General features: G+C 45.9%; 5 protein-coding genes across 16 annotated transcripts; 2 read left to right on the forward strand and 3 right to left on the reverse strand.

The window, feature by feature from the left end:
- Window positions 1-41,631: 41,631 nt before the first annotated feature.
- On the reverse strand, window positions 41,632-72,278 carry DPP8 (dipeptidyl peptidase 8). 3 transcript variants are annotated; one of them, XM_073653423.1, is made up of 20 exons: window positions 71,991-72,278; window positions 62,709-62,966; window positions 60,681-60,793; window positions 59,991-60,164; window positions 57,417-57,585; window positions 56,786-56,896; window positions 56,562-56,690; window positions 56,077-56,138; window positions 55,428-55,528; window positions 54,653-54,830; window positions 53,024-53,183; window positions 50,706-50,785; window positions 49,924-50,076; window positions 49,335-49,470; window positions 49,066-49,211; window positions 48,361-48,507; window positions 48,098-48,250; window positions 45,282-45,424; window positions 44,978-45,089; window positions 41,632-43,802 (listed from the first exon to the last, which is right to left on the reverse strand). In XM_073653423.1, exons 1-20 carry the CDS (start codon window positions 71,995-71,997, stop codon window positions 43,680-43,682), a joined length of 2,655 nt encoding a protein of 884 aa, XP_073509524.1. In that variant the 5' UTR covers window positions 71,998-72,278; the 3' UTR covers window positions 41,632-43,679. The 3 variants fall into 3 exon arrangements, with proteins under 3 accessions (XP_073509524.1, XP_073509523.1, XP_073509522.1); XM_073653422.1 differs by lacking the exon at window positions 71,991-72,278 and adding an exon at window positions 69,067-69,256 and having other exon boundaries at window positions 62,715-62,966; XM_073653421.1 differs by lacking the exon at window positions 71,991-72,278 and adding an exon at window positions 69,067-69,252.
- An 85-nt stretch (window positions 72,279-72,363) lies between these two features.
- HACD3 (3-hydroxyacyl-CoA dehydratase 3) lies at window positions 72,364-115,756 on the forward strand. The gene is made up of 11 exons (XM_073653424.1): window positions 72,364-72,524; window positions 96,586-96,628; window positions 96,720-96,793; window positions 96,902-97,066; window positions 99,293-99,344; window positions 100,389-100,499; window positions 105,131-105,258; window positions 109,488-109,600; window positions 109,732-109,838; window positions 112,468-112,599; window positions 114,897-115,756. The coding sequence occupies exons 1-11, from the start codon at window positions 72,447-72,449 to the stop codon at window positions 114,971-114,973; spliced, it is 1,080 nt and encodes a 359-aa protein (XP_073509525.1). The 5' UTR covers window positions 72,364-72,446; the 3' UTR covers window positions 114,974-115,756.
- Window positions 115,757-138,688: 22,932 nt separating this feature from the next.
- Window positions 138,689-151,439, reverse strand: INTS14 (integrator complex subunit 14). 3 transcript variants are annotated; one of them, XM_073653430.1, is made up of 12 exons: window positions 151,315-151,439; window positions 149,269-149,528; window positions 148,472-148,579; window positions 147,673-147,828; window positions 146,291-146,409; window positions 146,060-146,202; window positions 144,644-144,736; window positions 144,420-144,561; window positions 143,824-143,957; window positions 143,110-143,228; window positions 140,812-140,877; window positions 138,689-140,517 (listed from the first exon to the last, which is right to left on the reverse strand). In XM_073653430.1, exons 2-12 carry the CDS (start codon window positions 149,488-149,490, stop codon window positions 140,266-140,268), a joined length of 1,554 nt encoding a protein of 517 aa, XP_073509531.1. In that variant the 5' UTR covers window positions 149,491-149,528; window positions 151,315-151,439; the 3' UTR covers window positions 138,689-140,265. The 3 variants fall into 3 exon arrangements, with proteins under 3 accessions (XP_073509531.1, XP_073509529.1, XP_073509530.1); XM_073653428.1 differs by having other exon boundaries at window positions 138,700-140,517; window positions 144,420-144,564; XM_073653429.1 differs by having other exon boundaries at window positions 138,700-140,517; window positions 144,420-144,564; window positions 151,195-151,324.
- SLC24A1 (solute carrier family 24 member 1) lies at window positions 151,374-248,784 on the forward strand. Of its 3 annotated transcripts, XM_073653426.1 has the most exons (10): window positions 151,374-151,943; window positions 153,474-153,535; window positions 158,273-159,448; window positions 169,561-169,623; window positions 171,413-171,521; window positions 229,896-230,014; window positions 240,394-240,633; window positions 241,251-241,340; window positions 247,271-247,437; window positions 248,181-248,784. In XM_073653426.1, the coding sequence occupies exons 3-10, from the start codon at window positions 158,459-158,461 to the stop codon at window positions 248,428-248,430; spliced, it is 2,028 nt and encodes a 675-aa protein (XP_073509527.1). In that variant the 5' UTR covers window positions 151,374-151,943; window positions 153,474-153,535; window positions 158,273-158,458; the 3' UTR covers window positions 248,431-248,784. The 3 variants fall into 3 exon arrangements, with proteins under 3 accessions (XP_073509527.1, XP_073509526.1, XP_073509528.1); XM_073653425.1 differs by lacking the exon at window positions 153,474-153,535; XM_073653427.1 differs by lacking the exons at window positions 151,374-151,943; window positions 153,474-153,535 and adding an exon at window positions 151,975-152,348.
- Window positions 248,785-250,640: 1,856 nt separating this feature from the next.
- On the reverse strand, window positions 250,641-423,331 carry DENND4A (DENN domain containing 4A). Of its 6 annotated transcripts, none has more exons than XM_073653431.1 (34): window positions 423,158-423,330; window positions 370,760-371,092; window positions 356,965-357,217; window positions 355,624-355,693; window positions 299,390-299,559; window positions 298,401-298,642; window positions 297,675-297,741; window positions 294,810-294,868; window positions 292,894-293,038; window positions 288,489-288,664; window positions 287,770-287,870; window positions 286,552-286,770; window positions 285,856-286,001; window positions 285,350-285,388; window positions 279,730-279,863; window positions 279,488-279,617; window positions 278,262-278,468; window positions 277,964-278,092; window positions 276,257-276,401; window positions 276,033-276,161; window positions 275,831-275,944; window positions 275,263-275,400; window positions 272,790-273,895; window positions 270,733-270,937; window positions 270,558-270,652; window positions 267,623-267,798; window positions 267,377-267,484; window positions 265,398-265,602; window positions 260,283-260,531; window positions 259,645-259,762; window positions 259,408-259,434; window positions 256,652-256,814; window positions 256,021-256,085; window positions 250,641-252,597 (listed from the first exon to the last, which is right to left on the reverse strand). In XM_073653431.1, the coding sequence occupies exons 1-34, from the start codon at window positions 423,325-423,327 to the stop codon at window positions 252,461-252,463; spliced, it is 5,970 nt and encodes a 1,989-aa protein (XP_073509532.1). In that variant the 5' UTR covers window positions 423,328-423,330; the 3' UTR covers window positions 250,641-252,460. The 6 variants fall into 6 exon arrangements, with proteins under 6 accessions (XP_073509532.1, XP_073509535.1, XP_073509534.1 ...); XM_073653434.1 differs by lacking the exon at window positions 423,158-423,330 and adding an exon at window positions 397,726-397,853; XM_073653433.1 differs by lacking the exon at window positions 285,350-285,388 and having other exon boundaries at window positions 423,158-423,329.
- Between the last annotated feature and the right edge of the window lie 153,385 nt (window positions 423,332-576,716).

Raw genomic sequence — 576,716 nt, forward strand, 5'->3', positions numbered from 1 at the left:
GCCACAACAGAAGGGACCAGCAAGGCCAAAGGTAAAAGGAACCCAAGTTGCAAGCCATACGGGCGAGAAGTACACGGCCAGCTCAGGGACGTGGGCTATTACACCACGAAGAGGGGGATAGTCAGAAAGAGCATAGAGAGAACGGTAGGCCTACACACTCACCCTGACCAGTGGGGCTCGCCCGAATACTCTCAGACACCCAGGCCCATTCCTAACCGGTACCACTGTTGGGTCATTAATAATACCTACAATAAAGACCCTGGACTGTTTGAAGTGGACTCTGAACTCTTACTATTGCAGCCTGCACTATCACCCCCAGCATCCACTTACACTGCCCTGAGGCTACACTCTTCCCGTGGGGAGTTATCCTACCCCTGTGCTGCACCCCAACACCAGCCTCAGCGGTCTGCCTTGCAGCGGCGGTTATCCCTGACCGCAATCCACGGGTGGCGTAGTCGGACATTCAAAACACTGATAAACAGACTGCCACAACTTTGGTCTGACCACCCTGAGCCACGGGATCAGGTTGCCACTACTACCCCCAGCATCGTACAGAAGCCCGGTTCCGGGTACCCCACGGCCCAGGGGGCGAGTCAGCTTTGGCGTAGTCGGCAGGATTGTGACCAACCCGCCACAAACGGGTATTGCGTGCCTGAAAAAGACTTTATACTTACCTGGGTGAAGTTTCCCGCCATTCGGGGCCATTTCCTGCCAATCGGAGCAGTTTCCCGCCATCGGGCGCCATCTTCGGGACGCCGCGCGGGGAGAAGAGGGGCGTGGACGTCAAAAACGCGCGAGACCTGAAGCCCCGCCCTACGCTGAGACGCTGCGCAAGGTCCTGGAAGGAGATCCAGCAGACGCCGACGTCATCACGGAGCGACGCAAGGTCCTCGCCCAGAGCATCGCGAGCGGAGCCGCGGCCTACAGAACAGGATCGCCGGAAGGTAGGCCACGGTTAACTAGAGGGGAGGAAGATGTCGGACGCGGAGGGACCCTCTACCACCAGCGTAGCCGCTGCAGCTGTGATGCCGTTTTCCATGCCCTATATCCCCGGAGCGGCCTGGCTGCCACAGTATGCCGGCGAGTCGCATACCTTGGGCGACTTTAAAGAAAGGCTGTATAGCCTGTTCAAAGTTTATCACCTGACAGAAGAACAGAAAGTAAGCATACTGATAGGGCAGTTAACAGGTGCGGCCCAGCGGGAGATAAAGTCTTGGACAGCTGAAGAGAAAAGGACAGTAAGGGGGGTTCTGACCCGTCTATGGGACACCTTTGATACCCGTATCTCAGCAGAAATCAAAATGCGATTCTATGGATGTAAGCAGCGAGCTCAAGATAGCATCAGAGATTATGCCCTAAATTTACAGGAAGCCTTGGGGGCAATTAAGCAAGCTGATCCTGGCAGCGTGCAGGATACAGATAAACTATTGACTGACCAGTTCATAGAAGGTCTGCAGTCCAGCGCCCACAGAACTCAGCTGCGCCTCATGGCCCTACAGAACCCCGATATGACTTTTGCACAGTTCAAAGATAGGGCCATCGGGGTGCTCCGAGAACCTGCACCAGGTGGTGCTGTATCTTCCCGGCGCCCTGCCATCACTTACCACCAGGGGGCAGCGCCCTACCCTGCAGACCTTGTGGGGGCTGATGCGCAGGCCCTAACTCCATGCCCGCCTGAAAACCTGCACCATCAGGTCCAAGAACTAACAAAGAGTGTTGCTGCATTGACCAGGACCGTACAGTTGTTACAGATGGACCCGTCAGGACCAATCAAGCTGGCTTCCAGTCCGGAGGATGTCCCGTGGCGTCGACAGAGGAGGATCCCGTCATTCAGAGGGAGGCCCACCGACCGTTACACTGAGGATGGACAGCCGATTTGCCGCCGTTGCAGCCAGCCGGGACACGTAGCCAGGTACTGTACTTTAAATGGGTCCGACCTGGGGCAGAGGGCCAACCCCCAGGCATAAGGTCACCAGGCCCATCTAATTGGCGTGATAAGTACGTAGGGGGACGCCCAGTTTTACCCGTAGTGCTGGACGGTATCCCCATGAGTGCACTGCTGGATACCGGGTCACAAGTAATTACCATCCCCTATGTACTTTTTAAGCAGTATTGGAGTGATACTGACATAACCCGCTATCCAGACAATGACTTGAGCATCATCGCCAGCAATGGCCAGCCCGTGCCGCAGGTGGGGTTCAGAGAGATGACCATCAAGATTGGTAAAGTTGAACTGCTGGCACAGGGAGTGATCATTGTGGACATTGACCGTCGAGAAAGTCACCCTAAAATAACCTTGGGTACTAACGTGATTGAAAATTGTCATTCAGAAGTAATTGTAATTTTGCAGCAGGTGACGATGAATGCGAGCTCCAGCCAACAGAGGGTCCTCCAGAAAGAGATAAGATCCCTGATGAGACGGCAACAGGTAGAACTGTCTGGTGGTGAGATCGGTAGCGTGAGGATGAGCGACCCGTTCCCCATTGCCATGCCTCCCAAAAGTGAAATGATGATCTGGTGTCGGACTGCAATCGGGTTAAGAGGGAGAGACTACCAAGCCATGGTAGAACCCGTGTACTCAGACAGCAGGCCCACCATTTTGACAGCCCTGGGGGTGGTTGATGTCCGCCATGGAAGGGTGCCCGTCCGGATCTTAAACATTGGGGAAAGGGAAGTACACTTGCCCCGGTACGCTACACTAGCCAAGTTGTATACTGTTGAACACAATGCTGTCAGGGCCGTGGAACCCTTGCCTCCATCTCCCCAGGCGGAGGGTAATGGCTCCAATAAAACCAAGGAGGACTGGTGCTAGAAACTCCACGTGGGTGCTGACTCCACTCCCTTGCACCAAAAACAAGGAGTCTACTGGGTGGTTCAGGAGTACGAGAGAATCTTTAGTAAGCACCCGCTAGACTTCGGCAGAGTGAAAGGGGTAGAACACCACATCCCCACTGGGAGCCACCCACCAATAAAAGAGAGACACAGACCTGTACCCCCTGCACATTATCAGAACGCAAAGGGCATGCTGAGAGAAATGAAAGAAGCTGGGGTCATTAGAGATAGCTGTAGCCCCTGGGCAGCTCCCTTAGTTTTGGTAAAAAAGAAAGACGGTACCATGAGAATGTGCGTGGACTATAGAAAGGTCAATCGTATCACCCATAAAGACGCGTACCCGTTACCTAGGATAGAGGAGTCTTTAGCCGCGCTAAAATCAGCTAACTTCTTCTCTACTTTGGATCTTACTAGCGGGTACTGGCAGGTTCCTGTGGCAGAGGCTGACAAGGAGAAGACCGCCTTCACCACCCCGATGGAATTAAGTGAATTCAACTGTATGCCCTTCGGGCTCTGCAATGCACCTGGGACCTTCCAGAGGCTGATGGAATGCTGTCTAGGGCACCGAAACTTTGAGACGGTCCTACTTTACTTAGACGACGTGATTGTATATTCGAAGACCTACGAGGACCATCTAAAACACCTGGCAGAGGTGTTCGAAGCCCTGGCAGGCTATGGCCTGAAGGTGAAGCCCTCAAAGTGTCACCTGTTGAAACCGAAGGTACAGTACCTAGGACACGTGGTGAGTGCAGAGGGAGTAGCCCCCGACCCCAACAAGGTTACAGCCATCAAGAGCTGGCCAAGCCCCTCTAACATCAAAGAAGTGAGGCAATTCCTCGGGTTGGTAGGCTACTACCGAAGGTTGATCCCCGGGTTCACAAAGATGGCAGCTCCAATGCAGGACCTCCTGATAGGTCAGTCTAAATCCAGAAGTCACAAACCACCCTTCAAGTGGGACAAGTTGGAAGAGGATTCCTTCCGCCAGCTGAAAATGGCCCTCACGGGGGATGAAGTTCTGGCCTACCCTGATTATGGCCAGCCTTTTATCCTCCACACAGACGCCAGTAATGTGGGGCTGGGAGCCGTACTGTCACAAAACCAACAGGGCAGAGAAAGGGTGATCGCGTACGCCAGCCAGAAGCTGAGGCACACCGAGAGAAACCCGGAGAATTACAGCTCCTTCAAGCTAGAATTCATGACAGTGGTGTGGGCCGTCACAGAACGGTTTAAACATTACCTGGCCTCCGCAAAGTTCACTGTGTACACGGACAACAACCTGTTGACACACCTGGACAATGCAAGACTTGGTGCCCTAGAACAGCGGTGGATGGCCCGGCTATCAAATTATGACTTCACAATGAAATACCGGGCAGGCAGAACCAACGCCAACGCAGACGCCCTATCAAGAATGCCCCACCTACCTGAAGGAGAAGAAGACTCGGAAGAGCTGGAGGAAGTAGAGCTCCCTGCGTTCCACCGGTATGGGGCCACTCAGTACTCTCACCGGGTAAGAGACAAAGACCTAACCACCATCATGTTCAATCCCTTACCCCACCACGGCTGGGCTGAAACGCAAGAGAGTGACCCTGCAATTCGCCTGGTGAAAGACCTGTTGACCCAGGCAGACGCTAGCCCTGGCCCGGACGCTCCAGAAGATGCCAAGCAGTTATGGAAGGAGAAAAGCAGGCTATTCCTCTATGAAGGTAAGCTGTGCAGAAGGCTTGTCAACCACCGGACGCACGAGCTGACCTGGCAGGTAGTGGTCCCGAGACGAGATGCAGCAATGGTCCTGGAGGCCTACCATGACAGAGCGGGACACTTCGGGTGGAAGAAACTGGAGTTCCTACTGAGAGAGCGGTTCTACTGGGTCGGTATGAGAGGGGCCATAGAGAAGTGGTGCAGGGACTGCGGCCCATGTAACCTCAGAAGGAAGGACGGTACCAACCAGAAGACGCCCTTGAGGCCCATCGTCACCAGGCAGCCTCTTGAGCTGGTAGCTCTGGACCATGTGAAGTTGGCTCCAAGCCGGTCGGGCTACGTCTATGCCCTGACAGTAGTGGACCACTATTCCCGGTTCCTGGTGGTGGTTCCCATTAAAGACTTGATAGCCCAAACAGCGGCCAGAGCCTTCCAACAACACTTCTGCCGTCCACACGGGTATCCGGCACAGGTCTTGACAGATCAAGGTCCAGCGTTCGAGGCGGAAATCTTCCAGGAGTTCTGCAACCTCTACGGCTGTAAGAAGATTCGGACAACGCCTTACCACCCGCAAACCAACGGGCTGTGTGAGAAAATGAATAATATCATCATTGATCTCCTCAAGACGTTGCCCCTGGAAGAACGTAGCCTGTGGCTGGAGAAGCTGCCAGACCTGATAGACTTATACAACCATATCCCGGTGAATGCTACAAATTGCACCCCGGCTTACCTGATGCGAGCAAGACCAGGTAAGCTGCCTATGGACCTGGAGATGGGAGTCTTGACACCCGAGGACACCTCCCCAGATGCGGACTAGGATACGGAACGGCGGCTATAGTACAAGAAGGTACAGGAGAGTGTGGAGAGGAGTCTGGCTCAAGCAAGAGAAAAGCAAGAGAGGCTCTTCAACCAACACGCCCCTGCTGGTCCCCTGGAACCTGGTGAGCAGGTCCTGAAGCGGAAGAGAAAGCTTCACAAGCTAGATGACCAGTGGGAGAGAGACCCATACACAGTCACAGTACTGCAGTCCAACCACAACAACCCGAAGGTATGTGTAATTACCAAAGATGGAGGAGAAACCACTAGCATCGTCTCCAGAGACCACCTAAAATGGTGCCCCGAGCAACTACAGAGTGCAGGAGAAGATCAAGATGACCTTGAACCCACAGAGGACAAAGAAGAAATGGTCAGCACCGTTCTCGGAGAGTTCCCCCGGTCCTGGACTCGGATAAACGACGCAATAGTGGTACCCGTCCTACACTTCCTTCAACCAACCCAGCGGGAGCCTACAGGAGAGCAGGAAGAACAAGAGGAACAAGCAGCCCCGGAGGCAGAAGAACCCATGCCAGCAGCCCAGGAGAGTCAACCCTCTGCTGACAGTGAGCCTGCCATGCCTGCGGTAAGCCAAAGGACCCGCAGACAGCTGCCTGCCCTGCCTGTAAACCCAGCTAGTAGCTGTACCGTAAATGTTAGTGGGGAAAGCCAGGTTAGACCACCACCAGGCAGTGGGTTACGCAGGTCAACCCGGAGTACTAGGGGTCAAATACCAGCTCGCTGGAAGATCTAAATGCTGTATATTGCAAATGTTTTATACTTGTTACCTGGTTATTAATACTGTTTTCCCAGTTTTCCTAGATACAATGGACTGACAGGTTATGGACAGTGAATAACCGGAACTACCATGTAGATAGTTGCACTTGGTACCCTCTTGCGAAGATGGCCACAGAAGAAAAACCTGCCCGGCGTGGCCTCCTTGTGGTCCAAAGTAGTTAGCTTTTACCTTGCCGCCACGCCCAAGGCCAAGAACTTGGGGTTTATAGGGACAGGTCCCCACATTGTGGAAAACTTCACCTAGTTGGGTGATATGGACACCCGGTCACGGAAGCGCCGTGACCTTAAGGACAAAATGTGCTTGTAAATATGTTATGTTATCATTTATACCCTGTATTTGTGTTTCCTGTTTAGTCCGGAGTACTATATTTTACTAGGGGGGAATGTGTCACCCCAGGTCTGGATGCCACAAATATTAAAGGCTGTGTCTGAGAGCAGGAGGGAGGTTCCCTGGTTAGGGACAATTAGCATACAGCACCTCCTGTCCCAGGCCAGTAGGGGGAGCTGGCTGCCCCTATAAAAGCTGGAACTGGGGGCAGGGTTAGGGAGAACTGGACGACCTAGCTCAGGACTGAGACTAGTCCCAGAGAAGGAGGGACAGTTCAGCTGTAGCTGAGGAGTCCGTGAGGCAGAGGAGAAACTGCAAGCCAGGGACAGAGGCGACGAGAGCCGGTCCTGGCAGAGAACCAATCTACCGGACATTGGGGTCCGAGGCTGTCAGGGTTATAAGCCCAGCAGCGGAGAACCAATCCGCAATGGATTTCATGTCCTTTGGCCTAAGAAGCCCGGAGGCTCCGCCACAACAGAAGGGACCAGCAAGGCCAAAGGTAAAAGGAACCCAAGTTGCAAGCCATACGGGCGAGAAGTACACGGCCAGCTCAGGGACGTGGGCTATTACACCACGAAGAGGGGGATAGTCAGAAAGAGCATAGAGAGAACGGTAGGCCTACACACTCACCCTGACCAGTGGGGCTCGCCCGAATGCTCTCAGACACCCAGGCCCATTCCTAACCGGTACCACTGTTGGGTCATTAATAATACCTACAATAAAGACCCTGGACTGTTTGAAGTGGACTCTGAACTCTTACTATTGCAGCCTGCACTATCACCCCCAGCATCCACTTACACTGCCCTGAGGCTACACTCTTCCCGTGGGGAGTTATCTTACCCCTGTGCTGCACGCCAACACCAGCCTCAGCGGTCTGCCTTGCAGCAGCGGTCATCCCTGACCGCAATCCACGGGTGGAGTAGTCGGACATTCAAAACACTGATAAATAGACTGCCACAACTTTGGTCTGACCACCTTGAGCCACGGGATCGGGTTGCCACTACTACCCCGAGCATCGTACAGAAGCCCGGTTCCGGGTACCCCACGGCCCAGGGGGCGAGTCATGTGCATGTCTGCGTACTGTGTGTGCATGTCTGCGTACTGTGTGCGTGCGCGTGTCTGCGTACTGTGTGTGTGCATGTCTGTGTACTGTGTGTGTGTATGTCTGCGTACTGTGTGTGTGTGTATGTCTGCGTACTGTGTGTGTGTGCATGTCTGCGTACTGTGTGTGTGCATGTTTGCATACTGTGTGTATGCATGTCTGCGTACTGTGTGTGTGCGCATGTCTGCGTACTGTGTGTGTGCGCATGTCTGCGTACTGTGTGTGTGCGCATGTCTGCGTACTGTGTGTGTGCGCGTGTCTGCGCACTGTGTGTGTGCGCGTGTCTGCGTACTGTGTGTGCATGTCTGTGTACTGTGTGTGCGTACTGTGTGTGTGCATGTCTGCGTACTGTGTGCGCTTGTCTGCATACTGGGTGTGTGCATGTCTGCGTACTGTGTGTGTGCGCGTGTCTGCGTACTGTGTGTGTGCATGTCTGCGTACTGTGTGTGCATGTTTGCATACTGTGTGTATGCATGTCTGCTTACTGTGTGTGTTCGCATGTCTGCGTACTGTGTGTGCGTGTGTCTGCATACTGTGTGTGTGTGCATGTCTGCGTACTGTGTGTGCATGTCTGTGTACTGTGTGTGTGTGCTTGTCTGCGTACTGTGTGTGTGCGTGTCTGCGTACTGTGTGTGTGCATGTCTGCGTACTGTGTGCGCGTGTCTGCATACTGTGTGTGTGTGCATGTCTGCGTACTGTGTGTGCACGCATGTCTGCGTACTGTGTCTGTATGCGTGTCTGCGTACTGTGTCTGTGTGCATGTCTGCGTACTGTGTGTGTGCATGTCTGTGTGTGTGTGTGTGTGTGCATGTCTGCATATATGAAGGATGAGGGGACAGCCTGGGCCCTGTGTATTATACCTATATTTCTCCACCGCATCTGTGCATCATAAATGTTGGTATGTATTAAAGGGCTCACTGAGACTCTTTCGCCCAGGGCCCACGAAAATCTGGAGTCGGCCCTGGTTGATAGCAATGATGGAGGAGGGAACGTCATGTGACACTCTCTCTCCTATCATTCCTCCTCTGCGTCTGATGCAGCGGCGTGATGACGCTCCACGCTCTGTCAGACAGTGAAGCTGGCAGCTGCTGAGGTGATGACAGAGACACGCTGCAGAGACTGAAGAAGTGGGGAACGAGGAGCGGTAAGTATGTCTTTATTTATAAATCAGTGAGTACTGATAAAACTGGAGGACTGGGGGCTGCATTTTACCCTATGGTGGGGGAAGCTGCATTTTACCCTATGGGGGGGCTGCATTATACTGCGTACAGGACCATGGGGTGCATTATACTGCGTGGAGGACCATGGGGAGTTCATTATACTGTGTGGAGGACCATGGCGAATGCATTATACTGCGTACAGGACCATGGAGAGAGCATTATACTGCGTAGAAGACAATGGTGAGTGCATTATACTGCGTGGAGGACCATGGCGAGTGCATTATACTGTATGGAGGACCATGGCGAGTGCATTATACTGTGTGGAGGACCATGGCGAGTGCATTATACTGTATGGAGGACCATGGCGAGTGCATTATACTGTATGGAGGATCATGGCAAGTGCATTATACTGTGTGGAGGACCATGGAGAGTGCATTATACTGTATGGAGGATCATGGAAAGTGCATTATACTGTGTGGAGGACCATGGCGAGTGCATTATACTGTGTGGAGGACCATGGCGAGTGCATTATACTGTATGGAGGACCATGGCGAGTGCATTATACTCTGTGGAGTGTGGAGAGGTGTGGGGCCATTATATTGCATGTAGGCCCATTATACTGCATGGAGGGCCGTGTGGGGGTCACAGTTGGGGGATCATACTGTGTTGGGGTCACCATACTTTGCCTTGGGAGTTGAGGTGGGGTACAGTAGGGTCATTATACTGCGCATGTGGAGGAATTCACCATGGGGGTATCATACTGTGTTTGGGGACACTTTTGTTGGCATTGTTGGCATCACACTTTATGGGGCAATGAAAAAGGAATCTAGGACTTCAGCAGGAGGAAAATTACTATGTAAAGGCTGGAAAGTTGTGAGATCTGCTCTTCTGTGACCTCGACAATTATTTACTTTTTTTGGGGGGCCCAATTAGAACTTCTTCTATGGGGCCCCATGATTCCTATGTACGCCCCTGCTTAGACAGTATAGTGAGAATGAGAGGTGACTGAAGCCGCTTTGTCCAAACCTCAATGACTGAAAGCCCTCGGCTCCTGGAAGAATAATTATTTTTTTCACGGTAGCCACACTTTCAGTAAGAACAAAAAGAGAACTAACCGAACCCAAGGTCCAAGGGAACAATGTACGCAAATGACACATAGAACTGATAATAGATAAAAATAACTTTATTGAACACTAGGTAAAGAGTGGCACTACATCCACCGAGAAAGAAAAGGTGTGTGCACAGCGTAAATCATACAATCAATTTAATAGCAGACGGTGGTCCGAAACGCGTGTCGGGGTGTGCGGAGTGCAGCGGTCTGTGTGCACACAGGTATGTTGTTACATATGTGGTATCACTTGCTATCTTCCTAATTTATTACAGCTACTGTATATCCGAGGTTTATATATCATAGCGGTGGCATATCAGAGATGTTGTGACCAACTGACCATTGTGTCATATATTGTGTTATTGTATGCATCACCCTGAACATTGGTTACATATTTACATATATCCATATGCTTGGTGGTAGGGGGAATTATATTATGGTTTTTATTTAACCTTCCCCCCAGTACCGGATACTAAGAATGTGTAATCATTTATTATCCTTTGACTATTTCCCTGTGTAACAACATGATATGCTATTATATTGATTGCATGATTTACGCTGTGCACGCACCTTTTCTTTCTCGGTGGATGTAGTGCCACTCTTTACCTAGTGTTCAATAAAGGTATTTTATCTATTATCAGTTCTGTGTATCACTTGCGTACATTGTTCCCTTGGACCTCGGGTTTGGTTAGTTCTCTTTTTGTTTTTGCAGCTATCTTTACCCAATGGTCTGCCATTCTATGGTCCTTGTGCTGACTTCCATATATTGGATTTCATGCCGGAGACTGGATTTTGATTTATTGTATGGTTGTCCAGTGGATGCTTCTTCTAACACTTTCAGTAAGGTAGCCAGGCAGTGTTGTAAGGCAGGTAGCCAGGCAGGTTAACTCCTAAATGGTAGGAGCAATCTGATTGGGCAGCACTTACACTCATGTATTAGCATAACCTAGGATAAAAAAAAAACAAAATGAGCAAATACCTTGCAGTAAGAGAATAAATAGTAATAATACATATAAATAACATAGGGTACTTTGTTAACATTATTTTGATTAAAAAAAAAACCGTAAAAGCCAAAACTCTATTACTATGTACAGTGGTGGCCAAAAGTATTGGCACCCCTGCAATTCTGTCAGATAATACTCAGTTTCTTCCTGAAAATGATTGCAATCACAAATTCTTTGGTCTTATTATCTTCATTTAATTTGCTTGCAAGGAAAAAACACAAAAGAGAATGAAGCAAAAATCAAATCATTGATCATTTCACACAAAACTCCAAAAATGGGCCAGACAAAAGTATTGGCACCCTCAGCCTAATACTTGGTTGCACAACCTTTAGCCAAAATAACTGCGAACAACTGCTTCCGGTAACCATCAATGAGTTTCTTACAATGCTCTGCTGGAATTGTAGACCATTCTTCTTTGGCAAACTGCTCCAGGTCCCTGATATTTGAAGGGTGCCTTCTCCAAACTGCCATTTTGAGATCTCTCCACAGGTGTTCTATGGGATTCAGGTCTGGACTTATTGCTGGCCACCTTAGAAGTCTCCAGTGCTTTTTCTCAAACCATTTTATAGTGCTTTTGGAAGTGTGTTTTGGGTCAATGTCCTGCTGGAAGACCCATGACCTCTGAGGGAGACCCAGCTTTCTCACACTGGGCCCTACATTATGCTGCAAAATTTGTTGGTAGTCTTCAGACTTCATAATACCATGCACACGGTCAAGCAGTCCAGTGCCAGAGGCAGCAAAGCAACCCCAAAACATCAGGGAACCTCCGCCATGTTTGACTGTAGGGACCGTGTTCTTTTCTTTGAATGCCTCTTTTTTTTTCCTGTACACTCTATGTTGATGCTTTTTCCCAAAAAGCTCTACTTTTGTCTCATCTGACCAGAGAACATTCTTCCAAAACGTTTTAGGCTTTCTCAGGTAAGTTTTGGCAAACTCCAGCCTGGCTTTTTTATGTCTCGGGGTAAGAAGTGGGGTCTTCCTGGGTATCCTACCATACAGTCCCTTTTCATTCAGACGCCGATGGATAGTATGGGTTGACACTGTTGTACCCTCGGACTGCAGGGCAGCTTGAACTTGTTTGGATGTTAGTCGAGGTTCTTTATCCACCATCCGCACAATCTTGCGTTGAAATCTCTCGTCAATTTTTCTTTTACATCCACATCTAGGGAGGTTAGCCACAGTGCCATGGGCTTTAAACTTCTTGATGACACTGCGCACGGAAGACACAGGAACATGCAGGTCTTTGGAGATGGACTTGTAGCCTTGAGATTGCTCATGCTTCCTCACAATTTGGTTTCTCAAGTCCTCAGACAGTTCTTTGGTCTTCTTTCTTTTCTCCATGCTCAATGTGGTACACACAAGGACACAGGACAGAGGTTGAGTCAACTTTAATCCATGTTAACTGGCTGCAAGTGTGATTTAGTTATTGCCAACACCTGTTAGGTGCTACAGGTAAGTTACAGGTGCTGTTAATTACACGAATTAGAGAAGCATCACATGATTTTTCAAACAGTGCCAATACTTTTGTCCACCCCCTTTTTTAGGTTTGGTGTGGAATTATATCCAATTTGGCTTTAGGACAATTCTTTTTGTGTTTTTTCATTGAAGACAAATTAAATGAAGATAATAATACAAAAGAATTTGTGATTGCAATCATTTTCAGGAAGAAACTGAGTATTATCTGACAGAATTGCAGGGGTGCCAATACTTTTGGCCACGACTGTACTTACTGCAAGGTATTTCCTTATTTTGTTTTGATCCTAGGTTATGTTTGTTAATGGCCACAGTATGAATGCACACCTATGCATTGCACTTATACCAACATATGCTCCGGCTCATTTCTTTGGTTTTGCTTTCGTTTTTTGTACTTTGTACATACAGGGGCATGGCTCCCCCTTTTTAGGCTAGGCATTTTGTCTATATAGCTTTCCACAGGCAGGTGTTTAAACAGTCAAGTCTGGGTCCTGCTCTGCCCCTGTCTATTGAGGCCTGCTGGCACATAGAGGTGTTTAATACTAGAGATAGGACCGTCCTGATCGGGTACACCTTGTTGCAGTGGGATGGCTTTTACGCGTTATGATCAAAATAGTGTCATTTAAGTACCCTATGTAATTTACATGCACTATTACTGTTTATGTACTTACTGCAGGGTATTTGGTCATTTTGTAATTATCCTAGGTTATGCTAATACATAAAGGTCAGTGCTGCCCAATCAGATTGCTCCTACCATTTTAAAGGGAACCTGTCACCTCAGAAAACGCTATTTTTGCCCTAGATCAACATATGATTTTTGGTTTTGCGGTCCATGTCTTTTTCTACAGTTCTGGCATATGGCATTACTGTACCCTCTTTTTTGTTTTACTTGGATCAGCACTCCTCCCATTTGACCCAGGTATTTTTACATTAGCAGGAGACTGCAAGAGGGGTTCTGTCTGTTTTTGCTCTCAGTCTGAGCTTGTGGAAGGTCCGTTTTTTACATCCATCCACTTGGTGTTGCTGCTGTGGTTTTATGCCTATGGGAAGGACTTAGCCTCGCCTCATGGGTGCTGTGGGGCAGCAGGTCGCCCTCCCTGCTGGTGTAGCATCATTGTGACGGTGGTTTACACAGGGATCTGCACCTTTCAGGTAGGGACCCACTGAGAGGTTCACCGTGACTTGGTAGTGGGCTTCATACAGTCTGCGCAGAATGTGAACTGTGAAGCTCATGTCCAGTTTTGTACATTTTTTCCTGGCGACATTAGATCAATGTATGATTTTTGGATGTGTGGTCGATGTCTTTTTTTGCTACAGTTCTGTCATTTTGTTTCTTAATGGCCACAGTGTGAATGTGCACTTACACATTGCACTTATGCCAACATTTGTGCCAGCTCATTTCTTTGGCTGCACATATGTATTAGGCCTAAAGTTTCAGAAAGTTGCAAAAGTTTTTATTTTACAGAGTCGTCTTTACTTATATCCTGCTATATGCTAATCCTGCTATATGTTCACAGACTTGCCAGTGGAAAAGCCAAACTTCACATGCCAGAAATGCAAGCTTGTGTCCCTGTTGGAGGAAAAGTTGCGAAATCTAGAAGAGAGGTTAACTACCTTGAAAATCATTAAGGAAGGTGAAGAGTTCTTAGACAGAGCAGAATTATCTCTTCATGATTCAGAAAGAGAAGAAATTCGAACTGCACCTGACGAAACAGAGGAATGGAAGCATGTGACCCACAGAAGCAGGAGGATCGAGAGGCAGTCAGCACCCATACTGCTGAGGAACCAGTACCAGGCTCTCACGCAGGAGAACCATGAAGAAATACAGCAAAATAAGACTTTGCCAGCAATGAATAACCTTGTAAGCCCTCAGAATCCTCCTGGATGGAGAAAGAAGAATGTTGTGAAGAAAAAACGGAGAGTGGTGGTCATGGGGGATTCCCTGTTAAGAGGAACAGAGGCCGCTATCTGCAGACCAGACATAACCTCAAGAGAAATGTGCTGTCTTCCAGGAGCAAAAATTAAAGATGTGTCTGACAGGATATCAAGACTCTTCAGACCTACAGATCACTACCCATTCCTGCTAATACATGTGGGGACAAATGACACCGCAAGAAAGGACCTGGAAACCATCTGCAGTCACTTTGAAGACTTAGGCAAGAAAGTGAAAGAATTGGGAGCGCAGGTGGTCTTCTCATCCATCCTCCCAGTGGATGGCCATGGAACAATGAGGTGGAATAAGATTCTACAGGTGAACAACTGGCTATGTTGATGGTGCCGTCAACAAGGATTTGGATTTCTGGATCACGGAATGAATTACCTATACGATGGACTACTTGCTAGAGATGGGGTGCACCTTACGAAGACTGGAAAACATGTATTTGGAAGTCGCCTTGCTACACTCATCAGAAGAGCTTTAAACTAGAACAATGTGGGAAGGGAAGCAAAAAGCCAGAAAAAGCCATACAGCTGACAAATACTATTGAGATCTCTGCTACTGGAAGTGGAAAGGAAGAACAAAGACAAAACAATTTAAATAATAAAAATATGGGAGGAAGAGAAACCAATCACAAACTAAAATGTTTTTATACAAATGCACAAAGCATGGGCAACAAACAAGGAGAATTGGAACTACTAATGCAGGAAAAGGAATATGATGTCATTGGAATCACTGAAACTTGGTGGGACGATACACATGATTGGAATAAAAGGCTAAAAGGATACAACTTATTTGCAAGAAACAGACTTGATAAACGAGGAGGAGCTTCAGAGACTGGGAGTTCTGTGGAAACTGTTTGGGTAAGAATACAAGGAGAGAACAACGGAAAGGACACCATTGTAGGCATTTACTACAGGCCACCTGGGCAAGCTGAAGATATGGATGAACTCTTTATGTATCAAATGACCAAGTTCTCCAAAAAATATGACGTAGTGGTCATGGGAGATTTCAACTATCCAGACATTTGTTGGGAATCTCTCTCAAGTAAAACTAACAGGTCAAGCAAATTCTTATCCTCTCTTGCTGACTACTTTATCTTCCAAAAGGTAGGGGAGAAAACAAGGGGATCTGCTACTTTGGATCTAATCCTTATAAACAGGGAGGAAATGGTTGAGGAGGTAAAGGTGGCTGGGACCCTAGGAGGCAGCGATCATGCTATTATAGAATTTTGGATAACTAGAGGAGGAAGACATGTGAAAACTCAAACTTCAAGGTTAGATTTTAGAAAGGCAGATTTTAAGAGACTCAGAAAGAGAATAGGAGGGATCCAATGGCTGGATGTCCTTAAGGACAAAAATGTCCAGGAAGGATGGGAAATTTTTAAAAATGAGATTCTCAAAGCACAATCGTTAACAATCCCGAAAAGTAGGAAGAATGGGAAGCATTTAAGGAAACCAGGATGGATGAACACAGAACTTAAACACATGCTAAAAAGAAAGAAAGAAATGTTTATTAAATGGAAAGAGGGAGGCATATCTAAAGAAGATTATAATGCAGTCTGCAGATCCTGCAGGGCACGTATCAGGTTAGCTAAAGCTGACAATGAATTAAGGCTTGCAAGAGATGTCAAAAGCAATAAAAAAGGATTTTGGGGGTATGTCAAAAGTAAAAGAAAAGTCAAAGATGCTATAGGATTTTTACAGGATGAAAATGGAGAAATGGTAAGAGAGGATGTTGAGAAGGCCGAACTTTTTAATTCCTATTTTGCATCTGTTTTCTCTCAGAAAGAAAATGTAACATCAACTGATCTTCACTGTCCTTTTAAAGGAATAGAGGAATCCAAGTTATCTGTAAACAGAAAGATTGTGAGGGAATATTTAGCTAACATAAATGAGTTCAAGTCTCCAGGTCCAGATGAATTACACCCCAGAGTACTGAAGGAGATCGTAGAAGAAATTTTAGAACCACTCTCCATAATCTTTGAAAATTCTTGGAGAACAGGAGAAGTCCCAGAAGACTGGAGAAGAGCAAATGTTGTTCCTATCTTCAAAAAGGGGAAGAAGGTGGACCCAGGGAACTATAGGCCGGTGAGTCTGACTTCTATACCAGGAAAGATCTTTGAACAAATTATTAAACAACATGTATGTAAGTACATGGATAAGAATGAAGTGATTAACCAGAGTCAGCATGGGTTTGTAACTAACAAGTCATGTCAGACTAACTTAATTTCCTTCTATGACAGAATCACTGACTGGGTGGATCAGGGAAATGCTGTAGATATAGTATATCTTGACTTCAGCAAAGCATTTGACAAAGTATCTCACACCATCCTTATTGAAAAAATGACCAAGTATGCAATGGACCAGGCAACTGTTAGGTGGATTCATAACTGGCTTAGTGATCGGACTCAAAGGGTGGTTGTAAATGGCTTCACATCCAGCTGGATGAATGTCTCAAGTGGGGTACCACAGGGCTCCGTCCTGGGACCTGTATTGTTCAACATCTTTATCAATGATTTAGATGAAGGAATTGAGGGTAAACTGATTAAATTTGCTGATGACACAAAGCTAGGAGGGATAGCTAATACTAGAGAAGAGAGAGAGAGGATTCAAAAAGACCTAAATAAACTGGAGAAGTGGGCAGCAACCAACAGAATGGTTTTTAACAGGGAAAAATGCAAAGTACTACATCTGGGCAATAAAAATAAAAAAAGCATATACAGAATGGGAGGAATAGAGCTAAGCAACAGTACATGTGAAAAAGACTTAGGTATACTAATAGATCATAGACTGAACATGAGTCAACAGTGTGATGCAGCAGCAAAAAAGGCAAATACAATTCTGGGATGTATTAACAGAAGCATACAGTCTAGATCACGTGAAGTCATTATCGGTCTTTACTCCTCTTTGGTCAGACCTCATCTGGAATACTGTGTACAGTTTTGGGCACCACATTTTAAAAAAGACATCGACAAACTGGAGCAAGTTCAGAGAAGAGCGACCAGAATGGTGACTGGTCTGCAAACCATGTCCTATGAGGAACGGTTGCAGGATTTGGGAATGTTTAGCTTGCAAAAAAGAAGACTGAGAGGAGACTTAATAGCTGTCTACAAATATGTCAAGGGCTGTCACATTGTAGAAGGATCATCTTTATTCTCATTTGCACAAGGAAAGACTAGAAGCAATGGGATGAAACTAAATGGGAGGAGACACAGATTAGATATTAGAAAAAACTTTTTGACAGTTAGGGTGATTAATGAGTGGAACAGGCTGCCACGAGAGGTGGTGAGTTCCCCTTCAATGGACGTCTTCAAACAGAGGCTGGACAGACATCTGTCTGAGATGATCTAGTGAATCCTGCTTTGAGCAGGGGGTTGGACCAGATGACCCAGGAGGTCCCCTCCAACTCTACCATTCTATGATTCTATGATATAAAGCTGAAAAAACCCAGTGACAATCAGTGTACATGGCTCCATAACTTCTGTAAATTCATTGACCACACCTATAAATTCATGATAATCGAACCGTTGACTTGAAATTGCTGGATACGTATAAACACGCGCCATGTCCATAGCCCGTCACTAACTCAGCCGTTGCTTATTGGCAATCGCTCCATGTAAATGGGCCGTTAGTCACTATGGAGACAGCTGCTATTTGTCTGTAGATTGCACAGTCAGAAGATGATGGAAACCGCCTGCTGGTACGTGTTCCACATGATAAGAGTGGCTGATCATTAATATTAGGGTGTCATTGTACCACTGGGTTATTTGCATTGTCGACACGTTCTTCTAGAGCAGGGCTGTATAATAACGCCAGCGCTGCCATGTGACGTGGTACTACAAGTCTCAGCGTTCCGACAGCTGCCCGTATACCGTCATCCTTATACACTGCGCTGAGTATATGGGTAAACAGAATCATCATTTCTAGAGTATTTTAATGACAACCTTCTGTGCCTGTACTGCTGGAGGTTCCCATCTGTTTCGTTCTTGGAGTGGCCAGCCTTGCAGCTGTCCTGATTAACAGTATGGTCTCGCCAGGCTTCTGCATGCCAGCGCCTGTTACCATGGTGATGTGGACTCCAAGACAAGATGACAAAAAAAAAAAAAGCTTGGGAAGGCCCCAGAGAGTGAGAATGGAAAGCAGCTGGCACCTGGTCGTGTTATCCCCCCAACGTGCAGCCCTCGCCAGCGAGCATTCACCGTGCTCATACATAGCATGAGTAATGTAATGGCTGATACAAAGCATGACTGCACTTCATAGAACACACTGAGAATAGCCAGAAGTTTTTCAGCACTTAAAGAGTTATTCCCAAAATCACAAGTTATCCCCTAGCCCAAGTACCTCAGCCATACGGACAGCCCCCTCTTGAATGGTGGGCATGCTCAACCTCTGATCCATAAATTATCTACGGGACTGCTGCCAAAAGCCGAGCACTATACTCGAAGATTTCTGTCAGTCCCAAAAACAATGAATGGAGCAGAGGTAAAACATACCCACATTACCCCTTTACCACCTTGGGTTTTTCCATTTTTGGATTTTCGGTTTTGCTCCCCTTCTACCCAGAGCCATAACTGTTTTATTTTTCTGTCAATATGGCAATGTTAGGGCTTGTTTTTTACGCGACGAGTTGTACTTTTGAACATCACCATAGATTTTACCATATAGTATACTGTTAAACAGGAAAAATTGCAATTCCACAATTTCTTTTCTTTTCCCACGTTCACTAAATGCTAAAACTGACCTGCCACTATGATTCTCCAGATCATTATGTATTCGTAGACACCAAACATGTATAGGTTCTTTTTTATTTAAGTGGTGAAAAAAAAATCCAAAGTTTGCCCCCCCCCAAAAAAGGTGCCATTTTCTGAGACCCGTAGCGTCTCCATTTTTTGGGATCTGGAGCTAAGTGAGGGCTTTTTTTTTGCGCTTTGCTGATGTTTTTATTGATACCATTTTGGTATAGATACAATGTTTTGATCGCCCATTATTGCATTTTATTGTAATGTTGCGGCGACCTAAAAAACATAATTCTGGGGTTTTGATTTTTTTCTTCTTAGGCCGTTTACCGATTGGATTAATTCTTTTTATATATTGATAGATCGGACGTTTCTGAATGCGATAATACCAAATATGTGTATTTTTTATTTTTGTTATTGTTTTATTTTGAATGGGGCAAAAGGGGTGTGATTTGAACTTTTATAATTTCTTATTTTTTTATATTATTAAAAAATTATTATTATTATTTTTTTTTTTTTTACATGCTTTAATAGTCTCCATAGGAGACTTGAAGCTGCGATCATCTGATCGTTTGTGTTAAACACAGCAGGGCTTAAGCCCTGCTAGGTGTATCAAAAATGTTCATCTGCTATGAGCGCTGGCCACGGGATGGCACTCATCGCAGTTCGGCAATGACAACCACAGAGGTCTCCTGCAGACCCCGGGTTGTCATGCCAATCCATTGGCTCCCCGCGATCATGTGACCGGGGCACATGACGCAGAGCTAATGACGCCCTTCCGGTGCGATCATGTTAAATGCCACTGTCAGCGATTGACAGCGGCATTTAACATGTTACCATGTGGATTGCGATTCCACCCGCGGCTGTTAGAGGCACATGTCAGCTACAGAGACGAGTACTGGCTGGAAGAAGTGATGGTGGTGTGTGTTGGATGAAGAAGAAAAGCAAAGATGAAGGACTTCAAATAGAAACGTCACTGGTAAGTCATTGTGTTACATGTATACATACACTATACACAGGGCTCCTTTGTATAATGTCACTGGTGATCACTGTATTACTTGTACACTATATACAGAGCTCCTGTGTATATAGTCATTGGTGTGTCACTGTATTACTTACACACTGTACACTTATACTATACACTGTATACTATATACACAGCTCCCGTGTATAATGTAACCGGTGGTAATAACAGTGTTGTTAGTATTGTGGTTTTTATTAATGATCAGTATTAAAATTTTCGGTCACTGTGCCATAATATGTGGTCTGGTCATGGTGTGGAGGTATTTATCCCTGTATGTGGCATTATTCGGTCACTTTGTGGTCTGGTCATGGTGTGGTGGTATTTATCCCTGTACGTGGTATTATTCGGTCACTTTGTGGTCTGGTCATGGTGTGGTGGTATTTCTCCCTTGTACAGTATGTGGTATTATTCTGTCACTATGTGGTGGTTATATGTAGTTGTCACGCCAGGTGTGGGAAAGACTTAGTGCATCACAAAGGGAAAAGGAGCCCAGACACAAGGGAAAGGGGGAAGTGGAGACCTCTTAGTCTGGTCTAGCATCACCCTGTCTCCCCTAACGTCCCAATATTGCCTCCTCAGCAATCGCCACCTGTGTGCCTCGCCCTACTCTCCCTGGCGTATGGCTACGGTTAGGGATGGAAGGAGATGAACACTAGTCAACCTCCACTAAACTGTATTGACAACAAGGGTGGGCAAAACAGGGGAAATGGCTTAGCTTTAGATGAACTTCAAATAAGCACACGGCCTCAAGCTCCAGAGAGGATGAAGTACTGCTCCTCCTAAGCTTCTCAAGTAGAAATAGATATAGCCGGCGACTCCCTCTCAGACACACCAGGTATATATACACCCAGGCAGAGTGCTAATTAACAAGAGAGAGGTAGCCGCTCGGTCCTAAAGACAGCCTCTTATCTAAGAGGCTGTCTGCAATGCCAAACGTAGAAATCTCCTGCAACCCACTGCAGGGCGACTGTCTGTCACCTCTGACACACCTGTGACAGTAGTCCAGTCATGGTGTGGTGGTATTTCTCCCTTGTATGTGGAATTATTTGGTCGCTATATGCTGGTAATATCTGGTCTGGTCATGGTGTGGCGGTATTTCTCCATTGTACAGTATGTGGTATTATTCGGTCACTATGTGGTGGTAATATGTGGTCTGGTCCCGGTGTGGCGGTATTTCTCCCTTGTATGTGGTATTATTGGTCTTGGTATAGTGTATTGTGTTGTGTATGGGAACACAATGGTCAATTGTTCTCTCTGATATTAATTATGTAAACATTATTTTTTTCCATTAGTGATTAAATACTTGGAACAAGACGCACTTACAGGGGTTCTTCGGTGAAAACAAGTAATCACCTCTCCATGGGATAATTGATAAGTTATTGATTGGTGGGGGCTTGACTGCTGGGCCCTGCACCGATCGGCAGAATGTGGAGCTTTTATCCCCATTAGACTGGAGCTCATGTGCGACTTGACCACTGATCCATTCATTCCCTCAGTGGCTGTGAGCGCTGTTCTTGTTTTTTCCTGGAAGACCTCAAGAGAATGAATGGTGCTATGATCAGACATCCCACCTGCCGCTGCATTTTAAAATGGGGATAAAAGTGCCCTGTCAGGGATAAAACTTCCCAATTCTTCCTATCGGTGCAGTTTCCAATGGTTGGACGCAAACGATCAATGAGTTATCACCTGTCCTGTGGAGCCAATGGATCGGTGAGAACTTGTTTTAACCAAAGAACCCCTTTGATGCAAACTACCATAATTGTACATCCCAGTTATAGTGGCGCACAGTAGATGGGCAGGAGCCGCCTGTGTTTTTCGGCCGATGCTCCACTATAATGGAGATAAGGGCTAACAGGTATTTACATATAGCTGTAGGGTGGGCCCCAGGCACCCCAGTCCGACGCTGGTTATGTTCATTTAGTTTTGGACTGAAAAGTAGTCGATATATTTTGGATGTTCAATGCTCAAATCCCTTGAGGTAGATTGTAACACTGGAGTGAGCGATTCATTGAGTATAGTATGCAATTGACATCTTAAGAGTGGAAGAGGAATAGAACTCTAGTACAAAGCATGTTAAAGAGTCGCTATTGACTTTTGGGATCGTTGCTTCCAATAGGTGGCACTAGATCTCTAGTCCTCTTCGCCTCTGAAGAGGCAATTTGAATATTTGATTTCCAGGAGGACCATTGCATGGTTTATAAGCCTCCTCACACTGGCATGCCACTCTCTATTAGGAGAAATGTTACCCTTTAGACCGCATTAAGTATAGAGGATTTCTACATGCCAAATGCTTTAGCACATAGCGCTTTTTAGCCCCAATATATAGTTTGCAGTTTTGTTTGTTTTTTTTATTAATCTTTTGTGCAGGCGGAATTTGTGTTAAAAAATTATTCAGTCTGTATGCGCCTGATGAAGAGGCTGGATCGGCTCCGTAACATATAGCTCCATAAAAAATCTTACAATTTTTTAAACAGTAAAATCTCTTCCTCGCATCCTTAGCGGAGCTTTTGGAAGCCTAATTTATGTTTTTTTTCCCTGAACTGCACAATAATAGAAACGGCGACTGGGATAGAGCAATAATGTCACAACTGAGCTGTGGCAATAGTGACATCCTATGATCCTGTTGAATTTAAAGTGGTTGTCCTGGCTTAGGACTCAAATTTGCAGCCACTCTATATGACTGCAGACTTGTGAATCCTCACAGCAAGCACAATGCGCGCTGTCAAGATTCTCCAATGCAGGAGGGACGGTCATGTGACTGCAAGCATGCAATTTGCATACTTCCATCCACATTCCAACTAGATGTGTCTGGCCTATCTCAGTTCACTTCTATTGAGCGTAGAGTGACTGCAGACTTGAACCCCAAGCCTGGACAACCCTTTGAAAGTCACTGACCCACACCACTATCAATAATATTTGTTGAGCTAGTGCACATTTTGGTATAAGTGCAATGCATACAGTAGGTGTGCATTCACACTATGGTCATTTAACAAACAGAACCCAAGATAAAAAAAAAACAAATAAGCAAATACCCTGTAGTAAGTGAATATATAGCAATAGTGCATGTAGATAACAGGGGGTACTTAGTTAACATTGTTTTGTTAAAAAAAAAAGTCTAATTCTAACTGTAATTCGGTTTCTAATAACCCACCACGACAGCACCACAGGAGGATGTCACCCCACCCTAATAGGGACAGGAAACACAAAGAGGTCAAATAGCCCCTCCCTCATCCTCCCTCTAGTGTTTTTGTAAAGGACCACACAAGTATGAATGCTTCAAATTATATTTATTATTATTCAAATTAAAGTAATTTTCGGCAAGTCAAGCCAGGGAGGGAATTACCCGTGCTGTCGTGGTGGGTGCGCAAAGTGTAGGAAAGACTAAGTGGAACACGAAGGGAAGGGGGAAAAGGGGGTAGTGGAGACCTCCTAGGCTGACCTTATATCACTCTGGCTGCCCTAACATCCCTATATTGGTTCCGCACCAATCGCCACACAGGAACCTCACCCTGTCTTTCCCTGGCTAGGGAAGGGAGGTGATGAGCGCTAGCTTCCCCCCACTGACAACTAAAGACAACAAGGAGGAACAAACAAGGGAAGATAGCTTAGCTTTAGTCCACTTCAGAGAGATGAACACACATCTCTTAGCACCAGAGTGGAAGAACTAATGCACTTGCTCCAAGCCTTAACCAGGGGTCGAGTATCGCCAGCACCTCCCTCTAGCAAACAGCAGGTATTTATACACGCAGGCCAGGATGTTAATTAGCAAGAGGAAGGTACCGCTGGGTCCTAGAGAAACAGCTTCTAAGAAGGTATCTGTAATGCCAAACGAAGAGATCTCCTGCAACCAACTGCAGGGCGACTGTCACTTCTGACACACCCGTGACAGTGGGCTATTAGAAACCGAATTACCAGTAAGTCTAAGGCTATGTGCCCACGATGCAGAAATGCTCCGGATTTTTCCTGAGCGTTTCTGAATCTCCCTGGCAGAAAAAAACGCATGCGGATTGTACATGCAATTTTCCTGCCAGGGACTTGCGGATGTGAAGCGTTCTTCACAAGCATTTCCGCATACGGGTTGGCAAGCGCTTTCCAAGCAATTTTAGCATCAATTGGAAAGTGCTTGTCAACCTGGTCACACTATATAAATCCATGCAAACGGCATGGATTTATATAGTGTGACCTTAGAGAATGGTTAAAAATAATAAAAATGAATCTATACTTACCTTCCGATGGCCCCCGGAGTCTTGCTTCGCTCCGTTCTGGCTGCCGGCAGATTGCGGTACACTGCACTGAAGGACCTGCCGTCACATGACTATGAGGTCCTTCAGTCCACCGCTATCTGCCGGCAAGGGAAGACGAGCGCAGCGGGCCATCAGAAGGTAAATATAATATTTATTTTTTATTTTATTCTTTTTTTCACAGGTACTATGGTTCCCGGGTCCGGAGGAGAGTTTCCTGTCCTCTAGACCCGGGTACCATCCGCACATTGAAACGCGTGGAATGCGCATCTACATATGCAGTGATGCGTAATCCATGCGTTTCAATGCAAGTCAATGGCGGCAAAAACGCATCCCTTCCGCAAAATAATTGGTAGTGCTGCGTTTTTTCCCGCAATGATAATCCGCAGCGGAAATTTCCGCAGCATGTGCACAGCACATGCGGATCATCATTGGGAACCATGGCAGGCCTTCTACCATGCTTTTTTTAAGCGTTTCTGCAGCGTTTTTGCCGCTGCGGAAACGCTTAAAAAACGCATCCTGGGCACACAGCCTAATTCTATTTTCTCTAATAACCCCCCACTACAGCACCACAGGAGGAGTACCAAAGACTAATGTTAGGGAGGGACAACAACCTGGAGAACTTTTCTCCCAAATGCTAAATCTTTAACAGCAATTAAGTTCAGCTTATAATGTTTGTTGAAGGTATGGACCGAGGACCAGGTAGCTGCTTTGCAGATCTGCTCGATTGAAGCGCTGGCTTTCTCTGTCCAGGAGACGGATGCGGCCCTAGTAGAGTGTGCCGTAAGTTTTTCTGGAGGTGAGAGAATTTGGATCTGATATGTTTTTATAATTGTTTTTTTGATCCAGTTGGCAATGGTACATTTTGAGATTTTCTTGCCTTTATTTTGACCATACAGTTTAAAAAACTAATTTTGATCCTTTCTCCAGGATTCTATTTTCTGGAGATAGTGAAGGACCACTCGTTTTACATCCAGGGAATGAAATTCTTCCTCTCTTTTAATTTGTTGGATTGTGGCAGAAGACAGGTAGGATTATTTCCTGCGACCCGTGGAATTCTGATACTATCTTTGGTAGAAAAGATGGGTCCAGTTGAAGAATAATTCTGTCGTTTAGAATTTTCAAATATAGTTCATTTATTGAAAAAGCTTGGATTTCTCCCACACTCCTGGCCGTAGTGATTGCTATTAGGAAGGCTGTTTTCCAAGACAATTTGTCCAGATCTATTGAAAACAATGGTTCAAATGGTAGTTAATGTTAGGCCTTTAAGGACGATATTAAGGTCCCAGGTGGGAACATGGTTGATCAGTCTGGGACGAATATGGGTAGCTGCCGTCATGAACCTTTTTATCCAACGATGTTCAGCCAGGTTCTGGTCGAAGGATGAACTTAAGGCTGCAACCTGCACTTTGAGGGTGCTAGGTCTGATAGATTTTAGACTTGCTGGAAAAAGGTAAGTCACATTGTGATGATGGAGGTTTGGTGAATTTGGCTTACACCATGTCAGAAAAGTTTTCCATATTTTGAAGTATATGGAATTTGTCACCTGTTTCCTACTTTTTTGTAGGGTTTGAATGACTCGGTCCGAGAGGCCTTTTGCTTTTAAAATCGTGAACTCAGAAGCCAGGCCACTAGATGTAGACTCCCAGGATCCGGATGGAGTATTGGACCTTGGTAGAGGAGGTTTCTGATTGTTGGTAGAATCAGGGGACCCTCTATGCTAAGGCTGTTTAGTGTACCAAACCAGCTTCTCTTCGGCCATAGCGGAGCAATCACGATTATTTTGACTTTCTCGGTTCTTATTTTTTGTAGCATTCTGGGTAGAACCGGAATAGGGGGAAAGGCATATGCTAGTTCAAACCTCCAAGGATGGGCGAATGCATCTACGCCTAAGCAGGTATCGTCTGGATTCAGGGAGAAGTATTGATCCACTTTGGTATTTTGGTGTCTTGGAAAGAGATCTACTTCTGGATAACCCCACCATCTGACTAGCACCTGAAAGATGTCTGAGTTTAGTTCCCATTCTCCTGGATGAATATCTCTCCTGCTCAGGAAATCGGCCTGGATGTTGACCGAGCCTTTTATATGTAGAGCTGATAGGGAGAGATGTTCTTCTGCCCAGGAGAATATTCTCGCCGAGATACCCTTTAGGTTCTCATGACTTGTGCTTCCCTGATGGCAGAGGTGGGCTGCCGTAGTCATATTGTCTGAGTAGACTTTTACGTGTGTGCCCCCGACCATTGATGTTGATGCTTTGAGCGCTTCCTCCACTGCTTTTAGTTCCCTGAAATTGGAGGATTGTTGATAATTTCTTTTGTTCAGAGTCCTTGGAAGGAAGTCTGGGCGACCATAGCTCCCCATCCTCTCTTGCTGGCATCCACGGTTACTGTCACTAGAGGATTTTGGATCCAAGGAACTCCTGTCTTTAGGTTCTCTGGGGTGAGCCACCAGGTTAAAGGGGTTGTCCAGTACTTTATATTACCCCCCCACCCCCCCAATGTATCCCCCCGGGGCCCCTAAGGATTTTTGGAATTACCTTATGTTGCAGATACAGCCTGTGAGCAGTGCAATCACTGGCCGCTCACAGGCATCCCGTGACCCCCGGCTGCAGCTGGCTCTGACATCCGCTGATGTCACGACAAGTGCTGGCAGTAGCCGGGGGTCTTTGTCTTCCACCGCGCACTCTGCCTCTCCCCATTCATTGGGAAAGGGCGCGGTGGATGCTGGGTGTGACGCGGGGGGGTAACCCCGCCCACAACCCAGCAGCCACCACGGGGACCCCGGCACTCACTTGTCGCGGGGTCACGTGATGCCTGTGAGCGGCCAGTAATTACAAAAAGTCTTAGGGGCCTCGGGGGGATACATTGGGGGGGTATTATAAAGTACTGTACAACTTCTTTAAAGATGCTTTTACTTGAGAGAGTATTAGAATCTTCTTGTTTAACTCCTTTCCGACCAGGTCAGTAATAGTACACATCTGGTCGGGAAGGCCGGTTCAGCGGGGTCTCCGGCGCTGAGCCCGCACTGAACTGGGCACATGTCACCTGTAAGAATAAGCCGACATGTGCCCGCAACAGCCGCGGGTGGAATCGCGATCCACCCGCGGCTGTTAACATGTTAAATGCCGCTGTCAATTTCTGACAGCGGCATTTAACTCGCGCTTTCGGGAAGCGCGTCCTAAGCCCCACCCATCGGTGACCCCGTCACGTGATCGCAGGTCATCGATGGGTGGGCATGACAACCCAGGGTCTGCAGCAGATTCCTGTGGTTGTCATCTCTCAATTGCTATGAGCGCCACCTAGTGGTCGGCGCTCATAGCAAGTGAGCATTTCTGCTGCTTACAAGCGATCTGCTCATCGCCTGTATGCAGTAGAAGCAATCAGACAACTGCTGCTTCTAGTCTCCTATGGAGACTATTGAAGCATGCAGTAAGTGTAAAAAAATGTTTTTAAAAAAATATATAAAAGTTTAAATCACCCCCCCCTTTCGCCCCATTCAAAATAAAATAATTGAAAAAAAAACCCACATACACATTTGGTATCGCCGCGTTCAGGATCGCCCGATCTATCAATATAAAACAAGAATTAATCTGATCGGTAAACGGCGTAACGAGAAAAAAATTCTAAATGCCAGATTTACGTTTTTTTGGTCACTGCAACATTGCAATAAAATGCAATAACGGGCGATCAAAACATTGGATCTACCCCAAAATAGTGTCAATAAAAACGTCAGCCCGGTGCGCAAAAAATAAGCCCTCACCCGGCCCCAGATCCCGAAAAATGGAGACGCTACGTGTCTTGGAAAATGGCGTCATTTTTTTTTGCAAACTTTGGATTTTTTTTTCACCACATCAATAAAAAAGAACCTATACATGCTTGGTGTCTACGAACTCGTAATGACCTGGAGAATAATGATGGCAGGTCAGTTTTAGCAATCAGTGAACATGGTAAAAAAAAGGCCCCAAAAAACAACTACGGAATTGCATTTTTTTGCAATTTCACCGCACTTGGAATTTTTTCCCCGTTTTCCAGTACGATATCGTAAAACCAGTGATGGCATTTAAAAGTACAACTCGTCCCGCAAAAAATAAGCCCTCACACGGCCATATTGAATGAAAATTAAAAAAGTTCTGGCTCTGGGAAGAAGGGGAGCAAAAGATGAAAACACAAAAACAGAAAGACCCATGGTCGTTAAGGGGTTAAGGGACTCTGGGGATCCATCCCATTGTGCGAGGATTTAAGTCTGCAGAACTCTGGTGTGTGCTTGGGCCCAAGCAACCGATTGAATGTAGGCTGTCATGTCGACATTGCGAATCTTAGTGATACTTTCTTCTGTCACCGTAGGACAACCATCTTGGATCTTAATAGGATCTGTCTCTCTTCCAGCAAGAAGGAGGTTTGTTTGTGAGAGTTTAATAGGACGCCTAGGAACGTCTTTTCCGTAGAGGGGATCAGGTCTGATTTTTGATGATTTACCAACCATCCCAGAGATCTTAGGATCTGAATTGTTTTTTGCAAATCTTCCAGAAGACATGATAACGAGGGACCCACTAGCAGGAAATCATCGAAGTATGGGATAATGCAAATATTTTCTTTCCTGATGGAGGCTACGACTTCCGCCAATCTTTGTGAAGACTCGCGGTGCTGACGATATTCTGAATGGCAAGACATTGAACTGGTAATGTAGTATTTGTCTTCCCTGGATTACTGCGAATCTCAAGAATTTCCAATATGTCGGATGAACAGGGACATGGTAGTATGCGTCCTGTAAGTCGATGGTCACCATCACAAATTCTTGTTCTATCAAGGGGACTGTTGATTTGATGGACTCCATTTTGAATTTTCCGTAGACAATGTATTGATTCAAGGGTTTTAGATTTATTATGATCCTGTAGATGCCGTTTGGTTTTCTTATAAAGGAAAAGACGGGAATAGTGACCCTTGTTCTTCTCTGCTTCCGGAACCGAGGAGATCACTCCCGAGGATCGTAAGTCCCTCAGACCGGAAATCAGGGCTGTTCTTAGCCTTGGCGAGGATAGGTGAGTTAGTCTTACTCGTCGTGGAGGATAGGAGGAAAATTCAATCTTTATTCCGTCCTGGACTGATTTTAAGATCCATTGGTTGGAGCAAATTTTTTGCCACTGGGGAAGGAACCTTGAAGTGCGACCCCCTACCGTCTTTGGATCACGGTTAGTGCTATTGTCCTTGGGAGAAAAAAATATTTCTGTCTTTCCCCTCTTTGGGGTAACTCCACCGACCGGATTTCCCTTTCCCTTTGTACTGAGAGTTTTCTTCCTGAGGGGGACAAAAGGATCTCTTCCTGTAATTTTTGGGTTCTGGTAGAGATTTCTTTTTGTCCGCAGCTTTTTCCAGGAGATCATCAAGGGCCTGTCCAAACATGTATTCTCCTCGAAAGGGAATAGAGCAGAGCTTTATCTTAGAGGTTACATCTCCACTCCAGGATTTTAGCCAAAGTGAGCATCTTGTAGAATTGGACAGGACTGATGATGTGGCTGCTACCCTCACAGTTTCTGCTGACGTGTCTGCCAGGAAGTCCGTGGCCTTATGGAGCATGGGAAAAGATGTTAGTATATCCTCTCTAGGGGTGCCCATACTAAGATGTTCTTCAAACTGGTTAAGCCATCTGAACATAAAGTGTGCCACATGTTTTTTTTTAGTAGGGCTGCTGATGTCTCCCAGGACTTCTTTAGAAAACTGTCCATCTTACGGTCCAGGGGATCTTTCAGCTGTGAGGAGCCCTCAAAAGGTAGCATTGTTTTTTTAGCGACTCTTGCTACCTGGATGTCAACCTTTGGTACTTCGGTCCAACATTTTGAAGTCTCCTCATCCACCAGGAATCTGTCTTTTAGTTCCCCGGGTATATTTAGTCGTTTCTCCGGGGATTCCCATTCATCCAAGATTAAATCTTGAATATTCTTATGTATGGGAAAGACCATCTTTTTCCTTGACCGGAGACCACCAAACATTTCCTCCTGAATAGTGTTGAGCGAGTATTTTCTATTAACCCTTTCGCCGAGTATGCTCGGCCCGAGCTCCGAGTATTTATAGCTGCTCGGTGATATGGTTGAATCGCTCTGTGTGCATGATTTGCAACTGTTTGACAGTTTTATTACATGAGAGGAATGTCTATTTCTTACACATTCCTTTCATGTAATAAAACTGTCAAACAGTTGCAAATCATGCACACGGGAGGATTCAACCATATCACCGAGCAGCTATAAATACTCGGAGCTCGGCCCGAGCATTCTCGGACAGAACATACTCGCTCAACACTACTCCTGAACTGTTCTGGTGTTGTTTTTTCTTCCTCCACCTACATCGTCCTTACTGCTGCAAGGAGTTTCTCCATATACTCAGAAGAAAAATATATTTTTTATTTTCTTGGCCTTCTTCTGTTGGGTTTACTTCTCCTTCCTCTAGGAAGTTTTCTGGTAATGATATCTCATCTTGAGAATCTCAATCCTTCTCCAGTTCCTGGGAATTTTTCCTTTTCTTAGACCTCGGAGATGTACTGGAGGTGGACAGGGAAAAGGAGGCGTTGGAAAATTGAACTTCCTGGCAGACTATTCCCTTAATTTCTTCTATTAGAGATGGCTATTCTTCTCTAATGATTTTCTCGGTACATTTCTGACACAGGTTTTTTATTAGATGACAGCTTTTTTGCGCATTTGAGGTTAACCTTACTCCTTGGTGCAGGATCCTTGTCCCCCTAAAAGAGAGTGAGAAGGAATATGATAGTATATAGGTAACCTACACCTAGGAGAGGACCCCCAATGCCATAAACTTACTGGGACTGGAACAGCGCTGGGCTCTGCAGATGCAGAGCGGGAAGAACTTCACCCCTCCATGTGTATTTCACAAAAAAGGTCTGGTCCTACCTTTGGGTGTCTTCTGTCCAGGGCTTTATATAGGCGACCGGACCCAGCACCTTCCTCTTTCTGTAGGAAACTCCTCCCCCTTCATCCAGCTGTGAGACAGGGTAATTCCTGCGATCACGGACAGTCATATCCCCACCAATTTTCCTAATTTCCCAGCCTTTACTCTTGATTATGCGTTCCAGTGTGGAAAGCAGGCAGGAAGTGACGTCACCAGTCTGAGTTCGGCTTCCGACGTCACTTCCGACGCCCGGGGAGCGCGTCTCACATGGAGAGGGGACCCGGAAGTGAAGAGTACCGCAGCGTTCGGCATCCCTCGCTGCTCTGGAGGCCGCATGAGTAGGGGGAGGAGACAGGCTGGAGAGCTCCAGGAGGCCTCCAGCCTAATACCAACCAGACCTTACCCTTGGGCGCGGACTGGATAGGAAGTCCTGAGTCCCGGAGGAGACAGGAGCAGCTTTAGGGAGGAGAGCACCCAATCGGTCACAGCTGCCTGGCTTAAGGTATGTAGTAGTGTCTGTAATCGGCACAGAGCACCACAGGATGACTTCTTCATCCTAGTAGGGACAGGAAAAAACACTGACAAAAAAAAATAAAGGTATCCTCCTGTGGTGCGGTCGTGGGGGGTTATTAGAGAAAATGGCTTTTACGTATCTATGCATTGCACTTTCGCCAAGGTATGATCTGGCTCAATTTTCTTGGCTTTGTTTTTTTTGTATTTTTGTACAAACAAGGGACGTGGCTCCCCATTTTTGGGCTGTTCATTTTGTTTATATAGTTTTCCATGGGCAAGTGTCTGAACAGTCGGACCCAGGTCCTACTTTGCCGTTATTTATTTTTACGCCTGCTGACACATAGTGAGGTGACCTACAAGAGTTATGTACTGTCCTGATTGGGGGTACACCTTATCGTGGTGGGATTGCTTTTATGTTTTTGTTTTAATCAAAACAATGTTAACTAAGTACCCTATGTTATTTACATGTACAATTACTATTTATTTACTTAGGTATTTGCTCATTTTTTTTAATCTTGGGTTCTGTTTGTTAAATGGCCAGTGTGAATACACACCTATGCTTTGCACTTATACCAACATGTTCTCTGGCTCCATTTTTTTGGTTTTACCAACACTATTTGTTTATAAATCGAGCATAGCTGTGTGACTCATTGTCTGCACCTGCTTGCAATGGGAATAGCTAAAATTAGAACAGATATCCTATTATAATCTATAGCACTGGTCCCCAATCTTTCTGATCTTGAGAGCCACATTCAGCTTTGCTGGAGGGTCCAGAGCTCTCCAAGCAATGATACCTAAAGCCCCAATTATCGGTATGACAGCCAAAGCTTCCCTATAGAAATCACACTGAAGCGGTATACTTACTCCAAGGGTTCCCACTTTCAGTATTCTTGCATAAAGCACTCCCACCACACTATTACACCCAGCTTCAAGCTTCTCCTCTGATTGGCAGTATCATCCCATCTCCATCCTTCATTTATCTCTAAACCAGTATATGCACATCCAGATCTGCTCTTCTGTGTGGGTCTACTCACAAAAGTCACCATCTGGAGACCTCCCCTTCATAGCTTTGATAGACATGGTCCTCATGTACCAAGCTCATAGACACATCACATGCTTGAGAGCCACATATCTGGGACCCGTACTGTATGGATGGGGGGGGGGGACTGAGGAACAAAGTGAGAAAACAAGCAGAATGTACACACACACACAGCAGCCTATTCCAAGCTATTCAGTACACCATAGCAGTAGAAAACTGTGCTTTTCCAGCCCATAATTGTGATGCAGTGTCTGGCTTAGAGAGTATTGATAAAGCCCATACTATTAGATCAGGCGCACCCCACAAGACAGACGCCCCAAAGTGCATCACACTTATCTGTGTGACTGGCGTCCTATGCAAGCCCCATCTGTGTGCATGTATAATATTAACACTACTCACCTCCTCCAAGAACTGGTAGGTTTGTGAGTGGCTGTTTGCCTCAGTATTTTGCACCTGTGCTGCCCCCACCTTTATCATGGGGGTCTGCTGCATCCTGCTAGTGCATTGGTAACCTGGTGTTGGAAAGGCTGTAGCTTTTTCTGTGATGTTTTTTGAAATGTTGTCCCATGTTTGCCAAAAAACAAACAAGCTTTACTCACCTCCCTGGGTCCAGTGCAGAGTTCCCCTTTATGGTCCCGGTGTCTGGTATTGTCAGCGGCGCTGACATCATGTTGCCAGGGGTGAAGCCAATCAATCAGTGAGCTCAGTAACTGCAATTATTAGCTGCAGTGCTGTCAACATGACTTCAGCGCTGCAGACAATTACAGATACTGGGAGCAGCAGTGGAGATTCAGTGCTGAACCCAGGGAGGATGAGAAAGGTTTTTTTTTTTTTTTTTTAAAGAACATTATTTCCATAAGTCACTAGATAACAGATTTCACTGTATGGCATTCATCATTATCCATTTAATGTATACAAGAGGTCAAATCGTGTGGATTTTGGGTTATAGTTGCTGCTTCTGAAATTTTCTGTAAAGTGACAAGACATAACACAAGGTTGTTGAGAGGGAAAAAAATGAAAATATTCCTTGGAAATATAAGGGTATGTTTATATGGCAGATCTACATGTTAGGAGTGTATAATCGCCCCAAGTGCGGTCCATGAGTGCCACGGCTTGCATATGGACAATTTAATTACAGTCACATTTCCAGAACGAAAGACAGCTTGCTCCAATACAATTTACAGATGCAACTGGACGTTGTTTTTTTTTAATAGTCTAAACCTGGCTTTATTGGGGTTGTTTCTGTACCATGGGCATAGACTTCTTCAAACTGCATTTAGACCAGGGGTCTCAAACTCGGCTGGGGATATGGGCCGCACACAGAAAAAAATTACATTTGGGGTGCCGCATTCTTTGCAGGACAAAGTGACATTTTTAGTGATACCATTTTTTTTTCTATACACCTTTTGAACATTTTTGCTGTTTTATTTTTTATCGCTTGGGTCGTTATGGATGTGGCGATAATAAAACATGCACTTTTTTTTGTTTACTTTAGTTTAGATATAAAGCAGCATTTTTAGTGGCAAAATATTTTTTAAAGCTTTATTTTGAAGTTTTTCTGCCAAAATCTTGTAGTAATGTGCCCCACCCTGGTCTGCATCTTGTAATGTCCCCCATCTTGTCGTAATATTCCATACTGGTCCCCATCTTGTTGTAATGTCTCCCATCCTGGGCCCCATATTGTCGTAATGTCACATACGGGTCCCCATATTGTAGATATGTCCACCTCTTGTAGTAATGTCCCCAGCCTGGTCCCCATCTTGGAAGACTGTCCCCAGCCTGGTCCCCATCTTGGAAGACTGTCCCCAGCCTGGTCCCCATCTTGGAAGACTGTCCCCAGCCTGGTCCCCATCTTGGAGGACTGTCCCTTGTGCCGTTCTACACATACAAGAGAAAAAAAAAAAAAAAAATTCTTCTCACCTGTCCTCCGTTCCCTCGGCGTCCTTACTGCACCTGTGGCCCGCAGGCACCATAGACCCCAATCGCGGCCCGGTCCAGGAGCTGCCGGCAGCTGCGTTTCAGTTCAGTGTATTGCTGCGCAGAGACCGGATCTCTGCACAGCAATACCAGTGGCAGCAGCCGGCCTATCAGAGGCCAGCAGCTGACATCTGCGCATGGCAGTGACGTCATACGCTGCTGCGCTGGGACACAGATGTCAGCTGCTGGCCTCTGATAGGCCGGCGGCTAGCACTGGTATTGCTGTGCAGAGAGCCGGTCTCTGCGCGGCAATACACTGAACTGAAGCGCAGCTGCCGGCAGCTCCTGGACCGGGCCGCAATCGGGGTCTATGGTGCCTGCGGGCCGCATGAAGCAGCCTGAAGGGCCACAGCATGCGGTCCGCGGGTTTGAGACCCCTGATTTAGACCTATGGGACAATTGCAGAAATTTCTGTAACAAGGCAGCAGCAATGGAACCAGTCAGTATGTTTTTACATATTGAAGCTGCGGTATACCTGTATAGCCCCCTTCCAGTGGAAGATACCATTAGTGCCAGCGATGGATTTTATTGTGATTATTAAGCATAGACTTCCCTTTAAACATTGTAAAAGGCAGACAATATAAATGACCAGATGACAGGAGGGTGTTACACTAGTTTTTCCAGCTCAAAATGACCTCAGTTTCACACTTTATAAAATTGTTTTTAGTAAAAGTACATTTTGTTTCTTGTTAAGGCAGAATCATTACAAGGGAACGGTTTCTTGTTTTGGGTGTACGCAATGTTGCTGGGTGTGACAGAGAGAGGTCATCTGTACTCCTTGTATAACCAGTCTGCATCATCTCAGGACAGTGCGAGAGGATCTCTATTATAGGACCTGAGAAAAGGGCTGGAAACAAATTATCTTAACCTTATCCCACTCAGCTGTACAGGATAAGGAAACCATGGATGCTTTCTTCCAAAAACAGTGCCATATCTGTCACCTGGTTGTCTTGGGTATTACAGCTGAGCTCTGCTCCATTAAAGTTCATGAGGATCAGCTGCAATACCAGAAACAACCTGTGGAGACTGCAAATTAAATACTATACAACTCTTTGAAAGGTGTCCCAACACATTATACAAATTTCTATAAATCCACCAATGTAGGCAGACAAATGTATAAGGGCGCCATGACAGATGCCCTTTGTTTCCAGGTAAGGAAGGAAATGTCTGGCATTAGCCCATTTCCTTTTTAAAATATACATGAAAGGTCATCTGAGCGTGCATGTTTATGGAGGAGCAGAGATAGGTAGACCTTGGTCACTTGTATCCGAAACATGGACAGTGTTAATACAACTTCCAGATCCTCACTTTACTGATCAAAACGGGTCAAATTAGGTAGCTGGTTCGTAGACAGACAATTGGTCCAGATGTTAAATCCATTATACCCCCAGGTACAGGTGCATCTCACTAAATTAGAATAGCAAAAAGTTAATTTCAGTTCTTCAATACAAAAAGTGAAACTCAGAGTTATTACAAACAGAGGGATCTATTTCAAGTGTTTATTTCTGTTAATGTTGATGATTATGGCTTACAGCCAATGAAAACACAAAAGTCATTATCTCAGTAAATTAGAATAATTAACAAAAGACACATGTAAAGGCTTCCTAAGCGTTTAAAAAGGTCCCTTAGTCTGTTTCAGTAGGCGCCACACGTATAGTGATATATGGCACTCTTGTGGTTTAATGCGAGTGCCAAGTCTTCCAATTTATTCAGTAGGCTCCACAATCATGGGGTAAGACTGCTGACTTGACAGATGTCCAGAAGGCAGTCACTGACACACTCCACAAGGTCCCAGAGTTCCAATTTTCATTTGGAAATCAAGGTCCCAGCATCTGGAGGAAGAGTGGAGAAGCCACAATCCAAGCTGCTTGAAGACTAGTGTGAAGTTTCCACAATCAGTGATGGTTTGGGGAGCCAAGTCATCTGCTGGTGTACAGTCATGGCCAAAAGTTTTGAGAATGACACCAAAATTATATTTTCACATGATCTGCTGGCCTCTGGTTTTTATTAGTGTTTGTCTGATGTTTATATCACATACAGAAATATAATTGCAATCATATTATGAGCACCAATAGGTTATATTGACAGTTAGAATGAGTTAATGCAGCAAGTCAATATTTGCAGTGTTGCCCCTTCTTCTTCAAGACCTCTGTAATTCTCCCTGGCATGCTCTCAATCAACTTTTGGACCAAATCCTGACTGATAGCAGTCCATTCTTGCATAATCAATGCTTGCATTTTGCCAGAATTTGTTGGTTTTTGTTTGTCCACCAGTTCTCAATGGGATTAAGATCTGGGGAGTTTCCAGGCCATGGACCCAAAATCTCTATGTTTTGTTCCATGAGCCATTTAGTTATCACCTTTGCTTTATGGCAAGGTGCTCCATCATGCTGGAAAAGGCATTGTTGGGCGCCAAACTGCTCTTGGACGGTTGGGAGAAGTTGCTCTTGGAGGACATTCTGGTACCATTCTTTATTCATGGCTGTGTTTTTAGGCAAGACTGTGAGTGAGCCGATTCCCTTGGCTGAGAAGCAACCCCACACATGAATGGTTTCAGGATGCTTTACAGTTGGCATGAGACAAGACTGGTGGTAGCGCTCACCTCTTCGTCTCCGAATAGGCTGTTTCCAGATGTCCCAAACAATCGAAAAGGGGATTCATCAGAGAAAATGACTTTGCCCCAGTCCTCAGCAGTCCACTCCCTGTACCTTTTGCAGAATATCAGTCGGTCCCTGATGTTTTTTCTGGAGAGAAGTGGCTTCTTTGCTGCCCTCCTTGAAACCAGCCCTTGCTCAAAGAGTCTCTGCCTCACAGTGCGTGCAGAAGCACTCACACCAGCCTGCTGCCATTCCTGAGCAAGCTCGGCACTGCTGGTAGTCCGATCCCGCAGCTGAAACAGTTTTAAGATACGGTCCTGGCGCTTGCTGGTCTTTCTTGGGCGCCCTGGAGCCTTTTTGACAAGAATGGAAGCTCTCTCCTTGAAGTTCTTGATGATGCGATAGATTGTTGACTGAGGTGCAAGCTTTGTAGCTGCGATACTCTTCCCTGTTAGGCCATTTTTGTGCAGTGCAATGATGGCTGCACGTGTTTCTTTAGAGATAACCATGGTTAACTGAAGAGAAACAATGATCCCAAGAACCAGCCTCCTTTTAAAGTGTCCAGTGATGTCATTCTTACTTAATCATGACTGATAGATCGCCAGCCCTGTCCTCATCAACACCCACACCTATGTTAATGGATCAATCACTAAAATGATGTTAGCTGCTCCTTTTAAGGCAGGACTGCAATGATGTTGAAATGTGTTTTGGGGGTTAAAGTTCATTTTCTGGGCAAATATTGACTTTGCAAGTACAGTAATTGCTGTTAAGCTGATCACTCTTTGACATTCAGGAGTATATGCAAATGGCCATTACAAAAAATGAAGCAGTAAACTTTGGAAAAATTACTATTTGTCTCATTCTCAATACTTTTGGCCATGACTGTAGGTCCACTGTGTTTTTATCAAGACCAAAGTCAGCGCAGCCGTCTACCAGGAAATTTTAGAGCACTTCATGCTTCCCTCTGCCGACAAGCTTTTTGGAGATGGAAATTTCATTCTCCAGCAGGACTTGGCACCTGTCCACACTGCCAGAAGTACCAATACCTGGTTTATAAAGAACAGTATCACTGTGCTTGATTGGCCAGCAAACTCGCCTGACCTTAACCCCATAGAGAATCTATGGGGTATTGTCAAGAGGAAGATGAGAGACACCAGACCCAACCATGCAGACGATCTGAAGGCTGCTATCAAAGCAACCTGGGCTTCCATAACACCTCAGCAGTGCCACAGGCTGATCGTCTCCATGCCACGCCGCATTGATGCCGTAATTGATGCAAAAGGAGCCCCGACCAAGTATTGAGTGCATTTACTGAACATACATTTCAGTAGGCCAACATTTCGGATTTTAAAAACATTTTTCAAGCTGTTAAAAAGTATTCTAATTTAATGAGATGATGATTATGGCTTACAGCCAATGAAAACACAAAAGTCATTAACATTAACAGAAATAAACACTTGAAATAGATCACTCTGTTTGTAATGACTCTATATATGAGTTTCACTTTTTGTATTGAAGAACTGAAATAAATTAACTTTTTGATGATATTCTAATTTAGGTTACATCATTCACATGTACTGGTCTCAAGTTATTGTAGCATTTAGAGGAAACTCCAAAGTAAATCAGAACCTTTTAATGTAATTGTTCTTTGGAACATAGAATGAATCCGGCACACTTAAAGGGGTTGTCCACTACATGGACAACCCCTTCTCATTCTTCAGGTTTGGCCATATTAAAATAAAATCACCTCACCTCCGATGCTGTTCCAGTGGTATCGACACTTTTGTTCCCGGGGCTCACAGGAGGTTATGTCACGTGAGCCCTAGGCCCGATCAGCGCTGATCTCACAGTCCCTGGCAAATCAAACATCAAGACAAAGTCACAGCGCAGTCGCGGCTTCCTGTTGATGTTCAATATGTTCAAAGGCGGGAACAGTAACTCCTGCGCTGATTGGGCGTAGGGCTCACGTGATGCAACAACCTCATGTGAACCCCGGGAACACGAGTGTCGACACTGCTGGAATATAGGCGTTTTTATTTTAATGGGGTCAAACATTAGAATGAGAAGGTATTGTCCTAGTAGTGGACAACCCCTTTAATTAGAGAATATTTATTCATATCATCCATGAGTATAGTGTACGAGATGTAATGTTTCAATTTGAAATGACCTTCCTCAAAAATAACACTGATGTAATAATGGAAATCTATTTTGTAACATTGCTATATCTGCTTTTTTTTTTTTTTTTTAAAGGGGTTTTCCCACGAACAAAGTACATTTTAATTAATAGATCTTGGAATTAAAATACATTTTCACAATTGGAAGTGTTTACAAAAAAAAACACATTCCTGTGCTGAGATAATCTTATAAATGTGCCCCTGCTGTGTACTGTGTAATGGCTGTGTCTGACCGTGCAGGAACATGGTCTGATCATACCACAGCTCCTGTGCAGGGGAGGAAGCAAAAGAGTATACAGACAGGACAGCATGAGATTATAGCAGATTCTTTTTGTGAGGCAAAACATTTATCTGCCTGTTTACCTCAAAGAATGAATCAGCTGTGATCCCCTGCTGTCATGTCTGTATCCTCTCTTTTGCTTCCTCACCTGCTCAGGAGCTGTGGTATGATCAGACCATGTTCCTGTATGGTCAGACACAGCCATTACACAGTGCACAGCAGGGGCACATTTATAAGATTATCTCAGCACAGGAACATTTTATTTAAACTCATCCAATTGTAGAAATTATTATTATTCCAAGATCTATTGATTAAATTATACTTTGTTCGTGGGAAAACCCCTTTATCTACGGTATATATTGAGATGTTTTTCATTATTTTTTTTTTCTTCATATATGTTGTATTCTGTGCAGTATATTTTTGATTGAGGTAATTTAACACTGAAACCTCACATCTCGTACATTATACCCCTATGCTTTGGTTGATACAAATAAATATTCTGTAATAAAGAGTGGCAGATTAATTTTATATTGTGATTTATGGGTTGGGACCCTATCCGAGCAACTACATACCCTAGAAGTGCCGTATTTCTTTACATATAATATTTTTTATTTAGGACATGATAACACTTCCTAACATCACTTTCCAGATGCTATGTGTGCGGAGTAGCGCACTTTACATGTTAGAGCTCATGCTAAGCAACTCAGGCTAATCCATGTGGAGAAGCGGATGCATGATCGGCTTTGACTACAAAGACTAACAATAGGAATTAGTACATGCTTCTAGCAATTCAGATCGAATATCAATGTGTTTTTTTTTACCCCCCCAACATGATTAGCCAGCCAAGGAGCATGGTAGAGTCACAAAGCTGTAGAGTAGAGGTGTAGTCTTTATTTTTCTAACGCAAAATCAGGATTGGACCCCCATTTAATTTCTAAATGAGTATTCTGACATATGGGTTTTCGAAGTACAAGTTTCCTTTGGATTTTTATAGCTCAGACTCTTACTGCACTCTCTTTGTCAGCTTAGCCTTTATGTTGTCACTTGCTCTATGACTTTTAAAAAACAAAGTGCGCTTTAATCAAATTTTTTTTTCTTTCTTTATTTTTTTTTTAGGGGGGTGGGATTCATTGCTAATTGGTAGTGGCAGGTTGTTTTTTTTGTTTTGTTTTTTTTAAACAAGTGTGAACACAGGCTTGCATCACTAATTAGGGTATATGTGCTAGCAGTTTTTCTTTTTCTTATAGGCTTGTTATCAACAAAAGTAAGAGTGAACAAAAGCCTAGTCTGTACTAGATCATAAAAGAAAAAAAAAAAAAAAAAAAAAAAAAAAAAAACACAGCCAAAAATATTTCCAGGTCTGTATCACAGAGAAGGCTTAGCCCATAATCCAACTTGTATGAATGCAGCCTACTGCTACAACCAGTTTCTATTTGTATGTCCATCAGCACGGATTCTACTCTGCGTCATCCATAATGCATTCATCTGTTTTTAAAAACTGGAGGAGATAAAATATTGGAATTTTTTTTTTCCTTATGGACACTTGGCAATGGATTAGTTAACGAATGAAAAAGAAAAATGGATGTCTTCTGGTTTTTGTTTTTTTTGGCAGAGTCAAAAAACAAACAAAACCACTAAATACAAATTGGACATGCATGGCAGTAAAGAGAATGGACACAAAACAACTTCCAAAGTTTCACTAAACTATGGGCCGGTGTGCGGTCTTATAAAAATGGACAGCACAAAGTTGAGAAAAACAGATGTTCAAATGCTAAAGAGAACATAGGGCTATAGATACTATAGACAGAAATCGCATGATATATATGCCGCAGCATATTCCACATGGCACTCCTGAACGCACCTCAAAATAAAAAAGGAAATAACCAAAAGACACAGACGAGTAGTTTCCCTCTTTTTTAAAGACTATATCATCTCTAGTTTCCAAACATAGCAGAATATGGCACCTTTAAAAGAGACTTTGTGAGAAGAGAGCATACTGCATTAATGACAGTGACATGATGAGATTAATAGCTCAAGACTTAACAATTAAAATAAAAATTCATATAATTACAAGTTTAGTTTAAAACACTTGACATTCTAGAAATTTGTACAGGGTCACTGGAAGGGGAAGGAAAGGGGGAGACGGATATTTGTCCCGCTGGGGCTGACAATGGTAAATCTAAGCTACGCAGTAGTCCCCTGCATATCAAACCACCACGCTTTAAGGCAGGGGATAATGTAAGGCAGACATCAGCCCCCATAATTCCTATAACTACAATTCATTGTAAATCTGTCAGTATTCTAATTCATAACAATACAAGTTGGAATGAATTCTTCCAAATTATCACAAATCAGTGGGAAATCCTCCTAAGCCCCTATATTCCTGCCTATATGGGGATGTGGAGTCGGGTGCTGGACCAGAGATAAGTATAAGATCACACTTCTTGCTTCTGTGCTGTACAATGAGTTAGCAAACCACATCTTAATCAACATATTTGCTGGTTAGATGATGGCCATAAGATTAAAGGGGGGATACATACAAGAACAATTCAACTGTTACTACTTAAATTGGTTTCATGACGGCCTTTAAAAAAAATAAAATATATAGTACAACGCTGTCCACGTCGGATTTCCTATAGGAAAATTGAAAAGGAAACCATTATATATCATGCGGAGAGAGGACAAGATGACACATCGTGAGGTATCAGAGCAGCCAGCATTGCTTTACAGCTTATATGGGAAGTAGCATGTTCCACCTACTGCAATCCTTAAAACGATGGGCAACATTACAGAGGTTTTGGGACGATGCATCAAGCCACTGCATTTCCAAACTGAGAAAAATGTTCAAGTAGTTAAAGTAGCACCTTTTGCTTTTTCTTTTTTGTTTACATGGTATAAAGTGCTGTACAAGATCTCCAGGGGGTGGAAACTGGGCAATTTACACTGCATGACGGTCCTGCAAAAGAAGAGCTACACTGATAAGAGCACACTTAATTACAACTTTCCGCTAATGTGGAGTTAAAATGATGACAGTAGTGAGAATCTTTCAAATTTTAGGAGAAGTCTTATTTTCCCAGTAAAAACTGCGCTGTAAAACATGGAGGTGTATTGTGATCTGTGAAATGGACAGAGGAATAAATGATAAAAAAAATAATAATACTTCTAGTTTTGCCAATGCATGCAAAGCAATTAGTAATTGACCATAATTGTCATAGCCAGAAGAGGAGAGAAGAGAGAGGCATAGAAGAAAGGCACTCCAAATATAAAGGGACATGGTGTTCAAACACAAAGTAAAAATGGAAATTTACTCCCTTCTGGCGCCCATAATGCAGGAGGATGATAGATTAGAGCCATCCAGGCACAATCCTGCTGAGGATATCCTGGATCAGGTATTAAAGCATGGCCATGGGGCAAAATTGAGACTGAAGATAATGCAAGGAATCAAGACTAACATGTTCTTTTGGGATTGTGATGGTGTATCAGGGACTATATGCAAAGCAAATAAATAGTTTTGCAAACTACTGCATTTGATGTTCGCAGTTTCTAGCTCGCTGGTGCTAAATTTGCTGTAAATCTGGAGCAAAGAAATTGTAAACTGAATGATTTGTTAATGTACGGAGATATAGACGGTTGTGTGGGGGAGAAGGAAAAAGAAAACCGAGCAAACACTTTTCAAAGTAACAAACCCACGTCATGTAGTGTTGTGCGTCCCACATTTCACAATTATGTGAAATGCAGTTAGGAGCTGCGGCTGACATCATTTATCCTCTCTGACTGGTAGACGGTGGTGTGATATCACTGTGGTAAAGGGATTGGGCCTACGATTCCCTCTCCTCTGACGGTCAGCCTAGAACCAAGCTGTGTATATGGGGTCTACAGGTGCCATTCATTGGTGGTAAAAGGGCTGCCGCACTTCTCATCCCCACCCTGACCACCATTAACACTTTGCTCACAAAGCTTTGGTGACGGCTATGTGAGACCCCAGATTTTCCTGCAGATAATACAGGAGGTGCAGTTCATAATGTTCTCCTGATTCAGGAACCCGAATACTGTGACGCTCCTGAGGATAGATCTGTAAAGAAGAAATCATGTTACTAGCTCACAATGCATAATGCAGTAATGGATTGCAGATAAAGATCATTTAAAGAGAACCTTTCACTGGATTTTTTTAATTCAATCTGAGTTCCTCCTATAATTAGTGCTGCTTTGCAGATTCTGAAACAGTTTTTCGTTTTTTTCTGTGCCCCTACCTTACAAAGTTATGCCCCCCCCCAGTAATAATGGAGCAAGTTTTCCCTTTACCCAACTGGGCGTATACCACAGAACTTCTCTGTTTTGATTGGCCAGCATCAGTGGAGAAAAAGCCCACAGAGAAGTTCTGTGGTATACGCCCAGCTGGGTAAAGGGAAAATGTGCAGAACTAAAAAGGAAAAAAATAAAAAAGCAAACCCTTTTGTAGAATCAGTGGAGCAGCAGCAATTGGAGGAAGCATTCAATTTAAATTGAGTGAAACATTCTCTTTATGTTAATCACATTTTCAGTTTTCTCTTCATTATCAATTCCTCGCAGATTGCAGGATGTCTACTTTCGGTCATTCAATAGGATCCTTAGTGCTAACATACAGATGTCAGAGCCATGCATCTGTGTGTCCATCACATCACCAGGACAGATTTCTATCCAGAATAGCTTCCTATTGAATGGCAACAAGTGGAGAGCTAGTAAACCATAAAGGAACAAATAGAGAAAGCTTACTAAAAAAACCCTCTACAAGACAGCATTGTATAAACTAGTCAAGGTATTATAATCTTTAGTAAATTCAGGACTTTAAATGGAACCTGTCAGCAGAGCCATGCTCCTCTAAACAAGGGCAGCATGAAAACAATCAGTTTAATAAAGTATGTTTTAGGCTACATTTACACATCCATTTAAATTTTTACATCTATTGAAAACAGACCATATTTCGCTCATGTGTCATCCTTTTTAAAAACTCAATGAGGTACACAGTCTAATTTTTTTATCCATTGACTTCTCAATGGATCAGCTAAAAAGTAACCTGTCTGTTAGTTCTTAGGCCCATAGTAAAAGGAAAAAAAAATGTATTAGTCCTGGATAACCCCTTTACTGAAACCTCTGAAAAGCCCTTGTCATTAAATTGGTCAATGTAAAAGTTAAAAACAGCATCATTCAGTAATGCAAGGAGCAAGACAATGCTGTACCAGACCCCAGTAATCTCCCAATAGTGCTCACCTGTAGGTCGTACGGCTTCCCGCTGCGCACTAAGAAACTAAGGAGAATGCTTGTATGAGCAAAGTGCACATTCTCATCTAGGAAACCATGCAAGAGAAGAAGACGACTTGGTCTATAGGACAAAGAAAAGGGAAAGAAACAAAAACATAATGACCCATAATTGCTATATACACGTCACACATCAGTAGGAAAGATACTATAAACGGAAATAGTCTAAAAGCTATACTATTGATGGCAACCAGTTACACGACTGTCTAAGAGCCACTAGTATCAAAGTTACATATAAACCTGGTATCAAACTTACTCAGAGGGAAATTTTTCCGCCTGCATTGCCACCGAGCCTAGGTAGTAGCCATGTTCATTTTGGTCAGGATGACCCATGTACCGCTCTGTATATCCTGTATCATAGAAGATCCAAAGTGTTACCGGGGCTCCAGCAATCGCCACCTGGGACAAAGACAAGAATTAGTCACTATTTAGAAGCAAATAAACTAAATATACTGCAGTCATCACCTAATAGACAAAGATAACCCGGCTCTGCTCACTACTTCCACAAGGGGAGGCAAGGAGTGCTGGTGACATCTACAGGTAAGTGCCAGCTCTTGTGCATGAGCAGTAGATATCATGAACCTACCCTATGCATTAGAAGATGCGCAATACCTGCCGTTTATGCACATAGGCCGCCAGATATCAGCAGGACTGATGTCACAAAGCAGGAATGGGCGGAGTCAGATTACCCCCTTTAAATTAAAACAATAACATTCTGCCTCCTAATCCCATCAGTACCGGGATCTCAGGAACTTAAGTTTCTTAATAAACAGTAGACAAAGTAATCTCAGTGTCTATACAAGAAACAAGCTGGCAGGTATAGGATTATAACACACGACTGCCTCCTTGTCTGTCCGCATGTCTGTGCAGACGCTGAAAGCATCCAGCGCTTGTGCAGAGACACATCAAAAGAGGAGGCCGTCAAGTGGTATAATCACATGAGCATTGCCAATCTGATGGTATACAGTGCCCAGGACAACCAGAGTACTTATTGGCATAGCGAGGGGTGATATGACGGCATTTAATATGCTTGCTATATAGCACCAACGTATTGCTTTACAGACATCATCATCACTGTCCCCGTGGAGTTTACAATCTAGATTGTGCTTTTCCTAACACATCACCACAGTTCAATGCATTTCCCAACTTGTCTGTAAAGTGGACAACACCTTTAAGGGTGCTTTCACACTGAGTTTAGTAAGGATCATTGGCCCCCATCAGGGCATACCTCTGAACCCCTCCTCAAAAAGGGGATTCGGACACACGTGCCGACTGGGGACCATAGAATATAGTTGTTCGGCAGTGCCGTGCATCATTTTTGAGCATGTACGCATTCTGGAGGCAGACACCCAGACACAGTGTACTAAATACTGCACGGAGGGCTATGCGGGGGGGGGGGGCCCTTTCTACTGCACGGAGGGCTATGCGGGGGGGGCCCTTTCTACTGCACGGAGGGCTATGCGGGGGGGGGCCTTTCTACTGAACGGAGGGCTATGCGGGGGGGGGGGGCCCTTTCTACTGAACGGAGGGCTATGCGGGGGGGGGGGGCCCTTTCTACTGAACGGAGGGCTATGCGGGGGGGGGGGCCCTTTCTACTGCACGGAGGGCTATGCGGGGGGGGGCCCTTTCTACTGAACGGAGGGCTATGCGGGGGGGGGGCCCTTTCTACTGCACGGAGGGCTATGCGGGGGGGGGGGCCCTTTCTACTGAACGGAGGGCTATGCGGGGGGGGGGGGGGCCCTTTCTACTGCACGGAGGGCTATGCGGGGGGGGGGGCCCTTTCTACTGCACGGAGGGCTATGCGGGGGGGGGGGGCCCTTTCTACTGCACGGAGGGCTATGCGGGGGGGGCCCCTTTCTACTGCACGGAGGGCTATGCGGGGGGGGGGGCCCCTTTCTACTGCACGGAGGGCTATGCGGGGGGGGGGCCCCTTTCTACTGCACGGAGGGCTATGTGGGGGGGGGCCCCTTTCTACTGCACGGAGGGCTATGCGGGGGGGGGTCCCCTTTCTACTGCACGGAGGGCTATGCGGGGGGGGGTCCCCTTTCTACTGCACGGAGGGCTATGCGGGGGGGGGGGCCCCTTTCTACTGCACGGAGGGCTATGCGGGGGGGGGGGGCCCTTTCTACTGCACGGAGGGCTATGCGGGGGGGGGGCCCTTTCTACTGCACGGAGGGCTATGCGGGGGGGGGGTCCCCTTTCTACTGCATGGAGGGCTATGCGGGGGGGCCCTTTCTCCTGCAAGGATACTGTATTGGGGTCACCACACTTTGCCAGGGGATGGTTGAGCGGGAGGGGGTACAGTACGGTCATCATACCGCGAGTGTGGAGGGTACTGTGGAACAATTCACTGTGTGGGTATCATACTGTGTTTCGGGGGGGGGGGGGGGGGGGGGACTATAGTTGGCATCATGCTTTATGGGGGCAATGAAAGGGCAATTTAGGGGCTTCAATAGGAGGAAAATTACTTTGCAAGGGCGGTTTAGTTTTTTTTGGGGGGGGGGGGGGGGTTGAGGTGATTAGAACTTCTACTATGGGGCCCCATGATTTCTATGTAAGCCCCTGATAAAAGGGTCATTCTGCTAACTGGAGTACCTGCTTGTAGAGGGTTAACCTAAAACGCTTACTTCTTTCTGTGCAGATACAACAGCAGCCTAACCACCTAGAGGAGGCTGTGTGCTTTACCTGTACTGCTGCTCCATATAATACAGGAATCAGTCTGATTTTGCCACATATATAACTACAGTCAGCATGAAGTAAAGAGACCCTCCTGTGTTGTATACACCCTGTACTCTGTCTCCCCCACACAATGGTCAGCTAAGAAACCTTCACACAGCTGTCAATTATTTTCCTTTCTCCTTGTCAAAAAAATGTGGAGAATAAGGTACCGCCGTCATCACCAGCTTGACAGTGTGAGTGTGCAAGTTTCCCACCAGACGCCTCCCCCAAATGGTAATGCCCAGTTGTCAACATCTTCCAGAATTTCTAGGAGGAACTACAATACACAACTTTAAGAAAGAGAGCTGTCAGGACCTTTGTAACTTTGCCCATGTAGTTTTTAAAGTAACTTACTCTGAATATATCAGGTTTTTGGATCAAAGCCATTAGTGAGAGGTAGCCTCCATATGACCAGCCATGGATACCAACGCGGTCAAGGTCTATGAAGCTATGCTTAGCAGCCAGATACTGCAACCCCTCCACCTGATCATCTATCTCCACTTGACCCTGCATAGAAAAGGAAAATACTGATTATGCCAGGGCACATTCATAGAATGGACATTTTTTCTTCATTGTAGGTTTCCTTCTCTAGTTACTACATTACTCTCTTTTCTCACCATCTTGTACTTGAATGCTCCTTCAAACTTTAGACCACGATGACAGGAACCTCGATTGTCGATTACGACAACGACATACCCCAATGATGCAAGGGTATTCAGCCGGAAGTACTTAACCCCCTTGAATCGATTGTTAACAAGCTGAACCTAAAAAGAAGAAAATAGTCTTTTATTGCACATGGACACTGAATGCAGCCTGTAAAATATAGAACTCAGATAAAATAGCAGCATCAAAAATGTAAGGTCTTTATTAACTCCTGATACAAATGTGTTATCATTAAACATTGATTACTTTATCATTCTGGCCTCCTCTAAGAATCCAGATAGCAGAGCAAACCTACTGCAGCCTACAATTCAATGATAAAAATAAAAACTGCTATTTTTATGTTTTTTTTGTATGCAAGTGTTTTTTTCCTAGCACAGACTGAATGTGTACCTGACTGGCTACAGCCAACATGCAACGTGCCCCACCAGGTGGACGCCAGTGGCCCTGTGGAGGACGCCTGGGGCCCAGTGAGAATTAGCATTTTTTAATTATTGAAGCACTCTGGGCCCATGGATAAAGTTCTGAAAAGTAATGGGCAAACCCTTAAAGCGACCAGTCTCAGGGCACTCCTATGCATTTTTTGGCTCACCTGAACATTCATCACTATGTTCATAGTATACTCCCTGTTATTTCTCTTAGTTTGAAGGAATGAACCTTACCTGTGGACCTCCATAAATAAAAAGAACAGTGGGGTATTTTTTCCCAGGCTGCATCTGATGTGGTCGATACATCATGCCATAAAGAGTGAATCCTGTTCTACTTGGGAAAGAGAAAATTTCTGGGGCTATGTAACCAGGAACTGTCCCTAATGATGAAAAAAAAATCCAAATCTATTATTTAAATACAAAAAGAAGATTAAACAAAGCAGTCGTGGATTTAACAGAATGTTTCACGCCACAGACACAAGAATATAGATGTACTATCTCACCTGGTGACTCCAGAAGAGTAGCCCAAAATTCTTTATCCTTTTGTGTTGGATCAGATCCGTTGCCTTTCATTTTAAAAAGATGCACGGCATGTGGGAGGGTCTGGCTACTGTACCTACTAATGAACATATCGCAGTGCTGAGAAGAAGAGAAACACAAGAGCTCAGTAAAATGTAATAAAACCTTACTAAGGTTATGCTGCAGCATTGTCTTGGGCATGTCTGTGGGTTTTTATTTACCTACTTATTTCAATCTCTATTTTAGAAGAAGTTAGAAAGTAGTTACAAAAAGGGGGCAACAATAAGGAGGAGGGGGAGAAAAAAAAACCCACTAAGGGTACGTCCACATGGCGTAATTCAGACGCCGATGCAGCGGACGAGTTTTTCCCAGGTGAAGTTGTTTCCAAACTCTAAAGCGGTTAAAAAGAGTATAAGACGCAACATGTGCACAGCAATGTTGCTTTCACATTGCTGTGCACTACGTTCATTTTAAGGGGCGCACATACTGAAATAGATCCTTTGCAGCAGTTTTCAAAACCTGACAGCACCATATGCTAGGAAGGGGTGTGGGAGGCAAAATAAAAATACTTACCTTGCTAACACAACAGGAATGGGAAAAGCCAAGGTCCGTGAGTCTCTTCACCTCTCCTGGAGTTTCATAGTTTGCAACATACAGATGATGTTCTATAGGAGTGTCCTTTGTAGCTTCAAAATAGACTAGTTTGTTGACCTCATCTACTCGAATCTAAAGAAATGAGAATTATTCCAATTGTTACACAGCTTTCGAAGGAAAACTTACCTTTTATACATGGCCGCATGCCAAGCTTATGAACAGGACTATTTCTCAGATGCCTTGGATCACACACCAATCATAAGTAAGTAAATCAGAGTAGATATAACAAAATTTCTTAGACCAGCTTTTAGATTTTAAAGTTTTTTTTTTTTGTTTTTTTTTTTTTTTACAAAGATAGTAAGTTATGCCCTTTCCATAGGAAAAGGGGTAACTTACTGATCTCTGGTAGTCCGACTGTTGGAATCAAACAAATGGGTTCTGCAGCGCACTGTCTGAATGGAGCGGAGGTTGAGAACGTGCACCTATGGGACTTGCCAGAAAAAGCAGACTGCTGTATTCTGCCATCTCCACCACTGAACGGAGGATAGGTGCGCACATGTTCAACCTCCGGTCCATTGAAATCTGGCTCTGAAAAACTCTGTTTTCAGGATCGCAGACGATCCAAGTAATGAAGTCAGAAAAATGTAATATTAAACTAAAAGAAAAAGTCAAGTTCTCCCAGTTACAAAAAGATTAATAGGTCATAAAGAATCAGTAAAAAAAAAAGTAGGCCAACTACACAACTTCTATGTAAAACTCACTGTGGATCCATGTCTGCCAAGAACTTCCCACTCTCCACTGGTCACTGCCACCTCTTCCTTTACAGGGCAGCGGAAATCACCTAAAAGACACAGACCAAGACTACTATTTTGTAAAATTAAAAATGTTATATACATAGCATTTGCTTGTGCAGCAGGTACTGCATATAAAAGGGGCAAGCATTTTCATTAAAGGAGTTGGCCACTACTTTCATATTGATGCCCTATCTATAAGATAGGGCATCATTGTATGATCGGCCGGGGTCCCGCACACAGCACCCCCACTGATCAGCTGTTATCGGTGGCCGCAAGTCTTCACCTGCGGTGCTTGGCCGTCAAGTTGTATTGACCGACGCAGGGTACTGCACATCTGCCTCCCATTTAATTGAATAGGAAGCGGATGTGCAGTAACAAGCGCCGGCTACTTCAACTTGATGGCCAAGCACAGCAGGTAAGGACTTCCGGCCGGCGGTCCCCTCCAGCCGGACCCCGGCCGATCATACATTGATGCCCTATCAATGTGAAAGTAGTGCACAACTCCTTTAAACTGTCCAATCTTTCTGATCCCAGATCCCCTCTATTGGGGGGAGAGTCACGAGGCCACCCCAAACACAACAGATGCTATCAATATTTTTGTATTTTGTGCATCTATGGTTTGTCTGTAATTCAGCTTCCAATCTTTTTCAGTCCCTCAAGAGAAGTTTTCCTAAACATTTTTTCAAAACATGTTATAAACTTCCCAAAAGTTCAGTTCTGGGCCTTATTCACAAATTGCAGATTAGATCAGTATTTTGAAGCCAAAAAGGTGGACGCAAAGAAAATAAATATGAATCATTCCATTATATTTCCCCTGTGTTTAGGATCCACCCCTGGTTTTGATTTATAAATACTGATCAAATATAATGACCTCATTTTCAGTGTACGAGTAATAGACTTGGATACACTTACTGCAAGACATTACATGAGTAATCCCTAACATTTAACTGATGAGACCTGTGATCTGGGAACAAAAGCAATTCCTCCTAGAAGTCCTGTAGTCAAATATTTTTTTTCTTTAAAGGGAAGCTATAATCAGAAAATTACTATTTATACCACAATCCTTATTAAAAATATAAGATTTGTAATCTTGCAATTTTCACACTGGATAGGGCTTTTTTAGACCAATACTTTGTCCTTTCAAAAAAGTTTTCTTATCAGAAGCAGGAATACAATGACAGGTAACACTTACTCCACAGCACAGGATCCACCAAACACTATGTAAGATGTCACATCTGACCCTGCTCCCGTCACAATGATGTTTGCACACGCTCATTAGATGCTTCAATACAAAAGATATGGTCGGGGTCTGACCATGGTGGCTATGTACATGTGTTTCCTGAAACAGAATGTTAGGTTCTAAAAAGAAGCCCCAGTAGCCAGTGTGAAAACAAAAAGATTTTATTTTCCATTTTTAATATAGATAGCGCCAAGAATAAATAAAAAAACATTGCAAAACATTTTTTAAAAATAAATTCAATAAGTAATTTTCTGATGATAACCTCCCTTCAATAACATTTCTCGGAGGGCAGTGCATGATCTATTCAAGTTTGTTTGTACATATAAATGTTGATAGAGGATTTAAACTTCTAATAAATATGTTCTCCTTAAAGGGAACCCGTCATCTGATTCATGCTGCCAAAATCACAGACAGCATGAATCAGACACTATTATTGCAGCCGTGCATGTTTTACTCTGAAAGACTGCTGCCAGCCCAAGACTGGACCCCAGCGATCTCTCTCCGGACCCCTAGACTTACTAGTCTAATCCTATGCGAGTTCGCATAGGAAGAGACCTGTTCATTACGGGAGCAGGTGCGGGGAGAATAGGCAGGGGACCAGCCTAGGACTAGTCAGAGACACAGTCACCAGACAGCTGTTTTCAATATACACTGCTGCAATAACGCAGCCAGTGTCTGATCCATGCTGCTCGTGTATCAGGCAGCATGAATAGGAGAACAGGTTCCCTTTAATCTCCAATCAAAATATCAACCAAGGCACGGCTGAAGACTTCTGCATAGAGCTGTGTATAGTTTATTGTGTATGTATTTTCGTTGGCAGTTCCTGCTGGATTATTCATGGTCAGGATTATATTTTTGTTCAGTGCAATCAGAATGAATATATTACTCTGGTTTCTTGGAAACCTGTTTACATGGCAACAAAAGATCCATACGTCACATGCGTGCTTATCACAGGAGAAAACAGTTAGCAGATATAAAAAAGTACATTCAGATTGGAACTAAACAGATCTGACACATTGATGTCAAGGTGTAGAAAGCAACTCACTGAGCCCTAGAAGATCGGCTCCGGCTCTACCAGAACTGGCAGCTCTCAATATGCTGGTGATCCGATATAGGTGCCGAAATCCCGTCTTGCACTCAGAGGCAAAGAGGAACTGGATTTCATCATCTCGGGTTTGGGGGAAAAAGTACAGGATGTCATGTATCTATTAAAAACGGAGAGATAGTTATATTAAGGAATGAAAAAAAAAAAAAAGACAAAATAGAAATACCAGACCTACGTAAGAGCGCTAGAGTACAAAACACCAAAGAAGAATTGTAATGTAAAAAGACTGATGATAACCAACAGGGCACATAGGAATACATCAAAATAGCCACGTTATACAAGTTTGGGCAGCTGCAACCCACAAAAAAAAAAAAAAAGAGGTGGCCCATCTCTTCCGAGATGGACAAGAGTCACAGAACTCTTGGGTCATCCCGCTGCAACTCCTGTTCAACAAGCATCAAAAAAGCGCAGCCATCTGCAAAAACAGGATTGGTTTTTGGCAGTTGTGTAACAAATCAAAGATTTTGATCGCACAACAAGCCTTAGCTATTCTGTGCCCCATTGTCACGCTTTTCCTGCATCATCATAAAGTGACTCCTACATTTTTGAACACCCTGTAACATACTCTTGTTGACTTTTGGCATCCACTCGCTCTAATAGGTTACCTAAAGTAAGGAGTGCGCCAAAATGCAAACATTACAGGCATTTCAAAAGGTGTGGTAAAGCTCAAACCCCCTTAGCTGCAGGGCAGATCACTCCGGTGGTCTCCGCCATGACAGGAAGCGATAACATCCCGAGGTCTGTGACTGGCTGTAGCAGTCAGGTAACTGGAATGCATTAAAAAACGTGAAGTCATCCATTTCCAGTCCTGGTGGAGACCACTGGTGTCGACCACCCCAGAACTATGGGGTTGGAGCAGTATACAGTCTTTAAAGGTAACCTTACAGCAGATGCATGCTGCCCGTGGATCAGACACTGCAATGTTTCATAGAAAAACAGTTAAAAGCCGCCGAGCCACACAGGAGACTAGCTGGACAGGCGGTTTATCTGTCTGCTGCTGATCGCTAGGGATGCCAAATATTGATGACCCATCAGTGGGGGGGGGGGGGGTTCAACATCATTGTAATGGAAAACCCCATGAGGCCAGATGGAAACAGCAGGGTTTTGTAGTCTATATCTCGCCCGCCATGCCCACACTGACCGACCACGGGTCTCCTGATCCAAACTTACAACTTCATAAAAGCCTAGTAGCCTGTAAGTTTGGATCAGGAGACCCTTTGTCAGATCGGGCACTGCAGTCCATATACAGACCATGAAATAATGCCATCTGACCCAGGCCTTAAGGAACACTCTAAACAGCATATGTTTTACTGCATGATTTTTCTACTTGTAAATGTTATCTGGTGTAGGAAGTACACTTTAACAAGACATACTCTACCAATTTATTGTATTTTGTATATCATGGCCCACTTAAAATATCAGGAAACATTGAGCTGGAACACTTTTAAAGAATGAGCAGTCATGACATTGTGCACATTTCAGACTGTTATCAGCAGTTTCTATACAACGTCCTTAGAGACAGCAAGCTAAATCCTCTACATTGGTGTCACAATTGTGTTACTGACATACATTTATCCAAATATCTGTCGTCTCCTCATAGATCACGAGAGGTGTTGCATATTCAGACCCAGAATCTGACAACCGATGATGGTCAGAAAGTTCTTTGTATGGAGCCACAAATAGTGAGGGTGGAATAAGAACAATTTGCAGACGCGTTTGTGGACGATCTAGTAGGATAGCCCATGCACTGCAAGGAAACATATATACAAATGAAAAAAAAGACAATGGATCACAACGATCAACAATAGCCATTTCCTGACCTGGACCTCTTACCTCACTAAATTAAATTTATAACAGCCTGCATATATCGATGTATTAGTACATATTAGTGGCGGCATTACTAAAAGAGTGCTTCGTCTGCAGATATACCATAAATGCTTTATAAGCGATGGTCTTAGCTCTGGGACCAAGAGAGCAGGCGATCAAATATACATACTGCCTATAGAAGTCAATGTTAGTTACATAAAGTCAAGCAAAAAATGTTCCAACATGGGAATACGATCTGGGGGTTTACATTAAGACAGACTATAAATGACAGATGAGTAGGCATCTCTGGAGCATCGCATCCTCACTATTTAGACACAGCAGATTATTCATTTGGCTGTCCATTCACTTCCAACAGGGCTGAGCTCCAATTCCAGACACAGCGACACAAACAGGCCTGGTTAAACAATCTAGGTTAGCATGGCCATGGTAGAGACCATGACATACTCCCATCGTCACTGGTTGTATATGCACCACATTACTTAAATATCAGATCAGGTATTAGTCTTAGAAAACTCACTACTTTCCATCTGGAGTCCAACCAGCTCTAGCAATGTATTCACACCCAGCAAACAGCACCTCAAACGGCAGCCGCAGCTCTTTGTCTATAGCATCCAACACCTGGAAAACAATGAATGACATTCCGGTTATAGCGGAGACCATGCATAGTCCTATAAGGGACAGAGACGTTTTGGGTAGCTGTAAGGTAGGGTCCCCCCCACCCAGCTAATTTAGTGACCTGCTGCAAGTCTACTTCTGTGCTATATAGCATTACTTGCTTGCCAATATTAATGCAAGTTGTGAAGATGCCATCTATGGTCACTGCAACATTTATAGGACCAATTTCATTTAGGCTAGTAATAACTGGCAGTCTAATTAATAATGGTAAAACACATCTGCAAGGAGTTTCTATGTTCTCCCCGTGTTTGCGTGGGTTTCCTCCAGGTTCTCCGGTTTCCTCCCACACTCCAAAGACATACTGATGGGGAATTTAGATTGCGAGCCATAATGGGCCATAATGGCGCTACATAAGAGAGTAAAATAAATAAATATTACATAGTATTTGATGAAAACAACCACATTGTTCCACAATCTGAGATTAAATCGTATCATGGCAGGGTGTGAAAAAGTATTACAAAGTGAACTAAAAAAAAAAACGCCACACTTACTCTGCCCTCCGCATCCACAGTTATTTCTGACAACTTAAATGTCACTTTTGGGTTTGCAGTACCTGGGGAAGAAAAAAAGAAGAGTGTAGTAAGTGATCTGAATTCGATAAAAGACCAAACTACATTTAATAGTCAATTTGAAGGCACTAAAAGGATATGTTCACACAGTCGTTATGCTGAGTTTTTGGAGCAGAAACTCAACGTTTTCGAGGAGTTTTCATATTTGGAGAGTTGCTGTTCTGTTTGAAAAACTCCGTGTGCACATAGTCCAAGGGTGCAGCCTCAATGCTACCAAAAAATTGCCCCAATATGAGAATTCCCACGCTGCAGATTTCAATGCAGAACTTTCTGCGACTGAAGATAAAAATCAGTTCCACTCATCTGAATTCAGTGGTTTCTGATGAATAGGACTTTCTGCAATAAAATATGCAGTAAACACACAATGAGCAAATAAACTTACTGTGAATGCAAAATCGAAAGCTTACCAGCTTTGGGATACCTAAAGGAATCCGTCCTTCGAGTTTCCAGCATTGGGGATGTTACATGGATTATCTCAACTTCCGATTCGTCATTTTCTTCATAGAGGATGCGCAGTATCTGACCGCCGGATGGAGCTGCGGCATACAGGCAAAATGTGTTAACAACTGCTTTCCCATGATCGGTGTGATTAGAAGAATTACAGGATGCCATTCAGTGATGCAATCCTTACTTGTCTCGTTGCGGGGACACCACCAGTAACCGGTGTAGCGATCAAACTCCTCCTGTAACACGAAGGAGGCTACTCCAGCAGAACGGGAATCTTCTTCCACTCCAACCAAGTCTGTGGTAAATAGAAATCATCTTATCTGCTTCATTTTTGTGCAGAAGAGACCAAGCCTGAACAGTAATATCACCACTATCAGCTGTGACCAGAAACCCAGTCCTCAGTCTAGTAGCAGTGCTGATATCACACTCCACGGGACGAAATAATCATACCCTCTACACCAAGATAAAAAGTCATAACATTTGTTATTAGTGGTATTTGTGCAGAAATTTTGCAAATTCTTGCCCTTTTGAGCAAGCACTTTTCTTTAAAGGTTGGTGGGGCTTCTAAAGGGGGCATGTCTACCACAACACAACATATGTACGACAGGATATGGCAGATTACTACCAAAGTCTATGCCAGCTCCGAGGTGGTGTACGTTTCATGTTTTGACACAGGGACAGCCCAAAAGATCCAAAAAAGTTATTAAGAGGCATGTGAATCTTAATCCAGCGACCTTTCAGAACATGAGTGGTGTCTAAAATGCCAGTCGTAATACAATCCCCTCCTCATGTTTCCAGACTTTACAGGCATTTACCTTTGTGTACAAATGTCAGCCTGCGCTCGTCTCCGGTCTCTATATTGGCCACCCACAAATCGTTGCTGTGCACAAACGCCATCCAGGTTGGGTCGGCGGGACAGATGGTGGGGTCCATGCGAATATTGGGGCAGTTGCTTTCCAGTAACTGTGGCTGCAGTGACTGTTTCTACAGATCAGAACAAAGGGAACCAAATATGTGAGTAACTATAATAACTAGATTATCAATGCAATACATTTTTTGATCTACAAAGAGGAATAAAGAGAAATAAATAAATAAAAAAAAACCTTAAAAAAAGGTTGGGGATGATCTCTCATTTTTTCTATAATCCGCTAATTAAAATATGTTTTAGGAATGCTGCCCCCTTATTCAGTACAGTCTTATATATCTGAAAGGTGCCCCAGTCCTTAAAGCCACTGATGAACACGCCTGGTTATATTCTGCTCCATCAGTGGCCTATAATCAATAACACTGCACATGACTCTGCGCTTGCACGAATATCCCATACCGTGTGCAGTGTTATTCAATGGAGGCCACTGATGGATAGTTTGCTCATATGCCCCTTTATCAGAGACCATGATGAAGACCAGAGAGCCGTGCAGGGAAGAAGGCTGTACTAAATCTGCTATTACCAGTTGACATATAAAGCCGTTTACAGCACATTTGTGAAAAAAAAAACAATAACGTGGCCAACGCGCCTAAGGTAAGTGCAACTGCCGCTTTATTTTGTAAAGCTCCACTTTTGCCCATAGTAGTACCTGGAGTCGAGTTGCAATACAACACACAGCCAAACCGGTAAGACTGGTGCTAAAAAACTGACTTTACAGGTTACAAAACAAGCAACTCGAGAATTAGGAAAATTTATGAAATAATTTCATGCCTACAATCAGTAGTTGACTGTTAGCTCATTAACTGACTCTCAAAAGAGGAGTCTCCCTTATGAAAAAAATAAATAAAATTATAGATTTATATGTATGTACACACAGTGAGCATTTCCACATTACACCCACAAATATATTTAAAATCCCATTTTTAATGCATTTATCAACACAAAGTAGCAAGTATTTGTAGCATGTAAATGACACATGGTTTTCTACTTTAAATCTATAAATCGGAAAATTACGATGTGCGCTTGTATTCAGCCACCTGTAGACCGCTACCCACTAAATATAATCCTGAGGGACCAATTGCTTCCAGAAGTCACATAATTAGTAAATTGAGGCCACCTGTGAGTAATTTATTCTCAGTATAACTACAGCTGTTCTGTGAAGGCCTCAGAGGTTTGTTTGAGAACATAAGGGATCAAACAGCATCATGAAAACCAAGGAACACACCAGACAGGTCAGGGATAAAGTTGTGGAGAAAAGTAAAGCAGGGTTAGGTTATAAAAAAAAATAAATAACACAAGCTCTGAACATCTCATGGAGCACTGTTCAATTCATCATCCAAAAATGTAAGGAGTATGGCACAACTGCAAATTTACCAAGACATGGTTGTTCATCTATACTGACATCTCAAGTAGAGAGCACTAATTGAAGATGCAGCCAAGAGATCCACAGCTCAGGTGCGAGAATCTGTCCACAGGACAACTATTAGTCATGTCCTAATCAAATCTGATTTTATGGAAGAGTGGAAACAAAGTAATTTTTGAAAGCAAGCCATAAGAAGTCTTGTGTGCAGTTTGCAAAAACTAATGTAAGAGACACAGCTAGCATGTGAATGAAGGTGCTCTGGTTAGAACTTTTTGTTCTAAATGCAAAGCGCTGTGTGTGGCAGAAAACTAACACTGCACATCACCCTGAAAACACCATCCCCACTGTCATGTTGTGGGGATGTTTTTCTTCAGCAGGGACAGGAAAGCTGGTCAGAGTTGATGGATGAAGGTAATTAAAAGGCAATCCTGGAGGAAAACCTGTTAGAAGCTGCAAAAGATACATACTGCCAGAGCTACAATGGAATGGATTAGATCACAGCATATTCATGTGTGTGAATGGCCCAGTCACAGTCCAGACCTAAATCCTATTGAGAATCTGTGACAAGACTTGAAAATTGCTGTTCACAGATGCCTCCATCCAATCTGACTGAGCTAGAGAGAGTGTGCAAAGAAGAATGGGCAAAAGTTTCAGCCTCAAGATGTGTAAATCTGGTAGAGACATAACCCAAAAGATTTGCAGGAGTAATTGCAGTGAAATGTGGGCCTGAAAAGTATTAACTCAGGGGTGGAATACAAATGCACCTCACAATCTTCAGAATTATATTTTAAAAAGTGTTTAGAAAACCATGTATCATTTCCTTTACACTTCACAAATACTCGCCAATTTGTGTTGGTATATCACAAAATCCCAAAAAAATACATTTAAGTTTGTGGGTGTAACGTGAAAAGAAAATGTGGAAAAGTTCACGGGGTATGAATACTTTTTCAAGGCACTGTATATACCTACACATGAAGATATAGATCATCCCCTACAGATACTTATCTATAGTATGTATCAATAAAACAAAGTTCTGATGATGCAAACAGGTTAAGCAGGTTATAACAGAAGGGACATACAGAATGTAGCTTGTCTGCTTACAGTAAACCCACGGGTGCCTCCATCGCGGACAGTATAGATGGCGCTTCCTGCTTGGAATAGGAAAGTTCCACTCTTTGCATGATAATCAAAAGCAGAAATGCCCACCGTACCAATACGCTTCCTTTCCCGAAGCAGCTCTTCTTCACGAGAGTACATCCCGTAATCAGGGGTGGCCTAAAAGAGGAACAGACGTTGGATTGGATACAGCCTACCCAACAAAATGAAACGCACTGCGGCAAAACCAAACCACCATAACTAGGCAATAGACACACAATGCAGAAAATGTCAGACATGCTGTGCTCCAAATGACGCGATTTAGACACTTTTTATGCCATAGTAGACAGTTTTGAAAGCATCTACATAAACTATCACTTCCCACTAATGCGTGCCCCCCCCCCCACCCCCCCCAATTGTCAGAATAGGGGACTTATCACCGTTCTACCAAGGAAGGCCGCAGCCAGAAGATGAATGACCCGGCAATCACACAGGTTTCCTGTTGCTCTATTCTAAGTCAACGGACAGGTGATTATTTTTGTAGGCTGAAATATCCCTATAACTGCTGGCATAGCACGTGTGATATTGTTTTGGTGCAAAACGTAAATTGAGCGAGGCGAGAGAGAAAAGTGTCTAACATGTCAAGCAATGTGCGCCGATGTATCACAGGCCGTGCACCCGAGACTGAGGTCTCACCTGAAAAGTATCAAGCAGAGGCTTCCAGGACAGCATGAGGACGGCTCCGCGGTTTATGTTCTTCGGGATCTCAGAGTAAAATAGAGTATTCTCGCGGTTTTCTCCAGACATCGCTAAGCACAAAGTGTGAGATAAGTTACGGTTATATGCAAATCATACATCTAACTACTACACTACAATCGTGCCTCGTGTATTAGGACAGTACACCGATGATCCACGTAGCAATGACATTTTGTGGAAGGAGTTTCAAATCGATAAATTTGATTTATACCAACATCTACCCATGCCTGCATCCATCTACGATGCTGAACCTATACGCCGAGGTTATACCACAGATGTCAGATTTACATCACAGGTAAAGAAAAAATTCTATGCAGAAAAGCCGAGAATTACCTCCTTAAATGAAAATGGGGTTAATCATCAGATGGATCCGCAGTGCAAAACACTGCATATCTGCTGCAAAATTCCCAGCTCTAGCACTGGCTTTCCATTAACGATCCAGTAGTAAATACATGTCAGATTAATTCAGATACATGTGAACACTGCCTAAGATTTATGTCTGCGAGATCAGTGTGACGGTGGTTCAGATATAGTGGTGTTACCACTGCTGTACTGTCATCCAGTGGTCATGTTAGAAGACACAGGCTGCCCTAAACTTAGTCTGCAATGTAGCGAGAATTTTCAATGCACTTTTGGGTTGCCCCCCACTCATTATAATGGAAGAAAACCTAAAGCACAAAACTCATGTGAAATGCAACTAACAATTCACCTTCCTGGTACAAGCAGCGATTCTGAGACATGATTCACTTAAAGGGGTTTTCCGGTTTTGTAAACCCCTTCCCGGCTTTAGTTTGTTATAAAAAAAAAACTGTCACTCAACGTCCCCAAGTCTTCACCATTACTCTAATGTTTGTTATTTTCTGCATCGCTGACATCACATCGACAGCGCTGCAGCCAATAAGATTGCAGAGCGGTTCTGTGCTGCTTGTGCCGTCAACTCTGGCAGAGCAGCCGAGCTCACAGATTGTCTGCAGCGCTGTCAATGTGACTTCAGTGCTGCAGGAAAAAACAGACACCAAGAGCAGCGGCAGAGACTCCGTGCAGGACATGGGGAGGGTGAGTAAAGCACAGAGTGTTTTTAAAACAAACTGCAGCCGGGGACGGGAGTTTTCGTAAATCAGAAAACCTTTAGATGCACTTGAAACCTAAACCTGCGTTTGTGACTGCACTGAACCCCAATGTCCCCACCTATATAGGGCGCTAGGTACGAGAGATGCAAATACACCGTACCCACATATGACATGACACTTGTCACCAGTAACTTTCTTTTTCCTGACTTATAAAGAGAACTGCTCTGCAAGATTAAGAAGACTGTCAGTGATGGAAAGAAAAACCTACATGTTACAGGCCGAACAATAATGTCCATGGATGCTGGGAAACAATGGTAGCAATGTCCTGGAGCCACTCACCCTCCTCAATGTCATTGGACAGCTCTGGACAATGCTAGAAAGAAATGCAAGAAATCTTCCCAAGCAGGTACTGTCAAATCAGACATGACAGTCTTTTAAGGCTGCGGACTTAAACCGTAAGGTTGCCAGCTGATCTAGTAGTCAGAGCATGCTGAGAGTTGTACAATAGTTTCACAATAACCAAAGCTCCCAGCGGGCCACGAGTTCTGGCATTGAAACAGTTAAAGACTAGACTGGGGTGAACATACACCTGAGAAATGCTATGGCTCGTGGCTTTCTCAACCCAACCATGGAACTACTATTCTCCTCTAGCGCAGCCGCATATCTACCCCTAAAGGGAGTTGAGCAGCACCAATGGACATTATATGGTCAACTGGGCACATTAAAAAGCAATGGGATTTGGCTGATACAATGTTTATGGCTTGCTATAAGGGATGTAAAGTATTAAAGCTGAGACTAACAGTCGTTTCAGTTTCCCTTCCGTTACCGGTGTCACTGCATGAATTCTGTTACCCGTGTACAGTTCAGGCTTTATTAACAGAAATATGGTGATACTTACACATACCCAGATAGTACATGCGATCGGAGTGAGGGCTATCTGGGTCATTTCTCTTCACAAACGTGAAGCTGTGCGGGGCTTTGGCCATCATGTATCCATGGTATTTCCTGGTGTCTGCAAGCAGCTTCCTCATCTGACTCCATGAATGTCGCTCCACATAGAAAGGCTCAGGCTTTGGGTCTCCCCCAGTTTGCTCTGCAGACTCAAATACCTCTAATCCAACCGGCTCAGTCTCCATAGCAGCCGCCATGTTACATCCTGGCAAAGAATGACATTTATTACCCAGAGGTGACTTGTACTAAGGGAGTCATACACAACGAGTTAGTCTATGAGTGACAGTAATGATGGATAATAAAGCTGGCCACTTGTTCAATAGACAGCCATTTCTCCCCGTATACTGTGAGACACCACTGGCAGCATTTTATCTCCCCAGTAAAGTCTTGTGGACGTAGTATGACGGTATTTACTGGGACAAATTAAAGGGATTGTCTTAACTTTGCTTAACAGTTGGAGCCAGTGGGAAACTATGTGCTCTCCCACGTTCCTACATGGCTGACACAGACATCCGGCCAGCTTCAGAGTAGCTATTACAAGCTCTATAGAAAAGAGCTGGTAAGCACAGTGCTCCTTGCCTGGGAAACCAGCCACCTCCTTTATGATTGCAGTGATGGTTGTTAACCTAGGCAACAAGTCGTATCCCTCAGTTCTTGAGAACAGAGAGGATTTTTAATCACAAGAAAATGGTTTTGTTTTTGTTTGTTTTTACAAGCTCTTTGCAGTTCTACCCATTTAATATGAGATTATAACCCTTTAAATTAAAATTCCACAAGTGCAGACATTAGCCTAACATAAAACAAAGAAACTATATATTCACTTTCCCAAACTTCTGCCACTCCGGTGGTTGGGCCGGTCTTGGTTAACTAGTTTCCTTGCGCTAATGAAGTCTGTGATTGGCTGGTGCAGAGGTCACATGTATGGACATGTGGTCGCTGGAGGTGGAAGTACAGGGACCGGCCAGCAGACAAAGAAACCCTATACACAGCAGTGGAGGCTGTATGTTATAGTATAGTGATTGTTTGTTATCCATATTTGGAATATTTACAAAAATATGTTGCAGCTTTTCCTGTAAGTTCTGGGTTGAAGCTACTGTAGCGTTATGACCATGTGTGAGGCCGGAGTACGTCCGATATGTTGTATACAGAAGTCTGACCTCCAGAGTGGTCACCATGTTAATCATAAATAGAGCATATTAGCGAGCTGACATACTACATGCAGAACACACCACGGGAGTGGCACATCAGGGGGCGGCAGGTGGCACAGGGGAGGTGTGAGTGAACTGTGATAGCAACAGGAGAGCATTAGGACCCTGTGGGTTTTGCCTGGCTGAGCTCAGAGCAGGGGCAGATCAGGAGACCCTGTGTGTTCTGAGGGTGTCTGCTGTGTGAGACGCTGGACGGGGAGTCTGAGGAGAACTGTGAGGATTGAACTGCAACAAGACTCTCTCTTTACAAGCTTTCCTGTGGGGGTTGTTAACCCCTGGCCCTGGTGAAGCGGTGTCCCTGCTTAAGAACGAGTGCAGAGCTGGGGAAAGCTGTGTGGCTCTTTGGACTTTTTGTGGAAGTCCATGCTGAGTGGACTAGAGACTTTGTGCTGAACGAGCCAAGTGTCAAGCGAGAGAGAGAAAGAGACTGAGGATATCATCTCTGTGACGGAGCACGTGGTCGGTGGTCTGGAAAACAGTGAGTGACTGCGAGAGGAGAGACGGGGTGCCATTCACATAGAGAGGATACTGACAAGCCTGGTGAAGAGTTCTTCCCAGACCTTAACCTGAGGCTACAGGACTAAAGTCCCCAGCGTGTGGGCTCGGCATCGGCCGACAAGACAAGGAACCTTTGCCGTTTTTGTAAACGTTGCTTTGTATTTGGCGCCAAAGTTTTCCGGGACTAGCTGCAGCCACCGCGATTCACATGCCTGTGATAGACCACATCTGAGGTTAACGGTACCGTAGCTGTAAGATACCCGGGTATCCCTATACTAGGGTATAAGAGCAATTGGTATAGTTTCATGCATTGTTATTGTTAATAGTGGTAGGATTGTACTTTGTGTGCCATCTCAGGGGTCCCTATAGACCGCCCTCACTAGGCTGACAGTGTTTAGGTAAAATTGTTCCAGATCTTTAGTATAATTCACATAGATTGGAAACCTAGAGATTGGCACATTGATTTCAGCTTTTGCTGATTGTGTGTAGTTAGTAGAGACAGTGTCCCAGGTAGAACCTGAGACTGATTCATGCAATACTGAATTTTAGTCTAATCCCTGTTTTAGTAAAGAAAGTGTTGTTTATTTCGGTCTCAGTTTGTAACTCACTAGATCTCTCTCGGACCTCTGGTCTTTACATTTTTGGCGTAGTCGGCAGGATCCAGTGCTCGTCATGGACGGAGGCGAGGGAAAAAATGATTCTGCTGCACCAGCAGCCCCTTCATTGGTTGCGGAACCCCTGGCAGCCGCATCGACTTTGGGAGGATATGTGCCGGTAGGAGCTTTACTCCAGCACATGCCGAAATACGACAGGTGTAACATGGCGTTGCAGGATTGGGCTGAGAGGGTCCGGAGTGTTCTGCGGATGTGTAATCTGGCCCCCGCGTTACGAGCAGAGCTGGCATTAAATGCACTAGAGGGCGACGCTAGACGGATGGTGATGGGACGTTCAGAGTCAGAGAGGAGCACGTTAGAGAAAAACTTGGAGCTGTTAGAGGGGAGTTTGGGAGGCCGGGCTCGCGTGGCCCAGCTTCGTTTCTTGTTTTTCAATCAGCCCCAAAGGGAATGTGAGACCTTGATGTAGTACTCGAATACCTTACAGGAAACATTGAATGAGGTGCAGCGGCTAGACCCAGGGGCCATGGGGGCATTCCGAGAGGTAGACTGCTTGCTCCGGGATCAATTCATAACAGGGTTACCCAATAAACTCCTTCGAGACAAACTGATGGAGATGACCCGAGCTACCCTGGAGTTATCCTTCTGGAAGATTTATCGGGCCGCGGTGGAAAGGGAGAAGTCTACTCTGGTGGTCGAGGGGGCAGGGGGCAGTGCACAGCTGGAGGGAGGTCGGGCACCAGTTTCAGGAGGGAAGGACTGGTAAACCTTGTACCGGCTCTGCATGTTGAACTGAAGGAGCTAAAGCTGGAAGTGTCTAAACTCAGCTGGGCCGGTCCCTACTCCCATGGAAGGGCCACCCGCCGCGTCCTCTGGAATGGTGGTTCCACAGTCTACCAGGTCGTCCTCCTGGAATGATTCACGTTCTCGCCCACGAGGAGCAGTCACCGGCTGAAGGTGTGGGCGTCAGGGACACATCTCCGAATACTGCTGGATGTCTGCAGCCCCGGAGCCTCCTTCGCCAGCGTTAAACTCCCAGCCGCTGCCGTGAGAGGGCGAGCAGCAGCGGTCAACCCTCCACAAAGCCCTCGACGGGAAGAACAAGATTTGTTTGCATGCAGTCCAGTGCTGGAAGCAGAGTTTGAAGGGCGGAAGATGAGACGCTTGGATCCAAATGTACCGCAATGCCCTTACAGGTGTACGAGAGGCACTTCAGTCAACTAGTGGTTCCCGAGGACGGCCGAATGATACGACTTACTGCCGCTAACAATGGCCAACTGATGGTGAAGGGGATCGTGTGGATGCAACTGAAAATGTTTGGTCAAGAGCTGGGTCAGAAAGGAATAGTGCTGGTGGACCACCCTCCTAGAAGAGGGATGGAGGTGACGCTCGTAATGAACATTCTGCGAGATTTAAATCATCAGATGTATGCCAGTGAAGGACCCCGATACTGGGCTTGTGCTACCCACCATCGACCCACACAGAGAATGTTACACAGTTTAGTGCTGAGCTGCGATCTCCTGAAGAGTGCGGTCCCTGGGGGCCGGGTGCAGGGACCGCGTGGGTCTTGTCCGAGTGCCATCGCGGACCATGATCTCGCTAGCGCCCCGACAAGAAGAACTCTTAATGCTACCGGTGGGGGCTGCGCAGAGACTGAATGGGCTTGAAGTACTACTCGAGCCAGCCCCAGAGAAGTCCTCGTTCGCTAAGGCGCACATGGCCCGGTCTCTGGCGATTGTGAAGAATGGACGGGTGCCGGTCAGATGCATCAACGTTCTAGATGAGGCTGTTACAATTCCTGCTGGGACCATTCTGGCTGAACTGTTCGTGCCAGCGGGGAAGGTGCCTGACAAGGCAGTGTTCGAACTGTGCTCAGATGAACAGTCTTCTTGGACATACACGGTCGAAGTAGGCCGGACCAAACCTCCTACCGAAGAATGGAATGGGCATGAGATCATGGACCAGATGGGATTGGATCGGGAGAAACTGACCCCCGTGCAATTGGAGCAGCTGGAGAGGGTCTTGTGGGAACATCAAGAGACCTTTTCGCGACATGCGGAGGACTTCGGTTGTTCCCGGACGATTGAGCATGAGATTCCCACGGGGGATACCCCTCCTATTAGGGAACGTTATCGTCAAATTTCCCAGACGCTCTATCAAGAGGTGAATCGCATGGTGGCCAGTATGCTTGACAACCAAGTGATCCGAGAGAGCCAGAGCCCCTGGGTGGCCCCTGTGGTCTTGGTGCGGAAGAAGGTTGGGACCCTTCAATTTTGTGTGGACTGTCGCAAAATGAATGTGCACACGGTGCGGGACGCATATCCATTACATCGCATAGAAGAGTCTCTGTCGGCATTGGATCGGGCCAAATATTTCTCGATGTTGGACACCCCGGGAACTTTCCAACGCCTGAGGGAACATTGCTTAGGCGATCAGAATTTTGAATCAGTCCTGATATATCTAGATGACATTGAGATGTTCGGGACCTCATTTGAAGACCATCTTGAGAAGTTACGTCAAGTTCTCCGGCAGCTCAGTTGTTATGGCCTAAAAATAAAACCAAAGAAGTGCCAACTGTTATAGAGTCAGATTGAGTATTTAGGCCACGTGGTGACTCCGGATGGGGTGATGCCCGCAACCAGTAAGGTCATGGTCGTGCAGGAGTGGCCATCTCCCCGTACCCTGCGAGAGTTTCGTGCCTTCTTGGGTTTAGCGAGGTACTATCGGCGATTTGTATTTAAGTTTTCACAAGTAGTGAGTCCCCTGAATGAGCTTTTAAGAGGGGCAGCACAGCGCCCCCAAAATCGCCCCATCCTATGGGGACCCCAGCAGCAAAAGGCAGGTGAAGGCCGCCCTAACGAGTGCTCCGTTGTTGGCGTATGCCCGGTTTGATCCCCCTTCCCTCTTATACACCGATGGCAGTCTGCATGGGCTGGGGGCGGTACTAGCACAAGTGCAGGATGGTCAGGAGCGAGTAATCGCCTATGGCAGCAGTTCTTTAAGAGACACTGAAGCAACCCAGCTACCTACAGCTCGTTTCGCCTAGAGCTACTGGCCCTGGTGTGGGCGATGACAGAACGCTTTGCCGAGTATTGACAAGGAGCTGAGGTGCTAGTCATGACTGATAATAAACCTCTGGCTCACTTAGAAAACGCAAAACTAGGAGCGTTGGAGTAGCGGTGGGTCGCTCGCCTTGCTAAGTTTAACAATCAAATTAAGTTTTGCTATGGGCGGGAAAACTGAAATGCGGATGCACTCTCAAGGGTGCCCCTTGGGTCATCGGGGGAAAATGTTGATGACCAGCTTGAGGACACTGAAACCCCTGACTTGGGGCAGGTACCCATCTTCCGAAGTGTGGTGGCGTCAGGGATGCCGTGTGTTCTGGGAAAAATACCCTCAGATTGGGCGAAAGACCAGAAAGATTGCCCAGTGCGCAATTGGGTATAAAAAGGGGTCTGGCCGCGTGCAGAGGACAAGGCCCAGCTGGACAGAGGCGTGTCGGGTCTGTAGGCTCAGTAAGAGCCCTGAGCAGCGGGCGCCCACGCAATCTATTAAGACTTCCGCTCCCTTAGAGCTGCTCATGACTGACTATGTCTTGATAGGATACTCAACGTCTGGGTATTCCTATTGCTTGGTAATGACAGACCACTTCACCAAGTATGCTGTAGCAGTGCCGACAAGAGATCAGACAGCGTGTGTCGACATTTCATCCAGGTGTTTGGGAGTACGCAAACAATACACTCAAACAAGAGGCATGTTTTCAGGGTGCATTGATGAAGGAGCTGTACCAGCTGTACGGTATCACACCGTCGAGAACGACACCTTACCATCCCCAAGGTAACGGAGCTAGTGAGCGCTTTAAATCTGACTCTGTTGCAGATGTTGAGGACGTTAGAGGGTAAACAGCAGGTACGCTGGCCTGAGTATCTCCCCGACTTGATGTGGGCCTACAATAATAGAGTGCACAGCACTACTGGCTACTCACCACACATGTTGATGTTCAGGAGACCAGGGCGGGACATTGAGGATTTGAGTATGCCAGGACCCTCCTCCAATCCCCCTCGGACCGCATCAGAATAGGTTCAAGAACACCGGCGGCGATTAAGGGTGGTGCATCAGGTGGTGGGTGATCGACTCAGTCAGGTGACCCATAGGGACGCGCGTCCCGTGCAAGCCGAGCCTTTCTCCCCGGGGGATAGAGTGTTGGTGAGAATCAAACTTTGGTCCGGAAAGCTGAGTGAACGATGGGAGGCAACTCTGTACCTGGTAAAAAAAAACGGGTGAGCCCTGAGATTCCAGTCTACGAGGTCGAGCCGGTGGGGACAGGGGGACCAACCCGTAATCTTCATTGTAACATGCTACAACGGTGCTGGTTTGAAGATGTGGTCCCCATTCCCACGGAACCACCAAGCCGTGTCCCGAGGGGTGGGCATTCCTAATGCTCTTGAGTTTGATCGTGAATCTCCCTCTGCGCCTGCTTACTTGCCCCCTGCGATCAATCTGTCCCCGTGTGGAGTGGTATGTCCTTCAGAGAACAGGGAATCAGGTCAGTTACCTGACCCGGATGATGTGGCACAGGGCGCCACACCTCAGGAGGGAGCAGCCTCATTGGCTCTCTCAGATGATACCGCTGAAGAGACTTCTGCCCCCTCGGGGACCGAGCCTGTTGGGGTGGGTCACAGGAGAACTACTAGAGCTACGTCGGGTATACCCCCACAGCGCTAGACGACTGAGTGGGGAGATGTGTCGAGGACGCCAACCTCTAGTGGGGTGGCATGTGAGAGTGTAAACTGTGATGCAGCAGAGAGAATTAGGACCCTGTGGGTTTTGCCTGGCTGAGCTCAGAGCAGGGGCAGATCAGGAGACCCTGTGTGTTCTGAGGGTGTCTGCTGTGTGAGACCTGAACTGCAACAAGACTCTCTCTCTATAAGCTCCCCTGTGGGGGTTGTTAACCCCTGGCCCTGGTGAAGCTGTCTCCCTGCTTAAGAACGAGTGCTGAGCTGGGGAAAGCTGTGTGGCTCTTTGGCGTTTTGTGGAAGTCCATGTTGAATGGACTTGAGACTTTGTGCTGAACGAGTCAAGTGAGAGAGAAAGAGACTGAGGATATCATCTCTGTGACGGAGCACGTGGTCGGTGGTCTGGAAAACAGTGAGATTGACTGCGAGATGAGAGACTGGGTTCGGTGCCATTCACATTGAGAGGATACTGACAAGCCTGGTGAAGAGTTCTTCCCAGACCTTAACCTGAGGCTACAGGACTAAAGTCCCCGGCGTGTAGGCTTGGCATCGGCCGACAAGACAAGGAACCTTTGCCGTTTTTGTAAACGTTGCTTTTTATTTGGCGCCAAAGTTTTCTGGGACTAGCTGCAGCCACCGTGATTCACAGGCCTGTGATAGACCACATCTGAGGTTAACGGTACCGTAACTGTAAGATACCCGGGTATCCCTATAATAGGGATATAAGTGCAATTGGTATAGTTTCATGCAATGTTATTGTTAATAGTGGTAGGATAGTACTTTGTGTGCCATCTCAGGGGTCCCTATAGACCGCCCTCACTAGGCTGACACAGTGTTTAGGTAAAATTGTTCCAGCTCTTTAGTATAATTCACATAAACTGGAAACCTTGAGATTGGCACATTGATTTCAGCTTTTGCTGATCGTGTGTAGTTAGTAGAGACAGTGTCCCAGGCAGAACCTGAGACTGATTCATGCAATACTGAATTTTAGTCTAACCCCTGTTTCAGTAAAGAAAGAGTTGTTTATTTCTGTCTCTGTGACTCACTGGATCTCTCTCAGACCTCCGGTCATTACAGAGGTATATCAGGGAGCGGCATACGGCACAGGAGAGGCATATCGGGGGAAGGGGGAAGCATACGGCACAGGGGAGGCATATCGGGGGGGGGGGGTGGAAGCATACGGCACAGGGGAGGCATATCGGGGGGGGCATACGGAACAAGGGAGGCATACGGCACATCGGGGGGGGCATATCGGGGGAGAGGCATACGGCACAGAGGGGGCATAATGGGTGGGGGAGGCATACGGCACAGGGGAGGCATATGGCACAGGGAAGGCATATCGGGGGGAGAGGCATACGGCACATCGGGGGGGGGAGGCATACGGCACCATGGATGCATATCGGGGGAGAGGCATACGGCACCATGGACGCATATCGGGGGAGAGGCATACGGCACCATGGACGCATATCGGGGGAGAGGCATACGGCACCATGGACGCATATCGGGGGAGAGGCATAAGGCACAGGGGAGGCATACGGCACAGAGGAGGCATATCGGGGGGTGGGGGTGAGAGGCATAGGGCACAGAGGAGGCATATCGGGGGGTGGGGGTGACAGGCATATCGGGGGGAGAGGCATACGGCACCATGGACGCATATCGGGGGAGAGGCATACGGCACCATGGACACATATCAGGGGAGAGGCATAAGGCACAGGGGAGGCATACGGCACAGAGGAGGCATATCGGGGGGTGGGGGTGAGAGGCATAGGGCACAGAGGAGGCATATCGGGGGGTGGGGGTGACAGGCATATCGGGGGGAGAGGCATACGGCACCATGGATGCATATCGGGGGGAGAGGCATGCGGCATGGGGGAGGCATACGGCACATCGGGGGGGGGGGGGGGAGAGGGATACGGCACATGGGGGGGGGGGGGAGAGGCATACAGCACAGAGGGGGCATATCGGGGGAGAAGCATATCGGCATCGGGGAGGCATATCGGGGGAGAGTCATACGGCACAGGGGAGCGGTATATCGATGAACTGTGTATGGCATAGGAGCCCGTATACAGGGTAACAGCGCCCCCCGCTCTGCCCTCCCCGCCCCCACCATGTATCCCCCAACACCCCACCCAGCGTCACGCCTTTCCCGTCCACTCCTCCCCGGACAGCTCACCTAGCATGTGGAAGAAGAGGTTGTGGCAGCCGAGCAGCTCCTGCTCTCTCCGTGTCCCCGGTTATGACTTGGCTGCTCTCACTCCTAATACAACTGCCGCTTACACATCCGCTTCCTGGAGAACGGCGAGGAGAAGCGTGCGCGGGCTCCACCTGCTGGCCGGCGGCGCTTGTACACCGTCAGAAGCTCGGTGCTGGAGCCAGGCTCTGTGCTATTCTCCGTTATTCGTACACAGCCCCGTGCGGGCAAGAAAACGGCCTCTGTCCCTACTTACTATGTTTTTATTTTCCAACCAGAGTAATGGCGGCTTGCCCTCAGTTATCATGGATGCTGGTTGTTTTCTATTGCACTTATGCCCTTAATCAATATGGTCGTCCGCAGTTTATGGCCCCGCCCACAGGGTAGAGCAGTGGCTCGGATTGTTCTAGTAGCAGAAGCAGCCAGCAAGGTGGCAGGATGAGTCTGACCCCGCAAGTGTATTGGGCACAGCGGCACCATGAGCTGTATATCCGGGTGGAGCTCAGCGACGTGCAGGTAATGTCCTCACAGCCATTACTCGGCTCTGCATTCCTGCTGCTGCCTGTGTCCCTGCTGCACACTGGGCTGGACAGGGGGTCTGTAGGAGCAGGTGCATGTCCCCCACCTAGCACCTCAGCGCCGTGTACCGGGGGAAATGCCCAACTGATGGGATTCAGCCACAAAGTTGGTATTTTTATATCTGCTTCTGGCATGTTTGCTCTGAGAGTGGCCATGGTTGCCTGGGGGAGTAGCCATATGCGCCCCGGCATGTTCTCAGCCAATTTCTGACCACAGATCACCTCAAAGGAGAGCCAGACTCTCATGTGATCACCTAAGAGAAGCTTGTCACCAGGTTTTTGCTGCCTCATCTGAGAGCAGCATAATATATGTGCAGAGACCCTAATTCCAGCAATGTGTCACTTAGTTTACTGGATGCAGCTGCTGTGACACAATTGGAGATCTTAGATGCAGCAGAGCTGAGAAAGCTAACCCCGCCCACACCACAGCTAACCCCGCCCACACCACAGCTTTCTGTGTACATTGTTTATTGACTGTGAGCTGCTTATCAGAGGAGGGGGCGTGGCAGAACAGGGCTCATGGGAACGGTAGTCCAGGCAGTGATCTCTTGGTGATAAAACCTTCATTGTAAGTAAACGGCACACAGACAGGTCTCCAAGGATAAAATTGTTTGAAAAGTGCAGCGTCAAACCCACAGCGGGCAGATGTTACAGCATAGTGGATGGGATTTCTAGAAATCCCATGCCGACTATGCGTTTTTGTGCACCCCGTGGAAACTGACATGAGGCACATCTTTCTAGACCGCAGCATGTCAATTTCTCTTGCGGAAACGCATGCGGATTTTCCCCATAGACTTGCATTAGATGAGGATAATCCGCTTGCGTAAAAACCACGTGTGTTTCAATAGCGTTTGCGCAGCGGAAACGCACACAAAAACGCTACATGATGATTAATAAAGTTTGTTAAAAACTTACTTATTCTCTGAAACTCTGCAAATTTCAATATAAAGACATGAAAAATGCATGCATAAAAAACGCGGCTAAACTGCATGTAAAAACCGCACCAAAAAACGCAAATTAACCTAATTTGCATATTAGGTGCAGAAATGGCGCAGAAATTCTGCAGCGTCAAAACCGCAGTAAGTCCGCACTGTGTGCACATACCCTTAGAGGTGATTTTTTTTTTTATATATATATATACTTTGAATTGCTGAACTTAGAAAAAATATAGAAAAAAATCCATCATGTACAGTTTTTTCACAAACCCTGATTCCATAGCCTTTTTCTTTCACCATAGTTTGACCACTTTGTGTGAACTTTGGTGCATGATTTTGGTGTTATTAGATTGTTTAGAAATGTTTTTTCATGGTGCAGAAGCAGAGAAAGGGAATTTCTTCCCTTTCTCAAGACTGTGTTCTAGTATATTGCAGTGATGGTCCTAGACTGATTGAAAAATGTAGCATTGAGTACAATGTGATCGAGTGGAGACCCTTTTTTATTGATTCATCCAAAAAAAGTCTGAAAGCTGTGCTACTGCACAATGGCAGCACATATTCTTCAGTGCCTGTAGGGCATTCTGTGAACTTGAAGGAAAGCTATGACAATTTTGACTTTATTCTCAAGAAACGTAACTACAAGGATTAAGACTGGTCAATATGTGGTGATCTGAAAGTTGTCTTTGCTCCTTCGGCAGCAAGGAGGATACACCAAGTACCCATGCTTTTTGTGCGAATGGGACGGCTGGGATAGGACTCATGACTGGAGCCAAAAAAGTTGGCCAATGAGAACATCTTTGCGACCTGGACTCAAAAACATACTTGCGGAAAGTTTAGTTGATCCCACTAAAGTTTTCCTGCCACCACTCCACGTTAAGCTTGGACTTATGAAGGAGTTTGTGAAAGCTCTACCAAAAGAAGGAGAGACTTTTAAGTACTTGTGTATCAAGTTTCAGGAACTGTCCGAAGCAAAACTGAAGGAAGGCATTTTTGTAGGTCTGAAAAAATGAAATGAAAGCTGTTGAAAAGGGCTTGGGATTCTTTTAAAGAAGTCGTGAAGAAATTTCTAGGTAACAACAAAGATCCAAAATGTAGGTCCATCGTGGTGAACATGCTGAAACGTTTGAAAGCCTTGGGTTGTCTGATGAATTTGAAGTTACATTTTTTTACATTCCCATTTGAACAACTTTCCTGAAAACCTTGGTGCTCTTAGCGAAGAGCAAGGAGAAAGATTTCATTAGGATATCAAGGAGATGGAACATGAACAATGATGGGTGCTGGATGCTTCATAGAGAAGATCTACAGGTCTTCTATAAGAGAAAAGGCATCAAGAGAAGCTCTGAAGAGAAAAGGAAAATGAGCAAGAATTAATTTTAATAAAGTTGCAGAATGAATGTTTAATAAATTTCTATATATAATGTGAACTGTGACAAAGTCACTGGCAGAGTACTGGAGGGGAGATATGTTTAACTGCGGCTGTTGGCTTCAGTGAATTGAAACCTAGAAGTTTTCTCCAGCATGTTATGTGCTGGGGGGGTTAAACTACCATTTTTAAAAGGGCTTGGTTTTTATGAATGACCATAGTGCGGGTGGCAGGTCATTCACCATATCTCCACCCCAGGGTGTGGTCTGGGCTATAAATAGCCAGCCATTTTGACTCAGGAGTAGTGATGAGCGAGTATGTTCTGTTAACCCTTTCGCCGAGTATGCTCGGACGAGCACCGAGTAGTTACAGCTGCTCGGTGTTATGTTTGAATCACTCCCGTGTGGGTGATTTGCAACTATTTGACAGCTTTAATACATGTGAGGAATGTGTAAGAAATAGACATTCCTCACATGTATTAAAGCTGTCACAGTCACAAATCATGCACACAGGAGTGATTCAAACATATCACCGATCAGCTGTAACTACTCGGTGCTCGCCCGAGCATACTCAGCGAAAGGGTTAACAAAGCATACTCGCTCATCACTACTCAGGAGTTGTTCATTGTATGGATAGGCTAGCTCCTGAGAGAGAGGAGCTTGTGTTTTGTTCTAACCTGGACCGTGTGTTATTGTTAACCGTGAGTGGCTGGACCCCGCCCAACATAAGGACTGTTCTGTATCTTTTTTCTTTACTGTTATGTCACAAGGGCCCTGTTTATTTTATGAACGTTACTAGGGTTTATGCTGTTTTAAATAAACCACCAAGAAACTCAGAGACAGTGTTCCGTGTCTACCTCCGAGTGCAGCAGAGCGAGCCAATCTACCACTGGTGGTGTTAGAAGTGCGGGCAGCATTCCCAGCAAACATGTGTGACTGCTACAAGAGGTGCTGCATGTCCTGGGTGAAGTCTGCCATAAGCCAGCAAGTGACGCCAGACAAAATGTAGGACCTAATTAAGCATCTGGTGCAAACGCAGCAGCTACAGCAGCAACAGAAGACCACTAAGCTGCTTATGCAGCAACAGGACCAGCTCCAACAACAGCAGCAGCAAATTTATTTGCTCACTGAGGCGATTCGTGGCACGGCGACAGCTCCAACTATAAGGTCAGTGGACCATTTTTCCATTCGGAAGGAGAGCTTTGCAGAAAATGACCCCGGGTGATGACATAGAGGCCTTTCTGGCTGTATTTGAGAGGGTTGCCGAGAGGATGAAATTTCCGCCAGAGCAATGGGCAGAGGTGCTGGCGCTATATTTGACGAGGGAGCCCCAGAAGGCTTACTATGACTTGGCCTTGCAAGACACCAAGGGATATGGAAAGTTAAAAAGAGAAGTTTTGGCATGCATGGGGATGACTAAGACTGTCAGGGCGCAAGGGTCCACCGCTGGGCATATCACCGAGAGAAACCCCCTCGCTCCTAAATATTTGACCTACTGCACCTGGTCCAAAAATGGTTGCAGCCAGAATCCTCTACCCCTGCACAGATGGTAGAGCGAGTGGTGATGGGGACTATCAGCCTGGTGAGGGGCCACAGTCCTGACCCTTGACCATAAATGGCGTACTGGTGGCGGGGCTCTTGGACTCGGGGAGTTTGACTCTGGTAAGGGCCACTCTTCCTCACCAGTTGATCCCCAGGAAAGACGTGGGTGTACGCTGTATTCACAGGGACGGCAAGGAATATCCTGTGGCCAGGATGACCATAAAAACTAATTGTGGGGCTGAGTCCCATGAGGTTGGGGTGGTTAAGGACCAGCTACACCCAGTAATAGGGTGAGACTTTAGCATGTTCTCAGACTTATGGCGGAAAACGGGCGCACCACATGACTCAGGAAGGAGCCAGTTCCACCATGACGGTGACCCAAGAGGCCGAGATTCCTGAGTTGGGGTTTTCTGGGGGGAATTTTGGTACTGCTCAGATGCAGGATCTCACATTGAAAAATGATAATGTGTCTGTAATAAATGGGGTTGCTCAAGAGCTGGGGGCTGACACCAGGTTTCCATATTTTACACTAAATGAAGAACTCCTTTATCGGGTCATTAAACCAAGAGGGGAAGTGGTAGAGCAGTTGGTGGTGCTGGGTCCCTATAGGCATAAGGTATTAGACGTGGCCCATTCTCGTATCTTGGATGGGCATAGACCAAACTCGGGAGCGAGTCCTGCAAATGTTCTACTGGCCTGAATGTCCCAGAGAGATTAATTACTGCCGGTCCTGTCCCACCTATCAGCTAACTGCTCCCGTGTCCCACTTCCCAATCCCTATAGTACCGTTGCCTATTATAGAGGTCGCATTTGACCGGATTGCAATACACATTGTCGGGCCCTTGGTTAAGTCTGCCAGGGGGCACCAATACATCCTGGTGGTGCTAGACTATGCAACTGTATCCGGTGGCGGTACCACTGAGAAACTCCTCCGCCAGGAGTATAGCCAGAGTGCTAGTGCATATTTTCTCCTGGATGGGCCTGCCAAAGGAGATCCTCATGGACCAGGGAACCTCTTTTATGTCCAAGGTAATGAGGGAGTCGTGTAAAGCTCTCCAGATTACACAGCTCCGGACGTCTGTATACCATCTGCAGATGGGACGGCCTGGTGGAGAATTTCAACAAGACCTTGAAGTCTATGCTGAAGAAGGTCGTGGAGAAGAATGGGCTTGGATTGCCCACTGCCGTAGCAGCTGTTCTCCATCAGGGAAGTTCCCCAGAGCTCTACGGGATTCTCACTGTTTGAGCTGCTATACAGACGGCACCCTCGGTGACTTCTGGATATAGCTAAGGAGAGCTGGAAAGCAGAGGTTACACCCAACCGGAGCATCATTGAGCCTGTGACCCAGATGCAGGACCGGATTGTGAAGGAAAGCCTCCTTCAAGCACAAGAAGCCCAAGCAAGGGTCTACAATCGGGCCGCAAAGCTGAGACAATTCAGCCCTAGAGACCGGGTATCTGCTTCATAAAGCAGATATCACGCGCTGAAAGCAAGTGGATCTTTTGACTTGGATACACTTAAACCAAAAGGACTGAATAGCGAAGTTGAACTTTTTGCCTTCCAATGAGTGACAGACCCTCGAGCTTGCATTTAAGGATCCACCTACCATACTTGGACCACCCCTGAAGACGGAAACCGTCGTTTTTCGGAACGCTTAGGATTTTTGGTCCAAGCAGCTCTCCGTACTACTCTGACAGTGTGACGCCACAAACGCTTTGACTCGGTGCGAGTCTCTGCCAGCTTTCCTCCCGAGGAGGATCTACTTCGAGAGCTTATACCTCCGGACAGGCATCGCTCAAACTCTTTGAAGCTACACACTGAACTTTCTCATCCGCACCTCGGACTAGCAGCACGAGGCTCATCTCATATTCACCGCTCTGCAAGCGACAATAACTCTTTGTGAGGTACGATTCAACAGTCTGTGCTAATTACCACTCTTGCATGTACCTATCTTTTATAACATCTTATTGGTGTCCTCTGAGGCTCCATTACCGATTCACTAACTCTATGCACATTAAAGGGAACCTGTCACGTCCTATCAACTATCTACACTGCCCCCATTGCTTTGTTAGTGATGCAATGTGCATCACTAAGAAGCTTTTTTCATTAAAATCTGTGGTAGTATAATGATTTTATAACATTATATACACTTTGTCCTACCTGCTGTATCAGTCATAGGGGTGTGATCCTCCTATTCAGTCATGGGCAGCATCGCATTCACTCACTGCTGGTGCCGCCCATGTATTTGAATCCTGCTCCCCGCAAGGTTGTGTTTAGTTCGGAGGTGATTATTTGAGTCCCTCACTCCAACAACTACGATCTAGTCTCCTCAGCAGTGAAGTGTCTAGATCGGAGTGACTAAAGCAAAGCAATGGAGGCTGTGTACATAGCAATTAGGACGTGACCTGTTCCCTTTAACCCCTTTACAACCCAAGGTGGTTTGCACGTTAATGACCAGGCCAATTTTTACAATTCTCACTTTGAGGTAATTACTCTGGAACGCTTCAACGGATCCCCCTGATTCTGAGATTGTTTTTTCGTGACATATTGTACTTCATGATTGTGGTAAAATTTCTTCGATATCACTTGCGTTTATTTGTGAAAAAAACGGAAATTTGGCGAAAATTTTGCAATTTTCAAAATTTTAATTTTTATGCCCTTAAATCAGAGAGATATGTCACACAAAATAGTTAATAAATAACATTTCCCACATGTTTACTTTACATCAGCACCATTTTGGAACCAAAATTTTTTTTTTGTTATGGAGCTATAAGGGTTAAAAGTTGACCAGCGATTTCTCATTTTTCCAACAAAATATACAAAACCATTTTTCTAGGGACCACATCACATTTGAAGTCACTTTGAGAGGTCTTTATGACAGAAAATACCCAAAAGTGACACCATTCTAAAAACTGCACCCCTCAAGGTGCTCAAAACAACATTCAAGAACTTTATTAACCCTTCAGGTGCTTCACAGGAATTTTTGGAATGTGGAAGAAAAAAATGAACATTTAACTTTTTTCACAAAAATGTTACTTTAGACCCAATTTTTTTTATTTTTGCAGGGGTAACAGGAAAAAATGGACCCCAAAATTTGTTGTGCAATTTCCCCTGGGTTCGCAGATACCCCATATGTGGGGAAAAACCACTGTTTGGGCGCACGGCAGGGCTCGGAAGGGAAGGAGCGCCATTTGAATTTTCGATTGTAAAATTTGCTGGAATAATTAGCGGACGCCATGTTGCGTTTGGAGAGCCCCTGATGTGCCTAAACAGTGGAAACCCCCCACAAGTGACCCCATTTTGGAAACTAGACCCCCCCTGGGAACTTATCTAGATGGGTGGTGAGCATTTTGAACCCCCAGGTGCTTCACAAATTAATCTGTAAAAATGAAAAAGTATTTTTTTTTCCACTTTTTCATTTTTACGAATCAATTTGTGAAGCACCTAGGGGTTCCAAGTGCTCACTATGCATCTAGATAGGTGTCTTTGGGGGTCTAGTTTCCAAAATGGGGTCACTTGTGGGGGAGCTCCAGTGTTTAGGCACACAGGGGCTCTCCAAACGCAACATGGTGTCCGCTAACAATTTGAGCCGATTTTCCATTCAATTTGTTAGCAGACATCATGTCGTGTTTGGAGAGCCCCTGTGTGCTTAAACAGTGGAAACCCCCCACAAGTGACCCCATTTTGGAAACTAGACCCCTCAAGGATTTTATCAAGGGGTATAGTGAACATTTTGAACCCAGAGGTACGACACAGAATTTGATAACATTAGGTCATCATATTGAATAAGTTGTCATTAGTCTTGAACGCAAGTGCTCGCTACTTGAGTTTGCATCGGGTACTCAGGTATGCACCATGTACTGCTTGTGCTCGAGTGACATGCTCGAGTCCCTGCCCCGCATGTTTCACGGTTATTAGACACCCAAAAAAAAACATGCAGGGATCGCTCGTGCATGGCAGGCAATCCCCGCAAGGTTTTTTTGGCCGCGAAGCTTATAGGGTGGAGACTCGAGCATGTCACTCAAATACCCACGATACTCAATGCATACCAGAGCACCCGATGCAAACTCAAGTAGCGAGCACTTGCGCTCAACACTAGTCGCCATATCGTCATCTTTTTTTCTTACTTTTGAAAAAAATCCCAACCCCAGCCCTAACCCTAGCACAACCCTAACCCGAGAGTTTATTTTTTACGCCGTTCCTCATGCGGTATAAGTGATTAGACGACTTTATTCTTCGGGTCGGTGCGATTATAATGATACCAGAATCATATGGGGTTTTTATGATTGACAGCTATCACACACTAAAAGACACATTTTTTGTAAAATCTAGTTTTTGCATCGCCATATTTTGAGAGCTATAATTTTTCCATATTTTGGCAGACAGAGTCATGTGATGGCTTGTTTTTTGCGGGATGAGTTGACGTTTTTATTGGTGCCATTTTCAGGCACGTGACATTTTTTGATCGCTTTCTATTCCGATTTTTGGGAGGCAGAATAAACAAAAACCACCAATTCAGGAATTGTTTTTTTTTTTTTTTATTCTGCTCCGCGTGTGGTAAAATTGATAAGGCAGCTTTATTCTTTGGGTCAGTACGTTTACAGCGGTACCACATTTATATCGTTTTTCTATGTTTTGGCGCTTTTACACAATAAAAGATATTTTATAGAAAAAATTATTTTTTAGCATCGCTTTATTCTGAGAGCTATAACTTTTTGATTTTTCGGATGATGGAGCTGTATGGCGGCTATTTTTTTGCGGGACAAGATGACTTTTTCAGTGGTACCATTTTTATTTATATTCGTCTTTTTGATTGCGTGTTATTCCATTTTTTCTTTAGCAGTATGATGATAAAGCATTGTTTTTTGCTTCGTTTTTTATTTTACTTTTTTTACCGTGTTCACTCAAGGGGTTAACTAGTGGGACAGTTTTATAGGTCAGGTCGTTACGGACGCGGCGATACCAAATATGTGTACTTTTATTGTTTGCTTTTTTTCATAATAATATTTATTGATGGGTACATTATATTTTTATTTTTGGTGGACTATTTTTTTATTTATTTATTTTTTAATATTTTTACAATTTTTTTTTTTTTTTTTTTTTTTTTTTTTTTTTTTTTTTTTCACTTCCTGACAGTTTTTACACTTTTTTACTTTGTCCCACTCTGGGATTTTCACTTTTTTTATTCTGATCGCCTGCATAGCATAGGGATGGAGCACCATCCCTGTGCCATGCAGTCAGTCAGCGCTGCACAGTGAGAACATTGTTTGGTCGTGCACTGCGCATGACCAAACAATGTTCCTGCTGCCTGGTGACCCGGATGTTGTCATGACGACATCGGGTCGTCATGGCAACACCCGGGAAGCCGTGGCAGACAGCGCTGGAGGCCGGAAGAGGAGGTGAGTATACCGATCATCTCCCCTTGCCACCGCAATGCTGTGATCGACTTCGATTACAGATTACATAGCAAAAACCTGCTGACAGATTCTCCTTATGTAAGGACAACCTACTACTGAAGTTGTCCATAAACTCTAAACTGTATTGAGATTCACATTAGTACGTGGTAAATCATTTGCTACCACTGAAGTTTGCATTGACGGCTTTGACTCAGTTGTCCAGCCACCACAATTATCAGAGTATCTCCAAAACCGCAGAACTTGTAGGGTTTTCCTGCATTGTAGTTTGTTTGGTACAGGCGGAGGATCATGGGCACCCAGTACTCATTGCTATACGTAGCCTTGCTTTTGATCCCTATCTGGTCCAAACCTACAGAACAAATTGCTGTAAAGTTAATGGAGATCACGTAACAAGCCAAGAGGGGCGCAATATGCTGACCTACAAGGCTGTGCACAAATGAAGAACAAGCACAGGGAAGTGTGCAAAAGAATCTGACATTGTATTAAGTGGACACGTGAGCATCAGAACTGGATCATGGAGCAGTGCAATAATGCAAGTGTGCTGCTTACAAGGGGGGGGGGAGAGATGGTACCAGTGTGGTGATTTGGGCTTCTGGGAAAACTTTCATTCATGTACTGTAGATATTAATGCAGATATGTTACCAGATTTTTCACAACACAAACTGTATAAATTATTAAACCAATCCCAGACCTGATGAGACTGGTGTACTTCCTCTGAAAATCCCTATCAGAATTGATGTATAAATGCTTAAATTAAAATGAGCATTTTATTATTAAGCATGAAACCTTTCACAAGAGAGTACGGTGGCTCAGTGGTTAGCATATTTCATTTAACCGGTTCCCGACCGCCCACTGTACATAAACGTCCGCGCTGTCTGGGCTCTGTGCAGCGCGGACGTTTAAAAACGGTGGGTGGTCTCGCAGCGCTCAGGACCCCCAGGGTCCTACAAGCGCTGCGATTCCGGTGCAGAGCGTTAGCTCTGACAGGGAACATCATCGGGACCTGATTGGATCAGGTCCCAGTGATGTTAACCCTTTGCTGTCTTCTATATGCTGTGATCTATAGTGATCGCGGCATATAGGAGACAGCAGGAGGAGAGGGGGTCATCTTACCTCCGAAGACCTCCGATTCCTTCCAGGACCTGGGGTTGCTATGGCAGCTGGAGGTCACATGACCGCCTCCAGCTCTGCCATATATGGTGTCCTGTCTGGCTCAGCCTGCAAGCTGAGCCAGACAGGAGACTCTGACTGAAACAGAGAAGATATCATGTAATGTAATATATGTCTATTACATTACATGAGATCAGTGATCAGAAAAATAAAAATTAATGTCCCATACAGGGACTAAGTAAAAATGTAAAAAAAAAAGTTTTTAAACTGTTAAAAAAAAATCACAAAATAAATAAATAAAATATTAAACCAATAAATCCGTATATTTTTACAAAACCAAAAAAAAGTACACATATTTGGTATCGCCGCATCCAAAACAACCCGAGCTATAAAACTGTCACACTAATTAACTCCTTCTGTGCACACCGTAATAAAAATAAATAAAAAACGGAGCAAAAAATATGCTTTTTCATCATATCGCCAAACAAAAAGTAGAAAAAAATGCGATCAAAAAGCAAAATAGAAATAAAAATGGTACAGCTGAAAACGTCATCTTGTTCCGCAAAAAACAAGCCGCCATACAGCTCCATCAGTCGAAAAATAAAAAAGTTATAGTGCTCAGAATAAAGCAATGCAAAAAAAAATTTTTTTCTAGAAATTTGTTTTATTGTGTAAAAGCGCCAAAACATAAAAAAATATACAGTAAGTGTAGTATCTCTGTAAATGTACTGACCCGAAGAATAACGCTGCCTGATCACTTTTACCACACGCAGAACGGCATAAAAAAAAACCTCAAAGAAAAATTCCTGAATTGGTTTTTGTTAATTTTACCTCCCAAAAAATGGAATAGAAAGCGATCAAAAAATGTCACGTACCCAAAAATGGTACCAATAAAAATGTCAACTCGTCCCGCAAAAAACAAGCCATCACATGACTGTCGGCCGAAATATGGAAAAATTATAGCTCTCAAAATATGGTGATGCAAAAACTAGATTTTGCAAAAAAAAGCGTCTTTTAGTGTGTGACAGCTGTCAGTCATAAAAATCCGATATAAATCTGGTATCTCTGTAATCGCACCGACCCGAAGAATAAAGTAATCTCATCACTTATACCGCACGAGGAGCGGCGTAAAAAATAAATAAAACCAATTCTTCACCTGCTACTGATTTGTTTATTATGTCTCCGAAAGATTGCAGTAAGGCTCTGCTCACATTTATCCTGCGCTCTGCGCTGAGCACTTACTCCAGAGTTTCCGTGTAAATCTCTGAAATATGTGATTCAGCCGGAACCCATGACGGAAGATTCCCTGTAATGAGGCAGATATAGACCACTGTGGACGCTGTCTAGCCTGGGATCCCACGGTGTCATTTGTTTTAGGCGTGCATAAAAGTGCAGTTGGCCAGTTTTGTGCACTTCTGAAAAAAAGGACACCGCTAAACAGAGGCCAGACGGAGTCCAGAGTAACTCTGCTGCCTCATTACAGTGAATGGATCCCGCAGGGGTTTCATCTGAATTATATCACTTGGAAATTTAGATGGAAACCCCGATGTAAGTGCTCAGCCTAGAGCGCCGGATAAATGTTACATAAAATGTTCCCAATAAAAGCTTCAACTCAGTCCTCAAAAAAAGCTAGTCCCCACTCAGGTCTGTCATCTGTTAAAAATATAAGGGACTTCCAAGTTACTGGTAGCAGAAAGGCTCTGGAAAAGCTAAATGGCCCTTGCCCCCCAAAAGAAATTCAGAAAATGTTGTGCTCCCAAATCCAAATGCCTATTCTACAATAATTTGTTCTCCAATTGTCAAATAGCACTCCGTCCCCCCCAGATCTCGCCGTATGGCTGAGCGGTATGATACAGCCACATATGGGGTATTGACACTTTTAGAAGAAATTGTGTGACACATTTTCGGCACCATTTTTACCCATTGCCCTGTGTGAAAATGTAAAATCTGAGGGTAAAACATTTTTTTTGTGGTAAAAATATAATTATGCTTTTTTAACTGCCCAATGGTATAAATTTAAAAATTAAAAAATACTCACTACTTCCCTAGATGAATTCCTTGAGAGGTGTAGTTTACAAAATGGGGTCACTTGTGGGGGTTTCTGCTGTTTCGGCATGTCAGCGACTCTTCATATGTGACATGGTGTCTGCCACCTATCCCAGCCAACATAGCGCTCCTTTCTCTTCCGAACCCTGCCGTACACCAAAGCAGTGGTTTTCCCCCACATATGGGGTATCGGCGTATTCAGGAGAAATTGCACAACAAATTTCATGGTGCAATTTATCCTATTACCCTTATGATAATGCAAAATTAAGGGATGAAAAACGGTTTTGTGGGAAAAATTAGAAAATTTTATTTTTACAGCTCAATATTATAATCTTCTGTGAAGCACCTTGGGGTTCAAGGTACTCACCACACATCTAGATAAGTTCCCTAAGGGGTCTAGTTTCCAAAATGGTGTCACTTGTGGTGGGTTTCCACTGTTTAGGCACATCAGGGGCTCCCCAAATGCAACATGGCGTCCGCTAATTATTCAAACAAATTTTACATTCAAAAAGTCAAATGGCGCTCCTTCCCTTCCGAACCCTACAGTGCGCCCAAACAGTGGTTTTCCCTCACATATGGGGTATCAGCACGCTCATGAGAAATTGCACAAAAAAAATTTGGGGTCCATTTTTTCCTGTTACCCCTGTGAAAATAGAAAAAAATGGGTCTAAAGTAACATTTTTGTGAAAAAAGTTAAATGTTAATTGTTTTCTTCCACATTCCAAAAATTCCTGTGAAGCACCTGAAGGGTTAATAAAGTTCTTGAATGTGGTTTTGAGCACCTTGAGGGGTGCAGTTTTTAGAATGGTGTCACTTTTTGGTATTTTCTGTCATAAAGACCCCTCAAAGTGACTTCAAATATGATGTGGTCCCTAAAAAAATGTTTTTGTAAATTTTGTTGGAAAAATGAGAAATCGCTGGTCAACTTTTAACCCTTATAGCTCCCTAACAAAAAAAAATTTTGGTTCCAAAATTGTGCTGATGTAAAGTAGACATGTGGGAAATGTTATTTATTAACTATTTTGTGTGACACATCTCTCTGATTTAAGGGCATGAAAATTCAAAGTTAGAAAATTGCAAAATTTTCAAAATTTTCGCCAAATTTCCGATTTTTTCACAAATAAACGTAAGTTATATCGAAGAAATTTTACCAGTATCATGAAGTACAATATGTCACGAAAAAACAATCTCCGAATCAGGGGAATACGTTGAAGCGTTCCAGAGTAATTACTTCATAAAGTGACAGTGGTCAGAATTGAAAAAATTGGCCCGGTCACGAAGGCAAAAACAGGCTCTGGTGCGAAGTGGTTAAACGCTGAGGTTTTGGGATCAGATCCAACCAAGGACAACCTCTGCAAGGAGTTTGTATGTTCTCCCCGTGTTTTCGTGGGTTTCCTCTGGTTTCTCCGGTTTCCTCCCACGCTCCAAAGACATTCTGATAGGGAATCTAGATTGTGAGCCCCAATGGGGACAGTGCCCATAATGTCTGTAAGCGCTGAGGAATTAATGGCGCTATATAAGCAAAGCATAATAATGATAAAAGGAGTATTCCGCCATTCTGATATAGATTTTCCAAGTAAGTACTTTAGAGTGATCAGATCCAAGAGAGCTACTGAATAAGGTATGTATTTTGTATTGAGAAATCTAGTAACAGATCTTCTTTAAAAGATTGGTTTTCTGTTAGTGCCAGATAATACAGGACACCTTCAGAGGCCTTGTGGCAGAAGAGGAGCCTACATAATACAATGCTCAAAACATAAAGGGAACACTCAAATAACACATCCTAGATCTGAATGAATGAAATATTCTCATTGAATACTTTGTTCTGTACAAAGTTGAATGTGCTGACAACAAAATCACACAAAAATCATCAATGGAAATCAAATTTATTAACCAATGGAGGCCTGGATTTGGAGTCGCCCCCAAAATTAAAGTGGAAAAATACACTACAGGCTGATCCAACTTTGATGTAATGTCCTTAAAACAAGTCAAAATGAGGCTCAGTATTGTGTGTGGCCTCCACGTGCCTGTATGACCTCCTTACAACGCCTGGGCATGCTCCTGATGAGGTTGCAGATGGTCTCCTGTGGGATCTCCTCCCAGACCTGGACTAAAGCATCCGCCAACTCCTGGACAGTCTGTGGTGCAACGTGACGTTGGTGGATGGAGCGAGACATGATGTTCCAGATGTGCTCAATCGGATTCAGGTCTGGGTAACGGGCGGGCCAGTCCATAGCCTCAATGCCTTCATCTTGCAGGAACTGCTGACACACTCCAGCCACATGAGGTCTGGCATTGTCCTGCATTAGGAGGAACCCAGGGCCAACCGCACCAGCATATGGTCTCACAAGGGGTCTGAGGATCTCATCTCGGTACCTAATGGCAGTCAGGCTACCTCTGGTGAGCATATGGAGGGCTGTGCGGCCCTCCAAAGAAATGCCAATCCACACCATTACTGACCCACTGCCAAACCGGTCATGCTGAAGGATGTTGCAGGCAGCAGATCGCTCTCCACGACGTCTCCAGACTGTGTCACATCTGCTCAGTGTGAACCTGCTTTCATCTGTGAAGAGCACAGGGCGCCAGTGGCGACTTTGCCAATCCTGGTGTTCTGTGGCAAATGGCAAGCGTCCTGCACGGTGTTGGGCTGTGAGCGCAGCCCCCATCTGTGGACGTCGGCCCCTCATACCACCCTCATGGAGTCGGTTTCTAACCGTTTGTGCAGACACATGCACATTTGTGGTCTGCTGGAGGTCATTTTGCAGGGCTCTGGCAGTGCTCCTCCTGTTCCTCCTTGCACAAAGGCGGAGGTAGTGGTCCTGCTGCTGGGTTGTTGCCCTCCTACGGCCCCCTCCACGTCTCCTGGTGTACTGGCCTGTCTCCTGGTAGCGCCTCCAGCCTCTGGACACTACGCTGACAGACACAGCAACCTTTCTTGCCACAGCTCGCATTGATGTGCCATCCTGGATGAGCTGCACTACCTGAGCAACTTCTGTGGGTTGTAGAGTCCGTCTCATGCTACCCCGAGTGTGAAAGCACAACCAACATTCAGAAGTGACTAAAACATCAGCCAGAAAGCATTGGTACTGAGATGTGGTCTGTGGTCCCCACCTGCAGAACCACTCCTTTATTGAGGGTGTCTTGATAATTGCCAATAATTTCTATCTATTGTCTATTCCATTTGCACAACAGCATGTGAAATTGATTGTCAATCAGTGTTGCTTCCTAAGTGGACTGTTTGATTTCACAGAAGTTTGATTTACTTGGAGTTATATTCTGTTGTGTATTTGTAATGTGAATTAATGTTATGGCAGATCCGTGTATAATACACTTCTATAATTTTTGGGGGGTTATTGTAGTTGCCCCCCCCATCCATCCATCTTGGGATGCCCAGATTTTGAGATCCCCACTGCCACGCGGCAAAAACCCCATCAACTAACAGGGCTTTTAAGGGGTTACAACATACCAAAAAATGCTTAAAATGTTAGTTACACTTTAACCGTTAGACTCTCTTTTGCAAACAGTTCTGTAAAACAGGAAGCCAAAGATAATCCTGTTCACGGCAGCTCATCTCAGGTTACAAGTCAGTTATATGGTGGACTGTGTTTTCTGTCTCTCATTCATGGATGGAGCACATGGTGGATTACAGGCTCCAGGAGCAGCTGCAGTGGGGTTAATGTTCCTATCCTATGGGCATTATTCTTCACCGTAATAGAATAGTTAGTTGTGAATAGGCATAAGAACTTTATAAACCATGTCCTCCTTAACGCCCAATGACGGGGATAACCCGTCATGGCCGGATGCTAGTTCGCGCTCCATGATCGAGCGGGATCGCAGCGTTCAGGAGGCAGGCAGAGGGCTGGGAGCTCCCTCTGCCTTCAGATTGGCGACCCCCAGGTCATCAAGCTACGGAAAGCTTCTGAGAAGGAACTTTCACTATATGTATAATGTACTGCAATGCTAGGGCATTGCAATACATTATACGTGTGGAAAGAGGGGAAAAAAGTGAAAGTCCCATAGAGGAACAAAGTAAAAAAGTTTTAAAAAAATTGTAAAAAAAAAATAAAAAATTATAAAATAATAAAATATATTACACTAATAAAGACACATTTTTATGTAAAAAAATAAACAAAAAAAGTACACATTTAGTATCGCCGCGTCCGGAACAACCCAATCTATAAATGTGTCACACTAGTTAACCCCTTCAGTGAAGAGCGTAAAAAAAAAAAAAAACCATGGGGAACTATGCCTTTTCATCATACCACTAGAAAAAGTGGAATAAAACGCGATCAAAAAGATGAATGTAAATAAAAATGGTACCGCTGAAAACGTCATCTTGTCCCCCAAAAAAACAGCCGCCATACAGCTGTCAGCGGAAAAATAAAAAAAGTTATAGCTCTCAGAATAAAGCGATGCAAAGATAATTATTTTTTCTATTAAAGTTTATATTATGTAAAAGCGCCAAAACATAAAAAGATTACATAAATGAGGTATCGGTATAATCGTACTGACACGAAGAATAAAGCTGCCTTATAAATTTTACCACACGCAGAACGACATAAAAAAAAAAAACAATTCATGAAGTTTTTTTGTTTATTCTGTTTCCCAAAAATCTTAATAGAAAGCGATCAAAAAGTGTCACGTGCCCGCAAGTGGTACCAATAAAACGTCAACTTGTCCCTCAAAAAACAAGCCCTGACATGAATCTGTCGGCCGAAATATGGAAAAATTATAGCTCTCAAAATATGGCGATGCAAAAACTAGTCTTTGCTTTTTTTTAGTGTGTGTGACAGCCGCCAAACATAAAAACCCTATATGAATCTGGTATCGCTGTAGTCGCACCTACCCGAAGAATAAAGTCATCTAATCACTTTTACTGCACGAGGAACGATGTAAAAGATAAATAAAACCAATTCTTCACCTGCTGTTGATTTGTTCATTCTGCCTCCCTAAGATCTCAATAAGGCTCTGCTCACATGTATCTTACACTCTGTTCTGAGCGCTTACCCCGGGGTTTTGGTGTAAATCTCTGAAATACGTGATTCAAATGGAAACCCCGGCGGAAGATTCCCTGTTATGAAGCAGATGGAGGCACTGTGGACCCCGTCTGACCTGTGATCTGTCGGTGTCTGTTTTTTAGGCGTAGATAAAAGCGCGGTCAGCCACAGTTTTGTGAACCTCTGAAAAGGACAACGCTGAACAGAGTCCAGAGTAACTCTGCTGCCTCATCTCATTATAGTGAATGGATCCCTTGGGAGATTCATCTGAATCACGTCATTCGGAGATTTCGATGGAAACCCCAAAGTGCTCAGCATAGAGCTCTGGATTAATGTGATCCAAAATGTTATGCAAGATGTTCCCAATAAAAGCTTCACATAAAAAGCCCCCACTCAGGTCTGTCATGTGCTAATGGAAATATAGGGAGCTTCCACGTTACGGGTAGTACAAAGGCTCTGGAAAAGTGAAATGGCTCCTCACCCCCCCCCCCCCAAAAAAAAAAAATTCAGCAAATTCTGTGCTCCCAAATCCAAATCCCCCCTCCCTTCTGAGCCCCACGATGTGTCTAAACCACATTTAGTGTCCACATGTTTGGCAGGGGTATGATTTCCAAAATGGGGTCACTTGAGGGGGGATTCTGCTCTTCTAGCATTTAGGGGCCCTGTGTATGGAGTCCGCAAACTATTATAGGAAAATCTGCGCTCCAGGAGGCAAATAGCGCTCCGTCCCTCCCGAGTGTCGCGGTATGGCTAAGCACTACTGTACAGCCACATATCAGGTATTGACACATTCAGCAGAAATTGTAGGACACATTTTGGTGCCGTTTTTTTTTTTTTGCCAATTTCCCCAAGTGAAAATGTAACATCTGGGGCTAAAACAAAATATTTGTGGTAAAAATGTAATTATTTTTTCTTCACTGCCCAATGGTATAAAAGTCTGTGACACATCTGTGGTGTCAATATGAACACTTAGATGAATTCACTGAGAGATGTAGTTTGTAAAATGGGGTCTCTTATGGGGTTTTGCTGTTCTGGCACCTTAGGGGCTCTGCCAGCGTGTCATGGCACACTCAAACCATTCCAGGTAAATTTGAACTCCAATATGGCGCTTCTTCCCTTCTGAGCTTTGCACTGTGCCTCAAAAGTAGTTTTCGACCACACATTGTGTATTGGCGTACTCAGGAGAAATTGCACAACAACTTTTGAGGTCTATTTTCTCCTGTTACCCTTGTGACAATAAAAAAATTGGTACTAAAAGTTCATTTTTGTGGGAAAAAATTGATTTTTTTATTTTCACAGCTCTATGTTATAAACTACTGTGAAGCACCTGGGGGTTCAAGGTGTTCACCACACATCTAAATATGTTCCTTGAGTGGTCTAATTTCCAAAATGGGGTCACTTGTGGTATGTTTCCACTGTTTAGGCACATCAGGGGCACTCCAAACGCAACATGGTGTCCGCTCTCGATTCCAGACAATTTTGCGTTCAAAAGGTGAAACAGTGCTCCTTCCCTTCCGAGCCCTGCCGTGTGCCCAAACATCACCCCATATGTATTCCCCCACATATGGGGTATCGGCGTACTCAGGAGAAGTTGCACAACAAATTTGGGAATCCATTTTCTCCTGATACCCTCGTGAAAAAAAAAAAAGGGTCTAAAGTAAAATTTTTGTGGAAAAAAAAAAGTTAAATGTTAATTTTTTCCTTCCACATTTCTTCAGTTCCTGTGAAGCATCTGAAGGGTTAAACTTCTTGCGTTTTGGTTTTGAGCACCTTGAGGGGTACAGTTTTTAAAATGGTGTCACTTTTGGGTATTTTCTGTCATAAAGGCCCCTCAGTCACTTCAAATGTGATGTGGTCCCTAAAAAAAAAAAATGGTTTTGTATATTTTGTTGGAAAAATGAGAAATCGCTGGTCAACTTTTAACCCTTATAGCTCCCTAACAAAAAAAAATGTTGGTTCCAAAATTGTGCTGATGTAAAGTAGACATGTGGGAAATGTTATTTATTAACTATTTTGTGTGACATATTTCTCTAATTTAAAGGCATGAAAATTCAAAGTTTAAAAATTTCCAAATTTTTGCCAAATTTCCATTTTTTTCACAAATAAACACAAGTGATATCGAATAAATTTTACCACTACCATGAAGTACAATATGTCACGATAAAACAGTCTCAGAATCAGGGGGATCAGTTGAAGCGTTTCAGCGTTATTACCTCATAAAGTGACAATGGTCAGAATTGAAAAAATTGGCCCGGTCATTAACCTACAAAGTGGCTCGGTCCTTAAGGGGTTAAGGCAGTGTGCTTGTTGTTGTGCTTTGTTTTTTGTTTTTTTTTAGTGGATTTGCCAGAGGGCATGTGTACTTGGCGTATTTTAGATGCCAGCCTACCCCTGAGTTTTTGAAGCTGAAGAGTCATCCGGAAAACACTGGTAGTATTTTTTCCTGAAGCGTCTTCTTTGGTATCTCAGGTCGATTTTGCAGTAAAGTAAGAAAGTGGTAAAATAACGTTCATGTAACTTCTTTGAAGCAGAATCCACTCCAAACTCTGCACTTTCCAATCAAAAGGCTGCAAAAAGCACTTTAGGAAAAGGACAGCTCTTCCAAAAAAAAGCCTTAAGGCTATGTAGGATATCCGCATCTGGACAAGAAAAACCAAAATGGCATCTACAGAATGGGAGCAATAAAACTAAGCAACAGCACATGTGAAAAAAGATTTGGGTATACTATTGGATCACAGACTGCACATGAGTCAACAGTGGGATGCAGCAGCAAAAAAGGCAAACACAGTTCTGGGATTTATTAAGTACTCCTCCTTGGTCAGACCTCATTTGGAATACTGTGTCCAGTTCTGGGCACCACATGTTTAAAAAAGACATCGAAAAACTGGAGCAAGTTCAGAGAAGAGCTACCAGGCTGGTGAGCGGACTGCAAACAATGCCCTATAAGGAACGGTTAAAGGATCTGGGAATGTTTAGCTGGCAAAAAAGAAGGCTAAGAGGAGACTTAATAGCGGTCTGCCAATATCTGAAGGGCTGTCAGTGTAGTGGGATCATTCTTACTCTCATTTGCACATGGAAACACGAGAAGCAATGGAATGAAACTGAAAGAGAGAAGATACAGTTTAGATATTAGAGAGAACTTTTTGACTGTGAGGGCGATCAATGAGTGGAACAGGCGGCCACCAGAGGTAGTGAGTTCTCCTTCAATGGAAGTCTTCAAACAGAGGCTGGACAGACATCTGTCTGAGATGGTTTGGTGAATCCTGCATTGAGCAGGGGGTTGGACACAATGGAGGTCTCTTCCAACTCTATGATTCTATGTACATACAGCGTCTTTTAGACGGCAACGCACCCGCCAAGATTTTCCAGGTAAAGCCGCTTCAGGAAAGCTCGTTGTGTACATGGAGTCTTTTTGCAGAGTTTTCAGAGCAGAACCTCCAAGTTTGAGGAGTTTGATATTTTTCAGGATTATTTGGAGAGTTTCCATTCAGTTTCTGCTCCAGAAACTTTTCAAAAATGTATGTACTCATAGAGGTTTTTGGAGGAGTTTTGAGAGCCTAAAAAAAGAAGCATTTCATAGAGCAGTTTCTACTTGAAAGGCTCATCAACCTGCTTTTCAACTTCCTGGATAAGGTGGCATGGTTTATCTACCTGAATGGGAGAGTGGGCAAAAACTAAATTGTGCTTCAAAATTGTGCCAAAATTTAGTTTACGTTTATGGGCTAAAAAAACTTAATATTTCCCACTCCTTATAAATCCAATTCTGGCTTCAGTTTAAAAAAAATAAATAAAAGAACAAAAACTGTTGTGAAATCGGTGTAAGTTTCAGTATGTTGGGATGAATCTGCTGAGTCAGAGTGCTCACATCCCCCACTCCTGCCCGCCACCGCTGTCCCTGAGCTCTGCCCTGTGTTCTTTCCATTTGCTGATCAGATGACAAGGTCATTAATTTAGGCAAAAATGCAAATGAAACTTTGCTTTATTGATACGTTTGGTGGTGATTCTTGTACAGCTTAGTGGTCAGATCAGTCTTGATATTTATATACCATGTAACTGCAGCGACGGGAATGTGAGACCTTCCCCTATGAGGCCATTACAGGACTGTTATATTGTCAATCATTGTTCGTTTGGGTAGTTGTGGGTGAGTTCACACATAAAAACTGTGATTTAATTTTTTTTTTTTCAAAAGCATAGCAATGCCAAGATATTATCTTGTTCAGCTTCCTATGACCTACATGCCTATATAGTCGGCTTAGAAGGGATGATCCTACTGACCGATTCCTTTTATAGGGACCTTTATTCAAATGGGGAAAATGAGCACCGATCAATTATGTAAAGTCAAGATTCTATGTGTTCATTTTTTGGCAATGTGATTACACGCCATGGACTACCAGCAGGGCAGCTGGACCAGGGTCCGGCAAGTCTTTTTGCTCTACACTAGTACAGAGCATTCAGGTAACGTCACATTTAAGAGGAACTTTTTCCCCTTTTGTCAGTATGGGAGGTGATATTATAAACTGCTCATGCCACGAGAGGGCAGAGTTGCCAGTTAATGGCATCAAGTAGTTTGTTCAGGTTCTAGGGGTTAAAACTGTATCTGTGAAGCAGAAATAGATGGTGGTTTACTTCCTCTGACTGAATGTCCGCAGCATTACCTTTTCCATTACCTTGTATGTCTGCTGCTGCATTGTCTCCTGGGGTATATGCATATATTGTCTTTGTTCCACTGGAGCCCTTTCTTGGCGGCTTTACCGTTGTTTTTTGCGGCATCTCTGCTGCAAACGTCCTTTTCTCTGTATTTTACACCACATGTATGTTACTACTTTTAACCGCTTCATAGTTTTTAAACACTGAAGCAGTTAAAAGAAGTAGCAAACAACTAGACGTGTGCACAGCAATGTTGTTTTTACATTATAGTGCATTTATGTAAGTTTGTTGCAGTGCTTTTTCAGGCGACTGCCAGGTGGAATTAGCCTGAAGAAGACATTACATGCACATGCCGTTACTATACCTTGTATGTCTGCTGCTGCGTAACTTCTTACTATATCTTGTGTGTCGTCTGCTGCTGCTGCGTCACCTCTTGCTGTACCTTGTGTGTCTGCTGCTGCATCACCTTACTGTACCTTGTGTGTCTGCTGCGTCACCTCTTACTGTACCTTGTGTGTCTGCTGCTGCGTCACCTTACTGTACCTTGTGTGTCTGCTGCGTCACCTCTTACTGTACCTTGTGTGTCTGCTGCTGCGTCACCTTACTGTACCTTGTGTCTGCTGCGTCACCTTACTGTACCTTGTGTGTCTGCTGCGTCACCTCTTACTGTACCTTGTGTGTCTGCTGCGTCACCTCTTACTGTACCTTGTGTGTCTGCTGCGTCACCTTACTGTACCTTGTGTCTGCTGCGTCACCTCTTACTGTACCTTGTGTGTCTGCTGCTGCGTCACCTCTTACTGTACCTTGTGTGTCTGCTGCTGCGTCACCTTACTGTACCTTGTGTGTCTGCTGCTGCGTCACCTTACTGTACCTTGTGTGTCTGCTGCGTCACCTCTTACTGTACCTTGTGTGTCTGCTGCTGCGTCACCTCTTACTGTACCTTGTGTGTCTGCTGCTGCGTCACCTTACTGTACCTTGTGTGTCTGCTGCTTCACCTTACTGTACATTGTGTGTCTGCTGCTTCACCTTACTGTACCTTGTGTGTCTGCTGCGTCACCTCTTACTGTACCTTGTGTGTCTGCTGCTGCGTCACCTTACTGTACCTTGTGGCTACTGCGTCACCTCTTACTGTACCTTGTGTCTGCTGCTGCGTCACCTTACTGTACCTTGTGTCTGCTGCTGCGTCACCTTACTGTACCTTGTGTGTCTGCTGCGTCACCTTACTGTACCTTGTGTCTGCTGCTACTGCGTCACCTCTTACTGTATCTTGTGTCTGCTGCGTCACCTCTTACTGTACCTTGTGTGTCTGCTGCTGCTGCGTCACCTCTTACTGTACCCTGTGTCGGCTGCTGCGTCACCTCTTACTATACCTTGTGTCACTGCTAAGTTAACTTCACTGCTGAAACCTTAAACCAGGTGAAGTAACAACACAGATGGCGGAGGTCCTGCTATTATATATGAGACACTAGAAAAAAAATACCTCCGTGAATACTATGGTCAGAAGTTTGAGTATCAAACTGGACTGAATTCGTCCGCGGATCCTGGGTCTTTTATTACTGACTCTTAATGGTACATGGGCTGATTCAATGCCACTGATGTTTCTTGATGGAAAATCTGCAGCAGCAAAAAAATACAATTACACAAAATTGTGCATTGTTTTTGTTACAATTTCATTGCAAATTTGCAGCAGAAATCACCCTTTGCGTTCTATAGGGTGAGTTATGCTGTCCAAATTCGCAGCACAAATTGACGTGGTATAAATTTGCATCACAAGTCAGTATAGGCTGTGCCTTTTTATGTTTTGTAAGTTTCCCTTGATGTCTATGAATTTATTGGACTCCAATATGCAGCAGCCATTATTTCATTTGTCTGTGACTTCTAAAATATATTTTGTATTGTTGATGCAATATACTGAATAAATGGACGTGTTTATGTCTTGCAGAACCCAGACATCAGCATTAACAACAGTGTCCTGCACTTTAAGGGTACGACCAGAAATGTTATAAAAAAAAAAAAAAAAGTTATATTTGACCTTTTGGAAAAAAGAAAACCTAACGTTATATTTTTTTCCTTAAGCTTTGGGGCATGGCGCTAAAGGGGTCAACACATATGAGTTTGCACTGGATTTCCTCGAACCTGTAAAGACAAAGGTAAGTCCTGTCCTTTTCCAGTGCGTGCGCTCTTCTGTTTGGTCCTCGGGGCCATAAGTTACATTTGCCATGACATCTTGTGTTTTCTCATGATTGGAAACTTGTCAGGTTCTGCAGCGATCCACTCAGCGCCATGTTAGTCTAATTGTGAAGAAGAGTGAAAGCCACTGGTGGCCCCGCCTGACCAAGCAGGAGCGCAAACCACTGTTCCTGTCTCCAGACTTTGACCGCTGGCTGGAGGAATCTGATGCAGAGATGGAGCTCAGGGAGAAGGTAGGACAAGTGCTCGGGTTTCTATCTCCAGTTACTATAGAAATAATATACACTGCTCAAACACATCTCAATATCAATGAAGAAAATATTCAAGTTGAAAATCTTTACTGATCTCAATTGTGTGATTCGTTACGAACAAAATGACGCGTAAACGGTCAATGGAAGCCAAAATCATCAACCAACCGAGGGTTGGTTCCAAATCACCACAAAAATATATGTATAAAATTGAAATCACAAGCGAAATCAATATGCGTGAATTTCATCAGAATACACTGATTTCGATAACATTAGGGCTTGTTCCTTATGAGACAGCAGATGGTGTCCTTGGTATCTCCTCCCAAACATTGATGGCAACGTCTGACGCACTGATAATGTCCCAGAGGTTCTCAACTGGATTCAGATCTGGAGAACATGGAGGCCAGTCAATGGCATCAATTTCTTCATCATCCTGGAACTTCCTACACACTCCGACTACATGAGGTTGGAGATTGTACTTTACCAAGAGGAACCCAGGGCCCACTGCACCAGTGTAAAGACAATGACTCTGGGTCCTAACCGCAATCATGGGACCGTTGACTATCGTGTGGAGGTTTGTGTGACCCTCCAAGGATGTGCTTCCTCAGTACATTACTGACCCACCGCCATACTGGTCATGCTGGATGATGTTGCGTGCAGCATATAATGTTCACCACGACGTTTTTAGGCTCTTTCTCCTGTCGCGTGCTCAGTGTGAACTATGAAAATCTCAACTATGAAAACAATATGGTGCCAATGGCGCACCTGCCAATTCTGGTGTACACTGGCAATCAAAATGCATGTTGGTGGACTGTGAGCACAGGTCCCATTACAGGACGTCGGGCCCTCATGCCGCCTTCATGGTGTCTGTTCATGCACCCCAGTAGCCTGCCAGAGGTAACTTTGTAGCGGTCTGGCAGTGCTCCTCCTGTCCCACCTATTGCCACTCTCATTTGCACCACCGCAGGTTACCTAGATCCACAATGAATTCTGCTTCCTATCTGGACAGATTGAAATCCCTGATGTTTCATTGATTTTGGGTTATACTGGGATGTGGAAGTGATCCTGACGTTTTTTTGAACAGTGTACATAATATACACCCATACATTACAGCTCATATGTACGATTCTTAATTTAGTGGAATTATTAATATCTTGGCGAATGAGGAGGACAGAAATGCTTACATTTATGTGGAGTTTTGTGGGAAAAGGCTAATAAGATAATAAATACTGTTTATGACCACTGTCCATGAGCTAGAGTGGTTCTCGCAGACCCAGATGATTCACGTGATGCATTATGATTAGTGTTGAGCGAGTATGTTCTGTTAACCCTTTCGGCGAGTATGCTCGGGCCGAGCTCCGAGTATTTACAACTGCTCGGTGATATGGTTGAATCGCTCCCGTGTGCATGATTTGCGACTGTTTGACAGTTTTATTACATGGGAGGAATGTCTATTTCTTACACATTCCTCACATGTAATAAAGCTGTCAAACAGTTGCAAATCTTGCACACGGGAGCGATTTAACCTTATCACCGAGCAGCTGTAAATACTCGGAGCTCGGCCCGAGCATACTCGGAACAGAACATACTCGCTCAACACTAATTATGATCCATTTTTTTTAATGCCCACTAAGGCTATGTGCCCACGTTGCGGAATTGAAGCGGAAAATTTGCGCTTCATTTCCGCTTCTCCTTGCCCAGAAAAACCCATGCGGAATTTCGCAAGCGTTTTTCGTGCTTATTCCACATGCGGAATTGCCTTGCGTTTTTTATTACATTGAAAAGGCAATTCCGCATGCAGAAACGCAAAATTAATGGAGATGCTGCGGATTTTTGTGCGCATCAAAAACGCTGTGGAAAAATCCGCAGCATGGGCATAGAACTTGCGGATTCTCATTGGTGACCATGGGGTGCGGATTGACAAGCGTTTTACAAGCATTTCCGCTGCGGAAATTCCGCATCAAATACGCTTGTAATCCGCAACGTGGGCACACAGCCTTATAGTATTAAATTATCCTGTAGTGGTCTCTGCTGCTGGCCATAACTCCTGGTTTTATTGGTGGTGTCTGGACCGGTCCATATCATACTTTTGATAAATAGCAAATGCTTACAATGGAGTGATTGATGGTATGTCCAGTCCTATGCAAATCTTACAGTCTGAGAAGCATGATCATGCATAAGGTTTATTTCTGCTTTGCCTTTATTTTTCAGGAAGAAGAGAGAATATCAAAAATCCGGACAGAATCTAGAGTGCGAGAAGATCGTAAGTCCTGAAGGAGTCAATGTAAATGTTTAGCCACTGTCACTTCCTCCCTGCCAACTTTTGCTGGCAGTTCTGGTGAAGAGAAAATGACCACAGCCCCAGATACTGGCAGGAAATGGGAGATTAGTTCTGTTGGTTTTCCTTTCCTGTTCTGTTCAGTGACCCTCCATATAGACAGTTGTATGACAGGAAACTGGCAGATTGAGATGTGACCTCTGAACTTAATGGGAATCTGTCACCAGGTTCTTCCTACCCCATCTGAAGGCATCATGATGTAGGGGTTGAGACCCTGATTCCAGTGATGTCACTTACTGGGCGGTTTGTTGCCGTTTTGTTCACCGTTTTATCTCCTGCAGATCTTTCAGTTCTCTGAATGCTGAGCTCTGTATAGCCCTACCCACACCACTGATTGGCACCTTTCTGCCTATGCACAGTGTACACAGAAAGCTGCCAATCAGTGATGGGGCAGGGTTACACAAAGCTCACAAATATGGAGGACTACCTCCTCTAGTGATAATCTCCTGTTGATTTAAAAAAAAACATCCCAGTTTGAGCAGAAATGCAGCAAGCAACCCAGTAAGTGACATATCTCTGGAATCGGGGTCTCTACATTTGCTGCTCTCAGATTAGATGGCAAAAACCTGCTGACATATCCCCTTTAATCCCAAAGACAATGCAGGGTGCATGATGTCTGCTGCTTTCTTTTATCCATTATGCAAATTGCCTCTTCAGAGAAAAAGAGAACTCGAACTCTATAGCGCCACCTATTGGAAGCAGCAATCCTACAAGTCACAATCAACCCTTTAACAAGTCGTGCAATATGACTGAAGATAAAAGCCAAATCAGAATGTCAATTTGCAGACACGGTGTTTCTTTTTCTCTGAAGAGGCAATTTCCCAGAGGAGCATTGCACAGCGAATAAGCCTCCTTACCTTGACAGAGCCGGAATGTCACTCTCCACAAGGAGAAACGTTACCTTTTATCCATTATAACCCGTCCATTGTGTTGTATTTTTATCATCTGTTCCTTTTTTCTTCCCACCAGCTTTCCTCTACTTGAAGCGAGGATACCTGTTCATGTATAATCTTGTCCAGTTCCTGGGGTTCTCCTGGATATTTGTCAATATGACTGTCCGACTCTTCATTTTGGGAAAAGGTGGGCAAGCATCGGTTTTACAATCTACCCTAACTTGATACAAACAAGCAATCTAAAAGCCCCTCCACCCCCATAAAGAACCCCTAAACCTACTCTAGGCAGGTTGGTAAAGCGCAGCTTATACTAATGCTGACCATAGCTATGAGACTTTCTCTGTCGCAAGACAGGTGGGCACCACCCATAGCACCCAAAAGGGAGGTGCCAGCAGAGCACAAACCAACACTTTAAAAATGGAGAACAGCCACCAGGTAATGCTAAAATGGAGCCCTAGAGAGCAATTCACAATGGCATTCAGCCAATACAAGTCCTGAGGATTTTCACTTACTGCGGGCCTGAACTCTGGGTTAAGTCATCTAAAAGTCCATTAATTTGCTGCCTGGATGCTTTGAATCCATTGTGAGAGGGTCTCCTGGTAAATCCTGTATTTTTAGTTGGTGGTACACAGGGTGCTCCGGCCGGTAGCATCCCTGGAAACCCTAAAAAGCACGTACTTGAGAGGCATCACCTGATGAAGAACTGGATTCCTTCGAAACGCATAGGTTTCTTGGCCGCAACAGGACTCCGTAGCCAGGAGTTGGTGACGTCACACATCTCTGAGGTAGTCGCTCACCTCTCTACCAGTAGCTTGTCTACATAACCTGTACTCGCACAGGGCTTATAGTGAGCGCCCGTGTGTTTTTATTAGTTCTTATTATATCTTGGACAACCAGCAAATAAGTGATCTCTATACTACAAATAGCAAGATTTCCCTTCAAAAAGGGCCTGAATTATACAATAAGGGCTTGTTCACACAACCATATTTTCAGTCCTAGAGTTAGTTGTGAAAAAAAACGGACAGCACTTGCCCCAAAGTTATCCAATGGGGCAGTGCAGATGACTGATATATACCGTATATTTTTTTCACTAACCGGATCTGCTTGTGAAAAAAATTTCAGCATGCACGAGTTTCTTCTGTAAGTCTGACTCGCCCATTCAAGTCTATGGGTGCGTAAAAATCGGATGCCATATGGAGCCACAGTATAGCATCTGATTTTTATGGATACTTTGCAATTCTGTAACACGGGAAACTGTAAATGCTTCTGGAAGTGATTAATAGCCGCTGCTGTGAAGAAACGGATTGTATACAAGTGACAAAAATCATCCCACTTTTCTGGATGAAACTCTGAACGACTTTTTCTACACTCGTGTGAACCTGTCCTTCATGATGTGATCATAGATCAACCAGAAATATCGAGTATCATATTTTGCACACAAAGTGTTCAATTTGCAAATCATAATGTGACCTACCGAGATCACAATGAGTCCAAGAAGGAGGAGAGCTCCCAAACCAAAATAGAAAATATATCGCCACAGCTATTAGAATGGAGAATAGCAATCAAATATAAGAGAAAAAAGTGCTGAAAAAAATGAATACCAGGCCCAAGGATGTAGGAGGAGAAGCAGCCAGTGTGTATAGCTGTCTAGGAGCTATGTTAGGGGTGAAGCGAAAAAAAAAGTTGTTTTTTTGACAATCTAAAAATTGAGAACATATTATTAGCAGGTGAAATGATAATCCTTAAACATTAACTATTGCCATAGTGAGGCATAGCTGATCGGTGTTCCGGGAATTAAAAAAAAAAATAAAAATTAATACTAAGGAATAAACGGTGATGATCATGTACATGGAGCTCAGCCGAGTCACCTGCACATAAAGAAATCTGAAAAATGATGAAGTACAAGCCTGAGAATAACGCACAAATTCATGAGGCCGAGCACATGATAAAACGCATGGCTGAGCATCACATAATGATCAGCTAAACACACGTGTGTGTGTATATAATAGAATTGTATACAATACAATGCAAACGTGGAAAATAAATGCTGCAAAGTAAGAATGCTTTCAAAAATAGAAGTGTTAATAGTTTATTTTTAACAAGTAATTAAATGCAAAGTGAATGAACAAAAGATAAATTTGAATGACAGCGATATTCAGTGTGGCCGCCCTTTCCTTCAGAGCAGCATCAATTCTTCTAGGTGTACTTGCACAGCTATTAAAAGGAACTTGACAGGGAGGTTGCTCTATACATTTTGGTCAATATCCTCACTCATATGACTATTTGTATATTGTAAAACATACAGCACAGCCATGACACAAACACACTATGGTATATATGATCATTGAATATTTGCGTTCTGTGCTGCATTAGTGCTGTTCAGACCATGCTTAAAAAATTGAGGTACACCATCTTGGCTAGTACTCCATTGTAGGTTATTTTGATTTATGGGCGCGCCCTTAATTGTTTGGTCTAATAGGTCTAATAGGACTAATTGATAGGGAATCTAGATTGTGAGCCCCAATGGGGACAGCGATGATAATGTCTGTAAAGTGCCGTGTAATTTGATGGTGCTATATAAGCAAAACATAATAAATAAATGACTCCAATAAGCATTACTACATGACAAATGGCTGCTCTCCACCTCTGTGTCTCTCCTCTCTGCTGAGATCTCTCACTGCTCAGCTCAAGCTGCAGCGATCAGTCAGGATCAGTGACCAGAGACTGAAGACAATTTGATTTGTGAGATATTTAATTCTATAGCTGTACTCATAAAATGCTCATCTTATTATCAATATTATACTGCCTCTGTAACATAAATTTTTAAACATACACCAGTCTCATAAAGTTTTAGTGGTCTATTTAATTTATATGCAAATTGTATTATGAAGTCTGGTCACAGACTCACTTTAAGGCCATTTTTATGAATGAATATTGATAATAGCTAGGTGCAAAACAGCTTATTACCAGTCTTCCCAGTTAGGGGAACTGAAAAACCTGACAATGCATTTTGATTTCTACATTCTCTTATAATATAGTCCTTAATTGGGTGGACAGCATCAAGTGACCTAAACACAATATGACAGCTGTCAACAATCTAAACTGAACTCCAATGAAATGAACATGGTTCTCTCTTCTTAGCGGGTCAGACCACCACAGTGAGCAATAGTAAGGGGCACTTACACTGAGTGGATCTCATGATGGTGACCCTAGCCCATTCATCTGCTACATTAGAATGACGTAGTACTACATTTCCCATCTGCTGCCAGGAATCTGTTATTCTTGACACTGGTTTCTGAAGTCAATACTGGAGCAATCAGTTGATTGCTTGATGGCTAGTATTAAATAAGTGGCTGAGTCAAACCCTTAAAGGGAATCTCATCAGGTTTTTGCTATTTAATCTTAGAGCAGCATGATGTAGGGGCAGAGACCCTGATTGTAGTGATGGGTCACTTACTGGACTGCTTGTTGTAGTTTCCAATAAAATTGGTGTTTTATCATCAGGAGATTATCACTAGAGGACTAGTTGTTTCGTGCCATGTAGTCCTCCTGCTCTGTGTAACCCTGCCCTCACCACTGATTGGCAGCTCTCTGTCATTGCACAGGATACACTGAAAGCTGCCAATCAGTGCTGGGGATGGGGTTATACAGAGCTCCACATTCGGAGGACTGGTAGATCTGCAGCAGAGAAAACAGGGATTTTATCAAAGCTACAGCAAGCAGCCTATTAAGTTATATGTCGCTGGAATCAGGGTCTCTGCCTCTACATAATTCTGCTCTCAGATTACATCGCAAAAACCTGGCGATTCCCTTTAACTGTCATATAGCGCCGATGTAAAGTGTCACTCTCATTAAAAAAAAAAAATTATTGATGTAAGATGAGTTTTGGTTGGGAAGGGAAAAGCACTTTCTCTGACGCCAACGAAAGAAGCAGAGCTCAGCTCAGTGCCCTTCATTACAGCCGTTTGAGGGGGTCTCGTCAATTTGAACTCCACCAATACTTCTGACCTCCTTCTATGATGTGACCTGCTGGAAGTTTTTTAAAATGACAGCACCACAAACGGGAAAGAATGGCTGAAGGAAGTAAGCATCCCATTGAGGGAGAAGAGTGTAATGTGTCCCATCGTTCTACAATCCAGTATCCTGGAGAACACTTCACAATTACAGAGCGCAGCGTCCAATATTTGTGTGCTTCTTGAATGTAGTTAAGTGTCGTAACTGGTGGAGGGGCATTAAGTGTCCATCACTCCTGTGCAATCAGTATTGTGGCAACGAGAGGGTATAGCCGATGAACTCTCCTTCCTCACCTCATGCTCATTATGGCCAGAAGCCAATGCCAGTACTGGCAGGAAAGGTATTTTGGAAATCACCTTATGTCTCAAAAAGCCATTGATTTTTTATTTTTTTTTCTGCCTCTCAGAGAATACAGATTGTCCTTGCAGAGACCCAGCTACTAGGAAGAAAGTAAAGTATTAGCATTGTTACAGATATGAACTGCAGCCATGGAAAGGTTGGACGATTGGAATATTTTATTAGTGCTGGTGTAACCTGTGATTACTGGCTAATTAATTGAATATATTAAGTATGTAAATTCTAGAGGTGCTAGCAAATAATGGGGAATATGCAGGAAATCCATTCCTTTGTGCATTAATTGAGCAGCAGCGGATGTGTATAATACATGTATTATAATGTGTGAGTATTGTATATGGGTCTGCCCATTCGGCTATATTAGAGTTTCTGCTTTCATTCAACTTCGTTATTCCTTATTGTAAACTTGCAGCATGTGATTAATCCCGGCTATTCTGTCTCTGCTTTCAGACTCGTTTTATGACACGTTTCACACTATGGCGGACATGATGTATTTCTGCCAGACTCTGGCTGTTTTGGAAATTATAAATCCCTTAATAGGATTGGTGAAAACAGGAATTGTGCCAGCATTGATCCAGGTATTATAAGCACGACTGCAGTGATACATGGCCAGCGCTACAAGTATAGTACATTTGTCAGAGACAAAGGATCCGGGGTATACAAGAGAGACTCCTGTGTATACCTCTTGAAGGTAGTTTTAAAGGAGTTGTCCACGTATATTGATATTTATGTCCTTTCCTTAGGATAAGCCATTGATTATATGATTGGGGGAGGTGGGGGTCTGATACCCAGCACCCCATTGATTAGTAATTGGCTCCAGCGGCAGCCGGATGTAAACCTTTCTTTGAATGTGTCGGACCCCCATCAATATGATTTTAATCATCTATTATAAGGAACAGCCCATATAACCTATGGTATCATGTTAGATTTTATTCAGAACATGGTGTGTTTTGTCTCCATACTTGAGCTGCATGTGTATAGCCAATGACTCTATCAAGACCTTCTTGCATCACGTGTAGATCACATAAAAGAACCTAGAAATCTGGCGTGCATGTTCACACCTGGCCACTAAACAGAAAAAAATCAAAGACAGAAACATAATAAGCAAATACCCTGCAGTAAATAAACAGCAATAGGGCATGAAAATAATATAGGGTACTTAGTTAATATAATTTTGATCACAATAATGCAAAAGCCATCCCACCACATGATGGTGACCCTATTAGGGACTGTACCTAAAAGGGTCACCCTTATGTGGTTGGATGGCTTTTGCATTATTGTGATCAAAATTATATTAACTAAGTACCCTATATTATTTTCATGCCCTATTGCTGTTTATTTACTGCAGGGTATTTGCTTATTATGTTTCTGTCTTTGATTTTTACATGTAGAATCTGTGAATCCCATGACAATGCAAATTAACAAAATGAAAGTCTCTTTGGTAATGCTCAGATTACTGGATATGTGATAATTCTAAGGCTATATGCACACGTTCAGGATTTGATTGCAGAAATTTCTGCAGCGTTTCTGCATCTCTTGGCAGGAAAAATGCAGAAAAAAATGCATTTTTTAATGCATTTTTTGATGCGTTTTTGTACATCAATGAATGCTTTTTGGAGCTAAATAAAGATATTTGAAAAAAGAAACTTGGGACATCGCTTTAACCCTTGGATTACCATCAGACCTGGGGTGAGTATATTGGTTAATTTAAATGAATAAAGAATGTGTCTGTTGTATTTCAAATAAAGTGTTTTACTGTGTGTGTGTTTATTTAACTCTTTACTTTAGTTTACTTAGGTGTAGTAATGAAAGGGTCTGATTGACACCTTGTCATCACAAAACAAAAGGGCTAGATGTCAGCTAATCCAATAAACTCAATCTCATTAGCATTTCCACTCATGCCATTTCTGGGATCAGCTGAGAGCTGCAATTTTTTGCCTAGGAAGGTGCCATTAGGCAAACATGTTGTCATATTAATAGCAGCTCACAGCTGTTTCGTTAGCCGCTATGTCCCCCCAATCAGCAACCAGCAGCGCTTTGGACACAGCGTATTTTTGCTGTGTCCAAAACGCTGTATTCTGATGCCGCACTTTTGTTGTCAATACATGTGAATCCACCGCATATAATGAAGTTTCAATTGGTCAAAATCTGCAGCGGAGACTAGTGTCTCCGCTACAGAAATTGGCATGCTGCGGGTGACTTTGGGTATGCGGCCACGATCAGGAGGCACAGCAGGTTTGAAGCTGCGTATTTATGCAGCGTCAAACCCGCAACGTCCAGATGTTACAGCAAAGTGGATGGGATTTCCAGAAATTCCATGTCCACTATGCGTGCATCTGAAGGTGTGGATCACCCGTGGACACTGACATGCGGCGCATCTTTCAGGACCGCAGCATGTCAAATTCTCTTGCAGAGTCGCTAGTCTCCGCAACAGAAATTTGACCACTAGAATGTATTGAATGCAGTAAATCCACATGGTTCAGTGAACACATGTGGATTTACCTGTGTTCAATAGAACGCAGCATTTTGGACATAAAAATATGCTGCGTCCAAAGCGCTGCTACGTCCGGATCGTGGGCACATAGCCTAATATTAGAAAAAAATGGCGTGGGCTCCTTCTTCATTTTCATAGCCAGTAGAGGGAAAGCCGACAGCTGGGAGCTGATATTAGTAGCCAGGGAAAGAGCCATTAGCCAAAAATGTTCCTTGGCTACTAATAACAGCCCACAGCTGTTTGCTTAGCCTTTACTGGCTAGATTACAGAGGGACCTCAGAAAAAATTTGACATAAGGTCCACCTATAAAATCTAACCAAAAAAGGCTAAACAGACAGCTGCGGGCTGATATTAATAGCCAGGGAAGGCTAGTCTATAAGACGCCCCCATTACTAATCCTGTAGTAAAGGGGTTTGACGCTTTTTCAATAAAGACACGGCCAGAATAAAGTGTTTTATTGAAATAAAATGACACACTGTTTTCATATTTTTTTTATTCTCCTAATCCCCGAATCCCTCGTCTCCTGTAAAAAAAAAAAAAAACAACAACAACAGCCATATCCCTCACCGTCCGCCATCATGACTTAATCCAAGTGTCTCACGGCGATCAGGGTCACTTCTACAGCTGACACATCTACCACTGATGTGACTACTGTAGAAGACAGCACTATACACTGACAGGAGTGTAATCACTCCTGTCAGTGTACATTGCTGTGCTGCTGGGGCTGAGTTCACCTGAGTTCATCAGCTGAAGATCATCTCTGGTGAACCCAGTGCCATCAGTGTTGGTGGGAAAATTCGTGAGAATTCCCACACAACATCGGTGCCGTAAAGTGAGGTCCCGGAGCTCTCAGCTGATCTCCAGCTGATGAACTCTGGTGAACTCGGCAGGGCAGCGATGTACACTTCCAGGAGCGAGCGCGTCAGTGTACCGCCGGGGGACATCGGGAGGACTCCGGACAGGTGAGAATAAAGTGTTGTTCTTTTTTATTTTAATATAGATTTTTAGTTTTGTTTTGTTTTTTTTACACCGCACGCACAGACGCCGACTATTATCAGCGGGAGCGGCGGTCGGATGATGGGAGAAGTAGTCTTCTTTCCCGGCCCGGGTACCATTCTTTGTGCTTTTTTGATCCATTGACTTGGATTTAGTCAGTCAAATACTCAGCAAACAACCGGAGCAAATCCGCAAATATATTTATACCTGTGGGTTTGCTGCTTTTCAATTGTAGTCAGTGGGCGGGAACGCTACAAAGAATGGACATGCTGCGGATTTAAACGCAATGACAATCCTGAGCGGAAAATTTCGCATCATGTGCACAGCACATCAGGATTGTCATTGCATTAGCTCCCAGACGGATTACCTAACATTTTTGGTGCATTTCCGTGTGGAAAAAACGCAGTAGAAACTCACAGTCTGCACATAGCCTAAGAGTCTGACCACACGTTAAAGTTTCCTGCAGGTTTCAGCATTTTTTGAAGGCAAGGATGTAGTAGTCCATTATCAGTGAAGTCATTGGGATCTGTATGAAAATTGATCCTACAAATTTGTCTTGGCTTTTATAAAGTTGTTGAGGATAAAGTGAAGTGAGCTTAAAGGGGCAGCCCTATAATCCTTGGATAGGTTGCTGACCACTTGTACCAACAGTGCTGGTCTTGTTTCCTCCCTATTAATGCATCGTCAGTCCATCCCGCACGCTGCAGCTCGTCGGTCCGTCCCGCACGCTGCAGCTCGTCGGTCCATCCTGCACGCTGCAGCTCGTAGGCAAAATGTTATTGGAGTGATAATTTCCATAGAAACTCAGATTCTCCTTAATTGAGCAGCCCTTTGGCACTGTCGGTCATGGTCCAAGCGCCCAGATTGCACCTCATCACATGTATTTCAGAAAGTTTCTTGTACTGGTTTAGTTTTAGTCATTAATCGCAATCCTCTCATGAACATGTATGATCCTTTAAAAAAAACAGCCTTTATTGAGAGATCTGTAAAGCCTGTGCTTTGACAAAGCAAGAGGCTAATATTTTACTTTTCCGTCAGAAAATGGAAGAATCTATTAACTAGTCCCCATGTAGCTACTTCTGGCAGAAAAAATAATATGCGTTAGTGTGATCATCTTAAATGGAGTGCAAGTGAAAGCTGCTTTGGCCATCAGTTTTGTCTCTAGCGTTTTTTTTCCTTTGTTTGCTTTTTGTGGAGGATCCTGTAAGAGGATCTGTCAGCAGCAGTCTTACCTGTGTGCCTATACTTCCTATATTGCCCCTTTTGGACTACACTGTATAATTGTCAAGCATCTTTCTCTGTGTTTTTTTTTTTTAGGTGATAGGAAGAAACTTCATACTTTTTATCGTTCTTGGCCAGTTGGATGAAATGCAGAGCAAAGGAGTGGTCTTCTTTGTGTTTTATCTGTGGAGCATCATCGAGATTTTCAGGTAGGTCTATTCATCTCATTTAATTATAGGGATATTCCCAAAGTCATACGTTATCCCCTGTCCAGTGTTAAACCAAAAGTCCTTAAACCCTGCATGTGAGCCGATGTTCTTGACTTTCCATTGCCCCCCAGGTATCCATTCTACATGCTGGCCTGCATAGATGTGCATTGGAAGCTGCTTACATGGATCAGGTACACCATCTGGATTCCAGTCTACCCATTGGGTGCTTTCTCAGAAGGTACGTAATATGGGCAATGGTGGGGCATAGAGACATCAATTCTGATGCGACTGCTTATTATTACAATATCTAGTAATTCAAATGTACTTTGTTTGAGGGAAACCGCAACTAAATACACCTACTCTCGATACACCTCATCGACGGTAGGCATATTAAAGGGTCATTCACTCACTACTTTACCCAAATTGCCGTGACTTTTAAAAGAGATAGTACTGAAATTTGGACTGTGCATACTTTGGCTCATGAGACGTGAGTGTGCAATGAACCTCACAGACATTGGTCTCATAGACTTGTCGCCCTGCCGGTCGTCTCCACTACGAGATAGACTTGCTGCACGCCTTTCTGTGCGTTGGCCGTTTGTGGGGGGCTTGCATTTCACTCCTGCCGAATTCCTACTTCGTTTAACAATGTACAGATATAGTTTGGGGGATAGTGTTTTCATTGTGAAAACTTACTGGAAAACTGAGTCCTTAAAGAGGTGCCAAAGTGAGTCTCTAAATAAGTTTGGAGATTGAAATCCACCGTCCAAACCGTGGAATCTGTCATTGGTGAATAAGCGGGAACGTACAGGAACATTATTGGATAGACCTGATGGAGGATGTCGGAAAATGTCTGAGGAAACAATTCAAGATAAGAAACATCTACTTCTGGCATCTCCATGTAAATCATTGTACAGGCTTTCCCAGGAGACAGGCATATCGTATTCCACATGTCAACGAGCGACCAATAAAGGTCGTGTTCGCCTGTACAGAGTCACTGTCATCCAGGAATTGAAAGGGCCTGATCAAGAGAAAATAATTTATTGTCAGTAGTTCCAGACCTTCATTGTTGAAAAAGAAAACATTATTGGACTTTTCCCTGGTACACTGAAGAAAACCTGGTTTCACCTATGTGGCAATGTCAATTCACAGAACACCCGTATTTAGACAGCTGATAACCTACACACGCTTCATGAGATGCCGCCAGAAAAAGTTGGCGTTTGGTGTGCCATTTCCAGGCGGTGCATAAATGTCCCCATATTTTTTTTGAAACAACAGTGACAATAGCAGTGTGCATGGAAATCTTCCAAACCTTTGTCAATCAGCTGGACGATGAGGAAATTAGAATGGGCTATTCCAACAGGATGGTGAACGTGTCACACGTCTGTTGTCAGCATAACAGAGATTGAAGCCTTCTTTGACAGACTAATCTCCAAGTGACTGTGACCACCATGATCGCCTCATTTAACACTGGCTGATTTTCTTCCTTTTGGGCCATTTGAAAGGACGGGTGTAAAATAACAAGCCACGAACATTACAGGCCTCCGAGAAAACATACAGTGAGAAATTCAGGCTATGACCCTAGACATCCTGCGGAATACATTCAACAATATGGAAAGGCTCATGCAGGCGTGCTTGATTGCGAACGGTGGACATTTTCAACATCTGCTTCAGTTTCTCATGAACCAAGGTATGTACAGTCCAAATTTGAGTACGGTAAATCGTCTTTTAGAAGTTACAGCAATTTGAATCACCCTGTACAAGGTGGTAAAACTGTAGGTTCTGTTTGAACTTCCTAGGCTTCATTTTTAAAGCACCACTACAGCGTTTTGTTTTTTTCTCAGTGCTGGAGTGCTGCTTTAAGTATAAACCCCCAGTCATATACTCAACCTCAGGCATCTTCACCGGTTTTCAGCACCACTCCAGTCAGTCTGTCCGTCCCCCCTCACCACCCTGCGCCATCTTGTGACACCACTTCTGACAGCGGGAAGTCATAAAGTACGTCACAAGCTCTCAATGCAAGTCTATGAGAACTAGAACGAGGCTCCCATAGACTTCTATTGAAAAGTGACCTCCGCAACTCCATGAAACACTGGAGCTACGAGCAGGTCACTTTTCACTGCAGACAGATGGGAGCTGCGGGGAAACTGATGAAGGCGGCTGCAGGTGAGTATGACACAGTGGGTAGGCGAATTAAATAACAAAAAAAAACGCTGTAGTGGCGCTTTAACAAGCATTGCAGGTTGTGGGCATGATATAGATATATGTCATGTCTGCCGGCCATGTATGTGTAAATAAAATTAATAACAGACAGTGGTATTTTGTTTGTCACTTCAAAAAAAAATGTAATGATCGTTTATCAAAACATTGTATGTACCCCAAAATTGTACTAATTCAACCTAAAACTCGCCCTGCAAAAACTAAGCCCTAATGCAGCTTCATCAATAGGCAAAAATATGGCAGAATATAGTGACACAAGTGATTTTTCTTTTTAAATCTAGAAACCAAAAATAAAAACTGATTTAAAAAATATATTTTAGTATCTGGTTTTAATTGGAAAATTGAGGCGATGAATTCCATTTAAAGGGGAGATTAAGCTGAAATGATGTCAGAAAATTCCATAAGTGGATAATTTGGAGCTTCTCACGATTCCTGAATTGGAAAAAGCATGGAGGTAGTTTGTCTCCAATCCTTGGAAATCCTGACCTAAATTGTGCAACATGTTGTTGGTGCATATTGTGGATTTGATGGGAAGGGGTTCTAGGACCCTAGAGATCTCTGCTGCTGTGATCCTATTGATTGCTGATTATCCAATGTGATAGCCGATGCTTATGTGAATGTGATCCTAACTTTTGGTTCTTCTCCCTCAGCTGTTTGTGTCTTCCTGTCAATGCCTATATTTACGGAGACTGGGATATTTGGCCTTCATCTCCCATCACCTCTGAATATAAACATCAGCTTCTCCATCTTCCTTTCCATCTACCTGGGGATCTTATTTGTAGGCAAGTTCTTTTTCCACTTTTTATTTTTAGCCTTAACGACTGAGGCCAAGAATATTTTGGGCTCGACCAAACATAGCTTAGTTGTTTGCGTTAGTTTAACAGCTGTACCTTTTTTATTTCTTGGTGTATTGACATGATTTTTCAGTTTGTGACTAATGCAGGTTTTTACGTATATTCTTCATTTTGATACTAATTGATGGAAGAGAGAGGTTAAAGAAACTATGTTATATGTATTATTTTATTATATTTATTTCTTTTTAGCGTTTGTCCCTCAAAGATCAAAAAGGCTGTTGTGAGGACGTCATCATCATCACTAATTTTATTATGTAATGTTTTTACGCTGTACTTGGCACCGTTTCACCTGACTGACTGTTGCTGTGGATTTTTGTTCATCTGACTCGATCACCTGGGTCACTATTCTGCACACAATGCTCCTAAAGTGCAGTGTCTCACAGCATGGAACCAGACATTGGCTGTCTGAGCGATTGCACATCCAAATGCACAGTACCGGTCAAAAGTTCAGACACGTGTTCATAAAATGGTTTTCCTTGCTCTTATTTTAATGTGCACATTGTACGTTCAGGCTGAAAGCAGCAAAACCACAAAAGAACGCATATAGAAATGAGTGTCCCAAACCATCTCTATTTGGTTGATGTCGGGTTTTTGTGGAGGCCATGTCATCTGACGCAACACTCCATCTCTCCACTTGGTCAGATAGCCTGGTGGTGTGTTCTGGGTCATTGTCCTGTTGCAACACAAATGTTGTTACCACAAATTACAAACCAGATGCGATGGCATGTCAGTGTAGAATGCTGTGGAAGCCATGCTGACCATGTGTGCTTTGCATACCAAACTTTAACTCCTCAGACCACAGTACAGATTTCCTCTGATTTAATGTCCATCCCTTGTGTTGCTCAACCCAAACAATTCTCTTGTTGATTGCAGTCTTCAATAGTGGCTTTGCAGCAATTTGACCATAAATACCTACTTCTCTTGTTCTCCTCTGGACAGTTGAAGTTGAGATGTATCTGCTACTTCATGGCGCTGCATCATTTATGAGAGCTATTATCTAATGTGCTGTCAATTTGCAGTTTCTGAGATTGGTAACTTTGATGAACTTATCCTCTGCAGCAGAGGTAATTCTTGGTCTACCTTTCCTGGGGCAGACATCATAAAAGCCAATTTTATCAAAGAGATTGATGTTTTTCTTGACTGCATTTTAAGGTCAGTTAAACCAAAAAATTGTTAAAAACTTGATGTTATGTCTTTAAAGTAATGATGGACTGTCATCTTTTTTACTTAATTGAGTGGTTCTTTCCATATTCTGGCTTAGACCAGTTGTAGAATAGCCCTGTATGGAACTGTGTACTAACACACCCTCTGCGAAACACACCTGATGGTTCAAAACACTTTCTGAATGCCGAGTATTCCACAAATGAACTCTTGACAAGACATTCCTGTTCATTGGAAGCCATTCTACCCGACTACCTGATGAAGCTGCTTGAGAGAAGGGCCAGGAGGTATAAAGAGATCATTAGATTACTTTGAGCAATGTGAGATTTAATGCATATTTCTATTAGTTTCACATTTTTCTTTACTCGATATTTCCTTATGTGCTCCCTTGTGGTTTTGCTGCCTTCAGTCTGAATCTAGCATGTGCACATTCCAATAAGAACAAGGAAAACCATTGCATGAACAGGGGTGTTCAAACTTTTAACCGGTTCTATAAATAATACCATGGCACAGCTTTAAAAATCCATCCACTTATGTTTAACCAGATGTTATCCATAAAGGGCAGCTTCCCATGTCCAGCTTTCATGGTCGTGTACAAACTATAATTCTGGATCATCCACAAGTCTCATCATACACAAGGACATTGAAGGAGAAGCCCCCAGTATCTGTCTGTGCTCATGAGATACCTTTTAACTGGTTAATGATTTGCTTTTCTTGAAGTGTGGTCTTTCTTGGGGTTCAATCTCAGAACCTCTAGCATGTCAGGAGCTGTAGCAGTGTGCTACAGGCATCAAGGCTAAGGACAGGAAGAATTTCTCTGCCTAAAGCACTAAATAGTTTTCTTCCTTACAGGCATAATGTACTAGAATATAGATTTTCAGCAGTAGTAGCAACGCTAATAAAGATTTATCTATTCACATACTGGTTTATGCAAAAAGTTAGAACAATAGGTTGCTTGACGTGAATATTTGAGGTTTTATAGTAATACAAATATTCTTTTCTTCATTTGTCTAAAAAGAAAATTATAAAAATGAAAAATAATTGAATCCTTTATTCTATTACAGGACTTGTCATCAACTTCCGTCACTTGCTCAAACAAAGACGCAGACGTTTGGGAAGTCGGCAGAAGAAGATGCGTTGATGTCTGTCAGTTTTTTTTTCTAAATTGCTGGAATAAGGAATTATTTAAAATTCTTCTATTGTGATTTTTTTTTCTCTTTTTTTACTTTCACCTTTCCCCCTTCCATCCTTTTTTCTTTTTGTTTTCCTTGCTGGGAACAAATGACTTAAGTGTATTTCTTCGGGCCTGTTCACATTGCATTTTGCAGTGTGTTCGTGTCTCTGACTGGTGCTTCCATCTGAATCCCCCCCCCCAAAAAATGGGATTCAGACGTCCCCATGATGGAGCCATTGAATTGAATAAGGCACACCGAGTCCAAAGTAAATTTTGGGATGTGTTTTGCGTCACTTTCCAGCGTTATCTGTATTTTTAGACCTTTGCTCTATACCATCCATCACCTTCACAGTACTAGGAATGGAGACCAATTGTCACTGACACCTCTAGAGGTAATGAAATATATAGTATCACCAACTATTGCTGTGGGGATATAAATATTCCATGAGACACCTAAAGGTCCCTATTAACATTCCCTACCACAAAGCATGGCACAACTGGCTTATGAATCTGACTACCTAAATTAGCATCAGCAGGTTCTGAATCTGTATTTAAGAGATGAATTCAATGATTTATTTTGTAGTACTAAAGTATTTCTGGCAATATATAAAAGCTGCCGTCCAAATAATGGTTTATTACCTGCATCCGGAGGCATGTGGTGCTGTGCCACCAGAGTCGCCTATGTGTTCTTGCTGGATTATGGATACATGGAATATGTGTGTATAATAAAGAAATGAGATTTTTACTGTAGCAGATTTAATTCTATTGAAATGATGATTCCCATTGAAAGACAATATATATGAAGGGTGTATAGCAGCACACAATAACATCCTATTATTATATGCTCTCCCTATGACACGTGGTGTGTATACGCAGCTCTCCATGCATGAACACGTTTCATCAGAGTGACGGGCTCTGTTAATGCAGCTGTGTATGTCTTACTCTGAAACGCTTAGGCCACGTTCACACTATTGGTATTTTACATCGGTATTTGTAAGCCAACATCATGAGTGGAACAGTCAGAGGAAAAGTATAATAGAAACACGTCACCACTTCTGCATTTTATACCCACTCCTGGTTTTGGATTACAAATACTGATTTAAAGTACTGAACATGTGAAAGAGGCCTTAAAGGGGGTTCCCATCTCTAAGATCCTATCCTAATATGTATTGGGTGTAATAATATTAGCAAATACCTCCAATTAGAAATGCAGTATAGTTCTTCTGATTCGCTATGTCTCTTTCCTCATGTGCAGGCGTTGCAGGACCTTAGGTATCCATGGTTACAACCACTAGCAACTAGCTAACTATCACTATATAAGTGGTCGTAACCATGGATACCTAAGGTCCTGCAACGCCTGCACATGAGGAAAGAGACATAGAGAATCAGAAAAACTATACTACATTTCTAATTGGAGGTAATTGTGCCCCTAACAGCCGCGGGTGGAATCGCGATCCACTCACGACTGTTAACATGTTAAATGAATCTACGACAGCAGCATTTAACATGGCCGCGCCAGAAGCGCATCACTAATCCCGCCCATCAGTGCCCATGTCACAGGACCGTGGGTCTCTAATGGGTTGGCATAACAACCCGGGGTCTCCAGGAGATCCCTGCGGCTGTCATTGACGGGATGCTATGATCGCCGCCCAGCGATTGGTGTTCGTAGCAGATGAGCATTTTTGCTACACACAGCAGGGCTATACATGTTTGGTGTCTACGAACCCGTAATGACCTGGAGAATCATAATGGCAGGTCAGTTTTAGCATTTATTGAATATGGTACAAAAAAAAATGTAGAATTGCACTTTTTTTTGCAATTTCACTTTGTACTTTTGAATGAGACCATTGGTTTTACCATAGTGTGTACTGGAAAAAAATTCAACTCTTCTTGCAAAAAAACAAGCCCTCAAATGACTATATTGACCCAAAAAAATAAAATGTTATGGCTCTGGGAAGACTGGGAGCAAAAACCCAAGGTGGTAAATGGGTGAAAGCTTGCTTTGAAAGGCTGGCTGATGTCTGTGTTTTGGATGACTGGGCCGAGACAGGTCCCTGGCGGATTCTCCCTGCCCCAATCTCTGACTGACTGGTCTATCCTAATGCACATCCAAAGTGAGAGACCGGTTAGTCCGGGGGAGTGGTGAGGTTAGAAGCCTCTGATAATTGGCCTCAGACTAGTCAACTGAGTCTTCAAAGTAAGTTTTCCCTGAAATGCTGCAGCATTTCAAGGTAAAACATATACAGCCTCAATACTGCAACCCGACTTATTCATGCTCCCATTAGTTTGGGGAACCATAATGAAGCACTCTGAAGCATAGACATGCAATATAAAGTGTTTCTCAAAAGTGAACTTTGAGGACCAGGTTTTGGTTCTACAGATGTGTTGTGATGGCACATGGGCCACCTGCCCAAGAGATAGAGGTTGACCATGTAAAATGAGCTGTAATGACCACTGGAGCATCTTGGCCATACAGAATATAGTAGTCAGAGAGAGAATCTACAGTGGTGGCCAAAAGTATTGGCTCCCCTGCAAATCTGTCAGATAATACTCAGTTTCTTCCTGAAAATGATTGCAATCACAAATTCTTTGGTCTTATTATCTTCATTTAATTTGCTTGCAAGGAAAAAACACAAAAGAGAATGAAGCAAAAATCAAATCATTGATCATTTCACACAAAACTCCAAAAATGGGCCAGACAAAAGTATTGGCACCCTCAGCCTAATACTTGGTTGCACAACCTTTAGCCAAAATAACTGCGAACAACCTCTTCCGGTAAGCATCAATGAGTTTCTTACAATGCTCTGCTGGAATTGTAGACCATTCTTCTTTGAAAAACTGCTCCAGGTCCCTGATATTTGAAGGATGCCTTCTCCAAACTGCCATTTTGAGATCTCTCCACAGGTGTTCTATGGGATTCGGGTCTGCACTCATTGCTGGCCACCTTAGAAGTCTCCAGTGCTTTCTCTCAAACCATTTTATAGTGCTTTTGGAAGTGTGTTTTGGGTCATTGTCCTGCTGGAAGACCCATGACCTCTGAGGGAGACCCAGCTTTCTCACACTGGGCCCTACATTATGCTGCAAAATTTGTTGGTAGTCTTCAGACTTCATAATGCCATGCACACGGTCAAGCAGTCCAGTGCCAGAGGCAGCAAAGCAACCCCAAAACATCAGGGAACCTCCGCCATGTTTGACTGTAGGGACCATGTTCTTTTCTTTGAATGCCTCTTTTTTTTTCCTGTACACTCTGTTGCTGCTTTTTCCCAAAAAGCTCTACTTTTGTCTCATCTGACCAGAGAACATTCTTCCAAAACGTTTTAGGCTTTCTCGGGTAAGTTTTGGCAAACTCCAGCCTGGCTTTTTTATGTCTCGGGGTAAGAAGTGGGGTCTTCCTGGGTATCCTACCATACAGTCCCTTTTCATTCAGACGCCGACGGATAGTACGGGTTGACACTGTTGTACCCTCGGACTGCAGTGCAGCTTGAACTTGTTTGGATGTTAGTCGAGGTTCTTTATCCACCATCCGCACAATCTTGCGTTGAAATCTCTCGTCAATTTTTCTTTTCCGTCCACATCTAGGGAGGTTAGCCACAGTGCCATGGGCTTTAAACTTCTTGATGACACTGCGCACGGAAGACACAGGAACATTCAGGTCTTTGGAGATGGACTTGTAGCCTTGAGATTGCTCATGCTTCCTCACAATTTGGTTTCTCAAGTCCTCAGACAGTTCTTTGGTCTTCTTTCTTTTCTCCATGCTCAATGTGGTACACACAAGGACACAGGACAGAGGTTGAGTCAACTTTAATCCATGTTAACTGGCGGCAAGTGTGATTTAGTTATTGCCACAGGTAAGTTACAGGTGCTGTTAATTACACGAGTTAGAGAAGCATCACATGATTTTTCAAACAGTGCCAATACTTTTGTCCACCCCCTTTTTAGGTTTGGTGTGGAATTGTATCCAATTTGGCTTTAGGACAATTCTTTTTGTGTTTTTTCATTTGAAGACAAATTAAATGAAGATAATAATACCAAAGAATTTGTGATTGCAATCATTTTCAGGAAGAAACTGAGTATTATCTGACAGAATTGCAGGGGTGCCAATACTTTTGGCCACCACTGTATCTAGGAACCTTTACTGGCCATGCTAGCCTTATTTGGACTCAAGAACTAAAGAAAAAGATTTTCCACCTCTTAAAGGGAAGGTGTCATAAAAAAAAAAATTTTTTTCAACAATTGACAAAATGTAAAGTATTAACCCCTTTACCCTGAAGGTTGTTTGCACATTAATGATAATGACCAGGCCAATTTTTACAATTCTGACCACTGTCACTTTAAGGTAATAACTCTGGAATGGTTCAACGGATCCCCCTGATTCTGAGATTGTTTTTTTCATGACATATTGTACTTCATGATAGTGATAACATTTCTTTGATATGACTGGTGTTACTTTGTGAAAAAATTGGAAATTTGCAGAAAAATTTGAAAATTTTGCAATTTTCAAACTTTGAATTTTCATGCTCTTAAATCAGGGAGTTATGTCACACAAAATAGTTAATAAACAACATTTCCCACATGTCTACTTTACATCAGCACAATTTTGGAACTACATTTTTTTTCGTTAGGGAGTTACAAGGGTTAAAAGTTGACCAGCAATTTTCTCATTTTTCCAACAAAATTTACAAAACCATTTTTTTTAGGGACCACATCACATTTGAAGTGACTTTGATGGGCCTTTATGACAGAAAATACCCAAAAGTGACACCATTCTAAAAACTGCACCCCTCAAGGTGCTCAAAACTACATTCGAAAAGTTTATTAACCCTTCAGGTGCTTCACAGGAATTTTTGGAATGTGGAAGAAAACAATGAACATTTAACTTTTTTTTCACAAAAAATATTACTTTAGACCCAATTTTTTTTTATTTTCATAAGGGTAACAGGAAAAAATGGACCCCAAAATGTATTTGTTGTGCAATTTCTCCTGAGCACGCCGATATCCCATATGTGGGGGAAAACAACTGTTTGGTCGCACGAAAGAGTTCAGAAGGAAAGGAGCGCCGTTTGACTTTTTGAATGGAAAATTTGCTTGAATAATTAGCGGACGCCATGTCGCATTTGGGGAGCCCCTGATGTTCCTTTACCAGTGGAAACCCCACACAAGTGACATCATTTTGGAAACTAGACCCCTCAAATATTTTATCAAGTGAACATTTTGAACCCAGAGGTACGACACAGAATTTGACTTGAATTAGGTCATCATATTGAATAAGTTGTCATTAGTCTTATTTTACATTCATCTTTTTGATTAGCGTTATATTCCATTTTTTTGTTTGGCTCTATGATGATAAAGCATCGTTTTATGCTTCGTTTGTTTTTGTTTTTTACCATGTTCATTAAAGGGGTTAACTAGTGGGACAGTTTTATAGGTCAGGTCATTCCAGACTAGTGAATACCAAATATGTGTACTTTTTTATTGTTTTTTTTGTTTGTTTTTTTTTCATAATATTTATTTATGGGTAACAGTATATATTTTTTTTTTTTATTATTTTTACAATTTATTTGATTTTTTTTCACATTTACACTTTCATTTTTTGCAGGCTGATCGCTTGCATAGCATAAAGAAGCAGCAGCATCCTAGTGCTATGCAGGCTGTCAGCTCTGCACGGGCACAAGTTATATCATGCACTGCGCACGATCTATCTAACTTCCTGATGCCTGGTGACCCGGATGTCGTCATGACAACATTGGGTCACCATGCCAACAATCGTGACCCCGCGCACACAGCGCAGAGTCTCCGATCCAAGGTAAGAGGGGCGCTCTTACCTCTGCTTGACCCAGAAATGCTGCGATCGACGATCACAGCATTTCGGGGGTTAAGGTGACGGTGCGGGACTGCTCCTGGCACATAGTACCGGGTGTCAGCTGTGACAATCTACACTATGAGGGCCTTGAACGGAGACATATTCACGCTATGGGGACCTGGATGGGGACAGATCTACACTATGGGGACATATCCACACTGTGGGGACCTGGACGGGGACATATCCACACTATGGGGACATATCCAAACTATGGGGACATATTCACAATATGGGACCTGGACAGGGACATATCCACACTATGGGGACATATCCAAACTATGGGGGCCTGGACGGGGACATATCTACACTATGGGGACATATCCATACTATGGGGACCTGGACGGGGAGATATCTACAATATAGGGACATATCCACACTATGGGGACCTGGACGGGGACATATCCACACTATGGGGATTTGGATGGGGACATATCTACACTATGGGCTCATATCCACAATATAGGGGCCTTGAACGGAGACATATCTACACTATGGGGACATATCCACACTATGGGGACGTGGATGGGGACATATCCACACTATGGGGACCTGGATGGGGATATATCTACACTATGGGGACATAGCCACACTACGAGGACCTGGATGGGGACATATCTACACTATGGGGACATATCCACACTATGGGGACCTGGATGGGGACATATCTACACTATGGGGACATATCCACACTATGGGGACCTGGATGGGGACATATCCACAATATGGGGACCTGGATGGGGACATATCTACACTATGGGGACATAGCCACTCTATGGGGACCTGGACAGTGAGATATCCACACTATGGGGACCTGGATGGGGACATATCTACACTATGAGGACATATCCATACTATGGGGACCGCTACGGGGACATATCTACAATATGGGGACATAGCCACACTATGGGGACCTGTATAGTGAAATATCTACAATATGGGGACATAGCCACACTATGGGGACCTGTACAGGGACATATCTACACTATGGGGACATATCCACACTATGGGGACCTGGTTGGGGACATATCCACACTATGGGGACCTGGATGGGGACATATCTACACTATGGGGACATAGTTATAATCAAAAAGCTAGTATTGTCCTATAATTGCAGATATAGTTGCTGAACCAACATTTTATTGATAAAATACACAGACAAAAAATAGATAAAGGATAAAAAAGCACCTCCATACTGTGAGGGATCGACCATTGCATATATGTGCCTAATATGGTATGTATTAGGCACATATGGGCGTGGAGAAGACGGAATATTCATTCTCTTTAGTAGCGGGCACGGAGTAGCGCTGAGCCCCGGCTACTGCTGTCAGTGCAGAGGAGTGAATGTGCCGGCAGCAGCTCACCTCTGTGTCTGAGAGCGCCCGCTGCTCAGATGCCGACATGAGCTGCTGCAGACAGGACTCAGCTCTGGAGCAGGGGTGAGGAAGGAAGGTGAGTATAAGTGCTTATTGTTTTATGTGTGCAGTGATTGGGGGGGGGGGTGAGGAAGCCACACATACCAGGAATGGGGGATTGTGGAGGCCACACATACCAGGAATGGGGGATTGTGGAGGCCACACATACCAGGAATGGGGGATTGAGGAGGCCACACATACCAGGATTGGGAGATTGAGGAGGCCACACATACCAGGATTGGGAGATTGAGGAGGCCACACATACCAGGATTGGGAGATTGAGGAGGCCACACGTACCAGGATTTGGTGATTGAGGAGGCCACACGTACCAGGATTTGGGGATTGAGGAGGCCACACGTACCAGGATTGGGGGATTGAGGAGGCCACACGTACCAGGATTGAGGGATTGAGGAGGCCACACGTACCAGGATTGGGGGATTGTGGGATTGAGGAGGCCACACATACCTGGGATTGAGGGGGCCACACATACCAGGGATTGTGGGGGGCACACATACTAGGGATTGTGGGGGCCACACATACCAGGGATTGAGGAGGCTACACATACCAGGGATTGTGGGGGCCACACATACCAGGGATTGTGGGATTGAGGGGGCCACACATACGAGGATGGGGAAATTTACCAGTAGCTGCTGCATTTCCCACCCTAGGCTTATACTCAAGTCAATAGGTTTTCCCATTTTTATGTGGTAAAATTAGGGGCCTCGGCTTATATTCGGGTCGGCTTATTTAATATATACTGTATTTTAAAATCAGTGAGTACGTGGTGCCCATAATACTGCAGGACTGTGGCGTGCATTATACTATATGGGGGCTGCATTTTACCCTATGGGGTGTGTAATATACTGTATGGAGGACTATGGGGAGTGCATTATATTCTATGGAGGACCATGGGAAGTTCATCATACTATATGGAGGATTATGGGGGCGCATTATACTATATGGAACATTATTGGTGGTGTATTATACTATATGGGAGGCTATGGGGGGGGCCATTATAATATTTTGAGGGCTATGTGGGGGGCCATTATACTGTATGAAAGCAATTGTTTGTGGGGGCCATTATACTGTTTGGAGGGCTGTGTGGGGGCCATGAGAGTGTATGGAGGGCTCTGTGGGGTTCACAGTTGGGGGATTATACTGTGTTAGGGTCACCATACTTTGCTGTGGGAGTTGAAGTGGGGTACAATAGGGTCATTATACTGTGCATGTGGAGGAATGCACCATAGGGGTATCATACTGTTTGGGGGGCACTTTTGTTGGCATCATACTTTATGGGGGCAATGAAGGAGGAATCTACGACTTCAGAAGGAGGAAAATTACTATGTAAAGGCTGGAAAGTTATGAGATCTGCTCTTCTGTGACACAGACAAATATTTATTTTTTGTAGGGGGGGGGGCCCAATTAGAGCTTCTGCTATGGGGCCCCATGACTTCTATGTACGCCCCTGAAGAGAGGTAACTAGCATTTTATGTGTGGTGGGATCCAATTGATGTAAGGAACAGATGTCACGGGACAATAAACAGGGGGAAACTAGTAATCACCTTCTGTGCATGGCGCGTGCTATACCTCCGCAGCGCTTCCTGTGAATGAGACTTCCGGTTTCCGGCCTGTGGAGCGCACACTGACAGCATCTCCATGGTAATGTGAGACTTACTGCGCGTGCGCCCCCTCTATGGCCGGATTGCCCGAAGGCTGAAGCGCTGAACGTAAGGCGCACGCGCACCAGAAGGTGATGTAAAGAAATAGAGAGAGGACAGTGCTGAAAGCGACAATAAAGAAATGAGCAGATGAGTGGCCTGATTGTGTTACAATAGCATAGTGTAGACGTGAGTGAGAATAATACGTGCGTGAAAGTATATTTAAGGAAAATAAGCGTGAGTGTACACTAGTGATAGAAAAAACGCATATCAGGTGGAGTGCCAATGTGCATAGTGCAGAACATGAGGTATAGACATATGTGAGGAATATTAAGTATTGCTGTATAAATACTAATAAATAGAGATTACTAAATGTCTGAATGATATGAATAATGTTATATATGTGTGTATAGATATCCTACCCTAAAGCAGGTAAGAAATTAATAAATGAATAATTTCTTGCTATGCGGCTTCAGATAGATATATGGTACTATACCTAATAATACCATGCGCTTAAGTGGCATTCTGTGCTCATTTAATGCCATAAGGCATATCATGTTGAGTGCAGCTTACATATGATTAAAAGTGCAAAGTGCTAAGCATAGGTAAAATGAGGAAAATATTGAATGTGCTAAAAGTGATAAAGTGCAGTTGAAAGCATAAAAACATGGCAAGAATACATAATAGTAAAAATACTGTATTAAAAACAAAAAAGTAGAAAAATCAATGTGCAAAGGCGAAAGAACTTTTTGCACTGGCCCCTAAGAAAAAAAAAAGTCCGTATTAAAATGATAATTAGTCCCCTTTATTTTAAAAGATAGGATACTCATTATTGTAGCATTATTTCTCGGTGTCTTGATGAGCCTGATTCGCTTTGCAAGGACATAACCTCATGTCTTAAGAGGTATTCTTCTTCAGACCTGCAACCCCGATGGTCCAAGGTAAGCATGTTTCCCATTAAGTCCACGGAAGGTATGTACCAAAGTTCTCATCCGGAAACCATCATCACACATAAAGTGTACAATCTATTAAAATAGAAAGGTGTTAAAAACATAGAAAACAATAAAGCACTACCCCTCCCAACCCATAGAAACCACATATGTCCCTATATAGAAGATGATAGTGATTCATAGAAAAGCATTAAACCCGAAATTTTCATTAAGACCATTTGGTGATACAGTTTTTAGCCTGTATATCCATTTACTTTCGGTTTGAGCTAGCATTTTACCAAGATTCCCACCTCTAGAACCCATAGACACCTGATCAATGGCCTTGACTCTGAGTAATTTGGCATTGCTTTGATGATGGAGATAGAAATGCTTCGGTAACGTTTTTAGTGAGGTTACATCTTCTGTCGTTACACTCTTTTCAATATCTCTCACATGCTCACGTATTCAAATTCTCAATTCTCTAGTGGTTAGTCCTATGTAAATTTTCTTGCAGGGACATTCCGCAAAATATAGAACACCTTTTGAGGAACATGTGAGGTGATGTCTGATCGTGTATATTTTTGTATTGGCCGAGTTTCTAAAATCCTTCGCCTTTGTCATATTGGCGCATGCTTTGCAGTGATTGCATGGACAGAAACCAGTTGTATCCAGCCAGGTGTTAGTGTTCTGATGTCTCCCCTCGTAGTGACTTCGAACTAGGAGGTCCTTAAGATTTTTAGACCTGCGTGATACAATAGATGGATGTTCCGGTAGACATTTTTTGAGGACAGGGTGAACTTGCAGTACGTTCCAATGTTTTTGTACGATTTTTTTAAAATCACTCCATTGGTCAATATGCGTCGTGATCAGTCGAATAGAGTCAACATTCATAGTAGAGTCATTTAATTTGGGTTTGTACAGGATATCATTCCGTGGGATTTGTTTGGCTCTAGAGTACCCTTTATGTATCTGATGACGATTATATCCTCTCTCCTTAAAACGTCTTTTTAGGTCCGCTGACTGCCTTTCAAAGGAACAGTCATCAGAGCAGATACGCCTCAGTCTCAAAATTTGCCCCACTGGGATGGCTCTAATTGTGGAGGCTGGATGTGAGGAGCTCGCATGCAGGAGAGAGTTTGTAGAAGTCGGCTTTCTAAAGACATCTGTATGCAAGCTGCCACATGGCAAAACCAAGATACTGATGTCTAGAAATTCTACATCTCTACCTGCTTTGTATGATAATTTGACATTAAGATCATTACAGTTCAATTTGTTCATGAAGGCCTCCAGTTCCAGATTAGTACCCTCCCAGATGAACCACACATCGTCTATGTATCTCATCCACCGTTGAACATTCTCGATACCTGGTATTAAGTCTATCATAAAGATGTCCCTCTCCCATGCTCCAAGAAATAGGTTTGCATAGCTGGGTGCGCAAGCCGCACCCATCGCAGTACCCTGGGTTTGTAAAAATAATTTGTTTATTGAAGATGAAATAGTTATGTGTAAGGACAAACTCTAATAGAATTAGTAATAGTTCTACCAGTTCAGGTTCAATATCACTGGATTTCGAAAAGAAAGAAATCGCCTTTAAGCCATCCTCATGCTTTATCAAGGTGTATAGGGACTCGACGTCCGCCACCACCATTGTCATGTTTGGAGCCAGCTGTATACCGTCAAGTCGAAGTAGTGCCGCAGTAGTGTCTCTGATGTGAGATGGCAGTGTAGCTACAATCGGTTTAAGATAAAAGTCAATGGTCACACATATCAGTTCACACAAACTGCCAATACTTGCGACTATAGGTCTTCCGGGAGGGTCAGACAGGTTTTTATGTATCTTAGGGATAATATAAAAAATGCAGGGATGTAAATCTCTAATACTGTCTACCATTTTCTTAGGAATGATACCCTGCTGATACTATGGGGACATAGCCACACTATGGGGACCTGGACCGGGAGATATCCACACTATGGGGACACGGATGGGGACATATCTACACTATGGGGGCATATCCACAATATGGGGACCTGGATGGGGACGTATCTACACTATGAGGACATATCCACACTATGGGGACCTGTACGGTGACATATCTATACTATGGGGACCTGGACGGGGAGATATCTACACTATGGGGACATATCCACAGTATGGGGACATATCCACAATATGGGGACCTGTACGGGGACATATCTACACTATGGGGACATATCCACACTATGGGGACCTGTACGGGGACATATCTACACTATGGAGACATAGACACAATATGGGGACCTGGATGGGGACATATCTACACTATGGGGACATATCCACAATATGGGGACATATCCACAATATGGGGACCTAGATGGGGACATACAGTGCTGGCCAAAAGTATTGGCACCCCTGCAATTCTGTCAGATAATACTCAGTTTCTTCCTGAAAATGATTGCAATCACAAATTCTTTGGTATTATTATCTTCATTTAATTTGTCTTCAATGAAAAAACACAAAAAGAATTGTCCTAAAGCCAAATTGGATATAATTCCACACCAAACCTAAAAAAGGGGGTGGACAAAAGTATTGGCACTGTTTGAAAAATCATGTGATGCTTCTCTAATTCATGTAATTAACAGCACCTGTAACTTACCTGTGGCACCTAACAGGTGTTGGCAATAACTAAATCACACTTGCAGCCAGTTAACATGGATTAAAGTTGACTCAACCTCTGTCCTGTGTCCTTGTGTGTACCACATTGAGCATGGAGAAAAGAAAGAAGACCAAAGAACTGTCTGAGGACTTGAGAAACCAAATTGTGAGGAAGCATGAGCAATCTCAAGGCTACAAGTCCATCTCCAAAGACCTGAATGTTCCTGTGTCTTCCGTGTGCAGTGTCATCAAGAAGTTTAAAGCCCATGGCACTGTGGCTAACCTCCCTAGATGTGGACGGAAAAGAAAAATTGACAAGAGATTTCAACGCAAGATTGTGCGGATGGTGGATAAAGAACCTCGACTAACATCCAAACAAGTTCAAGCTGCACTGCAGTCCGAGGGTACAACAGTGTCAAACCCGTACTATCCGTCGGCGTCTGAATGAAAAGGGACTGTATGGTAGGATATCCAGGAAGACCCCACTTCTTACCCCGAGACATAAAAAAGTCAGGCTGGAGTTTGCCAAAACTTACCTGAGAAAGGCTAAAACGTTTTGGAAGAATGTTCTCTGGTCAGATGAGACAAAAGTAGAGCTTTTTGGGAAAAAGCATCAACATAGAGTGTACAGGAAAAAAAAGAGGCATTCAAAGTAAAGAACACGGTCCCTACAGTCAAACATGGCGGAGGCTCCCTGATGTTTTGGGGTTGCTTTGCTGCCTCTGGCACTGAACTGCTTGACCGTGTGCATGGCTTTATGAAGTCTGAAGACTACCAACAAATTTTGCAGCATAATGTAGGGCCCAGTGTGACCCAGTGGGTCTCCGTCAGAGGTCATGGGTCTTCCAGCAGGACAATGACCCAAAACACACTTCCAAAAGCACTATAAAATGGTTTGAGAGAAAGCACTGGAGACTTCTAAGGAGGCCAGCAATGAGTCCAGACCTAAATCCCATAGAACACCTGTGGAGAGATCTCAAAATGGCAGTTTGGAGAAGGCACCCTTCAAATATCAGGGACCTGGAGCAGTTTGCCAAAGAAGAATGGTCTACAATTCCAGCAGGGCATTGTAAGAAACTCATTGATGGTTACAGGAAGCGGTTGTTCGCAGTTATTTTGGCTAAAGGTTGTGCAACCAAGTATTAGGCTTAGGGTGCCAATACTTTTGTCTGGCCCATTTTTGGAGTTTTGTGTGAAATGATCAATGATTTGGTTTTTGCTTCATTCTCTTTTGTGTTTTTTCCTTGCAAGCAAATTAAATGAAGATAATAAGACCAAAGAATTTGTGATTGCAATCATTTTCTGGAAGAAACTGAGTATTCTCTGACAGAATTTCAGGGGTGCCAATACTTTTGGCCAGCACTGTATCTACACGTTGGGGACATATCCACACTATGGGGACCTGTACGGGGACATATCTACACTATGGGGACATATCCACACTATGGGGACCTGGTTGGGGACATATCTACACTATGGGGACATATCCACACTATGGGGATCTGGATGGGGACATATCTACACTATGGGGACATAGCCACACTATGGGGACCTGGACGGGGAGATATCCACACTATGGGGACCTGGATGGGGACATATCTACACTATGAGGACATATCCACACTATGGGGACCTGTACGGGGACATATCTACAATATGGGGACACAGCCACAATATGGGGACCTGGACGGGGACATATCTACACTATGGGGACCTGGACGGGGAGATATCTACACTATGGGGACATATCTACACTATGGGGACATATCCACAGTATGGGGACATATCCACAATATGGGGACCTGTACGGGGACATATCTACACTATGGGGACATATCTACACTATGGGGACCTGGATGGGGACATATCTACACTATGGGGACATATCCACAGTATGGGGACATATCCTCACTATGGGGACCTGGATGGGGACATATCTACACTATGGGGACATATCCACACTATGGGGACCTGGATGGGGACATATCTACACTATGGGGACATAGCCACACTATGGGGACCTGGACGGGGAGATATCCACACTATGTGGACCTGGATGGGGACATATCTACACTATGGGGACATATCCACACTATGGGGACCTGTACGGGGACATATCTACAATATGGGGACATATCCACACTATGGGGACCTGGTTGGGGACATATCTACACTATGGGGACCTGGATGGGGACATATCTACACTATGGGGACATAGCCACACTATGAGGACCTGGACGGGGAGATATCCACACTATGGGGACCTGGACGGGGACATATCTACACTATGGGGACATATCCACAATATGGGGACCTGGAAGGGGCACATTACTACAAGACTAGGACCAGGATGGGGCATTACTACAAGATGTTTGCCAGAATCACTATATGGTGCTAATTGTAAGACCATATTACTGTATGTGGCCAATTGGGGGAAACAATAATGTAAAAAAAAAATTTAAAAATAAAGCATGAAAAAAATATTTTGGTACTAAAACTAAGGTAAACACAAAAATGTGCACGTTTGTTATCGCACATCCATAACGACCCAAGCTATAAAAAAAAAAAAATTAAACTCGACAAAAATGTTCAAAAGGTGTATACAAAAAAAAATGGTATCACTAAACATGTCACTTTGACTTGCAACGAATGCAGCCCCCCAAATTTAAATGTTTTATACGTGCTGCCCATATACCCAGCCGATTTTTTAGACCACTGCAGTAGACAGTGGGGTCACACATTACACCACTGCTCCCATAGAAATGGATGGAGTGGGGTCACACATTATACTACTGCTCCCATAGACATAGAGCGGGTTCACACATTACACCACACACAGCCAATATGTTAAATGATTTTTTTTCAACAGTATTTACACAAGAAAATCGCATGACAGAAAACATGATTAGTGATAACAAAAATTCTCCATTAAATGTCACTTGCTTAACCCAGCAGGAAGTACGGTGGCGTCTACAAATCACTAAAGTTGACAAATTCCCGGGCCCGGATGGGACACACCCGCGAGTACTTCAGGAATTAAGTAACGTCATAGATAGACCATTATTTCTAATCTTTAAAGATTCCATAATAACAGGGTCTGTACCACAGGACTGGCGTATAGCAAATGTGGTGGCAATATTCAAAATGGGGACAAAAACCGAACTTGGAAATTATAGGCCAGTAAGCTTAACCTCTACTGTGGGTAAAATCCTGGAGGGTTTCCTAAGAGATGCTATACTAGAGTATCTGAAGAAGAATAACCTCATGACCCAATATCAACATGGGTTTACGAGGGACCGTTCCTGTCAAACTAATCTGATCAGCTTTTATGAAGATGTAAGTTCCGGACTGGACCAAGGAAATGCAGTGGATGTTGTGTATATGGACTTTTCAAAAGCTTTTGATACGGTTCCACACAAAAGGTTGATACATAAAATGAGGATAGGGGAAAATATATGTATGTGGGTTAAGAATTGGCTCAGTGATAGGAAACAAAGGGTGGTTATTAATGGAAAACACTCAGACTGGGTCTCAGTTAACAGTGGGATACCATAGGGGTCAGTATTGGGCCCCCTTCTTTTTAACATATTTATTAATGACCTTGTAGGGGGCATACAGAGTAGTATGTCAATATCTGCAGATGACACTAAACTCTGCAGGGTAATCAATACAGAGGAGGACAATTTTATATTACAGGAGGATCTATGTAAACCAGAAGCTTGGGCTGATGAATGGCAAATGAGCTTTAATGGGGATAAATGTAAGGTAATGCACTTGGGCAGAGGAAATAAAATGTATAATTATATGCTTAATTGTAAAACACTGGGCAAAACTGTAACTAAAAAAGACCAGGGTGTATTAGTGGACGACAAGGTCACGTTTGGTGGCCAGTGTCAGGCTGCTGCTGCAAAGGCAAATAAAATAATGGGATGCATTAAAAGAGGCATAGATGCTCATGAGGAGAACATAATTTTATCTCTATGCAAGTCATTAGTGCGACCACACTTAGAATGCTGTGTACAGTTCTGGTCTCCGGTGTATAAGAAAGACATAGCTGAACTAGAGCGGGTGCAGAGAAGAGCGACCAAGGTTATTAGAGGACTGGGGGTCTGCAATACCAAGACAGGTTATTACACTTGGGGTTATTTACTGTGGAAAAAAGAAGGCTTAGGGGTGATCTTATTACTATGTACAAGTATATGAGGGGACCGTACAAAGATCTGTCTACTGATCATTTTACTCTGAGGCCTGAGACGGGGACAAGGGGGCATCTTCTGCGTCTGGAGGAAAGAATGTTTAATCATAATCACAGACGCGGATTCTTTACTGTAAGAGCAGTGAGACTATGGAGCTCTCTGCTGCATGATGTTGTAATGAGTGATTCACTACTAAAATTTAAGAAGGGCATGGATGCCTTCCTTGAAAAGTATAATATTATAGGTTATATATACTAGATTCCTTGATAGGGCGTTGATCCAGGGAACTAGTCTGATTGTCGTATGGGGAAAAAAATTCTTTCCCGACTCCAATGTGGAGCTTAGTGTTTGCCACATGTTTTTTTTTTGCCTTCCTCTAGATCAACATGTTAGGCTATGGGTTGAACTAGATGGACTTAGTCTTCCTTCAACCTTAAAAACTATGTTACTGCTCCCATAGACGAAGACAGAGCGGGATCACATGCTACACCACTGCTCCTACAGAAGTGGACGGAGCGGGGTCACACATTATACTATTGCTCCCAAAGACATAGATCGGGGTCACACATTACACCACTGCTCCCATAGACATAGACAGAGCGGGGTCACACATTACACCACTGCCCCCACAGAAGAGGACGGAGCAGGGTCACACATTATACTGTTGCTACCATAGACGAAGACAGAGTGGGTTCACACATTACACCACTGCTCCCATAGACATAGAAATAGACAGAGGGGGTCACACGTTACATCACTGCTCCCATAGACGAAGACAGAGCGGGGTCACACGTTACATCACTGCTCCCATAGAAGAAGACAGAGCGGGATCACACGTTACACCACTGCTCCCAAAGAAGTGGACGGAGCAGGGGTACACATTATACTATTGCTCCCATAGACATAGACAGAGCGGGGTCACACATTACACCACTGCTCCCATAAACGAAGACAGAGCGGGGTCACTCATTACACCACTGCTCCCATAAACGAAGACAGAGCGGGGTCACTCATTACACCACTGCTCCCATAAACGAAGACAGAGCGGGGTCACTCATTACACCACTGCTCCCATAAACGAAGACAGAGCGGGGTCACTCATTACACCACTGCTCCCATACACATACCCAGAGCGGGGTCACACATTACACCAATTTTCCCATAGAAGAGGACGGACCAGGGTCACGCATTACACCACTGCTCCCATAGAAGTAGACAGAGCGGGGTCACTCATTACAGCACTTTCGAACCCTTTTGTAAATACACGCCTTCCTGTCATCATGTAGATGATGCTTTTCATGTTCTTCAGTTTGTCGATGTGGAAACGGCACCTGATTAATGCTTTAGCTAGTATTCACATTGGTGATTAATCCCAGAAATAAGCTAAGTAATTTGTGGTGTGAATAAATAAAAAAAAAAAAAAAGTTAAAATTTTTTGAGGTGGGGAATCACAGAACTTGTAGTTCTCCAATGAGTTTGGCTTATCTTATTGTCACAGGAAATGGGATCTTAGAATAGGTATGCTTGAAAGAAGCTGGCTGAAGACCGGTGTTCACGACAGTCTGCAGAAAACATGCTCCGCTTACAGTAGGCTACAGGTTTTTTTTTTGTTTCCCACAGAGGCCTTTGGAGTGTCTGATAACCATCAGCAAAACAATTACATGGAATATGGCTGTTTCCGGACTCCTCCATTAACTTGCACTGTTGACTTGGCCCAAGCGTTCAAGTCAGAGACATTCTCAAGAGGCGCACATCTCTTAATGCATTGGGCATGTATTAAAGATGGCATGCTCCTCAACTCGTCATGAATTAGACGAGCAGGCGTCACACCGCCCATCCATTTCGGCAGAACTGGCTGAAACTGTAACTTTTGCCATTTTTACTCCAAAGTTTTTGATTTTGAAGCAGCCGTTGGCCAAAAAGTTTGTGCCTTTCTAAATGTTTTACACCAGATTTCTGACGTAAACACTTTGATGAATCGGGGCCACAGAGAACTCAGATCCCAGGTATAAATCAAAGGTAGAACTTAAGAATCTTGAGAGCTTTGAAAAATCTGCATAAGAAAACATGACATTATTCAGATGGGCAATAATTCCAAAAAAACTAACCTTTACGACTTTTTCAAATCTAAACTGAAGGAAAGGTAGACAGATGTCGATCTGCGCACCAGGAGGTCCAGATTTTCCAAACGCCACTGTAGACCAGGAGGTGGTAGTGTTGGGTAGGGAATAGAGCTGGAGTGACAGAGACTTCAGATCTTCAGCCTCATTTGCTTATCAATACAAACTCTGATTTCTCAGTAATGAAGGAACAGACTGACAATGCAGAGATATTGCCAAACTTATTTTTTAAGGAGCAAAATGAACACAAATAGTTTTTGGGTGGGGGGGGGGATCCTGATGACAGATTCCCTTTAAGGTTGGCAACTGTGTTTCAAAGTCAAGCTACCGGTTACCACCATTATAAGCAATATTTCAGAACGTATATAAAATTGTAGTTATGTAAATCCATTATCAGTAGGTCTCTGTAACTTCCTTTATAACGTCCTTTACAAGTAGCAATTATCTTCCCTTTCTGGAACACTGGGTCGGCGGAATACAGGTGTGTCATTTTTATAGCATCCTGTATTCTGTCAGTGAACGATCCTCTAAATCAGGACATACACATTAGAATTTTCTGAGGTCTTCTTAAAGGGAGTCTGAGACGCTTTTTGGGTAGGGGAGAAAAATGTGAAAATATGTGTGTGCGTATATATAAATGTGTATATATATATATATATATATATATATATATATATATATATATATATATATATAACGTCTATGTATATATATGTATGCATGTTTGCAGAAAAAACATTGAATACGAAAAAATAATCATAATGTGATAATGAGCCTAAAGCCTGGCAAGTGCTCTGACTCTACTGTAAATCCCACTAATTCCCCAACCTTGTTACATATTTTTTCTGTTCAGGAATCTCCGGCCCGTGCGTGGTCGTCTCCCTGCTGCGGACAACAGCCTCACTGATGTACTGTGCGTGTTGTTTGGTTCCCTGCCCAGCAGAATTATCACTTCAAAACCCTTAAGCCTCATTAAAAACTCCATTTATGGTAAATTCTAGATAAAAAAATAATTTGCAATTTCAAGTCTTTACAATAGAATTTTTTTTTGTATGTGCTTTTTTCCCAAGTCCTATAGAGCAGGGTTCCCCAACTCCAGTCCTCAAGGCCCACCAACAGGTCATGTTTTCAGGATTTCCTTAGTATTGCACAGGTGATGCAATTATCACCTGTGTAATACTAAGGAAATCCTGAAAACATGACCTGTTGGTGGGCCTTGAGGACTGGAGTTGGGGAACCCTGCTATAGAGGATCCTATGGGAAAAACTTGAATGCTTGGGCCAAGTCAACAGTGCAAGTTAATGGGGGAGTTGGGAAACTGCCATATTCCCTGTAATTGTTTGCTGATGGCTATCAAACACTTGAAAGGCCTCTGTGTGAAAGAAGAAAAAGATACATAGGCTACTGTAGATAGTGTGTTTTCTGCAGGCCAAGCACACACTAAGGCCTTCTTCAGACGTCCTGATATTTCCGGTACTGGATAAAACAGTACCGGTGCTGGCCGTGTGTACAATCCGTATGTACCTTACTTGTGGCATCCACGTGCACTATCAGTGTGACACATACTGGAATAGAATGCAGGATAGAAATGACAGATGTTTAGATGTTAGATGTGAAAGATAGAGATAGATAAAGATGTATGTGAGATATATAATTTGTATAGTTAAGTGTACATGTAGTTAGCTAAAAAAATAAATAAATGAAAAAAAAATGGCGTGGGGTCCCTCTTACTTTTATTAACCAGCTGAGGGAAAACAGACAGCTGTGAGCTGGTCTTAGTAGTATGGGAAGGGCCCAATAACCATGGAGCTTCCCAGCCTATTAATATCAGCTCACAGTTGTCTGCTTTGCCTTTACTAGTTATTAAAAAGTAAACTTACTAGAAAAAAAAATTACGTGGGGTCCCACATATTTTTAATAACTAGCAAAGGCTAAGTAGACAGCTGCAGGCTGATATTAATAGGCTGGGAAGGTCCATGGATATTGGCACCTTCCCAGCCCAATAAGACCAGCCCTCAGCCGCCCAATTTTGGCGCTTTGCCACCGCGTCAGGGCACTCGGGAAGAGCTGAGGCTATCGGGTAATAGGTTTGTGGGGTTGATGTCAGCAGCTGTTGCTGACGTGAAGTTAGTAATGGAGAGATGTCTGTCAGACACCCGCATTACTAGCCCCGTAGTCAAAAGAAATAAACACACACACAGAAAAGTCCTTTATTTGTAAAAATCACTCACCGACAATTTCCCTCTTTCACCCATTTATTAAAATAAAAATAATCCACACCGGTCTCCCATAATCCAAATGGAGGTCTCATGACAATCCCAGTCTTCTTCATCCAGTGTATGAAGCCCCCTTCAGAGAATGAAGCTTCATAGACTGGAGCAGCAGCCACTACCGGTTCTCAGGGTGCGCTCTGCGAGAACCCGGCTGCTGTGACATAAGTAAGGTTACCGCAGTTCACAGCCACCAGGTCTCACGCTGCGAAGCAAGAGAACCGGAAAGATGAGCGGTGATGTAATTGCTAATCATTCTAGCTCTCGCGCTGCCCTTGTGTGACCCGAAGGCTGTGAACCTAAGGCTGTGGTGCGCTAATTGTTAATGTGCTCATACATTCTTTTCGGCTGACACTTGTGACCTTCCCATACACATGAACGCTTGGTTCTGCAGATCGTACATAGGTTTTCAATAAGATGAAGAGAGTTAGCAGCTGTTGGGGAGCTCTGATAGAAGCTCATCTAACGAGATAATAAAACATTTGGGCATTGAAATTCATCATAGCCGATTCTTCTCTCATCATCTGTCAGAAAGCTGCACAGGTTCTTGGCCGTTCTCCTCGCTTCTTGTTCCATTGGGTGTGAACACATCAGAAAACCAGAGACCTCAGGAAAGACCACTGCCTCAGTAATTAGATTCTGCAATCGTCTTTTTTTTTTTTTTTTTGCTGGAAAAGAATCAAGGAGAAAATCAGGGGACCCAAGCAGTAGTATGGAGTATCCACAGGGGATCAGTAGGTGAATAGGCGTTTTCTTTTTAAATTTAGATTAAGTCAGGTCCGTTTTTAAATGAAAATAAGATGCGGGCAATCTCTTCTAAAAGGGGCTCTGTCAGCACAGAATGACTGCTGAAACCAAGTACAGGCGCTCGGGCACATCATGGCGGGGCCAGTCATTTATATACACCTTCCCACCTGCTTGTTTTCCCTCTATCTCCACATTTTCCCTCTTTTTTGATTGATGGCTCTGGAATCATAGAGCCAGAGAAGGGAGGAGATAGATGGAATCCGAGCAGGTGGGAAGGTGTAGTTAAATGACTGGCCCCGCCGTGATGCCCCGAGCTTATACATACAGTTTTACCTTGATGAATGTCACCTTCAGACTTCAAGGGAATCGGTCACATTTGACCTATGTAAACTATTAATATGGACATACAGGTAGGACTATTCTCAGCAGTCTATAACCAGTATGTCTCATATCCGATGACATGTTGTGGAGAAATCATCTTTTATCACTTTATATAAATGACATCTTCCAGGCTCTGGGGAGGACGCTGTCTAGAAGATAACTGCCTCCACAGATTATTATACATGAAGGTGGAGTTACCAGTGTGATGTGTGATGGCCGCTCTCTGCTCTCCTGATCTCACTGCAGAGCTGTGTGTGATTATACCTGACACATCTGCAGGCTCCTCTCAGCTTCCAGCTCACAGGCAGACAGGGCTGTAATAGCTGTAATACAGCAGAGCTCAGAGAGCTGCAAAAAATGTGTTTGCAAGAAGACCAGGTTAATTTCTCCTGTTCTGTGTTAGTTACTTGTCTCACACTGGTAACTCCACCTCATGTATAATAATCTCTGGAGGCAGAGTTATCTTCCAGGCAGCGTCTTCCCCATAGCCTGGAAGAGGTCATTTATATAGAAGGAAAACATGGATTTCTCTGGAATAAGACATCGGATTGCAAATATCAAGGTATCATTTTATTCAGCTTCCTATAACCTGCATGTCCATAAAGAAGATGGCTTAGGATGGTTGATCCTAGTATACATAATTATTATTATTTTTTTTTTACTAAATTAGCAGGAAACTATTGAATTTGTGCCATAAATGTATTTCTTAAAGAAGCACTCCTCTCATCAAAGTTTTTATCCTCCAAATATATTGCAATCGTCATATTATATAGCATTGTGTACTTACAATTGATCATTTAGCTTTCTACCCAGATAATTCTTCCTGTTTCTACATAGAGCAGAGAAAAGAGAAGTCTCTTGTCCCAGCATTTATCATCCCCTTCTTCAACTCCTGACCCAGCTGCTCCCTCCTCACCCCTCCCCCCTCCAGGGACTTTTGCAGTGACTGGTGACTCTTACAGGGAAAATTGACCTGTTTCTACATAGAGCTTAGACGGATTCAGCTAGTCAGTTTTTAATCACATGATGTCACAGACCTAATAGAAAAGATAAGAATTAACTGGGTAGAAAAGCAAAATGAGCAATTGTAAGTGCAATATAATATGATGATTGCAATATATTAAGAGGATAAACACTTTGATGGGAGGAGGGGTACTTCTTTAACACAATTCAAAAATGGTCACGAGTGGACAATTCTTTATATTCCCCTCTGAGCCTCCACATCAACATGTACATTTACCTTTAGCTAAACATGTGCAAGGAGGAGGAATAACTCAAATTTACCAGTTATACTACTTAGGGTAGAAGCTCTCCACTAAAATATAATAGGGCTTATCTCTCCTTGTCTAGTGGGAATAGTGCGTGTAAGATCACCGTCCACCTTCAAACATCAGGGGCTGCCACTATATTCATTTGACTAGTTCAAACAAAAATGTAATGATCCAATTTTTTTATTTTTTATTATACTTTTTCTCTATATCATTTCTTGTTGCCATACTAATCAATATTAGGCCATAATAATCAATATTCATCAAGAAATGGAAGAATTAATGACAATGAGGGAACTGGTACTATTCAAGAAAGCATTTATACACAGAACCAATAAGGAGGACAATTCCAAACATATAAAAAATGGCTAATCGCCCACAGCAACAATTAGGGTATGTGCACACGATGCAGAAATGAAGCAGAAAATTTCTGCATCATTTCTGCATCTCCCTGGCAGAAAAAACGCATGCAGATTGTGCATGCGTTTTTCCTGCAGAATACATGCGGATCCACATGCAGATTCACATGCGTTTCCGCATGCAGATTGACAAGCGCTTTCCAGGCGATTTTAGCATCACCTGGAAAGTGCTTGATAACTAGGTCACACTATATAAATCCATGCAAACAGCATGGATTTATACAGTGTGAACCGAGAGAGTGTATATACTTACCTCCGATGGCCCGCGCTGTCCTGCTCACTCCGTTCTCCCGGCTGCCGGCAACTTTGAATTGAAAGACCTGCCGACGTCAGCGTCACGTGACCCGTCACATGACTCTGACGTCACCGCAGGTCCTACAACTCACTGCAAGTGCCGGGAACCAAGCGGGAGCGCTGCGCGGGCCGACAGAAGGTAAGAATACATTTATTTTTTATTTTATTCTTCTTTTTACAGCTTTTTTAATGGTACCTGGGTGTGGATGAGACTCTCCTCTCCTCCACACCCGGGTACCATCCGCACATTAGAACGCACCAATTACGCAAGTACAAATGCTGTCTTGCGGAATTGGCGCGTTCTAATGCAAGTCAATGGCGGCGAAATCGCCGCGTTTCCGCAAAATTAATTGACATGCTGCGGATTTTTGACCGCAGCGTTAACGCTGCGGAAAAATCCGCATCATGGGCACAGCACATGCGGATTTCCATTGGGGAACATTGCTGCCCTTCTACCATGCGTTTTTCATGCGTTTCCGCGGCGTTTACGCAACTGCAAAAACGCCGCGGAAACGCATGAAATACGCATCGTGTGAACACAGCCTTAAGTCAAAAGTTGTCCTTCTGTACAAACAGTAAAAAAAACAAAATCACTTTCTATATAATCTGGATTTTGCTTCCTGCCATTAACAAGCAATGCCAATCTTTCAGATAGTCCAGTCCTACCAGTCCAGGACTTTTACGTCCATGCTCTGATCTGTGCTGGGACAACTGGAATGTTAAAGCGATAAAAAACATCATTTTTGGAGAGAAGCATTGCTAGTGTGTTCTTTCACCAGACCAAAAGCCTTAGAGTTTGTAAGTCTGTATAATTATGTACAAACAAAGTTACGTTCAAGTTTTTCTGTCGCTCATATACACAAAATCTGACGATTTCTTCTTGTGATCCTTCTGTAAAGCAACCTAATTTTGACTGCGTCCCATTGTCCTTTCTTAGGATCATTGAGTTACCACTGACATGACAGCCTTTTGCAATCCACTATCAGCATCCTCATGTTGTATGGCAATATATTCTTCACTCCTGGAGTGTAAGTTGTCAGCACTGTGATACTAAAGAACATAAGTGCAGAGTCTCACATCCTATCAGACCCTCGTCCTGAGAAGTCTGTCTGCAGCGGTACGATGTTATGGTCATATGCAGCATGTTCAGAGCTCCCGGTGCTGGCAAGCTTGAGCTGAGCGGCTGCATGTGAAAGCTGGAAGGCGGCGTCCGGATGTGCCGTGTCCGGCAGCAAAGTGCACTCTCTATCCAACATATCTGACACTCCCTTTAATAAATCCAGAAATCCAAACGCAAGGGCTGCTTTCCTCAGGCGGTTCAGTTCCTGGATATCAAATCATACAAAAGTGTTATAAAGCAGTGTCTCGTGGAAGGAGCCGTAACATATGATCATAGGGATGGGAAATTATTCAAAGGAGGAACAAACCCCTGTATAATAGGAATGCAATCTGTATTGTGCAAATCCACAGTCAGGCTGTAGCAAAGCTGTGGACACATTTTGGAGATTTTTTTTTCTTCTAGTTCCTCATTTGAACTCCATATCCTAGTGACGATTACTATGGAGACACTGACGTTAATGGGTAATCAGACAGTCAGATAGGGGTCAGCTAGATCTTACTTTATAGAAGGTTTGAGTCTTCTCTGGAAGCTTCCTGGCGTTCCTCAGGATCTTCTGCACATCCGTCTACAAGACAACAGCAACCACACAATGTAAGGAATGACACATGCCGTCTTAAGACTTTCTGACCCCACAAACATCCCATACCGTTATACAAGGAGCAACCTTACTCCTCTTTCTGACTTTCCTTTACTGTATATCATGATGTGATCAGACTGTGAAGTCAGTGTATAAACGAAGACGGAGTTCACAAAGTGCTGGCGACATGCAGTTACTTTGCAGTGAAATGCAACTAAAACTGTACGGTGGGTAAGAGGCAGGAATTAAACATGCCTTTTTTTTTTTTTTTTTCAAATTAACATTGATATAAAGTGAAATGCCTCTTCGACAGTGTCGGAAGCCTAACTGAGCACATGAGGTTGTACTAGTTTACTGCCAGAATGACACTCCCAGCAATGTTGATGTATGAGTAATGCCCAAATCCCCTTTTCCCTAAACTGAGAAATAACATAGTCTTCCTTCAACCTTAAAAACTAAGTCCATCTAGTTCAACCCATAGCCTAACATGTTGATCCAGAGGAAGGCAAAAAAAAACCCATGTGGCAAACACTAAGCTCCACATTAGGGAAAAAAATTCCTTCCCGACTCCATAAGGCAATCAGACTAGTTCCCTGGATCAACGCCCTATCAAGGAATCTAGTATATATATAACCTGTAATATTATACTTTTCAAGAAAGGCATCCATGTCCTTCTTAAATCTTAGTAGTGAATCACTCATTACAACATCATGTGGCAAAGAGTCCCATAGTCTCACTGCTCAGAGAAAAGGTTGTGTAGCTTCGTAGTGAAATGCAATGCCAACAGAAAAGTGGCACTGACCTACTATAAAAACAGACACATGACTCAATATATTAAAAGCATGGTTTATGGTTTCATGAAATTGGGACCTATACACACTCCTCAACATTGAAATTCTAACACCAAGAAGGAAAAGTGGTGGAATTATGGAAACCACAGGATGGATAGAAGTGTTAATGAGACGCAAATAATGAAAAAAATGGAAGTAAACATTTCAAAACATTTCAAATAATAAAGTCTTCAGTAGGAGGACCAAGTGCACAAATCCCTACACATAAAGCCTTGGCTGCTATTAATGAGGTTGTTAATGGATGTCTGGGAAATGTTCTGCCATACTGACTATGCTCTGGCATGAGAAACATCAAGATCCGCTGCTGGCAGCTCCGTTTGCAATTGCCGACCAATGACAACCCAGATTTGCTTGATGGGAGACAAGTTCGGAGATGCTGCAGGCCACGGTAGCACGTTTAGGCCACACAGGCTGCTCGCAGTAGCACGAGCAGCATGTGCTCTGGTGTTGTTGTGTTGAAAAACGGATCTTGAGACACTTTGGAGAAATGGCTGTACCACTGGTTCCACAACCAAATCAATGTACCAGAGTTGTTGGTGTACCTGGAATGGAGACTACAGGGGTCCGGCTATGGTAGAATATTCCACCCTATACAATAGGACTGGTATGGCGTTCATTCGTGAAGGCCTCTTCAGGGCTCTATCATTGTGTCCAATAAATAAACAGGGCTAATCACTGAAGAGGACAGATATTCAATCAAGCCTCCATTACTCTATATAATGACAGCCTTTGAGAGCAGTGACATGAGGTCAATGTAACACCTGTAACTGGACGTCTGGCTCATAGCCCAATGTCATGCAAATGCCTTCTGATGGTTGTGTAGACACTGTTTGACACCTTAAAGTTGGTATGTGATGTCCAATTTCACTTGCAGTACAGAATGGATCAATCATGGAACCAGTGGTACAGTCATTTCTCCTAAGTGTCCCAGGAGGCATTTTTCAACACAATCACGGCAGGTGACATGTTGCCTGTGCTACTGTAAGTAGCCTGTTTGGCTTAAATGTGCTACCATGGTCTGCAGCATCTCCAGACTTATCTCCCATTGGGCACATCTGGGAGGTCATTGGTTGACAATTACAAAGGGAGCTGCCAGCAGCGGATCTTGATGAGTTGCGTGCCCAAGTACATTCAGCATGGCAGAACATTTCTCAATGATAGATGTTAAGGCGTGTAAGTGTGTGTACGTCTTCAAGTAGCGCTCATATTTGATACTGAATTGCTTTGAACGATTTCGTTTCCATCTTTTCATCATAACGCAGTGGGCCATACGGCCTTGACAACAAGCTAATCCACACTGCCATAACGCAGAGCAGTGTGCCTATATCTTTTTTTTAAATAGAGAAGGACATTACACTGCGAATCTTACCTGCAGTCCACTAGGTTTAATCCACACGGTCACATTCTGGGCATAGCTTCTTTTTGACTTGGGCTGCAGTGGAAATGGACTCTTATTATCCTCTTCCCCATATGGGTTCTCTTTGGCATCTTGTATACAAAAAAGATGGAGATTTATTAGTACTTTTATAGAGATCAGCTACGTCAGTCTTGTAAAGTTTAAATGCATTCATGGGGAAAAGTGCGCATAGAGAAATCTAATTATTTTTATATAACTTAGAAATGCTAAAGGACAGCATATATGTGAATATCAATAGTTACTAGAAATGTATGTTAAAGGAGTTGTCCATGTTTGGGATGAATGTCTGCAGTCACTATGTAACTGCAGCCTTGTGTGCCCTCACAGCGCATGCACTGCATACTGTCAGGAGTCTTCTGTGTCTGCGATGAGAGTGGCCGGTCAAACGTACTTCCAGCCACATTCTGACTAGACATGCACAGCTTCACTCAATACAAGTGACCAAGCACGTCTAGTCGGCACATGACTGCATATATGCAAACCGCTTACTTGCCGCATGCTGTTACAGCCGACACCGAAGAATCCTGACAGCTTGCAGTGCATGCACTGTGGGGATTCGGAAGTCTGCAGTCACAGAGTAACTGCAACTTTATCCTAAACCTGAACAACCCCTTTACTGATAAAAGAAAAATAGAAATAAGTATTAGTTTATTTTATAAATCGTACCTGATATGGGTCCAAGCTGAGAGGTTTTACCCAGCCATGGTAGTGGCTCAACACCAGGTTCAAATAATGACATCATTAAATTTGATTTCTTCTTACTATCAGCTTGAGAATAGAGCATCCCATGCCAGTCTGGTCTTTAGAGTAGATGGGAGAGAAATGCGGATAATGAAAAACAATATACAGCCTGGGTTTCCCAAGAATTGTTCCCGTGTAATACACCACAACTATCTATTGGCAAGTCAGCCTTACATGTCACCATTTCTGGATTTGTAGACGGTGACCATACTGTTCTACGCAGGAGCATAGAGATGCAGTTTGATCACTTCTGATAGATTGATAAATTGCAATTAATGCTGCACTTGAAGGATTCCTCATTACTGAGTCCCAAGAACCTGTAAAACGGATTGCTTCTATCAAATATACATAAGCCTAAGCAAGGTTGGACGCAGCTGAAAAGAATGCCTGCTCCTTCCATGTACTACTTGGATGGCCATTACTTTAATCGTCTGCATGTAATTCTACATCTCACCGGAAAAGGATATGGCAGATTTACTAAAAGATTGTGTATCAAATGTAACCAACAAGGATTTTCTTACCCAAGCTGCACTAAGGCCACCATGCCTTCCACCTTCAGACTACCATGGAGCAAGACACAAAAATTAGGAATTTTGCCAGCAATCTGGCTTGCAGAATTTTCATCCTCAATATCATCTGTGAGTCCAGCGCCTACATCATCTCCTTCTAGAAGAAAACAAGGCAGGAAATGTTACAGGGAATAATAGTGCGGAGGAGCGCTAAACCCCGTATTATTCTCACTCACCTTTGTTAAGTGCAATAGGTAGAACCAGATGACGGGACAAGACAGGAGGGCTTGAGATATCCGCAATGTCAATAAAGCCCACGATTTCTAATTCTGAAAAACAGCCTCAACTATAAGTATACAGTTTATTAATTACACCTATCTAGCCAGAATAGCATCCTGCAAAAACTTCACATACAAATATGTGGCTGTCAAGGAAGAAATCATTAACTATCACTTTAAAGCTGTACAAAAGAGTATATAGCCATTACATACACTGTAAAAAGGTATAATGTCAGCATTGGCAATAGCTCACTATATATGGCTAACACACTATGGGGGAATTCTCAAGTTGGGCTCTCCTCCTTGAGTGACAGCTCTGGTGAGTAGCAGATCTGCAGTATTAGTAGAAGTATAAAGCTCAGCACAAGCTCTGCTGTAACACATTCAGCTATCAGTGGTTTGTTCTGGAGTCTACACTGGTTATCCCTGTATTTACACATAGCGGTAACAGGGCATTGGAACAAACACAGGGCTTCGAGTCAAGGGCTGTGATTAGAAGACCTGCTCTGAAAACTGTGGGTGGTGATTTTGAAAAATTTATAAAAGCAGCTCATCAGGAACAGAGAGGGAGGGGAGGGCAGAGAGGGAAAAGCAGGGAAGGGAGGGAAAAGCAGGGAAGGGAGGGAAAAGCAGGGAAGGGAGGGAAAAGCAGGGAAGGGAGGGGAGAAAGGGAAGGGAGGGGAGAAAGGGAAGGGAGGGGAGAAAGGGAAGGGAACAGGGGTGATAGACAGAGCGGGGAGGGTACAGAGCAGAGATGGGAGGGATGGGATAAGTGGCTGGAAGTGGGGAGGTGAAAAGAGGTGAGGAGAAGAGGGATGGGAGGGGAGCAGCTAATTGCTGAATAGAAATCAGTCAGCTGGTGAGGTGACTGAGATGTTAGTTATTAGCCCCTCTCCTGGAATGCAACTACTGCACGCACTCGACCAGGATATGGACAGGCACTGGTGGTCGAGTTTCAAGGAAACCAGCTGCACACTATGCAAGATAAAAGCTCTCACATTAGGAGAATGACAGGAGATAGAAAAAAACAATTCAATTGCAAACTTTATTCTTTTCATGCTGTCTAACTAATTAAAGTAATTTAATAACCTGAGAATACCCCTTTAAAGGGGGTTGTCTCAGCAGACAGTAGTTTCTCTTGGAAAGATCTGCTAATATAAGAGCCAAAAGCATAAAACAGGATGATGGTGTCATAGTTTTCTACAAAAGCTCTTCTCTAAACACTTTGTGCCTTCAGTTTAGTAAAATAATAATCTCTGTAAAATCATGTGCTAACATGCAATTTCTAAAATGTAATGGAGGAACAGATTTGTGCTACGCCTCTACAGGTATATGTGAACATTTGCTGACATTAATTTCTCTGCAATCGGTTACCTGTGTTAATGGTTTTAGGCACAGGGTCTACCTCCTCATCTATGACAACTGGTTCAGGCCTAGGAAATACTTGGACATCTGAAGACAGGTTCCCACACTTGAGGACCGCATGGAATGGTGTGTATGCCACATCAATGAGCTTCCTGCAAGATAATAAAATAGAACAACACTTGAACTAACCTCCCGCAAGTGTAAATCAATGCCACAGACAGCAATATACAGGCTACTTACCCAAACATGGACTGAACGTTCTTTAAGCACAGAGGGCCATCAATTGTAAAGATCTGACCTTCTCCATTATTCAGATCAATAAGCCGCTCAAGACAATCCAATGAATCAGAGTTTTGGAGCTGGTTACATAAAACAGGTAATGTGATAGTTAAATATATGCAACTTTTCAGTGAGAGAAGAATTATAAAGTAACAAGTAAACAGAACAGTGAAATCATCTCCCGACATCACGTGAAAGCCCAATATTCCAATTTTGCAATCAAAGTAGGATAAATACTCCTACAGCTATTAAGAACAGCAAACATTTGATGACCATACTCATTACTTTTTTTTCATCTTTTGTGTTAAATTTATGACTTGTTTGACCTCCAACAAATTGTTTGTGAGAGATTAAAAATAATATCTAATAAATAAAAACAGTTTTCCATTCGGTAAGTGCGCGACTGTCACTAAAAACCCCTTAACCCACCAATTCTGCATTCAGGTAGTTCTAGGGACTCCTGGATTCCCTGTGAAGAGAGGGCTTGGAGACATGCAACAAAAAAAAGTAATCTCCATCATCTCTGCATGTCTTCTCTTACGATAAGATTAATGTTAGTTATAACATAGTTAGAAAATGTGTTCTCTGTTAACCTGTTCCTCCACTGAATAAAAAAAAATGTGCAGCATTATTTCATAAAAAATATTGAAAAACTATGACAAAAAAATCGAAATGAAAAAAAATCCAAACAAAAAACACGATCTGCAGCAAGAAGTGTACACAAGCACCAATATGACTTACACAAATGCATTTTGCATGGCCATCAGCTCCTCAGAAATTAAATGGGAATTCCTAGAATTTAAAGTTTTCCATTATCCATGTAATCTAGAATAACTTGCGGGGTCCAACCGCTGGGACCCCCAGTGATTCTGTGAACATACTTGAATGAAGCTTTGTTTTTCTCTGCTCCTTTCAAGCCGTGGTTTTGCAGAGCTGCACTCTGGAGATCACTCAGGGTGCCAGAGGTCGGAGCCCCAGCGATCAGTAAGTTATCCCCTGATCTTATGGATTTGGAATAACTATCATTTCTGTGAGCATCTATTTAATAAGTGCCTGTGACTCAAAAAGATATGTTACCCCATATAATAATTACTCCCTGCTTGTTCCAAGTTTGCCTCATCATGGAAATAAATATGAGCATCATCCGTGTTTAAAGCCATGTCTAAACTTTAGGGAGGGCGACTGATTTAAAAAAAAAAAAAAAAAAAGTTTCTGTTCTCCAACTTCAAACAGATGAAACATTTATTGATGACTGTTCTACAATTAATTTAAAGAGGAAGAAACTGAAATTTGTATACACGTGTGGAACATATCGCTGGATTCATGTGCATTTATTTCCTCACCTCTTCTAGGTTTGCCATGCACATAATATAAAGCTTAGATGGGAAAGGGAAGGGCAGAGGAAATCGGTTGCTATCGCTGCGCTGGTTTAAAGATGACAGAGAGTTGTGAAGAGAGCCCCTTCCAATGCCCAGACATCCATCTGTAACCAGCACGACCTGACAAGGGTAACATGAGGCAGACAGTGAAATAGTCAGTAAAGGGAAATAACAGCATTCACAATATTAATCATAATAATATAAATAAGTACTACACAACAAATATCTACACGAAGAATTTCAGTAGTTCAGAATCCTCTCCTATGCATAACTTTGACAAATTCAAGATCAGTTTAAATATTAAAAAAAACAAAAACAAAAAAAGACAGAAAAAATATATATTCTACCTTAAAGGGGTTGTCCACTCTTCTGATGAAAACCTGCAGTCACTCTATGTGACCGCAGACTTCTCCAGTGTCACACGGATGCTAGTATGTGATGTGCATACTTCCGGCTACGCTCCGACTAAACGTGCTCTGCCTCGCTCCACTCACTTGTATTGAGCCAGGCCAAGCACATCTAGTCGGCGCCTGACAGCATGTATTCACATCACATACTTACGGTCACTTAACCGACCACTCTCAACGGCAACACAAGAGAATCCTGACAGCATGCATTGCACCCTCTATGAATATTCTGAAGTTTGCAGTCACATAAAATTACTGCAGACTTTCATCTGAAGACAGGACAACACTTTTAATATACACAATATTCTCTACTTTGGGATAAAACTGCAGCTTTTACATGAAATATCTGAAATTACCTGGCAGGGAATAGAGGCCCCCCATTCTTGTTGGACCACACTGGACACACCTTGTAGTGCTGACTCTAAACAAGTCTTGTCATAATCATCAATATTACTCAACGCTTCCTGCAACAGAAAAAAAACAAAATTCATGCAAAAAATTACAAGCAAAACATGTTGCTGCTTCCTATGATTATATTGTAAATAAGTGCACTAAAAAAAGCCTTCATAATACAATATAAATGGAGGAACAGTCATAGAGCCCACATGAATGACTACTATAGACCCATAGAAGTGAATGTAGCGATGTTCATACATAAGCACTACCACTCTTCCAGTGATCGGGGACAGTCTCAGTGGTCAGGTCATAAATTTATCACCTATATTTTGGATAGTAGAGTCACAGCACTTCTTTTTTCACTTTTAAAGGAGCTTTATGAAAGGTACCTAGAACTTTTATTTCTATTTTGGAAGGAGAGGATGAACAAAAAGATCCACATTATCCTACATATTGCACACCTTGGGGTCATTTTCAAGGCCCCTAGCTGCCATTGGCACTACAGAATCTAATTGCAGGTTGCTGATGGTGTTTACAAAAGGGGCTCCGTACCTCTATCCAACCAATTAAACATCATGGACATAAATGACAATGGCAGCTCAGGATTAAACAAACTGAGGATGGCGTGGGCACAAGTCTTAAATCCATATCTCTTAGATCACAAAGGGCGCAACATAAACTTATGGTGCACTTATATCCCAAGAAAGGGATATTTTTTGTCATAATCTATTTGGCTTTCATTCTCTTGATAACATACCTGAAGGGTATTGTAGTCTCTGGTGAAAGGCACCATCAGCTCCCACAAGGAAGAGAAGACCACTAGTGCAGTAAACTCCAGCTTGTAGTTGGTTGCCATGTGTTCAAACAGCATAGTGAGGCCATGGGCTGCCAGGTGCTTGCGCTGGAAGTCCTCCGTCCCCTCCACAGGGACTGGCCTGTTCATGGAGAGGGACACATCCATCACCACCACGGTGGGCATTGTGACCGACTAATGGTATAGAAAAACTATGAAGGAATCTGCCATGTGGAAACAGTAAAACACGTAGTCAGGTATTATAATTAACTGCAGTACACAACTTATATATTACTGTATCTTTATAGAACATCTGTGATACATTGTGCCAAAATATTGTGACCGAGTGACTTCAAAATGAAAAGAGGAACAGTAAGCTTATACTGCAGCTTCAGGCAATCAATGGGGGTCCAAGTGGGCAGAACCACGCCAATAAAATCATTTGTCTAAAGTTATCGTTCAAAGAGAACCATCATTTTAATTTTTCTTCAGAATTCAATAGTACACGTGAAAATAAGAAAATGTGTAATATATCTTGTTAGAGAAATCCATTTCTTTCCCCTTGTGGACTGATCAGTCACTCTCAAAATTATCAATTCACGGGTAAAATATGTCTTCACTCAATACAGATTTTCCCATTACGGAGATAGAACTTTATGAGCACCAGCTGTCATCTATGGAGAACTGTTGTTTCAGGAGAACTCACGGCAAAATGTCTGTCTGCTGCTAGCTCCTTCCTCCATAGAATTTAAAAGCACCGGCTTGTCATCTATTTCAGTAAATGGGGGAAACCTGTCTTCAATGAATACATTCATTTTATCCATGAATGGAAAGTCCAAGAGAAAGCTGCAGATTTCTCTGACAAGATATATTACATATTTGCTTATTTTCAAGTGTACTATTGATTTATACATTAAAATTTAAAATGACGGTTACCCTTTAACTTAGAAGTTCTATTCCTAGTAAACTGATAGCATCACTTATCCACAGGATATTTTCCTTTTACATCAGTAGGAGTCTGATGACTGAGACCCCTATTGGCATAGAACTGAAATTTCCCAAAATGTTTCAGTAAGTCAGTTGAGCTAAAAATGTTGCAAATTTTGCTTCTTTTTTTTTTTGGAACCACAGATCTGCCAACTGTTGGAAGCATCAATGGGACTTAGTAAGAGGGAATGGGGCTCGAGCGTGTCCTGACAAATCCATTATAATTTCTGCCACAAAAGAGTGTGAATATAGAAATCTGCTTTAGTGCCTGACTGAGGCACATTTCTGACCCTGGTGCACGAGCAGCAGGATAATGCACCAAATTTATTATAATTTGCACACACCAGACGAATTGTACTGTCAACACTTGTGCACAAGACGCCGCTCTTGGTGATTTGGCTTTTCTTTTTGTTACAATTCCTCGCAATGCTGATGATCTCTGCTCGCTGTCAGAGAATAGAAACATTTATGTTTCCCTTTAAAGGCAGATTTAGGTGCCTGATATCAGCAGAGACCTCTGGTGCACTACAGCTCTTCCCACCTGTTGTTTCCAGGACAGACACCACTGCAGCCCTGATGCTCCTCACTGATTTATAATGGGATCACTGTGGTTTCTGAATCAGTAAGAGACCCAGTCACAGATGTGACCAGAGGAGCCGTGTAAATAGATGAGTTAATTCACTGACTGAGGAAAAAGTATATCTGAAAGTTACATAACTTCTCACACGACATGGAGAACCCCTCTAAGAAGAAGTGATGGTAAATCACATCCCACGGCACAGACATGCTGCACCCATTGGCTGTATGCCATGTTTCTAATGTATTAATCATGTATATGGCGGATTTACATGAGCTACAGTACAAGCTCCAGGCACCGCAGATTCCTGTGCGGGTGATACAGACCTTACACTGCCCCGCGTCCATGCCGGTGCAGTGTGGAACTACGACTCCCAGAATGCCCTGCACCAATTCTGAGACATATCGTTGTGTACTGGCCTCATTCTACAATTACAACTCACTCACCGTTTAGCTTTCCAGCCCGGAAGGATTTTAACAGGGCTCCGGCCGCTGCGCATCAACAAATGTGTCCCCCTATGAAACACGCGTTGCACAACGACGTTCCTGTCTCGCGCGATTATGGATCTGCCTGTGACTGTGTGAGGGGCTGTGTGTGACTGTCTGGCGGTCTGTGTGTGAGGGGCTGTGTGTGACTGTCTGGGGGTCTGTGTGTGAGGGGCTGTGTGTGACTGGGAGTCTGTGTGTGAGGGGCTGTGTGTGACTGTCTGGCGGTCTGTGTGTGAGGGGCTGTGTGTGACTGTCTGGGGGTCTGTGTGTGAGGGGCTGTGTGTGACTGGGAGTCTGTGTGTGACTGTCTGGCGGTCTGTGTGTGAGGGGCTGTGTGTGACTGTGTGGGGGGCTGTGTGTTACTGTCTGGGAGTCTGTGTGTGACTTTGTGGGGGGCTGTGTGCAGATGAGAGCTGAACCCGCTGGTACTTGAGCACCATTGTGATCTGTCATCACTATAGAAAGTCACAAATATGAGGCAGAGCAGTGATTCATTGCCACCAAAAAACTAGAAATCCGGATTTCCCAGTTCTGGAAGCAAAAAAAAAAAATTTAAATTGATTTCCTACAACTTTTTAACCCTGTGTGTGAGTGAATTTATCATTTCCACTAATAATTATTTTAATGTGGATTTTGTTGGCAAAATCATCTTTGTTCATTACTTCTGTGACTATAACTTCATTGCCTAAATGGAAGGTCCCCTCTACGTACCTGTAAAGGGGGTTGCCCACTTTCGAAAAAAGTTTTTCCTCCATGAGTAGTTAAAAAAACAACAACACTTTACTCTCTCAAGGACCAACGCTGAGTCTCTGCTGCTGCTCCTGTTGTCTACAGGGTTGCAGGCAGTCACTGACCTCAGCCTCTCATGGTGCCTACAGTGGCAGAGCCGTTGAGGTCACTTATTGGCTGCAGCGTTGTCGATGTGATGTCAGCATTGCAGAAAACAACAGACCGTGAGAAACGACAAAGATTCAATGCTGGACTAGGGGAGGGTGAGTAAAGTACAGGGTTTTTTTTTTACTACTAACGGAGTTTATATGAAAAGCTTTTCTGAAGGTGAACGACCCTTTTAAATCCTTAGCATACCCATTAGGCCAGATTCACATTTATACTGTGCTGTACGCTGAGCACTGCTGCCATTTTTCCATCTGAATCCTCAAAATAATGGGATTCAGACCGAACCCGTAATGGAGCCGTTCAGGATAATGAGGGCCACTTTGGCCTCCATTCCGGCGATGTGCCTCTTTTCAGAATACAAGTGTTTTGTACCAATCTATTGTGTCCACCTAAAAAAGAACCACTGAGGCCAAAGTGACCCCGCTGTCTCCTTATACTGAATGGCTACATTGGAGTTTGGTCGGAATCCTGTTTTTTTCAATGACTGAGACAGAAACACATATGCAGTGCTCGTCGTAGAGCACAGGGTAAATGGGAACCAAACCTTATTCTGAGATGGCCACTGATTTGGGAAAATTTCATCTACTTTGATGCTACTGTAACACACTGCAGATTGTCCCCCTGGAGAGTCTTGAGGTCATCCAAGGGATCAAAATTATAACTTTTTTAAAGAACTATATTACTTTTACTGGTAAAAAAGTAAAAGAAATTATACTCAGCCTCTCGGATTTCCTAGCTACTGTCTGAACCCACCAAAAATGGCCCTTAATGACCAACTCAATCACTGGTTACTTCGGTGGCCAGCCTCACCCCGTTATTGACTAACTCGGCATTTTCTGCCAGTTCTGCGGAGTCGAGACTGGACCGGCAAGTAGAGACCAGAGTGGAATTGCTAAGTGCAGGAAAAGAGCTGTGAGTGGTCAGTGAAGGTGATTATTACCTGATTTATTTTTATTCCAGACCTTTTTAAAAAAAAAATGTTATTCCTTGGAAAATTCCTTTAATATTGCAACTTAAGAGACCACTATGAAGAAGGAGATGGGTGAGGTCACCCTCTTAATGGCCCACTGCCCGGAAGTGTATTGAACATGCATGAAATCACAATGGTTAGAGGTCATAATGGCCTGAAAAGCGGGAGCAGTGGACCGCTTTTCTATGTGATTGCGATTCATTAATGCGATTACACAAGATCATGTTGCTTCTCACAACTGTTTTTCCAGATTTGCGTCCATCTTGAGAGCAGTCAACTGTGTGATATGAAATTTTGTAAAGAATTGCAACAGTAAGTTGTTAAAAACACAGAAGTATATTACACTGCAGGTGTTCTCACAATGGGAAACTTGATCACTGCTCACATTACATTTATAGAACTCAAGTAGCAGGAGATCTGCAGTATATACATCACATAGGAGACGCCAAGACTGCTCTATGCATCACATAGGAGACGCTGGGGCTGAAACATACACCATGTAGGAGACGCTGGAACTGAAGCATAGACATCACATAGGAGACGCTTGGGCTGGAGCATATACATCACATAGGAGACGCTGGGACTTCTGTATATACATCACATAGGAGACGCTGGAGCATGTACCTCACAGGAGACTGGGGCTGGAGCATATACTGTACTTCAAAAGAGATGCTGGGGCTGGAGCACATCACTGGAGACATTGGGGCTGGGGTACATCACATGAGACATTGGACTACAGATGGAGCACATTAAAGGAGGACCTGGGGCTGGAGCACATTACAGTAGACATAGGACTGAGGCTGGAGCATATTACATGAGACATTGGGGCTTGGACTGGAGCATGTATGACAGGAGACATGGGGCCTGGGCTGGAGCACATCAGACATGGAGCTGAAGCACATCACAGTAGACATTGGGGCTGGAGCATGTATGACAGGAGACATGGGGCCTGAGCAGGGGCATAACGACTGTGGTCGCAAAGGTCCTCTCTCTCCTGTAGAGTGTAAGTTCTTATGGTTAGCAGGGTCCTCTCTCTCCCTGCCCTGTAGAGTGTAAGCTTTTATGGTGAGCAAGATCCTCTCTCCCCTGTAGAATGTAAGCTCTTATGGTCAGAGGGGTCCTCTCTCTCTCTCTCCTGTAGAGTGTAAGCTCTTATGATCAGCGGGGTCCTCTCTCTCTCCTGTCGATTGTAAGCTCTTATGGTCAGCGGGGTCCTCTCTCTCTCTCCTGTAGAGTGTAAACTCTTATGGTCAGAAGGGTCTTCTCTCTTTCTCCTGTAGAGTGTTAACTCTTATGATCAGCGGGGTCCTCTCTCTGTTGTAGAATGTAAGCTCTTATGATCAGCGCGGTCCTCTATCTGTTGTAGAGTGTAAGATCTCATGATCAGCAGGGTCCTCTCCTGTAGAGTGTAAGTTCTTATGGTTAGCAGGGTCCTCTCTCTCTGCCCTGTAGAGTGTAAGCTTTTATGGTGAGCAAGATCCTCTCTCTCCTGTAGAATGTAAGCTCTTATGGTCCGAGGAGTCCTCTCTCTCTCTCCTGTAGAGTGTAAGCTCTTAAGGTCAGCGGGGTCCTCTCTCTCTCTCCTGTAGAGTGTAAGCTCTTAAGGTCAGCGGGGTCCTCTCTCTCCTGTAGAGTGTAAGCTCTTATGGTCAGCGGGTCCTCTCTTTCTCCTGTAGAGTGTTAACTCTTATGATCAGCGGAGTCCTCTCTCTGTTGTAGAATGTAAGCTCTTATGATCAGCGGGGTCCTCTCTCCTGTAGAGTGTAAGCTCTTATGATGAGCAGGGTCCTCTCTCTCTCTCCTGTAGAGTGTAAGCTCTTATGGTCAGCAGGGTCCTCTCTCTCCTGTAGAGTGTAAGCTCTTATGATCAGCGGGGTCCTCTCTCTCTCTCCTGTAGAGTGTAAGCTCTTATGGTCAGCGCGGTCCTCTCTCTCCTGTAGAGTGTAAGCTCTTATGGTCAGCGGGGTCCTCTCCTATAGAGTGTAAGCTCTTATGGTCAGCGGGGTCCTCTCTCTCTTGTAGAGTGTAAGCTATTATGGTCAGCGGGGTCCTCTCTCTCTCCTGTAGAGTGTAATCTCTTATGGTCAGCAGGGTCCTCTCTCTTGCCTGTAGAGTGTAAGCTCTTATAATCAGCGGGGTCCTCTCTCTCTCCTGTAGAGTGTAAGCTCTTACGGTCAGCGCGGTCCTCTCTCTCCTGTAGAGTGTAAGTTCTTATGGTGAGCAAGGTCCTCTCTCTCCTGTAGAGTGTAAGTTCTTATGGTGAGCAAGGTCCTCTCTCTCCTGTAGAGTGTAAGTTCTTATGGTGAGCAAGGTCCTCTCTCTCCTGTAGAGTGTAAGCTCTTATGGTCAGCGGGGTCCTCTCTCTCTCTCTCCTGTAGAGTGAAATCTTTTATGGACAGTGGAGTTCTCTCTCTGTCCTCTCCCACACATTTATTTTCTGAGCAATTACAAGCTGGACAATATTGAAATTTGGGCAAATGTATTCACTGCAAATCAAATTTTTGGAGAAAATTCAGTAAAGTTGGCAAATTCAAATTTCACAAATTCCGCTTATCTCCAGTCACAACCATCGATTGACATACAGCACCTTATTTGCAGTGAAATCATGCTCTCAGGCGTCACTGTGCCCTCAGGTTAATGGTCTTGATTGCTTTTGCGTTGAATGTTCTGACCCCAGCTACAGTCACTGTATCTCAATGGGGACGTGTCAGGAGACTTAGAGTCACCAGACTAATTACATTGCTGGGTTGTAAAAGCCAAGTTCATACATACCTCCCTGGCTGCAAATACATTTTCCATTGCTGAGAAAAGTGCAAATGCACTAAGGGCCGATGGACTCTAGGCTTTTGCAGACGTAGAGGATCAAAAGAAATATCATTCAAGCATGTGGAGTGGCACTGGCCAGGGAATAATGCATAAGATTGGTGCCCTTACCAGTAATTGTCCTGCCTTCTGTGCTCTTACAATTTCATATTTCAAGTTGTCTTTTACTACCCTACCCAGCCAAGTAGTCGATTTGTTAACCCTAAAGCTCCTGACTGGTTCCCTTTAAATCCTACTGGACTTCTGTGGATTTGGTACCTTCCATCCTACAGCCCAGATTTTTCCTGGTAGTCCATACATCCCTCTGGGTAATGCGAGTGAAGAACAAGAAGTTCCCTTTCTTTAATTGCCTGGACAATATGTGATTCCTCTGTAGCTTATCAAAAATGCAATTTTCAATAGGAGCAGAGCCCATAGAAAACATCATCTAATCATATGAAGCTAAGAGCAAAGAAATTTTTTGGATGTGATTAGAGTTGTAAGAAACTGCTAGGAGAATGCATCTATATATATGTAATATATAATTTATATAAAACATGCTTTTGACATGAACAATTAAAGATGAAATAATTCTCCATTCCCCCTCATTCAGTAGCCTCTCCTGGGAATGAGGAAAGTACAGTGTTGCTGTATAATCTCCTTAATGCTGCAGGTATTAGTGTGGATTGGACACTGCAGTGTGTCCTTCATACCTGACCCTCCACAGACTTGAGCCGATGCAGATTTGCTGGTGATGGGGACACTTACGTTGCGTTCCCCTAGTACACCTCTCCTCAATTGGCATCATATGCCCTGAAGACTAAGGGGGCGAATGCTTCCCCAAAACTACCTGCTGTCTGCTATCTTCAGGTAGGTTCCAGATATAATAATGGGGTCCCAGAATATACATTTAATATTCTATTATTGGACAGATAATATAGACAGGATGAATGAAAGGGACTTGTAAATCGTTATGTTGATGTTTGTTTTGTACTTATTTTATTACAATATCTTACACCCATGAAATGTAATGTATCTCATCATTCGTAATCTGTCAAGGAATCATATGAAGGTTAGATGATTTATTTACTACTTATATAGAGTTAATTATAATCGACACCGCCTCATTTTTAATTTACCAATACTTTTATTATTATACAGTTAAAACTTTTTTTTTTATAATTTCTTTGCAACATTGATTTTTTTTAAATTTCTTTTAAGCTTTTTGTATATTATCTTCTGTAAGCCATATTGTTGTACTGCCTATAATGTGTTGGAAATTTAGATTTCAGCAGCGGCAAGATAAAAAAAAAAGTTTATGTTCATTATTTCGAAATGGCATGACATGTCATCACAGGTGTCACTGTAGTGAAAGTGTATTTCTCAGCGTTACTCTACTGACTGAAATAATGGGAAAATCTTGTCGAGCAGAATGCTGAGCGATATCACAACTAATGGAATAGATTATAATAAAAAAATAAAAAGTATTAAACAGATAACTTTGGAAGATATCACACAGTGACGTACAAAATAAGGAAAGAAGGTGCACCTGTATATAAAAAGGCACATCCAAAAAATCTAAAGAAGCAGAATGTAAAATTGAATATTAAAAAGGAATAATATAAAAATAACTGAAAATCCATCAATAATAAGTAATCAGGATAATACCAAAATTAATAATCCAAACATTAGATTAAACCAATACAGAAATGACAACAAAAATTCTATTAGGAAAAAATTAGAGGGTATGAAACATGAATTGTTTAGTGGAACAAATTATACCATAATCAGAGCTCAAAAAAATAAATAAGGTTCATGCGGGGCACACAATTTCCATGTGTATCGCTGATAATGACCAGCTTCCTCAGGGGTGGTGATACAGTAAAATCCATCAGGATATGGCTGATAGACACTATGGGATTCTGGACAGCAGAGAGGTGACGTCTGGGCCAGAGAGGTAGATCTGAGTGTCATCAGGTATAGTAGTAAGAAGAGGGAATGTATAGAAGTGTATTCCCTTCTAAGTCTACATACAGTCTAACTTATGATTTAAAAATAAAAGAGATTTTTTACATTTATTTTGGGAAAGCACATTACCAGATATAGTGAATTGGCAGAAATCTTATTGCTACATGCTTTCTTCATCTAATCATTTCGGTGTAGTCTTTGCTGTAGAACCATGTATATTCTGTATATTTTAGTATTGATAATAATATGTTTTCCTGGTGTATATTTTTTCTTTCTTAGGGTTCTATGTGATGTGCTGCAGAAGTTTCCAAATTTAGCTGATACTCAATGCAAGCAATCCAAAGATGGAATACAAGTCCGGAGCTCTGTCAGAAAAATCTCCATAGAATATAAATTATTGACTGGAATAGACTTTCTGGCATAAAGTTTTCTGGCCCTGGTCTTTTACCGTCTGATATCATCACAATGCATCTACAGCGGAGAAAAAGGCTTCAGCTCAATCGTATTTTATTTATCGTCTGTGTGATGTTCCTTTGCTCCTTGTACCAACTATCAGTAAATCAACAGATGGATTCAGAACCTTGGACAGAGACTAATCTGGAAGAACCTCGCTTTCTGAGGGATGTAAAAAGTGAGATGACTATAAAAGTATCTAAAAGGGAAGTATTAAATCTGACATCGCCCACCACTACCACATCTATCAGCACCTCTACCTCAATTGCACACACAGAAAATGTAACTGGAAGGACCAAAACCCGACACTGCATATTTGTCGACCCAGATCCTATAACGTCCATCAATAAACCAAAAACTCCATCCACTGTTTCAACCAGCACCAGCAAACCCACAAAACACCCTTTGCCTCATGCCAAAGGAGAATATCCAGAAGACCTCTTCAACATTGAGCAGCGCAGGCAGGGTTGGGTAGCACTTCATATCTTTGGCATGATGTATGTATTTGTGGCCTTGGCCATTGTTTGCGATGAGTTTTTTGTCCCAGCTTTGGGGGTGATCACAGACAAGCTTCAGATCTCTGAAGATGTAGCTGGTGCCACATTTATGGCTGCTGGTGGATCAGCACCAGAACTTTTCACCTCCTTGATTGGCGTGTTCATTTCTCACAGCAATGTTGGCATTGGAACGATTGTGGGATCGGCAGTCTTTAATATCTTGTTTGTGATTGGTACTTGTGCCCTCTTCTCCAGGGAGATACTCAACCTCACATGGTGGCCTCTCTTCAGAGATGTCTCATTCTACATCCTTGATTTGATCATGCTGATTATCTTCTTCCTTGATAATTTTATATCGTGGTGGGAGAGCATGCTGCTTCTCAGTGCCTATGGGTTTTATGTCTGCTTCATGAAATTTAATGTTATGTTTGAAACATGGGTGAAGACACATCTGTCCAAAAGAAAGAGGCTGGTGAAAGTAATGGCACTGGAGGATACATCTAAGGTATGTAGATATCAATCACCTTGTTACCTGAGCAAGCTTCCAGGTCTCATCTAGTATCATATAATTGAACACAGGGATTTTAAATCACATGTAATTTATAATAGAAGTCATATATGAACTGTGGACCTTTTTCATGAAAATAAGCATGGTGTTTCTGATTACTGTACATCTCCCATGTTGTCTTGCATTAACCCATTAGGTTACATTCATTGGGTTATGTTTTTATGATTTGCGTAGCTTCCAATGACAATAAGAAAGGAATAAAATCAACTACGGTAATTTATCCATATTGTCGAAAACTTGTACATAAATTCATAAGCTTCTGACCTTGTTAAGACATCATGAGCGTTGCATCCTACAAGACCCTTGCATTTTATAGTATTTGATAAAGATTTGCACTACCTACACTAGGTCCATCACCCAATTTGATACTCTTTGGCAGGCAGACCAAGGCAACGCGATCTTCCACAGGCGGCTCTTGCCATCACTAAGTGAGACATCATGACATTACACCATGACTCACGTCATGACTTTTCAGGGGCCAAGTAATCAGAAGAGACACCCAGGAAGCTGATAATCCAGTGGTGGCCAACGAAATTCCACTGCCCTGGTCCACCTGCCATGGAGTATCAAAGTAGACATCGGACCTGAGAAGTGTCAGACTTTTTGATTATCTTTAGTATTTGGTTGTGCAGAATTATTAAATGCCTGAGATTATAGCTTTACTTGACAGGTGCTTGTCCTACTGTCCAATAGTCATTTAGGTGGAGCAAATCTCAGTTGTATGCACACTTTTGGCAGTCTTGGCTGTAATCACGCTCACATTTCCTTTCCTATTGCTGTCCTACTTGGCAGGTGAAATCAATTCTAGGTGTGCCTAGAGAGACATAAATCAAGAAATAGTGGGTGTGGCTATAATAATGACTAATCAGCACTTAAAGGGGTATTCCCATCTCCAACATCCTATCTCAATATGTAGTAGATGTAATAATAATAATATTAGCAAATATCTCCAATTAGAAATGTAGTATAGTATTTTTGATTCGCTATTCCACTTACCTCATGTGCAGGCATTGCAGGACCTTAGGTATCCATGGTTACAACCACTAGCAGCTAGCTAACTGTCACTTTATCAGTGAACGTAACCATGGATACTTAAGGTTCTGCATTGCCTGCACATGAGGAAAGAGACATACCGAATCAAAAATACTATACCACATTTTTAATTGTAGGTATTTGCTAATATTATTATTATTATTACACCTACTACATATTGGGATAGGATCTTGGAGATGGGAACACCCCTTAAAGCTCCTCCCAGATGACTAATGGAGGGCAGCAAATGGTGATGTTATACAGTAACTTCACTTTCTCCCTCTTAATAAAACTGACGATTTCCACAGGGGCAAATCTTATAAAAGGTATTTTCAGGCATTGTAATGTCATTAGCTTAATAATGAAAACTGTGCTGACGAGTTATCTTTGGAGAGGACATGTTACCAGTTTAAAACTCTGATTATTCTGTTCCGCTTTTTTTTCTAGCTCCTGCAGAGATATGGCCCTTTTTTTATTTAGTGATAATTTTTATGGTCTTCACAAGCGGGTGTGTCTCACTGGGGTTTCCGGGGGTATGTTTTAGGCTGCTCTGCATGATTACAATTTGAGCCACACCCCCTTAGTAAAGATCATAAACGTTATTAATAAATAATAAGCCCTATATCTCTGGTACAATATGGCAGATTTAAAAAAATAAAATAAAAATGGAATACTCAGGGGAGCAGCGGGAATAAAATAAGAGCAAAAACTGGACACTTAACCTCATGACGGGACCTCTTTAAATACATAATAGCGGCTGTCATTGATCTATACTGCAGTCAATGCATATTCTACTGTGTATATCACAGTGTTATATACAGTAGCTGGTAATGATTGATGTACTGGAAAAAAAAAATGCAAATCCTGATAGCTCTGCCCTTTACTTATCTTTACCTATTTCCAAAATAAACTCATTCATCAAGTGATTTCCATCTAACAGATACCTGGCCGCTAAGTTTATGACGCTACAAAATAATCTACATAATAGGCTTGTATGCCAAGAGAGTGATTGTGTGAGATGGATAGGCTGGTCTGAATGCTCGATACATGATATCTCCCAATGCCTTACACTTTATATTAATCTAGTTATCCTAAAGGGGGGCCGAAAAGCATAGTCATTTTCCGCCTAAATCCCTATCTATCTTATGCTGTAATTAAAACTATTTTCTAATATACTTGAATTAAAAATTCCCTATCCTTCCCTAACTACACTATCTAACTGATATGAAAAACGAGGAACCCCCTGGACCAACATATACATGATTGACCAGGACTCAAAATATATATACACCTACAGAGCACCAAAATTAGTCAAAGGGTCGCAAGTAATCATTATAAATATAATTTTATTAGTAGCAAAAAACACACAATTAAAATACACAGAAAGGACCGTGCTACATAGCACCAGCCAAAGGAATAGTACCTTTCAATGCATGACTAGAGGTGATTAGATGGACTCACAACTGATAAAGAGGGCCAACGGCAGTACAGCATGGGTAAAAATGGCAAATTGCTGTATTATAACTGGTCAGTCTGAAAAAGCTCAAGCAGGTCTACCTGTAGTACAACTGGCTATACGGTGCTCACAAAGGATACATCCTCATTAAACAAGTAATCAAATGCACCAAATCAGGGATCAAAATGCCCACATCTTACCCACATGTCTTGGGCTGGACCCTGGTCCAGCATTTTGATCGCTGATTTGGTGCATTCCATTACTTGTTTAATGAGGATGCCATTTTTACCCATGCTGTACTGCCGTTGGCCCTCTTTATCAGTTGTGAGTCCATCTAATCACCTCTAGTCATGTATTGAAAGGTACTAATCCTTAGGCTGGTGCTATGTAGCACAGTCTTTTTTGTGCATTTTAATTGTGTGTTTTCTGCTACTAATAAAATTATATTTATAATGATTACTTGCGACCCTTTGACTCATTTTGGTTGCACTTTTGATGATGCTTCATTTGAGAATCCTAGTGAATCCTGGGATACTCAAATGAAGTGTGATCAGGGGGAAGAGGCTGCTGTCACTGCCACAGTCTCTGCCCCCTACCTGAAACAAAGCGTCATCAGTGATGCTCCTTTAAGGGGTTGGGCTAATCCCTGCGTGCTGTGCCCTGTGCACATTGACAGCGCGCTCTTGGTTGCCGGCTCACATCAGCAGTAACGAGCCGGCAACAGAGCAATATCAAAATTGTTATGATCTGCAACATAAACTAAGGAAAGATAGGGGAAAGCTGTCCCTACAGTAAGACTAAGCTGAATCCCTACGATGTAGAGGGCTGCCTGTTCCTTGTGAACATACCCGCCTTAGTCCTCGGCTAGTCTGAACGAAGACCTATAGAATTAAGGGAGGGGTCCCTAAATGAACTAAGGACTGGGACAAAAATGGGACACCTCCTAAACAGAAGTTGTTGCAGAGGACAAAAGACAAACTGACAAAAAGTACTAGAGGTCCCAGAGGACCAAGCGAACTAGACAGAGATAGGCACCGAAGCACCTGGCTAGAGAGACAGTCAAACAGTACTGTAGTCCAGCAAAGCCAGAAGGGCGGAGCTGGAATAAATAGGCAGATGGTCACGTGACCGCAAAACACAAGATAGCAAAAACTAACAGGAGGGTTCTAACAGTACCCCCTCTTTTATGAGGATCCTCCGGATCCTCCAGGCCCAGGCCTATCCGGAAACCTCCTGTGGAAAGCTTTAACAAGCCTAGGAGCAGAGACATCATCCGTCCTTACCCAGGAGTTGTCTTCAGGACCGAAACCCTTCCAGGAGACAAGATACTGTAATTTCCCTCTATGCCATCTAGAATTCAAAATACGAGAAATTTCATATTCGCTGTCTTCCACCACAGGAGGAACTGTGACAGTGGTGTCCCTATTAGATACGTCAGCCTTTTTCAACAAGGAAACATGAAACACAGGATTAATCTTCCACGAAGTGGGGACATCCAACCTGACAGCAGATGAGTTAACAACCTGAAGCACTTTAAATGGTCCCACAAACTTAGGACCCAGTTTTTTAGAGGGAATCCTCAACCGCAGGTTCTTCGATGACAACCAAACCATGTCACCCACAGTAAACAAAACCTCTTTACGTTTCCTGTCAAAATACTTCTTGGACTTCTTGTTAGCCTCTTGCAGGTCACAACGTACATTAGTCCAAACTCTCTCCATATCACCGGAAAAATTCTCCTCCTCTGGCACTGCCGACCCCAATTTGGAGAACGAACCAAAAGACGGATGTCTCCCAGTACAACAAAAAAAAGGAGAACACCCAGCAGAGGAGGATGTATGATTGCTAAGAGCAAATTCTGCGAGAGGCAGAAACTCAGACCACATCTCTTGATTGTCTGCCACAAAACAACGCGAAAACTGTTCAACATCCTGGTTCTTTCTTTCAGTCTGTTCATTTGACTCCGGATCATAACCAGACGAAAATGACAAATGGACTCCCAACCTGTCACAAAAAGCACGCCAAAAGCGAGCCACAAACTGAGGTCCTCTATCAAAAACAATATCCATGGGAACGCCATGGAGCTTGACAATCTCCTTAACAAACGCCTTAGCGAGTGTCTTGGCGCAGGGCAACTTAATGAATGGAACCAAATGACACATCTTACTAAAACGGTCCACGACCACCCAGATGACAGTAAAACCCTCGGACACAGGAAGATCATTAATAAAATCCATAGTGAGATGCGTCCAAGGCGCACTAGGAACCTCCAGAGGGCAAAGCAACCCCGCAGCAGGAGTATGTGAAGCCTTTGACCTAGCACACACAGTACACTGACGTACCCACTTGATGACTTCCTTCTGCCATCCAGGCCACCCAAAACTGCGACTGATAAGTCTCTTAGTCTCCGAAACTCCTGGATGACCTGCCAACCGAGACTCATGACACTCCACAAACAAATCTCTCCTAAAGGCTCTAGGCACGAGCAACCTCCCATGGGGAGTGTTAGATAGAGCATCAACTCCTTTCTGCAAAATGCTCTCCTCCTCCTCGGCACCGACCGTAGGAGAGAAGCTCCGAGATAAAGCATCGGCTTTAACATTCTTAGTACCAGGGATATAGGTAACAGAAAAATGAAACCGAGAAAAAAAGAGTGCCCACCTAGCTTGACGGGCATTCAAGCGCTTGGCAGCATCCAGATAGATCAAATTGTTATGATCTGTGAAAACCTGAATAGGAAATCTAGCGCCTTCCAAAAAATGACGCCAGTGTTAAACGCAAGTTTAATAGCCAGCAACTCCCGATTTCCAACATCATAATTCAGTTCGGTTTCCGAAATTTTTTTAGAAAAGAAGGCACAAGGATGTACTCCACCCTTGTTCTCCTGAGACAAAACTGTTCCGACCCCCACTGATGAAGCATCGACCTCGACCAAAAAAGGCTTGGTCTCATCAGGCTGCATAAGGATAGGGGCAGAACTGAACCTCTCTTTGAGATACTCAAACGCTTCAATGGCCTCAGTAGTCCACTGGGCCGTATTCGCACCTTTCCTGGTGAGATCGGTTAGAGGTTTAACAATTACAGAAAGATTCTTAATGAATTTCCTGTAATAATTGGCAAAACCCAAAAATCTCTGTATAGATTTCAAACCAATAGGCCTAGTTCATTCCTGCACAGCCTGAACCTTCACAGGGTCCATCTCAAAGCCCTCGCTGGAGACAATGTAGCCCAAAAAACTAATTTTCTGCACAGCGAACTCACATTTCTCCAGCTTAGCAAAGAGTGAATTATCACTCAATAACTGCAAAACTTCACATACAGTCTGCCAATGGGACTCTAGCTCTGGTGAATAAATCAAAATGTCATCCAAATACACAACCACATGCTTACCAATGAAAGGTCTCAGGATGTCATTAATAAGGTTCTGAAAAAATGCAGGTGCATTGGTAAGACCGAAAGGCATAACCAGATTCTCAACATGACCTACCAGAGTGTTAAAAGCAGTTTTCCATTCATCACCCTCCTTCAACACGTAACAAATTGTATGCCCCCCGGAGATCAATTTTTGAGAACCACTTGGCTCCCACTAACTGGTTAAACAAGTCAGGAATTAACAGCAATGGGTAGGAATTGCGTACGGTAATCTTATTAATTTCACGAAAATCCAGACATGGACGTAAACCGCCGTCCTTTTTTTTAACAAAGAAGAATCCAACTGCCACAGGCGACTTAGAAGGTCTAATGTGACCAGCAGCCAAGCTAGTCTGTATGTACTCCTCCAAGGCCTTTCTTTCAGGGATAGTCAGATTAAACAAGCGACTTTTGGGAAGAGTAGCACCCGGAACAAACTCAATGGCACAATCATAATCCCTATGAGGAGGTAAAACTTGCGACTCCTCCTCCGAAAAAAAACTCCAAAAATCTTGAATAGGTACTGGTAATTCCCCTTTTTCCACAGCCGCAATGCGACCATTACAACATTTATCATAGCACTTCGGACTCCAAGACTTAATCACATTAGTAGACCAGTCCAGTAAAGGATTGTGCAGTCTTAACCAAGGCAATCCTAGAACAACTGGAGAGGGCTAAAATTATCCAAAACAACCAAGTCCAAAATTTCTTGGTGACCTCCATTGATAGTGAGGGGAAATGCAGCAGTCTTGTGAGTAATACATTTCAAAGGAGTGTTATCAATTGCAACCACAGAAATAGGTGATGACAAAGGTTTGGATTTCAATTTAAGATTTTCCAAAAACCCTTTATCAATCACATTAAGTGTTGAACCACAATCCACAAATACCTGAAATTCAATCAAATCTCCCTGCAGAGTAGTACTCCCAGATAGAAACACTCCTGCAGAGCGTAAACAAGCTATACGGGCGTAACTGACCTTTTTTTTTTCTTTACTTAAACGACGCTCACAATACTTAATCAAATGGTCAGCTTTACCACAATAAAGACACAAACCTTCGGCGAATCTCCGATCTCTTTCCTGAGAGCGGAGTGACATCGCCCCAACCTCCATTGGTTCTCCGCTGACAGAGCAGATTTTCTGGGAACTAGGACCTGACGTTACAGGAGTTTTTACATCATTAACCCTGGACCTCAGTCTCCTGTCCACACGAACAGCTAACTGCATAGCTTCCTGCAGAGTCTCAGGTGCAGGGGATGCAATTAGTAAATCCTTAACCCTTTCACTCAGACCAGCAAGAAATAAACATCTCAGTGCAGAATCATTCCATTTAACTTCTGAGGCCCATCTCCTAAAGTGTGTGCAATAATTTTCAACATCATCTGACCCCTGATTCAAACGTCTAAGTTCTGATTCAGCAGATGAGATTCGATCAGGATCGTCATATAATAGCCCCATAGCAGAAAAAAATTCTTCAACCGAACTTAAACACGGATCGTTAGGTTGGAGAGAAAAGGCCCAACCCTGTGGTTCTTTGCGCAAAAGTGACATAATAAAACCAATGCACTGTGATTCATTCCCAGAGGACCTAGGTCTCAAATGAAAATATAACAAACTAGCATTTTTTAAAGGAAAAAAAATCTTGCTGTTTACCATAAAAAACATCAGGCAGTCCTACCTTGGGTTCCACAAAATGCGCTCCAGGACAGCTACTCACATGTTGCTGAAGCTCGGCCACCTCCAGAGACAATCCCTGCAGGCGTTGAGCCAACTCCTGGAGGGAAACCATACTGATCCCCGAATTTCTTTCCTTTTAGTTTTTTTTTGGGCTGGACTTACTGTTATGATCTGTAACATGAACTAAGGAAAGATAGGGGAAAGCTGTCCCTATAGTAAGGCTGGGTGCCCACGTAGCGTTTTTCAAGCGTTTATGCTGCGGAATTTCCGCAGCATAAACGCTTGTGAAACGCTAGGTAATCCGCACCCCATGGTCCCCAATGGGATTCCGCATGTTCTATGCACATGCTGCAGATTTTTCCGCAGCGTTTATGCTGCGTACAAAAATCCGCAGCATGTCATTTAATTTTGCGGAAGCGCAGCGGAACTCTCGCCATTGACTTGCATTGAGACGCATAGAAACCGCGACTGTACATTTTTACAAGCGGCTTCTATGCGTCTCTATGTGCGGATGGTACCCAGTTCTGGAGGAGAGGAGACTCTCATCCAGACCTGGGTACCATTGTACCTGTGAAAAAGGAATAAAATAACAAATAAAGTTTATATTCACCTGTCTGGCGGCTTCTTTCTGAATGCCGGCATCGCTTAAGGACCTGCGGTGACGTCACAGTCATGTGACCGCAGGCCCTTCACCGCTCTGTCTCGCGATATGCCGGCAGCCGGGAACCAGCCAGGAAGCAGCGCTGCAGCCACGCCGGGCATCGGGGGTGAGTATAGCTTTATTTGTTTTAATTTTTACTGTTCACACTGTATAAATCCATGCCGGTTGCATGGATTTATATAGTGTGACCTAGTTGTCAAGCACTTTCCAAGTGATGCTATCGCCTGGAAAGCGCTTGTCAATCTGCATGCGGAAACGCATGTGAATCCGCATGTGGATACGCATGTATTCTGCAGGAAAAACGCTTGCACAATCTGCATGCGTTTTTTCTGCCAGGGAGATGCAGAAATGCTGCAGAATTTTTCTGCTTCATTTCTGCATCGTGGGCACATAGCCTAAGACTAAGCTGAATCCCTACGATGTAGCGGGCTGCCTGTTCCTTGTGAACAGACCCGCCTTAGTCCTCGGCTAGTCTGAACGAAGACCTGTAGAATTAAGGGAGGGGTCCCTAAATGAACTAAGGACTGGGACAAAAATGGGACACCGCCTAAACAGAAGTTGTTGCAGAGGACAAAAGACAAACTGACAAAAAGTACTAGAGGTCCCAGAGGACCAAGCGAACTAGACAGAGATAGGCACCGAAGCACCTGGCTAGAGAGACAGTCAAACAACACTGTAGTCCAGCAAAGCCAGAAGGGCGGAGCTGGAATATAAGGCTGTGTGCCCACGTAGCATTTTTCAAGCGTATATGCTGCGGAATTTCCGCAGCGTAAACGCTTGAAAAACGCATGTATATCCGCACCCCATGGTCCCCAATGGGATTCCGCAAGTTCTATGCACATGCTGCGGATTTTTCCGCAGCGTTTATGCCGCGTTCAAAAATCCGCAGCATGTCATTTAATTTTGCGTTTCCGCAAGCGGAATTGCCTTTGTCCAATGCATAAAAAACGCAAGGCAATTCCGCATGTGGAAAACGCGTGATAAACGCGCGAAAAATGCGCGATAAACGCGTGCGGAATTCCGCATGCGTTTTTCCGGGAGAGGACTTGCATTTATGCAGCAGAAATTTTCTGCTTCATAAATGCAACGTGGGCACATAGCCTAAAGGCAGATGGTCACGTGACCGCAAAACACAAGATAGAAAAAACTAACAGGAGGGTTCTAACAAATACCTGGTGTGCGGAGACCAGCGACACCTCCGCAATTGACATCACTGGTCTCTGCATGGCAGGTATTCTAACACCGCTGTGTTGATGGCTTGCTATTGCTGAACTGAGCTGGCAACAGAGAGAGTGCTGTCATTGTGCACACCGCACAGAGACTAGCTCAACCCCTAAAGTGAGCGTCAATGGAGACGTTTCATTTCAGGGACCGGGCAGAGACTACGGCAGTGACTGCAGCCTCTGCCCCCTGATGATGCTTCGTTTGAGTTTCCCAGCATGCACTGGGATTCTCAAACCAAGTGTCATCAAAAAGAAAGTAGGAGAAAACAATGTAATAACAGTTAGATAGTGTAGTTAGGGAAGAACAGGGAATTGTCAATGCAAGTATATTTGAAAATAGTTTAGATTATGGCACTAAATAGGTAGGGATTTAGAATGAAAATGACTTTGCCTTTGGACCACCCTTTTAAATTTGACAACCAGCAGCAAACAAAATGTCCAAGAATTAAAATAAAAATAGGAATAATTCCAGATATCTCCACTTTACTAACAGGCAAATAAAGCAGTATGGTTAACCTTGTTGTTGCTAATGGGTGTGAATGTCCTGACTGATGGTGTTACATCATTACTTTTCATGTCTATGTGCAGAAGGGCAATGGGTCACTTGCGCGGGATGAGCCAAAGCCACAAGAAGACAACAACAGATTAAAGGTAGGTGATCCAAGGAGTTTAATACACAGTGCTCTAATCCAATTTACCCTCTTACCTGTGTGTGGAATGTCAGTTTTGCAAATAGAAAGCATAGGTAATGTGCATGTTTTATATACAAACATATCATTGTCCGCAAGTTAAAGCTCTGCATCAAGTCTAATTTGGTAAATCTTTAATTCTGTATATGGCATTGATGGGTAAATGTCAGTGAGAAAATTTACTAATGATATTACCTTTTGCTGTTGGAATCTGGAAAACAACTTTGTGGTCAATGCATGACCTCAGAACCCAGTATGTTAGTAATAAATAATTACATTATTTACAGATTAAAGATCACTGAAAATAATTGTTCTAACATTGAAATAATCTACTTTTATATATACACGAATTATGAGGAGTATTTATTCCACCGCTAACCCCTGGTGCAGCAATAACAAATCTCTAAGGATTAGAGCAATTGCAGGAGCTTTCCTCCCAGACTGATTTCACCTTTAATATCACCAGCCCAATCCTTCTCAAGCCTACATGAGCCAATCATTCATCAGCTGTCCTGTGTGGCAGACCACTCTCCTATGTCTACAGCTGTGGAGACCCTCCTCTCCAGCTCTTCTATTTTCCCATTCATTTAATTTCCAACTGTCAAGTTATCTTCAATCTTCCAGCTGTGGCAGCTCTACCTACCGGCTCTTCTATGTCCCAGAAGTCATTCACCAGGTCTTCACCTGTGAGGGCAATACTCGCCATCTCTTCAATGTGCCAGACCATTTCTTTCCCATGCTGGAGCTGTCCTTCTCAGCACTCCCATGTACCAGACACCATCCTTCTCTAGATGTTTTGTGTGCCAGACTACTCATTCCCCTCGTCTACAGCTATAGAGGCTCTCTTCTTCACCTCTTCTACTTGATCAACCACTTATTTCCCAACTTTCCAGTTTTGGAGATACTACTTATCTTCTATGTGTCTATGTGTGTTCTCCAGCTGTAAGGGCCTCCCCACCAGTTCCTTGATGTGCCAGATCACTTATTTACCAGGTCCATAACTGTTGGAACCCTCCAATCAGCTCTTCCGTGTGCGAGACCACCAATCTTCCAGCTGTGAAAGCTCTCATCATCAACTTTTCTAAGTGTCCCGAAATCTATAGATAGGAAGACTTGACTGTTCACACAGCATTAATGCAGTGTAATTTGGGGTACTGTCCAAATGCCCAAAAAATGGGATTTAAACATAACCCGCCCCAACATTGCCTTAGAGTGCAATGACACAAATGAACGCTGTTCATGCTTATTTGAGATGGTGTACGTATTTTCAGATTGGAACAGAAATGTATTCTACGTTTGTGTCTCTGTCTATATATATATAGCTTGACTTTCTGCAACCAGCAACTGAGATAGAAATGAATGAATTAGTTTTCCAGACCAACATGATGTAAATATACAGTTTTAAAAGGGAATTTTCCAGTCATAAGCAATAACCACCTATCCATTTGATAGATGATAATTGCTGTATTTGAAGGGTCTGACCACTAGTCCAAGCACTGTATACAGCTATCTATTTTATCCCTACAGACTAGAAGTGGAGTGGCAGCGTACGTCTATGACCACAGCTTCATTCAAATTAAGGACAATGTACTCCCTTAGTGTTGCTCATAAGGTCACAATGGCCGGTCCTCCTCCAATCTATCAGTCACCATCTATCCCATGGATAGGTAACAGCTGCCTATGGCTGGATTGACCCTTTAATATAAATATAAGTTTTAATATCTAATAATACTTGTTCCTCTTCTGTCCAGCTGAAGCCTTTCCTTACCAGAGGCGGGAGTTCGGCCTCCCTACATAACAGCACCATTCGTAGTACCATATTTCAACTTATGATCCATACCCTGGACCCCCTGGGGGAAGGTAAGACAACTACTGTATATGAACATTATGATCATTACATTTGATGGACTCACTACAAGAGTTATCTTAACACGCCACTACTGGTCATTGGGCTCCAATCAAATCATGACTTAATTTTTGAGCCTTTTGTTTCCTGTGATTGTAAGTTTTGGTGTGAATGTGATTTCACCAGCGCTAAGTTATTTTGACTGAGTATCATAAACCATAAGTAAGATGCTGGGTGAGAAGGAGACAACTGTTTGTGCAATAGTAAGAAAATGGAAGAAATACAAAATGACTGGCAATCGACATCGATCTGGGGCACCATGCAAAATCTCACCTCGTGGGGAATCCTTGATGATGAGGAAGGTGAGAGATCAGCCTAAAACTACACAGGGGGAACGTGTTAATGATTTCCAGGCAGCTGGGACCACAGTCACCAAGAAAACCATTGGTAACACATTACACCTTAAAGGTTTAAAATCCTACAGTGCCCGCAAGGTGCCCTTGCTCAGGAAGGCACATGTTCAGGCTCGTCTGAAGTTTAGCAATGAACACCTGGATGATTCTGTGAGTTATTGGGAGAAGGTGCTGTAGTCAGATATTACAAAAATTGAGCTCTTTGGCATTAACTCAACTCGCCCTGTTTGGTGGAAAAGAAATGCTGCCTATGACCCAAAGAACACCGTCCCCACTGTCAAGCATGGAGGTGGAAACATTATGTTTTGGGAATGTTTCTCCGCATGCACCTGATGAGGTTGCGGATGGTCTCCTGTGGGATCTCCTCCCAGACCTGGACTAAAGCATCTGTCAACTCCTGCACAGTCTGTGGTGCAACATGACGTTGATGGATGGAGCGGGACATGATGTCCCAGATGTACTCAATCGGATTCAGGTCTGGGGAACGGGCGGACCAGTCCATAGCTTCAATGCCTTCATCTTGCAGGAACTGCTGACACACTCCAGCCACATGAGGTTTGGCATTGTCCTGCATTAGGAGGAACCCAGGGCCAACCGCACCAGCATATGGTTATTAGAACCCTCTTGTTATTTTTTCCATCTTGTGTTTTGCTGTCACGTGACCATCTGCCTTTATATTCCAGCTCCGCCCTTTAGTCTGTGCTGGACTGCAGCGTTTGACTGTTTCTTTAGCCAGGTGCTTCGGTGCCTTTCTCTGTCAGTTTGCTTGGTCCTTCTAGGACCTCTAGTACCTTTTTGTCAGTTTGTCTTTTTGTGTTCTGCAACAACTTCTTTGTTTAGGAGGTGTCCCATTTTTGTCCCAGTCCTTAGTTCTTTTAGGGACCCCTCCCCTTATGCTATAGGTCTTCGTTCAGACTAGCCGAGGACTAAGGCGGGTCTGTTCGCTAGGAACAGTCAGCCCGCTACATCGTAGGGATTCAGCTTAGTCTTACTGTAGAGACAGCTTTCCCCTATCTTTCCTTAGTACTTGTTGCAGATCATAACAATGGTCTCACAAGGGGTCTGAGGATCTCATCTCGGTACCTAATGGCAGTCAGGCTACCTCTGGCGAGCACATGAGGGCTGTGCGGCCCTCCAAAGAAATGCCAATCCACACCATTACTGACCCACTGCCAAACCGGTCATACTGAAGGATGTTGCAGGCAGCAGATCGCTCTCCACGGCGTCTCCAGACTGTGTCACATCTGCTCAGTGTGAACCTGCTTTCATCTGTGAAGAGCACAGGGCGCCAGTGGCGACTTTGCCAATCCTGGTGTTCTGTGGCAAATGCCAAGCGTCCTGCACAGTGTTGGGCTGTGAACGCAACCCCCATCTGTGGACGTCGGGCCCTCATACCACCCTCATGGAGTCGGTTTCTAACCGTTTGTGCAGACACATGCACATTTGTGGCCTGCTGGAAGTCATTTTGCAGGGCTCTGGCAGTGCTCCTCCTGCTCCTCCTTGCACAAAGGCAGAGGCAGCGGTCCTGCTGCTGGGTTGTTGTCCTCCTACGGCCCCCTCCACGTCTCCTGGTGTACTGGCCTGTCTCCTGGTAGCGCCTCCAGCCTCTGGACACTATGCTGACAGACACAGCAAACCTTCTTGCCACAGCTCGCATTCATGTGCCATTATGGATGAGCTGCACTACCTGAGCAACTTCTGTGGGTTGTAGAGTCCGTCTCATGCTACCACGAGTGTGAAAGCACAACCAGCATTCAGAAATGACCAAAACATCAGCCAGAAAGCATTGGTACTGAGATGTGGTCTGTGGTCCCCACCTACAGAACCACTCCGTTATTGAGGGCATGGGCGTACCCAGGATCAAAACTAGAAGGGGGGCAAGCCATGGTCACAGATACCGAAGAGAAATATATATATAGTACAATGCAAAGATTTCACTTCTTACATTACATGAGTGATATCTATTGTAAATTCCACAATAGCTCAGAAACCGGCAAATCGCTCCACACAGTATACTGGCCCCCATAAAATGCCCCCTACAGGATACTGGTCCCCATATAACGCTTCATACAGGATACTGGTCCCCATATAACGCTTCATACAGAATACTGGCCCCCATATAACGCTTCATACAGAATACTGGCTCCCATATAACGCTCCATACAGGATACTGGCCCCCATATAACGCTCCATACAGAATACTGACCCCCATATAACGCTCCATGCAGGATACTGGCCCCCATATAACGCTCCATGCAGGATACTGACCCCCATATAACTCTCCATGCAGGATACTGGCCCCCATATAACGCTCCATGCAGGATACTGGCCCCCATATAACGCTCCATACAGAATACTGGCTCCCAAACAACGCTCCATACCGGATACTGGCCCCCATATAATGCTCCATACAGAATACTGGCCCCCATATAACGCTCCATACAGAATACTGGCCCCCATATAGCGCTCCATACAGGATACTGGCCCCCATATAATGCTCCATAAAGAATACTGGCCCCCATAAAATGCTCCATACAGAGTACTGGCCCCCATATAACGCTCCATACGGAATACTGGTCCCCATATAATGCTCCATACGAAATACTGGCCCCCATATAACACTCCATACAGGATACTGGCCTCCATATAACACTCCATACGGAACACTGGCCCCCATATAACGCTCCATACAGGATACTGGCCCCCATATAACGCTCCATACAGAATACTGGCCCCCATATAACGCTCCATGCAGGATACTGGCCCCCATATAACGCTCCATGCAGGATACTGGCCCCCATATAATGCTCCATACAGAATACTGGCCCCCATATAACGCTCCATACAGAATACTGGCCCCCATATAATGCTCCATGCAGGCTGTTCCCCACACATAATGCCTCATTCAGGCTGTTCCCCCCCACATAATGCCCGACGCAGGCTGTTCTCCCCACATAATGCCCCACGCAGGCTGTTCCCCCCCCACATAATGCCCCATGCAGGCTGTTCCCAGCCATATAATGCCCCATGTAGGATGTCACCCGCCCTTATAATGCCCCATGCAGGATGTCACACACGCCCCCTCCCTTATAATGCCCCATGCAGGATGTCACACCCCCCCTCCCTTATAATGCCCCATGCAGGATGTCACCCCCGCCCTTATAATGCCCCATGCAGGATGTCACCCCCCCTTATAATGCCCCATGCAGGATGTCACCCCCCTTATAATGCCCCATGCATGATGTCACCCCCCTTATAATGCCCCATGCATGATGTCACCCCCCCTTATAATGCCCCATGCAGGATGTCACACACAACCCGTCCCTTATAATGCCCCATGCAGGATGTTACACACACCCCTTATAATGCCCCATGCAGGATGTCACACACACCCCTCCCATATAATGCCCCATGCAGGATGTCACACACACCCCCCCTTATAATGCCCCATGCAGGATGTTACCCCCCCCTTATAATGCCCCATGCAGGATGTCACACCCCCCCTCCCTTATAATGCCCCATGCAGGATGTCACACACCCCCACCTCACCCCCCTCCCTTATACTGCCCCATGCCTCCATACAATAAAAAAAAAAAAAAAAATCAAATACTCACCTCATGTCTCACCTGCTGCCTCTGCTCCGGACTTCAGTGTCGCCGGCCTCATCCCGCTCTGCGCTGTGACTGCTCAGGAGAGAGCGCGATGTAAAGACGTCACCGCGCCCTCTGACCTGAGACGTCACAGTGCAGCAGCCGCGGAGGATGCAGGAGCTGCTGCGGAGGCACGGGGAGAGGTAAGTATTGTGCCTGGTGCCGGGGCCCTGAGCAAGCGGGGGGGAGCGGGCGCTGACGGTGAGGGGCCCCCCCGCCTGCTCAGGGCCCCGGCATTTGCCCAGGTGCGCCGGGTGCTGACGCCGGCCCTGGTGTGCGGCGTGCAGCCCTGCTTCTAGGGGGGGTCAGCTGCCTCCCGCGCCCCACGGTGGGTACGCCCATGATTGAGGGCGTCTTGATAATTGCTAATAATTTCCATTTATTGTCTATTCCATTTGCACAACAGCATGTGAAATTGATTGTCAATCGGTGTTGCTTCCTAAGTGGACAGTTTGATTTCACAGAAGTTTGATTTACTTGGAGTTATATTATGTTGTTTAAGTGTTCCTTTTATTTTTTTGAGCAGTGTATGATATTATAGGTTATGGGTACTAGATCCTACAATGGGACATTGATCTAGGGATCTAGTCTGATTGCTATGTAGAGTTGAGAAGGAATTTTTCTTCTAAGGCTACTGTATGTGTACTCAATGTCTTTTTCAGGTGCTTTCCGCCTTAACACCATCTGAAAAAGCGCTCAAAAAATGCTCAAAAGAATGAACATATACAGGTACATGTAAAAACAACTTGCTGTTCATATGTTCAGGCTTTTGAGCGTCTTTTAACTGCTTTGGGTTTCAAAAAACAACAAATAGTTAAAAGAAATGACCAAACCTTTTTTTCAGGCATCTTCTGCTTGGAAGATGCTCTACATTTTATAATAGAATTCAATGTGAAAGCTTAAAAGAGGTCTTGGTGGAACACAGGCATTTTTTTGTGTTTTCTCAGCATTTTTGCTGCAGAAACTGCTAGCAGTTTTTTAATTGCTGAATGGAGAAAAAAGTGGCAGTAAAAAAAGTGACCCAAAACCTATGGAAAAACAGTGATAAAAATGCATATGGTCAAAAATGACAAAGCGTAGAGAATATGACCAAAAAGACATTAAAAAAACACTCCTGAATTGCCTCCCTCTTGGAAAACTCACTGGATTCATCCACCTGAAAAATACGTCAAGTGCACGTGCTAATATCCTAATATAAGGCAATTAGTATCTACAGTACAGACCAAAAGTTTGGACACACCTTCTCATTTAAAGATTTTTCTGTATTTTTATGACTATGAAAATTGTACATTCACACTGAAGGCATCAAAACTATGAATTACCACATGTGTAATTATATACTTAACAAAAAAGTGTGAAACAACTGAAAATATGTCTTATATTCTAGGTTCTTCAAAGTAGCCACCTTTTGCTTTGATGACTGCTTTGCACACTCTTGGCATTCTCTTGATGAGCTTCAAGAGGTAGTCACCGGAAATGGTCTTCCAACAATCTTGAAGGAGTTCCCAGAGATGCTTAGCACTTGGCCCTTTTGCCTTCACTCTGCGGTCCAGCTCACCCCAAACCATCTCGATTGGGTTCAGGTCTGGTGACTGTGGAGGCCAGGTCATCTGGCGTAGCCCCCCATCACTCTCCCTCTTGGTCAAATAGCCCTTACACAGCCTGGAGGTGTTTGGGGTCATTATCCTGTGGAAAAATAAATGATGGTCCAACTAAACGCAAACCGGATGGAATAGCATGCCGCTGCAAGATGCTGTGGTAGCCATGCTGGTTCAGTATGCCTTCAATTTTGAATAAATCCCCAACAGTGTCACCAGCAAAGCACCCCCACACCATCACACCTCCTCCTCCATGCTTCACGGTGGGAACCAGGCATGTAGAGTCCATCCGTTCACCTTTTCTGCGTCGCACAAAGACACGGTGGTTGGAAATAAAGATCTCAAATTTGGACTCATCAGACCAAAGCACAGATTTCCACTGGTCTAATGTCCATTCCTTGTATTCTTTAGCCCAAACAAGTCTCTTCTGCTTGTTGCCCGTCCTTAGCAGCGGTTTCCTAGCAGCTATTTTACCATGAAGGCCTGCTGCACAAAGTCTCCTCTTAACAGTTGTTGTAGAGATGTGTCTGCTGCTAGAACTCTGTGTGGCATTGACCTGGTCTCTAATCTGAGCTGCTGTTAACCTGCGATTTCTGAGGCTGGGGACTCGGATAAACTTATCCTCAGAATCAGAGGTGACTCTTGGTCTTCCTTTCCTGGGGCAGTCCTCATGTGAGCCTGTTTCTTTGTAGATCTTGAAGGTTTTTGCAACTGCACTTGGGGACACTTTCAAAGTTTGCCCAATTTTTCGCACTGACTGACCTTCATTTCTTAAAGTAATGATGGCCACTCGTTTTTCTTTACTTAGCTGCTTTTTTCTTGCCATAATACAAATTCTAACAGTCTATTCAGTAGGACTATCAGCTGTGTTTCCACCTGACTTCTGCACAACACAACTGATGGTCCCAACCCCATTTATAAGGCAAGAAATCCCACTTATTAAACCTGACAGGGCACACCTGTGAAGTGAAAACCATTTCCGGTGACTACCTCTTGAAGCTCATCAAGAGAATGCCAAGAGTGTGCAAAGCAGTCATCAAAGCAAAAGGTGGCTACTTTGAAGAACCTAGAATATAAGACATATTTTCAGTGGTTTCACACTTTTTTGCTAAGTATATAATTCCACATGTGGTAATTCATAGTTTTGATGCCTTCAGTGTGAATGTACAATTTTCAAAGTCATGAAAATACAGAAAAATCTTTAAATGAGAAGGTGTGTCCAAACTTTTGGTCTGTACTGTACCTCATGGTGTTTTGCCTTCCTCTGGATAAACATGTTAGGTTAAAGGTTGAACACAATGGGCCTGATACATCAAGATGAGTATTCTTCACGCCACTGTTTATGAGAAGATGGGTAGGAGTCAGACGCTCCTGATTCATGATGAGGTGTAGGTCTCTACATGAATTATGAGTGGCGTGAACCTTATGGAAATCCTACTCCAGTCCCTGCTGAATGAAGATTTGTGGCATAGAGAATGTTTCCGTTCATCATGAATTTGACAAGCAGCAGTCACCATTGCCTATTTAGTCTGCCTATTTTGTTAGAGCTGGGCGAAAGTGCAGTGGGAGCACAAAAAGTCACATAATTTTAGCACAGTCGTCAATTGCAGCAAAATTATTTAATTTTCAAAGTTTTTCACGCCATAATACTGGCTTAAAAGCTTTAATGAATTGGGCCCATAGTGTCTTCTTTCAATCTTAAAATTATGAAACTATATATGTAACATGAAGGGGAACACAATCTATAGCGTCAAAAATGTAAAATAAGGATTCACACAACCTACCGAGTCTTATAAGTAACATGACTTTTCTAATTAGTAACAGAGGATTAATGAAATTGAAAAAAAAGTCCAAATCAATAGATTAAAGGGTATCTATACCATCAAGTAACTTTTCAGAATACGCTGTCATGTGTGTACATCAGAAATAGTACTATACCTGGCCATTATACGACTTGCATCTTGCATTTTCACCAGATATCTCCTTTGCAAGCTCTAGCTCTATTTTGCAATCTATTCTGAGCTGGTGGGAAGAGCCTAGCTCTTCCATACACAGCACACATGCTCTTTATTCTTTAGTAAGCACACAGAGAAAAGCATGGATGAAATTACACAACTGTAGTTATCACTGTAGACATGAATCTGACTCGCCCCCTGGGCCGTGGGGCACTCGGATCCGGGCAATAGGGGGACGATGGGAGTAGTAGTGGCAACCCGGTTCCGTGGCTCAGGGTGGTCAGACCAGTGGTAGTCCGTTATGTGCTATTGATAATGTCCGACTACGCCACCCGTGGATTTGCGGTCATTAGGTACCGCCGCTGCAAGGCAGACCGCTGGGGCTGATGAGGTGTGCAGCTGGGATGGTGTGACTCCCCACGGGAAGAGTGCGGCCCCAGGGCAGTGTAGTGGATGGTGGGAGTGATGGTGGTGAGAGTCCCAGTACCGGTAGTGCTGGAGGCGCGAAGGAGCACACAGACAATAGGTTGCAGTCCAGGGTCTTTACTGAAACAGGTAAACTGACCCATAAACAGTCCCAGCTAGGAGGGGACCTGGATGTCTGAGAGCAACGGGGAAATTGGCCCTGGTCAGGGTGAGGGTGTAGGCCTACCGTGCTTTCTGCGCTCCTTCTGGCTATCTCCTCGTTATAGGGTAACAGCCCACGTTTCCAAGCTTTCCGTGTATTCTCGCCTGTATGGCCTGCGACGTGGGTTCCTTTCTGCTCCCAGCCTTGTACGGCTTTACTGGTCCCTTCGGTTGTGGCAGGTCCTCCAGGCTTCTTAGGCCAAGGAATATACAGTCCCTTGCGGACTGGTTCTCTGCTGGAGGATGTAGAATCCTCCCAGCCTCAGACACCAAAGTCTGGTAAAGTCAGTCTCTTATCTGCCAAGACAGGCTTGCTTCGCCTCTTGTCTCTGGCTTGTGGCTCTCCTCCTGCCACACTTCCTCTTAGGTGCAGTGCAACTGTCTGTCCCTGCTCTGCTCTGGGACAAGTCTCAGTGCTGAGACAGGCCATCAAGTTCTCTCTAACCCTGCCCCCAGCACCAGCTTTTATAGGGGCAGCCTGCTCCCCCTACTGGCCTGAGACAGGAGGCATTGCATGCTAATGTTCCCCTAACTAGAGAACCTCCCCCTTGCTCTCAGACACAGCTTTAATACATTTTGTGGCATCCAGGCCAGGGTGACACATTCCCCCCTAGTGAAATTTAGTACTCCGGGACTAAACAATACACAAAGACAATATGCATAACTATAAAACATTAATAGACAAACGACGCATAGATTGAGTTCTTAAGGTCACAGTGTGGCCTGTGACCGGGTGTCCATATCACCAGCACAACGGGGAGCCTTAACCAGGTGGGGGTCTGTCCTACCCCAAGTCCTTTACAGTCTTAGTTCATTCCTGGGTTAGGCTCCAAATGCAGTCCATACAAGGTCCCGGTTATAAAAAGTCCATAACCTGTGAGTCCTTACGGTAGCTGCAAGAAACTGAAACATAGAATTACCAAACATGCATATAACTTGGCAAACAATTCAACATTTGGCAACAAGGTTATTTACAATTTATTGCATCCTATATTCTCCAGCGAGCGGGTATCTGCCCCTTTGTGCTCCTGGTTGACCTCCTTAACCCACTGTCTGGTGGTGGACCAACCTGGCTTTCCCCACTAGCGTTAGGGGTACAGCTACCAGCTCGGTGTACAGGTAGGGCAGGCAGCTGTCTGCGGGTCCTTTGGCTTACCGCAGGCATGGCAGGCTCACTGTCAGCAGAGGGTTGACTCTCCTGGGCTGCTGGTACAGGCTCTTCTGCCTCTGGAACCGCTTGCTCCTCTTCACCTTCCGGCTCTGGTGTTGGTTGTTGCTGTGCCGGTTGCAGGAAATGCAGGACGGGTACCACTATGGCATCATTTATGCGAGTCCAGGACTGAGGGAACTCTCCGAGAACGGTGCTGATCATTTCTTCCTTGTCCTCTGCGGGTTCAAGGTCACTCTGATCTTCTTCTGCACTACGTAGTTGCTCGGGGCATCTTTTGAGGTGGTCTCTGGAGACGACACTAGTGGTTTCTCCTCCGTCCTTGGTGATTACGCACACCTTTGGGTTGTCGTGGTCAGACTGCAGTACGGTGTAGGGTTCCCTTTCCCACTGGTCGTCCAACTTATGTAGCCTTCTCTTCCGCTTTAGGACTTGCTCACCAGGTTCTAGGGGACCAGCAGGGGCGTGTTGATTGAAGAGTTTTTCTTGCCTCTCTCTCACCTGGGCCAGGCTCTTCTCCACACTCTCCTGTACCTTCTTGTACTGCAGTTGCCTTTCCGTATCCCAGTCCGCATCCGGGGAGGTGTCCTCAGGTATTAGGACTCCCATCTCCAGGTCTACGGGCAGCTTACCTGGTCTAGCTCGCATCAGGTAAGCCGGGGTGCAGTTTGTAGCATTCACCGGGATATTGTTGTATAGGTCTATCAGGTCCGGCAGTTTTTCTGGCCACAGGCTGCGTTCCTCCAGGGGCAACGTCTTCAGGAGATCAATGACTATATTGTTCATCTTCTCACACATCCCGTTGGTTTGGGGGTGGTAAGGCGTTGTACGAATCTTCTTACAGCCATAGAGGTTGCAGAACTCCTGGAAGATTTCAGCCTCGAACGCTGGACCCTGGTCTGTCAGGACCTGTTCCGGATACCCGTGTGGATGGCAGAAATATTGCTGGAAGGCTCTGGCCGCTGTTTGGGCTGTCAAGTCTTTTACCGGGACCACCACGAGAAAACGGGAATAGTGGTCCACGATTGTCAGGGCGTAGATGTACCCTGACCGGCTTGGAGCCAACTTGACGTGGTCTAGAGCTACCAGCTCAAGAGGCTGCGTGGTGACGATGGGCCTCAAGGGTGTCTTCTGGCTGGTGCGGTCCTTCCTCCTCAGGTGACAAGGGCCACAGTCTCTGCACCATTTTTCTACAGCTCCTCTCTTGCCAACCCAAAAGAACCTTCCTCTTAGCAGGAACTCCAGTTTCTTCCAACCTAAGTGCCCCGCTCTGTCATGGTAAGCTCCCAGGACCATAGCTGCATCCCGCCTTGGAACCACTACTTGCCAGGTCAGCTCGTGCGTCCGGTGGTTGACAATCCTTCTGCACAACTTGCCTTCGTAGAGGAACAGCTTGCTCTTTTCCTTCCATAGCTGCTTGGCTTCCTCTGGGGCATCTGGATCTAAGCGGGCGTCTTCCTGGGTCAGCAGTTCTTTCACCAGACGGATGGCAGGGTCACTATCTTGGGTCTCGGCCCAGCTGTGGTGAGGTAGGGGATTGATCATCACGGTTGTTAGATCCTCCTCCTTCACGCGGTGGGAGTATTGAGCGGCTCCATACTGGTGAAACGCGGGGAGTTCTACCTCCTCCAGCTCTTCTGGGTCTTCGTCACCTTCAGGTAAGTGAGGCATCCTCGATAGGGCGTCAGCGTTGGCATTGGTTTTGCCGGCCCGGTACTTGATCACGAAGTCATAGTTGGAGAGACGGGCCATCCACCGCTGTTCTAGGGCACCCAGTCTTGCATTGTCCAGGTGTGTCAACGGGTTGTTGTCCGTGTACACGGTGAACTTTGCGGAGGCCAGGTAATGCTTGAAGCGTTCCGTCACGGCCCACACCACCGCCAAGAATTCTAGCTTGAAGGAGCTGTAATTCTCCGGGTTCCTCTCAGTGGGTCTCAGCTTCCGGCTGGCGTACGCGATCACCCGTTCTCTGCCCTGTTGGTTTTGGGACAGTACGGCTCCCAGTCCCACATTACTGGCGTCTGTGTGAAGGATAAAAGGCTGGCCATAATCAGGGTAGGCCAGGATCTCATCCCCCGTGAGGGCCATCTTCAACTGGCGGAAGGACTCCTCTTCCGGTTTATCTCACTTGAAGGGTGGCTTTTGACTCCTGGACTTAGACTGTCCGATCAGGAGGTCCTGCATAGGAGCTGCCATGTTAGTGAACCCGGGGATGAACCTTCGGTAGTAGCCTACCAACCCGAGAAACTGTCTCACCTCCTTGATGTTCGAGGGGCTTGGCCAGCTCTTGATTGCCGTGACCTTGTCAGGGTCGGGGGCCACTCCTTCCGCACTTACCACGTGCCCTAGGTACTGGACCTTTGGTTTCAGCAGGTGACACTTCGATGGTTTCACCTTCAGGCCGTAGCCTGCCAGGGCTTCGAACACCTCGGCCAGGTGCTTTAGATGGTCCTCGTAGGTTTTCGAATAGACGATCACGTCGTCCAGGTAAAGGAGGACCGTCTCGAAGTTTCGGTGCCCTAGACAGCATTCCATCAGCCGCTGGAAGGTCCCTGGTGCGTTGCAGAGCCCGAAAGGCATACAGTTGAACTCACTCAGTCCCATCGGGGTGGTGAAGGCGGTCTTCTCCTTGTCAGCCTCTGCCACAGGAACCTGCCAGTACCCGCTAGTAAGGTCCAAAGTAGAAAAGAAGTTAGCTGATTTTAGTGCGGCTAAAGACTCCTCTATTCTAGGCAGCGGATATGCGTCTTTGTGAGTGATACGGTTGATTTGTCTATAGTCGACGCACATTCTCATGGTGCCGTCTTTCTTTTTGACCAGAACCAAGGGGGCTGCCCAGGGGCTACAGCTGTCTCTAATGACCCCAGCTTCTTTCATCTCTCTTAGCATGCCCTTTGCGTTCTGATAATGTGCAGGGGGTACAGGCCTGTGACTCTCTTTTATTGGTGGGTGGCTCCCTGTGGGGATGTGGTGTTCTATCCCTTTTACTCTGCCGAAGTCTAGTGGGTGCTTACTAAAGACTCTCTCGTACTCCTGTACCACCCGGTAGACTCCTTGTTTTTGGTGCAGGGGAGTGGAGTCAGCACCCACATGGAGTTTCTGGCACCAGTCCTCCTTTTGTTTCTGGGAGCCATTACCCTCCGCCTGTGGAGATGGAGGCAAGGGTTCCACGGCCCTGATAGCTTTGTGTTCGACAACAAACAGTTTGGCGAGTGTAGCGTACCTGGGTAAGTGTACTTCCCTCTCCCCAATGTTGAGGATGCGGACGGGCACCCTCCCATGACGGACATCAACCACCCCCCGGGCTGTCAAAATGGTGGGCCTGCTGTCCGAGTACACGGGTTCTACCATGGCTTGGTAGTCTCTACCTCTCAACCCGATTGCAGTCCGACACCAGATCATCATTTCACTTTTGGGAGGCATGGAAATGGGGAATGGGTCACTCAGTCTTACGCTACCGATCTCACCACCAGACAGTTCTACCTGCTGCCGTCTCATCAGGGCTTTTATATCCTTGCTGAGGACTCTCTGTTGGCTGGAACTAGCATTCACCGCCACCTGTTGTAGAATTACAATTACCTCTGAAAAACAATTTTCAATTACATTAGTACCCACAGTTATTTTAGGGTGACTTTCACGACGGTCAATGTCCACAATAATTACTCCCTGTGCCGCCAGTTCAACTTTACCAATTTTAATGGTCATCTCCTTGAACCCCATCTGCGGCACGGGTAAGCCATTACTGGCGATGATGCTCAAGTTACTGTCTGGATACCGTGTGATATCAGCATCAGTCCAATACTGCTTAAAAAGTACATAAGGGATAGTGGTTACTTGCGACCCAGTATTCAGCAAGGCGCTCATGGGGATACCATCCAGCACCACGGGTAAAACCGGGCGCCCCCCAACGTACTTATCACGCCAATTATAAGGGCCTGGTGATCTTATGCCTGGGGGTTGGCCCTCTGCCCCAGGTTGGACCCGTTTAAATTACAGTACCTGGAAATGTGTCCGGGCTGGTTGCATCGACGGCAAATGGTCTGTCCATCCTCTGCATAGCGGTCTGTGGGCCTCCCTCGGAATGACGGGATCCTCCTCTGTCGACGCCACGGGACATCCTCCGGACTTGAAGCCAGCTCGATGGGTCTTGACGGGTCCACTTGCAACGCCTGGACGGTCCTGGTCAACGCCGCGATGCTCCTGGTCAGCTCCTGGACTTGGTGGTGCAGGTCTTTCGACGGGGCTTGGTTCAGGGCCTGTGCATCAGCCCCCACGGGGTCCATAGAGGAGGGCGCCGCCTCCTGGTGGTAGGTGAGAGCAGGGCGCCGGGGGTTTATAGCGCCACTGGTTGCAGGTTCACGGAGCAGCCTTATGGCCCTGTCCTTAAATTGGGCAAAGGTCAGGTCGGGGTTCTGAAAGAACATGAGGCGCAGTTGGGCCCTGTGGGCGCTGGACAGCAGACCTTCTATGAATTGTTCTGTTAGCAGCTTATCCGTTTCCTGCACACTGCCAGGGTCAGTTTGTTGGATAGCCCTCAAGGCTTCCTGCAGATTTAGGGCATAGTCTCTGATGCTGTCCTGTGCCCGCTGCTTACATCCATAGAACCTCATTTTAATTTCAGCGGAGGTACGTGTGTCAAAGGTACCCCGCAGCCGGGCCAGAATACCCTTCACAGTCCTTTTCTCCTCAGTGGGCCATGATTTTACCTCCCTTTGGGCTGCGCCAGTTAACTGCCCTGTCAATATGCTGACCTTCTGTTCCTCTGTCAGGGGGTAAACCTGGAACAAACTGTACAGCCTTTCCTTAAAGTCAGTTAGGGCATGGGGCTCCCCTGAGTACTTGGGCAGCCAGGCCGCTCCAGGGATGTAGGGCAGGGAAAAGGGCATCACCGCTGCTGCAGCTGCGTTGGTGGTAGTGGGCGCCTCTGTGTCCGACATCTTTCTCCCCCCTAGTTAAGCGTGGCCTACCTTCCGACGATCCTCTTCTGTAGGCCGCGGCTCCGCTGCTGCTGCTATGGATGAGGACCTGGCGTCGCGTTCTGATGACGTCAGCGTCGCTCTCTCTCCCTTCCAGGACCTTGCGCAGCGTCGGTGCGTGGGGCGGAGCTTCGGATCTCGCGCGGTTTTGACGTCCACGCCCCTCTTCTTCCCGCGCGGCGTCCTGAAGATGGCGTCTGATGGCAGGAAGCAGCTGCGGATGGCGGGAAGAAGGCAGAAGACGGCGGGAAATGGTCCAAGATGGCGTCTGATGGCGGGAATCGGCTCCGGATGGCGGGAAACGACTCCTGACGGCGGGAAACTTTGCCACAGGTAAGTTACAAAAGTCTTTTCCAGGCACGCAGTACCCGGTGGTTGCGGGCACGAAATCCTGCCGACTACGCCAAAGCTGACTCGCCCCCTGGGCCGTGGGGCACTCGGATCCGGGCAATAGGGGGACGATGGGAGTAGTAGTGGCAACCCGGTTCCGTGGTTCAGGGTGGTCAGACCAGTGGTAATCCGTTATGTGCTATTGATAATGTCCGACTACGCCACCCATGGATTTGCGGTCATTAGGTACCACCGCTGCAAGGCAGACCGCTGGGGCTGATGAGGTGTGCAGCTGGGATGGTGTGACTCCCCACGGGAAGAGTGCGGCCCCAGGGCAGTGTAGTGGATGGTGGGAGTGATGGTGGTGAGAGTCCCAGTACCGGTAGTGCTGGAGGCGCGAAGGAGCACACAGACAATAGGTTGCAGTCCAGGGTCTTTACTGAAACAGGTAAACTGACCCATAAACAGTCCCAGCTAGGAGGGGACCTGGATGTCTGAGAGCAACGGGGAAATTGGCCCTGGTCAGGGTGAGGGTGTAGGCCTACCGTGCTTTCTGCGCTCCTTCTGGCTATCTCCTTGTTATAGGGTAACAGCCCACGTTTCCAAGCTTTCCGTGTATTCTCGCCTGTATGGCCTGCGACGTGGGTTCCTTTCTGCTCCCAGCCTTGTACGGCTTTACTGGTCCCTTCGGTTGTGGCAGGTCCTCCAGGCTTCTTAGGCCAAGGAATATACAGTCCCTTGCGGACTGGTTCTCTGCTGGAGGATGTAGAATCCTCCCAGCCTCAGACACCAAAGTCTGGTAAAGTCAGTCTCTTATCTGCCAAGACAGGCTTGCTTCGCCTCTTGTCTCTGGCTTGTGGCTCTCCTCCTGCCACACTTCCTCTTAGGTGCAGTACAACTGTCTGTCCCTGCTCTGCTCTGGGACAAGTCTCAGTGCTGAGACAGGCCATCAAGTTCTCTCTAACCCTGCCCCCAGCACCAGCTTTTATAGGGGCAGCCTGCTCCCCCTACTGGCCTGAGACAGGAGGCATTGCATGCTAATGTTCCCCTGACTAGAGAACCTCCCCCTTGCTCTCAGACACAGCTTTAATACATTTTGTGGCATCCAGGCCAGGGTGACACAAATCCAGATTTGGAGTAAGGTAAAATATTTATTAGAAAGTTCAGCACAAACTTTTTGTTTCTACCTCTGCCTGTTTCCTCTCCCTGTTCCTTACGCCTCCTCTTTCTCCTCTCCATAAAGTATAATGAGCTTTGTCACATTACACCACAGTGAGAATGCAGTATGTCTTGTTTGAGCAAAAGAGATTTGAACGGTTTCTTCAAAGTGGATGGTGAGTTCAGGAGGCAGGGAAAGTAGTGTCTCATACGTGTGGAAGTAAGCAGATTTCTATCATAAGATATGATGTAAGTAAAATATGCTGAAAGTACAGTTCCCATTTACCGTAATACTTTTGTCTCAATCACCTTCATTTATGTACCAGTTGGAACTTTAAAATGATAATTAAAGGGTTCTACAAGGATAATTTTATTTTTTTGTTGTTATCCTGATCATATGATATCTTGGTGTTGTAACCCTCAGTGATAATACCTAATCTGTTGGGGAGCCTGGTAGAAAGTTCTAATTTCCCCTACAGCACCATCATAGGCGAAATGAAGCATTACACAGTTCGCATTAGATTCAACTGATTGCCTGTTTGATGGTCAAACATGCTTAGTCCTCCAGCCAGGTTCGTAACGACCGCCGTCGCAGAGGTTGCCACCGCAACCGGGCCCGGCGGATGAGGGGCCCGCTGACGCCAGCAAATACTTCAGCTGGATGTGTGTCCTTGGACGCACATTCAGCTGAAGTGTATTTCAGCAGACAGACCCGTCGGGTCCGTGTATTGCAATACACGCTGCTGGCCAATCAGAGGCCAGCAGATGATGTCGGCGTGCATGTGACCGGGGGCGCATGGCAGTGACGTCATGCGCTCCAGTCACTTAAATGCTGAAATCAGCTTCCGGATTCAGAAGACAATGTCGCGCGGTGAAGGAACGGATGGGAGTGAGTATAATGGTTTAATTTTTTTTCTATACATTAAAGATCAGTGGCAGAACAAGGATAGGGGATATATACAGTACAGACAAAAAGTTTGGACATACCTTCTCATTTAAAGATTTTTCTGTATTTTCATGACTTTGAAAATTGTATATTCACACTGAAGGCATCAAAACTATGAATTAACACATGTGGAATTATATACTTAACAAAAAAGTGTGAAACAACTGAAAATATGTCTTATATTCTAGGTTCTGCAAAGTAGCCACCTTTTGCTTTGATGACTGCTTTGCATACTCTTGGTATTCTCTTGATGGGCTTCAAGATGTAGTCACCGGAAATGGTCTTCCAACAATCTTGAAGGAGTTCCCAGAGATGCTTAGCACTTGTTGGCCCTTTTGCCTTCACTCTGCTGTCCAGCTCACCCCAAACCATCTCGATTAGGTTCAGGTCTGGTGACTGTGGAGGTCAGGTCATCTGGCGTAGCACCCCATCACTCTCCTTCTTGGTCAAATAGCCCTTACACAGCCTGGAGGTGTGTTTGGGGTCATTGTCCTGTTGAAAAATAAATGATGGTCCAACTAAACGCAAACCGGATGGAATAGCATGCCGCTGCAAGATGCTGTGGTAGCCATGCTGGTTCAGTATGCCTTCAATTTTGAATAAATCCCCAACAGTGTCACCAGTAAAGCACCCCCACACCATCACACCTCCTCCTCCATGCTTCACGGTGGGAACCAGGCATGTAGAGTCCATCCGTTCACCTTTTCTGCGTTGCACAAAGACACGGTGGTTGGAACCAAAGATCTCAAATTTGGACTCATCAGACCAAAGCACAGATTTCCACTGGTCTAATGTCCATTCCTTGTGTTATTTAGCCCAAACAAGTCTCTTCTGCTTGTTGCCTGTCCTTAGCAGTGGTTTCCTAGCAGCTATTTTACCATGAAGGCCTGCTGCACAAAGTCTCCTCTTAACAGTTGTTGTAGAGATGTGTCTGCTGCTAGAACTCTGTGTGGCATTGACCTGGTCTTTAATCTAAGCTGCTGTTAACCTGAGATTTCTGAGGCTGGTGACTCAGATAAACTTATCCTCAGAGGCAGAGGTGACTCTTGGTCTTCCTTTCCTGGGGCAGTCCTCATGTGAGCCAGTTTCTTTGTAGAGCTTAATGGTTTTTGCAACTGCACTTGGGGACACATTCAAAGTTTGCACATTTTTTCTTTACTTAGAATTTGTATTATGGCAAGAAAAAGCAGCTAACCGTCTATTCAGTAGGACTATCCGCTGTGTATCCACCTGACTTCTGCACAACACAACTGATGGTCCCAACCCCATTTATAAGGCAAGAAATCCCACTTATTAAACCTGACAGGGCACACCTGTGAAGTGAAAACCATTTCCGGTGACTACCTCTTGAAGCTCATCAAGAGAATGCCAAGAGTGTGCAAAGCAGTCATCAAAGCAAAAGGTGGCTACTTTGAAGAACCTAGAATATAAGACATATTTTCAGTTGTTTCACACTTTTTTGCTAAGTATATAATTCCACATGTGTTAATTCATAGTTTTGATGCCTTCAGTGTGAATGTACAATTTTCAAAGTCATGAAAATACAGAAAAATCTTTAAATGAGAAGGTGTGTCCAAACTTTTTGTCTGTACTGTATACCAGGATGGTACACAGGATAAGGGACATACAGTTGAAACCAGAAGTTTACATACACTATATAAAAAGACACATATGCATGTTTTTCTCAATATTTGACATGAAATCAGAATAAACCTTTCCCGTTTTAGGTCAATTAGGATTACCATCGTTTTGAGTGCCGTATTTGCCAAATGCCAGAATAATGAGAGAGAGGATGTTTTAAGGCATTTTTAAGTCAAAACTTTACATACATTTCATTAGTATTTGGTACCATTAGCCTTAAACTGAATGACTTGGGTCAAACGTTTGGGATATCCTTCCACAAGCATCTCACCAAAAGCAGGTCTTGGAAAATAGTGGCGACAGCAATTTTTTTTTTTTTCGAATTTCAGAATTTTTTAACCATGTAAATAAAAAAAACACTATACAATTTTGGTATTTCTGCAATCGCTCTGACCTGAGAAATCGTAATGATGATGATGCTCACAATTACCACTCAAAGAATACTGTCAAATTAAACACCCAAAAAACAATTGCTCAATTGCGGGCTTTTCAAAGCTCTTGGAATTTTTTTCTTCTGTTTTTCAGTTCATTGAATGTTACCACTCAAAACTACAATTTGTCCTGCAAATAAAAGCCTTTATATGGCTAAGTCAAAAGTTATAGCTCTTGGAAGATGGAGAGGAAAAAATGAAAAGACTTTTTACATTGTCGTACAGAGTACAGGTTCACAGAAGAAGTCTTGTATCAAGTGCACTCCTGTCCTGCAATGGCCTACTTGCTCTAAATGGATTATCTTCTTGGCATTGAAGTATAGTTTAAAAGAGATTGAAGCTAAGTAGATAAATTGTTGTTATGTTAGTGTGCCAGGTTATAGAGGGGAAGTGAGAGGTAGACAGATGGTCACCAATCATACGTACATATGCAGAAAGAGATATAAAATCCAAGAAAGCATTAAAAGGAATCTGCTCCCAATTTTTACCACTTAATCGGTGAGGAGCATAATGTAGGGGCAGTCACTTACTGTCAGAGATTTATCAGCAGGAGATTATCACTATAGGTCTAGTAAATCTGCTGTCATGTAGTCCTCCATATTTATGAGCTGTGTATAACCCCACCCTCATCACTGATAAGCAGCTTTCTGCCTATGCACAGTGTACAAAGAAAGCTGCCAATCAGTGTAGTGGGCAGGGTTATACAGAGCTCAGCGTTCAGAGAACTGCTAGATCTGCAGCAGATAAAATAGTTTTTATTCAAAACTGAAGCTTGTCTCTGCCCCTACATCATGGTATTCTGAGATGGGGTATCAAAAATCTGGTGACAGATTCCCTACATTGTTGATATATGAAAGCAGATAATATACAACACCTGATGGGTTAAATGACATTGAATGTATACTGTAGTTCTACGATAGCTATTATCATTTTGGAGCTTTTATTTTCTAACATGCTAAAGTTAAAATGAAAAGAAGAAGCTCCTAAAACCTCCACTAATGGCCTGCCAGTAGCATTAAAGGGGTTGTCCGGGACTTCTTTTTTAACTATTCAGATGTGAACTAGTGGACAGGTAGCTGCTAATTACTTGTCTCTACTAAAGTGCCCCAATCTCCTCCTGTTATTAGCAGTCACGTGACTACTCCGCTCCTGGCTGCGATATTCCATCTTCCTGTGATGTTCTGTCAATAGAGCTGTTCCTTCTCTTCCGCTCTGCACTATTGATGGGGCGTCACCGCTGACATCATGCTGATTGACAGCCAGGTCCCAGCTGCCTAAACCAGTGCAGATGTGCTGAGGGCTCTCAGATTTTCATTAGAAAAGTGGGTGCACACACAGTGCAGAGGATGGAGTCTGCAAGTGAAAATGACCATGAAACCTAACGGTGATCGTGATCAGTATCACTTGCAAACTCTGATGTCAGCTCTGCTCATGCATCCACTTTGCTAAAGAAAACCTGTGTTGTGTGGGCATTATACTCTGTGTGTGTCTGTGTGTGTAAGCACTGTCAGACATCATATTGTATGGTGGGTATGTGGTGGTATCATACTGTATGTGGGGGTGCATTATGCTGTGGACATTATACTGTGTGGGGTGATGTGGTGACATCATACAGTGTGGTGTGGATGTAGGGGCATTATACTGAATGGAGGGAATGTGAAGGCGTAATACTGTATAAGGGATGTGGTAACATTATATTCACACTGTCTAAGGGAATGTGGTGGCATCATACTGTGTCGCGGGGCATGCAAGCCCGGATTGGCAATCTGCCGAGGCGGGCATGTGCCCGGTGGGCCGGTGGCTCTGAACTGCAAAATGGGCAACCAGCCCTTTAAAACTTTTAATTGAAGGTCCTGTGTGCCCGCACTGTCTCTTTTGCACGTGCGCTGACAAGGGCCACCTGTGCGCGCACGCTCTGACAATGCTGCACATCGTCCGCGGCAGCCCTTGTCACCACATGCGCACCACCGCGGCCCTTGTCAGAGAGTGCAAGTGCACACGGCAGCCCTTGCCAGCACGTGCAAGAGAGACAGGGGCTTCATTTAAAAGATTTTTTCAACTCACCGGTACCAGGCAGCGATTGTGAACCGGGATCAGCTCCTCTGCATGTCAGATGCTGCACGTGCTGCAGCTCCTCATCCATCTCTCCTTCCCCTCCCAGCTCCGGGACCTGGGTGAGTCTCAAAATATAAACATTTATGTATAAACAGCATTCACAGTTTTACCTGTATAATGTATATACAATATAGAGGTGATACTTCTACTGCTGTATATATGTTATGTAGGTGATACTGCAATTATAAACAGCAGTCTATATATATTACAGCAACTGCTTTGTATAATTACAGTATAACCTATGTATACACAGGAGTAGAAGTATCACCTATATATTGTACCACCACTGGCAAAAATTATGGAATCACCGGGCTCGGAGGATGTTCATTCAGTTGTTTAATGTTGTTGAAAAAAAGCAGATCACAGGCATGGCACAAAAAAAATTACCCTTACTGAGTACCACATTTTTAATCTTAATTTCTTTTAGTGTTTCTTAAAGCCCTAAAGTTGCCGTTTGAAATTACTTTAGTTTTGTGCCATGTCTGTGATCTGCTTTTTTTTCAACAACATTAAACAACTGAATGAACATCCTCCGAGCCTGGTGATTCCATAATTTTTGCTAGGGGTTGTATATATGTGACGCCCAGCTGCGCTTGGTATCACAGATCCTAGAAGAGTGCATTGATGGATTCCTCCACAAGAGGCCCCCATAAACATTCACACATCTCCACCTTCCACCTCAGACCAGCAGAGGGAGCCCGTTAGGGAGATAAATAGGGAAGGTGGAGCCAGGCAGTTTAGTTCCTCTGGAGAGTTCAGCAAGTACAGGTCTGAATGCAGAGTTGAGCTCAGCTGAGTTGTAGCTCAGAATAGTGAGCTTTAGGTGTGCCGGCGCCATAAGATCGGTGAAGCGCGGCAAGCTGCCGTTAGTGTGTATAGGCTAGTGAGGGTCCGAGTAGGCCAAAGGTGAGTGGAGAGTTATTACATAGGGGGCAGAGGAGCTTAACCGGCTCACCCCAAAGCAGTTACTGGACACCGGGTCCGAGCTTACCGGGATCTCTATGACCCAGTAAGGCATAACCGGAATCCCTGGAGAACTACAAGTCCCACGATCGCTAAAGTGCTGATACGCAACAGAGTCGGGAGACACATAGGCCCCCCAAGCTGAGGAGTGTGTATTCCAAGAAAAGGCCCTACCACAAGGTCAGCCAGCGCAGGACAGAGACAAAGTTAGGCCTAGCTCCAGGCTGGTCAGAAACTTACTACGCAGAGGCAAGTAACAGGAGGCCCTACACCCGCTAATTGGGGAGGATTCTGATATGCACCCTTCACCCTACAGTGCTCCGGGATGTGCCTGAATTTCCACCAGTAAAAGGTACTGAAGTGACTATCGTGTCCGTTCCTGTTCTTGCTCTGACCCGGCTGGGTCTCGCCTGCCCTGCATTCCCCTCTCCGTACACTGCCCTGAGGCCTAGCTCCACCTGTGGGGAGCTTTACCATCGAGCTGCCTTATCACCGGCCTCAGTGGACTGCGCAGCGCTGGTGATTCTCACCAGAAGCCACAGGTGGCGTCATGAACTTTCATAAACTTAACAGACAATTCCTCTTTATAAAGAGTGACCCCAGGGTACGGGCCCGGGAGCCGACCACCGCGACATCCCTAAGGCCAGGCAAAGGCCCGGGTACCGAATCATCCCCATCCCCTGGGCTAGTCATCTCTTCCTGGCGTCACGAACAGGATACGCCTGCCCGTTGCAACGACGGAGTGTTATGCCCGTTGCAACCGGGTACTGTGCGCCTTTAATTAAAAACTGTGTACGTTAAACTGTGGTGAAGAGTGCCGCCATTGCTGGGCCGTCGAGCGAGAAGAAGGGCGTAACCGCGGGAAACTGAGGGGCGTACCTGCAAAAGAGCGCGAAGCCCCGGACACGCCCAACACCTCGACATCAAATCGGGAAGCGCCAGGTCCTGTAAGGAGCGTCGCTGAACGCTCTGACGTAGGACGCAAGCGACGCAAGGTTCTGAAGACGACCGTCACCTGCGGAGCTGCGGCCTACCGGAAGAAAAACTAGAGGGTAGGCCACGGTTAGCTAAGGGGGCGCCAGAATGTCCGACGAACATCACAACGCCGGAATACCGGTTAACGGCCCTGATGTTCAACCCGCGCCCGACGCCAAGCAGGCCGAAGCGGCCGCTCCACCAGCAGCGCCTGTAACCCCTGTCATTGCCATAACTCTACCGTACATTCCTGGAGCAAAGTGGCTCCCCCAGTACAACGGCAAACCAGATACCCTGTCTGGATTCAAACGGAAGATATGCGGTATCTTAGATATGTACTCTATGACAGGCAAGCAAAGAGCCGCTGTTGTATTGGGACAACTGACTGGTGCTGTGGAACGGGAAGTGGAAACATGGTCGGCCGCAGACCAGGAGTCAGTGTCCACAATATTTCAAAAGCTACAGACTGTCTTTGAGGATCTTACTGAGGCGGACCTCCGGATGAGATTCTACAATTGTTCCCAGCAGCTGGAGGACAATGTTCGGCACTACGCCTGGTGTCTACAGGGGGCCCTGCGGGCTCTGAAACAGGTTAGACCGACCAGCATAGAAAATGAAAACAAAATGCTGAAGGAACAGTTTGTCCGGGGACTGAGGTCTCCAGAGGAGAGCAGGACTGTACGTTGGTGGTCCTTGGATCATCCAGATGCCACCTTTGACAATCTTAAGGACATGGCTATAAAAGGATTGCAGCCCCTGGAAATCAATGTTACCAGGGTGGGGCTACGCCAGTGCCTGCTACACCCACCTTTTCCCCAGTGGCTGCTGCAGCTAAGGTTCCAGCAATGTCCCCTAGGGAGCTGGACAGTCTGCGCTCTGAAGTGCTTCAGTTGAGCAAAACCCTGACCACTGTGCTGAGTGCCTTGCAGCTGCGGACGGAGCCCGAGGAAGGAGGGCAAATCCTGTTAGCCGATAGCCCTGAGGATGTCCCCTGGATGCGAAGGAGGAGGAGGCCAACACCACCCCCTACGAGGACCAGTGACCAGCGCCGTCCACAGAAGGACCCTACCTGCTACCGCTGCCGCAAGACCGGACACACCGCCCAGAATTGTCCTTTAAATGAGAAAACCCTGGGGCCGAGGGCCAACACCCAGGAGTAAACTCACCAGGCCCATCAGACTGATACAACAGGTTCGTCGGAGGAAGACCTTTCCTGTCCATTGTGTTGGACGGGATCCCGACGCACGCTCTGCTGGACACAGGATCTCAGGTAACCATCATGCCTGACGTCCTCTACAAGAGGTTCTGGTCCATGGACGATCTACGTCCACCAGCTCCAAATCTTTCTGTTTATGCCTCGAACGGACTCCCCCTTAACCTAATGGGGGTTAAGAATGTGTAAAGGTGGGGAGAGTGGAGCTGAAGGACCAGGGGCTAATTGTAGTAGAGACTAATCCTGATGACACCAATCCGTATATGGTACTAGGCACTAACATTGTTGGTAACTGTTTGGGAGAAGTTGTGTTCTTGCTCCAACAGATAGCTGATACTGCCAGACCAAGACAGAGGAGGGCGCTGCAGAAGGAGATCCGAGTCCTGATGTACCAACAGCAAGTAAGGTTAACAGAAGGCGAAATCGGTAATGTGCGGGTAACGGACCCTATACCCATTGTCATCCCCCCAATGAGTAAAATGCTCATCTGGTGTAGAGCTGCTATAGGTCTTAGAGGACAGAGCTACCAGGCGGTAGTAGAACCCCTTTGCTCCGAGCATAGACCCACGCTCTTAACCGCCAGGGGAGTGGTAGATGTACGCAATGGGAGGGTGCCCGTCCGTCTTCTCAACTGTGGGGAAGATGAGGTCAGATTGCCACGCTATGCCACTGTTGCCAAATTACATGCTGTAAATAACAACTGCATTCACAAGGCGGAGTCCTTAACCTCACCAGATGAAGTGGAGGATAATGACCCTGCAACCCAGGTGGAGGATTGGTGTGAACAGCTCCATGTTGGGACAGACACCACTCCTGCCCATCAAAAACAGGGTGTACACCGGGTGGTTCAAGAATACTCGCAGGTGTTCAGTAAACATCCACTTGACTTCGGGAGGATTAAGGGGGTTCAACATCATATCCCCACAGGTGACCATCCACCCATCAAAGAACGTTACAGGCCTATACCACCAGCCCACTACCAGAAGGCTAAGGAAATGTTGCACAACATGAAAAAGGCGGGGGTAGTAAGGGATAGTTGTAGTCCCTGGGCAGCTCCCCTAGTGCTAGTTAGGAAAAATGACGGGAGCATGAGAATGTGTGTAGATTACCGACAAGTAAATCGCATTACACATAAAGATGCATACCCTTTACCACGCATAGAGGAGTCCCTAGCTGCCTTAAAGTCTGCAAATTACTTTTCCACCCTTGACCTCACTAGTAGGTACTGGCAAGTAGCTGTGGCTGAGGAGGATCGGGAAAAGACGGCCTTCACTATCCCGATGGGACTCTGCGAGTTCAACAGTATGCCGTTTGGACTCTGCAATGCCCCCAGGATGTTACAGAGATTAATGGAGTGCTGCCTGGGACACCGCAACTTCGAGACTCTGTTACTTTACCTGGACGATGTGATAGTGTACTCCAAGACGTAAGAGGACCACTTGAAGCACCTGGCAGAGGTATTTGAGTCACTGTCCCGATACGGGATGAAGCTGAAGCCCTCAAAGTGCCACCTGCTCAAGAGAAAGGTACAGTACCTGGGGCACATTGTCAGTCCGGAAGGGGTAGCACCAGACCCGGAGAAGGTCACTGCCATCCAGAAGTGGCCGGAGCCGAAGAACCTCAAGGAGGTGCGTCAGTTCTTGGGACTAGTGGGATACTACCGGAGGTTTGTGAAAGATTACACCAAGAAAGCAGCTCCCCTGCAAAACTTCCTGGTAGGGCAGTCCCCCAAAGGCAGGAATCCCCCATTCCATTGGGTTAAGGAGCAAGCAGAGTCGTTTCAGGAGATGAAGGAGTTCCTGACAGGTGATGAGATCCTAGCCTACCCTGACTACAGCCAACCGTTCCTGCTGTATACAGATGCCAGCAACGAAGGGCTGGGTGCTGTTCTAAGTCAGAAGCAGAATGGCCAAGAGAAAGTAATCGCATACGCGAGCAGGAAGCTCTGCCCGACTGAGAGGAACCCAGAGAACTATAGCAGCTTTAAGTTGGAGTTCCTGGCCTTGGTCTGGGCCATCACTGAAAGGTTTAAGCACTACCTGGCCTCCAGCAAGTTCACTGCCTTCACTGATAACAACCCCTTGACCCATCTTGAAACAGCCAAGCTAGGAGCACTGGAACAACGATGGATGGCTCGGCTGTCAAATTACCAATTTACAATTAAATACCGGGCGGGCCGCAAGAACGCCAACGCCGATGCCCTGTCCAGGATGCCTCACCAATCAGACACGGAAGAAGAAGTGGATGACCTGGAAGAGATAGAGCTACCTGCCTTTCATCGGAATGGGATGATTCATGAGCAACGAGCCTCCAGGAGGCAGCGTGAAAAGAAGTTAAACCCCCTGCCTCACCACAGCTGGAAAGAGACCCAGGACAGTGACCCGGTTGTCAGCCGCATTAAGGAGCTGATAACCCAAGAAGGTTCCTCCCTGGAAAAAGACGCGTCTCTGCAAGCAAAGCAGCTGTGGAATGAGAGAACCCGGTTGTTTACCTACCGTGAGAAGCTGTGCCGGAGGTACGTCAATCCAAAAACCCATGAGATGGTATGGCAGATAGTGGTCCCGAAGACAGACATCCAAATGGTGTTGGAGGCCTACCACGATCAGGCGGGGCACTTTGGCTGGAAAAAGCTAGAGACCCTGCTGAAGTGTCGATTCTACTGGGTAGGAATGTGCAGCTCCATTGAGCGGTGGTGCCGAGACTGCGGACCCTGTGGCCTTAGAAGAAAAGACTACAGCAGCCAGAAGGCACCCCTGCAACCCATCAAGACGACTTGACCCCTGGATATCGTGGCCCTGGACCATGTCAAGTTGTCCCCCAGCAGGTCAGGGTACTCTTATGCTCTGACCATGGTGGATCACTACTCACGTTTCCTGGTGGTCCCCCCGTCAAAGACCTGATGGCAGAGTCAGCAGCAAAGACGTTCCAAGCGTATTTCTGTAGACCCCATGGTTATCCTGAGCAGGTGCTGACGGACCAAGGCCCGGCCTTTGAGGCTGAGTTGTTCAAGGAGTTCTGCCATTTGTACGGTTGTAAGAAGATAAGAACTACACCATACCACCCACAAACCAACGGTCTCTGCGAAAAGATGAACAACATCATCATCGACCTGCTAAAACCCATACCACTTGAGGACAGAAACCAGTGGCCAGACCTACTACCTGACCTAGTGGATCTGTACAATCATATACCAGTAAGTTCCACCAATTGCACTCCGGCATATCTCATGCGGGCAAGGCCAGGAAAGCTGCCCATGGACCTGGAGCTTGGTGTTGTTGAGCCTGAAGCTGATATGACCACTGAGGACTGGGACACGACCAGACAGGAGCAGTACAGAAGAGTACAAGCCTGTGTCGAGGACAGTCTCACTCGGGTGAGAGATAAGCAGGAGGCGCACTACAACAAAAACGCGCCAGCAGAACCCTTCACACCTGGTGAAGTAGTATTGAAAAGGAAAAGACGAAACCACAAACTTGATGACCAGTGGGAAAAAGAACCCTACACTGTGTTACAGTCAAGATTTGATAACAAGAAAACTTGCATAATCAGTCGAGATGGAGGAAGAACGTCTGCAACAGTGTCCAGAGACCACCTAAAGTTGTGTCCGGACTTACTGAAACCCCAAGAAGAAGTGCCTCTCACCAAACCGGAGGAACCTGAAGAAGCAGTGATCCACACTGATTTAGGAGATTTCCCGGCAGATTGGCCTCAAATAGGAGGAGCAGTAGTCATCCCTGTAATTACCTTCTACCCACAGCAAGAAGAACCTATAAGTGCTACAGAAGTGCCTGCTCAAGCAGAATCCCCGGAACAAGGATCCCCGGTAGGAACAGAGCAAGAAGGCCCAGCCAATGGTATGCTGGCTAGTCCAGTAGAGAGGTCAATACAGTTATGTAGCCCCTCCACACCTAGCACTGACACATTGGGAAGTAGTGCACCTACTAGTACATCACGCATCCCAGTACTACGCAGATCAACATGTAGCACGCGAGGTAAAACCCCTGTTAGGTACACTCAGTAAAATAGTCAAATTTCTGAAAATGTAGATAGTTACCCCTGGGGTATTGTGTATTAAATTGTAATGTACTGTATTATTGTGTATTTTTATGCATATGTATATTATTTTGGGCTTTGCTTTATTATTGAACAGTTCAAGTGACATGGACACTTTACTTTATTAATTCCTTTATTGTTTGCATAAAGAACTTCGTGGCTGAGGACTATGGGCAGCCCAAAAAAAACAAAACTGCTTTTTGTATATAATTGCACTCCCTGGAGTGCCCCTTTAGGTGACCTCAGAAGGAAAACCTGTCTGGAGAGGCTCTCTTGGAGGCCCAACTCGGGATCTTCATGCCCTGAAGCCACCCCAGGGCCTACGTTGAGGGTTTGGGACAGGTCCCTCAAAACCACCAAGCACTCTACCCTGTGAGATGGACATCCTTCCTGGGAACCTCACCACAAGAGACTTGGACTCTGAGGACACTTTGTATTTGGTTATATTGTTATGCAACGTTTAAGCTTGGTGCCTCCCATAAAGGGAAGATTGTTCATGTTTCTTATTGTTGTTTTAAAATGTACTTCAGCCCGGGAGTGCTGAGCTTTGCTAGGGGGGAATGTGATGCCCAGCTGCGCTTGGTATCACAGATCCTAGAAGAGTGCATTGATGGATTCCTCCACAAGAGGCCCCCATAAACATTCACACATCTCCACCTTCCACCTCAGACCAGCAGAGGGAGCCCGTAAGGGAGATAAATAGGGAAGGTGGAGCCAGGCAGTTTAGTTCCTCTGGAGAGTTCAGCAAGTACAGGTCTGAATGCAGAGTTGAGCTCAGTTGAGTTGTAGCTCAGAATAGTGAGCTTTAGGTGTGCCATAAGATCGGTGAAGGGCGGCAAGCTGCCATTAGTGTGTATAGGCTAGTGAGGGCCCGAGTAGGCCGAAGGCGAGTGGAGAGTTAGTACATAGGGGGCAGAGGAGCTTAACCGGCTCACCCCGAAGCAGTTACCGGACACCGAGTCCGAGCTTACCGGGATCTCTATGACCCAGTAAGGCATAACCGGAATCCCTGGAGAGCTACAAGTCCCAGGATCGCTAAAGTGCTGATACGTAACAGAGTCGGGAGACACATAGGCCCCCAAGCTGAGGAGCGTGTATTCCAAGAAAAGGCCCTACCACAAGGTCAGCCAGCGCAGGACAGAGACAAAGTTAGGCCTAGCTCCAGGCAGGTCAGAAACTTACTACGCAGAGGCAAGTAACAGGAGGCCCTACACCCGCTCATTGGGGAGGATCCTGATATGCACCCTTCACCCTACAGTGCTCCGGGATGTGCCTGAATTTCCACCAGTAAAAGGTACTGAAGTGACTATCGTGTCTGTTCCTGTTCTTGCTCTGACCCGGCTGGGTCTCGCCTGCCCTGCATTCCGCTCTCCGTACACTGCCCTGAGGCCTAGCTCCACCTGTGGGGAGCTATACCATCGAGCTGCCTTATCTCCGGCCTCAGTGGACTGCGCAGCGCTGGTGATTCTCACCAGAAGCCACAGGTGGCGTCATGAACTTTCATAAACTTAACAGACAATTCCCTTTTTTAAAGAGTGACCCCAGTGTACGGGCCCGGGAGCCGACCACCGCGACATCCCTAAGGCCAGGCAAAGGCCCGGGTACCGAGTCATCCCCATCCCCTGGGCTAGTCATATATATACCAGTCTATATACATTATATAGGTGATACTGCTGTAAATATTTTGTATAAGTGATACTGCGACTATACACAGCAGTCGCAGTATCACCTACATAACATATACACAGCAGTCACAGTATCACGTATATAATGTCTATACACCAGTTTATATACATTATATAGGTGATACTGCTGTGTATATATATTATATAAGTGATACTGCGACTATACACAGCAGTCACGGTATCATGTATATAATGTAGGTACAGCAGTCTCAATATCATATATATTCAGCAGTTGCGGTGTCTCCTATATAATATATATGTGTGTCTCCTATGTGATGCATGCATCATAATGTATATAGTGTAAAGCAGTCTTAATATAGTGTGTAAGGTAGAGTTGTGTATATATAGTATATAGTGTAGAGATGTTTATATAGTATGATTATATGTACTGTATATAGTGTGGAATCCACACTATATACACTGCTATACCTCTCCACTGTATAGTATATACACTGCTCCATTCTATATTCCTTAACACAACTTATAGTGTGGAGCTGTGTATGTTGTATATACTTCTCCTGTCCTGTGTACATGGTGTAAATCTCAGTATCTTCTCTAATTATGAATGTGTGTGTGTGTATGTATGTACAGGTGTGCTCAAAAGTTTACATACCCTGGCAGAATTTTTCAGAGAATATGAATGATAACAAAAAATCTTTTTCTCCACTCATGGTTATTGGTTGGGTGAAGCCATTTATTGTCAAACTGCTGTGTTTTCTCTTTTTAAATCTTAATGACAACAAAAAACATCCAAATGACCCTGACCAAAAGTTCACATACCCCAGTTTTTAATATTGAGGTCAGGAGACTGAGATGGCCACTCCAGAACCCTCACTTTGTTCTGCTGTAGCCAATGACAGGTCGACTTGGCCTTGTGTTTTGGATCGATGTCATGTTGGAACGTCCAAGTATGTCCCATGCGCAGCTTCCGGGCTAATGAGTGCAAATTTGCCTCCAGTATTTGCTGATAATGTGCTGCATTCATCTTTTCTTCAACTTTTACCAAGTTTCCTGTGCCTTTGTAGCTCACACATCCCCAAAACATCAGCGATCCACCTCCGTGCTTTACTGTAGGAATGGTGTTCCTTTCATCATAGGCCTTGTTGACCTCTCTCCAAATGTAACGTTTATGGTTGTGGCCAAAAGTTAAATTTTGGTCTCATCACTCCAAATTACCTTGCTCCACAAGTTTTGAGGCTATTCTCTGTGCTGTTTGGCAAATTGTAGGTGATATACTTTGTGGCATTTGCACAGTAATGGTTTCCTTCTGGCGACTCGACCATGCAGCCCATTTTTCTTCAAGTGCCTCCTTACTGTGCATCTTGAAACAGCCACATCGCTAGTTTTCAGAGAGTCCTAAATTTCAGCTGATGTTATTTCTGTGTTTTTCTTTGCATCCCGAAGCACGTTGCAGCACGTTATCAGCAAATACTCGAGGCAAATTTGCACTCATCAGCCCGGAAGCTGCACATGGGACGTACTTGGATGTTCCAACATGACTTTCTGTATGGAGAAATATATGCGGTCCTTTATACTGTATGGAGCAATATATTGGCCCATTATACTGTACCCACCAAGGACAACATCTGCAAGGAGTTTGTATGTTCTTCCCGTGTTTGCGTGGGTTCTCCAGTTTCTTCCCACACTCCAAAGACATACTGATAGGGAATTTAGATTGTGAGCCCCAATGGGGACAGCGTTGGTAATGTCTGTAAAGTGCTGTGGAGTTAATGGCGCTATATAAGTGAGTAAAGTAAATAAAAATAAATAAATAAAGTAATATATGGGGCCAATTATACTGTATTGAGCATTATGTGGGTCCATTATACTGTATGGAGGACCATGTGGGGCCCATTATACCGTATGGAGCATTATGTGGGTCTGTTGTACTGTATGGAGGGATATGTGCTGCCCATAATACCGTATGGAGGACTATGTGGTGGCCATAATACAGTATGGAAGACTATGTGGTGCCCATAATACTGTATGGAGGACTACACTGTCCGGTCTAGAATGATAAGTCTGCAGTCATTCCGTGTGACTGCAGACTTTTGAGTCCCCCCAGGACATGCACTGTGTGCTGTGAGGATTCTGAGATGTTGTAGAATTTACAATAGATATCTCTCATGTGATGTAAGAAGTGAGTGAAATCTTTGGCCTTGTACTATATCTATATTTCTGATCTGTGCATAATTTATAAGTATCTATTATTTTCATACAGAAACGGTGGAGGATTTTCTTCTCACTTGTCATCAGTGAGCACTGCAGTCAGTTTTCTTTTTTCACTCAGCAGCTATTAATCTTTTACACGACCATTTACAGTTTCCTATGTTACAGAATTGTAATATATCTGTACATATTGGATGCTATACTGTGGCATCCGATTTTTTGTTTCTTACTCATATAGACTTGAATGGGTGAGTCTCAACCAATTTCAGAGTCAAATCGCAGCGTGATATGATAGTTCTGAGTCTGCTAAAGGCCGATAGGTGCCATGTTAGGAGATCATTAGTTCACTATATACGTCAACACTGTCGTATTGCAGTACTGTATATAGATTGAATGATCAAATGAACACAGGTTCAAGTCCCCCAAGGGGACGAAAAAAATAAAGTAAAATTCTAAAAAAAATAAAATGGAAAAAAAAAACGTATTCTCTAAAAGTCTCAACTGTGAAAATATAAAATGAAACAGCCCGTTAAAAGCTGAAAAGAAGAAAAAAATTAAATGCCAGAGGTTTTTCCGGTCATCACATTTCCCCCAAAAATGCATTGAAAAGTGATCAAAAGATCATTAGTGCTCCAAAATGTTATCATTAAAAACTAAAGCTCAGTGAGCACAAAATAAGCCATAATACATCTCCATCGATGGAAAAATAAAAAGTTATAGGTCCAAGAAAATGGCAACACAATCTTTTTTTTTTACTACGTTCAGATTTTTTTTTAAAGTGTGCATGTGTCCATAGGCTGAGGTTCAAGACCTCTTTTTTTTTTTTTACAAATTTCATAATTTGTTTTCTCCGCGTTTGATATCACCATAATCGTACTGACCTGGAGAATTATGATTCAGAGATACTGTTACCACAGTATGTACACAGTAAAAAAAACAAAACGCCAAAAAATTTACAGAATTGCACTTTTTTCCCCAATTTCATCACATTTGGAATTTTTTATTCCCATTCTTCAGTAAATTGAATGGTAAAATATATCATGTCATTCAAAGCTACAACTTGTAGCGCAAAAAAAAACAATCTACCAAAAAGCCATGTGGACGAAAAAATAAGAAAGCTATGGATTTTGGAAGAAGGAGAGGTGGAAAAAAATAGCAAAAAACGAAAACTGTCTGTGGAAGGAAGGAGTTAAAGTATTACTAGACTTGGTCATAATTTTTAGTCTATCCTGGATATACCCTTTAATGCCTCTGAAATGTTATTTTTTACTGTAAAATTTGTGATTCTTGGAATAGTCACCTCAGGAGCCGGGTTTAGCAGAAACTGTTTGTGGCTTCACAAATTGCTTTTATGATTTCTTAAAATACTATAAATATAGAAAATCCTTACTTAAATTCTGATCCCGTCCAAGAACATTTTTTTTAGAGCAGATTGGCTCATGCTCTGTTATTTTTTTCATTTCTCTGTATCCCTCCTATGAATCAAAAGGGGGTACAAAGTTTTAAGATTTCCTACTTTATACTTTTTCGAAAACATCTTCCCTCTCATGTATCAACTGGATGGACATTTATCTTTTTTTAACTTCATTCTGTAATTATGTACTGGGATCCTGCCATAGTCCACGTCTCTGCACTAATAGAAGGCATCATTCATGCACAATCTGCTTTGGAAAGTTCTTTAAATTAATTGTTCCAAACTACTGTAAGCTGCTTCTTGTTGTAGGAGATAAGTATGTTATATTATGGGGGTACTGTGACTTGCACAACTTAGTTGCCCCCCTACATCTTGGCACTTTGATGAGAACTTTCTTGAGCTTACGACCGTAACTGGTTTGAGGGTACGGCCATGGTACTAAAGACAGCCTGTCATCTGATTCATGCATCCTAAACCATGGGCAGCATGAATCAGAGACCTGTTCTGCCAGAACATATCAGCCAGATATGTTTTATTCTGAATTGCTGTGGCGTTACAGAGAAAACATGGTTTTTAAAGCTGCCTGAAGACGATCATCTCCGATGACTGGTCCATAAAGCCAATCCCCAGCATCTTCTCACCCCTTTCTTTCCTTAGACTGACAGGTCCCTCCATATGTGTGTATAGGGAGAGAGGCCGGCTTTTAAAACTATGTTTTCTACAAAACTCAACAATATTCTAAAGTAAAATATACTCGGCTGCACTAACGAAGCCGGACTCTGATGCATAATGCACGGGATTCGGGCAGCATGGATACCTCTTGGTGGATCTCCATGATTGAGATTTCTGAACGGTGCTAGTTATTATTTTGGTTCCAAGCTGTTTATTTGCTATAAGGATATATCATGGATGTTTAGGATAGGTGATAAATGTTGAATTTTTGGGGCTTGACCACTTTGTTCCATTTGGATCACCACAATGGGGGACCCCGCTTGCATGGAGCAGTGGCTAAGCTCGTGCCTTGCTGCGTGGTGCAACAATGCAGTATTTGCAGCTCCAGTAGACTTGTATGGAGTTACAGTAGTCATGTTAGACCTCTAGTAAGAAATGAGTGCGGCAGTTTATTAGATACCACATCTAGTTATTATGTTTTAAACACTTTTATTTCTAATGTTCATCTGATCTCAGGTAAGTGGAGCCATATTATGTCTCAAAACGTGTCCTTGCATCTCTCTTTAATATGGAACCCTACTAAAATTATCACACATTTGTTCTTCTGTTTCTACTGAACAAAATGTGATGAAAGAGATATTTTACTCACATATTCCTGCCTCATTTAGGTGAGATTTTTCACACTAAAAAAAGCAGTCTGAGTTTTATCAAGGTTTTTGATCTGAGTTTGGTCAGTGTCAGCTTTTACCATCAGTATTTCATCAGGGATTTTCAGCGATGAAAATAAATAAATAAATGACAAAGCTTCTCCTATTCCTTGTAATGTTAATCACGGACAGCACACGGATTGTACACTGATGCCATTCGTGTGCTGTCCATGATTTTCACAGGCCCGTAGTCATAATATGGGTCATTTTGATCTGTGACTCAAAAGCAGACATGCCTTTGTAATTGTTTTGCGCATACACGGTCTGCAAAAGAACACAGACATGTGAGTAGCATCATAGGCATAAATATTTATGTGTGCTATCCGTAAAAAACGAATGGCCTTAGGAATAATTAATTCTTAGTAAACTTAATGACTATTACTTGTCTGCTTAGATCATATAACAAACCTGCAGTGTCTATATACTAAACACCTCTGGTCTTACGACCTTGAAGTTCTACTCACCGACCTCTACTGTGTGCCGCTCATGTTAGGTGTATTACTGACCAGATTAACAAAAATCCCGTCAAACCTGGACATCAGCCAGTAGTCCTGAGCCTGATCTGTTTAATCCCGAAACCCACGTGGCTTCTATTCTTCTTACAGACAATATTTCTATGAATTTGCAGCTGCACATTGTTAAGCTCATGGTCTTTATGTATCTAACTGCTGGAAAAATAATAGGGGCATCTACCTAAAAGAATAGTTTGTTATATCACAACTACACTATAAAGAAGGAGAAAGTATGCAATATATTGAATAAAAAATGCTCTATTTTGAGGCAGTTCATCTTTTGCACACAATTCTGTCTGCTGTAAAGTGTAATGAGCTGGGCTTATCATACATATGGTAAAACAGAATTATGATCCTGTCAGTATGCTTTGTGGTCAACCCACCTGTTGCCACCATAAATGCCCTGCATATCTACTCAGTGGCATAACGTGAGGCTGGTAGTACCCAGAACAAAGCAAATATTGTGCCCCGCTGTTCCAGATCAGCTAAGAGATGCCCTTCACCTTATAGACTGGGATAGTATCTTTAGTAATAGGAGCACGGATAGAAAATGGGAAATTTTCAAAACAGTCATACATAGTCACTGTAGAAGGTACATACCTTATGGGAATAAAAGGGCTAGGAATAGGAGGAAGCCAATGTGGCTAAATAAGGAAGTCAAGAGGGCAATGAAAAACAAAAAAAGGGCTTTCGGTAAACTTAAACAAGAAGGCAGCGAGGAAGCGCTAATATCTTATAGGGAAAAAAACAAAATCTGTAAGAAACAAATAAGAATAGCAAAAGAGGAGACAAAGAGACTAATTGCCAAGGAAAGTAAAACGAATCCCAAACTGTTCTTTAACTATATAAACAGTAAAAGGATTAAAACTGATGGAGTTGGCCCATTGAAAAATAACCTGGGTAAAATCATAGAGGGCGATGAGGGTAAAGCAAACCTACTCAATAGCTTTTTCTCCACTGTTTTCACAAAAGAAAACAATTTATCGGAGGAAATGCAGAGTGATAAAGTAAACCCTCCACTAAATATCACCCACCTAACCCAGGAGGAAGTTCAGAAACGCCTAAATAATATCAAAATAGACAAGTCACCAGGCCCAGATGGCATACACCCCCGGGTACTAAAAGAATTAAGTAATGTGATAGACAGACCACTGTATCTTATATTCAAGCACTCTTTATGGACAGGGACTGTCCCACTAGACTGGCGCCAAGCAAATATGGTACCAATATTCAAAAAGGGGTCTAAAAGTGACCCTGGGAACTATAGACCAGTAAGCTTAACGTCTGTTGTGGGTAAATTGTTTGAAGGATTTCTTAGAGATGCTATTGTAGAATATCTTAATGATAATAACTGTCTAACTCCATATCAACATGGATTCATGAGGGATCGCTCCTGCCAAACAAACCTGATGGCCTTCTACGAGGAGGTGAGCTCACAGCTGGACCGGGGAGAGTCAGTGGATGTTGTATACCTTGACTTCTCCAAAGCGTTTGATACCGTGCCACACAAAAGGTTGGTATATAAAATGAGAATGCTTGGTCTGGGGGATAATGTGTGCAAGTGGGTAAATAGCTGGCTGAGTGATAGAAAGCAGAGGGTGGTTATCAATGGAGTAAGCTCAGGGTGTGTCAGGGTTACTAGCGGGGTGCCTCAAGGGTCTGTCTTGGGCCCTATATTATTTAATATATTTATTAATGATCTAGTGGAAGGGTTGCATAGTAAAATAGCAATATTTGCAGATGATACTAAACTTTGTAAAGTAGTTAATACAGATGAGGATAGGGCACAGCTACAGGAGGATTTAGATAAATTGGGGAGTTGGGCCAAAAAATGGCAAATGGGGTTCAATGCCGATAAATGTGAGGTCATGCACATGGGAAAGAAAAACAGCAGTCACCCATACATATTAAATGGGAAACCGTTGGGGAAATCTGATATGGAGAAGGACCTGGGCGTCTTGGTTAAAAGCAAATTAAATTGGAGTGCCCAGTGTCAGGCAGCAGCTGCGAAGGCAAATAGAGTCATGGCATGCATCAGAAGAGGAATAGGGGCATGTGATGAGAACATTGTTCTTCCTCTGTATAAAGCGCTGGTAAGGCCGCACTTAGAATATTGTGCACAGTTCTGGGCTCCGGTGCTCAGGAAAGACATATTGGAGCTAGAGAGGGTACAAAGGAGGGCGACTAAGGTAATAAAGGGAATGGAGGGACTAGAATACCCAGAGAGGTTGTCAAAATTAGGCCTATTTACATTGGAAAAGAGAAGGCTTAGGGGAGACCTCATAAACATGTATAAATACATCAGGGGGCAGTACAGAGATCTCTCCCATGACCTGTTTATACCAAGGATGGTGACAAAGATGAGGGGGCACACTATGCGTCTGGAGGAAAGGAGGTTCCTGCACCAGCATAGAAGGGGATTCTTTACGGTCAGAGCCGTGAGACTCTGGAACTCTCTGGGAGAGGAAGTGGTGATGTCCAACTCACTTAATGAGTTCAAGAGAGGCCTGGACGCCTTTCTTGAGAACAATAAAATTACATCTTATTTTTAGTGATAGTTAATTAATCCAGGGATTTAATCTGACTGCCAGATTGGTGTCGAGAAGTGAATTTTTCCTCAATGATGTAAATTGGCCTATACCGCATGTTTTTTTTTTTGCCTTCCCCTGGATCAACGCTGTGGAATAGCTGCAGTGCACAAGAAATAGGCTGAACTGGATGGATGCTTGTCTTTTTTCGGCCTTATAAACTATAAACAGTATTAATGCCCCCCTAGTACCACATAAAAAGTAATAATGCCCCCTAAGTCATCTCTCCCAAAATAATATTGCCACCTTTGTTCCACACCCACAAAAGCACAAAAATAAAGTTTGTATTCACCTAATCCAAGTGACTGAGACCTCTTCTCTCCTACACACAGAGTGGGCTAGCACCCCTGGAGCAATGCAGTGTCGCCTACCTGTGCTGTGATAATGACATCTTGGAGACCACAAGCCTACCAAGCCTGAGGCCTACAGGCTGGAGAGTGGTGGACCTATGGCTCCCTGCTCTACCACTGGATCTAAATGTATTGGCATCATATTCAAAGTGCTGCTCGCCTGGAGAATCAGCCATGTCCACTGCTTCGGATGGTCAGTGCTAGTGACATTATTGCTCATTTCTTTTGAAAGTTTGCATCCAGGGCATCTTTCCCTGTGGCCTACTCTCCATACTCCACACCACCGTACCTACTTTAATCTTTGCATTCTTGGAGGGAACTTATAATATTTTTCCTTGCAGTTTTGCACACCATGTTCTGGAATCTGTGGAGGAGTTAAGCCACATGTATCAAATTCTTCTACAGTTGCCACTAGAGGGAAAGATAGGCATTACATGGTGCCTATTGAATTAATGGCCTGTGTGTGACAGGGCTTGGTCCTCTAGGTAAAAATACACCTTGTAACACTCTGTTCTCCCTAATTAATGGAGGCCTTTTGGGCTCATTAAACTAGGTTTAAAGTGAATCCGTTACTAAATTTCAAAATAAAAATTGCATTCATTTTTAAAGATCTCTTAGACATGATGAAACTGGTAATATAACTTTGAATATCCATGTCAAAATAGTTGTGTAATCCTGATATTAGGGTGAGTCCACCTTGATTAGATTCTGTCCATTCAGTTGTGTCCAAGCCTTGCATATACTGATACTCTGAAGACCAGCTCTCACCATCCTTCCGTGTTTTCCATGGCTTCTTTCCATTGCTTGATATTCATTCCCATGTTATTCTTGATGGTGTCCAGCCAGCAGGCCTTCGGGATCGTTATCTTTTCCCACTGTCACGGGTGTGTCAGATGTAACAGACAGTCGTTCTGCATCTGGCTGCAGAAGGTCACTGCGTTTGGTGTAGCGCTGGTGTCCCTGCCCTCTGCTAGGCAGGGACGCTGCTCCCCTCACCGCTCTGCTCCGTGCCCTGCGTCCTCTCCCCGCTCTGCTGTCAGCGCGCGCTCCTTCCCGGCGTCCTCCTCCCGCTCTGCTCTCAGCGCGCGCTCCTTCCCGGCCCCTGTGCTTAGGGCGCGCGCGCGCTCCCCTCCTCTTAAAGGGGCCGCGCGCGCCGTCCTAAGGAGTCCCCGGCCAATGGCCGGAGGACTTCATCATATATAAGGCACCTCCTCCAAAATGGAGGTGCCCGAGCAATGTTGTTTGCACCTGTGTCTCACCTGTGCTTCAGCCCTCAGGTCCCGTTGCCAGTTTCCTGCCAGTTTCCTGCCAGTTTCCTGCTAGTTACCTGCCTGATTCCTGCCTGAATTCTTGTTACCTGTCTGCCAGTCTGAGGTCCGACGGTCTGCCTTACTACTCCTGTCAGTCTGTCTAAAGGACCAGCCTGCCCGCTCACCTGGGAGCGCATATCAGCTACCTGCCTGCTTGCCTGAGGTCCGACGGTCTGCCTTACTACTCCGGTCAGTCTGTCTATGGACCAGCTTGCCCGCTCACCTGGGAGCGCTTCTCCGTTATCTGCCTGCTTGCCAGCCCGGAGGCTCCGTTGTCACGTGCTGTGACCACCAGCTATCTCAGAGACTCTTGCCCGCTCACCTGGGAGCGCATCTCCGTTACCTGCCTACTTGCCAGCCCGGAGGTCCCGTTGTCACGTGCGGTGACCACCAGCTATTCCAGAGACTCTTGCCCGCTCACCTGGGAGCGCTTCTCCGTTACCTACCTGCCTGCCAGCCCGGAGGTTCCGCCGTCACGTGCCGTGACCACCTGCTATTCCAGAGACTCTCGCTTGCTCACCTGGGAGCACACATCTACCATCTGCCTGCTAGCCTACCCGGAGGCTCTGCCATCACAGGTCGTACCTACCCCTTACCCAGAGACTGCCCTGATCACTTGCCGTAACTCCCTGTCCGTTCACCCAGAGACTGCCACCCGCTCCCTTACAAGGGCCGCCCCCTTGTATAATAGCTCAGAGGTTCCGCCTCCCGGACCCGTTACAGTTTGCTCGGGCCATGGAACCCGGTGGCACCCAAGCTCCCTCGCTCTCGGACCTCTGTCTTGAACTGTCCCGTCAGAGGTCCCAACAGGAGGCCATCCTGGGTCACCTGCGGAATGTTAATACTCGCCTGAACACTCTGTCTGATCCACCAACAACCTCCGCCAGTGCCATATCTTGCAATCCGGCAGCTCCGCTGCCCACTAATACTATGGTATCCTACCCCGGACCCCGGCTTTCTGCACCTCCTCGCTTCGGAGGCGACCCCGTCCAGGCTTGGGGCTTCATAAATCAGTGCACCCTGCACTTTGAACTTTTGTCCCATCAGTTTAATTCCGACCGGGCCAAAATTGCCTTTATCATGTCCCATCTCACCGGGGAGGCCCTGGCCTGGCTAAATCCTCTATGGGAGAGAGGAGACCCCCTGGTGTCCAACTTGCCTGCTTTTCTCTCGGCTTTCCGGAAAGTCTTCGACGAACCCGGACGGAAGACCTCATCCGCATCCTCTCTGCTACGCCTCCGTCAGGAGGGTCTCACCGTGGGCCAATATGCCATACGGTTCCGCACCCTTGCCTCGGAGCTGGCCTGGGATAACGACGCTCTGGTATCCGTCTTCTGGGAGGGTCTGTCCGGTCGTATTAAAGATGAACTTGCTGGTCGGGACATTCCTACCTCTCTCGATGATCTAATAACCCTTGCCACCCGGATTGACCTACGGTTCCAGGAGCGTGCCAAAGAGGTCACCCGTGAGAGAAGGATTCCACGTTTAGCTCCTACTTTCCAGAAACCCGTCATTCCCTCCATCTCTCCCCAGGTACACTCTCCTGAGCCTATGCAGGTCGACCAGACCAAGATGGTCAAAACTCGTCAGGACTCACGCCGTGCCGAGGGGAGCTGCTTCTACTGTGGCAGTAAGGAGCACCGGATCCGTGCCTGCCCGGAGAGGTCGGGAAACGCCTGTGTCTAGGTTCGCTCAGAGAGGTCCACCTAGACAAGAATAAATCCTCTCCATCCCTGCTGTTGTCAGTTTCGATCATCTACGGGGAGAACCGTTATTTCGAACTAGCCCAACTTGACTCTGGAGCAGCCGGGAACCTTATTTCACAGTCCCTGGTTGAGAAATACCGCATCCCTACCAAACCTCTGGCTGTACCCTTGTCTGTCGCTGCCGTGGATGGGGGCCTCTTACCTCGCCCCATTCAACTCATCACCGAATCCATTACCCTGCAGGTGGGAATGCTGCATTCTGAAAGTATCTCCTTTCATGTTCTGCCTGGACTCTCTCACGCCCTCTTGCTAGGTCTGCCCTGGCTCCAGAGACATGCACCCGTGCTAGACTGGCAAACCGGAGAGGTCCTTCGCTGGGGACAAGACTGTCATAAAACCTGCCTGGTTCCCGTCCATCCCGTCCGTCCCTCTCCTACCCCAGCTAATCTACCTGGACTTCCGATTCCTTATTGGTCTTATGCAGATGTCTTTAATAAAAAGGAGGCAGAGACATTACCACCACATAGACCATACGACTGTCCCATCGATCTGCTACCCGGTACTACTCCTCCCCGTGGGCGTATCTATCCTTTATCCGCTGCTGAGACCCGGTCAATGTCCGAATATATTGAGGAGAATCTGGCCAGAGGATTCATCCGGAAATCTACCTCCCCGGCGGGAGCAGGCTTCTTTTTCGTCAAAAAGAAGGACGGCTCTCTCCGTCCCTGTATAGACTATAGAGGCCTAAACCTGATCACGGTGAAGAATAAGTACCCCCTTCCGCTCATTCCAGAATTATTTGATCGCCTGAGGGGGGCTAGGATCTTCACCAAACTGGACCTTCGTGGGGCGTACAACCTGGTTCGTATTCGTCAGGGGGATGAATGGAAGACGGCATTCAACACCCGGGACGGCCACTATGAATACCTGGTAATGCCCTTTGGTCTCTGTAATGCTCCTGCCGTCTTTCAAGAGTTGGTCAATGACATCTTCCGGGACCTTCTCTACTCCTGCGTAGTGGTGTACCTGGACGACATCTTGGTCTTCTCTCCGGATCTCCAGACTCACCGGAGGGACGTTCGTCAGGTCCTGCTCAGGCTAAGGCAGAACCATCTCTACGCTAAATTTGAGAAGTGCCTCTTTGAGCAGACCTCGCTTCCGTTTCTGGGCTACATTATCTCTCAGACCGGCCTACAAATGGATTCTGAGAAACTGTCTGCCATCGAGAAATGGCCCCGACCGGAGGGGTTGAAGGCCATTCAGCGATTCCTGGGCTTCGCCAACTACTACCGCCTCTTCATACCACACTTCTCTTCCCGGACGGCCCCAATTTCTGCGCTCACCCGTAAAGGTACTAATCCCAAAGAGTGGCCACCCGAAGCAGAGGAGGCCTTTCTTTCCCTTAAACAGGCCTTCTCTTCCGCCCCGGTGCTGCATCGCCCAGATGGCAACAAACAGTTCTTCCTGGAAGTTGACGCCTCCTCCTCTGGAGCCGGAGCGGTACTTACTCAAAAATCATCTTCCGGGAGGATGATAACTTGTGGCTTCTTCTCTAAACTCTTCTCCTCCTCTGAGCGCAACTATTCCATAGGAGACCGAGAGTTATTGGCCATCAAACTGGCATTGGAGGAGTGGCGTTACCTGCTCGAGGGGGCTCTTCACCCGGTAATAATTTACACTGACCACAAGAACTTGGCTTACCTCCAGCATGCCCAGAGACTTAACCCGCGCCAAGCCCGGTGGTCCTTGTTTTTTGCTCGTTTTGATTTTGTCCTTCATTTTCGCCCGGCTGACAAAAACGTCAAGGCGGACGCCTTGTCTCGGTCCTTTCTGGTGTCTGATCTCGAGGAGGATCCGAAACATATCATCGATCCCGCCAGAGTAATGCAGGTGGCTCCCGTGAGTCTAAATCGTCTTCCTCCTGGTAAGACGTTCGTACCAGTACCTGATCGGGAGAAGATCCTACACTGGGGTCATTCGTCTAAACTAGCTGGCCACGCCGGTCAGAAAAAGACCCTCCAGCTTATTACCCGGCACTACTGGTGGCCTAACCTGCACAAGGATGTAATAGACTTTGTTTCTGCCTGTGTGTCCTGCGCCCGCAACAAAGTTCCGAGACACCTGCCGGCCGGCCGCCTCCTACCTCTGCCAGTACCTGCTGCCCCCTGGCAGCATATAGCGATGGACTTCATTACTGATCTACCCGTCTCTGCCGGTTGTACGGTCATTTGGGTGGTCGCTGACCGCTTCTCCAAGATGGCTCACTTCATTCCACTGCCAGGTCTTCCGTCTGCACCCGAGCTGGCTAAAGACTTTATCCGCCACATCTTCCGTCTTCATGGCCTGCCCCGTCACATCGTGTCGGATCGTGGGGTACAGTTCACTTCCCGTTTCTGGAGAGTCACTTGTAAATTGCTGGACGTCACCCTGGACTTCTCCTCCGCTTACCACCCACAGTCTAATGGTCAAGTGGAGCGGATCAATCAGAACCTGACCAGTTACCTTCGGCACTTCGTTAATGCCCACCATTCTGACTGGGTGGATCTCCTGCCATGGGCCGAATTCTCGTACAACAATCACGAGAGCGAGTCTTCCTCCAAATCCCCGTTTTTTGTAGTCTACGGTCAGCATCCTCGGATCCCGTTTCCCGTCTCCACCTCGGCGGACAATCCGGCTGCGGAATCTCTTGTTAACAAATTTTCCTCCATATGGGAGAGTACCCGGTCCGCACTCCTTCTGTCATCCGAGCGTATGAAAAGACACGCTGACAAAAAACGTCTGGACCCTCCTCAATTCCGCCCTGGGGATAAAGTCTGGCTCTCGTCCAAATATGTCCGGCTCAAGATCCCTTCCTATAAGTTAGGGCCTCGGTTCATCGGCCCACTGGAGGTCATCAGTCAGATCAACCCGGTGGCCTATAAATTGAAACTCCCGGCCAACTTACGGATCCCTAACTCCTTCCATGTGTCTCTCCTCAAACCTGTGGTGCTTAACTCTTTTTCCAAGTCTACAGGTACGCCTCCTGCTCCGGTTTCTGCTGAGGACGAGTTTGAGGTAGAGAACATTCTTGCCACCAAAAGGGTAAGAGGAAAGACCTTTTTTCTGGTAGATTGGAAGGGGTTTGGTCCTGAGGAGAGAACGTGGGAGCCCCGGGAGAACATCCATGCCCCTCTCATCCTAGCTAAATTTCTGTCTGGCCTAAAAAAGGGGGGGCCTAAAGGGGGGGGTACTGTAGCGCTGGCGTCCCTGCCCTCTGCTAGGCAGGGACGCTGCTCCCCTCACCGCTCTGCTCCGTGCCCGGCGTCCTCTCCCCGCTCTGCTGTCAGCGCGCGCTCCTTCCCGGCGTCCTCCTCCCGCTCTGCTCTCAGCGCGCGCTCCTTCCCGGCCCCTGTGCTTAGGGCGCGCGCGCGCTCCCCTCCTCTTAAAGGGGCCGCGCGCGCCGTCCTAAGGAGTCCCCGGCCAATGGCCGGAGGACTTCATCATATATAAGGCACCTCCTCCAAAATGGAGGTGCCCGAGCAATGTTGTTTGCACCTGTGTCTCACCTGTGCTTCAGCCCTCAGGTCCCGTTGCCAGTTTCCTGCCAGTTTCCTGCCAGTTTCCTGCCAGTTTCCTGCTAGTTACCTGCCTGATTCCTGCCTGAATTCTTGTTACCTGTCTGCCAGTCTGAGGTCTGACGGTCTGCCTTACTACTCCTGTCAGTCTGTCTAAAGGACCAGCCTGCCCGCTCACCTGGGAGCGCATATCAGCTACCTGCCTGCTTGCCTGAGGTCCGACGGTCTGCCTTACTACTCCGGTCAGTCTGTCTATGGACCAGCTTGCCCGCTCACCTGGGAGCGCTTCTCCGTTATCTGCCTGCTTGCCAGCCCGGAGGCTCCGTTGTCACGTGCTGTGACCACCAGCTATCTCAGAGACTCTTGCCCGCTCACCTGGGAGCGCATCTCCGTTACCTGCCTACTTGCCAGCCCGGAGGTCCCGTTGTCACGTGCGGTGACCACCAGCTATTCCAGAGACTCTTGCCCGCTCACCTGGGAGCGCTTCTCCGTTACCTACCTGCCTGCCAGCCCGGAGGTTCCGCCGTCACGTGCCGTGACCACCTGCTATTCCAGAGACTCTCGCTTGCTCACCTGGGAGCACACATCTACCATCTGCCTGCTAGCCTACCCGGAGGCTCTGCCATCACAGGTCGTACCTACCCCTTACCCAGAGACTGCCCTGATCACTTGCCGTAACTCCCTGTCCGTTCACCCAGAGACTGCCACCCGCTCCCTTACAAGGGCCGCCCCCTTGTATAATAGCTCAGAGGTTCCGCCTCCCGGACCCGTTACATTTGGCATTGCAGACGCCTTCTTAATCCTTCTGACTTTTGGACCCAGAGGCAACCTCCCTCCTGCTCTGATTGACACACATTAGTTGGGGTGTTTACAAACTCTCAGTCTGCTTCAGGGAGTCACTGGTGATATTCATATTTTCCCTTGTGAAGGCTTGGAGCTATAGCAGTCGGCTAGCTTACTCTCTGGTGCCCTTGGAGGAAATTTGGTGTTATCTCTCTGGTGTCTGCTCAAGCTAAGTTTTCCCACTTTGTTTGTCTCCCTTGTTGTCTTTAGTTTATAGTGGGGACTGACCAGTGCTCACCCCCTCTCCCTATGAAGGGCCTAGCTCTAGGGATATACAGGGCTTAGGTTTCCTGCTCGGCGATTGGTGTGGAACCAATATAGGGACGGTAGGGTAGGGAGGGTGTTATTAGATCAGCCTAGGGGTCTTCACTCCCCCTTTCCCTAGTGTCTGGGCTTCCTTCCCCTCATCCCTTCATGTGGCACTTAGTCTTCCCACACTGTGTGTGTGTTTTTTTTTTTTCGGGTATGGTTGTTTTTCCTTGGTTCATGGATTCCACAGCTGCACAGGCTGTCTCTGGAGGTGCCTGACCTCCGCTATGAGGTTCAGCAGCAGCAACAGCGGCTGCAGGTCTCTAATATTTGGGTCTCTGCAGGTAGGCTGGTCCCGCTTGAGCCCAAGGTTGCCCTCCTGGACAGGTTTTTAGGAGGTAGGGACAAGTTTTTTTGTGTTCAAGGAAGCTTGCAAACTGTATTTTAAACTTTGTCCTTACTCCTCCGGAGATGAGGAGCAACGAGTGAGAATTGTGATCTCACTACGGCAAGGAGATCCTCAATCCTGAGCTTTCTCTTTACCGCAGTTCGGTTTGTCTCCAGTCAGTGGAGGGGTTTTTCAGGGCTCTAGCCCTCATTTAAGATGACCCTGACCGAATCTCCTTGGCTGAGTTCAGGTTGCGTCATCAAGGGAATCAGTCAGTGGAGACGTACAGCTCCGAAATCCGCAGATGGGCAACTGATATACAATGGAACGACCCAGCTCTTAGAAGCAAATTTTGTCAGGGCCTTGCTGAAAAGTTGAAAGATTCTTTGGCAGTGTATGAAACCCTAGAGTCCGTGGAGGCTGCAATGATGTTAACTACACGTGTCGATAGATGCCTTCGGGATAGGTGGGTGAGACCACCTTCTCCGGAGCCTTCTTTTCGGGGTAATGCTCCTTTGCCGGGAATGGGGCATTCTGGTGGAAGAATCCATGCAGTTAGGGGTTGCCTCTGCATCATACATCTCCCTGGAGATCCGCAAAAGGAGGGGCGTGTGGTTTTTTTGTGGAAAAAGAGACATATTATTGGGGCTTGTCCTTCAATTCCTAAGCAAAAGGAAACTCGATTAACCCTTGGATAAGCAAGGGGTGCATTTATTGTCAACCTGCAGTTCCCGGGTTTGTCCTGACAACAGAGGTGGTGCCAGAGAGCAAAACTGAGAAAATTTCTGTGTTTGTTGACAGTGGAGCTGGAGTCAGCATGGTTGATGCTGAGTTTGTGAGAACTCATGGTCTTGCTTGCTGTACTTTAGCTAAGCTCATTCACATCTTCGCCATCAACTCAGCGCCACTTGCACAGAGAGCTCTGACTCAGATTGTACATGGTGTAAAACTGAGGGTGGGGTCGGTTCATTGTGAGATAATTCCTTGCTATGTCCTGGACGGTTTTCCCACCCCAATTGTTTTGGGTCTACCCTGGTTGGTGAAACATAATGAGTTGATGGATTGGCGATCCAGGGAGATCATTGAGTGGGGAGATTACTGCAATGATAACTGTTGAAATATTTCCCTTTCTACAGTCTCTAGAGAGACCTTGCCTGCATTTTTGTCTGGTTTTGAGGATGTTTTTTCTGAGAGGGGATGTCAGGATTAGTCTCCTCATTGTGCATATGACTGTCCTATTTACCTGTCCCCCAGAGCTAAACTACCAAAGTCCAGACTCTGTAATCTTTCTGTCCCTGAGAGACAAGCCATGAATGATTTCATTGCGGAAAGTCTGGAGAAGGGACATATCAGACCCTCATCTTCGCCCGTGGCGGCAGGGTTCTTCTTCGTGAAGAAAAAAGATGGCAGTCTACATCCCTGTTTAGATTTCCGGAAATTAAATCAAATTACCATCCGGGATCCATACCCTCTTTCTTTGATTTCAGATTTGTTCAGCCAGGTTGTGGGAGTTAAGGTATACTCCAAGTTGGATTTAAGGGGAACCTACAATATGGTTAGAATCAGAGAGGTGGATGAATGGAAAACAGCAGTCATGCCAGGTTTAGGAAAGACTAAGTGCAACACGAATGGAAGGGGGAAAAGGGGGCCCAGACTCTAGGGAAAGGGGGTAGTGGAGACCTCCTAGGCTGACCTATATCACCTTGTCTCCCCTAACGTCCCTATATTGGTTCCGCACCAATCGCCGCACAGGAACCTCGCCCTGTCTTTCCCTGGCATTTGGCCCTGGCTAGGGAAGGGAGGGGATGAGTGTTAGTCGATCCCCACTGACAACTAAAGACAACAAGGGGGAACAAACAAGGGAAGATAGCTTAGCTTTACTTGACTTCAGAGAGATGAATACACGTCCTCTTAGCACCAGAGAGGAAGAAGTACTGCACTATCTCCAAGCCTTCACAAGGGGTCATGTGAGTATCGCCGACACCTCCCTCTAGAAAACAGAAGGTATTTATACACCCAGGCCATGGTGTTAATTAGCAAGAGGAAGGTAGCCACTGGGTCCTAGAGAAACAGCTTCTAAGAAGGTGTCTGGAATGCCAAACGAAGAGATCTCCTGTAACCAACTGCAGGGCGACTGTCTGTCACTTCTGACACACCCGTGACAACAACATTCAATACCCCTGAAGGGCATTTTGAGAGTCTGGTTATGCCTTTTGGTCTGACCAATGCACCTGTGGTGTTCCAGCATTCCATTATTGATATTTTCCATCATTTGGTGGGGAGGTTTGTGGTAGTCTATCTGGATGATATTTTGGTTTACTCGCTTGATTTTGAGACACATCGGGGGCATGTTAGACAGGTACTTAAGATAAGGGATAACAAACTATATGCCAAACTAGAAAAGTATGTTTTTACCGTCCAGGAAGTGCAGTTTTTGGGGTACCTGTTGCATCTTCGGGTTTTCGGATGGATCCGGAGAAGATCCGTGCAGTCCTTGATTGGGAACGTCCCGAGAACCTGAAGGCTCTACAACGTTTTCTGGGCTTTACTAATTTTTACCGGAAATTCATTCAAAATTATTCAGTAATTGTGAAACCCCTCACAGACATGACAAGGAAGGGGTATGATTTTTCCAAATGGTCGGATGCCGCCCTGCAGGCTTTTTCCTCTCTAAAGAGCTGTTTTGCACCTATACTCAGTCAACCAGATGTTTTCCAATCCTCTGTTGTGGAAGTTGACGCTTCGGAGGTGGGGTTGGGGCTGTCTTGTCTCAGGGTCCGTCCCCTGGTAAATTGCGTCCATGTGCTTTCTTTTCTAAAGAATTATCTTCGGCTGAGAGAAATTATGACGTGGGTAATAGGGAGCTTTTGATGATTAAATTGGTGTTCGAAGAATGGCGACATTGTTTGGAGGGGGCTGTCCATCCTTTTACTGTTATCACTGACCATAAGAACCTGTTATATCTTCAATTGGCTAAAGTGTCTCAACCCTAGGCAAGCTAGATGGTCCCTGTTTTTTTTTACTAGGTTCAATTTTGTTGTCACTTTCCGTCCAGGGGTCAAAAATGTCAAGGCTGATGCTTTGTCCCGGAGCTTCCCTGGTGGTGGTGACCATGAGAACCCTGCCCTGATTTTACAGAAGGGGGTAGTCTTTTCGGCATTGTATCCTGAACTGGAGGGTGAGGTGTTGGAGGCCCAGGGGGACGCCCCTGCCTCCTGCCCTTCAGGAAGGTTATTTGTACCATCTAATCTGTGCCACAAAGTAATTAAGGAACATCATAACTCTGTGCTTGCTGGGCATCCAGGTGGTAAGGCAACCGCAGATCTCCTTTATCGTCATTTAAAAGAATAAAGAATAAGGTATATATAAAAAATAGAATAAAATAAGAAATAAAACTATATATACCGTATTTTTTGGACTATAAGACGCACCAGACCATAAGACGCACCTAGGTTTTAGAGGAGGAAAATAGAAAAAAAAATTAAACAAAAAACGTGGTCATTATGCACTGTTATGGGGGAGGGGGTCTGCTGCTGACACTGGTATTGGGGTAATGTCTCCGAATTCTGTTAATATCCTCCATCCTGGTATGTATGGCCCCTCCTTCCTGGTATACGTGGCCCTCATCCCCATCCTGGTGTACGTGGCCCTCATCCCCATCCTGGTATACGTGGCCCTCATCTCTATCCTGGTATGCATGGCACCCCAATCCACCATCCTGGTATGCATGGCACCCCTTGATTCCCCCATCCTGGTATGCATGGCACACCTTGATTTCCCTATCCTGGTATGCATGGCACCCCTTGATCCTGGTATGCTTGGCACCCCTTGATCCTGGTATGCTTGGCACCCCTCCATCCTGGTGTGCTTGGCACCCCTCATCCTGGTATGTATGGCACCCCTCCATCCTGGTATGTATGGCCCCCTTCATCCCCCTTCCTGGTATGCTTGGCACCCCCCATCTTGGTATGCTTGGCACCCTCTGATCCCCATCACGCTGCCCACAAAAAAAAAGAAACAATCATACTCATCTCCTCTCTCCTCCAGCGCTGCGTCCTGCTCTGCTGCCAACACTCTCACTGTGTGAGCCGCGCATGGCAGGGTGCGCATGGCGTCACTGCCATGCGCCCTCAGACAGTAAAGTGCTGTGCCGGAATAGTCACTGCTCCCCACGCCGGGACTGTGTGAGTGGGGAGCAGTGACCATTCAGTCTCTTCAATAGCTCGCACACTGTAGCCGCAGCACGGCTCCTGCTGAGCTCGGTGGTCAATGTGCCCGCTATTAAAGACCATGAATATTCACTACAACCCACGGGAGTGGGTTGAAGAGAATATTCATGGTCTTTAATAGAGAGCACACAGACCGCCGGCCGCGCTGCAGGTACAGTGTCCACGCTATTAAGGAAAATGAATATTCACTGCTCCCCACACCCATGGGTGTGGGGAGCAGGGAATATTCATTTTCTTTAGCAGCAGGCACAGCGTAGGCGACTGCTGCCTCCTGTTCCCCTCTCATCCCCTGCTGCCGCTCCCCCCCAGCCCCCTCACCATTGTACATATGTATACATGTTCAGACTATAAGACACCCCCCCCACTTTCCTCCAAAATTTTGAAGGAAAAAAGTGCGTCTTATAGTCTGAAAAATACAGTACATAAAATTTAAAAAAAAATATATAAAAATAAAAAAATATATATAATGTGAAATATTAAAATGAAATAGTAGGAACATGACTTAGAAAGTAATATTAATAACATATTTAATGGGTATTTTTTTGTCATTGTATGTAGATAGATGATATTATCAAGAATATTATTCTCTTTAATATATATGTGTGTCTACATATGGTGGAAATACTATTTATGTAAAGACAATACATGTTTTTGATGTACTCATTTTATAATTTTGGAGCAATAATGTGCAATAGTATATCAAGTGCATGTATACACTTATCACTTTATTATGAAACATTTTTGTTTGTAGATTTTCTTTGCTTTTTGTATTTTGTAATTTCCGGGAGGTACCCTATAAATTCATGTTGTAATCATTAGTCCACAAATGAAAAAAGCCCGGGATGGTCTGAAACGTTTTCTATGTGGATCTTAATTAAAGAGCATTAATCTTTTTCCACATGCACCACAATTTACAACGAAGTGCCGATCTGCCTTTGAATTTCGACCATTCCTTTCCCTAAGCAGTGTCTGCCAACCATTCCTGCATACTGTCTTTCTTCAACTTTGGCATTGAACTTGCCCATAATGTAGATGATGTCCTTCTTTGGGATTCTGTGGAGTGCCTGTGCCTATAGGTCCTATAATGTCCTGCTCTGATGCATCTGTTGATGGTGCATAGACTTGTATCCTTTTGTTGGCCACAGTGGCAACTCCCTTTCTCCTTAATGTTTCATTGCTTGAGTAATAAATGGTGTAATCGCCAGAGCTGAAGTACCTAGATCCAATCCAGTACAGTTCACTGACTTTCACTAGGTCTACAGTTGTTTTTTCCATTTTCCTCCTGATAATGTCCAGCTTTCCAATTGTTACGTGTACGCCGCTAGGTTTAGATAGGGACGAGACAGGTCTCATGAGTTTTTGGAATCCTGGGGGAACCGTTACTCAGGGTGACCATACATTGCAGCTTTCTCAGGCATAAGATGTATTCACTTGCTGGCACAGATACACTTGACAGAGTCTTCATGAACAGTTGAACAGTAGAATTTAATGTAGAAGCACAGCCAGTATAAATCAAGTCTTTTTAAGCAACAAGCTTTCCATTATTCAATATCAAACAGCTTCTTCACAAAAGCACAGTAGTACACAGCATTTTCTTTTCTGCAGTGAGATGGGGGAGGGTTTACTGAGGGAGATGATCCCTGTGACACAATTCCTTCCAGTTCTTATCTTCCTGCCCGATTATAGACTTTCTCAACTAGCAGTACAAGGAATTCCTGACCTTAGCCCAGCTTCACTCTTTAACTTGAATCCTGTTCAACTATGGTTCACTTGCCTGAGCTTCTGTGAGATACAGATCACACACCACTCATCTCTTCAGCTGCTGCCAGAATAGTAAACAACTTTACCGCAATCCCCATGGGGCTCTGCTAACCACTCCCTGCCTCCTGTGACTGTGTTAACCCCTCTAGTTGCTGGATGCTTCTGAAGCAAACCACTTCCTGTCTCCTTTGATTGTGTTAACTCTTTTAGTTGCTGGATGCTTTTGAAGCAACAGCATTACTTCTGCCTGTCACACAATGTTCATCCCACTCAGGTTCCACATTCCAATAGAATATTGTTTGTTTTTTTGTAACTCGGATAGGCCTTTTCATCATATTTATAATTGGGCCTCCATGTGGGTCTCTCCCTCTTACTCCTTGTCTTGATTACTTTGGATCTACCTTTGCTCTTGAATGATGCTGTCCAGCCTGGTGGACCCATTGTTAGAAACCATATTTGAAGCATATTGATTATGATCCATAGTTTAATGGTAAAGATTTTATGGAGTTGATCACGAGGTCTTTCCTTATTTCGTAGCACTTAACCACATGACAGCCCCAGTTGGTATGTCATGTGTTGCCACCCTTCTGGTACTTGAGCCGGCTATGGAAAAACCCAGAATTGTCACTGGAAGGCAAGGTCACCAGACAGAATCTGATCTATTTTTCAAATTTGATGAGGGCAAATTCTTTAGAACAGATGAATCATTCACAAGTACAAGTGTGGCACCCTGCTACACACAGGTACCACAGGACCCACAAGGGTGCATGGACGGACTTCTCCACAAGAGGCCCTTAGTACACACAGACACCTCCACCCTTCCACCTCATACCACCAGAGGGAGCCTGTTATGGATATATATACTGGAGGGTGGAGTTAGGTAAGGAGAGTGTGCTGACACTTTAGAGCAGTGAAGAAGCAACACATGTTAGCTGCTGTGCTGAGGGCAAGTTAAGGCCTAAAGCACGTGCTGAAGCCTGAGGGCCTAAAGCGCGGCCGGAGGCAAGGAGAGGAGAGAGAAGCGTTGGGGGGCAGAGGAGCATGTTAGGCTCACCCCAGAACACAAGCCGGAAGCCAGGTCCGCGCCTACAGGGTCCTCTACGCCCAGTAGGAATAACCGGTATACCAAGGGGATTCTATACCCCTGGTCAACCTGAAGCTGCAACCATCCAAAGAACTAGGAACCACGAAGGCCCCAGCGTCCAGGGATAGTGGTAGCCAGAGGAAAGTTCTTACCACCAAGCAGACAGGTGAGTGAGAAAGAGTACAGAAGCTAGGCCTAGTTCCAAGCAGGTCAGGAGCTTCAGAGAGAGAGAGGAAGAAACAGACAAGGAGGCCTTATACCCGCTCACTGGGGAGAGTCCAGAAGTGCACCCTTCCTACCAAGTACCCTGGACCGTACCTGCCATCTACACCAGTAGAGGTACTGAAGTGAATCCCCTGTGTGCGTGTCTGTTATTCTCCCCTGACCCGGCTGGGCCACCTTTCACCTGCATCCCTTCCATCAACCCTGCCCCGGGGGCCCGCTCCGCCTGTGGGGAGCAGAAACATCTCAGCTGCCATCCCATCACCCCCCGGAGGTCTGCAGCAGCGCTGGTACCCATTACCAGGAACCACAGGTGGCGTCACGAGACAAAACCGTTTATCATCCCTTCAAGCAACAACCCCTTTTAAGAGTGACCCCAGGGTACGGGCCCGGGAGCCAACCGCCGTGACATTCCAAGAAGGTAAAGGCCCGGGTACTGAGTCCCCCATATTCCCCTGGGCGAGTCATCTCTTCTTGGGGTCACAAACAGGATTTTGTGCCCGTTGCCACCCGGTACTGTGTGCCGTGTTTGAACTGTGTATTCAGAACTGTGATGAACATCGCCGCCATTACCGCGTCGCTGCGCGGGAAGAAGAGGGGCGTAACCGAGTCCCCCATGTCCCCCTGGGCGAGTCACAAGTGTCCTCAGCTGTTGCCTCCAAGCCTGAATGATAGCTACGGCTTCTATGTAGAAGTGTGAGTTCTTAGCAGGGAGGAGGGACATTGAGGAGCTGTCAATCAACCTAGTGGGTGTTAGATGGAGATAAAGTTTCATAAAAGATTAGACAGACATTTCAACATGGATTTTCAAGAAAAATACAACATTGTTATTAGGTCTAAAAGAGCTATTTTTTACTGTATGTAGGTTGTAATCTGATCACAGATCCTCTTGTTTTGCTCTTTATAGATAATTGTTGATGTATTGCAGATGTATAAAAAAAATCTACTCCCTTTCATTAATTGTATACTTTATTTTAAATTCCTCTAGATTTTAATAAGATTCACTTACCCTAGAATACTGCTGCTGTAAAGTTTTGAGGGACATTTAAGTGTTTAGAAAAACATGTACCGATTACATTCTGATATGCTAAATTTTTATTTGACAACAACTAATTAATGACTTACGGTATGTTGATGGTGTGTGGTATGTATGGTTTTACTATATTGTATGTGGCAGACATTACTACTTTAGATTTGCGTGTCATCAAGTCCCTCGTCTCCCCATTCATAATTTCACTACATGGTACATATAAAGAAGAATCAGTCTGTTATCTGACTATACCTCTAAGATACTTCTTTCTTACTTAAAAGTCAGACTCATTTGGTTGTTGTGATCCAATGTAGATGCTCTTCATTTTTTTTTAATAATACATAAACTGCACTCCCACCCTCAGTACCATCTAGGCTGCCACCCACTCTGCCTACTCCTTGTCCTGCTCCTCTAGTATACCAATTCCTATACTATAGTTTACCAATTCCTATACTATGCTTCACCTTTTGCTGCAGATACAACTCTCAGGAGTGGTAGATTCTGTGGATTGTATACATAATATATGTATGTAGCAGGGTCAATGGACTACATAGTCATTACCATAGAGCTATGTATTGCCAAGTTTTTAGCAATAAGGTTTGGATACGGCTTTAAAGAAGGCAACCACTTGTAATATAACGCAATTTTATTTATAGCAGTTAATTTGAAAGATAAAATACAGAATCAAAGGAATAGTATGATATCATGATATTGCATACACTTTTGTAGATTAAAAGTTAAATACTTATAAAGGTTGCATACTTACTATTAGATAGAAGAAGAAAAAAGATTTCCCTAGTAGCATGTACATCATCCGTCCGGAAACTTCAGCTGGAGAAGCGTTCAGCGATGGGCAGAGAATGCGTTCTAGGTTCTACACTGTGAAGAGCGTCCTCTTCACAGGTCCACAATGCTTCTGCCATAACTGAATTCTTCAACAGCTTTTATATTTTAGAAAAAGGCTTACCCAACCTAATATTACATAAGCATGAAAGTACATAGGTTGTTGTCCAACATTCCAATCCCGTGACAGTAGCCAGCTATCACAGATAAGCAATGCCGGACAAGACCTGTTCACGGACCATTCTACTTCTGTCATAATGTTTACATATAATAAGAGTAAATCCTACACCGGGTTATAAATCAGAACACTGTTTTCTTCCCAGACAGTATATTGTGTTAAGAAGCTACTGTATGTATCAGTGAGATACATTCACAGATAAAGTATACCTTAACACAGAATATATAATCATAATATTAATTAAAGGTTGGATAAATCATAATGGGTTTCAGATAGCCACTTATATTTTTGGTACTACAAATAGCTTCTCCATCTTAAGCCATATGCCTGTAGTCTTATTTACAATATTGTGTAATCCTCTGTGTCTGGTTCTACTTCGGATCTCTCATGGCATATACAAAGGCTAATTCCCTTCAGTAATAAAGATGAAACCAAAGACTGTTAGCAAACTCAACCTAAAGCCATGTTTTTTTAGTATGTCTGGACTAATTACCTCTAGTCTACTGAGGTAGGATACCTACAAATGCTGACTTGTCCGGTTCTTATTTTTTTTTCAATATGTATTTGAAATATAAAATAGCCATTTTTCATGTTCATACTACAAGCTAGGACAGCTGCTTGTGTTGGATGGGTAGTTTTGGTACATTTATGCATGGAATAAGGGCAAGCATTGCCTGCATGGTGACGTTCTTGTGTGCACTGGATGAGTGAACAGTAAGTACATTTTCTCCTTTCCAGCAAAATTTAAAGACAAAGCTGAAATCATGAACAACATGGCCAAGGCCAAGGTAGAAACAGAGGGGAAAAAATGTCTGAAAAACAAAGGTGAGAAAAGTAGGCTCAGATGCTGTTCATCTTCCTGACACAGGATTGATCAGGTCCTGGCTGTACGTCTCCTGCCAAGTTTACAGAAGTGCAATTTTACAAGTGGTCCAGTATAAGCAATGGGTATAGAGATAGCCCAAATCTTTAAAGCAGCAGTATTAGATGCACTAATCTCCAAACCCAGTGCTATATAAGATATGTAAGTGTTGTATTTCTATGTAGGTCTGGTCCAGAATTTTGCTTTCTGGTGTATTTGCGGTATCCTATTGATTGATGGACAGTCAGTTGGTTGTTTTCTTACACATTCAGTTATTAAAATTAGTATGTCATATAACATTCTTCTTGTTTTTTTTAACAAGATTTAGGGAAGGTTAAGCAATGAAATGGATGCATGTGTACTATGTATGGACTCTGTCTCTTAGGCACCTCTTGTTGGATGTATTCAGCATGGTTTGTTGTGGTTTGGTCTTATAGGATTACTAAAACCAGTGATTGGGAAGGCTTTATTGATTACTATGAGCGGCTAACTAACCAATTGGAACTTATGAGCTTTTGTATGTCAAGATTTTGCAAAAGAGAACTATAGGCTACACATCATAGAGTGAACCATTTCATGGGAAGAAATCTGAGAACGACAACCCATTGGTTCTCTAAGGTTTTGTCACTAGTTCCTTATGATTTTTTGAACTGTATCCTTGCTTATATTGCTGGTTCCTTCATGTGCATTGATGGCTGAACTAAAAGAAATTAGCTGCTTAAAGGGACTGTCTACTAATTTGAAATTAATTTAATAGGCACAAAAAAAAAAAAAGGTACTCACCTACCGGATTACTGATGCTCCTCTGTATTGCTGCCAGTTTCCCTCATTTGTTTTCTGGTTACCTCTTATGCTTGGGGATATCCAGTGACCGCCAAATGGTGACTGCTGGATGAAGTGAATGCCGGACCTGAGGAGTGCTAATCATTTTGCTCATCTCATGACCCGCTGGTAGATACAGACATAAAAGGGTCCCTGTGCAAGAACAGCATATGGGCATTTTGCAGTCCAATAGTTCACCATAATGCACAATTCTAACTGCTTTACAGGTGGAAATCGCCATTTTACCTCTTGAGTCCCTGTGCGGTTGCACCCACTGGTGGACAAAAACAGAAAAGGGTCCCAGTGCATATGGGCCCTTTGCAGCCCAAGAACTCCTAAAAATGCAAGATTGCACCTGCTTTGGAGGTATGAATGGATCCCCTTACTTCTTGGGCCCCTGTGCGGCCGCACAGGTTGCACCAATGATATGTCCGCGACTGGATGCACCAATGGTATGTCAGCTCAAGTCATGACCACTGCAGTGGACACATGATGCCCCGCTGGCAGAAGAAGCCAGGAAACAGTCAGTGACAGCAGCCAGATAGAGGAGCATTGGGGGTCTGGCAGTATTTTTTATTTTTACACCTCACTGGGCCTCAAAGTAGTAGACAACCTCTATAAAGGCCATTTCTTATTGTGTCCCACATTCCCTCATTTTTCCTGCTTGGCTTGCATCACACAGCCACTTGTAATAGGGGCAATGCCTATCATTCCTGTGAGGAAGATGATACAGAATACTGAGAGAAATATATATGAAGATAGATATAGGTATATAACTTTTTATTAGTATTACTGCCTGAGCTGCAGGACAAGATATACACGGTTACATGCAAGAGTAATATGTAGAAGGCAAGTAGTCATAACTGATAGTCTTACGTAGAAGACTACACATTTATAATTCACCATGGATAGTTTAATTATTACATAGTATTAGCAACTAGTGAACACAACTCCACATCGCCAGCACAGCGTTTTATTCATTTCTATATTCTTTGCAGATGAGAAAGATGAAGGAGGTGATGCCCCCACCACAGTGAATGTACAGGTGACTCCCGCCACTGGGTCTGAGCCCTCCAAGGATGGGGAGGATGAAGGGGCAGACAAGGATGACATTCAGGTAACTGAATTCACAGAGGTGGACATACCATATATATAACTGCACTCGGGCTCAGTAGGTAAGGGGCCCACTTCTATTCTTAATGGCCGCTTCCAACTATTTAATTGATTGCAGGGGGTGTACTGTCATGAGATAATGGAGAGTAAGGGGTTCATTTAGTGTCCTTATAACTGCGCCCTTTGCTGTCTTTCTTGCCCTTATGCATTCATGATACCAGTTTACCCTCCACATCTCATACAGACATATAAATACAGTGGGTACGAAAAGTATTCAGACCCCTTTAAATTTTTCACTCTGTTTCATTGCAGCCATTTGGTAAATTCTAAAAAGTTCATTTTTTTCTCATTAGAGTACACTCTGCACCCCATCTTGACTGAAAAAAAGAGAAATGTAGAAATTTTTGCAAATTTTTTAAAAAAGAAAAACGGAAATATATCACATGGTCATAAGTATTCAGACCCTTTGTTCAGACACTCATATTTAAGTCACATGCTGTCCATTTCCTTGTGATCCTTCTTGACATGATTCTACTCCTTCATTGGAGTCCAGTTGTGTTTAATTAAACTGATAGGACTTGATTTGGAAAGGCACACACCTGTCTATATAAGACCTCACAGCTCACAGTGCATGTCAGACCAAATGAGAATAATGAGCTCAAAGGAACTGCCCAAGGAGCTCAGAGACAGAATTGTGGCAAGGCACAGATCTGGCCAAGGTTATAAAAGAATTTCTGCATTACTCAAGGTTCCTAAGAGCACAGTGGCCTCCATAATCCTTAAATGGAAGAAGTTTGGGACCACTCGAAGTCTTCATAGACCTGGCCGTCCAGCCAAACTGAACAATCGTGGGAGAAGAGCCTTGATGAGAGCGGTAAAGAAGAACCCCAAGATCACAGTGGCTGAGCTCCAGACATGCAGTAGGGAGATGGGAGAAAGTTCCACAAAGTCAACTATCATTGCAGCCCTCCACCAGTCAGGCCTTTATGGCAGAGTGGCCCGAGGAAGCCTCTCCTCAGTGCAAGACATATGAAAGCCTGCATAGAGTTTGCTCAAAAACACATGAAGGACTCCCAGACTATGAGAAATAAGATTCCCTGGTCTGATGAGACAAAGATAGAACTTTTTGGTGATAATTCTAAGCGGTATATGTGGAGAAAAACAGGCACTGCTCATCACCTGCCCAATACAATCCCAACAGTGAAACATGGTGGTGGCAGCATCATTTTATGGGGGTGTTTTTTAGCTGCAGGGACAGGATGACTGGTTGCAATTCAAAGAAACATGAATGCGGCCAAGTACAGAGATATCCTGGATGAAAACCTCTTCCAGAGTGCTCTGGACCTCAGACTTGGCCGAAGGTTCACCTTCCAACAAGACAATGACCCTAAGCACACAGCTGAAATTATAAAAGAGTGGCTTCAGAACAACTCTGTGACCATTCTTGACTGGCCCAGACAGAGCCCTGACCTAAACCCTGTTGAGCATCTCTGGAGAGACCTGAAAATGGCTGTCCACCAACATTCACCATCCAACCTGACAGAACTGCAGAGGATCTGCAAGGAAGAATGGCAGAGGATCCCCAAATCCAGGTGTGAAAAACTTGTTGCATCATTCCCAAGAAGACTCATGGCTGTACTAGCTCAAAAGGGAGCTTCTACTCAATACTGAGCAAAGGGTCTGAATACTTATGACCATGTGATATTTCAGTTTTTCTTTTTTAATAAATTTGCAAAAAATTCTACATTTCTGTTTTTTTTCAGTCAAGATGGGGTGCAGAGTGTACTTTAATGAGAAAAAAAAATGAACTTTTTAGAATTTACCAAATGGCTGCAATGAAACCAAGAGTGAAAAATTTAAAGGGGTCTGAATACTTTCCGTACCCACTGTACATGTATGTAAAATAGTAGATCTTCTCTAAAGTGAAGTCCAGTTTTCTAAATGAAAGGTACCTTATGTACCACCCCTCATGCCCTGCAGTTGGCATAACATAGTGTATTAATATTACCAGAAATGAGTAATCTGGACACAGTTTATTTGTAGGGTGCCATGGAGTGAGCACACAACAGCCCCTCGCCCATGACTACCACCCTGTGCACCTTACAAGTGGGAGGAAACTGGAGAACCCGGAGGAAACCCACGTAAACACTGAGAACTTACAAACTCCTTGCAGATGTTGTCCTAGGTGGGATTTAAACCCAGACCCCAGAGCTGCAAGGCTGCAATGCTAACCACTGAGCTACCGTGCTGCTCTAGTATCATGCACTATCATACGCTGCGACCTCATGACGTATAGGCTGTCTAGTAATTACAAAAGGCCTCCAGGATGCTGGCAGTCAAGTGCCGGCCAAGGAAGTTCGCGCTGCCTTGGTCCAGCATCCACTTCAGCACTAGCTGGCAGCCAGAGTTGGCAGTATGACTCTTTTAGCTCCTCTCTACCACGTCTTGATGCTCAGCAGGATTTTTTCCTACCAGGATTTTAATGTAGCAGGTTAATTATAGAGATCAAATACCAAAATATACTGAGAGCAATGCAACAGATGGCTGATAAAATAAATCTGCACATGACCCAGGAGATTGTGCCGCCCCCGACTGCCCCCCTAAATAAAATGAAAACCTCCTGGACTACCAGGGATTCACATTAACCTATGTGCAGACTGCTGACCATGTAGCTAATCTATCGTTTTCTAAAATGTAAACTATTTTACAGTTCTTTTTTGTGGACTGGACCCCAAAACTGGAGTCCACTAAAAAGGTGAGATGTAACACATACATAGGGGTGAAACCCTTCTCTATTGACATTGGAGGCGACCATGATAATAATTCTTAGGATTCCTTATTGTTTTATAGGGATCTGCTTCATTATTGGGAATACAATTCTGTATTTTATTACAGGGAAATCATTGTTTTTTCCGAGGAAGGGAACCATGTCCCCAGAACACTGACTACTTAATGTGACAAATGCATTTACTTGCTAGATATTTTCTATTAATCATTATGAGCTGGAAGGATACAAAAATATAAAGCATTCAGAAACACAGCCCAGTAAAAGGTTTTCATTTATAATTATTATTATTATTATTATTTATATGCAGTATACAGCAAAAGTTCACACTTGTAAAGTAAGAAAAAGTTGTCCATTCACAATATATTGAGGAGCTATCGATAGGATACCATATCGATCTATCAATCGACACCAGGCACCCTCACAGATTAGCTATTATCTGCTTCGGTGATGGCTGGATGTAAACATTGAACATATTGCCTAGATCCATTCAATGTGTAGTGACTGCTGCCAGATACTGCAGATCAGCCGCTATTTAAACAAACAGGAGCTGTTCTGCAGTAGTCAGTGGCAGCCACTACATATTGAATGGAGCTGTGCTTTGCAGCTCAGTTCCAAGAGTCTACATCTACCAATAATAGTTGATTGGTGGGGTTGTCAGGTTTTGGACCCCTACCAATATGATAGTGAACTATACTATGGATAGGTGATCAATATGGTGTAACTGGACAACCCCTTTAAGGTACCCATGCACATTTAACAGCCTTAACAGGCGTGTATTTGGTTATTTTTGGCAGTCTCATTTAGAGTCAGTGTAACTGTGGTTGAGCATGCACACACCGCCTCTCCATTTGCCTCAGGAAGGATAAAAGGGACAAAAGTTTTCTGTTCTGAGGATCGGTGGGCATTTTAGCAATCAGATCCCAGCTGATATAGAGGTCATCACCTAAGCTATGTATAAATGATAACTTTTTGTAACCAGAATCAACTTGTTATTAATTCCACAATCTACACTTTAAAAAAAATTGTGTGTACACTTGTGGGAGTGGTTAAGATAACGGTCCACTCTCTGGCACCCCCAAGTGGCCAAATGTATGGAAATTTGACAGTAATGTATGTTATTTTACAGTAATCCTCCTGGGGCTACAGTATAGCCTAGATATGTATACCAAAAATGGATGACACATTACAACAATGTAATGAATGTAACATACCTGGCGGCGTCCTTGCATAGTGGTCCATCTCCCACTGTGCAAGAGCACGCACTTGATCTCCAGTCCAGTCTGCTAGCCTGGCTTCCCTCCATGCTGTCTGCTTGCCTCTGTGTCTGCTGCTTAAGGGCGGCGCCCGATCACTTCCTGTTTCTTGTACCTGCTGCAGACACACCCCTGATGCTTCCTCAGCCTATTGCTGTCTGTCACCTGGTATTTAACCCAGCTCCTCCCAAGAAACCCTGCCTGAGCATTATGTTTCATTCAGTGTGCTCCTTCACTCTGAATGTGCCAGGTCCCTTTCTGTGTTTGCTTGCCTGCCTTTCCTGGAGGCTGTATTTCCAGGCCTGTCTGAACACGCTCCTTGCCTGTTCGTTCCGCCTTCTAGGGGCTGCATATCTAGACCCGCTCCTGTATCTTGTCTGTCCTGTCTGAACACGCTCCTAGCCTGTTCCTCCCGCCTTCTAGGGGCTGCATACCTAGACCCGCTCCTGTATCTTGCTACTGTGTCTGTTCTTGTCTGAATACTCTTCTAGCCTGTTTCCTGTTTTTCTCTATGTCCGTACCTTTCCTTTTTCTGCAGAGTCTGAACTCGTACCTAACTCCTGTTCGTTGTCACTGTACTTCCGTTTGGGAGTTTGTGGTCCACTCGCTACTTCACTGCAAGTACCCTGTGGGTATCTGGTTCTGCCTTTCCCTTCCTGTCTGTTCCGTGTGAACAGAGCCCTGTCCCCTCTGACCCTTTGCTTGCTGCTCCGGCAGTCTCGCTCTGCTCTGACCCTTTGCTCGCTGCTCCGGCAGTCTCGCTCTGCTCTGACCCTTTGCTCGCTGCTCCGGCAGTCTCGCTCTGCTCTGACCCTTTGCTCGCTGCTCCGGCAGTCTCGCTCTGCTCTGACCCTTTGCTCGTGGCTCCAGCAGTCTCGCTCTGCTCTGACCCTTTGCTCGCTGCTCCGGCAGTCTTGCTCTGCTCTGACCCTTTGCTCGCCGCTCCCGGCGGCCTCGTCCTGCTCTACTCTTGCTCACCGCTCCAGGCGGCCTCGTCCTGCTCTACTCTCGCTCACCGCTCCAGGCGGCCTCGTCCTGCTCTACTCTCGCTCACCGCTCTAGGCGGTCTCGTCTTGCCCTGCTCTCGCTCACCACTCTGGGTGGCCTCACACTGCTGTGTTTGTCCGCCACATCTGTGGTTCTGTTCCTGAGTCCCAGTGTGTACTGGGTCCTATCCCGCCTGTGTTCCAACCTGCTAGTGCCTCCCTTTCTGCACTCTAGCCGTGCTTGCCTGTACCTCCCTGCCTGCATACCCGCCTGCCTGCATACCAGTCGTGCCTGCCTATACCCACCAGTCTGTGTGCCAGCCTAACCTGTCTGTTCCTGCATTCCCCTGTGTGGGTCAACAGCCGTGTCCGGGGTCTGTCCTGGAGTAGCACCTGGTCCCTCTGCTCGGTTCCTCCTTGGTGCACTGGCGTCGTATGCCGTCCTGCGACCCTGGTCGGATCGGGTGAATACCTAGTTACGCCCCTCCAGGCATTCACTCTCCGGCACGGTCCAGTGGAATCACACGCACACGCCGCTCAGCCCGGGCGTGTGCATTACAATGAAACAGTATATATCAAGTTTATTAATTAAAATCGTGTACATATAGAGACAAAAAGGGGGAAGAGTGCTCAACAAAAGATGGCACCCAGGGTAAGTATATATATATAAATATAAAGTATTCCAATGGCACAGAATAAATTACCAGCTATATACAATTATAGAGTCCAAAGTGGTATTATGGAAATGGTGCAGCATGTTACAAGAGCAGTATCTGATGACAAGTCACATAAATAAAGTGCATTATGCTAAAGTAACCAGTCCATCAGAACATGTTATCATTAATGTAAAGATGCATATAATGGGTAACCATGTCCACACATCCTGTATGTGAGCAGGTAGCTAGATAAAAAATAATAAACAAATAGGAATACAAACCCCAGGACGCCACCGCTCATCCGACGCGCGTTTCGTCGTATGCTTTGATGAGGATATGTGAGTGGAGAACAGGGGGCGGTATAAAAAGATGCTATTGGCCAATTGGGAGGTGTGTATCCAATCACATGGACTAAGTACAGCTGTATGTCTGAATTACCATGCATGGTGTTGCCGACATCATTTCCTTTCCGAAGAACATGTCTCCTAGGAGCGCGATCCTCCGGAAGGAAGCGGTGGCGACATGAGTGTCAGCCTGGAGCGCAAGGTGGGATGAACCCGGAAGTGGCAATTACATTGTGGAGACACGCAATGAGATGGTGTAATGCGTTCCACTGTAAAGGGTAAAGTGGATCCGGAAGTGACGATTTGAGTGTGGAGACGCGCAATCAAATGTTGTAAAGCGTTCCACTGTGGAATGCATAGTTATCAGTGATAAATGTGAAGAAAACAGTCATGTTATATGAAAAGAGGGGCGACATGGTCGCAGGTTATATAGACAATATAAGTGGACAAGTGAACAAAATTAAATAAGTATGTGAATGTGTTGAACATGTTTAAGCCCAAATGTGAAATTCTAAAAATAGGCTCCAAGTGGAGAAGGGAATAGAGTAACCAAAGTGCAAAAGTGCCTAAAATATTAAAATGATCAATTGAAATAAATAATGTGCAAAACCATAAGTATATGATATAGATATACATAATGAAAAAATAGTTTATACCATAAAATAGCGACCAGGTAAAAGTGGACAAATAGAATACAATATAGAATGATGCTAGAGGTAAATATATGGATAAAAAACAATGTAGGAAATGAAGACAGGTGAAGACATAATTATTAACCTAATATGGCATGTGATATACACATCTACACTGTGTTCCAAATTATTATGCAAATAATATTTTCTCAGATTTTCCCAAATTACCTATATGAATTGCAGTCATTGTAATTTTCCAGTCAAATAACTATTAGAGTACAATTGAAAGGTTTTTGTACAAACTGCCTATGATAACAGTATATTTTTAAAAAAATAAAAAACTCAAACTGCACTCAAAATGCATGTTCCAAATTATTATGCACAGCAGAGTTTTCAACCTTTTCATTTTAATAAAGAACAAAAACATGGTCATTTTTGAAATTATAAGCATTAGCAGGTTATTACAAACTGAAATCAAACAGTTTTCAACTCAAAACTTTATTCTAGGTGATGTTACATTTGCACATAGGACCCCTTGTTCGAAAGGAGCTTCTGAACTCTCTCGTCCATTGAATTTGTCAGGTTTTGGATGGTTTCTGCTTCAATTGTTTTGCATGAGGACAGAATACCCTCCCAGAGCTGTTGCTTAGATGTGAACTGCCTCCCGCCATCATAGACACTCCTTTTGATGATGCTCCAGAGGTTCTCAATGGGGTTGAGGTCAGGGGAGCATGGGGGCCACACCATAAGTTTGTCCCCTTTTATGCCCACAGCAGCCAGAGATGCAGATGTGTTATGTGCAGCATGAGACGGGGCATTATCATGCATGAAATGATCTCGATGGTCCAGATGGATGGAGTGGAGGATGGCTGGTCGATGGACACCCCATGCAAACACGGCTACGGCGCTAACAAAGAGGAGGTGGAGTAATGTTTTGGGCTGGAATCATGGGGAGAGAGATTGTCGGCCCTTTTAGGATCCCTGAAGGAGTAAAGATGAACTCCATAATGTATGTTGAGATTCTCAAACAGCACTTCCTTCCATGGTTCAAGAAGAACCGTGCATTCCGCAGCAAGATAATTTTCATGCATGATAATGCCCCGTCTCATGCTGCACATAACACATCTGCATCTCTGGCTGCTATGGGCATAAAAGGGGACAAACTTATGGTGTGACCCCCATGCTCCCCTGACCTCAACCCCATTGAGAACCTCTGGAGCATCATCAAAAGGAGTGTCTATGATGGCAGGAGGCAGTTCACATCTAAGCAACAGCTCTGGGAGGGTATTATGTCCTCATGCAAAACAATTAAAGCAGAAACCATCCAAAACCTGACAAATTCAATGGACGAGAGAGTTCAGAAGCTCCTTTCGAACAAGGGGTCCTATGTGCAAATGTAACATCACCTAGAATAAAGTTTTGAGTTGAAAACTGTTTGATTTCAGTTTGTAATAACCTGCTAATGCTTATAATTTCAAAAATGACCATTTTTTTGTTCTTTATTAAAATGAAAAGGTTGAAAACTCTGCAGTGCATAATAATTTGGAACGTGCATTTTGAGTGCAGTTTGAGTTTTTTATTTTTTTAAAAATATACTGTTATCATAGGCAGTTTGTACAAAAACCTTTCAATTGTACTCTAATAGTTATTTGACTGGAAAATTACAATGACTGCAATTCATATACCGTAGGTAATTTGGGAAAATCTGAGAAAATATTATTTGCATAATAATTTGGAACACAGTGTATACGTGACAATAAAGTGCCCGTGCACACACATATATATATATATATATATATACATATATATATATACATATATATATATATATACATATATATATATATATATACATATATATATATATATATACACATATATATATATATAAATATATATATATAGCAAAAACAACATATAATAAATATATTAGAATATGTTCACATGTAACAATACAAAAAAGATATGCATATATATATATATAATAAATACAACACAGATGTGTGTATACGGTATGAAAAATAGTCCTTAAAGTTGAGCATGGAAATACCACACGTCTAAAAACACCGATGCGATGTGTGGACAAACAATTTCACGATTTCATGGTGATGACTGCAAGGTCAAGGCCAGCATAAAAAGATAATTCATCAGGCGAAAGAACTAAGGCAAACTAAAAAGAAAGGAGAATAAATTAGAATAAATAGAAATGGAACAATATTAAAAAGAATTGATACATAAATATTAAAAATATTAAAATAGTGACTATAAAAGGCCACGTACATAATGACATTTTAGATTTAAAGGAAGGGCGCAAAGCTGTTGGATTCATTCAAACCAAATGAAGATAGGGTGTTTAAAAAGATGATCCACCATACCTCCTTTTGGGCCAACATCTTTTTCCAGTTGCCCCCTCGTACGCTTATATAAACTCTGTCAATGCCACTGACCTTCAGTGTGGAGGGATCACAATTGTGAAATTTCTTGAAATGGCGGGGCAAAGATTTTAATTCCTCTACATTGTCGACATCACATGCAGCTCTGATGTCTAGAACATGTTCCCTTGTTCTTCTCCGTAATTCCCTTGTGGTTAATCCAATATATATCTTGTTGCATGGGCAACGTGCGCTGTAGATGACACCTATTGTACCACATGAAATAGTATGAGTGACATTAAAACTTTTTGTACTATTCGCGTTTACAGAAGTTTTAGTTGATTCGATGTTTGGGTAGGTAACGCATTTTCCATAGGGGCCCATATTGCACCTTTGGATCCAAAGATAAATTTGTCCTTGGGAGTTAGTGACAAAAGCAGGAAATGGAGTCTAGAGAGTTGTGAGGTGACAGCCGAGGTCAAGTGCAGTGGGCTGCTAGAAACAATATGGGCATGTTACTCGAGGCAGTAGATTGCCATATATTCTGTGCAGATCTGTCAGTCCTGTGACCTCAAGGTGGGCATTGGGGGCCCTTGGGCACGTCAAGCCCACAGGACTGCAGGGAAAGATGGACACAGACTCCCTGAGGTGGAAGGTAATGGAATCCAGGTGCACTGCCCTCGGTGGAGAAGAATTTCCACTGCTAGTGGAGCCAGCAGGAAAAGGGATGCTCTAACCACACCGAGTGCTAAGGCTGAAGTTATGTAATCACAGTAAGACTCAAATTACTTGGTACCAACAATAGACAAGAGAGCTCACAGATTTGGTATCCTATACTTGCATATAAAATGTAACCTTTAATACATATCTTAAAATTAGACAGCGTTAGATACCATAAAAACAACAAACCACATTATCAGTGCAAATGAAGAAAAGAAGGGGAGTGCCTTTCCCTATTATGGCACTATCTTACCCTACCTTGCTGCAGAGGTTGGCATCCTATATCCTGTGCAATGGCGCCCCCGCTTACCGACGGCTCACCCTGCTTTCCCTATATCACCCTATATAGTGACCAAAAGTTAAAGTGCAAGGTGCAAACAACAGAATTATTTCCGAACCATTAGCGAATGGTAGGGTAAAAAAATATATACATAAGCTGCTCTGATCAGTCCAATAACTGAAATCTTTGAGCATTGCCTACACTGCTCTTTATTCTGGAAAATAGCTCTGGTCCGAGATTTCTGACCTCAGTGATGCCATCTTCTCACTCATCAACCACATACCAGAGGATTGTTCTTCTGGATTTCAGTATGTGCCCTTTGCAATACTGAATTTGTGCTATTGCTCTACAGAAAGGTGCAGCTGAAGCAGGTGATGGAGGAGGTGGATCTGGCAGCAGTGGAGATGACAGTGATGATGAGGATGACAGCGATGATGATGACAGTGATGATGATGACAATGATGTAGAAGAGGACACGGATGAACCTTTATCTTTGGAGTGGCCTGACACTAAGAGAAAGCAAATAACATACCTGTTACTCCTTCCCATTGTATTCCCTCTGTGGTTGACTGTGCCTGATGTCCGGAGTCCGGTAAGTGACAATAAAGGAAAAATTAAAGGGATTTTCTAAAGCCAGGGTTTCGACGAGCATAAGAAAAACAAACAGTCTTCATCCAGAAAAAAAAACCAGACGATTATTCACCCATGTTGTCATCTGTATCTCTTTATTTTCATCCATTTTATAGATCAACAATTTCAAATATAATAAAAGTTCAAATGCAGTTTAATAATTGCAATCAATGAGTATAAAACACATGGATGGTGCCAGATGACATCCATATTTATAACCTATCCATTGAGTTTAATGGGCGAGTATGATCCAAAAATGAATGAGAATAGTGCATGTTGCACTTTTTACATGTGGGCCATGTGACCTACAAAACTGACTTACTTTGGTCCTTGTTCTGTACATATGCCATCAGTTTTGCATGCAAACAGTACAAGGATGTACAGTATGCTCATCTGAACAAGTCCAAAGATGGGAAATAAATAAATTGGTCTTTTTTATCCAAGAAACAGCACCACCCTTGTACATGGGGTGTGCCTGGTATTGAGAAATAGTCTCATTCAAGTTACATAAACTCGAGTATCTCATTATCAGCAGTCTTACACAAACCAATTATCTGTCATTTCCTAATTCTGTTACAGAAATCAAGAAAGTTTTTCGTGCTGACATTCCTGGGCTCGATAATGTGGATCGCTGTGTTTTCATATCTCATGGTATGGTGGGCACATCAGGTGAGGATGTAGAATGGGCAGTCATGATTACACTGGCTTTGTGTTATATCTGCCTATTCAATACACTATTCTTTTGTCAAGAGGATTCTGTCAAATGCAAATAGCAGAAATTGTGTTAAGGTTTAATGGTTTCTTTTCTACCAGAGGTGCCTGAATCACAGGTAAGCCCAGTTTACCCAGTGATGAACCTCAGTCTGACAGTCAATCAGAATTAGACAGTCTCACTGTTTGACCTTCCCGCAGCAACTTATCACGACTTAGGTCACAGCCCCACTATCAGTATTTGGTCTGTAATTTTTCTCAGGAGTGGGAGCCAAAACCAGGAGTGGATGATAAATGCAGAATTGGTGACTTGTTTCTATTATACCTTTTCTGCTGAGAACAATGGCAGCCTATGAGCACATAGCGTAGCTACCAGGAAGGGAGGGGGGCAGAGGATGCAGTTGCCCTGGGCCCCGTGCTAAGAGTGGCCCATCTGGAGCTACCGCTAGCCTTAGCTGTATCGGCGTGCTGCGCAGTAGAGCAAGGAGACATGATCTCCCTGCACTATCGCTCTCCATTCTGTAGACTGCAAGTCGCTTTATGCCTGCTGTAGGGTTTTTACTCACTTGGGTGCTACGGGAGGCAAACAGGAAGTGTGTTCCTTTAAAAGTCCATGTCGGTTTATTACTTCAGAAACCAAAAAGCAACAAGGAAAACAAACAGCCTTTAGTTCAGGCAAGCAAAGTAAAATGTCCTTTAAGCAAGTCTCTACTTAACCAGTCCTGGGGGCATACAGGCTGGCTAGCGTCCAGTATCCAGGAGGCCTTCTCCCTCCAAACACACATGCCAAATAAACGGCCTCCATTTTATAGGTTGTTAACCACACCCAGAGGTGAGGTATGTGGGCAGCTGGACCCGCCCAACTCTCCAAACTACCCGTAACCTGGACCCAGGTGCACCAATGAGTCCTCTTAGTGCTTAGGTGCACTAGAGCAACACTCCGGGTTACATCACAGAGGACAGCCATCTCTGTGATACATACCTCCCATCGACTGTGCGACTGTTAGCCACCTTACACTGCAATCTACAGAACAGCAGGGGGTGCAGTAACCGAGGTGTCCCGGCGCAGTGATGTTATCTGTGCGTACGTTGGCGCTATGACATCAGCTTGTTGGTCAGCCAGAGCCTCGCCGGTGGACTCATCAGGATTGTGGATTACATGAGGATATGATGTTTTTTTATTTTAATTAAAACTTGTGGCGGACTGTACAGTTTGGGGAATAATTAGGGGCCATTATACAGTGTGGGAGCTAATGTTGGGGCCATTACACAGTGTGGGAACTAATGTGGGGGCCATTACACAGTTTGGGGCCTACTGTGGTGGCAATCATACAGTGTGGGAGCCATTATACAGTGAGGGAGCTAATGCGGGGGCCAATATACAGGTTGAGGGCTACTGTGGAGGCCATTGTACAGTGTGGCTTATACTGTGGGGGCCATTATGCAGTGTGAAGGCTACTGTGGGGGACATTATACTGTGTTTTAGGGCAGCAGTGGAGGCATCATACTATTGTATAGGGGAGCTGTGGGCCCATCATATCGTATATATGGGGGCTGTGGACTCACCATACTGTGTATAGGGGAGCTGTGGGGGGCATTATGCTGTGTATAGGGGAGCTGTTGGCCCATTATGCTGTATATACTGGAGTGGTTGTCCTATTGTACTGTGTATATAGGAGATGTGGGGGCATCATACTGTGTATAGAGGAGCTGTGAGCCCATCATACTGTGTATAGGGGAGCTGCGGGTCCATTATACTGTGTATAGAGGAGCTGTGGAGGCATAATATTGTGTACAAGGGAAATGTGGGTCCATCCTACTTTGTCTGGACAGCACCAGTAAAGCCCTGTCCATAGCTTTGAACATCTCCGATTGGACCAGTATAACACAGACCTACTGTAGGTGCAGCAGACATTTTTGGATTTACAGTATTGTATTAGATATTACAGCCGCGATATTTAGTAGTGAAAACGCAGCTTTCAATCATGGTCAAGAATTTGAAACAGCAGAGTGCCATTTATCTAGGTAAAGATTGCAACTTGTATCAGTACGTTTCCTTATTCATGTCTATTGCATTTAGTGTGAGCCCTTTTCATTAGGCGGAACATGATTGTGCCTACAAGCTCACCTGCAGGAAAGAGCGATTTGCTTCTTCTCGCCAGGGCTGGGTTATACAGTTTCAATTAAAATTATTCAACCCCAATTGCAAATTAGGTTTGTTAGCAAAATTTACAATATTTCTGTTGTTTGCAAAAAACAAAACAAAAACAATTGAAATCACTCAACACAATTAATATAACAAGTGGTTCCTCCAAATCAGTGTTTCCCAAACCCCATCCTCACGGCCCCCCACAGGTCATGTTTTCAGGATCTCCTTAGTATTGCACAGGTGAGAGAATTCCTGATGCCTTGATGATACTTCAATCACCTGTGTAATACTAAGGAAATCCTGAAAACATGACCTGTGGGGGGCCGTGAGGATGGGGTTTGGGAAACACTGCTCGAAATGTATCACAACATACCATTATTACTGACTACTGCAATCTCAGAATTATTCACCCTCTGAAAAATTGATGGCATCGTTCAAAACTACAACTAAACCTGCAAAAAACAAGCCCTCGTACAGCTATGTCGATGGAGTAATACAAAACTTATACCACTTAAAAGAAAGGGAGAAATGCAAATAAAAAAATGAAAACTGGTTGTGTAGGCAAGGGGTTAATATGTTTCGGGTCCTTTAACCCTAGAACGCATACCTGGGGCCTCGCAGGCCCGCCCTGTTAATTGTTTTCTATTTTCTGCAAGATTACTTTAGTTAGAATTTTGAAACTCTAGGTATTCCTCAGGTATATCGTTGTTTGTCATTTTTGTTTGAGCTATTCCATGTTATTTGCACACGGGCCTAAAAGGCCCCAGGTATGTGAAAGTGTAGATTTTTATGGTCATGCGTTCTAGGGTTAACTCATAGACGTGCACAGCTGAGGAGACATGAGCGCACACAGCAGAGTACAGATGCAGTAAAAAGCCATAGACATGGTGGTGAACGTGGCACATTTGCGGCTCCTAAGTGTGGCGCATGAATCCAGCAACCAGGCGCAGATTATCCTTTTAGTGATGCTTCTTTGACAAATGTGGCACTCACATGTTTCGGCGGGTCACCGCCTTCCTCAGGTGATAGCCATAATATGGTGTAGACATTTCTTATAAGGCTTATACCATTAAAAAGCAATTGAAACAATTAGTAACCATTAAATAACAGGTGACAAATTAACTATCAATTGTCCATGAGAAAATGCCTGAACATACATTCCTTATAATGGACGCTATACCACTTGGCTGATAACGGAGACAATAGCACAATTAAAAATTTTTATAATTTGGTTAAAAAGAGGTATAATTGACCTATTAATAATGGGATGCATCTATAACATAAAAAACTCAGTATACAACCTTAAAATTACTCTAAAAATCTTAATATATAGTTGCAGGACCGATTGTCACTCATCCGTACTATACAAACCATGCATGCAAGATTAAATAAACACCGCCAGAATATCAAAAATGGATTTTTATTGCATAGTTTGTCAAAGCACTTTCACATAGAGCACCAAAGAGATCCGAAGCAGCTTCAGCTAACGATCATTGATTATATAGAGGATACGGTGCAGGATAGGTCAGAAAGTCTAAGAAATAGAGAGAACTATTGGATTTTCAAATTAGGTACCTCATCGCCTGAAGGCCTCAATCTAAATTTGGAGAATATTATAAACTAGCTGTATGACAAATAGATATCATGATAGGTAAATTAATATTGGCACATGTATTGAACTATTTAAATATTTAATTATTTATTTTGAGTTCCTTATAAGGAGTTACAACAAAATAAAATTAGTATTTTTAAGGTAATATACTGAGTTTTTTATGTTATAGATACATCCAATTATTAATAGGTAAATTATACCTCTTTTTAACCAAATTATACAAATTTTTAATTGTGCTATTGTCTCCGTTATCAGCCAAGTGGTATAGCGTCCATTATAAGGAATGTATGTTCAGGCATTTTCTCATGGACAATTGATAGTTAATTTGTCACCTGTTATTTAATGGTTACTAATTGTTTCAATTGCTTTTTAATGGTATAAGCCTTATAAGAAATGTCTACACCATATTATGGCTATCACCTGAGGAAGGCGGTGACCCGCCGAAACATGTGAGTGCCACATTTGCCAAATAAAGAAGCATCACTAAAAGGATAATCTGCGCCTGGTTGCTGGATTCATGCGCCACACTTAGGAGCCGCAAATGTGCCACGTTCATCAATTGTATCCCTCTGGGAGCGGCAAGAGCTGCAGCTCACAGCGCCGGAGCACAGAGAGTGAAGGACCTGCGGGGACGTCACCCCCACAGGACCGGTCAGGCCTGAACGCCGCAGAATCGTGTGGTGTTTGACTATACACCGAAGGTGCACAACCACGAAAGGTGAGTGTTTTCACTACCTCCCTCCGACCCCCAAAAATCCCCATTAGACCACTAGGTACACACAAGGGCGTCTCTCTGTATGTTTTTATTTTCCACAGACATGGTGGTGGCTCGGTGATGCTTACAGCGAAACATGGCAGTGGCTCAGTTATGCCTACAGTGATGCATAATGATGGTTCAGAGATACCTACAGTTAGGCATGGTAGAGGCTCGGTGAAGACTAGTGAAGCATGGTGGTGGCTCAAGTGATGCCTGGTGAAGCATAGCGAGGACTCAGTGTTGCCTAGTGAAACATAGCGATGACTCAGTGCTGCCTAGTGAAACATGGCAGTGGCTCAGTGATGCTTACAGTTAAACATGGCAGTGGCTTGGACATGCCTTCAGTTAAGCTTAGTGGTGGCTTGGTGATGCCTACAGTGAAGAATGATAGTGGTTCGGTGATGCCTACAGTTAAGCATGGTGGTGGCTCGGTGAAGCCTAGTGAAGCATGGCGGTGGCTCAGTGATGCTTGGTGAAGCACAGCCATGACTCAATGATGCTCTGGGGCTACTCTGCTTTCTCTGGCACTATAAACTTGCAGCATGTGGAGGGCAAAATGTATTCAATCAATAGGAAATCCTGGGAGAAAACATCATGCCTCCTGTAAGGAATCTGAAGCTTGGATGTCACTGGACCTTCCAGTAGGACTATGCGCTTACCTCAAAGTCTACCAATGCTTAGTTTAAGAAGTCCTGGCAGATTCTGGAGTGGACATCAGTTGCCTGACTTCAACATCATAGAAAATCTTTGCTGGGGATTTGAAGAAGGTGGTTGCAGCAGCACAGAAACCCAAGAATACTAATGAACTGGATGCTATTGTCCATGAGGAGTGGTCCAATATTCCTCAATAACACAGCAAGCAGCTGGTGTCTGGCTTTACTTCACATTTGCTCCTTATATTAGTTGTATTGACTTATATAAAATTATTCTTGTCTGACAGATTTATTGCAAACGCAGAGTTTCTATATTTTGTTAAAAAAACTAATTTGCAATGGGGGTTGAATAATTTTAACTGTAACTTTATACATTTTCATTAAACTTTGTTTCATTTTCTGTCAGAAAAAAAATGCACAAATGACATTGGGATACACAGAACTTGTAGAGTAACATGGTCAATAACGACCCATATCAATTCAGGAACAAGGATTGGTCTGTCTCCCATGGTAAATCATAGACTATATACACTGGCACATTGCCAGTGTTGCCACTGCTAAGTGTTGGGTAGCCATTCAAGTTTTAAAAAAAATGCAATAAAATGCATGGAAAACTAGAACAGTGTATAGGTAAATGGTCCAAAAAAATGGTTTTTGTTTCCAGGAGGCATACAGTATTACTGAGCTTAAGTATTACCTATGCATTATTTCTGCCAGGTTGGGGAAACCATTGGCATATCAGAGGAGATAATGGGCCTTACCATACTGGCTGCTGGCACCTCAATCCCAGATCTCATCACCAGTGTGATTGTGGCAAGGAAGGGACTGGGAGACATGGCCGTCTCTAGTTCTGTAGGGAGCAACATCTTTGACATCACTGTGGGGTGAGTACCTGTAATAATGGAGCTAAATTTGAGTCCAATGCTAATAACAATACACAAAGACGACTTATGTTCTAATTAAAGATTGGCTAAAATATTACTGAACCCCAAACAAGTATTGTCCTACCCAACTTGCACTATGCATGCCTTAAAAAAAGTTGTCTCTTAAGGATAGCCTGCTGAGAAACAAAGAGGGCAGAGTAACCAGTTCTATTGCTGAACAATGGAAAAAAACTGATCAGCAAAAATTGTATCCCTCTTTATGTCATCCATATGCCCTTAGGAGAGACCACCCCTTTAAATCCTTATTAAAAGCTTACAGTATATATGTCCTCCTTTAAGGGGTTATCCTGGACTTAGTGCTTTTTTTTCCTGAGGGGTTAAGAACTTACCAGCAGGTAATTGCTAACAATCTGCCTGTCCTGCGTTGCGAAGATCTCACCCGGCGATTCCCTGGCTTCTTTTGAAGTCAAAAGAGTAGTTCCTTTTCTCCGCTCTAAGGGGCGTGACTACTGATGACATGCTGATTGGCAGCCAGCTCCCTCCTGTTAGGTGGTGGGGAACCAGCTGTCAATCAGTATGACATCGGCAGTGATGCCCTGTACACAGAGCAGAGCGGAGAGAAGGAACTGCTCTGTCGACATGACTTCATTGCAAACATCTATAAAGCCGCAATATGCACAACTGACGGATTGGTGATGTAAACCTTAATGTGGCCTTACAAACTGTCGTCATTTTGTTTGCAGGTTACCGGTCCCTTGGTTTCTGTTCTCAGTATTTAATGGTTTCAGTCCAGTGGCGGTGAGCAGCAATGGCTTGTTTTGTGCAATTGTTCTCCTCTTTCTCATGCTTCTCTTTGTCATATTCTCCATTGCTGCCTGCAAGTGGAAGATGAACAAGTTCTTAGGATTCACCATGTTCATATTGTACTTTGTGTTTGTGATTGTCAGTGTCATGCTGGAAGACAGGATCATTATGTGCCCCATATCTATATAATTCCCCCACTAACTATAGATCACCCACTGAACGGACCTCATCCAATGCTCATATACAGTACGTGGTGCAGTCATAGAGCAAACCTGGTCATAAATATATTTTCTCATTCCTTTTTTATATATATATGTATACACCTGTTGCTACTATATTTAGTCACAGCAGTGTTTCGATATAGATTTTTAAATCGTGTCCTCCGCCTAGAAATCTCCAACTCACCCTTATACACGGACTATATACGCACATTTCACTATGATGCCACCGTTAGCGATGTCCGCCAAGCGATATGTGAACTCTGAATAAGATTGCAGAATAACATAATAAGTGAATGAAAATAAAACCAATCTGATTCCCAGAGGTAATGGTGTCTGTATCTGTATGCCAGCAACTAGTATAGGGCTCATTCTGTGATGGCAGCAGTGCATGGTATATATTGCCATCTGATCGATCTAGTGTGTGGTGCAGGGTTCGGCCAAGTTTATATTGGGGTAAGTACTGCAACCATTAAGGCGCTGCAGAAGACACTTTGCTGGTCAGTCTATCAGTCTGATAACACTAAAGGGATTGAGTATTACCCTTGACTACCATTGTTGGATCAGTGCCAAGTAAGTGCTAAATATATTGGTGCACATTTACAATAAAACTTAATTCCAGCCTAAGTAAAGGAGCCTCTGCACATTTTTTCAGGTATTTAGGTAACCTGCGCTGCTGGTGGTGTATCCAATACAGTATAAAGAGAACTGTGCAGTTTCCTCTAGACACGTTTCAAAGTGCTCTCACTTCTTTATCATGAAAACCACAAAGAACCCAAACCCATCTTTGTGGTCTCCTGATGAAGAACTGAGAACACTTCGAAACACATAGAGAATAACAGCACTGTTAAACTTATCCCAAACATTTGTGGTTCTCCTGATGAAGTGAGAGCACTTCGAAACGCATCGGCAATAAAGAACTCTGTTAGCCTCATCCCAGATCTTTGTGGTTCTCCTGATGAAGTGAGAGCACTTCGAAACGCATCGGCAATAAAGAACTCTGTTAGCCTCATCCCAGATCTTTGTGGTTCTCCTGATGAAGTGAGAGCACTTCGAAACGCATCGGCAATAAAGAACTCTGTTAGCCTCATCCCAGATCTTTGTGGTTCTCCTGATGAAGTGAGAGCACTTCGAAACGCATCGCCAATAAAGAACTCTGTTAGCCTCATCCCAGATCTTTGTGGTTCTCCTGATGAAGTGAGAGCACTTCGAAACGCATCGGCAATAAAGAACTCTGTTAGCCTCATCCCAGATCTTTGTGGTTCTCCTGATGAAGTGAGAGCACTTCGAAACGCATCGGCAATAAAGAACTCTGTTAGCCTCATCCCAGATCTTTGTGGTTCTCCTGATGAAGTGAGAGCACTTCGAAACGCATCGCCAATAAAGAACTCTGTTAGCCTCATCCCAGATCTTTGTGGTTCTCCTGATGAAGTGAGAGCACTTCGAAACGCATCGGCAATAAAGAACTCTGTTAGCCTCATCCCAGATCTTTGTGGTTCTCCTGGTGAAGTGAGAGCACTTTGAAACGTTTTGCAGTTACCTTTATACCAGATTGGATTGCTATTTATTTGATACACCACCAGCACTGCAGGTTACCCAAAATTCCTAAATAAAACGTTGGACCTTCTAACCTGTGGGGTTGCAGCAGCTGGAGTTCTTTCTCCGATACCTTTATAGTTTTTTGTGTCTCACACAACCACATCAGGTGAACAGTACCGCCTCTCACTTAACGCAGTTATCTGGATTATAGCCTATTGCACTCACTTGTTCCAACAACTACTTCTCTGTACATTTTTTTCTTAACATTTTACAATATGAAAATGGAATTGTGCCTACTAAATTAATAAATCATGCCTAAATTATGGGGATTATGCATAACAAAATATGTTGTAAACCTCATAATAAAAAGGTGGTCAGTGTGTGTACCCTACCAAAGACCAATCATGCTGAGCAGTCGCTCTTTGTGGTCCCGGCATTAGATTTAGTAGAACAAAGTGTGGGAAGTGATTTCTCTCCTCTTGAAAGGTTACTATGAGGGAGGCAACCATCACTTCTATGATTCTTGTGTGGCATAGAATGTGGCCTGGGTTACGTCATTACCACGCCGGCCACCACAGGAGCTTGGCCATTGTCACTTCTCATGTTGAAGAAGCAATAAGACACAAAACAGAAAATTTCCAGTTTTAAAAGACATTTAATTAAATAAAAGCAACACAACAAAAGGTCACAAGTTAACAACCATGAACAGGTCTCCCATGCCACCAGCAAACCACCTTCATATATACTGTATCATGAGTACACGTGGTTCCTGGCAGTGCCGGTGCGCCTGTAAACCAGAAGCGATCTGTAGACTCTTTACAGGGTTTATGTACAGCACATCGGGCAGGGGCAGTAACGCTGCTACATCTGACATGACCTCTCATATGCCGTCTCCTGGTCTGTCCGCCGCCTTTTACAATGCTGCATTTATGACCTCTAGAACTGAAATGTCTGACCAATGTAAACGAGCCTCTTACCACAAAAATAAAGGGGATTTCTATAATAAACTCATCTCTTCTCAGTATATTATTTCTGGAAATATTACAAATCTACAGAATGTACAGCTCCAGACAGTACCATTATTCGGAGGAATGAGATGAAGGGATGACCCTATTTCACAGCAGGGTATGATGGCGAGTTTTCCAGTATGGAGGTGGCGTGTGCAGTACAGGTAACTGTGCATTAACCCCACGTACAGGATAGCGGCTATTCCTAAAACGTGTATGTTGTAGAACTACGCATTATATACCGTTATTACAAAACAGTATTCATAGTGCAAAGCCAACGCCTTCCATGATCGCCTGCATCGGTAATAGTAGGAATGTAACAGCATTAAGTGCACGAGGATTCATTCATTGCAGCAATAATTTGATCTATGGGTGCAAACAACAAGCAACCTAAGGGTCCAAGGGGTAGGAAAGCCCAGACTAAGTGAGCCCTAACTCCTAATATCGGGTCACTGTTCAATTTTGTGTCAGGTCAGATAAGATAACCGTAAGGTGCAAATAGCAGTGCCCTCCGGGAAATGAGCACAAGTCATCAAATCAAGGAGCCCGCTGGACCAGTGCTAAATGGGCATGGGGGCTCTGAGCCTCTGCGATGGTATATAATTTAGTAGGAGCTGTGGTCATGGGCGTCCCAGGCAGGATGCTCCAATAGGGCAGATGGAAGGCGGATGTATAAACCAGACAACCATAGCTAAAGTAATGGCATCATATCCTTGTTTGTCATCTTCTGTCATACCCCACCTTTTATCAGGAAGCATCCCGTACATACAGTAACCATAACCCATAGCTTAGACGCATGCACGAGGCCGGTTGCACTACCTCTGCTTAGCTCCAGTGGGGTCTCTGACCCGCCATCATAGCTAAGCTTACTGCATCCCTTCCATATCTATAGGATTAGTGTATTTATTGCTGCGCCAATGCAGAAATCCCCCTCCAGATACGGTAATTCATAGCCGGCCAAACATGGCAATGTCTGAATGGATAGTTATCAGAACTCATTTTTACAAATGCAAACATCACACGGCACCCAGGACGTCTAATAAATAGCTAAAGACAAGTTGGTGCCTGCACTATGAGGCACAGTAACATATTGCCCATAAAACATGTTCATCGCTCAGTACTCTCATCAGAAAATATAAAATAGACCAGTAAGGACTTACTAGGTATCGCTTACCTACTGTACACAAAGGTTTTATAGAACATTACGTATAAATATTCTGTGTAAACTACAACACTCGGAATGATGGAAATCTCTTGCTTTCCGCTCTCCATAATGCTCAGGACAGGTGAGGGGATGGACACTATCCACCCCTCCGGCCCTCTATCATCCATTTTACACACGATGCATGAAATCTGCCATATTGCTTGTTCCCTAGGCTGGATCTCCTGCAGCCCACATATTTGCGCTGCGCTCGGGCTCCGGGGTCCTTGAAGTGGCAGCAGATCAGAAGACTCTCAGAGGAACGGATGCCCAAATGTCTTTCTGCACTCAGTGACGCCAGTACTTGGAGGACGGTCACAGATTTGGGTGCACTTCACCTGCTCAGGGGTAAGGCGATCATAGGCTGCTTTGTATTCTCGGTCGAAGACATCTGTATGAAAGGGATGAAAGTGAATTATTAATACAAGAAAACTGGTGCTCAATTATACATACAGTATATGGCTGCCCAACCTACCAAACAGTGAAAGAACCCAAGTATAAGGCAACACATTCTCATAGACATCAACTATCAAACAGGGTATATACCCAATCTGTACCCAATTCAGCCGGGGGTTATACTGGGCTGAAGGTTACAGGTGGAATAATCCTTCAACAAAGCGTCACCTACCCACAGGACAGGGAATAAGTTGCAGAACAGGTGTCCCATGCTTCCTGTTGGAATAGAGGGGTGGTCGTGTATGCGACCTGCCGCTCCACTCAGTCTATGGGTCTGATAGATAGAGCAGTGCTGAACCTGGTGGTCTGTGTCAGTCCTATAGACGAGCACGTGTGTAACCACTGTGCCACTCTAATCGGGTCTATAGGATCTACATTCTGGTGATCAGAGGGGATAGATAGGGGGTATACAGAAGCTTCATTCTGGTGATCAGTGAAGTTGGATAGGGGGTATACAGGCCCCTCATTCTGGTGATCAGTGGGGTTAGATAGGGGGTATACAGGTCCCTCATTCTGGTGATCAGTGGGGTTAGATAGGGGGTATACAGGTCCCTCATTCTGGTGATCAGTGGGGTTAGATAGGGGGTATACAGGTCCCTCATTCTGGTGATCAGTGGGGTTAGATGGGGGTATACAGGTCCCTCATTCTGGTGATCAGTGAAGTTAGATAGGGGGTATACAGGTCCCTCATTCTGGTGATCAGTGGGGTTAGATAGGGGGTATACAGGCCCCTCATTCTGGTGATCAGTGGGGTTAGATAGGGGGTATACAGGTCCCTCATTCTGGTGATCAGTGGGGTTAGATAGGGGGTATACAGGCCCCTCATTCTGGTGATCAGTGGGGTTAGATAGGGGGTATACAGGTCCCTCATTCTGGTGATCAGTGGGGTTAGATAGGGGCTATACAGGCCCCTCATTCTGGTGATCAGTGAAGTTAGATAGGTGGTATAAAGGCCCCTCATTCTGGTGATCAGTGGGGTTAGATAGGGGGTATACAGGCCCCTCATTCTGGTGATCAGTGAAATTAGATAGGGGGTATACAGGCCCCTCATTCTGGTGATCAGTGAAGCTAGATAGGGGGTATACAGGCCCCTCATTCTGATGATCAGTGAAGTTAGATAGGGGGTATACAGGCCCCTCATTCTGGTGATCAGTGGGGTTAGATAGGGGGTATACTGGCCCCTCATTCTGGTGATCAGTGGGGTTAGATAGGGGGTATACAGGTCCCTCATTCTGGTGATCAGTGGGGTTAGATAGGGGGTATACAGGCCCCTCATTCTGGTGATGGGTGGGGTTAGATAGGGGGGTATACTGGCCCCTCATTCTGGTGATCAGTGGGGTTAGATAGGGGCTATACAGGCCCCTCATTCTGGTGATCAGTGAAGTTAGATAGGTGGTATAAAGGCCCCTCATTCTGGTGATCAGTGGGGTTAGATAGGGGGTATACAGGCCCCTCATTCTGGTGATTAGTGAAATTAGATAGGGGGTATACAGGCCCCTCATTCTGGTGATCAGTGGGGTTAGATAGAGGGTATACAGGCCCCTCATTCTGGTGATCAGTGGGGTTAGATAGGGGGTATACAGGCCCCTCATTCTGGTGATCAGTGAAGTTAGATAGAGGGTATACAGGCCCCTCATTCTGGTGATCAGTGGGGTTAGATAGGGGGTATACAGGCCCCTCATTCTGGTGATCAGTGAAGTTAGATAGGGGGTATACAGGCCCCTCATTCTGGTGATCAGTGGGGTTAGATAGGGGGTATACAGGCCCCTCATTCTGGTGATCAGTGAAATTAGATAGGGGGTATACTGGCCCCTTATTCTTGTGATCAGTGGGGTTAGATAGGGGGTATACAGGTCCCTCATTCTGGTGATCAGTGGGGTTAGATAGGGGGTATACAGGTCCCTCATTCTGGTGATCAGTGGGGTTAGTTAGGGGGTATACAGGTCCCACATTCTGGTGATCAGTGGGGTTAGATAGGGGGTATACAGGGCCCTCATTCTGGTGATCAGCGGGGTTAGATAGGGGGTATACAGGTCCCTCATTCTGGTGATCAGTGGAGTTAGATAGGGGGTATACAGGTCCCTCATTCTGGTGATCAGCGGGGTTAGATAGGGGGTATACAGGTCCCTCATTCTCGTGATCAGTGGGTTAGATAGGGGGTATACAGAAGCTTCATTCTGGTGATCAGTGGGATAGATAGGGAGTATACAGAACCTCCATTCTGGTGATCAGTGGGGTTAGATAGGGGGTATACAGGTCTCACATTCTGGTGATCAGTGGGGTTAGATAGGGGTTTATACAGGTCCCTCATTCTGGTGATGGGTGGAGTTAGATAGGGGGTATACAGGCCCCTCATTCTGGTGATGGGTGAGGTTAGATAGGGGGTATACAGGTCCCTCATTCTGATGATCAGTGGGGTTAGATAGGGGGTATACAGGTCCCTCATTCTGGTGATCAGCGGGGTTAGATAGGGGGTATACAGGTCCCTCATTCTGGTGATCAGTGGGGTTAGATAGGGGGTATACAGGTCCCTCATTCTGGTGATCACCGGGGTTAGATAGGGGGTATACAGGTCCCTCATTCTCGTGATCAGTGGGTTAGATAGAAGGTATACAGAACCTCCATTCTGGTGATCAGTCGGGTTAGATACGGTGTTTATAGGATTTCGATTTGGGTAATCAGTCAATTTACATGATGGTGGATAGGTGATAACATATCTAGAATCCACCTTTTAATGTTCAATGGAATCCAAAAAGTAGCTGCTATTGATCAAAGTTTGATAAAACGCTTAGAAAAGTTGACAATTATCAAGTGTTGAGGCTCGTTATTTTAAGACCAACTATGTAGGGATTTGAGGCCCCTTAGCTGGCTATAAACATAAGGGACAAACGTTCATTTGGCAGACGGCTATCTCTCCTTACACGTGACTGCTGAGATCCCCTCCGCTAACTACTTATATTCCCTGAAATCAAAAGGATAAGATGTTGAACTTCCACTTGCCCGACATATTCTGTCGGTGGAGGGCCGAGATACACATTAGATGGTCAGCGGGTTTGGCTGACTTTCACATAATGTGAATTGGGGCCTTTAAACCCAACAGGAACAGTGATTGTTCCACCCAGATAAAGAACAAGAAATGATAAGTGACGGCTAAAGGAAATGTCCACATCTTGTCATACAAATAACGTTGATGGTGGTGGTCCCAAGAAAGGAGCTGTGGTGTCTCTCCAAACCCTTTTACATTTCAGAGCATCACAACGATGCACTGACACGTCAGAGGTCGCAGTGCTAGAATCCCCTTTAGGCCTGTAAGGAGAGTAATGAAGATACAGCATTATGACCGGACGCTGACACTTACCTATGTCAATGTTCTCTCTCCCCAGGGCTATGAGAGACAGGAACAGAATCTCTCTGTACAAACTCCTGCAAAATAGAAATAAAGGGTTACACACTAGAAACCGACCTCTGTCTGAACGACAACCACTAAACATCTCATTCCTGCAGAATATAAGAATGAGCACAGTAGTCATATAAGATATGAAAACACCAAATTCATCATTTCAGATTTATAAAACTGACATGTGCAGCTCTGGAGCATCTTTTCTTATAACTCTGATATCTATAATAAGTCTATTATTCCTCCTGGAAACACACTAATAAATGTACAACTGGGAGTAACTGTTTCCTCAGGTAATGGAGGGAATCCCAACACAGTTAGTGCGGACTGGACAGTGAAAAGAATGTAGTGACATAACCCAGTTGTCAATTTGTTCGTACATTTCCAGGAGTAATAAGAGAGGATTGCATAGTGGTTAGAATAAGTCCTCCAAAACTGGCATCTAATGTAATGAAATCTGCTGTGTGTCCGCTTTCTGCAATGGCGTCATGGAACGGATGCACATATGAGAACAGCGAGATCAGCGCCTTCAGTCAGCGGTATTGTTCTGCACCCCCTATAAAGTAAGACTCTGCGTTAGCAGCCGCTGTACCTCTGCCGTGGGCTCTTTGGGCTATGCTGCAGGGACTCCAGTATCTTGCTCATGGGAACATATACATTGTTGCTCTTGATGCTCCTCACCAGATCTTGGAGAAACTCCTGATTATAGGACTCCTCCTGTGTATGCTGGGCGAGGGCCAGTGGGTGCTCCTGGGCTGTAAAAAGCAGTAAGAGATGAATATTACATGACATATGGGGTTTGTAGCCTTGTACAGAGATATTCCTACACTGTGTGGTTTATCCAATGCTCCTTTGAAAGATTAAAACCAGGGACAAATGCTACGCAAGTAAAAAAAGAAATAGAGTATGTTGCATATATGTCGTAACCACCCTTAAAGTGGCAGGCTCAGAGCGGTCACCAACCTCTTCTGCTGGCGATTCAGCTGCTGAACGTAATCAGATCAGCTCTTCGTTTTCCGGGCTGCTCTGTCGACAGGGCCTGACTGTCAACATCAACTGATTGACAGCCCGCTAATCGCAGTTAGACATCGGGTAGTCGGCCGTCAAATATGATGTCGCCAGTCACACCCCGTCAACAGAACAGAGTGGGTGAGAAGCAGCCGTTTGTTGATGTGATGTCACCTGAAGCTGCTGAATCACCGGCAGGAGCGGTCTGTGACCGCTCCGTACTGGCAGAAAAAGTCACTGGGCACAACAGGCAGGGAGTTAGCAACTGCCTTCCCATTAGTTCGTAGGTCCATAGTAAAAAAAAAAAAAATAAAAAATGATGAAGTCCGGCATAACCCCTTTAAAAAACGCACTTCTACAAAACCAGGCTGCAGCTGTGGCCGAACTCCTATAAACTATGCTCGATCCTTCAGGCTACATGTAACTACCTCCTCCAAAAACAGAGCACCCTTGTTTAGACGGGAAGGTGGTTGTCTCAAAGACAAGGTCAGTCCAAATTATAGCGTAAGGACATCTTGGGTGTGGGTGAGGAAGGGAAATGGGGAGCAGAGAACGGTTAGGTATGAATAGTTTTTGCATCGGGATGCCCAGTCTGTCCATGCATTACCATGAACTTTTTTCAGCAGGAACAATCAATCATAGAATGCGTATAGGGTGTACTGATTCTCCATCCATGGTAGATGTCAAGAGAAAGAAGGGTCGGGCATGTCAGATTTTAACATGTCTGATCCTTTGTTCTCATGGGAGAAAGGGAGAAAAGCTGCGCCCAGAGCTGTAGTGCTTTCTCCTTTCCCCTCATTGAGAACATATGGATGCTCGGCTGTGCAGAATATTCATGGGCATGGGGGAGTCAGCTGAATGAGGGATTGGCCAAAAGACACCTCCCGTGTTAGGGCACCACAAATATCAAAAGGTTATCGTTTTGAATGAAACTTGTTCCTGACACCAACCAAAGCCGAAGCAGTTTAGAATAGGTGGAGCAGTAACTGATTGTTTGCATCTAGCTCTATACATTAAACATACATATGTGGGGCATGAGAGTAAATCATCTGTAATGTGGTTACTCACAACAGATACACAGATAACAGAGACACCAACACATCATCAGAGATATCCAGACCTCAAACATAATGAAGAACGGTGCAGGCTTTCAGGGTCACACTGATCAATAATGAATATCCAGAAAACCTGCATGTTGGGAAGGTCTGGGAGGCTGACAGACAGCGGACAGAGCGATACACTCAGGCAGAGGGCGACCATATGACAAAGTTTATCTACAAGATCAACTTTATTACAGTGCTTAAAGTGGAGCTCCATCTCTGTATAAAACTGATAATATGGACAGCAAATATATTACACAACTGGACATCTTATAGTTTTCCTTAAAGGGATATTAACATCTTCATAAGTAATGGCAAACCACTAGGATACATCAGCACTTTTAAAAAAAATTGTTTAGTTACTGTTTATTTATTTAATTATCCTCCGGTATTGCAAAGTTATGAATTTTATGAGTATACTTCATTACCTTACTTTGCCATGCTGCAGTGCTGTTTCAACACTGATTTATAGCCCTTTAGAAGCTGCTTTCAACTGCTGCTCAGCAAGATCCATGTACTATATTCAATCAATCATGGCATTCCCCTGTTCAAGTACTGGGGTGGGAGAAGAAGGTCAGACAGTCCTGAGCACAGCCTGTTTTTATAAAGTATATAGATCTTGCATAGCAGCAGCTGAAAGCAGCTTCTAAAAGTGCATGAACTGTGCGCCAAAACATCACTGTAGCATAGTGTTTGGAAAAAAGGAAGCAAAATACTGCAATGATGTACATTACAAAATTTCATAGATTTACAAACTCTGGAGACTAATTAAACAAAAAGTTTAGTTACTCTTTAAGGATCGCTGGGATCTGACTTCTGGGGCTCCCATTGATCCTGAGATGGGAGGGAATGCGTCACTGCTTCATAGCAGCAACCAGAGAAAGTGGAGCCAAATGAAATTCTCTGAACAGCTGGGTGGTCGAACTGTAGTCAGCTCCAATTACTCTGAAGCAGCCCCTTCATTGTCACGATCAGTGGGGTTCCATAGGTGCCATACCTTACTGACAGAGGAAGGTGGAGTTGCACTTTATAACTATTGCTGACTTTACATCAGATGCTACAACATTTGCCAGAAAAGTTGTATTATTGAGATACATCTGGTCATCACATAAGCGCCATGTGCGTGGTGTGATCTGCTCATCTTTGGTAGGACAATTAACACTTAGTTCTCCGGAAACAGAGTAGCCATGCAAAACTAGACAAAATTCACCAAAAGGCCCATGTAACAACTGGGACTCACTCTCATAAACTACAGTGCAGTTCTGACCTGTAGATAAGACAAGATTAAAAGTCAGTATAAACTGAAGCAAGAAAGAACATAGTAAATCTGCATTCACAATGGGGTTTACGAGATCCACTTTTCTACCTGCTGTAATTTACCAAAAAAATGGAAGTGGATCCCAGCACAGGGAATATGGAAAGGAACACTAGTGTGAATGCAGCCCGTTACAAGAAGTAAAGTGGCAACAAAACCTACTTAATGTGTTCCACAGGATGTAGAGCGGCTGCCGAGGATCCTGGTGGAGCTTCAGATTGTCCCATAAGACTTGAATAAGGACGTGTTTGCTGTCTTCAGGTACTGAGGTCCTGGGAATCTGTGGGGTACAGTCAAATTAAAGGAAACTTGGAACAATTAATAAATCTAAAACTTTGAAAAAACTGCTTCTACCATACAGGTTACTGCCTTGCTGATCACTGGGATGGATTGGCTTATTTTAAAATTAAAGGGAATACGTCAGCAGGTTTTTGCTATGTAATCTGAGGAGAGCAAGAGATAGTGGCTGAAGCAGGGAGGGTCCGACATGCAGGGAGGGTCCGACACGCAGGGAGGGTCCGACACGCAGGGAGGGTCCGACACGCAGGGAGGGTCTGAAACACATGTTTATTGGCTCAAATTACACAAAAATGTACATCACAGGCAGGTATACTTGTTTTTAACCATGTGGCCAATGTATGCTAAAAGGACACTGTTAGGTGTATGGGGGCTCACATGTACGTTGTGTGTTAGATCACCCTGGAGATATGCTGTACATAAAGTGAAGACCACATGTGACCAGACATTAAGAGGCACGAAAGCCCCGATGTGTCTAGGATGAGACGCAGTTCTCTGCTCACCTTGGAATGTCTGTTGCAATGTTCAGAAGATAAGATTAATCCAGGCAGATTACTAGGAAGATCCAGCCTCCGAAAATACCACACCAAGTTCCAGAAAACAATGGGGTGATGGTCCACAAAACCGGACACGGTAATCGCTGGGTCCCCCTCATTCTCCAGCAGGCTTTCCAGTTCTTTCAACACTACGAGGGGACTGAGGTAAGGGACCGTGATCGGCTCAGGGTGTGACGTCCTCCAGTCCAGAGAGTCCTGACATCAGTGATCAGAGGGTAGACAAGTTAGTTCTGGATGTTATCAGCTAAATTATCAATATGACAAGATACAGGTAGGATGGCGGGAGTGGTACAGACACCAATGATCTTATGTTACATTAAACATCAGAAATATTTCTAACAACTCCTGACAGTTCAGTGTGTTAGTAACACAACGTTTCCCCAAATTCTAACTACAACTTTGTTTCGCGGAGATGTGGGGCAGGTTTATAGGAAAGGGCAACATGAGAAAATCTGGTAACAGGAGCTGATTGGTAAATATCACTTCTTATATTGAACCCCTAGGACTGATAAGTAGTGAAGTTCACCTGGATTTATCCACACTCTTAGATTACATACACGTACAGACATCACTGAGCATGCTGGTGTTCAATCAGGAGAGAGGGATAAGCTGCTGGCAGACGACGCTGGACCCCGTCTGTGCTGCGAGCACTTGCTTAGGCCATGTTCCCACATAGTGTAAATGTGGCATCTTTCTGCGGCATTGTTTTATGCAGAAAATTCGCTGTGTTTAACTGTTCATGAAGATGTGATTTCAAGAAAACTCATGCCCACTGTGCCTTTAATGATGCTGGGGAATGTGTGTATATTTTTTTCAACAAATTTCTAATGGAGTCTGGAAAAAAAAAAAAAAAAAACCCCGCAGGATTCCAGCTTTTAGGCACTAAAAATCGCTGCATTCAATCTTCACCAAAAAAACATAAAAAAAAGGCAGGGTATTGTGTATTTTGGTGTGATTGCCTGTAAAAAAAAAAATGCAGCAGAAAAAAACGCAGCTGTTTTCACATTGGGGTATCATGGCCTTAAAAATCAAGTCATTGGGCGTTTTACTGACAAAACCCTACTGGAAAATGAGCTGATTACAGTAGAGGTGTGCAGAGCCAATCTGTGCCTGCCTGCACTGCAGCGTATGGCTACATGTAGGCGCTACCGGGCCAGGATCAGCTGCTCCTCTGGACGCCAGATGAGGGAAGCCCCATGTTATTTCTACCTTAAGAACCCAGAAGACCTTCTGTCCTCTACATAAAAAGCCATCTACAGCTTCCAGCAGCTAATTATTGACTTCTATATGGAAGAACCAACTTTATCTATATGAATTATCTGATTATTTTTCCAAGAAGATCTTTCACGAAATTTTGCACATTGAAATGGACACACAATGTAATAGTGACTGCAGAGTGGACTAAAACTTTTTTTTTTTTTTTTTTTTTTTTTAAATCTTGCCTCTCTGTTGCAGAGACATTAGCAATCAACGTAATTGGGCAATTATGAGTTAAGTGGGGTTTACTAATTACTTTTCACTGGGATACTGGGGGCTTGTACTTCTTAGGCTATGTGCCTACGATGCAGAAATGCTCCGGATTTTTTCCTGAGCGTTTCTGCATCTCCCTGGCAGAAAAAACGCATGCGGATTGTACATGCGGATTGTACATGCGTTTTCCTGCCAGGGACAAGTGGATGTGAAGCGTTCTTCACTTGCATTTCCACATGCGGGTTGACAAGCGCTTTCCAAGCGATTTTACCATCACTTGGAAAGTGCTTGACAACTTGGTCACACTATATAAATGCATACAAACAGCATGGATTTATATAGTGTGACCCCAAAGAATGTAAAAAAATAAATCTATACTTACCTTCCGATGGCCCCCAGAGTCTTGCTTCGCTGCATCCTGGCTTGCCGGCAGCTCGCGGTACACTGAAGGACCTGCCGTCACATGACTAAATGACGTCAGTGCAGGTCCTTCAGTCTACAGCGAGCTGCCGGCAAGCGAAGACAAGGAGACCGGGGGCCATCAGAAGGTAAGTATAATATTTATTTTTTATTTTATTCTTTTTTCTTACAGGTTCTATGGTACCCGGGTCCGGAGGAGAGTCTCCTCTCCTCTAGACCCGGGTACCATCCGCACATTGAAACGCTTGGATTCCTCATGTACAGATGCAGTGAAGCGGAATCCATGCGTTCTAATGCAAGTCAATGGCGGCGAAAACGCAGCGCTTCCGCAAAATAATTGGTAGTGCTGCGTTTCTTTCCGCAATGATAACCCGCAGCGGAAATTTCGGCAGCATGTGCACAGCACATGCGGATTATCATTGGGGGAACTTGGCAGACCTTCTACCATGCATTTTTTTAGCGTTTCTGCAGCGTTTTTGCCACTGCAGAAACACTTAAAAAACGCATCGTGGGCACACAGCCTTACAGTATAAGCTGCCCAATCATAAATAGGCAGCACCATACTAGAGGGAGCACACACCCTGCCGTAGAGGAGGTTTCTCAGCATGTGAGATGTAAGGATACAGAGTGGATCTCCTCCTCTCACTTCCTGCAGGACTGTAACTCCTTTCAGATAAGGTCCATGTGTCACATTACAAACTTGTAAGGCTATGTGCCCACGTAGCAGATTTGATGCAGAGCATTTTTGCCTCTCTCTGGCAGAAAAAAAACGCATGCAGATTTACATGCAGATTTACATGCGTTTTTTCTGCCAGAGAGAAGAGTTTTTTTTCAGCATTTATGCATGCGTTTTTTCAAGCACTTCTCCAAGCGATTTTGAGCATCACTGACTAAATGACGTCACCGCAGGTCCTGCAACTACACTGCAGGACACCAAGGAGAGAGGACGCCGCTGCCGGGAGCAGACCGGAGAGGTGAGTATACAGTTTTTTTTTTATTTCTTTTTTTCACCACGTGGTAGCCAGGATGAAGAGGAGTTGTAGTCTCCTCTTCATCCTGGGTACCACACGCACCGCGATTACGCTGCAAATTTGCGGCCATTAGGTTTAATTGAAACGCAGCAAGTCCACATATACCTGCGGGTTTGCTGCGCTTCAATGTTCCTCAATGGCCGCGAATTTGCAGCGTAATCGCGGTAGAAATGGTCATGCTGCGTTTTGCAACGCAATGCGAATTCGGCGCGCTAATTAGCGCATCATGTGAACAGCACATCCGAATTCACATTGCTTTGAATGGCAGACGGTTTTACAAGCGTTTTCGTGGCCGCAAAAACGCTACAAAAACGCTACGTGGGCACATGGCCTAACACGGTCAGCTCTGCTGTACAGCCCCCCCTCCCACACTGCCTGAACAGAGGTGAGAGCAATGCCAGAGATCCCGACCAGAGAAGCTGACGAAACACTACACAATGAAATTCATGGTTGTACTCAAAAACCCTGAGAAGAAGCACATGCCCCTAGAGAAAAGTAACTAATAACACCCACTTGGATTAAAGCACACTCATTATGCACCAATACTTTGATTGCTAATATCTCCGCAATGGAGAAACAAAATTTGAAACAAAAACGGAAACAAAAACATTTTATTAAGCTCTGTGGCCATTCTTACATAGTGTGTCCAGTTTGACATGAAGAATTTGGCGAAAGGTCCTCTTTAACCCCTTACTGACACAGTATGTCGTAACCGGCTCCCTGACTTTGATGTGAGCTTGCACACCGAGCCCGAATCTTTCCCCGCAGATGATGGCCAATTTAATCAGCCATCATGTGCCTCTAAGAGCCGTGGGTGGAGTGGAGATCCACCCGTGGCTGTTACCTGTTAAATGCCGCTGTCGTCATTCCACCTGGCCATCAGCGCTCATAACATGATCATGGGGCGCCAATGGGTTGCCATGACCATGACAGATGGGGGTCTCCTGAAAACACCTGAGCCTATCATTACGATCCTCCTGTTAAAGCCAGTGTTTAGCTAGCGTTCATAAGAGACCATGATTTTCACTATACATAACAGTGTTGAAGCCCAGCTATGTGTAGCACAAGAAATCAGACATTCGCAGCTTCAAGTCTCCTAAAGCAACTATTAAATACAGTAAGAAGTGTATTTAAAAAAAAAAAAAAAAGAAGAAAAAGTTTTTAAATATAAAAGTGAATAAAAAAAGTTCAAATCACCCCATTAAAAAAAAAAAAAAAAAAAAGTAAAAAAAATAAAAAAATACATATTTGGCATCGATCTGTTCATAAAAGTCTGTTCAAAATATAAATTAATCCAATTGGTAAACCGCATAACAAAACTTCAGAATTACATTTTTATATTTATTTTGGCAGCCGCAACAATAATCTCGCATAACGCAGTTTACCAATTGGATTAATTTATGTTATATTTGGATAGATCGGACTTTTATGAATGCAGAGATAGCAAATATGTGTTTTTTTTAATGGAACAAAAGGGGGGTGATATGAACTTTTTTTTATTTTTTCACATTTTGAAAACTTTTTTTTCTCATTTTTTCACTGTATTTAATAGTCTCCTTAGGAGATTTGAAGCTGCAATCGTCTGATTGCTTGTGCTATACATAGCAGGGCTTCAGCACTGACATGTATAGAGAAAATCAGTCTTCTAAGAACGCCAGACATGGGCCGGGTTTCACAGGAGGATCGTAACGGCTGGCACAGGGGTCTTCAGCAAACCTCCGGCTGTCAAGGCAACCCATCGGCCCCTGCAATCATGTCACGGGCACGCTGATGGGAGCGTGGAATGATGCGCCCTGTCTATAAGACTCTGGACATCATAGATTTTCCAGCATGCTTCATGCTGAGATAAGATGAGAGATTACTATATATATATAGTATATATATAGTATATATGCTCATATATATATGAGCAAACCTCCGGCTGTCAAGGCAACCCATCGGCCCCTGCAATCATGTCACGGGCACGCTGATGGGAGCGTGGAATGATGCGCCCTGTCTATAAGACTCTGGACATCATAGATTTTCCAGCATGCTTCATGCTGAGACAAGATGAGAGATTACTATATATATATATATATATATATATAGATATATATATATATATATGAGCATGTTAATGTAGAATTACAGGGTCACATACAGTGGATGTCTGAAAGTTAGTAGGCAGGCTGCCAGTCGAGACATGGCTCAGATTGCAAGATGGCTTCTCATCCAAAGGGCTGAACGTACTGATGCTTCTCGCAACAGGGAGACTTGGAGAAGTGGCTTCGTTACTATCATTCTTCCTCTTTCCTGTCGGGATCTGTATAATCCGGACATTTGTCTCCTCGGATTTAGTTGTGCTACTAAAATAAAAACATAAAAAGAGTACATGTAGTAAGAATCATGATTAAAGGGGCATCGGGGTTTTTAGCAAATATAGGTAACTCACTGTAAAACGAGCAGTTAAAACAAATTTTCTAATATAGTCCCCGTACCAAAAATAGGTAGATCTCGGCTTGCCGTCAATGTTTATTGTTCAAAGACATTTATATAGTGTAGCTTTCTTGTATTATATTTTATATGGGCAAATTGGTGGCAGTGCACTGGCTCAATAGTAAGTCTATGGGTCTGTGCACTCACTCACAGAGCGGTGTACAGGCTCAATAGTAAGTCTATGGGTTCGTGCACTCACAGAGTGGAGTACGGGCTCAATAGTAAGTCTATGAGTTCGTGCACTCACAGAGTGGAGTACGGGCTCAATAGTAAGTCTATGGGTTCGTGCACTCACAGAGTGGAGTACGGGCTCAATAGTAAGTCTATGGGTCTGTGCACTCACAGAGCAGTGTTCAATAGTAAGTCTATGGGTCTGTGCACTCACTCAGAGCGGTGTACGGGCTCAATACTAAGTCTATGGGTCTGTGCACTCACTCACAGAGCGGTGTACAGGCGTAATAGTAAGTCTATGGGTTCATGCACGCACTCACAGAGTGGAGTAAAGGGCTCAATAGTAAGTCTATGGGTTCATGCACTCACTCGCAGAGCGGTGTACGGACTTAATAGTAAGTCTATGCACTCACAGAGCAGTGTTCAATAGTAAGTCTATGGGTCTGTGCACTCAGAGTGGTGTACGGGCTCAATACTAAGTCTATGGGTCTGTGCACTCACTCACAGAGCGGTGTACAGGCGTAATAGTAAGTCTATGGGTTCATGCACGCACTCACAGAGTGGAGTAAAGGGCTCAATAGTAAGTCTATGGGTTCATGCACTCACTCGCAGAGCGGTGTACGGACTTAATAGTAAGTCTATGCACTCACAGAGCAGTGTTCAATAGTAAGTCTATGGGTCTGTGCACTCAGAGCGGTGTACGGGCTCAATACTAAGTCTATGGGTCTGTGCACTCACTCACAGAGCGGTGTACAGGCATAATAGTAAGTCTATGGGTTCATGCACGCACTCACAGAGTGGAGTACGGGCTCAATAGTAAGTCTATGGGTCTGTGCACTCACAGAGTGGTGTACGGGCTCAATAGTAAGTCTATGGGTCTGTGCACTCACAGAGCAGTGTACAGGCTCAATAGTAAGTCTATGGGTCTGTGCACTCACTCACAGAGCGGTGTACAGGCTTAATAGTAAGTCTATGGGTTCATGCACGCACTCATTCACAGAGTGGAGAACGGGCTCAATAGTAAGCCTATGGGTTCATGCACGCACTCACAGAGTGGAGTACGGGCTCAATAGTAAGTCTATGGGTCTGTGAACTCACAGAGCGGTTTACAGGCTCAATAGTAAGTCTATGGGTTCATGCACGCACTCACAGAGTGGTGTACGGGCTCAATAGTAAGTCTATGGGTCTGTGCACTCACTCACAGAGCGGTGTACAGGCTCAATAGTAAGTCTATGGGTTCATGCACGCACTCACTACAGAGCGGTGTACGGGCTCAATAGTAAGTCTAAGGGTTTGTGCACTCACTCACAAAGCGGTGTACGAACCCACACTTATTGAGCCCATACAATAATCTATGCAGACATATTTTGAAGGAGATGCACACAACAGAGTAGAGCAGTGTTTAGAGCGATTTTCAGTGTCAGAAGCTGTGATGTTTTCATTTAAAATGACAGTATAATCCTAAGTACCAACCTCGGATTAAGAGAAAATGCTGGAGAAATGAATTCAGGCTTGGGTCTTTGAGATGACACAGAAGGAATCGGCACGCATTCTGTTGAAGGACTGGCTTTCATGAAGTATCTAATAGAGAGACAATGGTGAGGATTCGGGCATTTGCTGCTATAGCAGACACATTTCTCAGCTTTCTGTTAGATATAATCTATTCCTTACAGGAGCCTTACATCTTCTTATTCTACATACCAACTATAGGAACCTTACCTTCCAGGGCGGCGCAAATCTCGGATTTCAATATTTAGGAACGGTAGGAAGGGACTGCCACAGAAGGGACAAGTTGTGTTCAGATTCGAGTCGTCTGCCGTCCAGCCTGCCATAATCTCTTCATCGTGAACAAGGCAGTCGCACGTCAGACATCGTGAGCAGCTGGAGATCAGGACCTTCAAAGGAAAAACACAATCAATCACACACGATTAATATTGTATCAGTCAGAGGATTTTAGGAAGAAATGTGCAAAAAACAAAACAAAAAGCTGGCATTTTATGTGTTGTGTGTGCCATGTTTCCTCTGCATTTAATGCGGTTGTGACAAGTGGGAGGAGCCTTACAGCCGCACTCAGTTATTATCTAAATGAATTCTAGTTCTGTGCTCCACTGACTATCAAGAGATCGCTGCAGGCCCTTAAAGGGAACCTGTCACCAGTTTCTTCATGTGTGACCTAAGACTAGCACCTTAGTCAGTGCCTGTGCTTCCTTCTATGAAGGGGTATATAACCCCTGACTCCCACTGTATACCCCTTTAAAGGGGCTGTTCACTACTTGGACAACCCCTTGTTAAATGAAACAGTGTCTATATAGAATAAAAACACCATATGCTCACCTTCTGGACCAGCGCAGTTTCAGCTATGTCGTCGCTGTGTCTGCGGGCAATAGTGTAACATAGTTATGCCATGTCAGCGTCCGCTGATATGACAATGTTACACTAGTGCCCGCAGACACAGCGACGACATAGCTGAAACTGCGCTGGTCCAGAAGGTGAGCATATGGTGTTTTTATTTTACATGGGGTACGGTTTCATTTGAGAAGGGGTTGTCCAAGTGAACAACCCCCCTGAAGCTGATGGTAGTGGTACATTGCTCCTTCAGCGGCCACTACAGAAGAAATGTGCTATTACAAAGCTCAAATTCACAAATATACAAAGTGGTGCAAATTCTTCCGTAATGGGCTGGTGGTCCTGAGCAGGAGACCCACTTCCATTATATACCGCGTGCAGAATTATTAGGCAAATGCGTATTTTGATCACATGATACTTTTTATACATGTTGTCCTACTCCAAGCTGCATAGGCTTGAGAGCCAACTACCAATTAAGTAAATCTGGTGATGTGCATCTCTGTAATGAGGAGGGAGTTGACTAATGACATCAACACCCTATATAAGGTGTGCTTAATTATTAGGCAACTTCCTTTCCTTTGGCAAAATGGGTCAGAAGAGAGATTTGACGGGCTCTGAAAAGTCCAAAATTGTGAGATGTCTTGCAGAGGGATGCAGCAGTCTTGAAATTTCCAAACTTTTGAAGTGTGATCACCGAACAATCAAGCGTTTCATCGCAAATAGCCAACAGGGTCGCAAGCAAGCGTGTTGGCCAAAAAAGGCGCAAAATAACTGCCCATGAATTGAGGAAAATCAAGCGTGAAGCTGCCAATATGCCATTCGCCACCAGTTTAGCCATATTTCAGAGCTACGTTACTGAAGTATCAAAAAGCACAAGGTGTGCGATACTCAGGGACATGGCCAAGGTAAGGAAGGCTGAAAAACGACCACCTTTGAACAAGAAACATAAGATAAAACATCAAGAATGGGCCAAGAAATATCTTAAGACTAATTTTTCAAACGTTTTATGGACTGATGAAATGAGAGTGACTCTTGATGGGCCAGATGGATGGGCCAGAGGCTGCATCAGTAAAGGGCAGAGAGCTCCACTCCGACTCAGACACCAGCAAGGTGGAGGTGGGGTACTGGTATGAGCTAGTATCATCAAAGATGAACTTGTGGGACCTTTTCGGGTTGAGGATGGAGTGAAGCTCAACTCCCAGACCTACTGCCAGTTTCTGGAAGACAACTTCTTCAAGCAGTGGTACAGGAAGAAGTCGGTATCGTTCAAGAAAAACATGCTTTTCATGCAGGACAATGCTCCATCACATGCATCCAACTACTCCACAGCGTGGCTGGCCAGTAAAGGTCTAAAAGAAGAAAAAATAATGACATGGCCCCCTTGTTCACCTGATCTGAACCCGATAGAGAACCTGTGGTCCATCATAAAATGTGAGATCTACAGGGAGGGAAAACAGTACACCTCTCGGAACAGTGTCTGGGAGGCTGTGGTGGCTGCTGCACGCAATGTTGATATAAAATAGATCAAGCAACTGACAGAATCTATGGATGGAAGGCTGTTGAGTGTCATCATAAAGAAAGGTGGCTATACTGATCACTAATTTTTTTGTTTTTGCATGTCAGAAATGTTTATTTCTAAATTTTGTGCACTGATATTGGTTTACCTGGTGAAAATAAACAAGTGAGATGGGATTATATTTGGTTTTTATTAAGTTGCCTAATAATTCTGCACAGTAATAGTTACCTGCACAAACAGATATCCTCCTAAGATAGCCAAATCTAAAAACATCCCACTCCAACTTCCAAAAATATTAAGCTTGGATATTTAGGAGTCTTTTAGGTTGATTGAGAACATAGTTGTTCATCAATAATAAAAATAATCCTCTAAAATACAACTTGCCTAATAATTCTGCACACAGTGTATCTATAAGACAAACCTTTAACCTCAAAGTACCTTGGCTGGGACAGACACAGCTACGCTCTATGTGTACACAGCACCCAGCTGTCAATCAGCTTCCGGGGGAGCAGGGGAGAGTCAAGGGGAGCGAACCCCTCATAAGACACCGGACTCAAACTGTCTGGTGAATTCTAGGATTGCAATCCGCCAAATGGCGCAATAGTTTTTTTTTGCTAATAGAAGAGCAGACATGTCCCCCAGCAATGCTGCCCTCACACAGAAAAACAGGATCTGAAGACAAATCTGCTTTAAGACTTTTGGTCAGAACATAAAATAGGACTATTAATACATATGTCCTTGATGCATTCACTCAAAATGGCTCATGAGATAGTAATCATTGGATCAGCGCACCTCCATGGCATAGTTCTGGAAGACACTGGTACTGCTGGAATTGCAGGAGGGATGAGGCTCCGGCTTATAGTTGATGGTGATCCTAGAAGGTGAGCCTGTGTTGGAGAGAAGACATTGGTTAGTACCACCATTTCCTTCTCCTCCTCTTGAGAAGCTTCCAGGAATTAAGGCTTACTGCTGTTGTAGAGCTGCTTGGTGCTGCCCTCTTGAGATGTGTTGCTCTCCAGGCTGGTCCTGCTCATGCCCATGGTGCTGCTGGCATTGGTGAGGTCGCCGTCACGAGAGGAGGTGATGCCTTCAAAGTCATCTTCATTGAGAGAGGCCAATTCTGCGTCTCCGGTCCCACTAGAACAGAGACTCATCCGATCCAAATTCTGATCCTACGAGACATGCAGCACGTAATAGTTAGCACATCATCACCCATACACAAGTGTGACATGGCCAGAATTCGTAATGTTACTTAGATGATAACATTTTGTAGTTAAAGGGATATTGTAACCAAAAACATGAATCACCTGGACATTTCACACCTAACACTTTCTAAATGTTTTCGCGTGGACTAACCCTTTAACTGTCTTTTACTTAGGGAAATATGGGCATATGATTTTACGCTGCAGTGGCCATTCTTGCAAGAGACAGCCACATTGGCTTCTCAACCACTGATGGTGAAACAGTTACTTTGTATTTATCGAAAAATTGCTGTCTGCCAAGAAGAGAATAAAAAAGTGATGACTGCTAATAAGGCTGCACTTTTTGTTAGAAAAAAAACATGTAGCACATGGAGAGGCGAGTCAGTACAGTTAGGAACCATCCACAATGAGGTCACCTTGACGTGGTTGGGCAGCTTTTAGATAACAAAAAAGTTACTTCAGTACGTCTTGTTTTTTAACTAGCAATAATGGAGTTCCTATATTAACTAATGGCAGTGTGCTGACGCACGGTGAACGTGTAGACATTTGCACTGTCTTCACTTTTGCCAAAATGGCCACCAAAACAAAATAGATAAATGCCGTAATTTCTGTGTCAATTAAACATAATAACCAGATTTTGGTTATTGTTTGTTCATTAATATTCAGTAATTTTTACATGTTTGAGGGAAAACCTCTCCACACTAGTGTTACACATCAGTCACAGTAAAATCAATGTAAACTCGCTATGGAAGAACGTTTAAGATCACAACAATTCGGCTACCGTCACAATTTGCCCTCGTGGGGAAACATGAAGGTCATGTAAGGATTGCAGTAATTACGCAATACTGAATGATGCCATCACTTACTAAAGTGGGAATATCTCTTTAAACAGGTATTCTCAAGCTTAGAAGTCATCCATGGGACAGGGGATACCTTCCTGATCACTGGGACCCCCACAATCTCAAGAGTCAGGGCTTTGAATATCCCCGTGTGAATGAAGCAATGGACAGTCGTGCGCACAGCTGCACCATTCATTCCTATGGGAGTGCCGAAGACCAGTCGAGCGCTGCACACCCACCACAGCTTGTCCAGGTTCCCCAAACTGCCACCATGTAATTATTGCTATGACAAGTCCTTTGTATTAAAAGGTAAAGGATTACTGCAAAAAACTATTTTATAATTTTTGTGGAGATATGTTAATTAGTAGGTGACTAGTCATGGAGGGGAGGCATTTTCCCAAGACTAGTCGTCCCACTAATCATGCTATCATGCACGATATGTGAGCTTTTAACCCCTCCTGACATCAGTAGAGCACGATATGTGAGCTTACAACCCCTCCTGGCCTCATTAGAGCATGATATGTGAGCTTACAACCCCTCCTGGCATCAGTAGAGCATGATGGTTACAGCCCCTCCTGGCCTCATTAGAGCAGGATATGTGAGCTTACAACCCCTCCTGGCATCAGTAGAGCATGATATGCGAGCTTACAACCCCTCCTGGCATCAGTAGAGCATGATATGTGAGCTTACAACCCCTCCTGGCCTCATTAGAGCATGATATGTGAGCTTACAACCCCACCTGGCATCAGTAGAGCATGATATGCGAGCTTACAACCCCTCCTGGCCTCATTAGAGCAGGATATGTGAGCTTACAACCCCTCCTGGCATCAGTAGAGCATGATATGCGAGCTTACAACCCCTCCTGACATCAGTAGAGCACGATATGCAAGCTTACAACCCGTCTTGACATCTTCCCAAAATTGGTAATCGTCAGCATGTTGGATAAGCTGCTGTGTAACGCATAGATCAGAGTATTGGCTTACCTTCACTGGGCCGGTGTAGTTGGCAATCTTTGAGTACCATTTGGTGGCCTTTTCAGCGACTCCCTTTCCAGCCGAGAACATGCTGCTCTTTAGCACATCAAGCTTGGGGGTAAGAATTGTATCAAAGTTAAAAGATGTTGGAGACATCAATGCCACCGAGGAATCTGGTGGGTGCTCCATTTTTGGGCTTCCCAATGAGTAGGCAGGAGAGGACCAGAGCCGCCCACGCTGTCTATCCTCACGCTTTACATGGTAAGTTTTTGACTTTGTTAATAGAGGTGCCTGTGGAGGTGTGGAGGGAAGGCTCGAGCGTCGGCAAAGTGGTATCGCTTTAGAGATTTTATACTGGTCAGAGGTGTTCTTTTGTAGGTCCATACTCGGAGCCCTACTGGCCAATGGACTGCTCATGTTATTCATGTACATCTCAATCTCTTCTGCAAGGTCCCTTTTAGCAGATGGCGTCAAGAGGGTTTGGTCTGCTACTTCCTCAGTTTCTTCTTCTTGCTCGGTCTCTGCTGCTAGCATTGATAGAGGATCTGATCCTACTTTTACATCAGTCTTCTCCACGGGCTTGCTTGGGAACACAGACATTGATAAACTTGCGCTCATGCTCCTCGCTACATGTTTCGCCTTTTGGCCACTGATCCTTACTGGCCTGCTTTCCATAGTGTCATTGTCGAGATCTTCAAGGTCAAAAATGACAGGAGAGTCAGCCTTGTCTGCGTACCCCTCCTCTCCCACTGGGGACTCATCATCACTCCACTCCTTGGTCATATTCACAGATTCCTTCCTTGGAGACGCCCTTTTGATGTCTAAGGTCTTCGGCCGTGGAATACTTTTTTGGAGTGCTATACTGAGTATCTTGGCATCAGCTCCTAGTTTATGAAGCATTTTGTCAGCTTTTTCTTCTTGGTCAGTGCCACCGATCAGTAACCCTGCCATGTTTTCCTGCTGGTACTGTCCACTGTTACTTCCCCAATCTAACTGTTTTTCCGGACTTGGCTCCATGGCGCTCTTGTGTCTCTTCCGTAAACTCCAGCTTTGGTAGATTTCCTTTTCCCTGCCGTTTTCAAGTGAGGAAGCAAATAGCAATCCGGCTGCATTTCCTGAAATTGATATTTGAGAAATATATTTCATAAATGGTTTACTTTGACAAGCAACAGGTTTCCATGATTTATTTCTTGTACATTCAATAATATTCCCTATATCACAAAAAGACTCATAGTTTAACTTTTGCACTTCTTTGAACTTGGTCTATATATTTTAGTCCAGTGCTTGAAAGTTAGTTATCAAGACATGAAATAATATCTAGGAGGCGAAGTCTAGCAAAGTTACAAGCCCACAAACCCTGTATGAAAGACAGAGAAATCCATGATTTACTAATGCTAATTTTATATAATGCATGGCGGTTGCTATTAAGGAAAAAATAATTAGCTGTGCTGTAGGGCCGGACACAGAAAGAAGAGGTCCACTGCGCAAGAACAGTATGTGGGCCCTTTACAGTCCAATATCCCATCATAGTGCTCCTTTTATGTTCTGCTTTGGAGGTAGAAGTGGGCCTCATTACCTCTTGGGCCCCAAAGTGGCCGCGCAGGTTACACCAATGGTATGCCTGCTCCTGCTGTGTGTTTGCCCGCTTACAGACGGAAAAAGATGGGGACTTCTGAGATTTTAGAAGTTTGTGACAAGAGGTGAGTATTTTACATATTTTGGACCAAATTCATGGAAATGATCAGTTATGTTGGACGTGCAATAAAAGACAGACTGGTGTAGGTGTCAGTAATCAGATCCAAGAACGGAGCATGCATTTTTGACAATTGAGCCTTTTTACAGAGGACAAGTAAAGCATTATTACAGATGTCCACTAGAGGAAGCATCTACAAGAACTAATAGACTCTACTGCTCTTATTTTTACAAGGTCATTTCTGAATGGAGGTTGTGCAAAAGCAAAAACTGAAAAGCTTTCAGGAAACCGATACAAGTGAGAAATGCCAGAATGGAATAGTTAGCCTGACAGACTCAAAGATACAACAGTTGCTAAAGGGGAAATGAAAATGGAGATCATGAGATAATCTGGGACTAGCGTGTCCCACTAATACCAGATTCAAAGAAACTGTCAACTTTTTAATTATTATACAAATTATGGAAGAAATCACTAAGATTCAATGTCTGAATTCAGACTGCGATTTATGGACCGGCTGTGGGTCTCCTGATCCAAACTATTAAGCCTCATATGCAAATAAAAATGTGAGGCCTGTGAAACGTGAATGTGTGAAGCTGTAAGTGTAATTTGCAGATTAGTACCGGTTTCTTGATTTGCTCTCTTTAGTGAAGAAAACCGTATGAGACAAAGATAAGGTGGCGCTTTCCAGTGAAATAAACAGACAAAAAGACAGACGTAATAGTAGAAATAGTACAATGCACTGGGGGTCTCTGGCTGATCACACGGTAGGATACTGTGGGGTCTACTTGCCTGCAGCGGCTGTGTCAGACATGTCCGCTTTGACCTCTTTACGAACGATACTGGACGTGGACTTGGCAGGTTGAGAAATGGGACTCAGCAGCTGGGGGAGGCCATCGCGACTGCCTTTAGAGCTCTCTGTCTCTGACACTAAACAGAAAATACATATCAGATATTATATAGGTCCATTAAAAAAAAAATCTGTATTTTACCGCAACATTTTAAAAAGGAACAGTGCATAAAAAATTTAAAAAAAACCTATGAATTACATCGTTCTCCTCCACTTGCCCTAGTCAGGGCGAGCTGCAGGCCAGAGGGGCTGTACAGAGGGCACTCTGTCGCTTTACCACATTCATCTTCTACATGCCCTTATTCACATCACCGCTGTCTTACAATAACTGACACTCAAAATACAAGGTTTACTAAATCAGAACACAGATGAGTCAGAAGGAACGGAAACACAACCAATGGACAATTTTGCGGTTTCTTTAAGAAAGCAGCCACATTTTTTATTTATTGTGGATAACCCCTTTAAGCTCATGAAGGTGGCCAGTTATTTGTAATGGTGACATATACATACATGAGCTGGAGTCGCTGCCTCTGGAGTCCTCCTGTTCTTCTTGTATATCATGCACCGCTCCTCTCCGAACCTCCTCCTTGGATAATGAGCTGTACCCCAGATCAGACTGACCACCTACAGATCCAAGAAGTTCACTAGTAATAATCTCAGCATACCAATGGTTAACAACACCAATCCACCCATCATAGTGTGCGGCCCATACCTGTACTAGATCGGTCATCTGTGGGGTCAGTGCTGGTCACATCTGTGCTGAATGAAGGCTGATCTGTGGCGTTCATGTCTATAGAGCTGTCCATACTGCCGTGACTGACTGCGTCCAGATCGCTGCTATCTATGGAGGATTGATGGATGAAAAACAAAGGGTTAAAACCTTGACCGATCACTCCTGGGACATGTCACTGCTATATCCTAACTAGTGAGGAATACCTGAGGGCGTCACATGTGGAGCTAGAGAGTGCGGCTTCTTCAGGGCTCTCTTAAACTGGGCGACACTGTGAAGAACATTCCTGACCTTTATCCACAGGAAATAACCTCCTCGGTTCCCTGAGGGCCACACACTTTCCAGGACAGCCTGTATGAGGAAGGCATTGGTTAGCGGCATGCAGCACAACTAGGGCATCTAAACCCAGTATTACTAGACAGATAGTAATGAGAATATAAACTGGAAAATGTGCAGGTTTCCAAGACGCAAAGATTAAGCCATCTCTCCTGCAAGACTTATCCAAGTCAACAGCCCTAGAAGCCCCTCATACCATCATCTTTCCATTTGTCCTAGTTCTACCAGACTTTGGCAGTCCATGTTTACAGCCATTCATATAAATGGCTTCCATGCGGACATGTGATACTACATTTCCCCAGAAATGTCTGACTTTCCCACAACTTCTATGGTCGTGAAGTCCAGCTCCCATATTATAAGGGCCGTCTGTATTGACGCTAGTTCACCTGAGCAGAACGGCCGGAGAACATGATGGTAAGGTCTGGTTTTACCATTGAATTTTTGTGCATTGCACCGCAGGAACAGAAAAATAAAAACAAAATAATGCTAAAAAACTGCTTTTCGATACAATAGAGCACGTCCACTTTATTTTTCTTACTGGTACATTTCGTAGTGGCTGTGCCGGGTACTGCAGCTGAGTTCTAATGGTTTGTATAGGGTTGTGATGCGGAGAGCTGCTCGGCCACTACAAGGCGTATACAGCTATGTCTGTTAACCAAAGAAAGGGGCACAACAATCAAAGAAGCATGGCAGACCTTCAATATGCCGATCATTGTGTGGCAGGAGCAGAACCACCACCAACCTGATCTTGATTGCTGATCCGAAAGTCATTTATTATTTACATTCTAAAAATGATTTCTACAATTAGGTTTCATTAAAACTTTTTCCACTGAGTTAACCGAAAATTCATCAGTGGGCTCATTCTGAGAGTACGTCTTTTTTTGGGCATCTGTTAGCCGATTTATGACCACAGATCAATGTTGAATGTGCAGAGAAACAAAGTGCCTGTTAAAGTCAAACGATGCAACAATTTTTAATCAAGCCCAGTTGCAAAAATAAATTTTAGCCCCAAATACATATATTTAAAACACCACTGCAGTGTGTTTTTTTTTTTTTTTTGAAAGCTGGAGTTGCACTTTAAATGTAAGCCCCCTGTTCCCAGTCATATGTTCACCCTCCGGCGTCTTCCCCGTTTTTTGGCACCGCTCCGGTCCCGCAGCGCCATCTTGTGAGTGCAGGTTCTGAGTGTCCGGAAGCTACGTCACAAGCGCTCAATGCAAGTCTATGAGACCCAGAACGAGCCCAGAATGATGCTCTCATAGACTTGCATTGAAAAGTGACCTCCGTGCCACTCTATGAAACACTGGAGCTGCCGGTAGGTCACTTTTTGTCGGAGACCAACTAGAATGCCGCTAGAAAAAGATGAAGTTGGCGGCAGGTGAGTATGAGACAGGGGGTAGGGGGAATTATATGTAAAGCACCACTCCAGCGGTGCAATAAAAAAACAAAAAAAAAAATGCTGGACTGGTGCTTTAACGAATTTAAAAAATGGTCCCTAAGGGTGGACAAGCCTTGTAATATGAAAGTCTCCAAGCACCCTTTAAGGTTTCTCTTTCCATTACTATCAGCCTACTTACCTTGTTGTAGTACCCGTAGGTGATGGCGTTGGGCTGCACACCAGCTTTCTTCATTTCAAATAAAACTTTAACAGCAAGCACCGGCTGCCCGTACTGCCCGCACAGCTGCATGAGGACGCGATAGCACACCTGCAATACACAGACAGACATGGGCACAACAGCCACTGTGACCTGACGGACTCAACTGTGCAGAGTTTGTACCGAATGTGCGTAAAATAACAAAACACAGTGCACTATCCATTCCAGCAGATGTAGTACATCATCATAGGAAAAAAAATTAAATTGCATCTGTTTTTACCTCATCAGGAGAGTCGATTTTCTTAGCCGACATCTTCCGCAGGATGTCATATGCCGTACGCAGGGCTCTCACTTTAGAATGGCACACCTTCACGTAGGCCGGCAGGCATATAAACCACAGGCCATAGCAATGCTTTAACAGGCATCGGGACCACATTTGGGGGATAGAAGAGTACTGTTTCGCTATTTTATGAGCCGACTTGATCTCCTGCAAAGGCGACACAGTAAATTTACCCTCTTTGAGAAGGAGTTGTAGATCAGTCAAGCGCTAAGGTGACTTTTCTGGTATTAGGCTCCCAACCTGCAGTCAGGCTGGGAGTTTTAGCCTTAAAGTGGTTGGACAATTTAATTATTTATTTTTTTTTTTTAACTTAAATGTAACTGGGGATTAAAAATTATTTTTGGAATTAGGATTTCAGTAAAATTTTTGCAACATTTGCCTTTTATAGCCTCCGTGCTGCACTATTAGTGGCAGCAGAATGAGTTAACTGAGAATTTGCCAGCCAACTCACGATGACAGGGAGATTGTGAATCTTTTATCTGTCTTTTTCGGAGATCTTCTCATCTGGTTTATGACAACAGACCAAATCAAAGTAAAATGTGCAGGGATACAAAGAGCCTGTAAAAGCCAAATTATGCATCATTTTTTTGGAACCCAATAGCAAAAATGATTTTTAGTTCTAATTACAACGCTAACCACACTCCGATCAGAGTGTGATTAGCATTATTAGCCCGATTTTGTCGAATGAGAGAAAATCGGTTGTGTGACCCCGGCCTAACAGTTTACATCAGTCTTCAGCACAACAAAGTAGTAAATGTCACATGCAACAAATCTGCAGTAAAGTTTGTGACCTCTATCCTCAGTCACACATTTGAAAATGGACAAGAAAAATGGATGTAGCCTCCTGAGGAGATATAGTTTAAGGCCTCATTCACACTTGTGTATTTAGGTATTGATTTTCAACCTGCATTTTTAAAGAAAAGGTTGAAGTGGTGCCAAAATAAAAAAGAGAAATTCATCCAGCACTGCCCAAAAAGGAATACACCTCTTAACTCTCAAACACCTTGTTGTCGCTACCATACTAATCTACTAGAAACTTTTGATGACCTGTCAAAAAATGTTATTTTTTTTTAGCTGCAACTATTCGGATATACTCATTACAACATTACTACACATACTGATATTTTGTCTTTGCTGTTTGGTAAGAGATCCGGTGATGGACATACCTGCTTAGTTCTCCTGAACATTGGAGAAGGACTGCAGGGTGCTGACACTTTAGCGCACAGCCTATGGGTTTTCAACAGCCCTTCCGGAGTGTCAAAAAGGTCCAATGTGAGAACAGGAAACCCATTGTAACTGAAGATCAGAAATAAACATTATATTGGATGACTTCACCAAAATTGGGGTACACTAGAGAAAATATGGAAGAAATCTCCATTAGGCAGGTGTTTGTGCAGTGGGTGCCCACCTATAATTCTTTGGGTGCTCCTCCCCATTCGGTAAATGAGGGATTTCGGGTGGTGTAATAAACACGGTGTGCTCACTCCTGTGAGACTCATCCAGTTCAATCAGACGCATCTCTCCAGACTTGTCTACATCCACCTGAAATGGAAAGTTATGTCATTGGTTACAGCACCAGCACAGAGCGAGCTTCACGTGATATTCTGAAAGTTACTAGAGCACGATACAAAGTGACTAGATTTGGATTAAAAATGAAAATAAATAAAAATTGCTCCAAAGACTTAAGGCCATAGCATGTTTTGAGGTTGACTTAAGTTAACTGTATAAAGGCTTGTCTATTGTGGGACGAAACATATAAGGGCGTGTTTATTGCAGAAGACCCCCCCATAAGGGCGTGTTTATTGCAGAAGACCCCACCCCCCCATAAGGGCTAGTTTATTGCAGAAGACCCCCCCCATAAGGGCTAGTTTATTGCAGAAGACCCCCCCCCATAAGGGCTAGTTTATTGCAGAAGACCCCCCCCATAAGGGCTAGTTTATTGCAGAAGACACCCCCCCCCATAAGGGCTAGTTTATTGCAGAAGACACCCCCCCCCATAAGGGCTAGTTTATTGCAGAAGACCCCCCCCCCCCCATAAGGGCTAGTTTATTGCAGAAGACCCCCCCCCCCCATAAGGGCGTGTTTATTGCAGAAGACCCCCCCCCCATAAGGGCTAGTTTATAGCAGAAGACCCCCCCCCCCATAAGGGCTAGTTTATTGCAGAAGGCCCCCCCCAGAAGGGCGTGTTTATTGCAGAAGATGACCCCCCCCATAAGGGCGTGTTTATTGCAGAAGACCCCCCCAATAAGGGCGTGTTTATTGCAGATGACCCCCCCATAAGGGCGCGTTTATTGCAGAAGATGACCCCCCCATAAGGGCGTGTTTATTGCAGAAGACCCCCCCCCCCAATAAGGGCGTGTTTATTGCAGAAGACCCCCCCCCCCCCCAATAAGGGCGTGTTTATTGCCGGAAGAGGCAAAAAAAAAATCATCTCCGGATATCTGGAATTAAGAGACTGGTAAACACACCTGCATGATGTTTTTATGTTTTACTACATTTGTTTTTTGCAGTCACATATTCTAAGAGCCCCAAGTGTTTGTTATATTTGTGTGGACAGATGATGTTTTCATTGGCATCAGCTACAACTTTCTGATCACTTTTTATTCCATTTTTAGGCGGTGGGATGAACAAAAATCACTCAGGTTAAATAATGCAATATTGTTTTATTTTGGGCCATTACGGACAAGGCGATACCAATTATGTTTACTTTTTTTTTCCTGTAAGGAAATATTTTTAATGGGAGTGTGTGTATATATATATATATATATATATATATTTTTTTTTTTAAGGGCAAGTGCCATTTTTGGAACTTTCAAGTGAATGGAGAGAAAGACTTGGCCACCTCTCCTTACACAATAGGTCTCTGTCGCAGGATGGACATCTATCTTGCATATATGCCATATCCTGTGGATATATCGCATTGTCGCAAATAGGAAGACCCCTTTATTAATGTGCAAATTGTCTCTTCAAAGAGGAAGAGGACTTTAACTCTAGAGCCACCTCAATATAGACCCTTTGACGTGCCTTGCAATATGGCTTAGGATAAAAGCCAAATCAGAATCTCAATTTGCAGACATGATGTTTCGGGGTATTGCCCCTCGTCAGTGCAATGTATGAGATCTGATTTGGTATGGTGAGAGGCTAAGACTGGGATCTAAGGGTAAGGTTTCTCCTTGTGGAGAGTAACATGCCAGGTCTGGCCCGCCAGTATAAGGAGGCTTAAACGCATGCTCATCTGAGAAATGAAATATGCAAATTGCTTATTCTGAAAAGAAGAGGACTTGAACTCTAGTGCCACCTATTAGAAGTAGCAATCCAAAAAGTCAATATAGACCCTCTAACGAGCCTTGCCGCATGACTTGGGATAAAAGCCAAATCAGAATCTCGAATTTGCTGACCGTGTGTTTCGGGGTATTGCCTCTCGTCAGTGCAAAGTATGAGATTTGATTTGGCTAGGTGAGAGGCCAAGACTGGACACTTTGAGGACCTTACTCAGACACCAAACCTGGTAAGCTCCCTTAAATGTCATTTTTCCAAATGTGACCATTACCAGACGTAATTAGGTGTGCTTCCTATATGGAGGAATATGTGATGAGGATCTGCTGGACACCCAATTTCCCTGTTAATGAATACCTAGCAATGTCTGCCATCTGGAAAGACACATTCTGCCAAAAATCAATCCCTTTGGCATGTGGTTTCAGCTAGTCAGGTGTCCCAGCACTTGTGAGCACACGGCAGTCAGGAGAACCATCAGCCTAATGCCAGGAAAGTTACAGAGAACAGTGATCTATATTTCTGGAATATATTTCTCCCTGCTTTAAAAACTTCTGTGATTAAAAACAAAAAGATTAATGATCTACTATAAAGCTATGTGAGATAGTAACATTGCAATCAAGCGGTGTTAATGGTCGGCCAGATCATGAAGAAGGCAGCATGAGATCCATAGTCTGTGCGATTATTAAAGTGCTGCGGGTGGTGCACAAGTGGCAGCTAGTTATATGCTGCCATACTCTTTTCGGTAATGTAGACTTTTAGTAATGTGGACTGTATAATCTGCGCTAATTCCTGCTGAAAGGACAGAAGGTGACCCAGTTTTCAGGGAATCCAACATCATGGATTAATCTTCTTTAAACTGCAGAGTCTGGAATAATATAGCTCATCGTAGGCTCAATACATTTACTCTGCAGCCCATGGAAATGAAATTATGTATATTGCTATCTACATGTTACCACGAGGCCCCGAGTAAATACATTAGTATTTTATCTGTGTGCCTATTTGTATGCAATCAACTATTTAGGCTCCTATTCTTCCCTGAGGGCAGGATGGATAGAAAGGGGGGTGCTGAGCTCAAATACAGCCTGGACTCCTAGAGAAAGTCTGAGAGTCCACCTGTCCACCTTCCCCCACTCATCATGCGGACAGACAGCTTATATATATGGAGAGCGGTCACTGATCCTGTGTGTGGTTTGGGGGTTGCCGGGCCGGGGCTCATTTAAATATGAAAATGCTGAATTAAAGTCGCCAGATCCCATGGCCGCCACAAGTGGATCCCCCCGTGAGCCTTCTCTTAGATCTTAAATGATTTAATTTAAGTTTTTGTAGAATAAAACAATATTTCTCAGCTTTGCTTATTTGTTGCATTTTTCAATGAGGTCAGTGGCTTCAGAAATGCACAAATGAGGAGTATAACGGGTAGGTGGAACAATTACAGTCTTCTAGTCATTACAGCACTAAAAGTAATGATTATAAATGAAGAAACCAATAGCGCTGGACTAAGATACATCATCCACATGCAAGCCAATCGGCGGTCGTTTAACAAGCCAACACTACAATCCAATTATGATTGTTTGGCCACGTGCACACGTTCAGTATTTGGTCAGTATTTTACATTGGTATCTGTAAGCCAAAATCAGGAGTGGAACATTCAGAGGAAAAGTATAAGGGCTGAGACCCATCTGCGTGAATAAAATCGGTCCTATATTGTTCCTGAAAAGTCGGACGAGTTTCATGCAAGTGTTATACGAGTGTCATGTGGGTACAATGTGATTTTTCTCACTTTGCATCTATATGATATGCATATGAAATGTGATTTTTATATACAGTTATTCTCTATGTCATTTAAAGATAGTTTTCTAAGTAAATATTCTACAATATAGATAGATAGATAGATAGATGTGAGTGAGATATATAATCCGTGCTTTGCTGTTCCTGTATTTTAGTAATAAATAAACGGAAATAATGGCATGGTGTCCCCATAATTTTTATTAACTAGCTGAAGGAAAGCAGACAGCTGGGGGCTGATGTTCATAGCCTGGGAAGGGGGTAATAAACATGGAGCTTCCCAGGCTATTAATATCAGCTCACAGCTGTTGGCTTTCCCTCAGCTGGTTAAAAAAATTGTGGGGGCCATTTTTTTTCTTTAATTTATTGAATTATTAGCTAAATAAATGAAACATTAAACAACACACGCACTGCACTAATTAAATAGGTCACTGACATCTTTCTATTCTATGTATACATCTATTCTATTCTGACGGGTCACGCTGTGAATTTACTGTACTTGGCTGATGAAAGGTTGGGTTTTCTAGAAGATGGGTGAGTAAAAATTGCACGGCACACGCATGGTCCGTGATTTTTTTCTCACACCCATTGACTTGCATTGGCGAGTCTTGTCCGATATTCGCAGCCATTCGCAGCATGCTGCTATTTTTTCATCTGTCCAATCCAAGCTGAGAAAAAAAAAATCGCAGATGAATACAGATTAGTTTACTAACATTAATCAGAGTGCAATCCGATTTTTTATCAGATAGCGCTCGTCCGTTTTTAAAGCAGAGGAGTATGAGCCCTAATAGAAACACGTCACCACTACCGCATTTTTCACCCACTCCTGGTTTTCGCTTAAAAATATAAAAATACTGAACAAATATTGAACATGGCCTTAATATGTTCATTCTGTGCACATACAATATCATGTTAGTTATCGGCAGCACAACACCTGTTTACACAGGACGATGTGCTGCAGAGAACAATGATATTCAAGCTTCCTTAAAAATCACTGCATCTCATGAACAGCTAGCTTGATGGATAATTGCCGACCTGTTTACACAGGTCGATATTTAGGAATGAGTATTCCTACAAACGCTCATTCTATGATTTCTGGCCAGTTAAGAAGGCCTTAAACCAGTAGTAAAAATTAAAGCAAATGCTGCAGCAATGTAGATCCTAGAAATCAGCTTTAATATAGAGACATTAGAGTACGGAAGCGGTTACTGTAATGAGCAAAACATGAAATGAAAGATACAAGCATTTATTCCATGAAACAGCCGAGAAATGCAGACATAACTGTAGACAGAAGCAGCATGATGGAGCCTAGGTGCTGATCTACAGAGCGTCAGCTTCTAGGTACTCATTAAAATGATCAGTAGGAATGAATTACACTGACCTACATTTGATGTGAACTAAATCTAAGCCATAATCACATGCACAGAGCCTCTCTTAAAATATTGATTTGCCCTGATGAGAACTATTTTTTTTCCTAAATAAAGACCCATGGCCATTCAGCAATTATCAATGAATTAAAAGGAAACTGTCATTAGATTCACGCTATCCGGACCGTGGGCAGCATGAATCAGAGTTTGGCTGCATAATTGCAATTAGGTATGTTATACTACGAAACCTTTGTCTCTCCGATCCCTCCCTAATAACACACATGGAATAGATCTGTCAATCTACTGGAGCGAGGAGAAAAAAAACTACCAGTAACGTCACTGGACTGGATCCCTGTAAGGGGTGGTCAGCCGCACCTTCTGGAATTAATAGCCATATATGCATGATAGGTGAGGATTCTAAAAATGGAACCTCTCAGGAGAACAGGGGTCTTGCGAAGAGATTTTTGCAACTTGTAAGCAGCCATTGTCTCTCTCCATCAAAGTCTGTAACAATACATTTAACATATATCTCTGCAATACATTTAAAGGGTAATGAATTGAACAGTAACGATCTGACAATGGACCCCTGATACCTCTTACCTTGGCGCCTTTTTCTGCACCATTCCTTTCTGAGAACAGCTTGTTAATGAAAGAGCAAAACAGTAAAGTATCAGAACGTGAAGTATCAGCCCTACATTGCAGCTTGCAAACATATAACATGGATTTGTAAGCACATGTAAGGTTTTGCGGACATTGTGGTATAATCCCAGAATTGTTTAGTGGTGAAAATAAAACCGTTCGAACATGTTCAGAAATGTGGCTGCTCTTTGCCAGCTGTATTATTTTTCTATCAATGTCAATTAATAAGCTTCAGGGATAAAATATTAGTTTAAAAAAAAAATGGCAGAGGTCTGAAATGGCAAACTACAATGGCAGCTCTTATAAATGCCATACAACCACAAGGTCTCAGGGTGGCTTGGGGGTTCAGTAAACAATGCAGGAATAGTGGGGTATCCCCCCTCCAAAAAAAAAAAACTGCAATGAAATGCTCATGTCACCTCCATAGTAAACACCAGGGGGAACAGACTTTACTAAAAAATACCCACCTTCTCAACACAGTCATCAAAGAAGGCCAAACTGGCGTCCTTATCACTGACAAAGGAGCACTCCTCGATGAAGCGGATGAACATCTGAGTCTTAGTCATCATGTTGTAGAATTTGTGGTGGGAGCGATCACGACTTTTTAAAAAACCTAATAAAGAGAACAGAGAGCATTTTTATACTTCTCATATAGGGGTCATATTTTAAATATTCATGGAAATCCCCCCAAAACGATAAAATGTATTTCTCATTTAGAAGAATAGTTAGTTTAAAGGAACCTGTCCGTATGTTTTTATAAATGGAAGTAGTGGTATGACTGTGTAGGCGCTTGTCCACAAACAACATTTTTTGTGGCAATCGGATATTGCAGCAATGAGAAATCTTGTCAAAGAGCCATATGCAAATCAATGCACTTGCTCTGCTTCCTCCAAGTGCACCGACGCCCCCAGTGCACCTGCAGATAGAGCAGTCATTTCATAGTTATGTTTGTCTCTGGGAAAAGGTGGCCACCTCGAATATGGCTGCTTATGCCGATCCAAAAGTAGTTCTTCTCCTTTACCCCTCTCCTAAGCACCAAAGCCTGGTGTAGAGGACATGCCTGAGAGAGTTGGGAGTAGACCCATGTAGTAGTGTCCCCAGAAACAGTTGGTTGAATGCATACTTCACACAAAAAGAGGAAAAAATTACTATCGCGTTGTTACCTTGGAGCTCAAAAAGGGAGCTGGCATCGGTGGCGGTCTCAGAGGGCGCCTGTGTGATTGGTCGAAGGTAGGCTCGGTAGCCTTTCAGGATGGATGCCATGAAGCACAAGAAGGCTTCCTGAATCTCCATATCCAGCTGATGGAGTTTCTTTCCTGAATTGAAGTCACAGTCGTTCATAGCCAGCTCCAGTAGTGCATCGTCTCTAGGTCTTTGCTGTACTAAAAGGAAAAATGGAAATCTATTGATCCACTTGATGTAAATAAAAATCAATGCATTATAAATGTTACTGAGTGAAGAAGTCCACTGAAGATAGGCAATATGCTTAAAGGCCGACCTCACTCTCACCTGTTAGATGACGTCGGGTAAGAGAAGAGATGGTGATCCTTCTGTCAACAGAAGTCTGTCAGCAGATTACTCCGCTCCGCAGAGACAAGCGTGTGTATGGGGAAGATGCAGAGATAGACATGCCGGTATATTGACACGACCACATATTCGGTCTGAGTGTGGTTTGTGACAAAAAATGGCATCAAAAGGGCCAGTCTTATTCAATATCAATATGTTCAGATGATCGGTTTATGTTATTAAAAAAAACAAAAAAAAAACTAATATCCGTGAGAAGAAAAAAATAAAATAAATAAATCGCAGCATCCACCAGTCTCTTCTGTATTTCGGATGAGACTCACCTAGTCAAGACTAGGAGTGTGTAAAATTAAATAAATATGGGATCTCAAATGGGTCATGTATCAGATTTACATACAGAAAAAAAAATGGTCTTTATTTATTAACTGGTGATTTTATTAACTGCTCATGTTATAAAAACATTACTTTTGAATTACATTTGAATGTAACGTATGATATTATTGAGTACCTCTCTTTCCCTTCCCTTTCCCCCCCACGATATTCCCTATTTCTTCCTTCCCCTATTTCTATTTATAAAATTAATAAAATTATAGGAAAATGTTATAAAAACAGCGGATAATGGTATAAAATAACAAAAGGAGCAATACTCACATTACCAATCCCCCACCACTTCTGTGCTGTGAGCGAGTGACAGGGGATTGGCATTGGTAAGTTATACCAGGGTCAGCTGCTTATTAAGAAGCGCGAGGCCATTGGGATTCCAGATTCCAGCACGGAACCACCGCTCTCTGCAGTGACTATACCAGCCTATGTACATGCCGCACACTACTGTATAATGCTGTATATTATACACTTACATTCTGCCAGCTGCTGATACAAGTTGCTGAGCGTATTCAGGAGATTCTTGCAGGCCTTTTTAGGAAGGTTTTTCCAGCTGACGTTCCTCTTACACTCCATCCTGCGAAATTAGAGATACAATTACAATCAGAAACATTAGTCCCAATTCATTGATTATCTATGTGATCGAGCCGAGAAACAAACATCGCTTCCAGTTTTATGGAAACTAAGCACAATCACTGTAGAATTTTCTAAAATACTTACAATTTTCATGTGAACTCTGCTGATTTTTCATTCTAGTTAAGACTCACTAGAATGAAGGACCAATGCAGTGAATCATGTTGCATTGGGCACTTAGGCTTAAAAGGTCCCTGTCCCTTGAAAAGCCCAGAAACATACATTACACATAATAGTTTGGGACCTTAGTATTGAGCATTAAAATTACTCCCATGAACAGAGCCCAGCTTATAGACCATCTCAAGTGATACTTTCTTCCTATATATTTACTACAGATTTGTAGGTACAATGTGTACAGTATTTGTTATTCAGCATTGATGGTTTCTAAATTCTAAAACTGAAGCCTCTAGATATCACACTGGTTGCTCCTGACCGGCACAGGATGAATAAGTGATCCATCATGACCATCAGTCTATACGCCTACTATAGGCTTTAATGTATTTAAACAACGCAACAATCCTTTTAACTGCAGCGCAGCAAGTTCTGGTGCAGGAAAACTTACTGAGAGATGGTGTTGGTATCTAGGTCAACACAGCTCACATCCGGAGGGGGCTCATACAAATCAAAGTAGCGAGAATCAATTCCCACAATGAAAGGACATGGGGCACTCAGCACGTCCGCCAGAGCCAAAGGGCAAAGAGGAATGTATGGGCACGGCCAATGAAAAGGAAAAATCATCTGTGGGAAAACAAAAAAAGAAAGAGAAAATATTTCTGTTATTGAGTTTGTTAGATCACAGTGTTACCTTTGTAGCAATGAGACGGGGGTTCCATAAATGGGAGAAAATCATAGTCGCTTCTTCTTGGATTGGTTTTTAGCCTAAGTGCACATATAAACCCTTTTTTCCCATAATCCATAATATGCGTCTGCGTTTTTTCTCCTTGAATTATTATAGAGCCATTTATTCCATGGCACTTTACAATCCTCCATTATTCTGCATGTTCTGACGCCTCCTTCTAATTCTTATGGTCAGCTTTAGCCTAGGGCTAAGTGTTGCGAGACATTGCACCTAATAATTGTAAATTTGTCCCATCACAAGGAGTCAGTATCACTGGAAAAAGCACACAAACTTGTTCGATTTTTAGGTGAAGGTTGCAAGCAACTTTGCCCCCATGGGCTTCAATGTAAGGCACACATAACTAACTAGCATGTGACAGGTCTGTTATGTGATGTTAAACCGCAGCTCTAAAATCATTGTAGGTCCATAATTCATATAAATGTCTTAGAAAAAAAAACACCACCTGCTCACCTCAGTCCTGTCCCCCCCGGCGCTCGCCACTCTGCCTCTGCTCATGTCCCCGATGCGCTGACTCTCCACAGTACATACCCGATGAGATGAAATGACGTCATCACATCAGCTGTTTCACACACTGATTGATGGAGGAAGGGGCCGGTGGCCCCTCCTCCACCAATGCAGTCAGCGCAGATGGAGACAGCGAGCGAGCAGGCGTGGGAGAGCACTGTGTGGTCCGTGGGCCACTGTTTTCCAGCCCCTCGGCTGCCTTGGTCCACAGGCCGGACTGGAAAAGCCAGAGGGCCGGATGTGGCCCGTGGGCCGCACTTTGTCCAGGTCTGTCCTATGATATGGTACCCCATTCTGAATAAGTAGAGAGGACTAGCACTGAGGATGGAGAAATAATGGAGGGATGTGCCATAAGACTTGGCGTGTGCTTTTACTATGGGCAGAAAGTGGAATCTGAGTTAGCAAAAGCACTTAGATATTCGAATCATAAGGTATCATGTATAAACAGCTGTATAGGTTATCATGGCAGAGATCGGATCGTCATTCCCTGCTATAAAGTATTTATCTCTGCACTTATCCTAAGATAAGGAAATACATGTGCATGTAGCCCTCTAAGTAATGTAAGTGCCGCCATACACATCAGATAGATGTCAGCCGAACGATTGTTCACCAACAGCCAACTCTCCTGACTCCCCCATATACATACACAAAGAGCACTTGAACTCTAGCGCCACCTATTGGCTTTGCATGGAGGAGGGGCAAATACTCTGATACACGTGTCTGCAAATGGAGTTTCTGGTTTGTCATCTTATCCCAAGTCATGTGACAAGGCTCGTTAAAGGGTCAATATTGACTTTTAAGATTGCTACATGGAATAAGTGGTGCTAGAGTTCTAGTCCTCTTCCTCTTAGAAGAGGCTATTTGAAAAATTAATTTCCCAGAGAAGCAATGCATGGCCAATAAGTCTCCTAAGGGTATGTGTCCACGATGCAGATTTTAAGCAGAAATTTCCTGAGCGTTTTTTCCTCTCCCTGGCAAAAAAAAACGCATGCAGATTTTACATTAGTTTTTTTGCCAGGGAGAAGCGTTTTTTAAGCGTTTTTACATGTGTTTTTGAATATCACTTGGAGAAGTGCTTGACAAGTTGGTCATACAATATAAATCCATGCAACCGGCATGGATTTATATTGTGTGCCCGAGAGTTCTGCTTAAAATACTGCATGTAAAGTAAAAAAAAAAATTCATTCTCACCTCTCCGGCAGCCGGTATTCTCCAGGCGGAGTCCTCTCTCCTCGGCGGCCCGTTGTGTTCTGACAGGACCTGCGGTGACGTCATTTAGTCAGTCAGCTGATGGTCACGTGACCATCACCTGACCACTGACGTTGATCATCAGCCGACTAAATGACGTCACCGCAGGTCATGCCAGTACACCACGGGCCGCCAAGGAGAGAGGACGCCGCCGGAGAGGTGTGTATGAATATTTTTTTTTATTTTTTACTTTTTAACTTGCAAGTACCATGGTACCCAGGTTGGAGGAGAGTCTCCTCTTCTCCAGACCCGGTTACCATCCGCACATTGAACAGTATAACATCCGCATGTATATATGTATACATGTGGATGTTATGTGGCTCAATGAAAGTCAATGGCGGCAATTTTGTCGCGAAGTCTCACAATAAACGGTTGTGCTGCGGATTTTTCCGCAATGATAATCCGCAGAAGAAATTTTCGCAGCATGTGCAGAGCACATGCGGATTATCATTGGGAAACATCTTAACAAGCGATTTTAATGCATTTCTGCGGCGGAAACACCGCCGTGGAAATGCATTAAATCCACATTGTGGGCACACAGCCTAATACTGGATGGGCACTCGCCACAAGGAGAAGCGTTCCCCCTTAGACCTCCCATATACAGGAATGCTCCGCTCACACAGGCCTTCCTGGGTTCTCTATGAGAGAGCTGCTGCCAGAGAAGCCTTATCTCAAGGGAGAACACAAGGATCGGCCAAAGGACATCATGTGTCAGGAGGTCCCCATATATAATAGACTGTTGGCCGGCCCCAATCGCATCGGTGGGTCCGACTGACTTTAGTCTAATGTGTATGGCCACAAGGCAGCTTGGAAAACATACAGCTTGCTCAAAAAGCTGGAGCAGAAAATAAAGCTAAAGTGGATAAAAATAAGATACTCCAACACACTCCATGTATTCTGCACAAATGAACCCTAATCGTTCCCGGGCACATCACAATGTCACACACTTGCAGGTTTTAAGCAATGGATATCATTCTGGCTCGATGGAACTGTCTGTAATTTACGAGAACTCTCTGCAATATGCTCCTGCATGAGAAGTAGAATGGTTAGGCCATGATAAGCTCCTCCGCCATATGCCTCATTCACGCATACTTTACCGGCTGGCTCGGAAATCCTGCATTTGGATTCAGTCCAGTAACAAGAGTCTGCGAGCAGCCAGTTAATGTGATGTAAATGAGGCCATGGAGCATCTCAATCTGCTTCTAACATTACCATGCAGCCACTGCAAGGAATACCTGCGGGACCCGGAGCTGCGCAGTATAAGGATACTTACACTGGCAGAAGGTGCAAGGACAATGAGATGAAAAACAATGCTAACTAATATGGAACGCAGAGCAAAAGCAATATACTGACGAGACTGCTGAAGTACTAGCACATGACGGAGGACTTCTTCTAAATCTTCCTCTTTGCATTAATATCCTCCACCTGTATACGTGTCAAATGATGGCCCCTTCTATGAGAGCCGTTAAATCACAGATGAGGCCAACATAAGTCACAATTATTAGGGTCTATATCGGCAGGACTTACAAATATGTGTGGGGGTGTCCCAACGGGACAGAAGAATTAGGCTGGTGTATTTCCATATTCCTGATTCTCCGATAAACTTCAGAGAGAAGTGTTTTGCCGCAGCTCCCTTCCCTCTTCCGGCTGAGAACACATGCACGCTCAGCTCATCCAAGTGTGCAGGTGTATGGGAAGGGTCAGGAAAGATAGCCGTTTTAATGCCAGCGCCCTAAAGCTTATGACCGCTGCAGCCTTGCAATTTGTACCTCTGTGTGCACATTCAGTGATATGTCCTGAATCTGGATTATTATGAGGCTGTCTCATTAGACCAGACAATCTGCCTTGTAAATGGACTTTCATGGCCTGTGATTTTTTTTTTTTAAATGACCTGCCAGCATGTGTCTAACTAGCAGGTCAGAAATGGAAAAAAAAAATCTGATTAATGTTGTCCTCCCGAGATTCTGAGGAGAACACTTTCTGCTCGAATTTCCATCAGGTGCAGTGCTGTCAGGAGACCTTGTGAAAATGTAAATCACCAAACACATGGGTGATCCTAAATATACACACACTGGGTACTAAGCAAGAAGATATTGACGTGCGTGCGTATTCACATTCACACAAAGTCCCCATGACAACACTGCTCATGATAGAAATCAGTAGGGGACATGTCACCATGACCTGCCAAGAGCACAGTCTTAGGCTTCAGACCAGTCATTTTCTTCTTGAAGGTCTCCTTCAGTTATCCAGAAAAACCTTGGAATAAATTGGATCAACTCATTTGGTTTTTTACAAATATAATTTTTTTTTTTAAACGATAAAAACTGAATATTTCTGAGTATTAAAAGCCACTTACCGAGACCAAAGCCTCAGTGACACTGGTGAGGACGGACGGCCGTAGGGAATGGATGAGAATCTTGTGTTCTGTGACTGCAAAGACCAGGAGAGTCACTGCGTTCTCGGGACCCAAATTCTGCAGTAAAGTAGAGAACTTCCCTCCGCTGCCAACACAAAGATACAGGAAAGCACAATGTATAATCACGTACCACGGAGGCTACATGAGCACCAGACATACCAATATATAGGAGTGGTGAAAGCCCAATATAATACAGAGCTAGAAGAAGTCCCCCCGAACATAGTGTCACATGTGCAGACATGGGGGGAGATTTATTAGTACTGTCTAATTCCTTACACAGTGTAAATTTAGACTAGACACTAGATAAATCTGTCTGGTTTTAAGACTGTGTTGTCTGATTTTACACCGTTTTTTAGTTGTACCAGAAATATTCACCACAATTTTGGTGCATTTTTTGATGCATCTCTAGACCATGTCCCTTCTCAGTAAGGCATGCCCCTTTTCAATGAGGCCACGTCATCTCGATGCTCATAGTGCAGTGAGGGTCTAAAACACAAATATGGTGCAGGCCGTGAAAGACAGTTTTTTCGCACAAACTGCACAAAAACTCTGGCACATTTAGCTTGATAAATGGCTCCCATTATGTAAGATGACCAAATTGATAGAACTTGAATCACTGCTCTTTCAGGGCTTAGGAGCATAGAAATCTGTCAGCATGTTGGACCGCCTACCAACTAAATTTTCTCCCATAGCTTCATATAAATCTGCTCTCCTCCTCCTACTCTAAGACATGTTGCCCATAGGTAAAACCACATGTGTAATGTTACAGGTTCCCTCAAATACCCCAAACTTTTACTTCCAACCTTTTACTTTCATCAACAATTAGAGGTGAGCAAAAAAAGATTTGCAGGACCCTGGTCCAGCGGCCATGTCAGTAGTCCAGGCGAAACAAATCCCTGGAACCTTCTCCTACCTGTCGGCATCCCTGTGCCCCTCCTGATCAGCGGGCTTGGAGTGACGTCACCATTATGGCAGGACACACACACGGCGTTATGCCGAGCCTACTAATCAGAATTAAAGCCAGGGAAGTCAGCAGGTAGGAGGCGGCTCACAGGTTTGGTTCCGTGGCCACGGACTACCAGCATGGCCGCTCTACCAGGGTCCTCCAAATCTTTTTGCTCAACTCATTTATTAATATTAGAGGGCTCCTAGAGGGCTCCGCTGCATTTTTCATGTGAACTATTGATTCAGACGGACATACCAGTGCGGAGGAAAGTCACCTGTTTTGTTCTATTCTCTGCTCAGTATTTGCACAATGTTCGACCCCGGTTAAAGTCAGTCTAAGCTACAATACTAAATTTGTTTAAGGTCTATTAACAATCATGCCTGTCATAATTTGGGGATACCAATGATTTAGCAAAATCTTTACAGCTAATGGGACCAGGAACTAAATCAACAAGAGTCACTCCAGTTGAGTAATTAAATGGGAGATACAGGGCTGCTGTAGTCTGCTAGTGAAGGTCGGGGGACCCTGCCAGGAATGACAAGCTTCCAGAACAAAAAAAAGATAATTATTCAACACTAATTAATTTTACAGTAATTAAATGTAAATGTTGCTGTTATTATGCAGCCGCGGAGAATGACAAATCACGGTCTTTTCAATGTCTCCCTGGTGCACTAATGAACGCCAGGCTGGTCTTACTGCTGTGTCCCGTGACACGCTGCAAGGAGAGAGACGTCGCACTGCGGGAAAAGAGGTTGCTGAAGTAACCAAAGCCCAACTGTGCTGGGAGGCCTACGAGACATGCCCGGCACATGACAGCACCCATCAGATGTAATTAGCTTTACTGGTGCAGCATCAGATCCACGAGTGCACCTGCAAGTGTCGGCGCTGGCACAGGAGGATGTGTACTTGCCTCAGTGGGAGCGGTGAAGACACAGGTTGGCTCAGTATCAGGGTATCGTGCGGAGACAGCTATTCGGAAAGACAGCAAATTGTGTTTGATCAGCAGAGCGAAAGGGCTGGATTTACATGAGAGGAGAAACATGCAGGGCAAGCAGCACAATAAACACTTATTATTATAATTATCATTGCAACATCACCAAGTCCAGCAAAAAACAAAGCAGAGCAGTGCAAGTTAACCCAGAAATCATCTAATCCTTCTGGAAAAGATGAATAATGCAGCATACAGTGATTGATTACTCAGGTCTCTAGGACTTAAAGAGGTATTCTTATCTTGTTCAGTGAGGACATATGACTAGACTAAGCCATCACTTGGATTGGTATTGGTCATTCTTCTGGGACTACCACTAATCCTGAGATTGTAAAGGAGCAGCACCTCATCCTCCACCAAGCTTCTCCTGCACATCTGCCCTCCGCTGTACAAACACTGCAGACAATCTCATTAACTTCAATGGGACCACAATGCAGTTCCCAGCACAGCGGCTGCTTTACAAGGTCAGAATACTCCTTTAAACCTCTTATACCTGAGACAGACCGGCTGCTAAGGACGAACTGCCTGACATCTTGTGTATACCTAGCAGCCAGACTGTCAAAAAACCGTGTTTGTTTCTTCAAGCGTAAGACAAAAAGGATCTGATAAAAAATGGATGCCATTTAGACACAGACAACACATGTGTGTACATGTCCTTACTTCAATGCTTACAACAGTAAAGGGTAAGATAGCCTGGCCGGAGCCACGCCATAAGGCCGGAGTCACACTAGCGAATGGCATGCGAGAGCATCGGATGTGAGATGCCTATGACACTCGGGTCCTGCTCTGCTGCGAGCAGGAGCCGAGTGTCAGTGCTCTGTGCTCCGATCCCCTTGCATGTAAAAATCGGAGCACAGCTGCTGAGGAGACGGAGAAATTAAATTTCTCCATCTCCTCCATTGCTGGCATCCGCGGGAATCGCACTGCACTCAGATAATATTCTAGTGCAGTGCGATGTTTCACACGAACCCATAGACTTGTATGGGTGCGTGCGATCAGATTCTCGGATGTACTTGCAGCATGCAGCGATTGTTTTTGCATGCCGAATCGGCATGAGAAAATGATTGCAGATGTCAGCTGCACCATAGAGTAACATTAAGCTGAGTGCAATCTGATTTTTTATCGGATTGCACTCGTCCGATTTCATCGCAAGTGGGAGCGGGCCCTTAAACTTATACATTTTCCACAGATAAATGCCTCTGTAAAGGCCCTTTATATGTCTCACTAACAATATCGTTTTATATGTGATGACATAGGACTAGACTAAGCCATCACTTGGATTGGTATTGGTCATTCTTCTGGGACTAACACTAATCTCCTGAGAATGTAATTGTCTAGTCGTATGTCATCGCTTTATATGTATCGCTAACTTCTATGAAGCTGGCCACAGACATCAGATTTCTATTGGCAAATCCCTCTGATCCACTATTGATGGGATATCTATGTGGGCTGTCCACAAGGGATTACAAAGACGAAAACACTAAAAGGGTTGTCATTCTTTGGGGACTTTTTTTTTTTTTTCTTTAGTTAAATGAATATATTTGGGACTGAAAAAATAAATTTTGCAGTTAGGTTTCATTATAAATTTTGCACTTGGTTTTTACAGGCTCTTCATTTCCTTACAGGTACAACTTTAATTTGGTCTAAGGCCATAAATCAGCTGAGGAGTTAAGAAAAAAGCAGATAAGAGTTGACTGATGGATTCTCAGTTATCCCATTCAGCAGTAAGCAAAAGAAAGTGCAACACAGGGGCTATAAATGGCAAACGGTGCTAAATATTCAATGATAAACTTAACTGCATGTATTTGGGGCTAAGAAAAAAACATTCCCAAAAGGTGGGCAACCCCTTTAATGGCCATTGGTATCATTAGGATAGGCAAATCTGCTCCTGACTCCACCACTGCCGCTCTAGCAGTCTACACTGGACTGGCAGCGATGATGTCCCGACCACCAGTCACCTGACCCCACAATCAGAGGACTCAGAGGTTAGGGGACTGGTGGTCGTGAGGTCATCGCTTTGGGTCCAGCAGAGACAGTCACAGTGGCAGCACTGGGGTACAGAGTGGATTACAGTGGTGACAGATGGGGCTTTTTTTTGTTCTCTAGCCGGGCTTTTGACAGGTTTAAGAATATACTAGAATATTTAAGCAAACGTACGATCTTAAAAACTTCACACATATCCAAAAGGTTTGATCAGCTGGGCCACCCTTCAAGCAATTAGTGCGGCTCCTAGATTTACAGACTCTTTAAGATGGACATCAGTTTTAAAAAAAAAAACAATGATTCATAAAACTTCAACATAAAAAAAAAACTTAATTTTTGTCTTGTTTTCTTATTCAACAACATTGAAGCGGTGAATAAGAAAACAAGAAATATGCCAAAAATTAAAAAGTTTTTTTTTTTTTTTTTTTTTTTACCAACAGGGACTTATATCTGTGTCGAGAAAAGGTCTAATCAGGTTCTACTGGTAATGGAGAGGCCGTGCGTGTGAAGACCCTGGTTTCCTTTATATGAGCCCAGGTTCAGATTAAAGTATAAAATCGATTTTCATCCGTATTGTCATCAATGTGTCCTTATTTTACATATGTTTTTATACATCAACATTTTAAAATGTGTATGATCACTTACAGTTTCCTAGATTAATAACGGAAGCCCTAAAAAGCCTCTGCAATGGGGCATACATCTATCAGACATTTATGGTGCATCCTGTGGAGAAACCTCTGAGATGGCATTGCCCCTTTAACTCGATAAGCACAGAAATTGTCTAATTTAAGGTCGTGCACTTACCTGTACCAATATTCTTGGCCTCTGTGGAGATGGGAATGGGACTTTATGCATGAAGTGAGAGATGTGTCTGGACGAAGGAAGAATAAAGGAAAATGAAGTGACTAATGTGAAATATCCACTAAATTCAAAAGCAAAAAAGTCTTACTTTTTGTAAAGCAGAATTTTTTTCCCCAAAATTATATATTGAACAAAAAGGATTATAGTGAATTAAATACATTATTGATCAGGAAAAGGTTCCCCTTTAAAAAATCCTGGTCCCAGGGCAGTTTACCATAGAAAAACTAACAAACCTCAGTTTACTCACTCTCCCCAGGTCCACCGCTGGTCCCGGTGTCTGATATTGGCTGCAGCACATCACCAGCCAATCAGTGAGCACAGCCTCTCTGCCCACGTAGACAGAATGCCCCACTCAGAACCGCTGAGCTCACTGATCGACTGCTGCGCTGTTGATTTGAAGTCAGAGCTGCAGCCAATAACACTGGAAGCATTGTTGGACCGGGTGAGTAAAGCCCAGCTTGTTTTTAGAAAAAACTGCAACTGGGTTTTTTTAAAAACAGGAGACAACCCCCCTTTAACAAAGTATGATAGTTGATAGGCAGCATGTGTACAGTAAGTAAGAGTGTGACACTGGGCGTCATGCTGCTCAGCACAGCGTGCATTCATGTGAGCCGTTGGAACAAGACAATGTCAGTAAATTATTTACGGCCTCCAGTAAGGATTACTTACTTCTCTATTGGGAGCACATGAGGTCCAGAGATGGAATAGCGATAGAGGAAAGTGAGAAATTTCTTGAACGCCTCAAAGAAAGGCCAGTGAGACAGGAGGCAGATGCACTTGCTGACATGGATGCTTCTGGAGGCATCTATCCTTCCCTCTGCATTGTTTGCCTGTCCTAATTGTACTTTTTGTTTTTCGGTCAATTGCTCGTGACCACATGGCTCGTAAAACTGTATGGCCGCACCGTACACCTAAAAATAGTGCAGTTTATAAGACACATCAGAAAACAAGACGAAGGTAAAATAACAGCAGTAAATAAAGGATTTACACAGCTGTATAATGGCAGAATATAGAGGTAGAGCTACAAATGCAATACCTGGAGCCCACATTGTTATGTGTAGTACAGCCATATTATAGAGGTAGAAACAAAAACCTGCTTTCAGGCTGCATTCACACGAGGTGAGAATTCGTTCAGACCGCTTTTATATATGGAAGCAATGGTAAGGCTATACAAGTGCTCGTCCCCCAAAAAAAATACCTTTTTTTTTTTTAAAAGATCAGATGTGCAATTCATGAGAAATTATATGCAATTCAGATAGGAAGTGCACTGTGGGAGTGTCCCTGTATTTGGAAATAAGCCAAATGCTCTGACACGCCCATAGTGCACTTCCCACCCGATTTGCATACAGCTTCTATGCTGGATTTCTCATGAATGGCACACCGGATCTTTACAAAAAGGGTATAATTTTATTGGAGGACATATCCTAAAACAAACATAACACTGCTTACACATGTAAAAGATGGTGACAGCTTAAATGATTTTGCTACATGTGGGAGAAAATGCCCGGATACCCCTAAATCCAAAAGCAGAGAGTATAGCGAAAGCTTCAGCTATATCCTCCCCAGCCTATCATTATCCCAGCAGAAAAAGGAAAAGCTGTGAGTCAGTACAATATACAGGTAGGTGCTGTTACTCGTGGAGTCCCAATGGCTTGTACCTTTGCAGCAGATGCGCCAGTTAGAACAAAGGTAGAAAAAACTGGAAGCGGATAGTTACTGTTGGACGTCCAGCATTCAATGGTCGCCCCCATGGGCAGGCAGAAGAGAGGCACCGACTCCGGCAAAGGAAAGGACTCATAATCCTCTTCTGGATATCTACATATTAAACCTGCACAAAGGAAAATACTCTGATTATCGTAGCAGAATCGTGGCGTTATATCATTCACAATCAGCAGTCTCTTCAAAGACCATTGGTGGTGTGAACTGGACAACCTGCCGATGGCAACCTGTATATACAGCCTCAAGGAAAGCCAATATCATAGACCGTATACACCCCGTAGTGTGCAAGCCTGGGAACAATAGGTGTGCGAGCAGTCATCCACAGAAACCTGCAGATGTGGTGTTATCCCCTCCTGGGCCTGGAATGTACAGGAATCAGCATTGTGCATGGTGTTTCGATAACCCATTGGTTATCAATCATCTACAAGACCCATCATGACTTCCAGAGAATACATTATAAGACATTTCTTTGGCCCCTTGGCAAAGGTTTACCGTGACAGAGGGGCCAGAAGACCGTAGTGTCTGATTTCACATACTCCTGCACGGATTAAAAGCACTTCACCATCATATTTAACAGTGCAGGTTTCTTCTAGTTGTGCAGGGGTTAATCTGTTCAGTTGAGAACTTCTAGAGCTTTCCTGCTTTGAAGGTCTCAGCTGTTCTGTGTTTGCCACTCTACTCTGCTATATATACTGGTCTCTGGCAATCAGGGGTTGCCAGTGTTAGTTTCATACTGCCTGGTTCTGGAGTTGGAGGTGTTGGTTGTTTGAGGAGGCGTCTGGAGAGTTGTTCTAGAGACTGTTGCTTGGTGATTTGTCTGTGTGCATATCCTCATCCTATCCTATTTGTTTTTTCCTTCCATTTCCTTCCCGGTGTTCCACTCTGCTTGTGAGTGCATATTTGTATGATTGGTATTTTCATTTATCCCTGTACGTCTACTCTTATTTATCTGGTTTGTGTATTCTTATACACTACTTACTCCACACTTCCCTGGGTAGGGGTGGTGACAGATAAGGACTGTTTTAAGAGCTCAGCAAGGCACAAGGCCCCGGCGTCTTCACCATCAGAAGTAATAGGGCAGCAGGGATAGTTAGGGTGCCCTTAGCTCCGGGATATCCTACAACAGTGTCGTGACAACCCTGAGGTTGTGATTATAATACACAATGCTGGATCAGTTGCCTGATGGACCCCAGCGACTTATAAAAGGGCCTGACAAGTACTATTATAATGTCCATTTTGGCAGAGATAACCTTCCCATCAAATCTGACAATCTTATATAGCCACCGACACATATGTGAACATAGTCTTGGTTAGATCGGCTTCTGGAAACCATTTTGGCTGCTAATTAACCTCCATGGGTTTTTTCGCACCCCCCCAAAAAAGTGATTTGCAGTATGATAAATGTCCCTCCCCATAAATAGACACCAAGTGTCCTCACACACAGACTTAATTTGGCTGATCCCACCGATAACTACAGGTTCAGCGACAAACTAATATGTATGGGGGCACCAGCCCACTGATGGTCGGGAGAGATGTCGATCACACATGTCTGATTTCGGACCACTGATTGCATTGTTCTCCCTGAGATAAGCGTCTGACCAATGTGTCAGCCTGCAGCTTTCTCAGAGAACACAGGAGCGCTCGGCCAAACAAACATCCTACGTATGAGAGAGACGGGCTTCATTCAGCCAAAAGCTATCTAATATGTATGGCCAGCTTACATCTCCATCAGGGAAACGACCCCTGATCACAGATGCAGAGGCAGCCATACTGGCCACAGTCTACTAATAAATCAGGTGTTACTTCTCTTATCGCTATATTGAAAGGGGGTTTTCCATCGGAAGAAGGATTGAAAAAAAAACAAAAACCTGATTTCCTCACCCTCCAGAGTGCAACGCCGAGTCTCAGCACTGCAGTCATTAAGAGACACTGGCAGCAGAGGAGACTCAGGGCTGCAGTCAATAACAGACACACTGGCAGCAGCGGCAGAGACTCAGGACTGCAGTCAATAACAGACACACTGTTAGCAGTACAGGTGGAGACTCAGGGCTGCAGTCAATAACAGACACACTGGTAGCAGTACAGGTGGAGACTCAGGGCTGCAGTCAATAACAGACACACTGGTAGCAGTACAGGTGGAGACTCAGGGCTGCAGTCAATAACAGACACACTGGTAGCAGTACAGGTGGAGACTCAGGGCTGCAGTCAATAACAGACACACTGGTAGCAGTACAGGTGGAGACTCAGGGCTGCAGTCAATAACAGACACACTGGTAGCAGTACAGGTGGAGACTCAGGGCTGCAGTCAATAACAGACACACTGGCAGCAGTACAGGTGGAGACTCAGGGCTGCAGTCAATAACAGACACACTGGCAGCAGTACAGGTGGAGACTCAGGGCTGCAGTCAATAACAGACACACTGGCAGCAGTAGAGGTGGAGACTCAGGGCTGCAGTCAATAACACACACTGGCAGCAGTACAGGTGGAGACTCAGGACTGCAATCAATAACAGACACACTGGCAGCAGTACAGGTGGAGACTCAGCACTACAGTCAATAAGAGACACTGGCAGCAGCGGCAGAGACTCAGGACTGCAGTCAATAAGAGACACTGGCAGCAGCGGCAGAGACTCAGGACTGCAGTCAATAACAGACACTGGCAGCAGCGGCAGAGACTCAGGGCTGAAGTCAATAACAGACACACTGGTAGCAGTACAGGTGGAGACTCAGGACTGCAGTCAATAACAGACACACTGGTAGCAGTAGAGGTGGAGACTCAGGGCTGCAGTCAATAACAGACACACTGGTAGCAGTACAGGTGGAGACTCAGGGCTGCAGTCAATAACAGACACACTGGCAGCAGTACAGGTGGAGACTCAGGACTGCAGTCAATAACAGACACACTGGCAGCAGTAGAGGTGGAGACTCAGGGCTGCAGTCAATAACAGACACACTGGCAGCAGTAGAGGTGGAGACTCAGGGCTGCAGTCAATAACAGACACACTGGCAGCAGTAGAGGTGGAGACTCAGGGCTGCAGTCAATAACAGACACACTGGCAGCAGTAGAGGTGGAGACTCAGGGCTGCAGTCAATAACAGACACACTGGCAGCAGTAGAGGTGGAGACTCAGGGCTGCAGTCAATAACAGACACACTGGCAGCAGTAGAGGTGGAGACTCAGGGCTGCAGTCAATAACAGACACACTGGCAGCAGTACAGGTGGAGACTCAGGGCTGCAGTCAATAACAGACACACTGGCAGCAGTACAGGTGGAGACTCAGGGCTGCAGTCAATAACAGACACACTGGCAGCAGTACAGGTGGAGACTCAGGACTGCAGTCAATAATAGACACACTGGCAGCAGTACAGGTGGAGACTCAGGACTGCAGTCAATAACAGACACACTGGCAGCAGTACAGGTGGAGACTCAGGGCTGCAGTCAATAACAGACACACTGGCAGCAGTACAGGTGGAGACTCAGGGCTGCAGTCAATAACAGACACACTGGCAGCAGTACAGGTGGAGACTCAGGGCTGCAGTCAATAACAGACACACTGGCAGCAGTACAGGTGGAGACTCAGGACTGCAGTCAATAACAGACACACTGGCAGCAGTACAGGTGGAGACTCAAGGCTGCAGTCAATAACAGACACACTGGCAGCAGTACAGGTGGAGACTCAGGGCTGCAGTCAATAACAGACACACTGGCAGCAGCGGCAGAGACTCAGGACTGCAGTCAATAACAGACACACTGGTAGCAGTACAGGTGGAGACTCAGGGCTGCAGTCAATAACAGACACACTGGCAGCAGTAGAGGTGGAGACTCAGGACTGCAGTCAATAACAGACACACTGGCAGCAGTAGAGGTGGAGACTCAGGGCTGCAGTCAATAAGAGACACACTGGCAGCAGTACAGGTGGAGACTCAGGGCTGCAGTCAATAACAGACACACCGGCAGCAGTACAGGTGGAGACTCAGGGCTGCAGTCAATAACAGACACACTGGCAGCAGTAGAGGTGGAGACTCAGGACTGCAGTCAATAACAGACACACTGGCAGCAGTACAGGTGGAGACTCAGGGCTGCAGTCAATAACAGACACACTGGTAGCAGTACAGGTGGAGACTCAGCACTACAGTCAATAAGAGACACTGGCAGCAGCGGCAGAGACTCAGGACTGCAGTCAATAACAGACACACTGGCAGCAGTACAGGTGGAGACTCAGGACTGCAGTCAATAACAGACACACTGGCAGCAGTAGAGGTGGAGACTCAGGACTGCAGTCAATAACAGACACACTGGCAGCAGTACAGGTGGAGACTCAGGGCTGCAGTCAATAACAGACACAGTGGCAGCAGTACAGGTGGAGACTCAGGGCTGCAGTCAATAACAGACACACTGGCAGCAGTAGAGGTGGAGACTCAGGGCTGCAGTCAATAACAGACACACTGGCAGCAGTACAGGTGGAGACTCAGGGCTGCAGTGAATAACAGACACACTGGCAGCAGTACAGGTGGAGACTCAGGGCTGCAGTCAATAACAGACACACTGGCAGCAGTACAGGTGGAGACTCAGGACTGCAGTCAATAACAGACACACTGGCAGCAGTACAGGTGGAGACTCAGGGCTGCAGTCAATAACAGACACACTGGCAGCAGCGGCAGAGACTCAGGACTGCAGTCAATAACAGACACACTGGTAGCAGTACAGGTGGAGACTCAGGACTGCAGTCAATAACAGACACACTGGCAGCAGTAGAGGTGGAGACTCAGGGCTGCAGTCAATAACAGACACACTGGCAGCAGTACAGGTGGAGACTCAGGGCTGCAGTCAATAACAGACACACTGGCAGCAGTACAGGTGGAGACTCAGGGCTGCAGTCAATAACAGACACACTGGCAGCAGTAGAGGTGGAGACTCAGGGCTGCAGTCAATAACAGACACACTGGCAGCAGTACAGGTGGAGACTCAGCACTACAGTCAATAACAGACACACTGGCAGCAGTACAGGTGGAGACTCAGCACTACAGTCAATAACAGACACACTGGCAGCAGTACAGGTGGAGACTCAGCACTACAGTCAATAACAGACACACTGGCAGCAGTACAGGTGGAGACTCAGGGCTGCAGTCAATAACAGACACACTGGCAGCAGTACAGGTGGAGACTCAGGGCTGCAGTCAATAACAGACACACTGGCAGCAGTAGAGGTGGAGACTCAGGGCTGCAGTCAATAACAGACACACTGGCAGCAGTACAGGTGGAGACTCAGCACTACAGTCAATAACAGACACACTGGCAGCAGTACAGGTGGAGACTCAGGGCTGCAGTCAATAACAGACACACTGGCAGCAGTACAGGTGGAGACTCAGGGCTGCAGTCAATAACAGACACACTGGCAGCAGTACAGGTGGAGACTCAGGGCTGCAGTCAATAACAGACACACTGGCAGCAGTACAGGTGGAGACTCAGGGCTGCAGTCAATAACAGACACACTGGCAGCAGTACAGGTGGAGACTCAGGGCTGCAGTCAATAACAGACACACTGGCAGCAGTACAGGTGGAGACTCAGGGCTGCAGTCAGTAACAGACACACTGGCAGCAGTAGAGGTGGAGACTCAGGGCTGCAGTCAATAACAGACACACTGGCAGCAGTACAGGTGGAGACTCAGGGCTGCAGTCAATAACAGACACACTGGCAGCAGCGGCAGAAACTCAGGACTGCAGTCAATAACAGACACACTGGTAGCAGTACAGGTGGAGACTCAGGACTGCAGTCAATAACAGACACACTGGCAGCAGTAGAGGTGGAGACTCAGGGCTGCAGTCAATAACAGACACACTGGCAGCAGTACAGGTGGAGACTCAGGGCTGCAGTCAATAACAGACACACTGGCAGCAGTACAGGTGGAGACTCAGCACTACAGTCAATAACAGACACACTGGCAGCAGTACAGGTGGAGACTCAGGGCTGCAGTCAATAACAGACACACTGGCAGCAGTACAGGTGGAGACTCAGGGCTGCAGTCAATAACAGACACACTGGCAGCAGTAGAGGTGGAGACTCAGGGCTGCAGTCAATAACAGACACACTGGTAGCAGTAGAGGTGGAGACTCAGGACTGCAGTCAATAACAGACACACTGGCAGCAGTAGAGGTGGAGACTCAGGGCTGCAGTCAATAACAGACACACTGGCAGCAGTACAGGTGGAGACTCAGGGCTGCAGTCAATAACAGACACACTGGCAGCAGTACAGGTGGAGACTCAGCACTACAGTCAATAACAGACACACTGGCAGCAGTACAGGTGGAGACTCAGGGCTGCAGTCAATAACAGACACACTGGCAGCAGTACAGGTGGAGACTCAGGGCTGCAGTCAATAACAGACACACTGGCAGCAGTACAGGTGGAGACTCAGGGCTGCAGTCAATAACAGACACACTGGCAGCAGTACAGGTGGAGACTCAGGGCTGCAGTCAATAACAGACACACTGGCAGCAGTACAGGTGGAGACTCAGGGCTGCAGTCAATAACAGACACACTGGCAGCAGTACAGGTGGAGACTCAGGGCTGCAGTCAATAACAGACACACTGGCAGCAGTAGAGGTGGAGGCTCAGGGCTGCAGTCAATAACAGACACACTGGCAGCAGTAGAGGTGGAGGCTCAGGGCTGCAGTCAATAACAGACACACTGGCAGCAGTAGAGGTGGAGACTCAGGGCTGCAGTCAATAACAGACACACTGGCAGCAGTAGAGGTGGAGACTCAGGGCTGCAGTCAATAACAGACACACTGGCAGCAGTAGAGGTGGAGACTCAGGGCTGCAGTCAATAACAGACACACTGGTAGCAGTAGAGGTGGAGACTCAGGGCTGCAGTCAATAACAGACACACTGGCAGCAGTAGAGGTGGAGACTCAGGGCTGCAGTCAATAACAGACACACTGGCAGCAGTACAGGTGGAGACTCAGGACTGCAGTCAATAACAGACACACTGGCAGCAGTAGAGGTGGAGACTCAGGACTGCAGTCAATAACAGACACACTGGCAGCAGTACAGGTGGAGACTCAGGGCTGCAGTCAATAACAGACACACTGGTAGCAGTACAGGTGGAGACTCAGCACTGCAGTCAATAAGAGACACTGGCAGCAGCGGCAGAGACTCAGGACTGCAGTCAATAACAGACACACTGGCAGCAGTACAGGTGGAGACTCAGGACTGCAGTCAATAACAGACACACTGGCAGCAGTAGAGGTGGAGACTCAGGACTGCAGTCAATAACAGACACACTGGCAGCAGTACAGGTGGAGACTCAGGGCTGCAGTCAATAACAGACACACTGGCAGCAGTACAGGTGGAGACTCAGGGCTGCAGTCAGTAACAGACACACTGGCAGCAGTAGAGGTGGAGACTCAGGGCTGCAGTCAATAACAGACACACCGGCAGCAGTAGAGGTGGAGACTCAGGGCTGCAGTCAATAACAGACACACTGGTAGCAGTACAGGTGGAGACTCAGCACTACAGTCAATAAGAGACACTGGCAGCAGCGGCAGAGACTCAGGACTGCAGTCAATAACAGACACACTGGCAGCAGTACAGGTGGAGACTCAGGACTGCAGTCAATAACAGACACACTGGCAGCAGTAGAGGTGGAGACTCAGGACTGCAGTCAATAACAGACACACTGGCAGCAGTACAGGTGGAGACTCAGGGCTGCAGTCAATAACAGACACACTGGCAGCAGTACAGGTGGAGACTCAGGGCTGCAGTCAGTAACAGACACACTGGCAGCAGTAGAGGTGGAGACTCAGGGCTGCAGTCAATAACAGACACACCGGCAGCAGTAGAGGTGGAGACTCAGGGCTGCAGTCAATAACAGACACACTGGCAGCAGTAGAGGTGGAGGCTCAGGACTGCAGTCAATAACAGACACACTGGCAGCAGTAGAGGTGGAGACTCAGGGCTGCAGTCAATAACAGACACACTGGCAGCAGTAGAGGTGGAGACTCAGGGCTGCAGTCAATAACAGACACACTGGCAGCAGTACAGGTGGAGACTCAGCACTACAGTCAATAACAGACACACTGGCAGCAGTACAGGTGGAGACTCAGGGCTGCAGTCAATAACAGACACACTGGCAGCAGTAGAGGTGGAGACTCAGGGCTGCAGTCAATAACAGACACACTGGCAGCAGTAGAGGTGGAGACTCAGGGCTGCAGTCAATAACAGACACACTGGCAGCAGTACAGGTGGAGACTCAGGGCTGCAGTCAATAACAGACACACTGGCAGCAGTACAGGTGGAGACTCAGGGCTGCAGTCAATAACAGACACACTGGCAGCAGTACAGGTGGAGACTCAGGGCTGCAGTCAATAACAGACACACTGGCAGCAGTACAGGTGGAGACTCAGGGCTGCAGTCAATAACAGACACACTGGCAGCAGTACAGGTGGAGACTCAGCACTACAGTCAATAACAGACACACTGGCAGCAGTACAGGTGGAGACTCAGGGCTGCAGTCAATAACAGACACACTGGCAGCAGTACAGGTGGAGACTCAGGGCTGCAGTCAATAACAGACACACTGGCAGCAGTACAGGTGGAGACTCAGCACTACAGTCAATAACAGACACACTGGCAGCAGTACAGGTGGAGACTCAGGGCTGCAGTCAATAACAGACACACTGGCAGCAGTACAGGTGGAGACTCAGGGCTGCAGTCAATAACAGACACACTGGCAGCAGTAGAGGTGGAGACTCAGGGCTGCAGTCAATAACAGACACACTGGCAGCAGTAGAGGTGGAGGCTCAGGGCTGCAGTCAATAACAGACACACTGGCAGCAGTAGAGGTGGAGGCTCAGGGCTGCAGTCAATAACAGACACACTGGCAGCAGTAGAGGTGGAGACTCAGGGCTGCAGTCAATAACAGACACACTGGCAGCAGTAGAGGTGGAGACTCAGGGCTGCAGTCAATAACAGACACACTGGCAGCAGTAGAGGTGGAGACTCAGGGCTGCAGTCAATAACAGACACACTGGCAGCAGTAGAGGTGGAGACTCAGGGCTGCAGTCAATAACAGACACACTGGCAGCAGTACAGGTGGAGACTCAGGGCTGCAGTCAATAACAGACACACTGGCAGCAGTACAGGTGGAGACTCAGGGCTGCAGTCAATAACAGACACACTGGCAGCAGTAGAGGTGGAGACTCAGGGCTGCAGTCAATAACAGACACACTGGCAGCAGTACAGGTGGAGACTCAGGGCTGCAGTCAATAACAGACACACTGGCAGCAGTACAGGTGGAGACTCAGGGCTGCAGTCAATAACAGACACACTGGCAGCAGTACAGGTGGAGACTCAGGGCTGCAGTCAATAACAGACACACTGGCAGCAGTACAGGTGGAGACTCAGGGCTGCAGTCAGTAACAGACACACTGGCAGCAGTAGAGGTGGAGACTCAGGGCTGCAGTCAATAACAGACACTCCGGCAGCAGTAGAGGTGGAGACTCAGGGCTGCAGTCAGTAACAGACACACTGGCAGCAGCGGCAGAGACTCAGGACTGCAGTCAATAACAGACACACTGGTAGCAGTACAGGTGGAGACTCAGGGCTGCAGTCAGTAACAGACACACTGGCAGCAGCGGCAGAGACTCAGGACTGCAGTCAATAACAGACACACTGGTAGCAGTACAGGTGGAGACTCAGCACTACAGTCAATAACAGACACACTGGCAGCAGTACAGGTGGAGACTCAGGGCTGCAGTCAATAACAGACACACTGGTAGCAGTAGAGGTGGAGACTCAGGACTGCAGTCAATAACAGACACACTGGCAGCAGTAGAGGTGGAGACTCAGGACTGCAGTCAATAACAGACACACTGGTAGCAGTAGAGGTGGAGACTCAGGGCTGCAGTCAATAACAGACACACTGGCAGCAGTAGAGGTGGAGACTCAGGGCTGCAGTCAATAACAGACACACTGGCAGCAGTACAGGTGGAGACTCAGGGCTGCAGTCAATAACAGACACACTGGCAGCAGTACAGGTGGAGACTCAGGGCTGCAGTCAATAACAGACACACTGGTAGCAGTACAGGTGGAGGCTCAGGGCTGCAGTCAATAACAGACACACTGGCAGCAGTACAGGTGGAGACTCAGGGCTGCAGTCAATAACAGACACACTGGTAGCAGTAGAGGTGGAGGCTCAGGGCTGCAGTCAATAACAGACACACTGGCAGCAGTAGAGGTGGAGACTCAGGGCTGCAGTCAATAACAGACACACTGGCAGCAGTAGAGGTGGAGACTCAGGGCTGCAGTCAATAACAGACACACTGGCAGCAGTACAGGTGGAGACTCAGGGCTGCAGTCAATAACAGACACACTGGCAGCAGTACAGGTGGAGACTCAGGGCTGCAGTCAATAACAGACACACTGGCAGCAGTACAGGTGGAGACGCAGGGCTGCAGTCAATAACAGACACACTGGCAGCAGTACAGGTGGAGACTCAGGGCTGCAGTCAATAACAGACACACTGGCAGCAGTACAGGTGGAGACTCAGGGCTGCAGTCAATAACAGACACACTGGCAGCAGTACAGGTGGAGACTCAGGGCTGCAGTCAATAACAGACACACTGGTAGCAGTAGAGGTGGAGGCTCAGGGCTGCAGTCAATAACAGACACACTGGCAGCAGTAGAGGTGGAGACTCAGGGCTGCAGTCAATAACAGACACACTGGCAGCAGTAGAGGTGGAGACTCAGGGCTGCAGTCAATAACAGACACACTGGCAGCAGTACAGGTGGAGACTCAGGGCTGCAGTCAATAACAGACACACTGGCAGCAGTACAGGTGGAGACTCAGGGCTGCAGTCAATAACAGACACACTGGCAGCAGTACAGGTGGAGACGCAGGGCTGCAGTCAATAACAGACACACTGGCAGCAGTAGAGGTGGAGACTCAGCACTACAGTCAATAACAGACACACTGGCAGCAGTAGAGGTGGAGACTCAGGGCTGCAGTCAGTAACAGACACACTGGCAGCAGTAGAGGTGGAGACTCAGGGCTGCAGTCAATAACACACACTGGCAGCAGTACAGGTGGAGACTCAGGACTGCAATCAATAACAGACACACTGGCAGCAGTACAGGTGGAGACTCAGCACTACAGTCAATAAGAGACACTGGCAGCAGCGGCAGAGACTCAGGACTGCAGTCAATAAGAGACACTGGCAGCAGCGGCAGAGACTCAGGACTGCAGTCAATAACAGACACTGGCAGCAGCGGCAGAGACTCAGGGCTGAAGTCAATAACAGACACACTGGTAGCAGTACAGGTGGAGACTCAGGACTGCAGTCAATAACAGACACACTGGCAGCAGTACAGGTGGAGACTCAGGACTGCAGTCAATAACAGACACACTGGTAGCAGTACAGGTGGAGACTCAGGGCTGCAGTCAATAACAGACACACTGGCAGCAGTACAGGTGGAGACTCAGGACTGCAGTCAATAACAGACACACTGGCAGCAGTAGAGGTGGAGACTCAGGGCTGCAGTCAATAACAGACACACTGGCAGCAGTAGAGGTGGAGACTCAGGGCTGCAGTCAATAACAGACACACTGGCAGCAGTAGAGGTGGAGACTCAGGGCTGCAGTCAATAACAGACACACTGGCAGCAGTAGAGGTGGAGACTCAGGGCTGCAGTCAATAACAGACACACTGGCAGCAGTACAGGTGGAGACTCAGGGCTGCAGTCAATAACAGACACACTGGCAGCAGTACAGGTGGAGACTCAGGGCTGCAGTCAATAACAGACACACTGGCAGCAGTACAGGTGGAGACTCAGGGCTGCAGTCAATAACAGACACACTGGCAGCAGTACAGGTGGAGACTCAGGACTGCAGTCAATAACAGACACACTGGCAGCAGTACAGGTGGAGACTCAAGGCTGCAGTCAATAACAGACACACTGGCAGCAGTACAGGTGGAGACTCAGGACTGCAGTCAATAACAGACACACTGGCAGCAGTAGAGGTGGAGACTCAGGGCTGCAGTCAATAACAGACACACTGGCAGCAGTACAGGTGGAGACTCAAGGCTGCAGTCAATAACAGACACACTGGCAGCAGTACAGGTGGAGACTCAGGGCTGCAGTCAATAACAGACACACTGGCAGCAGTACAGGTGGAGACTCAGGGCTGCAGTCAATAACAGACACACTGGCAGCAGCGGCAGAGACTCAGGACTGCAGTCAATAACAGACACACTGGTAGCAGTACAGGTGGAGACTCAGGGCTGCAGTCAATAACAGACACACTGGCAGCAGTAGAGGTGGAGACTCAGGACTGCAGTCAATAACAGACACACTGGCAGCACTAAGGTGGAGACTCAGGGCTGCAGTCAATAAGAGACACACTGGCAGCAGTACAGGTGGAGACTCAGGGCTGCAGTCAATAACAGACACACTGGCAGCAGTAGAGGTGGAGACTCAGGGCTGCAGTCAATAACAGACACACTGGCAGCAGTACAGGTGGAGACTCAGGGCTGCAGTCAATAAGAGACACACTGGCAGCAGTACAGGTGGAGACTCAGGAAACAGTCAATAACAGACACACTGGCAGCAGTACAGGTGGAGACTCAGGGCTGCAGTCAATAACAGACACACTGGCAGCAGTAGAGGTGGAGACTCAGGACTGCAGTCAATAACAGACACACTGGCAGCAGTACAGGTGGAGACTCAGGGCTGCAGTCAATAACAGACACACTGGTAGCAGTACAGGTGGAGACTCAGCACTACAGTCAATAAGAGACACTGGCAGCAGCGGCAGAGACTCAGGACTGCAGTCAATAACAGACACACTGGCAGCAGTACAGGTGGAGACTCAGGGCTGCAGTCAATAACAGACACACTGGCAGCAGTAGAGGTGGAGACTCAGGACTGCAGTCAATAACAGACACACTGGCAGCAGTACAGGTGGAGACTCAGGGCTGCAGTCAATAACAGACACAGTGGCAGCAGTACAGGTGGAGACTCAGGGCTGCAGTCAATAACAGACACACTGGCAGCAGTAGAGGTGGAGACTCAGGGCTGCAGTCAATAACAGACACACTGGCAGCAGTACAGGTGGAGACTCAGGGCTGCAGTCAATAACAGACACACTGGCAGCAGTACAGGTGGAGACTCAGGGCTGCAGTCAATAACAGACACTGGCAGCAGTACAGGTGGAGACTCAGGACTGCAGTCAATAACAGACACACTGGCAGCAGTAGAGGTGGAGACTCAGGGCTGCAGTCAATAACAGACACACTGGCAGCAGTACAGGTGGAGACTCAGGGCTGCAGTCAATAACAGACACACTGGCAGCAGCGGCAGAGACTCAGGACTGCAGTCAATAACAGACACACTGGTAGCAGTACAGGTGGAGACTCAGGGCTGCAGTCAATAACAGACACACTGGCAGCAGTAGAGGTGGAGACTCAGGACTGCAGTCAATAACAGACACACTGGCAGCAGTAGAGGTGGAGACTCAGGGCTGCAGTCAATAACAGACACACTGGCAGCAGTACAGGTGGAGACTCAGGACTGCAGTCAATAACAGACACACTGGCAGCAGTAGAGGTGGAGACTCAGGGCTGCAGTCAATAACAGACACACTGGCAGCAGTACAGGTGGAGACTCAGGGCTGCAGTCAATAACAGACACACTGGCAGCAGTACAGGTGGAGACTCAGCACTACAGTCAATAACAGACACACTGGCAGCAGTACAGGTGGAGACTCAGGGCTGCAGTCAATAACAGACACACTGGCAGCAGCAGAGGTGGAGACTCAGGGCTGCAGTCAATAACAGACACACTGGCAGCAGTACAGGTGGAGACTCAGCACTACAGTCAATAACAGACACACTGGCAGCAGTAGAGGTGGAGACTCAGGGCTGCAGTCAATAACAGACACACTGGCAGCAGTACAGGTGGAGACTCAGGGCTGCAGTCAATAACAGACACACTGGCAGCAGTACAGGTGGAGACTCAGCACTACAGTCAATAACAGACACACTGGCAGCAGTACAGGTGGAGACTCAGGGCTGCAGTCAATAACAGACACACTGGCAGCAGTACAGGTGGAGACTCAGGGCTGCAGTCAATAACAGACACACTGGCAGCAGTACAGGTGGAGACTCAGGGCTGCAGTCAATAACAGACACACTGGCAGCAGTACAGGTGGAGACTCAGGGCTGCAGTCAATAACAGACACACTGGCAGCAGTACAGGTGGAGACTCAGGGCTGCAGTCAATAACAGACACACTGGCAGCAGTACAGGTGGAGACTCAGGGCTGCAGTCAATAACAGACACACTGGCAGCAGTACAGGTGGAGACTCAGGGCTGCAGTCAGTAACAGACACACTGGCAGCAGTAGAGGTGGAGACTCAGGGCTGCAGTCAATAACAGACACACTGGCAGCAGTACAGGTGGAGACTCAGGGCTGCAGTCAATAACAGACACACTGGCAGCAGTACAGGTGGAGACTCAGGGCTGCAGTCAATAACAGACACACTGGCAGCAGCGGCAGAAACTCAGGACTGCAGTCAATAACAGACACACTGGTAGCAGTACAGGTGGAGACTCAGGACTGCAGTCAATAACAGACACACTGGCAGCAGTAGAGGTGGAGACTCAGGGCTGCAGTCAATAACAGACACACTGGCAGCAGTACAGGTGGAGACTCAGGGCTGCAGTCAATAACAGACACACTGGCAGCAGTACAGGTGGAGACTCAGCACTACAGTCAATAACAGACACACTGGCAGCAGTACAGGTGGAGACTCAGGGCTGGAATCAATAACAGACACACTGGCAGCAGTACAGGTGGAGACTCAGGGCTGCAGTCAATAACAGACACACTGGCAGCAGTAGAGGTGGAGACTCAGGGCTGCAGTCAATAACAGACACACTGGTAGCAGTAGAGGTGGAGACTCAGGACTGCAGTCAATAACAGACACACTGGCAGCAGTAGAGGTGGAGACTCAGGGCTGCAGTCAATAACAGACACACTGGCAGCAGTACAGGTGGAGACTCAGGGCTGCAGTCAATAACAGACACACTGGCAGCAGTACAGGTGGAGACTCAGCACTACAGTCAATAACAGACACACTGGCAGCAGTACAGGTGGAGACTCAGGGCTGCAGTCAATAACAGACACACTGGCAGCAGTACAGGTGGAGACTCAGGGCTGCAGTCAATAACAGACACACTGGCAGCAGTAGAGGTGGAGACTCAGGGCTGCAGTCAATAACAGACACACTGGCAGCAGTAGAGGTGGAGACTCAGGGCTGCAGTCAATAACAGACACACTGGCAGCAGTAGAGGTGGAGACTCAGGGCTGCAGTCAATAACAGACACACTGGCAGCAGTAGAGGTGGAGACTCAGGGCTGCAGTCAATAACAGACACACTGGCAGCAGTAGAGGTGGAGACTCAGGGCTGCAGTCAATAACAGACACACTGGCAGCAGTAGAGGTGGAGACTCAGGGCTGCAGTCAATAACAGACACACTGGCAGCAGTACAGGTGGAGACTCAGGGCTGCAGTCAATAACAGACACACTGGCAGCAGTACAGGTGGAGACTCAGGACTGCAGTCAATAACAGACACACTGGCAGCAGTAGAGGTGGAGACTCAGGACTGCAGTCAATAACAGACACACTGGCAGCAGTACAGGTGGAGACTCAGGGCTGCAGTCAATAACAGACACACTGGTAGCAGTACAGGTGGAGACTCAGCACTACAGTCAATAAGAGACACTGGAAGCAGCGGCAGAGACTCAGGACTGCAGTCAATAACAGACACACTGGCAGCAGTACAGGTGGAGACTCAGGACTGCAGTCAATAACAGACACACTGGCAGCAGTAGAGGTGGAGACTCAGGACTGCAGTCAATAACAGACACACTGGCAGCAGTACAGGTGGAGACTCAGGGCTGCAGTCAATAACAGACACACTGGCAGCAGTACAGGTGGAGACTCAGGGCTGCAGTCAGTAACAGACACACTGGCAGCAGTAGAGGTGGAGACTCAGGGCTGCAGTCAATAACAGACACACCGGCAGCAGTAGAGGTGGAGACTCAGGGCTGCAGTCAATAACAGACACACTGGCAGCAGTAGAGGTGGAGACTCAGCACTACAGTCAATAAGAGACACTGGCAGCAGCGGCAGAGACTCAGGACTGCAGTCAATAACAGACACTGGCAGCAGCGGCAGAGACTCAGGGCTGCAGTCAATAACAGACACACTGGCAGCAGTACAGGTGGAGACTCAGGACTGCAGTCAATAACAGACACACTGGTAGCAGTAGAGGTGGAGACTCAGGGCTGCAGTCAATAACAGACACACTGGTAGCAGTAGAGGTGGAGACTCAGGGCTGCAGTCAATAACAGACACACTGGCAGCAGTACAGGTGGAGACTCAGGGCTGCAGTCAATAACAGACACACTGGCAGCAGTACAGGTGGAGACTCAGGGCTGCAGTCAATAACAGACACACTGGCAGCAGCAGAGGTGGAGACTCAGGGCTGCAGTCAATAACAGACACACTGGCAGCAGTACAGGTGGAGACTCAGCACTACAGTCAATAACAGACACACTGGCAGCAGTAGAGGTGGAGACTCAGGGCTGCAGTCAATAACAGACACACTGGCAGCAGTACAGGTGGAGACTCAGGGCTGCAGTCAATAACAGACACACTGGCAGCAGTACAGGTGGAGACTCAGCACTACAGTCAATAACAGACACACTGGCAGCAGTACAGGTGGAGACTCAGGGCTGCAGTCAATAACAGACACACTGGCAGCAGTACAGGTGGAGACTCAGGGCTGCAGTCAATAACAGACACACTGGCAGCAGTACAGGTGGAGACTCAGGGCTGCAGTCAATAACAGACACACTGGCAGCAGTACAGGTGGAGACTCAGGGCTGCAGTCAATAACAGACACACTGGCAGCAGTACAGGTGGAGACTCAGGGCTGCAGTCAATAACAGACACACTGGCAGCAGTACAGGTGGAGACTCAGGGCTGCAGTCAATAACAGACACACTGGCAGCAGTACAGGTGGAGACTCAGGGCTGCAGTCAGTAACAGACACACTGGCAGCAGTAGAGGTGGAGACTCAGGGCTGCAGTCAATAACAGACACACTGGCAGCAGTACAGGTGGAGACTCAGGGCTGCAGTCAATAACAGACACACTGGCAGCAGTACAGGTGGAGACTCAGGGCTGCAGTCAATAACAGACACACTGGCAGCAGCGGCAGAAACTCAGGACTGCAGTCAATAACAGACACACTGGTAGCAGTACAGGTGGAGACTCAGGACTGCAGTCAATAACAGACACACTGGCAGCAGTAGAGGTGGAGACTCAGGGCTGCAGTCAATAACAGACACACTGGCAGCAGTACAGGTGGAGACTCAGGGCTGCAGTCAATAACAGACACACTGGCAGCAGTACAGGTGGAGACTCAGCACTACAGTCAATAACAGACACACTGGCAGCAGTACAGGTGGAGACTCAGGGCTGGAATCAATAACAGACACACTGGCAGCAGTACAGGTGGAGACTCAGGGCTGCAGTCAATAACAGACACACTGGCAGCAGTAGAGGTGGAGACTCAGGGCTGCAGTCAATAACAGACACACTGGTAGCAGTAGAGGTGGAGACTCAGGACTGCAGTCAATAACAGACACACTGGCAGCAGTAGAGGTGGAGACTCAGGGCTGCAGTCAATAACAGACACACTGGCAGCAGTACAGGTGGAGACTCAGGGCTGCAGTCAATAACAGACACACTGGCAGCAGTACAGGTGGAGACTCAGCACTACAGTCAATAACAGACACACTGGCAGCAGTACAGGTGGAGACTCAGGGCTGCAGTCAATAACAGACACACTGGCAGCAGTACAGGTGGAGACTCAGGGCTGCAGTCAATAACAGACACACTGGCAGCAGTAGAGGTGGAGACTCAGGGCTGCAGTCAATAACAGACACACTGGCAGCAGTAGAGGTGGAGACTCAGGGCTGCAGTCAATAACAGACACACTGGCAGCAGTAGAGGTGGAGACTCAGGGCTGCAGTCAATAACAGACACACTGGCAGCAGTAGAGGTGGAGACTCAGGGCTGCAGTCAATAACAGACACACTGGCAGCAGTAGAGGTGGAGACTCAGGGCTGCAGTCAATAACAGACACACTGGCAGCAGTACAGGTGGAGACTCAGGGCTGCAGTCAATAACAGACACACTGGCAGCAGTACAGGTGGAGACTCAGGACTGCAGTCAATAACAGACACACTGGCAGCAGTAGAGGTGGAGACTCAGGACTGCAGTCAATAACAGACACACTGGCAGCAGTACAGGTGGAGACTCAGGGCTGCAGTCAATAACAGACACACTGGTAGCAGTACAGGTGGAGACTCAGCACTACAGTCAATAAGAGACACTGGAAGCAGCGGCAGAGACTCAGGACTGCAGTCAATAACAGACACACTGGCAGCAGTACAGGTGGAGACTCAGGACTGCAGTCAATAACAGACACACTGGCAGCAGTAGAGGTGGAGACTCAGGACTGCAGTCAATAACAGACACACTGGCAGCAGTACAGGTGGAGACTCAGGGCTGCAGTCAATAACAGACACACTGGCAGCAGTACAGGTGGAGACTCAGGGCTGCAGTCAGTAACAGACACACTGGCAGCAGTAGAGGTGGAGACTCAGGGCTGCAGTCAATAACAGACACACCGGCAGCAGTAGAGGTGGAGACTCAGGGCTGCAGTCAATAACAGACACACTGGCAGCAGTAGAGGTGGAGACTCAGCACTACAGTCAATAAGAGACACTGGCAGCAGCGGCAGAGACTCAGGACTGCAGTCAATAACAGACACTGGCAGCAGCGGCAGAGACTCAGGGCTGCAGTCAATAACAGACACACTGGCAGCAGTACAGGTGGAGACTCAGGACTGCAGTCAATAACAGACACACTGGTAGCAGTAGAGGTGGAGACTCAGGGCTGCAGTCAATAACAGACACACTGGCAGCAGTAGAGGTGGAGACTCAGGGCTGCAGTCAATAACAGACACACTGGCAGCAGTACAGGTGGAGACTCAGGGCTGCAGTCAATAACAGACACACTGGCAGCAGTACAGGTGGAGACTCAGGACTGCAGTCAATAACAGATACACTGGCAGCAGTACAGGTGGAGACTCAGGGCTGCAGTCAATAACAGACACACTGGCAGCAGTACAGGTGGAGACTCAGGGCTGCAGTCAATAACAGACACACTGGCAGCAGTACAGGTGGAGACTCAGGGCTGCAGTCAATAACAGACACACTGGCAGCAGTACAGGTGGAGACTCAGCACTACAGTCAATAACAGACACACTGGCAGCAGTACAGGTGGAGACTCAGCACTACAGTCAATAACAGACACACTGGCAGCAGTACAGGTGGAGACTCAGGGCTGCAGTCAATGACAGACACACTGGCAGCAGTACAGGTGGAGACTCAGGGCTGCAGTCAATAACAGACACACTGGCAGCAGTAGAGGTGGAGACTCAGGGCTGCAGTCAATAACAGACACACTGGCAGCAGTACAGGTGGAGACTCAGGGCTGCAGTCAATAACAGACACACTGGCAGCAGCGGCAGAGACTCAGGACTGCAGTCAATAACAGACACACTGGTATCAGTACAGGTGGAGACTCAGGACTGCAGTCAATAACAGACACACTGGCAGCAGTAGAGGTGGAGACTCAGGGCTGCAGTCAATAACAGACACACTGGCAGCAGTACAGGTGGAGACTCAGGGCTGCAGTCAATAACAGACACACTGGCAGCAGTAGAGGTGGAGATTCAGGGCTGCAGTCAATAACAGACACACTGGCAGCAGTAGAGGTGGAGACTCAGGGCTGCAGTCAATAACAGACACACTGGCAGCAGTACAGGTGGAGACTCAGGGCTGCAGTCAGTAACAGACACACTGGCAGCAGTAGAGGTGGAGACTCAGGGCTGCAGTCAGTAACAGACACACCGGCAGCAGTAGAGGTGGAGACTCAGGGCTGCAGTCAATAACAGACAACACTGGCAGCAGTAGAGGTGGAGGCTCAGGGCTGCAGTCAATAACAGACACACTGGCAGCAGTACAGGTGGAGACTCAGGGCTGCAGTCAATAACAGACACACTGGCAGCAGTACAGGTGGAGACTCAGCACTACAGTCAATAAGAGACACTGGCAGCAGCGGCAGAGACTCAGGACTGCAGTCAATAACAGACACTGGCAGCAGCGGCAGAGACTCAGGGCTGCAGTCAATAACAGACACACTGGTAGCAGTACAGGTGGAGACTCAGGGCTGCAGTCAATAACAGACACACTGGCAGCAGTACAGGTGGAGACTCAGGGCTGCAGTCAATAACAGACACACTGGCAGCAGTACAGGTGGAGACTCAGGGCTGCAGTCAATAACAGACACACTGGCAGCAGTAGAGGTGGAGGCTCAGGGCTGCAGTCAATAACAGACACACTGGCAGCAGTAGAGGTGGAGGCTCAGGGCTGCAGTCAATAACAGACACACTGGCAGCAGTAGAGGTGGAGACTCAGGGCTGCAGTCAATAACAGACACACTGGCAGCAGTAGAGGTGGAGACTCAGGGCTGCAGTCAATAACAGACACACTGGCAGCAGTAGAGGTGGAGACTCAGGGCTGCAGTCAATAACAGACACACTGGCAGCAGTAGAGGTGGAGACTCAGGGCTGCAGTCAATAACAGACACACTGGCAGCAGTAGAGGTGGAGACTCAGGGCTGCAGTCAATAACAGACACACTGGCAGCAGTAGAGGTGGAGACTCAGGGCTGCAGTCAATAACAGACACACTGGCAGCAGTAGAGGTGGAGACTCAGGGCTGCAGTCAATAACAGACACACTGGCAGCAGTACAGGTGGAGACTCAGGGCTGCAGTCAATAACAGACACACTGGCAGCAGTACAGGTGGAGACTCAGGGCTGCAGTCAATAACAGACACACTGGCAGCAGTACAGGTGGAGACTCAGGGCTGCAGTCAATAACAGACACACTGGCAGCAGTACAGGTGGAGACTCAGGGCTGCAGTCAATAACAGACACACTGGCAGCAGTACAGGTGGAGACTCAGGGCTGCAGTCAATAACAGACACACTGGCAGCAGTACAGGTGGAGACTCAGGGCTGCAGTCAATAACAGACACACTGGCAGCAGTACAGGTGGAGACTCAGGGCTGCAGTCAATAACAGACACACTGGCAGCAGTACAGGTGGAGACTCAGGGCTGCAGTCAATAACAGACACACTGGCAGCAGTATAGGTGGAGACTCAGGGCTGCAGTCAATAACAGACACACTGGCAGCAGTACAGGTGGAGACTCAGGGCTGCAGTCAATAACAGACACACTGGCAGCAGTACAGGTGGAGACTCAGGGCTGCAGTCAATAACAGACACACTGGCAGCAGTACAGGTGGAGACTCAGGGCTGCAGTCAATAACAGACACACTGGTAGCAGTAGAGGTGGAGACTCAGGACTGCAGTCAATAACAGACACACTGGCAGCAGTAGAGGTGGAGACTCAGGGCTGCAGTCAGTAACAGACACACTGGCAGCAGCGGCAGAGACTCAGGACTGCAGTCAATAACAGACACACTGGTAGCAGTACAGGTGGAGACTCAGGGCTGCAGTCAGTAACAGACACACTGGCAGCAGCGGCAGAGACTCAGGACTGCAGTCAATAACAGACACACTGGTAGCAGTACAGGTGGAGACTCAGCACTACAGTCAATAACAGACACACTGGCAGCAGTACAGGTGGAGACTCAGGGCTGCAGTCAATAACAGACACACTGGTAGCAGTAGAGGTGGAGACTCAGGACTGCAGTCAATAACAGACACACTGGCAGCAGTAGAGGTGGAGACTCAGGACTGCAGTCAATAACAGACACACTGGTAGCAGTACAGGTGGAGACTCAGGGCTGCAGTCAATAACAGACACACTGGCAGCAGTACAGGTGGAGACTCAGGGCTGCAGTCAATAACAGACACACTGGCAGCAGTAGAGGTGGAGACTCAGGGCTGCAGTCAATAACAGACACACTGGCAGCAGTACAGGTGGAGACTCAGGGCTGCAGTCAATAACAGACACACTGGCAGCAGTACAGGTGGAGACTCAGGGCTGCAGTCAATAACAGACACACTGGCAGCAGTAGAGGTGGAGACTCAGCACTACAGTCAATAAGAGACACTGGCAGCAGTACAGGTGGAGACTCAGGGCTGCAGTCAATAACAGACACACTGGCAGCAGTACAGGTGGAGACTCAGGGCTGCAGTCAATAACAGACACACTGGCAGCAGCGGCAGAGACTCAGGACTGCAGTCAATAACAGACACACTGGCAGCAGTACAGGTGGAGACTCAGGGCTGCAGTCAATAACAGACACACTGGTAGCAGTAGAGGTGGAGACTCAGGGCTGCAGTCAATAACAGACACACTGGCAGCAGTAGAGGTGGAGACTCAGGGCTGCAGTCAATAACAGACACACTGGCAGCAGTACAGGTGGAGACTCAGGGCTGCAGTCAATAACAGACACACTGGCAGCAGTACAGGTGGAGACTCAGGGCTGCAGTCAATAACAGACACACTGGCAGCAGTACAGGTGGAGACTCAGGGCTGCAGTCAATAACAGACACACTGGCAGCAGTACAGTTGGAGACTCAGGGCTGCAGTCAATAACAGACACACTGGCAGCAGTACAGGTGGAGACTCAGGGCTGCAGTCAATAACAGACACACTGGCAGCAGTAGAGGTGGAGACTCAGGGCTGCAGTCAATAACAGACACACTGGCAGCAGTAGAGGTGGAGACTCAGGGCTGCAGTCAATAACAGACACACTGGCAGCAGTACAGGTGGAGACTCAGGGCTGCAGTCAATAACAGACACACTGGCAGCAGTAGAGGTGGAGACTCAGGGCTGCAGTCAATAACAGACACACTGGCAGCAGTAGAGGTGGAGACTCAGGGCTGCAGTCAGTAACAGACACACTGGCAGCAGTAGAGGTGGAGACTCAGGGCTGCAGTCAATAACACACACTGGCAGCAGTACAGGTGGAGACTCAGGACTGCAATCAATAACAGACACACTGGCAGCAGTACAGGTGGAGACTCAGCACTACAGTCAATAAGAGACACTGGCAGAAGCGGCAGAGACTCAGGACTGCAGTCAATAAGAGACACTGGCAGCAGCGGCAGAGACTCAGGACTGCAGTCAATAACAGACACTGGCAGCAGCGGCAGAGACTCAGGGCTGAAGTCAATAACAGACACACTGGTAGCAGTACAGGTGGAGACTCAGGACTGCAGTCAATAACAGACACACTGGTAGCAGTAGAGGTGGAGACTCAGGGCTGCAGTCAATAACAGACACACTGGTAGCAGTACAGGTGGAGACTCAGGGCTGCAGTCAAGAACAGACACACTGGCAGCAGTACAGGTGGAGACTCAGGACTGCAGTCAATAACAGACACACTGGCAGCAGTAGAGGTGGAGACTCAGGGCTGCAGTCAATAACAGACACACTGGCAGCAGTAGAGGTGGAGACTCAGGGCTGCAGTCAATAACAGACACACTGGCAGCAGTAGAGGTGGAGACTCAGGGCTGCAGTCAATAACAGACACACTGGCAGCAGTAGAGGTGGAGACTCAGGGCTGCAGTCAATAACAGACACACTGGCAGCAGTACAGGTGGAGACTCAGGGCTGCAGTCAATAACAGACACACTGGCAGCAGTACAGGTGGAGACTCAGGGCTGCAGTCAATAACAGACACACTGGCAGCAGTACAGGTGGAGACTCAGGGCTGCAGTCAATAACAGACACACTGGCAGCAGTACAGGTGGAGACTCAGGACTGCAGTCAATAATAGACACACTGGCAGCAGTACAGGTGGAGACTCAGGGCTGCAGTCAATAACAGACACACTGGCAGCAGTAGAGGTGGAGACTCAGGGCTGCAGTCAATAACAGACACACTGGCAGCAGTACAGGTGGAGACTCAGGACTGCAGTCAATAACAGACACACTGGCAGCAGTACAGGTTGAGACTCAGGGCTGCAGTCAATAACAGACACACTGGCAGCAGTACAGGTGGAGACTCAGGACTGCAGTCAATAACAGACACACTGGCAGCAGTACAGGTGGAGACTCAGGACTGCAGTCAATAACAGACACACTGGCAGCAGTACAGGTGGAGACTCAGGACTGCAGTCAATAACAGACACACTGGCAGCAGTACAGGTGGAGACTCAGGGCTGCAGTCAATAACAGACACACTGGCAGCAGTACAGGTGGAGACTCAGGACTGCAGTCAATAACAGACACACTGGCAGCAGTACAGGTGGAGACTCAGGACTGCAGTCAATAACAGACACACTGGCAGCAGTAGAGGTGGAGACTCAGGGCTGCAGTCAATAACAGACACACTGGCAGCAGTACAGGTGGAGACTCAAGGCTGCAGTCAATAACAGACACACTGGCAGCAGTACAGGTGGAGACTCAGGGCTGCAGTCAATAACAGACACACTGGCAGCAGTACAGGTGGAGACTCAGGGCTGCAGTCAATAACAGACACACTGGCAGCAGTAGAGGTGGAGACTCAGGGCTGCAGTCAATAACAGACACACTGGCAGCAGTACAGGTGGAGACTCAGGGCTGTAGTCAATAACAGACACACTGGCAGCAGCGGCAGAGACTCAGGACTGCAGTCAATAACAGACACACTGGTAGCAGTACAGGTGGAGACTCAGGGCTGCAGTCAATAACAGACACACTGGCAGCAGTAGAGGTGGAGACTCAGGACTGCAGTCAATAACAGACACACTGGCAGCAGTAGAGGTGGAGACTCAGGGCTGCAGTCAATAAGAGACACACTGGCAGCAGTACAGGTGGAGACTCAGGGCTGCAGTCAATAACAGACACACTGGCAGCAGTAGAGGTGGAGACTCAAGGCTGCAGTCAATAACAGACACACTGGCAGCAGTACAGGTGGAGACTCAGGGCTGCAGTCAATAACAGACACACTGGCAGCAGTACAGGTGGAGACTCAGGGCTGCAGTCAATAACAGACACACTGGCAGCAGTAGAGGTGGAGACTCAGGGCTGCAGTCAATAACAGACACACTGGCAGCAGTACAGGTGGAGACTCAGGGCTGTAGTCAATAACAGACACACTGGCAGCAGCGGCAGAGACTCAGGACTGCAGTCAATAACAGACACACTGGTAGCAGTACAGGTGGAGACTCAGGGCTGCAGTCAATAACAGACACACTGGCAGCAGTAGAGGTGGAGACTCAGGACTGCAGTCAATAACAGACACACTGGCAGCAGTAGAGGTGGAGACTCAGGGCTGCAGTCAATAAGAGACACACTGGCAGCAGTACAGGTGGAGACTCAGGGCTGCAGTCAATAACAGACACACTGGCAGCAGTAGAGGTGGAGACTCAGCACTACAGTCAATAACAGACACACTGGCAGCAGTACAGGTGGAGACTCAGGGCTGCAGTCAATAACAGACACACTGGCAGCAGTACAGGTGGAGACTCAGGGCTGCAGTCAATAACAGACACACTGGCAGCAGTACAGGTGGAGACTCAGCACTACAGTCAATAACAGACACACTGGCAGCAGTACAGGTGGAGACTCAGGGCTGCAGTCAATAACAGACACACTGGCAGCAGTAGAGGTGGAGACTCAGGGCTGCAGTCAATAACAGACACACTGGCAGCAGTACAGGTGGAGACTCAGCACTACAGTCAATAACAGACACACTGGCAGCAGTACAGGTGGAGACTCAGCACTACAGTCAATAACAGACACACTGGCAGCAGTACAGGTGGAGACTCAGGGCTGCAGTCAATAACAGACACACTGGCAGCAGTACAGGTGGAGACTCAGGGCTGCAGTCAATAACAGACACACTGGCAGCAGTACAGGTGGAGACTCAGGGCTGCAGTCAATAACAGACACACTGGCAGCAGTACAGGTGGAGACTCAGGGCTGCAGTCAATAACAGACACACTGGCAGCAGTACAGGTGGAGACTCAGGGCTGCAGTCAATAACAGACACACTGGCAGCAGTACAGGTGGAGACTCAGGGCTGCAGTCAGTAACAGACACACTGGCAGCAGTAGAGGTGGAGACTCAGGGCTGCAGTCAATAACAGACACACTGGCAGCAGTACAGGTGGAGACTCAGGGCTGCAGTCAATAACAGACACACTGGCAGCAGTACAGGTGGAGACTCAGGGCTGCAGTCAATAACAGACACACTGGCAGCAGCGGCAGAAACTCAGGACTGCAGTCAATAACAGACACACTGGTAGCAGTACAGGTGGAGACTCAGCACTACAGTCAATAACAGACACACTGGCAGCAGTACAGGTGGAGACTCAGGGCTGCAGTCAATAACAGACACACTGGTAGCAGTAGAGGTGGAGACTCAGGACTGCAGTCAATAACAGACACACTGGCAGCAGTAGAGGTGGAGACTCAGGACTGCAGTCAATAACAGACACACTGGTAGCAGTACAGGTGGAGACTCAGGGCTGCAGTCAATAACAGACACACTGGCAGCAGTACAGGTGGAGACTCAGGGCTGCAGTCAATAACAGACACACTGGCAGCAGTAGAGGTGGAGACTCAGGGCTGCAGTCAATAACAGACACACTGGCAGCAGTACAGGTGGAGACTCAGGGCTGCAGTCAATAACAGACACACTGGCAGCAGTACAGGTGGAGACTCAGGGCTGCAGTCAATAACAGACACACTGGCAGCAGTAGAGGTGGAGACTCAGCACTACAGTCAATAAGAGACACTGGCAGCAGTACAGGTGGAGACTCAGGGCTGCAGTCAATAACAGACACACTGGCAGCAGTACAGGTGGAGACTCAGGGCTGCAGTCAATAACAGACACACTGGCAGCAGCGGCAGAGACTCAGGACTGCAGTCAATAACAGACACACTGGCAGCAGTACAGGTGGAGACTCAGGGCTGCAGTCAATAACAGACACACTGGTAGCAGTAGAGGTGGAGACTCAGGGCTGCAGTCAATAACAGACACACTGGCAGCAGTAGAGGTGGAGACTCAGGGCTGCAGTCAATAACAGACACACTGGCAGCAGTACAGGTGGAGACTCAGGGCTGCAGTCAATAACAGACACACTGGCAGCAGTACAGGTGGAGACTCAGGGCTGCAGTCAATAACAGACACACTGGCAGCAGTACAGGTGGAGACTCAGGGCTGCAGTCAATAACAGACACACTGGCAGCAGTACAGTTGGAGACTCAGGGCTGCAGTCAATAACAGACACACTGGCAGCAGTACAGGTGGAGACTCAGGGCTGCAGTCAATAACAGACACACTGGCAGCAGTAGAGGTGGAGACTCAGGGCTGCAGTCAATAACAGACACACTGGCAGCAGTAGAGGTGGAGACTCAGGGCTGCAGTCAATAACAGACACACTGGCAGCAGTACAGGTGGAGACTCAGGGCTGCAGTCAATAACAGACACACTGGCAGCAGTAGAGGTGGAGACTCAGGGCTGCAGTCAATAACAGACACACTGGCAGCAGTAGAGGTGGAGACTCAGGGCTGCAGTCAGTAACAGACACACTGGCAGCAGTAGAGGTGGAGACTCAGGGCTGCAGTCAATAACACACACTGGCAGCAGTACAGGTGGAGACTCAGGACTGCAATCAATAACAGACACACTGGCAGCAGTACAGGTGGAGACTCAGCACTACAGTCAATAAGAGACACTGGCAGAAGCGGCAGAGACTCAGGACTGCAGTCAATAAGAGACACTGGCAGCAGCGGCAGAGACTCAGGACTGCAGTCAATAACAGACACTGGCAGCAGCGGCAGAGACTCAGGGCTGAAGTCAATAACAGACACACTGGTAGCAGTACAGGTGGAGACTCAGGACTGCAGTCAATAACAGACACACTGGTAGCAGTAGAGGTGGAGACTCAGGGCTGCAGTCAATAACAGACACACTGGTAGCAGTACAGGTGGAGACTCAGGGCTGCAGTCAAGAACAGACACACTGGCAGCAGTACAGGTGGAGACTCAGGACTGCAGTCAATAACAGACACACTGGCAGCAGTAGAGGTGGAGACTCAGGGCTGCAGTCAATAACAGACACACTGGCAGCAGTAGAGGTGGAGACTCAGGGCTGCAGTCAATAACAGACACACTGGCAGCAGTAGAGGTGGAGACTCAGGGCTGCAGTCAATAACAGACACACTGGCAGCAGTAGAGGTGGAGACTCAGGGCTGCAGTCAATAACAGACACACTGGCAGCAGTACAGGTGGAGACTCAGGGCTGCAGTCAATAACAGACACACTGGCAGCAGTACAGGTGGAGACTCAGGGCTGCAGTCAATAACAGACACACTGGCAGCAGTACAGGTGGAGACTCAGGGCTGCAGTCAATAACAGACACACTGGCAGCAGTACAGGTGGAGACTCAGGACTGCAGTCAATAATAGACACACTGGCAGCAGTACAGGTGGAGACTCAGGGCTGCAGTCAATAACAGACACACTGGCAGCAGTAGAGGTGGAGACTCAGGGCTGCAGTCAATAACAGACACACTGGCAGCAGTACAGGTGGAGACTCAGGACTGCAGTCAATAACAGACACACTGGCAGCAGTACAGGTTGAGACTCAGGGCTGCAGTCAATAACAGACACACTGGCAGCAGTACAGGTGGAGACTCAGGACTGCAGTCAATAACAGACACACTGGCAGCAGTACAGGTGGAGACTCAGGACTGCAGTCAATAACAGACACACTGGCAGCAGTACAGGTGGAGACTCAGGACTGCAGTCAATAACAGACACACTGGCAGCAGTACAGGTGGAGACTCAGGGCTGCAGTCAATAACAGACACACTGGCAGCAGTACAGGTGGAGACTCAGGACTGCAGTCAATAACAGACACACTGGCAGCAGTACAGGTGGAGACTCAGGACTGCAGTCAATAACAGACACACTGGCAGCAGTAGAGGTGGAGACTCAGGGCTGCAGTCAATAACAGACACACTGGCAGCAGTACAGGTGGAGACTCAAGGCTGCAGTCAATAACAGACACACTGGCAGCAGTACAGGTGGAGACTCAGGGCTGCAGTCAATAACAGACACACTGGCAGCAGTACAGGTGGAGACTCAGGGCTGCAGTCAATAACAGACACACTGGCAGCAGTAGAGGTGGAGACTCAGGGCTGCAGTCAATAACAGACACACTGGCAGCAGTACAGGTGGAGACTCAGGGCTGTAGTCAATAACAGACACACTGGCAGCAGCGGCAGAGACTCAGGACTGCAGTCAATAACAGACACACTGGTAGCAGTACAGGTGGAGACTCAGGGCTGCAGTCAATAACAGACACACTGGCAGCAGTAGAGGTGGAGACTCAGGACTGCAGTCAATAACAGACACACTGGCAGCAGTAGAGGTGGAGACTCAGGGCTGCAGTCAATAAGAGACACACTGGCAGCAGTACAGGTGGAGACTCAGGGCTGCAGTCAATAACAGACACACTGGCAGCAGTAGAGGTGGAGACTCAAGGCTGCAGTCAATAACAGACACACTGGCAGCAGTACAGGTGGAGACTCAGGGCTGCAGTCAATAACAGACACACTGGCAGCAGTACAGGTGGAGACTCAGGGCTGCAGTCAATAACAGACACACTGGCAGCAGTAGAGGTGGAGACTCAGGGCTGCAGTCAATAACAGACACACTGGCAGCAGTACAGGTGGAGACTCAGGGCTGTAGTCAATAACAGACACACTGGCAGCAGCGGCAGAGACTCAGGACTGCAGTCAATAACAGACACACTGGTAGCAGTACAGGTGGAGACTCAGGGCTGCAGTCAATAACAGACACACTGGCAGCAGTAGAGGTGGAGACTCAGGACTGCAGTCAATAACAGACACACTGGCAGCAGTAGAGGTGGAGACTCAGGGCTGCAGTCAATAAGAGACACACTGGCAGCAGTACAGGTGGAGACTCAGGGCTGCAGTCAATAACAGACACACTGGCAGCAGTAGAGGTGGAGACTCAGCACTACAGTCAATAACAGACACACTGGCAGCAGTACAGGTGGAGACTCAGGGCTGCAGTCAATAACAGACACACTGGCAGCAGTACAGGTGGAGACTCAGGGCTGCAGTCAATAACAGACACACTGGCAGCAGTACAGGTGGAGACTCAGCACTACAGTCAATAACAGACACACTGGCAGCAGTACAGGTGGAGACTCAGGGCTGCAGTCAATAACAGACACACTGGCAGCAGTAGAGGTGGAGACTCAGGGCTGCAGTCAATAACAGACACACTGGCAGCAGTACAGGTGGAGACTCAGCACTACAGTCAATAACAGACACACTGGCAGCAGTACAGGTGGAGACTCAGCACTACAGTCAATAACAGACACACTGGCAGCAGTACAGGTGGAGACTCAGGGCTGCAGTCAATAACAGACACACTGGCAGCAGTACAGGTGGAGACTCAGGGCTGCAGTCAATAACAGACACACTGGCAGCAGTACAGGTGGAGACTCAGGGCTGCAGTCAATAACAGACACACTGGCAGCAGTACAGGTGGAGACTCAGGGCTGCAGTCAATAACAGACACACTGGCAGCAGTACAGGTGGAGACTCAGGGCTGCAGTCAATAACAGACACACTGGCAGCAGTACAGGTGGAGACTCAGGGCTGCAGTCAGTAACAGACACACTGGCAGCAGTAGAGGTGGAGACTCAGGGCTGCAGTCAATAACAGACACACTGGCAGCAGTACAGGTGGAGACTCAGGGCTGCAGTCAATAACAGACACACTGGCAGCAGTACAGGTGGAGACTCAGGGCTGCAGTCAATAACAGACACACTGGCAGCAGCGGCAGAAACTCAGGACTGCAGTCAATAACAGACACACTGGTAGCAGTACAGGTGGAGACTCAGGACTGCAGTCAATAACAGACACACTGGCAGCAGTAGAGGTGGAGACTCAGGGCTGCAGTCAATAACAGACACACTGGCAGCAGTACAGGTGGAGACTCAGGGCTGCAGTCAATAACAGACACACTGGCAGCAGTACAGGTGGAGACTCAGCACTACAGTCAATAACAGACACACTGGCAGCAGTACAGGTGGAGACTCAGGGCTGCAGTCAATAACAGACACACTGGCAGCAGTACAGGTGGAGACTCAGGGCTGCAGTCAATAACAGACACACTGGCAGCAGTAGAGGTGGAGACTCAGGGCTGCAGTCAATAACAGACACACTGGCAGCAGTAGAGGTGGAGACTCAGGGCTGCAGTCAATAACAGACACACTGGCAGCAGTAGAGGTGGAGACTCAGGGCTGCAGTCAATAACAGACACACTGGCAGCAGTAGAGGTGGAGACTCAGGGCTGCAGTCAATAACAGACACACTGGCAGCAGTAGAGGTGGAGAATCAGGGCTGCAGTCAATAACAGACACACTGGCAGCAGTAGAGGTGGAGACTCAGGGCTGCAGTCAATAACAGACACACTGGCAGCAGTAGAGGTGGAGACTCAGGGCTGCAGTCAATAACAGACACACTGGCAGCAGTACAGGTGGAGACTCAGGGCTGCAGTCAATAACAGACACACTGGCAGCAGTAGAGGTGGAGGCTCAGGGCTGCAGTCAATAACAGACACACTGGCAGCAGTAGAGGTGGAGACTCAGGGCTGCAGTCAATAACAGACACACTGGCAGCAGTAGAGGTGGAGACTCAGGGCTGCAGTCAATAACAGACACACTGGCAGCAGTAGAGGTGGAGACTCAGGGCTGCAGTCAATAACAGACACACTGGCAGCAGTAGAGGTGGAGACTCAGGGCTGCAGTCAATAACAGACACACTGGCAGCAGTAGAGGTGGAGACTCAGGGCTGCAGTCAATAACAGACACACTGGCAGCAGTACAGGTGGAGACTCAGGGCTGCAGTCAATAACAGACACACTGGCAGCAGTACAGGTGGAGACTCAGGACTGCAGTCAATAACAGACACACTGGCAGCAGTAGAGGTGGAGACTCAGGACTGCAGTCAATAACAGACACACTGGCAGCAGTACAGGTGGAGACTCAGGGCTGCAGTCAATAACAGACACACTGGTAGCAGTACAGGTGGAGACTCAGCACTACAGTCAATAAGAGACACTGGCAGCAGCGGCAGAGACTCAGGACTGCAGTCAATAACAGACACACTGGCAGCAGTACAGGTGGAGACTCAGGACTGCAGTCAATAACAGACACACTGGCAGCAGTAGAGGTGGAGACTCAGGACTGCAGTCAATAACAGACACACTGGCAGCAGTACAGGTGGAGACTCAGGGCTGCAGTCAATAACAGACACACTGGCAGCAGTACAGGTGGAGACTCAGGGCTGCAGTCAGTAACAGACACACTGGCAGCAGTAGAGGTGGAGACTCAGGGCTGCAGTCAATAACAGACACACCAGCAGCAGTAGAGGTGGAGACTCAGGGCTGCAGTCAATAACAGACACACTGGCAGCAGTAGAGGTGGAGACTCAGGACTGCAGTCAATAACAGACACACTGGCAGCAGTACAGGTGGAGACTCAGGGCTGCAGTCAATAACAGACACACTGGTAGCAGTACAGGTGGAGACTCAGCACTACAGTCAATAAGAGACACTGGCAGCAGCGGCAGAGACTCAGGACTGCAGTCAATAACAGACACACTGGCAGCAGTACAGGTGGAGACTCAGGGCTGCAGTCAATAACAGACACACTGGCAGCAGTAGAGGTGGAGACTCAGGGCTGCAGTCAATAACAGACACACTGGTAGCAGTACAGGTGGAGACTCAGGGCTGCAGTCAATAACAGACACACTGGCAGCAGTAGAGGTGGAGACTCAGTACTGCAGTCAATAACAGACACACTGGCAGCAGTAGAGGTGGAGACTCAGGGCTGCAGTCAATAACAGACACACTGGCAGCAGTACAGGTGGAGACTGAGGGCTGCAGTCAATAACAGACACACTGGCAGCAGTACAGGTGGAGACTCAGCACTACAGTCAATAACAGACACACTGGCAGCAGTACAGGTGGAGACTCAGGGCTGCAGTCAATAACAGACACACTGGCAGCAGTAGAGGTGGAGACTCAGGGCTGCAGTCAATAACAGACACACTGGCAGCAGTAGAGGTGGAGACTCAGGGCTGCAGTCAATAACAGACACACTGGCAGCAGTAGAGGTGGAGACTCAGGGCTGCAGTCAATAACAGACACACTGGCAGCAGTAGAGGTGGAGGCTCAGGGCTGCAGTCAATAACAGACACACTGGCAGCAGTAGAGGTGGAGGCTCAGGGCTGCAGTCAATAACAGACACACTGGCAGCAGTAGAGGTGGAGACTCAGGGCTGCAGTCAATAACAGACACACTGGCAGCAGTAGAGGTGGAGACTCAGGGCTGCAGTCAATAACAGACACACTGGCAGCAGTAGAGGTGGAGACTCAGGGCTGCAGTCAATAACAGACACACTGGCAGCAGTAGAGGTGGAGACTCAGGGCTGCAGTCAATAACAGACACACTGGCAGCAGTACAGGTGGAGACTCAGCACTACAGTCCATAACAGACACACTGGCAGCAGTACAGGTGGAGACTCAGGGCTGCAGTCAATAACAGACACACTGGCAGCAGTACAGGTGGAGACTCAGGGCTGCAGTCAATAACAGACACACTGGCAGCAGTAGAGGTGGAGACTCAGGGCTGCAGTCAATAACAGACACACTGGCAGCAGTACAGGTGGAGACTCAGGGCTGCAGTCAATAACAGACACACTGGTAGCAGTAGAGGTGGAGACTCAGGACTGCAGTCAATAACAGACACACTGGCAGCAGTAGAGGTGGAGACTCAGGGCTGCAGTCAATAACAGACACACTGGCAGCAGTACAGGTGGAGACTCAGGGCTGCAGTCAATAACAGACACACTGGCAGCAGTACAGGTGGAGACTCAGCACTACAGTCAATAACAGACACACTGGCAGCAGTACAGGTGGAGACTCAGGGCTGCAGTCAATAACAGACACACTGGCAGCAGTACAGGTGGAGACTCAGGGCTGCAGTCAATAACAGACACACTGGCAGCAGTAGAGGTGGAGACTCAGGGCTGCAGTCAATAACAGACACACTGGCAGCAGTAGAGGTGGAGACTCAGGGCTGCAGTCAATAACAGACACACTGGCAGCAGTACAGGTGGAGACTCAGGGCTGCAGTCAATAACAGACACACTGGCAGCAGTAGAGGTGGAGATTCAGGGCTGCAGTCAATAACAGACACACTGGCAGCAGTACAGGTGGAGACTCAGCGCTACAGTCAATAACAGACACACTGGCAGCAGTACAGGTGGAGACTCAGGGCTGCAGTCAATAACAGACACACTGGCAGCAGTACAGGTGGAGACTCAGCACTACAGTCAATAACAGACACACTGGCAGCAGTACAGGTGGAGACTCAGGGCTGCAGTCAATAACAGACACACTGGCAGCAGTACAGGTGGAGACTCAGGGCTGCAGTCAATAACAGACACACTGGCAGCAGTAGAGGTGGAGACTCAGGGCTGCAGTCAATAACAGACACACTGGCAGCAGTACAGGTGGAGACTCAGGGCTGCAGTCAATAACAGACACACTGGTAGCAGTAGAGGTGGAGACTCAGGACTGCAGTCAATAACAGACACACTGGCAGCAGTAGAGGTGGAGACTCAGGGCTGCAGGCAATAACAGACACACTGGCAGCAGTACAGGTGGAGACTCAGGGCTGCAGTCAATAACAGACACACTGGCAGCAGTACAGGTGGAGACTCAGCACTACAGTCAATAACAGACACACTGGCAGCAGTACAGGTGGAGACTCAGGGCTGCAGTCAATAACAGACACACTGGCAGCAGTACAGGTGGAGACTCAGGGCTGCAGTCAATAACAGACACACTGGCAGCAGTAGAGGTGGAGACTCAGGGCTGCAGTCAATAACAGACACACTGGCAGCAGTAGAGGTGGAGACTCAGGGCTGCAGTCAATAACAGACACACTGGCAGCAGTAGAGGTGGAGGCTCAGGGCTGCAGTCAATAACAGACACACTGGCAGCAGTAGAGGTGGAGGCTCAGGGCTGCAGTCAATAACAGACACACTGGCAGCAGTAGAGGTGGAGACTCAGGGCTGCAGTCAATAACAGACACACTGGCAGCAGTAGAGGTGGAGACTCAGGGCTGCAGTCAATAACAGACACACTGGCAGCAGTAGAGGTGGAGACTCAGGGCTGCAGTCAATAACAGACACACTGGCAGCAGTAGAGGTGGAGACTCAGGGCTGCAGTCAATAACAGACACACTGGCAGCAGTACAGGTGGAGACTCAGCACTACAGTCAATAACAGACACACTGGCAGCAGTACAGGTGGAGACTCAGGGCTGCAGTCAATAACAGACACACTGGCAGCAGTACAGGTGGAGACTCAGGGCTGCAGTCAATAACAGACACACTGGTAGCAGTAGAGGTGGAGACTCAGGACTGCAGTCAATAACAGACACACTGGCAGCAGTAGAGGTGGAGACTCAGGGCTGCAGTCAATAACAGACACACTGGCAGCAGTACAGGTGGAGACTCAGGGCTGCAGTCAATAACAGACACACTGGCAGCAGTACAGGTGGAGACTCAGCACTACAGTCAATAACAGACACACTGGCAGCAGTACAGGTGGAGACTCAGGGCTGCAGTCAATAACAGACACACTGGCAGCAGTACAGGTGGAGACTCAGGGCTGCAGTCAATAACAGACACACTGGCAGCAGTAGAGGTGGAGACTCAGGGCTGCAGTCAATAACAGACACACTGGCAGCAGTAGAGGTGGAGACTCAGGGCTGCAGTCAATAACAGACACACTGGCAGCAGTAGAGGTGGAGGCTCAGGGCTGCAGTCAATAACAGACACACTGGCAGCAGTAGAGGTGGAGGCTCAGGGCTGCAGTCAATAACAGACACACTGGCAGCAGTAGAGGTGGAGACTCAGGGCTGCAGTCAATAACAGACACACTGGCAGCAGTAGAGGTGGAGACTCAGGGCTGCAGTCAATAAAAGACAAACTGGCAGCAGTAGAGGTGGAGACTCAGGGCTGCAGTCAATAACAGACACACTGGCAGCAGTAGAGGTGGAGACTCAGGGCTGCAGTCAATAACAGACACACTGGCAGCAGTAGAGGTGGAGACTCAGGGCTGCAGTCAATAACAGACACACTGGCAGCAGTACAGGTGGAGACTCAGGGCTGCAGTCAATAACAGACACACTGGCAGCAGTAGAGGTGGAGACTCAGGGCTGCAGTCAATAACAGACACACTGGCAGCAGTACAGGTGGAGACTCAGGGCTGCAGTCAATAACAGACACACTGGCAGCAGTACAGGTGGAGACTCAGGGCTGCAGTCAATAACAGACACACTGGCAGCAGTACAGGTGGAGACTCAGCACTACAGTCAATAAGTGACACTGGCAGCAGCGGCAGAGACTCAGGACTGCATTCAATAACAGACACACTGGCAGCAGTACAGGTGGAGACTCAGGACTGCAGTCAATAACAGACACAGTGGCAGCAGTAGAGGTGGAGACTCAGGGCTGCAGTCAATAACAGACACACTGGCAGCAGTAGAGGTGGAGACTCAGGGCTGCAGTCAATAACAGACACACTGGCAGCAGTACAGGTGGAGACTCAGGGCTGCAGTCAATAACAGACACACTGGCAGCAGTACAGGTGGAGACTCAGGGCTGCAATCAATAACAGACACACTGGCAGCAGTACAGGTGGAGACTCAGGGCTGCAGTCAATAACAGACACACTGGCAGCAGTACAGGTGGAGACTCAGGGCTGCAGTCAATAACAGACACACTGGCAGCAGTACAGGTGGAGACTCAGGGCTGCAGTCAATAACAGACACACTGGCAGCAGTATAGGTGGAGACTCAGGGCTGCAGTCAATAACAGACACACTGGCAGCAGTACAGGTGGAGACTCAGGGCTGCAGTCAATAACAGACACACTGGCAGCAGTACAGGTGGAGACTCAGGGCTGCAGTCAATAACAGACACACTGGCAGCAGTACAGGTGGAGACTCAGGGCTGCAGTCAATAACAGACACACTGGTAGCAGTAGAGGTGGAGACTCAGGACTGCAGTCAATAACAGACACACTGGCAGCAGTACAGGTGGAGACTCAGGGCTGCAGTCAATAACAGACACACTGGTAGCAGTACAGGTGGAGACTCAGGGCTGCAGTCAATAACAGACACACTGGTAGCAGTACAGGTGGAGAATCAGGGCTGCAGTCAGTAACAGACACACTGGCAGCAGCGGCAGAGACTCAGGACTGCAGTCAATAACAGACACACTGGTAGCAGTACAGGTGGAGACTCAGCACTACAGTCAATAACAGACACACTGGCAGCAGTACAGGTGGAGACTCAGGGCTGCAGTCAATAACAGACACACTGGCAGCAGTAGAGGTGGAGACTCAGGACTGCAGTCAATAACAGACACACTGGTAGCAGTAGAGGTGGAGACTCAGGGCTGCAGTCAATAACAGACACACTGGCAGCAGTAGAGGTGGAGACTCAGGGCTGCAGTCAATAACAGACACACTGGCAGCAGTACAGGTGGAGACTCAGGGCTGCAGTCAATAACAGACACACTGGCAGCAGTACAGGTGGAGACTCAGGGCTGCAGTCAATAACAGACACACTGGCAGCAGTAGAGGTGGAGACTCAGCACTACAGTCAATAAGAGACACTGGCAGCAGTACAGGTGGAGACTCAGGGCTGCAGTCAATAACAGACACACTGGCAGCAGTACAGGTGGAGACTCAGGGCTGCAGTCAATAACAGACACACTGGCAGCAGTAGAGGTGGAGACTCAGGGCTGCAGTCAATAACAGACACACTGGCAGCAGTACAGGTGGAGACTCAGGGCTGCAGTCAATAACAGACACACTGGCAGCAGTAGAGGTGGAGGCTCAGGGCTGCAGTCAATAACAGACACACTGGCAGCAGTAGAGGTGGAGGCTCAGGGCTGCAGTCAATAACAGACACACTGGCAGCAGTAGAGGTGGAGACTCAGGGCTGCAGTCAATAACAGACACACTGGCAGCAGTACAGGTGGAGACTCAGGGCTGCAGTCAATAACAGACACTGGCAGCAGCGGCAGAGACTCAGGGCTGCAGTCAATAACAGACACACTGGTAGCAGTACAGGTGGAGACTCAGGGCTGCAGTCAATAACAGACACACCGGCAGCAGTAGAGGTGGAGACTCAGGGCTGCAGTCAATAACAGACACACTGGCAGCAGTAGAGGTGGAGACTCAGGGCTGCAGTCAATAACAGACACACTGGCAGCAGTAGAGGTGGAGACTCAGGGCTGCAGTCAATAACAGACACACTGGCAGCAGTAGAGGTGGAGACTCAGGGCTGCAGTCAATAACAGACACACTGGCAGCAGTAGAGGTGGAGACTCAGGGCTGCAGTCAATAACAGACACACTGGCAGCAGTACAGGTGGAGACTCAGGGCTGCAGTCAATAACAGACACACTGGCAGCAGTACAGGTGGAGACTCAGGACTGCAGTCAATAACAGACACACTGGCAGCAGTAGAGGTGGAGACTCAGGACTGCAGTCAATAACAGACACACTGGCAGCAGTACAGGTGGAGACTCAGGGCTGCAGTCAATAACAGACACACTGGTAGCAGTACAGGTGGAGACTCAGCACTACAGTCAATAAGAGACACTGGCAGCAGCGGCAGAGACTCAGGACTGCAGTCAATAACAGACACACTGGCAGCAGTACAGGTGGAGACTCAGGACTGCAGTCAATAACAGACACACTGGCAGCAGTAGAGGTGGAGACTCAGAGCTGCAGTCAATAACAGACACACTGGCAGCAGTACAGGTGGAGACTCAGGGCTGCAGTCAATAACAGACACACTGGCAGCAGTAGAGGTGGAGACTCAGGGCTGCAGTCAATAACAGACACACTGGCAGCAGTACAGGTGGAGACTCAGGACTGCAGTCAATAACAGACACACTGGCAGCAGTAGAGGTGGAGACTCAGGACTGCAGTCAATAACAGACACACTGGCAGCAGTACAGGTGGAGACTCAGGGCTGCAGTCAATAACAGACACACTGGTAGCAGTACAGGTGGAGACTCAGCACTACAGTCAATAAGAGACACTGGCAGCAGCGGCAGAGACTCAGGACTGCAGTCAATAACAGACACACTGGCAGCAGTACAGGTGGAGACTCAGGACTGCAGTCAATAACAGACACACTGGCAGCAGTAGAGGTGGAGACTCAGAGCTGCAGTCAATAACAGACACACTGGCAGCAGTAGAGGTGGAGACTCAGGGCTGCAGTCAATAACAGACACACTGGCAGCAGTACAGGTGGAGACTCAGGGCTGCAGTCAGTAAGAGACACACTGGCAGCAGTAGAGGTGGAGACTCAGGGCTGCAGTCAATAAGAGACACTGGCAGCAGCGGCAGAGACTCAGGACTGCAGTCAATAACAGACACACTGGCAGCAGTACAGGTGGAGACTCAGCACTACAGTCAATAAGAGACACTGGCAGCAGCGGCAGAGACTCAGGACTGCAGTCAATAACAGACACTGGCAGCAGCGGCAGAGACTCAGGGCTGCAGTCAATAACAGACACACTGGTAGCAGTACAGGTGGAGACTCAGGGCTGCAGTCAATAACAGACACACTGGTAGCAGTAGAGGTGGAGACTCAGGGCTGCAGTCAATAACAGACACACTGGCAGCAGTACAGGTGGAGACTCAGGACTGCAGTCAATAACAGACACACTGGTAGCAGTACAGGTGGAGACTCAGGGCTGCAGTCAATAACAGACACACTGGCAGCAGTACAGGTGGAGACTCAGGGCTGCAGTCAATAACAGACACACTGGCAGCAGTAGAGGTGGAGACTCAGGGCTGCAGTCAATAAGAGACACTGGCAGCAGCGGCAGAGACTCAGGGCTGCAGTCAATAACAGACACACTGGCAGCAGTACAGGTGGAGACTCAGGGCTGCAGTCAATAACAGACACACTGGTAGCAGTACAGGTGGAGACTCAGGGCTGCAGTCAATAACAGACACACTGGCAGCAGTACAGGTGGAGACTCAGGGCTGCAGTCAATAACAGACACACTGGCAGCAGTACAGGTGGAGACTCAGGGCTGCAGTCAATAACAGACACACTGGCAGCAGTACAGGTGGAGACTCAGGGCTGCAGTCAATAACAGACACACTGGCAGCAGTACAGGTGGAGACTCAGGGCTGCAGTCAGTAACAGACACACTGGCAGCAGTAGAGGTGGAGACTCAGGGCTGCAGTCAATAACAGACACACTGGCAGCAGTACAGGTGGAGACTCAGGGCTGCAGTCAATAACAGACACACTGGCAGCAGTACAGGTGGAGACTCAGGGCTGCAGTCAATAACAGACACACTGGCAGCAGTACAGGTGGAGACTCAGGGCTGCAGTCAATAACAGACACACTGGCAGCAGTAGAGGTGGAGACTCAGGGCTGCAGTCAATAACAGACACCCTGGCAGCAGTAGAGGTGGAGACTCAGGGCTGCAGTCAATAACAGACACACTGGCAGCAGTACAGGTGGAGACTCAGGGCTGCAGTCAATAACAGACACACTGGCAGCAGTACAGGTGGAGACTCAGGGCTGCAGTCAATAACAGACACACTGGCAGCAGTACAGGTGGAGACTCAGCACTACAGTCAATAACAGACACACTGGCAGCAGTACAGGTGGAGACTCAGGGCTGCAGTCAATAACAGACACACTGGCAGCAGTACAGGTGGAGACTCAGGGCTGCAGTCAATAACAGACACACTGGCAGCAGTAGAGGTGGAGACTCAGGGCTGCAGTCAATAACAGACACACTGGCAGCAGTAGAGGTGGAGACTCAGGGCTGCAGTCAATAACAGACACACTGGCAGCAGTAGAGGTGGAGGCTCAGGGCTGCAGTCAATAACAGACACACTGGCAGCAGTAGAGGTGGAGGCTCAGGGCTGCAGTCAATAACAGACACACTGGCAGCAGTAGAGGTGGAGACTCAGGGCTGCAGTCAATAACAGACACACTGGCAGCAGTAGAGGTGGAGACTCAGGGCTGCAGTCAATAACAGACACACTGGCAGCAGTAGAGGTGGAGACTCAGGGCTGCAGTCAATAACAGACACACTGGCAGCAGTAGAGGTGGAGACTCAGGGCTGCAGTCAATAACAGACACACTGGCAGCAGTACAGGTGGAGACTCAGCACTACAGTCAATAACAGACACACTGGCAGCAGTACAGGTGGAGACTCAGGGCTGCAGTCAATAACAGACACACTGGCAGCAGTACAGGTGGAGACTCAGGGCTGCAGTCAATAACAGACACACTGGTAGCAGTAGAGGTGGAGACTCAGGACTGCAGTCAATAACAGACACACTGGCAGCAGTAGAGGTGGAGACTCAGGGCTGCAGTCAATAACAGACACACTGGCAGCAGTACAGGTGGAGACTCAGGGCTGCAGTCAATAACAGACACACTGGCAGCAGTACAGGTGGAGACTCAGCACTACAGTCAATAACAGACACACTGGCAGCAGTACAGGTGGAGACTCAGGGCTGCAGTCAATAACAGACACACTGGCAGCAGTACAGGTGGAGACTCAGGGCTGCAGTCAATAACAGACACACTGGCAGCAGTAGAGGTGGAGACTCAGGGCTGCAGTCAATAACAGACACACTGGCAGCAGTAGAGGTGGAGACTCAGGGCTGCAGTCAATAACAGACACACTGGCAGCAGTAGAGGTGGAGGCTCAGGGCTGCAGTCAATAACAGACACACTGGCAGCAGTAGAGGTGGAGGCTCAGGGCTGCAGTCAATAACAGACACACTGGCAGCAGTAGAGGTGGAGACTCAGGGCTGCAGTCAATAACAGACACACTGGCAGCAGTAGAGGTGGAGACTCAGGGCTGCAGTCAATAAAAGACAAACTGGCAGCAGTAGAGGTGGAGACTCAGGGCTGCAGTCAATAACAGACACACTGGCAGCAGTAGAGGTGGAGACTCAGGGCTGCAGTCAATAACAGACACACTGGCAGCAGTAGAGGTGGAGACTCAGGGCTGCAGTCAATAACAGACACACTGGCAGCAGTACAGGTGGAGACTCAGGGCTGCAGTCAATAACAGACACACTGGCAGCAGTAGAGGTGGAGACTCAGGGCTGCAGTCAATAACAGACACACTGGCAGCAGTACAGGTGGAGACTCAGGGCTGCAGTCAATAACAGACACACTGGCAGCAGTACAGGTGGAGACTCAGGGCTGCAGTCAATAACAGACACACTGGCAGCAGTACAGGTGGAGACTCAGCACTACAGTCAATAAGTGACACTGGCAGCAGCGGCAGAGACTCAGGACTGCATTCAATAACAGACACACTGGCAGCAGTACAGGTGGAGACTCAGGACTGCAGTCAATAACAGACACAGTGGCAGCAGTAGAGGTGGAGACTCAGGGCTGCAGTCAATAACAGACACACTGGCAGCAGTACAGGTGGAGACTCAGGGCTGCAGTCAATAACAGACACACTGGCAGCAGTACAGGTGGAGACTCAGGGCTGCAATCAATAACAGACACACTGGCAGCAGTACAGGTGGAGACTCAGGGCTGCAGTCAATAACAGACACACTGGCAGCAGTACAGGTGGAGACTCAGGGCTGCAGTCAATAACAGACACACTGGCAGCAGTACAGGTGGAGACTCAGGGCTGCAGTCAATAACAGACACACTGGCAGCAGTATAGGTGGAGACTCAGGGCTGCAGTCAATAACAGACACACTGGCAGCAGTACAGGTGGAGACTCAGGGCTGCAGTCAATAACAGACACACTGGCAGCAGTACAGGTGGAGACTCAGGGCTGCAGTCAATAACAGACACACTGGCAGCAGTACAGGTGGAGACTCAGGGCTGCAGTCAATAACAGACACACTGGTAGCAGTAGAGGTGGAGACTCAGGACTGCAGTCAATAACAGACACACTGGCAGCAGTACAGGTGGAGACTCAGGGCTGCAGTCAATAACAGACACACTGGTAGCAGTACAGGTGGAGACTCAGGGCTGCAGTCAATAACAGACACACTGGTAGCAGTACAGGTGGAGACTCAGGGCTGCAGTCAGTAACAGACACACTGGCAGCAGCGGCAGAGACTCAGGACTGCAGTCAATAACAGACACACTGGTAGCAGTACAGGTGGAGACTCAGCACTACAGTCAATAACAGACACACTGGCAGCAGTACAGGTGGAGACTCAGGGCTGCAGTCAATAACAGACACACTGGCAGCAGTAGAGGTGGAGACTCAGGACTGCAGTCAATAACAGACACACTGGTAGCAGTAGAGGTGGAGACTCAGGGCTGCAGTCAATAACAGACACACTGGCAGCAGTAGAGGTGGAGACTCAGGGCTGCAGTCAATAACAGACACACTGGCAGCAGTACAGGTGGAGACTCAGGGCTGCAGTCAATAACAGACACACTGGCAGCAGTACAGGTGGAGACTCAGGGCTGCAGTCAATAACAGACACACTGGCAGCAGTAGAGGTGGAGACTCAGCACTACAGTCAATAAGAGACACTGGCAGCAGTACAGGTGGAGACTCAGGGCTGCAGTCAATAACAGACACACTGGCAGCAGTACAGGTGGAGACTCAGGGCTGCAGTCAATAACAGACACACTGGCAGCAGTAGAGGTGGAGACTCAGGGCTGCAGTCAATAACAGACACACTGGCAGCAGTACAGGTGGAGACTCAGGGCTGCAGTCAATAACAGACACACTGGCAGCAGTAGAGGTGGAGGCTCAGGGATGCAGTCAATAACAGACACACTGGCAGCAGTAGAGGTGGAGGCTCAGGGCTGCAGTCAATAACAGACACACTGGCAGCAGTAGAGGTGGAGACTCAGGGCTGCAGTCAATAACAGACACACTGGCAGCAGTACAGGTGGAGACTCAGGGCTGCAGTCAATAACAGACACTGGCAGCAGCGGCAGAGACTCAGGGCTGCAGTCAATAACAGACACACTGGTAGCAGTACAGGTGGAGACTCAGGGCTGCAGTCAATAACAGACACACCGGCAGCAGTAGAGGTGGAGACTCAGGGCTGCAGTCAATAACAGACACACTGGCAGCAGTAGAGGTGGAGACTCAGGGCTGCAGTCAATAACAGACACACTGGCAGCAGTAGAGGTGGAGACTCAGGGCTGCAGTCAATAACAGACACACTGGCAGCAGTAGAGGTGGAGACTCAGGGCTGCAGTCAATAACAGACACACTGGCAGCAGTAGAGGTGGAGACTCAGGGCTGCAGTCAATAACAGACACACTGGCAGCAGTACAGGTGGAGACTCAGGGCTGCAGTCAATAACAGACACACTGGCAGCAGTACAGGTGGAGACTCAGGACTGCAGTCAATAACAGACACACTGGCAGCAGTAGAGGTGGAGACTCAGGACTGCAGTCAATAACAGACACACTGGCAGCAGTACAGGTGGAGACTCAGGGCTGCAGTCAATAACAGACACACTGGTAGCAGTACAGGTGGAGACTCAGCACTACAGTCAATAAGAGACACTGGCAGCAGCGGCAGAGACTCAGGACTGCAGTCAATAACAGACACACTGGCAGCAGTACAGGTGGAGACTCAGGACTGCAGTCAATAACAGACACACTGGCAGCAGTAGAGGTGGAGACTCAGAGCTGCAGTCAATAACAGACACACTGGCAGCAGTACAGGTGGAGACTCAGGGCTGCAGTCAATAACAGACACACTGGCAGCAGTAGAGGTGGAGACTCAGGGCTGCAGTCAATAACAGACACACTGGCAGCAGTACAGGTGGAGACTCAGGACTGCAGTCAATAACAGACACACTGGCAGCAGTAGAGGTGGAGACTCAGGACTGCAGTCAATAACAGACACACTGGCAGCAGTACAGGTGGAGACTCAGGGCTGCAGTCAATAACAGACACACTGGTAGCAGTACAGGTGGAGACTCAGCACTACAGTCAATAAGAGACACTGGCAGCAGCGGCAGAGACTCAGGACTGCAGTCAATAACAGACACACTGGCAGCAGTACAGGTGGAGACTCAGGACTGCAGTCAATAACAGACACACTGGCAGCAGTAGAGGTGGAGACTCAGAGCTGCAGTCAATAACAGACACACTGGCAGCAGTAGAGGTGGAGACTCAGGGCTGCAGTCAATAACAGACACACTGGCAGCAGTACAGGTGGAGACTCAGGGCTGCAGTCAGTAAGAGACACACTGGCAGCAGTAGAGGTGGAGACTCAGGGCTGCAGTCAATAAGAGACACTGGCAGCAGCGGCAGAGACTCAGGACTGCAGTCAATAACAGACACACTGGCAGCAGTACAGGTGGAGACTCAGCACTACAGTCAATAAGAGACACTGGCAGCAGCGGCAGAGACTCAGGACTGCAGTCAATAACAGACACTGGCAGCAGCGGCAGAGACTCAGGGCTGCAGTCAATAACAGACACACTGGTAGCAGTACAGGTGGAGACTCAGGGCTGCAGTCAATAACAGACACACTGGTAGCAGTAGAGGTGGAGACTCAGGGCTGCAGTCAATAACAGACACACTGGCAGCAGTACAGGTGGAGACTCAGGACTGCAGTCAATAACAGACACACTGGTAGCAGTACAGGTGGAGACTCAGGGCTGCAGTCAATAACAGACACACTGGCAGCAGTACAGGTGGAGACTCAGGGCTGCAGTCAATAACAGACACACTGGCAGCAGTAGAGGTGGAGACTCAGGGCTGCAGTCAATAAGAGACACTGGCAGCAGCGGCAGAGACTCAGGGCTGCAGTCAATAACAGACACACTGGCAGCAGTACAGGTGGAGACTCAGGGCTGCAGTCAATAACAGACACACTGGTAGCAGTACAGGTGGAGACTCAGGGCTGCAGTCAATAACAGACACACTGGCAGCAGTACAGGTGGAGACTCAGGGCTGCAGTCAATAACAGACACACTGGCAGCAGTACAGGTGGAGACTCAGGGCTGCAGTCAATAACAGACACACTGGCAGCAGTACAGGTGGAGACTCAGGGCTGCAGTCAATAACAGACACACTGGCAGCAGTACAGGTGGAGACTCAGGGCTGCAGTCAGTAACAGACACACTGGCAGCAGTAGAGGTGGAGACTCAGGGCTGCAGTCAATAACAGACACACTGGCAGCAGTACAGGTGGAGACTCAGGGCTGCAGTCAATAACAGACACACTGGCAGCAGTACAGGTGGAGACTCAGGGCTGCAGTCAATAACAGACACACTGGCAGCAGTACAGGTGGAGACTCAGGGCTGCAGTCAATAACAGACACACTGGCAGCAGTAGAGGTGGAGACTCAGGGCTGCAGTCAATAACAGACACACTGGCAGCAGTAGAGGTGGAGACTCAGGGCTGCAGTCAATAACAGACACACTGGCAGCAGTACAGGTGGAGACTCAGGGCTGCAGTCAATAACAGACACACTGGCAGCAGTACAGGTGGAGACTCAGGGCTGCAGTCAATAACAGACACACTGGCAGCAGTACAGGTGGAGACTCAGGGCTGCAGTCAGTAACAGACACACTGGCAGCAGTACAGGTGGAGACTCAGGGCTGCAGTCAATAACAGACACACTGGCAGCAGCGGCAGAGACTCAGGACTGCAGTCAATAACAGACACACTGGTAGCAGTACAGGTGGAGACTCAGGACTGCAGTCAATAACAGACACACTGGCAGCAGTACAGGTGGAGACTCAGGGCTGCAGTCAATAACAGACACACTGGCAGCAGTACAGGTGGAGACTCAGCACTACAGTCAATAACAGACACACTGGCAGAAGTACAGGTGGAGACTCAGGGCTGCAGTCAATAACAGACACACTGGCAGCAGTACAGGTGGAGACTCAGGGCTGCAGTCAATAACAGACACACTGGCAGCAGTAGAGGTGGAGACTCAGGGCTGCAGTCAATAACAGACACACTGGTAGCAGTAGAGGTGGAGACTCAGGACTGCAGTCAATAACAGACACACTGGTAGCAGTAGAGGTGGAGACTCAGGGCTGCAGTCAATAACAGACACACTGGCAGCAGTACAGGAGGAGACTCAGGGCTGCAGTCAATAACAGACACACTGGCAGCAGTACAGGTGGAGACTCAGGGCTGCAGTCAATAACAGACACACTGGCAGCAGCGGCAGAGACTCAGGACTGCAGTCAATAACAGACACACTGGTAGCAGTACAGGTGGAGACTCAGGACTGCAGTCAATAACAGACACACTGGCAGCAGTACAGGTGGAGACTCAGGGCTGCAGTCAATAACAGACACACTGGCAGCAGTACAGGTGGAGACTCAGCACTACAGTCAATAACAGACACACTGGCAGCAGTAGAGGTGGAGACTCAGGGCTGCAGTCAATAACAGACACACTGGCAGCAGTACAGGTGGAGACTCAGGGCTGCAGTCAATAACAGACACACTGGCAGCAGTAGAGGTGGAGACTCAGGGCTGCAGTCAATAACAGACACACTGGCAGCAGTACAGGTGGAGACTCAGGGCTGCAGTCAATAACAGACACACTGGCAGCAGTAGAGGTGGAGACTCAGGGCTGCAGTCAATAACAGACACACTGGCAGCAGTAGAGGTGGAGACTCAGGACTGCAGTCAATAACAGACACACTGGCAGCAGCGGTGGAGACTCAGCACTACAGTCAATAACAGACACACTGGCAGCAGTAGAGGTGGAGACTCAGGGCTGCAGTCAATAACAGACACACTGGCAGCAGTACAGGTGGAGACTCAGGGCTGCAGTCAATAACAGACACACTGGCAGCAGTACAGGTGGAGACTCAGGGCTGCAGTCAATAACAGACACACTGGCAGCAGTACAGGTGGAGACTCAGGGCTGCAGTCAATAACAGACACACTGGCAGCAGTACAGGTGGAGACTCAGGGCTGCAGTCAATAACAGACACACTGGCAGCAGTATAGGTGGAGACTCAGGGCTGCAGTCAATAACAGACACACTGGCAGCAGTACAGGTGGAGACTCAGGGCTGCAGTCAATAACAGACACACTGGCAGCAGTACAGGTGGAGACTCAGGGCTGCAGTCAATAACAGACACACTGGCAGCAGTACAGGTGGAGACTCAGGGCTGCAGTCAATAACAGACACACTGGTAGCAGTAGAGGAGGAGACTCAGGACTGCAGTCAATAACAGACACACTGGCAGCAGTACAGGTGGAGACTCAGGGCTGCAGTCAATAACAGACACACTGGTAGCAGTACAGGTGGAGACTCAGGGCTGCAGTCAATAACAGACACACTGGTAGCAGTACAGGTGGAGACTCAGGGCTGCAGTCAGTAACAGACACACTGGCAGCAGCGGCAGAGACTCAGGACTGCAGTCAATAACAGACACACTGGTAGCAGTACAGGTGGAGACTCAGCACTACAGTCAATAACAGACACACTGGCAGCAGTACAGGTGGAGACTCAGGGCTGCAGTCAATAACAGACACACTGGCAGCAGTAGAGGTGGAGACTCAGGACTGCAGTCAATAACAGACACACTGGTAGCAGTAGAGGTGGAGACTCAGGGCTGCAGTCAATAACAGACACACTGGCAGCAGTAGAGGTGGAGACTCAGGGCTGCAGTCAATAACAGACACACTGGCAGCAGTACAGGTGGAGACTCAGGGCTGCAGTCAATAACAGACACACTGGCAGCAGTACAGGTGGAGACTCAGGGCTGCAGTCAATAACAGACACACTGGCAGCAGTAGAGGTGGAGACTCAGCACTACAGTCAATAAGAGACACTGGCAGCAGTACAGGTGGAGACTCAGGGCTGCAGTCAATAACAGACACACTGGCAGCAGTACAGGTGGAGACTCAGGGCTGCAGTCAATAACAGACACACTGGCAGCAGCGGCAGAGACTCAGGACTGCAGTCAATAACAGACACACTGGTAGCAGTACAGGTGGAGACTCAGGGCTGCAGTCAATAACAGACACACTGGCAGCAGTAGAGGTGGAGACTCAGGGCTGCAGTCAATAACAGACACACTGGCAGCAGTACAGGTGGAGACTCAGGGCTGCAGTCAATAACAGACACACTGGCAGCAGTAGAGGTGGAGACTCAGGGCTGCAGTCAATAACAGACACACTGGCAGCAGTACAGGTGGAGACTCAGGGCTGCAGTCAATAACAGACACACTGGCAGCAGTACAGGTGGAGACTCAGGGCTGCAGTCAATAACAGACACACTGGCAGCAGTACAGGTGGAGACTCAGGGCTGCAGTCAATAACAGACACTGGCAGCAGCGGCAGAGACTCAGGGCTGCAGTCAATAACAGACACACTGGTAGCAGTACAGGTGGAGACTCAGGGCTGCAGTCAATAACAGACACACCGGCAGCAGTAGAGGTGGAGACTCAGGGCTGCAGTCAATAACAGACACACTGGCAGCAGTAGAGGTGGAGACTCAGGGCTGCAGTCAATAACAGACACACTGGCAGCAGTAGAGGTGGAGACTCAGGGCTGCAGTCAATAACAGACACACTGGCAGCAGTAGAGGTGGAGACTCAGGGCTGCAGTCAATAACAGACACACTGGCAGCAGTACAGGTGGAGACTCAGGGCTGCAGTCAATAACAGACACACTGGCAGCAGTACAGGTGGAGACTCAGGGCTGCAGTCAATAACAGACACACTGGCAGCAGTACAGGTGGAGACTCAGGACTGCAGTCAATAACAGACACACTGGCAGCAGTAGAGGTGGAGACTCAGGACTGCAGTCAATAACAGACACACTGGCAGCAGTACAGGTGGAGACTCAGGGCTGCAGTCAATAACAGACACACTGGTAGCAGTACAGGTGGAGACTCAGCACTACAGTCAATAAGAGACACTGGCAGCAGCGGCAGAGACTCAGGACTGCAGTCAATAACAGACACACTGGCAGCAGTACAGGTGGAGACTCAGGACTGCAGTCAATAACAGACACACTGGCAGCAGTAGAGGTGGAGACTCAGGGCTGCAGTCAATAACAGACACACTGGCAGCAGTAGAGGTGGAGACTCAGGGCTGCAGTCAATAACAGACACACTGGCAGCAGTAGAGGTGGAGACTCAGGGCTGCAGTCAATAACAGACACACTGGCAGCAGTACAGGTGGAGACTCAGGGCTGCAGTCAATAACAGACACACTGGCAGCAGTACAGGTGGAGACTCAGGGCTGCAGTCAATAACAGACACACTGGCAGCAGTACAGGTGGAGACTCAGGACTGCAGTCAATAACAGACACACTGGCAGCAGTAGAGGTGGAGACTCAGGACTGCAGTCAATAACAGACACACTGGCAGCAGTACAGGTGGAGACTCAGGGCTGCAGTCAATAACAGACACACTGGTAGCAGTACAGGTGGAGACTCAGCACTACAGTCAATAAGAGACACTGGCAGCAGCGGCAGAGACTCAGGACTGCAGTCAATAACAGACACACTGGCAGCAGTACAGGTGGAGACTCAGGACTGCAGTCAATAACAGACACACTGGCAGCAGTAGAGGTGGAGACTCAGAGCTGCAGTCAATAACAGACACACTGGCAGCAGTACAGGTGGAGACTCAGGGCTGCAGTCAATAACAGACACACTGGCAGCAGTACAGGTGGAGACTCAGGGCTGCAGTCAATAACAGACACACTGGCAGCAGTACAGGTGGAGACTCAGGACTGCAGTCAATAACAGACACACTGGCAGCAGTAGAGGTGGAGACTCAGGACTGCAGTCAATAACAGACACACTGGCAGCAGTACAGGTGGAGACTCAGGGCTGCAGTCAATAACAGACACACTGGTAGCAGTACAGGTGGAGACTCAGCACTACAGTCAATAAGAGACACTGGCAGCAGCGGCAGAGACTCAGGACTGCAGTCAATAACAGACACACTGGCAGCAGTACAGGTGGAGACTCAGGACTGCAGTCAATAACAGACACACTGGCAGCAGTAGAGGTGGAGACTCAGAGCTGCAGTCAATAACAGACACACTGGCAGCAGTAGAGGTGGAGACTCAGGGCTGCAGTCAATAACAGACACACTGGCAGCAGTACAGGTGGAGACTCAGGGCTGCAGTCAGTAAGAGACACACTGGCAGCAGTAGAGGTGGAGACTCAGGGCTGCAGTCAATAAGAGACACTGGCAGCAGCGGCAGAGACTCAGGACTGCAGTCAATAACAGACACACTGGCAGCAGTACAGGTGGAGACTCAGCACTACAGTCAATAAGAGACACTGGCAGCAGCGGCAGAGACTCAGGACTGCAGTCAATAACAGACACTGGCAGCAGCGGCAGAGACTCAGGGCTGCAGTCAATAACAGACACACTGGTAGCAGTACAGGTGGAGACTCAGGGCTGCAGTCAATAACAGACACACTGGTAGCAGTAGAGGTGGAGACTCAGGGCTGCAGTCAATAACAGACACACTGGCAGCAGTACAGGTGGAGACTCAGGACTGCAGTCAATAACAGACACACTGGTAGCAGTACAGGTGGAGACTCAGGGCTGCAGTCAATAACAGACACACTGGCAGCAGTACAGGTGGAGACTCAGGGCTGCAGTCAATAACAGACACACTGGCAGCAGTACAGGTGGAGACTCAGGGCTGCAGTCAATAACAGACACACTGGCAGCAGTACAGGTGGAGACTCAGGGCTGCAGTCAATAACAGACACACTGGCAGCAGTACAGGTGGAGACTCAGGGCTGCAGTCAATAACAGACACACTGGCAGCAGTACAGGTGGAGACTCAGGGCTGCAGTCAGTAACAGACACACTGGCAGCAGTAGAGGTGGAGACTCAGGGCTGCAGTCAATAACAGACACACTGGCAGCAGTACAGGTGGAGACTCAGGGCTGCAGTCAATAACAGACACACTGGCAGCAGTACAGGTGGAGACTCAGGGCTGCAGTCAATAACAGACACACTGGCAGCAGTACAGGTGGAGACTCAGGGCTGCAGTCAATAACAGACACACTGGCAGCAGTAGAGGTGGAGACTCAGGGCTGCAGTCAATAACAGACACACTGGCAGCAGTAGAGGTGGAGACTCAGGGCTGCAGTCAATAACAGACACACTGGCAGCAGTACAGGTGGAGACTCAGGGCTGCAGTCAATAACAGACACACTGGCAGCAGTACAGGTGGAGACTCAGGGCTGCAGTCAATAACAGACACACTGGCAGCAGTACAGGTGGAGACTCAGGGCTGCAGTCAATAACAGACACACTGGCAGCAGTACAGGTGGAGACTCAGGGCTGCAGTCAGTAACAGACACACTGGCAGCAGTACAGGTGGAGACTCAGGGCTGCAGTCAATAACAGACACACTGGCAGCAGCGGCAGAGACTCAGGACTGCAGTCAATAACAGACACACTGGTAGCAGTACAGGTGGAGACTCAGGACTGCAGTCAATAACAGACACACTGGCAGCAGTACAGGTGGAGACTCAGGGCTGCAGTCAATAACAGACACACTGGCAGCAGTACAGGTGGAGACTCAGCACTACAGTCAATAACAGACACACTGGCAGCAGTACAGGTGGAGACTCAGGGCTGCAGTCAATAACAGACACACTGGCAGCAGTACAGGTGGAGACTCAGGGCTGCAGTCAATAACAGACACACTGGCAGCAGTAGAGGTGGAGACTCAGGGCTGCAGTCAATAACAGACACACTGGTAGCAGTAGAGGTGGAGACTCAGGACTGCAGTCAATAACAGACACACTGGCAGCAGTAGAGGTGGAGACTCAGGGCTGCAGTCAATAACAGACACACTGGCAGCAGTACAGGTGGAGACTCAGGGCTGCAGTCAATAACAGACACACTGGCAGCAGTACAGGTGGAGACTCAGGGCTGCAGTCAATAACAGACACACTGGCAGCAGCGGCAGAGACTCAGGACTGCAGTCAATAACAGACACACTGGTAGCAGTACAGGTGGAGACTCAGGACTGCAGTCAATAACAGACACACTGGCAGCAGTAGAGGTGGAGACTCAGGGCTGCAGTCAATAACAGACACACTGGCAGCAGTACAGGTGGAGACTCAGGGCTGCAGTCAATAACAGACACACTGGCAGCAGTACAGGTGGAGACTCAGCACTACAGTCAATAACAGACACACTGGCAGCAGTAGAGGTGGAGACTCAGGGCTGCAGTCAATAACAGACACACTGGCAGCAGTACAGGTGGAGACTCAGGGCTGCAGTCAATAACAGACACACTGGCAGCAGTAGAGGTGGAGACTCAGGGCTGCAGTCAATAACAGACACACTGGCAGCAGTACAGGTGGAGACTCAGGGCTGCAGTCAATAACAGACACACTGGCAGCAGTAGAGGTGGAGACTCAGGGCTGCAGTCAATAACAGACACACTGGCAGCAGTAGAGGTGGAGACTCAGGACTGCAGTCAATAACAGACACACTGGCAGCAGCGGTGGAGACTCAGCACTACAGTCAATAACAGACACACTGGCAGCAGTAGAGGTGGAGACTCAGGGCTGCAGTCAATAACAGACACACTGGCAGCAGTACAGGTGGAGACTCAGGGCTGCAGTCAATAACAGACACACTGGCAGCAGTAGAGGTGGAGACTCAGGGCTGCAGTCAATAACAGACACACTGGCAGCAGTACAGGTGGAGACTCAGGGCTGCAGTCAATAACAGACACACTGGCAGCAGTAGAGGTGGAGACTCAGGGCTGCAGTCAATAACAGACACACTGGCAGCAGTAGAGGTGGAGACTCAGGACTGCAGTCAATAACAGACACACTGGCAGCAGCGGTGGAGACTCAGCACTACAGTCAATAACAGACACACTGGCAGCAGTAGAGGTGGAGACTCAGGGCTGCAGTCAATAACAGACACACTGGCAGCAGCGGTGGAGACTCAGCACTACAGTCAATAACAGACACACTGGCAGCAGTACAGGTGGAGACTCAGGGCTGCAGTCAATAACAGACACACTGGCAGCAGCGGTGGAGACTCAGCACTACAGTCAATAACAGACACACTGGCAGCAGTAGAGGTGGAGACTCAGGGCTGCAGTCAATAACAGACACACTGGCAGCAGTACAGGTGGAGACTCAGGGCTGCAGTCAATAACAGACACACTGGCAGCAGTAGAGGTGGAGACTCAGGGCTGCAGTCAATAACAGACACACTGGCAGCAGTACAGGTGGAGACTCAGGGCTGCAGTCAATAACAGACACACTGGCAGCAGCGGTGGAGACTCAGCACTACAGTCAATAACAGACACTGGCAGCAGCGGCAGAGACTCAGGACTGCAGTCAATAACAGACACTGGCAGCAGCGGTAGAGACAACACTACCGTCAATAACAGACACTGATAGAGGGCTGGCTACGGGGAGAGCGAGTAATGCATTTGTTGTTGTATTTTTGTTGTTTTAAAAAATAAAAAAAAAACACACAACAATCTCCAGACAGAGAAAAGGGGTTTTCTGAAACTGGAAAATCCCTTTAACACAAGTGTATGAAACTTAAAAATGTCGGACTGCAATCCAAGGAATGAGTACCGTAATTCAATATATTTTATGAAAGGAAAAAAAAAATCACAACAAATCCTACATAATCAGAGTTATAATGGACTCAGAGTGAAATTACAGCCTAGTATATCAGAAGCAGTCCAGGGTAATAAGTGGAGAACTCACAGCGTCCGGCGGATGAATACTCTCATTTACAGTAACAATAGGGAATTATCTCAGGATAGTAAAAAGTCACCGAGTAATTGGTGCATTCAGCTTCCAACATTCATTTATGGTTGTCAGCAGCAAAATATGCTGTTGGCAAAAGGCACAAAACCAAAATGATGGGGTTCATGTAGAGAAAGTTATGAAATCACATATATGAATTTTAACCTGATCATTACCCGACAGCTGGATTATTCTGTACTTTTTCGCAAGGATTAACGCTAATCTCCCATGTAGTCATACCACACACACTAAAAACATGACTACTTCCAATCTGTGGCACATTCAGTGCAGACTCTGGTGAGACTGATCCCTACAGTGTGGGGCGCGCAGCCATCCACCCCATACTGCACAAGCCTCTATGGAACACAGAGTTTCAGAGCAGTTTCTGCAAAAGATCTGTGAATGGTGAACATCCCGACACTTCTGGGGATCAAGCCACCATCCCATTTTTGGCGCAAAATACTTACAGATGTAGAACGCGCCACAAACGCTCATGCTGGACTAGTAATCAATCATATCGATCTTGCGCTATTTCCATGGCACTAGGTGGATGTTCATTTGGGGCACCAAACATTCACTTGCAGCTTAGTACATCAGAATGTGAATGTAGGCCAGTGGTGAGAAAGAGAAATGTGGTTAATATGCCTACAGGGTTGTGCCAATATTATCAATTCCCCTCCACCATCTTGTTAAATGTAATAAAATACTGTCTAGTACAGCGATGTATCCTCTGAGAAATTTACCCTATTAGATTGCCAAGTGTGAGCCATAAAAATGCAGACTGCTTTTGTGCCTTTAGCCAAAAATGTGTGTCGGCAGCTTTTCCCGGCAGCTTTATGCCCGTGTGTTCTTTTGGCCTAGATTTGGCAGGTATGGAAATGTAAACCATTTATTTCACGGTCTCGTAATGCACTGCTGACTGCGTTTTCATATACAGGAGGGGTCGACACAAAGAACAAATGTGTAACGTGCTGTATAGGTGTTTTTTTTAATAACTGTTCCCTAAGATGGACAGGTGCCTGGGCATCCAGACTGTGGCCACCATTGGGCATATAACTGCTGAGTGTGGTCACAATGCGGTGTATAACTCGCTGTACCGTATTAGAGTACTCCTTTAATAGTGGATTCACAGTGACAACAGTTATAGGAACAACCTACGGCTACTTACCGGCTTTATAAGACACTGCATTGGCTTTCACAACTGACTTTTTGTAACAGAGGTACACGGCTGATCCCCACTGAAAGAGAAGGAGACACTAGATCATGTTATATAAAGACATTGGCGGGCAGTCCTCCACTAGAAATAGCTGCACCGACCTCATGAACACATCAGGCTCAGACATTATTATATAGGTCCAATCTACCGTGTGAAAATGTCATCTATAGCAGAGAAATGTGTGGGTACAACGTTACAAGTAATCGCTGCAGATATGTAACACCAGATATGTTAATATTATCCACTTTATATACACAAGTAATTGGTGGCAATCACTGGGGAAAACCGAGGATGACCCAACATTTACAATACCGTGGCTGACATCAGGGAGCAGTAGCATAACATGCCAGCTAATGGATTGTATTATAACATGGACATCTGTCAGCAGCGCTCTTTTTAATGCTCAGCCCGTCCATCAGCCCTTTTAGAATATTTGGATTTCATGGGTGGGCAATGTGGGCTTGTGTACTGGAACAACCCCTTTAAAGTGTATGTTCACATGTGGCAGAAACACTATGGATATTCTGGAATTGTAAGTGGAAAATAATTTCCATAAAACATTATACGGCGAAGAAAAGGTCACTGTGGAAATTGAACTGTGGAGCAAGTCAATATTTGCTGAACATTTTCACCAAACATTTCACCCTTTCCAATTCAAGGGACTCTGTCATCAGGTTTTTGCTATGTAATCTGAGAACAGCATGATGTAGGGGCAGTGACCCCGATTGCAGGGATGTGTCACTTATGGAGCTGGCAATTGTAGCATCAATACAATTTTTGCTTTAAATCACTAGTGAACTAGTTGTTTCCTGCCATGTACGCCTCCGCTCTGTATAACCCTGCCCCCAACCACTGATTGGCAGCTTTCTGTGTGCATAGGCAGAAAGCTGCCAATCAGTGGTGTGGGTGGGGTTATACAGGGCTCAGCATTCAGAGAACTGCTAGATTTACAGAAGAAAAAAAAGTGATTTTAATCAACACTGCAGCAAGCAGCCCAGTAAATGACATCACTGGAATCAGGGTATCTGCCCCTACATCATGCTGCTCTCAGATCACATAGCAAAAACCTGTTCACTGATTACCTGTGATTGGGTAAAATTTGCTGCAAATCTGCATGTCTCATAAAAATGTGTTAACGTGCCATAATATATCACCTAGAACCTGTGGTAGAAAAAAAAACAACAAAAAATAAAAAAATCCTTGAAAGAAAGTGTAAACAGGGCCTAACATTGGTAAAACTGAGCACTCTCCTGAGTGACTGCCTCAGTAATAAGAATGTGCGTTCCTTCTTACCATGCTGCTATTAAGATTCTTCTCCACCTTACAGAAGGTGTGTGGAGGAGTTTCGCCCTTGCTGGGGATGATTATACAGATGTCAGTGACGGCCAAGGTGTTCTGGGTCATGTTTTCTGAGGCTCTTCGGTAGGTGATATAAGATTTCTGCGAGGAGGAGGTACTGCTGCTTATATTGGCAGGACGTCCATGTGGTGTGGTCTGGATCATGTGACAGCCCTGTTTCAGCCTCTCTTTCCATTCATACAAAACCCTGAAAAAGAAAGCTTAGATTTACTGCCGATGGACGGAGCGGCCAATCTCCCCAGGAAAAGGAGTCTGAGAAAATCTACACAATACATGCATAGCGGGTATCTTCGCATAGTTGGCATCAACCCTTCAGCAATGTTGGCAGACAACATCATTTCCACAAGGTTACCCAGATGGTGCCATCTCCCTCAGGCAATAAGCATCTCTTTACCATGCCACTTCTCTGCTATTGTGTGTAGTGAGTTAAAGAATATGTTACAAGACATTAAATTCCTTATCAATACGGGCACAGATATCCTCAGCTCCATCACTCGTCCTCTTCTATCAAGTTTACAAAAATCCGCCACTTCTTAGTCTGTAGGGAGTCTGGGTGACAATGTTCATTGAATGGTAAAAATGACATGGTAATGTGATGCTCCAGATTAGTATCATTACGGCGATACCAAACAAGTGTGTGTATATATAGCGTAGTTTTGGTTTGTTTTTTCAAATAGTGCAAAAAAAAAAAAAATGGGAAATTTGACCTGTAGAGTTTTCATTTTTGGGAAGATAATTCTGGGCGAGGGTTAGGTTATTACGGGCTGAGCCGTCGTTTTTTATGGATAGCACTTAAGGATAGATACAACCTCTTTGAGCCTGTGTGGTCTTGTGGTGACCAAAAAAAACCCACAATTCTGGCGTTTTTTCTTGTTACACAGTTCAGTGATTAAGTTAATTTCTTTCATTTTTTGATAGTTTTGATAGAGAAGACTTATGGTAGCAGTGACCCCACGAGTATTTTCTTTTTATGTATTGTAATTGGGGGGGAAGGGGGGAGTGGTGGCAATTTTAACTTCTATTTTTTTTACACTTTTCTTTTCCATTTTGATGTATTTTTTAGTGCCCTTAGGAGACTTGAACCTGCAATTGTCTGATCGCTCATACTATATACTACAATGTCACAATATTTCCATCTCCTATGAACACCAGGTACAGGCTGGTTTTCAATGAAGCAGTCATGACAGACATGTGGGTCTTTAGCAGACCTGGCTATCAGAGCAACCCATCTGCACCATGCAATTACATCGGGTGGTGATGCTGAGTGGAAAAAGGACGCTTAGAACGGCGCAGCCTGACACTTAACTACACCTTCCCACCTGCTTATTTTCCATCTATCTCCTCCCTTCTCTGGCTCTATGAAGCCAGTGCTGTCAATCAAAGAAAGGGGAGGGTGGAGATAGAGGGAAAACAAGCAGGTGGGAAGGTGTATAGAAATGACTGGCCCGCTGTGAAGCACTGAGCAGCGGGACTTAGGCCGGTTTCACACGTCCGCATATCTCCGGTACCGGAAATATCCGTATCAGAGTGTGTCACACATGTGGCAACCGTGTGCCATATCAGGATCACACGGACAGGCGCATGGGAATCAGCGCTACAGTTAGCGCTGTTCATAAGCGCTAGTGCTGAAAACTGCCCTCACCATAGTTCCCTGTCGGTGCTGCGATCAGCACTAGCAGGGGCAATGATGAGGGTAGTAGTGTCTGCTCCCGCAGTGTCCCCACTTGTAAAAATAAGAAAATAAAATAAAATCCATGTACTCACATTTCCTAGGTGTCCCCCGCTGTCATCCATGCGATCACTGCTGCAGAGGAGCCAGGGAAAAAGAGGCACTCCAGAACTGCAGCTCAGGAGCGGTGTCCTGTCACTCACTGAGCACTTCTCCGGCTCATTCTCCCCAGCTCCTCTGCAGCAGCGGTCGCATGGATTACTGCAGGGGACAACTAGGAGAGCAGAGTACATGGATTTTATTATTTTTACACAGGGACACTGTGGGAGCAGACTACCACTACCCTCATCATCATCCCTTCTGGTGGTGATGGCAGCGCCGGCAGGGAACCATGATGAGGGCAGTGTTCAGCACCCGGCGCTTGGGAACGTGTGGGACATTTTGCGGACCGTGTATCCACAAAAAAACAGACTTGTCTCTGTGTGAAGCACACGGACACACAGTCCGTGAAAACACACTGAGATGTACACAGACCCATTGATTTTAATGGGTCTGCGTGTGTTAGTGTCTCCGGTAAATGTGGAAACTGTCACCACTCGTACCGGAGATACTGACGTGTGAAAGAGCCCTTAGTTTGAACAGTCATTCTGTGCTGATAGTCCCTTTAACCCATTCACAACCTTGGACGTATCCATACTTCAAAGTCAATACACACATCTTTGACCCATGGATAAGTTCAGGTGATTTTGTGCGCACAGAGGCTGTGCGCGAGTTTGCCGCTGGGTGTCAGCTGATTCTGACAGCTGACACCTGGCACTCAGTGCCACACCGCTCCCAGCACTTTAACCCTCTAAATGCTGTGATCGAAATCGATAGCAGCATTTAGCGAGCAGCCAGAGGGAGGATGACATCCGGGTCATCAGAGCTAGCAAACTTGTGATATCATGCTCAGAGCATGATCTAACAAGTTCGTTTGTCAGTGCAGCGCTGACAGTTTGTATAGTGTAGGAATGCTTCTGCATTTCTATGTTTTATAAGCGATCAGCCTGCAAAAAGTGAAAGTCCCATAGTGGGACAAAGTAAAGAAAGTAAGAAAAAAAAAAAAGTGAAATTTTTTTTTGTAAAAATATATATTACCCATAAATAATTATGTTTATACAAAAATAATATAAGACAAAAGTAGTACACATATTTGGTATCGCCTCGTCTGGAACGACCAGACCTATAAAACTGACCCACTAGTTAACCTCTTTAGTGAACACCGTATTAAAGAACAAAAAAAAAAAAAACACGACAACTTGAGGCAGAAAATGATGCCTTATCATACTGTAAATAAAAGCGGTACCACTGAAAACGTCATCTAGTCCCACATAAAACAAGACATCATACAGCTTCATCAGCGAAAAAATAAAAAGGTTATAGCTCTCAGAACAAAGCAATGCAAAAATAATTATTTTTTCTATAAAATAGTTTTTAATATGTAAAAAGCACCGAAACATTAAACAAAAAAAAAAAAAAAACAATATAAATTTGATATCGCTGTTGATGTGAAGAATAAAGCTGCCTCATCAATTTTACCACAGGCAGAAGAACATAAAAAAACAACTCCTTAATTGCTGTTTTTTGTTCATTCTGCCTCCGAAAAATCGGAATAGAAAGCGATCAAAAAATGTCATGTGCCCGAAAATGGTACAAATAAAAACGTCAACTCGTCCTGCAAACAAAAAAACAAACGCTGACATGACTATTTGTCGGCTGAAAAATGGAAAAATTATAGCTGGGGATGCAAAAACTTGTTTTTGTAAAAAGAACAAAACAAAAAAAACACGTCTTTTAGTGTGTGACAGCAGCCAAACACAAAGACCCAATATAAATATGGTATCGCTATAATCGCATTGACCAGAAGAATAAAGTTGTCTAATCACTTATCTACATGAGGAACGGTGAAAAAAATAAAGAAAATTCTTCACCTGCTGTTGATTTGTTCATTCTGCCTCCCAAAGATCGTAGTAAGGCTCGGCTCACATTTATGCTGCGTTCTGCGCTGAGCTCTTGCACTTGGTTTTCCATGTAAATCTCTGAAATAAGTGATTCAGATAGAAGCCCCAACGGAAGTTTCCCTGTAATGAGGCAGATGGAGGCACTGTGGACACCACCTGGCCTGTGATCCGTCAGTGTCCGTATTTTTAGGCGTGCATAAAAGTGCCATCGGCCACAGTTTTATGCACCTCTGAAAAAAAAGGACACCGCTAAAAAGAGGCCAGACGGAGTCCAAAGAAAGCGCTGCCTAAAGCACAGGATAAATGTGATCCAAAATGTTATTTAAAATGTTCCAAACAAAAGCTTCAACTCCAGCCACAAAAAAAGCCCCCACTCAGGTTTGTCATCTATTATCATAAATATAGGGGGCTTCCTCATTACTGGTAGTACAAAGGCGCTGGAAAAGTGAAATGGCTCCTCGCTCCCCAGAAGAAATCCAGCGAATTCTGAGCTCATGAATCCTAATACCGCCCTTTCCTTCTGAGCCCCACTATACCTAAACAGCAGTTAGCGTCCACATGTTTGGCATTTCGGTAGCGAGAGCCACCTAATTTACGGGTGCGCGTCTCCAGAAGAACATACTGGTCAATACAACGGCAGTTTGCAATTTTCACTGAGCAATATCCACTGCTGATTGTTTCTGGAAAATAACCATGGAGTCAAAATAGTCACTACTCCGGTACATAAATTCCCAAAGGGGTATCATTTCCAAAATAGGGTCACTTGAGGGGGGATTCTGCTCTTCTAGAACTTAGGGGCTCTGTTTATGGAGTCTGCAAACTATTCTAAGAAACTCTGCGCTCCAGGAGACAAATAGCGCTCCGTCCCTCCCCAGTATCGCAGTGTGGCTAAGCAGTACTGTACAGCCACATATGGGGTATTTCCTCATTCAGCAGAAACACATATACAGTGCCTACAAGTAGTATTCAACCCCCTGCAGATTTAGCTGGTTTGATAAGATGCAAATAAGTTAGAGCCTTCAAACTGCAAACGAGAGTAGGTTTTATGAACAGAAGCATAAATCTTACAAACCAAAAAGTTATGTTGCTCAGTTGAATTTTATTAAATTTTAAACATAAAAGTGTGGGTCAATTATTATACAACCCCTATGTTTAATATTTTGTGGAATAACCCTTGTTTGCAATTACAGCTAATAATCGTCTTTTATAAGACCTGATCAGGCCGGCACAGGTCTGTGGAGTTATCTTGGCCCACTCCTCCATGCAGATCTTCTCCAAGTTATCTAGGTTCTTTGGGTGTCTCATGTGGACTTTATTCTTGAGCTCCTTCCACAAGTTTTCAATTGGGTTAAGGTCAGGAGACTGACTAGGCCACTCCAACACCTTGACTTTTTCCCTCTTGAACCAGGCCTTGGTTTTCTTGGCTGTGTGCTTTGGGTCGTTGTCTTGTTGGAAGATGAAATTACGACCCATCTTAAGATCCTTGATGGAGGAGCGGAGGTTCTTGGCCAAAATCTCCAGGTAGGCCGTGCTATCAATCTTCCCATGGATGCGGACCAGATGGCCAGGCCCCTTGGCAGAGAAACAGCCCCACAGCATGATGCTGCCACCACCATGCTTGACTGTAGGGATGGTATTCTTGGGGTCGTATGCAGTGCCATCCAGTCTCCAAACATCACGTGTGTGGTTGGCACCAAAAATCTTGATCTTGGTCTCATCAGACCATAGAACCTTGAACCAGTCTGTCTCAGAGTCCTCCAAGTGATCATGAGCAAACTGTAGACGAGCCTTGACATGATACTTTGAAAGTAAAGGTACCATACAGGCTCGTCTGGAACGGAGACCATTGCGGTGGAGTACGTTACTTATGGTATTGACTGAAACCAATGTCCCCACTGCCATGAGATCTTCCCGGAGCTCCTTCCTTGTTGTCCTTGGGTTAGCCTTGACTCTTCGGACAAGCCTGGCCTCGGCACGGGAGGACACTTTCAAAGGCTGTCCAGGCCGTGGAAGGCTAACAGTAGTTCCATAAGCCTTCCACTTACGGATGATGCTCCCAACAGTGGAGACAGGTAGGCCCAACTCCTTGGAAAGGGTTTTATACCCCTTGCCAGCCTTGTGACCCTCCACGATCTGGTCTCTGATGGCCTTGGAATGCTCCTTAGTCTTTCCCATGTTGACCATGTCTGAGTGCTGTTCACAAGTTTGGGGAGGGTCTTAAATAGTCAGAAAAGGCTGGCAAAAGAGATCTTTAATCCACACATGTGAAGCTCATTATTCTTGGTGCCTGAACTACTTCTTAATACTTTAGGGGGACCAAACAGAATTCTTGTGGTTTGAGGGGTTGAATAATAAATGACACTCTGAATTAACTTTTAACGTTTTTAAACAAAAAAAAAAAAAAAATTTGCTGCAGTGCATTTCCCACTTCCAGGCTGATCTACAGTACAAATGTCACAATGCCAAGTTAATTCCGCATGTGTCAACCAGCTAAATCTGCAGGGGGTTGAATACTACTTGTAGGCACTGTATTACTTACCGGTAATGTGTTTTTTCGGAACCCATGACGGCACAACGAGAGGGACAGGAAACCTTCAAGATAAAAAGGGCAGCGCCTCTCTCCGCATCAGTGGATTACAGAGCATGAGAGGGCTCTCCGGTTAGAGTACATAATTTTATTAACCATAAACGAACTTCACCCATGTGAATACTAAACACCCACCAACCGGAAGGTTAACACCATAGTGATAGGGAGGGAATGTAAAGGTGCCGTCATGGATTCCGAAAAAAACACATTACCGGTAAATAATATACGTGTTTTTCTGTCACCCATGACGGCACAACGAGAGAATTACAGAGAACTAGGTATGTAAGGGAGGGACCACAGCCTGCAGAACCCTTCTCCCAAATGTGAGATCAGAGGAGGCAGAAAGGTCAAGTCTAGTGTGATTATAGAAAGTGGACGGAGATGACCACGTGGCCGCCTTACATATTTGCTCAATGGGCACGTCCGCTCTTTCTGCCCAGGAAGCAGTCATGCCCCGTGTAGAGTGGGCCTTCAGATTGTTAGGAGGATCTCTGCCTGATCCCCTATAGGCCATCGTGATGGCTTCCCGGATCCACCTTGATAGAGTGCCTTTTGAGACCTTTGATCCCTTTTGGGAGCCCTGAAAGGAGACAAATAGAGCCCTAGCCTTCCTCCATGAGCTTGTGGATGCTAAATAATGTATAAGGCATCTCCTGACTTCCAAGGTATGAAATCTTTCCTCCTTGCTATTTTTTGGTTCAGGACAGAAGGAAGGTAGGGCTATCTCCTGAGACATATGAAATTTAGAAACAATTTTAGGAAGGAAAGCAGGGTCTGGTCTCAAAACTACCCTATCGTTTAGCACTAAGGTAAAAGGTGGATCTGCAGACAAGGCCTGTAACTCACTAACCCTCCGTGCTGATGTTAAGGCCACCAGAAGTACTGTTTTTAGGGTGAGTGATTTTATGGACCCTGAGCTAAGGGGCTCAAAGGGAGAACCTGTTAACGCGTTTAGCACTAAGTTTAAATCCCAAGAAGGGACCCTTACTATAGGGGCTGGATTGGCTCTACTGCATGCCCTCACGAACCTGGAAATCCATTTGTTACCGGCCAGATTATAATTATACAAGGCTCCCAAGGCAGAGATTTGGACTTTTAAGGTGCTAACCGCTAGGCCTTTCTCCAGCCCTTTTTGAAGAAATTCCAAAATGGCCGTTATGGGAACCCCAGCCCCCAGGGAGACTCCCTGAGATGACAAGAACTTCTTCCAGACTCTACTGTAGATTTTAGTAGTGATTGGTTTCCTACTACCTAGAAGACTAGTAACTAGATTCGATGAGAAACCCCGACCCTCTAGCAACGACCTCTCAAGCTCCAGGCCACTAAGTGCAATCCTTTCACCTGAGGATGGAATATAGGACCTTGAGCAAGATGGTCGGGAATCTCTGGAAGAATCCAGGGGTTTGTGACTGACATGCTCCTTAGCCAAAAGAACCATGGTCTCTTGGGCCAGAAGGGGGCTATGAGGACCACTCGAGCCTGATCCTCCCGGATCTTCCTCAACACTACTGGAATTAGGCACGTTGGGGGAAAGGCATATGCCAGACTGAAATCCCATCTGCACTGGAAGGCGACTACTACTAAAGTGTTTTCCGTGGGATTCAGGGAGCAGAACTTTTTTAACTTGCTGTTCTGACGGGCCACTAGCTGGCGGAAGACAGTGATTTAGAGTCCATTCTCCCTGCAATAATGGCCTGCGACTTAGAAAGTCTGCCTTCGCGTTGTCCTCTCCTCTGATATGAAATGCCTTTAAAGAGAGAGAACTTCTCCTTCCACTAGAGAAAATATCCTCTTCGCAATCTGCATTAGCGATTTCGAGCGAGTTCCCCCCTGGTGGTTTACATATGCCACCGTAACCTGGTTGTCGGACAGAATTTTTATGTGATATCCTCGTAGAAGGGGTAAGAAGCTGATTAGTGCCTTCTCTACTGCTCGTAGCTCCCACATGTTGGAAGACTCCAGACTCTTCTCCTCTGACAAAGTCCCCTGTATCGGGCTGTTTAGGTGCGCCCCCCACCCCCTGGGGCTGGCGTCCGTAGTAATCACTCTGGTAAATTGGGGAACCCAGGGGACGCCTGTCTGGAATGTGTTTGTCTCTAACCACCAGTACAGAGACTGAATTACATTTTATGGGAGTGTTAACCTGCCCTCCAGATGTCCCCTGAGGATGATTTTTTTCTTTAGGACGTCCCATTGCAATTCTCTTGAATGAAATTGGGCCCAGCATATCGCTGGGATGCAGGTGGTGAGGGACCCCAACAGAGACATGGACCCCTGAGAGTCATTACCGGGTCTGTTATGGCTGTTGAGACTACATTTTTTATTTTCTCTCTTTTCTGCTCGGGCAGGAGGCATTCCTGTCGAACCAAATCCAGAGTAAGACCTAAAAAGATCTGAGTTGCATGCGGGATCAGTTTTGATTTTTCTAGGTTTAAACACCATCCTAAGTTTTTTAAGATGGTGCACACCTGATCCACTTGGGCCAGGCAGTGATCGTAAGTTTTGCCCACTATTAGGAAGTCGTCCAGGTACGGAATGATCAATCTGTTCTCCTCCCTGAGATGAGCCGTAACCTCCGCTATAAGTTTTGTGAATATGCGGGGCGCCACTGCTAGGCTGAAGGGAAGAGCTCTGTACTGGAAGTGCTTGACGACTCCCTGTACAGTTACGACTACTCTGAGGTATTTTTGAAAGTCGTGATGGATTGGCACATGGTAATACGCATCCTTTAGGTCCAACACTGCCAGGTAACAGCAGGGGAATAGAAGGCTTATCGTTGATTTTATCGTTTCCATCTTGAATGATGGAATGTTCAGGAATTTCTTTAGGCCTTTCAAGTTGAGGAAGACTATGAATTGTCCGGCTTCTTTATAAGGAACAAGGGGGAATAGAACCCTCTTCTTTCTGCTTGTGGCAATACCTCCAGCAAGATATTTTTTTTGCAGGAGACCTGAAATCTCTTCCTCCAGTGCCCGCTGTTCTGGTAGAGAGGATCTTAAGGCAGTCGGGATAAATTTCTCTGGTGGGTTCCTCAGAAATTCCAGTTTTAAACCTGATTTTACTAAATCAAGGATCCACTTGCTGGAAGAGATCCTTTCCCAGGCTGGTAGGAAGAGAGAGAGCCTCCCTCCCACCTGGGATAGAGTGTCATTTTGGCGGTTTGCGACTATCCTGGGAGGGCCCGCCGAACAAAAACCCTTTCCCTTTCCTGGAACGATCCTCCCATCTGGATTGTTCTGTGGACGTCCTTCTGCGGCCAAGTTTGTTCCTCCGAAAGGACTGCTTAAAAGTTGAGAAGGAAGATTTAGGAAATCCTTTTTTGCTGTCACCTGCTTTCTCCAGAATTGTGTCAAGAGAGGCAACGAAAAGAAAATCTCCCTCACACGGAAAAGAACATAGCTTTCCCTTTGTTTGTATGTCCCCCGGGCAACATTTCAGCCAGACTGCTCTACGGCTGCCATTAGACAGGGCCGCAGATCTTGCTGCTAATCTGGCAGAATCCGCAGAGGCGTCTGATAAGAAGGCCGCCGCTCCTTTCAATACAGGTAGAGAGGCCAGAATGGAGTCCTGTGACTCGTTGTTCTTAACCTGGTCTTCTAACCTGTCTAACCAAATCATAAGGGATCTTGCGGTACAGGTTGCTGCTATGGCTGGTTTCAATGCCCCTGCCGATGACTCCCAAGTACCCTTAAGGAAGGTATCTACCTTTCGGTCCAGTGGGTCCTTCAGCATCCCCGTGTCTTCAAAAGGGAGAGAAGATTTTCTAGAAGCTTTGGATACCGCAACATCCAGCTTCGAGGCTTTATTCCAGGAAGCGGTATCTTCCTCACTAAAGGGATATTTCCTTTTGAAGGAGGATGGAAGGGGACCCTTTTTCTCCGGCCTATCCCACTACTTCTTGATAAGTCCCTGCACCTTATCATTAATCGGGAAAACTATGTTTTTCCGATCTAAGGTGCCGAACATAATATCCTGTGCCAATTTTTTTTTTTTACTTCTGGTCAACTAACCCCATTGTGGACCTGACGGCTTTTACTAAGCTATCCACACTTTCCAGGGGAAAACAATGACCTGTGCCTGCCTCGCTATCCGAAGAGGAAGAGTCAGTGGAGTCATCCAGCATTCCCTCGTCGGATTCAGAGTCTCAAAGGGTGGGTGGGGTTTTTACCCTGTGGGCCCGGGATGCTTGGGAAAACGACTTAAATGATTTTTCTACCTCAGACCTAATAAAGGCTTTTAGATTTGAAGAAAAATCCGGGGTTCCCTCCGAAATTGTTTCCTCAATACATGGCTGGCATAATCTTTTGGGCCAGTCTTTAGTCAGACCCCGTTCACACAGGGCACATACTCTATACTTGGATTTCTCCGCACATTTTTTAGGGACATCCTGACCATATAAGGGAGGAAGGAGAGGGAGAGAGAGACAACAGAAAAAAGTCTACATTAATACGTCGAATTTCACGTAGCTCACTCACCACCCAGTAGATAAAAAAAGGGTACCGGAACGGGAGGCAGGACGGTATCAGATACTTTTCCTCGGGAGACAGCGGAATCATCGATCCTGCAGGAGCTATGCCGGCTGGATCTTGAATCTCTGGTGCTGCGAGTCCCAGAACGCCCACTGCTCTTGCTCTGCGGTGGATGCTGCTCCTGGGTGCGCTTCTGGCGCCGAGGCTGCTCCATCTCCTCAGGCTGCTGCAGCTGCAGCATGGACTGCTGCAGCATGGACTGCTGCTCTTGCTGCTGATGCAGTGGGGAGGACTGCTGTGAAGCCATTTGCACTGCGCCCCGGCCTGGCCGGTGATCTACCCTTAAGTACTCTTATTGTGCCAGGGAGACCACAGGCCGGCGTCCCCGCAGCTTCCGGTACCTCCCCTGAAAATTACATCAGGGGGTCAAAGGTCCCAGCGCGCGTCATCGGGGCGCAACTTCCGCGCCACTTCCGGTCGCGCCCCGTGATGTCATGTCCGGGACGCGGGGTTTGCCGGCTACCATGCTGTGTAAGTGCCGCAAACCCCCGCCCGCACGCGGGGAGACCACATGTTGGCGCCCCCCGCGGCGCTTCCAGGAACCACGGGACCGGCCGCAGCAGAGACTGTGCCCGGCCAGCACCGACCGGCCCCGGCCCAGGTAAGATGACTTGCTGCTGTCGCCGCCGACGAGAAGGAAGGTCCCCCATCAAGCACAGGAAACCACTGATGCAGAGAGAGGCGCCGCCCTTTTTATCTTGAAGGTTTCCTGTCCGAGAAAGGGGGGATCCCCTCTCTCGTTGTGCCGTCATGGGTGACAGAAAAATTGGGGGACAAATTTTGGTGCCATTTGTACCCATTTCCCAGTGTGAAAATGTAAAATCTGGGGTTTAAACTAAATTTTGGTGGTAAAAATGTAATTATTTTTTCTTCTCTGCCCAATGGTATAAAATTCTGTGACACACATGTGGTTTCAACATGCTCATTGCACCCCTAGAAGAATTCATTGAGAGGTATAGTTTGTAAAATGGGGTCTCTTGGTGGGGGACGGGATCTCCTGTTCTGGCACCGCAGGGGCTCTTGTCAATGTGATATGGCACCCTCAAACCAATCCAGCAGAATCTGAACTCCAATATGGCGCTCCTTTTCTGAGCTTTGCACTGTGCCTCAAAAAGTAATTTTCGACCACATATTGGGTATCGGCGTATTCAGGAGAAATTTCACAACAAATTTTGGGGTCCATTTTCTCCTACTATGCTTGTGAAAATGAAAATAACTTGGGGCTAAACAACATTTTTGTGGGAAAAATATATTTTTTTCATTTTTACAGAACAACATTGCAAAATTCTCTTAAGCACACGAGTGCAAGGTGCTCACCACACGTCTAGATAAATTCTTTGAGGGGTCTAGTTTACAAAATGGAGTCACTTGTGGGGATTTCCACTGTTTAGGCAAAACTGGTGCTCTCCACACAAGACATGACACACGCAGACCATTCCATCAAAGTCTGCGTTCCAAAACGTCACTCCTTCCTTTCTGAGCCCTGCTGTGTCCCCAAACAGTAGTTTTCCCTCACATACGGGCTATCGGTGTGCTCAGCAGAAATTGCAAAACAAATTTTGGGGTCTATTTTCTCCTGTTACCCTTGTGAAAATTGGGTCTAAAGTTAAATTTGTGTGAAAAAAAGTTAAAATGTTCATTTTTTCCTTCCACATTCCATTAGTTCCTGTGAAGCACCTAAAAGGTTAATAAACTTCTTGAATGTGGTTTTGAGCACCTTGAGGGGTGCAGTTTTTAGAATGGTGTCACTTTTGCATATTTTCTGTCATAAAGGCCCCTCAAAGTGACTTCAAATGTGATGTGGTCCCCAAAAAATGGTTGGAAAAATGAGAAATTGCTGGTCTACTTTTAACCCTTATAACTTCCTAACAAAAAAATATATATATTTCAAAAATTGTGCTGATGTAAGGTAGACATGTGGGAAATTACTATTTTGTGTGACATAACTCTGATTTAAGGGCATAAAAATTTAAAATTGCAAAGTTTTTTCCAAATTTCTGTTTTTTTTCACAAATAAACGAAAGTCATATCGAAGAAATTTTACCACTATCATGAAGTACAATATGTCATGAAAAAACAATCTCAGAATCAGGGGGATCCATTGAAGTGTTCCAGAGTTATTACCTCAAAGTGACAGTGGTCAGAATTGTAAAATTTGGAAGGTTATGAAGGTGAAAATAGGCTTGGGGGTGAAAAGGTAGGGTATTCCCATCTCCAAGATCCTATCCCAATATATAGTACCTGTAATAATAATAATAATAATAATAATAATAATAATAGAAAATACCTCTAATTAGAAATGTAGTATAGTTCTTCTGATTCAATATGTCGCTTCCCCCATGTGCAGGGCATTGCAGTAGCTTAGTATTCATGGTTACGACCACTAACTGCTGTCACTATATGCATTGCATGGTCATAACCATGGATACCTAAGCTACTGATATGCTCTGCACATGGGGAAAGCAACATAGCGAATCAGAAGAACTATACTACATTTCTAATTACAGGTATTTGCTAATCTTAGTATTGTTACACCTACTACATATTGGGATAGGATATTGGAGATGGGAACACATCTAATTCTTTTTACAGACATAATTGTTCGCTATGAAAAAAAAATAAATTAATTGAAAAAAAATGACTGAGGTGGGAGACTTAATACAGATAAAACGCTCCATCACACATCTTTTTTTTTTTTCTGCTTTGGCTCGGATATCGGTCGTGTTATGGTATTCATACATCGTAAAAACAGATGATTACACCTAATACTTCATAAAAAGCAGGAGATACAAGCTAATGTTCCCAGATAATACACGCTCTGGATCCATAACAGAATACATTGCAAGCAGAGAGGCTGAGAAAGGAGGCATGAGGAAGAATGTGTCACCCTGCCCACCCACAGTCATTGTTCAGAAAGACAGGAGAGAAAATCTTGTGGACTCACCCCAGATCTGTAAGAGGCGGCTTGTCTCTTCCTCGCCTATAACACAGATATATCTGAGGTCCTCGGATGCTCCCATTATTGAGGTCAGCCAACAGGCCCGTCGGTGTAGTGTCCATACATACATATCCCTGCGGCACCTCTTCCCCAAGGGATTTAATAATCACGGTAATATCGGTGATGGGTTCCTTTGGTTTCGCTATCTTATGGCAGGCATCATTAAAATGGATTTCCTCCTCGAGTGGTTTTGAGGAGTCCGTTAATCCGGCAACAACAAAGTAGTCGGCGACACGGGGTCCTTTGTCTTCCATCATCTTCTGTGTTGGCATGAGACAGCTGAAAACACAGGAGAGAAGAGGAAATATTAGGACCCTGTTTATTAACAAGAATATAGAGGAATCGCCGATACAGAAAATAACGTCAATATTTTGCCTTTCTGATCTACTAAATTATATGGTTTTCCCCCATCAGAGGAAGAAATAAATTCTGAACTCCATTTTTCTGTTACTAGAGAATAACGCATTTTGGGCAGATCAGTAAGGGGACATGTCTGCTTTGTCAGCTTCCATGATAAATAATGCCATGTTCCTATGAATAAGGACTAGTACAGGTCCGAAATGCGTAAGGTTCATATTTATCTACCTTTTTTGGATGGCTTTTTTTGAATCCTTTTTTAATGGAATTATTTCAATAAATCAGATTTTTATATTTATATGAATTATTTTTCTAGAGCCAGAGTCCAACATTCTCTTACCCATTCCCCACTTTTTGCATCATACTACCAGGAGTGCCGACCTGGAGGGTTCCATGCACCAACCGCACGGCAACATTGCTGACAGTGCAGCGGTAAGCGGATTTCCCCTTTTTTCCCTACAAAGTGTTTCAATTGTGTCTGTCCTTTCACAAACAACCTATACGGTCTTGCTTCATTTATCCCCCACAAGTTGTACCAGGCTAACATGTCCAGGAACTGTCTCAATACTCCGGCTCTATAACCTGCCACCAATTCATTTGGAGTAAGTGTTTTCTCTTCTTCAGCATTCTGACAGCACTATAGGCGCTTAAACTTCCTTTTCCTCACTTCCCAGCATGCATCGCGCCTAGCAATGTCCAATTGCTTGCTTGCCCTGAACAGTGTGACAGACTGGGGAGCAGACAGAAACATTTCCTGAAATGCGTCTCAGCATCTCTGCAGCTACAGACGGATTACACTGAACAACAGGAGGTGGAAAGAAAATTCAACAGAAGGGAGACACCTATGGTCCGCAATATAGAGGGAATTTTGGTAGGTCAATGCATTGTTAAAAAGGGGTGTCCAGACTTAAAGTACAAGACTTGTGAATCCACACATCGCACGCACTGCGCGCTGTGGGTGGTCGTGTAACTGCAAGTATGTGATTTGCATTCTTCCGACCACATTGTGACTAGACGTATCTGGCCTCACTCAATGCACTTTCATTGAGCGAGGCTGTGCACGTCTAGTCGGCAAGTGACCGCATGTATTTAAATTGCATACTTGCTGTCATGCACCGGCCAGCACCGGAAAATACTCACAGCGTACAATGTGCACAATGTGAGGATTCACAAGTCTGCAGTCACACAGAGTGGATGAAGACTTGTAGTCCAAGTACGGACGACCCTTTTAAATAGAGTGGTGTACAGACATATCACATTATTGTTTGTTCATATATAGAAGTGTTGAGAAAACATCTGGTAGAATCTGCTGCAAACTGTGCGCTGTTAACTCAAGACTCAAAATCGTATCAGGAAAAGAAAAAAAAATCTTCCTAAACATCCCCCAAAGGAAAAAAACAAGGTTTTTTTTTTTTAACCTCTCAAAAATTTGAGAACCTTACAGTGACTAATTGCTTGAATAGCACAGGGAGTGAATAACAAATAATGCACAATCCCAGAAGATGAAAAAAGAAGTCTCTTACTCATCATGAAAAAAAATGTGCCAGAGGTTGATTGTAGATATGCTAGAACAGCAGAAACCAACTTCTGTTTTATCCTTCACAAGAAAATGTTAATCACATTTCTCAATAAAAGAAACTCAAAATATATTTCATTTCCTGTCCAGTTTGTCAAAAGGGGCACATATGTAAATCTTCTTGAGGGGGTTCCCACATGGATATGCTGGGCTGCATGCAAATATAAGGGCATGACCACACAGGACAAATGTGCTGCAGATTATTTTTTTTTTTTATTTAAGCTGGAAAATCAAGTATATTTTAAAAGAGAAATACAAACTTTGCAAAACAAAGTGCTACATGGAAATTTTAGAGGGGATTTTCGCCCAAAATATAAAATATTGCCATATATTAACAAAACAGTACTTAGAGCAGTGGCCAAGAGTTTGACAATTATGATTGCTTTAGTGCAAGATATAATGATTCCCCTGTTTAGTTGCCGCAGCCATACTGGTCTTCACGTAGCCAATTAAGGTTCATTTCGTCTAGCCCTCGACTGACTTTAGGGGGCTTGCTAGTGGATGCTAGTGTAGTTTTAGCCTGGCCATACATGTGCATACTGTTGACCAAACAACTAATTCTGAAGCACTACTGTACATTTGTCATTTTTCATGTCTATGAAAGCGAAAAATAAAAATAAAGTGTATGGTATGTATTGGAGGAATGAGGCATCAAATGTTAGAAAGTGCCTTCATTAAAACCACCAGTCAAACAAAGTACAGACAAACAGTAGGAGCAGGTGACAGCGCTTTCATGTGCTCATCCAGCACCCGGCGTCTAATGAGCACAGAACATTGCCGTGTGATATTTGAGGTGTCAGACGGTTTCAGGATTTACAGCCTATAAAGGAAAAAGGTCGGAGTTTTACAGATGAGCCCAGGGTGATACACTGAGTGTTAGATACTTGCAGCTGACCACACACTGGTCGTAGAGGAGGTCGATCACTCACACAGCGTGTGGTATCATTACTGCTGCCACATGTCAGGCAGCTGGAGAGGACAGAACATACCAGGGCCACGTGTGCTTCCACTGCATCGTCCAACAGTCCAATCTCCATCCTCTTATACATATAGGGCCCGATTCATCAAGATGTTCGACCGTTTTATGGCAAAAATATTTTAAAAAAACACATCTTGAAATGTAACAAAATACTTTTGCAACTCCAAGTTGTGCAAAAATCTAGCAACTTATGGGTTTTTAAGGCCGCCCCAACCAACTCCGCCAAAGTGGGGGTAGTAGGGATGAGGCATGGCGATGCCAGTCCAAAAAATATATTGTCATTCAGTGGGGGTAAATTACACCAGAAATGTACTCCTGACCGGCGTAACATCTCTGGCAGAGGAGCTCGGCATTTCTAAGATGCACCTACATCATTAAGGGGCGTGCGCTTCCTACTGAATCAGGCGCTGCCTTCATTAGGACAGCCATGTAAAACTCCAGTCTTAATAAATTGGCCCATCGTTTACAACCAACATTGAGGGAGATTTATCAAATCTGATGCCATGGGCAGTGGAGGAGCAGCCGGATTACTACGTTCTGTTTTCAACAATCCTTAGGAAATTAGAAGCAGCAGTCACACTGGTACGGGTACGACCTCAAATTATGCTTTTCCATAATTTTGTTAAATGGGTGTACAATATTGAAAAAAAATTAAGGTATGAATGAGCTTAAAATAAAAAACAGTGGCATACTCACCTTAATGCACCCCTGTGGACCCAGCGCAGGCCCCTGTGGACCCAGCGCAGGCCCCTGTGGACCCAGCGCAGGCCCCTGTGGACCCAGCGCAGGCCCCTGTGGACCCAGCGCAGGCCCCTGTGGAGGTCTGAGTCAGCTCCAGAAGTAGTGCTTGCTGTTAATAAATCAGAAAAAACATCTGATGACCAGCTTTCTAGTCAACTGCCAGCTGCAGCCAATCACTGCTGTAGTAATCCTGTGACTTCCCAAATCCGGCACAGATCTCCAGAGCAACCTGTGCTGGAAGCACATGGATACTGGAAAATAAGTATGCCAAAGATTTCTATTTTAAGTGCCTTCATTTTTTTTTTCCCCTATATTGGACAACCCCTTTAAATCTACCCAGTCTTCACATTGATAGAGAACGGGTAAGGGATATATTGGGTTTAAATAAGGAATAAATAAGTATTGCAAAATGTAAAGTGGACTCATCTGTTCACATTCAGTCAGATATAAATGTCAGCATTGCCCTTTATTTACCATTGTATGGGCTTTTTCCTTTAGTGATACTTTTTATGATCTTAACCAAGTGGGTGTGGCAAAAGGATTCCTTGGGGGCATGTCTTGAGGCTGCTCTGAGCCACACTCCCTTATAAAGTCCATAAAAATTCTGGAACAGCATGGCGGATTTTAAAAAGTACTACTCAGAGGAGTGGCGGGAATAAAATAAGAGCAAAACCTCCCCACTTTTTGGTTCTCTTTAAAAAAAAAAATTGTACCCTGTGATATACTTTTTTGCAGGAAGCCTTTGCTATATAATAAAAAAAAAAAAAAAAAAAATGTAATTGAGAATCAGTCCAGCAGCAACCAAAGGGACACTACTTCCCCAGTCTCTGTCAGTTGAGAGGAGCCCCATGACATATACGTTGGAAGCTTTCCCAGCATGTAAGGCAAATGTAAGGCTCAAACAGTAGTGATAAGTTGTGCCAAATGACCAACTAAACTCTGCTACAGGCATCAGAGGGAAGCAAATGCCGGTCTTTGATACGTAATCCAATCAATGCATCTAAGAGGCTTTAGGATGACTTAATGAAGTAAGCTTGTAATTAAGTAGGTGCTAGTAAGGTTTGTGCAGCTCCACAATGTGCACTGGATTTCCTCCATCTGCTGCGCACATTCCAGTAATGACACCATAAGACGTGTGGATTATAAAGCCGGCACAGACTGTACGACCAGACCACAGAGTAGAGACGCGCTGCACACCCCGGACGGCCAGTCTCACATCCACAGCCAATAAAATAAAACCTCATTTTAGGGCACAATACTTGCTTCAGTGTCAGGTCTTTGAAGAAGATACGATTATTGACTATGTACAAGAGTTAGGGGTCTGTGCACTGAACTGAATGTATCTGACGGGAAAGGCAGAGTACGCTTTAATGTCACCACAAGTCCCCACTCACCAGGCAGTAGCCAGAACAGCTTCCTTACCCTGTGGGCAGTGTATGTTGGCAAAGTATTTATTTCACTGTATAGGGCAGCGCAGCAGACTATACTTCCTCCGAAGGAAAGCGTAAACCAAACGATTTTTTTGCAAAGGGTCCCCATGTTGAACAAATGTCACAGCATCCATCCAGACGGTGGCCAATGTCATATGCTCCAAGTGTGGAAAGATCTATCAAATAGCACGTATAAGGCCAGGTTCACATCATGTTTTAGCCACGTCAGTGGCTCTGGTGAGACTTTTGCACAAAGGCCTGAAAAACAGGATTCAAGCGTATTTGAAGACAGTCACTTCAAGTTCAGTCTGACCTCATTTCTAGCAGAATCCGCCTCTTTCAGGTGTCACAAAAATGCAGTCGACCACGTTTTAGTGCCTGCCTGAAAAATGCAGATACTGCCGAAAATTAGGTCAGACTTAGCATGAAGTGACTCCATCGGTGGATGCACCTGCAACCCGTTTTGAGGGTTTCAGACGGAAGCCCCACGAAGTCACTGATGTTTGGCTGAAGAAGATGGGAACCCGGCCTATGCTGTCATGTTTATAGTCTACTAATATTTCTTCAGGAAAAAATATGGTTTTAACAAGAACCAGGATTCATCTTCTTTGTGAACAAAATGAATACAATCTCAAAAGTTCAAAGGCACCTGACATAGTACATGTTTCCTCGTTATCCGCGTGCTCCCGGTTGGCTCCTCTCCTCCCCACAGCTTCTGGCTTACTCCTTATTTTCTACACTACGCCTGGTGATCCACTTCCATAGGAATACAATGTGCAGCGCCGGAGATAACAGGTGAAGGACACTTAGGTGGGAGGAGAAGGAAGCCATGATCCACACTGACTTCTGCTGGCGCTTTCTTCTGTCAGTGGCAGCTCCAGCAAATGTGCAGTACAGATGGCTGTGTAGTACAGCGTCTGCTTCTGGTCTACATTGCTCATCACATACCTCATCTTTTAAGCAAGGATGAAAAGATCAATCATGTCACCTCTTAGGAGATGGAGAACGGTGCCTAGTGATCTCTCTTAAGAATTTTTATGTTAAAGATTCTCTTCCTATATCAAGTCCATGCAAAATTTTGTGCTACATTATCCTTCTTGCCTTTGTGGCTCTGTATAACCCCATCCACACCACTGATTGGCAGCTTTCTGCCTATGCACAGTGTACAAAGAAAGCTGCCAATCAGTGGTAGGGATGGGGGTATGCACAGCTCATCAACATGGAGGACTACCTGGCTGCGGGTTTACTAATCCTCTAGTGAGAATCTCCTTCATCAAAACTACACTAAGCAGCCCAGTAAGTGACACATCGCTGGAATCAGGGTCTCTGCCTCTATATTTTGCTGTTCTCAGATTAAGTGGCAAAAACCTAGAGACAAATTCCCTTTAAAGGAGTTGTCCAGTTAAAACAAGTTATCATCTAACCAAAGATAGGTGATGATTTGTTGATCAATGCGAATACGCCCCCAGGGACCACACACACCGATTGGCAGAATGGGGCACTTTTATCCTCGTTAAAATGGTGTGTCAGTGCTCATGCTCGACCACCGCTCCATCATTCCCTAAGGAGCCATCAGAAAAAAGCTACGGCCACCGACTAGCAAGTTATTACCGATCCTGCGGATAAGTGATAACTTGTTTTAACGAGACAACCCCTTTAAGTATCAGCAGTAAAGTCCACACGCAAAGGCAGAGTCGCACAATCTTCTGCTGCACCAAGCAGTGTTCCCATGTCAGTTTTGGTGCCTCCCAGCCCCCTGTGGTGACATTTTGGACAACCTCTGTTTGGTTGTAGTGGTCACATGGGACAAAACCACTGCAGGAACTCGGGCTGCACAGCGATACACATGAAAACACTGCTGGGAGCAACAAAGCTTTTTTGAGTGTTCAATAATAAAAAATAAAAAAATTATGAAAAATGTGCTTTAATGCAGATTTTGACTACCCTAATGAACTCAAAGGAGAAGTTCCAAAATAAAAGCAGTTTTCCTCAACATAAATTGACATACTACAAAGAAAATCCCTGTAAAACTCCACATTGAGGCAGCATAGTAATTTAGACTCCTATGACACGTGTTGGGAAAAATAGAATATTAATATACCATTATGAATACAAAGAGAACCCGCCCTGGCCATAAATACCGGTACATGATAACCAGGGCTGTGGAGTCGGAGTCTGTATAAAAAGGGCCGACTACGACTCCTAAAATATATAATAAATTGGGTACAGTAGTTCAATGCAGTTTGTGGGGAATATTTTTTTTATAAGAATTTGTGAAAGTTATGATAAGTCCTATAAATGTCTGTCCTATTCCTGATCTAAGGGTCTAGACTTTTAGCTGAGATGAATCTGTGCTACAGTAAATTCATCACTTAAACATGAGCCGTGTATGAGGGAGTCGGAGTTGTGGAGCCGGTGTCATGGACATTGAAGAGTCGGAGTTGGAGTCCGAGTCGGAGGTTTGGCTTATCGACTCCACAGCCCTGATTGATAACAGTGCCAATGACTCCATAGCCTGGATTTGCACACATGGACAGGAATATCACTCATGTGGTGACTGCTAAACATAAAACATGGACTGGTAGTAACATAAAAGAAATCTCTATTATAACCTGATGCCTTTGTAACTGGCGATGTAACCAGTCTATGTGCCCACATCTCTGCACTGCTGATGGCAAGAACAATGGACAATAGACCTTTCCATGGCCGGATGCAGCATCCCATAGAAAACTATTCCACAGGTCAGAGGGTCCTGACCCGGGATGTCTTAGAAAGATGTAAACGGAAGTATTTTGTGCATTCATGAAAAGAGCTGCTGATTATTTTCCTTTTAGTTACTTTAATCCCCTTGTGGAAAAAATGGCAGACATCTCTAATAACAGCAATCGCTTAGCATGGCGCAATAAACATTACACAGCTAAACCATGGCAAAATGGAAAGGTCGGAATTAATAGATTATGGATATGCTAGGCAAGCAGTTTTATAACAGTCTTATTTATGTACTACGTAGGCCAATTGGACTAATAGTAGTATAAACTTGGGGGCCCATTTTAAGAATTATTCCCAAAATATTGCATTATATAAAAGGATAACTTTCACTGATCACTGTGGATCTGACCACCAGCAAACCTGAGAAATGGTTTGTGAGTTGGGGGGCATTAGACAGCTGTATGAATCAGACTAATATAGAACAGCAGTGCACGGACTGGCTGGCGGCTCTCCCGACCTGAGCGTGTCAGCTTCAGGTATTCGTATGCAGCTGTCACGCCCTGCTCGGGAGAGCCAAAGGCCAGTCCACGCACCGTGTTCTGATATTGGTCTGATTTATACGGCCGTCTGACTGTGCCCTTACGAGAATTAGTCTCTTCAGACTGCAACCTCAATTAGTTGGGTACGGTTTTAAAGCCAATAGTCACACATTAATAAACAAACAGCACATTAAAGTTTCACTGATCCATACAACCATATTAAAAATGGATCCGAGTGTCCAATGAGTGAGACTCCGAGCATGTGCTATTCTCATCCTTTTATCCATTTTGCTTTGCAGATCAGACTCAACCATTACAGTCAGTGGGAACTATTAAACACGGCTGAAAAATCAGGGCTGTGGAGTCGAAGTCTGTATAAAATGAACCGACTATGAAAATATATAATAAATTGAGTACAGTAGTTCAATGCAGTTTGTGGGGAATATTTTTTCATAAGAATTTGGGAAAGTTATGAAATGTCCTATAAATGTCTGTCCTATTCCTGATCTAAGGGTCTAGACTTTTACCTGAGATGAATCTGTGCTACAGTAAATTTATCACTTAAACATGAGCCATGTATGAGGGAGTCGGAGTTGTGGAAATTGAGGAGTTGGAGGTTTGGCTTACCGACTCCACAGCCCGGTGAAAAATGAAGACATACTTTGTACTTCAATTTTCTATCTGTGTTTCATGCATTTTTCACTGATTCAGTGTTAAGAGTCAATGGACAAATAAAAGATCATTCACTGTCATTTTTAAAGAACGGATGCAACATGAATGCAAAAAGGAGGCAAAACTGATGACACGCGAGAGAAAAAACAGTTTGTTTTACACGGATGTCAAAATAGACACAGACGAGGAATCTACCAAACAAAGTTTTCTTCATGTGAAAACCCCTAAATGGGGCGGTGACACATCACTTATTGCTGTTTAATTCAGTAATAAAATTAGTTGACAAGGCCATAAAATGGTTAAAGCAGTAGAGAAAGCGGTACATTTTAATTTTATAGTAAAATATAGCCAGTGATCACTATTAAGGTGCAGAGCTTAGACATTATGTGGTGTCATCCACAAAGTACTACATATGTATCCCACACATACAGAGCGGCCTGTATGGATTATGTAGGGAACATAAATGAATAACCTTTCCTGAATCATTAGTGTAAGAGCTACAGACAAAAGTATAATCCAAAATATTACAAGAATAAGACTATAGACTCCAATGCAGCCAGGTTATTATCACTAAATCCCATCCATCCTCACAGCCAATACAACCTGATAAAACCAAATATAACCAGCCCTACCTGGACACTGAAATCCGAGAGATCCCAAAATAATCGAATCTACCAATGCAAGTATAGGAAAAAAAAAAAGGTGAAGTTCAGTAAGTGAGAGGGATACGACCTCTACAAATAAAGTCTGACAGCACACGCTGAACCGTTAGTACAAACATCAGCGGCTCTGCTCACCTTTGGTGACACTACACAAATACCCTCCTCTACATCGAGACTACTACATCAAGAAGGAAAAGTCAGAGTTATAGAAATCACAAAATCGATAGACATGTTAATGACATGCAAATGATGGGATTTTTTTTTTTTTTTTTAAGTCTTGATTTATTCAGTATTGAGTATAAGTGCCATGTGTAGCAATCCCGGCACTTACATATCTTGGCTGCCATCACTGATTTTATTAATGGTTGTCTGCACATGCTGAATGCACTTGGGCGAATCAAGATCCGCTGCTGGCAGTTCCCTTTGCAATTGCCAACCAATGACAACCCAGATGTGCTGGCGTTAAGTATGGAAACGCTACAGGTCATAGTAGCACGTTTGGCAATTGCAGCGGCTCTTGATAATTAGAGTAACCAAATGTATCCAGTGTGGCAGAACATTCCTCAGACAGCCATTAATAACCTCATTGATAGCAGGCAAGTCGTGTAAGTGTGGGGATTTCTTAGTGTAGCAATCGTACTCTAATCTGAAGAAATGTAAGACTTTCTGAAAAATTTGTTTCCATTCCTATATCATTTGCATATCATTAACATGTCTATGGATTCTGTGATTTCCATATTTCAATGACTTTTCCTTTCTAGTTGCGCAACATCAATATTGAAGAGCGTATAATTAGAGAACGCCACATGGAGTGCTGCAGAGGAAAAATGAGAACCTCCCCTAATAATGGATAGTTCTGGGCATATAGTCTAAGCATCTACACAATATTAGTCCAGTGACCACTAGTAGCATGCCGCTGATGAGCAAGACAAAGGAATTTTCCCTCTCAGCAGAATGTGGTGTCTGCTGAATGGAAACATGTTCTGCGCTTGCAGGGACATAGCATATCATCATTGATTTCCATAGGCCTAGTGCTTAAAAAACGCTCACGTACTGCACCGATGCTGCGTGAGAAAATTCTCAAGCAGCGGTGGTGGCTTAAGTGAGGTCACCGGAGCTAATCAGCTGATTGAACTCCAATGGCCTCTCTCCTGGCAGCTCAGCGCTATACACTGACACAGGTGTGATTAAGCTCCTGTCAGTGTGTAGCCTGCTGTCCTCTAGAACAGTCACATCAGTGATTGCTGATGTGACTGCTCTAGAACTAACCCAGATCTTCGTAGGACACTGGATTATGTCTTCACATTGGACAGGTGAGGAATATGCTTGTTTTTTAGTTTTGATATTTTTTTTTTTTTACAGGTGACAATGGCTTCAGTGGATTAGGCATTAGGTGAGTATAACTTTTTCTTTTTCTTAAATAAATAATTAAAACCGTGTGGACTTTTATTTCAAATAAAGTATTTTTTTCAGGCAGGTTTCAAAACCTTCACTATGGGGTTAGCAATGGGGGCGTCTTATAGACGCCTCTCCATTACTAACCTTGGCTTCATGTCAGCTGCCAATACAAGGCTGACATGAACCCCAACCCTATTGCCCCACTTGCCACCACACCAGGGCAAGTGGGAAGAGCTAGGCTAAGAGCTAGATTTGGCGCATCTTTATCCTTGGAGGGGGCCAGTATCCATGGCCCCTTCCCTGGCTATTAATATCAGCTCACAGCTGTTTGTTTAGCCTTTGCTGGTTGGCTTTTATAGGGGAACCCAACATCAATTTTTGTTTTGGGGCCCCCTGTAACCTAGAAAGTAAACGCTAAGCAAACAGCTGGGGGCTTTTACTAATAGCCAGGGAACATTTCTGGTTAATGGACCCTTTCCTGGCTAGTAATATCAGCACCCAGCCATTGGCTTTCCCTCTGCTGGTTATGAAAATGAAGCGGGAGCCCACGACATTTTTTTTTTTTTTTTTTTTTAAATTTAATTCTTCATTTTATTTCATTTATAAGAAATCCCATTGTCCACGGTGCTTGTTTTTGATGCTGCGTAAACTCACCCGCAGCATGTCAATTTCTGTAGCGGAGACGCTGAGTCTCCGATGCAGATTTTGACAGATTTAAATGTTATTACATGCAGTGGCTCCGCATGTACTGACAAAACAAGTGCGGCATTAGAAAGAGTTTTGGACGCAGCGAAAATATGCTGCGTCCAAAGTGCTGCTGGCTGCTGATCGTGTTGACGTAGTGGCTAACCAAACAGCTGTGAGCGGTTATTAATAGCCAGGGAACATGTTTGCATATTGGCCCCTTCCTAGGCTAAAAATAGCAGCCCTCAGCTGCCCCAAAAATAGCACTTCATATTTGAACGGGATTAGGGGTAATGAGATTAGGTTCGCCGACATCAAGCAATAGGCTTAGCGATGAAGAGGTGTCAGCCAGACACCCTCATTACTAAACCTGTAAGTAAAGAGTTAAATAAACACACAGAGAATAAAACACTTTACTTGAAATAAAACAGACACATTCTTTAATCATTTAAATTAACCAATATACTCACCCCAGGTCCGACGGTAATCCAAGGGTTAAAGCGACGTCCCACATTTCTCTTTTCAAATATCTTTATTTAGCTCCAAAAACGCATCAAAAATGCATGCAAAAAAAGCAAACATTTTTTTCCGCATTTTTGTTGCCAAAAGATGCAGAAATTTCTGCAACCAAATACTCAACGTGCGCACATAGCCTAGGAGTCTCAAACACACATGAAGCTCTTGTGTTCAGAGTAATAGACCCTCAGCCAGTCTGTACATCGAGGTCCATACTAGAGCATGACACATGAATGTGTGAAACTGGCCTTATAACTATGGACAGATGCCACAAGACACTTTCTTCAAGTATTGGTGCAAAAGTCACTGGGGAGATCAAGTTTTGTACTGTTTGGGGTATTGCAAAAGAGAATAATTCTATGTAAATGTATGGCCTCACGGCCTACATCCATGGTCCTTCAGTACATAAGCTGCCATGGACTCTCCCCCACAAACGGCATATATAAGGTGTGGAAAACATCTGCTAGAGCGGTGTTCTCTCCTGTATTGGAGGCTACATTAGATCTACGAAACCAGAGATATGTTATATGTGCATAACGAAAAACAGCAATTTATCAAAAGTTTGGTAAAGAGCATGACATGTTTTAAATTTTCACTTTCTTGTCCAAGCACATAATGCCAAACACCAATTATGGGGTTTGTTGGAGCTTATGATTTTGATCAGCTATCCTAAAGATATCAGATTGGTGGTACCCTCACCGATCAGTTGTTATCAGCTCTTATAAATGTGAAACTGCAGCACGGCTCCCACTGAAGTGAATAGGAGCTCATCAGCATTTCTGTGCTGGCTCTGTTCATGGTTTAGATCCGGCAGTTGATCGGTGGGCCCCGTATCCCGGCTGTTGGACTTCCAACAACCTCCTATGGGTGACCCATCCCAAGGATAGAGTCGGACAATCCCTTTAAGGATTTCTGACCAAAATCATAAGTGGTTGTTCATAAAAGCCATATTTGTTGCAGAAATTTCTGCAATGACTCTTCCGTGTGTGAATAATACTTTAACCATTCTGATGTGATTGGAGGAAACAATCAGCTGATGCTGGACAAGTTCCCCACCTATAGATGGTATTAAGGGTACTAATGAATGCACATTGTGAGTATGGAATGTATAACATGTATAATCCCTCAGCAATACCTGAGCTGCCAGATAAATCTCCAATGTGCTGAAACAGGGTCTGTCTCATATTGGTGCAAGAGGCCTCGTCACCATCAGGAGAAGCTGTGACGCTGAGGACAGAATTGTCACTCATGTTCTGTGCCCAGTCACATTTATCAAGCACTCAGCAATGAAACAACCCCTATATATGATCCGTCATTAAAGGGTTTTATACTTTATCATAAATAACACTGAACAGCACAGAGTGATTTAGTGTCATCCACACTAGGTTTTACTCTGGTCCTTGAGTGGAGATCTCACAGAAGACAATGACTTTATAAACAGGGCAGCCATAATATTTCATGTCCTTGTCCTCTGCTCGTCTGTATGCCATGATCGCTCCGTCTTCAGACTGCATGTCACGTCTTTCCTATGTCCTATACAGCACAACTGTTATCCGCACCGCACTCAACCACACCATCTGCCCCTTGGGACCTATCCTGATACGTTTATGTTAGTAAATACTTGTCTTCCTGATAATTAACAATAATTCTGTAGCATCTTTTCTAGTAACTCTGGGTTGTTAAGTTGGTGAATAACTTGACAACTGGGCGGTTACAATTCCTTGTGTCAAAGGGGCATGTCCTTAAACAATGATAATGTCAGTACTGATTTTATGCTGTCAGACCAGGTAGGAACAAGCAATTGGCAAAATCTAGTAATGAATTTAGAGATCAAAGATGCTCCAGAACCTGATAGATTTCCCCTTGAATCCCCTGCAAGTCTCTGTTTACATTACAGTGGTGATAATGTGCTGTACCAGCACACGGTAACACTAGCCAATCACTGGTCACATGATATACATAATGACATCACAGCTGTGGCCTGTGATTGGCTGTGGAGGTCACATGTCACAATAGCACGAAGCAAAACAAAAAAAAAACAGAACAGCAGGGTATGGATCCACCAGTCCTGGAGCAAAAGGAGATTTAAAGCACCACTACGTTTTTATTTTCGCACCAGAGTAGTATCACTAATGTAAGTTCCCTGCCCCCAGTCTCATACTCACCAGCCGCCATCTTCATCTGCTCTCGTCACCGCTCCGGTCGTCTTCTGCATGTTGTGATCTGCCGCATCTCTTCAGTGCTTGCTGGGCGACAAGGGAGTCATAACTCAATGTAAGTCTATGACAGCCAGAGCAAGACTCCCATAGACTTACACTGAGAGCTTGTGACCGTTACCTCTGACTTTCGGTCAGTCAAAAGTTGTGGCCACATCAGCACCCCAGCAGCGGCTGGTAAGTATAAGACTAGGGGCAGAGAACATACACTAGAGAGACTACTCCAGCGCTAAAATAAAAAAAGATATGCCAGAGTGGTGCTTTAAAGGGAATCAGTCACCAGGTTTTTGCTACTCCATCTAAAAACAGTATAAAAGAGGGGCAGAGACCCTGACTCCAGCAATGTATCACTTACAGGGCATTTGATAAAAATCTGTTTTCTCTGCTGCAGATCTAGCAGGTCTCTGAATGCTGAGCTCTGTATAACCCCATCCCCACCACTGATAGACAGCTTACTGTGTATAGGTATTAAAGCTACAAATAAGTGCTTATACAGAGCTCATGAATATGGAAGACTATAGGGCAGCAGGTTTACTAGTCCTCTAGTGATAAAATAACAGTTTTATCAGCAGGAAATTATCTAAAGTACAGCAAGCAGTCCAGCTGGAATTAGGGTCTTTGTCTCATACTGCTTTCAGATTAGGTGGAGAAAACCTGGTGAGAGATTCTTTTGCAAAGCATCTATTTGTTATGGCATCTCTAACGCAGCCGGCCCAGAATGCACTTTTACATAGGATCTGGCCAAGGTTTTTACAATGTACACTGCAAACAAAAAGGGTTTTTCCATCAATCATGTTTTATTCCCCTGCAGCTTCCTGTAGATAAAAATAAAATCAGTTCTACTCACTGACCCCAACTTCAGCAATGCCTCTTTGCCCCTGCGCCCAGCAGCACCGGTGACATCACGACTACGGTGCATGTGTCCACTGCAGCCAATCAATGGGCTCAGTGGTCTCATGTCGGAATCACCACAGAGCCCAGTGACTGGCTGCAGTGTACACATGCACCGTAGTCATGATGTCACTGCTGTAACCCAGTAATGTTAGGAGCCAAGATGGCAGTGGGGCAGGATTTTATCTACAACAAGCCTAAGTGGATAAAACATTTATTACTGGAAATCCCCTTTAAACAGATCTCTTAGACCTGACATAGCAAGTGTACTTACTTTGGAAATCCATGTCAGAATGGCTGTATAATCCTTTTTAAAGTTTTGCTGCCCAATATTAAAATCAGCTGGAGCTCTCCGGAGCTATAATTTAGTGATATCCATTAGGACTTATATTCCCATTACATACCTGGGCTGGTCTTGCTGTATTTTCCCACACTTTTATAATGTAAAGCATAATGCGGCCTCGAGTATCCATAATCCTGAGGCACCATATAGATCATGAATACAAATATGCTGGGCCACATGAGGCCATGTATTTGGCCTACCCCTCCCCCTCAGGCGCACGGGGCTACGGGGCTACCTTACCTACTGTAGCAGGTAAGGCGGTTTTCACATTAGATATAGGAGATCTGCTTTCATAAGGGAGATTAACTCCGTTCATAACGAAACGTTTCTCCTTTGTGATAGAATCCATTGGATCACTCATTGCCGGCGTATAGGTGGACAATACAGACTGGTAGAGGCCCCCATTACACGGGGGTCTGTGCACACAGTAATCTTAAATCCTTAACATATGACCACAGCACATAAATGTGGAGACTATAAACCTTTTATAAGTGCTGGGAAGTAAACTGAAGTCTGTATAATCATGGGTTATCACAAAGACTGCCGCCAATGGGAGCTTGGGTCTCACGCTATGAATGTCTGACATTTATACAGAAAGTTCAATCTCTACTGAACATGGTGTAACAATACAAGTACACTTGGCAAGAATCTGAGACGTAATTACTAGGAGGACGCATTATCACTAACATTTTGCGTCCTTTCTGCAGGATATTAAATGTGAAATATCACTGGAATTTACTTAACTCATAGACTTGGCCCCTTCTAGGATGGGTGCTGCAACGGCAGGATGTGATTTACTAACAAGTGATCATAGAGAAAAAGTGTATATTATTCTTTATGTTATTGCCAGCACCAGCTTATACAGATACTTATACAGGCAGGGAGGAGGTTAAAAGCTAAAAAATTATATATCGCTTTCTGGTCTGGCAGAAATGAGCGCTGCCACTTGGGACTGAGCTTTTATTTTCTCTTTTAATATTTCATTACATCAAATGGTAAGTGGGAATCACTGACCGCTCACAGAAAACACGGGACGGTCCTGACCGGGCGAGTGCAAAACACGCTGACAAGAGCAAATGGCTGCAGGGTGATGGAAAGTCATAGTAGCCACAAAAGTTTAAGGGGGAAATTTGGCAAAAACCGGTGCAAAAGAATGGTGATAAGTGGTGCAGTGGCTCAAAAGCAGCTCCGACAGTCATTTTCACCTTCACTGCATTTTCTCATTTAATGAAGCACTCCTCCTCCTCCCATTACAATTTTTATCCTCTTAATATATTGCAATCATCATATTATATGGCACTGTGCACTTACAATTGCTACTTTTGCCTTTCTACCCAGTTATTTCATCTGTTTTCCATTCGTTCTATATCACGTAATTAACAACAGACTAGCTGAATCCTTCTAAGCACTATGTAGAAACAAGAGGTCAAATTTTCCCTGCACAAGTCATCACTGCAAAAGTCAATGGCGCTGGGACAGGAATTGAAGAGGGGAATGATTAATGCAGAGACAAGAGACTTCCTGTTTCTACAGAGAGCAGAGAAAAGAGACAAATTAACTGGGTCGAAAGGCAAAATGAGCAATTGTAAGTACACAGTGCTGTATACTGTAATATGAGGACTGCAATACATTAAGAGGATAAAACCTGTGATGGGAGGAGTGCTTCTTTAAACTGAATACCTCCTTCAATTGAGGAATTTTAGAAGGTTTTTTTTTGTCCAATGTTATGGACCCAGGTAAAAGTTATGCAAATTTTATTTTCAACCAACTGGGCTTATATCACAAAACTTCTATGACAGGGAAGAAAAAGTAAAATGGTCACAGAGATGTACTGTGGTATAAGCCAAGTTGGTTGAAGGGAAAATCTGCATCTTTATTACTGGGGATATATTTTGGAATGGAGAGGCGCAGAAGAAAGAAATAACTGTTCCAGAATCAGTGGAGCAGTGCCAATTGGAGGTGGCTCTCAGTTTAAATTACAAAATGCAAATCAAGGTCATCTTTAAATCCCATTTCTAAGGCCGTGTATATTTCACCATATGCGATATGTGCTGTGCAGCTCTGCAATGCAACAGCCACGAAAATCTCTACGAGCCCACACTTTACATCCAATGTCATAAGGCGGCAGGTTCTCACACATTCATATAGCATTTGTGAAGTAAAATATGTGGCATGTTACATTGTATATTACAGACATGTCTCCCACAGGCCTCATTCAGATGTCAGCTGTTCAAGTAAGAGTTTCGGGTTTTCCACAAGCAGAACTTATTAACGTCTATGGGGCTGTTGACTTGTCTGTGTATCTTTGTGGAACGAGTGTTCTGCACCAAAATATGGAGACATGTCCTATACGGATCCAAATCACAGTTCAAACTCAACAATTCATGTCTATTGATCAATATAAAATGTTCTGTTTTTCACTGTCTCAAGGTAGAAGATTGAGAAACAGCCATAAGGTTTTTTTTTGCATACAAGAAATGCTGATGGTAAAAACCGACACACTGACCAAACACTGATGAAAGTCTGATCAAAAACACTGATGAAAATAGGTCAGATTTTTGCATATGAGAAAAATCTAGAAGAATTGCTTGCACAGAGTAATATGTAGCCATCAAGCAATATTTTTCTTCCTCTCTCATTACCTTAATGCAAAAAAAGAGGCACTTGGGTGCAGTCGGTTGCAGGGCTGTGGAGTCGGTAAGCCAAACCTTTGACTCCGACTCCCCAATTTCCATGACACCGACTCCCTCATACATGGCTCATGTTTAAGTGATAAATTTACTGTAGCACAGATTCATCTCAGCTAAAAGTCTAGACCCTTAGATCAGGAATAGGACAGACATTTATAGGACATCTCATAACTTTCCCAAATTCTTATAAAAAAATATTCCCCACAAACTGCATTCAACTACTGTAACCCAATTTATTATATATTTTAGGAGTCTGAGTTAGTCTATTTTATACTAACTCCACAGCCCTGGTTTGTTGTAAGCCTTCTCCAGAAGAAAAATCCCAGACATATTACCAAAACCATTAATAATTTTACTGGCGCCATAAGAGTAAGGATTAATTAGGGAAAGCTCCTATGGATAATACACCCTACAAATACAAAGACAACTGGAGCCAAACATCCCAAGATGTAAAGAAAACATTGTCAAGATTGTTCGATTAAAAAATATATATGTTTTTATTGATACATAACATTAAAAATCTTCATCAAGATTCAAGAAATACTACATACTATAAATTGTGCGATAATGACCCCCAAAAAAAATGTATGACAATCACAGGCGAAACATGTATATCTTTCCAAGTGGAAAGGGTTGGGTAGCGTGTAGATGGATATGGTGATCACTTGTGTTATAAATATTTCTCCCCAAATGGACTATATAAGACCGTGTCCCATGGCCACCATAAACCCAGTTTAATGGTATGAGATGTATACTGGAGTAAAAATGTTGTTACCTCCGAATTTAACAATAGCAGGTATCTATATATGTGTATATCTCAATCCACTGACGAAGGACGCCCATGTCCAAAACGCGCGTCGGGGTCAGCCGCACATCCCTTCTCCTATATCCCATTAGCAGGTATGGTGTTCTATGTTTCTTATATATTTTTTGCTGCTATATTATTCATGCACCACATATGATTCCAGTACTAACTGCACAGTATAATGAATGATACATTGACCTGGTTCCTATCATATGTTTTGGTGTTTTCTACTTTTTTGCTGTCTGTATTGATACTTTCTAGGTGATCAGTAAAACCATGTATCGACCTCTTTGATAGCAGCAATAGGCTTCACTTATATTTGCTAGTGGAGTATTAATATGTTTACCATAGTCATTTTCAATTTATATCGTTTGGTGATACTATTTTAGGGATGGCGACTCTCCATGTGTTTGTCACACCACTATTTGACCGTTTTCTTTAATAAAGGTCTTTTATAAATATATTGAATCATGTTCTTTATTCTGGACTAGACATTCGGTAGTTCTCCTTTTTGTATTTGTAGGGTATATTACCAAAACCATACTGAGCAAGATGGCCCCATAAGAGAGTCAAGGACATGTGGGCTTCCTCTTGAAGAAATTTAAGGAAACACTATGTGCGCCAAACTACAATGACATTTCGACTAGTGAGAAGATAACATGCCAGACTGCCAAATGCAAGCACATCAAGCACCTACAGCTCTGTACACCGTGCACCACTATCCTGGCATCATGCTGAGTGTAACGCTGGTGGGTGTGGACCCACTGCGCCACAGGTCGGGCTTACCCTGGAGGGCCGTGACTAAGAGACTACCTGGTATTCACTAGAGCCTCTGATGATCAGGATAGGCTGGGTTGCTGGTAGACAGCAGGTGCCACTGCGGGGCAGTCCCCTAGACTGTAGCAACCAATCAGAGGGTCAGAGACAGAGGTACAAGAGGGCGAAGCCAAAGACATGGTCAGACAATCCAAGGTCAGAGCAGGCAGCACATGTTAGATACACAAGGCCAAGGTCAGGAGCGGAGAGGCCAGACAGGACAGGTATATGAGCTGGGTCGATAGCGGGTATAACAATACTGTAGGACACTAGCAGACAAACTAACTTGGAAACAACGTTCCAGCAAGGAGTGGTGGGAATAGCTACATCAAATACACCATGCTCACATGGAATAGGCAGGGAACAATCTCTGCAGAACACAGTCACACCTCCCCTATAGCCAGATGGAAACAGCAGGAAGATACAGCAGTGCTGAGGAGTGCTGCAAGAGGCAAACTCAGTGAGACGGCCTGAAGTGAGGAAAAGCAGGGCAGTGACCGCGGTGAGTAGGGCGGCGCTGAGGAGGCATGTGGGTTACCGCTGTGATACTGAGGCCTTGTAGTGTACCACCAGTTTAAACTAAAAAATGTGTCTGAGCTCTCACATACTTACATGCAGCCTTTATCTTCTGAGCTCAAGGATTTCTGTTTCAGACATTACTTCAGTTTCTAAGAAGGCAGGTAGCTGGCAGGACCCTTTATTTCAAGGGACTTTCCGTCACCTGGTGGGTTCTCCACTGGATTTTTCCCTCACATTCGCAGTGAGATATCCTTCCCCCTCCATCTCTCTCACTGTGATGAGACAGGACTGATCAAAAAGAGTGAATCATGGTCTAGGATCAGTGACCACATGTTGCATTCATGAGAGGTGTCAGATGGCAGAAATCCTTCATCATAACTTATAGCATATGACCATACTTTAATTTTTTTATGTTTCATTTTCATTGACTGGTGAGAAGAATACATCATTCAGGGAAGAAGAAATGAGTGTCTCCTCCTCAATCTGCCACCTTGGACTTTTACAAATCTTTATTACTGCCATTCTCTTCACAAAGAAATGTAGCAGCATCACTAGTCATCCTGAAACAAATTTTCTAGTAGTTGTTTGAAAAGTGTCAGTCCCATGTCGGTAATATATGGTCAGGCTCCAACTCCCACCAATCTTGGGAACTGCTAGAACACAGTGGAGGCCGATACCGGCCATCCAATGTAACAATGCAACATACATCTGTGCTGTGGCATCTGGGCTTCAAATGTGTAGCCTAGATGTCAGGCCTGATGCAAATGGTCCCTATATTACATCTTCTGGCCTGCTGTGACAGTATTCAGCCTCATGCACACTGGTGAATTAAATGCAGACCCTGCCACCAAGTTACAAGGTCATTATCCTCTAGAATTCATGACCAATGGCAATACACCTGACATTTTACCAACTATGACCCACTGCAGGTGATGTATATCGTATGCTCTTCCATACAATATAATTTATACTAGCATCACCTGAAGGAGGGAAAATTTTTAAGACCGTTATAGGATTTGTGGATAGGGAATAGCTTCATGATCACTGGGGGTCTGATGGCGGGGAGAATCACCAATCACAAGAACCAAGCTCTGAAGAGCCCTCTCTTAAAGAAGAAGAGGTCTAAGATGAACCACTCTACTCCATTCATTCTCTACGGGACTGATGCAAAAAGCTGAATACAGAGCTTGGCCATCACCGGCAGCACAATAGCGAATGAAAGGAGAGAAGGTGCACATGCAGAGAAGAGCCCCATTCTTAAGATCACTGGGGGTCCCATGGATCTGACCCCCAGCAATTATCATGGGAAATAACTTCAAGACTTAGTACAATTGAATTTCGAAATAAATGAACATATGGTTGTTATCTGAATATGTAATAACATTAGGGGGATATTCCAGTTTCAGCAAGTAAATGCTTTGCTGTGTATAAAGAAAATGTATTCAGTTTTTCAATACATCAATTCCCCAAAATTTTCAAGTTCTCTGCTTCTTGTCATTCAATAGGAACCATCCCTGTTAGCAGCTCACAGTCTCTGGGTCCTTGTATACTGGCTTTGACAAGGTGTATGGAGCCTAAGCGGACCCCATTAGAAAATAACGAGTTGTAATATAGTGAGCGGTAATACTTCTAGGGGAGAATACTACTGTACATTCAGCATGTGATGGAGCATGCCATCGGTTATTACACAGAACCTCTATGTCAGATGCTCCATGAATTTGAATAGGAGCCTTAACATAACTAATAGTGAGATTATGGCATATCACTATAGTTCAGAGAACATCTACTGTATAAAACGTTGCTCCAAAGTTTTCCATGTCCCTTATACTACTATTCATCACTGAGCGGATTAAGGGAACCGGGAATTAATACACTGTGTTTTTCCAGTAGCGTGGTTGGCATTTTTCCTATTTAAGAAATTACAAAAGAAATTAGAATGAATCAGATTCAAAAGAGCAACTTTAACCCAAATCTGTCATGATGGGACAGTCACTTTTCAAAGATGATGACTGAAGAGAAGCCACCTACAGACCAGGCTCTACCAAGATCGACTGCTTGTAGACATCACAAACGCCAACAATAAGGGCGCAAAGAAGCGCTGAGAATATTTGCCGTGTGGCCAAGAACGACACATGGCTGTTATATGCTTCACCCATACTCGTAGCGCAGCTGAACACAGCATTACAAGGCATTTCACTGCAAGGCATCCAAGGATGGTTTCACACATCTGACATTCATGGTCCAAGGATGGAACGGCCGCAGGTCTTCTGACCCAAACTTAATAGTGTCATACATGTCCTATAAGGCTTTTACATTCAGGTCAGGAGACCTGCAGTCAATTCAAACACTGAGGTCCATACTCTGACCCATAAATGTTGAAATGCCACAAGAAATATATGGAACATTTACTACAGCTCCAAGGTTAGTAGGGGGCATGTTTTTTTTTCTGCTGGGTACAGTACAACATGTGCGAATTCTCCATTTGGATATTATATGAGCCGAGCTTTAGTTAAAATGAAGGTTTCAGGAATTGTTCAAACACTGGAATAAGAATTCTGTAAATGCATTCATGTGAAATCTGTGTTATTCTTCAAGGCGAGAACTAAGAAACCACATTTCCGAAAGAACAAGCAACATTATTGAATCAGAAACCCACTTGGGGTTAGCCAGACATGAATTAGCGCCATTGAATGGTTATAATCTGAATGCGGATCTGCGGCACATCAAACTGCAGCTTCGCGTGTTAGCCATGGATTTTCTTACAAATCAGCATTGCATAAATCACCTTAGGGCTTGTAGGACCAGGATTCCGGTATACCTATGTAAGGTTACTCCGGGGGCTATGGCCGTGCTCCATTCTGCTCTGGAGGCTCCATTGTCACAAATGCCGGATAAAATAGGGCAGTATCCTACATTATTCTGTCTCGTATTTGGTTAGACATAAGAGTCCATTAGGTACCATAAGTATGTGTCACAAAACAGACTTGACAATACTGCTATTTTCACGTTCTGCAACTGACAATAAAATGAACAATCCAGATGTGAACATCTGCCATCAGTTTGAGTCCCACAGAAATGAACGCGATCAGATACTGTTTAATAGGAGTGATCGCTTCCTTAGCTGTATATAACTCCAGGGGGGATGGACACGATGACCCTGGAGGTCCCCTCCTGTATATAACTCCAGGGGGTTGGACACGATGACCCTGGAGGTCCCCTCCTGTATATAACTCCAGGGGGTTGGACACGATGACCCTGGAGGTCCCCTTCTGTATATAACTCCAGGGGGTTGGACACGATGACCCTGGAGGTCCCCTACTGTATATAACTCCATGGGGTTGGACACGATGACCCTGGAGGTCCCCTCCTGTATATAACTCCAGGAGGTTGGACACGATGACCCTGGAGGTCCCTTCCTGTATATAACTCCAGGGGGTTGGACACGATGACCCTGGAGGTCCCCTCCTGTATATAACTCCAGGGGGTTGGACACGATGACCCTGGAGGTCCCCTTCTGTATATAACTCCAGGGGGTTGGACACGATGACCCTGGAGGTCCCCTACTGTATATAACTCCATGGGGTTGGACACGATGACCCTGGAGGTCCCCTCCTGTATATAACTCCAGGAGGTTGGACACGATGACCCTGGAGGTCCCTTCCTGTATATAACTCCAGGTGGTTGGACACGGTGACCCTGGGGGTCCCCTCCTGTATATAACTCCAGGGGGTTGGACACGATGACCCTGGGGGTCCCCTCCAACTCTAACATTCTATGAACTCAATAATAAGATCACTTTGTTTGAAGAGAATATGAAGTATATGAAGGCTTACTTATCGAGCTTTTCCTCTAGTATTGAATATTGATGCAGGCTGGTCCTGGCATATTACGTAATTTATCCTAAACTCGTGACATATCGTAAGATGCAGCATATCTTCCAGTAATGGCCATAAGCACATGCTCAAAGAAGCTATCAAATGTCAACCCCACACCTACATTTTACCATAAGATATTCTGACAGGGTTGGATGAGCAAACACGGCACCCACTTAGCTGTGCTGTACTGTCAGATTTCAGGGGTTTTCATCATTCATGCCCTCTGTGCATGTAACATTTACTGGCAGCGTTTAGAGGCTGGGGAATATTCATCGCTTCCCTGCTAGGCTGATTGCACCAGACTTACAGTGGTATGAGGCATCTCATGGGTTAATGCACGCTCGTTTGCTCTTACGATGAATATCACACAGATAGGAGTTTAGAAGGCTCAAAACCATAAAGAAGGCTATATACAGAGACAGGCCAACACTGGAGTCACGGACTTGCTTTTTTATGCTCTTAAAAGAATTGTGGCACATCAGCTTTTCAGGAGGGCACTTCTCCCCGGCCTCCCGCCTTGCTGGGGGAGGGGGGTGCTGCGCTCCTGGCTGACTAACACTTCACACCAGTGGACCCCAACTGAGTGCTCTGGGATGCTGAAAGCAGAGGCAGTTTTGGAACCGGCCTACTACAGAGCAGCACTTACAAGCGCTATAGAAAAGGTTGGAAGCGCTGCACTCCTTGTCTAGAAGATCAGCCACCTCTGATAAGACTGCAGCGGTAGCTGGTAGTCCAGTAATCCAGCGCAGCATTCAGAATTCTGATGTTACAGAAGACTGTGGTCAGACACATCCCTTTCAATATGTGGTGTAAAGATCACATTCCCAGAAGGCAAGTCCCCAAGGAATATCTTGGAGAATAGAGAATGGATCACAATAAAGATAAACGTAATGGAAGTTACACAATTTATGATGTAGAACGTTACAGCCACAAACATCTGCCCTCAGCACAGTAAGCGTACACGGGGCAGACTTACCCACGTATGGACGCCAGGTCTCTGACTTTACACGGGAACACATGGTATTTACCACCGTTATAAGGCCACTGACACATACATTTGTCTGGAGAAGCAGGCAATGCTTCAGAGAGACATTTCTGACCTTTCTAACCGGAAAGGTAATATTACTGGCACCGCTCTCTACTTCACAGTACATTTTTCATCCACATTTAGTGTGAATGAGGCTGACATACATGCCTAAGTGGTCCCTGGACTTTCAGAAAATCTCATCTGATTTAATATATAATGTGATAAATAGGCAAATGTTGGGTGAGCGAAGGATCCGGCCTGTTGAGACAAGTCGATGTCAGAGGTGTCTCTCTCATAGAGAACACTGGAGCGCTCTGCTGATACTCCATGTGTACGGGAGAGATCGCTGCCAGACAAACCACAGCCATCTAATGAGAATGGAAAGCTTAAAAGGGGTGGTCAGCTCTTCACTATGTGACTGCAGACTTTATCATCTCTACAACCTGCGCACTGCACACTGTCAGGATTCTCCAGTATTGTGTGGTCACATGACTGTAAGTATGCTACATACATACGGTCACGTGCAGACTAGACATGATTCGCCTCGCTCTAAACAAGTGAGCTGAGCAAGGCCGAGCACATCTAATTGGCATGTAGCCAGAAGTCTGCATGTCATATACTTGTGGCCACGTGACTGCCAGCAACACTGGATAATCCTGACAGAATGCAGTGCGCAGGTTGTAAGGTTCCAGCAGTCTGCAGTCACATAGAGCGACTGCAGACTTCCATCCGAAGAGAGGACAACCCCTTTAACTTGCTGCCAACTGCGAGTAGTCAAGTGCAATCCAGCTCTAGCAATAGAAACCTTGATACGGATTACAAGAAGTGGCGGGGGGGGGGGGGGTCTTCATCTCTGTGCTTCAGCTCTGCAAAGAGCATCAAGTCATAACAGAGAGGTGGGAGATCAGTGCAGAGTAGGCAAGCCAACAGTGACAGGAACAATGCATGCTGGGAAGTGAGAAAGGAAGTTCCAGCACCTATAGTGTCCACAGAAAGCTGGTGAAGAGAACACACAAGTCCTACAATGGCAGATCACACTTGTATGCTTGGGGTCACTCTAGCCTGGTCCCTGCAGACCCAGGACCGGGATGAGACAGACCCTCACTAAACATTTATCACCCTCCGCCCAAGCATGGGCCCCATCCCCTCCTGTACTCCACAGACACATTGTGTCACGTACTGCTGTCACTAAGAAACCCCCTACACATGTCTGATAACCGTAAGTCATGACTGACTGCCGCGCTGAGACCCCCCCCCTGTAGTCAGGGCAACTGTCACACGGCCACAGGGATGATACTGAGGGAGGCAGCGCGGTCCTGTCAGAGATGTCAGCAGCCTCCGTCCCGTTATCAGCAGCCTGCTCCTCCCTCGCCTCGTATATGACGACAATCACCTGCACCCCTCCCCCTCACACACCGGACCGTGCTCTCACCCCGCCCTTTCTCCCGGCATGCAGCGCGCTCTCACCTCTGCCGGGCTCTCTCCCGGTGCTCAGCGTCTCCCGCCGCCTCCCCGCGCCATCTTGTGTTTGGACCACTGGAGGGAGGGGCATCCGCGTCACGTGACGGTAGGCTTGAGACACGTGGCTCGAAGTCCCTCCCACCGCATGACGTCATCCTCGGAGCGGTGTGTGAGGCGCAGACGTGTGTGTCACACTGTGCCGGGTGGTCTGTGTGCAGCGCACTGAGCGCAGCTCCGCACAGCAGAACGGCGGCAATGACTGTACGGAGACTGAGGCTGACCCCTTATGAAAAAGTGCACCCCCCAAAACACTGGATAATGCCCCCACAGAGAATTTCTCCACAGGACTCTACGGGGGGGGGGTACAGTAAGGTCATCATACTGGCATCTGGAAAGTATGGTGACCCCCACACAGCCCTCCACATATAATATATTACACCCCATAGTCCTTCATATAGTATAATGCATCCAATAGTCCTCCATATAATATAAAACACCCCATAGTCCTCCATATAGTATAATACACCCCATAGTCCTCCATATAGTATAATACACCCCATAGTCCTCCATATAGTATAATGCACCCCATAGTCCTCCATATAATATAAAACACCCCATAGTCCTCCATATAGTATAATACACCCCATAGTCCTCCATATAGTATAATACACCCCATAGTCCTCCATATAGTATAATACACCCCATAGTCCTCCATATAGTATAATACACCCCATAGTCCTCCATATAGTATAATACACCCCATAGTCCTCCATATAGTATAATACACCCCATAGTCCTCCATATAGTATAATGCACCCCATAGTCCTCCATATAGTATAATACACCCCATAGTCCTCCATATAGTATAATACACCCCATAGTCCTCCATATAGTATAATGCACCCCATAGTCCTCCATATAATATAATACACCTCATAGTCCTCCATATAGTATAATACACCCCATAGTCCTCCATATAGTATAATGCACCCCATAGTCCTCCATATAATATAATGCACCCCATAGTCCTCCATATAGTATAATGCACCCCATAGTCCTCCATATAATATAATACACCCCATAGTCCTCCATATAGTATAATACACCCCATAGTCCTCCATATAGTATAATGCACCCCATAGTCCTCCATATAGTATAATGCACCCCATAGTCCTCCATATAATATAATACACCTCATAGTCCTCCATATAGTATAATACACCCCATAGTCCTCCATATAGTATAATGCACCCCATAGTCCTCCATATAATATAATGCACCCCATAGTCCTCCATATAGTATAATGCACCCCATAGTCCTCCATATAATATAATACACCCCATAGTCCTCCATATAGTATAATACACCCCATAGTCCTCCATATAGTATAATGCACCCCATAGTCCTCCATATAGTATAATACACCCCATAGTCCTCCATATAGTATAATACACCCCATAGTCCTCCATATAGTATAATGCACCCCATAGTCCTCCATATAGTATAATGCACCCCATAGTCCTCCATATAATATAATGCACCCCATAGTCCTCCATATAGTATAATACACCCCATAGTCCTCCATATAGTATAATGCACCCCATAGTCCTCCATATAGTATAATGCACCCCATAGTCCTCCATATAATATAATACACCTCATAGTCCTCCATATAGTATAATGCACCCCATAGTCCTCCATATAATATAATACACCCCATAGTCCTCCATATAGTATAATGCACCCTAGAGTCCTCCATATAATATAATACACCCCATAGTCCTCCATATAGTATAATACACCCCATAGTCCTCCATATAGTATACTTCACCCCATAGTCCTCCATATAATATAATACACCCCATAGTCCTCCATATAGTATAATGCATCCAATAGTCTCCATATAATATAATACACCCCATAGTCCTCCATATAGTATAATGCATCCCATAGTCCTCCATATAGTATAATGCATCCAACAGTCCTCCATATAGTATAATACACCCCATAGTCCTCCATATAGTATAATGCACCCCATAGTCCTCCATATAGTATAATACACCCCATAGTCCTCCATATAGTATAATGCATCCAACAGTCCACCATATAATATAATACACCCCATAGTCCTCCATATAGTATAATGCATCCAACAGTCCTCCATATAATACACCCCATAGTCCTCCATATAGTATAATGCACCCCATAGTCCTCCATATAATATAATACACCCCATAGTCCTCCATATAGTATAATACACCCCATAGTCCTCCATATAGTATAATGCACCCCATAGTCCTCCATATAGTATAATGCATCCAATAGTCCTCCATATAATATAATACACCCCATAGTCCTCCATATAGTATAATGCACCCCATAGTCCTCCATATAGTATAATGCATCCAACAGTCCTCCATATAATATAATACACCCCATAGTCCTCCATATAGTATAATGCACCCCATAGTCCTCCATATAGTATAATATACCCCATAGTCCTCCATATAGTATAATACACCCCATAGTCCTCCATATAGTATAATGCACCCCATAGTCCTCCATATAGTATAATGCATCCAATAGTCCTCCATATAATATAAAACACCCCATAGTCCTCCATATAGTATAATGCACCCCATAGTCCTCCATATAGTATAATACACCCCATAGTCCTCCATATAGTATAATGCATCCAACAGTCCTCCATATAATATAATACACCCCATAGTCCTCCATATAGTATAATGCACCCCATAGTCCTCCATATAGTATAATATACCCCATAGTCCTCCATATAGTATAATACACCCCATAGTCCTCCATATAGTATAATGCACCCCATAGTCCTCCATATAGTATAATGCATCCAATAGTCCTCCATATAATATAAAACACCCCATAGTCCTCCATATAGTATAATGCACCCCATAGTCCTCCATATAGTATAATACACCCCATAGTCCTCCATATAGTATAATGCACCCCATAGTCCTCCATATAATATAATACACCTCATAGTCCTCCATATAGTATAATGCACCCCATAGTCCTCCATATAATATAATACACCCCATAGTCCTCCATATAGTATAATGCACCCTATAGTCCTCCATATAATATAATACACCCCATAGTCCTCCATATAGTATAATATACCCCATAGTCCTCCATATAGTATACTTCACCCCATAGTCCTCCATATAATATAATACACCCCATAGTCCTCCATATAATATAATACACCCCATAGTCCTCTATATAGTATAATACACCCCATAGTCCTCCATATAATATAATACACCCCATAGTCCTCCATGTAATATAATACACCCCATAGTCCTCCATATAGTATACTGCACCCCATAGGCCTCCTTATAATATAATATACCCCATAGTCCGCCATATAGTATACTGCACCCCATAGTCCTCTATATAATATAATAGAACCCATGGTCCTCCATATAATATAATACACCCCATAGTCCTCCATATAGTATACTACACCCCATAGTCCTCCATATAATATAATACACCCCATAGTCCTCCATGTAATATAATACACCCCATAGTCCTCCATATAGTATACTGCACCCCATAGTCCTCCATATAGTATATTGCACCCCATAGTCCTCCATATAATATAATATACCCCATAGTCCTCCATATAATATAATACACCCCATAGTCCTCCATATAGTATACTGCACCCCATAATCGTCCATATACTATGCTGCCCCCTATAGTCCTCCATATAATATAATCAGTGTCGGACTAGGGATCTGGGGCCAACAGGAGGAATTGATCCTCAGGGCCCACCCTACAGCTATATGCAAGTAACTGTTAGCCGATATCCACGTTATAGTGGAGCGTCGACTGTAAATCACAGGCGGCTCCTGCACATATACTGTGCACCACCATAACTGGGATGTAGAATTACCGTAGTTTGCATTAAAGGGTTCTTTGGTTAAAACGATCTTTGGGCTTCACAGGATCGTTGATCACTTATTGATAGGTCCGAACATTGGAAAACGCACCTATCGGAAGAATGGGGAAGTTTTATCCCTGACAGGACACATCCCTATTTTAAAATGCAGCTGCAGGTGGGACGTCTGACCGCAGCTCCATTCATTCTCTTTCGGGCTTCCAGTAAAAAAAACAAGAACAGCCACTGATGGAATGAATGCATCAGTGGTCAAGTCGCACATGAGCTCCAGTCTAATGAGGATAAAAGCTTCACAATCTACCAATCGGTGCGGGTCCCAGCAGTCAGACCCCACTAATCAATAATTTATCACTTATCCTATGGAGAGGTGATTACTTGTTTGTAAGTGCATCTTGTTCCAAGTATTTAATCACTAATGGAAATAAAGAATCTTCTTATTAATATCAGAGAGAACAAATGACCGCCATACACAACACAATCCACTATACCAACACCAATAGTACCATATACAAGGGAGAAATACCACCACACCATGGCCAGACCACATATTACCACCACATAGTGACCAAATAATGCTACATACAAGGGAGAAATACCACCACATCATGACCAGACCACATATTACCACCACATAGTGCCTGAATAATACCACATACAAGGGAGAAATACCACCACACCATGACCAGACCAAATATTACCACTATATAGTGCCTGAATAATACCACATACAAGGGAGAAATACCACCACACCATGACCAGTCCACATATTACCACCACATAGTGACCGAATAATACTACATACAAGGGAGAAATACCACCACACCATGACCAGACCACATATTACCACCACATAGTGACCGAATAATACTACATACAAGGGAAAAATACCACCACACCATAACCAGACCACAAATTACCATCGCACAGTGATTGAGACTGAATAATACCACATACAAGGGAGAAATACCACCACACCATGACCAGACCACATATAACCACCACATAGTGCCTGAATAATACCACATACAAGGGAGAAATACCACCACACCATGACAAGACCACATATTACCACCACATAGTGACCGAATAATACTACATACAAGGGAGAAATACCACCACACCATGACCAGACCACATAGTACCAACACATAGTGACCGCATAATACCACATATAAGGGAGAAATACCACCACACCATGACCAGACTAGATACTAACAGCATATAGCGTCCAAATAATTCCCCATCATTTCTCTCTCCCCACCTCCATCATTGCTCTCCCCCCACCTCCTCCATCATTGCTCCCTCCCATCCCCATCATTGCTCTCCCCCATCTTCTCCATCATTGCCCTCCCCCACCTTCTCCAACATTGTCATATCTTCCCCACCTTCTCCATCATTGTCATAATAATAATAATAATTTTTATTTTTATAGCGCCAACATATTCCGCAGCACTTTACAAATTTTAGGGGGGACTAAGAATAAGCATATCTCATATCAAAAGGAGTGAGGGCCCTGCTCGCAAGCTTACAGTCTATGAGGAAATGGGGGAGACACAAAAGGTAGAATGTACATATATTGTATAATGCAGCCTTGATATACTAAATAGGATAAATAATACATGGACTGGTTGCCTGCCAGTATGTGTACAGTCCTGACCGAGGCTATAATGTGCATGGTCGGTATGAACCTGAAATTGAAGAAGATTTTAATATGGGGGAAAACTGGCATGGACAACTGGGATGGACAGATAGTGTGTGGAGGCGATACGCCAGTCTAAAGAAATGGGTTTTTAGGGTCCGCTTGAAACTGTGGGTATTGGGAATTAATCGAACTGTCCTGGGTAGTGCATTCCAAAGAATTGGCGCAGCACGTGAGAAATCTTGGAGACGGGGGTGGGAAGTTCGGATTATGGAGGATTTTAGTTTTAAGTCACTGGCAGAACAGAGGGCACGTGTAGGGTGGTAGACTGAGACAAGGGAGGAGATGTAGGGGGGTACTGAAGCATGGAGCGCTTTGTGGATAAGCGTGATAAGTTTAAATTGAACTCTATATTGGATGGGTAACCAATGCAATGACTGGCACAGGGAAGAGGCATTGGTGTAGCGGTTGGCGAGGAATATGATCCTGGCTGCTGCGTTAAGGACGGATTGGAGAGGGGAGAGTTTAGAAAGAGGGAGCCCGATAAGTAGAGAGTTGCAGTAGCAGAGGTGTATAATTGGGTGTCATCAGCATAGAGATAGTACTGAAAACCGAATTGCTGATTGTTTGTCCAATGGGAGCGGTGTATAAGGAGAAAAGAAGGGGGCCTAGGACTGATCCTTGAGGAACCCCGACAGTAAGGGGAAGGAGAGAGGAGGAGGAGCCGACGAAAGACAGAGAAGGAGCGGTCAGAGAGATAGGAGGAGAACCAGGAGAGAACAGTGTCCTTGAGGCCAATAGTGCGGAGCATAGTGAGGAGAAGCTGGTGATCCACAGTGTCGAATGCTGCAGAGAGATCCAGGAGAATCAGCAGAGAGTAGTGACCATTAGATTTAGCTGTTAGTAGATCATTAAAGACTTTAGTGAGGGCAGTTTCAGTAGAATGTAAAGAGCGGAAACCAGATTGTAAAAGGTCAAGAAGAGAGTTGTCTAAGAGATAGCGGATTAGACGGGAATGGACCAGGCGTTCCAGGAGTTTAGAGATAAAGGGAAGATTGGAAACAGGTCTGTAGTTGGCCGTGCAGTTCTGGTCAAGGGATGGTTTTTTAAGTAATGGATGTATGCTGGCATGTTTAAAAGAAGAGGGAAAGATACCAGATGAGAGGGAGAGGTTGAAAATTTTAGTTAGGTGAGTGGTGACAGCTGGAGAAAGGGACTGAAGGAGATGTGAGGGAATAGGGTCACTGGTGCAGGTGGTAGGGCGAGAAGATGCAAGGAGCCTCATCACTTCATCTTCCGTGACTGGTTCGAAGTCAGAAAGTGAGCAAGATACAATGTGGCGGGGGAGAGCATGCATAACGTTTGGGAGAAAATTTCCTGTCGGATATGGTCAATTTTTTCTTTGAAATAATTGGCCAGATCGTCAGCGCTGAGGTCGGTGATCGGGGCCTGTGCTGTTTGATTGAGGAGAGAATGAAACGTGTCATATCTCCTCTATCATTGCCATATCTCCCCCACCTTCTCTATCATCATTGCCACATCTCCCACACCTCCTCCATCATCATTGCCATATCTCCCCCCATCACCTCCATCATTGCCATATCTCCCCCCATCACCTCCTCCATCACCATTGCCATATCTCCTCCCACCACCTACTCCATCATTGACATATCTCCCCTCACCATCTCCTCCATCATCATTGCCATATCTCCCCCCACCTTCTCCATCATCATTGCCCTATCTCCCCCACCTGCTCCGTCATAATTGCCATATCTCCCCCCACCTGCTCCATCATCATTGCCATATCTCCCCCACCTGCTCCATCATAATTGCCATATCTCCCCCCACCTGCTCAGTCATCATTGCCATATCTCCCCCACCTGCTCCATCATCATTGCCATATCTCCCCCACCTCCTCCATCACCATGCCATGTTTATCTCCCCCACCTCCTCCATCACCATGACATGCATATCTCCCCCTACCTCCTCCATCACCATGCCATGCATATCTCCTCCCACCTCCTCCATCACCATGCCATGCATATCTCCCCCACCTCCTCCATCGCCATGCCATGCATATCTCCCCCCACCTCCTCCATCACTCTCTCTCATCTTCCCCCACCATCACCATTGCTCTCCCTCATATCCCCCACCTCCTCCATCACCATTGCTGTCCCCATTTCTCCCCATCTCAAGTCCAGTCTATTAGTTAAAAAAAACAAACACCTCTCAACACGCTCCCCTGCAGCATCGTCCTCTGCTTCCTGCATGGTATCTTTCTCCCTGACACAGGCTCTCACTGCATGATGACATCATCAAGCAGCGCAAACCTGTGTCAGAGAGGATGCGGCGGGCACGAAGCAGAGGTGAGGACGAATCCCTCCAGCTCCGCTGCCATTTTCCTTCTGTCGGCAGCAGAGCTGGAGCGATTGCTCACTGCCCATCGCACAGGATGAGGGCAACCTGGCCATGGACCCCCCGGAGCTTGGGGGTCCGAGAAGCAGGCCAGATTGCCCTCATCAGCCACACTGCAAGGGCCCTCCTGACCCCTCCGGGCCCTCCTGACCCTACAATGCTGAAAGTAAAGATTACACAAGAACCACAGAACGGATTTCATCAGCCAATGTATAATTTTAAACAGTAAAATGTCGCCCACCTGACAGTGTATGCAGTTTACTGAGCACAATCCTGCTGACAGGTGCGCTTTAAAGCTGTCCAGCTCTACCATGGACTCTGTGACAAAACCAGCTTTGCTATACTGGTAGCCATCTTTACCTTAGACCTTGACAATCTTAGTTATGCTACATTGCAAGGTTAACACTGTTATACTACAGGATCAATTTAGTTGATGACTTTCCTGTGTCACTCAGCTCTTCTTTTCCAGTGTCATAGCTCAGTTTCGGGATTCGGTGACCTTTTGCTGTGTGGGTCTTTTTCCCTCTCTATTGATCCACAGCCCAATTTGTCTCTGTCCAAATGCTGATGGTTCTTTTGTCCTTGCTTTCCTTTTCTTGGTTTTCTTCACTTAAGGTGTTTTCCATTTTCTCTTTTGTTTCTGTCCTATCACATTTTGGGATGGGCTTTATATAATCACCTCTCACTGACTTTCTTTGCTGGCTATACTTCTATTTAGATGGTGTTAGGAGTCTCAGCTCCTCAACTAGGGATTATTTTGATTGATTAACCCCAATTGCTTTTTCTGCGGTCTGACCGTGAGTCCTCCTCCCCAGCACCCTTCCCTTTCTTTTACATATTTTCACTTAGTCGGTTTATTTTTTGGTTCTCTGCATTTTTCCCTGTCTATAATGTGTGAATTTGTTTAGTTTCTTACCCTGTGTTCTCATGTCTTCCTGCACGCTCTCCTTTCCCTTTGTAGGATTTGTGTTTCAGCCTCCCCTCTGGTTCCTCGAGAAGTACAAGAAACCCCTCAACGGCTTTTAGGGAGCCAGGTCTGAGGAGGTTTTTAGTTGTCTGTTTAGGAACTTTCCTAGTCTGAACAGAGACCAGTTGGGTGGAGGTACGGCGTCTCTTTTTGTAAGTCCTTTACTTCTACCGTTACTCGTGTAAGTGTGTGAACACGTTCATAACATCCAGTCTCTTGTCAATGAGTTGATCTTGCTACTCCAATTGCTGTCACATCAACTCATCTTCTACGTGTCCCACATCAGCCTCTGTTGTACCAACTGGATCACTATGTTGCACCAACACCATCTGTCTATGGTGCATAAGAACTCTTCTGGACCAAAGACTTCTAGGATCCACCTCTCCAAGTGAGACCTAAATCAGGTTCTCTCCTCCTGGACTCTTAAATCTCAAAATTATGTCAAAGCCTAGAACCAATGGAGCATTATAGTGACAACCAACGATCAATGGGCCTAATATACTCTTTCTAAATCCTGTGTGGCAGAATAATTCAAGTGTCACGTTGGCAATGTAACAATTACATGGCAGTATCCAAGAGCAGAAAGCGGGGGAGCTTTATTATGAGAACTGTTGGGTTGAAGCTTCAGACACCACCCGACTCATGTTATCTTGTTACATTCTTCATAATATTTTACAATGAGGTAACTGCATAAAGTAAAGGCAGCATCTATTGCTTCACTGAAGCAAACTGTGTTTTAATGTCTCTTGTTAGAAAATGAATGTACTAAAAGTAAAATATTTCAATAAACATACAGCTTCAATGAACACACTGCAGAAAGAAATGATTTCTTACACAAGTAAATGATAGAAAGAAATTGGAACCCACTGGGGGGCTTCGCTAATATTGATGTTGGCTCGCTATAAGAATAAAGACCGTTGTAGAATTATTGGCCATTAAACTGATTTATTAAGTTTGCCCATATTGCAATTTATATCACAAGCTGACAGTAATACTTGGTATACCTGGCACACTAAACAATGACGATGGACTTCAGACACATCTGGCCCTTGACCTGCCGTCATATACAGTCATGGCCGAAAGTGTTGGCACCCTTGAAATTGTTCCAGAAAATGAAGTATTTCTCCCAGAAAATTATTGTAATTACACATGTTTTGTTATACACATGTTTATTTCCCTTGTGTGTATTGGAACAGCGAAAAAAAAAAAGAAAAAAGGTAAATTGGACATAATTTCACACAAAACCCCAAAATGGGCCATACAGAATTGTTGCCACCTTTCCAAAATTGTGGGTAAACACCATTTTTCAAGCATATGATGCTCGTTCAAACTCACCTGTGGCAACTAACAGGTGTGGGCAATATTAAAATCACTCCTGAAACCAGATAATAAGGGAAGAAGTTGGCTCAATCTTTGCATTGTGTGTCTGTGTGTGCCACACTAAGCATGGAGAACAGAAAGAGGAGAATAGAACTGTCTGAGGATTTGAGAACCAAAATTGTTGAAAAATATCAACAATCTCAAGGTTACAAGAGATCTCAATCACCAATATCAATCAATCAATCATGATGTTCCTTTGTCCACGGTGTGCAACATAATAAAGAAGTTTACAACCAATGGCACTGTAGATAATTTGCCTGGAGGTGGACGGCAGAGAAAAATTGATGCAATGCTGGATAGTCCAGATGGTGGATAAGCAGCCCAAATAAAGTTCCAAAGAAATTCAAGCTGTCCTGTAGGCTAAGGATGCATCAGTGTCAGCGCGAACTATCCGTCAACATTTGAATGAAATTAAACACTATGGCAGGAGACCCAGGAGGACCCCACTGCTGACAAAGAGACATAAAAAAGCTAGATCGCAGTTTGTCAAAATGTACATGAGTAAGCCTAAATCCTTCTGGCAAAGCATCTTGTGGACAGATGAGACCAAGATTGAGCTTTTTGGTAAAGCATATCATTCTACTGTTTACCGAAAATGAAATGAGGCCTACAAAGAGAAGAACACAGTACCTACAGTCAAATATGGTGGACATTCAAAGATGTTTTGGTGTTGTTTTGCTGGCTCTGGCACTGGGTGCCTTGACTGTGTGCAAGGCATCATGAAATATGAAGATTACCAAAGGATTTTGGGTCGCAATGTAGTGCCCAGTGTCAGAACGCTGGGTTTGCGTCCTAGGTTATGGGTCTTCCAGCAGGATAATGACCCCAAACATACTTCAAGATGCACCCAGAAATGGATGGAAACAAAGCGCTGGAGAGTTCTGAAGTAGCCAGCAATGAGTCTGGGCGTAAATCCCATTGAACACCTGTGGAGAAATCTTAAAATTGCTGTTGAGAGATGGCGCCTTGAAATATGAGCGACCTGGAGAATTTTGCAAAAGAAGATTGGTCCAAAATATCAGTTGAGAGGTGTAAGAAGCTTGTTGATGGTTATAGGAAGCGATTGATTGCAGATATTTATTCAAAAAGGGTGTGCAAAAAAATATTGTGTTGAGGGAGCCAACAATTTTGCCTGGACTATTTTTGTTGTTTTGTGTGAAATTATGTCCAATTTTCCTTCTTTTCTCTGTTTTTTTATGTTGTTCCAATACGCACAAAAGAAATAAACATGTGTATAACAAACATGTGTATAACACAACATGTGTAATTGCGATCATTTTCTGAGAGAAATACTTAATTTTCTGGAATGATTTCAAGGATACCAACACTTTCGGCTATAACTATAACCTGATACTGGCCATACATGAGTGACTTCAAATGGCCATTTTCTGAATGAGTTATCCATATTAAATGAGCCCAAATAGCAATTTATATCCCTAGGACACATTAAGGGGTTTTCCACTTTCCAGAAAGTGGTGCCAAACTGTTGCATACTTGAAACACAACAAACATATACTTGTCCTCCCAGGACCAGCGCTTGCTCTCCGGTACTGTCCCGGTCTTTGTACATTGGCTGCACCCGTGACATCACAACTACAGAGCACATCACAACAGTCAATCACTAAGCTCAGAGGCTAGTGATATCTACTTTTCCAGCGGATGATGATGTAACACAGGTACTTTAGATGCAGTGACACAGAAACATAAAGCAGCCAGTACAGGGTTAATAAACAAGGGGGATTTACTGTAACAGGGTCAATCTCCACGCAGGGAGTAACAGGGGAAATATGGGGACAACAAGGGGAGTAGCAGGTAACAGACTATAAACGACAATTCAGTTTGGCTAGATGTAGCAGAGTCGACACGGTTGTAATCGCAGTTTTACACTTAGCTGACTCTTGTTCCGAACAAGGCAGATGCCGGCTGATGCCGATGTTTTCTTCTGGCTTCCCCACCTAAACAATGCTCCGTCTTCTGGCGGCAACGGATGGTCTCCCGTTTGACCCGCTGAGCCCCTAGTCCATAACACTGCACCTCACTTGCTTGGCTCCACGGACCCTGTGTCTCTTCTCCCTCTAGTCCAGCTTGACTCCCACTGTCAACTGCCTGCTTTCCCACGCAAAACTCCTTTTTCTCCCTCTTCCTAGACACGCCTCCAGCTCCCCGGTCACCTGACCCCTGAGCTCTGGCTCTGGACATGCCCGCAGCTTCCCGGTCACCTGACTCCTGTGCTCGCAGTCTGTCTTCCCCCTGCAACCAGAGGCACGGCCCTGGCAGTTCGGACCCCTTGTTCTGAAAGTACTTACACCCCAGTCTTCCCCCTTACAATGATGCTTCAGTACCCCCCTACATCTCCTCCCTTGTCTCAGTCTACCACCCTACACGTGCCCTCTGTTCTGCCAGTGACTTAAAACTAAAATCCTCCATAATCCGAACTTCCCACTCCCGTCTCCAAGATTTCTCGCGTGCTGCGCCAATTCTTTGGAATGCACTACCCAGGACAATTCGATTAATTCCCAATACCCACAGTTTCAAGCGGACCCTAAAAACCCATTTCTTTAGACTGGCGTATCGCCTCCACACTCTACCTGTCCATCCCAGTTGTCCGTCCCAGTTTTCCCCCATATTAAAATCTTCCTCAATTTCAGGTTCATACCAATCATGCACATAATTGCCTCGGTCAGGACTGCACACATACTGGCAGGCGACCAGTCCATGTATTATTTATCCTATTTAGTATATCAAGGCTGCATTATACAATATATGTACTTTTTACCTTTTGTGTCTCCCCCATTTCCTCATAGACTGTAAGCTTGCGAGCAGGGCCCTCACTCCTTTCGATATGAGATATGCTTATTTTGTATTGTCTGTATAAGTCCCCCCTAAAATTTGTAAAGTGCTGCGGAATATGTTGGCGCTATAAAAATAAACATTATTATTATTATTATTAGTAGTATTATTATCTTCCGCCAGAAATGGGAAAGCATATGTGACTCCTGCTCCAGGGCAATGAAGGATCTACTGATAGGGTTGAATAGAAAAAACCTTGAAGACCTGGAAAAGGAGATTGAAGCATTACAAAAAACTTTAAATGAAACTATGGCCCCCACTGGTCTGGAGGCGCTTAAGGCTGATTTGGACTGTGAAAGCCAAGAAATTTCAAAGGGATTTAACTGACTACCAGATGAAAAAAGTTTACAGATGGCAACTGAGTACTCAAAAAGGAAAAGTGCGGTCAAGGAGCTCGTCAGTCTCATCGGTCTCATCTGGACGGAGTAATTCTGAAGGAATGGAGGTACAACACCCCTATTCCACCTGGTATAATAAAAGGAAAGGTGGTCATTATGATGTATATTTTGGGCTGACTGAAAAGAGCCTCAGACGGGATCAAACAACTACCAGACAACAGGTAATAAATTTGTCCAGGAAATCGTTAACTGTTGCACAACTGGAGGTTCTGGGTATGGGACTAACCTTTTGTCCATCTGCTAATTTTAACACTTTTACAGCGATAAAAGATCTTCACCTTTTTGCTAGAAAGCTTATATTCAAACAAATTTTTAAAAAATCAAAACCACAAGATGAAAGATGGAATATGATGGAACTTGAAGCTATTACCACTCTTAATGAACTTGCGGGTATGGATGAGACAGATATGGACACAGGTAAGGATTTAATGGAATTTAACCAAAAATCTACCAAATTTTCCCCCCTGAATGGCTATCCTATTATTGAGACATTTGTTAAGCTTGTTTCAGATGAGTTTTGTAAGATCCCTAAAAAAGCCAGAGCCAGTAATTTATCTTTTGCTCAAAAGAAAGCACTGGAAGAGCTTAGGAATTTGAATGACGTGGTTATTAAACCAGCAGATAAAGGTGGTAATGTGGTGATTTGGCCTGTAGAAATGTATGCAAAAGAAGCCTTTCGACAGTTAAAGAACGCTAGTTGTTATAAGCGCTTGACATTCAACCCCACAAACAACTTTCATGTATCTTTACAGAATTTGATTGAAGAAGCTTTCATGAATGGGGTAATTTCGAAGTCTAATAAAGAATTTCTCCAGGTTGAGCATCCTCGAACGGCATGTTTTTATCTTCTGCCAAAAATCCACCTCCAGGAAGACCAATCATCTCAGGGAATGGTAATATGTGTGAACCTTTATGTCAGTTTATTGATGGTTTTTTGAAGCCTATAGTTGAAATTTTGCCATCTTATTTGAGAGATTTGACTGATTTATTGCACAAAATTGAGGGTATACATCTTGACAGTGACATGTGGATGGTCACGATAGATGTGGAGGCGTTGTACACATCGATCAAACATAGCGATGGATTGTCTGCGACTAGGTTTTTTCTATCTACCAGTATGTTGGATACGAGTATGATTAATGTTTTGATGGAAGGGTTGGAATTTGTCCTCAATCATAATTTTTTTGTTTTTAAGGACAACCTCTTCCTGCAGCTCCAGGGGACGGTTATGGGGGCGGCCTTTGCCCCCTCATATGCCAACCTGTTCCTGGGGCTGTGGGAGAGGGAAACCTTTATGACTAATGTCACGCCCCAAATTGAGAAAGTCCTTCTATGGACTAGATATATTGACGATATCTTTTTGATTTGGCAGGGGATGGAAGTGGATTTAAAGGCCTTCATACAACATTTAAATAATAACGGCATCAACATCAAGCTCACATGTCACTCAAGTCAGGTTAGTATAGATTTTTTCGGATCTTACGATCTATAAGGATGACCATAACTTACTTCAAACCATAACATTTCGTAAGGACACAGCAGTTAATGCTTTATTGCATGCAGAATCGTCGAACCCTAAATCATTGGTTCAGAACATTCCAACTGGCCAATTTCTACGGATATGACGAAATTGCTGTGAAGACCATGTATTTCTGGAACAGGCTAGAGATCTGTCCTGTAGATTTCGTGAGAGAGGATACAGTCGACGAACGATAAGAAGAGCTCTTCATAGAGCTTGTAATACCCCTAGAAAAGACCTACTTAGATCCAAGAAACCACCTCCTTCTAGCTCTGCAGTAAGATTTATTACACAGTATAACAGCAGTTGGATGCATCTGAGAGAAGCATTGGTGAAATTTTGGCAAATCTTACTCTCGGATCCAGTTCTAAAAAACTATGTTCAAGATAGACAACTGTAACTTACAGAAGATTGCAAAATCTGAGAGATACTCTTGTGCAAAGTTTTTATAAGGGCAAAAAAACGGTGAATGCCTTTGGGTCGAGAGGTCAAAAAAGTTTTTTTTTTCCCTGCGGAAAGTGTATAATCTGTCCTAATTTGCAGAGGACAACTTCTTTCTCTTCTAGTGATGGTGAAGCTAAATTCTCCATCACTCATCATATATCATGTGAGACCGAAGGAGTAATCTACTGTATCGTTTGCCCGTGTAACATGTTCTATGTAGGGATGACCACTAGGAAATTGAAAATCCGGATCCAAGAACATGTATTGGATATCATGAACTCACATAAAATCGAAGACCCAACACAGCTAAAGCCAATACCCCGCCATTTCAAAGACTATCACAATTGTGACCATACTTTGTTGAAAGCGTTTGGAATGGATCACATTTTGACAAATTTGAGAGGTGGTGATTTGAAGAGACAACTGTTACAGCTAGAAACTAAGTGGATTTGGCGAATGAAGACCGTGCGTCCTGATGGTCTCAATGAGATTTTGAGCTTTGCCCCTTTCCTATAGATTTGGTCATTTATTTTTTAGTTGTTTATACTTTTTAGTTGGTTAGGTTTTAAGTGCTTTTAATTGCTTTTTTCCCACATTTTTCCAGTCGGTCTGGGTAGTGCGGCCTTGGACGAAGATGAATGATCCTGACCGGGAGGAATAACAACATGGACATGAATGTGGAACCAAGAATAGGCTTTTTTGCATAATACGTTTGTGCTTGTTGCTTATATGGAGAGAGAGATATAGAGTCATGTCCCCAGATATTATGTCATTTATTATTTATTTTTTGTTTGCAGGTTTTTTTTTTCTATAAGATTTCTTTGTATGTCTGTGGTTCTCTGTGGTTCTCGACTATCAATAATGGAAAAGTATCATCACTGGTCACTTTCTGCACCACTGCACAATTTTGCTGCACTTATTCAACTCTCTATTGGGCATCTATGAGGGTAACATTGGCACTAGTCACTTTAATGCAGTATACTTATCTCAATTAAAATTATGTATATGTTCCTATTGATATATCAGTCACGCAACTAATTAATATATTTGTATTATTGTAAATAGTTTTTTTGTTTGTTTTGTGTCACTTTCTTGCTGCACTTTTCACCCATTTTTTGGTTTATACTTTTGTTTAATTTTTCACTCATCCCCGAATGGTACGGAGTCCTAGCTTGGTTAATTCACATCCTTTTTCTGGCTTTGCCTCTTCGATCTATAAAAATAGTATAAAGCTGTTTGATAAATATAAGACGTGTGTGTGTGCTGTAGGGACAAATGTATGGGTGACTGATATAATTATGGAGGATTAGTTTACAATAAGATTTTATGGTATTTTATATGCTATATATAGGTCATATTTTATTTTTTCTTCTATATGCATTTTTTCTGCATTTTTTTAAAAAAAAATTTTGGGGAGTGGCCACTCTCAGTTTTTTATTTTCTTTTTCTTTTCATTTATGTGTATTTATTATAGGTAAACACTTTCATTGCACTTTAATTATGTTTCTATTATAAAGATATCTAATGATATTACTTTTTAATTTTTTGGATATAACCATGGATTTGGTCACATTTGTTAGGGTTATGATTAAGGCTGTGTGCCCACGATGCGTTTTTTAAGTTTTTCCACAGCGGCAAAAACGCTGCAGAAACGCTTAAAAAACGCTTGGTAGAAGGCCTGCCATGGTCCCCAATGATAATCCGCATGTGCTGAGTATAGATTTATTTTTTTATTTTTTACCATTCTTTTGGTCACAGTATATAAATCTATGCCATTTGCATGGATTTATACAGTGTGACCAAGTTGACAAGCACTTTCCAAGTGATGCTAAAATCGCTTGGAAAGCGCTTGTCAACCCGCATGCGGAAATGCATGTGAAGAACGCTTCACATCCGCATGTCCCTGGCAGGAAAACGCATGTACAATCCGCATGTACAATCCGCATGTACAATCTGCATGCACAATCCGCATGCGTTTTTTCTGCCAGGGAGATGCAGAAACGCTCAGGAAAAATCCTGAGCATTTCAGCATCGTGGGCACATAGCCTAATGATGGATTTTGTTGTTGTATGTTTGATCTAATTATGAAGAAAAAATATCTAATTCTGATGTATATTTTATTTTGTTGTATATTTTATTTTGTTGTATATATGTGCATTGGGTGACTAAAAGGCTTTTTGGTCTCTATGGTTGTTTTTAAAAAAAATATCATATGTGTATCTGTATATACAGTACAGACCAAACGTTTGGACACACCTTCTCATTTAAAGATGTTTCTGTATTTTCATGAGTATGAAAATTGTACATTCACACTGAAGGCATCAAAACTATGAATTAACACATGTGGAATTATATACTTAACAAAAAAGTGTGAAACAACTGAAAATATGTCTTATATTCTAGGTTCTTCAAAGTAGCCACCTTGTGCTTTGATGACTGCTTTGCACACTCTTGGCATTCTCTTGATGAGCTTCAAGAGGTAGTCACTGGAAATGGTCTTCCAACAATCTTGAAGGAGTTCCCAGAGATGCTTAGCACTTGTTGGCCCTTTTGCCTTCACTCTGCGGTCCAGCTCACCCCAAACTATCTCGATTGGGTTCAGGTCTGGTGACTGTGGAGGCCAGGTCATCTGGCGTAGCACCCCATCACTCTCCTTCTTGGTCAAATAGCCCTTACACAGCCTGGAGGTGTGTTTGGGGTCATTGTCCTGTTGAAAAATAAATAATGGTCCAACTAAACACAAACCGGATGGAATAGCATGCCGCTGCAAGATGCTGTGGTAGCCATGCTGGTTCAGTATGCCTTCAATTTTGCATAAATCCCCAACAGTGTCACCAGCAAAGCACCGCCACACCATCACACCTCCTCCTCCATGCTTCACGGTGGGAACCAGGCATGTAGAGTCCATCCGTTCACCTTTTCTGCGTCGCACAAAGACACGGTGGTTGGAACCAAAGATCTCAAATTTGGACTCATCAGACGAAAGCACAGATTTCCACTGGTCTAATGTCCATTCCTTGTGTTCTTTACCCCAAACAAGTCTCTTCTGCTTTTTGCCTGTCCTTAGCAGTGGTTTCCTAGCAGCTATTTTACCATGAAGGCCTGCTGCACAAAGTCTCCTCTTAACAGTTGTTGTAGAGATGTGTCTGCTGCTAGAACTCTGTGTGGCATTGACCTGGTCTCTAATCTGAGCTGCTGTTAACCTGCGATTTCTGAGGCTGGTGACTCAGATAAACTTATCCTCAGAAGCAGAGGTGACTCTTGGTCTTCCTTTCCTGGGGCGGTCCTCATGTGAGCCAGTTTCTTTGTAGCGCTTGATGGTTTTTGCAACTGCACTTGGGGACACTTTCAAAGTTTTCCCAATTTTTCGGACTGACTGACCTTCATTTCTTAAAGTAATGATGGCCACTCGTTTTTCTTTACTTAGCTGCTTTTTTCTTGCCATAATACAAATTCTAACAGTCTATTCAGTAGGACTATCAGCTGTGTATCCACCTGACTTCTGCACAAGACAACTGATGGTCCCAACCCCATTTATAAGGCAAGAAATCCCACTTATTAAACCTGACAGGGCACACCTGTGAAGTGAACACCATTTCCGGTGACTACCTCTTGAAGCTCATCAAGAGAATGCTAACAGTGTGCAAAGCAGTCATCAAAGCAAAAGGTGGCTACTTTGAAGAACCTAGAATATAAGACATATTTTCAGTTGTTTCACACTTTTTTGTTAAGTATATAATTCCACATGTGTTAATTCATAGTTTTGATGCCTTCAGTGTGAATGTACAATTTTCATAGTCATGAAAATACAGAAAAATCTTTAAATGAGAAGGTGTGTCCATACTTTTGGTCTGTACTGTATATTCTAATCTGCCTATTTATATTCAGTCTTAGGTATATGACTTCAGAGTGACATGCATTAGAGTGCTCTGTATTACATTGCTTGGGTGTTGTCATGGGAACGCGTCCTTGTTTTGGCTGTATACTGGCGTCTCCACCTATGACCATTTCCGGCCAGCGGAATGTTATCACATGATTCGGATGTAGCCATGTGATAGCGCTGAATGAGATGGGAAATACACAGCTGCTTGACTGGAATGCGCAGCCCATTGGCTGTGATTCTAGATATAATCCACCTGATCCACAACTAGTTTATACGCCCTTTCTGAGGAAGCAAGACACGCGAAACGTACGTCAGAGGGCTATGTCTGGTAACTATAGTGTGGACCTCCTCACATGTGTGCATATACAGTATATTTATCTGCTTTACCAAGAAGCACTTGCGTTTGCCTTAGAATTTATTTGCACTTACATTTGCATTTTTGTTTACCAAATTAAAATACCTAGGCAAAATGTTCAAGTGATCTTCTTTTGTATAGCGGAGTTACAATCTCCATTAATATACATGCTTTTTCTCTACTGATGTCGTATTTATATTGGTTTATTTATATTTACCTATATATATTAAGGGGGCAAGTGTGTGCATATATGTCTCTCTGCATATAAGTGAACATATTTATATGGTATTTAATCTGAATTTATTCTATCCATGTGACACACATAGGTTTTGTATACCAGCTGTTTTCATTCTGCAGTATATCTTTTTTACCTGTTTTTATAATGTCTTTGTATACAAATAAAGATTAACTATTTAAATGAGTTTTTTGTATGGAAGTATTCTTTGTAGGTTTGCTATCTACAAGTATATCAGAAGAATTGCTAAACTCAATGATTGTCTGCAGTGGTGATGTGTGCTGTAATCGTGATGACCTCATCGCTGCAGCCAATGCACAGAGACCGGAGCAGCAGTGGAAAGATGGCGCTGGACTTGGGAGAGTGAATATTATTTGTGTTTATCGTTTTATGAGTATACAACCTTTTGTGCACCACATTTTTTAAAGTGGAAAAGCCCTGTAGTACTTAGATATACTGTACATTAAAAATGGACTTTAGAAACGTCTTTGGACACAGCTGGACATTTAAACTAATGCTGGCCATATATGAATGATTTCAGGTGACCCATTTTCTGAATGACTCACCGTTTATGGTTGGTTAGTGAGGATTGTCCTTTTGGATGACAATGACATAATGTAGAGCAACAAATTGCCAGCTCCTCTATGATCGGTGGGTCCATCTGAGCTTCCATTCAGAAGATGCAGATCTGTCTTTTCGCATCAATAACAGCATCCAACAACAACTCAAGAGGGCAGTTCAATATTTCCAAAGATATCCGTCTTTGATCAGTCTCTGTCATGCTCGTCATGGCATGCATCACAAAAACGTAACAGTGCTGATCAAAAATCGTCCTAATTGTTCTTTTCAGCCAAAACCTGTAGTGTATAGCCAGCCTTATCAACTACTCTTGACCAACATGAACAGATTTATCCAGCATATATATATCGCTAATGTCTCATGTAGCCATTGGTTCTTGCAGTGAACACACAGTAATATATTATTTTAGATAATGTCTCATTTCTCTAGATCTTCGTTACCAATTTGCTCTCCCAAATTTTGCTCCTGCGTTCTTTGTACCCAGAGTCAATGTAGATATGTCCATAGTCAATTTAGCAGCTCCATAGGACTCTACTTGGCTAAATGAAAATAAATATGTGCCCGTGGTACAGTGTGTCCAGTATTTTGGGTGTAGTTATAGTCAGGGGTGACCCATCCGTGAGGCAAAGGGAGAACTGTGCCTTAGGTAGCACCTCTCCTTGGCTCTGAAGATGGCCATACTTACATGTATCAGCTTTCAGCTGACCGCTATTTCGCTCCTACCACGGTAGCATGTATCCTTCGCTAAGCATGCATGTTTACCTCGTTGGGGAGAGGGGCATTAGAATGGGTCTCATTTTGAAGAAAGGGTCAAGACTGTTGAATAATACTAACCTCATCTTTGATATCTCTAACAACTGCCTTTGGAGATGTTCAAGGGGCCCCTCATATCCAATAGATTTGGCCTATATTTACCTAACACTTGTGATCAGTCTTAAGGAGCAACATGTTATAATATAGCCCAGTTTATTTTTCCTCACATCCATTATTCTATTTCTAAGGAGCTTCCACCCATTAAAGCACCACTACAGCGTTTCTTTTTATTTTACAGCTGGATGGTGTCAATAAGTTCCCTGCCCCTAGTATTATACTCACCAGCTGTGATCTTCATCTGTTATCAGCACCACTTCGGTCAGTCTCCAGCAGTTTGTGATCTGCCGAATCGCTCCAGTGTTTGCTGGGTGAGCCGGAAGTCACTACTCAATGTAAGTCTATGAGAGACAGAAGTTGCAGTCACAAGATGGCGATGTGGTACCGGACTGGTGCTGGGAACAGCTGAAGACGGCGGGTGATAACTATGATACTAGGGTCAGGGAACCTACATTGCTGACACCACTCCAGCAATGAAATATAAAAACGGTGGAGTAGTGCTTTAATACACATGAGATCAAAATCGTCTGAACCTGGCAATGTTGAGGAGAGAGAAAAATTGGTTCGTTGGAATTTCTATGGTCAGTCTGTGTTTTCAGGGAAAGTAAACTATAGTGACTGACAATTACTTTCTCCTCTGTTCCCATTGAAAAGACATGAATGCTCATCCAATAGAAATCTCATGTGCATGACCAGCTTTAGATTTAGGAAAAAATAAGACTAATAAGACTGCGAGAGCTGGGGTTATGGGAAACCCATTTAGCATCATAACTTTGTAGGATCTGAGTGACAGAATGCGAGATGAGATGAGATATGGACGGTGAATCTATTAGTAGATTTTGGCTAGCAATGCAATGTGTAATAGTTTTGAGAACTATTATTTGTTGTTTCTCGGATGAACATGAGCCAATTGTCACAGGTGTGTCAGGATTGACAGACAGTCATACGGTGTCCAGCTGTAGAAGATCGCTGCGTTTGGCCTTACAAACATCTCCCTGATCCTTTTATGTTTCCCCTCCCTTTAGGAACCAGCGGTGATCCTCACCTTGCTTGGGGATTATACCTTTTCCTTTAGGATCCTGAGGTATCCTCACCTTTCTGCTGTTAATCAGCACTTCCTTGCTGGGTCCTTAAATACACTCAGATTGCTCTGAGAGTTGCTGGTGATAGCGTGTTATACCTATTCAGGCCTGAGATTCTAGTAGTCGGCTAGAATTACCTTGGAGTTCCTTCGTGGATTGTTGCTGTGCTTTCTCCGGTGTCATCTTGGAGCTAAGTGTATTCCCCCGTTTGTTTCCCCTGTGTGTACTTTCGTTGTAGTGAAGCTGACTCAGTGTTCACCTCTCCTGCTCCCTACCTAGGGCCTAGCCTTAGGGTCAGCTAGGGCCAGGTGTCACGGGTGTGTCAGATGTAACAGACAGTCGTCCTGCAGTTGGTTGCAGGAGATCCCTTCATTTGGCATTACACATATATTCTTAGCAATCTCACTCTAGGACCCAGAGGCTACTTCCCCCTTGCTCTAATTGACAATCAGGCCTGGGTGTTTAAATACTTCCTGGTTGCTACACAGAGGTGCCGGTGATATTCACATGACCCCTTGTGAAGGCTTGGAGCCTCTGGTGCTAAGAGGATGTGTGTGCCATCTCTCTGAAGTCGACTCAAGCTAAGCTACTTCCCCCGTGTCTATCTCCCCTTGCTGTTTATAGTTGTCAGTGGGGATCGACTAGTGCTCATCCTCCCCCTTCCGTACCCAGGGCCAAGCGCTAGGGAAGTACAGTGATAGGTTTCTGTGCAGCGATTGGTGAGGAACCAATATAGTGTTGGTAGGGGGAGACAGGGTGATTGCAGATCAGCCTTGTAGGTCTCCACTTCCCCCTTTCTCTAATGTCTGGGCTCCCTTTCCCTCATCCCTTCGTGTCGCACTTTGTCTTTCCTACACTGTGCGTGACCCCAGGTTTCCTGCTCGACAATAGGTGCAGAACCTATTTAGGGTCTATAGGGGAGTTAGGGTTTGTTGTTTAGATCTGTTTAGGGGTCTCCACTCCCCCTTTCCTTAGTGGTATGGCTCGCTCCCCATTTACCATTGTTTTGCGCTGGGTTCTCTCCATACCTAGTGTGACACCAATAAGGAGTTTACATATGCAACAAATAGAATAGAGCAAATGTGTCTTATAAATGTATTGAACTATAAAGGGAAATTTATTGTTTTCTGACATGAAATAGGACACAAATTCATTAGATGAACCAAGGACAAAAAAATCATAAAACAGTCAGTAGCTTTCTTCAGCTGCCATAAGATCTATAGCAAGAATGAACCCAATCTGTCATTTGTACTTTTGAATATTAATGCACCTTATACCTAAATCACATAATCACAAGATGTGTATATACAGAGCCGGCATCATCAGTCATTTGGAAGATAAAATGCAATGCTGCTAGTAAATGCAAATATCCGACAAAGTACCAGAATGGTCGGATAAATTCTGCTTTGAAACGTGGCAAGCTGATAGCAGAGTGATTGTAGTGGAATAACACGGAAGCAACAGCATGGATTCATTAGCCCACCCTTCAGGGTGAATACGCTACAGGATAGCAAAGGATACATGATAGAATTAGACTTTTTTTTTCAGTAAGTTTTTTTGGAACTTTGATCAAAGTGAACTAATGTCCTGATGCTGCATTTTATTTATAGGCTATGTATAACTGAGCAATCATTTTTGTCCTGATGTAACTGAAATAAAATATAAAGCGCCTTTGCAAATGGATGTAACATTTCCTATCATTCTGTGTTTACAGGTTCAATGCAGACCAATGTGTCTCCATGGTAACAGACTACAAATCAGGCAACAATCAAGTTTCCTTATACACATAATATAGCAGGATGATCTGCTTTATATCTGAAGAGTGTCTAATATATAACAATAGATTAAAAGGAGTATTTCAGCCCACAGGATAGGTAATCACTGTGATATCGCTGTGGGTATCACCACTGGGAACTCCACCAATTACAAGAACAGTAGACTTGGGTCCCCAATCTTTCATGTCTACAAGATCACAGTCAGGAGGAGTTGAATGGTCATCCATTAAAGTCTATGACACTAAAGATGTCTGAAAATAGCTGAGCACTGTGCTATGCAATCTTTGTCCAGTGGAGAAATGATGACCTAATAAGACTGAAATATTCCTTTAAGTTATCCATACAATACAAGACACAGTTACTGGGGCAGGCTCACACTTTTTTTTGCCCAGGAGCCTCAGTAACTTTGATCCATTCTGGGCCATACCTGTGACCCTCCATTATCCAAAACATGTCCCCATAAAGTCACATTTCCCACTATGTTATATAGACAAGACATAAGCCAATCTAGATATGTACAAGCTAGGATAGTTGACATACTTCAAGTAAAAAAAATGTCCACAATTGTTAATAAATCTGCACATAGCCCATATTGTAAAAGTGTATGAACAATTACAAGAATGTTTCTAAATTTTAACACAAAATATGCACATGGGTAAAAGAGAGGCAAAGGTCTTTAAGAATTGGGACAAAAAAAGTTTGACCCTTAATTTTGGCTTGTATTATTTATTTTACTCACTTATATAGCACCATTAATTACATAGCACTTTACACATTACTGTCCCCATTGGGGCTCACAATCTACATTCCCTATCAGTATGTCTTTGTTTGTAAGGAAGCCAGAGAACCCGGAGGAAACCCACGCAAACACGGGGAGAACATACAAACTTCTTGTAGATGTTGTCCTTGGCGGGATTTTAACCTAGAATCCCAGCGCTGCAAGGTTAAAGTACTAACCACTAAGCCACATTGCTGCCCTTAATTTTGGCTTGTAAGAAATTAATAATTAAAAGTAATAAAAAGTTTTCAAGAATCAAGTTATAAAGACATATATAGGTTGTAAAAGTTTACATTCAGGTAGGAACAATAGCGTTGCTTTACCTGCTCAATGGAATAATTGTCCCTGAAGGGTCCTCTGTGAGTTCAGAGATCAGCCCAACTTCCTTGGAGACAGCTCTGAATGAAATGTGTGTCACAGTTCTCTGAGAGCCCAGCTCTGTGATTGGGGAAACCCTGTGGTTTGCTGTACAGGCACCAGGTCTTTGTATCATGCTGAGATTACAGTTGGGAGGTGGAGGAAGTCTTTGAGTGCACGCAGACATGTCACTTTCTGCTCATGTTCTTGGCAAGTTGTCCAGGTCCATGCTGGGCTGGTTCCTGTCCAGGTCTCAGGAATGTTCTTCTTGAAAAACAAAAGGGAACAGCTGCTAAAACTCTTAGCCGGGTGCTGGGAGGAAAAAGGCAGAGGTTCAAACAGCTGAAGAATTTCACAATGATGGATCACTATTACCACAGAGAAGGGACATGGCTAAGATATCAACTAGATCTGTTTGCAGAGCCAACTAAAAGTTCAGTCCAGAGTTTGGCAGTAGGAACAAACTCAAGATATCATTACTACTAGTAATGCAACATCTTATGCCGTTTTTCAAAATTTCTACATTTAGAAGATTTTGGTTGAATCTAAGTTCTATGGGTAGAAGTGGTGAAAGGTGAACATCCCCTTGAACCACAAGAGGACCATTTCATGATATGTTCAAAGCTCTAATGACCAAATTCCATTTAGGTCAATCTTTATTTGCTATTTGTAATGTATCCATTGGATACCTGAGTGTCACGCAAGGTGAGGGAAAGACTAAGTGCACAACAACGGGAACAGGGGAAGGAAGCCCAAACACCAGGGAAAGGGGGAGTGGAGACCCCTAGGCAGATCTGACAATACCCTCTCTCCCCTAACGTCCCTAAATAGGTTCTGCACCTATCGCCGAGCAGGAAATCTAATCCCTGACTGCCCCTAGCGATAGTCCCTAAATAGGGGGGGACGGGGTGAGCAGTAGTCAGCCACCACTGCAACTAAAGACAAACAGGAAAACAGACAAGGGTATACACTTAGCTTGAGAAGACACCAGAGGGATCACTATCCTCCAAGGGAACTCCAAGAAGACACAAACCGACTACAAGTACTTCAGAATAGGACAGAGGAAAATAGAGCTATCACAGGCAACTCTCTGGAGAGACTAAAGGTATTTAAACATCCAGCAAGGGTGTGTTAATTAGCAGCAGAAGGTGGAGGTCACTGCTAGGTCCAAGAGGGATAAGGATATCACTGTACTCCAGAGATGGAAAGATCAAGAAGGTGCCTACAGAGCCAATCGCAAGGACCTTCTACAGCTGGATCCAGGACGACTGTCTGTCACACCTGACACACCCATGACACTGAGGCTTTGTTCACATTACAGATGTCAGATAGTATTGATCTGTCTTGATCTAGTTGAGAGATCTGTCGCAATCTATTATTCATTGAGGTGGCCATACAATTTAGGCCAGTTTAAGACATCTGTGCTACATGGACCACGCTTGGATCACAAGACCCAACCTGACCGCCAAGTCTCCAGACCTCAGCTAACTGCCTTGTAGACCATATATATTAAGCAAGTTGTTCAAGTCAGGAGACCTTACAGTAAGGCCGGGTTTGCAATCCGAGCCCAGTCCGTGTTTCATGCACTTGTGAAAACAGCCATAGATAACTGTCGTCTCAACAACAACTTATTCTCCCCACTCCATCATACACATGCTTGCTCGGCCGAGTCAAACATGTATGTCTTTAGTGGGGAGTGCGGAGTAAGCTGCTGCTGCCCCCACTTTGGCAGTGACATCTCAATCTCATTTAGAGCAAAAGAATAGATGAGGTGAAATACAACTTTTGGATTTTGATGATGTCAGGGCAGAGTAAGGAGTATACATCGCTCTGCCAAAATCCTTGAGGTCAAGTGACTTTTATCGAATATGTATAGGGGCCTTTTGGATCAGTTAATTTTATTAGTTCCTATTGACTTATCATAGATTTGTCAGGTTTGTTGTTATTCGTGGATAGAATAGCTCAGCATGCTGTCAAAAAGCCACAGAAGTGTGATGGTAAAATAATTATTGCCACTGTGCACAAAGCCTATTGATGTGCACTTATTAGTGTAGCACTAATGAAACGGTGAGTACGAATGACATGGAAATGCCATGCAGGTTAACTACATGGGAGAGTAGAGAGCAGAAACACTGCTGTCATTACATTGTTTGGAAGGAAGATGGGTAGCTTTTATCATGGTGATGTTGGATGGCATTAATGAGCTTTCCAGATGACAAGTGCTGCCTATTGGGATTTTCTAAAACTAAGAGATCAGTCTGAACAATCCTGCTTTCTAAGGAGCCCTGCTGCACAATTATATATAGAATCATTATTTATTTAGAAACCATCATGATCAATAATGCTGTTCTAGCATACAGGGAAAAAAGGTACTGACAGCTAACTGGGGAAAGTGTAGTATAGACGTAGGTGAGCCGAGTTTGTTGTTTGGTGCAGCTCATTATATCATCTTATCTGTAGCTCTTACTCAGAACTTTAAGGCTAAACTAGTTTCCACCATTCTCAAACAATGTAGCACCAAAGTTAAAGGGGTTGTCCGGTGACAACAAGTTATCACCTAGGTGATGCCTTATTGATCGGTGGCCTTCTGACCGCTGGGACCTGCACCGATCGGCAGAACGGGAAACATTTATCTTCATTAGAGTGGAGCAGCAGCGCAGATGTTCAGGCACTGCTCTATTCATTTTCTATTAATCCGGTTTTCTTGTAGCCCCATCGAGATTGAATGGAGTGGCGGTAAGACATCCGACCTGCCGCACTATTCTGTAAAGAGGATAAAAGTTCCCTGTTGGGGATAAAAAATGTCCCATTCTGCAGATTGGTGATGGGTCCCAGTGGTCTGACCTCCAATGATCAATAAGTAATCACCTTTCCTGCAGATAGGTTATAACTTGTTTTCAAGTTGTCCAAGGATATAACATTGATGGCCTATCCTTCCCCTCCGATCAAATGTTATTAGCTGTGGCTACCAAGAACTGTGCTTGAGCACTTATTGGGGTGTCAGACCTCCATCAATCTGATATTGAGGAATCGATTCAAATCCGCTGATCCTCACGGTCCTCTGCGATCATCTGTTATCGCTGCAAGAAGCTGCGACAAGCTATTCTTTTTTCCTGCACAGGTAATCTTGCATTGCATTATGGCCAATCAAATGAAAGGCTATCCATGAAATGCGTAAATTGGCCACTAGAGCGGGGTCCATGCTTACTGAGCAATTCTCTGTGAGTTATGAGTTTATAGAAGGGGGTCCCAAGTAAGGTGCCCCCTCTTTGACATTGGTATGCCCTAACAGGGTATATAGACAGGGGATGTTTTCATGACACAAACCCTTTAAAAACATACATCTCAGATTAACCAATATAACAAAAAAATAACATACATTTAAATATAAGAGAAAATAGTATTTCCATTGTCCTAATAGAAAATTTCAACCAGCTATAGATAAATCCAGTGGAGAAATGTTTTGGGGTTTTGAACAGTCATATTGCATATACTCTATATAGAGGTAACAGAGGGGGGGGGGGGGGGTCCTCTAATCAGTACCCTCTTCTAATAGCCAGAGAGCATCTACAAAAAGACCAACATTTAGTAATATTCATGTATTAAAGGGGCATCCCATTGATTTCAGCATGCTTTATCCTCCATCATTTCTTTGGGGAAATGATCAGTACCAATAAGGACAAATATCAGACTGATTATACAGAGACACAATGCCCACCATAGATGATGGAGTCACTGTTGCATAGTATATGGGTATGTGTCTGTATGGATTAACCTAAATCTGCATTTCTATATATCACGAGTATAGTACATGAACATATAATGGTCCAGTGTGACCACAATTTCCTTTCATTCTTTCACTTTTAGGGATAGGGTTCAGTATAATGCTTTGTGCAATCTGTTTCCTATGTAATGGCTTGCAGCCTTTCTACAGACTCCCAGGAAGGAGACGTCACAGCCTTTTACACATTTCTCGTAAATCCTTTTAAAGTCATCTGACTTATGTGAGAGTTGACAGACCCAGTGAGGAGCTAGTATTCTTATTAGTTACCTCATTACCCGTAATATTGTAAGATTTATATTAAAGATTTAGATTAAAGGGGTTGTCCACCACTAAGTTTCCTCCTTGTAAAATAATAACACTTATACTCGCCCCTGTTTTTTTTAAACGCTTAGGAAGCTTTTGCAGGTGTTTTTTGTTAATTATTGTAATTTACTGAGATAATGACTTTTGTGTTTTCATTGGCTGTAAGCCATAATCATCAACATTAACAGAAATAAACACTTGAAATAGATCACTCTGTGTGTAATGACTCTATATAATATATGAGTTACACTTTTTGTATTGAAGATCTGAAATAAATTAACTTTTTGATGATATTCTAATTTAGTGAGCAGTACCTGTATATGCCGGATTTCAATACATGGAACGGGGCTGCAGAGCACAGCTCCTTTTAATGAGTAGTAGTCGCTGCCGGGTAGTGCAGAAAAGCTGATCTATGGGGATGCCGGGTGTCACCCCCCCACTGATCAAATGTTGATTACCTATCCTATGAACATTACCGCAGTGCCACTAGAGTGCCCCAAACTCAGTATTATGCTATGATGCCTCCACAGTTCCCCCACACACATGATGAGGCCCCAACAGTAACTCACCAACAGTAATGTCCCACCAGTATGATGCCTTCACAGTGAAAGCCCCATGTTATGATACCTCCAAACACACGATGAGATCACCCTCCCACAATATGATGTCTCCATAATGATCCCCCCCTAAGTAACCTTATAAATAGGTAATCAGTATGGTGGGACCAGACAACCTCTTTAAGACTGTTACTTTATAATAGGCAGGACTCTCCCACAGTATGATGCCTCCAAACACAATGAGGCCCCCACAGTCACCCTCCACACACAATGCCCCCTCTTAGTAATACTATAAATGGGTCATCAGTATAAGTGATCGTACAACCCCTTTAAGACTGTTACTTTATAATGGCAGGACCTAATCCATATAGCAGTGTATCATACAATACTATAATGCCAAACATCGTTGGATGGTGTTCAGTGCCCTCTGCTCGCCTGTTGTGACAGTAATAAAGTAGAAACACAGAAACACGCACTTGACTTAAATCGGATGTAAGTCACTTCCTGCCCACTTCCCAAAACGTCACAAGTTTAACTTTGAACATAATCATAGACACAAAAATCAAGTGTTGTAACATAAATAAACTAAACACGATAGCACTTACATTATGGCCTAGCAACAAACCATTTTGTATTTTCCTCAATTATAATTCACAATAAAAAAATATATTATAGTTAACACAAAAATAATGTAAATACTTTTAAGCCCCCCAAAAAAACAAAGCAATCACTCCTGGAATACTTTTGTCTTTTTTTGGGCAAGAAAAGTATTTACATAGCATTTTCTTCAAGAAACCTCTCAAGTACATGTTCTATAGTGTGGAAGAATAGGATTTATCATAGGATCATTGGTAATAACTTCTTATCCCATAATCAAATGAGATTTCAGAATCTATTACAACTAAAAGTTATTGAAATTTACTGTATCTGAAAGTCATTTCTAAGATTGAGCTTCTGTAGAGTTCTGTAGTGGTTGGTCAGTTCAGTAACTTCTTGCCACATATTACAGATGTACTTAAAACACTAACCCATGAATGTAGAATAGTGTGATGACACAGCATTTATTCTTAATTATGTCAGACATATTATTCAGTAGTTCAAGGGACATGAGCCATTGTTCATATGAGCCTGAACATTGATTCTTGTTGTATGTTGACTTGTATGTTGATTTGTGGAATTACTGCTGGTTACCTACTGTATCAGTCCCTGCAACTTATTATTTTACTTTTCTTGGAGGACAAAGACGCAGATTAGTTGAACAATTGATGTTTGTTAATATGTGAATGCCTGCTGATGACCCATTGTACTAGCTATGCAGGTTAATTGAACACTGGAACAATGAGGCATTACCTCCTCACACCTTCCCACAATCCTGTGGAAGAATGCCCTTTGGAATATCAAAGGGGCGATCTGCCTCTGTTTCCAGTGAGACTCTACAGGACAGCAGCCAAGGCACTATTGCTCCAACCGGAGAAATACAGATTTGCTCCATTGCCCATCACTGAACCCACAGAGACGTTTGGAGAATCCAGGTTAGGACAATCAGGTCACCTGGCTACATACTGCATTGTACTCGGTCAGCTTCCTAAGCTTGCCGCTACCTTCTCTCTGTGGGTGCCTGCCAAAAGCAGGGTGCTACTGGTTGGGGTAGTTGGTCCTGGAAGCCCCGAAGTCACAGATGTTCTAATTCCCGGCGAGCCAGCGGAAGGGGGAGACTGTGTAATTTGCACCATCTTATGTACTTGCTGGGACTGTACTATATGTTGTTGACTGTTGGTGAACCAATAAAGTATCACCCCATTGCATTGTGTTATCCTCACCCTGTGTTGTCTAAGTTGTATTCTGCCCACGGGGAAGGAGAACAGGCGTTCAGTGGGAATGTTCAGTGGGATGAGCCCTGGTCCATGTGGTCTTTCTAAAGAAAGCCAGGCCAGCGGACGAGAACACCCACTAACCCTCTTGTCTTTACAAATGGAATTGCTACTGCAAACAAATGAAAACAAGGCACCTTAAAGGGAACCTGTCAGTTCCCTACAGGATAGGGTAGTGTAAAACATTCTGGAAAAAAAAAACTATTCTGGTGCCATCCATTGTGATATTACGCTAACATTTTTATTTATATGCAGATTAGGTTTGCAAGTGCACTGGGGGCATATCAGTGCATTTTCAGTTTATGACTCTTCTTTCCTTTTCCCGACTAGCGCTGCCCTGCTTCTTGATTGACAGCAGATACAGAGGTCCTGCTGCATAAAATCATCTCTCCTCTCCAATGTCAATCAAAAATTAGGAGGCAACGCCTGTGGGGAGAAGCAAAAAGGAGCCATAGTGTAACATACCTGGTGGCGTCCTTGCATAGTGGTCCATCTCCCACTGTGCAAGAGCGCGCACTTGATCTCCAGTCCAGTCTGCTAGCCTGGCTTCCCTCCATGCTGTCTGCTTGCCTCTGTTTCTGCTGCTTAAGGGCGGCGCCCGATCACTTCCTGCTTCTTGTAGCTGCTGCGGGCACACCCCTTGTGCGTCCTCAACCTATTGCTGTCTGTCACCTGGTATTTAACCCAGCTCCTCCCTGGAATCCATGCCTGAGCATTATGTTCTGTCACTTGGCTTCCTGTCACTGATGTGCCAGGTCCTGTCTATGCTTCCTGCCTTGCGGTATCAGTTCCCGTGTCTGAACTGTGTCCTGTCGGAACTATCTTCTAGCCTGTTGTCTTCTGCCTATCCTGGAGGCTGTATTTCCAGGCCAGTGTGAACACGCTCCTAGCCTGTTCTTTCTGCCTTCTAGGGGCCGCATACCTAGACCCGTTCCTGTATCTTGCCTGTTCCTGTCTGAACACGCTCCTAGCCTGTTCGTTCCGCCTTCTAGGGGCCGCATACCTAGAACCGCTCCTGTATCTTGCTGCTGTGTCTGTTCTTGTCTGAATACTCTCCTAGCCTGTTACCTGTTTTTCTCTATGTCCGTACCTTCCCTTTTCCTGCAGTATCTGATCCCGTACCTAACTCCTACTCGTTGTCCCTGTACTCCCGTTTGTGAGTTTAGAGTCCACTCGCTACTTCATTGCAAGCATCCTGTGTGTACCTGGTTCTGCCTTTCCCTTCCAGTCTGTTCCGTGTTAACAGAGCCCTGTCCCCTCTGCTCTGCCTTGCTCACCGCTCCGGCGGTTCTAGTCTGCTCTGCCTTGCTCACCGCTCCGGCGGATCTAGCCTGTGCTGCTTTACTCACCGCTCTTGCGGTTTCCGCTCTGCTCTGCCTTGCCCACCGCTCTTGCGGTTTCCGCTCTGCTCTGCCTTGCTCACCGCTTTTGCGGTTTCCGCTCTGCTCTGCCTTGCTCGCTGCTCCGGCAGTCTCGCTCTGCTCTGACCCTTTGCTCGCTGCTCCGGCAGTCTCGCTCTGCTCTGACAGTCTCGCTCTGCTCTGACCCTTTGCTCGCTGCTCCGGCAGTCTCGCTCTGCTCTGACCCTTTGCTCACTGTTCCGGCAGTCTCGCTCTGCTCTGACCCTTTGCTCGCTGCTCCGGCAGTCTCGCTCTGCTCTGACCCTTTGCTCGCTGCTCCGGCAGTCTCGCTCTGCTCTGACCCTTTGCTCGCTGCTCCGGCAGTCTCGCTCTGCTCTGACCCTTTGCTCGCTGCTCCGGCAGTCTCGCTCTGCTCTGACCCTTTGCTCGCTGCTCCGGCAGTCTCGCTCTGCTCTGACCCTTTGCTCGCTGCTCCGGCAGTCTCGCTCTGCTCTGACCCTTTGCTCGCTGCTCCGGCAGTCTCGCTCTGCTCTGACCCTTTGCTCGCTGCTTCGGCAGTCTCGTCCTGCTCTGACCCTTTGCTCGCTGCTTCGGCAGTCTCGTCCTGCTCCTCTCTCGCTCACCGCTCCAGGCGGCCTTGTCCTGCTCTTCTCTCGCTCACCGCTCCAGGCGGTCTCGTCTTGTTCTGCTCTTGCTCGCCGCTCTGGGCGGCCTCACTCTGCTGTTTGTCCACCGCGTCTGCGGTTCTGTTCCTGAGTCCCAGTCTGTACTGGGTCCTATCCACTCGGTGCTCCAACCTGTCGTACCTGCCAGTACCTCCCTGCCTGCATACCAGTCGTGCTTACCAGCATCCGCCAGTCTGCATACCAGCCGTGTCTGCCTATACCCAGCAGTCTGTGTGCCAGCTTAACCTGCCTGTTCCTGTATTCCCCTGTGTGGGTCAACAGCCGTGTCCGGGGTCTGTCCTGGAGTAGCACCAGGTCCCTCTGCTCGGTTCCTCCTTGGTGCACTGGCGTCGTATGCCGTCGTGCGACCCTGGTCGGATCGGGTGGATACTTAGTTACGCCCCTCCAGGCATTCACTCTCCTGCACGGTCCAGTGGAATCACTACATATACACACACACTCCACTCAGCCCGGGCGTGTGCATTACACATAGACTGTAAGAGCATTTATATGCTCATCAGTGCACTTGCCAACCCTAATTTGAATATCAATAAAGACTGAATTTTAGTGCAGTTAGTGTTTGCAAAGGTATCTTTCATAATGTTTTACAACTACCCTATTCAGTACTACTTTTGCTTGCGCAGGGATAGTGCTACTGACAGGTCCCCTTTAAACTGGACATAGGATAGTAGAAAAAAGTCAAAACTGTACATAAGCGTACATAAAATACATAAAAATTATGGGGCACTGTAACAAGTCTGCATTACTTTCCTAGCCCTTCACCCCCCTAAAAAAATATATACTGTATATTTAGCGGAGTAGGCTGGATCACAGCACATGGACTCAGTCATAGAAAGACATAACCCCAACTTTTGAAGAGGATCTTTCACAAGTTTCAGCATATCTTCACAGTGAAGAGGAGAAATAAAAAATAAAAACTACTTTATTCAGCTCTGTAGCCATTATTCCATTCCAGGTTGTGGCCAGTTTAACATGCTCAAACTGGTGAAAGGTTTTCTTTAACCCCTTTAAAGCCCATGATGTATTAATACACGCCTGTGCCCTGGGCTTTAAGAGCCTGACCCGTATTAATACGTCATGGCGATCACGCGCGCACACAGGCTGTGCGGGCGCGATCGCCGCCGGGTGTCAGCTGATTGTCACAGCTGACACCCGGTACTATGTGCAGGGAGCGGTCCCGCACCGCTCCCGGCACATGAACCCCCCGCAATTCTGCGATCGAAGTCGATCGCAGCATTGCGGTGGCTAAGGGGAGGTGATCGCAATACTCACCTCCTCTTCCGGCCCCAGCGCTGTCTGCCGCGGCTTCCCGGATGTTGCCATGACGACCCGATGTCATCATGACAACATCCGGGTCACCAGACAGCAGGAAGATTTTTTGGTCATGCGCAGTGCATGACCAAACTATCTTCTCGCTGTGCAGCGCTGACAGCCTGCATGGCACAGGGATGGTGCTCCATTCCTGTGCTATGCAGGCGATCAAAGTAAAAAAAAGTCCCATAGTGGGAAAAAGTATAAAAGTAAAATAAACTGTCAGAAAGTAAAAAAAAAAAAAATTTTAAAAATATTAAATAAAAAATAATAATAATCCACCAAAAATAAAAATATAATGCACCCATCAATAAATATTATTATGAAAAAAAAACAAAACAAACAATAAAAGTTCACATATTCGGTATCGCCGCGTCCGGAACGACCTGACCTATAAAATTGTCCCACTAGTTAACCCCTTCAGTGAACACAGTAAAAAATAAAAATAAATAACGAAGCAAAAAACAATGCTTTATCATCATACTGCCAAACAAAAAATGGAATAACACGCGATCAAAAAGACTAATATAAATAAAAATGGTACCGCTGAAAACGTAATCTTGTCCCACAAAAAACAAGCCACCATACAGCTCCATCATCTGAAAAAGCAAAAAGTTATAGCTCTCAGAATAAAGCGATGCAAAAAAATATTTTTTTCTATAAAATAGCTTTTATTGTGTAAAAGCGCCAAAACATAGAAAAACTATATAAATGTGGTACCGCTGTAAACGTACTGACCCGAAGAATAAATCACTTTTACCACACGCGGAACAGAATAAAAAAATGTAAAAAAACACAATTCCTGAATTGCTGGTTTTTGTTTATTCTGCCTCCCAAAAATCGGAATAGAAAGGGATCAAAAAATGTCACGTGCCTGAAAATGGCACCAATAAAAACGTCAACTCATCCTGCAAAAAACAAGCCATCACATGACTCTGTCGGCCAAAATATGGAAAAATTATAGCTCTCAAAATATGGCGATGCAAAAACTAGATTTTACAAAAAAATGCGTCTTTTAGTGTGTGACAGCTGTCAATCATAAAAACCCGATATGATTCTGGTATCTCTGTAGTCGCACCGACCCGAAGAATAAAGTCGTCTAATCACTTATACCGCACTAGGAACAGCGTAAAAAATAAACGCTAGGGCTGGGGTCAGGGTTGTGCTAATGTTAGGGTTGGGGTTAGGGTTGTTTTTTTTTTTCAAAAGTAAAAAAAAAAAAAAAAAGATGACGATATGGCAACTAGTGTTGAGCGCAAGTGCTTGTTATTTGAGTTTGCATCGGGTGTTCTGGTATGCATTGAGTATCGTGGGTGCTCGAGTGACATGCTCGAGTCTCCGCCCCATATGCTTCGCGACCAAAAAAACCTCGGGGGGATTGCCTGCCATGCACGAGCGATCCCCGCATGTTTTTTTTTGGGTGTCTAATAACCGTGAAACATGGGGGGCGGAGACTCAAGCATGTCACTCGAGCACCCTTGATACATGGTGCATTCCTGAGTACCCGATGCAAACTCAAGTAGCGAGCACTTGCGCTCAAGACTAATGACAACTTATTCAATATGATGACCTAATGTTATCAAACTCTGTGTCGTACCTCTGGGTTCAAAATGTTCACTATACCCCTTGATAAAATCCTAGAGGGGTGTAGTTTCCAAAATGGGGTCACTTGTGGGGGTTTCCACTATTTAGGCACATCAGGGGCTCTCCAAACGCGACATGGCGTCCGCTCTTGATTCCAGCCGCTTTTGCGTTCAAAAAGTCACACAGTTCTCCTTCCCTTCTGAACTCTGCCGTGCGCCCAAACACTGTATTTTCCCCACATATGGTGTGGCGCCCCTGAGGGTTCAGTCGCCACAGGGGTACTGCACCTCAGATAGAGGTGTGGTATCTCCTCTTCCAGGTAAGGATGGAGCATCTCACAGGACCCCACTTCACCACTCAACACTACACCACTCCTATCTTGAAGGGGGCCTAAATGCACCAGGGTGCTGCCCCGGTCTGGGATAAAGGAGATGGGGGGAACCAAAGATAGAGGGAACCATGTAGTGGGTGAGGGTGGAGGACACACTTTTAGGAAACACTTATTGATTCATATTTAATCTACGGCCATGTTAAGTTCAAGGAATTTGATTGAGGGTCTTCTGTCAGGGTCCAGCAAGAGTCTGTAGCTGGCTGAAGATTCGCGGTCCTCGTACTCTGGCCTTGAGACGAGGAGCGGGTCAGAGTTAACCACTGTCTCTACCCGGTCAGATATTAAATTATATCATCGCACACTCATGAATTCTGATGCAGTGTTCATTTATTAACATTTGGCATAATATCAAACCGATCAAACGTGATTTGCGACAGTGATTGGCGACAGAGACGTTTCGGCCTTATCCAGGCCTTATTCATTGAGTCGCACTACTTAAGTGGGTTCAGATGAAGGTATATGCCATAAGAGATAGAATAAAAATCTTTATATGGTGCTTTAATGTCTCTTGGTTCACAGCCTAAAGGAGACTTTCATGCTGGTGTGACGTGAAGTCTCTACGTCTTGATACAGTGCTGGCGTCCCTGTTGTGGCTGTTTCATATAATAGAGAGGAGCGGTGTGGCCTTTTCCCTATATTGTTATTCCCCTGCAACAACGAGCCATATCTGGGACTCCTGCACCACAGCCAGAAACGGAAGCCAACAGGAACAAGTCCCCCACACTATATGAATAACAATATAGGGAAAAGGCCACACCGCTCCTCTCTATTATATGAAACAGCCACAACAGGGACGCCAGCACTGTATCAAGACGTAGAGACTTCACGTCACACCAGCATGAAAGTCTCCTTTAGGCTGTGAACAAAGAGACATTAAAGCACCATATAAAGATTTTTATTCTATCTCTTATACCTTCATCTGAACCCACTTAAGTAGTGCGACTCAATGAATAAGGCCTGGATAAGGCCGAAACGTCTCTGTCGCCAATCACTGTCGCAAATCACGTTTGATCGGTTTGTTATTATGCCTAATGTTAATAAATGAACACTGCATCAGAATTCATGAGTGTGCGATGATATAATTTAATATATGTATTGGACACCTCGTGTCTCTTCATCAGCACCTCTCTTCTTATGACAAGAGTGCACGCTAATTATTTATTCTATAAATCTACCCGGTCAGAGTCCTGTCCTAAGAAGGCCTTGGAGAGGAGCAGAGGAGATAGGCTCCACAGGCAAAAGGATCCCAGGGGGATACGGACAGAGCAGAGTCGCCACCTGTATTCTTTACTCTGGCCTAGCCAGAGGGATTCCTGCTGCAAGAGGGGTAACCGGCCCCCGATATCTGACTTTGTTACTTCACGTCTCTGTCAGAAAAGCCCGGAGGCTTAGTGGATCCCAGGGGGATACGGATGGAGCGGAGTCGCCACCTGTATCTCTTACACTGCGTTTATCCATCCCTTCGCACACTGCCCTGAGGCCTGCTCCACCTGTGGGCAGCCGTCCCATCCTAGCTGCCCCTAACACCAGCCTCAGTAGACTGTTGCAGCGCTGGTGTCCTTCACCAGAAACAACAGGTGGCGTAGTCGAACAACCACTCATCCAATAAGCCCATCTCCATTCACCCATTATATAATTCTTTATGTGAGCGCCCTGGGCACGGAACGGGTCCAGGCCACGACTGCATCCCCCCACAACAGCTACACAGACCCGGCTCTGAGTAACCCCGCCGCTCAGGACCAGGCATCACAATGGGGTATTGGCGTACTCAGGAGAAATTGAACAAAAGTTTTTCGGGTCCATTTTCTCCTCTTACCCTTGTGAAAATAAAAAAAATTGGGGCTAAAACATCATTTTTGTGGAAAAAGTTTGATTTTTTTATTTTCACGGCTCCATGTTATAAACTTCTGTAAAGGACTTGGGGGTTCAAGGTGCTCACCACACATCTAGATAAGTTCCCTGAGGGGTCTAGTTTCCAAAATAGTGTCACTTGTGGGGGGTTTCCACTGTTTAGGCACATCAGGGGCACATCCGCTAATTATTCAAGCGCATTTTATAATCAAAAAGTCAAATGGCGCTCCTTCCCTTCCGAACCCTGCCGTGCGCCCAATCAGTGGTTTTCCCCCACATATGGGGTATCTGCTTACTCAAGAGAAATTTCACAACAAACTGCATGGTGCAATTTCTCCTGTTACCCTTATAAAAATGCAAAAGTGGGGGCTGAAAAACATTTTTGTGGGAAAAATGTGAAGATTTTATTTTTACGGCTCAATGTTATAAACTTCTGTGAAGCACCTGGGGGTTCAAGGTGCTCACCACAAATCTAGATAAGTTCCCTGAGGGGTCTAATTTCTAAAATGGTGTCACTTGTGGGGGGTTTCCACTGTTTAGGCACATCATGGGCTCCCCAAATGCAACATGGCGTCCACTAATTATTCAAGCAAATTTTACAATCAAAAAGTCAAATGGCGCTCCTTCCCTTCCGAACCCTGCCGTGCGCCCAAACAGTGGTTTTCCCCACATATGGGGTATCTGCGTGCCCAGGGGAAATTGCACAACAAATTTTGGGGTCCATTTTTTCCTGTTACCCCTGCGAAAATTAAAAAAATTGAGTCTAAAGCAGATCTGGGCAACGTGCGGCCCGCGGGCCACATCTGGCCCTCTGGCTGTTCCAGTCCGGCCCGCGGACCGAGACAGCCGAAGGGCTGATAACAGTGGCCCACGGGCCGCACTGCACCACACGCCGTCACCGCTCGCCGTCACTGCCCGCCTGCACACCGTCACCGCTGTCTCAATCCGTGGTCTCAATCCGCGGTGAATGCATTGGTGGAGGAGGGGCCGCCACTTCCCTCTTCCACCAATCAGCGTTAGAAACAGCTGACACAATGGCATCAGCCTGCACACTGTGGAGAGTCAGTGCATCAGAGACAGGAGCGTAGGGAAACGGGAAGTGAAGTAAGTATATGCTGGACACAGGGGGGGGCTTTAATGCTGGACACAGGGACGGCTTTGCTTTGATGCTGGACACAGGGGGGCTTTAATGCTGGACACAAGAGATGCTTTAATGCTGGACACAGGGGGGCTCTCATGCTGGACACAGGGGGGCTCTCATGCTGTACATAGTGGGGCTCTCATGCTGGACATAGTGGGGGGCTCTCATGCTGGACACAGGGAGGGCTGTCATGCTGGACACAGGGGGGTCTCATGCTGGACACAGGGGGGTCTCATGCTGGACACAGGGGGGACTCTCATGCTGGACACAGGGAGGGCTGTCATGCTGGACACAGGGGGGGTCTCATGCTGGACACAGGGGGGGCTCTCATGCTGGACGCAGGGGGGCTCTCATGCTGGACACAGGGGGGGCTCTCATGCTGGACACTAGGGAGGGCTGTCATGCTGGACACATGGGGGCTCTCATGCTGGACATAGGGGGGCTCTCATGCTGGACACTAGGGAGGGTTGTCATGCTGGACACAGAGGGGCTCTCATGCTGGACACAGGGGGGGCTCTCATGCTGGACACTAGGGAGGGCTGTCAGGCTGGACACAGGGGGGGCTCTCATGCTGGACATGGGGGGCTTTAATGCTAGACACTGGGGGGCTTTAATGCTGGACACTGGGGGGCTGTCATGCTGGACACTTGGAAGGGCTGTCATGCTGGACATGAGGAGGCTCTCGAGCTCTCATACTGGACATGGGGGGGTGGGTGGTGCACATGCTGGACTTGGGAGGGCTGTGTGGGGCTCATGCTGGACATGGGGGGCTGTGTATGGCTCATGCTGGACACAGGAGGGCTGTGTGGGGCTCATGCTGGACATAGGGGGCTGTGTGGGGCTCATGGTGGACACAGGAGAGCTGTGTGGTGCTCATGCTGGACACGGGAGGACTCTGTGGGGCACATACTGGACATGGGAGGGCTGTGTGGGGCTCATGCTGGACATGGGAGGCTGTGTGGGGCTGATGCTAGACATGGGGGGCTGTGTATGGCTCATGCTGGACACCGGAGGGCTGTGTGGGTGGGGCTCATGCTGGACATGGGGGGCTGTGTGGAGCTCATGGTGGACACAGGAGAGCTGTGTGGTGCTCATGCTGGACACGGGAGGACTGTGTGTGGCTCATACTGGACATGGGGGGGGCTGTGTGGGGCTCATGCTGGACTTGGGGGCTGTGTGGGGCTCATGCTGGACATGGAGGGCTGTGTGGGGCTCATGCTGGACATGGGGGGGGCTGTGTGGGGCTCATGCTGGACATGGGGGGCTTTGTGGGGCTCATGCTGGACATGGGGAGGCTGTGTGGGGCTCATGCTCATGTTAATATTAATATTGAGCAGAATTAATTTCAGCCTATTGGTTTGGCCCTCCCCAACAGTCACGGTCTCTCATGTGGCCCCTCGGGAAAATTAATTGCCCACCCCTGGTCTAAAGTAACATTTTTGTGAAAAAAGTTAAATGTTAATTTTTTTCTTCCACATTCCAAAAATTCCTGTGAAGCACCTGAAGGGTTAATAAAGTTCTTGAATGTGGTTTTGAGCACCTTGAGGGGTGCAGTTTTTAGAATGGTGTCACTTTTGGGTATTTTCTGTCATAAAGACCCCTCAAAGTGACTTCAAATATGATGTGGTCCCTAAAAAAATGGTTTTGTAAATTTTGTTGGAAAAATGAGAAATCGCTGGTCAACTTTTAACGCTTATAGCTCCCCAATAAAAAAAATTTTGGTTCCAAAATTGTGCTGATGTAAAGTAGACATGTGGGAAATGTTATTTATTAACTATTTTGTGTGACATATCTCTCTGATTTAAGGGCATAAAAATATAAATTTTGAAAATTGCTAAATTTTCACCAAATTTCGGTTTTTTTCACAAATAAACGCAAGTGATATCGAAGAAATTTTACCACAATCATGAAGTACAATATGTCACGAAAAAATAATCTCAGAATCAGGGGGAGCGGTTGAAGCGTTCCAGAGTAATTACCTTATAAAGTGACAGTGGTCAGAATTGTAAAAATTGGCCTGGTCATTAACGTACAAACCACCTTGGGTTGTAAAGGGGTTAAAGACAACTCGAGAGACATGTATTGCTGCACATACACAGAAATGGTACAACTATTGCCCCCTTACTGTTCTCACTTGCTATGATAGCCCTTTATTATTATTATTATTATTATTATTATTATTTATTTTGTCAAGGATGATATCAGGGGAGAGTGGCAGGGGGCGATAGCGCAGATCCCACCGCTGTCAACAGTTTGTCAGGAGACGCAGCTCCACTGCCTCCAATCATCAGGACAATTACGCAATTGACTCACAAGTGACGGACAAGGCCGCGGCTGCTTCCATTGCTAGGCCGGTTATTGGGGAACTCCCAGTGAACGTATGGTATATACACCTCCAATTACAATGCATGCAATTTATATATATACCCCAGTATGGTCACTGCCAACTCCACAACAACAAAAAGGATACACTAGCTGCCACCATCAATTGTTTATACAGGCCAATTGGACACCCGTTACAAGGTAGCGTATGGCTTCAGGGATGCAGTTTACAGAGCAAGAGGAACTGAGTTATTAAATTTTATATATTTAATCTGGAAAGGAAGGCAGTGTTTACAAAAATATACAAAGATGTTACAAAATGGGAAAAAAAATAAGGTGTATACATGTACATAAAATAAAAAGGAACAACGAAAGAAAATTACTAAACCTGTTGTTGCAGGAATGGCTCTTATTTTTATGGAGGGAAGCGCTCCGATTAGTAAAATGGAACACTCTCACAGCGAACTATGTCTTTCAGAATGAACCAAAACAGACACCCAAACTCTCATTTTTAGTAGATCAAGGTTACGCCAACATACCACCCCTTGGTGAGCTCATATGGAGGCTGGTTGTGAGATGTGCAAGATCTTTTAGAATTTTATGAGCTCCCCAACTTAAGGATACCTTCGCCCCTGGAGGTCCCAGGTGGTAGATATTGTCGCCATATTTCTTATCGCAATATTACCTGTCTATAGAGATGAAACATGGCATGGATAGCACCATCCATAAGACCAATATTAAGTTGGAGGCATTCTGCCAGCCTTACAGTGATGTGAGTGAATGCCTTATGTATATCCCTTTGCTACGAAGTTCCGAAAACATATCTCCCATAAATATTGGATTGATGAAAACCCCAATATTCATCACTGACCTCTGGCTCCAAGACGTCTCAGAAAAATCATTTGAGCACAGGAAGCCCTTGTACTTCTCTGCCTCTGAATAAACGAATCCCAGCTTTGGTGTATAACCCCAAAGTAGATATCCTGTTGCAATTACCTGGCAATAGCAAGATGCCCTTACTTCAATGGAGGTTGAAGTGTTAGGTCACTCTCTCTCTTCCCCAGTTATAATTAGTTTCTCTCTTCCCCAGCTATAATGAATTCCATATGTTCATTGTGAGGGTGATATGTCCCCTCGCCCAGAGATGTCTTATGGATTTAAATTTTTCTCTATGACATATTTTTAGAGCACAATTGATTCGATGGTGGTGTACATGAGAAGGGGTTACATACAAGATACAAATATAAAATATGGTGAACAAACTAACAATGACAGACTGCTACCTCACCACCACCAGAGCTGCTGCAACTCCCTACCCTACTGTATCCTTCCCTATTATCCTGTAGACTGTAAACCCACAAGGGAGTTGATGAGGTCATGCACTTAAATTTCAGTAGAATCAGGTTTGAGGAAAGAACGGATTCTAGAAATATTTTTATGAGTTGGAGGCGGCAGGAGGTGGCAAGGGCTTGGATGTGCGGTTTGTAGGACAGGGCAGAGTCGAGAGTTACTCAGAGGCAGCGGACTTCTGGTACTGAGGAAAGTGTGGTGTCATTAATTGTTATAGATAATGTAGATCGGGTAGGGGGATTAGGTAAGATGTAGGAAAGATGGTTAATTCAATTTTGTCCACATTGAGTCTTAGGAAGTGAGAGGAGAAGAAGGAGGATATGGCTGATAGTCACTCCAGGATTCTGGACAGCATAGAGGTGACGTCTTGGCCAGAGAGGTAGATCTGAGTGTCATCAACGTATAGGTGGTAATGGAAGCCATAGGACTTTATGAGATTTTCCAAGCCAAAGGTATAGATTGGGAAGAGTAGGGGGTCCGAGGACAGAGCCTTAAGGGACACAAACAGAGAGAGGGCAGGGTGAGGAGGTAGTATGGGAATGGGAGACATGAAATGTGTGGTTAGAGAGTTATGAGTATGTAGCACCCTGAGGATTCGGCTGCTACAGGGGTATTGCACCTCAACCCAGAGGTGTGGTATTCCACTCCCGGGTAAGGATGGAGTGTGGAACTGAGCTCAGTAGGCTGCATGCACTACACACATCCCATTTCCGGGGGACAGACCAATGGTACTCCCACTAGAGAAATGTGCAGGTACGACAGTGTCTGTCCTTGGCTGGAGTGGGAGGGGGGTGGAACATCCCAGTAGTGTAGGGGCAGATAGGGGGAGCAGTCTGGGTAGTGCTAGGAGCTCATTGGGTGCTGGTCACCTGAGCTCACACATAGAGGGAGTATATAAGGTGGGAACCATCTTAGATCAGGGTCTTTTGTAGAGGTTTGGTCAGTCAGTCTGTCAGTCTTTTGTAGAGAAGTCTTTGTGCAGAGTCAGAGGAAGAGAGTAGAGGAGAAGAGCAGCTCCAAGGCCAAGAGAGAGAGAGAGAGGAGAAAGAAGGACCCAGAGGGGGAGAAGAGAGAACTCCAAGAACCCAGGATTAGATCAGCGGATGAAGAGTTGGCACAAGGGTACCGGATCCCAAGCTGGTGGAGGGCACTAATCCTCAGCCAGAGACCGGAGGTCGTGGGCAGGATCTGCCACGACCACCCACTAAATCCACCCGGAAGGCAGACCAAGAATTGGCTCAGGGAACCCAGAGACAAGGGTTTACCAACAAGAGGCCCGAGGGAGCCGGACTTAGGTGGATCCCTGGTGGGGAAGGCCAGAGAGAAGGAACGTCAGAAAGGGAGCTCAGGATCACGCTCCAGAATTACTTGGGAGTTGGCCGAGTCCAGGACCTGGTGGACGCAGCACGGCTCGGGCGGTCACTCAAGGCCGGAGTGACCAGAACAACAGCAGTAAGTAAAGACCCTGAACTGCACAGCCCGACTCTGAGTCTCATTACTATCCTCCCTGCACCTCCACAACCACCATCCTCTACACCTGACCCCCTGAGGCTATACCCCTCCCGTTGGGGGTTATACTACCTAAGCTGCACACACATCACCAGCCTCAGTGGACCCTGCTGCAGCGGCGGCCGTATTGACCGCAATTCAACGGGTGGCGTAGTCGACACAAAAGAACATCTAGTAACATCTATAAGGACTGCCACACACTGAGTTTGACACCCTGGGCACGGACCGGGTCACCGCCACTCGGAGACTACAACCCCCATCTGATCCGGCTCCGGGTATCCCCCAAACAACACTGGCCCAGGGGGCGCGTCAACTTTGGCGTAGTCGGCAGGATAACGTGCCCGCAACAACCGGGTACTGCGTGCCTGAAGAAAAGTACACCGTTACCTTAAAAAGAAGTCTCCCGCCGGTTCCGGAGGGTCCCCGCCAACGGACCCCATCACAGGTCGTTTCCCGCCGGTTGTCCGCCATTTGCAGCTTTTTCCCGCCATCCATGGAGTTTCCCGCCACTGGGAGACGATTCCCGCCATTTCCAAAGATTTCCTGCCTTGGAAGAGCAGACGCCATTATGGGCGTGCCAGAGGGTGGCAAGAGGTCACCTCCCATCGTGGGCCAGGTCGAAGAATGGCGCCAAAAGCGGAAACCGCGCCCACCAACAGAGACTGTGATGCTGGAAGTGTCCATCAGCGTGAGAGAACTGCCCCTGGAACTGACAATCACAAAGTTGCCCCGGGACCACCCTAAATGTGGGCGGAGACAGAACAAGAGAACGAAGATGGGTGTCGCCTGGAGCAGTCTGGAGAGAGCGCACCCGGAGACAAGAAGTCTGGAGAGGAGTCCAGAGAAAGCCTACCCGGAGATGGAGGGAGAGTCAGGCAGCACCGACCCAGTGGTCAGGAGCCTGCTACAAGCCACAACCCCACTAGGCCTAGTGGAAATCCTGGCACAGCTCCCCCGAGACCGGGAGTGTGCACAGACCGCGCTGGAGGGCCTCGCACGGAGGATGGCCCGGGTACAGCGAGAGACGTTGACGGAGTGGAGCCGAGAGATGGCCCAGCAGATCGAAACCCGACAGCGGAGCACGCCACCCGAGACGAGGAGACAGACCGCCTCTGAGGATGGTGCAGGAGGACTCAAGGCCGGAGACGGCGCCGAGAAGGGAGCTGAACGGACGGAAGCAGGTAAAGGGGACGTCTCTACCCCGAGCCGGGAAACCGTGTACCTGCCCCAGCTCCCCGTCGCAGAGCCCGAAATTCCCCCTGCCGTGCCCGTCGCTGCATCGTCACCACCGCAGACTAGGCCTCAACCGGAAACCGCGGCCGCGACCCCTGTGACGTCACACGCCTCGACCTCGAGCGTGGCAAAGCAGGAAATACCATCGGCCTGGTCGCAAGGCCTAGTACCCCCGGGCGCCGCAATTCCAACAGCGCCCCCTACCTCCGCGGAGCCACCGGCCTGGTCGCAGGGCCGAGTAACCCAGGGCGCTGCCGTTCTTACGGTGCCCTTTGCCTTTAGGGTGCCCCAAGCCTGGTCGCAAGGCCTGGTCAACCCGGGCGCCGCTACCATCAACGCGCCCTCAACATCTAGAGTGCCGCACCTGGGTGAAAATCTATTTGCCCAGCATACGTGCCCGGATGGGCAGCCCTTTGTATGGCCCCAGGAGTACATTCAGCTGGAACTCCAGAGAGCAAGGCCCATGTGCGAGCCCCTGATTCCGGCTCCGAAGCCTGTAAAGAGGACCTCGCCCCCGCTAGAGGAGGCACAGTTTGAGTGGGACCCCACCGGAGGAGACCTCATGGGGTTCACTCAGGAGAATCGGGCGGCCGCAGCGGAGCGTGCAGAGTGCTGCCGCCAGCAGCTCGAGGTCTTCGAGAAGGAGCGGAGAGAGAGGCGGGTCCGGGAACAGCAAGCACAGATAAGGAGCGCGGAGCAGAAGAGCCGGACCAGGAGGAATCCCCGTGCAGCTCATGGTCCCCCTTCCACCGGGACTGTGATAAAATTCAACATGCAGCATGGGTGGGGCTTCATTAGAGACCATCATACCCCCGGCGACGTCTTTGTGACCCGCAGAGACGTAGAAAGCCATCTGCCGGAGGGACACAGAGGTCGTGACCTGTATGTAGGGGACGAGGTCACCTTCACCCGGCACAAGTGTGCCAAAGGACCCTACGCCCTCCATGTGCATCGCCTGACGGAGGAGGAGCTGCGGTGTGAGGAGGAGCAAGAGGGCCCGAACGGGTCTGAAACTGAAACCAACCAACAAGAAAGAGCAGGAAGACGCCGTCGTTGAAGTACGGTAGAGAGAGACTGTATAAAGTTGCCCGTCGGGGTACCAAGAACTGCTACTTATTTAAAATATGTTCCCCGTTGGGACAAAGTGTGAACTGTTACCCGTATTCCCATTACCTGGCCGAGGACTGAGAGCGGCCATACCTCCCCTTGTATATAGTTGCGCTTCCTAAGGCGCCCCCTACCGGTTTTATGGGAAAACCATTTTCTTCAAGAGACTGTCGCATTTTACCCGGTCACAAGTTGCACCGTGACCGGAGGAACCAGAGACAGGGATGTTTACAAGAATGTTATTTATGAAAAAGTTTTATTGCTGATATATATATGATGTTTTATATGTTTATATGTTGATGTTTATGAAAAAAAAATTGTATGTTTTGGATGTTTTTATATCTTACAGCCCGAGGACGTGCTGTGATTTACCAGGGGGGAATGTAGCACCCTGAGGATTCGGCTGCTACAGGGGTATTGCACCTCAACCCAGAGGTGTGGTATTCCACTCCCGGGTAAGGATGGAGTGTGGAACTGAGCTCAGTAGGCTGCATGCACTACACACATCCCATTTCCGGGGGACAGACCAATGGTACTCCCACTAGAGAAATGTGCAGGTACGACAGTGTCTGTCCTTGGCTGGAGTGGGAGGGGGGTGGAACATCCCAGTAGTGTAGGGGCAGATAGGGGGAGCAGTCTGGGTAGTGCTAGGAGCTCATTGGGTGCTGGTCACCTGAGCTCACACATAGAGGGAGTATATAAGGTGGGAACCATCTTAGATCAGGGTCTTTTGTAGAGGTTTGGTCAGTCAGTCTGTCAGTCTTTTGTAGAGAAGTCTTTGTGCAGAGTCAGAGGAAGAGAGTAGAGGAGAAGAGCAGCTCCAAGGCCAAGAGAGAGAGAGAGAGGAGAAAGAAGGACCCAGAGGGGGAGAAGAGAGAACTCCAAGAACCCAGGATTAGATCAGCGGGTGAAGAGTTGGCACAAGGGTACCGGATCCCAAGCTGATGGAGGGCACTAATCCTCAGCCAGAGACCGGAGGTCGTGGGCAGGATCTGCCACGACCACCCACTAAATCCACCCGGAAGGCAGACCAAGAATAGGGTCAGGGAACCCAGAGACAAGGGTTTACCAACAAGAGGCCCGAGGGAGCCGGACTTAGGTGGATCCCTGGTGGGGAAGGCCAGAGAGAAGGAACATCAGAAAGGGAGCTCAGGATCACGCTCCAGAATTACTTGGGAGTTGGCCGAGTCCAGGACCTGGTGGACGCAGCACGGCTCGGGCGGTCACTCAAGGCCGGAGTGACCAGAACAACAGCAGTAAGTAAAGACCCTGAACTGCACAGCCCGACTCTGAGTCTCATTACTATCCTCCCTGCACCTCCACAACCACCATCCTCTACACCTGACCCCCTGAGGCTATACCCCTCCCGTTGGGGGTTATACTACCTAAGCTGCACACACATCACCAGCCTCAGTGGACCCTGCTGCAGCGGCGGCCGTATTGACCGCAATTCAACGGGTGGCGTAGTCGACACAAAAGAACATCTAGTAACATCTATAAGGACTGCCACACACTGAGTTTGACACCCTGGGCACGGACCGGGTCACCGCCACTCGGAGACTACAACCCCCATCTGATCCGGCTCCGGGTATCCCCCAAACAACACTGGCCCAGGGGGCGCGTCAAGTAGATCTAGGAGAGAGCAAGGTATTTGACGCTAAGGGAAGAGAGGATTTGTAGTAGGAGGGAGTGGTCAACTGTGTCGAAGGCAGAGGACAGATCTAGAAAGAGGAGTATAGAGAATTGTCTGTTAGCTTTGGCTGTAAGTCATTAGTAATTTTGGTCAGGGTAGTTTCGGTGGAGTGGTGGGGACGGAAGCCCAACTGTAGGTTGTCAAAGAGTGAATTAGATGAGAGAAGAGAGGTGGAAGGAAAGTTCAGCATGGACATGCTGTTCAAGGAGTTTGGAGGCGAATGGGAGTAGACACGTGGGACGATAGCTGGACATAGAGGTCGGGTCGAGGCATGGTTTCTTTAGGATAGGTGTGATTGTGGCATGTTTGAAAGCAGAAGGGAAGGTACCAGAAGTTAACTATAGGTTGAAGAGATGGTTTAGGGCTCGGACAATCGTGATGGTGAGGTTGGGGAGGAGGTGGGATGGCATGGGGTCAAATGAATAAGTGGTGACGTGGGATTTGGAGGCGAGATGAGAAAGCTCTCCTTCACTGATGTTGAGGTGGAAGGTTATAGGGGAGGGGCAGTGGTCTCTTATACATAGGGTTTGTGGTGGTTGTGCAGTAAAGCTCTGTCTTGTTTGGTCGATCTTAAATTTGAAAAATGTGACAAAGTCTTCTGCATAGATGATGGAGGTCGGACGGGGTGGTGGTGGGCTGAGGAGGGAGTTAACAGTGCTAAATAACTGCTTGGGGTTGTGGGATAAAGAAGATATGAGGGTTGTGAAGTAGAACTGTGGCAGAGGTGGGAGCCAATTTGAATGTAATATTTGATTTTTTGAATGCGGTGAAGTCTACTTGTGTGTTTTCTTCCAGAACCACTACTCAACCCTAGACACTTGCCGAAGCTTTTTAGTAAGGTAGTTGTGCCAGGGTTGTCTATTGATTCGTCACACTCTGCGATGCGCAAGAGGGGCGAGTGAGTCAATAGCTGATGCGAGTGTGGCGTTGTAGAGAGTGATGGCACGGTCTGTGTCGTGGAGTGAAGATATGGAGGACAGCAGTAGAATAGTGTAAAGGCCCCGTCACACTAAGCGATGCAGCAGCGATCCCGACAACGATACGACCTGTCAGGGATCGTTGCTGCATCGCTAATACATCGCTGGTGAGCTGTCAAACAGGCAGGCTCACCAGCGATGAGGGGAGCAGCGATATCGTGGAAAGAATCGTTCCACGATGTCCTGCTCCCGTTACCAGCCTGCTGCTTAAGCAGGAGCAGGCTGGTAACTATGGTAAATATCGGGTTACTAAGTGCGCGTGTGCCCCTAGTAACCCGCTGTTTACCATGGATACCACTCTGCTACGGTGCGCTGGAGCCTCCGCTCACTGTAGCAGAGTGGTATCCATGGTAAACAGCGGGTTACTAAGTGCGCGCGTGCCCCTAGTAACCCGATATTTACCATGGTTACCAGCCAGATCGTTGGTCCCGCTGGTCACACACAGCGATGTGTGCTGGCCAGCGGGAGGCCAACGACCAAAAAATGGTCCAGGACACTTTGCAACGATCAGCGACCTCACAGCAGGGGCCTGATCGTTGCAAAGTGTCACACATAGCGACATCGCTGGTGAGGTCGCTGGTGAGTCACCAAAACCGTGACACAGCAGCGATCTCGCTTGCGATATCGCTTAGTGTGACGGGGCCTTTAGAGAGTGTGTGAATATCTAGATGTGCCATGTTTCTGCGGGGGGGTGCTAGTTGGTGGACATGGGGCAGGGTTGAGAAAATGAGTAGATGGTGGTCAGATAGGGGGATAGGTGAGGTTGAGAGGTTAGATAGGGAGTAGAGGCGAGTGAAGATAAGGTCTAAAGTATGTCCATCCATGTGGGTGGCTGCTGAAGACCACTGGATAAGACCAAAGGATGAATAGAAGAGGCATGAATTTGGAGACTGCTGATGGCCCCCATACAGTATGATGCCTCCCCACTCACAGTATGATAGAGCACAGTGAATTCCCTCACATAATTAGCCATACAGTATCCCCCACACAAACAGTATGATGCCCGCACAGTGCCTTCAACATAGAATGATGCCCCCCACAGTGTCCCAAACACAGTATGATATCTCCACAATGCCCCAAACACAGTATAATGTTACCAGATTGCCCCAAAACTGTATGATGTTCCCACAGTGTCTCCAACACAGTATTATGGTATGATGCTCCCACAGTTCCCCCACACACATAATGATGCCCATACAATTCCCACACTTGCTAACCTCCTTGTTCAGCTGTTCTCTGTGCTGTTGCTAGCGGTCCATATGCAAGCAGTTGCAGAGCTTAATAGAACAGCTCCATCCAATGTGTAGTTGCCACTACTGCTAAGTACTCCAGATCAGCCCTTATTCTGCAGTGCCCAGCAGCAGTAACTACACAATGCACAGTGTTGTGCTGTTCAACCTAGTGTAACATCATCAGACACTTCTACAGTCTTTTAGGGTTCAGTGCTGTTAAGAAAGGAACAATTTACCTGATCGCCATTATACAATTCAACAGAGTTTGGAGGGTTATCAGCAACATACTGGGATACCTACCATCCCACATCCATATTTAATAAGACATTGGTGGGAATGTTCTCAGACACCCCCACTTCCTTTAATCCTCTTCCAACATCCCTGTCAAGGTTCACCCATGCTATAGGCGAAGTAGGGCTGATTCTCCCAATTCCGCTGATAATCAGGGTTTTTCCTAGGATTATATGCCTAGACGAAACAAAATCCAGACAGACCAGGGTCATCTCAGCCCTGGTGTCCCTCAGGCCAAAATTTCTGACTGTAACAGACTTTAAATTATGACTGAGTTTCCCCCTCTATCCCATCCACAAACCAAAGTGCTGTAGAAGAGACAAGTGGTTTGGGTGAGGGGTTACTCATATTTTTGTCAGGGCAAATAGTATGACATGTTCCACTTTGTTGCACCTAAAACATCTGCAGGAATCAAATGCATGCCTGATGGTGGGAGACAGGGCAGGAATCTCCAAGGGGTCAGTCGGCATAGGTAAGGGTGTTGGGTGTTGGCTTACACCCTTTCCAGCTAGCAAATGCAGGCTTCCGAACCTCAGGTGTACTATTGGCAGCATAGGTTTCTATAATCTGTGCTGCCTGGGCAGCATCTTTGGGTTCCCAGTCCATCACAATCTGTTGCATTTCCATGGGGCAAATATTCGAAAATGAATCTTTGACAATCAGCTCCTTTGGGTCCTCAAACCTATAAATAGATAACTCATGGATCCAATGCTGTTGGTTGGTTTTAAGCCCATCTACCACATCAGAGTAGCTGTCGTTAAGTCCATGTCTGGAATCTTTTGAAGTGTATTTGCGGGGTGAGATTATATTTCCGCATCAAGGTCAGATTAATGGGTTCATAATCTCTATCCTTGTCTTGGGGGTAAACACTTCCATGGCTTTGACTCTTAACCCTGGTGTTAGATACCTGACCCATTGCTCACTGGGTAGCTGGTACTCTCTGCAGGTCTTTTCAAATATTTTTAGTCAAGTGTCCAGGTCCCCATCCTTTTCCATGACATAAAAGTGCTCCAAACAGGGTTTAATTGTTTTTGGTTTACCGGACTCTGGGTTCTGTGGGTATACTACTGCAATTGAAGTTGTGCTAACTCAAGTTGGTACTCTCGCCTTGATTGCCGCTCGGCCAATGCCTGACGTTCTGCAGCCTCTAGCATGGCCTGACATTCTGCAAACTCACGCTCTGCTTGGTGCTCTTGTAAAATAAAGTGCATACGCATTTGGGAGTCACATTCTACTATTTGCTGTAGAATTAGTGGCAATCTAGAGTCCATTCCACTCTGTGACCTGTGGTTGCCGCTGGTACCCTCTGGATCAGACACTTCTGGAACCAGATCCATTATTTAATATCCTTGTGCAATATTGGTCCAGGTTCTGGTACCACATTGGGTTGGTGCTTGGTATTATCCTCGACCAAGACATGGATTAACATTTCTTTCGTTTTATCCTTCACAATTCCTCTCTCCTCACACAAGTGGAACAACAGCTTTCTCTTACTTCTTATAAATAGCCACCATCTTATCAGTTACTTGCCAAAGAAAAGATAGAAAAGAAAATAAGAATGGTGGGGGGGCATTGATTGTTTTGCAGGTATGTCTTAAGAAACAAAATTAAGCACTGAGTTTGTCTCTGTTGACTCGAGTGCTCCCATCAGGATTCTACCAGTCCTTGAGTGCAGGGTTTAATGAAATAATCCAGTTACTTACTGCTCTAATAAAAAATCATCCCACTGTTGCTACCAATTATGTCATGAACACCGCCTGCTCGCTGCGCATGTCACTAGGATGCAATTGTATAAGGCTGCGTGCCCACTATGTGTATTTTTTGCCGTGGAATTTCCGCAGCAAAAACGCTTAAAAATGCTTGGTAATACGTGCCCCATGGTCCCCAGTGATAATCCACATGTGCTGTGCACATGCTGCGGAAATATCATTGAAGAAAAATCCGCAGCATGTCCGTTATTTTTGCGGAAAAGCGGCGTAATTGCCGCCATTGACTTGCATTGAATCGCTTAATATCCGCATGACTACATGTGCACATGCGGATATTAAGCGATTCAATGTGCGGAGGAGACTCACCTCCAGACCCGGGTACCATAGTACCTGTTAAAAAAAAGAATTTAAAATAAAAAATATACATTATACTCACCTTCTGATGGCCCGTGGTCTTCTCTCCGATGCATCCTGGCTCCCCGGTGGCTCGCGATGGTGTAAAAGGACCTTCCATGACATCATTTAGTCATGTGACAGGTCACGCGACTGCTGACGTGCTGGGAGAGCGCAATGGCGGAGGTGCTGGGAGAGAGCAATGACGGGGGTGCTTGGATAGGGCAATGACGGGGTTTGCTGGTGGAGAGCAATGACGGGGGTTGCTGGGAGAGAGCAATGATGGGGATGTGTGCTTAGTTTACACTGTCAGTTTGGGATGCCACACTTCCTTTAAATACACTTTGGAGCTATCCCAGGCAGGGTCGGGGTCAGAACCCGGCGCACCCAAGCAAGTGCCGGGGCCCTAAGCAACTGGGGGGCCCACTCGCCGTCAGGAACCCCGGCACACTATGAGGCCCGTAAGTCGGCGGTTCCCGGTGCCAGCGCCCGCGAGTGGGCACCTCCGCTTGCTCAGGGCCCCAGCACTTGCAATACTTACTTCTCCCTGTTCCTCCACAGCTCCGGCGTCTTCTGACACTCTGACGTCTCAGGTCAGAGGGCGCGATGACGTCACTACAGCGCGCCCTATGTGCTGAGCGTCACAGTGCAGAGAGCTGGAATACACTGAGGAGTGCAGAGCACTGCAGCGGCAGCAGGGAGAGGTGAGTATTGGATTTTTTTTTATGTATGGACCAATATATGGGTCCCATACTGCATGGAGCAATATGAGTCCCATACTGCATGGAGCAATATATGGGTCCCATGCTGCATGGAGCAATAAATGGGTCCCATATTGCATGGAGCAATATATGGGGCCCATACTGCATGGAGCATTATACGGGGCCCATACTTTATAGAGCATTATATGGGGCCTTTACTGTATGGAGCATTATAAATGGCCTATTCTGTATATGGGTCCCATACTGCATGGAGCAATATATGGGGCCCATTATTCTGTATGGAGCATTATATGGGGCCCATTATTCTTTATGGAGCATTATATGAGGCTCGTTATTCTGTATGCAGCATTATATGGTGACCATTATTCTGTATGGCGCATTAGATGGGCGCCATTATTCTGTATGGAGCATTATATGGGGCCCATTAATCTGTATGGAGCATTATATGGGGGCCATTATTTTGTATGGAGCATTATATGGGGCCCATTCTGTATGGAACATTATGTGTTACCCATAATACTGTATGGATGACTATACTCTGTGACTGCAGACTTTTGACTCCCCCCAGGGCATGCACTGTGTCCTGCGAGGATTCGCCGGTTTCTGAGCTATTGCAGAATTTACAATAGATATCACTCATGTAATGTAAAAAATAAGTGAAATATTTGGCATTATACTATACCCATTTTTCTCTGTGGTATCTGTGCATCATGAATTGTGATATGTGTTAAAGGGGACCACTGAGACCTTTCGCCCGGGGCCCACGAAAACCTGGAGCCGGCCCTGATCCCAGGTATAATAATGATGCCTGATACCTGTAGTAAGTCCAGAGCATTGTATGTGACAAACACTGCTCCCATGATGATCTTCACTACTCGCACACTGCGGCTCCCCTTCTCTCCTAACTCTGTAATGATGGGACAGAGAAGTAGTCAGCGTGATCAAGGAAAGCACATTAAGAGCGAGCTGAAGTAAGATGCTTCTAATTCATAGAGCCACTTAATGAATTTGGCGCATCTTACAACCCCACAACTTCTCATAAATTTGTTGTGTTGGTTTTGCCATGCTACATCTCTTCCAAGCTCTGCCCACTTCAGCTGAATAAAACTGGGATGAAAGCAGCAGAAGATGCCAACATTTTGCGACATTATAAGGTGTCTTATACCAAAATTCTGGCGAAAATGCTTTCTTGATCGAGTCTCAAGTTTCACCAAATCACGCTGAGAAATCCTGTTCTGGCCTTCTCTGGGGTGTCTGCTTTTTTCCCCTTTATGACACTGTCTTATTATGGTTAGGCAGCATCATACAGGAGAAAAAATAAACTCCCCAAAAGGAGAATCTCTGTTACTGCCCTCTTGATTGAAGGAGAGATTTGCATATAAACTTCAAAAGCCCAAATCTCTGCAATGATGTGGAGAAAAGAAATAAAAAGAAACCCTTTTAATCAGCCCCTCTACCTCATTTTCTTCTTTTCTTTGACTTCTGTCTTATTTTTGTGTAAATGTATCTCTTTTTGCAATCAGATTTTTATTGTACCTTTATATATTTCATTATCTAGTATATACCTCACCTCATACACAATGGCGTAACTAGAGTCTTGGGGGTTCCAGTACAAAATTTGGACTTTCTAGATTCTATAAAGACATTCATGTTCACCTTCCAAGTAATAATGTCACCTTCTTGTAATAATTTTCCCTGTCCTAGCCCTTTTCTGTAATAATGTCCCCCGTCCTGGCCCCTTTCTGTAATAATGTCCCCCATTTTGTAATAATGCCCCCCATCCTTGGCCCCTTCTTCGTATGATGTCCTCCATCATGGTCCCCTTCTTGTAACAATGTCCCCCATGCTATAACAATGTCCTCCATCCTGGGCCCCTTCCTGTTATATTGTCCACCACCCTGGGCCTTTCCTGGTCCCGATATAATGACCCCCCATCCTGGTCCCTTTCCTGGTATAATGTTCATTCTGCCACTTTTTTCCAATGCATTAAAAAACAAAAACAAATTTTCTTACCTTCCTCTCCTCCCACGACATGTGGGGTCCTTTTCCATAGCCACCAGCCATGGGCGGCACATGATGTCACTGCCATGCGCCGCCCTTGACAAGCAAGCCGACGTCAGCTGCCAGCCTATGATTGGCCGACAGATTGTATTTCAGTGCAGGGAGCCTGCGGGTCTCTGCGCCACAATACACTTCAGCTGAATATGCATCCTCAAATGGATGCTGCCATAGGTTGGCCCCCCTCCCACACAGGCCAAGTCACAGTCGCATCGTCTGAGACCACGATCGTTATGCCCCTGGCATATACATTGTGGGACAGCTAAACAATCAAATATATAGCACCCCAGTTGTCCGTAGCAATGTAAATGCTATACATAATATACACAAAACCCATATCGTAAAGATAAACCTAAAGTGCCACAGTCAGGCACCTCGGTTCATCAAGCATCACTCTGTTGAAATTTCAAAACACAAAAAAAAACAAGGAGTGTTAGGATTGCAAAATATGTATAGAAAATGTTATTGGACAATACATACACATAAATAATAATTTGTTAAAAATAGGACAGCAAGTGAAATAGCACCTTTGCTCTGCACGCATAAAGTGACAATAGTGCTTATTGATAATTCATAATACATACTAATAAATAGCTATGTAAAGTGAATGGCCACCAGGCACAATATCTGGGCAAAAGGCCCATTTGTCACGGGTGTGTCAGAAGTGACAGACAGTCGCCCTGCAGTTGGTTGCAGGAGATCTCTACGTTTGGCATTGTAGACACCTTCTTAGAGGCTATCTCTCTAGGACCCAGCGGCTACCTTCCTCTGGCTAATTAACACCTTGGCCTGGGTGTATAAATACCTGCAGTCTGCTAGAGGGAGGTGCCGGAGATGCTCACATTACCCTTTGTGAAGGCTCGGAGCAAGTGCATTACTTGATCCTCTCTGGAGTTATTAGGAAGGGTATTCCTCTCTCTGAAGTCGACTAAAAGCTAAGCTATCTTCCCTTGTTTGTTCCCCATTGTTGTCTTTAGTGGTCAGTGGGGATCAACCATTGCTCACCCCCCTCCCTTTCCTAGCCGGGGCCAAATGCCAGGGAAAGACAGGGCGAGGTTCGCGTGCGGCGATTGGTGAAGAGCCAATACAGGGACGTTAGTGGAGACAGGGTGATATTAAGTCAGCCTAGGAAGTCTCCACTCCCCACTTTCCCTAGAGTCTGGGCTCCCTTTCCCTCTTCCATTTGTGTTGCACTAAGTCTTTCCCACAACTTGCTTGACATTATCGCCGGCTGAGCACATTTTGAAAAGGAAAAATTAAACCTGACACTTTGGTTTCTTTTTTGTGTGTGTGTTTTTTGGGTGTGTTTTTTTTCCCCTTTCTACTTAGCATGGGTTCAGTTGCAGAGCTCACAGAGCAGCTTCGCAGTCTGTCTCTGGTTCAGCAGCAGCATCAGCAGCTACAGGTCACCAATGTGGGGGTCTCTGCAGGTAGGCCTGTCCAGCCTGAACCTAAGGTTGCCTTCCCGGACAGGTTTTCAGGAGGTAGGGACAAGTTTTTCGTATTCAAGGAGGCCTGCAAATGGTATTTTAAACTTCGTCCTTACACCTCCAGAAATGAGGAGCAACGGGTTGGAATTGTGATCTTTCTACTGCAGGGAGATCCTCAGTCGTGGGTGTTTTCTTTACCACAGGACTCGGTTTGTCTCCAGTCTGTGGTGGGGTTTTTCAGGGCTCTGGTCCTCATCTATGATAACCCTGACCGAGTCGCCTTGACTGAGTCTAGGCTATGTCGCTTTCAGTGGAAACGTACAGTTGTAAATTCCGTAGATGTGCAACGGATTCCAAATGGAATGACTCAGCCCTTAGAATCAATTTTGTGAGGGTCTTACTGAAAGGTTGATAGATGCCTTGGCAGTATATGAAACCCCTCAGTCCTTGGAGGCTGCCATTTCGTTGGCCATACATCTTGATAGACGCATTCGGGATAGACGGGTGAGACCACCTTCTCTGGGGCCTTCTTGTCGGGGTTTTGTACCGCTGCCGGGGGAGTGGTCTGGGGGTGAACCAGTACTGGGGGAGATGGAGGAACCCATACAGTTGTGGGGTGTCTCTTCATCATACATTTTCCCGGAGATTCACAAGAAAAAAGGCGTATGTTTTTTTTGTGGGAAACAGGGACATTTTGTTGGGACCTGTACTTCAATTCCTAAACGAAAGAAGACTCGATTAACTCTTGGTAGTCTGGAGTTGGATAAACAAGGGGTGCATTTGTTGCCAACCTACAGTTCCTGGTTTGTCCTGACAGCAGAGGTGGTGCTAGAGAGCAAAACCGAGAAAATGTTTGTGTTTGTTGACAGTGGAGCCGGAGTCAGCATGGTTGATGCTGAGTTTGTGAAAACACATGGTCTTGCTTGCTGTACTTTAGCTAAACCTATTTCCATCTTTGCCATCGACTCAGCGCCACTTGCACAGAAAGCATTTACTCAGATTGTACATAATGTAAAACTGAGGGTGGAGTCAGTTCATTATGAAATAATCCCTTGCTATGTCATTGCCAATCTTCCCACACCTATTGTTTTGGGTATTCCTTGGCTTGTTAAACATAATCCATTGGTGGATTGGCAAACCAGGGAGATTATTGAATGGGGAGATTACTGCCATGAAAACTGTTTCGATATTTCCCTTGCTACTATCTCTACGGAAATATTACCTGCTTTTTAGTCTGGTTTTGATAATGTTTTTTTCTGAGAGGGGGTGTCAGGATTTGCCTCCTCATTGTGCATATGACTGTCCTATTAACCTGACCCCGGAGCTAAACTATCCAAGTCCAGACTGTATAATATTTCTGGTCCTGAGAGACAAGTGTAGCACCCTGAGGACTCGGCTGCTACAGGGGTATTGCACCTCGAACCAGAGGTGTGGTATTCCACTCCCGGGTAAGGATGGAGTGTGGAACGGGGCTCAGTTAGCTGCATACACTACACTCACCCCATTTCCGGGGGACAGATCAACGGTACTCCCACCAGATAGATGTGCAGGTACGACAGCGTCTGTCCCTGGCTGGAGTGGGGAGGGGGGAGGAATATCCCAGTGGTGTAGGAGCAGACAGGGGAGGGACTCTGGGCATAGGTAGGAGCCCATTGGGTGCTGGTCACCTGGGCTCGGGTGTCAGAAGGGAGTATATAAGGTGGGCACCATGATAGAACAAGGAAGAGGAGAGAAGAGGTGCAGAGGAGTGCAGTCTGAGAGAGTTCAGCCAGAGAGGACTGACAGGGAGCTGTGGCACAGTCCGGGCCCAGCTCCAGAGCCAGGCATGAAGCAGAGAGAGAGAGAGAAGTAAGAGGAAGAAGGAACAGAAACACCAGGAAAGGCCCAGGGACGCAAGAAAATAGGGAACCCTAAGATCCCACGGAATAACGGGTGAAGGGTTGGCAGAACAGGGTACCGGATCCCAAACTGGTGGAGGCCAATGATCCTTAGCCAGGAACCGGAGGTCGTGGTCAAGCCTTGGCGCGACCCCTCACCATATCCCCCAGGAAGGCATACCGTATAGGGTCAGGGAAACCGGGAAAGGTTTCGCCACCAGAAGGCCCGAGGGAGCCGGACAAAGGTGGGTCCCTGGTGGGGACGGCCAGTAGGAAGGAAGAGAGGGGAGCTCTGGACCACGCTCTGGAATTGCCTGGGAGTTGGCCGAGTCCCTGACCTGGTGGACGCAGCATGACTCGGGCGGTCTTGACTGCGCATAAGAGACCTGATAAAGAACTGTGAGTAAAGCATTGAAAACTGCAGCTGCACGTCTCACTGAGTCCTTGTCGCACTAGCACCATCAGTACCGGGACACTTGCACCATCACTACCACCATCTTCCACACTAGCTGCCGTGAGGCAATACTCCTCCCGTGGGGAGTCGTCCCATACTGCGCTGCACAAACAACATCAGCCTCAGCGGTCTGCAGTGCAGCGGCGGTCCCCACTGACCGCAAACCACGGGTGGCGTAGTCGAACAGTATAAACATTGCCACTTAGTTTGACACCCTGGGCACGGACCGGGTCACCGCCACGAGGACTACTAACCCCAACAGATCCGGCTCCGGGTATTCCCCGCGTGCGCAACGCTACATACAACATGGCCCAGGGGGCGCGTCAACTTTGGCGTAGTCTGCAGGATTTCGTGCCCGCAACCACCGGGTACTGCGTGCCTGAAGAAAAGTTCATATATACCTCTAAAAGAAGTCTCCCGCCAATTCCAGAGGATTCCCGCCATCGGACCCCATCTGGGGTCGTTTCCCGCCGTTTGCCCGCCATCTGCAGCCTTTGCCCGCCATCTGCGGAGTTTCCCGCCATCAGGGGACGATTCCCGCCATCTTGGACAGTTTCCCGCCCTGGCAGAGCGGACGCCATTGTGGGCGTGCCAGAGGGTGGCAAGGGGCCACCTCCCATCGTGGGCATGGCCCCAGAGTGGCGCCAAAGGAGGGGACCGCCCCCACCAGCTGAGACTACAATCATGGAGATGTCCATCAAAGTGGGGGGTCTGCCCCTGAAACTGACTGTCACTAAGTTGCCCCGGGACCACTCCCAATGGGGGCGGATAGGGAACAAAACGGAGAGGATGGGTGCGGCCTGGAGGAGTCTGGACAGATCGCACCCGGGAATGGAGGAAGCGCCCAGCGATGCCGGCACCTCGGTCCGGAGCCCGCTGCAGGCCGCAACGCCAGGCAGCCTAGTGGAGATCCTGGCACAGCTCCCCAGAGACCCAGAGCGTGCGCAGGCTGCACTGGAGGACTTGGACCGGAGGATGGCCCGGGCACAGCAGGATGCGCTGGCCGAGTGGAGAAGGGAGATGGCCCGGCAGGCTGGGATCCGCCAGCAGGAGGCGCCACCCGCAACGAGGAGCATGTCCGCCTCTGAGGATGGTGCAGGAAGGACGAAGGCCGGAGACGACGCCGCGGAGGGAGCTGCAAGGATGGAAGCAGGTAATGGGGACGTCATTACCCCGAGCCCAGTAGCCGCAAGCCTGCCCCAGCTCCCCGTCGCAGAGCCCGAAGTCCTACTCACCGCGCCCGTTGCCGCGCCGCCACTGCTCCCAACTAGGCCTCAAGCGGCAGGAGCCGCGGTCACGCCCTCTTCCGCGCCACGCCCCTTGACCCTGAGCGCGGCGAAACAGGAAGTGCCACCGGCCTGGTCGCAAGGCCTAGTGAACCCGGGCGCCGCTGCCCCTACAGCGCCCTCCTCCTCAACGGTGCCATCCCCAGTACAGAATAGAATTCCCCCGGCCTGGTCGCAAGGCCGAGTACCCCAGGGCGCTGCCGTCCCTACGGCGCCCTCAACCTCCACAGTGCCACCCCTGGGCACAGATCTTTTTGCACAACATACCAGCCCGGACGGGCTGCCCTTCGTGTGGCCACCGGAATACGTCGACCTCCGACTCCGGAAGGAACGGCCCCTGTGTGAGCCTCTGATCCCGGCTCCGGTGCCCGCCAAAATAGCTCCGATCCCGTTAGAGGACGCCCAATTTGAATGGGATCCGACCGGTGAGAACCTCATGGGGTTCACCCAGGAGACCCGGGCGGATGCAGCCCGGCGTGAGGAGTGCTGCCGTCAACAGCTGGAGGTCTTTGGAAGAGAACGGCGAGAGAGGCGGATCCGTGAGGAACAGCTGCAGGCCCGGAGCGCGGAACAGAAGCGCAGGGCCCGACAAGACCCCCGAACAGCCCACGGTCCCCGCACCGACGGGACCGTAATAAAGTTCCAGCTAGAGCATGGCTGGGGCTTTATCCGAGACCATCGAACACCCGGCGACGTCTTTGTCACCCGCAGGGATGTCGAGAGCCACCTGCCGGAGGGACACCGCGGACGTGATCTCTACCCGGGTGATGTGGTCACCTTCACCCGGCACAAGGGTGCCAAAGGACCATACGCCCTCCACGTTCACAGGCTCACGGAGGAGGAGCTACAGTACCACCAAGAAACAGAGTACACCGAGGGTCCGGACAGCTCTGAAGACTACCCGGAAGAACAAAGAGGACACCGTTATTAGAGAATGGTAAAGAAGGACTGTACATAGTTACCCGTCGGGGTACAAGAACCGTTACTAGATTGAAGTGTGGTCCCCGTTGGGACTGGTGTGGAACTGTTAAAGAACTGTTACCTGTGTGCCCCTTATCCCTAACCAGGCTGAGGACTGTGCGCAGCCATTCCTCTATTCCCACTGGCCGAGGACTGAGAGCGGCCATACCCTTGTAAATAGTTGCGCTTCTTAAAGCGCCCCCTATTGGTTTTATAAGAACTGCCTTTCTACCTTGGAAGTAGTGACTGTTGCACTTTACCTGGTCGCAAGTTGCACCGTGGCCAGAAGATCAAGAATATGTTTTGAAAATGTTTGTGTGAAAATGTCTTATAATGGAAGTTTAATATGCTGCTAAAATAATAATGCCAAAAGTTTTTTTTTTATATAGTGTTTTACAAAAGAGTTCCGGTGGCACTAGTAGAATGTTTTATAAAAATGTTTTATACCAGTAACGTTAAGAAGAAAAGAGTACCTCCCATAAAGGGATGAGTTCATAGTTAATGTCTTATATGCGAGTGCACTTTAAAAATATTTGTATGTTTAAAATGTTTTTATTCTATTCCAGCCCGAGGACGTGCTGTGATTTACTAGGGGGGAATGTAGCACCCTGAGGACTCGGCTGCTACAGGGGTATTGCACCTCGAACCAGAGGTGTGGTATTCCACTCCCGGGTAAGGATGGAGTGTGGAACGGGGCTCAGTTAGCTGCATACACTACACTCACCCCATTTCCGGGGGACAGATCAACGGTACTCCCACCAGATAGATGTGCAGGTACGACAGCGTCTGTCCCTGGCTGGAGTGGGGAGGGGGGAGGAATATCCCAGTGGTGTAGGAGCAGACAGGGGAGGGACTCTGGGCATAGGTAGGAGCCCATTGGGTGCTGGTCACCTGGGCTCGGGTGTCAGAAGGGAGTATATAAGGTGGGCACCATGATAGAACAAGGAAGAGGAGAGAAGAGGTGCAGAGGAGTGCAGTCTGAGAGAGTTCAGCCAGAGAGGACTGACAGGGAGCTGTGGCACAGTCCGGGCCCAGCTCCAGAGCCAGGCATGAAGCAGAGAGAGAGAGAGAAGTAAGAGGAAGAAGGAACAGAAACACCAGGAAAGGCCCAGGGACGCAAGAAAATAGGGAACCCTAAGATCCCACGGAATAACGGGTGAAGGGTTGGCAGAACAGGGTACCGGATCCCAAACTGGTGGAGGCCAATGATCCTTAGCCAGGAACCGGAGGTCGTGGTCAAGCCTTGGCGCGACCCCTCACCATATCCCCCAGGAAGGCATACCGTATAGGGTCAGGGAAACCGGGAAAGGTTTTGCCACCAGAAGGCCCGAGGGAGCCGGACAAAGGTGGGTCCCTGGTGGGGACGGCCAGTAGGAAGGAAGAGAGGGGAGCTCTGGACCACGCTCTGGAATTGCCTGGGAGTTGGCCGAGTCCCTGACCTGGTGGACGCAGCATGACTCGGGCGGTCTTGACTGCGCATAAGGCACCTGATAAAGAACTGTGAGTAAAGCATTGAAAACTGCAGCTGCACGTCTCACTGAGTCCTTGTCGCACTAGCACCATCAGTACCGGGACACTTGCACCATCACTACCACCATCTTCCACACTAGCTGCCCTGAGGCAATACTCCTCCCGTGGGGAGTCGTCCCATACTGCGCTGCACAAACAACATCAGCCTCAGCGGTCTGCAGTGCAGCGGCGGTCCCCACTGACCGCAAACCACGGGTGGCGTAGTCGAACAGTATAAACATTGCCACTTAGTTTGACACCCTGGGCACGGACCGGGTCACCGCCACGAGGACTACTAACCCCAACAGATCCGGCTCCGGGTATTCCCCGCGTGCGCAACGCTACATACAACATGGCCCAGGGGGTGCGTCACAAGCCATGAAGGATTTCATTGCGGAAAGTCTGCAGAAGTGACATATCAGACCCTCATCTTCGCCCGTGGCGGCAGGGTTCTTCTTTGTGAAGAAAAAAGATGGCGGTCTACGTCTCTGTCTAGATATCCGGTAATTAAATATAATTTCCATCCATGATCCATACCCTCTTCCTCTGATTCCTGAATTGTTCAGCCAGGTTGTAGGAGCTAAGGTATTCTCCAAGTTGTATTTAAGGGGAGCCTACAATCTGGTTAGAATCAGAGAAGGGGACGAATGGAAAACAGCGTTTAATACTCCTGAAGGGCATTTTGAGAGTCTGGTTATGCTTTTCGGTTTGACCAATGCACCTCCTGTATTCCAGCATTTCATAAATGATATTTTCCATCATTTGGTGGGGAGCTTTGTGGTGGTCTATATGGATGATATTTTGGTTTACTCACCTGATTTGGAGACACATAGGGGGCATGTTAAGCAGGTGCTCCAGATATTAAGGGATAACAAACTTTATGAAAACTGGAAAAATGTGTTTTCGCTGTTCAGGAGGTACAGTGTGGGGTACTTGTTGTCATCTTCGGGTTTTCGGATAGATCTGGAGAAGCTCCATGTAGTCCTTGATTGGGACCGTAACGAGAACCTGAAGGCTCTACAACGTTTTCTGGGCTTTACCTATTTTTACTGGAAATTCATCCAAAATTATTCTGTAATTGTGAAACCCCTTACTGACATGACTAAGAAGGGGTCTGATTTTTCCAAATGGTCGGATGCCTCTCTCCAGGCTTTTTCTTCCTTAAAGAATCATTTTGCCACTGCACCTGTACTCAGTCAACTCGATGTTTCCCAACCCTTTATTGTGGAGGTTGATACGTCGGATGTCGGGGTTGGGGCTGTGTTGTCTCAGAGTCCGTCCCATGGTAAATGGCGTCCATGCGCCTTCTTTTCTAAAAAAATTGTCTTCGGCTGAGAGAAATCGTGACATGGGTAATAGGGAACTTTTGGCGATCAAATTGGCGTTCGAAGAGTGGCGACATTGGTTGGAGGGGGCTGTCCATCCTATTACTGTTATTACTGACCATAAGAACTTGTCATATCTCCAGTCAGCTAAACGTCTCAACCCCAGGCAAGCCAGATGGTCCCTGTTTTTTACTAGGTTCAATTTTGTTGTCTCTTTTTGGCCAGGGGTCAAAAATGTCAAGGCTGATGCTTTGTCCCAGAGCTTCCCTGGTGGTGGTGACCATGAGAACCCTGCCCCGATATTACAGAAAGGGGTAGTCATTTCGGCACTGTATCCTGAACTGGAGGGTGAGGTGTTGAAGGCTCAGGCTATGCCCCTGCCTCCTGCCCTTCAGGATGGTTATTTGGTAAATCTCCGCCGCAAAGTAATTAAGGAACATCATAACTTTGTGCTTGCTGGGCATCCAGGTGGTAAGGCAACCATGGACCTCCTCTCTCGTCGTTTTTGGTGGTCGGGGTTGCATGGGGATGTGATTGAACACATATCTGCTTGTAGTATTTGCAAGCGTTCTAAGGTTTCGCATACCTGTCCGTCTGGTACTCTTCTTCTGCTACCTATCCCTCGTAGGCCATGGATTCACTTGTCCATGGATTTTATTACTGACCTACCGGTTTCTGCAGGCAAAATGGTGGTTTTGGTGGTTGTAGATAGGTTCAGTAAAATGGTTCACTTCGTCGCATTACCTGTACTTCCAAATGGCAAGACTCTTGCTCAGGTGTTCATAAATGTGATCGTGAAGCTTCACTGGGTTCCCTCCGATGTGGTGTCAGATCGGGGGACCCAGTTTGTTTCCAAGTTTTGGAAGGCATTCTGTTCTTGACTGGGGGTGCAGCTGTCCTTTTCCTCTGCCTTCCACCCTCAGTCGAATGGACAGACTGAGCGTGTCAGTCAGAATTTGGAGACCTACATCAGGTGTTTCGTCTCCGAAAATCAGGAGGATTGGGCATCCTACTTACCGCTGGCAGAATTTGCCATTAATAATCATTGTCAAGAATACATTGGTAGGTCACCGTTAATCGGTGCATACGGTTATCACCGACACTTTGGTACCTTTAGTGGGGAAGGAGCTTCGGGAGTTCCTGAGGAAGAACGGTTTGCTTCGTCGCTCTCCTCGGTATGGCAGGGTGTTTTGAGTAATTTAAAGATCATGGGGACAGGTATAAACGTACGGCAGACAGAAAACGTTTGCCAGGTCCCGACCTGAATGAGAATGACTTTGTGTGGTTGTTGACCAGGAATATAAGATTGAAAGTTCCTTCTTGAAAGCTGGGACTTAGGTTTATTGGTCCCTATAAAATAACCACTGTCATTAACCAAGCAGCATTTCGTCTTGAACTTCCTCAGGCCCTTAAGGTCCACAACGTGTTCCACAGGTCTTTACTCAAGAAGTATGTGGAACCTTTTGAGCCCTCACCTCTCCCTCTGCCCCCAGTGGTTGATGGTAATGTGGAGTTCCAGATTTCGAGGATTGTAGATTCTCGTCTCCAAAGTTGTTCTCTATAATACTTGGTGCACTGGAAGGGTTATGGTCCAGAGGAGAGGATGTGGGTTTCAGCACCAGAGGTGAACACTCCCAGGTTGGTTCATTCCTTCCACACCTCTTATCCCAAGAAACCCAGTCCTGAGTGTCTGGGGCCACTCGTAAAGGAGAAGGTACTGTCACGGGTGTGTCAGAAGTGACGGACTGTCGCCCTGCAGTTGGTTGCAGGAGATCTCTACGTTAAGCATTGCAGATACCTTCTTAGAGGCTAAGACTCAGCGGCTACCTTCCTCTGGCTAATTAACACCCTGGCTTGGGTGCATAAATACCTGCTGTCTGCTAGAGGGATGTGCCGATGATACTCTCATTACCCTTTGTGAAGGCTCGGAGCAAGTGCATTACTTCATCCTCTCTGGAGCTATTAGGACAGGTGTTCATCGCTCTGAAGTTGAATAAAAGCTAAGCTATCTTCTCTTGTTTGTTCCCCATTGTTTTCTTTAGTGGTCAGATTGGATCGACTAGCGCTCACCCCCCTCCCTTTCCTAGCCAGGGCCAAACGCCAGGGAAAGACAGGGCGAGGTTAGCGTGCGGTGATTTGTGAAGAGCCAATACAGGGACGTTAGTGTAGACAGGGTAATATTAGATCAGCTTAGGAGGTCTCCACTCCCCCCTTTCCCTAGAGTCTGGGCTCCCTTTCCCTCTTCCATTTGTGTTGCCCAAGTCTTTCCCACATCTTGCGTGACACATTGCAGCAGTCAAGAAAAAATCAAGGGGATCATACAAGTATATATAAACTTATGAAGGGTCAAGTGACGAGTAACAGCAATGGAGATGCCGATGATTAATATTACCAGAGAGGAATACAGAGCAGAGGGTATGGATGGAACCACGTAGAGGGGCAACACCCCACACAGGACTCCAAAGCGCGTTTCGCGTGGCTTTCTCAAGGAGGAGTACCATGTCTGAACAGAACGTGACATGACCTTTATATGGCAGAGCTGACAAGTCATGTGGTGTCCCACATGATTGGTCATCAATTCCGGAATGCTGTGTAATCGGCGCACGCACGCCTGGCGTGTCGAGTCGCCATGGTAGCACCCCCAGCCATCAAGGAGAGCGATGTAAATGCTATACATGCAGCTCAGTAAGGAAGCCTAATTTCCGTGATTCCAGCTCCTGTCAATCTGTATTTATGCATGCTGTGTACGCTACATTTAACAGTGAGAAGTATGTCAAGTGATGTCACCGTTCACTGTCCTGATAGTGAGTAGACCTGAAACCAGTAAATTCAGGGGGGACATTTATTTATTTCCAGTTTATGCCTTTTAATAGATTTAAGCCGGACATGTAAATTTACAGAAATCTAAATCAGAAACAAGCTGGTTAGATTTTTGCTATAATTTATGGCAATTTCTGGCGTACATTATGCAATTTCATTATTATGGTGTTGAGCCATCATAAATATTATAAAGATAAAAACAATATCTAATGATCGAGGCTCTAACACTAGTGTTTACTATGTTTTCGATCCCAGTACCACGTAAAACAAGACCTTCATGTCTAGGACACAATTGCATCTGCAGCTGCTAACCTGTTGGGAAGTCACAAGCGGCGGCCCAGGAGCCACAAATGACTTATGAGTCACTTGTAGGGAATCATAGGTCTGTATAATATGTATGTATGTGTAATAGTGGGGAACGGCGTAGCCTTCCCTTGGCACTGAGATAGTTAAAGGAAGTGTTCCTGAAGTCAGACCTCTCTGAACTGTTGGTAGACCAAGCTAAGGGGTTAGCTTTAGTGGTCCAGTCAGTAGAGTAGAGGGGGAACTTAGTGCCCTGATCAAGCCTTGAGTGATATAGAGATTGTTCCTGGCATAATTCCTTGTGGGCTGCAGTACCTGTAAACAGCCACAAGATGCCACTGTCCTGGGTGCAGATGTCAGGTTGAGTCTGCTAACAGTGTTACAGACAGTGATGAGTTAATGCTGTGTGATGACAGCTCACCGAGGGTGGGCACATTAGGAAAATCTCTGTTTTAGTTTCCAGAATCAGGAAGTGATTCTTCAGTGAGAGATAGGACAGTGAATTGTACGGGCAGCTAATATATGTGGCTGCTAGGGTAGACGGGAGCTCCATACCCTCAGACAGTGGGATCACCAGTGTGAAAGTCTCCCTACGCAAGAGCAAGAGTCCTGTTAGCCGGCCGGAGAAACTCATCAAAGGTAGTGAGGACCCGGGGCACTTCTAGTCTGCAGGAAGCAGAGGAAGATAAATAGGACTCCAGGCTAAGACGTGGGGGAGAGATATCGGATCCAGATCACTGTTGGTATTTCAGAAGTGTCTCTTGGGCCAGAGATTAGAGTCACAGAGATGCTTCACTTAAAGAGGGAACCAGGGCTGAAGGAGTTACCAGTGCCTGTGAGAGAGATGATAACCTGTCGGTCCTTATCCATTATATCTGCCTGTAAATATTGTACATATTCCTCTTCCCCAAGTAAAGTTCAAGTTCTGGTTAAGAACCTCGTGTCCACTGAATTTATTGCTGCCCTGGTCCCAGAAGAGAAATGCCTGGAGACAGCCGTGATCGGATGGTTTGAAGTAAGTGGAGAGTCCCACATACACAGCCACACATCAGAGGGAGGACACAAATTGTCTGTAGGGTGCCAGAGCGAGAGGGGGCTACAGCTCGCCCACGACTACCTCGCTGGGGCACCTTACATTTGGCATAGTCGGCAGGATGCTAGATCCTCGCATGAAGAAAGCGGGGAAGAGCCAACGCAGAACACTGAGGAGAAAGTGTTGGAAGGCATGCGGCCCAAGATGGCGGCCCAAAGCATGGATTCCAAGATGGTGACAATGGCGGTAAAGTCTGGGAGAAGAACCGCCTATCGTGGGAGGGGACGGCGCCAGAGAGCGCGAAAAGATGTCCAGCCCCTACGAGTTCCAGCCCAAAGAAGGATGGGCCCAGCAGTGAAGATGCGTCCCAGGATGGGACGTCCAGTGAGGAAGAGGGCGCGGCGTAAAGTGAAGTCCGGCCCCGTGAGTATCAGCGCGCACAGAGAAGGGGCGCGGCTGAAGGCGGAGCTGCCGAGAGTGACGAGTGACGCGGCGGTCGCGTCAGAAAGCCGGCCCAAGAAGAGGAGGAGTTGGACGCGCAGGACGCGCGTCACTGGTAAGCGACCAGCGCCATTTTCTGTCCAGCACACGAGAGGAAGGAGGTGCTGCGGTGGATGCTCTGCGAAGATGGCAACCGGAGGATCGAATGACCTGTCCGGAATGCGTGCCGAGGAAGAGATGCTAGAGCTGAGTACCCCAGGGGCTGCAAGCGAGAGTCGCTCGCTCGCGGATGCCGCCCGTGAGTCTTTACCCCCAGTGGCTGTCCAGTGGTCTACTAGGCCCGATCCGGAGTTGGGCCTGCTTATCCATGAGTTCCGCAAGTGGTGCTGGAGCCGGATGCCGGAAGACCCGTCCCCCTCGGCCGAGGGTGGAGAACATTCTGGTGGGGCCGGAGCAACAGCTGCAGGGGAGCCTGACGGAGGTGAGTAGCCTATACCCCAGCGGCCGGTTTCGCCTGCGGCGCCTGCCGCGACAGCTTCCACGGCGACAGGGGCCCCTAGGCCTGAAGGGGGTGATGCGGAGGCGAGGCCTACCAGGAAGAGGGCCCCGCAAGAGAGTTTTTGGCAGCTGGCGGTGGAGGCCATCAACACCCCTTCGGCGAAGCGTTACGCCGAGCTCAGGAGTCTGAAGTGGACTACCCGCAACCCCCCAATGATGCCACGAGAGCAGCGACGATGGACCGACACCTTCCTCAGAGGCTGGCTGGAAGGGTCCAACGCGGCACGGAGAGTCGGTGGAGGCCTCCCAGACTCGGGGACGAGTCCTTGAGTTCCACATCCGTGAGGGGTACGGATTCCTGGAGGAAGAGTGGACCGGGCACGAGGTGTTTGCTACTCGCGAGGTAATTAAGCGAGATTATCTGCCTGATCGCCTTCACAATCTGCGTGTGGGGGACATAGTGCACTTCGTTAAGTGCGAGTGTTCCGGAGGGTGGTACGCGGCTGCGCTCACCCGACCGTATGAATGGAAAGATGTCCTGGAAAAGGACGAAGAGGTCTTCAGAAGGAGGGCGAAGAGGGAGGCTAAGCAGCGCTGGGCTAAGGAAGCCCCTAAAGGCTTTCTGCTCCCACATAAGGCCAGTGCTCCGCCAGCAGAGGAGCCTAGGAGGCGGCAGTGGGGGTAGATTGTGAGCGAGGAAGAGGAAGATCTCGCAAGTGGCAAGGAAGCTGATTTCCCTAGTGAGGTGCCAGAGGAGGAGTCGGCGCCACAATACCCAGGAGGGGCTAAGAGAGCTGTCGGGGAAATTCAAGCTGGCACCAGTAATGTCGTCCACAGCTTTACAGTGACCAGCTACGGCCCTACCCAGGTCGGCTGTGGCAGTGCTACATCCTCGGACGAGGACCCTGGGCCTACTAAGTACCCCGATCAGCCTTGGAGGTGGAAGAAGCCACCTTCCTCTGCAGCATGGGCCGCCTTCATGAAAGAACGGAAGGAGGCCCGGAAGAAGTGAGCTGGCTAAAAGGTCCGTTGACCTTTCACCTTTTCTTCTACTAGGACCCACCAGCTGTGGTCCTGATTCTGGGACTGTTTCCCAATGGAGGCGGAGTGCCCCATGTTGAATAAGGTTGGAGAGAAAAATGGAGGACTGTTCCCCTACCTCCCAGGCCAGGAAGGCCTTAAGCAGCACTAAAGTTGTGTGCCCAAGAGAGCAGCTCTTTTTGTTTTTACTTTTTATTTTTCTTTTTGTTGCGCTTGTTGCGCCTTTTTCTGCTGGAATTTAAAATGCTGAGGCACACCTTGAGGATGGATATCCTCCAAACCTAAGAGACTTGCGGCCTAGCGGGAAGAACCGGTGACCCCCGCTAGGGCCAAGAAGAAAGAGACTCAGGGGGTGTTACCTGTGACTGTGTGCCTCAGAATGCAGCCCTTGAAGGAGATTGGGGGCTATTGAGGTGTTGGCCTGTCTTAAAAATATGGACATGGACACTGTGTTTCCAGGGTCCTTACCAAGAAGGACCGGTACTCCTGAGAAAGTTTTGAAAAGTTGATAATGGACTGTCCTGAGCTGCTGTTCCGGGGCCCTTAACCGAGAAGGGCCGGTCTCCCATTCAAGAAGACGTTTTTCAGGACCAGTCGTTTGCTAAAATGTTTTAGTAAATTTAGTAATGTGATATAATGTCATAGCTGCTGATATGTGTTGATTGTTTAGTGTGGTCGGGGACGACCAACATTAAAGTGTCGGGGAATGTAATAGTGGGGAAGGGCATAGCCTTCCCTTGGCACTGAGATAGTTAAAGGAAGTGTTCCTGAAGTCAGACATCTCTGAACTGTTGGTAGACAAAGCTAAGGGGTTAGCTTTAGTGGTCCAGTCAGTAGAGTAGAGGGGGAACTTAGTGCCCTGATCAAGTCTTGAGTGATATAGAGACTGTTCCTGGCATAATTCCTTGTGGGCTGCAGTACTTGTAAACAGCCACAAGATGCCACTGTCCTGGGTGCAGATGTCAGGTTGAGTCTGCTAGCAGTGTTACAGACAGTGATGAGTTAATGCTGTGTGATGACAGCTCACCGAGGGTGGGCACATTAGGAAAATCTCTGTTTTAGTTTCCAGAATCAGGAAGTGATTCTTCAGTGAGAGATAGGACAGTGAATTGTACGGGCAGATAATATATGTGGCTGCTAGGGTAGACGGGAGCTCCATACCCTCAGACAGTGGGATCACCAGTGTGAAAGTCTCCCTACGCAAGAGCAAGAGTCCTGTTAGCCGGTCGGAGAAACTCATCAAAGGTAGTGAGGACCCGGGGCACTTCTAGTCTGCAGGAAGCAGAGGAAGATAAATAGGACTCCAGGCTAAGACATGGGGGAGAGATATCGGATCCAGATCACTGTTGGTATTTCAGAAGAGTCTCTTGGGCCAGAGATTAGAGTCACAGAGATGCTTCACTTAAAGAGGGAACCAGGGCTGAAGGAGTTACTAGTGCCTGTGAGAGAGATGATAACCTGTCGGGCCTTATCCATTATATCTGCCTGTAAATATTGTACATATTCCTCTTCCCCAAGTAAAGTTCAAGTTCTGGTTAAGAACCTCGTGTCCTCTGAATTTATTGCTGCCCTGGTCCCAGAAGAGAAATGCCTGGAGACAGCCGTGATCGGATGGTTTGAAGTAAGTGGAGAGTCCCACATACATAGCCACACATCAGAGGGAGGACACGAATTGTCTGTAGGGTGCCAGAGCGAGAGGGGGGTACAGTTCGCCCACGACTACCTCGCTGGGGCACCTTACATATGTAAAGGGATTGACCAGTCTGTTGTGAATAATGTTAAGAAGGAAAGTACTCTCGGGGGTCATGGATTGAGTCCTTCAAAGCAGAATTTGTTGAAAACATAATATAAAGCCTCCTTTTTATTCCAAAATATAACATTGAAATACACTAAGAAGTTATCCTTTATCATGGGGAACTTACAGTAATTGACAAAATATATTTTAGTATCGAGACTTAAAATGGCAGTGCTGAGAATACCATAAGAATACAGAGAAAGCTAGTTTCCTGGGCAACAAGAGTAATGGATCTTCTGTTTCACAACCTCAAGTAACACGTTCAATAAATATCAACATAAGGCCAGGCTCACAATCCACGTTACATGGGACTGGCAAAAATATTATAAATAAATATCTCTACAATGGTTTCTTTGGGGAACCATACTTGCTTTGCTGCCTATACAGTAAAAAAAATGCTGCAAAGTAAGAATGCTTGCAAAAATAGAAGTGTTAATAGTTTATTTTTATCTATTAACAAAATGCAAAGTAAATGAACAAAAAATAAATCTAAATCAAATCAATATTTGGTGTGACCGCCCTTTGCCTTCAAAATAGCATCACTTCTTCCAGGTATACTTGTACACAATTTTTGAAGGAACTCTTCAGGGTGGTTATTCCAAACATCTTGGAGAACAAACCACAGATTTGCTGTGGATGTAGGTGTGGAGACACGGGGGTCAGTGGGTGTTCTGGTCCACTGGCCTGGCTGTCTTTACAAAGACCACACGGCAGTAGTGTAGCTCCCAGAGGGCAGAGGGGGCGGTGGCCCCGGGCCCCGCGCTCTGAGGGGACCCACCCGGAGCTACGCCAATACAGTTATACCCTAGGGCAGAGCAGGGAGACTCGATGTCCCTGCACTGCCAGGCGGCCACTATCAGGCCCTTGAGCAGGAGTGGAGGCCCCCCCGGTGCCAGCATCGGGCTCCCCGCGTCACCCCAAGACAGTTCATTGATGAGAGAGGGAGCGCGATGCTCCCTCTCCCATCAGTCCCCTCTGCGTCTGACGTCACTGACCGGGTGCCAAGACGTCACCACTTGGCGCCTGCTGTTCTGAAGATGTGCTGGTGCTCGGAGCAGCGGGGGAACGAGGAGGAGAGGTGAGTATTGTATTTATTTATTTTTTTATGGGGGTGCATTACTATATAGACTTTGCCTATGGGGCTGCATTATACTAGAGACTCTGCCTATGGGAAGTGGATTATACTATATAGAGGCCTATGGGGGTGCATCATACTATATAGACTCTGCCTAATGGGCTGCATTATACTATATAGACTGCATATGAGGGGTGCATTATACTATATAGAGGCCTATGGGGGTGCATCATATTATATAGACTATATAACAAAGGCAGTTAATCCAGCACTTCCAATAAAACGTATATTTTTATTAAAAAAAATTTAATCCATAAAAAATATATAATTCCATAAGAAATCCACAGAAACATATGGAAAAGTGTATCATCTGAAGAAATAGTCCCAAGAGAGATGCATTCAAGGTGTAGTTGATGCGTTTCAAAGTGATACTTCCTATTCATAACCCCCACCTATGGGGGTGCATTATACTATATACTCTGCCTATGGGGGTGTATTATGCTATATGGAAGTCTATGGGGTTGCATTATATTATAGAGGCCTGTGGGGTGCATTTTACTATATAGAGTCTGCCTGTGGGGAGTGTATTATACTATAGAGGCCTATGGGGAGTGCATTATACTATATTGGGGACTATCTGGTGCATTTTACTATATGTAGGCTATTTAGGGGGCCATTATACAGTGTGGGAGATAATGTGTGGTCTTCGTTTAGTGTGGGGGCCATCATACAGTGTTGGAGCCATCAGTTTGGAGGCTGCTAAGGGGTCAGTATACTGTGTGTGGGGGGTACTATACAGTGAGGGGGAATTATACTGTGTATAAGAGAGCATCACACTCTGTAGAGGGGAGCTGTACATGGGAGGAGACTCAGGACATTATTAAATGTTAAGTGGGCACTTATCGTTATAGGGGAACTCAGGTTATCATGACTGTCAAAGAGGCAAACAGAGAACATTCTTACTTTCTAGGGGGCAAAATGTAGGCTTTGTTTTCTAGGGCACTTGCACACGGTATTTCTATAGTGTAGAGGTTTGTTTTATCATTTAGAGGGCACACCGTACCACATAGCAGGTGCAGTAATAGGGACACGGCAGCAGCGGCTCAGTATTGGGGTATCGGCAGGATGAGGAGTTTGTGCAGGTTGGGAATAGATGGGGACAGTGCCTGAAATGTAAGGAGTCAAATGTGTCTTTGTTGTAATCTCTGTAGACGAGTCTGGATGGAGAAGTTGTCATGTCGGTCTGGGCCAGATGGAAAATATGGGAAAAGTGAATGATTTCATCAGAAAGAACGTAAAGTAAGGTACTATATATACCTGTACTGTAATCTCTTTAGTGTTCCGCAGGACTGGTATCTACCACTATATGGTCACCGTATAGCAGTAATATCAGTGTGCGTCTTTGTATAGAGATTTTTTTTATTAACAGCCCGTTCATCTGCTGAGGTTCTCCTACATCCACTATTAGGGCGTGCAACTATAGTTGTAATCAGGGTTACCTGGTTAGGGGCCCACTCAGAAGTTTCGCCTTCCCTGAACCAAAATCCTAGCTACACCTCTGCTGCACGGGCCGGGGTTCTTCCGACTGAACTCATGCACTCCTCCCCCGTGGACAGAACACTACTCAGACAACACAGGGCAAGGGTAGCACACTCCAGTAAGACTTTAATGGGTTAACAACAGTTAACAACATATATTACATTCCCAGCAAGGACACAAGATGATGCAAGTGACAGAGTATCACCCTTCTGCTGGTTCGCCAGGGATTAGAAAATCTGCAACTTTGAGCCAACTACCCCAACTAGCATCACCCAAAATTGGTGAGCACCCACTGAGAGGAGGTATTGGAAAGCTTAGACAGCTGACCGAGGGCAGTGAGGTATGTTGTCAGGTGACCAGATTGTCCATACCTTGGTTATCCAAACAAAATTGTGGGCTCAGTATTGGGCAGTGGAGCAGTTCTGTAATCTACCAGATGGAACCATGATCCCTACGCTGCAGTCCCATAGAATGACCCTGGTGACAGAAGCAGCCCCCTTTTTATATCCCTCAGCTCCCATTTCACGGTATTCTGTCCCACAGGATTGGGGGAAGATAGTCATGGCTGTTCCCTCATTGTTGTTTAGTTCAATTAGATTGCATAATTGTCCTCCAAATAATGATGCAGACTAGTACACCGCAGGGGGCTGATTCAATCTATAATCTGCAGGCATTCCACAAATTAGCATACAAAAAGGTGTACAGGACAATCTCACATGAAACAGTGGCTCATCTCCCTTGATTTACTGAACAAAGAAATAGTACATCTGGCATAATTAAGAATAGTTCATCCTCGAACAAGTGGCCAGATTTTCCTCATTGACGGTGAGTCGTCACGGTAGGCCTGCACAAACCCTTCTATCTCTTTATGTAATCCCAGAAAGACAAAGTGAAATTAAAGGGATTATCCATGACTGTTTAAATTTTTTCTTATGGTCCTAAGAACTGATAGGCAGGTAATTGCTAACTACTTGCCTGTTGTGCCCGATGCTGTTCTCTGCCAGCTCAATTCGGTCACGGATCGCCCCTGCTGGCAATTCTGAGGCTCCAATTGATGTCACGTTTACATACCAGCTGCTTCTCTTCCACTCTGCTATGTTGCCAGGGCATAATTGCTGATGGCATTCTGCTTGACAGCTGGCTCCCCATTGCATAACTGCAGGGTGCTGGCTGTCAATCAGCATGACGTCGGCAGTCACACCCCATCAGCAGAGCAGCCCAGAAGAGGAGGAGCTGCTCTGTTGACGCGAAGCAGCAGAATCGCTGGCAGGACTCTGAGCTGGTGCTGTGCAGAACAGGCAGGTAGTTAGCAATGACCTGCCTGTTAGTTCTTTGACAGTAGGAAAAAATTAAAATGGTCCTGGAAAACCCCTTTAAGATCAGGTTTCTGTGGGGGCCATATCATCACTTCCCGGACTTCTTGTTCTTCTTTATGCTGGAAATAGTGCTTAATGATATTGGCTGTATGTTTTGGGTAGTTGTCCACCTGCAGAATAAATTTGGAGCCAATCAGACACCTCCCTGATGGTATTGCATGATGGATAAGCAGGCTCGGACTGGCCTGGCGGGGTGCCGGGAAATTTCCCGGTGGGCCCCGGGCCCCCTGCAGAGAAGACAGAGGAGAATTTAAAAAAAAAAAAAAGTGGTCGCGGACCCTTTAAGGGCGCGCGCACGCACTCTCACCGCCGCGATGCCCAGGACAGTAGCGGAAGGGGCCTGGGAGCAGGAGAGCCGAAGAGCAGAGCAGGAGCCGCACTGCAGCGTCACACTCAGCAGACAGGGCCGCACGTCTGCTAAAAGTGACGTCACTTCGCGCCCTGCACTGCAGTCTCCCGCCTTAGGAGCGCGTCTGTACTGTACAGGTAGTGTAATATTTGTGGGTGTTTGTATGAATTTGATGAATTTGTGTGTATATGCTGCCTGCATGTGTGTGTGTGTATATATGCTTGTGTGTGTGTGTATATATGTGTGTGTGTGTATATATATGTGTGTGTGTGTGTATATATGTGTGTGTGTGTATATATATGCCTGTGTGTGTGTATATGCCTGCATGCATGCGTGTGTGTGTAGTGTGTATATGCCTGCATGTGTTTGTGTGTATGTATTTGAGTGCCTGCATGTCTACATGTGTATATGTGTCTTCACACGTGTGTGCGTGCTTCTCTGCGTGTCTGCATTTTTGTGTGTGATTGTCTGAGTGTGTCTGTGCATGACTGCGTGTGCATTTCTGTGTGTGCTTGCCTGTATGTGTACGTGTCCCCATTTCTGTGAGCATCTGTATCTGCGTGTGTATATTAAGGCTCTTTCACATGTCCTGATATTTACAGGACTGGAGATATCCGTGTCCACCTGTGTGTCATCCGTGTGACACATACCGGCGCTTGGGAATCAGTGTACAGTTAGCGCTGTTCCCAAGAGCTGGGTGCTGAGCACTGCCCTCATCATAGATCCCTGCCGGTGCTGCGATCAGCAGCAGCAGGGTCAATGATCAGAGTAGTAGTCTACTCCCGCCGTGTCCAACTGTAAAAATAGGAATAAAATAAAAAAATCCTTATACTCACCTCTCCTAAGTGTCACCCGCTGTAATCCGTGCGAGTGCTCACACCGAGGGGAATGACTCCTGCAGCGAGTGGGCCCCAGAGCTGCGCTCAGTGATTTGACAGGGCACCGCTTGTTGAGCGCAGCTCCGGGGTCCACTCGCTGCAGGAGTTATTCTCCTCGGCGTGAGCGCTCGCATGGATTACAGGGGTGACACTTAGGAGAGGTGAGTATAAGGATTTTTTTATTTTATTCCTATTTTTACAGTTGGACACGGCGGGAGTAGACTACTACTCTCATCATTGACCCTGCTGCTGCTGATTGCAGCGATGGCAGGGATCTATGATGAGGGCAGCGCTCAGCACCCGGTGTTTGGGAACAGCGCTAACTGTCATCAGTGTGCGGGACGTTTTGCGGGAGGTGCAGCAGGTAAAAAACAGACATGTCAGCGTGTTTTGCCCACGGACACCTCATGGCTGTTCGAACAAAGTCCTGCCGCTTGGTGCTCCATAGCGTGGCCAATCATGTAACTATAGTGCATTATAGAAAAGCATAACAAGTAATAAAACCGTTTATGGTGGGCTGTAGTGTGGGCCCCTAGAGTCAGTTCCCCTGGTGGGCCCTAGGCACCCCAGTCCGACCCTGTGGATAAGTATCTGCCTGCATAAATTGATAAAGTGGTTATCTGGGACTATTTAATTTTTTTGCTATGGACCTAAGAACTTACAGTCAGGTAGTTAGCAACTACCTGCCTGTTCTGCCCAATACCAATCTCTGCCGACTCAGAGGTGGCAATCTCTGCCTCTTCTGCTGCCGATTCTGAGGCATCTGGTGACGTCACATCTACAGAGCAGCTGCTTCTCTTCCGCTCTGCTTAGCGTAAAATAAACTATTGACAATTCTATTTTTGAAAGTATTCTTTGCAGCATTTTTTCCACACCTGCGTAAAACTTTTATTTCCCACTAGGTAAATGTCCTTAATATGTCTTGTGTGCATCCAGTCTTAGAAGTTCTATTGTTCTTCCAGTAAAAAAAAAAAAAAAAAACAATTGGTCCGTAAATGGCAATATAATATAGTACCCAATTGGATATTCTAATGTAACAATGTATGGTACATCTCAATGTGTCTACATATACAAAATAGAAGTTCTCCATAATAAACAATCACATTCTTATTTTAAAGTCAAGCGCACAGAAAGAAAGACTCTCCTGTGACCTTATCGCCCACCAGTCAATACTTGTTTTATTCTACCTTTCAAACTTTCTCAAACTGTACATCCTTTCAATTTGCATGAAAATAAAACATAAATGTAAAAAAAGTATAAAAGAAAAAAACCAAGGAAAAGCAATTTGATGTCTAGGACATTACTAACAGCACCCTGAAATGTTACCTTATGCTAAGTTCACATCTATACAGTGCGTTCTGCTGGCAGTAAATGCCCGAATTGCAGAAAAATTGTATTTGAGCTGTATCCATAGACTAAAATGGGCAAAATATAGTAAAAGAAGTAATTGTTTTGACTACGTTTTGTTAGGTTTGCAATTTTTTGGGCACAAAAAACGTAATTGATCACGTTTCTTTTGGTCCCCAAAAACCATAATGAAATGTACAGCAATACATTTCATTACATCTAAAAAGTATGTTTCCTTGTCTTTTCTATTTAAGCTAGGTGAAAAAAATAAAAAGCATAAAAAGTGTTGTTTTTTTAAACATATAGACATAGTTTAACGTAGATGACGGCACACGCTTGTATACGTTTTTGAGTTTTTGACATTTATTATACATCCAACGCATTGCCATCAACCCAGAACCATGAATTGTCACATCACGTGGCATCTCACTGCCTTCTGCACAAACATATTACTGGTATGAGTCTGGGGTGGTCTAGATATTTCAGTTGTGGAGTTCTGCACGGACAATGGTTCTTCTGTCGTTGGTGGACCCCTTTGTTTAACACCCAGACCAGAGTCTCTATCAGCATCCAATTACCCTTGGCTCCTTCTAGCTGTTCTCTTGAAGTGCCAGAGAAACTGAATAATTAAAAATATATATTTTAATAATATATAAATTGATACACTTTCTTTTTCCAAATTTATATAAAAAAATCTAACTTTTAGATTTTATGCAATTTATAATATAAATGTGTAAAAGGAAGACTGATAATTCTCCTTTATTTTGTATCCACTTTTGTGGTTGGCTTAAAAAACGGCATTCAAAACTGTACTGATAACGACATGTGTGAATGCTGCCTTACAGTTAGATCGAGCTTCTAATATGCAGTTTGTTGCTGTTTTTTTTTTTAGATTTTTTTTAACCAAACCTGCAGTAGATCCTAAAGAAAAGATCTACTGGATTTCCATCAATTTCCAGTTTGGGCTACAATAAAATGCATCACAGACTGCCGCAAAAGAGTACAAGACAAGTTTTTACAGCAAAAGCAGCTGTTTGCTGAAGAGATGGGGTGCAGCCATGTTTTAGGCTGTAGGACATGCTACACGTGTGCCACTGAGATATGCTAGTCTTCAAAATGACTTCTCAGTTTTCAATTGGAAACTCTTTTTATCTATTACTGGAATACAACAAGGCAATTCAGACAGAGAAGGGAACTTTCTTTCAGGTTCTCCTTAGGTTACCAGAAATACTAGCCTGACGAGGAGATAATCATTTCCATGTCACTGCTCCCTCGCCGAGTGTGTTTGCTATATCTGGAAGGACATCTAGTGGAAAGATTTAAGAAGTATTTGCTAATTTAGGTTTAGGCAATGCATTTCGTCTTGTTAAGGCTGCATTCCCACAATGAGTATTTGTTGAGTTTTTGATGTTGCAGATTTTCGACACAATTTCTGTACCTATTAGTTAAATCGGGTTACTTATGTTTTTTTCATTGCTTCTTTGTTTTTGCTATTTCTATGTATTTGTCTTTGACAAAACTTTATTGATATAGTCATATGCGGATTACGTGTGTTTTTACCTGCGGATTTTACACATAGAATGTAATTTTATGGGGAAAATCTACACATAAAACAACCCGCAAAAGAAAAAAACAAGCTGCAGATTACCAAAATGCCCGTAGGTCAGTTTATGTAGTGTAAAAAAAAAAAAAAGGACAGTAAGCATGAGATTTCTTCAAATCCCATCCAATTCGCTGGAGCTGTAAGATGTTGTGTTTTTTTGCAAAGCAACAATACAAAGTGTCAAAGATTCACCAAAAACTAATTGGGGTTACTTACGTTGTCTACTACTCGTTCAACTCCTTATTACCTTATAGAATAACAGTTATACCCACCTCCGGTGTCCAGCAATGGCAGCGCTGGCTCACCCAGGGCTCATGTGACATTGTTGTCACGTGATCCCTGCTGCCACTTCACTGTCCCCTACATAACTAACAAATTTCAAGGAAATTGGCATCACCAATAATTGTTATGCAGGTAAACTCCACATCAAAGATTGGTTTCAGATTCCATAATTATTTTCATTTTGGAAGGAAGAGGGTTTTCTTGGTCAAGTTTACCTTCTTCTAGAACAGCTATTCAAACAAGAAGCAGAGTCAAGCACAGCGCTTCTATCCATGATCTCTTTGGCTCTTCATTCCTTTGCTTAAAGAAGCTCTCCCATTAAACTTTTTATTGGCTAAACCTGTGTAAATGTATAAGTACTATAGTATAGGTGCATTAATATACTCCCTGATCACTGTCTTCCCCAGTTTCCAGCACCGCTCCTGTCCTCTTCTGGGTCATGAGATGGCTATTCCGCCTAGCTGACTCTTGTGTGAGTCGTAAGTCGCTTTTACAATGTAAGCCTATGGATCCTCCATAGTAATGGATACTTTTCCCTCAAACCTCTGGGAAAAGTCTGATAGGATGGACCTACCATTCTCAGGCTTGTGACAAAATAGATCTTATCATTATAGCCCTTGGTAGGAGAAGTTTTGAAACGGTCTTCTAAAAAGAGACATCAACATTTGACATAGTAAATTGGGATGTAATCCTAATAGATTTCTTTTGTTCTCCAAACCTATGAAAAAGATTTCACATAAATATCTAGCCATGAAAGTTACTTTCTTTCGGGCCATAACATCTGCCAGAACTATAAGTAGGTATGGGAACTGTATACTTTGTCTTCAGTAGTTCCATTCTTGAGTTTCCTCCCTGGCATGATCTTACTTGGGCTGTTGCCATTTTTTTCTCCAAAATTCACTGATTTCTAATCTTTTTTAGGTCATCTCCTTCACAGTGTTTTGTCTTCATTCTTCCTGTGTTGAAGAATCATTTCTAGATCTATTCTGTTATTTTCACTTGGAGAACAGAAAGGATCAGAATTTATTATTTTTGTGTCTTGGACAAACTATAAAGTGTAAACAATTATTAGGCAATTTGTATTTTTGATGATTCATTTTATTATTGAACAACCACAGCGCTGTCTGTAAATCCAAAAGGTTAATAAACCTGAATATTTAAGAAAGTAAAAGTGAGGTTTTGTTTTTCTTAGGAGAATATTTCTGTGTAGAATTATTGTGCAACTATTAGTGTGCAAAATTATTATGCAACAAAATGAAAAACTTAAATTTTCCCATCTCAATTGTTTATTTTCATCTGTTATAGTGAGAATAATAACCAAGCAAATCAAAATGTATAAAAATATATTACTGATATTTAAAAATATATATATCAGTGACCAATATAGCCGCCCTCCTTTTCAGTAACAGTGAAAAGTCTTCCATCCATGAAGTCTGTCAGTGTCTTAATATGTTGATAATATGATCAACTTTTTGGGCAGCACCAAAGACACTGTTCAGAGAGGTGACTGTTTTCCTTCACTGTAAATCTCCTGTGTAACAAGGGCCCATAAGTTCTCACTAGGGTTTACGTCAGATGAGGAATGGGCCATGTCATCAGTCTTTCACCTTTAAGTCCTTTACTGGCAGACGAGCAGTGGAGCCTTCGATGCTGCGTTGGAGCTTTGTCCTGCATAAAAATCATGGTTTTCTTGAAAGATAAAGACTTTCCCTTGTACCACTACTTGAAGAAAGTGTCTTCATTAAAACTGGCAGTAGGTTTGCAAGTTGGCTTTGAGATGATCTTCAACCCAAAAAGGTCTGACTAGCTCTTCGTTAATGCCAACCCATAGCAGTGCCCCACCTCCACCTTACTGGCATCGAGTCGGAGTGGAGGTTTGTGCCCATTACTAATCCAGCCTCGGGCACATCCGTCTGGTCCATCAAGAGTCACTCTCATCTCATCAGTCCATAAAACAGTAAAAAAAATCTACATAAAAATTATGATATTGTCAAAATACTCACTTGCCTAATAATTTTGCTCTCAGGGTAAGGCAAAAAAAGATCCATCCACCTATGTATTAGATGGTTTAATTAAATAAGTCCTTAGATCCACCTAATTCTTCCACTCTAGTTCAGTGTCCTCCTTTTGGTTGAGCTAAGTCTGATCCTGCTATATCAAATTTTCTTTGCAGCTTGAGTTCAAACTATATATTGATCAACCAGTATAGGCTTAATTTTTGGTTCTTGGAGAAGACATTTTATTTTTTTGCTGTCAATTTTGAGTTCTTTCAGACAAGTTAAATACAAAAGGAAAAAAAGGTCAGCTCACCCATCGATGAAGACCTAATGCAGAGGAAATTTGCAGTGCTTCAAACATGGAAAGGAAAGGGAAAATTCCAGCATCCAGGTCTTCATAAAAAAAACAACTCTTTATTGTAGATAATATTAAAAAAGTCGCAAGTCCAAGATCCAACTATTACAAACAAGCGCGTTTCAGACTGCTTTCCTTAGTCATTGCGTTTTAGTCAAACGCTTGTAAAAATGCAGGGAACATCAGGGCATTTTTTCATAAGTTGCAAAGAGTATGAAAGAAGCATCGGAATAAACTCACATGTATCAGCTTTGCTGCCGTTATTTTTGCAACTGTCCATGTTATCAGAATTGGGTTATTCGTGTGCTTCCCATGCCGAGTTAACATTGTTGAAATGAATGGAACTCATTTTTACACTAGGGTCACACGACAGCATGAAAAAATCAGTACGATTTTCATCCAGAAAAGTGATACAATTTTTTTTCTCTCCTGTCATCGATGTGCAGTCCCTATACAATCCGTTTTTTACTCAGCAGCTATTAATAATTTGCAAGATCATTTATAGCGTCCTATCTTCCAGAAGTGCAATGTATCCGTAAAAATTGGATGCTATACTGTGACTCCATATGGCATCCGATTTTTTTTACTCATCTGAATACAGATTCAAATTGCAGCATGCTGCAATTTTTTTCACAGACAGATTCTGTTAGTAAAGAAAAAGTTGGTCATCAGCACTGCCTCATTGAATAACATGGATTAGTGTGCTATCCGATAAAAACTCGGATAGCACTCGTCCGATTTATATTGTGGTGTGAGCAAGCTCTTAGTCACAGAAATTTCTACAACAAATCTACTGTATATGAGTTCACCCAAAGGGTATGTTCACACATAATTTTGAGACCTTCAAAAACAAGTTTTCAGCCAAAAACAGTTTTTAGGCTATGTGCCCACGATGCAGAAATGCTCTGGATTTTTCCTGAGCGTTTCTGCATCTCCCTGGCAGAAAAAATCGCATACGGATTGTACATGTGGATTGTACATGCGTTTTCCTGCCAGGGACATGCGGATGTGAAGCGTTCTTCACTTGCATTTCCGCATGCGGGTTGACAAGCGCTTTCCAAGCGATTTTAACATCACTTGGAAAGTGCTTGACAACTTGGTCACACTATATAAATCCATGCAAACGGCATGGATTTATATAGTGTGACCGAAAGAATGTTTAAAAATAAAAAATAAATCTATACTTACCTTCCGATGGCCCCCGGTGTCTTGCTTCGCTCCGTCCTGGCTGCCGGCAGATCACGGTACACTGAAGGACCTGCCGACGTCAGCGTCGCGTGACCCGTCACATGACTATGACGTCAGCGCAGGTCCTCCAGTCCATCGCGATCTGCCAGCAAGGGAGAACGAGCGCACCAGGGGCCATCAGAAGGTAAGTATAATATTTATTTTTTATTTTATTCTTTTTTTTTTTACAGTTTTCTATGGTACCCGGGTCCGGAGAAGAGTCTCCTGTCCTCCACACCCGGGTACCATACGCACATTGAACGCATGTATTCCGCATGTGCTTATCTAGTGAAGCGGAATACATGCGTTCTAATGCAAGTCAATGGCGGCGAAAACGCAGCGCTTCCGCAAAATAATTGGTAGTGCTGCGTTTTTTTCTGCAATGATAATTCGCAGCGGAAATTTCCGCAGCATGTTCACAGCACATGCGGATTATCATTGGGGAACATGGCAGACCTTCTATCATGCGTTTTTTAAGCGTTTCTGCAGCGTTTTTGCCGCTGCGGAAACGCTTAAAAAACGCATCGTGGGCACACAGCCTAAGAAACGCTAATTTTTTGGTTAGTTTTTGTAGTTTTGCTTTTCTTGAAGTGTTTTCTTAAAGGTGTATTCCTGTGTTATGAAATTGCTTTAGTTAGCACGAAAATAAGCAAGTATGCAATTTACTTATCTATCTGCTGTAATTCTCCTGCTTTGAGAGTTTTTATCTTATATAATGTGCAGCTGGTTTCCAAGGATACGAACCACCAGAGCCAGGAATATTGTGCACAGTAGTTTCATTTCAGGCTGATGAGTTAATTCCTGATATATTAGCCACCTCTCTCCAGCCCATAAATTTCCATACAGCAGTTAGCTCACCTCCCTCCCCCTACCTGTTAGCTCACAACTAGTGTTGAGCATTCCGATACTGAAATATCGGGTATCGACCGATATTCGCGGTATCGGAGTTCCGATACTGAGTTCCGATACTTTTAGAATATCGAATACCGGAATCGGAAGTTTCCATAATGCCTGCACTCTGCAGTGTCTCTGAAGGATGACAAGCTGGATGGCAGCGCTCAGCTTACTGTACTTGTCATTTAGTGTTAGGATTATTTTAAAAAATAATAGTGTTTTCATGCACCGTCTCTTTAAAAAAGCCGGCTGCCAATTCAGCAGCGGCATACACCGGTACCCGACAATTTATAACAGAAGGAATAAAGCATCACACATAGATTAGATAGAAACATGTCAGTCACATATATAAGAAGTACAGTGACAATGTTGCTTACTGTACTTGTCATTTAGTGTTAAAGGATTTATTTAAAAAAATAATAATGTTTTCATGCACCTGTCTCCTTAAAAAAGCCGGCCGGCAATTCAGCATCGGTACCCGACAATTTATAACAGAAAGAATAGAGCATCACACATAGATTAGATACATAGAAACATGTCAGTCACATATATAAGAAGTACAGTGATAGTGTTGATTACTGTACTTGTCATTTAGTGTTAAAATAAAGGATTTATTAAAAAAAAAATTGGCGTGGGGTTCCCCGTAATTTTAGTCTCTAGCGGAGGTTAAGCAGACTGCTGGGGCAGATGTTTGAAGCCTGGGAAGGGGGTAATACCCACGGAGCTTCCCAGGCTGCTAATATCAGCCCCCAGCTGAATGCCTAGCCTTTACTAGCTATTAAAATTGGGGACCCCCAAAAAATGACGTGGGGTCCCCCCTATTTTAATAGCTAGCAAAGGCTAGGCAGACAGCTGGGGGCTGATATTAATAGCCCAGGAAGGGTGCCATGAATATTGGCCCCCTCCCAGGCTAGAAACACCAGCCGTCAGCCGCCCCAGAAATGGCGCATCCATAGGATGCGCCAATTCTGGCACTTAGCCTCGCTCTTCCCACTGCCCTGTAGCGGTGGCAGTGGGGTAATAGGGCTGGGGTTGATGTCAGCTTATAATGCCAGCTGACATCAAGCCCAGGTTAGTAATGGAGAGGCGTCTATAAGACGCCCCCATTACTAACCCCATAGTCAAAGTTAAAAAAAAAACACAAACACCCAGAATAAAGTCCTTTAATTGAAATAAACACACAATTCTTTAATGTTCTAAATAAAACCATACTTACCGTCACGCCCATTCCAGCTGAAGCCAACGATCTCCTGCAATAAAGGTAAAATAATAAAGCAACCTCATCCTTACCTTTCCATGGTTCCCACGACGGCTCCAGCTCTGCTACATTCACATGACAGGCTGGATCGCAGCCGAAAGCTGCCATCCAGCTTGCCATGCCGCAGACACTGAGAAGCGCAGGCATGCTTGCGCTCCTCAGTGTCTCGCTGTGACGGCATAAAGATGAGCTGAGGTCATGTCCAATGAACTCGGCTCACCTCATGCACGTCACTGACAGCGTGGGAAAATTCTCCTGCGCTTGCAGTGAGCGTGAGAGAATTCTCCTGCTGAAGCGCTGAGCGCAGGAGAATTTTCCCACGCTGTCAGTGACGTGCATGAGGTGAACTCATGTCCACTGAACTCAGCTCACCTCATGCACGTCACTGACAGCGTGGGAGAATTATCCTGCGCTCAGCGCTTGAGCAGGAGAATTCTCCCACGCTGGGATGGCATTGAGATGACAGGCTGGATCACAGCTGAGCGCTGCCATCCAGCTTGTCATCATGCTATGAATGATGGCATGCTGGATGGCAGCGCTCAGCTACCATCCAGCCTGTCATCTCAATGCCATCCCAGCGTAGGAGAATTCTTCTGCTGCAGCGCTGAGCGCAGGAGAATTTTCCCACGCTGTCAGTGACGTGCATGAGGTGAGCCGAGTTCATTGGACATGACCTCGGCTCATCTGGATGCCGTCACAGCCAGACACTGAGGAGCCTGCGCTTCTCAGTGTCTGTGGCGTGGCAAGCTGGATGGCAGCTTTCGGCTGCGATCCAGCCTGTCATGTCAATGTAGCAGAGCTGAAGCTGTCGTGGGAACCATGGAAAGGTAAGGATGAGGTTGCTTTATTATTTTACTTTTATTGCAGGAGATCGTTGTCTTCAGCTGGAATGGGCGTGATGGTAAGTATGGTTTAATTTAGAACATTAAAAAATTGTGTGGTTATTTCAATTAAAGGACTTTATTCGGGGTGTTGTGTTTTTTTAAATACTTTACTACAAATTCATGGCGGTCATGTCTAATATTGGCGTGACCCCATGAATTTCGGGCTTAGGGCCAGCTGATAATGCCTAGCTGGCCCTAACCCCTTTATTACCCAGTGAGCCACCGCACCAGGGCCCTGGATGAGTTGGGTACAGCTCCAGAAGATGGCGCTTCTATGAACGCGCCATTTTCTGGGGTGGCTGCGGACTGCAATTTGCAGCGGGGGGGGGGCAGAAAGCTTGGGCCTCCCTGCGCTGAGGATTCCAGCCCCCAGCTGCCTAGTTATACCTGGCTGGACACAAAAATAGGGCGAAGCCCCACGTATTTTTTTTTTAAATTACTTCATGAAACTCATGAAATAATTTAAAAAAAAGGGCTTCCCTATATTGTTGTGTCTGGCCAGGTACAAATAGGCAGCTGGTGGTTGGGGACAGTGTGGCACCCCAGGCCTGGTTGCCACAAATGTGATTAATCTGCGTCTGAGAGCAGGAGGGAGGTTCCCTGGTTAGGGACAATTAGCATGCAGCACCTCCTGTCCCAGGCCAGTAGGGGGAGCTGGCTGCACTATAAAAGCTGGAACTGGGGCAGGGTTAGGGAGACCAGAACCCACTTCTGAAGTGACCAGAAGGGTTTCTTAGAGAAAGGGACAGGTCAGCAGCAGCTGAGGAGTCTGTGAGGCAGAGGAGAGACTGCAAGCCACGGACAGAGGCGACGAGAGCCGGTCCTGGCAGAAAATCAATCTAACCGGACATTGGGGTCCGAGGCTGTCCGGGTTATCATTCCCAGCAGCAAAGAACCAACCCGCGAGGGATTTCAGGTCCCTTGGCCTAAGAAGCCTGGAGGCTCCGCCACACAGAGGGACCAGTACAGCGAGGAGAAAGCAAAAGGTACCCAAGGCCCGAGTCGCAAGCCATACAGGCGAGAAGTACTCGGCAAGCTCAGGGACGTGGGCTATTACACCACGAAGAGGGGGATAGTCAGAAAGAGCATAGAGAGAACAGTAGGCCTACACACTCACCCTGACCAGTGGGGCTCCCCCGAATGCTCTCAGACACCCAGGCCCATTCCTAACCGGTACTACTGTTGGGTCATTAATAATATCTACAATAAAGACCAAGAAATGTTTTGAAACGGACTCTGAACTTTTACTATTGCGGCCGGCACTATCACCCCCAGCATCCACCTACACTGCCCTGAGGCCACACTCCTCCCGTGGGGAGTTATCCTACCCTTGAGCTGCACACCAACACCAGCCTCAGCGGTCTGCCTAGCAGCGGCGGTTATCCCTGACCGCAATCCACGGGTGGCGTAGTCGGACATTCACAAATCTATAAATAGACTGCCAGAACATTGGTCTGACCACCCTGAGCCACGGGACCGGGTCGCCACTACTACCCCTATCAGCACCGTACACCAGAAGACCCGGTTTCGAGTACCCCACGGCCCAGGGGGCGAGTCAGCTTTGGCGTAGTCGGCAGGATTGTGACCAACCCGCCACAAACGGGTATTGCGTGCCTGAAAAGACTTTATATTTACCTGAGTGAAGTTTCCCGCCATTCGGGGCCGTTTCCCGCCAAAAGGCGCCATCTTCAGGACGCCGCGCGGGAAGAAGAGGGGCATGGCCACCAAAACCGCGCGAGACCTGAAGCCCCGCCCTACGTCCAGACGCTGCGCAAGGTCCTGGAAGGAGATCCAGCGGACGCCGACGTCATCACCCCGCGACGCAAGGTCCTCACCCAGTGCATCGCGAGCGGAGCCGCGGCCTACAGAAGAGGATTGTCGGAAGGTAGGCCACGGTTAATTAGGGGGGAGGAAGATGTCGGAAGCGGAGGGACCCTCTACCACCAGCATAGCCGCTGCAGCTGTGATGCCATTTTCCATGCCCTATATCCCCGGAGCGGCCTGGCTGCCACAGTATGCTGGCGAGTCGCATACCTTGAGCGACTTTAGAGAAAGACTGTATAGCTTATTCAAAGTTTATCCCCTGACAGAAGAACAGAAAGTAAGCATACTGATAGGGCAGTTAACTGGTGCGGCCCAGCGGGAGGTAAAGTCTTGGACAGCTGAGGAGAAAAGGACTGTAAAGGGGGTTCTGACCCGTCTACTGGACACCTTTGATACACGTACCTCAGCAGAAATCAAAATACGGTTCTATGGATGTAAGCAGCGGGCCCAAGATAGTATCAGAGACTATGCCTTAAACTTGCAAGAAGCCCTAAGAGCAATTGTGGCACCCCAGGGGTCTTGTTACCACAGTAATAGAAATATTACGTCTGAGAGCAAGTGGGAGGTTTCTCTGGTCAGGAGCCCTAAGCATGCAACACCGCCCGCCCAGACCTGGGAGGGGAGGAATCTGCCCTTAAAAACTGGGTCTGGGGCGGGATTAGGTCAGTCAGAGCCAAAAGAGGGAAAGCAAGAACTAGGAGCTCTGTAGGAGCAGGAGCGAGTGCCAGGGGCTGGAAGCCAGATAGCTCGCCCTGGCAGAAGAATCTAAGACCGGACACGGAGTCCGAGCCTGTGGGGACATCCAGGTCCAGCAGCAGAATCCAACCGGCAGGGGATTCCAGGTCCTCTGGCCATAGAAGCCCGGAGGCACGGTCACAAGCAAGGGACCAGCACCGCCATCGTGGAGCAGAGGCTAACAGAAGGCCCCAAGTCACCGGCCATATGGGTGAGCACCACACAGTACACTCAGGGACGTGGGCTACTTCTACCCGCATACAGCAAGGTAGCCAGGAAGAGTGCAGATAGACGGGGAGGCCTACAACTCCACCTGGCCAGGGGAGATCCTGCTTGCTCACAGACTGACCAGGCCTCTACTGCTAACCAGTACTCCCGGGAGGGTCTGCTTTATAACACCAGTAAAGACCCTGAACTGCACTGCACAGACTCTGAGTTGTTCCTGCTGCGCTCGTGCACCATCACTCCCATCATCCACACCAACTGCCCTGAGGCTATACTTCTCCCGTGGGGAGTCATCCCATTCTTAGCTGCACACACAACACCGGCCTCAGCGGTCTGCCTTGCAGCGGCGGTCCCCACTGACCGCAATCCACGGGTGGCGTAGTCGGACCATTATCATATTAATAAGACTGCCACTGAATTGACCACACTGGGCACGGACCGGGTCACCGCCACGGAGACTACAACCCCCAGCGATGCGGCTCTGGGTATTCCCCACACACACGTGCACGCACAACACAGGCCCAGGGGGCGAGTCACAATCAAACAAGCTGACCCTGGCAGCGTGCAGGATACAGATAAACTATTGACTGAACAGTTCATAGAAGGTCTGCTGTCCAGTGCCCACAGAACCCAGCTGCGCCTCATGGCCCTACAGAGCCCCGATTTGACTTTTGCACAGTTTAAAGATAGGGCCATCCGGGTGCTCCGAGAACCCGAACCAGGTCCAGGTGGCGCTGTAGCTTCCCGGCGCCCTGCCATCACTTACCACCAGGAGGCGGTGCCCTACCCTGCAGACCTTGTGGGGGCTGATGCGCAGGCCCTAAACCCATCCCCGCCTGCAAACCTGCACCATCAGGTCCAAGAACTAACAAAGAGTGTTGCTGCACTGACCAGGACCGTACAGTCGTTACAGATGGACCCGTCAGGACCAATCAAGCTGGCTTCCAGTCCGGAGGATGTCCTGTGGCGTCGACCGAGGAGGATCCCGTCTTTCAGAGGGAGGCCCACAGACCGCTACACTGAGGATGGACAGCCGATTTGCCGCCATTGCAACCAGCCAAGACACATAGCCAGGCACTGTACTTTAAACGGGTCCGACCTGGGGCAGAGGGCCAACCCCCAGGCATAAGGTCACCAGGCCCATCTAATTGACGTGGGGGGATGCCCGGTTTTACCTGTAGTGTTGGACGGTATCCCCATGAGTGCACTGCTGGACACTGGGTCCCAAGTGACTACCATCCCCTATGTACTTTTGAAACAGTATTGGAGTGACACTGATATAACCCGTTATCCAGACAATGACTTGAGCATCATCGCCAGCAATGGCCAACCCGTGCCGCAGGTGGGGTTCAAAGAGGTGACCATCAAGATTGGTAAAGTTGAACTGCCGTCACAGGGGATGATTATTGTGGACATTGACCATCGTGAAAGTCACCCTAAAATAACTTTGGGTACTAACGTGATTGAAAATTGTCTTCCAGAGATAATTGTAATTTTACAGCAGGTGGCGATGAATGCTAGCTCCAGCCAACAGAGGGTCCTCCAGAAAGAGATAAGAGCCCTGATGAGACGGCAACAAGTAGAACTGTCTGGAGGTGAGATCGGTATCGTGAGGATGAGCGACCCGTTCCCCATTGCCATGCCTCCCAAAAGTGAAATGATGATCTGGTGTCGGACTGCAATAGGGTTAAGAGGAAGAGACTACCAAGCCATGGTAGAACCCATGTACTCAGACAGCAGGCCCACCATTTTGACAGCCCGGGGGGTGGTTGATGTCCGCCATGGGAGGGTGCCCGTCCGCATCTTAAACATTGGGGAGAGGGAAGTACACTTGCCCCGGTACGCTACACTAGCCAAATTGTTTGCTGTCGAACACAATGCTCTCAGGGTCGTGGAACCCTTGCCTCCATCTCCCCCGGTGGAGGATAATGGCTCCCAGAAACACAGGGAGGACTGGTGCCAGAAACTCCATGTGGGTGCTGACTCCACTCCCCTGCACCAAAAGCAAGGAGTCTACCGGGTGGTTCAGGAGTACGAGAGAATCTTTAGTAAGCACCCGCTAGACTTCGGCAGAGTAAAAGGGGTAGAACACCACATCCCCAAGGGGAGCCACCCACCAATAAAAGAGAGATACAGACCTGTACCCCCCCCCCGCACACTATCAGAACGCAAAGGGCATGCTGAGAGAAATCAAAGAAGCTGGGGTCATTAGAGACAGCTGTAGCCCCTGGGCAGCTCCGTTAGTTCTGGTAAAAAAGAAAGATGGTACAATGAGAATGTGCGTGGATTATAGAAAGGTTAATCGTATTACCCATAAAGACGCGTACCCGTTGCCTAGGATAGAGGAGTCTTTAGCCGCACTAAAATCAGCTAACTTCTTCTCTACTTTGGATCTTACTAGCGGGTACTGGCAGGTTCCCGTGGCAGAGGCTGACAAGGAGAAGACCGCCTTCACCACCCCGATGGGACTCAGTGAATTCAACTGTATGCCGTTCGGGCTCTGCAACGCACCAGGGACCTTCCAGAGGTTGATGGAATGCTGCCTTGGACACAAAAATTTTGAAACGGTCCTACTCTACTTGGACGATGTTATTGTCTATTCAAAGACTTACGAGGACCATCTAAAACACCTGGCAGAGGTTTTCGAGGCCCTGGCAGGCTTTGGCATGAAAGTGAAACCATCCAAGTGCCATCTGTTAAAGCTGAAGGTACAGTACCTGGGACACGTGGTGAGTGCAGAAGGAGTAGCCCCCGACCCTGACAAGATCACAGCAATAAAGAACTGGCCAAGCCCGTCTAACATAAAAGAAGTGAGGCAGTTCCTCGGGTTGGTGGGCTACTACCGCAGGTTCATCCTCGGGTTCACCAAGATGGCAGCCCCTATGCAGGACCTCCTGATAGGACAATCTAAGACCAGAAGCCAAAAGCCACCCTTCAAGTGGGGCAAGCTGGAAGAGGAGTCCTTCCGCCAGCTGAAGATGGCCCTCACGGGGGATGAAATCCTGGCCTACCCCGATTATGGCCAGCCTTTTATCCTCCACACAGACGCCAGTAATGTGGGGCTGGGAGCCGTACTGTCACAGAACCAACAGGGCAGAGAAAGGGTGATTGCGTACACCAGCCGGAAATTGAGGCCCACCGAGAGAAACCACAGCTCCTTCAAACTGGAGTTCTTGGCCGTGGTGTGGGCCGTAATGGAACGTTTTAAACATTACCTGGCCTCTGCTAAGTTCACAGTATACACGGACAATAATCCATTGACGCACCTGGACACTGCAAGACTTGGTGCCTTAGAGCAGCGATGGATGGCCCGGCTATCAAACTATGACTTCACAATCAAGTACCTGGCAGGCCGAGCCAATGCCAATGCAGATGCCCTATCGAGAATGCCCCACTTACCCGATGAGGGAGAAGATCCAGAAGAGCTGGAGGAAATAGAGCTCCCTGCATTCCACCGGTATGGGGCCACTCAGTACTCCCAACGTGTAAGAGACAAAGACTCGACCACCATCATGTTCAATCCCTTACCTCACCACGGCTGGGCTGAAACGCAGGATAGTGACCCTGCAGTTCGCTTGGTGAAGGAAATGCTGACTCAGGCAGATGCCTACCCCGATCCGGACGCCCCTGAGGAAGCTAAGCAGCTGTGGAATGAACCAGGTCATCATAGACCTGCTCAAAATGTTGCCCCTGGAGGAACGCTGCCTGTGGCCTGAGAAGCTGCCAGATCTAATAGACTTGTATAATCATATCCCGGTGGGATCTACCAACTGCACCCTGGCTTACCTAATGCGAGCAAGACCCGGTAAGCTGCCGATGGACTTGGAGATGGGAGTCCTGACACGTGAGGACACCTCCCCAGAAGCAGACTGGGACATGGAAAGGAGGCAGCAGTACAAGAAGGTACAGGAGAGTGAGGAGAGGAGCTTATCCCAGGTGAGAGAGAAGCAGGAGAGGCTCTTCAACCAATACGCACCTGCTGGTCCCCTGGCACCTGGAGAACAGGTCCTAAAGAGGAAGAGGCGGCTCCACAAGCTGGACGACCAGTGGGAGAAGGATCGGTAAATGGTGCTGCCTTCCAACCATGACAATTCGAAGGTGTGTGTAATCAGCAAGGATGGAGGAGAAACCACCACCACTGTTTCCAGAGACCACGCTGTCAGTGACGTGCATGAGGTGAGCTGAGTTCATTGGACATGACCTTGGCTCATCTTTATGCCGTCACAGCGAGACACTGAGGAGCACAAGCATGCCTGCACTTCTCAGTGTCTGCGGCATGGCAAGCTGGATGGCAGCTTTTGGCTGCGATCCAGCCTGTCATGTGAATGTAGCAGAGCTGAAGCTGTCGTGGGAACCATGGAAAGGTAAGGATGATGTTGCTTTATTATTTTACTTTTATTGCAGAAGACATTGGCTTCAGCTGGAATGGGCGTGATGTTAAGTATGGTTTAATTTAAAGAATTGTGTGTTTATTTCAATTAAAGGACTTTATTCTGGGTGTTTGTGTTTTTTTTTAACTTTGACTATGGGGTTAGTAATGGGGGTGTCTTATAGATGCCTCTCCATTACTAACCTGGGCTTGATGTCAGCTGACATCAACCCCAACCCTATTACCCCACTGCCACCGCTACAGGGCAGTGGGAAGAGCGAGGCTAAGTGCCAGAATGCACTCCGGTGACCTCAGTCAGTGGCTCCCGCTGCCGGGAGCGGACGTGTTCCCGGCAGCGTGAGCTTACAGCAGCCATGCACAGCTGTCACCATCTCCAGATGTGACAGCTGTGCATGGGAGATCAGCGCAGGAACGTGGACAGGTAACTATTATTTTTAGTAAACTAAGAATTAAATAAAATTGTGTGTTTTATTTCAAATAAATTATTTTTTTCTGGGTGTAGTGTGTTTTTTCTTTTTAACACTTTGTAGGTTAGTAATGGGGGTGTCTTATAGACGCCCATCATTACTAACCTGGGCTTCATGGCAGCTGGCGCTGACATGAACCCCACCACTATTACCCCCTGCCACCGCACCAGGGCAGCGTGGAAGAGCGAGGCTAAGTGCCAGAGTTGGCGCATCCTATGGATGCGCCATTTCTGGGGCGGCTGACGACTGGTGTTTCTATCCTGGGAGGGGGCCAATATTCATGGCACCCTTCCTGGGCTATTAATATCAGCCCCCAGCTGTCTGCCTAGCCTTTGCTAGCTATTAAAATAGGGGGGAACCCACGTCATTTTTTTGGGGGGGGTCCCCCATTTTAATAGCTAGTAAAGGCTAGGTATTCAGTTGGGGGCTGATATTAGTAGCCTGGGAAGCTCCGTGGGTTTTACCCCCTTCCCAGGCTTCAAACATCTGCCCCAGCCGTCTGCTTAACCTCTGCTAGAGACTAAAATTATGGGGGATCCCACGCCATTTTTTTTTTAAATAAATCCATTATTTTAACACTAAATGACATTTGAGGAGTTAATAAAGATTCAGTCCCTAAATTATTATTTATTTTTTAATTAATTTTTCCCAAAACTTTTGACGTGGGCTTCGCCATATTTTTGTATGCCAGCCAGGTACAGCATCCAGCTTCTATGAACGCGCCATTTTCCGGGGCGGCTGCGGACTGCAATTTTCAGCGGGGGGCAGAAAGCTTGGGCCTCCCTGCGCTGCAGATTCCATCCCCCAGCTGCCTAGTTGTACCTGGCTGGACACAAAAATAGGGAGAAGCTCCACATTTTTTTTTTTTTAATTATTTCATGAAATTCATGGAATAATTAAGAAAAAAAGGGCTTCCCTATATTGTTGTGTCCAACCAGGTACAAATAGGCAGCTGGTGGTTGGGGGCAGCCCGTTCCTGCCTGCTGTACCTGGCTGGACCCAAATATAGTGCAAAGCCCCACGTCAATTTTTTTTTAATTATTTCAGGAAATTCATGAAATAATTAAAAAAAAATTATGTGGGGCTTCGCCCTATATTTGTGTCCAGTCAGGTACAGCAGGCAGGAACGGGCTGCCCCCAACCACCAGCTGCCTATTTGTACCTAGCCGGACACAACAATATAGGGAAGCCATTTTTTTCTTAATTATTCCATGAATTTCATGAAATAATTTAAAAAAAAAATACGTGGGGCTTCGCCCTATTTTTGTGTCCAGCCAGGTACAACAAGGCAGCTGGGGGCTGGAATCCGCAGCACAGGGAGGCCCAAGCTTTCTGGGCCCCACCCGCTGCAAATTGCAGTCCGCAGCCGCCCCGGAAAATGGCGCGTTCATAGAAGCGCCATCTTCTGGCGCTGTACCCAACTCATCCAGGGCCCTGGTGCGGTGGCTCACTGGGTAATAAAGGGGTTAAGGCCAGCTTGGCATTATCAGCTGGCCCTAAGCCCGAAATTCATGGGGTCACGCCAATATTAGACATGACCACCATGAATTTCTAGTAAAGTATTTAAAAAAAACACAAACACCCAGAAAAAAGTCCTTTAATTGAAATAAAGACACAATTCTTTATTGTTCTAAATTAAACCATACTTACCATCACGCCCATTCCAGCTGAAGCCAACGATCTCCTGCAATAAATTATTTCATGAAATTCATGGAATAATTAAGAAAAAAAGGGCTTCCCTATATTGTTGTGTCCGGCTAGGTACAAATAGGCAGCTGGTGGTTGGGGGCAGCCCGTTCCTGCCTGCTGTACCTGACTGGACACAAATATAGGGCGAAGCCCCACATCAATTTTTTTTAATTATTTCATGAATTTCCTGAAATAATTAAAAAAAAATTGACGTGGGGCTTCGCACTATATTTGTGTCCAGCCAGGTACAGCAGGCAGGAACGGGCTGCCCCCAACCACCAGCTGCCTATTTGTACCTGGTTGGACACAACAATATAGGGAAGCCCTTTTTTTCTTAATTATTCCATGAATTTCATGAAATAATTAAAAAAAAAAAAATGTGGAGCTTCTCCCTATTTTTGTGTCCAGCCAGGTACAACTAGGCAGCTGGGGGATGGAATCTGCAGCGCAGGGAGGCCCAAGCTTTCTGCCCCCCCCCCCCCCCGGTGCAAATTGCAGTCCGCAGCCACCCCGGAAAATGGCGCGTTCATAGAAGCTGGATGCTGTACCTGGCTGGCATACAAAAATATGGCGAAGCCCACGTCAAAAGTTTTGGGAAAAATTAATTAAAAAATAAATAATAATTTAGGGACTGCATCTTTATTAACTCCTCAAATGTCATTTAGTGTTAAAATAAAGGATTTATTTTAAAAAAAATTGACGTGGGGCTTCGCCCTATATTTGTGTCCAGCCAGGTACAGCAGGCAGGAACGGGCTGCCCCCAACCACCAGCTGCCTATTTGTACCTGGCCGGACACAACAATATAGGGAAGCCCTTTTTTAAAAAAATTATTTCATGAAATAATTAAAAAAAAATTGACGTGGGGCTTCGCGCTATATTTGTGTCCAGCCAGGTACAGCAGGCAGGAATGGGCTGCCCCCAACCACCAGCTGCCTATTTGTACCTGGTTGGACACAACAATATAGGGAAGCCCTTTTTTTCTTAATTATTCCATGAATTTCATGAAATAATTTTAAAAAAAAATGCGTGGGGCTTCGCCCTATTTTTGTGCCCAGCCAGATACAACTAGGCAGCTGGGGGCTGGAATCCGCAGCGCAGGGAGACCCAAGCTTTCTGGGCCACCCCCGCTGCAAATTGCAGTCCGCAGCCGCCCCAGAAAATGGCGCGTTCATAGATGCGCCATCTTCTGGCGCTGTACCCAACTCATCCAGGGCCCTGGTGCGGTGGCTCACTGGGTAATAAAGGGGTTAAGGCCAGCTTGGCATTATCAGCTGGCCCTAAGCCCGAAATTCATGGGGTCACGCCAATATTAGACATGACCACCATGAATTTCTAGTAAAGTATTTAAAAAAACACAACACCCAGAAAAAAGTCCTTTAATTGAAATAAACACACAATTCTTTATTGTTCTAAATTAAACCATACTTACCATCACGCCCATTCCAGCTGAAGCCAACGATCTCCTGCAATAAAAGTAAAATAATAAAGCAACATCATCCTTACCTTTCCATGGTTCCCATGACAGCTTCAGCTCTGCTACATCGAGATGACTGGCTGGACCGCAGCAGAACGCTGCCATCCATCCTGTCATCCCGCAGACACTGAGAAGCGCAGGCATACTTCCACTCCTCAGTGTCTGGCTGTGACGGCATCCAGATGAGCCGAGGTCATGTCCAATGAACTCAGCTCACCTCATGTACGTCACTGACAGCGTGGGAAAATTCTCCTGCACTCAGCACTTCAGCGTGAGAATTTTCCCACGCTGTCAGTGACGTGCATGAGGTGAGCTGAGTTCATTGGACATGACCTCACCTCATGTATGTCACTGACAGCGTGGGAGAATTCTCACACTGAAGCGCTGAGTGCAGAAGAATTTTCCCACGCTGTCAGTGACGTGCATGAGGTGAGCTGAGTTCATTGGACATGAACTCGGCTCATCTGGATGACGTCACAGAGAGACACTGAGGAGCGCAAGCATGCCTGCGCTTCTCAGTGTCTGCGGGATGACAGGCTGGATGGCAGCGTTCTGCTGCGGTCCAGCCTGTCATCTCGATGTAGCAGAGCTGAAGCTGTCGTGGGAACCATGGAAAGGTAAGGATGAGGTTGCTTTATTATTTTACTTTTATTGCAGGAGATCGTTGGCTTCAGCTGGAATGGGCGTGATGGTAAGTATGGTTTAATTTAGAACAATAAAGAATTGTGTCTTTATTTCAATTAAAGGACTTTATTCTGGGTGTTTGTGTTTTCTTTTAACTTTGACTATGGGGTTAGTAATGGGGGTGTCTTATAGACGCCTCTCCATTACTAACCTGGGCTTGATGTCAGCTGGCATTATAAGCTGACATCAACCCCAGCCCTATTACCCCACTGCCACCGCACCAGGGCAGCGTGGAAGAGCGAGGCTAAGTGCCAGAATTGGCGCATCCTATGGATGCGCCATTTCTGGGGCGGCTGACGGCTGGTGTTTCTAGCCTGGGAGGGGGCCAATATTCATGGCACCCTTCCTGGGCTATTAATATCAGCCCCCAGCTGTCTGCCTAGCCTGTGCTAGCTATTAAATTAGGGGGGACCCCACGTTATTTTTTTGGGGGGGTTCCCCCATTTTAATAGCTAGTAAAGGCTAGGTATTCAGCTGGGGGCTGATATTAGTAGCCTGGGAAGCTCCGTGGGTATTACCCCCTTCCCAGGCTTCAAACATCTGCCCCAGCCGTCTGCTTAACCTCCGCTAGAGCCTAAAATTAAGGGGAACCCCACGCCAATTTTTTTTAAAATAAATCCTTTATTTTAACACTAAATGACAAGTACAGTAATCAACACTGTCACTGTACTTCATATATATGTGACTGACATGTTTCTATCTATCTAATCTATGTGTGATGCTCTATTCTTTCTGTTATAAATTGTCGGGTACCGCTGCTGAATTGCCGGCCGGCTTTCTTAAAGAGACGGTGCATGAAAACACTATTATTTTTTTAAATAAATCCTTTACACTAAATGACAAGTACAGTAAGCAACACTGTCACTGTACTTCTTATATATGTGGCTGACATGTTTCTATCTATCTAATCTATGTGTGAAGCTCTATTCTGTCTGTTATAAATTGTCGGGTACCGCTGCTGAATTGCCGGCCGGCTTTTTTAAAGAGACGGTGCATGAAAACACTAATATTTTTTTTAATAAATCCTTTACACTAAATGACAAGTACAGTAAGCAACACTGTCACTGTACTTCATATATATGTGACTGACATGTTTCTATCTATCTAATCTATGTGTGAAGCTCTATTCTGTCTGTTATAAATTGTCGGGTACCGCTGCTGAATTGCCGGCCGGCTTTTTTAAAGAGACGGTGCACGAAAACACTAATATTTTTTTTAATAAATCCTTTACACTAAATGACAAGTACAGTAAGCAACACTGTCACTGTACTTCATATATATGTGACTGACATGTTTCTATCTATCTAATCTATGTGTGAAGCTCTATTCTCTCTGTTGTAAATTGTCGGGTACCGGTGTATGCCGCTGATGAATTGCCGGCTTTTCATGTCATTCTACATTATTCTTAGTTGTTTTACTTCATGTAGAATTAACCTACAAGGAAAGAAAGGGTTTATTTTCATTCCGATATTTGTGTCCCATTGACTTGCATTGGTTTCCGGTATCGGAATCGGCGATATCCGATACTTTTTGGGTATCGGCCCGATCCAATCCGATACGATATTTCCTGATATCGGAAGGTATCGCTCAACACTAGCCATGAGCATTCTCACCTTACATGACACGTTTGCTTCCCTTTGTCTCTACATTGCTCTACTTTAGTCACAACTTCCAAAAGCACCAATGAAGGACTAATGTGTGGTCTTCACTCATTAAATCACAAATGAAGGAGGACACATCACAACTGAGTATATATGATATTGGGAATGTCCATGTAGATCTATTACATCTATTAATATATAATCTGCTTCTAGTTTTGGGAACATGAATCTGTTTTGAAACTCAGCTTACAGTGCAGAGATAGTAAGGATAGGTTATTTACTTCCTTTCATCCTCCTATCCGTTCGCTCAAGTACAACTCTTAGTCATTCTATGGATCATCGCTCACCCGCCTCGAGTCCTGTCCCGCGTTGCTTCTTTCAATTCGTAATGGTCATTTTCATGTCACTTTTAACGGTGTCGATCCAGCGGGTTCTTGGGTGTCATCTTCTTCTTTCTTGACAATGATTAGTTTCCAGACATTCATTCCATTACTGTTCCACATTCCATTTTTCGTGAATTTCGTACAATGTAATGGTCTCATTTCGACAAATAGATATTCGTATGGATTTGTCCTATCCACGTCACTAATGCTACTGCTACTCTGATCTTCCCCTTGCTCTTCCCCAGTAGATGTTGGGATACCTTGTGGCTGGGAGGGCCCACGACTTGGCACCATATTTGAACTTTGTTGGTTTTAATCCATAGAATCTTATTGGCCAAAATACTGTGGTAAGTGGCAAGGTCTTTCCCAGGCCATAGATGTTTTAGCCAGCACACTTGCAGTGGGCTTTTGCCAACCCCAACACCGCGATGAGGAGAACGTTTGGAATTTGAAGGGGGTTTATTCACATCAAAGAGGTGGAAAACCCCTTTAAGGAAATTGTCACATTTTCAATCTGTTAATATTAAAGAAAAATAATTGGGAAATGGGAAAAAATAATCCATTAGTGATGTGGAAAATGTGTTGGACTATTACACAGGCAGTCAATTTTTTGAAAGTAGTTATAAAATTCATATACTCACTGATTAACATAGCAAATTAGGAATATTATCAGTTTGTGAATGTTCTCCGTGCTGCAATGATTAAAAACAATGGGTTTTCTAGAAGTAATAACAGATATTTCGTTCCTGATTTCTGCATGTTTCACATAACATGATGAATAAATCCACTGAAATCTTCAAGCCAATACAGTGCCAACAGCTCATACATAATCTGTAGTATTCTCACTGTAGTATTCTCACCGTAGTATTCTCACTTGGAAACTAGTGAATGGTTTGTCTGAGTGAAGAGTAAGGGGAAATTGGCAAATCAAAATAATTGGGGTAGCAGAGTTAAGGACGGATGCACTATTTCTCAGCTTTGAGTCTACAAAAAAAAAGAGAGGAATTGAGATTTTTTTTAGTTAAAGGTGACACCCAATATGGTGGTTATACATTTCAATGGGGCCATGCATACAACTATATAAAATCTATTTATGCACTGAGATTTTTTGGTAAATAAAAAAATTGTACCATGCTCGATCACATACCATATAACGGCCAAACGTTTTAGAAAACAGTGCTTACATAGGAAAACTATCTATGAGATATACTAAAATAAAAGAACACTTTGGTGCTTCTGTCAGAACCATCACAAATGCAGCAAAGTAGAACACATTAATTCATTAAATTGAGTGTAACTGTATGCAGGCTATTTTGCACATATGTGATTTATGTAGAATATATATGTGTATGTAGGTATGTATGTATATAATGTGACAGAGTCACTGGTGTTATATGCAGAGGGAGGTATGTGTCACTGTATGTTTTCCTGTGTGAAATGAGACCTACTGAATTTCTGCCAGCATGTTATATGCTGGGGGTTACCTCTTTTAAAGGGTGTGGTTTTATAGGAATGACCTAGAGATGGGAGGGAAGTCATTCCCCATACCTCCACCTCTGGGTGTGGCTGAGCAAGCTTTAAATGTTCAGTCCTGTTTTTATTCCTCTGTGTTGTGTTTCTAGAGGCAAGGTCTCCAGACTGGACAGCCATAGCTCAGAGAGGAGCTGAAGGCTGGACATAACCTGTGTGAGCGAACGGCACACACACATATGGACTGTGCTATCGTTTATCTTTTGTTTTGCTGTTTTTCCAGTAAGGTCGTGTTTACTTTTGCTGGAGTTGCAGAGCTTTATGCCATAAAATAAAGCCTGCAGAGAAAAACAGGTTCCTGAGTCTACTTCCGGAAGCAGCCGAGCGAGTCGACCTACCACAGTTGGTGTGAGAGTGCGTGCAAGATTCCAGGAACACATGTACCTGCCACAGAGACTGGTGGATGTCCTGGGTGAAGGCTGGCAGCCAGCCAGAGAAGTCCGGCAGCATGGAGGAGAACATTAAGCACCTGGTGCAGAGCCAACAACAAATGCACCAACAGAACGTTCAGGGCCAGCAGCAGCACCAGGAGACGACCAAACTGTTGTTGCAACAGCTCCAGTTCAGCAAAAGGTGCAGCAGCAGCACCATTTGGAACAGCAGCAGCAGATACAGCTTCTGGCGGACGCCATCCAGGGCAGGGCAACCGCCCCAACCCCAGGGCTGACTGATGACTCCCACATTAGGAAGGCGGTAGGATGGGCCATGCAGAAGATGACCCCTGGGGATGATGTAGAAGCATTTCTGACTGTCTTTGAGAGGGTGGCTGATCGGGAGAGACTTCCACCAGAACAGTGGGCAGAGGTTCTGGCACCATATTTGTCGGGGGAACCCCAAAAGGCATATTATGACTTGGCACTGCAGGATGCTAAGGAATACGCCAAGCTAAAGACAGAGATCTTAGCACGCCTGGGAGTGAATATGGCGGTGAGAGCCCAATGAGTCCACTATTGGGCGTATGCCAGGGACAAACCCCCTCGCTCACAGATGTTTGACCTACTGCATCTCGTTCAGAAGTGGTTGCAGCCAGAGTCCTCCACTCCGGCCCAGATGGTTGAGCGGGTGGTGATTGATAGATTTGTGCACTCCTTTCCCAAGCCAGTACAGACTTGGGTTGCCCAGGGCAATCCCCAGAACGCAGATGACTTCATCGGCCTGGTAGAGAGGTACCAGGTGGTTGAGAAATTCCTCGGGAAACCAGAAAAGATACCCAAAAGGGGACGGGTTCACCAAGGAAGCAGTCTAGAGCCAACACTGGGGGGCGTCCCATTCCCACTGAAGGTGCCACAAGGACTGTTGCTAAAGATCTAGTCTGTTGGCTGTGTCACAAGCCTGGACGCAGGCTAGGCAGACGGGTTTCCTATAATGCTTATCCCTCCTGCAGTGTGGACTGTCGACCCGGCGAGGGGCCGCAGGCATGTGCCGTGTCCGTTAATGGGGTGCTGGTGCTTGGCCTGTTGGATTCAGGGAGTCTAGTGACCCTAATCAGTGCTAACCTTCCCCACCAACTGATCTCTGCCAAAACTGTGGGCGTTCGCTGCATACATGGGAACGCCAAGGACTACCCTGTGGCCACTGTGACAGTGGGAACAGACTGTGCTGCCCAATTCCACGAGGTTGGGGTGGTTAAGGACCTGATACATCCCTCATATTGGGGCGCAATTTCCCATTATTCTGGGACTTGTGGGGGAAAGGAACTGGACTGAGTCACGTGGACAAATTCCAGGTCCTTAAGGAAATACCCCCATCGACATCTGAAGGGGATGAGTTCCCATTGTGTGTCCTTGCTGGTGACGAGGACGAGACTGTGACTGAGGAGGCCGAGCTCCCTGAGTTAGAGGTGACAGGAGAGAACTTTGGGTCTGCTCAAGTTCGGGACTTGACCTTGAAGGGGGCATGGGACAATGTTACTGTCTGTAATGGGGTTGCTCAAGAGCCGGGGCAGACACCATGTACCCACACTTCGCAGTTCAGGCGGAGTTATTGTGTCGGGTGACCAAACCAAGGGGTGATGAAATAGTGGAGCAGCTACACACATGGTCAAAATTGTTGGTACCCCTCGTTTAATGAAAGAAAACCCACAATGGTCACAGAAATAACTTGAATCTCACAAAAGTAATAATAAATTAAAATCTATGAAAATGAACAAATGAAAGTCAGACATTGCTTTTCAACCCTGCTTCCACAGAATTTTTAAAAAAATTAAACTCATGAAATAGGCCTGGACAGAAAATAATGTGACAAAAGGGACATGTTAAATCAAGTTGTGTCCACTAATTAGCATCACAGGTATCTACAATCTTGTAATCAGTCAGTGGGCCTGTATATAGAGCTACAGATACTCACTGTGTTGTTTGGTGACATGGTGTGTACCACACTCAACATGAACCAGAGGAAGCAAAGGAAAGAGTTGTCTCAGGAGATTAGAAAGAAAATTATAGACAAGCGTGTTAAAGGTAAAAGTTATAAGACCATCTCCCAGCAGCTTGATATTCCTGTGACTACAGTTTCACTGGACGTGACCGCAGGAGGAAAATTGATGACAAATCAAAGAGGCGGATAATATGAATGGTAACAAAAGAGCCCAGGAAAACTTCTAAAGAGATTAAAGGTGAACTTCAAGCTCAAGGAACATCAGTGTCAGATCGCACCATCCGTCGTTGTTTGATCTAAAGTGGACTTCATGGGAGACGACCAAGGAGAACACCATTGTTGAAAAAAAATTATAAAAACGGTAGATTCGAATTTGCCAAACTACATGTTGACAAGTCACAAAGCTTCTGGGAGAATGTCTTATGGACAGATGAGACAAAAATGGAAGTTTTTGGCAAGGCACATCAGCTCTATGTTCACAGACAGAAAAATGAAGCATATCAAGAAAAGAACACTGTCCCTACTGTGAAACATGGAGGAGGCTCTGTTATGTTCTGGGGCTGCTTTGCTGCATCTGGCACAGGGTGTCTTGAATCTGTTCAGGGTACAATGAAATCTCAAGGCTATCAAGGGATTCTAGAGAGAAATGTTCTGCCCAGTGTCAGAAAGCTTGATCTCAGTTGCAGGTCATGGCTTGTAACAGGACAATGACACAAAACACACAGCTAAAAACACCCAAGAATGGCTAAGAGGAAAACATTGGACTATTCTGAAGTGGCCTTCTATGAGCCCTGACCTACCGTAAATCCTATTGAGCATTTTTGGAAAGAGCTGAAACATGCCGTCTGGAAAAGGCAACCTTCAAACATGAGACAACTGGAGCAGTTTGCTCATGAGGAGTGGGCCAAAATACCTGTCGAGAGGTGTAGAAGTCTCATTGACAGTTACAGGAATCGTTTGATTGCAGTGATTGCCTCAAAAGGTTGTTCAACAAAATATTAAGTTAAGAGTACCATCATTTCTGTCCAGGCCTATTTCATGAGTTTAATTTTTTTTAAAATTCTGTGGAAGCAGGGTTGAAAAGCAATGTCTGACTTTCATTTGTTCATTTTCATAGATTTTTAATTTATTATTACTTTTGTCAGATTCAAGTTATTTCTGTGACCATTGTGGTTTTTTCTTTCATTTAACGAGGGGTACCAGCAATTTTGACCACGTGTGTATTAGTTCCAGAGCCATACCGAAGAGGGTATTAGATATGACCCATTCATATATTCTGGGGGGACACCTGGAGGTTGAGAAAACTCAGGAGAGGATATTGAGGAGGTTTTACTGGCCAGGGTGTTACCGAGAGATCCTGAACTATTTTAGATCCTGCCCCACCTGCCAGATAACCGCGCCCTCCTCCCACTTCAGTAGTCCTTTAATCCCCCTACCTGTGATAGAAATCCTCTTTGAGAGGATTGCCATGGACCTAGTTGGGCCCTTAGTCAAATTGGCCCGAGGCCACCAATACATCCTGGTGGTCATGGACTATGCGACCCGGTACCTGGAAGCGGTACCACTGAGGAACTCTTCGAGTAGGATCATCGCCCGGGAACTTGTCCATATATTTGCCAGGACCGGACTGCCGAAGGAGATCCTAACGGACCAAAGAAGCCCGTTCATGAGCAAGGTAATGAAGGAGCTGTGTAAAGTCTTTCAGATTACCCAGCTGCGAACCTCTGTTTACCATCCACCGACAGACGGCCTGATGGAGCGCTTTAATAAAACCTTAAAAGCAATGCTCAAAAAGGTCGTAGAGAAGGACGGTCGTGACTGGGACTAGCTGCTACCATTCCTGCTCTTCTCGGTAAGAAAGGTCCCACAAGCCTCTACAGGTTTCTCCCTGTTTGAGCTATTGTAAGGACGACATCCGCGAGGGCTCCTGGATATTGCCAAGGAAACCTGGGAAGCGAGGTTAAGCCCCACCGGAGCATCATAGAACAAGTCGCCCAGATGCAGGAGAGGATGGCGAAAGTGATGCCTATCGTGAAGGCTCATCTCCTCCAAGCACAAGATGCCCAGGCAAGGGTCTATAACTGGCCAGCGAGGCTAAGACAGTTCCAGCCTGGGGATCGCTTACTGGTGCTTATTCCCACCATCGAGAGCAAGTTCCTGGCTAAGTGGCAAGGCCCGAATGAGGTGGTGGAGAAACTCAGCTAAGTGAACAACAAAGTTCACCAGCCTGGCCGAAGAAAGCTGCACCAAGTGTACCATGTGAACTTGATCAAGCCGTGGCGAGATCGGGAAACGCTGGGGGCTTCTTGTTTGGGAGCCAGTCCGAAAGCCAAAGTCGAGGACGTCACGATAGCAGAGACTCTATCGCCGACACAGAAACAACATTCAGATGGGGCCCCTTAAAGCCCAGTTCTCTAGATAAGTAAGGTCCTGACAATCTGATCTCCAGCAATTGGGAAGCTCAAAACTTGGGAAATTCTATGAATCTTACAGCAGGCGGTTATTGGGCCTTTCCCACCATAGTAGTCTTAGTAGTCACATGCTCTGCTTCATTGCCAGTGTGCTGTGGGTACACGATGCGGAAATTACATCTTTGGGTCATAGTCATTACCCCTTTGCACATAACATGTTACTTGTAATGGTGAACAGAGGATAGCCCAGAAACGTAATTAGTAGGGAGGTCAGGGAGATGGAGACAAGTGATCCAATGTAATAGTTTAGGTCGGTTTGTTGTACACATAAAAGTAATACTAGAAGTATTATCTTTCCAATACTCATGGCTTTTATTTCCAAACCATCATGAAATCTATCATACCAGGTTTTTACAGTGTTAATGAACATGCCAACTTCTGAGAAGGGACAAAGTAGATAACCAAGAGGGTATGGAAAGGACACAGGTAGGGCGCCACTCAAAATATTTTCCTCTTGTCCCACTCCCACCCATTTATATAAATCACATTATTTCAACTTAACTTTTGAACTCTTTTTATTTAATTTTTTGCAAGACAGAAAAACAATGAAACTGCAATTTGTGATTTTTTTTATCTTTAGATTGTCCTTTAAGCACTATAATTGACATGTCACCTTTATTCTCCAAGTCAATATGATTATGATTTACTCCTTTTGCATAATAAAATTACTTTTTATATAAAAAAAAAAATTTGAGTTGCCATATTCTAAGAGCCGTAACCTTTTTATTCTTCCGTTGACAGAGCTGTTTGAGTGCTCAGGTTATTGTGGGATAAGCTGTCATTTCATTTGTACCATTTGTGGATACAGTTTGTGGACTTTTTGTTCTTTGTTTAATGTAAAAAAAAAGCAACTCTGCATTTTACTTTTTTTTTTTATTTAAATTATTTAACATTTTCCTTTTCTTTTGAGCAGCCTCATCTCAGCATCTTTAGTAACAGTTATGTTACGCTCGCACCCCGACTGAGTGGCGTGAGCTTGATTAGTGATCCCACTGGACCATGAACCGAGGAGTGCCTGGAGGGGCGTAACTAAGTATCAACCCGGTCCGACCAAAGTCGCACGGCGGCTCAGTCGACTCCGTGAACCAGGGAGGAACTGAGCAGAGGGACCAGGTGCTACTCCAGGTCAGACCCACACTGGGGAATGCAGGAACAGGCAGGTTAAACTGGCATATAGACAGGTGGGTACTGGCAAGCACGACTGGTATGCAGACAGGTGGATATTGACAGGCACAGCTGGTATGCAGACAGGTGGGCACTGGCAGGCACGGCTGGCGTGCAGACAGGCGGGCACAGGCAGGCACGGCTGACATGCAAAGAGGCGGGTACTGGCAGGTAGGAACGTAGGCAGGATAGGGACCAGTACAGACTGGGATACACGAACGGAGCCGCAGGTGTGGTAGACAAGCAGAGCGGAGCAAAACCCGCAGGTGCGGTAGACAAGAAGAGCGGAGCAAAACCCGCAAGTGCGGAAGACAAGTGGAGCAAAGCAAAACCCGCAGATGCGGTGAACAAGAAGAGCAGAGCAAAACCGCAGATGGGGTGAACAAGCAGAGCAGAGCAAAACCCGCAGATGCCGTGAACAAGCGGAGCAGAGCAAAACCACAGGTGCAGTAAACAAGCAGAGCAGAGCAAAACCCGTAGATGCGGTGAACAAGAAGAGCAGAGCAAAACCGCAGATGCGGTGAACAAGCAAAGCAGAGCAAAGCCCGCAGATGCGGTGAACAAGCAGAGCAGAGCAAAACCACAGATGCGGTAAACAAGCAGAGCAGAGCAAAACACGCAGATACGGTGAACAAGCAGAGCAGAGCAAAACCGCAGGTGCGGTAAACAAGCAGAGCAGAGCAAAACCCGCAGATGCGGTGAACAAGCAGAGCAGAGCAAAACTCGCAGATGCGGTGAACAAGCAGAGCAGAGCAAAACCGCAGGTGCGGTGAACAAGCAGAGCAAAGCAAAACCCGCAGATGCGGTGAACAAGCAGAGCAGAGCAAAACCGCAGGTGCGGTGAACAAGCAGAGCAAAGCCAAACCCGCAGATGCGGTAGACAGGACAGGGCTCTGTTTACATGGAACAGACTGGAAAACACAAGAAGATAGCTGGAACACAGGAGTTAGATACGGAGGCAGGGAAACAGAACGAGCAGAACCAGATACACACAAGGTACTTGCAATGAAGTAGCGAGTGAACACAAAACTCACAAACAGAAGTACAGAGACAATGAGTTGGAGTTAGGTGCAGGTTCAGATACTGCAGGAAAAGGGGAAGGTACATGTTTCACCCCAGGGGTCCGGTTGCCACAGTGGCATTGCCTCCCTCACGAGAGGTGATGCCATGCCTGGAAGCAAGCAGGGGTCCCATAATCAGGTTTTACTAAGCATGCAACACTTTCCTGGCTCCAGACCTGCAAGGGGAGTTCCTCCCCTTAGCAACTGGGATCTGGGGGCGGGGTTAGTGAGACTTAGTGTGAGGAGTTGAAGTCAGGACCTTGAGGCGAGAGGAGCTGGGGACTGGAGCTGCGCGGCAGCTCACCCCAGAAGAACCAGCACAGAAGAACCGGACACGGGAGTCCGAGGTTGTGGGGCACCGAAGGCCCAGCAGTAGAAACCGGAGGGCAGGAGACTGCACGTCTCCTAGCCTCATCAGACGCCCGGAGGCTCAGCAGCACAGAGGGCCCAGCACTGCCACGTGGGAGCGACGCACCAGCAAGGCCGGTGCTGCCTGCCATACGGGTGAGCACAGAAACGTTGCACTCAGGGACGAGGGCCACAGCACAGCTACAAGCAGCAGGGCCAAAGAGTTTAGTGGAAAGGGTAGGCCTCCAACTTCACCTGGCAAGGAGGATTCTTTACTTGCTTCCAGGCTGCCCGGACTTCCACTTCTAGCCAGTACCCTAGTCCCGGTTTGCCTAATCACCGCCAGTAAAGATAAGAGGAAACCGCCATTAAGTTTTGGACTGATATTTGCTGTGCCATCAGACCCTGCACTACATAACCCATAACATCTACACTGCCCTGGAGCTAAGCTCTACCTGTGGAGAGCCACACCATCCCTGTTGCAGTAACATCAGCTCCAGAGGACCTGCTCCGCAGCGGCGGCTCCCCTAGCCACATACCACAGGTGGCGTCACGAACATTATACAATCACTATAAATCCCCTATCAATAACCCCTTTTTATTGACCGCCCTGGGTCACGGACCGGGTCACCGCCACTGTGACATCCCCCAGCATTTACCGGCCCGGCACCGTGTACCCCACGGCCCAGGGGGCGCGTCAACTTGGCGTCGCGAACAGGATTCACGAAGCCCGGTATAACCGGGTCCTGTGTGCCATAGACTTTATTGAACTGTGTTATCACGTGGTTTGCCGCCCGCCGAGGGGTAAGAAAGAAGCCCCGATCTGGAACCGCCGGGTAAGAGATCCCTCCGCCTGTAGAGCAGCATACTGGTACGTCAGCAGACGCCCAGGACCTGGCTGAGGTTCACTAGGGGGGAAAGGAAGATGCCCAACATGGAGGAGGGTTCAGCCGCAGGCGCGGCCGCTGCCACTGTGATGCCGTTATCAATGCCATATATACCGGGGGCGGCGTGGTTGCCCCAGTACTCAGGGGAGTCGCACACCCTGAACGACTTTGAGGAGAGACTGCGCAGTTTGTTTAAAGTATACCCCCTGTCTGAGGAGCAAAAGGTCAGCATCCTCATAGGCCAGCTAATCGGTGCAGCCCAGAGAGAGGTGAAGTCCTGGCCGGGCAGAGACAAAAGCACTGTAAAAGAAATACTGGCCCGATTGAAGGATACCTTTGACACCCGCACCGCAGCAGAAATTAAAATGAAGCTTTACGGGTGCAAACAAAGGGTGCAGGACAGTGTACGGGACTATGCTCTTAACCTGCAGGAGGCGCTGCGGGCCATCAAACAGGTAGACCCTGACAGTGTGCATGATGAGGACAGATTGCTAACTGTGCAGTTTATTGAGGGGCTCCTGTCCAGCGCTCACAGGACACAGCTGCGCATTATGGCTCTGCAAAATCCTGATCTGGACTTTGCGCAATTTAAAGACAGAGCCATCCGGGTCCTGCGGGAATCAACACCAGGAGGCGCTGCATCCCACCGGCGCCCAGCTATCACCTACCACCAGGAGGTGGCATCCTTTTCCCCAGAACCTGTGGAGGCTGACACGCAGACCCTAGATAATGATCCATCTGCAGACCTGCGCCTTCAGGTCCAGGAGCTGACCAAAAAGTGTGGCTACACTAACCAAAACCGTGCAGGCCATGCAAAAGTCTCCCAAGGAAAAGATCCAGCTGGCTTCCAGTCCAGATGACGTCCCGTGGCGACGACAGAGAATAATTCCACCGACCAGAGGGAGGAACAGCGATCGCTACGACCAGGACGGACAACCCATCTGCCGCCGATGTCAAAAGGCGGGGCACTACGCAAGGTTCTGTAATTTAAACGAGCAACCCCTAGGGCAGAGGGCCAACTCCCAGGAGTAAGACGACCGGGCCCACAAAGCTGGCGAGACAAGTATGTGGGAGGACGATGGGTCCTGCCTGTCGTGCTTGATGGCATCCCAATGAACGCGTTGCTGGACACTGGGTCCCAGGTGACCATGATGCCATATATCCTTTATAAACAATACTGGACCGATTCAGACATTACCCGCCGTCCAGATGAGCATCTTAACATCTATGCCAGCAATGGTCAGCCCTTGCCTCTGGTGAGGTATAAAGAGGTGACCATAAAAGTTGGCAAAGTAGAATTGCTATCACAAGGAATGATTATTGTTGATATTGATCGCCGAGAAAGTCATCCCATGATAACCTTAGGCACTAATGTGATAGAAAATTGTCTTGGAGAAATTATTCTTTTGTTGCAACAGGTCGCAGAGACTGCCAGTTCCAGTCAGCAGCGAGTTCTGCAGAGGGAAATCAGAGCCCTGATGAAAAGACAACAGGTAGAGCTGTCTGGTGGAGAAATTGGCAGTGTCAGGATGAGTGATCCATTCCCCATTGCAATGCCCCCTAGGAGTGAAATGTTGATATGGTGTCGAGCAGCAATCGGTCTCAGGGGTCAAGATTATCAGGCCCTGGTAGAACCCGTGTACTATGACAGCAGGTCCACCTTCTTGACAGCCAGGGGGGTGGTCGATGTCCGCAAGGGGAGAGTACTGATACGCATCCTGAATTGTGGGGAGAAAGAGGTCCATTCACCCCGGTATGCTACCTTTGCTAAGCTGTTCACTGTCAGTAACAACTCAATAAAGACAGTGGAACCCTTGCTCCCGTCCAAACCGGCAGAGGATAATGGCTCCAAGGGGCAGATGGAGGATTGGTGTCAGAAGCTACAAGTGGGCACTGACTCCACCCCTTTGCACCAAAAGCATGGAGTATACCGGGTGGTCCAAGAGTATGAGCGAGTCTTCAGCAAACATCCACTAGACTTTGGGCAGGTAAAAGGGGTCCAACATCATATCCCCACAGGAAATCATTAGCCAATTAAAGAGAGGTACCGGCCTGTACCCCCAGCTCACTATCAATGTGCCAAAGGAATGTTACGGGAGATGAAGGAGGCTGGGGTGATCAGAGATAGTTGTAGCCCCTGGGCAGCTCCATTAGTTCTCGTCAGAAAGAAAGATGGTACAATGAGGATGTGTGTTGATTACAGGCAGATAAACCGCATTGCTCATAAGGACGCCTACCCATTACCCAGGATTGAGGAGTCATTAGCTGCACTAAGATCTGCTAATTATTTCTCCACTTTGGATTTCACCAGTGGGTACTGGCAGGATCCTGTGGCAGAGGCGGACAAAGAAAAGATAGGTTTACAACACCAATGGGCCTCAGCGAGTTCAACTGCATGCCATTCGGGCTCTGCAACGCCCCAGGAACCTTCCAGCGGTTAATGGAGTGCTGCCTAGGACACAAGAACTTCGAAACTGTCCTGCTGTATCTGGACGACGTAATTGTCTACTCGAAAACATATGAAGACCACCTGGAGCACCTGGCCGAGGTGATCGAAGCCCTATCTGGTTTTGGCCTGAAGGTAAAGCCGTCCAAGTGCCACCTGCTGAAGCCCAAGATGCAGTACCTAAGTCATGTGGTAAGCGCTAAAGGTGTAGCACCAGACCCAGAAAAAGTCACCGTAATTAAAGACTGACAAAGACCCTCCACTATTAAGGAAGTGCGGCAGTTCCTCGGGCTGGTAGGCTACTACAGGAGATTTATCAGGGGTTTCACCAAGATAGCGGCACCCATGCAGGACCTCTTAGTGGGCCAGTCCAAGAAGGCCAAGAACCCAAAATCTCCATTCAAATGGGGTAAACCAGAAGACGAATCTTTCACCTGACTGAAGATGGCTCTGAAAGGAGACGAAGTCCTGGCCTACCCCGACTATGGCCAACCCTTTATACTTCATACAAATGCCAGCAACGTGGGATTGGGAGCGGTGCTGTCCCAGGTACAGCAAGGCAGAGAGAGAGTGATTGCCTATGCCAGCAGGAAGCTAGGGCCCACGGAAAGGAACCCCGACAACCACAGTTCCTTCAAGTTGGAGTTTCTCGCCATAGTCTGGGCTGTAACGGAGCGCTTCAAACACTATCTCACCTCCTCCAGATTTACAGTCTTCACTGATAACAACCCGCTGACGCAACTGGAGACTGCGAAGTTTGGTGCCCTAGAACAACGATGGATGGCCCGACTGTCTAACTATGAGCTTACCATCAAGTATCATGCGGGGCATAAAAATGCAAATGCTGATGCACTGTCCAGGATGCCCAACTTGCCGGATGGGGGAGAAGACCCAGAAGAGCTGGAGGAGATAGAGCTACCCGCTTTTCATCGTCACGGGGTGACCCAGTGCTCCCACTGTGGGAGGGACAAGCGCTCCGCCAACATAGAGGCCACGTTCAACCCATTGCCCCACCATGGATGGGCAGAAACGCAGGATAGCGACCCGGCTGTCCGCCTAGTCAAGGAGTTGCTGATGCATGCTGACTCGTACCCTTATCCAGATGCTCCACAGGAGACCCAACAGTTGTGGAAGGAGAAGGGCAAACTGTTCATCTACGAGGGGAAGCTGTGTCGAAGAAGTATCAACTCCTGGACACACGAACTGGTCTGGCAGGTGGTAGTCCCGAGGGATGCGCCAATGGTCTTAGAAGCGTACCACGATGGAGCAGGACACTTCGGGTGGAAGAAGTTGGAAGTCCTGCTACGTGAGCGATTCTACTGGGTTGGCATGAGGAAAGCAATCGAGAGATGGTGTCGAGAATGTGGTCCATGCAACCTGAGAAGGAAAGACCGTGATAGCCAGAGGGCTCCCCTGCAGCCCATAATCACCAAGCAACCACTTGCACTGGTAGCCTTGGACCACGTGAAGCTAGCCCCAAGCCGGTCAGGCTATGTCTACGCTCACACCATAGTAGACCACTACTCCCGGTTCTTGGTAGTAGTGCCAGTGAAAGACCAGACGGCTCAGACGGCAGCCAAAGTGTTCCAACAGCACTTTTGTCGCCTGCACGGTTACCCTGAACGGGTGCTTACCGACCAAGGTCCAGCCTTTGAAGCAGAGGTGTTCCAGGAATTCTGTAACTTGTATGGCTGCAAAAAAATAAGGATGACGCCGTATCATCCCCAGACCAACGGGTTGTGTGAAAAGATGAACCAGGTGGTGATAGACTTGTTGAAGCCGTTGCCCCTTAAAGAGCGCAGCCTGTGGCCAGAGAAGTTACCAGATTTGGTGGACCTGTATAACCACATCCCGGTGAACTCCACCAACTGTACACCCACTTACCTGATGAGAGCAAGACCTGGTAAGCTACCCATTGACTTGGACATGGGAGTCTTGACACCAGAGACAACATCACCAGATGCTGATTGGGATACCGAGCGGCAGCAACAATATCGCAAGGTGCAAGAATGTGTTGAGAGAAGTTTGTCCCAGGCGAGACAGAAGCAAGAGAAGACTTACAATCAGCACGCAGCTGCCGTTCCCTTATCACCTGGAGAACAGGTACTTAAGAGAAAGAGACGAGTCCATAAATTAGATGACCAGTGGGAGGTTGAGCCATACACTGTCCTACCCTTGAATTACGACAACACCAAAGTGTGCCTCATCAGCAAAGATGGAGGGGAAACTTCAGCGGCAGTCTCAAGAGATCACTTGAAGATATGTCCTGAACAGTTGAAACACACAGAAGAAGATCCAGACAGCCCTCGGCCCACAGAAAAAGTGGAGGAAAAGGTTCTGACAGTCCTTGGAGAATTTCCCCGGTCTTGGACGCAGGTAAACAAAGCGATTGTGGTACCGGTCCTTACCTTTCTCCAAGCGGTCTCACTGGAAGCTGCAGAAGTCCCAGAACAAGTGGAAGACCAGTCGGCCCCAGAGGTTTCATCATCAGCAGACCAGGAGAATCGACCCTCTCCTAGCAGTGAACCTGTCGTACCCATGGTGAGCCAAAGAATTCGTAGGAGATTACCCAGCCTACCGGTGTTACCTCAGACTACCTGTAGTGTAGTTCACACTGAACCCACCGCACCAGGGGTAGACACTAGGGACCAGGGTAGGACAGTGACAACTAACATACTACGTAGATCAACCAGGAGTACAAAAGGTCAGCTCCCTGCTCGCTGGAGAAACTAAAGTATAAGAGAACTAAAGTGTATGCTGTTTATAGTTGTACCTGTTAAATAGTCTTGGAAAAGTATATTTGTTGAATTTATGGACAATTGGACAACAGGACTAGGTGTGGTCAGGACAATATTGAATATAGTTACTAATTGGCCTTGAAAATAAACCGCAGGCGTGGCTGAAGACCAGGCCCACCGAAAGAGTGCCCTGAAGCCACGCCCAGGGACGATACACAAAGTGGGTTGATGGGGTTCCAACCAGTCAAATTACAGTTACCAGGATTGTGGCGTAAGGACTAAGCGCCGCAGTGACTGCTTTCAATTTTTGTTGGGTTTTTGTAATTTTTGACTTTGTAACCTGTTTGTAATGTGAACTGTTATTGTTATTTGTTAATTTTGAAAGGTATCCTCAGTCCGGGAGTACTGAAGTTAACTAGGGGGGAATGTGGCACCCCAGGGGTCCGGTTGCCACAGTGGCATTGCCTTCCTCACGAGAGGTGATGCCATGCCTGGAAGCAAGCAGGGGTCCCCTAATCAGGTTTTACTAAGCATGCAACACTTTCCTGGCTCCAGACAAGCAAGGGGAGTTCCTCTCCTTAGCAACTGGGATCTGGGGGTGGGGTTAGTGAGACTTAGTGTGAGGAGTTGAAGTCAGGACGTCGAGGAGAGAGGAGCTGGGGACTGGAGCTGCGCGGCAGCTCACCCCAGAAGAACCAGCACAGAAGAACCGGACACGGGAGTCCAAGGCTGTGGGGCACCGAAGGCCCAGCAGTAGAAACCGGAGGGCAGGACGCCCGGAGGCTCAGCAGCACAGAGGGCCCAGCAATACCACACGGGAGTGATGCACCAGCAAGGCCCGAGCAGCCTGCCATACGGGTGAGCACAGAAACGTTGCACTCAGGGACGAGGGCCACCACACAGCTACAAGCAGCAGGGCCAAAGAGTTTAGTGGAAAGGGTAGGCCACCACCCCTGTGACATCCCCAGCATTTACCGGCCCGGCACCGTGTACCCCACGGCCCAGGGGGCGCGTCATACAGACATAGAGAAAAACAGGTAACGGACTAGGACACTGTTCAGACAGGATCTGAACCAGGAACAAGATACAGGAACGAGCCTGGGAACTCAGCCCCCAGGGTGGCGGAAACTGACTAGAAGTCACAGGTACAGGTAACAGGCCTGGGTATACGGCCCCCAGGGTGGCAGAAACAGACTAGCTACAGGACAGGACCTGGAAACTCAGTTGCAAGGAACACACAGATGGAAAGTGTTGCTCAGGCCCCTCCTACTGGGTGGAGGGGGTTTAAGTATCCAGTGACTCACAGCAATAGGCTGGGGACGCATTAGGACTGCGCACACTGTAGCTTTAAGACTCAGAAAGTAACAGCTCCGCCACCCTAAGCCAGCAGACAAGAGACATACAAACAGCAGATACTAGAGCAAAGTGTGCAGCCTGGCCTGATAGGTAAGATTGCGGTCTTGCATGGTGGAAGGTGGTAAGCCATGCAAGCACGCCGCCACGGATGTTACAAGTGACTGTCCTTATTTGACAGCTGATATGTTCTCTGTCTCGCCAGAGAAGGTGTTGTCCAAGTTATGGACAACCCCTTGAAGTCCCTCTTCAAATAAGACCACCCATATAAAGTGATTATTATAGTGTGTTTAATTTGTTATGTGGCCCTGTTATGTGGAGGTTGACCACAAGTGGCTGGTATTGTTCACTTTAATAATTGTGCTGAAGTTTCACTCCTTACCACTGGAGGCTGCTGTTGTGTTCTACAATTACCCTTTTCCAAGACGGCGGATTCTGAATCTATGGAATCTATCTTGTTTCCTGTTTGAGCCTACTTAAAGCCGAATGGATTTCTCACTCATTGCTTGAGTATTGTGTCTAGCTGTTAGCTTAGCTTCAGTCTCCAGTTCCTGAACATTCTTTCCCAGTCTGTTCTAATTTATCTATGGATTGTTTCCTACAACTCCTTGCTATCTCCAAAAACTTCTACTACCGCTTGCTGCTCCTGCTTGTGCTCCTTTGGCCACTGGTTACCAGCAGTACTACGCCAGAATCGTAACACCTGTGCACATCTGAGCATTCTTGTCTGAGCCAGTGAAGTGGAAACAGATCAGACTGATGGTGGACCCTGAAAATCGTTCCACTATCCCTCAAGGTGCACACCACTTCACCAAATGTCACTTGAAAGGGGTTGTCCCAAATCGGACATTTAGAGCATATTCACAGGACTTTGCATGTGTGACCAAAGAACACAGTATTGGGATGCTATATTGCAGCATGATGAAAGTGAATGATAGATACAAAAACAAACTAATCAATTCCCAGCAACTTGTGTGAGCAACCAACGTTACTTTTATTACATTGCGAACACAAATAGAGACTTTATTGCCTTATAACATTGCTGAGTGTAGCGTCGGCGTCCCTGCCTCCTGCTAGGCAGGGACGCCGTTCCCCTCACCTCTCCGCTCCGTGTCCGGCGTCTTCCTCCAGCTCTGCTGGCAGCGCGTGCTGCTTCCCGGCCACTGTGCTTAGGGTGCGCGCGCTCCCCCTCTCTTAAAGGGGCCGCGCGCGCCGCCCTAAGGAGTCCCCGGCCAATGGCCGGAGGATCTCACCATATATAAGGCACCTCCTCCAAAATGGAGGTGCCCGAGCATTGTTGTTGCAAAGCCTATCAACTCTGCTTCAGCCCTCAGGTCCCGTTACCAGATACCTGCCAGTTACCTGCCAGATTCCTGCTTGATACCTGCCTGATACCTGTCTACCTGCTTGCATTCCTGCGTCCGACAGTCTACCTACCAGCACCTGCCAGTCTGTCTATGGATCAGTCTGCCCGCTCACCTGGGAGCGCCCACCTGCTACCTGCCTGCTAGCCTACCTGGAGGCTCGGCCGTCACTTGCCGTGACCACCTGCCAGCCAGCCGTGAGACTCTTACCCGCTCACCTGGGAGCGCTCACCTGCTACCCGCCTGCTAGCCTACCTGGAGGCTTAGCCGTCACTTGCTGTGACCACCTGCCTGTCCAGAGACTCTTGCCCGCTCACCTGGGAGCGCCCACCTGCTACCTGCCTGCTAGCCTACCTGGAGGCTCTGCCGTCACTTGCTGTGACCACCTGCCTGTCCAGAGACTCTTGCCCGCTCACCTGGGAGCGCTCACCTGCTACCCGCCTGCTAGCCTACCTGGAGGCTTAGCCGTCACTTGCTGTGACCACCTGCCTGTCCAGAGACTCTTGCCCGCTTACCTGGAGCGCCCACCTGCTACCTGCCTGCTAGCCTACCAGGAGGCTCTGCCGTCACTTGCTGTGACCACCTGCCTGTCCAGAGACTCTTGCCCGCTCACCTGGGAGCGCTCACCTGTTACCTGCCTGCTAGCCTACCTGGAGGCTCTACTGTCACTTGCCATGACCACCCGCCTGTCAAGAGACTGTTCCCGTCACTTGCCGTGTCCGTTCTGTCCTTCTACCCTGAGACTGTTCTTGTCACCTGCCGTGTCTACCTTCCCGCCTTCCCTGGGAGCCACCTGCCTCCTTACAAAGACTGCCCCTTTGTATAATAGCTCAGAGGTTCCACCTCCCAGACCCATTACAGTTTGCTCGGGCCATGGAACCCGGTGGCACCCAAACTCCCTCGCTCTCGGACCTATGCCATGAACTGTCCCGTCAGAGGTCCCAACAGGAGTCTATCCTGAGCCACCTGCGTAGTATTAACTCCCGCCTGGACACACTGACTACCTCTTCGGGACCTGCTTCCAGTCGCACGACTCCTACCCCGGCAGCGTCGCTGCCCATCAATACCATGGCATCTCTTCCCGGTCCCCGCTTCTCTGCCCCGCCTCGTTTTGGCGGAGATCCCGGCCAGGCACGGGGCTTCATTAACCAGTGCACTCTGCACTTCGAACTGTTGGCACACCAGTTTTCCACCGACCGAGCCAAAGTAGCCTTCATCATGTCCCATCTCACGGGGGAGGTGCTGGCTTGGCTAAATCCTCTATGGTAGAGAGGAGACCCCCTGGTGTCCAACCTGCCAGCCTTTCTCACAGCTTTCCGGAAAGTCTTCGACGAACCAGGACGGAAGACCTCATCCGCCTCATCTCTGCTACGCCTCCGCCAAGGAAGTCTCACCGTGGGCCAATATGCCATACGGTTCCGTACCCTTGCTTCGGAGCTTGACTGGGATAACGACGCCCTGGTGTCCGTCTTCTGGGAGGGTCTGTCCGGCCGTATTAAAGATGAACTCGCCGGTCGGGACATTCCTACCACTCTTGACGACTTAATAACACTTGCCACCCGGATTGACATCCGGTTCCAGGAGCGCACCAAAGAGGCCACCCGTGAGAGGAGGTTTCCACGCCTTGCCCCTACCTTCCAGAGACCCGTCACTTCCTCCGTTACTCCCCAGGCGCACTCACCCGAGCCTATACAGGTCGACCAGACCAAGATGGTCAAAACCCGTCAAGAATTACGCCGTGCCGAGGGGAGCTGCTTCTACTGTGGCAGTAAGGAGCACCGGATCCGTTCCTGCCCGGAGAGGTCGGGAAACGCCTGTGTCTAGGATCGCTCAGAGAGGTCGCCCTAGACAAAAGTAAACCCTCTCCATCTCTGATGCTGTCGGTCTCTATCATCTGCGGGGAGAACCGTTATTTTGCACTGGCTCAACTTGACTCTGGAGCTGCCGGAAATCTCATTTCTCAGTCCCTGGTAGAGAAATACCGCATTCCCACCAAACCTCTGGCTGTACCCTTATCTGTCGCCGCCGTGGATGGGGGTCTCTTACCACATCCCATCCAACTCATCACCGAATCCATAACTCTGCAGGTGGGAATGCTGCACTCTGAGAGCATCTTCTTCCATGTTCTGCCTGGACTCTCTCACGCCCTCTTACTAGGCCTACCTTGGCTCCAGAGACATGCACCCGTGCTTGATTGGCAGACCGGAGAAGTCCTTCGCTGGAGACAGGACTGCCATAAGACTTGTTTAGTTCCCGTTCATCCTGCTCGTCCTTCTCCTACTCCAATCAATCTACCCGGCCTCCAGGTTCCCTATTGGTCTTATGCGGACGTCTTTAATAAAAGAGAAGCAGAGACATTACCCCCTCATAGACCATACAACTGCCCAATTGACCTGATGCCCGGCGCTACTCCTCCCCGTGGGCGTATTTACCCTTTGTCCGCTGCTGAGACCCGGTCCATGTCTGAATATATTGAGGAGAATCTCGCCCGGGGATTTATCCGGAAATCTACCTCCCCGGTGGGAGCAGGCTTCTTCTTCGTCAAAAAGAAGGACGGCTCACTCCGTCCCTGTATAGACTATAGAGGCCTTAACCAGATCACAGTGAAAAATAAATACCCCCTTCCGCTCATTCCTGAATTATTTGACCGTCTGAGGGGGGCTAGAATCTTCACCAAGCTGGACCTCCGTGGGGCGTATAACCTGGTCCGTATCCGTCAGGGGGATGAATGGAAGACGGCATTCAACACCCGGGACGGCCACTATGAATACCTTGTAATGCCCTTCGGTCTCTGTAACGCTCCCGCCGTCTTTCAAGAGTTGGTCAATGACATCTTCTGTGACCTTCTCTACTCCTGCGTGGTGGTGTACCTGGACGACATCTTGGTCTTCTCTCCGGATCTTCTCACTCACCGGAGGGATGTTCGTCAGGTCCTGCTCAGGCTCAGGCAGAACCACCTCTACGTTAAATATGAGAAGTGCCTCTTTGAGCAGACCTCGCTTCCGTTTCTGGGCTACATAATCTCTCAGACCGGCCTACGAATGGATCCTGAGAAACTGTCTGCCATCCAGAAGTGGCCCCGACCAGAGGGGTTGAAGGCTATTCAGCGGTTCCTGGGCTTCGCCAACTACTACCGCCTCTTCATTCCGCACTTCTCTTCCCAGACTGCCCCTATCTCTACGCTCACCCGTAAGGGCGCTAATCCCAGAGAATGGCCGCCCGAAGCAGAGGAGGCCTTCCTTTCCTTAAAACAAGCTTTCTCCTCTGCTTCTGTGCTGCATCGTCCGGACGGCAACAAACAATTCTTCCTAGAGGTTGACGCTTCCTCCTCCAGAGCCGGAGCGGTACTTACCCAAAAGTCGTCTTCCGGAAGAATGGTAACCTGCGGCTTCTTCTCCAAACTCTTCTCCTCTTCTGAGCGCAATTATTTTATAGGAGACCGAGAATTATTGGCCATTAAGCTGGCACTGGAGGAGTGGCGTTACCTGCTCGAGGGGGCTCTTCACCCGGTAATAATTTACACGGACCACAAGAACTTGGCTTACCTCCAGAGCGCCCAGAGACATAACCCGCGCCAAGCCCGGTGGTCCTTGTTCTTCGCCCGCTTTGATTTCATTCTTCATTTTCGCCCGGCAGACAAAAACATCAAAGCTGATGCCTTGTCCCGATCCTTTTTGGTCTCTGATCTTGAGGAGGAGCCTAAGCACATCATCGACCCTGCCAGAGTAATGCAGGTGGCCCCCGTGAATCTAAATCGTCTTCCACCCGGGAAGACGTTCGTAACAGTACCTGATCGTGAGAAGGTCCTACACTGGGGACACTCGTCTAAGCTAGCTGGCCACGCTGGTCAGAAGAAGACCCTCCAGCTTATTACCCGGCATTACAGGTGGCCTACCCTGAACAAGGACATAATAGATTTTGTTTCAGCCTGTGTGTCCTGCGCCCGCAACAAGGTTCCGAGACACCTGCCAGCCGGCCGCCTCCTTTCTCTTCCTGTACCTGCTGCCCCGTGGCAGCATATAGCTATGGACTTTATAACGGACCTCCCTGTCTCTGCCGGTTGTATGGTCATTTGGGTGGTCGCTGACCGCTTTTCCAAGATGGCTCACTTCATTCCCCTGCTGGGTCTCCCGTCTGCATCTGAGTTAGCTAAAGACTTTATCCATCATGTTTTCCGTCTTCATGGTCTTCCTCTCCACATTGTATCCGACCGAGGGGTTCAGTTCACCTCTCGCTTTTGGCGAGCCATGTGTAAATTGCTGGGGGTCACCTTGGACTTTTCTTCTGCTTATCACCCGCAGTCAAATGGCCAAGTAGAGCGGACCAACCAAATTTTAACCAGTTTCCTCCGGCACTTTGTTAATGCTCACCATTCCGATTGGGTGGATCTTTTACCATGGGCCGAATTTTCCTACAATAATCACGAGAGCGAATCTTCCACCAAATCCCCGTTTTTTGTAGTCTTCGGTCAGCATCCTCGGATCCCGTTTCCCGTCTCCACCTCGGTGGACAACCCGGCTGCGGAATCTCTCGTTAGCGAATTTTCCTCCATTTGGGAGAGTACCCGATCCGCACTTCTTCGGTCATCCGAGCGGATGAAACAACAGGCTGACAAAAGACGTCTGGATCCACCACAATTCCGTCATGGAGATAAAGTCTGGCTCTCGTCCAAATATGTCCGGCTCAAGATTCCTTCCTACAAATTAGGGCCTCGGTTCATCGGCCCACTGGAAGTTATCAAACAAATCAACTCGGTGGCCTATAAATTGAAACTCCCGGCCAACTTGCGGATTCCTAACTCCTTCCATGTATCTCTACTCAAACCCGTGGTACTTAACTCTTTTTCCAAGTCTACAGGTACGCCTCCTGCTCCGGTTTCCACTGAAAACGAGTTTGAGGTAGAGAACATTCTGGCCACCAAAAGGGTAAGAGGAAAGCCCTTTTTTCTAGTGGATTGGAAGGGGTTTGGTCCTGAGGAGAGAACGTAGGAGCCCCGGGAGAACATCCATGCCCCTCTCATCCTTGATAAATTTCTCTCTGGCCTAAAAAAGGGGGGGCCTAAAGGGGGGGGTACTGTAGCGTCGGCGTCCCTGCCTCCTGCTAGGCAGGGACGCCGTTCCCCTCACCTCTCCGCTCCGTGTCCGGCGTCTTCCTCCCGCTCTGCTGGCAGCGCGCGCTGCTTCCCGGGCCACTGTGCTTAGGGCGCGCGCGCGCTCCCCCTCTCTTAAAGGGGCCTCGCGCGCCGCACTAAGGAGTCCCCGGCCAATGGCCGGAGGATCTCACCATATATAAGGCACCTCCTCCAAAATGGAGGTGCCCGAGCAATGTTGTTGCAAAGCCTATCAACTCTGCTTCAGCCCTCAGGTCCCGTTACCAGATACCTGCCAGATTCCTGCTTGATACCTGCCTGATACCTGTCTACCTGCTTGCATTCCTGCGGTCCGACAGTCTGCCTACCAGCACCTGCCAGTCTGTCTATGGATCAGTCTGCCCGCTCACCTGGGAGCACCCACCTGCTACCTGCCTGCTAGCCTACCTGGAGGCTCTGCCGTCACTTGCCGTGACCACCTGCCAGCCAGCCGTGAGACTCTTACCCGCTCACCTGGGAGCGCTCACCTGCTACCCGCCTGCTAGCCTACCTGGAGGCTTAGCCGTCACTTGCTGTGACCACCTGCCTGTCCAGAGACTCTTGCCCGCTCACCTGGGAGCGCCCACCGGCTAACCGCCTGCTAGCCTACCTGGAGGCTCTGCCGTCACTTGCTGTGACCACCTGCCTGTCCAGAGACTCTTGCCCGCTCACCTGGAGCGCCCACCTGCTACCTGCCTGCTAGCCTACCAGGAGGCTCTGCCGTCACTTGCTGTGACCACCTGCCTGTCCAGAGACTCTTGCCCGCTCACCTGGGAGCGCTCACCTGTTACCTGCCTGCTAGCCTACCTGGAGGCCCTACTGTCACTTGCCGTGACCACCCGCCTGTCAAGAGACTGTTCCCGTCACTTGCCGTGTCCGTTCTGTCCTTCTACCCTGAGACTGTTCTTGTCACCTGCCGCGTCTACCTTCCCGCCTTCCCTGGGAGCCACCTGCCTCCTTACAAAGACTGCCCCTTTGTATAATAGCTCAGAGGTTCCACCTCCCAGACCCGTTACACTGAGGTTACAATGACCCATTGCTAATGGCTATAATAGGTAAAGGAATAATGACTGGAATTATTATTCCTTCGCTTATTATAGCCATTAGCGATGGGTCATCATCTTACTGCATAGACACTTCTTGCAGATATACAGTATCCATGCAGTAACATCATGACTCATTGATTATGACTATTATTGAGAAATATATGTGGGTTCATCTGTATTCATTTATTTATGTATTGATTTTATGTGCATGTCACTAAAATGTAATTTCATGTGTAAACTGGTGAATTTTAAGTCAAAATTTGATACATGTGGTGTGTTTGACTGGAGTGCATCCAGAAGAGTCCAAGCAGAGTTGCCAATTTTACTTTTTATTTTTTCTGGACAGTTTATCGAACAATCATAGACATACAATATTTTTTACGGACACATTGGAAAAACAATAATAAATCACTGTGATTATAAGTGATACATCTCTACAGCCCATAATTCTGATATGAAGACATAATCTGCATTCAGTGTAAACTGTAATATAATGATATTTATAGTCAAAAAAATCTGCACAAGTTTCTTCAGTTTAAAAAAAATCACGGACGTTTTAAATTTTTTTATGAACAGGGCAAAAAAGTGCCCTATTATTACGGACTGTCCTGGAATTTCTGGACGGTTGGCAACTCTGGTGCTCGTTATAAGCCCAGTCTTTAGACAACAGAGTTACATATCACACCTAAGAAACCTTTACATGTAATCTCTAACCTCTAATTTTTAGGCTGTCTAAGGGGCGCCATAATGATAAGGTGCCTGCTATGTAATAAGCATTTTAATTGCCTCTACAGTGAAGTGAATTGACAGTAGTGAAAGGGCTAATACTTAGGACGTACATCAGTAATAGGCCACTGTAGTAACCATGACAACTGTTATGAGGTCATAAACACATGTCATAAAGAAGATTCCATAAAAGAAGGGTGGGCTGCCATGATCAGCGCCATTACTGATGTGCTTAAGGACCTTGAGCTTGACCACCCCACGTAATGTGCCGACCTTGGTGTAATTTGGAGTTTCTTGCAGGGAAAGGGGTTGTCAGCTTTAGACGCCTTCAGGGTATGTGACGTTAATACAGGGAATCCCCAGCACAGGATCCCCTTCTGTTACCCAAAGCGGGGAGGCTCTCAACATAGAGCAGCTCTCCTTTCAGAGTTCATGGACTAACCTATGACTTTCATGGGTGCTGTGTTAGGAAGGGGAGGAGGTATTTATCCTATTTGGGGTTAACAATAATGTACTACCCCTGTAACCGAATGTCCAACTTCTTGAGAGGGGGACCTGGATCTGTAAGGGAGAAATCGTACAGCCACCTGGGCAACCAGATCAACCCGTTAAGCAGTCAATGTGGTGACAGATATCACAGCCAGATCTCTCCTACATCCAGTTTATCACATTTATAGTCTATATTTGTTTTGTTGAACAAATTGTAAAACTCTGCTATTACATCTGTTATATATCGGCACTAACTCTCTAAGCCCAAGGGAAGGGCAGCCCTCCAGCCATGGTTCCCTAGAGGTTTCCTCCACAGGAGGTTTTCCTCTCCTGAGTGCTGGAGGGTGACTCTTCGTGAGTCAGGGGTTGTGCTATTTTTGGTGTCATGTAAATTTAAATAAAGTTGTTACCATTTGACACCTAATTGCAATGAGTTGTGTATTTATTTTGCATTCTGTCTGATTCATTTTGTTTGAGAGTCGGGATCCATCACATATCACAAAATCATTTGGCTGGATATCTGTTGGCCGCACAGGGCCCTCACCTATTCAGCAAGTACATTTTCCCGAGGAGTTGCCCCTGCTCTGATGATGATGATGGAGAAGAAGAGACAAGAATTACGGCACAGCTCCTGGCCATGTGCTCTTATTATAAGCAGATTGCTCGGCTATTTCTGTAACTTCTGCTGGCTTCAAAGGTGAAAGCTGCATGCAAGGTGGTCTGTGGGAACAGTGGCTACACAAAATCTTCTCTATCCTGATAGGTGAAGGCAAGGTGATTTCTGCCACCAGATAGGAGCTGCACCTTCTCATTTAAAGGGAACCTTTTATGTCCGGTAACACTACAAACCTGCATGTATAGGGTTAATCTACAGGTTAATAGCATTAGGAAGGTGTCAAAATGCCGTACTGTAAGTGTGGCACCTGGGAGAACATATGTACTAAAAGAACTAGAGAGCAAAAAGAGCAAATAGGGTCTTATTCAACATGATTAATTTAAAAACCAGTATATACAAACCTGCTGTAGTAGAAATTACGCATTTGATGGGTAATCAGCTGCTGCAGATCAACGGGTCACCAGACCAATTGCAGATTAAAAAGGAAAATTTGTAGACTTTTTCCGCCCTGCTGAAGGATGAGGAAAATCTGGCGCCAAGAGATTATAATAATGCGATTTTATTCTACGCATTTCGAAGTCCATACATTTTCCATCTTAACCTGGATGAAAATTAACTTTATTTATCCCAGGAGCCTCTGTCTTAGAGTCATGCCCAGATCAATTACAGTCACCGCTCACAGGACTGAGAGTGACGGCTTTAAGCATACCCCGGCACTGACTCACTGCCGGCTATGCAGTGCATCATTGCAGAGCGTGCTGTCAGTCAGTACCAGGCCGAGCTCACAACCGCCACTCTCAGTCTGAGTGGTGACTGTAATGTTTTAGCACCAAATTTGTAATTTTCACAAGGGATAATAGGATAAAATGGACCCCATTATTTGTTACGCCAGTTCTCCTGAATGCGATGATGCCACATGTGCGGTCAAATACTGTTGTTTGTACACACGGCAGAGCTCGGAAAGGAAAGAGCGCTATTTGATTTTTGGAGTGTAAATTTGGCTGAAATACATTGTGAATCCCATCTCGCATTAGCAGACTCCCTGACAAACAAAAACAGCAGAAATCATCCAGAAGTGACCCCAAATTGAAAACTAGACCCCTCAAGGAATTCATCTATCAGTGCATTGAGTATTTTAACCCACAGGTGATTCACAAACTTTATAACATTTAGATGTGAAAATAAAAAAATATTTTTTTCCACTGAAACGCTGTGTTAGCCCCAAGTTTGTAATTTTCACAAGGGAGAATATGATAAAGTGGACACTATAATTTGTTATGCAATTTCTCCCGAATGCAGTGATACCTCATATGCTACCAAAAACTCATCTTTTGGCAATTGGCAAAGCTTGGAAAGCAAAGAGCGCTATTACATTTTTGGAAAGCAGATTTGGATATCATGATGCATTTGCAGAGCCGCTGAGGTGCCAAAAAAGCAGAAACACCCACAAGTGACCCCAATTGTCAAACTAAACTCCATAAGGAATTTATTTGGGGTGTGGTTAGCATTTTTAACCCACAAACTATATCCCAGAATTTTCTAAGATTGGGCCTTGAAAACAAAAAGTTTAGGTTTTTCTGCTAAAATGTTACTTTAGCCTCAAAATTTTAATTCACACAAGGGGTAATAGGAAAAAAAGACAAGACAATTTGTTATGCAACTTTTATTAATGTGGTATTATCCCATATGTGTCTGTACCCTACTGTTTGAGCACACGGCAGGGATCAGATGGGATGGAGCACTTCTTCGCTTTTTAGAGTGCAGATTTTGTTTGAATAGATTGTAGGCGCTATTAGCCCCCCTTAGTCGCTGAGGTGACAGATCAGCAGGAAATCCCCCTAAGTGACCCCATATTGGAGACTTCACTGCTTAAAGAATTCATCTAGAAGTATAGTAAGTATTTTGTACCCACAGGTGCCTCACAGAATTTTATAATATTAGTATGAAGAAGCACTATTTGGATTTCAGAGCATAGATTTTACTGGACTAGTTTGTGGATAACATTTGCAGCATACAGCAGAAAACTCCCCAAAGTGACTCTATCAATGAACTTATCTACAGGCTGCACTGACTATTTTAAACACATAGGTGTTTTCAGTTTGTAACATCCACTCCATGCTTTTTTCTGTAGAATTGTAAAAATGCCAACTTTGTGCCCATAGATAGTGCCCAGCTTGTGCTTCTGGAGACACGCACTCCATAAATTGTTAAGTACAGTAATGTCAAAGATATGGCTGCTTACTGCGGTTTAGTCACACTGTGGGGTCCAGAAGTAAAGCGGCATTTTGATTTGGGAGTACAGATTACACTAAAATTTATTTGGGGGTGTGGGAGTTTTGAGGGTGTGGGAAACCCTATATTTCCAGTGACAGATGACCGACCTCAGTGGGGACTTGTTTTGTGCGGGATAAGTTTGGTGTTACGAATCGTGGTTCTGTGCTCCCACCTCGGAATGGAGCACACTACTCCGATCACAAGTGCCGCCATTGTCCTGACCCTGGAGGCGGATTTACCACGCTTCCAGGGAAACTGTCCCAATCTTGTGGAGCGTCACATAATGGTATTGTGGGATGTGTGAGGGCGCGGGACGCTGTGTCTTTCACTGACTTCTCTGCCCGGGGAATATGGGACGCTGTTTTTCCCTGGTTGCTAGGCAATGCAGGATGCTGTTTTGTCTGGTACTGAGCAATGGTGGGATTTTTTCCAGTCTGCTGTTGAAGCTAGCAGGGAGTGGCTGTCTGGGGATGATTGGGAGGTAATCAACACCTAATCATTAGGCGGGTTATGTAATCCTGCTCCCTGCTCAGTCCTTTGCTGTTTATTGTGGTTCCCTATGTGCTTGGTGGTGAGTGGTGCTAGCATTGCTATCTTTTCAGGGGTTTTCTCATTTTCTCTTCTGGTTTCACTTCCTGAGGTTCTTGCAGAGGTACTCCCCTGGTCCTCGACTAGGTACCAGTTGCGTCACCAGATGCCAGCTGTTTGGCGATAATGGGCCTGGGAAGGGCTCTGCCAAAGTCCCCCTTCCATGTACTGGGAACTGGGTGGAGTATTCTCGGCCTTCAAGGGCCAATTGGTAACATTTTGAGGTACATAACATAACATTTTTTGGTCACGTTCAATACAAGGCAAGGATCACATTCTTCTGTTCTACGCTGAGCACTTATGTCAGGGTTTCCTCCCACATCCTGAGTGCCAAAATGGTGCACAATGGTAATAAATTAATCTGTAGACTATGAAATATAGAAACGCAGGCTATAAAGAAGGTCAAGGTGAATTTCTTCTCTTTAGCTGACTGAATATTAATAAAATAATTTAAATTGCAATATCCTGATGTGGTGTTCTATCTGGGGTCTGTGATTGATTTACAGGTCTGGCATGGAGTGTGAATTTTGTTAGTTACTATATTTTCATGCGTAGTCTGCAGCTTTATAATATTCTGCAGACTGCAAGTGTCAAACTGGTATCAGACTCATATTTGGTCACTGTATGGTGGCATTATTGGTTATATTGGTCTTTGTATACCAGTAGTATACAATTGTCCCTGATGGTGTAACTTTGTATTTCTGCAGTCCACTTTTATTTTAATTCTTCTGTTTTTATTTTTGTTGGACTGACATTTATAAGAGTGGCAAGGAGTGTGACCAAGAATAGAAAAAAATTGGTCAGGCACATATTGCTTGATTTTAGGCAAATAAAGGATTTTTTATGTTTGCCCTGTTGCCACAATTTCCTACAAATTGCACTGGGTGGGTGTCCTAGAGGTAGGATTTGCACCTATACAGTGCCATGTAAAAGTTTGGGCAGCCCTGGTCCAAATTACTGTTATTGTGAACAGTTAAGCAAGTTGAAGATGAAATGATCTCTAAAAGGCCTAAAGTTAAAGATGGCACATTTCCTTTGTATTTTAGGCAAAAAAAATATATAACTTTCATCTTTTACATTTAAAAAATTACGAAAAGGAAAATGGGCCGATGCAAAAGTTTAGGTACCATGCATGCATGGTTAGTACCTAGTAGTACCCCCTTTTGAAAGTATCACAGCTTGTAAATGCTTTTTGTAGCCAGGCAAGAGTCTTTCAATTCTTGTTTGAAGGATTTTCATCCATTCTTCCTTGGAATATTCTTACAGTTCTGTGAGATTCCTCTGTCATTTTGCATGCACTGCTGTTTTGAGGTCTAGCCACAGATTTTCAATGATGTTCAGAGCAGGGAACTGTGAAGGCCATTGTAAAGCCTTCAAATTGTTCCTTTTGAGGTAGTCTATTGTGGACTTTGACCTGTGTTTACGATCATTATCCATTTGTAGAATCATCCTCTTTTCAACTTCAGCTATTTTACAGATGGTGTTATGTTTGCATCAAGAATTTGTTGAAATTTCATTGAATCCATTCTTCCCTCTACCCGTGAAATGTTCCCCATGATATTGGTTTCCACACATCCCCAAAGCATGATTGATCCACCCCCATGCTTAATGGTTGGTGAGCTGTTCTTTTCCTGAAATTCTGTGCCTGGGAAGGTTCACCACTGTTCCATGTTTTCGCCATTTGTGGATAATGGCTATCACTGTGGTTCACTGGAGTCCCAAAGCTTTAGAAATTGCTTTATAACCTTTTCCAGACTGATCTTAATTACTTTTTTCTTATTTGTTCCTGAATTTTTTGGATCGCAGCATGGTGTCTAGCTTTTGAGGATCTTTTGGTCTACTTCACTTTGTCAGGCAGGTGATTTCTTGATTGAGAACAGGTGTGGCAGTAATCAGGCTTGTGCGTGGCTAGGGAAATTGAACTCGGCTTCCCAAAGATGTGATAAACCCCAGTTAATTTATGTTTTAAGAGGGCAAGAATCACTTTTTCACACAGGGCCCTGTAGGTTTGGATTTCTTTTCCCCTTAATAATAAAGACCTTAATTAAAAACTTCATTTTGTGTTTACTTGTGTTATCTTTGTCTAATATTTAAATTTGTTTTGTGATCGGAAACATTTAAGTGTGACAAACATGCAAAAGAATAAGAAATCACGAAGGGGGAAAACACTTTTTCACACCACCTGTAAAGAGGTGTATATGGAGATAGGGGGGCTTTCTTTGTATATATATGAATTTTTAGAAGCTGATTACAGGTAATACATTTGTTATACACAGGCTCTACAAACACACAGTATATATAGACAGAAAGCCGCTTTATATAAACTCTCCATGTTTTTTTAATGATATAATTTAATAAATGAGCTCTTCAGGTTACTACACTGCTGCTGACCAGAGGTGCTGCCTAGCAACTAGCCTAGAATCTAGGGGCCGTGTCTCATTAGAACACAGCACGCTGAGTTGCCAATCCCAAGATGGCAGCTCCTATAACTGTGATTCTCTCATAACATAATTAATGCAATTATAATTATTATTCTTCCAAAGGTAATTTTTTTCATATTTATTCATATATACAGTCTCCCTACTATAACATACTATAGTATGTGCAAAGGTGATAGGTCCTCTTTAAATCTCTAATAATTTTAATAGGAGAATACCAAGGTACTCTAAGTACTAAGCTAATGTGGCTGAGGCTTTCTGGTAAGATGTGCAGAGCCCATCCATGAAGAGACACTGTTTTTGGCATCATGCCTTACCTTCCTTCCTGAGTACATTTAGAGACTAAATGAAACTGTTATGCCCTAATGTCAATTTCTATTTAAAGATGTGTTATAGAAGGAGTCTGACCTTTGGGACACTTCATGATTCCAAAAATCGGGGTCCAGAACACCAAGTTTTGAATAGAGGTTGGACGTGGTCCTCATGTTTATCCTCCGCTCTATTCATTGTGTATGTGTAATGCTAGATAACACAGAGTACAGCACTTAAGTATTTCCGATAGTTCCATACTGTTCTTAGGATCGTTAGAAGTCCCGGTGGTTGGACCTTCAGCAATCAGCAAGTTATACCCTATGCCATAGATAAGAAATAACTTGTGATTTTAAAAATACCCCGATAAAACATCAGGTGTTCAAATAAAATGTAGGAAAAAATACCCCGATAAAACATCAGGTGTTCAAATAAAATGTAGGAAACCACAATGACATAGGTTGTAAAACAACTAACAACACAACCACAGCACAGGTAGACAGTGGTCCAATACCGCAATGTGTAAGACCCATAAAAGTTGTGTTTCATGACTTTTAGATTGCATTACGCACTGACTACTGTATCTTCAATTTTTTTTTAAGGAAATCGGTCAGAACAATACACCTGTCAAACTTTTTATTTGGCTGACTGAAAAATGGTTCCTTTAATTCATAAACACGTGAGGCTTAAGTGCTCTGGGTGTGTCAAAGCAATTCCCAAGCTTCTGCCTCCCTGACCTAACACAGCCAGTGAGCTGTCAGTCAGCTGAGGAAGGTGGAGCTGTGTGGAGCATATAAACAATTTTTCATTTTTTTTTTCTGAGATGGGGGTGGTAAACATTTAGATTCCCTTTAAGGGCAAGTGCTACAGTATAATGTTGCTGACCCCTGGTATAGATTAAGTTTATCTGTGAGATGCTGGTCACTAGACCAGACTGAAAGTGTTTAGTGGTCAGACGGCCAAGGACTTATTTTGCACGGTGTGTACTCTTTTTGTTAGTTTTAAAAATACCCATATGGATCCAGAGATATGGGCTGTTTTATTTGCTGCTAATTTTATGGTATTTACAAAGGTGGCATGGCTCAGAGGATAATAATTCAGTGCAGTCTAAAGACATGCCACCAAGTAATTTTGTGAGCCATGCCCCTTTGTACAAACCATAAAAACGACCACTGAGCAAAGTCTTACATCTCCAAAGTTTCCAAACCATATGGTGGATTAAAAAAAAAAAAAAATAATAACATAGTCAAGAGAGCAGCAGGAGTAAAATAAGAGCAAGAACTGGCAATTTTTGACCCTGTGACAGGTTTTCTTTAAAATGCCAGGATTTCAGAATTGTCTGCATGGAAGTCCAAAGGATACTGACCAGTTTATCAAACTAGAAGAAAGGTAAATAAGTATTTCCATGATGTCTCTGCCACACAATTAACTCCAAACATAGAACTTATTATAGTAAAAACGAAACAACATTTCATCTAATGGAGGAATGCGGAAGTGTAAAGAAAAAAGGGAAATGGCTTAAGAGTTTTCAAATTGACACAAGACTAGTTGTGGTTAAAAAGCCCTAGAAAGGATTCCCTGCCAAGGTAACTAGGAGTAATTCAGTGCTGGAAATGCCATGATGAGATTGGCCATTTCTGTCATCTACCCCCTTACATCAGTTACCATTTACGGAACCTATGTGTGGTACATTACCAGGAAATGAGACTGAACTAAAGGTCCCTGGATCCCAGCAAAACACCGGCTTCTGACAGCGTTCATAATGAATATTAGACTATCTCTCACATACAGTGACCTCTCCAGCTCACTAATATTTTTAGTTTGGTGTGCTGCAATCGTCTTCTTCAAATCCCACCAAAGATTTTCTTAGCGGTTCAAGTCAGACGATTGTGATGTCCACTCTAGAATCTTCCAGGACTTCTACCAAAACCAGCTTTGATGAACTTTGAGGCTTGTTTGCCATCATTGTCCTGTTAGAAGGTCCAATGATTCCCAAGCTTCAGCTCCCTAACAGAACAATATTTTCTCCTGTGATACTTAACTGAATTCATCTTGCCCTCCACATACTGCAGGTTTCCAGTCACAGGAGATACAAATCAGCCCAAGAGAATTATCAAGCCACTGCCATGCTTTACATTAGTCATCACTGAGCCACCACCATGCTTCACTGTAGGCATCACCAAGCCACTGCCATGCTTAAATGTAGACATCACTGAGGCACTGCCATGCATTACTTTTGGCATCATTAAGTCACAATCATGCCTCACTGTAGGCAGGTTGTTCTTTTCAGCATATGCTTCATTCTTTCTCCTCCAGACATACCACTGATAGGCCTGAAAAGTCCCAGTTTTGTTTCTTTGCTCCACAGAAAAAAATCCCAAAACATCTACAGCTTTATATGGTTTTGAACATCAATAGATGTTTATGTCTTGGACTATAACATGGAGTCTTACAGCATTTAGTATGCACCTTACCGTGCAAACTGAAACCTCAGTGTCTGCTGCCTCCAAATCTTACTACGAGTCTTTTGCAGTCACTCAAAGGGTTTTGGCCGCCCTCCTCCTTAGCAATCTGGTGACAGCTGTTATGTGTTTCTAAGAGGGACCCAAAAGACTGGCACTAAACCAGCAAAGGTGCAGTCACAGACGCACTTGGGACAAGCTGCCAGTTAGGCGAGCCCTTGAGGGCTGGGAATATTCTTCACCTGGCTCCCATTAAATGGATGGGGGACTTTTGGCATAGCCCTCTTCAGGCCCACTGTCACCAGACAGCTGGCATCTAGTGACGCGGTTGCTACTCAGTCTAGGACCATCTAAGTACCTCTGCTGGGACCCAGAAAGCATAACCAAAAGGAAAAAAAGAAATCCCTGCTGTAATAGCAAAATGTAATGCTAACACCACAAACCACCAAACACATGGAAACTGCAATAAACAGCAAAGGACTGAGCAGGGAGCAGGATTATACAGCTGGCCTAATGATCAGGTGTTAACTACTTCCCAATCATCCCCATACAGCCACTCCCTGCTAGCTTCAACCATAGGGTGGACAAAATAACACTGTTGCTCATTGCCAAACAAAGCAGCGTCCTACGTTGCTTGGCAACCAGGGAAGATAGAGTCCCATCTTTCCTGTGCAGAGAAATCACACCAGAACTAGACGCTACACCAGATTGGGACAGATTCCCTGCACGCGTGTTAACTCCGCCTCCCTGGTCAGGACAATGGCGGTGCTTGCGACCAGAGATGCGCTGTACTGGACCAGCTCTATTACAAGGTGGGAGCATGGAACTATGATTCGTAACAACAACTAACTCAGTTCACCACATAATGTAGTCAGTATTCCTTTTACTTTGAACTTGTGAACTATGCTTTCAACTATATAACCACTTGTTATACTACTTGTGTTGAGTTACCCAAAATTTTCCTTGTTTGATTGGTTCATTGCAAGCTGCAGAAAGTTTGTAAATATTCCTAATTAACATAATTTGCAATAGGAAAGTAGGAGTCCAAAAAAGCTTTATAAAATTACAAATTTTCATTTCAATACATTAAAAACCATATTCAAAATTGTATGTGGTTCAAGATTTGATCACTGGTGGAAAAATAGTGGTAGAGAGTGTCACAAAAAATATATGAAATTTAAGGGGTATGGTTTCTCCTTGTGGAGAGTGACAAGCCAGGTCTGGCATACCAGTATGAGGAGACTTAAATGCTTTGCATGCTCCTCTGGGAAATTAAATATGCAAATTGTGTCTTCAGAGAGGAAGAGGACTTGAACTCTAGTAGCTCTTATTGGAAGTAGCAATCTTACAAGTCAATATCAACTCTTTAACGAGCGTTACAATATGACTTAGGATAAAAGCCAAACCAGAATCCAAATTTGCAGACTTGTTCTGGGGTATTGCCCCTCCTCAGTGCAAAGTATGAGATCTGATTTGGCTAGGTGAGAGGCTAAGTCCTCTTCCTCTCTGAAGAGACAATTTGCATATTTAATTTCCCAGAGGAGCATGCAATGCGTTTAGGTCGCCTCATACTAGCATGCCAGACATGACTTGTCACTCTCCACAAGGAGAAACCTTACCCCTTAGATCCCAGTCTTAGTCTCTCACCTAGCCAAATCAGATCTCATACATTGCACTGACGAGGGGCAATACCCCGAAACATTGTGTCTGAAAATTGAGATTCTGGTTTGGCTTTTATTCTAAGCCATATTGCAAGGCACATTAAAGGGTTGATAATGACTTGCAGGATTGCTACTTCCTATAGGTGGCACTAGAGCTCAAGTCCTTGTCCTCTCTGAAGAGACAATTAGCATACAAAAAATATATATAATCTCTGATAATTCAGAATATATACAAGGGTAAAAAAATATGCTTTGTAAGTATTGCATCAAATATAACACTTGTTGTTTACATAGATCATACAACACAGAATATACAAAAAATATATTATAGAATTTACATGCAATTCATTAATACATTCAAAAGTACAAGGGCAAATTGCTCATGGATGGATACATGTAATTAGTAAGAATATTGCCTTCAATCATATAAGTGCCACGACAATACTGTATATCTCTTTATTATATGCCAGTATATTTAGGGCTGAATGGCCCGGGTATATATGAAGCATTCAAAACAGGCTTTTGTAGTTTGATAATATGCAATGGTATGCCCATCAGAATAGTCACATAGTAACATAGTAACATAGTTTGTAAAGCCGAATAAAGACTTGCGTCCATCAAGTTCGACCTGTTAGTTCTGTAATTGCTAAAGTTGATCCAGAGGAGGGCAAAAACCCCAAATGATTTGGCCAATCTTCACCTGAGGAAAAATTCCCTCCCGACTCTGAAACCAGCAGTCAGAATAAATCCCTGTATCAACCTACTATTTTATTTTATTTTTAAGTATATGCTGAAATCTGCCTGGTATCTAGAAATGCATCCAGTCCCCGCTTGAACTGGTGTAGTGAATCCGACATTACCGTCTCCTCACTCAGTGAATTCCATATTCTCACTGCTCTTACCGTAAAGAACCCCTTCCTGTGCTGGTGCTGAAACCTTTTCTCTTCCAGTCTTAGTGAGTGCCCTCTTGTTACCGTAATATCCCTCCTTTTGAACAAATCCCGGGCAAGATCTCTATACTGTCCCCTAACATATTTGTACACATTTATTATGTCCCCCCTCAACCTTCTCTTTTCCAGGCTGAATAGTCCTAGTTTTGCCAACCTCTCTGGGTATTGCAGTCCCTCCATTCCCTTTATTAATTTTGTTGCCCTCCTTTGTACCTTTTCAAGCTCATTTATATCCTTTCTATATATTGGGACCCATAACTGAGCACAGTATTCCAAGTGTGGTCTGACCAGTGCTTTGTACAGTGGAAGAACAATGTTCTCATCCTTTGCAGCTATACCTCTTCTGATACATCCCATTACCCTGTTTGCCCTTACAGCAGCGGCCTGACTTTGGGCACTCCAATTTAGTTTGCTATCAATCAAGATGCCCAAGTCCTTCTCCATCTCTGAATTCCCCAATGATTTCCCATTCAGTGAGTACTGGTGACTTCCATTTTTCCTTCCCATATGTATGACCTTACATTTCTCCTCGTTAAACCTCATTTGCCATTTAATGCTCCACCTACCCAGCTTATCCAAATCCCTCTGTAGGTCTGCACTGTCCTCTTTTGTATTAATTGTTTTATATAACTTTGTGTTATCTGCAAATATTGATATTTTACTATTTATCCCGTTGACTATGTCGTTAATAAAGATATTAAATAACATTGGGCCTAGTACAGACCCCTGTGGTACCCCACTAGTGACGCTTACCCAATCTGAGTATATTCCATTTATAACCACCCTCTGCCTTCTATCCCTTAGCCAGTTAGCTACCCACTTGCAGACATTTTCCCCCAGCCCCATCATTCTCATTTTGTATACCAACCTATTATGTGGCACGCTATCGAACGCTTTTGAGAAGTCGAGATACACGACATCCACTGGTTCCCCCTGATCTACTCGAGAGCTAACCTCCTCGTAGAAGTCAATCAGGTTTGTTTGGCAGGAGCGATTCCTCATGAATCCATGTTGGTTCGGGATTAAAAGATTATTAGCATCAAGATGCTCCGTAATTGCCTCTTTAATGAAGCTTTCAAAAATTTTGCCCACAACGGACGTCAGACTCACCGGCCGATAGTTTCCGGCGTCACTTTTCGCTCCCTTTTTGAATTGAGTTGAATTGCACATGAAATAGCAGTATAATCAATGCAACTTTAGTTACATACAGTATATATTTTTGTGATACTCTGATACCACTATTTTACCTCCAGTGATCAAATCTTAAGCTACATACAATTTTGAATATGGTTTTTAATGGGGAGCCATGATGTCATCTGCTGGTGTAGGTCCACTGTGTTTTATCAAGACCAAAGTCAGCGCAGCCGTCTACCAGGATATTTTAGAGCACTTCATGCTTCCCTCTGCCGACAAACCTTTTGGAGATGGAAATTTCATTCTCCAGCAGGACTTGGCACCTGTCCACACTGCCAAAAGTACCAATACCTGGTTTAAAAACAACAGTATCACTGTGCTTGATTGGCCAGCAAACTCGCCTGACCTTAACCCTATAGAGAATCTATGGGGTATTGTCAAGAGGAAGATGAGAGACACCAGACCCAACAATGCAGAAGAGCTGAAGGCTGCTATCAAAGCAACCTGGGCTTCCATAACACCTCAGCAGTGCCACAGGCTGATCGCCTCCATGCCACGCCGCATTGATGCAGTAATTGATGCAAAAGGAGCCCCGACCAAGTATTGAGGGCATTTACTGAACATACATTTCAGTAGGCTAACATTTCGGATTTTAAAAACATTTTTCAAGCCGTTGTTATACAGTATTCTAATTTACTGAGATAATGACTTTTGTGTTTTCATTGGCTGTAAGCCATAATCATCAACATTAACAGAAATAAACACTTGAAATAGATCACTCTGTTTGTAATGACTCTATATAATATATGAGTTTCACTTTATGTATTGAAGAACTGAAACAAACTTTTTGATAATATTTTTTGATGCATCTGTAAGCCTGACAGACCAAACATAATATTGTTCATTTTACTATATGATTGAGATAACAGAGATGTTTGGTTGGTTAGTATTGTGTTTTGCCTTTATAAATTATAATCCACTATGTAAGAGTGAAAGTTCTTTCTGTGCCAACCATCTAACCGAGAAGTTGGCAGTGTTATTAGCTAAATGCCTTAAGTTCTCACAAGCCATAAAATGTTTCAGCTTCTATCAATTTGTCTTAATGAAAGTTAGATAATTTAAAAAGATCTTTAAATGGTTTCTTTCTTTTCAAGATGTATATATTTTTTAAGTTTTCTACTCGTGATTTCACTTTATGGTTCATTGCAACCAACACTTTATTATCATGTAGACACAATAATAAGATGACACTTATGTTCACTGTAGATTAAGTCTTTGCAATGAAAGCATCAAAGCCCAGAAAAGACATGTGTAGCACTGAGGTCTCCTAGGGCTGTATTGAACACCTTTTAAGCTTTTTAAAGCAAACACAGCCTTAGTAGTTACATTAGCATATATAGCTAAGGGTAAATTCATGTTAACCGATGGTAACCAACAGCTTGTTTAATACCTGTAAGATGGCCGCCGGACATGTCCTTGAGGGGAGATATGTATCGCTGAGGTTGGTAGCTTCAGTAATGTAAAACCAAGAAAGCATGCTCCAGCACACATAGTGCTGAGAGGGTTAATAGGTCGTATCAGGGCCGGTTTTTACGAGCAGTCATAAGAGACTGGAGAGATTGGCTGCTCACATATCTCCACCCCAGGGCGTGTATAAAATGGAGATCGAGTTTCTCATTCAGTGTCTGTGGCTGGAGGTGTGGAGACCTCCAGTGTGTCTGTGCTACAGGACACTGACTGTGAGCGGGCGAACCCGCAGTATTGTATGGACTAGTTATTTTCCTGTTTTGTTACTTTGTGCCGGACAACGCTGTCTTTTGTTTACCCTGCAAGTGCGGTTTATGAGATCTGAATAAACCTGCCTTGGACATTTTTAAAAAAACTGACTCCTGTGCCTACCTCATGTCACAGGTGTGTCAGAGGTGACAGACAGTCGCCCTGCAGTGGTTTGCAGGAGATCTCCATGTTTGGCAATGCAGACAGCTGCTTAGATAGGAGGCTGTGTTTAGGACCCAGTGACTACCTCCCTTTAGTCTGGGTGCATATATACCTGGTGTGTCTAGTTGGGCGTCGCCGGTTATACTCATTTCTACTTGGAACTTGGCTGAAGCAGCATCACGTCCTCTCTGGAGTCTTGAGGCCGTGTGCCCTGTTGGAGTTTCTTCTAAGCTAAGTTGTTATTCCCTTGTGCTGTCTTCCGCTAGAGTGCTAGCGGAGGTTGACTAGCGCTCATCTCCTTTCACCCCCAGCTATAGCCTTACGCCAGGGATAGTAGGGCGAGGCATGTGATCGGCGACAGCTGGGAAGGCTGTATAGGGACGTTAGGGGGAGACAGGGTGATGCTAGTCCAGATTAGGAGGTCACCTCTTCCCCCTTTCCCTAGTGTTTGGGCTCCCTTTCCCCTCTGTGTTGCACTCACACCTGGCATGACTCTGTGTTGCACTCACACCTGGCGTGACACCTCAAAAGCAGCTGAGTGAGTACCAAAACCCTACAATTGGTGCTAGAAGCACGGGCACGAATCCCAAGGGGCAGTGTGACTGCTACAAGAAACCGTTTATGTCCTGGGTGAAGGCCGCCAGCCAGCCAGGGACGTCTGGCAACATGGAAGAGCTGATAAAGCAACTTGTGCAGGCTAATCTCCAGCAGCATCAACAGCAGCAGCAGCAGTGGCAACAGCAGCAGCAGATTCAACAACTACAGCACAAGCAGCAGATGGTGATCTGTGGCAGGGCAACAGCCCCACCCCCTACTACAGGTGATGACTCTCACGTGAGGAAGACAGTAAGAAGAGCATTACAAAAGATGACCCCGAGTGATGACGTTGAGGCGTTCCTGACGGTCTTTGAGAGGGTGGCAGAGCGGGAGAAATTGCCTCCGGAGCAGTGGGCGTAGGTTTTGGTGCCGTATTTAACAGGCGAGACACAGAAAGCCTATTATGACTTGGCCTTGCAGGCAAAAGAGTACGCCAAATTAAAAACAGAGATCTTGGCGCTCTTGGGAGTAACTCTGACTTTGAGGGCGCAACAGGTGCACCACTGGGCCTATTGCAGTGACAGATCTCCCCGGTCCCAAATGTTTGACCTCCTACACCTGGTCCAAAAGTGGTTGCAACCTGAATCTTCCTCCCCAGCACAGATGGTGGAGAGTGTCATCATAGACAGGTTCATACACTCCCTTTCGAGGTCGGTGCAATCCTGGGTTGCCCAGGGGGATCCCCGTAATGCCGATGACCTGGTGGGGTTGGTGGAAAGGTACCAGGCGGTAGAGAGTTCCTTGGGGAAGCCAGGGGTCGTATCATCTCCATACTGGGGTTCCCAAAAGGGGGCGGACACCCAAAAGAGAACTAGAGCCACATCTGGGGGGCGTCCTAGAGCTCAGGAGGAGTCTGAGTTGCTGCCAAAGGTCCCGCCCATAGTATGTTGGAAATGTCATAACCCAGGTCACATAGCCACCCGTTGCCCCATGACCAACGAGCCAATGGACTGCAGTGCAGGATGGTGCTGTTTGTACTTTGCATATCCTGCCTGCAGTGCTGTTTCTCAACCAGGCGAGGGACCGTAGGCATGCCTCGTGTCAGTGAATGGAGTGCAAGTGACTGCTCTGTTAGACTCAGGGAGTTTGGTAACCCTAGTGAGGGCCCCAATTCCTCATCGGCTGGTTCCGGGAAAAAGGTCGGCGTCCGTTGTATCCATGGGGACGCTAAGGACTATACTCTGGCACTGAGTCCCATGAGGTGGGCGTAGTCAAGGACCTGTTGCACCCCGTTATAATAGGGCGGGACTTTGCCTTGATTTGGGACTTGTGGGAGAAAGGGAGGAACCCAGGTTGTCCGGACAAAAACCAGGTCGCTCCTGAAGAAACCTCATCGCAGGCTGCTGCCGACGGATTTTCTGTTTGTTTACTTGTTGGGGATGAGAATGAGGCAGCATCCCCGGAGGCCAACATCCCTGAGCTGGAGATGTCCGGGGGGACCTTTGGAACCGCCCAGCTCAGAGACTTGACTCTAATAGGGGCATTTGTGTTAGAACCCTCCTGTTTGTTTTTTCTATTTTGTGTTTTGCGGTCAAGTGACCATCTGCCTTTATATTCCAGATCCACCCTTCTGGCTGTGCTGGACTTCAGTGTTTGACTGTTTCTCTAGCCTGGTGCTTCGGTGCCTTTCTCTGTCAAGTTCTCTTGGTCCTCTGGGACCTCTAGTATATTTTGTCAGTTTGTCTTTTTGTGTTCTGCAACAACTTCTGTTTAGGAGGTGTCCCATTTTTGTCCCAGTCCTTAGTTCTTTTAGGGACCCCTCGCTTAATTCTATAGGTCTTCGTTCAGACTAGCCGAGGACTAAGGCGGGTCTGTTCACTAGGAACAGGCAGCCCACTACATCGTAGGGATTCAGTAAGTCCAGCCCAAAAAAACTAAAAGGAAAGAAATTCGGGGATCAGTATGGATTCCGTCCAAGATTTGGCTCAACGCCTGCAGGGTTTGTCTCTGGAGGTGGCCGAGCTTCAGCAACATGTGAGTAGCTGTTCTGGAGCGCATTTTGTCGAACCCAAGGTAGGACTGCCTGATGTTTTTTATGGTAAACAGCAAGATTTTTTTTCCTTTAAAAATGCTTGTTTGTTATATTTTCGTTTGAGACCAAAATCCTCTGGGAATGAATCACAGCGCATTAGTTTTATTATGTCACTTTTGCGCAATGAACCACAGGGGTGGGCCTTTTCCCTCCAGCTTAATGATCCGTGTTTAAGGTCTGTTGAAGAATTTTTTTCTGCTATGGGGCTATTATATGACGATCCTGATCGAATCTCATCTGCTGAATCAGAACTTAGACGTTTGAATCAGGGGTCAGATGATGTTGAAAATTATTTCACACACTTCAGGAGATGGGCTTCAAAAGTTAAGTGGAATGATCCTGCGCTGAGATGTTTATTTCTTGCTGGTCTGAGTGAAAGGGTTAAGGATTTGCTAATTGCATTCCCTGCACCTGAGACTCTGCAGGATGATATGCAGTTAGCTGTTGGTATAGACAGGAGACTGAGGTGCAGGCTCAATGAGGTAAAGACTCCTGTAATGTCGGTTCCTAGTCCCCAGAAAATCTGCTCTGACGGCGGGGAACCGATGGAGGTTGGGGGGATGTCACTCCGCTCTTAGGAAAGAGACCGGAGGTTTGCCGAGGGATTGTGTCTTTATTGTGGTAAAGCTGACCATTTGATTAAGTATTGTGAACGTCGTTTAAGTAAAGAAAAAAAAAAGTTCAGTTACGCCCGTATAGCTTGTTTACGCTCTGTAGGAGTATTTCTTTCTGGGAGTACTACTTTGCAGGGAGATTTGATTGAATTTCAGGTATTTGTGGATTGTTGTTCAACACTTAAAGTGATTTGTAACGGGGCCGGGTGGTGGAACCTCTGTGCCTTGGAACAAGGAGGGACCCCGAGGGGCAGGTGTTATTCAGGGGACGACCTTGTAATAGAGCAGGTGGCTCCCACGGGTCAGATAGCTGGGACTGACCGGAGTAGCGGGTGGACACAACAGGTAGGTAGCAGTCTCTGGGAGAGTAGGTGGGTGGTCACGGGAAGTGACGAAAGAGCAGGTAAGAGTCTCTTGGCTGGCAGGCAGATGGTCACGGGAAGTGACGGCAGAACTGGTAAGAGTCTTTTGGCTGGCAGGCAGGTGGTCACGGCAAGTGACGACGGAGCCTCCAGGTAGGCTAGCAGGCGGGTAGCAGGTGAGCGCTCCCAGGTGAGCGGGCTAGCAGGTACGGCAGGTAGCAGGCAGGTAACTGGCAGGTGCTTCCTGGTCCGCAGGTGGACTTGCCCATAGCCAGACTGATGGATGCAGGAGACAGACTGTCAGGCTGAAGAGAAGATAAGCAGGCAGACAGGACTGGTAGTCAGGCTGGCAACGGGACCTGAGGGCTGAAGCAGAGGTGAGTATGCTTTGCAACAACTTTGCTCGGGCACCTCCATTTTGGAGGAGGTGCCTTATATATGGGAAGTCCTCCGGCTATTGGCCGGGGACTCCTTAGGACGGCGCGCGCGGTCCCTTTAAGAAAGGGAGAACGCGCGTGCGCCCTAAGCACAGTGCCCGGGAAGGAGCACGCGCCGGCAGCAGCGAGGGAAGGAGCGCTGGAGGACGCCGTGCGCTGAACAGGAAGGTGAGAGGGACGGCGTCTCTGCCTAGCAGGGGGCAGAGACGCCGATGCTACATGATTGATAAAGGGTTTTTGGAAAACCTTAAATTGAAATCCAAACCTTTGTCATCACCTATTTCTGTGGTTGCAATTGATAACACTCCTTTGAAATGTATTACTCACAAGACTGCTGCATTTCCCCTCACTATCAATGGAGTTCACCAAGAAATTTTGGACTTGGTTGTTTTGGATAATTTGCCCTCTCCAGTTGTTCTAGGATTGCCTTGGTTAAAACTGCACAAAACTTTATTGGACTGGTCTACTAATGTGATTAAGTCTTGGAGTCCGAAGTGCTATGATAAATGTTGTAATGGTCGCATTGCGGCTGTGGAAAAGGGGGAATTACCGGTACCTATTCAAGATTTTTGGAGGGTTTTTCCGGAGGAGGAGTCGCAAGTTTTACCTCCTCATAGGGATTATGATTGCGCCATTGAGTTTGTTCCGGGTGCTACTCTTCCCAAAAGCCGCTTGTTTAATCTGACTATCCCTGAAAGAAAGGCCTTGGAGGAGTACCTAGAGACTAGTCAGGCTGCTGGTCACATTAGACCTTCTAAGTCGCCTGTGGCAGTTGGATTCTTCTTTGTTAATAAAAAGGATGGCGGTTTACGTCCATGTCTGGATTTTCGTGAAATTAATAAGATTGCCGTACGCAATTCCTACCCATTGCCGTTAATTCCTGACTTGTTTAACCAGTTAGTGGGAGCCAAGTGGTTCTCCAAAATTGATCTCCGGGGGGCATACAATTTGTTACGAGTGAAGGAGGGTGATGAATGGAAAACTGCTTTTAACACCCTGGTAGGTCATTTTGAGAATCTGGTGATGCCTTTTGGTCTTACCAATGCACCTGCATTTTTTCAGAACCTTATTAATTACATCCTGAGACCTTTGATTGGTAAGAATGTGGTTGTGTATTTGGATGACATTTTGATTTATTCACCAGATCTAGAGTCCCATTGGCAGAGTGTACGTGAAGTTTTGCAGTTATTGAGTGATAATTAACTCTTTGCTAAGCTGGAGAAATGTGAGTTCGCTGTGCAGAAAATTCATTTTTTGGGCTACATTGTCTCCAGCGAGGGCTTTGAGATGGACCCTGTGAAGGTTCAGGCTGTGCAGGAATGACCTAGGCCTATTGGTATGAAATCTATACAGAGATTTTGGGGTTTTACCAATTATTACAGGAAATTCATTAAGAATTTTTCTGTAATTGTTAAACCTCTAACCGACCTCACCAGGAAAGGTGCGAATACGGCCCAGTGGACTACTGAGGCCATTGAAGCATTTGAGTATCTCAAAGAGAGGTTCAGTTCTGCCCCTATCCTTATGCAGCCTGATGAGACCAAGCCTTTTTTGGTGAAGGTCGATGCTTCATCGGTGGGGGTCGGAGCAGTTTTGTTTCAGGAGAACAAAGGTGGAGTGCATCCTTGTGCCTTCCTTTCGAAAAAAATTACGGAAACCGAACTGAATTATGATGTTGGAAATCGGGAGTTGCTGGCTATTAAACTTGCGTTTGAACATTGGTGTCATTTTTTGGAAGGCGCTAGATTTCCTATTCAGGTTTTCACAGATCATAAGAATTTGATCTATCTGGATGCTGCCAAGCGCTTGAATGCCCGTCAAGCTAGGTGGGCACTCTTTTTTTCTCGGTTTCATTTTTCTGTTACCTATATCCCTGGTACTAAGAATGTTAAAGCCAATGCTTTATCTCGCACCTTGTCTCCTACGGTCGGTGCCGCGGAGGAGGAGAGCATTTTACAGAAAGGAGTTGTGGTGGCGGCTTTGGACTCCGTTTTGGAGAATGGGATTCTGAAAGCTCAAGATGATGCTCCATCTAACACTCCCAATGGGAGGTTGCTTGTGCCTAGAGCCTTTAGGAGAGATTTGTTTGTGGAGTGTCATGAGTCTCAGTTGGCAGGTCATCCAGGAATTTCGGAGACTAAGAGACTTATCAGTCGCAGTTTTTGGTGGCCTGGATGGCAAAAGGAAGTCATCAAGTGGGTGCGTCGGTGTACTGTGTGTGCTAGGTCAAAGGCTTCACATACTCCTGCTGCGGGGTTGCTTTGCCCTCTGGAGGTTCCTAGTGCGCCTTGGACGCATCTAACAATGGATTTTATTACTGATCTTCCTGTGTCCGAGGGTTTTACTGTCATCTGGGTGGTCGTGGACCATTTTAGTAAGATGTGTCATTTGGTTCCATTCTTTAAGTTGCCCTGCGCCAAGACAATCGCTAAGGCATTTGTTAAGGAGATTGTCAAGCTCCATGGCGTTCCCACGGATATTGTTTCTGATAGAGGACCTCTGTTTGTGGCTCGCTTTTGGCGTGCTTTTTGTGACAGGTTGGGAGTCCATTTGTCATTTTCATCTGGTTATCATCCTGAGTCTAATGGACAGACTGAAAGAAAGAACCAGGATGTTGAACAGTTTTTGCGTTGTTCTGTGGCAGACAATCAAGAGGTGTGGTCTGAGGTTCTGCCTCTCGCAGAATTTGCTCTTAACAATCATACATCCTCCTCTGCTGGGTGTTCTCCTTTTTTTTGTTGTACTGGGAGACATCCGTCTTTTGGTTCGTTCTCCAAATTGGGGTCGGCGGTGCCGTAGGAGGAGAATTTTTCCGGTGATTTGGAGAGAGTTTGGACTAATGTACGTTGCAACCTTCAAGAGGCTAACAAGAAGTCCAAGATGTATTTTGACAGGAAACGTAAAGAGGTTTTGCTTACTGTGGGTGACATGGTTTGGTTGTCCTCGAAGAACCTGCGGTTGAGGATTCCCTCTAAAAAACTGGGTCCTAAGTTTGTGGGTCCATTTAAAGTGCTTCAGGTTGTTAACCTGTCTGCTGTTAGGTTGCATGTCCCTACTTCCTGGAAGATTAATCCTGTGCTTCATGTTTCCTTGTTGAAAAAAGGCTGACGTGTCTGATAGGGACGCCACTGTCACAGTTCCTCCTGTGGTGGAAGACGGCAAATATGAAATTTCTCGTATCTTGAATTCTAGATGGCATAGAGGGAGATTACAGTATCTTGTCTCCTGGAAGGGTTTCGGTCCCGAAGACAACTCCTGGGTAAGGACGGATGATGTCTCTGCTCCTAGGCTTGTTAAAGCTTTCTACAGGAGGTTTCCGGATAGGCCTGGGCCTGGAGGATCCGGAGGATCCTCATAAAAGAGGGGGTACTGTTAGAACCCTCCTGTTTGTTTTTTCTATCTTGTGTTTTGCGGTCATATGACCATCTGCCTTTATATTCCAGCTCCGCCCTTCTGGCTGTGCTGGACTTCAGTGTTTGACTGTTTCTCTAGCCTGGTGCTTCGAATGCCTTTCTCTGTCAAGTTCGCTTGGTCCTCTGGGACCTCTAGTACATTTTGTCAGTTTGTCTTTTTGTGTTCTGCAACTACTTCTGTTTAGGAGTTGTCCCATTTTTGTCCCAGTCCTTAGTTCTTTTAGGGACCCCTCCCTTAATTCTATAGGTCTTCGTTCAGACTAGCCGAGGACTAAGGCGGGTCTGTTCACTAGGAACAGGCAGCCCACTACATCGTAGGGATTCAGCTTAGTCTTACTGTAGGGACAGCTTTCCCCTATCTTTCCCTAGTACATGTTGCAAATCATAACAGTTTGATAATGTCACTGTCCTGAATGGTGTTGCTCAAAAGCCGGGGGCTGACACCCGATATCCACACTTTCCTGTAAATGGAGAGTTACTATATCGAGTCACCAAGCTCAGAAGGGAGGTAATCGAGCAGTTACTAGTGCCAGGGCTGTACAGACAAAGGGTGTTATATATGGCCCATACACATGTGTTGGGTGGTCATCTGGGGGTAGAGAAAACCCAGGAAAGGATCCTCCAGAGGTTCTATTGGCCCGGTTGTCAGCGAGAAATTGTAAATTTTTGTAGGTCATGTCCCACCTGCCAACTGACCTCCCCGGTGGCCCACTTCCGGAGCCCCTTAGTGCCGTTGCCAGTCATTGAGGTGCCATTTGATCACTTAGCCGTGGATCTAATGGGACCCCTGGTCAAATCCGCCAGAGGACATCAATATATCCTGGTGGCACTGGACTATGCTATATGGTATCCGGAGGCCGTGCCACTACGTAACTCCTCTGCCAAATGTATAGCCCGGGAGTTGTTCCACATCTTCTCTAGAACGAGGTTGCCTATGGAGATCCTAACGGACCAAGGGACCCCATTTATGTGAAGGGTGATGAGAGAGTTGTGCAAAACCCTGCAAATCTCACAACTCAGGACCTCAGTCTACCACCTTCAGACAGATGGCTTAGTGGAGAGGTTTAATAAAACCTTGAAGGCCATTTTAAAGAAGGTCGTAGAGAAAGACGGCCGGGACTGGGACTGTCTATTGCCGTACCTTCTGTTGTCCATTAGAGAAGTCCCACAGGCCTCTACTGGATTCTCCCCGCTTGAGCTGTTATATGGCCGACACCCTCGTGGACTTCTGGATGTAGCAAAGGAGTCCTGGGAGGCGGAGGCTACACCTTACAGGAATGTAATCGAACATGTGGCCCAGATGCAAGAGAGGATTGCAGAGGTGATGCCCATTGTGAAAGAACACCTCCTCAAAGCACTAGAGGCACAGTCGAGGGTGTACAATAGATCAGCAAGGGGATCGGGTACTAGTGCTGGTACCTACGGTGGAGAGCAAATTCCTGGCCAGGTGGCAGGGCCCCTATGAAGTGGTTGAAAAGGTTGGCGACGTCAACTATAGGGTCCACTAACCAGGAAGAAGGAAGCCCTACCAGGTGTACCACGTAAACCTCATTAAGCCATAGCGAGACAGGGAGCCTGTGAAAGCTCCGTGTTTGGTGGCAAAGACTGAAACTGAGTTGGAGGAAGTCAAGGTGGCAGAGTCGCTGTCATGTGCCCAGAAGCAACAATGCAACAATGCAGAGAGTTGCTGTAGCGGAACAGGGACCTGTTCTTGGATCTACCGGGCTGTACTCAGGTCAAAGAGCATGAGGTTCTTGCGAAGCCTCATGTCCGAGTGAATATGAAGCCATATCGGATTCCTGAAGCCTGCCGAAAGATAATCTCAAAGGAGGTGAAGCGCATGCTGAATCTGGGGGTCATCGAAGAGTCTAAGAGTGGCTGGTCCAGTCCTATAGTTTTAGTGCCGAAACCGGATGGAGAATGGCTGTTGTGCAATGACTATAGGAAACTGAATGAGGTCTCTAAGTTTGATTCGTACCCAATGCCCAGTGTAGATGAACTAATTGAAAGGATAGGGCCTGCCAGGTACATTACCACGCTTGACCTCACAAAAGGGTATTGGCAGATTTCTATGTCCCAAGAGGCCAAGGAGAAGCCGGCCTTTTCAACGCCAGATGGGTGTTTCCAATACACCAGGATGCCGTTTGGGTTGCAAGGAGCACCAGCTATCTTCCAGAGAGCCATGTACTGGATCCTTGCTCCCCACAAGAAGTATGCAGCAGCCTACCTGGATTATATTGTGATCTACAGCCAGGATTGGGGTAGCCATCTGAGCAAAGTCCAGGCGATATTCGATGCTTTATGGAAGGCGGGGTTTTCCATCAACTTGAAGAAAAGTGCCATGGGCATGGGGGAGGCAAGATATTTGGGCTATGTCGTATGAAGAGGCGTAATAAAGTCCCAAGTAAAAAAAATTGACCCAGGGTTGGCCACAACCTCTCACAAAAAAGCAGGTCAGAGCGTTCCTGGGGATCGTGGGCTACTACCGCCGGTTCATCCCTAACTTCGCCATTACAGCCGCCCCTTTGACAGACCTCCTTAAGGGGACAAAATCGGCTATGGCTAAGTGGCCTCCAGAAACAGAGACGGCCTTCCAGGAACTCAAGCAAGCCCTGTGTAAACAGCTGGTGTGGGTGGCACCAGATTTCTCGAAAGAGTTTGTGGTCCAGACGGACGCAACAGATGTCGGACTGGGTTCTGTCCTTTCACAAGAGATTAACGGCGAAGAGCACCCCATAATGTATTTAAGCGGCAGCTGACATCTTGTGAGAGAAATTACTCCTTAGTAGAGAAGGAATGTTTGGCCATTAAGTGGGCGCTGGACACCCTACGATACTACCTCTTATGCAGGAAGTTCAGGCTGGTGTCAGACCATGCCCCTCTAAGGTGGATGAGCGAAAAGAAGGGGAACAATGCTCGAGTGACCAACTGGTTCCTAGCTCTTCAGGCTTCCAGGTAGAGCATAGGCCTTGTAAACTGCATGGCAATGCTGATGCATTGTCAAGGGTCCACTGTATGTTAATGGAAGGTGCCAAGCCCCCCGGCTTTGGGCAGAGGGGGGGTATGTAAGATGGCCGCAGGACATGTCCTTGAGGGGAGATATGTATCGCTGAGGTTTGTACCTTCAGTGATGTAAAACCAAGAAAGCATGCTCCAGCACACATAGTTCTGAGAGGGTTCTCCACCGAACCCAAAAGCACTACAGATACTGGCTGGTACAACTACCAGAGAAAAAGAGCGAAAACGGAATCCACAATTCTATAGCAAAAAATAGTCAATATTTATTATGGTAAAAAATCAGACATACACAGAGATCAGTGCAGCAACACAAAGATGGCAATAAAATCAACAACAGCCCTCTCCACATGTTACCCCAATAAAGGACCCATTCAAAAAGTTATCCAAAGCTTACACACATCCTATATAATTATTTAGTTATATTACATCATACATGATGCATAATTTCAAAGTGCAGCATAAAAGTAAATCACTATATAGACCGCCTACCCTCACTGAGATTTAATGGATACATAAATGCATCTCCTACCATGTAACCAGTTACTATCTACCACGTGCGGTATGCTAAATAGATATAGGGAGCAAACATGTCACCACTGTATACCTACCACAAATCTCCAATTTCCACACACGATCAGCAAAGGGCAGTGAGGCTACTAGGGGTCCATTCAGAGGAGGCACATGTTGAGACAGGCGCCCCGACGCGCGTTTCGGTGGTTCCCTTCGTCAGTGAGGGAAGGGAACCACCGAAACGCGCGTCGGGGTGCCTGTCTCAACATGTGCCTCCTCTGAATGGACCCCTAGTAGCCTCACTGCCCTTTGCTGATCATGTGTGGAAATTGGAGATTTGTGGTAGGTATACAGTGGTGACATGTTTGCTCCCTATATCTATTTAGCATACCGCACGTGGTAGATAGTAACTGGTTACATGGTAGGAGATGCATTTATGTATCCATTAAATCTCAGTGAGGGTAGGCGGTCTATATAGTGATTTACTTTTATGCTGCACTTTGAAATTACGCATCATGTATGATGTAATATAACTAAATAATTATATAGGATGTGTGTAAGCTTTGGATAACTTTTTGAATGGGTCCTTTATTGGGGTAACATGTGGAGAGGGCTGTTGTTGATTTTATTGCCATCTTTGTGTTGCTGCACTGATCTCTGTGTATGTCTGATTTTTTACCATAATAAATATTGACAATTTTTTGCTATAGAATTGTGGATTCCGTTTTCGCTCTTTTTCTCTGGTAGTTGTTCTATATTTTGGCGATGGAGTCGCATATGGTCCAGAATAGGGTAGTAATAAATGGGAGGTACACATAATACCTATATTTACACGCATAATGTGATTTATACTACCTACTCATGATTGGTGTATATTACAGATACTGGCTGGTGATGACCTCATGCAGCCTTTATCTATCCCTCATCCCCTCCAGATGGCTGGACCATCCTTATAAATAAGCCATTGTACTTTGTGTCACCCCCCACCTCATTGTAGATTGTAAGCTCTTACGCGCAGGGTCGTGATTATTTTTGCTGTAATTATTGTATTATCTTTAGCTATGTTACTTATGACTGTTGCATATGAACCTCCGAATTGTTAAGCGCTGCGGAATATGTTGGCGCTATATAAATAAAGATTATTATTATCAGGGCCGGTCTTTATGAGCAGTCATAAGAGACGGGAGGAATTGGCTGCTCACATATCCCCACCCCAGGGCGTGTGTATAAAATGAAGACCGAGTGTCTCATTGAGTGGCTGTGGCTGGAGGTGTGGAGACCTCCAGCGTGTCTGTGCTACAGGACAGTGAATGTGAGCGGGCAAACAAGCAGTATTGTATAGAATAGTTGTTTTCCTGTTTAGTTACTTTGTGCCGGACAAGGCGGTCTTTTGTTTACCTTGCAAGTGCGGTTCATGAATAAACCTGCCTTGGACATTTTTAAAGAAACTGACTCCTGTGCCTACCTCAAAAGCAGCTGAGTGAATACCAAACCCTACACCCCTTAATGACCATCAATACGCCTTTTAATGGCAGTCGCTAAGGGGCCTTACTCCTCAGGCCGCTTTTTAACAGTACTGAGGAAATAAGAGAGTAGCACTGCCCGACGGCTGAAATTCCCACGTGTGTCAGCTGTATGTGACAGCTGACACCCTGCAGTATCGGGCCTGGCCAGTTTTGATGACGATTGGGGTCAATTAACCCCTTAAATACCACTGTCAATCACGACAGCGGTATTTAAGTTTTTGCAAGGGGGTCACAAAACCCCCTTTGTAACCATCGGACCCTCGCGATAAGAATCGCGGGTCCCAATGGTTACCATGGTACCCTGAGGTCACGTGATGACCTCAGGGTCTGGTGGCCATTGAGATCCAGCTATAAGCTGGGTCCCACAGGCTGAGTCAGTGACTCACTTACAGTCTCATGCACTGCAGTAGACGAGTACTGCAGTATATATGACCAGTGATCAAAATAAAAATTATACATGTCCAACAGTGGGACTAAGTGAAAAAGTAAAAAAAAGTAAAATAAATCATGAAAAGCCGTTTCACCACACAAAATGCAGCTTTTGTTATCAAACAAAAATAAACAAAAAAAGTACACATAATTGGTATTGCTGCGTCCAGAGCGACCCGCTCTATAAAGCTGGCATGTTATTTATTCCGTATGGCGATTGCCATGAAAAAAATAATAAAAAACACGCCAAAAATGTCACTTTTTCATCATACTGACTCACAAAAAAGTGAATAAAAAGCGATCAAAAAGTCATATGTAAAAAAAATTACATAAATGAAAGTGTCAAACCGTCCTGCAATAAACAAGCCCTACTATGGCTCATTCGGCAAAAAAATAAAAAAGTTACAGCTCTCAGAATATAGCGATGCAAAACCAAATTCATTTTTGGAAAATATTGTTTTTAGTGTGTAAAAGTAGCAAATGATAAAAAAACGATATAAGGCTATGCGCCCATGATGCAGATTTGAAGCAGAAATTTCCTGAGCATTTCTGCATCTCCTTGGCAGAAAAAACGCATGCAGATTTTACATGTGTTTTTTCATGCGTTTATGCATGCGTTTTTTCAAGCATTTTTCCAAGCGATTTTGAGCATCACTTGGAAAAGGGCATGAATTTATATTGTGTGACCAACTTAAAGGAATTTTTTACTATCAAATGCTGCATCTAAAAGTTAAAAAAAAGAATTAAAAAGTAAAAAGAAATAAAAAAACTTTATATTCACCTCTCCGGCGGCCCCCGGTCTCCTCCCTGCAGCGTCCTCTCTCCTCGGCGTCCCGCGGTGTACTGGAAGGACCTGTGGTGACGTCATTTAGTCAGCTGATGGTCATGCGACCATCACCTGACCGCTAACGTCAGCGGTCGCGCGACCATCAGCTGACTAAATTACATCACCGCAGGTCCTGCAAGTACACCATACTTTATAATTCTTTTTTAACTTGCAGGTACCATGGTTCCCGGGTTGGAGGAGAGTCTCCGCTTCTCCAGACCCGGTGTAACAGGCCAGATTAACCCCCCACCCAGAATATGCCCCGGGTTAAAGTGGTCTAGGCCAGATTATACCCCGGGTATATAAAATTGAGTATGTCTGTGACTGTTCAGACACCAATATATCTGTTTAAAAGAGTCTGGTGTAGGCCAGAGAAAGAGAACTGTGGTTTTGGAGTTCCACGGGTCAAATCTCTGTATAATCCTGCTTTGGCATTTTTTGCCGTAAAAAAAAACTGTAATAGTGTCTCCCTGACTGGTCAGACACAAATATATCTGTTTAAAAGATTCTGGTGTACGCCACATAACTATAACTGTGGTTTTGCAGTTCCACAGGTCAAATCTCTGTATTATCCTGCTTTTGGCATTTTTTGGCGTAAAAAAAAACCTGTAATAGTGTCTCCCTGACTGGTCAGACACCAATATATCTGTTTAAAAGAGTCTGGTGTAGACAGAGAAATAGAACTGTGGTTTTTCAGTTCCACGGGTCAAATCTCTGTATTATCCTGCTTTTGGCATTTTTTGCCGTAAAAAAACCCTGTAATAGTGTCTCCCTGACTGGTCAGACACCAATATATCTGTTTAAAAGAGTCTGGTGTAGGCCAGAGAAATAGAACTGTGGTTTTGCAGTTCCATGGGTCAAATCTCTGTATTATCCTGTTTTTGGCATTTTTTGTTGTAAAAAAAACCTGTAATAGTGTCTCCCTGACTGGTCAGACACCAATATATCTGTTTAAAAGATTCTGGTGTACGCCACATAACTATAACTGTGGTTTTGCAGTTCCAGGGGTCAAATCTCTGTATTATCCGGCTTTTGGCATTTTTTTTCGTGAAAAAAAACTGTAATAGTGTCTCCCTGACTGGTCAGACACCAATATATCTGTTTAAAAGAGTCTAGTGTAAGCCAGAGGAATAGAACTGTGGTTTTCCTCTTCCACGGTTCTAATCTCCTTTTTATTACACTTTTTCCATTGATAGTGCGAGTGTACCTATTTTACTTCATTTACAATGGGCAAGGCGCGTGGCAAGGGACGTGGAACTGGATGTTCTGGTGATGGTGCGTGTAGAGGAAGGGGCCGTGGACAAGGTGAAAATGTGCCACAACCAACAGCCACATCTTCTCGCTCCCACTTCTTGACCGAATTACTAGGGAAGCACACTACAACACCAGTATTGCGAACTGATCAGTGTGAACAGGCTATTAATTGGATAGCTGATAATACTTCCAGTTAGCTGGGCACCACCACCTCCGGTCTGTCTTTCACACGATCAAGTTTTAGTAGCCGTGAGTCTCGACCGCATACTCCTCCTCACCCTGATGCTCCTTCCTCCCACCATGCCGAGTGTCGTCAGACAGCAACTGATCCCACAGTTGGACACTCTGAAGAGCTGTTCACTGGTCCATTTCCATATTGGTGCCCCTCACCTGCTCCGCTTGAAGTGGTGGAAGAGGAGATCCCATGTAGCGATGCCCAAATATTTGAACTGTTAGAACTCTCCTGATAGGTTTTTTCTATTTTGCTGGTCACATGACCTTTTTTGCCTATTTAATCCTGCTCCGCCCTTCTGGCCATGCTGGACTTCATTGTAATTTCTACTCTTAAGCTAGCCAGGTGCTTTGTTACCTTTCTCAGTCAGTTTAGCTAGGTCTTTTGACCTCTATGTTCTATGTTGTTTGTTTGTCTTTTTACTGCTACAATTTCTGCTAGGAGGTGTCCATCTTTCTCCCAGTCCCTAGTTCTTGTAGGGATCCCTCCCTCACATCTATAGGTCTTCGTTCAGACTAGCTGAGGACTTTAGCAGGTCTGATCGCAGGATCAGGTTCCCCGTTACATCGTAGGGATCTAGCTTAGTTCTATTGTAGGGACAGATCTCCTGTCTTTCCTTAGTGCTTGTAGCAGATCATAACATGAACAGCCACAGTCACAGGAAGTTGACGCTGGCAATTTGTCACAAGAGGTGGACGATGACGAGATACAATTGCCACGAAGTGAGGAGGAGGATCGTAGTGCACAAGTGGAAGAGGAGGAGGTAGTGGATGATCTAGTAACTGACCCAACGTGGCAGGATGACACGCAGAGCGAGGCCAGTAGCACACAGGGGGAGGGAGGCAGAGTACCCCAACAGGCAGGAAGAAGCAGTGTGGTGGCCGCACACAGAAGGCGGGCAACAGTTCCCCTTAACACCAACACGAGGGACGTTGCCAGTACAACCGGTAGGTCTTCCAGAGTCTGGAATTTTTTTAAAGACTCTGCCGATAACCCCAAAAAGGCCATTTGTAACACCTGCCATGCCAGCATCAGCAGGGGTGACAAAACTACCAGCCTGACCACCACCAGCATGATCAGGCACATGGCAGCAAAGCACCCGACTTTATGGGGTGAACCCCAGGGTCCACGACGAGTGTCAGCGGGTGTCACCACTGCTTCTTCCGCTGTTGTGCGTGTAATAGAACCCCCTGCTGTGCGTGCAAGGCAATCCCCTGTCCATACTGCATGCAAAGATGCCCCCTCCTCTCAGTCTTCACTTGTTATGGCAGTTTCTCTAGAAAAAGCATCAACGTCCACGTCCCACCGCAGCGTTCAATTGTCCATATCCCAGAGCTTTGAACCAAAGCACAAATTTGCAACCAACGCCCCACAGGCCACAGTCCTAAATTTGCACATTTCACGACTGCTTGCGTTGGAAATGCTGCCTTTTAGGCTGGTGGAGACGGAATCCTTCCGCAATCTTATGGCGGTGGCCGTCCCTTGGTACTCGGTCCCCAGGCGACAATATTTTGCCCGGTGTGCCATTACCACACTACACGAGCATGTGTCCCAAAACATCTGCCATGCCCTCAACAACGCAGTAACTGGGAGAGTCCACCTGACAACGGACACGTGGACAAGTGCTTGTGGCCAGGGACGGTACATCTCCCTGACGGCACACTGGGTAAACATAGTGGAAGCCGGGACCCAGTCGGACCTTGGGACAGAACACATCCTCCCCACACCGAGGATTGAGGGCCCTATGTCAGTCAGAGTTGCCCCCACAGTGTACAGCTCCTGCGCATCATCCTCCTACTCATGTTTAGCTTCCATCTCAGATATCACCACATCAGTTACAAGCTGGAAGCACTGCAGTACTGCCTCAGCCAAGCGGCAACAGGCTGTGCTGAAACTCATAAGCTTAGGTGATAAACCTCACACTGCTTGTGAGTTGTGGACAGCTGTAAAAGAGCAGGCAGATCTGTGGCTGAGACCGCTGAACCTACATCCAGGCATGGTCGTGTGTGACAATGGCCATAACCTGGTGGCGGCTCTGAGGCGAAGCGAGATCACACACGTACCATACCTGGCTCATGTGCTTAACCTCGTGGTTCAGCGGTTTCTTAAATCGTACCCCGAGTTGCCAGATCGGCTCGTCAAAGTACGCCGCCTGTCAGCTCATTTTCGCAAGTCGGCTACAGCTTTTGCCGCCCTTGCTGTGTTGCAGTAGCGTTTGCAGCTTCCCCACACGTTTGAACTCTACCCTCCACATGTTGCAAAGGATTTGTGAGCAGAAGAGAGCAGTTGTGGAGTACCAGCTGCAACAAGGCCGTTGATATTCAGGTCAGACTCCACACATAAGACCTCAGGAGTGGACCTGGATGTCTGACATATGTACCATCCTGACAAACTTTGAGGAGTCCACCAAGATGGTGAGTGGCGATGACGCAATCATTAGTGTCAGCATCCCACTTGTCTGTCTTTCACAATGCTCTCTGCAGAGAATTAAAGAGGAGGCATTGCAGCCAGAGTATGATGAGATGGATCAAGAACCCGTAATGGGTGATTACACACATCCCAGCCTCATCTCATCCCAATGTGCATTGGGGGACAATGAGGGAGAGAAAGAGGAAGAGGAGGAGGAAGAACAGTAGCTGGTATCATGCGCTGTAGACGGTAGTACCTGTACAACTGTCATGCAGTCGGTTCAGCGTGGGTGGCCTGAGGACAGGAGGGAGGAGGAGGAGGAGGAGAGCATGGTCAGTCGTCATCTTGGTGAGGACACGGAAGTCTTGCCCGTTACCAGTCTGGAACGCATGGCTGACTTTATGTTATGCTGTCTTAACCGTGACCCTCGCGTTGTCAAAATGTTGGGTGACAGTCATTACTGGTTGGTGACACTTTTAGACCCCCGCTACAAGGAGAACTTTCACTCTCTTTTTCCTGAGGTGGAGAGGTCTACAAAAATGGGGCAGTACAAGAAGGCCCTTGCTGCAGAACTGTTAAAAAAATTCCCATCTGAACACGCTAGCGGCAGAGGTCACAGTTCGTTGACCAACCAAGGCGTACAGGCGAGAGAGAAGCAACTCTAATCCAGCAGAGGCAGGGGAACACTGTCAACATTCTGGGACAGTTTTCTGAGACCCGCCCAGCTTACAGGCCCTGAGGCGCGGGGTACTCTCACAAGGAGTGGAAAGTTTCAAAAGATGATGAGGGAGTACCTTGCCGACCCTACCAGCATCCTCCGTGATTGCTCTGTGCCTTTTAATTATTGGGTATCCAAGCTGGACACTTGGAATGAACTCGCTATGTACGCCTTGGAGGTCCTGGCCTTCCCTGCCGCTTGCGTGTTATCGGAGCGTGTTTTTAGTGCCGCTGGGGGAATTATAACTGATAAGCGCACTCAACTGTCAACTGACAATGCTGACAAGCTGACCTTTATCAAAATGAACAAGGGCTGGATTGGGCCAGATTTCTCATCACCACCAAATGACAGCAGAGTAACATAAAGTCAAATCCACAGTGTTATTTCGGGAGGTGTATTCCCAGCACCGCTTCACACCCACACATGGGTATACGCTTCCTCATTTCGGCTGTATTTTGCTCTTCTTCTTATCCTCAGCCTCCACCACCACTATACCACCAGGCTGACTGTGGTTCATGTTGCCAGCATTGCAAGTTCCTCCGTCCTAATTTTTGGCAGCTTTTGCTTGGAAGGCATAGGCAAAGACTATGGGAAACCCACTCCCCAATAATCGGAATATGTTTTTAATATGCTGTACTGCATGGCTCTTGTAAGGGTCATGAAAACCGTCTTGTTAAGCTACTGCGACCTCCACCACTTTTCCCAGGGGCATTGATATTGTCTTTTTATTCCACTGCGACCTCCACCATTCTTCCAAGGGGCATGAAGACCATCTTGTTAAGCTACTGCGACCTCCACCACTTTTCCCAGGGGCATTGATATTGCCTTTTTATTCCACTGAGACCTCCACCACTTTTCCCAGGGGCATTAAAACCGTCTTGTTAAGCTACTGCGACCTCCACGTCTCTTCCAAGGGACATTAAAACCGTCTTGTCAAGCTACTGCGACCTCCACCACTTTTCACAGGGGCATTAAAACTGTCTTGTTAAGCTACTGCGACCTCCACCATTTTTTCAAGGGGCATTGATATTGTCTTTTTATTCCACTGCGAACTCCACCATTCTTCTAAGGGGCATTAAAACCGTCTTGTTAAGCTACTGCAACCTCCATCACTTTTCCAAGGGGCATTAAAACCGTCTTGTTAAGCTACTGCGACCTCCACCACTTTTCCAAGGGACATTAAAACCGTCTTGTTAAGCTACTGCGACCTTCACGTCTCTTCCAAGGGGCATTAAAACCGTCTTGTTAAACTACTGCGACCTCCACGTCTCTTCCAAGGGGCATTAAAACAATCTTGTTAAGCTACTGCGACCTCCACGTCTCTTCCAAGGGGCATTAAAACAGTCTTGTTAAGCTACTGCGACCTCCACCACTTCTCCAATGGGCATTAAAACCGTCTTGTTTAGCTACTGCGACCTCCACATCTCTTCCAAGGGGCATTAAAACTGTCTTGTTAAGCTACTGCGACCTCCACGTCTCTTCCAAGGGGCATTAAAACCGTCTTGTTAAGCTACTGCGACCTCCACGTCTCTTCCAAGGGGCATTAAAACCGTCTTGTTAAGCTACTGCGACCTCCACCACTTTTTCAAGGGGCATTGATATTGTCTTTTTATTCTACTGCGAACTCCACTATTCTTCCAAGGGGCATGAAAACCGTCTTGCTAAGCTACTGCGACCTCCACCAATTTTCCCAGGGGCATTGATATTGTCTTTTTATTCCACTGCGACCTCCACCACTTTTCCCAGGGGCTTTAAAACCGTGTTGTTAAGCTACTGCGACCTCCACCATTCTTCCAAGGGGCATTAAAACCGTCTTGTTAAGATACTGCGACCTCCACGTCTCTTCCAAGGGGCATTAAAACCATCTTGTTAAGCTACTGCGACCTCCACCACTTTTTCAATAGGCATTGATATTGTCTTTTTATTCCACTGCGAACTCCACCATTCTTCCAAGGGGCATTAAAACCGTCTTGTTAAGCTACTGCAACCACCACCACTTTTTCAAGGGGCATTAAAACAGACTTGTTAAGCTACTGCAACCTCCACATCTCTTCCAAGGGGCATTAAAACCGTCTTGTTAAGCTACTGCAACCACCACCACTTTTCCAAGGGGCATTAAAACCGACTTGTTAAGCTACTGCGACCTCCACCACTTTTCCAAGGGGCATTAATACCGTCTTGTAAAGCTACTGCGACCTCCACGTCTCTTCCAAGGGGCATTAAAACAGTTTTGTTAAGCTACTGCAACCTCCACATCTCTTCCAAGGGGCATTAAAACCGTCTTCTTAAGCTACTGCGACCTCCACGTCTCTTCCAAGGGGCATTAAAACTGTCTTGTTAAGCTACTGCGACCTCCACCACTTTTCCCAGTGGCATTGATATTGTCTTTTTATTCCACTGCGACCCCCACCACTTTTCCCAGGGGCATTGATATTGCCTTTTTATTCCACTGCGACCTCCACGTCTCTTCCAAGGGGCATTAAAACCGTCTTGTTAAGCTACTGCGATCTACACCACTTTTCCCAGGGGCATTAAAACCGTCTTGTTAAGCTACTGCGACCTCCACCACTTTTCAAGGGGCATTAATATTGTCTTTTTATTCCACTGCGAACGCCACCATTCTTCCAAGGGGCATTAAAACCGTCTTGTTAAGCTACTGCAACCACCACCACTTTTCCAAGGGGCTTTAAAACCGACTTGTTAAGCTACTGCGACCTCCACCACTTTTCCAAGGGGCATTAAAACCGTCTTGTTAAGCTACTGCGACCTCCACGTCTCTTCCAAAGGGCATTAAAACCGTTTTGTTAAGCTACTGCAACCTCCACATCTCTTCCAAGGGGCATTAAAACCGTCTTGTTAAGCTACTGCAACCACCACCACTTTTCCAAGGGGCATTAATACCGACTTGTTAAGCTACTGCGACCTCCAACACTTTTTCAAGGGGCATTAAAACCGTCTTGCTAAGCTACTGCGACCTCCACGTCTCTTCCAAGGGGCATTAAAACCGTTTTGTTAAGCTACTGCAACCTCCACATCTCTTCCAAGGGGCATTAAAACCGTCTTCTTAAGCTACTGCGACCTCCACGTCTCTTCCAAGGGGCATTAAAACCGTCTTCTTAAGCTACTGCGACCTTCACCACTTTTTCAAGGGGCATTGATATTGTCTTTTTATTCCACTGCGAACTCCACCATTCTTCCAAGGGGCATGAAAACCGTCTTGTTAAGCTACTGCGACCCCCACCACTTTTCCCAGGGGCATTGATATTGTCTTTTTATTCCACTGCGACCTCCACGTCTCTTCCAAGGGGCATTAAAACCGTCTTGTTAAGCTACTGCCACCTCAACCACTTTTCCCAGGGGCATTAAAACCGTCTTGTTAAGCTACTGCGACCTCCACCACTATTTCAAGGGGCATTGATATTGTCTTTTTATTCCACTGCGAACTCCACTATTCTTCCAACAGGCATTGCATTTCCTCCTAATTTTAGTCATATTTTCCTTTTCAATGCATAGGCGAACACTAAGGGAGACCCACTCCCCAATAATGGGTAGAAGGTTTTTAGTATGCTGTAATCCACGCCTGTTTCAAGGGGCATTGCAGTTCTTCATAATTTTTGGAAAGCCTTCCATTCACTGCTTAGGCCAACAGTGCACAGGAGACCCAGTTGCTATAAATGGAAAAAACGGTTTAGTTAAGGCCCTCTGACCTCCATGTCACTTCAAAGGGGCATTGGAGTGCCTCCAAATTTTTGGTAGGCATTGCACTCACTGCATGCCCTATAACTGTGTAGCCGAACCGCTCCTTTTGGTACAGAAACATATCCTACAAGATATGTGTGGTTGACTGGCCTGATATTGATGTGAATGGTGCCTGTTCCTCCTGCTCTTTCTCCTTTGCCACCACCTAATCCATCATTCATCACCTGAAGCTTTGTTTTAACGGGAGTCATTGAACTGGGATAGTAGCAGGAAAACATCCAGCAATCCTCGGAGGAGGTAGGATATGTGCAAAAATGCTGACCACCTCAGGCGTAGCTGCTACTACATACATGTGCTTGCATTCCAAGAAAACAAAGCAGATGCTAACTTCTATCATCATCATCATGCTACTCACCTTGGCACTCTCAACTCCCCTGATGGAGAAGCCAGGGCCCACCGGAGGAGTCTGGTTCTCTGATGGGCTCGTCCAATGCTGCCCTAAAGCAGGCCGGGCTAAGAAAAGTGTGGGGGGAAGTTCCAAGGTGAAATAGGGGCAGCTGGGGACCGTTTATGGACACCCGGCCGCCTCCAGGTGGCTGGGGACCGAGCGTGGACACCTGGCCGCCGGGCGGCTGGGGACTGAGTATGGATACCTCGCTGCCAAAGCAGCCATGAGGTAGTGGCTGTAACGGGTCTGGGAGGCGGAACCTCTGAGCTACTATACAAGGGGGCGGTCCTTGTAAGGGAGCGGGTGGCGACCAGGCAGGCAGTCACAGCAGGTGACCGGGACAGTCTCTAGAAGAACGGGCAGGAGGTCACAGCAAGTGACCGGGGCAGTCTCTGGATGAACGGGCAGATGGTCACGGCAAGTGACCGGGGCAGTCTCTGGGTGAACGGGCAGATGGTCACGGCAAGTGACCGGGGCAGTCTCTGGGTGAACGGGCAGATGGTCACGGCAAGTGACCGGGGCAGTCTCTGGGTAAAGGGTTGGTACGACCTCTGGCGGCTGATGGTAGACGTGAGCTCCCAGGTGAGCAGGCGAGAGTCTCTGGATAAACGGGTGGTCACAGCATGTGACGGCGGAGCCTCCAGGAAGACCAACAGACAGGCGGCAGATGAGCGCTCCCAGGTGAGCGGGCAGAAGTCTCTGGACAGGCGGGTGGTCACAGCACGTGACGGCAGAGCCTCCAGGTAGGCTAGCAGACAGGCAGCAGATGAGCGCTCCCAGGTGAGCGGGCAGGAGTCACTGGACAGGCAGGTGGTCACAGCACGTGACGGCAGAGCCTCCAGGTAGGCTAGCAGGCAGGTAGCAGATGTGCGCTCCCAGGTGAGCGGGCAAGCTGGTCCATAGACAGACTGACAAGAGTTGGAAGGCAGACCGTCGGACCTCAGGCAAGCAGGCAGGTAGTTGATGTGCGCTCTCAGGTGAGCGGGCAAGCTGGTCCTTAGACAGACTGACAGGAGTAGTAAGGCAGACCGTCGGACCTCAGGCTAGCAGGCAGGTAGCAGAATATCAGGCAGGAATAAGACAGCAAGCTGGCAGGAATCTGGCAGGTATCTGGCAGGTAACTGGCAACGGGACCTGAGGGCTGAAGCAGAGTAGTGAACAGTGCAACAACATTGCTCGGGCACCTCCATTTTGGAGGAGGTGCCTTATATATGGTGAAGTCCTCCGGCCATTGGCCGGGGACTCCTTAGGACGGCGCGCGCGGCCCCTTTAAGAGGGAGGGAGAGCGCGCGCGCGCGCCCTAAGCACAGTGGCCGGGAAGGAGCGCACGCTGCCAGCAGAGCGGGAGGAGGACGCCGGGCACGGAGCAGAGAGGTGAGGGGAACAGCGTCCCTGCCTAGCAGAGGGCAGGGACGCCGGCGCTACAGTGGCCAGCTTCGGCCTCCTCCAAACTAAAAGGTCCCATTTCAAGTGCAAGCTAGCAGTATGGTATTGCAGCCTGGGGGTGGGTGGGTGACAGGCTGCATACTTTTGCTTGCATTGCAAGGAATGGGGGAGGTACAATTGAACACTGCCCTGGGACAATGACTTGCACGGGGGTAGTTTCAAGTCTGCATCTTCTGATGCGGCAAAGATCACTTCTGATGGGCACACTTTTAGGCAGTGACCTGGGTGTCAGAGATGCTTCCAGGGGTCTTCCCCATGCTGTTCCCGTGTCTTTTCAGCACTGTATGGATGTGTCACACAGCACATGGCCAGATAAGATTGTAAAATGTTAAAATGACATTTCTTGGTGAATGCATTTGTCACGGTTGAAAGCAATACAAAAGTGCAAAAACGCATAAAAAATGCTACTTGTGAACATAGCCCAAGGTGTGGAGGAGTATTTTTGTTATTGGTTATTTATTTTACCCTGGAAAGGAAGTTCCTTAACATATTTCATAGGAAAACAGTTTCAGTTTAGTTTTTGAACGTTTTATTGTGAGCCCGTAAAAGTGGCTTAAGACATCTGACCACGTTGTTGACAGCAGTGACCTGGGGGTCAGAAATGCTTCCTGGGGCGATGCCCATGCTGTCCCCATGTATTTTGAGCATTGTCACTATCGTTTTGGGCACTTTTAGGCTTTCTACAGACTGCTGGGGGTGCCGCCGCAAAAATGCTCGGGTCTCCCATAGACTAACATTGAGCTCGTTGCTCGGGTCGAGCACCCGAGTATCACGGTGAGCTCGGCCTGAGCTTCGAGCACCCGAGCATTTTAGTGCTCACTCAACACTATTTATTACATGATTAAAACATGTGCCCATGTTTTCTGCATCAGTTGCCCAGACTCCATCACGAGAGATGCCAGAGGTGTTCACATATTCATTCACATCTTGATTAAAGTAGCCCTGTAGTTTATAGGACAAGTCAGTTTTCATGTGGTGGATGACTTTAGCTCTGAGAAGGGAGTAGTTATCCACTGTTCCTGTCAGGATATAGCTGATGGCCCAAAAATAGCAGTTCCCATCACCTTTGGTTTTATATGTATGCCGTGGTTGTCCAAGATCTCCTGTGCATCCAAAGTACACAACCTACTAAACGTAAAGTCAAGAGTGGTGGTAAGATACTTCCTTCCTGAACTTGGTAGTGGGTTGACAGTAGTGTTGAGCGAGCATGCTCGACACTGCTCGTTACTCGCCCAAGCATCTCACTACTCGGGATGTTCGGCGAGCACCGAGCATTTCCGGGTTACTCGGGCAGGAGCTCGGGTCTCCGCCCTGCACGTTTGGTGCTCTTTACAGAGCCAATGAACATGCAGGGATTGCCAGCCAGTCACTGTAATGCCACAGCCATGTTGTTTGTGGGCATTAAAGTAATTGGCTGGCCGCACACCGTCACCTCGAGTATTTAAAACCGGGCGCCGCCATCTTGGACACAGTCGTTCCGGATCAGACAGTGTAGAGAGGGTGCTGCTGAGTTAGGGAGAGATATATAGTGCGAAATAGGTAGTGTAGGGTTTCTAAAGCCTGCCAAATCAAACAAACAGTCCTTCTCAGGACTAATATCCATCCCAGATATCAGGCAGGCAGGCTGTATAGGAGATGCAGTGGTTATATCAGCAAATGCTGCATTACAGTCCTGTGTACTCCTGTCGGTCAAATTGCTAGACTTATCACCCCGGTCTCAGAGGCCAGGAAATTTTTTATTTTTTTTCATCTAAATCCTGTATTTTTTTTTCCCTCAGTCAGACTGTACAAATACGCGTCTTATTAACCTTTTGGTATTTCCACCCCCCCCCCCAAAAAAAAAAATTGAGTGTGTCTGTGACTGGTCAGACACCAGTATATCTGTTTAAAAGAGTCTGGTGTAGGCTACATAACTATAACTGTGGTTTTGCAGTTCCACGGGTCAAATCTCCGTATTATCCTGCTTTGGCATTTTTTGCCGTAAAAAAAAAACTGTAATAGTGTCTCCCTGACTGGTCAGACACCAATATATCTGTTTAAAATATTCTGGTGTACGTCACATAACTATAACTGTGGTTTTGCAGTTCCACGGGTCAAATCTCTGTATTATCCTGTTTTTGGCGCTTTTTGCCATAAAAAAAAACTGTAATAGTCTCTCCCTGACTGGTCAGCCACCAATATATCTGTTTAAAAGAGTCTGGTGTAGGCCAGAAAAATAGAACTGTGGTTTTATAGTTCCACGGGTCAAATCTCTGTATTATCCTGCTTTTGGCGTTTTTTGCCGTTAAAAAAAAACTGTAATAGTGTCTCCCTGACTGGTCAGACACCAATATATCTGTTTAAAAGATTCAGGTGTAGGCCAGAGAAATAGAACTGTGGTTTTGCAGTTCCACGGGTCAAATCTCTGTATTATCCTGCTTTTGGCATTTTTTGCCGTAAAAAAAAACTGTAATAGTGTCTCCCTGACTGGTCAGACACCAATATATCTGTTTAAAAGAGTCTGGTGTAGGCCAGAGAAATAGAACTGTGGTTTTGCAGCTCCACGGTTCAAATCTCCTTTTTATTACACTTTTTCCATTGATAGTGCGAGTGTAAGCTATTTTACTTCATTTACAATGGGCAAGACGCGTGGCAAGGGACGTGGAACTGGACGTTCTGGTGATGGTGCGTGTAGAGGAAGGGGCCGTGGCCAAGGTGAAAATGTGCCACAACCAACAGCCACATCTTCTCGCTCCCACTTCTTGACCGAATTACTAGGGAAGCACACTACAACACCAGTATTGCGAACTGATCAGTGTGAACAGGTTATTAATTGGATAGCAGATAATACTTCCAGTTACCTGGGCACCACTACCTCCGGTCTGTCTTCCACACGGTCAAATTTTAGTAGCCGTGAGTCTCGACCGCATACTCCTCCTCACCCTGATGTTCTTTCCTCCCACCATGCCGAGTGTCGTCAGACAGCAACTGATCCCACACTTGGACACTCTGAAGAGCTGTTCACTGGTCCATTTCCATATTTGTGCCCCTCGCCTGCTCCGCTTGAAGTGGTGGAAGAGGAGATCCATTGTAGCGATGCCCAAATATTTGAACAGCCACGGCCACAGGAAGTCGACGCTGGCAATTTGTCACAAGAGGTGGACGATGACGAGACACAATCGCCACGAAGTGAGGAGGTCGATCGTGGTGCGCAAGTGGGCGAACCCCAGGGTCCACGACCAGTGTCAGCGGGTGTCACCACTGCTTCTTCCGCTGTTGTGGGTGTAATAGAACCCCCTGTTGTGCGTGCAAGGCAATCCCCTGTCCATACTGCATGCAAAGATGCACCCTCCTCTCAGTCTTCACTTGGTATGGCAGTTTCTCAAGAAACAGCATCAACGTCCACGTCCATGTCCCACCGCAGCATTCAATTGTCCATATCCCAGAGCTTTGAACCAAAGCGCAAATTCGCAGCCAATGCCCCACAGGCCACAGTCCTAAATTCGCACATTTCACGACTGCTTGCGTTGGAAATGCCGCCTTTTAGGCTGGTGAAGATGGAATCCTTCCGCAACCTTATGGCGGTGGCAGTCCTTCGGTACTCGGTCCCCAGCCGACACTATTTTGCCCGGTGTGCCATCCCGGCACTACACAAGCAAGTGTCCCAAAACATCTGCAGTGCCCCCACAGTGTACAGCTCCTGCGCATCCTCCTCCTCCTCCTCCTCATGTTCAGCTTCCATCTCAGATATCACCACATCAATTACAAGCTGGAAGCACTGCAGTACTGCCTCAGCCAAGCGGCAACAGGCTGTGCTGAAACTCATAAGCTTAGGTGATAAATGTTATGTTCTGCTACCAGAGCTAAGGAAAGAGAGGAGATCTGTCCCTACGATAGAACTCAGCTTAATCCCTACGATGTAACAGGGGACCTGATCCTGCGATCAGACCTGCTAAAGTCCTAAGCTAGTCTGTACGGAGACCTATAGATGTGGGGAGGGAATCCCTACAAGTACTAAGGACTGGGAGGAATATGGGACACTTCCTAACAGAAATAGTAGCAGACAGACGAACAAACAAAATATATAGAACATAGAGGTCAGTAGACCAAGCAAACTAACAGAGTTAGATACAGACCACAGGCTAGCTAGAAAGTAGATATACAATGAAGTCCAGCAAAGCCAGAAGGGCGGAGCAGGATTAAATAGGCCAACAAGGTCATGTGACCAGCAAAGGAAAAAAAAACCTAACAGCAAGGTTCTAACAGTACCCCCCCTTCTAAGAGGATCCTCCGGATCCCCTAGGACCAGGCTTATCAGGAAATCTCCTGTGAAACGCTCTGATAAGTCTGGACGCGGAAACATCATCTGACCTCACCCAAGAGTTATCCTCGGGTCCGAAACCTTTCCAGGCCACAAGATACTGCAAACTACCTCTATACCGTCTAGAGTCAAGGATGCGAGAAATTTCATATTCCCCGTCCTCCACCACCGGAGGAACAGAGGCAGAGGCGTCACCATCCGACACAACAGCTTTTTTTAACAGAGAGACATGAAAGACCGGATTAATTCTCCAGGAGGTAGGAACCTCCAACCTAACAGCAGATTGGTTGACAACCTGAAGCACCTTAAAGGGCCCTACAAACTTGGGACCCAATTTCTTAGAAGGAATCCTCAACCGCAGATTCCTAGAGGACAACCAAACCATGTCACCAACAGCGAACAAAACCTCCTGTCGTTTCCTATCAAAGTAGTCTTTAGATTTTCTGTTGGCCTCCTGAAGATTACCACGCACATCCGTCCAAACTCTTTCCAAATCACCGGAAAAATTCTCCTCCTCAGGCACGGCAGATCCCAACTTGGAGAACGACCCAAACGACGGATGTCTCCCAGAACAACAAAAAAAAGGCGAACAACCAGCAGAAGAAGATGTATGATTGTTCAGAGCAAATTCGGCAAGTGGCAGAAACTCAGACCACCCCTCTTGATTGTCTGCCACAAAACAACGCAAGAACTGCTCAACATCCTGGTTTTTCCTTTCTGTCTGGCCATTAGATTCAGGATGATATCCGGACGAAAACGACAAATGAATTCCCAACCTGTCACAAAAGGCACGCCAAAAACGAGCCACGAACTGAGGACCCCTATCAGAAACAATGTCAGTAGGAACGCCATGAAGTCTGACAATTTCCTTGACAAAGGCCTTAGCGAGAGTTTTAGCGCAGGGCAGTTTGACGAAGGGAACCAAGTGACACATCTTGCTAAAACGGTCCACGACCACCCAGATGACAGTAAAACCCTCAGAGGGGGGAAGGTCAGTTATAAAGTCCATAGCCAAATGTGTCCAAGGAGCACTGGGGACCTCCAAAGGACAAAGCAACCCTGCAGCAGGAGTATGTGAGGACTTAGATCTAGCACATATAGTACATTGGCGCACCCACTTAATGACTTCCTTCTGCCATCCAGGCCACCAAAAACTGCGACCCACCAGTCTCTTGGTCTCAGAGATTCCGGGATGACCTGCCAACCGAGATTCGTGACACTCAACAAACAAATCTCTCCTAAAGGTCCCAGGCACAAACAACCTCCCATGAGGAGTGTTAGATGGGGCATTCTCCTGAGCTTTAAGAATCTCATCTTCCAAAACGGAGTCTAAAGCAGCTATCACAACACCTTCTTGTAAAATGTTTTCCTCTTTCTCAGCACCGACTATGGGAGAAAAACTGCGAGACAAGGCATCCGCCTTAACATTCTTAGTACCAGGGATGTAAGTAACGGAGAAATTAAACCGCGAGAAAAACAGTGCCCACCTAGCCTGACGGGCATTCAGGCGCTTGGCAGCATCAAGATATATCAGATTTTTATGATCCGTAAGAACCTGAACGGGAAATTCCGCACCTTCCAAGAAGTGGCGCCAGTGTTCAAATGCGAGTTTAATAGCCAATAATTCCCGATTACCAATATCGTAATTCAATTCAGTCTCCGAAAATTTTTTTGAAAAAAAGGCACAGGGATGTAATCCATCCCCGTTATCCTGAGACAATACTGCGCCAACCCCCACAGAGGAAGCATCAACCTCAACCAAAAACGGCCTAGTAACATCAGGCTGCATAAGGATGGGAGCAGAGGTGAACCTCTCCTTGAGATACACAAAAGCTTCAATGGCCTCAGAAGACCACTGAACCGCATCAGCACCTTTCCTGGTGAGATCAGTCAGAGGTTTGACAATACTAGAAAATTTTTTTATGAATTTTCTATAGTAATTGGCGAAACCCAAAAACCTCTGTATCGATTTCAAACCAATAGGCCTAGGCCATTCCTGCACAGCCTGAACCTTAACCGGATCCATCTCAAAACCTTTGCTGGAGATAATGTAGCCCAAAAAACTAATTCTCTGTACAGCGAACTCACATTTCTCCAGCTTAGCAAAAAGCGAATTGTCCATTAATAACTGTAATACCTCACGCACGCTCCGCCAATGAGACTCCAGATCTGGCGAATAAATCAAAATGTCATCCAAATACACAACCACATTTTTACCGATCAAAGGTCTAAGGATGTCATTAATCAGATTCTGAAAAAATGCAGGAGCATTAGTAAGACCAAAAGGCATAACCAGATTCTCAAAATGACCCACAGGAGTGTTAAAAGCAGTCTTCCATTCATCACCCTCCTTCATGCGCAACAGATTGTATGCCCCCTTAAGGTCAATTTTAGAGAACCACTTGGCCCCCAATAACTGGTTAAACAGATCAGGAATCAATGGCAGTGGGTAAGGATTGCGTACCGTAATTTTGTTAATCTCACGAAAATCCAGACAAGGACGTAAACCGCCGTCCTTTTTTTTTACAAAAAAAAATCCAACCGCCACAGGAGACTTAGAGGGCCTAATGTGACCGGCGGCCAAACTTGTCTGTATGTATTCCTCCAAAGCCTTCCTCTCAGGAATAGTAAGGTTAAATAAACGACTTTTAGGAAGAGTCGCTCCAGGGACAAATTCAATAGAACAATCATAGTCTCTATGGGGAGGCAAAACCTGCGATTCTTTCTCAGAAAAAACTCTCCAAAAATCCTGAATAGGAACAGGCAATTCTCCCCTATCCAAAGCTGCAATACGCCCGTTACAACACTTGTCATAACATTTATGGCTCCAGGATTTAATTTCACTGGTAGACCAATCCAGTACAGGATTGTGAAATTTTAACCAGGGCAAACCCAATATTACTGGAGAAGGCAAGTTATTCAACACTACCAAATCCAATTTCTCATGGTGAACACCATTAATAGTGAGAGGAAATTCACTGACCTTGAGAGTAATATTCTTCAAAGGGGAGCCATCCACAGAAACCACAGCAATGGGGGATGATTAAATTGAGTTTTTCCATGAATCCCCCATCAATTACATTCAGTGTAGACCCGCAATCAACAAACACCCGAAATTCCATTAATTTTTCCTGAGCAATCGTGGAAGCAGCTAAAAATATACCCTTGGAATTTAAACAGGCAATACGGGCGTGACTGACCATTTTTTTTTCTTTCTTCATACGAAGCTCACAGCCTTTAATCAAATGACCAGATTTTCCGCAATAGAAACACAAGCCTTCCGAAAAACGACGGTCTTTTTCTTGAGAGCGAGGTGCCACCGATCCAATCTCCATCGGTTCACCACTGTTAGTACACACATTATCATAACCAGAAACTGACATAGCAGAGGATTTGCTCTCATTAACCCTAGCACGCAGTCTTCTATCCACCCGTATAGCTAATTGCATAGCCTGTTGCAAATCCTCAGGTGTAGGATAAGCAATTAGCAGGTCTTTAACCCTTTCACTGAGCCCAGCAAGAAATAGACTTTTCAGAGCAGAATCGTTCCACCCTGTTTGAGTCGACCAACGACGAAAATGAGTACAATATTTTTCCACATTACCTGATCCTTGCTTTAAACGTCTCAACTCAGTCTCAGCTGATGCGACACGGTCAGGATCATCATATAATAGTCCCAAAGCAGAAAAAAAACTATCCACTGATCTGAAGCATGAATCACTAGGTTGCAAAGAAAAGGCCCACTCCTGAGGCTCTTTGCGCAAAAGTGACATTATGAACCCTACGCGCTGGGATTCATCCCCAGAGGACTTAGGTCTCAAACGAAAATACAATAAGCAAGCATTTTTAAATGAAAAAAATTCTCGGTGTTCACCAAAAAATAAATCCGGCAAACATACCTTAGGCTCCAAGAAATGTGCTCCAGGACAGTTACTCACGTGCTGACGGAGCTCGGCCACCTCCAGAGAGAGTCCCTGCAGGCGATGAACCAAATCCTGAACCGACACCATGATGGAACAGAAAAATCTTTCCTTAGAGAATTTGCTGGCTGGACTTACTGTTATGTTCTGCTACCAGAGCTAAGGAAAGAGAGGAGATCTGTCCCTACGATAGAACTCAGCTTAATCCCTACGATGTAACAGGGGACCTGATCCTGCGATCAGACCTGCTAAAGTCCTAAGCTAGTCTGTACGGAGACCTATAGATGTGGGGAGGGAATCCCTACAAGTACTAAGGACTGGGAGGAATATGGGACACCTCCTAACAGAAATAGTAGCAGACAGACGAACAAACAAAATATATAGAACATAGAGGTCAGTAGACCAAGCAAACTAACAGAGTTAGATACAGAGCACAGTGTAGTGCCGGCGTCCCTGCCCTCTGCTAGGCAGGGACGCTGCTCCTCTAACCCTCTGCTCCGTGCCCGGCTTCCTCCCCCCGCTCTGCTGTCAGCGCGCGCTCCGTCCCGGCGTCCTCCTCCTGCTCTGCTCTCAGCGCGCGCTCCTTCCCGGACCCTGTGCTTAGGGCGCGCGCGCGCGCGCTCCCCTCCTCTTAAAGGGGCCGCGCGCGCCGCCCTAAAGAGTCCCCGGCCAATGGCCGGAGGACTTCATCATATATAAGGCACCTCCTCCAAAATGGAGGTGCCCGAGCAATGTTGTTTGCACCTGTGTCTCACCTGTGCTTCAGCCCTCAGGTCCCGTTGCCAGTTACCTGCCAGTTTCCTGCCAGTTTCCTGCTAGTTACCTGCCAGTACCTGCCAGTTACCTGCCTGATTCCTGCCTGAATACTTGTTACCTGTCTGCCAGTCTGAGGTCCGACGGTCTGCCTTACTACTCCTGTCAGTCTGTCTAAAGGACCAGCCTGCCCGCTCACCTGGGAGCGCATATCAGCTACCTGCCTGCTTGCCTGAGGTCCGACGGTCTGCCTTACTACTCCGGTCAGTCTGTCTATGGACCAGCTTGCCCGCTCACCTGGGAGCGCTTCTCCGTTATCTGCCTGCTTGCCAGCCCGGAGGCTCCGTTGTCACGTGCTGTGACCACCAGCTACTCCAGACTCTTGCCCGCTCACCTGGGAGCACATCTCCGTTACCTGCCTGCTTGCCAGCCCGGAGGTCCCGTTGTCACGTGCGGTGACCATCAGCTATTCCAGAGACTCTTGCCCGCTCACCTGGGAGCGCTTCTCCGTTACCTACCTGCCTGCCAGCCCGGAGGTTCCGCCGTCACGTGCCGTGACCACCTGCTATTCCAGAGACTCTCGCTTGCTCACCTGGGAGCACACATCTACCACCTGCCTGCTAGCCTACCCGGAGGCTCTGCCATCACAGGTCGTACCTACCCCTTACCCAGAGACTGCCCTGATCACTTGCCGTAACTCCCTGTCCGTTCACCCAGAGACTGCCACCCGCTCCCTTACAAGGGCCGCCCCCTTGTATAGTAGCTCAGAGGTTCCGCCTCCCGGACCCGTTACAGTCCGCCTCCCGGACCCGTTACAGTTTGCTCGGGCCATGGAACCCGGTGGCACCCAAGCTCCCTCGCTCTCGGACCTCGGTCTTGAACTGTCCCGTCAGAGGTCCCAACAGGAGGCCATCCTGGGTCACCTGCGGAATGTTAATACTCGCCTGAACACTCTGTCTGATCCACCAACAACCTCCGCCAGTGCCATATCTTGCAATCCGGCGGCTCCGCTGCTCACTAATACTATGGTATCCTACCCCGGACCCCGGCTTTCTGCACCTCCTCGCTTCGGAGGCGACCCCGTCCAGGCTCGGGGCTTCTTGAATCAGTGCACCCTGCATTTTGAACTTTTGTCCTACCAGTTTAACTCCGACCGGGCCAAAATTGCCTTCATCATGTCCCATCTCACCGGGGAGGCCCTGGCCTGGCTGAATCCTCTATGGGAGAGAGGAGACCCCCTGGTGTCCAACTTGCCTGCTTTTCTCACGGCTTTCCGGAAAGTCTTCGACGAACCCGGACGGAAGACCTCATCTGCATCATCGTTGCTACGCCTCCGTCAGGGGAGTCTCACCGTGGGCCAATATGCCATACGGTTCCGTACCCTTGCCTCGGAGCTGGCCTGGGATAACGACGCTCTGGTTTCCGTCTTCTGGGAGGGTCTGTCCGGCCGTATTAAAGATGAACTTGCCGGTCGGGACATTCCTACCACTCTCGATGACTTAATAACTCTTGCCACCCGAATTGACCTACGGTTTCAGGAGCGTGCCAAAGAGGTCACCCGTGAGAGAAGGATTCCACGTTTAGCTCCTACTTTCCAGAAACCCGTCATTCCCTCCATCTCTCCCCAGGTACACTCTCCTGAGCCTATGCAGGTCGACCAGACCAAGATGGTCAAAACCCGTCAGGACTCACGCCGTGCCGAGGGGAGCTGCTTCTACTGTGGCAGTAAGGAGCACCGGATCCGTGCCTGCACGGAGAGGTCGGGAAACACCTGTGTCTAGGTTCGCTCAGAGAGGTCCACCTAGACAAGAATAAATCCTCTCCATCCCTGCTGTTGTCAGTTTCGATCATCTACGGGGAGAACCGTTATTTCGAACTAGCCCAACTTGACTCTGGAGCAGCCGGGAACCTTATTTCACAGTCCCTGGTTGAGAAATACCGCATCCCCACCAAACCTCTGGCTGTACCCTTGTCTGTCGCTGCCGTGGATGGGGGCCTCTTACCTCGCCCCATTCAACTCATCACCGAATCCATTACCCTGCAGGTGGGAATGCTGCATTCTGAAAGTATCTCCTTTCATGTTCTGCCTGGACTCTCTCACGCCCTCTTGCTAGGTCTGCCCTGGCTCCAGAGACATGCACCCGTGCTAGACTGGCAAACCGGAGAGGTCCTTCGCTGGGGACAAGACTGTCATAAAACCTGCCTGGTTCCCGTCCATCCCGTCCGTCCCTCTCCTACCCCAGCTAATCTACCTGGACTTCCGATTCCTTATTGGTCTTATGCAGATGTCTTTAATAAAAAGGAGGCAGAGACATTACCACCACATAGACCATACGACTGTCCTATCGATCTGCTACCCGGTACTACTCCTCCCCGTGGGCGTATCTATCCTTTATCCGCTGCTGAGACCCGGTCAATGTCCGAATATATTGAGGAGAATCTGGCCAGAGGATTCATCCGGAAATCTACCTCCCCGGCGGGAGCAGGCTTCTTTTTCGTCAAAAAGAAGGACGGCTCTCTCCGTCCCTGTATAGACTATAGAGGCCTAAACCTGATCACGGTGAAGAATAAGTACCCCCTTCCGCTCATTCCAGAATTATTTGATCGTCTGAGGGGGGCTAGGATCTTCACCAAACTGGACCTTCGTGGGGCGTACAACCTGGTTCGTATTCGTCAGGGGGATGAATGGAAGACGGCATTCAACACCCGGGACGGCCACTATGAATACCTGGTAATGCCCTTTGGTCTCTGTAACGCTCCTGCCGTCTTTCAAGAGTTGGTCAATGACATCTTCCGGGACCTTCTCTACTCCTGCGTAGTGGTGTACCTGGACGACATCTTGGTCTTCTCTCCGGATCTCCAGACTCACCGGAGGGACGTTCGTCAGGTCCTGCTCAGGCTAAGGCAGAACCATCTCTACGCTAAATTTGAGAAGTGCCTCTTTGAGCAGACCTCGCTTCCGTTTCTGGGCTACATTATCTCTCAGACCGGCCTTCAAATGGATCCTGAGAAACTGTCTGCCATCGAGAAATGGCCCCGACCGGAGGGGTTGAAGGCCATTCAGCGTTTCCTGGGCTTCGCCAACTACTACCGCCTCTTCATACCACACTTCTCTTCCCGGACGGCCCCAATTTCTGCGCTCACCCGTAAAGGTACTAATCCCAAAGAGTGGCCACCCGAAGCAGAGGAGGCCTTTCTTTCCCTTAAACAGGCCTTCTCTTCCGCCCCGGTGCTGCATCGCCCAGATGGCAACAAGCAGTTCTTCCTGGAAGTTGACGCCTCCTCCTCTGGAGCCGGAGCAGTACTTACTCAAAAATCATCTTCCGGGAGGATGGTAACTTGTGGCTTCTTCTCTAAACTCTTCTCCTCCTCTGAGCGCAACTATTCCATAGGAGACCGAGAGTTATTGGCCATCAAACTGGCATTGGAGGAGTGGCGTTACCTGCTCGAGGGGGCTCTTCACCCGGTAATAATTTACACTGACCACAAGAACTTGGCTTACCTCCAGCATGCCCAGAGACTTAACCCGCGCCAAGCCCGGTGGTCCTTGTTTTTTGCTCGTTTTGATTTTGTCCTTCATTTTCGCCCGGCTGACAAAAACGTCAAGGCGGATGCCTTGTCTCGCTCCTTTCTGGTGTCTGATCTCGAGGAGGATCCGAAACATATCATCGATCCCGCCAGAGTAATGCAGGTGGCTCCCGTGAGTCTAAATCGTCTTCCTCCTGGTAAGACGTTCGTACCAGTACCTGATCGGGAGAAGATTCTACACTGGGGTCATTCGTCTAAACTAGCTGGCCACGCCGGTCAGAAAAAGACCCTCCAGCTTATTACCCGGCACTACTGGTGGCCTAACCTGCACAAGGATGTAATAGACTTTGTTTCTGCCTGTGTGTCCTGCGCCCGCAACAAAGTTCCGAGACACCTGCCGGCCGGCCGCCTCCTACCTCTGCCAGTACCTGCTGCCCCCTGGCAGCATATAGCGATGGACTTCATTACTGATCTGCCCGTCTCTGCCGGTTGTACGGTCATTTGGGTGGTCGCTGACCGCTTCTCCAAGATGGCTCACTTCATTCCACTGCCAGGTCTTCCGTCTGCACCCGAGCTGGCTAAAGACTTTATCCGCCACATCTTCCGTCTTCATGGCCTGCCCCGTCACATCGTGTCGGATCGTGGGGTACAGTTCACTTCCCGTTTCTGGAGAGCCACTTGTAAATTGCTGGACGTCACCCTGGACTTCTCCTCCGCTTACCACCCACAGTCTAATGGTCAAGTGGAGCGGATCAATCAGAACCTGACCAGTTACCTTCGGCACTTCGTTAATGCCCACCATTCTGACTGGGTGG

The sequence above is a fragment of the Phyllobates terribilis genome, unplaced genomic scaffold, assembly GCF_046119375.1.
Source record: "Phyllobates terribilis strain yellow unplaced genomic scaffold, ASM4611937v1 Scaffold_11__3_contigs__length_659146591, whole genome shotgun sequence".
In the NCBI taxonomy this organism is placed as follows: Eukaryota; Metazoa; Chordata; class Amphibia; order Anura; family Dendrobatidae; genus Phyllobates; species Phyllobates terribilis.

Coding starts and splice junctions, on each gene's coding strand:
- DPP8 (XM_073653421.1), bottom strand. CDS start 69,103: ATGTCCCGCCCTGGTCTCCTGAACATCAACATGTGTG. Junction 60,794..62,708: donor CATGTACTATCTGGGTATGT/GTAAGTATCACC, acceptor CTTTGTGCTTAG/CGATGTCTGGAGAAAACCGC. Junction 56,897..57,416: donor GCTGACATTTGTACACAAAG/GTAAATGCCTGT, acceptor TATTTACCACAG/ACTTGGTTGGAGTGGAAGAA.
- HACD3 (XM_073653424.1), top strand. CDS start 72,447: ATGAGTCTGACCCCGCAAGTGTATTGGGCACAGCGGCACCATGAGCTG. Junction 96,794..96,901: donor TCGAACCTGTAAAGACAAAG/GTAAGTCCTGTC, acceptor GAAACTTGTCAG/GTTCTGCAGCGATCCACTCA. Junction 109,839..112,467: donor ATTGGGTGCTTTCTCAGAAG/GTACGTAATATG, acceptor CTTCTCCCTCAG/CTGTTTGTGTCTTCCTGTCA.
- INTS14 (XM_073653428.1), bottom strand. CDS start 149,490: ATGCCCACCGTGGTGGTGATGGATGTGTCCCTCTCCATGAACAGGCCA. Junction 147,829..148,471: donor GGGCCTCTATTCCCTGCCAG/GTAATTTCAGAT, acceptor TACCCTTGTCAG/GTCGTGCTGGTTACAGATGG. Junction 143,958..144,419: donor GTGGCCTTAGTGCAGCTTGG/GTAAGAAAATCC, acceptor TCTACTCTAAAG/ACCAGACTGGCATGGGATGC.
- SLC24A1 (XM_073653426.1), top strand. CDS start 158,459: ATGCATCTACAGCGGAGAAAAAGGCTTCAGCTCAATCGTATTTTATTT. Junction 169,624..171,412: donor AAGACAACAACAGATTAAAG/GTAGGTGATCCA, acceptor TCTTCTGTCCAG/CTGAAGCCTTTCCTTACCAG. Junction 247,438..248,180: donor ATCTTTGACATCACTGTGGG/GTGAGTACCTGT, acceptor TTTTGTTTGCAG/GTTACCGGTCCCTTGGTTTC.
- DENND4A (XM_073653431.1), bottom strand. CDS start 423,327: ATGATACAAAGACCTGGTGCCTGTACAGCAAACCACAGGGTTTCCCCA. Junction 275,945..276,032: donor AGATGACCGATCTAGTACAG/GTATGGGCCGCA, acceptor TTGGATCTGTAG/GTGGTCAGTCTGATCTGGGG. Junction 256,086..256,651: donor CCAAAGAGCCCACGGCAGAG/GTACAGCGGCTG, acceptor TCTATTTTGCAG/GAGTTTGTACAGAGAGATTC.